At 33.3% G+C, this 576,716-nt stretch overlaps 29 protein-coding genes, 6 long non-coding RNA genes, 3 other non-coding genes and 1 pseudogene across 115 annotated transcripts in view; 20 read left to right on the top strand and 19 right to left on the bottom strand.

The window, feature by feature from the left end:
• The window catches only part of trol (terribly reduced optic lobes), a 197,604-nt gene extending 102,798 nt beyond the window's left edge, over positions 1-94,806 (top strand). The window contains exons 11-64 of one of the 5 annotated variants that reach the window (XM_087409407.1): positions 34,530-34,637; positions 41,106-41,222; positions 42,892-43,005; positions 43,602-43,715; positions 45,328-45,435; positions 51,370-51,486; positions 53,446-53,604; positions 55,236-55,385; positions 56,209-56,319; positions 57,627-57,743; positions 61,595-61,702; positions 62,490-62,636; positions 63,332-63,589; positions 65,031-65,141; positions 65,380-65,514; positions 65,752-66,027; positions 66,640-66,702; positions 66,963-66,977; positions 67,817-68,044; positions 68,684-68,821; positions 68,920-69,168; positions 69,888-70,761; positions 70,841-70,965; positions 71,043-71,220; positions 71,295-71,505; positions 71,836-71,976; positions 72,320-72,613; positions 72,690-72,892; positions 73,180-73,405; positions 73,718-74,088; positions 74,253-74,535; positions 74,815-75,256; positions 75,590-75,886; positions 76,473-76,612; positions 76,683-76,863; positions 77,115-77,387; positions 77,780-78,334; positions 78,632-79,052; positions 79,309-79,534; positions 79,600-79,897; positions 80,056-80,316; positions 80,847-81,113; positions 82,444-82,632; positions 83,301-83,570; positions 83,801-83,952; positions 84,212-84,519; positions 84,802-85,268; positions 85,526-85,694; positions 87,564-87,957; positions 88,704-89,076; positions 89,391-89,592; positions 89,851-90,201; positions 90,709-91,172; positions 91,850-94,806. In XM_087409407.1, the coding sequence (XP_087265533.1) occupies positions 34,530-34,637; positions 41,106-41,222; positions 42,892-43,005; positions 43,602-43,715; positions 45,328-45,435; positions 51,370-51,486; positions 53,446-53,604; positions 55,236-55,385; positions 56,209-56,319; positions 57,627-57,743; positions 61,595-61,702; positions 62,490-62,636; positions 63,332-63,589; positions 65,031-65,141; positions 65,380-65,514; positions 65,752-66,027; positions 66,640-66,702; positions 66,963-66,977; positions 67,817-68,044; positions 68,684-68,821; positions 68,920-69,168; positions 69,888-70,761; positions 70,841-70,965; positions 71,043-71,220; positions 71,295-71,505; positions 71,836-71,976; positions 72,320-72,613; positions 72,690-72,892; positions 73,180-73,405; positions 73,718-74,088; positions 74,253-74,535; positions 74,815-75,256; positions 75,590-75,886; positions 76,473-76,612; positions 76,683-76,863; positions 77,115-77,387; positions 77,780-78,334; positions 78,632-79,052; positions 79,309-79,534; positions 79,600-79,897; positions 80,056-80,316; positions 80,847-81,113; positions 82,444-82,632; positions 83,301-83,570; positions 83,801-83,952; positions 84,212-84,519; positions 84,802-85,268; positions 85,526-85,694; positions 87,564-87,957; positions 88,704-89,076; positions 89,391-89,592; positions 89,851-90,201; positions 90,709-90,967 (12,344 nt within the window). In that variant the 3' untranslated portion in view covers positions 90,968-91,172; positions 91,850-94,806. The remainder of the gene's footprint in view (positions 1-34,529; positions 34,638-41,105; positions 41,223-42,891; positions 43,006-43,601; positions 43,716-45,327; positions 45,436-51,369; positions 51,487-53,445; positions 53,605-55,235; positions 55,386-56,208; positions 56,320-57,626; positions 57,744-61,594; positions 61,703-62,489; positions 62,637-63,331; positions 63,590-65,030; positions 65,142-65,379; positions 65,515-65,751; positions 66,028-66,639; positions 66,703-66,962; positions 66,978-67,816; positions 68,045-68,683; positions 68,822-68,919; positions 69,169-69,887; positions 70,762-70,840; positions 70,966-71,042; positions 71,221-71,294; positions 71,506-71,835; positions 71,977-72,319; positions 72,614-72,689; positions 72,893-73,179; positions 73,406-73,717; positions 74,089-74,252; positions 74,536-74,814; positions 75,257-75,589; positions 75,887-76,472; positions 76,613-76,682; positions 76,864-77,114; positions 77,388-77,779; positions 78,335-78,631; positions 79,053-79,308; positions 79,535-79,599; positions 79,898-80,055; positions 80,317-80,846; positions 81,114-82,443; positions 82,633-83,300; positions 83,571-83,800; positions 83,953-84,211; positions 84,520-84,801; positions 85,269-85,525; positions 85,695-87,563; positions 87,958-88,703; positions 89,077-89,390; positions 89,593-89,850; positions 90,202-90,708; positions 91,173-91,849) is intronic. The other 4 variants (XM_087409402.1, XM_087409392.1, XM_087409394.1 and 1 more) reach the window with 4 other exon arrangements.
• A 195-nt stretch (positions 94,807-95,001) lies between these two features.
• On the bottom strand, positions 95,002-97,004 carry ste14 (isoprenylcysteine carboxylmethyltransferase ste14). 2 transcript variants are annotated; one of them, XM_011055910.2, is made up of 4 exons: positions 96,874-97,004; positions 96,416-96,784; positions 95,867-96,346; positions 95,002-95,784 (listed from the first exon to the last, which is right to left on the bottom strand). In XM_011055910.2, exons 2-4 carry the CDS (start codon positions 96,725-96,727, stop codon positions 95,602-95,604), a joined length of 975 nt encoding a protein of 324 aa, XP_011054212.1. In that variant the 5' UTR covers positions 96,728-96,784; positions 96,874-97,004; the 3' UTR covers positions 95,002-95,601. The 2 variants fall into 2 exon arrangements, with proteins under 2 accessions (XP_011054212.1, XP_011054211.1); XM_011055909.2 differs by having other exon boundaries at positions 96,416-96,990.
• Positions 97,005-98,662: 1,658 nt separating this feature from the next.
• pll (serine/threonine-protein kinase pelle) lies at positions 98,663-101,398 on the top strand. 4 transcript variants are annotated; one of them, XM_087409418.1, is made up of 6 exons: positions 98,672-98,773; positions 98,873-98,917; positions 99,040-99,121; positions 99,377-99,961; positions 100,206-100,645; positions 100,920-101,398. In XM_087409418.1, exons 1-6 carry the CDS (start codon positions 98,744-98,746, stop codon positions 101,256-101,258), a joined length of 1,521 nt encoding a protein of 506 aa, XP_087265544.1. In that variant the 5' UTR covers positions 98,672-98,743; the 3' UTR covers positions 101,259-101,398. The 4 variants fall into 4 exon arrangements, with proteins under 4 accessions (XP_011054209.1, XP_087265544.1, XP_087265541.1 ...); XM_087409415.1 differs by having other exon boundaries at positions 98,686-98,771; positions 98,865-98,917; XM_087409423.1 differs by lacking the exons at positions 98,672-98,773; positions 98,873-98,917 and having other exon boundaries at positions 99,377-99,488; positions 99,556-99,961.
• Positions 101,399-102,071: 673 nt separating this feature from the next.
• Positions 102,072-128,341, bottom strand: LOC105145973 (scavenger receptor class B member 1). Its single transcript, XM_011055905.2, has 11 exons — positions 128,000-128,341; positions 122,613-122,706; positions 118,859-118,950; positions 116,067-116,227; positions 115,751-115,895; positions 113,355-113,555; positions 108,360-108,520; positions 106,546-106,832; positions 105,942-106,060; positions 104,398-104,523; positions 102,072-102,998 (listed from the first exon to the last, which is right to left on the bottom strand). The coding sequence occupies exons 2-11, from the start codon at positions 122,644-122,646 to the stop codon at positions 102,690-102,692; spliced, it is 1,635 nt and encodes a 544-aa protein (XP_011054207.1). The 5' UTR covers positions 122,647-122,706; positions 128,000-128,341; the 3' UTR covers positions 102,072-102,689.
• A 17,156-nt stretch (positions 128,342-145,497) lies between these two features.
• On the bottom strand, positions 145,498-149,313 carry LOC105145972 (guanine nucleotide-exchange factor SEC12). Its single transcript, XM_011055904.2, has 4 exons — positions 148,722-149,313; positions 147,943-148,325; positions 146,802-147,496; positions 145,498-146,720 (listed from the first exon to the last, which is right to left on the bottom strand). Exons 1-4 carry the CDS (start codon positions 148,857-148,859, stop codon positions 146,635-146,637), a joined length of 1,302 nt encoding a protein of 433 aa, XP_011054206.1. The 5' UTR covers positions 148,860-149,313; the 3' UTR covers positions 145,498-146,634.
• Positions 149,314-161,869: 12,556 nt separating this feature from the next.
• On the bottom strand, positions 161,870-166,957 carry LOC105146573 (uncharacterized). 2 transcript variants are annotated; one of them, XR_846205.2, is made up of 4 exons: positions 166,345-166,957; positions 165,372-165,430; positions 164,719-164,847; positions 161,870-164,436 (listed from the first exon to the last, which is right to left on the bottom strand). It is a non-coding gene; the product is annotated as an uncharacterized LOC105146573 (long non-coding RNA). The 2 variants fall into 2 exon arrangements; XR_846206.2 differs by having other exon boundaries at positions 164,719-164,851; positions 166,345-166,954.
• Positions 166,958-167,485: 528 nt separating this feature from the next.
• On the top strand, positions 167,486-170,742 carry ND-51 (NADH dehydrogenase (ubiquinone) 51 kDa subunit). Its single transcript, XM_011056914.2, has 6 exons — positions 167,486-167,592; positions 167,770-167,837; positions 168,629-169,297; positions 169,656-169,888; positions 169,954-170,157; positions 170,367-170,742. The coding sequence occupies exons 1-6, from the start codon at positions 167,544-167,546 to the stop codon at positions 170,554-170,556; spliced, it is 1,413 nt and encodes a 470-aa protein (XP_011055216.1). The 5' UTR covers positions 167,486-167,543; the 3' UTR covers positions 170,557-170,742.
• An 830-nt stretch (positions 170,743-171,572) lies between these two features.
• LOC105146578 (pseudouridylate synthase RPUSD2) lies at positions 171,573-348,247 on the bottom strand. Of its 3 annotated transcripts, none has more exons than XM_011056923.2 (8): positions 348,115-348,247; positions 343,494-343,741; positions 231,612-231,716; positions 221,116-221,203; positions 203,981-204,203; positions 182,317-182,404; positions 178,118-178,294; positions 171,573-177,953 (listed from the first exon to the last, which is right to left on the bottom strand). In XM_011056923.2, exons 2-8 carry the CDS (start codon positions 343,632-343,634, stop codon positions 177,168-177,170), a joined length of 1,608 nt encoding a protein of 535 aa, XP_011055225.1. In that variant the 5' UTR covers positions 343,635-343,741; positions 348,115-348,247; the 3' UTR covers positions 171,573-177,167. The 3 variants fall into 3 exon arrangements, with proteins under 3 accessions (XP_011055225.1, XP_087263679.1, XP_011055224.1); XM_087407553.1 differs by lacking the exon at positions 348,115-348,247 and adding an exon at positions 344,540-344,612; XM_011056922.2 differs by lacking the exons at positions 343,494-343,741; positions 348,115-348,247 and adding an exon at positions 293,699-294,496.
• LOC147910946 (uncharacterized) lies at positions 221,754-238,702 on the top strand. 5 transcript variants are annotated; one of them, XR_015545615.1, is made up of 4 exons: positions 221,754-223,987; positions 226,106-226,230; positions 232,450-232,549; positions 232,644-238,702. It is a non-coding gene; the product is annotated as an uncharacterized LOC147910946 (long non-coding RNA). The 5 variants fall into 5 exon arrangements; XR_015545613.1 differs by lacking the exon at positions 226,106-226,230 and having other exon boundaries at positions 221,755-223,987; positions 232,644-232,747; positions 233,453-238,702; XR_015545609.1 differs by lacking the exons at positions 221,754-223,987; positions 226,106-226,230 and adding an exon at positions 231,729-232,021 and having other exon boundaries at positions 232,644-232,747; positions 233,453-238,702.
• On the top strand, positions 308,880-329,311 carry LOC147910945 (uncharacterized). Of its 2 annotated transcripts, none has more exons than XM_087407614.1 (2): positions 308,880-318,429; positions 329,112-329,311. In XM_087407614.1, the coding sequence occupies exon 1, from the start codon at positions 311,297-311,299 to the stop codon at positions 311,642-311,644; it is 348 nt and encodes a 115-aa protein (XP_087263740.1). In that variant the 5' UTR covers positions 308,880-311,296; the 3' UTR covers positions 311,645-318,429; positions 329,112-329,311. The 2 variants fall into 2 exon arrangements, 1 of the variants encoding a protein (XP_087263740.1); XR_015545603.1 differs by lacking the exon at positions 308,880-318,429 and adding an exon at positions 318,440-326,699.
• On the top strand, positions 346,428-356,968 carry unc-45 (unc-45 myosin chaperone). Of its 7 annotated transcripts, none has more exons than XM_011056919.2 (6): positions 346,428-348,077; positions 351,761-352,008; positions 352,577-353,008; positions 353,301-353,630; positions 353,723-354,163; positions 354,548-356,968. In XM_011056919.2, the coding sequence occupies exons 3-6, from the start codon at positions 352,589-352,591 to the stop codon at positions 356,174-356,176; spliced, it is 2,820 nt and encodes a 939-aa protein (XP_011055221.1). In that variant the 5' UTR covers positions 346,428-348,077; positions 351,761-352,008; positions 352,577-352,588; the 3' UTR covers positions 356,177-356,968. The 7 variants fall into 7 exon arrangements, with proteins under 7 accessions (XP_011055221.1, XP_011055220.1, XP_011055219.1 ...); XM_011056918.2 differs by lacking the exon at positions 346,428-348,077 and adding an exon at positions 351,278-351,403; XM_011056917.2 differs by lacking the exon at positions 346,428-348,077 and adding an exon at positions 351,379-351,492.
• Positions 349,071-351,325, bottom strand: nesd (SHC binding and spindle associated nessun dorma). The gene is made up of 4 exons (XM_011056921.2): positions 350,230-351,325; positions 349,949-350,153; positions 349,602-349,877; positions 349,071-349,522 (listed from the first exon to the last, which is right to left on the bottom strand). Exons 1-4 carry the CDS (start codon positions 351,144-351,146, stop codon positions 349,235-349,237), a joined length of 1,686 nt encoding a protein of 561 aa, XP_011055223.1. The 5' UTR covers positions 351,147-351,325; the 3' UTR covers positions 349,071-349,234.
• Positions 356,945-360,780, bottom strand: LOC105146579 (non-specific serine/threonine protein kinase). Of its 10 annotated transcripts, none has more exons than XM_087407594.1 (9): positions 360,590-360,774; positions 360,484-360,534; positions 358,898-359,105; positions 358,714-358,807; positions 358,501-358,643; positions 358,325-358,436; positions 358,063-358,240; positions 357,558-357,979; positions 356,945-357,277 (listed from the first exon to the last, which is right to left on the bottom strand). In XM_087407594.1, the coding sequence occupies exons 2-9, from the start codon at positions 360,518-360,520 to the stop codon at positions 357,155-357,157; spliced, it is 1,317 nt and encodes a 438-aa protein (XP_087263720.1). In that variant the 5' UTR covers positions 360,521-360,534; positions 360,590-360,774; the 3' UTR covers positions 356,945-357,154. The 10 variants fall into 10 exon arrangements, with proteins under 10 accessions (XP_087263720.1, XP_087263715.1, XP_087263733.1 ...); XM_087407589.1 differs by having other exon boundaries at positions 358,898-359,108; positions 360,590-360,772; XM_087407607.1 differs by having other exon boundaries at positions 357,558-357,673; positions 357,830-357,979; positions 358,898-360,339; positions 360,484-360,764.
• A 1,024-nt stretch (positions 360,781-361,804) lies between these two features.
• On the top strand, positions 361,805-365,510 carry Pgk (phosphoglycerate kinase). Its single transcript, XM_011056926.2, has 5 exons — positions 361,805-362,077; positions 362,587-362,935; positions 363,611-363,949; positions 364,033-364,252; positions 364,618-365,510. Exons 1-5 carry the CDS (start codon positions 362,016-362,018, stop codon positions 364,893-364,895), a joined length of 1,248 nt encoding a protein of 415 aa, XP_011055228.1. The 5' UTR covers positions 361,805-362,015; the 3' UTR covers positions 364,896-365,510.
• A 2,594-nt stretch (positions 365,511-368,104) lies between these two features.
• Rpn9 (regulatory particle non-ATPase 9) lies at positions 368,105-371,186 on the top strand. Its single transcript, XM_011056927.2, has 5 exons — positions 368,105-368,408; positions 368,489-368,602; positions 369,646-369,972; positions 370,259-370,591; positions 370,799-371,186. Exons 1-5 carry the CDS (start codon positions 368,293-368,295, stop codon positions 371,064-371,066), a joined length of 1,158 nt encoding a protein of 385 aa, XP_011055229.1. The 5' UTR covers positions 368,105-368,292; the 3' UTR covers positions 371,067-371,186.
• Positions 371,187-371,287: 101 nt separating this feature from the next.
• LOC105146583 (choline/ethanolamine kinase) lies at positions 371,288-382,707 on the bottom strand. Of its 4 annotated transcripts, none has more exons than XM_011056929.2 (6): positions 381,916-382,688; positions 375,400-375,512; positions 374,493-374,978; positions 373,963-374,209; positions 372,366-372,530; positions 371,288-372,269 (listed from the first exon to the last, which is right to left on the bottom strand). In XM_011056929.2, exons 1-6 carry the CDS (start codon positions 381,940-381,942, stop codon positions 372,156-372,158), a joined length of 1,152 nt encoding a protein of 383 aa, XP_011055231.2. In that variant the 5' UTR covers positions 381,943-382,688; the 3' UTR covers positions 371,288-372,155. The 4 variants fall into 4 exon arrangements, 3 of the variants coding, with proteins under 3 accessions (XP_011055231.2, XP_011055232.2, XP_011055233.1); XM_011056930.2 differs by lacking the exon at positions 381,916-382,688 and adding an exon at positions 375,612-375,835; XR_846207.2 differs by lacking the exon at positions 371,288-372,269 and adding an exon at positions 373,267-373,433 and having other exon boundaries at positions 372,445-372,530; positions 381,916-382,706.
• Positions 382,708-382,719: 12 nt separating this feature from the next.
• Positions 382,720-385,618, top strand: LOC105146584 (zinc finger HIT domain-containing protein 2). 3 transcript variants are annotated; one of them, XM_011056933.2, is made up of 6 exons: positions 382,720-383,455; positions 383,518-383,761; positions 383,931-384,222; positions 384,282-384,548; positions 384,621-384,824; positions 385,150-385,618. In XM_011056933.2, exons 2-6 carry the CDS (start codon positions 383,715-383,717, stop codon positions 385,459-385,461), a joined length of 1,122 nt encoding a protein of 373 aa, XP_011055235.1. In that variant the 5' UTR covers positions 382,720-383,455; positions 383,518-383,714; the 3' UTR covers positions 385,462-385,618. The 3 variants fall into 3 exon arrangements, with proteins under 3 accessions (XP_011055235.1, XP_011055234.1, XP_087262051.1); XM_011056932.2 differs by having other exon boundaries at positions 382,720-383,459; XM_087405925.1 differs by lacking the exon at positions 382,720-383,455 and having other exon boundaries at positions 383,470-383,761.
• Positions 385,619-386,820: 1,202 nt separating this feature from the next.
• Pi4KIIIalpha (phosphatidylinositol 4-kinase III alpha) lies at positions 386,821-400,918 on the top strand. 2 transcript variants are annotated; one of them, XM_011056934.2, is made up of 23 exons: positions 386,821-386,970; positions 387,714-388,107; positions 389,503-390,008; positions 390,120-390,435; positions 390,680-390,742; positions 391,389-391,643; positions 391,762-391,954; positions 392,034-392,244; positions 392,322-392,573; positions 392,661-393,013; positions 395,190-395,610; positions 395,675-395,782; positions 395,852-396,058; positions 396,337-396,613; positions 396,750-397,242; positions 397,313-397,448; positions 397,621-397,950; positions 398,035-398,322; positions 398,430-398,657; positions 398,748-399,094; positions 399,172-399,445; positions 399,526-399,932; positions 400,095-400,918. In XM_011056934.2, the coding sequence occupies exons 1-23, from the start codon at positions 386,881-386,883 to the stop codon at positions 400,318-400,320; spliced, it is 6,375 nt and encodes a 2,124-aa protein (XP_011055236.2). In that variant the 5' UTR covers positions 386,821-386,880; the 3' UTR covers positions 400,321-400,918. The 2 variants fall into 2 exon arrangements, with proteins under 2 accessions (XP_011055236.2, XP_087261947.1); XM_087405821.1 differs by lacking the exon at positions 390,680-390,742 and having other exon boundaries at positions 386,822-386,970.
• Positions 393,020-395,178, top strand: LOC147910944 (uncharacterized). Its single transcript, XM_087405898.1, has 2 exons — positions 393,020-394,679; positions 394,741-395,178. The coding sequence occupies exon 1, from the start codon at positions 393,280-393,282 to the stop codon at positions 394,513-394,515; it is 1,236 nt and encodes a 411-aa protein (XP_087262024.1). The 5' UTR covers positions 393,020-393,279; the 3' UTR covers positions 394,516-394,679; positions 394,741-395,178.
• On the bottom strand, positions 400,906-402,379 carry LOC105146586 (NADH dehydrogenase [ubiquinone] 1 alpha subcomplex subunit 7). Of its 2 annotated transcripts, none has more exons than XM_011056935.2 (3): positions 402,161-402,375; positions 401,461-401,636; positions 400,906-401,090 (listed from the first exon to the last, which is right to left on the bottom strand). In XM_011056935.2, exons 1-3 carry the CDS (start codon positions 402,227-402,229, stop codon positions 401,027-401,029), a joined length of 309 nt encoding a protein of 102 aa, XP_011055237.1. In that variant the 5' UTR covers positions 402,230-402,375; the 3' UTR covers positions 400,906-401,026. The 2 variants fall into 2 exon arrangements, with proteins under 2 accessions (XP_011055237.1, XP_087262075.1); XM_087405949.1 differs by having other exon boundaries at positions 401,066-401,220; positions 402,161-402,379.
• A 506-nt stretch (positions 402,380-402,885) lies between these two features.
• LOC105146587 (uncharacterized) lies at positions 402,886-419,820 on the top strand. 8 transcript variants are annotated; one of them, XM_011056939.2, is made up of 25 exons: positions 402,886-403,335; positions 403,817-404,051; positions 404,511-404,626; positions 404,846-405,154; positions 405,324-405,458; positions 405,833-405,997; positions 411,587-411,718; positions 411,956-412,093; positions 412,172-412,289; positions 412,563-412,705; positions 413,014-413,236; positions 413,373-413,451; positions 413,603-413,738; positions 413,821-413,960; positions 414,224-414,577; positions 414,740-414,974; positions 415,196-415,433; positions 415,533-415,642; positions 415,727-415,960; positions 416,200-416,549; positions 416,615-416,756; positions 416,850-416,962; positions 417,033-417,288; positions 417,380-417,656; positions 418,280-419,820. In XM_011056939.2, exons 2-25 carry the CDS (start codon positions 403,949-403,951, stop codon positions 419,422-419,424), a joined length of 5,391 nt encoding a protein of 1,796 aa, XP_011055241.1. In that variant the 5' UTR covers positions 402,886-403,335; positions 403,817-403,948; the 3' UTR covers positions 419,425-419,820. The 8 variants fall into 8 exon arrangements, with proteins under 8 accessions (XP_011055241.1, XP_011055240.1, XP_011055239.1 ...); XM_011056938.2 differs by having other exon boundaries at positions 402,887-403,216; positions 404,499-404,626; XM_011056937.2 differs by having other exon boundaries at positions 402,887-403,335; positions 404,499-404,626.
• Positions 419,813-423,422, bottom strand: LOC105146589 (putative tRNA (uracil-O(2)-)-methyltransferase). Its single transcript, XM_011056943.2, has 4 exons — positions 422,746-423,422; positions 422,471-422,563; positions 421,341-422,393; positions 419,813-420,772 (listed from the first exon to the last, which is right to left on the bottom strand). The coding sequence occupies exons 3-4, from the start codon at positions 422,298-422,300 to the stop codon at positions 419,897-419,899; spliced, it is 1,836 nt and encodes a 611-aa protein (XP_011055245.2). The 5' UTR covers positions 422,301-422,393; positions 422,471-422,563; positions 422,746-423,422; the 3' UTR covers positions 419,813-419,896.
• A 144-nt stretch (positions 423,423-423,566) lies between these two features.
• Positions 423,567-427,529, bottom strand: LOC105146590 (ras-related C3 botulinum toxin substrate 1). Of its 2 annotated transcripts, XM_087405941.1 has the most exons (4): positions 427,418-427,529; positions 426,710-427,274; positions 426,163-426,374; positions 423,567-425,318 (listed from the first exon to the last, which is right to left on the bottom strand). In XM_087405941.1, exons 2-4 carry the CDS (start codon positions 427,050-427,052, stop codon positions 425,016-425,018), a joined length of 858 nt encoding a protein of 285 aa, XP_087262067.1. In that variant the 5' UTR covers positions 427,053-427,274; positions 427,418-427,529; the 3' UTR covers positions 423,567-425,015. The 2 variants fall into 2 exon arrangements, with proteins under 2 accessions (XP_087262067.1, XP_011055246.1); XM_011056944.2 differs by having other exon boundaries at positions 426,710-427,487.
• A 20-nt stretch (positions 427,530-427,549) lies between these two features.
• Positions 427,550-431,919, top strand: Pisd (phosphatidylserine decarboxylase). Of its 4 annotated transcripts, none has more exons than XM_011056948.2 (6): positions 427,550-427,652; positions 428,841-428,882; positions 428,959-429,199; positions 429,275-429,508; positions 429,807-430,095; positions 430,542-431,919. In XM_011056948.2, exons 2-6 carry the CDS (start codon positions 428,842-428,844, stop codon positions 431,000-431,002), a joined length of 1,266 nt encoding a protein of 421 aa, XP_011055250.1. In that variant the 5' UTR covers positions 427,550-427,652; position 428,841; the 3' UTR covers positions 431,003-431,919. The 4 variants fall into 4 exon arrangements, with proteins under 4 accessions (XP_011055250.1, XP_087262003.1, XP_011055249.1 ...); XM_087405877.1 differs by having other exon boundaries at positions 427,609-427,742; XM_011056947.2 differs by having other exon boundaries at positions 427,627-427,760.
• Positions 431,920-432,734: 815 nt separating this feature from the next.
• LOC105146593 (CB1 cannabinoid receptor-interacting protein 1) lies at positions 432,735-443,687 on the top strand. 2 transcript variants are annotated; one of them, XR_846208.2, is made up of 3 exons: positions 432,735-433,152; positions 441,375-441,831; positions 442,566-443,687. XR_846208.2 is itself a non-coding variant. In XM_011056950.2 (2 exons), the coding sequence occupies exons 1-2, from the start codon at positions 432,977-432,979 to the stop codon at positions 441,697-441,699; spliced, it is 501 nt and encodes a 166-aa protein (XP_011055252.1). In that variant the 5' UTR covers positions 432,735-432,976; the 3' UTR covers positions 441,700-443,687. The 2 variants fall into 2 exon arrangements, 1 of the variants encoding a protein (XP_011055252.1); XM_011056950.2 differs by having other exon boundaries at positions 441,375-443,687.
• Positions 443,118-448,525, bottom strand: LOC105146592 (RNA polymerase II-associated protein 1). 2 transcript variants are annotated; one of them, XM_011056949.2, is made up of 9 exons: positions 447,830-448,525; positions 447,033-447,735; positions 446,448-446,949; positions 446,121-446,290; positions 445,839-445,998; positions 445,477-445,756; positions 445,149-445,252; positions 443,713-445,050; positions 443,118-443,635 (listed from the first exon to the last, which is right to left on the bottom strand). In XM_011056949.2, exons 1-8 carry the CDS (start codon positions 448,271-448,273, stop codon positions 443,715-443,717), a joined length of 3,699 nt encoding a protein of 1,232 aa, XP_011055251.1. In that variant the 5' UTR covers positions 448,274-448,525; the 3' UTR covers positions 443,118-443,635; positions 443,713-443,714. The 2 variants fall into 2 exon arrangements, with proteins under 2 accessions (XP_011055251.1, XP_087261809.1); XM_087405683.1 differs by having other exon boundaries at positions 443,631-445,050.
• A 3,259-nt stretch (positions 448,526-451,784) lies between these two features.
• Positions 451,785-511,987, bottom strand: LOC105146594 (beta-1,4-glucuronyltransferase 1). Of its 2 annotated transcripts, none has more exons than XM_011056951.2 (6): positions 511,142-511,987; positions 462,103-462,748; positions 460,734-461,114; positions 457,787-458,122; positions 456,980-457,222; positions 451,785-456,581 (listed from the first exon to the last, which is right to left on the bottom strand). In XM_011056951.2, the coding sequence occupies exons 2-6, from the start codon at positions 462,499-462,501 to the stop codon at positions 456,384-456,386; spliced, it is 1,557 nt and encodes a 518-aa protein (XP_011055253.1). In that variant the 5' UTR covers positions 462,502-462,748; positions 511,142-511,987; the 3' UTR covers positions 451,785-456,383. The 2 variants fall into 2 exon arrangements, with proteins under 2 accessions (XP_011055253.1, XP_011055254.1); XM_011056952.2 differs by lacking the exon at positions 511,142-511,987 and adding an exon at positions 465,367-465,989.
• On the top strand, positions 476,136-486,079 carry LOC147910943 (uncharacterized). Its single transcript, XR_015544976.1, has 2 exons — positions 476,136-477,035; positions 477,655-486,079. It is a non-coding gene; the product is annotated as an uncharacterized LOC147910943 (long non-coding RNA).
• Positions 489,529-507,041, top strand: LOC147910942 (uncharacterized). Its single transcript, XR_015544974.1, has 2 exons — positions 489,529-493,290; positions 493,658-507,041. It is a non-coding gene; the product is annotated as an uncharacterized LOC147910942 (long non-coding RNA).
• Positions 511,988-515,344: 3,357 nt separating the features above from the next.
• Positions 515,345-525,085, top strand: LOC105146595 (carbohydrate sulfotransferase 5). 11 transcript variants are annotated; one of them, XM_087405757.1, is made up of 9 exons: positions 515,345-515,592; positions 519,456-519,599; positions 520,609-520,665; positions 521,574-521,707; positions 521,780-522,015; positions 522,102-522,300; positions 522,400-522,579; positions 522,752-522,971; positions 524,111-525,085. In XM_087405757.1, exons 2-9 carry the CDS (start codon positions 519,480-519,482, stop codon positions 524,144-524,146), a joined length of 1,182 nt encoding a protein of 393 aa, XP_087261883.1. In that variant the 5' UTR covers positions 515,345-515,592; positions 519,456-519,479; the 3' UTR covers positions 524,147-525,085. The 11 variants fall into 11 exon arrangements, with proteins under 11 accessions (XP_087261883.1, XP_087261891.1, XP_011055261.1 ...); XM_011056957.2 differs by lacking the exon at positions 515,345-515,592 and adding exons at positions 515,622-517,285; positions 517,664-517,897 and having other exon boundaries at positions 522,752-525,085; XM_087405765.1 differs by lacking the exon at positions 522,752-522,971.
• Positions 525,075-531,711, bottom strand: LOC147910938 (uncharacterized). 13 transcript variants are annotated; one of them, XR_015544958.1, is made up of 10 exons: positions 531,575-531,711; positions 531,185-531,283; positions 529,337-529,396; positions 528,173-528,232; positions 527,079-527,131; positions 526,621-526,836; positions 526,260-526,390; positions 525,713-526,075; positions 525,471-525,519; positions 525,075-525,161 (listed from the first exon to the last, which is right to left on the bottom strand). It is a non-coding gene; the product is annotated as an uncharacterized LOC147910938 (long non-coding RNA). The 13 variants fall into 13 exon arrangements; XR_015544957.1 differs by lacking the exon at positions 531,185-531,283 and having other exon boundaries at positions 525,713-525,923; positions 526,003-526,075; positions 531,575-531,707; XR_015544960.1 differs by having other exon boundaries at positions 531,185-531,301; positions 531,575-531,697.
• LOC147910941 (small nucleolar RNA SNORD31) lies at positions 527,203-527,267 on the bottom strand. Its single transcript, XR_015547935.1, has one exon. It is a non-coding gene; the product is annotated as a small nucleolar RNA SNORD31 (small nucleolar RNA).
• LOC147910940 (small nucleolar RNA SNORD31) lies at positions 528,310-528,375 on the bottom strand. Its single transcript, XR_015547938.1, has one exon. It is a non-coding gene; the product is annotated as a small nucleolar RNA SNORD31 (small nucleolar RNA).
• On the bottom strand, positions 529,472-529,538 carry LOC147910939 (small nucleolar RNA SNORD31). Its single transcript, XR_015547931.1, has one exon. It is a non-coding gene; the product is annotated as a small nucleolar RNA SNORD31 (small nucleolar RNA).
• A 2,757-nt stretch (positions 531,712-534,468) lies between the features above and the next one.
• Positions 534,469-536,922, top strand: LOC105146596 (large ribosomal subunit protein P1). Its single transcript, XM_011056962.2, has 4 exons — positions 534,469-534,684; positions 535,245-535,395; positions 536,171-536,272; positions 536,746-536,922. The coding sequence occupies exons 1-4, from the start codon at positions 534,613-534,615 to the stop codon at positions 536,757-536,759; spliced, it is 339 nt and encodes a 112-aa protein (XP_011055264.1). The 5' UTR covers positions 534,469-534,612; the 3' UTR covers positions 536,760-536,922.
• A 7,059-nt stretch (positions 536,923-543,981) lies between these two features.
• Positions 543,982-547,995, bottom strand: LOC147910937 (uncharacterized). Its single transcript, XR_015544062.1, has 2 exons — positions 544,834-547,995; positions 543,982-544,486 (listed from the first exon to the last, which is right to left on the bottom strand). It is a non-coding gene; the product is annotated as an uncharacterized LOC147910937 (long non-coding RNA).
• An 884-nt stretch (positions 547,996-548,879) lies between these two features.
• Positions 548,880-562,234, top strand: LOC105146597 (HEAT repeat-containing protein 5B). Of its 4 annotated transcripts, XM_011056963.2 has the most exons (34): positions 548,880-549,129; positions 549,348-549,537; positions 549,660-549,871; positions 549,948-550,095; positions 550,176-550,286; positions 550,359-550,542; positions 550,637-550,797; positions 551,064-551,313; positions 551,384-551,527; positions 551,615-551,865; positions 551,944-552,055; positions 552,130-552,382; positions 552,468-552,577; positions 552,682-552,845; positions 553,285-553,317; positions 553,809-553,883; positions 554,018-554,575; positions 554,660-554,849; positions 554,937-555,106; positions 555,176-555,497; positions 555,571-555,837; positions 555,920-556,101; positions 556,217-556,462; positions 556,580-556,799; positions 557,310-557,579; positions 557,702-557,864; positions 558,089-558,204; positions 558,301-558,585; positions 558,672-558,908; positions 559,116-559,267; positions 559,342-559,555; positions 559,644-559,658; positions 559,785-559,930; positions 559,998-562,234. In XM_011056963.2, exons 2-34 carry the CDS (start codon positions 549,409-549,411, stop codon positions 560,172-560,174), a joined length of 6,267 nt encoding a protein of 2,088 aa, XP_011055265.2. In that variant the 5' UTR covers positions 548,880-549,129; positions 549,348-549,408; the 3' UTR covers positions 560,175-562,234. The 4 variants fall into 4 exon arrangements, with proteins under 4 accessions (XP_011055265.2, XP_011055268.2, XP_011055266.2 ...); XM_011056966.2 differs by lacking the exon at positions 553,285-553,317 and having other exon boundaries at positions 548,881-549,129; XM_011056964.2 differs by lacking the exon at positions 559,644-559,658 and having other exon boundaries at positions 548,881-549,129.
• A 4,189-nt stretch (positions 562,235-566,423) lies between these two features.
• Positions 566,424-570,881, top strand: LOC105146599 (prostaglandin reductase 1). The gene is made up of 4 exons (XM_087405305.1): positions 566,424-566,815; positions 568,180-568,468; positions 569,097-569,370; positions 569,976-570,881. The coding sequence occupies exons 1-4, from the start codon at positions 566,557-566,559 to the stop codon at positions 570,309-570,311; spliced, it is 1,158 nt and encodes a 385-aa protein (XP_087261431.1). The 5' UTR covers positions 566,424-566,556; the 3' UTR covers positions 570,312-570,881.
• Positions 570,882-571,328: 447 nt separating this feature from the next.
• LOC147910936 (uncharacterized) lies at positions 571,329-575,618 on the bottom strand (annotated as a pseudogene).
• Between the last annotated feature and the right edge of the window lie 1,098 nt (positions 575,619-576,716).

Below are 576,716 nucleotides of genomic sequence, written 5' to 3'. Positions count from 1 at the left end.
GACTATGACGTAGCACTTCCGGCCCACGAAAGACTTAGCGAAGCACACACTCGAGATCGCGAGATCGTCCGATATCGAGCGGCTTGAACGATTCGACAGCTGCGCAATGCTTATTCACCCAAGCGTGTTTTTTCGCTTTAGTATCGATGACTTCCTGTCGTGGCAGCGTTCGGTTCATAACTATTAATTCCTCCGATAGTGACAACGTTAGCCTGGATATTTTCAAAGTAGCGTCCACTTTTTTCAGGATCGCTCTTTGTACTCTTCATGCAACGATAATTTCTTCTTTATACTATGAACGAAAAAATTGTAGTCGCAAAAGTTGAACGATTAGCTTTTAGAAAACCAATGTGATTCGACAATTTTAGAACGTCAGTATAGTAAGATAATCGTTAAATACGATCGTTAAAAATAAATACTAGTAAAACTTCTCTTTTGATTTCTTCTTAAACACCATACCACGGAAATAATATACTGTATACTTTTAAGAGTGCATGTACTCTTTCTGAAATTATAAAACTTTTAATCATTAATTAATTAAAATTGTATATTTAAAATTGTATTTTTAAAATTATATTAATAACAATTTTGAATAAAAATTATGGTCTGCAAATTTTATTTTATTACATATTTACATTACTGTTTTAGTAAATATCAAAAGTATTTACCCATCCTAATTTTTGTATGCATTTTTTTTATACATCTGAATTTCATTATAATTTTACTGTATTCTTTTACTCTATATAGAATTACAAATTTTTAATTATTAAACATTATTATTAAATCAACATCTGGGAGAATAAGAAAAAAAATGAAAATTTATTCGTCCATATTTAATTAAGAAAGACAGAGTGGGTAAATAATTTTGTAACAGTAGTGTATATTTAACGCAAAAAAATTATACTTCGTTTCACTTTCGGACCATAATCTTTTTTTAAAAATTACACATATGTACTCTTTTCTTGTGACTTAGATATAATAATTGTATATATGGGCTTATTATAGAGATCCTATAATAATAATAAGAATTTGGCCAAAGCAAATAAAAATGGTAGATAGAAAGAGATAACAGATACATGCATATGCAGAGAAAACAATAAGACAAGATTACTGAAATAATCATTAATTTGTTTAATTATAACTATTTGTCTTTTCCTTTTCTTCCTTCTCTTGTTTTTAAAAATATACGAAGTTATTTTGTAAATGTACGAAGTATATCATAAATGGAGAATTAATCAGACCTGATTCATTTTGGTCAAACTCTTATTATAGGATCTCTAGGCACATTCAACCCAAATTAATTGTTTATAACTTTTATAAAAATGAACATATTGTAAAAAAATTTACTCGAAAGAAACATTAAGGAACGTAAAAATATCAAACAAATATATACGTATTTTTATTAATCAAAAAATTATAAATAATGAGAAACACATTTGGGAAAAAACGGATATATCTAAAGATCTTCAAGTAAAATTCTAGACACTCGAGACCAATATAGCAGAAATATTTAACTTTTTATTGCAGAGTATATAAACTTCCGTAGTAGAGTATATAAGCTTTACTTGGTCCACCTTATACTCTCGTGATAAAAATAAGATGGCTAGAAGTCCTCAAGTAAAAATCTAGACTGAGTGTCCAGATTCTTACTTGGGGATCTCTAGCCATATTGAAAAGGTATTTAAAGGTGTTAAATATTTTTTGTGTTTTACGTCCAGACAGACAGCAGTGATGTAAATAAAATATAAAATAGAAAATATAGGCATAAATATTCCAAAAGTCATCTAAAGATATTTAAAAGACATTTAAATGTCTTTGTAGCATCTTTTAAACTCTTTTGTCCGAGATGTTATTATCATCATAATTGTTGATTATCACCGGGTGAAAATTACGCGATAAACGCAGTTGATAGCAGCGACTGTCGTAGAAAATCGCGTACAAAGAGCCGTCACGATCTAGGAAAAAAAATGTCGGAAATATATCCACCATGTGGTGGAACGACGTTTTCCTCCGTGGAGATATTTGCTCTCGGGACTTATTAGATTTGAGGCTCCTCCTTCTCCCATCCCTTTCGCGTCCTTCGAAGTAAACATGCTTTACTAGGGGCACACACGCATCGTCGCGGCTTTCCACTAACCCCCCTACAGTCTATCAAATTCTTTGGTTCTTCTTTCTTCGCTCCTTCCCATTCTTTGCCTTTCCTTCGGCTTCTTTCTCCTTCGAAAGTTGAGATAAGGTACGATCCCAAGAAAATGTAATGAGCAGAAAAAATGTCGATCAAGATATTATTTTTTTGTTCGACGAGAAAGAGATTCACAGTTATCCATTCTCTATTATTTAATGAAAAACGTCTCTTTCTGTCCTCTTTGATGAAATAAAAAACAAAAATCTTTAAGGAAGATATTTTTAACATTTGTGAAAAATTATCTCAATATATAATTAATAGAATGTCCTCTTTTTTATTATAATTTATGTATTAACATATGTGCGAGAAAAAATAACAAAGGTAATAAATTGTTAAGAAACAAAAGATGAAGAACTGATTTATAAAAGATATATTTTTGTCGAAGTAGCTTCTTGATTGTGAATAATTTATTAGAAAAATTAAAATTTTCTATTTTTTATCTTAAAGATTTGATGAAGGCATTTTTTAATTTTTGAGTTTTCATATTTTTGTCACATTTAGGTTGAATAAAAAATAACGTTGATTGTCAAGAAATGTTTCTAAGACAATTAAATGTAATTAAGTCTAATCTTTTATCGCGTAACATATACATACATATATAATTGCATACGTCATAATATAAAAATATACTGGAGAATAAAGGAGTACAGAAGCGTCACGATGCATCATCATCACGCGCTGATTCATAACTTTTTAGGGACGAATCTTCAAGTGGCTCAACTCGGTCAAAATTTGTCAAACTATTTTTAGTTGAACTCTTTCGGAAGGAACGGATACTTTTGATAAAGTCTAAAAATTTAAACTATCTAAAAATTTAACTAAATATACACAGATAAAAATAATTGTGTTGAATTATCAAAATAATAACGTAGAATATAATTACGCTTAAATGTTGACAATGTTGCAAAAAGTTTACATTGCAAGTTAACATTGCAGTGAGTTTGAGCGTCTTATTTCATTATTTTAATGGTTCAAACAAAATTATTTTCAGATCTGTATCTAACTAAACTTTTAAATTCTTTAGCAAAACCGTTTGTTCTGTGTACGCATTAAAAAAGCCCTCTTTACTTCTCATTATCACGTCATCGATTATGGGTCATAAGACTTAATCAGATGTCCAAGTGGATCTTATATAAATTGTTACAACGTTTGCGGGAGGGACTGCCGACTTAACGAATCGTTTCTCCGTACTCATTGAGTGAATGGATCTGCGAAAAATCTCGTCATCGCAAAACTTCTTTCACTCGCTTCGCTTAGATCGATGCATCTCTTCATCTGATTTGTTGAGGCATACGATTGCATAATTCGGGTTAATATGCCAATTAAAGAAGGAAGGACAAATACATTCGATGAATATTTTGTAATAACACATATGTACATTTTTATTTACTTATGTTTTGTACACAATTGATACTGAATGTATAATAAATTATGTTAATAATTATTTTATTATTTCTATCTTCTTAATCGCCTGACGAACTGCTTTAAATGACTTTAGCGGCAAATTAATAAAATAATTATTATATAATATAATTGTATTATTGTTGATAAAATCAAATAAAGATATGTTTGTGTAAATGTAATAACAATATTATAAATAATTTATGTTGCTATTGAATGATATTTCACATTTGTACCACATTTGTAATTTATCCAAACATAAAGCAATTTGTCTATAAAGAAGCCTTGACAGTTGCAGAAGTCTAGAAAGAAGAACGAATCTAATAAAATGATAAATCTACGGATAAAATAATAATAATAATATCATTCAAATAACTCATATACGTTGACACATTTACATATTACAAAGCTCTCATTATTAATAATATAATATCGACAGAAGTAGCTAGTGGATTTGATTAAACAATAATCAATCCGAAATTCAATTTGGGATAACATTTTATATTTTTAATTAGTGTACACGCTGCACCACAGTTACGATTTTCCAACAGACAGGCGACAAACGCTTTCGAGCGACTTTTAAGCTTGACAATACGACGCTGTAAAAGACCGGATTATAACAAGTCCGTAAGTGCGATCGTGTCGAAAGGCGAGACGACGACGACATGCATCGTACGCACCGTGACGGTAAATAGTGGACGCCCGATATCGCGAGCCCATGACGGGCACAATAAATTATTCGTCGTCTACGTTCACCTTGGCGTTCACGTTGCGCGCCTGCCGCGCTAATGCATATTGGAATAGCACACTGCTCGTAGGTGCGTACACCGGAGCGCCCAAGTTACGGTTAAGATGTTTCTCCCGTGATGTGATCGACGACACATCTTTATCCAACGTCCTCCCCTCCGTTCATATCGAGTTGTCGTACATCCCCTTCAGCTCAGCCCGTTCTTCATTCCGTTCGCCAAGTTCCAGGCTGGACCGCAGGGAGACTCCAGACTCGAAATCACGGGGCATTATTAAGAGATCTCTTCATTTATTCACATCCCTTTGATTCCTTTGGATCTGAAAAGCATTTTACGATACATTTATTATTCGCGGGATTTGTGAAAATTTCAGTGTTATTCGGACGATCTCTCTTTCTCTCTCACTCTTTCTCTTTCTCTCTTTTCGCTCATCGATAACTTTGATCTCAATTTTTATAATACATCTCGTATCTTGCCCATGTCAAATTGATTGTCTATAACTTTACGTGCCAAGTGGCGCACAGTACAGCTTTTATTATGGATTAATACACGTAAAAAGTGCTTTTAGTGCGGTGGAACTAAAAACCACTGGCAGAGCGTTGCGGCTGACGCGTGCAAGCTTCCTCTTTTATCATGCAGGATTCACTGAAAAGCCTTGAGCGATTTGCTCGCGTTCTTGCGCGAGATATAGCGAGTGTTATATACGTGTTTCCGGTCAGGAGAGATGGAAATAGATTTAACAAAGTACACGTGAATAAGAATTGCATTTGGCTTTCGCGGCACGTGGAAGCTATCAACCGAAATTCTTCTCTTGATGAATTTATCCTTGCCACAATCCTCCACATTTAGTCTTGATTCGGTAATACAGTTTTATCTGCGCACTTGGAAAATGTGTAATGAATATTCGATTGATTTGTCGCATTTAAAAGGACAATCGTTTCTCATTAATAAACCACGGGTACACAAATCGTCTTTTCAATAAAATTATTATTTTGCTTGATTAAGAAAGACGTATTGCAATTAGATTACATACGTTTGAAAATTCTGCAAATAAACTGTCTGTTAAATTATTAACAGATATTTTTATCTTTATATATTATTTAAAGTTATTTTAGACCGTTATTTTTCACTGATATCAAAATAAAAATTTGTTTCTTCAATCAAATTACTTTCTTCAATATTTGATTATATGAGTAGATATTAATATAACTTTTACTTTTTGCTGTAATTAGAAAATCGATATCTGATTTGTAACGTAATTCGACTTGAAAGCGCGAAGAGTCCCTGAAAACATAAAATGCCTAAATTTCTTAAATTGTTTAATGACCATCATCAATCATGAATGGTCAATGGTCGTGTAAAACGTCTACAAAGAGCCGAATTCGCGATGACATCATTGTGCGGCAACAAGAACATAAAATAGGCCGAGTGCGATGCTGTGGAACCGCGATTATGAGTAGAGACGTCTCGGTTGTTGGCGCGAGACCGCTATAAAAGACGGACAGATGAGACGAACAGCGCAAAGGTGGCGTCATGCACGCAGATGATAGTCGAATGAGTTTCAGACCATAAGTTTCAAACGGTTGCATAAGCGTCGCGTCAAGAGTGCGGCAAATCGCACGAGACGCTTCCAAGAATCACGCGCGTTAATCGTTAGATTTTGTGGCACCCGTTGAACTCTCACGCTCGACGCGCGCGAGTTTGCTTGTCGGGTCACCCACGGGTCTGATCTCACCTGGTCATCCCAGAGCGATTTATCGATGGTGAACGATGTCACGGCGACGAGATTGGCGTTTGTGGCCCGGAGAAATCGGTGGCGCAACCCTAAATTTACCGAGGCTCTCACTCGTCCAAGATTATAACACAAAGTTGAGAAACGTGCCTAAGACCCGATGGGTGTACCCTAAATAGTACGAGCGTCCAAACTTTAAACACGAAAGATTTGGAAACAGCGCGATTTATGAATATGTAAAAGAACTTGATAGCATAAGGCCCGATTCTACAAATGTAAGATTAACTTTTACTGTTTATCTTTTTTTAATTCTAATTCTTAGAATTAGAAAAAGGAATAGTAAGCTATCTTTTTAATTTCAATTTCGATTTAACTTAATTAAAGTTAATCTAAGAATTGGAATTAGAAAAAAAAAGATAAATAATAAGTTAAATTGAGATTAAAGTTAATCTCACATTTGTGAAACTGGGCTTTAAAAAGCAAAGAGAGCTTATTATAAACTAGAAATCTTTCAATAAGAGTTTGGATACGAGCTATCGTTTTGTATGCAGGGTAAAGTTGTAACAAAAATCTGCGAGAGAGAAGAACATATATATTGGGTCATCTAAAAAGTATCCGCGGTTTCTTGTCACTAGATGTGTGTTGATGGTCATATATCTAGTGACAAAGTACCGCGGATACTTTTTAGATGACCCAATATATACCATTTCTTTTTCTTTTTCATTCCGTTCTATCTTTTTCTGATCTCTCTCTCTCTCTCTCTCTCAAGAACTGTTAAAACATGGCAGACCAATAAAAAATGCTTTTTTGTATTCAGATTCTTATTATAGAAGGTCCTTAATCACAACCGATCAAGCGTAACTTTGGATTCAAATATTAAATAATTCAAACAACATGTCTAATAACGAAACATAAAGACGTCTACAAAACATTTTAAAGACATTTTTTTAAAAGATGTTTTTAAGAAAAACACATCTTATGTCTCGATTTTGGACTTTTTATTGTCTGGGAATAAACTGCAGTTTTGTGACTCCCGTCCTCTAATTTATCAACTGTAAAAATCAAAATGAAGGGTTTGGATGGAGCGCAAGTAAGCGATGTTGTTGCTAATGAGACTTCTTGGAGTTGGCACTTCGCTTAGGACACACGGTAGTCTATATTTCCTTACCACGACATTGATACAGTACGTTGCTGGTAAAGCCGGTCGATCAGCATGCTAAAAGTTTCACGACATAATGGATTATCGGCAGAACGGCGCGCGTAACCAAATATTTGCATGATCCTTATTTGGTTGACTGTCGATACCATCTGTAAATTTTTCAACGCGCGCTGTGAACGTTGCTGTTTAAGTATTTAACAGTGAGAATCGATGCGTGAGGTGAGGAGGCTGAATGTATGCAGTGTTGCATAAAATATAACACGTTTGCACAAATCGAATGTGAATATTTTCGATAAATTCTTTCGTCCAATTATATCGTTGCATATTTTTGGGAGCAAGTACGCTTTCGAGTTCAGCGGATTCGATGGACAATCGCGGAATCGGAATAGGCGTTCGAATTTATTGTCGCCTTCTTCATAGCGATAATTCATTCCCGCTCGTTCAAGATAGCTTTATTATCCTGCCCACACTGGAATACTTAATTAGATCTACAGTGAGAGAACGTAATGAGCGAGCCGCGTTTTACGCCGATTTGCAACACACTTCTCGAGCGAATTTCTGACATTGACACAAAATACGCAACGCGTGTCTCGCTCTCAAGAACATCTTGTTCCTTTCATTTTTCTTAGGAATGTATTAATTATTAAATGTAATAAAGATATGTGCACTGAAAAAAAATTTTTTAAATCTAAGTAATATTTTCTTGAATAATACTAAGTAAACATTCCTTTACTGCAAATAAATATTGATTTGAAAAATCAATACTTAAATTAAATAATATACGTTTATGTTGAGTAAATATTTACATTTAAGAAATTACGATAGAAAAATGTTTAACTACGATGTATGACGTACTGAAGTTTTATTGTAATCAAAATTAAATATGTTGTTAAGACTTTTTGTCCTCAATAAGATTTTTTTAGTGTCAGCGATGATTATGATATTTATCACAATAAACAAAAGGTTTATATAATACTATCCTGAGCTCTCAATATTTATATTATTTATTTAAGATATTTGCACTTAAATATATAGTCCATTATGGAAAAGATGTGAATTAAATTATTGATTTAACAAATAACTTTTAACTATATTTAAATTTAAAGCATCTTTTAAATCGAATATAAATTTGATATCAAAACTGATAAATTCAAAATGATGTATTCAATATGAATGTCAAAACTTGAAAAATATCTGGATTGTTACAAAGTATATAAATATCTTCATGATTTTTAATTTCTCAATTTTGACCTCGGATTCATATACAGCGATCTAAAAAAACTTTATGACTAAACTTTATGACTAAACATAATTAAAAGCTATTTGGTAAGTCATCAATAACTAATTCACAATAGATATCATATAATATTTAACCATGAATATCTTATTAGCGACACTAAAAAAATCCTTTTTTTGAGGATTGAAAGTCCTAATAACATGCTTAATTTTTTGATATTAATTAATTTACAATAAAACTTCTCCAGCACGTAACATATCATAGTTACAATACGACAAAATACATAAAATTAGCTCTTTTTGCAACTTTAAATGTAAATTTTTTAAAATGATGACGTGATGGAATAATTTGGAAATCTGGATTTGTATTCAGCATCCAAAAAACTATAGAAAATGACTTGTCCCATTCTGTCTTTATTTTCGAACAGTGTAATTAAATGATAAATACAGATAACGCATTATGGTCTTAAAACCTACCTACTTTAATATTGATAAATACAGATATTTTTAACGATCCTTCCACGTATTCGCCCACGTGTCGTGCCTTGGAAAAGTCACGTTCGGCAATCGTGAAATTCAAGCTCTGTCATTGAGATGGACAGGCGACAGATTGTTTTCAAGGAAGAGCGCGATGGCTCGATTAACCGTTGGCCTACAAAGTGCTCGCGCTTCGGTTCGATTCGCAGACGCATCGCGCGCTCTCGCATCGCTCAATTAGAGTTGAACGAGAAGCGTGGCATCACGTATAGCTCGCGGGCATTCGCGGCGGGATGAGCGGATTTCCAATTCATGCGATGCCGCATTTTAATTAAATACAATTGGATCATAAATAGATTTAATTATGAATACTTGACAGCCGACGTAATACGGTTTACGTATGCGTATGAATAATAGAAATGTGCGCCGCGGCGTGTCCGCGGCTTACCGCCGCGCGCATTAGATTTTGCACGGAATAACCATTTGAACGTTCTAAAATCATCCGAATTCGTCAGCGGAACGCTAAAAACGGACGATCGTATTATACGATCATCCCGACGATCATCGGGCCGCTACGCCGACGGGCGTTACGCGAAACATGATGTCACTATTTTCCGTGATGTGCATCTCGATTTCTCGCCGATGAACTCACCGGGCTGGAGCGCGCGCTCCGCGCCTGATGACATAACTCGCAACGCACGCGTGCACGCGCGTTAACTTGGCCATTTACACGCCAGACGCGACGAAAAAAAAAAAAAAAAAAAAAAACAAAAAGGTAAAAGGGAAAGAGGCGTGGAGCGGCGCAACCGGTGGAAGTGCATTTTACGCCGGGGTGATGCATTTATCGACGCTGACAATGTGGTATCGCTTTACCTTTACTCTCGCATTCTTCGTCTTTGACGCGGGAGTTAAGCAAGATTAATTACACCTGGCCGCTACCGAAGGTCGAAAAAACGTTTCGAGGTCGGTGAGTAATACCGGACGATTTATATCGGAGTAATATTAAAGCTATCGATACTCTCGATAACACTCGCGCGTTGTTACAGAAATCTACTCCATGTTAATTGAAAAATTTCACCGACTGGAACGCGAACGATGGTTTCGGGAGATATTTTGCGGAATCCTCTGGATATGTACGAAGTTTAATAATTAATTTAATGTAACGACAAATTGCGACCTTTTATTTTTCTTAATTAACCGATACCAATGCACCGCGAAGTATCACATGTTTATTTTGGCATGATGAAAAATTATCGATACGTCCATTAACATTTCACCGTATTACAAGCACAGTCGGATAAAATTCTCCATTTGCGAGTAAATTATTTAGAAGTGTGCAATTTGCATAAGCAACCATGTCGTATCGATAACGGCACAGTGCTTGACCATGCTTCATCGACGATAATGAGAGAATAGTCTGTTTTAACCTGTTATGGTTTGTAAAAACAAGTGTAAAATATGTCAAGGATGTATCAAGAAATTAAGGGGAATGAACTCGTTTGTTCTTTCTATTCTAAGATTCTATTTAAAAATTCTTCAAAAGATAATGTGACGCTATTTAAATAAGATAAATGTACGAGATCGAGTTTATATATACACATATATATATAAATTAAAGACATTTCAATTTATAATTTAGTCACGTTACAAGAAAGATGGACATTGCTCAATTTTAATAGAAGATATTTTAACATTTATTATATATTATTCATTTGCTAAGAAAGAAGCGATGAACCGTGTCTTATTTAAAATTTCTGATAACTTTAAATAAATTAAAGTTATTAGAAAATCTTTTAGAGAGGAATGTCACTCTAAAGCCAACTTTATACGATCTATAATTTACGATAGCTAGGAGCAATTTATCAGCGACATATTGGTTAAATGTTGGGCTATATTAGGCTAATACTGGACTAATATTTGGACAATATTGTGCCAATAATTGAGCTACTAGGGAGAATTCGAAATAGAATTCTATTTATAATGTTACGTATCAAATTATATAATATAAATAATAATATAAATGTAATTATAGATGGGAAAAATGTCTTGTGTTACAAGAAATACGATATCAAATAATAGATTAAATTATAATTGACACCATATATGGATAAAATTTGCCTATTCGATTGGACACAATTCTATTCACAGCGCTTATAGATTTTCAATTTTCAATACATCAAATACAATTGACCAATCATGGATATTTATACTCTATAAATTCTGTGGAGTGAAATCTTACTCCAAAGAGTAAAAATTGAGCCAGTTTCGAAAAAGAGTATCTCATAATACTATCTCATAATTTACTCTCAAAGTTTTAGAAGGTATCTTGATATCTTTCATATTTATAAAAATAAAACGTTGTACGTACATATAGTTATAAATATATAATTCTGATTATTCACATGTTTCCCGAATTACACGAGAGATACGTATAGAATTATAAATAAAATTCTCTCGCGAATTATACATTGTCTAAAATGGATTTAAACAGTGAAAATTGAGTGAAATTCACTTTAAAAGTTTCAGAGAGAAACCACTATTAATTAAACGAGTAAAGTAAAACCTTCGCATACGAAACTGAAGGATGATCGTTATCAATGTGTTACGCGAACCAGTCGGACGTGTTGAATATTTGTGATGCCGCGCGATTTTTCCCAGCCGGCCAGGCAGCCTAAATCTTCCGTTGTCGATTTATACGCCCGGCAAATTCGTGCCCATGACGAAGGGTCACTAGGGCCGGCCGATAGAGTTTGACGTAACTACGATGTCCGGTGTTCGACCGTGTTTCGACGACGATATGATAACCGGCCCAACAGTCTCTCTCTTTCTCTCTCTCTCTCTCTCTCTCCCTTTCTCCCTCTGTCTCTTTCGCTCTCGTTCTCTCTGCCCGCCCACGAGTGCCGTAAATAACGGACCAGGTAAAACGAATTGTCGATAAATAAATGTTCGGGTCGTGTATACGTGTCATGTTGTGGACCGACGAGCTCCGGCGATCGTTATTTCATAACCGTTGCGCGCTATCGTTTTCCAACCTGGCCATTCGGACCAGGCCGCCTCCTCTTTGCCGCCATTTATTTGATAACTGACGGACGGCCGCGTGTTCTGTCTCAGAATCGTATTTAGAATTCGTCTGGCACGTCCGCCATCCTCCCACCGTCCCAAAGCCCGTTCTACCTGCCCCCACGTTTGTCCAATCCAACGATCGATCGACTTTTTAAACTGTCAATATAGCGAGGTCAATAAACCGGACGACTCGCTGTCCCTCCGTTGCTCCGACAATTCGGGTCACCCCATAGATTTAGTATCGTGTAATCTACCGGATTTCCTATAAATCTTTTGACAAAATGTTTTAAAATGTTCTACCGGCGACATGATAGTTATCTCAATTGCATACAATATGGTGCAATTTTTAATCACAGATACAACGTTAACAGATACAACGATGTGCTGAAATGATGTGGTATAATGAAGAGCTTTAACCAATCTAATATAATTTCATAATAGTAATAATTATTATAGTAATTTAAAAAGTATAAAAGCATCCCCTTTATATTATTAATTTTCCTTTATTTTAAATATTTATCTAAAAATTGTTAAGAATTGTCAAAATGCATGCTACGAAAGGTTCAAGTTGACTGATTCAAATCACTCGTAAAACACCAGGGGCTTTACGTGCCAAAGATTACCGAAGCAGCCGAATCGAAATGGATACCGGCGGCTATATTTCTATATCTCATGACCCATAATTTTCTATATCTCCGGTTAGCCGTATCGTAAATACGTTGGACGTAATCGTAAAAATTTTTATTGGTCGCGCATCTTTTTTAGGCTGCAGGGTCGAAACGGGTGCCTAAATAGGGCTGCATTCATCCGAAACTTCACTCGAGTATTATTTTATCTTTGTTGTTTACCGAATGTTAAAGGATAAAATGATGCATGAATGTGTGTACCCAGATGAAGTTTCTGAACGCCGCCTGAGACCCTATTCTGTAACTTGGTATGACAGTAACGACATCGTTACATTGTCGTTGCGCAGATATTTTATATGATAAAAAAGATGTCATTAAGGCCGCAGCACAGACTTTTGCATAACGCCATAGTGCAAGCGAATCAACCAATCAGAATCCTTCCTTTCCTTGCATCTCAAAAAAAGAAAAGAAGAATTTTAACTGGTTGATTCTCTTACGCACTATGCATTATGTGTTATACGGAAGTCTGCGGCCATTACTGTCACAACGAATTACAGAATAAGGAGAGGCTTAAACAAGTCAGCCTAAAATTGAGAAGAAGAAGGACTAAGGAAGGCAAACAGAGAAATCTCTCGCAAAATAGACTGTTGGAATTTCTTGCCGACGTAATAATTCGTAATATTCGCGCACCTTGCGCAACCTTCGCGGATTTTTATTCTTTTTTTCTTTACGAGAAAGAGGCGGCGTAAAGTCCCGCTCTCTGTGGCTCCGTTCTGGCGGATATCTTGCCCTCGTCAGATACCGGAGTCACGTGATATCTTTTTATCTACATTCCAGGTATTCTTATTCGCATATTTCATACGGCGCATCAGCTTTTACTGCACTCGTCGCACCGCACAAGGCCTCTGCATCCGACGAGGTCTGCGACGCTGAACGTTGCACAGGGCGGCAAGAAATTAAATTATACTCTCTTTATTGCAGCGGCGCGCTGTGCTTGCGCGCCCTTACGAGATAACGAGACGCCGCTACGAAACTATAGTAAGAGACATTCATACATCGTTGCAAGATCCACAAGGTATAATTTTCGTGCTAATGCATTTTCGTAAATCCCATTAGGGTTCGCATCATTGTAATTTTAATTGCACGCGGATGGAGAAATCAATAACGTTTGATTGTATTCTAAGTAATACAATATTTGGAACGTTGAAATTATTTTTGTTGTTTGAAAAAATATATTCTTTCACACAACGTACACTGATTATTGCGATTAATATCATCACATGCTTCGGTCAAATTGGTAAGACACTCACGCGGAATAAAGAAGATGCAGATTTAAATCCCAGCTGAGATAATATTTTTCAAACGTAATAAATTCTTTACGGCCTTTTAAAGATATTTATTAGCATGAAATTGTAAAATTTACACAAAAAGACTCGCTTTGATCGGATATGGAATTATCTTCATGAATTGCGTATTATTTTTCGAGTTGACTGACAACGCCGCTCGTGATAACAAGAAGACTAGAATTATCCCTTGTCATCTGCAATGACGGAATAACCTGTTGTCAGGTGTAATTGTTCAAAGTGATGTTTTGCCGAACATCCAGGCCGTATTGCTACCCAAGAAGACTGAGAAGGTCGCGTATGTGTCCCGTATAGGCGATTTTTCGCGTTCGCCGATCGAATTCGGCGTTAAACTGTAGGTCTCTTCGAGTGTTGACAAACTCTAAAGAGTAAGAATGCCATTACTATTAAATGCAAAAACATAAGCGAGCCTCTGTCCCCGAAGAGGCTCTAAAGTTAATACGCATAACTGATACGCATGATACTGCGACTCAATAATAGGGTCGGAAAACTCACAGGGGAATTTACCAAGATCAAGACCAAGAAGGCATAATCCTAATCTAGCATCTGATGTAAGTACCATGCATTAATTTTTGATCTTGCGATCTAGCTTTATAACCTCCTCGGGGAGCAGAGGTTCAGCTTAATTATTTCTTCGAATAGTAGATTTATCCACTCTCAAATTCAGTAACTTGGACCTACAGTTTAACGCCGAATCCTAACGGCGTTAGTGACTTCTCTTAATCATTAGATAGAGCCATTTTCGGCTTTTAAATGAGAAAAATCGCGTATGGGCGTAAGTGAGATCGAACCCGAATTTACAGATCGCGAGTCAATTGCATTGAGCAACAATCCATTTGATGCTTTTTTTTCACTATCGACTATATTTGATCCATAAATCCTTTAATATCTTTTACACTTCTTTTATAAGTGAATTCATTGTATTAACCAGGTATCTAAATACTCTTTTTGCTGCAATTCAGTTTGATTCATCATGTTACATATTGAACTGACTTAATAAACTATCGGCACACGTTATATCTAATAAACATAGGCAGTTCGTACGAACTGCCAAATAGGTACACTGAAAAAATTTAATAAATTGTAATAAATATTTGTCCAAATAGTACTAATTAAACATTTACTTATGGTAAACAAATATTATCCAATAAAAAAATGATACTTAAATTAATAATTCTTTATACCAAACAAATATATATTTACATTTAGTAAACATTTAGTTAGTATTATTTAAACAAATATTTATTAAAATTTAATAAATTTTTTTTTAATAATCCTTCCATCAATAATTGTCAGTAGGAATGTTATCCCAGACAACACGCATGTCTAAAAATGAGACATTTTAAAAACGTTTAAGAAAAGTTTTAAAGACATTTTTTGAAAGAGACATTTAAAAGATATTATTAAAACGATTTATGCCCCGATTTTGAATTTTTTGTTGTTTAGTACGATTCGCTCTTGAAATTTTTCTCAAGTTTAACATTTGATACCGTCCGCGTTGAAACCGTTTCATTCGTGTTATTATTTCTATAATTTCTAACAACTATTTCACTCTAACGAGTTCGGAAAATGTGAAAATGCAGCGCTCCATCAGCACAAAGAGCATCTTAATCCCCGTCGATCATTCGGGATGAGTGTATGACGGCGCGTTTATTTACAGCCCCTAACGTGCATACACCATGTAGAGCTATTACACCGAAGATCGAATGATGTAAACGAGCGCGTTATCTCGAGTACACCGTTGTATTATCCGCTTATTTTTAGATGCTACGTAATGCACGTATTAGTTAAGGCAACAGACCGCGAGAATTTTCCGTCGTCGCGTCGAATGTATTCTCGAGAGATAACGGCGATTGCTATGACGAAACGTGCTTTGATATACGCCAATCACGGACCGTCTAATGGAGGACAAGAGTCGGTATTCATATTTTAATGCCGATCACTGATTTAATATCAAGCGGCTGACTCTGATTTTCATCTAATACGCGAATCGTGGGCGCGCATTATTCCAGAGATTGAGAATCACATCAAGATATTTAGTAATAAATGCGATATATATGAGTATTACAAGCATGGTTGCTACCTCTCTGCTTTTCGACTGGAGTTCTTGATAGAATCTCCAGCTCTCCTGACGGAGAAAATCTCTGACTAATCACTTAAAATTTTGATGAGTTCTTTTTAAGTATGAGCGTTGTTTTTCTCTGATTTTCAAAAGAAATTTCTGATAGAGGGATTAGATTTGATGATCTTTTTTTTTCTAGAGAATGCAATTCAATAGGTTCGTTCGCGTGGCTTTAAACCCTCAAAAATGTTTATATTCAAAATGAGATAAATATAAACAATATTAAGTGCTCACAATGAGATGAATATAAATAATATTAAGATATCTTAGATCGAGATGTAAACACAATATTAAAATATTTTAGATCAAGATATGAACACAAATAAGAAATAAAAGCTTGGATCTTTAGTGAAAACAAAAGATAAATATAAATTCACACATTGAAAAGAATAAAAACAAAGCTGAGAGAAAGAGAGAGAGAAAGAGCAAAAAGTACAAGCAATGTAAACAAACTTAATACTAATTTTGATAATGATAATCGATATTTGGCAGGATAGCCATTAATCTCCAGTGAAATAGTCGAAAGGTGACATCTGTGGTTACGAGATGTGAGAGTGTTATTCAAGGGTCAGAAAGAAATCGCGATACTCGTGAAGAGATGCTGGATACGGAACCCGTCAGCATATTAATTTTATCTTACTATACCATCGCGTCGTATGGTCTCAAGTTATCCTCGTGGATCCATTTCCGCTCCGTCGTAATATGTCGTCGTTGTCTTCAAGAATAGATTCTGAATATTTCCTCTTCTTTCTTTTACTTCATAATTAAAAATTTTAATTGCAAATTGATCGCAAATTAATGTTCTTAATTTGAATAAAAGTTATATCTTTTAATTCTAATCATGCAAAATGAAAAAAAATATACATTTTGTATTATACTTTATATATATATATATACATATATATATATATATATATATACATATATATATATAAAACATAATTTTAACTCTCTATCGCTAATGTGAAATTTCCACTCTTCGTCTGCAATCTAAATATTCGAACTTCAGATTTTTATATTGTCTCGAACTGTAATGAAATATTTTTACATACCTACATATAAAAGCTTTAATAATGATATTTTTTTACTATCACAGAAGTTGGATTGTATTTTATTATTGGATCGTAGATTATTATTTTACTTATTTTTTACAAATAAAATTGATCTACCAGAATTCTCATCAAAAAATCGACTGTGCTCTTAAAGTCCAATATATTACTGGTGGAAAGTTAAAATTTATGTCTATCGCATTAAGAATGTCGAAACATAAATATAAAACTGATTATATAATTGAAAATAGATAAACTAAGATCATAAAAAATATATATCATATATTAAAACATTTTATTAAATTTCTCTTTACATTAAATATTAAAAAAATGACACGTATTATTTTTAATATTGTTATAGTAATATTGTTATAGTGAATACAAAATGTTTAAAATTGGAAAAGAGTGCCGGACCATTTTAATCCACCCCGGGTTGTCCACTCTGGGCTTAACTATTTAAATAATTCTCCCTCCGCTTCCCTCTCCTCCCCCGCCGCGCTCTTGTTAATAATTGAATTAGTGCAACGAACTCCCGAGCTTGCTAATAATTTTATTTTTATCCACCGCCGATCGCATCCGTTTAATTTAATACATTGGCGCAACGCTCTACGGCGACTGCCGCGCGCACGTGTCGCGCATCTTAATTGCATCGCCGGCGATGCAAATTACACCGCGTTAGCGTTGCCACGGGGTCGTTTGGGGAAATCGCGCGACGAAGAAACGCGCAATTTTACACACCGATGTCCTTTCCCTTTCCTCGTACATTCTCGCGCTTGGCTTCGCCCAGCCGCTCACCGCCTTATCGCGTCGCGATCCGCACGCGACACGATCAACATTCCGACGAGACGCGAACTCGGTCGCGGAACAACAGGACCGTCGCTCTGCTCGTTAAGCACTCCGGAGGTCGATCGGGCGACAACGATTCCCGCAATTGCGAACGCACGCACGATCGAAATGACCGTGGCGGCGAATAGAAAGCCCGGGATCGTTGCATGGTTGCGTCGGGTGACGCGTTTCTCTCGAAAACTTTTAGACTAGGTCTCACACGCATTCTACAATAAGCCATTACTTATTTAAGCTTTAAGTCTTTAGCTGTAAAAAATTGACCGGTCGAATGTGTGAGACTTGATCGATCAATTTCTTACGGCTTAAGATTTGAAGCTTACGTAATGGCTTGTTGTAGAAAGCCTATTACTCTCATGGACTTTCTACAATAACTTAAAGCTTAGGTAATGGTTTATTACAGAAGGCCCATGAAGAGTAAAATCTCGCTCTTAAAGATTGAAAATTAAGCCACCCTTTTTCAAGAATGGCACAATTTTCACTCTTTATGAGCTTTCTATAATAAGTCATTACCTAAGCCTTAAGTCTTAAACCGTAAGAAATTAATCAATCATAGTCGATTATTCTTCTCACATTCGACTGACTAGTCAATTTTTTACTTCAAGCTTATTAAGTAACAGCTTATTATGTTAGAATGTGTGTTAAAGTAAGAAAAAAATGTAGAAAGTTAAAGATATGATTTTAAGATATCGTGATTATAAATGTAACTATTATACAAGATTAATCATCAACTCGTGTCCTGTTTATTAATGAGCTATCGAGTTACATACGTCGCCAGGTGCACACTTGTAGATAAAATGCACTCCCTTCTTTACGTTCCTTTCCCCTTTCTAGACGGGTTCCACTTGCTCGTTGCTTCGCCTCTTCCTCGTGAAGACGTATCGCTCGTGGACGGTAATAAAAATATTTCTGCACAACAGAGCGAGCTCATCCACGTGACACAATGAGCGCAAATTAATGTGCGCTCGAGATATACCCGCGGTTTCTTTTATCTCGGATCGCCCGGAGGATGGCTCACGTTGGGTCGGTAAAACGCACACACGCACGCACGTACGGATTGCGGATATCTTCATACTATGAAAATTAATAAAAAAAATTAAAAAAGCAAATAAAGAACGGCTCCGCACGCTCATAATTCTCACGCTCATCTTCGCGAATAATTCACGATCCTTGAGATACAGTTAAAAAATTCGAAGCTTTTTAATTTCACGATCCTTGAAGTAATATCCGCAATAATCGTGCAAGCACGGCGATTGCCAGTGCTATTAATAGAGTATATTTAATAGAATGTACATTGAATTATTTTCAAAGCCCTCAGTCACGACGACGAATTCCCATTAGTTAGCCGCGACCTTTTCACAGGGTGGCCACCAGATGGAAAAAGATCGTCGTCATCGAGGCACGATAAATTACAATCGTCTTATCGATTGTGACGCGTCGTGCTCGGCTCGATTGTGGACGCGATTGCGTTGCGTTCGTCGTTTACGCCACCGGCAGGCATGGCAGCGACTCGATCAGGAGTCCATCACCGGCGGGAGTACAACGCGAAAAAATAGCATAACGGGAGGTCGACCGGGTTACTTTCTAGTTGCCTTGTATGCGCGTATACGCCCGCGCGCTGTCGATATTTCAACCTGCTGTATACACCGCGATTATAGCCGTCGCGCAAGCTGCAGCGCATGCATCTTGTTACGCGAAATTCGCGTGGGTAATAGGGGCCTTTGATTGCGTCGTCAAAGTCGCTGCACGAAAGACGAATAAAGAAGTGCATGCGGCTCGCAGTCTTTAACATTCAATTAGACTGACAGTAATATTATCAAGATCATTAATGCTATTGTATTATGTAGATCTCGATACGAGCTCCTAATTTCAAGCTATTTCGTTATTTATGAGTATAATTTAAATATGAAACTGTTTTATACTTAGCCCTCTAAGGTTTGATTTTATTGAGAAATGGGACACGTATTGTCTAATTATTAAAGATCTGGGGAATCGCTAAATATCGAATGAAATCGAAACATTAAAATTGATGGATCAAAATGTTGGATTTAAAATAAAATATTATTTAAATTGTAATAAAGTTCACATAATAAGATTAGATTTATTACGTAATTTGTTATGTGATTTTAAAAGGAAAACTATTTAAAAGACACAAATACGATTAGATATATGAGATAAAAATAAAAATAATTGTAACAATTTTACAACATATTACCAATATTATTATAATTAATATTTTATCAATAAAATTAAATATTCATTGACAACAAGATGTATTGATAAAAAAACTGTAGGAAGTTCTTCTCAAGTTTTTCTCAATCTATAAGTATTAATTAATAGACCTTTAAATAGTTATTTTTCTTGTTGTTGAAGTACAAAAGGCTTGATAATTGTTTATACATTAACATATTATTAATGTACAATAAACAATGAATAATATATAATAAACGCTTATTTATATGCATTAATATAAATAATTAAACATTTATTATATTATTTTTACAGAAATTATTTGTAATGATGAATCGGGAATTGAAATTGCAACTAATTATCTGTACATAAACAAAATAATATCTAGTTTTGCAAACAAGATCTTTATCAGTAAAAGCGAGTTCAGTGACACATATTTGAATTTTAATTTTAGATCAAAGCATTAAATGGTTTCTATTAAAGCAAGATATACAGCGAGGTATTGAATAAAATATTTGTCCAGGGTACAGGCTTTTCAGAAATAGGTACTGATTACAGGAGACTTCAATTAGACCGTTTCGGATTCACGCATGATTAACGCTGACAGCGTCCCGCCGCCGTGTAAACATTTAAATAGCAGAATTATTAAATGGATTAAATGACTCCGCGAGACCAACGCGTTAATTATGCCGACTCGTCGCAGTTATACGACAGAAATCTGTGTGGTTTCAAGTAACCGTGACGCGAAAGTAATAATGTTAACAACATTCACATGTGAACACAGTCCGCGCTTATGGATTTAAATGAAAATACATTACTACGATGCATTCGCACCCCCCCCGGGCGATCGGGATTCTCCAATGGTTGCCGGGTGCTCTCGTAAGAGAGTTTTTTTTTTGTATTTAAAGTTGGACATTCGATACGATTATACATATTTTTTTTATCTACGCTTTCTATTTTCCATTACGAAACTACGACGCATAATTTTCGCGAGCCCGCGAAACACATTGAATCCTTTCGATTTCATGGATGAATTGAATGACGTCGGGAGTTCTCATTCGTCAATTATTATTCGCGGACATTCAAGGAACAAATGCAACGCTTATTTCACTCGTATCACACTAGCGATTGGAGATTGCGTTCGCATTCGCGTCTCGTGACCAATTAGGAAGGTACTGCTATCCAGCAGCTTCTCTCTGATTGGTCAAGAGACCCAAACGCGAACGCAATCTCCAATCGCTAATGCGATACAGATATTACGAACGATCCCCATGAGATTTCTCACCCCGCTTCTCGCATCTACGAAAATTTAACCGAATCGACCGATTTCTACTTTCGCGATAATCATCGCGCTTCTTTTTTTTTCCCCTGTTGCTCGCGATTACTTTTCGCGGCTTTTTTCGCGCAGCGTTTTTTCGCCACTTTTCGGCAATGGCCGCGATGCGGCGCGGCGCGCCGCATATTGCAACGGGACGTCATTAATTATGACATTTAAATTGCAAATCGCTCGCTAAAATATGTCGAATCCCCGGCGCGCACGGCCGTCCACACTTTACGTCTCGCATTCGCATAGGCGCGCGCTCGTGCGATCTCTCAACCCCCTTCTCGCCCCTCCCCCCCTCTCTCTCTCTCTCTCTCTCTATCTATCTATCTATCTATCTATCTATCTATCTATCTCTATCTCTCTTCCTCTGTAATGCAGGTAGATTTTATATGCGGCAACGCGTACGCGCCGATACATACGCCAGAATCGCACCTATGTGCACGCGGTATACACGAATGTACGCACACACGCACGCACACACGCACACACGCTACGTGTGTCATACGCAGTCCCCGTGCGGCATGCCGAGAGCGGATTTTTCATGCAAATTCGCTTATAAAATCGATGTTAATTTTTATAAAACGATTATCGCGACCATCTATGTGACAATAATGTTAACTAAACTGCGGCCGCCGGGCCGTGTGCGGAACTCCTGTTGACCGCTTCCGGCGCACCGCTAAAAAGTTACCGCGCGCTCTCTCTCTTTCACTCCCCCTCCCTCCCCCCCTCTCACCTCACCCCATCTCTCGCCAACCCCTCACCGTCGGGCAACGATCGCTGGCAAAGATTAATCGTCGGCATCAATTGTCATATTGTAGCTTCCGAGGAGCATTGCGTGAACACGGCAGATGGAACGATCATGGGCTTTATTGTATATTTTTTATTCGTTCGGCTGACCATGTATTATCGTTTATATCAAATCAGAGTGTTATACATGGCGAATCTATGCATAACTGTTATGTACGAATGTAGATTCATGCGCATATGCACGCCTGCGCTGTCGTCACGCGCTCATCAAGATTTGCATTCGTGCATCGGCAAGAATCTCTAAAGTGCTTCGTACATACAAGATGTATACGCGAACGTACATACGTATGCATGTACGGAGAAACCTTTCCATCTTTTCATTCGATCTAAGTCGGGCGGCGCACATTTTGCAAAGTGCATTAACGAACTCGCACCGACGGAACGTAAATTTTTCGTTCGGTGGGAGGGAGGGAAAGATGCGTGTCTGCGTCATTCTTTTCTTCGATTGCGTGTACAATCATTAATGGACAAGGAGGTTGTAAAGGCCACGAGAGCCATGAACTCTCCCTTAGAGTTTCCCTGTTTTAAAATATTTATATCAAAGTGTTATATATTTTTTTAATTGGACAAGAGAAATCCTATATTCGGTCAAAGCGAATTTTAGTGCTTTAAATATGCGCTTTGACCGAATATTTCTATTTAATTAGATTTATTCTCAGCAGTTATTTTATTTTAAGATTCCAAAAATATTTTTGAATTTAAAAAACTTAAATATAAGACACAGATTTCATCGTATTATTCTTTTTTCGTGTTAATATAATTTTAAATAAAACGTTCGATGAATCATACATCCCAATACTATTTCAGTGTAATAATTCAATATTTTATATCTTTTCATATTTAACCGTAATCAAAAATTTTGTTTGCGACCTGTCAATGTCCCCCTTCCATTTGACAAATTTCTGAATCCGCCAAAATGTATACATGCATCCAGGAACTTGAGAAAAGCATCGCGCGCACGTTTGGGCGTCCAGATAAATGCGCGTGGATCTTCTGGTGGCATCAAGAGGAAGACGAAACTTTCGCCGCCGGCAGTCCATTAGAAGCGCACGGACGATTTAGCAAGGGATGGGCGGTGGAGGTGGCGGTTGGCGCTCGCTTTTCTGGGGCCGGCTTTTAGGTCCAGCAATTTGATGCACGTTGCTTGTCATGCTAATATCTTCAGCTTTATATCGCCGCTGAGTTTTTCCCGGCGTTGATACACGTTTTCGTAGCGCCGGTCGTCCTCGCGGTACGCGTCGTTGAACACCGTGAAGAATACCGTTGCGCTGTCACCGTTGAAATTATGTCGCTTCGTCGAGACGAATTGCTCGGGAGCGACTTTAAGTGACGAGACGCGCGGGGAAAACGTGTCTTCCCTTATTTCCTTTTCTCCCGCTATGCTCGCTCTCGTACTGCGATTCTTTTGCGGAAATATCGCACGACACTTGCGCTAGGATCCTGTAATTCTTAACGACAGTATCGGTGTCATTATATATATTGCTTTTATTATCATATAATATATAATATCTGCCAAACGATGTCGATATCGTCGTTATAGAACAGTAATAGATATGTTTATGCAATAACGTGAATCCAGATACAAATGTCACGTTATCCTTTTCTTAATTATTGAGTTATTGAGAAAAAAAGAAGGTGATCTGAGCACAAAAATATTGTCGTAACACTTACTTAGACTTAAGTTGTAGAAAAGCTTGTGCGTTACTTACGTCTATAACTCAAGTCTCTAAGTAAGCGACAATTCTTGTGCTCAACCTATAACCTGACCTTAACGTTCATCGTATTTGAATAAACGGTATTGCAAGAACTCCCTAATGTGCTGGATCAGCATTCTGTAACTCTTAATAACTTTATTAAAATTGATGATCAATCTCTTTCAACTCAGTTTGCGATTGCGTTTTAAGCCGACAATTTTAAGCCAAATCGGAGCATAGTTTGAAAAACTGAAAAAAATGTATTCGTAAAAATTTACACATAGTATTTATTAAGCACTAAGATTCATTTTAATTGAAAATAGGATTTTTTGTTTCTTTTAATTAATTCTCTTAATTAATCTTATTTATTCTCGTCGGTCTACTTTAAATTAATTGTCCTCTCTAACAACACCGATTATCTTATTGTTGTGCATTATACATGGTAAAAAAAACTTTGTAAGGTTTCTGAATCCGCCAAAATATACATGCATCCAGGAAACTTGAGAAAAGCGTCTAAATAACTCGAAATCACACTTAAAAAAAGTCTGGTTGCATTAATAGGAATTTTAATTGAAAATAGACAAATCAGAATTTTCTAGTTGAATCTGTTATAAATTATAATTCTACTTGAAACAATTAGCATTCTGATTTATATGATCAAAATATTCTGGTTCGTTTATTTTCAACCAGAAATTTTTTTTAGTACGGAGCTTACAAGACATCTTTTAGATGCTTTTTAGATAGTTTTCGCAAAAGTCTCTTTAAGACGTCTTTATATGTTCCGAATTTGGACTTTTTATCTAAATTGTTTTCTAATTATATAACCAACACTGTTGTTAAGAGTTCCAGAATGGAAACCTTGTACTTGTAACTTTTAACAACAATTTGTTATCGTTATATTGTCGTTATGCAGCTTTTTTATATAAAATATCTGCGCAACATAATATAACTGTACCGACACTGTTAAAAGTTACAAAATTTCAGTGTTGGTTTAACTAGCTCGACGATTTCCTTTCGATTTTCCGTACTATCGTGGATACTCCGATATATCATGCGTGGTTTTATGCATTCCATCACTGCGAATTACTCAGTAATTTGAAAATATAATTTACATAACATTTGCGTAAGATAAACCGACGTAGCTGCGTATTATCTTTGAGTCTAATGGCTGTTCGAGATGAATGATATTACATAAGCATCGTATAAAGGAACGGTAGCATATAAGGCGGTATGCCTAAGCTATAATATTACAAGAGTAGATCAATGTAAATAGCTCTCTCTGAACGTATCTTATTTCTATCAAATGAGACGTATAAGCACCGCGTATTTCTGCGCCGCCTAATTAGAATTCCATTAACAAACGCATCGCGTCAGAAGTAATAGGCGAGAATGGTAATATAATAATGACACGTAATAATAACAGCTTTAATATCACGGGTTCATGGCATCTCGGCAATCTGGGGAGTCGCGCAACGTTAATTTAATGAAAACGCGACCGCTGCAGTCCGCCGCCGGCTTTTTAATTGCGCTTTATATGCCGTAAAAAAAATTTTACGTGCCCCACGCGATCATCGCGCAGCCTTACAACTCGTATATTTTCCAGGGATATAATACATACGATTTTCCGGGATTCATTACTCTATCGCGGTCAATATCGCACGATTAATGAAGTAATTGCATTGCGGTGCGCAACGATGCCGCTGGCAAATCCTCCTTTACGATCGGTTAAACATCCTGATGCAATTTGCCATCACCGAGAAGCGGCATAAGACATTTTGCTTGAGATAAGGAACAGAGCGCAAGCGACACGGAATTTCTATACACAGCATCCAGACAATCTTTTAAAAAGGCGCTATTCAAGATATCCGTGTCAAACTGTTTAATTTTTTAAACGCAAGTATTCTGACTCACGCCATTTCCACAACAATAGAGATCAGATAATAAAATTCTTCACAATTTCCTACACGGAAAGAACAGTTTTGCTGAAGTATCTAAAAATTTAGCTAGATGCAGATCTGAAAATAATTTTGTTTGATTCTATATAATTCTGTTTAGAGATAAAATTATATAGGACGCTTAAATTGATTATTAGAATGTTAATCTGTTATTAGAATGTTAAATCTATTTGCAGCATATTGACATCAACGCTTAAGCGTTCTACATAATTATTTTGATGATCCAACAAAATAATTTTCAGATTTGCAACGTCCAGGGCAATTTTTTTAAAAGGTGCAATTCAAGATATTCGTGTCAAACTGCTTAATTTTTTAAACATAAATTTTTTGATTCACGCCATTTTCACAACAACAGAATCAAATAATGAAATCCTCGACAATCTTCTTACATGAAAACAACGATTTTACTAAAATATTTAAAAATATAGTTAGATAGGTCTCAAAATCTAATTTTATCTAGACAAAATAATTGTCAATCTACTTAATTTTTTAAGCATGAGTTTCTTGACTCACGCCATTTTTACAACAATAGAATCAGATAATGAAATCCTCGATAGTTATCTTAAACGGAAAAAATAATTTTGCTGAAGTATTAAACATTTAGCTAGATACAGTTCTGAAAATCATTTTCTTTGAAATTCAAAATAATTTGATTTTGATATCAAAATAGTTATAGTATATGTAGACAGGGGCGTCGATTCAGAATTATGCCAAGTGGAGTAACGAGTTGGCGAAGGGAGGTAAGAGCGGATGGACAATAAAAAAAAAAAGTCTCATGATTGCATGAAAACTGTTGCACATATATTTTTATTTGTTATATATATTTTTCATATGTAGTATACTTTCATATATAGTATATATATTTTATATATATAATATATACGATCATGTAGAACACGCAAATGTGGAACTATAGATTTTGTTCCTGCTTATAAATTCATCCATTATAGCTTCTATATTATGATTTTGTACGATATCTAAATGAATATGCAGAACAGCATCGGTAAGTTTTTAATCCTAAGAACCAAAAAAGATCTTTCCGCAGTGCAGGATATTGCCGGGATTGTATGCAGAAGTTTTATCATTTTTGTGTATTCCGATATAATTTCTCTCACGGCTACATCTTTTTTCAAAAAATTAATTATTTTAAATTACAGATCTCTATTTTCTTGGTCTCCATTATATTATAAAACATCGTTCGATGTAATTTTAATTTGCTCCTGCCAAAATCGGTTTTATATATTGTAATAATGTGATCAATGTTACTTTCGTTTCGTCGAAACACTAATGAAATACCGATCGACGATCGAGAAAGAGGCAACCGCCAATCGAGTTGTAAACACGCAACTTTTCATATATAGTGTAATCGACTTTCATTTTTAATAAAATATTAAATAATAAATTATTTGGTCAAATGTATAAATTATTTTGTCAAAAAATAATTTATACATTTTTCGGATTTCCAAGTATGGAATTCCACACATGGGAAAATTTCGAGTGTGGAATACTCCATATCAATCACACTATATGTATATAGAACATTTAAAATTAAAGTTGTTAATGTTAAATTTGTTTGTAGCATTGACATGCTTAATTTTATATAATTATTTTGATAATCCAACAAAATTATTTTCAGATTTGTATCTAGCTAAATTTTCTCTCACATTTCTTCAACTGCTTGTTAATGCGTTAATAAATTCTCATATACACGTACCAAAGTATCTACATTGCCACGTTCATAATTAATAAATACGGATTATATATTCTGGTGAGATTGTTTAAAAATGAATTTTCGCGCAACATCCGAGCCGGAATAAGATGATAATTTGCGAGAGTGAAATATTAAGTAGGAAAACATCGTGTATGTAAAATAGGCAAATGGGAAAGTTTGCGAGGCTTTTTCACGTCGCGAAGAAGGCAGTTGCCGCCACCCTTGAGTTAACGTTCTGTCCCAAGGACCCATGTTTACAATATACATTTTTATGGGCTGATTCTTTTATAGCTCTTAATCTTAACACGCTTAGAACGGGAAAAGTTTGGAAGTTGCAGTCTTTGTGGTGTTTCAAGTACGCCACGCCTCTTGATCTTTTATACCTGGTTGACGTTGAAAATCAGATAATCGATCGAAGAGAAAAAAATATCGTTCGAGTTTCTTGATCTTTCTGCAAGTCTGCACTATTAATAAATTAAACGGATTTGCATGGAAATAGAGCGATGATAGTCAAGTAAAAAATCAAATTAAATGAAAATTGGTTTAAGAGTGCTATTTGTGTAGTGTTAATTTCTCAGAACAGTTTTGATAGGAGGATTAACACTCATCAGTGCTATATTAAATTAATAATAATATGCTTGCATTGCTCTTAATTTTGTCTCTGTGATTGCTCCTAATTCTAATTCGATTACAAATCTGTGTATGAACTGCTTCAGCAATAGATGATTAAATATTCTTCTTTTTATTTAAAAAAAAAGACGAGTACGATTTTATAAAAAAAAAACGAACGAAACATAAATAATTTTGGCTAATCTAAATGTCCTACAAATACATATACATGATTCTATTACAAATCTATATATATGGAATACTTTGATAATATTTGATGTTAATGAAAATTAAATTTTGATATTAATAGCTGCTGAAAAGAATATATGTACAGATAAGGTTCAAAAATTCCATCATCCAGATTTTCGAGGAAGTAAGAACTTTATTTTTGAAAAACTATAAATTTGTCAAATGTTTATATCAATAGTGTGACCATCATAGTGTGGATTTAAAACCCCCCTGGTGTTAAATTCACATTATATTGGTATTAATGTTAACACCACAGTGAGAATTATATAGACACCACTATTTTTTAGAGCACTATTTTTTATCTTGTATGTCTGTATAATATCTTTGTGTATGTTACGTAATTGAAAATTTCAAAAATAATTCCCGCCGAGTTTCCACTGTACTCGCATTTTTCAATTCCGATCTTTGACCGGCGTGCTCACTAAACTATTTTTTCCCCGCTGTTTATTTCCGATTAACGCGTGCAAAAGACGCACTGTGCACGGAATCGCGCGCAAGGACCTTTTACAAAGACCTCGGCAGCTAAGACGTGCGGGGAAGTTATTCGTGTAATTTATGGCTAGAGTGCCCCTCGACTGCAGCGAGGTCGCAGACGCTGACGTTCTTCTATTTCAAAGTACGCTTCTTGAAGTTGTTATGAGAATACGAAAAGCGTCCAGCGGACGTCTTTGGAACGATATACTGCATCGCTTTCTCAAAAGGCACGACTATCTTGATATAAACTGATGAATATCGACAAACTCTCTTCACTAAAATACGTTAAATATATAATTTGATACCTAATAAACATTGAGATAATACAATGAGATAAATGCAATACAAATTAAATGATTGTCTTTTTTTTATTTTTTATTAACATTAATAATAGCACAAAAACGGTCAATGATAAGAAAAAATATATCATCTTGATGTGTACTAATTTATTACTTCCGGTGGTTAATTCTCGAATGCTTTCGCTGAAAGATAGAACATATTCCTTCCCATGCACGGAACGTCGCGTAATCCAGCAATCTCGCAAATGTGGCGAGCGTTCTATCGACTTAATTGCTTTACCCTCCTTAAATTCACAAGGCAGCGGGAACTTGGCTCGTGTACTTTGCCTGTCAGACTCTGGCTTCTTCGTCGGGAGTAGCGGCATGAGGCGCACCGCGGACCGTACCTTTTCTTTTTGTCACGACCATCCAGTTTTTAGACGTATCGTAACGACGACATTAATATCGCGTGCAACAGCTCGTGCAGCTTTTAACGGAGCCCCGAATGCTCGCGGAAAGCAGCGAGCTGATTGCGGGCGTGCACTTTGAAATAGCAGAATGTAAATTAATGCGCCAAACGGGTTGCGCTACTCTTTGGTATATTACGTTTACGTATTATTAAAACGAGATATTATTTGTCTCATATGTATTGTATACATACCCGTGGATACAAATTTGTTGGTGAATGTGTTTTAAATAAACATCTATTAGTCACAGCCAATTTGTTCGAATAACATCGAGAGAGATTGTGGCTTTATATTTATACGTCGTCAGTAAAACGTATTTTTTATTAATTTTTTTACGACTAGAGCAGCTAAATGCAGTGTATAAAGGATGTTCGAGTAAAAACGGTACATTCTGAATTAATAATGTTTTCCTCGATCCAAATCGCTTCACGATTTATCAGATGTGTATACCTATGGGACACGCTATATTTCTGATGTTACGCTGTTAATACATTGCTCAACATTGTCGATATCTCTCTGATATCACAAACATTAAATATTTAAAGGAACATGATTTTATTTTCGGTACCACGAAGAGTTGCTCTATGGATTTCTCGTCGTCATATTGCGGTTATTCTCATCTCGCGATAAATATTGCATATACATGAGATATGGTGCGTCTAAGTCAAAAGTTCCATTTTTTCCCACAGTAATATTACAAATACTATAAAAATCAAATTACGACTTTTGATATTAATATAACATCTGTTTCTTTTTAAGGAGTGCATTTTACTATATAAGGAATATTTTTTTAAATATAATAACAGCTTATAAAAATTTCATCATTATAGGTTTTGAAATGTGTAAGAAAGAACGGAATATTAAATATAAAAGCACAAAATTAATTATCTGAAAAGGTACACATATAAAATGATATTATTTTTATCTAAAAATTATTAGGAAATACTGAGAGATTAAAGAAGCAGGAATGTCTATATAAATATATTATAATCAAGAGAGTTATATTTTTAATAAAATATATGTTTTGTATAAATTACAAATTAATCTTATTTGATTTAATTAATCTCACAGAATTGTGTGTGTATGTGTGTGTGCGTCGAATTCTGTAATCAAACGTGATCTTCTTAGGGTTCAAGAGCTTCGCGAGTAAGTCGAAACATTCGTACGAAAAACTTGTGAATACAAACGCGAATCATGAAGCACACCGCGAAGTAACCGACCCTTGAGTTTAGGATCCTATTGACTTACGGTTCGTCTATCCGCCGAACAGAGAAGAGACAGAGCGCGCGCTGGTCTGTTTAATGAACAAGCTTGAGCGGTTTGATTTGCATTGCGCACAGTCACGCTCCGCTCGCGGTGCGAATTTCAACGTAGCAGCCTCTGCTACTCGGTGGCCACCTGAGTAACGTGAGATACCTGCACGTTGGCACAGCCCGCCCTGAGACGCGCGTAATGCGCCCGGGTAGAGAACGCTTTAAGGGGCATTCCTGTCGCGCCTGCATCGCGCCGTTGCGTTATCGCGATTCAGCGTCGAGCACTGCCATCGAATGACAGTTTCCTGTGTCAAAGCATACCCGGTCGCTGTTACACAACGTGATCAACCCCCGTGCGCAACCCTCGCCGTCGCCGCCTCTCTCTCTCCTTCCTCACCCTCCCCGACTGCTGCTTTCTTCCATCGAGAGTCGCGCAATTCGAGCGGCAAATGCAATATTGTGGCCTCGCCGCCGAGACACTTGAGACAAAATGGCATGCTTTCGCACGATTTACCCCTTTTTTCCCCCGTAACTTTCAAAGGCTGCACTTCCCGAAAGCTCTTAGATCCTCTTTTCGCGCATCGTTTTACGTGTATTTAATTACGTACATAACTTAAGAGATTCTCCAAATTAAAGCAATTAAATGGACACTTTTTAATACACCCGTTTAAAGTTTCATCAATTTTCATTCAGTTTGCAATGCACGTTTACGTATTATTTCTGCGCGCATATGCAAAAGCTTATTGTAAACTTCAGTTAATAAAAACATAAATGTTTGTTACAAATTTTGGAAAAACATAACATAACTCGGTTAGTTCATATGTATATATTTTATTTTTATTTTCATAATATTCAATATAATTTTTCGAGAATTGAAATTGTAATATAGTTTTAGTCTTTATCTCTCTCTCTCTCTCTCTCTCTCTCTTTCTACTGCTTGTATTTATATAAATAAAATAAATGTATATATATAATATATATATATATATGCACACATATTTTTATTTATCTATTTACTTTATTTTATATACATATAATACATAAACAATTTCTCTCTCGCCATGTAAAATTGTATTTTATTTAGCTTGACGAAGCATCGATAGCGTCACTTCAGTTTTATTAGTCGGAGCCCAGCATCGTGTTTCTTTTTCCTACTCTTTGTGTTTGGTACTTATCAAGTCACTTTTTCTATCGCACGAGTGCCTCTTCGTATTAGTTCGATGGGACAAATGTGAAAACGGGTTGCCGCGTTCGCGGCTCGAGCGGCAAACGCGACTCGGTCATGATCAGTAAGTGGAAACGGACGAGCACGCGTCCAGCCTATGAAATTGGAGTCGAACTTGCGAGTGGGCGAATGTTTATTTGAAATAGGATAGCCGGCGAACGATTGCACGCTCCTGATTTCGAAACCCGAGGGGACTCGATCATTGAACGAGCCAGGACGAGAGGCTAACGAAAAAATTGCGTCCGCTGTTTGCGGTCCGGCTGTGTATCATTCGGAGACAATTAACAATTGACTTTGTGCGATACGAGAAGAGTTGAAGTGGAGAAGAATGAAATTCTAGTAATGAAAACAATATCCGTTAAAATTAAATGCTATCCAGAATTGAAGTAATTTGTATAAAATTTTTTTCAATAATTATCTTATAAAAGAATAATCTATTTCCCAAACTGTTATTGTTTCTGATTCTGTAAATATTAGGTATGTAATTTCCACGACTTTTTTTCAAAAATATATCTGTTAATACTAAAGCTACAAACATTTCAATCGAAGTATGTATTTGCTTTTCGAATCCATTACTTTTTGCCATCTTTCGGAGATATTATGTAGATATTATATAAATATTATATTGTTTGTATATTATACAGATATTACGGTAAAAGAATACTTCGCAACGCGATTTATCAAAATCATATTTAATTTTTTTAATCAATCTTGACACGTTTTTTCCGATACAGTATTGTCTTCGTAAGTTTCACAAATTGTTTTAGTTGTTCAGTGGCGGCTTTACCGCAATGAAAATAGTGAAGGTAATGGCGAATATATGCATTTTTTTATTTATTTTTAATTAAACTAAAATAAACACAGAGAAAAAAAATTGTTCATTTGATTATATTAATTTAATTCATCTTTCCTATATATTTTTTGTTGGAGAATGTATGTATTTAAATCAAATATAATATATTTGACTCTTCAATACATATATACTTCATAAAAAATATACATACACATATATATATAAACGATCTAAATTAATTTAATCAAATAAACAATTTTTTCTCAGTGTAGTTAAATGTTTAACTGCGGATTGTTATGTAACTTTTGAAACTAGATTGATCAATCTTACTAATGAAAAAGTTGGGCGCGAAAATTTACACTGTTGTTATAGTACTATTTGAAATTGCAATAAAAACAAATTGACAGGCTCCAAAAACTAAATCAATCAAATATTATACCTATGAGAGTCAAACACAGAGTGTTTATGTGTAAAAAATTTATTTAATTAATATAATGTGACAATAGACATAATAAAATTAAACATTGATAACATCAATCACAATTATTCTTAAAGCTCAGTTTGTAATTGTATGATTTATTAATATTTAAATTTATTATATTGAATGTTATTAAGATATTGAAAAGGATCCGCAATAGGATCGAAACGTCTATTATCACATTATATACTAATTGAATAAATTCTTTATACGTAAACACCCTGTGTGTTTGGCTCTCATAGGCATTTGGTTGATTTATTTAAAATGAATCGTGGAAATTTATTTATGTATCTAATAATTCAAAAATTTTCTTATCTGGCCGAATGAATCCGTCTGATTGGTGAAAGATCGAATTGTTTATTATGTTTTTTCCTCGCGATCTTGTAAAAATCATGAAACTCGTATGATTCACGGTATTAAAAACGGCGCATGTTAAGAAGAAAAATGAGATCTATGACGCGTCTATGCAGCAAAGCGCTATCCGATCTACAACCTCTTATCTTGCAACCTTATCCTTGTCTCTTACGGCCACTGCTTCACCTTTGAAATATTATCCGCCGCTACGTACGATCTTCTCAGAATTTATATTAAACAAACGACTCCCATTATTGGTTTATTCGTGTGTTAGGTAAGGTAGGATCAATTCAGTGAATCTCGCTCAAGAACGCGAGTCTCTTTTCACGGCTCTAAGCTAACGTAACTCGCTTACATGCAATATCAACCTGAGAATACCTTCTTGTTTTGGAATACCTTCTTGTTTTGGAAAAAAATCAAATCTAACGTTTGATGGCTGAGAAGGATCGAATGAATTATCGGAAAATACGCCTGAATTTGAGATCAAAGAATCAAATACCTCTCTGTCGTCTAATTAATGTCCATAATGTGCTATATTCTAATGTATCATAATTACAATTATCGGGTATATTTTTAGAAATTGATAATAAAAATATTGTAATTTTAATTTTGACAATAATGACAATAATTTTTGTATATAATAATCGATTTCTTTCTGTGTACAGCTTGCTCTTCGACCGAGTTCATATGCAGAAATGGGCAATGCATCGACAGTAACAGATACTGCGATGGCATGCAAGATTGTCACGATGAATCCGATGAACACAATTGCCGTAAGTATCGTTTCCACATCTGAAAGATGATCGCCTGCACTCATCAGTTATTTGCATGCGCATGCAGTTTGGACTTGTAACGGTGATATCGCGCATTGCTGCGCTGCGATTGTAGCTGCTTCAGAATTCGTCTTCGTCTTTTTTCCTAAACATCTTTTAATAAGGCTATATATGGCACATAAAAAAACGTAAACAGTAAGACATAAGCAATATATGTGTGTATAAGCAAAAAACTTTTTGCTACATCATTATTTTTATATTTTTATTGTGATTGACCGATTCGCTTACGCCTTACATTTTACATTTTTTTTGTGTACCACGGCCTTTAATGTATTGGTAACTATGTTAGTTAATTTTGAAGTAATATTGCACTTTTGTGCGTCCTTAGAAACAACTAAAAGGCTTATTATAACAGTGGGCTAATCCACATTTTATACAAACAGAGAATTAACTCTAACATTAAAGATTAGGAAACAACCCATAGTAAGATCTAAGGGGATGTCCTCTGAATATCTTAAGAATGATTCCCAGGATGTTTCTTGGATAAAGTGTGCTGCATGGGAATGGATTACCTCACAAAATGTGGATTATTCCACTAGTAATAAACCCTTTTATTTTCAAACGATTAAACTTTCTTATACAAGTCGCGCAAATTGTCGTTAATAATTCAGAACACTATTTTTATACATTTTCAAGATAGAGATCTATTATTTTTATATTTCAAACTCATAAATATCGTATTTTTATTTTAAAAGAAAATAGAACTCGATTATGAATGAGCTTTCTACAATAAGCCATTACCTAAGCTTAAGTCTTAAATCATAAGAAACCAATCACAGTCGATTATTCTTCTCACATTCGACTATGACTGGTCAATTTTTTGACGGCTTGAAACTTAAAACTTATGTAAGTCCGGATCAACTTATGTAAATCCGGACAATAAGTGCTTTAAGCCTTAAACCTTAAGAAATTGACCAATCAATTATAGTCGAATGCGAGAAGACTAATTGACTATGATTCCATTTCTTATGGCTTAAGGCTAAAAACCTACACTGTTAGAAATGTAACCACGAGCTTCCTTACATGTGAACTGAAGCTCGTGGTTATGAATGAAATTAAAAGTAATGAATAATTTAACTGAAAATTAAGTTACAATAATTACTTAAATATAATATTTTTATAATTTAAATATAATAAACGCGTACATTAAATTTATGAAATTTAATATACTTTCAATAAAATTTTATGAAAAGTACAATTAAATTTCATAAATTTTCATGAAAAATGCATTAAATTTTATGTATATGTACACAAATATACTTTTGAGTTATAAATACATTAAATTTATAATGTAATGTCACAAAATTAAGTTCAAATTGTGTAACTTAAAATTTAATGAAATTTGAGAACATTTCTAACAATGTATTGTATTATACAATATATCCGGGTTAATGGCTTATTGTAAAAAAAAAAAAAAAAACCAGAAGGCGCTTCTTATAACGCTAATATGGAGGTATTTCACGCTAATTGCGTGAGCGGAAATAAGTTTTGTAATAAGATCGTTCTCGCACGTACGAATCTATAAGACCTGTGTGTGCTGATAAAGGTATCTTCATGAACTGATATTGGCGACGCCTTTGCACGTACCGATTTTATTTATCGCTAGCGAACGCCGCACGACAGATTTGCATGCGACTGCGCCGGAACTAATGGTCGCGGGCTGGTCCCGGCGTATTACGATGAGCTCAATAATTATAATAACTGTGACAATAACAATAGCGTGCTCGGGGAAAGAAAAAAAAAATACGGCAGTGGTTGTGACGATGGCGTTCTTCGGCCTCGTGTTTAAGGCCGTTGCACCCGTATACTGCATCGACATTCGTTTTCTCTCTTCGTTCAACCCTGTCTGCCAACCCCCTCCCCCTCTCTCGCTACCCTTTTCAACCTCAGCTTATTATTTCCGTCGTCTTTTGCAGAGGCATGCTTCGTGGTCGGTCCGTCCGTGTACGACCGCGTGCACATCGCTAACTTATTCTCAGTCGTTAAAAGGCATAATTTAAAAAAAATCGAAAACATTTTACATGATCGATAGGTCGTGATTCGAGCGAGAATGCTTGCTTTGTACACACAGAAAAATGCATACTATATGCAGATAGTAATTATTTGTTTTAAGTATTTTATAGGTTCATATATCCTTAAATATATCACAAGTTTATCTTAAACGTCCAAGTGATTCAAAATATATTCTGAATCCTAATAAATTTAATACTTCAACAAGAGAGAGAGAGAGAGAGAATTATAAAATTAAATTAAATTAAATCAATTTACTTATTATATAAATAATTTTCTACAAAATTTTATAATATTCTTAATAAAAAAAAAGTAATTTCTTGTTTTGAATACATAAAATAAGAGTTTCACTTTCTCTTCTCTCTTTAAAATTTAATTTGTAATAAATACATTTTAAGACTATTATCAAGAAAATATTCTTTGTTAATAATAATCGTTGCTCGAAAGAAAAAAAAATTAATTAAGTAATCACTTTTCTTAACAGTAGAATGATATTTTTCTGTGTGTAGAAGTACAACGCGAAAAATTAAATCAGCATGACATAGTTATTATGTGCTTTTAATTTTTATTAAGTATATAAATCATCTTGAAGGTTGATTAAAGAAACGGTTAAAGGAATCATCGTGATATACAGTCTTTATGTCGTAATGTAAGAAACATTGCACGGGTAACCAGTTCGAATTATTTCACAGTTCATAAACACGCTGCAAATTGCGATTTTATGCGGCAATAATCCATTAACGGAAATAACTAATGAGAAACAACGCGTTTGATGACGCATGTCATGTTTATGTGATTTTACGACGTTTACGCGTCCATTTGTAAATGCTAACGTCATGATAGTAACAATTGTGACGCACGAATGTATCAATGGAGAATTGACTGCCGATTTCTTATTCATCTTCTCGTATAACTTTACTGCACATCTCATCAGCGGCTGCACGAATGTCGTTAGCGTAGAAGCGCGGAAGACGATTAAAAGGAGAGAAAAAAAAGATTAGGCACGGAACACCCCTCGTCCCCCGGCAAATCTGGGATGGCCCCCTGTCGAACGAGATTTACTCGCGTTTATTAATCCGCCCTAATAACCGGCCGCAATTTTAATCCGACGTTAATCTCCCATGGGCCGTCAGCCGAACATCGCGCCAGGCCCTTCCATCATGGCTCTGTCCCGGAATTTCGCATTTTCACCGCTTTAATCCAATTTTGATTCGTGACAAGAGCGTCGCACGTCCGCCGAACTTCTCCGCCGCTCTGCGAAAATCGGTCACGCCGCGGAATCGTGTCAAGCTATATGGCGAGAGTCATCATCCCCTGTAAATCCACGGCACGAGATTATGTTTGTTTCTCGCTGTTCGTCGACGACGTTACGTTACGCCAGCGAGTGATATTTTTCGCGACGCGCGCTTATTTTGACGAATCCGAAAGTTTTAATGGCCTCAACAAAATTCGTTAGAAGACATCACTGGCTGCGTTCAACACAGAAAAAGCAATTGCAACTGCTAAGATTCTTTAATATTCTAAATATATTAAGAAATAAAATGGGCTAATGGGAATTAACGCTTTAAGTCTTGTGCGATTAATTAATTATAAAAAGCATTTTATCCGAATCGAAAATATATCTATTAAAAATACGATACAAAGATAATACACTTTTTAAATTCTTTGGAGTTAAATTCTCACTCTAAAGAGTGAAAAATGAACCAGTCTTGAAAAGAAGTGGTTTAATTTTCAATCTTCAAGAGTGAGATTTCACTCTTCAGAATGAGCTTCCACTCTAAAAGTTTTAGAGAGTACGCGTTTCGGCTAACCTTCTAGCCATCTTCAACAAACGTTAACACAAAGAAGTTAAAATACAAATAACATACAAATAAAATACAAATACAAATATGCTTAAGATCTATTACTGTACATCTTTAGCAATGGTGCTCATGGGGCAGTTAATCATTTCTTCATTAGAGAATAATTTTGAATCAGTTGAAAGATTGGATGATACAAAATGATCGCTTAATATTATTAAAACATAAACGGTGAGCATACTTTCGAAGCGCAATTTAAAAAAAAATTATGTATAATAGCAATAATAATAATAATAATAATATGCAATATAAATCGCAAGTCCAGTAATAAAATAAGAATTGTAGTCAAAGTGTAACACAAAGTGATCATACATCAAGTAAGATTGAAAAGTAATAACGAAATATATAAAAATGAACTTGCCATGTCGAAGTTTAAACTTAAATTCTTGAATATGATTCTTAGCTCCTTCATAGATCTAAACATATAAATCATTCATATTAAAGAATCTTACAATAGTTGGGAAATTGCTTCTTCTGCTAAACGTAGCTATTGTCATGTATTTATCGTCACGCAAAGAAAATTTACACTGTATCATATCTTGAGTAATTCAAGATTATTTTGGTTTATCTGATTCAGCAGTTAAACCGTTAATTTCTCGAACGCGTACGAGGGATCATTTTTAAACTATTCTGAAGCGTGAACGAATCGCCTCGAGCATCGAGCTCGTGAGCGGATTATTGAACTCGCGGCTCGTTTGCAATTCAATCGTCAAATGGGTGAGGCTTCGGGGCAGGCCTTGAACTTAAGATGATCTCAGAAATTGCAACATCTCCCATCGGTTTCTCAACGACTCAGCGTGCTGTCTCATACCCGTTTCCGCGTCATCTCACGATGATCTAAGTCCGTTATTTCTCTCTTTGTGACAAATTGAAATGAAAAAAAAAAAAACAGATTTTCTGAACATTACGTTACAGTAGTTGTGATTGACTGATCTCGCAATCAGTCATATTAATCGTTATCAACTCCTGTCGCGAAAAATTGACAATAAATAAATTTTTTATAATTGATAGCTCTCACTCTATTCAATGACAACTAAACGAGTATAACTGAAACTTCTGTAATCCTATGTCACCGCTTCACTGGATGGGATGAGATGTGAATTATTTATTTCGCATTGCGGTTTGAACATTTGATAAAGTGCCATTTTATTTTTCCGTAATTTTTCGGTCCTGGTTTCCATCGCTCTGGGTTTTTTTTTTTTTTTTTTTTTTTTTTTGTAATAGCCGATTAATTTTTCTACGCGGCCTGAATACTTCAGCGTGATGATCGCGATGAATATTTGGGTAGAAGAGATCAAATTTGAGCACGATTGTGCGAAACATCATTACGTGAGATGTAACACCACTCTTCTCTTTCCTTTCCTCTCAAGCTTTATGTGGAAGATAACTTAGCGTTTACCAGGAAAGTGTTGGGACTTTTATTTCTGTTGCTTTCGCTCGTAAAGAACTTTCCACTACGCTTCAATCGCGCTATCCCTTGCGAATTCGCGTGACTTACGTCTGTCCACGTATATATTTCGTCTCTGCGTGTATTCGTGCAATAATAGTCGTCGACGCGGTTAAATGTAAAGGTAACTGTTGGTCGTCACGCAGTGTCCTTTCGCGGGCAAGCAGGTTCTTTCATGTTCTTCCATCGTTAACTAATTGCCGCTGTAAATTAGAGTACGGCAGGAAGGAGTACGACGATTGACGTAACTCCTCGTTCATTTATAATCTCTTCCGTGAAATTTCCTCAAATACGTGCTAATTAATGGCCTAGTCACTTGGGTGTACTTAACGCGTTTCGCTCGGTCACTAATTAGTTCATCTTAAGAAACTCTTTCCATCCTATCTTATATCATCGCGCCGCGATCCCACGTTAGAATTGTTATTTTGTGTTCTTCAGTTCGGATTACTTTGGCATATATATCTCGGGGTCTATCTTTTTTAACTACACTCTCTGTATGTTTAATATTTCGTGAAGCAGTATGAATATTTAGACTTTAGAAAATTGGCGGAAACATGATATTATATTCTCTAATTTTTTTAGAATAAAATATCATTCTCAGAGTGAAATCTCATTCTTAAAAAGATTGAAAAATTCTGCCATTCTTTTTCAAAAATAGCAAAATTTATTCACTCTGTAGAAGTAAGATTCCACTCCAAAGAATTTAGAGAGTATAAGAGACGAATGTAGCTAAGCAAAACAGACGTAAACTTTGCGTTGCTTACTTGCTTCCTATTCACTTATGTGAACAAGTGAACTTAATTTAAATATCTATTCTTTTCTTAAACATTATTCTTGAACATTACTTCGGAATGCAGCTTAATTTATTCGTCAACGAAATTGTTACTCGTTACCGACAGTCATTGTGCTTCCTACATCATTGTATCTCAGTGTTACGTCCATTCAGCAATGTATGCCTAATCTTCGTCAGCGTTATTCTCTCAACTGTGTTTGTACGTGTCATCTCTCAAATTGACCTGCATCAGTCGAGTCATCAGTGCCGTTCTCGGCGACATAAATCTTCCCAGATTAGCCTGAGTGCAATTCTTACAGCCTGCAAGGAAGACCAATTCGAATGCGCGCCTGGTTATTGCGTGCCCTTATCACGGCGCTGTGACGGATACACGGACTGTATCGGTGGAAGGGACGAACAAAATTGTTACAACATGAGTACGAATTATCACTATTTACTCCAATCAGCTGCGAAACGGCACACTCAGCGCGAAACATGTAAATCAGTCGGCGTTGGAATAACGTGGTCGTAGATGTGGCACATCTGCGCACGAAATAGCCTTTACGTTTGCCAAGAAACTCATTTGACTCGTTAAACTATTTAACAAGAAATGTCGCGATAAATTTTTTGCTATTATGAGTATCAAATTGCGTACATCGTGCAACCCGATGATATTCTAGAGTCGCATTACGAGCGGTCACCGTGAAATTCCAACGCCGATAATTACGGGGACACGAGGCAACTGAGGAGAACTGTTTTATTTCCTTTTTTTTTTTATTTCGTGAAATTTGGTAATCGAAACAAATTGCATTCGCGATCGAATTTTGAGGGGCATCGGTCTCGTGTTCCCGTGTCGCATGGTTCGCGATATTCACGCACACGAGACGCCCAGAACATTTCGCAACACGCATCTCTGCGGCGAGAGGTAGGTACGAATTCTATTGCATCTTTTGGGTATATACGGTGTAAAGGATTAAACGGTATACGCGAATTTTCCTGCGTGAACATGATGCCTGCGCAGCATGATATTTGAAAGCTCCCGCATTTTTAACTCATTAGGAAGTAGCGCATGATAATTTACGCATGCGACTCTGGTTACATCATAAAGTTATGCAGAAACTCGCGAACAGGTATTCACACTTGCAATAACGCGACGGCGATTCTTGCGCATAATTATTCATGGATATGTGGTAGCACATATGGCTGCGAATTTACTCCGCAAAACAGTCACAAGCAGTTAACAGCGATATGCGGAATAACCGTTTTCCAACTGTCGAGAATAAATTAAATTTCAACCAGTAATTTTTAATCCGCTCGAAAGAAACTCACACGATGCTTTACGCGACAGACGGTTTTTTTTTTAAACCAGACTAATCTGAATATAGATGCAATTTATATGGACATAGATAGACATATCTATTTATCAGAATCAGGTAAATTTTTTGTAGTTGTAAAATCGAAATCTTATCCACAATTGACAAAATAAAAATTCCAAAGAGAGTTCTCACAAATTAAAATACGCTCTAAGAATGCTATGAAATTATCATATTTTAAGATATTATAAAATGTATCTAATCAACTTAATTGATTTGTCTCTATTTATAGAAAGATACATTTTTAGATTTTACAACTAGTCTCGCGATGAGCAGCCGAAGTCATCGACACGAATTCCAAGCATAAAAGTAACGCGACACTACAATCTATATTTACTATAGGTCAAGTGAATTTCTGCAAATAGTTGCCATTTTTAATTAACTAAAGCGGGCTATCGAATATTTCCGAGCGTGGCATGGATTCAATTGATTATTGATATCGCGTAAATTGAATATGCTTCAGTAACTCGTTCAAATTGCGACAATAATCAATAAAACTCGAGTCGACAGCTCTTCAGTTACTTTGTACAGACAGAGAATAAAAACTTTTAACTAAATCAAGGTGTCGTTGTGTGAAAGTGCTATCGTATCGTACCAATGAGGATATTTGTTTTTGCGTATTTTTTTCGGTTTGTCCACCATCCTATCTCTTTTTTCCTCTCCCTTATTTTATTTATACACATTTTTATTTTTTTTCTATCAAATAGCACATTTTTTTTTCTCTTTCAAATAGCACGATGTCGAGCGGACGAATTCGAGTGCGCCAGCGGTTCATGTGTCAGCAAAAATGCAAGATGTGATGGACGAAACGATTGTCTCGATCATTCTGACGAATATAATTGCAACGGTTTGTTTGTATTATTTTTTTCTTTTTATTATCGATATTTTGTCTATTGTTTTTTTATATATTTTTTAATATATTTTATAGCTGTTTATCCATGAAACATAATTAATCACGTATTACATTATTATTATTCTAATTTCCAACTCAACAATAATATAAATGTAACATAACAAATATTGTGTATAACAGTGACGTTGTTGAGTAGAAAATTATACATTGATGTAATGTTATTGTTAGTTCATGTTCTCTCTCAACGGGTTAAAATAGATTTAAGTTACAGATAGTTTTTCAAAATTATATTTTTATTGATTATATTTTATTAATTACATTTTTATTATATTTTTAAATTATATATATTTTTTATTTATATTATATATATATATTTTATTTATTTTATTTATTTATTTATTTATTTATAGTTTATTAGTTACAAATTGGAATAAATCTCGATTAATGAAGAAGAGGTGAATAATTTTATCGCTGAGCTTTCGAGTAATTATTATTTCGTAATTAAAAATATTATATACTTAAATATGATCTTGTATATGATAAATTATTATATTTAATAAACTTTTCATTTCTCTTTATATCGATTTCAGTGACCACCTGTAGTGGGGATCAATTCCGTTGTCTGGATGGCATCTGCTTAAGTATCGACAAGCGTTGCAACGGAATCGCCGATTGCCGTAACGGCGAAGATGAGAATCAATGCGGTAAGCTAATTTGTTTTCCTTCCCTCTTTGAAACATGTATTTATTCGATCGATTTATTCTTACATCTTGAGAGCGCGAGAGCAGAATATATCAAATGAGATTTTTTTAACAATACAGATTTCAACGGAGTCTGTCTTATACAACTCCGTTATTTCTGTCTTCGTTGTCTTTAATTGTATCGTCTTTGCTCATCGACAACGTAAATCCTACGTTGTTACATGTTCTGAATCGTAAAGTCAATAATCACTTTTGCACGCGCAACGATAACTCCCGCAACGGTTCCAGCAATAAGCCGCGATAAGCCTGCATCGATGCTCTTTGCCAAGTGTCGGTTACCCGACGCGATTATTCACGAGCGATCGAAAGGGGCGCCTGAGCTTAAACGAGCCTCAAACGCGCCTGCGAAGTTTAACAACAAGATTGCAGGCACTTTGATAAGTCTCGCGAGTAAACCCAGCAGTGATCTCATTCGAACACGTGCTTAACGTCGTGGAAATAACGTCGCAAAGATTGCGATTTGTATGCGCATACATTATCATCCGAATTTTAAGTATCATTAATTTTTTTTTAATCAGTTTCGTCGCGGATGAGAAACATTTGTCTCTTCATTACAATAGTGAACCACGAGTACGCGAGAGCAGAAAAGCGTTTACGCTTGCACATAATTAGACGCTGACGAGCGGTTACGAAGGTCCGGTGTTGGATACACCAACGTTGTGCGCTATAACGTGAATAAACGTAAACTTAATTTTCTCCGGCACGCTCCACGTGACTTTCGATTTACGATTTTCCACGCTGACCGAACTTTATGCCTCTAACGCGCTACGCCGAAAATAACACCTCTTTTCCTGAAATAGTTCAGCCAATGTCGTTGCACCATTACCTCATCTAATCCAGGTTTCGTTGCAACCTAAATCGGAGCGTCCACGATCGGTCGTGTGTGAAGAAGGCGGCGAACTTTCAGGCATTCCCGAATGTACTCGGACCGTTTCGTTACGACGTTACCTAAACTCGCTTTAATTAATCGACTTTTAAGCGAACCGCATCCGACATTCCTGCAACCAACACGCGTGCGAGAGAGCGAAGACATCAATTCTCGCTGCCGATCGAAGATAAATTAATCGCGTAAAGATAATCCAATAGTCATCCACGTCATCCTGTTGCAATTGACTTATCTTCTTGATTGAGAATGCAGATTGCTGTCCTTCGCTCTTGTATATTCCCTGTATACTTCCTTCGTTCATATACTAACCTCAGCAAAAGCAGCACAGCTCGAAGCATCTCACACCAGGTAAAGGTGCGTCCGCTTCTACCGTCCAGATAGTGTAACTGATAGTGCTATATGCAAATCGTACTCTCTGACCCACGCTGTCGCTCGCACCGCGTGATCATAAATTATTTAGCATTACGCCCGGTTTATTCTGTTAACGCGCATTTTGGACGGAAGATTCGGAGTGTCGAAGGGCTTGCTTGGAGCCGCGATCGCGCGGCTTCGCTGGTGGATCATGAGTGATCCTGGAGGGATGGGGAACAACTTGAGGACGGGGGCTGACGCGCGTCAGCGAGGCGATGCAATCTTTAAATGCGCATGAGTGTATGGTGTATGGAGCAGGTTGCGGAGACACCGAGTTTCGCTGCACGGACGGCAGCTGCATCAACTACGTGTTGCAGTGCAACGGGGTGAACGAGTGCTCTGACGGCTCTGATGAGAGGGACTGCGGTAATTATGCCACACCACACTTATCTACACGCTCTTTCTTCTACACGATACTGGAACACGTATACACGTTACATCACACTTGTGCGCGTGCACGAGAGACAAGTCATTCGATAAATATTTATAATGTCGCGAACTGTATTTGGACAATGTACACGGGATGACGCTTGTCATAATATAGATTTTTTTATTCAAATATGGAATCGGTTGAAATTGAGATTTTGAGAAAATAAGAATCTGTTTCTACATAAGGATTGATTAGCTTTTTAAAAATAGATTTCTAGCGAAAAGTTACCTCCCTATTTTACTAGTACTTTCATATTATTGTAATTCACTATGCAGCAAGTAATAGAAAGTCTATACTGAAACCGACAAAATCAACTTGTCTTTCATCGATTGTGCTAACTTTCAAATACAACTAGAACTTGGAATTGTATTTCAAATATTATTATTAGAATTTATAGCATTAGTTGAGATTGAGCCGCTTTGAGACAAAAAGAATCTGCTTATATATATATATGTATATGTAATATATATATATATATATTTCCAAGGATTGATTAGTTTTTTAAAATAGTTAAAAATTTTTTATTTTTATAGCAAAAAGTTATTCAATTTTACTAGTATTTTTATATTATTGTAAAATTTAGTATGTAGTATAGGTAACAGAAAGTCTAATACTGCAACCGACAGAATTCAACCAACTCGTCTTCCATCGATCGTACTAACTTTCAAATACAGCTTCCAAGCATTCCGCGTGATATTTTCGCCATTACATTCACCTTTTTCTGCCGTAATCCCTTTTTAATTTTACTTATCGCGAAATCATGCGCCGCCCGTAGAGAGGTATCCGTGGCGAAATACCGGAAAGTTCGTGATTGTACGGAAGTCGACCGCGATTTCCTACGGAGGGAAACTCGCCGAACGCCGAAGGAATATGAATATGCAACCCGTGACGACGGAAAGCGCCGATCGACTCGCTATCAAACCAGCCGTGACGATCGGTAATCCGATCCTGGAAGCGTTTCCGGAAGAAACTCAACGACGAAGATTTCCAAACTCCATGCTGCAGAAACCCTCGGCATATTTGATCCAAATTACATCCAAATCGAAAGATAATAACTCGTCCTCGCAATACGTAAAATTTGGTCGATTTCATAATCTTGATACGAATTGCAGTAATGCCGAAGTTTATCATCCAACTGTTAACCAAACCTTAAAGCGATCAAGCAACGAGTCTCGAATTCCAAAACCTTTCAAGCTGTCAGATAGTCTCGTGAGATCTTTGCAACTATTTCAACAAAAAAATATTTCACTGAAAAACTTTGGTTTACAATCTATCAATAATCGCGATAAAACACGAAAAATGATAAGTGGAAGTAATCCTGATTGCGCACCGAAACAATCCAATACATTCAACGTAGACGCAACAATTATGATTCTTGGACCCAGTAAAAAGGGCAAATATGTTACGGAAAAGAATATTTCTAAATCAAACAATTCGAACATCAGAACCGTTATCGAAATCTCTTCGAAAATAGACATGGAATATCAAAATAGCGATAAAATTAAGAGGACACCAACGAAATTGGAAAATAATACGTCTAAAAATAATATTGACAACATTAAAGCGATACATCGCTCTAAAAACATCACTGTAGAAGCTGCGAAAAATATTGATGAAGAGATAGACACGGAAAATCCTTTAATGATTAAAAAAAAATCAACTGATACTGTTACTCAGCGGATTGATAATTTGATCTGCAAGTTTATTAAAGCTAAGCATATGGTATGTCGTCAGAGTGATTCAACTGAAGTTTCAATTAAACCAATTTATACAACTTCTAAAATAACGACAGTAACAAATGACGCTAATATTAATCGGAATTTTAATATGACAGATGTACGTGGCAATAGTAAGATTCTTAGAAAAAATCAACGCAGAAAACACGGTTCGGCTTACCAAAAATATTATGATAAATATTTGAGGAACTTGATAACTTCATCTACGATGAAAGTGTCGACAGAATTCGCAGTTGATACACGAACTTCAACGACATTAAAAAATACCTTTTTAAAAAATATTAATAAGCATGAAGTAACCAAGGCTTGGCAGACTGAAAAGAGGGATATGCTGGAAAATGTAACTGGATTTATTTATTCTGATGTATTCAATAATACTCACGGTCAATCAAATTTACCAGAAAATTATATTGAAACAAAGAATAACAATCCGAATAATAAAGAAATTTTTTTTGGATACGAGGTAAGAAAAGACAGTAAGGTTTCAAATTATTACAATAAATACTTGAAACATCGCGTCACGCCATTTAAAAGAACAGCTCCTGTGACTGTAAGCACTAAAATTGAAGAATATAACATGACGAATATGAAATATGATCAGCAAAAAGCAGCTTCATCTGTTTTAGGAGAAATATTCGCAACAACAAAATCAAACAAAAATGATTATTCTTCAATAAAGACAGAAAAGTTACTATATGAACTTAAATCGCCAAAGGCTGAAATACATCGTCGGTATTTTCCAACAATTAACGTTGACAATATCGATATGATATCAAATCTTTCAATTTCAAATCATAACGCGACTCAGCAAAATCGAAGTAATGAAAAGTATAATAAAACGCACAAACAATCAGATATTTCTTTCGAAAAATGTTGCGACGAAAACTTGATACAAAGTAACGAGAAGATCGATTCCGGATTGATAAATTCAGGTGAGACGCCGGAATCAATACCTATAGAAAATACAAACACGATATCGAAGGAATCACATGAATCCAGAGAGATTTTGGAAGAAAAATCAGAGGATGATTTTGACGTTGTTCTGTTCAATTTTACGACAACGAGGGTTCCCGAGATCGTCACGCGGGATGCAAATGAACCCAGGGAGGACCCAGAGAAAACATCTACTGAAAGACACGGCAAACGCAAGCACAAAAGTCGTCATAATAGTCGTAAGAACAACAGGCCCAAGAAAAGGAGGAAGAATCATGTAAAACGTAAGAGGAAACCGACATCATCCGTCGCTTCGAAAGTCGACGAGCCGACGAGCGTCGATTATGACAGCGCTTATAGTTCAGAGCGGGTGAAGATGTTGTCCCCTAACGATCTAGAGTACAACGAAGCTGATAATCGTAATACGAGCACTGGTGGAAACGACTGGTACCTCACTGCTGAAATTACAACGGAACCTTTTAAAATAGAATCCTCTAACGCTGATGAGTCCGTCTCAAAACATCCCACGGAAGACAGCATTGACGACGAATTTCAATCGGAAGAAACGAACGCAGATCTCGTTACCAGTAGCACCATATCTTATTTATCAACAGCGTCCAATGAGAAAATTTCTAAAAAATGTAAAATACTAATTACGACTGAGAGTAACTGGCTTAACTGGTGGACAAATGATAATAAAAAGACAGACGAAGAATCAACGGAATGTGAAGAAGATGTTACTTCGCTGCCAACCACAAGTGATTCAATAGAAGAAGAAACAAACTATTATAGCATATCTGTCAGCGATCATTTTTCGATATACAACACGATATCTATATTAGATAGCACTACTTTAATCTGGGAATATTTCAGCAAAGAAAATAAGAATGTAAGCGATGAAGAAATAAGCACAACATTTAGCATGATTAAGGATGAAGAAAATAACGAGAAGAAAGTAATGGTAAGTGAATCTATATTGAATGAAGAAAGTGATAAAAATAATGAAGGAACACAATCTTGGGAAAGTATTACGAATTTTGGAGGCACTACGCACAACGTGAATTTAGACTTCAATAGTGAAGAGGAAGAAGACGGATTGGAGAAATCAATATCCGATGAAGATAACGAAATCGACAATGGTATCGCGGAGACCATAGAGGATTATGAGATCGACAATTGCAACGAGACTCAGCATGCTTGCGATAAATATACATGTATCGATGAGGACCAGGTATGCGACGGTATCGTAAACTGTCTTAACGCCAATGACGAAACCGACTGCGATTATATATACTCTAAGAGGTGGGAGGAGCATCAAAGAATTAATGACAAACGGATTGACTTCACTTCGAACACTGTTGACGATACGTCGCATCTTGATGGATGCAGCCCTTTTGAGCATCCTTGCGACAGCATGTGCATAAACGCGTTGCACGTCTGCGACGGCAAGAGAGACTGCCTGGACGGTACGGATGAGGAGAACTGCACCAAAGGTATTCCCCATGTAGAAAATAATACCCTGCGAGAGACGTCTCATTTCACTCTTTGTTCACGCTGTAAAAACTATCTCGCCTTGGATGGAGCGTCACGTGAATCTCAAGCAAGCGTGACGTCATTTCGGGATGACCTGTCATCTTCGCTGTACAGAACATGGCTTTGAAGATATCAAATTGGCTAATATGTGAACGTCCTTGGGAAACTATCGAGATTTTCGCGATAAAAAAACTTCAGGAACGTTTTTTCCGACTATTTGCATAGGTACTTTACTTTATCCCCCCTTCAAGTTCTTATCTGAAGAATGCAGAAGACTCGCTTTTGTGCTTCCGGATCAATGTCATGGTGTTGAAAATCTACGTCGTTTGTTATGTGTTACGCAGCTTTGAGGAACAAACGTGTTAACAAAAATATTATGAATAAGTAATAACTTTCCGTTCAGTGTAAGAGTGTATGTTTACATTGTGTTGTCCATCTTTGTTGTAAAAATATTTCCGGGGAGAGAGAGAGAGAGAGAGAGAGAGAGAGAGAGAGAGAGAGAATAGTCAGACGGTGATCCTTAAAGTGCAGTGACCGAAGACGATTATCTTATCGCTTATTAGACGATTATCTTATCTAGTTCTTATTAGACTCGTCGAAGCTCCTCGCTCAGTCTGAGGAGGATTTACGATGAACGATTGCAGGAATTAGTATCAATGCATCTATCAATGATTGCATTAGTCATTCTGCATACTGCAGACATACGATCAGCTGCCACTATTTTTATGTACGCGATTAGATCGCCAGTTGAGTCCGCAATGACAAAACGTGAATCCTCTTTTCTCGGATGTAGAAAGAACATCCCATTTCATCCATTCCATTGACATCATCATCGTGTCACGCATTACTCATTTACTTTTTTCACAAGGATACAGAATTTGCTTCTCTGTTGCAAAAAGAAGCATTTCAATGACACCCATAAAGAATCATTTCCGGTAATGGTGATATGCAATCCACACGACACACGTACCCGAACATTATACATGATTTACGAATTGGAGTAAAAGAGAAGGTAAAGGAATATGAAACAACGTAAAAACTTTAAAACGCCGCGCGCGAAATTTGCTAAAAATATTTGAAATTAATATAATGTACAGTTTATCAAACGAATCGTTTTATTTTATAGACCAAAATCGGATGGTTTCGTATATTGTGGAATATTCCTACCGTCTCTCAAGTGAAATAATTCTAACCACCCTCATAAGGCTTCTTCACGACGCTTTAAATGTTAGACCAAGCTTTAAAATATAATAAGATCTCTTGGTTACAGAATCATGCGTTTTACCAAAGATGCTTTTTCCATGTACAGATTTACGAGTCCTCTACCACGCCTAAAACTGCTTTAAATGTCTCTTTATATGTTCATAGCTTGTATTTCAACCTCGAACTCGTCTATCAATCGCCAATATAAATTATTTTTTAATATAAATTTTTTTGAAGTACACACACAGTAATAAGATATCGTTTTAATTTATTTAAAAAATTTACTTTTTACATTTATTTTAATAACGCGATGTAAATCATCATAAATTAATGAAAACTCAAATTACCCCTGACTTTCAAACTTTATTTCGAAAATCCATTGAAATCGAGGCGATTGAACGGCAGAATGCGAGATGCGAGCGTTGAACAGGAGGATCTTTGTTTTTTGCCGATGGCACTCTGTAGGTTTGGCCCCGTGCCCTTCCACGGACTTCACCTGCGAGGATGGCTCTTGCATATCGAAGAGCTCAGTCTGTGACGGATTCGACGACTGCCTCAGGGCAGAAGACGAGCTTTATTGCGGTACATAACCATGTATACCTTTCACGCTATTCGGTATTAAAAGAGAAAGAGAGAGAGAGAGAGAGGGAGAGACCGAATAAAAAAAAAGAAGACAAGTGCATGGATGACTTGGCATAATATCAATAAATGTTATTTTGACATTTAATGCAACTCGAGCTTAAAAAAAAAAAAAAAAGTTTTGGAAGTGAAACATAATATTTTTGTTGCGTTTTATCGGTATCGTTACGCGTACAATAACAAGTGACGCGATGGAATTTTAACTACAAACGTACAGAAATTGATTTCGAATAATTGGTGCGAATTATTTATTCGCACTGTTATGGCATTCGAATTGATAGACGGTTTGAACAAAATGTTTTGCAAAATACCGTTGAAAGTAACGAATAATCGATTTTATTAATGTTTTTATTCCTATTAACGTGATATTTCCTTAATTATGAAAAATGCCTTGAGAGATATTCAGAGAACACTTTATTATTCCATAATTATATTCTGTATTATATTGACAACAAGTTCATCAAGTGATCAAGTCATTCCATTGACGATTAAAATGATGCATTATCTGATTCAAAAGCAAGAAAGTTACGATTCACCTAATTCTTTCTCTCTTTCTTTACACTGTTTTTTTTTCGAAACCCTGCTTAGCTTGCACCTTATATAACGCTTGCCATTGAATCAATCGCTTAATGATTTCCCTCGTTGAATCTAATCACGGACTTGTTCCGTGTTGGTTAGACGCTAATTAGAGCTTAAATTCGGATCCAACGCTAACGTGACCAGAGCCGACAATGTTAATCGCAGATTTCGATTATTCGAGTGGTAAATATATTTCAATTAATAAATTAGTTTTTATGTACATAGAAATTTTTCAAGTAAAATATTAATTATCGTAAGCGTTGTTTTGGTAACTGTACTATTTATAATTAAATTAGAAATAAAAATAATAGTAAGTAGTAAAACAAAAACGCCTGAAGGCGAAATCTGCGTTTAAATTAGCCTCTGTATATAAGTACATCTATTATGTAGTTGTGTAAATAACTTATTACATTATCCTTGACGCATTCCTATAAATACCCTACGAAATTTTCTGTAAGAGATATGAACAATGCCAAATATTTCGATTATAATTTATGTATAATGAAACTTTTTGATACAATATCTTACGATTAATTTATGAGGTAACATAATTATCATTACAGGAAAATTCAATCATTACGTTAAACGTAACAATGTAATATAATATTTTAACATATAAAATGTAATTCACTCAAATATTTTCTTATTCGTTTTTGATTCGCGTTTTCTATCGAATTTCACTGCGAAAATACACATCGAATATGCATGGAGACCACGATTCTTTCTGCGAAGTTTAATTCTAAATACCGGAATCGTTCGTCGACTGACAAACGACCTCATAATAGCAGACCATTACACATATTTACGTGAAGCTAATAATCGTGTATCTCCCGCAAAACTATAGTCGATCGCGTACGAAAGCTACGCTTATCGTCACGACACATTTTTCGCGCATTGCACGCAACATTGTAATTCGCATTAACCAATACGACAGGTTATTTTTCACGAGCATTTCATCCGACTCAACATAGAATATAGCTCGGCTTTATAAACGCGCGCAGGCCGAATATAATTTCCAATTCTCCCTAATCCCTCCCGTAAATTATTACTGCTAAATAACACTCAGAAGCAGCTTTTTTCGCTTTCGTGATGTGACAACAGACAGCAGAAGCTATCAATTAAGTAAAGGAAAGCTCGTGGATAAAAAAAGCGAGACTGACGATCGAAAGCGTCTCGCTCTGAGAAGTCTGAGAGTGTGCGTGTGCGGCACGCTTTCCGCTTCGATATAGATAGTATATGTATATGTACACGGAGTGATTGTATATATGTGTAAAAATGTATGTGTTCTTTGCGCATATGTCCGCTGAACAAAACAAAATACAGAGCGGGAATGCACGCCTAACCAGTTCAAATGCGCCACCGGGAACAAGTGCATCGAGGACGTCTACAGGTGCGACGGCCATCCGGATTGTCCAGATCACAGCGACGAGGACTGCGCCCCGTCCGCTAACGACACTACACACACCACTTCGCCTACCACCAGTACGCTCCTTTTTCAGTGTGTCCATCGCTTCATTCATAATACATTTGTGCAACCTCGTCTAGCGTGTTCCGCTATCACTATTCGATCTCGGTAGATCTGTAAATAATTGGAACCTTCGATCGACTTTTTCCCAATAGAAACGTCCCCGTTAACAAAAAAATGATAATGAATTATTTGATGAATTTATTTCATCATATGAAAAACATTAAAATCGAATCGCTCTTCCTTACGAAAATCCGATACTGATCAATACTGAAAGACGGTAATTAACTATTTATTTTAAGTATTAAAAGCACTATTGTTCAGTACTTTAGTATTTTAAATAAATAATTAATTATTACCTTTCAGTATTAAATTGGTCAATTAGATTTCTGTGAAGACCAAAAATCGAACGCGTGTCTGTCTAAAAGAATATTTTTATTATAGTTATATATATATATATATATATATATATATAATAGTTATTTATATATATAATAATTTATTATTCGTTATAATAACTATAATTTTTTATTCGTAACTATTTAAACGTAAACGCATTTAATTTTAATTATTTATACATGCCGGTACTCTATGCAGTTTTATTCGCCGCTAGACGTTAAACAATAAAAATGAGAGATTTGAAAAATATCTTCGAGCTTCGCAGTGTTACAAGTTGCCTACCTTCGTCCGAAGTCCGTAATGTTTGCTTTCGGTCGAATCCTCTTAAGGAACTCTTATTTACGCGGGACAAGTGGATCTACCTGCCTGAGCGGATACACACTCGACGATGGTTGTATTTCATTGTGCATTTCTCACGATCAATCGTTACGACCGTGGTCGAGAAAGCGATTCCGCCTCTTGTTGCTTCTCCGAAGACCCCGACGGCCATTGTAACATTCGTTTTACCGCGCACTGGGAAAATTTATACTTACGAGACGCGACTGCTAAACTTATCGAGGCAACTTATTGAAGATGTACAAGTACATCTCTCTCTCTTCCTTTTTTTTTTATTTTCTTTTTTTCTTCTATTTTTCAACAAACCATGTTCTCGACAACGGCTCTATTTTATCGTACCACCTGAGTGCGGAAGGGTCGGAACACACCGGAAACGTATTACCCCGCGAATCCCCCGTACGGAAGATTCACGGTGATCGTCGACGGTACTCTCGCCCGTTCGCGCCGCAAATCGTCGCGTTACAAAGCAGCCTGCGGATATATACGCCATGCATTGATATACAAGTAGCTGCATTACGCACGAACTTGTACGCTCGGATGCAGACGACGGTGTTGGATAGGAGTGCCTTTGAACGTTTCTTTCCCCTGCAAACTTTAGTGTTTTTCCGGCAACAGTCTGCTAATTGCCGAAAGGACAGTAAAAAACGAAGGGGAAGAAAATTTGGGAAACTGAATGAACAGGGTATTCTTATGCAACATCTTAGCCACGTTTGTGATTCTGCTTGCGAAACTGGTGTTCTCTTTTTAGTTTTCTATTGCATCATTCTCAGTTGCATTATGGTATGATAGAAAGTAAATGCATTACGTCTCGCTGCAAGTGTACCTTTAAATTTGATTTCTGGCTGCTCGATGCTTCATTTTCCTTGCTGCGGATTTTTCCCTTGAATGTGCCTGTGTGTATGTGTGCGCTCAGACTCATCCGATCCACGCTGGACACCCGAACGCAGAAGAGAATGCGATCCGAGGACAGAGATGCGCTGCGATGATGGCAGTTGCGTTCTTCTACGACGTAAATGCGACAATATCTTCGACTGTCTCGACGGCAGCGACGAGCGCGGCTGTGGTAAGGGTTTCACTTCGTTCTCACAGCCCATCCTCTTCCTTTCCTTTCCGCATACTCGTATTAACGATGACAAATGTTTCCTGATTTCCTCCATCCGCGTATTCATATTAACGATGACGAACGGTTTCTGATTTTACAAGCCTGAGGAAATCTCTTTTTTGCTTATAAAATAAAAAAATTTTATACGTATATTTATTATTTCATTTTTATATGTTTATTTATAGTAATTCGCTAAAAATCTCTTTTTCTATAATAAGCTCTTTCGATAAATTGTCCTAAATCAGTTTGATAAATTACATTTTTTTTTTTTATTAATAATTCTGTTTCAGTTTATATTTTGTTATTGTTGTCGTAAATATGTGTATATTGAAAAACACTAACAGATAAATTTTACTAAGTATTTTTTACGTAGTAATGTAGTTCTTTATTGAAATGCTTTGATATATCTACTTATATATACAATGTTTACCATCAACAATTCAATAAAAGTTCATTACTGATAGCTCAATTCTCACAAATATTCATAAATTTTTAATAACTATTAATAATATTAAATAATACTATAATAATTTTACATATTGAAGATCTATAAATTTGTAGTTATTTTTAAGTATTAATATAAAGTTTCAATATATTAAATATTTCTTTAATTTGATTTGAGAATTTAATTTAAACTACTTTTATTCCTACTGAAATTTTTATCAATCTTATACGGTATGACACATGCTTAACAATCGATTATAATGATACCATTGATGATTCCTTACTATTCCCCAATCCCTAATGCTTTTTGCGGGAGCTTTTGACATGCTGTGTCATAAAGGGGTATGCACACCTGCCGAATGGAAGTGTGCCAGTGGCGAATGCTTGCCGGAAAACCAGAGGTGCGACGGAATAACGCAGTGCACCGACGGATCCGATGAGGATCTATGTGGTAATTATATGACAGCTTACGCCCACAATCGTCCAAAAAAATGGCCTTTTCACTGCTCTTGCTTGTTAGCCAGTTGCACGCTGCAAAATTATTACACACCTGCTTTTAGACGAATATCGTAATTTCCATTTATTCTCAATTTGCTAGAATCCTCGAATGACTATACCTCAATTAGAAAAACTTTTTACTCAATTAAATGTAATATTAATCTATGCAGCATGTTACAAAATTTAAGTTTGAATTATCTAATAATATATTTCCTGTTAATCTTAATGCCTGCATGATTATAGAAAGTTAATCATTATTCCCAATCTCAATATATCCTAAATTGATTCCTTAGAACCAAGAATATATGGAAGTATTTGTTATTAAACTAAAATCTCAACAACCTACATCGAAATTGTAATAGTCATCGTATGCATGGAATGATTTTATCATATATGACATCGCATTCTTTCTTTGCAAAAGGAATCACTCTCGCATGTGTTGCTTCATGTCACACGTTGCATTTTGTCTATGTTGTAAGTGTTGGCGCACGTGTCTCTCTGGGAGTATAACCGGTATGAACATTTGGAAGCGCATGATAAAAGCTCCTGTAAGTAGCTCATGATAATATTAATTGGACGATGCAAGAAGAGCGAATGTCCCGATGGGTTCACATGAGGATTGATCGTTCTACTGTATACTTTGCCTTAGAAACTTATTAGAGCAGAGTGGCTGGTGTACTCAGCAAAGTACAATAATATACAACTAACAAGGGTGACAAGCAGCGTCTATTGTGTATGATAAGAAACGCATAATAATTCATCCCCACGTTTGTTTAACACTTAAGTAGTCGTAGAGACTTTATTACTCATGATGTTTATTGGTTTGAATATCACCGATAGAAGTCTCTTCGAGAAGGTAAATTAAAAATAATTAAATTGAATAATAAATACAATTGAATTGCATTTAATTTTATAAGAGAGATTTTTTTTTCTTTTGAGGAAAGGATTACTAAGGGAAATCTGAATATATTACAAAATCAATATCTGTCAAAACAGGTGTTCCCGTCTTGTGTAATATGCGCCGATTGCAATTAAAAGATAAAAAAAATTTGCATACATATCGCCGCGATTACTCAAGTGTTAATAAAATGAATTTCACGTGCGATGGCAGCACGTTTCTTTAGCCTTACACGTCTGATTATTTTGAACAAATACGGAATCCTGCGGTGGTAAGGCCATTTTTTTTTCTCTTTCCCTTATTCTTCCCGTATGGATAGCATGCACGATAATACTCGACATGGAACTTGGTAATTATTGTAGTAACCGAATGTCCACCTGGGTGGTTTCGATGCAACGATGGAGTGTGCCTCGACATTAAGAGACGTTGCGATGGCCGGCCGCATTGCTTGGACGGCTCCGACGAGTTCAATTGCTCTCGTAACAATGATTTTTAGTTTTTAGCTTTATTTCACATGCCGAGGACGATATAGACCTAAGCCACACACCTAGAATCGACTGACACAGTAGTTCCGACAAGTACTGCTTTTTAGCTTTCACTTGAATGACATAGCAGTATCGTCGATAGTATTGCATTACGAATTAGAGCAAGTTACTTATAAAATTTTTTGTACTTTTCTTTTCTTTTCTTTTTAGTCACATTGGATATTTGCATTTTGTAACTTAGGTCTGTGTCCTTCTTAGCGCATTATTTATGTCGATAATAGTCCGCACTAAGAAAGCTTATCGTTAATTTAACAATTAATCAATAAGATTTTATATATATATTAGCATAAATAAAGACTTTTATAAAATGTATCAATTAAAACGATAACTTTTTTCCGTGCGCTTATTTATTCTAATCTTTCTCTATAACATTATTCTACTTTTTCTTTTGCCCTCTGAGGGTTAATCATGCCACTTTTTCTTCAGAGTGGAAACGTAAAAAATGAAAATTTTTTGTATGTATATATATATATATATATATACATAAAAATTATTATTTTTCATGTTCTTGCTCTAGGGAAAAATAAATTAGATGATTGACTTCCTGAAACTCTTTTCTCTATCAGCATTTTCATTATGGGTCATAATATTTTCTGCGACATATGGTATTCTTGTTATGAGCATATGATACTTAAATTCTTAGCGAATTAACAGTGAATGAATGCAACTAATTGCTAATTCATTTCATGAATTAATTTTGCGTGACTTCATCGTGTGTTAACTAAAAAAGTGCTCATGATGTGTGTGTTTCAGTGTTTAAAGATTTGAAATAGATGCAGGATCAAGTGCCGCGACATTTCTTTATTTCTTGACACTTGATCTTATTTTTATTTCAAATCTTTATTTCGTTTTTCTTTATCTTAATACGTTTGTCAACTTTTTTTTCTCGAAATTGGCTTTTCTACTCCCGCGTGCATTTTCGCGAAACAAAAATCGCAGACTTTGTATCAAAGGGTACTTTGCGTATTCCATCTTTCGCATTGTTTTGCTTGCGCGGTAAGACAAGACGTAAGGTGAAAGATGTAGCAATGCAGCATGCGAAATCTATTTAAGATTAGCCGATTTTCTAAGACAGCTCCAAGAAACATACAGAAGTCAATAAAAAATTAAAATCACTTTATTTTGATTCTTAATGTTAATAAACAATCAAATATTGTAATCAAAAATCATTATATTACTTTCATGATGTTGAAATAAAGTCACTATGACTTTTTCTTGACTCGATGTGTTCCTGGGACGTCATATACGAGCGACTTCTCCGTATCTTATGCGGAATGTCGATTGTGCAGAACGTTAATAAACGGCTACGCAGGGACTTTGCAGCTGTAACTGCAGCGACAGCAACTGCAACGGGCGCGACGACGGCGACGGTGCAGTCGTTCGAACGACTTCTCGCGCGCACGTCGGTGTTCAAGTTGGCAATTAAGAGGCTGTGTAACTAATACGGGTGCACGGACGCGTACACACGTACGCGGAAGCTGTTAATCTCATTTCGTCGTCCTGTATCGACCGTTTGAGCACGTTTTAGCCGGACGTTGACTGACCATTAACTCGAATACCGACGTGTCGCGGCTCCACTTGCCGTAGTCACCCCGGGACCACCCTGTCAAAGATAGATGAATCAAAATCAATTCGAGGGAATTCATTCTCGAAACTTGATCGCCAAACTCGGGAGCTTTCGAAGTGTTTGAACTTCTTCCTCATTCTCTGTTAATAATTTATTAATTAAATGAATAAGAAAGTAATTGATACGAGCCAATACGAGCCGACACTGGTTTTTAATGTGTAAATTACGTGTGTTCAATCGTAAGTAAACGTTTCGACCCCAATAATTTGAGTCATCCTCAGTACAATTCGAATCAAACAAGTGGACACATAAAATAAAATTAGCCTAAATTATATTTTATATAATATTCATTCAATTTTGAATACTTCGAATCGTTTTTATTAACAGTAACTCATCTTTTTAATCTGTCCATGTATTTATGTGCCACATCCTATAGTCAAACTTGATCTAAAATTGATGTTATAATCAGTGATTATTGTATAATATTTATGTCTCTCAGAGATTAACAATGTTATAAAGTATGATTGTCAAACGTGAATATCAGAGATTTATTCGTTTTCTATATTGTTATTAATTAAAGTGATGAAATGGAAATGATTATTCATATAATATTCAATGGAAATAAGAAGCCATATCATAAACGGCGCTTTAAATATAAGCTAAAATAGAATAAAGAGGGAAACAAGAACACAGGAATTCAGTAATAAAGTCAAATCCCGTTTCTCAGAAAGAGAGAGAGAGAGAGAGTTTGGAGATTCGTAAAATTTCTCGAAATGAATTCCCGAATTAATTCCTTTCGATTCGTCTCTTCTCATATGTGATCAATGATTTCTCTTTCTATGTTTTAGCATTATATATATGTATCTTGTTACATTTTAGCGTCAGACACAATGAGATATAAAGAATAAGATGATGATTAAGAAACGACTGATTCATTCTTATTATATTTCTTACATTTACTGATCACTCCTATATTTCACTGTGTCTTGATTCTTATAGCTGTTTGTGCCTTGCGATCTTGAATATTGGATACTCAATAACATACTTGCGTACATAACATACATCTTGATTACGCGCTCTGACTTCTTGACATGCATTTTGCATCGATTATGGATGGGATCGAAACTAACTCTACCTATTCTTCTTTCTGTCTTTCTACTTGTCTATCTGTACGTCTATTTACATCTATCCGTCTATTTTCAGCACAGGTTGCCTGATCTTTGAATTGCGCATCTATACTTGTGTATATATATATTTATATATATTTATATATATATTTATATTTATATCAGTGTATACAAATTGTATATATATATATATATATATATATATATATATACGTTTCTCTGATACCCTTTTACCTCCGGTTATTTACGTCTCCGCAATTTTCCACGCCGCGCGCTGACGCGTGCACAAACCGCGCTCTGCTGTTGCGTACAGCGCGTAAAAGCTCGCGACTGACGTAACACGAACTTTTGCAAATGTCAGGTTTTACACGATGGTCCTCTCCAACGTTTGAGAAACTAAGTTTAGCCAGTTTATTAATATATAAAAAAAAAACACCATATGTTTTCCACCCATGAAAACGTTCAAGTAAAACTGATTTAATATAAAATGAAGCGACATTTATACGCGGGGTTATTATTATAAATTTCTCAGATTATGATACGGTTTAGCGAAATGGCACGAAATTATAGACCGAAAACTATCATCATTTAAATAATTTTCTTTTTCGGTCACCGTTTGATCACCCGAGGTGATGCGTGCACGCGGCATCGCGTCGTCGTCTCCATGTTTCTTGAGATAATACGGCACGCGGCAATGTGCACGATACTTATTTGACGAGGCTGACGTACTTTTATCGCCCTTCGTCCATCGCAAGAGGAAGCACCTCTCGCGGGACTCTTTATCGATCGATAATTATCGAAGGCACTTGGTCAGCCTCGCGCATCTAATTTCTTCGTGCAAGGGTGAGAGTTGCACTGCACACACATCGAAGCCGTTCGCAATTTTTTTCCGGCTCATACGAGGATATTCTTCGCGACCTCTGCACTTAATGACCTGGTGAAAGTAGAATAGACGCTCGCGAACGATCGTTATTAGACAAACGTGCACATTGACGCTTCGTACCGCTCACATGTACAAAGAATCTTCGTCGTATCGTTTGTATCCCTCCTGCCTTTATTTGCCATTCAACGGAGTTGATTGGTTTTTGCAGAATGCCCCGACGGTCAACTACCCTGCGACAATGGCGTCTGTATCAATAAGAACTTCTTCTGCGACCACAATATCGACTGCCATGACGCTAGTGACGAACGAAATTGCCGTAAGGATATCTTTGGATATATTTTCTGCTGTTTCACCGAAAGTTCTATTCGATATTCAAAGATTACAAAACATTCTATGCCCTGTTATGAGGATATTTTGAAGTAAAATATATGTGTATTTTATAACTTGGAGTGTAACACTTAGTACATACAATTAGATCATCTGTGTCCTGCACATTTCTTTTCTTTAAAATATTAGGTGCACCAAATAATTAGTTATTAGTTAACATTTATATACAATTTTTTTAAATATGCTTATAAATATTCTCTGAAGATATTAAAGTATATTTAAGAATTACTTGATAATATATAATTTAATATACTTGAACGACCTATTGTAATAAAAAGCCGGAAAATCGTGTACTAAGAGTTAATTAAGATTTTTCATTAAAAAGATATTTAACCTCTGGAATTAACGGTAGGCCTATTGAACATACACTCAATTATAAATCTTTTTGTGAAAAATGTTAAACAATTTAATTGTTTTATCTGCAAATTTGAATTATATTTTATTAAAATATACTTTCTTATCAAAATAGTATTCATTTTTTTTAATATAAAAATTATATATTTTATGTAATTTATGTTCTTTGATTTCTAGATTAGGATCTTTTAATTAACATAAATTAAATGGGTCTTACAGACCTGCTTCATTAACTGTATTACAGATTTTGACGTCAAGTTAAAGTATCTCCAGAAAGTTAAAGAAATTTTTTTTCGTTTATTTAACGAATTTTGTATTCAATAAGTGCAACTTTGATAAACGCGTGTCGCTTCATTTTGCAGCGGAGAGCGGAGAAACTGGCAGTTCAGGTCACGAATGCCACGAGGGTAGCTTCATCTGCAGCGATGGCAGCTGCATACCTTCAACTGCAGTATGCGATGGACGTGCGGATTGTCCGCACGACGAAGACGAGATAAACTGCCGTCGAGGTAAGTTAAATTTGTGGAATCGTCACTCGCGATATTCCTGCGTTGTCTTCTTTCGTAAAGAGCTGCGTTAATTTAGGTTCGAGGAAATGATCCTTATTGATAAAATATTCAGAAGATGGATACAGAATTCTCCCTCGTTGGTTAATTCATCATCGTATCATATCGATACGATGTAGCCTTCGGAACGTATTCATAGCCAGGACTTAAAAGACATTGGGAGCACGATTCGAGGACGCAAACTTAATTTAACTTATAATCTTACGTCATCATTATGAATTGAATGAATAAAGACTTTTGTAGACGAGATATAAAATTTAATCCCACCTCTACTGTATTTTGCGCAATGAGCAAATGATTATTATTACTAAGTGATTATTATACTAAAGCTCCTTAAGCCGTCAATAATCTTGCCGTCTCTCAAAATCGTTAGTCTAAATAAATCTTACTTCTAAGATTGAGTTCCGACGGAAGATGATACTTGGAATATGAATGAAGGCACAAACGCCTATTTGTGTCTCAGGTTTACTTTATTACATCCGGACTCGCTTTAAGTCCTGATTATGCGTACGGTCATCGGACAAGAAGAAGGCTTTTCCTCGAGATTTTCGAGGCGTATATCTGTTGCGGCCGCGTCGCCAATACATCTTCCGACACATCTACGAGAAACACCGCAGCTCAGATTGAGTTACTTCTAGGTGTAGACGCCTCGGATAGTGTCTCCTCGAAGGGGCGTCCAGAGACGCCGGAGGTGATAGCCGGTGTGAATCCGGATAACAAGGCTTACAGCCCAGACACAGATGCAAATATTGATGTGCCGCCGACAAATCTGAGCACGCCGAGGAGTTGTGCTCCGGATGATTTTGTTTGCGCCGACGGCACTTGCATCCCCGAAACCCACCACTGCGACCATTTCTACGATTGCCGCGACTTTACCGACGAACAGTACTGCTTCGGTTAGATTATTTGTAGATCTCGAAAATCTGGTGACACGCACGCACCCCGCATCGAAGTCTCGCGCGCTTTCATTCTCACCCCGATGATTCATTGAGTAATTTCGTAACTATCGAGAAGTTGTTCGTACGTCAATGTCTCAACATACGAATAATTCTTCGTGTATTTACGAATTCACATTAATATTACTACCGTGTAAATAACGTTAAAAATTTTACGTGAAAAGAAAATTAATTTTTTATATTCTTTTTAATAATTATTTACAGTATTCTTCAGTATTATTGTCCTACTATTCTCTCCCTTGTTTTCCCTCTTTATTAAAATTGATTTTAATTAATTTTTAGTCTTTAATAAATATTTTTTTCAATATTGTTTATTTTTTGAATAAATTACTATAATATTTCTTTACGAATTGTTTAGGTGGAAAGTTATATTATTTTAAATTTTTATTCTGCTCTTTTGAATAACATCAAAGTTTTTATCCGCGATAAAATAATATTCTGTAATATCATTGAAAACACCAGATTCTCTTAGATCTGTTCTTTTCTGCCAATCTGTGTTAGCAGCTGAATAGAAGATGTGTAGGTTGTTCCAGTAGAGACTTGATTATATTTCTAAAATTTATAATCGCAGTCTTATATATATTACCCGGCGCATTTTTATAAATAATAGTGCATCTCTGCCTGACGTAAAATTTAGATCGTTTATTTTTCTCGTAGGTAGAACGTTTGGCATACATCCTATTTGGCATGCATAGCACGAGGAAAGTACAATTTTACCTATACATTTTTGTGCATTACATTTCGGAAGGAAAAATACTTTAAAAAGTCGATATACGATCTATTTATTAACAGCATCAGTATATCGCTGATCGAAATTGACAAAATCATGCATAAAAATTAAGGTATTATAAATGTCTTTCCTCCTGAATCTATAAAAGTTATATTGAATGATGAATTATATTTAAGTGTTCGTAGATGACAATCAATGCATATAGCATAAATAATTGAAAAATTATTTATATCATTTATGATACTTTTTATTATTGTCACGTTATTCTCTCTCGTGAAAATACGTTAAATTAGTTCACTGATTTTGTGCTATATGAACTGATTTCCGATATATTTGATCTAGATTCTAGACCAAAGCTGTCTAAATTGGTGACATGCCGGTGAAAAGAGGCGAGACAAACGAGAAAAGGAACGCATAATCAGTCAGACAGCTCTGTTCTAGATTATATTTAACAGTCTTTTCTAGGTAATAAAATCTTTACCTTCATCGTATTTATATTTCGGCGTTAGATCATTGTTTAGATTGTAACGGACATATGATGGCTCCATGGCTGACATTTTACATGTATCTGTGTCTCATCTATATCGTTTCTTTAACGGATCAATGACTCACGGTTGTCTCGTTAACGTACAATGCAAGCTCTTATTTTAGGATGCACTCGGGACCAGTTCCAGTGCGCCAATGGAGATTGCATCCGCGCCGATCAGAGATGCAACGGGTTCATCGAGTGCTCCGATGGTTCCGACGAGCCGGAGGAATGCGGTGAGTATAAAGGAGTAATCACTTAATCAGCAACATAACGCACTAATTAAAAAATAACTAACAAGTAATAAAAAAAAAAAATTGTATAGCCGACATAGATTAATACAATACGTAACTTCGGAGTAATTTATAAATGCAAAGTTGCAGTCTGTGAAACGACACAATTCCTTAATTTCTTAAATCCTATTTATTTTTAATCTAATTAAATTCTCTCTTATATTTACTTTTGCTTTATTAGAACCGCCAAAGCCAACACCAGGTCAATGTGCCGCGGATCAATATATGTGCATTTCGGATAGAAGATGCGTTCCATTATCCTCCATCTGTAACGGAATTCCAGAATGCCGAGATGGGTCCGATGAACAAAATTGCGGTGAGTCAATAATACATATATATTTAATTCTGCAGCAATTCTCATATAAATCACGCATTAAATTGGTAGTAAAATGAACTAGACGAGATCGATAGAGTCGCGAGTCTACTTCGAATCTTTATATTAGTAGCTAAAACTATAATTGATAACGCGACTTCCTGACTTTCTCGCCTAATCAATTTAAGCGATTCTGCGAAAACGCAGCATAATGATACATATTTAACGACGAAACTAAAGATCGCGAAGCGGTATGCTCGCACGAGGAATGGAGGTGCAAGAGCGGCGATTGTATACCTCAACATCAACGTTGTGATCGCCGAATTGATTGCCCGTACGATGATAGTGACGAGTTGGATTGTCACTATAGAGCTATGCAAAGAAATCACAGTAGGTGCAGCGCGCATGAATGGACGTGCAATGACGGTCATTGCATTCCGCTGCATCGGCGGTGCGACAAAAGGCTCGACTGTCCTAGAGATATGTCCGATGAGATGGATTGCAGTTATGATAATTGTGAGTCTCTCCTGTAGTTAGTCATCCGGAGCCGCCTTCGGGAAAGGGGACCGCACGACTGGCCGATAACACGCCATGCGCTAATCAATAATACCTTGTAAATATCCATGACACCGTAACATAATATCTGCTGTAACATAATACTGTAATGTTTTATGTAACACTAAAAGGTATTTATTATTCCCGTTTTTCAGCGAATGGGATACAAGCAAATGAGTCTGTATTGTATTTCCATCATTTAAATTGCAATTCCGCCTTTACCCGATAATGTACACACTTTTAATCTGAGAATAACAAATATCTATTTTATGATAAATCATACGAGGAGTACTGTGAGCTCTCTCGATTTTTTGTAATGATACATCGTAGAAATAGACATCACACTTTATATCATATTTCCTAAAAAAAAAAAAAAATTAATAACTGAACTAAAATATAAGATTGCATTTCCTCGTAAATAAAAAATGCAGAAAGGTGCCGGGTAAAAATCTCGAATTAACAAAATTGATAATTTAACGTTTATTCTGTACATACATTTATTAATCATTAATAATGATTGTTAATGCTTTTATTATTATTTATTGTTAACTTATTATTTTTATTCGTGCGCAGATACCCATGAAACATCTGACCTTAGACTGAAGACGTATCCCAGTGAACAAGTGATTAAAGAAAGTAAGTATTCTATTCTTATTACCGTGTACGGATTTGATGAAATGTTGTATATGCATTTGTTGCATTTCAATTTTTGCGTAGTTATATCATCTAACTAAAGTAGTCAATTGAACATCTTAATTATTTAAATTAGAAAAAATTAACATACAAGATAAGACATTAATAATAAGCAACAAGTGCTGCGTTACCAACGAATTAGGGTATTCCAAAAGAAAATTAATTAATGAATATGTTTGTTATTTTTTTCTTGCCTTGGCCAGATCCGGCGAGAATAGGTAAGACTTTTCAAAAAATATAAGCTATAAATCACGCTGTGAGCTAAAATAATTTTCATGAATTATTAGATGTGCAAGATTTGAAATACGTATTTCAGTTATGAGTTACAAGTGTCTGTACATTATGTTTATGTATCTCGCTTTTTATGATTTTCTGTTGCAAACTTTTCTTGGGGCAAAATAAGCAATAGAATCGATCTTTAAAACTTCCAATAAATTTTCTAATTATAACATTAAATATATTTTAAAATTTGACGTTTTCTTTCCCTGATGTACACATATTGTAATCATATTAATTTGTAAAAATCATATTTATTTGTAAAAAATTTTTATATTTAAATCAATAACCGAAAATTTCATTAGTAATATCGTTTGAAACCATGCTTGCAAATTTTAATCATGCATGATAGTTAATGTCGTTCAAAATTTGAACTAGAATGCAAATTTTGGCTAAAATTATAATGTATAAAATCTTCCACTACCAGTGTCTAATCCTGATTCTCATATACCTATATATTTTATTTATAATAAAAACTCTTTTGACACTAACTTTTCTTTAAAAAAATCTCAATTTTACGCCGAATGACTTATATAAAATTTTTTGCTGTCTACATACAAGCAGCGTTTTGAATAACATGATTAAAAAAAACTAAAGTGTTGCACGTGAATTGAACTAACACATCGTCAATATCGTCTCAATTTAAGAAACGGGGAAGTCCGCTTGCTTACCGATCACTTACTGACGGGACATTTGACGTACCGCGAGCGTAATGATCCGTAAAGGTGCAATCTCTCGAAACTTGAACAGAATTTATATCATGTAAAACCGTTCCAACCAGGTCGCGAGGTCGTGTTCCAATGCCGTGACGAGGGTCTTCTACGTGCCAGAGTACGTTGGATTCGCGGCAACGGCCTTCCTCTGCCACCCGGCAGCCGAGACATCAATGGTCGCCTGGAGATACCCAACATTCAACTTGAACACGCTGGAACCTACATCTGCGAAGCCTTGGGTTATCCACCGTCCACCTCCGGTCGTCAAGTGACCGTCGTTCTTACTGTCGAGAAATGTACGTTCATTATTATGCCTCTCTGATTTACAGCTATGATCGAAGAATTTATTTGCGATAAGATACAGTCACGAGAAACACTAATAACTTTATCTACTATGGCTTACTTAAGCAAATCGATTTTTACTGAATCCAATATTGAAAACTTTTTTAAATATTAATTAAAAATAAGAGATAATGTTTTCAATGTTTAAGGTGCAGTGAAGATTTAACTAGCCATTTAAAAGTATTGAATTATTCAGTGCTTTTAATATACTAAAAATAAGCAACTTCTAGTATTAAATTGACCAGTACTAAATTGGATTTCTGTAAAGGCATGAATAGTAAAATAAGTTTAAAATCTTAAAATAAGTTAATTAGAATAAGTTCTAATAATAGTTAAATCTTATTCTATAGAAATTAGTTATTTTGAGTATTAAAAGTACTATTTAAAATGAGTAATTAATACTCAAAATAAATAATTAATCACTATACCTACCTTTTAGTAAATTTCGGTAAAGGTGTATAACTGTCTATAAACAGCAAGTAAGCCATATTGAGTACTAACAATAAGCCATTTTAGGCGCAGTTATCTTAATAAATTTAAAATTCGCGTTTTAATGACTGAAAATCGCGTAATACCAAATTGATTACATGCAGTTGAACAACCGGCCACCAGACCACCACAAGTGTGCCAGTACGATCAAGCTACCTGCAGCAACGGCGATTGTATTCCAAAATCGTACGTTTGCGATGGTAAATTCGATTGCACCGATGGATCCGACGAGATGCGGTGCAGTAAGTATGATAGGCATCAGCGAAAAGCTGGATATATTCAGCATTCATACTTTATGGTGAAAATTTCACGCGAACGCTTCGTATGTCCGTTTCGACAGGTCCGCACGGATGTGAGCCCAACGAGTTTCGCTGCAATAATAAGCAGTGCGTCAGCAAGTTGTGGCGTTGCGACGGCGACAAGGACTGCGCGGACAACAGCGACGAGGAGAACTGCGCGCCGTCTCCCCCGGGATCTCCGTGCCGTTACAACGAGTTCGCCTGCAGCAGCAATAAACAGTGCATCCCGAAAAGCTACCACTGCGACATGGAGCGCGACTGCTTGGACGGCAGCGATGAAGTTGGATGCTGTCAGTAACGATAGGAATTTCATGAGCGCCAAGCATCAATATTTTGTTACAGATCGTCTGACAATCTTCGTTAAATAGTAGTTATATAATGTTCAAGAAACAGTCGAAATTATTATTTATCGTACATTTTACATTACATTTTAAAACATTTTACTATCTTGACGTTTCTATATGGAAGTTAAATTTAAATTTTATCTTTTCTATAATAATGAAAGAATCTTCTGCCTCACTGATAACAATACAATGAAATATCATTATTGTTGGCCACTGTAACCAGTCAGCCAAGACTGCTGCGTTCCATTATTCATTACGAGTACCGAAAATTTACAGTTCACGTTATGTATACTATAAATTTTCTTCAGTTCTTGCAACGAATAACAAAATGCAATCCAAATCTGCTTGAACAGATTTTATAAATTGTCTGGTAAATGTTATAGGAAAATTACAAATTTGATGCAGAATTTGTTACATTAGATGCTGACGATAGAATGCCACAAAATTGATAGCAGAAAGCAAACAAAATCTGCATTTGATAGATTCTGTTCGATTTCTGCTGCCAATTTGCGTCAAGTTATGTTTACAGGCTGTGCCAATAGAACACAAGATGGTACCGAATCTGCTGCATTTTTCTAATCAAATTGTCAATCTGCTATCATTCTGCGGACAGTTTACTTACTGAATATTAAATTAAGTCTATATATAATTTCTTTTCCCTTCAGCTCCCGTTTACATCGTGAAACCTCCACCGCCGATGGTCGTTCTCATGCCGGGCGACTTGTTGGTCCTCACTTGTACAGCAATTGGTGTTCCGATACCAGAAATCAACTGGCGTCTCAATTGGGGACACATCCCCGCGAAATGCACAACCGTGTCTACCAACGGAACGGGTACACTAACATGTCCAGACATACAAATAGAGGACCAAGGCGCATACTCGTGTGAGGCGTTGAACGTCGGAGGCTTCGTCTTCGCCGTGCCAGATGCCATCGTTGTCGTGAAGGAAAATGGCAATATCTGTCCTAAAGGCAAATTCAATTCCGAAGCGAAGACTGCTGAAGAGTGTATCTCATGCTTCTGCTTCGGCGTCGCCACCGAATGCCGCAGCGCCGATCTCTTCACTTATCAGATCCCGCCGCCGTTTGACCGCTACAAGATTGTATCGGTTGAGACCATTCCGACAATTAAAATCCACGGTGACATTAGCAATCAGATATCCCAGATCCGTCCGCTTGCCCGGGACGGTGTTCAGCTGTTAGAGTCTTTCAGTAATGATTTGAATGTCTACAACATTCCCTACTTTGCGCTGCCGGAGAACTATCACGGCAGTCAATTGAAGTCCTACGGCGGCTACCTAAAATACTCAATTCGCCACAGCGGTAACGGCACACCGAACTACGCCCCTTCCGTCATCTTAAGTGGCAACAATTACATCTTGGTGCACAAAGGTGAGGAACCAATACCGGATTACGAGAACGAGAGATCAGTCAGATTCTTCTATGGCGAGTGGTACAAGCAACAAGGAAGAAGCGAAGTTCTAGCTTCCAGGGAGGAAATCATGATGGCGTTGGCAAACGTTGACAATATTCTAATAAAGTAGGCATTGAGTCCAGAATCTTGATCATAAAATATATTAGAATAATATTTTTTTTTTAATACGTTCAATATGTTGCAGAGTGAAATACGACGACTCTCCGCAACTAGACGTTCGTCTCACTAATATTATTATGGACACCGCTGATACGCGAAATACTGGCCTAGGATCCGCGTCTTTCGTCGAGGAATGTCAGTGTCCTACAGGTACGTATTTCTTCAATGATCAATCAAGTATTTGTGTATAAAGTTCTATTTGTGTTATTATCTGAATTATCTTCAAGGATACACTGGTCTATCTTGCGAGCATTGCGCACCTGGTTATCTGAGACGCGAAAGCGGACCATGGCTTGGCCAATGTTACAGAGATGAACCACCGTGTCCTCCGGGATATTATGGCGATCCTTCAAGAAACATCCCTTGCCAGATTTGTCCTTGCCCACTTACCAACCCATCGAATCAGTAAGACAATTAAATTTGCCATTATTTGATATTTCAATTCAAAACACTTTGATAATTTATCATATTATAAATAGATTCGCTCGCACGTGTCATCTTGGCTCTGACGGCCAACCCACGTGTGATTGTCCTTCTGGCTACGTTGGACGCAGGTGCGAGCAGTGTGCCACTGGTTATCAAGGGAATCCTCTTATTCCTGGAGATATGTGCGTTCTGGTTCAGCAATGTGATCCTAACGGCAGTCTTAGTCCTAACGCCGATCCACATACCGGAAAATGTCATTGCAAGGTATATCGATGATAATCGCTGCTATTACGCATAATTTTGCACAGAATGTCTCAGAAATCATGCATTTTTTTTCGACTATAATCTCCAAAAAAGATTAAAATTGTTTTATCAAAAAATTTATGCGAAATAAATTGCGCAATTTCCTCGCATAACGATTTTATTATTATTCTTGCATCCATCTTCTGTGGATTTTTTTAACTTTAAAAATGTAAGTATATTTTATAGTCTTTCTATATATAAAAATGTATGTAAATCAAGATTTAGAATAAAAATGAGGTACAATGTCTCGATCGAAAACCATCGTCTATTCTCTAATATTTCTTTTTTTAGCAATATGCAACGGGTCTCACTTGCAACCAATGTAAGGCGAATACCTTTAATCTGGCCTCGACAAACCAATTTGGATGCATAGCTTGCTTCTGCATGGGCATCACCAACAGATGCGTCTCCTCTAACTGGTACAGGAACGAGGTACGATGAAGATATAATATATAGTGTCTATTTCCATCTTTGTCATATAGATCTCAAACAGAATACAAATAATGATCAAAAAATGACATTAAAATAGCTTCAAAAAATTACTTAAAAAAATCACTTTTCAATTAATTAAAATTTTTTTAACATCATTTTGACGTTATCGCATGATTTAATCTTTCCAACATGAGAAATTGTGTATATAAGCGAGATTTTATATTTCATTATATAAAGTTAATGCACAAAACAAAATGTTGTGTACTATTTTGTACAACTTCTATAGAAATATAAGTTATCTTGATTAAAATAAAAACTTAAATCTATCATTTGCACTTTGCAGATTCGTGTATCGTTTACCAACTCGATTCGAAGTTTCTCTTTGATCGAATCCAAGAGCACCGACACACCAGACATTGTAGAAGGAATTCATCTAAACACCATTAACCGAGAAATAGTTTATAGCGAGTTTCCCAATCGTGGTAACAACGACGTCTACTACTGGCAATTGCCCAGCATTTTCTTAGGAGATCAAATAACATCTTACGGTGGTAATCTCAAGTACACTGTCAGATATGTGCCTTCTCCAGGCGGTCAAAGTTCAAGGAACAACGCTGCGGACGTCGAACTCATTAGCGTGAGTGCACATTCGTGAGTCTTAATCAGCGTACTTGACGATGAAGATATAACAGATTAATTTAAAATGTATACAGGCTAACGACATCAACTTGCTTTACTATTCCCGCGAATCTCCCGAGCCTAACTCTCAGCAATCATTCACCGTACCATTGCTCGAGCAATATTGGCAACGTAATGATGGAACTCAAGCGGATAGGGAGCATCTTCTAATGGCTTTAGCGGATGTACGAGCCATCAGAATCAAAGCCACTTATACGACGCATACAGACGAAGCTGCGTAAGTACTTTATGCATTCTTGATTTTTAATCTTATATTCTATCACTTAATTGTGAATATCCTATATTCACAATTAAGTGATAACAATAAAGAAAAAACGACTATTTAACGACTATTTAAAAAAGCTATTTAAGCTTTTTAGAAGAATTATCCGAAAGAAACATTTCGAACTCTTTAAAAATGTTTATAAAATAGATAATATATAAATTTCCGACATTTTAAAACAAGAATGCTTTAAAAAATTTTTTAATTATCGTGATTGAGCAAGAGCATTATGTATGCTTCAGGCTCTCCTTCGTGTCTTTGGACACCGCCGAAAAATATAACACAGGTAAAGCTCGTGCAGTCGAGGTTGAAGAATGTACTTGCCCCGCTGGCTACAGAGGACTTTCATGCGAGGATTGCGACGTTGGTTACACCCGGGCCATTGAAGGTCTCTACTTAGGCATCTGCGAACCGTGCAACTGTAATAATCACACGAATCAATGCGATCCCGAAACTGGCACTTGTGAGGTAATAAAAACAATTTTAATTGAGCGACGACGTTACGTTTTAATTAATGAAATTCTTTTGTTTTTTTTTTAATTTAAATTTAATGAAAAAGTTTAATCGTTTAGACTTAAAATAGCTATATTGGTAACTGCTTAATTTAAATACAATATTTTTCCAAAATGCAATTTTATATATTTGGTATAAAGATATAAAATATAAAAATATAAAAACTTAACTGAAATTAATTAGAATTTTATAAAAATATGGCTATGTAAATATGTAGATAAGGAATCAGAAGTATTTGATACAAAAATTGATACCTTACGTCGACAGAATTGCGCTCATCATACTACGGGAGAGTACTGCGAACTATGTGAACCGGGATACGAAGGAGACGCTACTCGAGGCACCCCGAACGATTGCACGTATAGAAGTCAGAGACCTGAGCCATGCAGATGCAACGAGGCTGGTTCACGCAGTACTTCTTGCGTCGACGGTCGATGCGAGTGTAAGAGGAACGTCGAGGGTCCAGAATGTAATCGATGCCGCCCGTCGACATACGGATTACGCGTCGAGAACATTGATGGATGCATCGAGTGTTACTGCAGCGGAGTAACTGATCAATGTCATGAGAGTACATTATACGTACAACAAATACCGATGTGGGTATATGACTCCCATCATGGCTTCACTCTTACGGACTCGTAAGTATGCTTCATTTTTTCAAGTTTTTTTTTAAGTTAATATAAGCATGAATAAAAATTTTATTATTTTTTCCCTGTTTTATTTTGATAAATAAAATTTGTACATATAATAATAGCAAATAAAATTAGAATTTGGAATGAATTGATTTAATGTCCTTATTTAGAACTAGACGCGATATAATTGACGACGGCTTCGAGCTAAATGTGGCAATGAATGAAATCGGCTACCGCTATCCGGACAGTAGAAGCCGCAGATTATTCTGGTCACTTCCGAGTGTTTTCACCGGTAACAAAGTGAAGAGTTACGGCGGAAACTTGACTTTGACGCAGCATATCACCGCGTATCCTGGCGCTCAGAGTTACAAAGATCAAGACATTTTGCTAATTGGCAACGGCATTACATTATTCTGGACGAATCCGGTGGAGCTGCAGCCTGAAATTCCACTAGTATGTAGATTAGATGTTATATTTTATAATTTTTTGAGAAGATCGAAAAACTTGATGCCTGAACCCAATTTGCCACAAAATTTGTAAAATTTTGATATTTTTTACCATAGTTGTTCTAATAAAATTTCTTTACCCATTATTTAATTGAATATCTACATCATTTATCTTCAAATAATTTAATTTATAGTATTATATGTATAAAACACCAAACTCTATATAATGCTATAAATTAAATTAAAATCCAAATGTTTCACAATTATAAAGACGTACATCTTTCAGACTTACACCGTTCCTTTGAAAGAGCATGAATGGAGAAGACTGACCACCGAAGGACCGCGCAGCGCTTCCAGGACAGATCTCATGATAGTGCTTTCCAATCTAGAAGCTATCTTGGTCCGCGCGTCCCACAGCGAGCGAATGACCGCAACATATATCAGTGACATCAGCATGGACACAGCCGTAGAAAATCTGATTGGAAACCGACGTGCGACTCAGGTTGAAGCTTGTCGCTGTCCGACCGGTTACACGGGTACTTCCTGCGAAACCTGCGCTCGCGGTTATTATAGAGACACCAGCGATCGGACTATCAGTTACTTGGGCGCGTGTAATCCCTGTCCATGCAACAAAAATGAAGAGAGCTGCGAAATCAGCAGATCTGGTCATATCAAATGCCACTGCCTGCCAGGATACACGGGACAGTATTGTCAAGACAGTGGTGTCGGTAAGTAATAGCGCTTCTTAACGCTATAAAAATTAGAAATAATATTTCATTCACATAATGTTTCCAATTATTCGTTCTCAAAAAGACAACTTTGAAAAAGAATTGAATGATAAATTGGACTAAATTATATTTATAATGAAAAAATATATCGTTCTACGGTAAAAAGAAAATAATCTACAATCAAATTATCTGATTTGTTATATTTGAATATGTTTTTGGAAGTGAGAGCAGAATTTTTTTCGTCAAGATTTTACATTTATACATTATAGTAAAGAAAAGATTTTAAACTCATTCTTCTCTCCTAAGAATAGTAATGAACAATACGTTGGTCAGGTGAGCTCATGGTAAGCCTAATGCCGATGAACGGCGAAGTCGAGCCGTATTCCACGATCCAATTTACGTGCAACTATGACTATCCAGACATGTTTTACATCTATTTTAAATTGTCGTCGTTCGACGGATTTCCCATAACTGCACGGAGTGGCGAAATCGGCCCGATAATGAAGACAGAGAAAGGAGCTATCCGCACTTGGTTCGTTCACATGGGGAACGTCCCCTGCAACGTGGAGTGTCACATCGTGAGTGACCGCGGCAAAGAATTGGTCAAAATTGTGACATCGATTACGCCAGGTTTGACGGACTAAATAGCGAGAGCTTTCGCATCTTGTCCGTCCATCGGTGATTCATGGCAAGGGCTCGGATTATCATTTCACAATCATACCTGCGTTGTTGCCAGGTCATCGTAAATCATTATTGTAGTATCATTATCACCGAGCCTGGTGAAGGTACTTTCTTGGATTTGTAATCTTCATCACGGTTCTATAGTTTTTCGCAGGATTAATATTTGCGGAAAAGCTTGACTGTTTTTCTGGTATATGGTATATTCAGTATCACGGATGTCCTGTCGATGTACAGTAAAATATGTGTACTGTAGCAATTAATACAAGTGTATCATTCTTCGAAATAACCGTCATTGTAATGATGTCTTATCAAATTGTAATGATTGCATCCTTGTGTTACAGACGAATGTCGCTTATTCATTGCAATGTATCCACAAAATTGTTAAATTCAATAATTCCATATCTCTCTGTTGTTATTCGTCATATTGTTTTATTGTTGCACCAAGTCTACTGCAACTTTCACGATTATGAGAGAAACAGAGAGAAATCGCATTTGTCGATTTTTCAAATCAATCAATTTTTTATTTCCGTCACAGTTGGAGAACCGCAAACAACTAGTACGCAGAGCTCAGTATCTCCACCGAAAATCACAGTTTACATACAAGAAAATGAATTCCAAATCGTCCATACAGGAAAAACCGTCCGATATCATTGCACAGGCAGATCTAGAGAACATGTAAGTCTTTTATTGACTCCTCTTATAAAATGCTTTTATAATTGCAATTTCTTTTTATGATTAAAAATAGGAATCGGTGAACATTAGATGGGAGAAAGAAGGTGGTCAATTACCGCCTGATAGGAGCGTGGACGACTCAAATGGACTTTTGGTAATTAGAGATGTGAAGGTGTCTGATAGCGGCATATATGTCTGTCAAGTGAGCGACGGAACAAACATTGGATATAAAAAAGTCACACTAACTGTTGGAGGTATAGCGTAAATATGATTAATTTTAATTGTATCGCATCAAACTTAATATAATCTCGTAAATTATTTTACTATAAATTTTACGAAACAAATTAAAAAATAGATTAATTAATAAATCTCAATGTTATTTAATTATTATACATTGTATTACTGGATGCAGCGTTTCCACAACACTTACTAGAAATACCAGGTACAAATCATAATCATGTCAAATCCGTGAATAGAATTTATGTAATTTTATGCCTTCTTTAAGGAACCAATCCGGTAGAGCCTAGAGTCTCTATAAGTCCATCATATCAGCAAGTGAGGGAAGGTGAACCTGTTGAGTTCCGTTGCGAAGCCACTGGTAATCCGGTACCTCAACTGGATTGGATAAGAGTTCACGGAAGCATGAGTCCGGAGGCGACATTCTACAACGGCGTATGGAGTCTTCCAGCCGCGTCGAAGAACGATGCAGCCGAGTACAAGTGCGTCGCTAGGAACAACGTTGGCATAGATGAGAAGACGACCATCTTATACGTTCAAGGTACGGTCAAAGCATTCAGAAATCTCGAACATCACGAAATTTAAATCTCAAACTATTGTAGATCATACGAGAATTATTTTTTAATCCTTCGTTTGGATCTTTTTTCTCCAGTCCAAGTTGTTCACTGTTTTAGGTTTTCAAAAAAAATGTGGAAAAATTTAAAGTTACTTTTTAATATCTTTATTACACATTATTAAATAGGTTTCTCTTATTTTAGAAGAGGAGAACCGGATTTCGCTGTCCTTTATTTTGGAAAAATTTGAGAGTCGAATTCGATTGCATCAAAAAAGATCTAGATTGCAGATGGAGGATTAATATTTAATAGTATTAATCTGAAACTTACAGTTATAATTCGTGCTTTATTAATGATGACTTCACATTCTTCGTTGCAGATAATCCTAATAAACCACCACCTCAAGGCTTACCGCCGACTATAACTCCGTCCGAATGGTCCGGAACCAGCGAAGATGTCGTCAGGTTGATCTGCACACCGTCTCAACACGTGAATGTCACTTGGACGAGATCCGGTGGATTGCCGTTACCTTATACCGCCAGTCAACGTGACGGTATTTTGACGATCACCAATCCCACCCCCAGCGATTCCGGCATATACGTGTGTACCGCGACAAGTGTTCGCGGAACGGAGACGAGTACCACTGCCAGGATTACGATAATGTCTCGGAGAGAACCACCATTGGTCACGGTCAGGCCGTTTCGACAGGAGGTGAAACAGGGCACTGTGGCTGAAGTACGATGCATCACTAGCGGAGAACCAGGTTTACAGGTGAAATGGAGCAAGTACACGGAAACGATGAGCTCCCGTGTCCAACAGGTAGGAGACACGCTCAGGATCATTAACGTCCAGGTCTCCGATCGAGGAGTATATCTATGCCGGGTTGCTGGCCCCACAGGCAATTATGAGGCTAGTGCCATCATCGAAGTTGAACGTAAGCTCATAGTACTTAAAAAAAAAAAAATTCTCTAAGTCTGCTATATATGTAATTTATATTCAAATGACTAAGCAAAAAGCGTTTAAAAATATTTGAATGAAATAAATTTTTATTCTCCAAATTATATTAAAAAATCATGTGATATAAATCAGAAAAGAATGCACATTTTTATAATTTTTAAATAGTGCAATTGGCATCAAATTACTGATTTTTCATATAAATCAGATATAAAAAACTCATTTTCATTCCAATTCTTTATTAATTCTGCAAGATCAAATTGTCTTTTTATTGCAGCTCGTGAAGCTCCAGTTTTAGAGCTGTATCCACAAGATATACAAACGGTCATCCTCGGCGGTTCCGCCGATCTTCAGTGTCGCGCGAAGGCCGGTTTCCCAGCGCCCGAATTGCGATGGTCTCGCGTAGACAATCGACCATTCGCCTCCAATATCGAGCAACTTCCTAGTGGACTCCTCAGACTGTCGAACATCACAGCGAACGACGGCGGTGCCTACATCTGTTCCGCGTCAAATGAAGTCGGTTCGACGTCAGTCATCGCGCATATCGAGGTGCAGTCTATGCCTGTGATCACTATCACACCGCAGCACGGTATCTTGCAGGTGAAACGCGGAAGTCGAGTTCGTTTGATGTGCAGCGCGAGCGGTCATCCGCAACCCAATGTGGCTTGGAGCAAATATGTGAACGGAATAACGATACAGTAAGTTCACTTCATTGTAGTCTTATGAACTAATAACAATTGTAGAAATTAATTTTTAATGACTTTAACTATTAATTTTAAAGCGTAAATTTTTACATTATTGAAATTATATAACATTAATTATAATACAATTTTGTAGTGTCTGAGCAATAAAAGAAAATTTTATTACACTATATATAAATTATATTATAATATTAAGCATTTAAAAATTAAGCTTAAATTACAATTTTTTTTGTGACATTATTATGATTTATAGGGACACATATAGCAGAACAGCAGCTACTCCTTTAAGTGCCGTTTACGAAATATTCTCTGTTTCACCCGATGATGAAGGATCTTACACTTGCACAGCTACGAACGCCGTAGGAATAGCCGAAGAACGTGTCCAGATCCGCATTGAGGATGATGACGATTACGTGCCTTGCACTGGCGACAGAGGCGATATTCCATGCGACGATGATCGACAGCGACCACCTGATTCTGTAAGTATTATAATTTTGTCGCCTCAATATACAATGCCACGTTTTTAATGAAAAATGATTTACAGAGGGACCCGAACAGGGATCAAACAGAGGGAGGAGTATTAATTCCCAAAGATTACTTGAGAATCCCGGACGGTGGCAAAGTGGAGATGCGTTGTCAGGTCTTCGGACCAGATGGAGACCACATCTATCTGGACTGGAAGAGAAGCGATCATCGTTCCCTCCCAGAAGGTAGCACAGTGCACAATGGAGTGTTAAGTATCCCAACTGTTGATAGAAACGCTGCTGGAGAGTACATCTGTTTGGGCTTGGATCCTGCCGGCACAGTGCTCTTCCGGGCGAAATCTCATCTCGAAATTATATGTGAGTATGAGACGAGTATAAAACGCATCGAATTAATGTACAAACAAATTGCAAGATTTAAACCACATGGAATAAATAAATTTGAAATCGATTTTTCTTTAACAGTTTCTTTAAGAAAAACTGCATAAAGACTAATTAATTTTTTTCTTTGATTTTAGCTCCACCAAGAATTGAATTAAATCCAACGCGCCAGACAGTAGGACCTGGAGAAAATCCATCTATAATTTGCACCGCTACGGGAGATGAACCTCTGCACATCGAGTGGAAAGCCATAGGACGTCCGTTACCATATTCTGTATCGGACAGCGGTGGCATCCTGCAATTCCATGGCATCACATATTCCGACGCTGGCAAATACGTGTGCAAAGCAACGAACGCAGCAGGAACGGCGGAAGCGGTAGCAGAAGTTTTAGTTAATGGTTAGTTAATAATCAGTTAGATTTTTAAATTTGCAATATAAATTTTTTTTTATTTTCTCTTAAATAATTACATTTATATAAAAAAAGTTATTTAATATTAAAAGAAAAATCTAAGAAAAAAATATATAACGCAATTATATAGTATATCTTAAAAACAAATATATTTTTTTTATGTGAAATCCAGTAAACAATCATCAGTAACACAACTATTAGTTATAATTCTTCACTCACTAATATAACTGTAATATAATATGTATTATATTACAGTTAAATATAATATATAAAAAAATATTATTGAATAGAAAATTATAACTATAAATTATAACTAATTATAATAATTATGTTACTGATAATTAGTGATTACTGAGAATATTCGTACATAAAAAACATTAATTGGTAAAAATGTATGATTTTTTAATCTTTGCTAAAACAAAATAATATGTTTAAATATCCGTCAAGCCTAAAATGTTTATTAAATATTTGAGGATTGCTCAGTGCAGCAAACTATAATTGATATTTACGATTTGCAGAACATCCTTACGACAATGCAAGGATCCGCGCTGAACAAAGAGACGTAGTAACTCATGCCGGTAATTCTGTACGCTTACGTTGTGAGGTGCGCGAACGTGCGACGATCCATTGGAGCAGAGAAGGGCTATCGTTGCCGACCAACGCGCGAATCGGAGAAGATTACTTAGAGCTGACGCAAGTGAAACCGGAAGACAGCGGAAGATACATCTGTCAGATCCAGACGAGCCGCGGTGTATCCAGCGATTATATTAATTTCAACGTTTCTCGTAAGTTTAGCTATATTTTCACTAAGTTTCATCGTTTCAGCATCATATCATAGATTTTTGCTTTCATTCGAATGCATCTATTGAAGATCGCAGTACACACGCTAAATGATATGTCGCCTATTGAAAAATCCTAATTTTTGCCTTTAATTCTTTCGGGATATTATAATGTTATTCTGACTTTTAATATCTCGAAAGGATTAAATCCCAAAATGCTTTTTTTACAAAATACTTTGTTTGCTATTTCTCAGTGATTTTTCATCAATAGAACATTTTGGATTTCTGGTTCATATGACGATTTCAATTTCTCGTTCAGGACGCGACGGATATAAAATGCCAATTTCACGTTTGTCTTAATAAAAAAAAGAAGCAGCACAGAATGATTTATCAAAAACTTAAATAATTAATATATATATATATATATATATATATAATACATATTTAAACAATAGCAATTTAAAAATAAGTATTATTTTATAAATTTATACTAATCCGCATCACTCATATCACTAACAAGCGCGCAGCAGATTACTCTCAGACAATACAAACAGCAAAAGACATCGTGCGAAAGCATTAAAGGGAACACATCAACAAACAATCTGAAATTCAAAATTTTCTGTAATCAACTATTGCGTAGATTTTTAAAAAATGTAAGGATATATTATATAATATATAAATTACAAATTTGCTAAATATTAAATATTTTTAAAAAATTTATATTGAAACAATTCTCTCCGCCGCGGCATGATCGGACAGGTGGTAGGTTTCCAGAGGATGACCTAAAATAAAAAAAAGAGTTTAGACTATCTTTAATTGATTTTGGAAGTTTAAAATAGAAAATACTAAATTTAAGACACTTATTAATTATATCTTCGAAAATACAAAACGAATATTAAAAATTAACATTACACAATATCATGTTGTACATTATCATACCAATAACTAAAGAAAAAAATGGCATTTATTGTCTGTAACATATTCTTCGGAATATAAAACGTAATTCAGTTAATTATCATTGAGATATTGCAACAAGCAGACAAGAAAAATGATAGTATACCGGTTTATCCCACTATCCTGCTTTCAATCTCCTCTAATTTTGGGCAAATTTGGATAGATTGTGTATCCCTAAAATAAAAATTAATCTACGTAATAGTTGACTTTAAAAAAATCTTGAATTTTAGACTCTGTCAGAATAATATGACTCCTTAAACGTTTAGATGTCTCTTGAATTTTTGTATAGTTTGGTCTATAATGAGATCATGTATATTACAAACGTGGTTCCATGAAGTTTCCACAAGTTTAGGTTTTTTACAAAGCTCGCGTTGTGATTTAGTAGTTAATTTGCTTGCGGATTGCATGCCAGTGTACCGATCGCAGTGCAGGCACTGGGAGTATCAATGCAGAAGCCTACAATGCATTCCGATGGAATACTTTTGCGACGGCTATATTCAGTGCAACGACGGTACTGACGAACGCTTCTGCCGCAACGCGCGCTATCGCCAATATCTTCAGAGACGACGCGGTTTGTTTTGAGATATATGTGTGTCGTGTGATGTCCCGTAGTTTTCCTACTCGTAGTGAACTGTCCTTTCTTGCTTATTGTACGAACTCATGAGGAAAGGATACGGATTAAATTAAATTAAATTAAATTATGATGAAGACTCTTTAACTAAAGACACCAAGCTCGGCAATGTGTACAAATAAGTGAAAAGATTGTAAAAAACGAAGTTACGAGTTTCCCGCCAGTTATCTTTTTATAAAATGTAGAAGAATCTAGTGCGGAAGAAGTATCACCCGTATCCCATCCTTGTTAGCAGCAAATACGATATGTGTAATCAATACATATACTTTTTAGATTTTAATTCGACGCTATTTTTTGTTAAAACTTTTATTCTGAGTAAATCTCTATGTAATATTCTTCTACAATCTTTGAATGCTAATATTAATTATTCCTTCAATAAGAAATAAGTTTTCTTTATTTACGTAATTTTTCCTGACGAATTTCAAACATGATATATAAGGAGTTTAGATACAGATACATGCATAAAACGCTGCAAACGCATCTCGAAGTTCATTTTAGAAATCGATAAGACTGTAGTATCTTCATGTTATGTGCAAAACAGGATATACATTTCCTAATTCTACGATCAATCTTAACAGATATAGCCAACATGCATAATTCGATTCTAGCTGCGGCAGTGCCTTCAGTAAGCATCGAAGTGTCTCAAGATCCAATAAACATCGGCGACACCGTTGATATACATTGCACATACACTGGAACACGCAATCCACGTTATCGCTGGACGAGACCGAATCATGTGAGCCTACCAACAAACGCACAGGAGTACGGCAACGTCTTGAGGCTAACTAATGTAGTCGTTAGCGATAGCGGACCCTACAGATGCACAGTTGACACATCCGAAGGCGTACTCGCGAAGGACTTCAATTTGATTGTCCACGGTAATTAATAGACAAACAATTAATATATATGTGACAAACATAGATAATGAACTATTTATATGAAAGATTACACGTATATTCTTCTACGTATATCTCTTTTAATGCACAAATATCTACTTTTTGCCAATGCCCACTCAAACTGCGCATATGTTTTATGTAAGTATAAAGCCGACGAATAATTAATTTTATTATGAAAATTATTATGGACAAAAGATTTTATGATTTTCCAGGCGGAATTCTCGATGAACCAGCGATTGAAACCAAATTGGCGCCGTACGGATCAAGTCTGGAAATGGATTGCCGGTTAGATCTCGATCCACCAATACAATTCCAATGGAACAAACTCGGTGGACTTCTGCCACGTGACAGTCAGACTTACGAGGTATATAAAATGCATACGTATCATATACCTATTTCTATCTAATCAGGAATTTAATGATAATTTCCTTAGCGAAATTTAATACTGGAAAGTAGTGATTACTTATTTTAAGTATTAAAAATATTATATTGTTCAATGCTTTTAGTACTCAAAATAAATAAATTTCCAGTATTAAATTGAATTTTTATAAATGTTATATTATTTTAATAAAATGTTTTATGTCATTCGCGATAATTTGAATTATATAATTTTCATTTTGCAGAACAAATTAAAATTAACTAATGTAAAGGCTGAAAACGCTGGAACGTACATTTGCTCCGGAAATAATGAAGAATCGCGAGTCGAAGTACCTACGGTGCTAGTTGTAACAGGAGTTGTGCCTAATTTTAGTCAGGCACCTGAAAGCTACATTGCTTTCCCTCCTCTACCTGACTCCTACCTCAAGTTCAACATCGAAATCTCTTTCAAACCGGAAAGTTACGATGGCATTCTGTTATACAACGACGAATCTGGTCATGGTGACGGCGACTTTATCGTTTTATCTCTAAATAACGGATATCCACAATTCAAGTAAATAAAACAAAATCTTAATAAATAAGTATGAAATGCATCACGAGTAGCGCCTTTTATTTTACTTGTAGAGTTCCAACAAACATGGAGTCCATTGACTTTTATCTGAAACTTTATCTAAATAAAATTTTGACTTAATTATATAATTAAAAATAATATTTTTAATTTAAAAATAATATTTTTAATTTAAAAATAATCGACATTAAATTCAGCATAGAAATTGTAATAAAAAGTGGATAATTTCCTAAACGCGGGTTATTAACGTAACGAATTTCTTAACAGATTCAATCTCGGTTCTGGACCAGCTGTTATTCGCGCGGATAAGCCTGTCACCTTGAGCGAGTGGCATACTATTAAGATCCAACGCAATAGAAAGGAAGGAACGATGCTGGTGGACGGCGAAGGCCCTTACAAGACGGTTGCTTTAGGCAGACGTCAAGGTCTTGATCTTAAAGAACCCCTTTACATCGGCGGAGTGCCCAGCTATAGCAGAATCAACGTGCAAGCCGAAGCGAACACTGGTTTCGTCGGATGCATCAGCCGACTAGTTCTCGGTGAGAAACAAGTCGATCTGATTGGCGATCAGACTGACAGCGTGGGCATTACGACTTGCGAAACCTGCGCCGAGAATCCCTGCAACAATGGTGGTGTGTGTCAAGAAGCAGCCACGAAAAACGGCTACACATGTCTGTGCCGAGCCAGTTTCAGCGGCAAACATTGCGATAACATCGGACAGTCCTGCTATCCAGGTATGATAATTTATCACATTTTTTAATTTATACTTTTTGTCCAGTTTGCTATGACTACAAAATGATGTCTATCTGATCTATCAATATTAATTATCTATTTTAATAGTTATAATTATTAATTTTAAAAATCGCATGCATAATATATATATGTATTAAATATTATTTTTAAAAAATTTTAATATTTTATTGCTCCACAATTTAAAGTTTTTAAGCAATAAGAGACTTGTAATACTAAACACATTGAATGATGATATTAGGTGCCTGCGGAGAAGGTGAGTGCATCGATGAAGAAGCCGGCGGCTTCCATTGTTACTGTCCAATCGGGAAGACGGGATCAAGATGCGAGCATTCGGTGAACGTCTATGATCCGTCTTTCCATGACGACAGAGCTTTCATCGCTCACGAGACTCCAAAAGCTCTTAGACGGTAAGTACCTTTGCTTGATCGAACGCACGTGCACGAATTATTTCTTAATTGCACTTAGTCGATGTTAGAAGCGCACATAATGGAACATATTGTCACGGTGATTGTGTCTCATTATTTTATTTTGAGTTTTTTAAGTGATTATTTGTATATAGTTCACCTGCGAAAAATGAATGAAATAAAAAAAATTATAATAAGACACACTCTGGAAAATTATTCTTTAAAATATTACAAGATATGAGCAGTTTCGAATATAATTAATGATTAATAACAATTGTACAGTTAGAAATAAATTTTATTTAATAAATTTTGTATTCTTCTGAAATATTTGAAACACGAAAAAATCTTTATCTAGATATAAGAATATTATAAATATAAATATATATTATAAAAATCTATTTTTATGCCTTTGACGAACTAACAGATTTAACTATAATTGGAATATAGGTATTAATCTCATTGTCAGTGCATATGAACATCCTCAAGCATCCTAATTACTAAAATTCTTTTCAGGGAAAGAGAGAGTTCGACCACTACACACAGTCGATCACGATTACGCAACGCACAAATTAGGAAACCACGATCAAGGCCACATCACCACAATAATTTGCACCACACAAAACATTAGCTAGACCTAGCACCAATTTTACGCACTCAGAGAATCATTACTTATCCAATCACAACAATAAACTTTTCCCTCCGTCTAATAAAAATCACCGTACATAATGAGCTATCTAAATTTTTTAAGATATGTTTATGCCTGTATCCGAAAAGATTAGTCAGCTCGATTTGTTTTTGTGCCAATTTTTCACTGCCTTTTTTCTTTACGCGTAGTGGCGATGGTTATGATAGTAAAAAGAATAAGCAATGAATTCTTAACAGGTAGTTGGCGAGCCTGCATAGTGCGTAGTTCTTTGTAATGGACATGGTGCTGTAACGTTAGAACAACAGTCAATATATATATATATATTTACGAATTAGTAATTAATACGTTTTGTACAGCTTCTTAATTAATACATTTAACGCGTCACTTTAGTCATTATTAATTATTAAAAGTAATACGTGAAGTCACTGCCAAATCAGTCGCATTTAACAGTTAGTCCCCACTCAAGCTTAGAAAACGTCAAAGTCGTAACAATCACATACGTGTATATGACAGTTATATATGACAGCATATGTAAAATGTTTGTACTTATATATCTAAGAATCTATATATATATATAATTATATATACATATATATATATATATATATATATATATATATATATATATATTATAAAAGAAAGAGATGTTTCACGTACGAAAAATCGTTTATATACTCAGCAGACTCATGCTATACGAATAAATATTTTTAAAGCAAATAAACGGAAGTTAATGTAATAAGTCACATACGTTAATTTAAGTTAATGTTTTATTCGATTTCATCACCTTGCATGTCGTAAAACGTTAAAAAAATATAAAACAAAGAGGTAAGTTTTAAGACAAAAACATTATTTATATATTTGTTTTTATAGTTTACTTAAACGAGCTTCTAAATGTTCATGTACATATACGTATGTATAAATCCTTTCCTGTCTATGTTCTTTTCAATCCTTTTGCACGTGTGCTTTCGTGTGCAAGTCGTAACAGATTTGATTGCCATTAAACTAATTTCAGTTAGCTTTCTTTTTTTATAAAAAGTATAAAGCAAAGAATAATTGAGTTATTCATATAAATATTTTACGCATAAGGAGGATAAAAACTAAAAGTGTGCAAATTGAGTTTTATAATAAACAAACTAAATGAAAGACTAACACACGGCATATATTACTTAAGATCCTTTGAAAATATAAAATAATATTTTTCTTATCTGTTCTATACCTAATTCTAGGCTTAAGGTAGCCATGAGTTTTAATCCGGTGGACTCTGGAGACGGAATCTTGATGTATTGTTCTCAAAATGACGAAGGCCTCGGAGATTTTGCAGCACTCGTGATAAAGGATAGGCATGTCGAGTTTCGCTTCGATATCGGCTCTGGAATAGCGGCAATAAAATCACCTCATCCCGTTCAACCTGGTGTATGGGCGCATGTGACGGTGAATCGAGATTTCAAGGATGCGAAACTGTCGGTGAATGGTGAACCATTTGTGGAGGGCAAGTCACTTGGAGCTGCGAGAACTATGAACCTAAATACGCCTCTTTATATCGGAGGGGTTGATCACAGAAGAATCACGATCAATCGAAACGTCGGTGTTGATCGTAGCTTCCGTGGATGCATAAGTGAAGTAAGCAAAATTATTGATTATTTAATTAGATATCAAACTCCGTAATTAGCTCTGTCTAATATTATTATTTAACAACAGCTTTATTAAAAAAAGAAATCATAATATCTCGTAATATTTTTTATTTTGAATTTGTAGAGCTTTCTGAAAAATGCCTTAATCTTCAAATTTTATGTTTTTTTTTTTTTAATGGAAATTATATAATGAAGATCTTAGAATACTTTAAAATTTATATTTTATATATATATATATATGTAATTTTAGAAAATATCTACCTAAAAAGACTGTTTCTCATTATTTCTGAAAAGTGTTTTCAATTCATTATATAATTTCCAAAAAAAAAATCAGAGAAATTTTTTATAAAATAATAAAATCATATAAAAATTCTAAAAAATTTAGAGATACATACACTTATAAAAATCGTTAAAAATTATATGATAAATTTCAGGAAAAATTTTTGCCAAAGAAATTTTCTATGAAATCTAAAAAACATTTCTTCTAAAAATATTAGTGTAAATAAAATAAGAAGCTTATTTTTTATTTTGATATCCGACATTTAATATATTTTGTTACTTTACCTAACTAAATTAATGAGGGCTTTCCAATAAAATCTTAAAGAAAAGCTATATTTATAAGAAATAACTTAAAGTATTACAATAAGACGAAAATATATAATAATTAACAAATTTCATCGCAATAGAGAAGAAGAAATTCCATTTTTAATGGATATTTGTTAAATTATATTATAGCTCGAAGTTTCGTCAGTCAGTTTGGATATAATGAAGTCATCAATCGACGCGGCTAATATCGAGGACTGTTCAGAGCCTCATCCGAATCAAACAATGATTCATACTACTATCACTACTCCAGCATCCACGCAACCACCGACAACGTTGTACTATCCTTGTTCATCGAACCCTTGCATCCATGGTCAGTGTCAAAATTTAAACGATGATTATTCGTGTACATGCGAATACGGATACGCAGGCAGAAACTGCGAGAAGATGCAAAAGCAATGTGAATTTCTTACCCCATGTAGAAACAGTGGTACTTGTACAGATCTTCATGACTCCTACAAATGCGATTGTCGTCTTGGTTATAACGGGCAAAATTGCGAAAAGTGTGAGTACGAAAAATATGTATACTATTTATTATATCTAAATTATAATTAATTGTGCAAAAAAAATTAATTTCCTAAATTTTTAAAAATACATGTGTATGTAAAAAAAAGACGAAAATTATTTCTCGTAAACGCTTGTATATAATATATAGGTCTCTTTATATAAGATACGTTATAAAAAGTGTCATAATAATTAAAACATAGTTAAATATGATTTAATTATATTATATTAGAATTGTATATTTAAAATGTGTAATAAAATAATTAAAAAAATAGAAATAAAATAATTATGAATAATGTGATTATATACTTATAGTGGCAGAGATTACGTACGATGTTGCTTTCAAAGGAGATGGCTGGCTGGAACTAGACAGATCTGTTATGATGCACGAAGAAGAGCGTGAGGTTTTTGGTCTCGAGATCAGCACTAATAAGAGTTACGGATTGATTATGTGGCATGGTCAAACGCCGAACGATCTAACTCCCGATGATTACATCGCTGTTGCTGTAGTAGATGGGTAAGCAATACCGAGCGTACTTTAATAACATTTATAATCTATTTTCACTATTTTTTTAAATTTAATTGAATTGAAAAATTGCATTTTCTTATTTAAAATTTTGAATTGAGCAGTATTCTCACGATACGTTTAAAGACTAAATACGTTTAAAGACTAAAAACTAAATTTTTTTTTAATTGAAAGGCATAGAACCGTCCGTTATTCTAATTTTAAGACATTTTGAATCTTTGTATATTTATACTATTTTTGTGTTCCCAGATACGTGGAGTATCAATACAACTTGGGCTCTGGTCCTGCTGTAATTCGCATCACCGCCCAGCGCGTCGATGACGGGGAACGACACAGGATAATCCTGAAACGTCAAAGAAGCGACGGTAGCATCGAACTGAATGGAGAACATACCGAAAGCGGTGTCAGTGACGGACTTCAGCAAATTCTTGATGCAAGGGGTAACGTTTACTTGGGTGGTTTACCTGATTATGCAATGACTTACGGTAAATATCACGACGGATTCTCCGGTTGCATTTATACGCTGGAGGTGCAGGACTCAGGGGCTATCGATATCGGCGAGAAGGCCATCAAGGGAGTAAATGTCTCCCCATGCACCAGGTAAACATTGCACCAAAATAAAAAAAAACATTTTTTCTCCAAATTTCATAGTATTAGTAGTACAGTATTTTTTTATATTAAAAAAATCATTTCTACTATTTGAAGCTAATTTCTTCTTACAGATCTTTAGATTTTTATTAGTAAATTTAACAATTTAGATTATAACAATAATAGTTAACTCAACAAATGATACACAAAATTTGATTTTTAATTACTTGCCAGTAATCTAATGAATTGTATTCTAAAATTTTTAGAGTGAATCTCATTCTGAAAAGTGAAATTTCATTCTTAAAGATTTTAAATTGAGTTACTTTTTTTAAAGATTGATTCACTTTTTACTGTTTAGAGTGAAATTTCACTCCAAAGAATTTAGAGAAAGAAAAAATTATTCAAACAATATATTAATTGTTCAAATAATTTCTACAATTCATTAGAAATATGAAAATTATATGCGGTAACGTTTGAACTGACTAACATCATTGGATATTTATTTCGCATGCTGCTCAGAGTAAGATGGATACCATCTTCGCTAGTATTCACAGATGCGGATGCGGATGGATTCGATGCGTTTGTACCACCGCCGCCGGTGAACATTATTCATCCGAAACCCGCGTCCAATCTTGCCGCGTATGACATGACAAGTTATTCATTATTAATTATACTTCAAAATCTCATCGCTTTGACTAGGGACATTAAGGAACAAAGTGTACTTCTCACGCTGTTATGCGTAGACGCAGTTAACGTTTTCAACGGCTTGTTAAGCTAAATGAATAGAACATTATCGATTTCACTTGTCGGAAATACACATTTCCCTTTAGACCAAATCATGTTATTATCAAATCATGCTGCAAATGTACAGTACTCTTTAAAGGGTGTGTATTTCTGCGAGTTTGCATAATATGTACAGTTAATAAACTTGTAAATTATTTAATGCTTAACACCGACGTTGGAAGTAACACGGTGAAATTACGGTACGTCACTTTTCTATCATTTCTTTCTTCTGTTACAAATATTAATGTCGACATTCATTACTAATGCATAATATGTAAACTTGTTTTTAAATTAATACTGAACAAAATTCTTGTAATATCTCATAATATTTTAAAAAATTTATCATATTTTAACTTTTAGAAGACGAAGATCTGTTTTTGAAATCTATAACTTTTTCTTAAATAATAAGATTTGTTATGATTCATTATTTTTTATTGTATTTCTTATCTCAAAATACAATATGAGTATAAAAAATACAATATACTGTATCTGCACCACTATAATGGATTTCTCGTTCTATAAAAGTTAAATTTATAAAGATTTCTAAAAAAAATATCTTAAATTTTTTTTACGATTTTTTAACGATTTTCCAAGTTTCTTTCAGAAATCAGAAAAATTTTAGAAGTCTTAAAATATTTCAGAATTTACATATATGAAAAATTCTAAAAATGTAGATTTTCTTAGCATTTCTGAAAAATGGTCTAATTCATATAAAAAAAATCTGAGAAATTTTTTAAAAGTTTTTAAAAAGTTATAAAATTATACAGAACTCTAAAAAATTTTTAAATTTACATAAAAGTTATGAAAAATTATATGAAGAATTCTAAGAAAAATTTTTATGAAAGTATTTATTAATCTTATGTTTTTTATTTTGCAGTGATCGAACTGATAGACTTCCTACACGCGGTGACCTCGAAAGATATTGAATAGAAGATTCGCATTTACATCTAAAAAATATACCGCGAATTCATATCACTTACGAGCGGTTATAGCGTTGATGTAAATGTCGTGTTTAAAGCCAAATATGTTAAATTTTTCATACATATCTAATATTTTGAGAACATTAGAAATATGAAGGATCAAAAGCAAATCTGTTATCACAGCTAATCAAACGTTGTCGAAATATTGTGTAATATATTAAAGACGCAACTTTTCGATTAAAGCTATTTGATTTGATGAGGAATTCTGCATATACACAAAAATCGAAAAGTAAAACGTATTTAAAATGCATGTACTCCTTTGATGATTTATCATGAACGACCTGAGGTAACATGTGAAAGATACGAAAGTAACTATTGCTAAACGAGCAACAAAACAATTTTATATCCATAGATATACAGAGTCTATCTGCACTAATATATTGCTATTGATATTTTATAATAACTATAACGTTTTATATCGCTTTATTTGTACAAAACGAGTAGATACAATTCAATTCGCAAAAAACAAATCATTATTTTAAAAGCGACAGAATTTCAGATTTATGCATTATTCTCATCTAGAAGAATTCTTCATTTACTATCAGTTGCAATATAAATACAAGAAGAATATAGCAATTAAGCTTCTCATGTCTTTCCTGTTTCTCCTCATTCTGTTTCATGTACTCAACCGCTTCGCGGTATCTTATTTTTGCGAATCAGCTAAACGACTTTGAGCAGCTGATACAGTGACTGATACGAAAGGAAAATGTGTTGATAACGATAAAGTACATAGTTATAATTTTTCACTGCCACGTGCTGATTTATTCATATTTATAATACGATAATAAAGTTCTGCGTTGTATAAGAAATAAATCCTATTATTCACTAGTGTATGAGTGTAATCAAAGCTTTACTAACTTTTGATATATCTGCCGTTATTATATCAGAAAGACAATAAATTCTCGTCACAGTCATTTCGTTATAGAAACGATATTAACAACTTTTCTATAATCGATATTAGGTATCGAATTTTTACACTTGAAAAGAGAATGCACATTTATATATTTATAATGCGAAATGCATAAGTTACTCTCTATTAATATCTGAAAAACGAGAACCTTGGAACAAAATACATACATCAACAATCAAATATAGAGGATTGATGAACTTGATTGATTCTTCGAATCCAGATTGCACTCATACCATGATGAATACTTATCATTTACTGTTTATAATTATGCATGTAGGTGCTTAAATGTGATTTTTAATGCAAGGGAATAACAGGCGAATAATCAAGGATAAATGAATAAGTAATTGAATGGTATCATCGAACGTACGTTTTTTTTATTAAAAGAATTTAATCAGACTGCGTGATATGTAAACGAAGAAAGTTACACACGAGAGAATAGTGATAGGAATAAGAATGGCGTAAGTAAAAAATGTGTGTTGCTACATATATAAAATTTATATCGAATAGATTATGAAAAACTCGCGTATAAAGTAAACAGTAATTAGCGTTCTCTAATATTCTCTATATTTGAGACTTTATGAAAGTAAAACGTACAATTTGATAATAATAATTGTTCGGCCATCAATTTATCATCTCTATCTACGCAATATATTGATAATTTATAGATTATAATTTTCCAAATATCAGTTAAAGTGCAATATTTACTATATAAAATAACATTTTATTGTATTCTCAACGATTAAAACAATTGATTTTAATCTTCTTAACTCATTGAATTATATTAGATATACTTACAGAGACAGAATATTTTAACATATCAGCTTGCCGCATAATTAATCTTCAATTAAATACGTTTTCTCTACAGTATCCATGTTCAATATACTTTTATGAGTTTGTCATTTTTCTACTTTTTACTTTGTCATGTGATTATATTTATTTCGTCAAAAAGTATCATCTAATTTATACAAACAATTATACTTTTCAATGATCTTCGTACAGAGTATCCCAGTTTAATCTAGTTAATTTTCTCCAAAATTATTGATGGTACAAAAAGATGATTTTAGAAAATGGAACAGTCTCAAGGGAAATGCATTTTGGTCACGTTTTTTTTTTCTTCTAATGTGAAGTGAAGACCTTCACATCCTTAATTTCGGCGTCTCCATCGAAGAAAAAATTGTAATCAAAATATGTTCTCCTTGAAACCGTTCCACTTTTATTAGAAACTTTTTTTATATCACTAATAATTTTGAAAAATGTAATTGGATTCATTAAAATAGAACACTCTGCATAACATACATAATATGCATAACATACTGTAATATGTGCGTTGCCGATATTTAATGTTTCGTTAATGTATTCCTTACGATACGTAATTCGATTAATAAACTAAAATTATTGCGGATAATGAAAAAAGAATGTCATTAAACGAGATATTGCCTTTAGATATTATTTGAAAAACGGAATACTGAAATAATATATCATAGCTCCTGTGGAATTTTCTACGTTCGCTATGATTCTATTATAACACATTGTAAATGATCATGTACAGAAAAAAACCGATGCATATACTTGTACAATTATATTCTAACATACCTTAATCGTACACCGACATCGAATGAACGCTTTTTGATGTTTATGCAAACGTTAGTTACGTAATAATGTAATATGTATGTATATTGCATTATTTGTACAGGGTGCAATAACAAATATTCCGGTCTGAAATGCCTTTTTTACGCGACTGCGGCGTTTGGATGTGAATAATGTCAGTGGCATCCTAATTAGAACAATTAGGAGCAATGTTTCAAGTATGGTAATAGCTAATATTGCTCCACCCTGTATTATAAAATCATACTGAAAGTATCTACCATAATATATATATGTAGTCTATTGTTATAAAAATTCTTCAAAGAAAATGAGACAATAAATTATAATTTTGCTAACAAACTGTGTGCTTTTATCTCATTGTGAATATTTTTATGAATAATTAATAATTTGTAATTATTTAATTCTAAACAAAGATTTTAAGGCTCCTGAGTATTCACTCCAGCCATATTGAATCATAAGCGAGAAATGTGTCATAAGTGACACATTGATTTTTCTTGCAATTTGTAAATAAAGAGAATTTGGATGAAATGAATATTTTATAAAAAACGTTTTATTAATAAAATTGAATATTCATTGTACAAAGACATATAATGATAAAAACTACGTACTGATACATATATATACCACTAGACTCCAAAGACAACCTTAACAAGCGTTTATTTACATAATTTTACAAAACTTACATATTATTTTTATATTATATTATTTTTATATTATACTAGTATATATCGTAAATGCTAAATGTAACAATTACGATATTAAACCTGAGTTTCCCATTCATATAAAAAATTTTAAGACAAAAAATTTACGACTAGACAAGTAAATGTGTAAATTGGCATCAATACATTATAATATGTATACATAAATGTATAATTACATATCACAATTAAAATTATTTAAATAATAAATGAAGACAAAACGGATTAGTGAAAATTAATAAATTATTCTCAAAATTATATATATATATATATATATATATATATATATATATATATACACACACACAAATTTTTCTAAATGTAGATTCTTATATGACTAATTAATCTAATCTCGTCTTCTACAAACATACAAAATGCGTTCTTTTTTATCTGTTAGATCTTTTTATAAAATATATGACTACACTAGCACAGGATGCTATGAATTAATCTTATATCCAGAAATAAATGGAAGCCCAGTACCTACTTTTTTTTGGTATTGAACATAGTCTTCACCGAAGAAACTTAATAAAGTCATTTCTTCAATCAGAACACGATCATGGAAAAAACTCCATGACATCAGTGCGTATGCAAAGAGGCATAGTGGATTTTGAAGTATTAACTGGAATAAAAATTTATGAATATTAATTAAAAATTAAGTATAGAACCAAATGTTTAATTGTAAAAAGTTTATGATATCTCACCTGTGTTCCTATGGACCAATAAAACCATCCTACATAACTAGGATGTCTGCAAAGATTATATACACCATGTGTAACAAGCTCATGATTGTTCCTTCTTTCATTTTGCACAACATGATTAAAATTGTGTCTTGCTGTGCACATTGCTAATTTTCTTAAAATTTCACCAGAAATGCATAACATTAAACCAAAATAACACACAAAGGAAGGTCTTTTCATTAAGTTGAAATAATGCCTCTCTATGATAAACTCCATCCAACTGAGACATGCTGCTATCCCATATGCTACGCTATGATTAAGGATGAAACTGTCGATCGACAATGCAGCTGGATTTGACCAGGCAATAGCTAAAAATTCCGTATAATGAAAACTCGCTAATACTGTTGTATAAATGCCAAACACCTGCCATGATGGTGGAGCATTGATTGACACTAAAATACCAATTCCAAAGATATATCCAAGAAATAATGCTCTGATTGCAACCTGTAAAAAACATAATACCTTTAGCACATAAAATTTTAAGTAATACAACATGATAATGAGATAACTTACTTGATAAGCAAAACCACGAAATGCCAGCAATGCGGACACATTTATGAGAACGTACTGTACCGCATGTAAAAGCCAAATATTTGTAAAATATGCGACATAAATATCGAATCCTAACCTGAATTGCAGTTCAGGGAAAAGGGAGATTAAACTTGCTGTAATAAAGCAGAATAAACTGAGAGCTCCTTCGCGACACATCTTTCTCACGAACCCTCGATACTTTTGAAATGATAAACGATAGTCACGATAAACAACTTGACAACATATCCAACTCTCCAACAAATTCTCAACTATTTGTAGTAATTCATGGCTCATACATTTTTTTTATAATAGAAATCTTGCTTTATATTGGCAGTAATATATTGCTTAACACTGTCAAATAGGAAGAATTAAAAGACAAACTTTTTAAAAAGACAATATAAGAGCAAGGCAATCAAAATTATTGAACAAAAAGTCCTTACGTCAAACTTCTCTTTCTCTCTATTTTGTCGATCACCGCACTCTGTACTCTGCACTGCAGTTGACTGCAGTGCCGTCACGTCTGTAATGGTCAGTACTGTCAGTGATCAATGACTATCTTTACGACTCGATTTACGCTAAAATTATAAAATCGATCTTATGAAACTGACCAATCACAGTCATTCCTTTCTTCAGAGGAATTAGCAGTTTTATAATCGATGATATTATAACATCCAATGAATTCATTGTTCATTGCTCAAGTTATATCCCTCTGATAAGTCTTAAAAGCATCAGGATTCCATTTAAAATAATGCTTAGATTGCAAACTGTCATTGTTATTGCATATCTTATTTATAAATCTTTGAATCTGGTTGCTTTTAACTGTGTTGTCACTCTATCTTTAAAACTCTGCATTATTTCCGACTTTCTAGCAAGCATTTCTTCTAATTGTTTAATTTTTCTCATATGTTTGTTCAACTTTAACAACACGTCTTTATTTTTTATATGTTGCGCTTCTACTTTAGCTGACATTCGTTTAATTTTTTTTTCAGTTTCTTTTTAAGTTTCTCAATTTTTATCATTTTATGCTCAAAATTAATTGATTCTTTTACATGCCTTTCTAGTTTCTTGTTTTTTTTCTTTTACATCATCGACTCTTATAGCATTTTTATTTGCGAGATTTATCTCGAGCTTTCGTTTTTTATTTTTTTCATAACGTACAATGCATAGTGGGAATCAATCAATCGAAATCCTTCTTTTTTAGAGAATGGGAGGAAAGGAAAGATTCTGATTAGTTGTTTCGCTTATGCACTATGCGTTATGCGTTATGCAAAAGTTTGTGCTGCGACCTTTAGGGGCTTCGTATCATAAAAGGAACAGGAAACAGAGAACAGAGAATAAGAATTTCAACCTATCAAAAACTGTGTATTCCACAATATATAATTTCTGATAGGTTCAAGTTAGCTCGGATTCTCATACGGGCAACAGTGCTTTACCGAATGCTGATTGATGAAAAATGGGTGATGGGGATAAATTTTATAACCAGCTTTTCACCAATCAGCGCTCTATGTCAAAGAGCTGTTGTCTGTATGAGAATCCAGGTTTATCCAGGTTTTCTATTCCCTATTCCTTTTATTGTGCGGAGCCCCTTGAGGCTTAAACACAATAGGCACAGGCAATAACACAGGGAATAACGAGCTGTCCAATCAGAGCTCTGGGATATAATATCGAACTTACACATCAGAGTTCTGATAGAACGATTATTGTGTTTAAGCCTTTACCGTTGAAACCGCCCGTACACTACCGCCAGTACATCCATTTTCAGTTTGGGAACTGACTACATACATTTTCTGACACTATCGATAAAATCGTATCGTGAACAGTAGATGTGATTTGTCTCTGTACTAAATCCTCAGGATGGAAGCATGCCAATTATTTTTCACGTATCCCGAACCATCGACAAGATACTAATAAAAACTCTCCCTGGGCAAATTTTCGTGACTATATATTATATAGAAGGTGTATAAGTAAATACGCATATTTTTAATGATATATTATCTTTTACATTTTGCCGAAAAATTACAATTTTTCCTCTGCAGTTATCATCTCTATTGATAATCAAACTCGGATGATATTATTAAAATCATAATTTTAAATAAAAATCGAGTATTATTAAATTTTAAACATATATGTACATATCTACAAAATTAATAAATTATAAAATTAGTACTGTATTACTAGTATTCTTTAATCACTTAAATTTTAACAGGTACGCGAATTTCCATAAGCGCTGACCGTCTTTAACAGCATCTTGTCGGTGCTCTTGATAATCACGATCTTGCACGGTTTATCTTTTCTCTTTTTCTTTTCAACATGAAGAGAAAAGGAAGAAAGATAAACCGTGTAAGAATTTTAGCTAAAAAGAACAGACCTAATATCTCGGTGACATGTCAGTGTGACATGCTACTATATATTTTTCTTCAATTTTTTTAAGAATTGCAGAATACAGATGTTACAATTTTTGTAATGATGTCAACAATTTTAATGGTATTATATTAATAACATATATCGCTGTAACGTATGTATATTATATATAATGTATATTATAATACGATGATTATTACTTATATTTCGTAATTTGTGAAACGACAACAATGGACAACATCAAGTACATTTATCATTTGCCATTTTCCGAACGATCAGAATTTTGTAAAATTATGAACCAAAATGATAAATGGGAGGAGCTGGCAGGTATGTTAGCAGGCAATTTCTTGAAAAATATATGTTTGTTTCATGCTAATCTATTTGTTTATTATTAATCTATTCATCTCATTTAACTGCTTTCATGATTCTGTATTATATTATACTTACTTTTTAATATTTCTCCAGTTTTGCTTAGTAATAGCCAATTGTTTTTAATAGAATGTACAATAATTTGTATATTATGTGTAAAGCTAGTACTTTTATATATAGTTACCTTTTTTTATATTAATGTAATGTTGATAGGTATTTGGATGCAATATGATGTTTTAACGATACAGAGTTTAAGAAAGGAGAAAAATCCCACAGATGAACTCTTGACGCTATGGGGCCATTTCAATCATACAATAGCAGAATTGTTTGTATTATTGTCCAGAATGCAACATTATCAGGCAATGGTGCCTTTATTACCTTTTGTTGAACAGAGATTTCATCGGCTTTTCTACAATGGAGAAGCCAATTTGCAAAATATGTCACGCAAGCAATTGGTCAACAAAAATACTAAAGATTTAAAGATTGGTACACAAAACTTTAACCAACGTGCACTGCCGCAGCAAAGTGTCAATAAAATTTTTAATCAACCAACGGCACAATTGGGTATTAGTCCAAGCAACTCAAATAATTTATTGGTAGCTTCTCCAGCAGCTGCTGCTGTTTTCTTACCATCTCCACAAAATACTGGTAGCAATGAAAAAAAGATCAATGAATCACCATTACCGAAAACAGAAACTACTTTGCCACAAGCAAGTTATAGTGAACTGGCTATTGCCACGGATGGATGGAATCAGCATAATATATTAGGAAAAGGTGGTTTTGGAATAGTATACAAAGGTATATATTATCTAATTTATATTAACATGTAGCTTAATATTTAAAAAATATGACAAAGATTAAAGAAGACTTTAAAAAAATATGAATTGAATAGTTAATTTTTAATTAAATAGCACTGAATTTTTTTCAATGTATATTTGTTATACACATTCTAATTGACTTTGTACAAAAAGAGGATTAGCAGAATATCTGATTAAAAAGAATTATTTATTTATTAACTTATATTTATGTTCATATATTATAGGCTTTTGGAAAAATACCGATGTTGCAATAAAGAAAATCCGACAAAAAGGGTCTGATTCAGATGAAAGTTACATATTGCAACTCCAGCAATCATTGAAAGAAATAAAGATTTTGAATTCTCGTACTCATGAAAATATCTTACCTCTATATGCATACAGTTTTGGTGGCGAAGCACCATGCTTGGTTTATCAGTTAATGAAAAATGGGTCTTTGGAAGATAGACTGCTATTAAGACAAAAGACTAAAGCGTTAACATGGATGCAAAGACATGAAATTGCTAAAGGTATAGCGCGCGGATTACAATACTTGCATACTATCGGTGACAAACCATTAATTCACGGTGATATTAAGAGCGCAAATATTTTATTGGATAAAAATTTCGAGCCTAGGATTGGCGATTTTGGTTTAGCACGGGAAGGTCTTGAAAGAGACAGTATGAAGGTAAATAATTAGATGCTAAAAAATTACGAGACTTTCTTAGATTTTATGATTATTTAAGAAAATATATATTTAAAAATATATTAAAAGATATATATAATATATTAAAAAATATGTTAAAAAATAATATATTAAAAAAATATATTAAAAAATTTCTGATATGATAAGCAATTATTCTAAAAAATTATTGATAAAGTATATTTTATCAATAATTTTTTTTATTGTTAATATAATATACACAATGTAATTAATAATTATAAATATTAATAATTATTAGATCAGCAGAATTCATGGTACAAGACCTTACCTGCCGGAAGAATTTTTACGTGACAAAAAATTATCTACAAAAATAGACACTTATAGTTACGGTATAGTCTTATTCGAAATGGCGACTGGTCTTCGGGCTTACGATGATATACGCCCTGAGAAATTGTTAGTAGATTTAATTGAAGCTTGGAAGGATAAAGACATTTCTTTATTGATAGACAATAAAGCTGGTGAAGAAAACAAGCAAGTTTATAAGAATTTAATATCTATAGGAAAATGGTGTGCTAATGGATTGGCACAAAATCGACCTGAAATGATACTTGTATTTCAGACATTGAATGATTTATGAAATTTAATATTGGATGATATATTGTGAAAATATATATCATTGTTATGAAACATAATTATATGTATTATACATATATTCGTTATATATTGTCAGTTTTACTGACAAATTTTAATTTTACAAAATAAAATTCATTAACAATTTATCTTATTATTTTTATCTAAAAAAATTCAAATAAATGGACTATTAACTAAAGGAGTGTTTATATTGGTCGTAATCGTATGCCATATGTCGTAATCCGAAAGAATTGACTAATCACAGTCGAGGATTCCTCTCTCATTCGATGAATAAGAAGGAAATATTCGAAGATGATTGATCAATTTTTAAAGGTTATAGCATAAAGATTATACGGCACACGATTACGACCAATATAAACGCTCCCTAAATTATATTCAATACAAAGAAAAAATATTTTTATTATGCTTTATGTTTTCCGACCAACTTCGTATTTTATTACTTGTTGTAAAAGTAAATGTTAAAACAATTTTTTTATAATATATAAAACAAATAAATAAGCTTAAAATTAAAATATAAAAACGGTTACACAATAATATTCTTTTTTTAACATAATGCAAGAAGAAAGAGACCTTAGTGGAATACCCACGTTTACATTCAATCTTACTACATTATTTTGTACCATTACAACTTATATAATTAATTTTTTATTAAATTTTTTATTAGCTCGGGAAAAACTTTCATATATAATTATATAAAATTATATATAATTATATATAAATATCCATATATATATATATATATATATATATATATATATCCCAAGAGATTACAAAAAAATTATATTCTCTCACTTAAATAAGTCAAAATTAAATTTATTCACACTAATATGTTCTATAGATCAATAAATACATGTACACAGATACTTAATAAATTTGAATAATCTAAATATATAACATTGTACAATTGCAATTTAAACCTAAAGTTACAAATATTGTAACTTCACGTTTATAGATAATATAGATATTATTTATGTCATTGCTGTAATTTTTTAATTGAATATAAAATATAAAAAATGTATACGATAAAAACATTGAAACTATATTTAGATTTCAAAGGTTTAAACCTTTCTTATTTAAATTTAAAATGTGTCATTATTTTCATCATATATATAATATAATACGTATATATCGAAAATAAGCTCAGTATACCATCCGTTTATATGTACATTTAATCGTATTGTCTAAATCTTTGCACTGTGATGGTTTCACAAATATATACATACACGCACACACGCACGCACGTATACATATGTATATACACAAGTTTCTGTTATTGTAAAATAAGTTCCATCGATATTCGCATCTTTATTTCTAGTTAAATGGGTGCGGATGTTATGTGCAAATTTGCAAAAAAAAAAAAAAATTTTCATGTTTCCATCCAATGATATGCGATTGCAAATATTTTATACTATGGTACCTAATTATAATAATCTGTCAAACAATCTGTTTGTGATGCGATTTTCTTGAGCGGCGGTACAATATTGATAGAAGTATAATGGCTATTATACAAAGGTACCCTTAAATCAGAATTGTCGTTATTTTTAATTATTTCCTGCTCCTGCTGCTGTTGCTGATTGAATATCCATACAATAGATATCAGCGATAACACTGACGTTGTCACTCCAATTATACCAAGCAGATACATGAACATTATCTGTGCGATCGGTAATATTTGAAGTACCAACTTCAATATGATTATCAAATAGCTCGATAACGATGTAACAGACTGCAAGGAAGAGATTTGTTCACTGCATGATTTGTTTAAAACATAAACATAAATTTATAAGAATATGTATATAATATTATACTAGTTACTAATAACGTTTTCATTTTATATTTTTTATGCAAACGTATGTACATTTGTCTAAAAATATCTTTTATGAATACATAAGAATATTATCACATTTTATATATATTTATTAATCACATTCACTGTTATTAGAAGTTATAAATTAACGCGAAAAGTCCTAAAAATGTATGCAATAGTTATTAGAAGTGACTCTTTAGAAAATTCATTATTAAATCATATCTGTAGTCATTGTAAAAAAAGATTTTAGAATTTAGATGTCTTCAAGTTTTATTGAGATAAGCCTTTAAATATTGTTTATTATTTAATAAATAAATATTTGGCAATAAATTCTTCATGTAGTGATAGAATAAGGTCATACTAATAGAAAAATATGGGATATATTGAATTGCTTAATTAAAAGTTAGATTTGATCATAAGGCTTGGAAATCGTAATATGAGATCCAGAGTATTTCTGATATGAAATAATCCATGCTCCCGTGTCACAGTGAAAATCGTTGCTAAAGTATAAATGTTATTGTAAATGTTACAATAATAAAAAGGACAACCGGAATGAACGTCGAGTGCCTATTTTTGCGATGCTTGATTTCAACTATCTGAAGACGAGTTCTGGGTATAATGTATCGCATACTCATTTTTCACATCTGTTTGATTGTATTTAAGAAATATTAAATAAAGTTTTTTAATATACTTTCAATATTAATATACTTTGCATTTTACTATTGATTTTTCGGGGCATCTCATATTAGTAGCACAATTTTTTGACTTTGCGATTTGCTTACTTTTTATATTTAATTTAAAAAAAAAGAATTTAAATTAAATTTTATGTAACATTATCTTAAATCTTATTAAATTCTTTCAAAATGACTTATTATTTTTTTAAATTCTGCCCATAAATTTCTAACATTTACCCAAAATGAACTCGGTATCTCATAAGGTGCCTTTCCTCTATTAATGATGGTCAAGACGTGACCGAAATATTTATATTTTTAATTTTAAATATATGATTTGTGCAAAAAACATTTTGCATATGTGAAGCTATGCTCCATCTTATTTATGTTTTAAATCAATAAAGAAATTTCACTTAATGTCATAGAATCAAATTAATAACTTTGCAATTATTATCTTGTATTATCGATTCGCATATTGGAGAGATTAAATAATTTTTTTTTATGAATACGATGATATTACTCCACAAGTTGCTAATTATAAATACAAAAAGAAACGAATCAGAGAAAATCGAGTGATATATAATTAACATATATAACTTTCATAGGAAATTTTCTACGTTTATTCAATAAAGTTGTTGATTACTTACCAAATCGGACCAAAATAAGGGTAACGTTATATCACTGAATGCTGTAATTTTAGAATTGTAGTGTAAACGATTCATTATCAAATTCGTCTGCGTTCTAGAGTGGAAAAACATGGGCACACCAACTGTCTGAAAGGACGTGAAAAAAAGATTCATTAGCTCGCGTATAAGATTACATATTTAAACAAATATTGGGTCATCTAAAAACCGCGGATACTTTTTAGATGACCCAATATTACAAAATCTGAAAATATTCAAATTTTTTAATTTGACTTATGAATAGTTTTGCCTTATTTAAAAAATATAATTTGTTAATCTCATGTTGAATAGTAATTTCATTTTTTTTTTACTAAGAAAAATACCTTTTATTATAATTTAGTTTGTGAAAAAGCTTTCAATAGTATGTAAAATCTGAAATGCATTAAAGTATGATAGGAATTTAATCCTTTCAGAGAAACATATCGAAAATCTTGGTACGTAATTTCATTTGAATGTCATTTTACATAAGATCTGCTCTTTTTATCCATAGTCCAAGACTGAACTTTTTGCACCATTCATCTTTTGTCTTTTTTCTCTCTAATGTGAAAAGAAAAAGAAGAAAGAATTGTACGAGAAGTTCATTCCTGAGGTATGAAAAAAGAACAAGCTTTAGACGTTAGATAAGACAAAAAATGTCACTAAATAATGAACCAAACGTGTTCTTCATAAGCAATTCTGAGAAATTCTTTAGTTATTAAATAATCCATATACGTAAGACTTATCTAATCTTAATTATACAAGAATATGTAAGTAACTGGTCAGTTATAGTATCGTAAGCTAGATATATATTACAACCACATAATATATCTTCAATATTTGCAGCCACTCAACATTCTTCGACAAAGAAAGTTACACACGGGTCTATACTTGTGAATAATTCTTTTTGTTAAACACTGCATACCAATAACCCGATAAAAAATTTGTTATGTACGAATGTATATATAATATATATGTGTGTGTGTGTGTGTGTGTGTGTGTGTGTGTGTGTATATACACACATAACATACATAAATATGTACAAATATCTCTAACATATATAATTGTATATGGAACATATTCATACATCTTTTCTTTTATTTGTTAAATTACTGTTTAGTATAATAAAAATAATAATAATAATGTAAGAAAACATAAGAAATAATTATAGGGATTATTTTCGCGTTATTTGTTTTAGAAAAAATTAAGTTTAGAATTAAATAAAATTATATATAAAATTATAAATAATTATATATGAGCAATTTTTTGTTATATTTCTTTAAACTTATTTTTTTTTCTAAATGAAACAATCTGAAAATTATCCTTATAATTATCTCTTATTTCTCATTATTATTATTTTTTTTTTTTTATTATATATACTAAACAGTAATTTTACAAAAGAAAGAAGGATGTTATGTATAGACATATATGAATATATTTTAGATATAATTATATATGTTTTAAAAAATAATGCAAAATTATACTTTTAAATAACTTTTAATATTAATTAACTTTTAATGTTTATTATTTACCTGCTGCATTATTACATAAGATTGATGTTTCTCTCGATCGGGTTTAAGACCTTCCACATTTTCCAGCAAACTCGGATCGGCATCAAGGAAATGTGGTAACGATACCGCTGCTGGGATATCTAACAAAAAAAATGAATTATTTATAAAACATGTTATGACAAAACGTCGTCTTGGAGTGATTGCATGTATCTTCATGACTTTCGACATTGAGTAAAAAAATATCAAACATGCGGTAATTTATGGCAGATTCAAGGTAAATGAACTATAGTAGCAAAACTATGCCATAAATCTGTACAGTAATTGCGCAGTGGATCTATATATTGCGGAATAATGATTACAATTTTATAAGCAATATATTTTATCACTTGCATGATAACACGTATTTTTCCATAATAATAAATTACTATAAAACACACATATTTCTGCGAAAAAATTATAGAGCCGCATAATTTATATTACGCAATATTTAAATGCGGTATTTAAATTTAATTACATTTTTATTTAGAAATAAAATATTACAGGAAGAAAGAAAAAAAATGTTGTGTAAACATTTTTAACTTTGCCGTTTTTTGGCTTATAAGTTTTATATGACAAGCTTACGTACTGTAATAGCATGGTGTTATACTTGATAATCCTTTCTTCAAACAGGTCTTCATTTTGCGGCAAAAGCATTCATTATCCGGATTCTGATCGGATGGAGAGGCAAAATCATCCGTGAGAGTATATAAATATCCTGGCAGCCCATTATCCATCCAAATCTCTTTCCTGAACATAATCGGTAACGGTCGACAAAACGCTTTCCTATAAATCCTAAAAATGGCACGCTTGTCCACATTCGGCGGGAATACAATACCTTCCGTGGCACCTTGAAGCACGTTACATTTGGTATTCCTAAAATGAAAAAAAAATGCTAGATCACGCTATCTCATAAAAACAATTTAACATTAAACAAAAATCTTATTTTATATATTTAATTGAATTTTGGAGCAATACATCTTAATATCGAGTAAACATAATTCAAATACACATAAAATAAAATATATTTGATTGAAAATTTGTATACTTTATGTTTTTTTAATCGTTTCCTAATTTTTTGTACGATCTCTTTAATTTTCACAAAATTCATTAATAATAATAAGTAATATTGTTTTCTTACTTCAAAAGTGACACAACTTAAAAAACATTATTTTTTAATTATAATCATGAATGAATTAAGTAAACATTACCCTATCAGCTATAAAAAACGAACTAATTTAACTTTTTCAAAATCGTCATAACAAAAAAATCGTCAAAATCATCATAATTAACCCTCCAGGGTTCGATCCTCTTGATCATTGATGATCCAGGCAAATTATCAATTTTGAATTATTCGTTAAATGATAAAAGGAATGGAATATAATAAATGGATCGGCTGCCTTCCCTTCTCTCTAAAAAAAAAGTTGTTAATAATAACAATTTATCAGCCAAGAGACTGTATTGCATCATTTCGTACAGTAATAAATAACAGTTGAACGCGTATTCACTAATGACTGACGAATCAGGGAAGTTGTTTTCTTTAAGTAAATGAATTATATGTTTTTTTGCCATTTTTAACCTTTACACACGCACGCACGCACGCACGCACGCACGCACGCACGCACGCACGCACGCACGCACGCACGCACACACGCACGCACGCACGCACGCACGCACGCACGCACGCACAAGTAATGCATTACAATTTGTAGTATCAGTGCATTTTAATAGATAAATCAGGTAAAACAATGCTGTACCTATATTTTTTTGCCGATATTATTTGATTATATAATACAATAATTTAATTTTTTTTCAAATTAAAAATTAGTTATGAGCTCATCAATTTTTATTATTACAATTTAATTGGAAAAAACGTTGTTTTCCTTTCCTGGGAAACATAATAGTTTTTTGAGTTGAGTTTTTTGAGTTGCTTTTGAAATAAGGAACCTATATACACACACACACACACACACACACACACACACACACAATGAGATTAAATATTTTATTATTATTATTTTTTATTCTTCTAATTATCTTTATATATAAATAATTTTTTATATTCTTTTCTATATATCTATGTACAAGTCATAAAAATTCTTCCAATCATTAAATAATATATAAATGATTGTTTGCGTGTGTTTGTACAAACATTTTTTAAAATTTATTTTATGACGAATTGAAAAATATCAAGTTAGTTGTCGAAGAAAAAATTATAATATTGCGAAAACAAATAACTTCTCATCTAGACCTATTATCTATTGTACCCATCATCCACATGACTCAAATACCTATACGACAAAAAATTCTATAAAACAATAGAACTTTCGAGTAATGTTTGTTTCTATTTAGAGGGAAAACATATTTTTCTGCAATAGGATCATTAAAACTTATAATTCTTACTCTTCTCGCGTCTCGTTGCCTTCCGTTTCAACGTATCCCCATTGCGCCATTCCAGGGCTGCCATTATACTTGTCGATGCTGAGATATCGTCCTTTCTCTTCCACAATGTCAGCATTCTTTTGAAGATTCACTGTTACAATATTCTCGCCTTCGTCATATATCTATCAATGATACAGATATACATCAATTTTTAAAAATTTATGCTAAAATTTATCTTACAAGTTTTTAATATTAAAAGCTTTTTAAACACATCATTTTTTTTATATAATAATATAATAAATAATCTGTCTAATTATTTAATTTTATTTAAAAAATTATTTATTTTGTAATATTGCATCTAGTATTATCTACAATATTTAAGTAACGCTAAATCATCTACACTAAAAGAACGATTTTGTTGAAATATTTAAAAATTTAGTTACAGATTTGTGAAAATAATTTTCTTGGACTATCAAAAAAATTATATACGCTCAAGCATAATAAGCAATGTAAAAAGTTCTGACATTCTAGCTTGATCGTCCTATACCAGCTTGATCAAAAAGAGACCACCAGGTAATGCTCTGAGTCAGCTGATTTGAATTCTTTTTTTGGCTAGGTTGCCACATCTATCATTGACATTTCCATCAAATTTTATCGCCATAGCTTGACATTTGTAAAAATTACGCCGTCTTGAATACATCTACCTCTGCGCGTTTTCGATTTTTTACAGTTTTAAAAATGGAGTTGAATTTGCAACAACGAGTTTGTATTAAATTTTGCGTTAAAAATGGATTCAATGGTGCGAAAATCTTGGAAATGTTGGGAAACTGTTTCGGCAGTGATGTTCTAGAGAAAACAACCGTTTACGAGTGGCATGAACGCTTCAGAAATGGTCGTGAATCCGTCGAGGATAACGAACGCAGTGGCAGGCCGTCGACATCGAAAACCGACAAAAACATCAATAAAGTGAGAGAAATGTTGGCCAATAATCGCAAATTAACTATCAGAGAGCTGGCAGAGAACTTCGCCAAAAAAGAAAGGATTTGTGGATAAACAACTCGTGGATTTTGCACCATGATAACGCACAGTGCCATCATTATCCGTGAATTTTTGGTCAAGAACAAAACGAATACCATCCAACAGCCATCGAATTCACCCGATATGGCTCCCTGCGATTTTTTTCTGTTCGATCGAGTCAAAAAACCACTGCGGGGAACGCGTTTTAACAGCCGAAAGGAGGTAATGGAAAAATCGAAGACGGCTCTGATGGCTATACCAATAATAGAGTTCCAGAAATGTTTCGAGAGCTGGATCAAGTGCTGGCATAAGTGCGTTGCAGTCACTAGAGAGTACTTTGAAGGGGACAATATCACTTTTGATGAATAAACTTGTATTTTGAATTTTCTGAATGAATTCCGGAAACTTTTTGATCAAATTAGTATAATTATTTTGATGGTCAAAATTATTTTCAGATTTATATTTAACTAAATTTTTAAATAATTTAACAAAACCGTTTTTTTCAACATAAATGATCCGTTTGTTTACATATTTCCATAATTAGTATCAAAGAAAAATAAAATATATAATTTGTTTGAGAGGTCATTGAGTTTATTAAATTTATGGATACTAATAAGAGTAACGTAATAGATTATGTATTAAAGTGATAAGTATAATTTTTAACCGATTAGTAATTAATTTGTATCACTTTAGTACAAATGTTTTTTTCGTTTTCAGTATTAATAAATCAATTTATATATACATACATACATACATATATATATATATAAAATTATTTATTTGAATTATTAATTTATTAATATCATCAATTATTAAATATAATTATTTAAAAATTAGATATAATAATTTACCGTAACATTAAAGCAATATATTTGCAAAATTTATTCTAAAGTTAATAAAATATAGAATAGTGAAGCATATACACACAAAATTAAAAGATTAGAATATACTAATCCAGAGTTTGACATAACAAAAAGGTTTATGAAGAAAATTTTAAAATGATAGAACAATTCTGTCATTATTTATTACCAAAGCCCGCGATTTATAATATAAGAGGACAAAGCAAGATTTTATGAATATTATTATTATTTTTAATGTATTATTATTACTATTATGTTAATTAATATATGTATTTGCAATGCGCAATCTTACAAATTTGAATAGCATCCAAAAATTATCCGAAAAACTTTGTTTAAAATATTCGTAAATTTAAAATACTCCGTATAAATATTATATGCAAAATTTTACATCCCCATAAATATGCAATAATTTTATTGCATATTAGAGTAAACGCGTTACTTGAATTACTATTAATGCAATCAGGAAAAGATAAGTGCGGAAATTATGCGTACTCCTTGGGACCGGTGCTTAAAGTCGTTAACACTAACCTCGTGAACCCTGAAATGTGTGTAAATAGTGAAAGGATCAGCGGCTCGAAATTGCGAAAAGCGACAGCAATTCAAGACATACGGGTCCGCGTCCGCGACATTTGTCCACTGTTCCATTTGCTTTCGCGCGCACTGTCACATAATCATGATCAGGGTTGTGTCATAGATTAAATAATATTATCTGTGTGTGTTACTTGTAATTTCTAAAGGAAGTATGGTAGAAACGAAAAGATAATTCAGAACCTTTATATTCTTTATTACACTTTATGTGACATGTTGATATAAAAGAAGCGCAAATAGAAGCGCATATATTATGGAAGTGCTAAATTTGAGTAATGTTAAAGAATTAATGTAATAAAAATTAAACAATAATTAAAATAATTAAAATAGGTAAAGATCGTTCTTCTTAAAAATTTAAATTACAATAAATCTTGATTAACATTTTTAATTTCAACAATCCTTGTGAAAAAGTGCTATTGAATTAGTGAAAAACTTATTGGAATGAATAACGTATTAACATATTAGATTCCAATAGTTTTCCAATTCCAGTATTTCCAATCGTTCTTTTGTAAGTCTAATATAGATATTAGTTATTTTCATAAGGATATTACAAAATTAATGTCTAATTTGAAAAATGTGTAAAAAATGCTATTGAAATTATTTTAATTAAATATTTTTCATATGTTGTAAAATTATTTAATTTTATATAATAATGATCACTTTTATACGTAACCTAATATATATTTACATATAGTGGAAAAACAAAAAGAAAAGAGTAAAATGGGAAAAGAAAGAGTGTCTGCAGTTGTAAACTAGCTTATTTAGTATAAGCTTATTTAAAGTAGCTTATTTAGCATAAAGAATGCTTGCGCTTGAACGATTCGCGTATGACATGAATTTCAGGCAGGATATGTTGAAATTGCAATTTTTTTGCTATGAGTAAAATTTCGATTTAATTCCCAGCATTTCTGCTGGATCCAGAATAATTTAATCGGATAATTAAAAATGATTCTAAAATATCACAGCGCGGTATCATTTGCGAAGGTTAAGTCGTGTAGTGAGAAACCGGTTTCTTTTTCATATCAAAAGCTGAATGTTTTGTAGTCTTTGATAACACACACTATGATCACATATGATTACAAATAATCTTTTAGTAATTAACTAATGACGTAATGCCAGTGACTGAGATTCATCATTGGTTAGTTTTTTTACTATTTTCTTTGTCCTATGGCGTGAGACAAAATAAATTGTTGTTATATATAGTGTTGTAAGAAGACGTATATTATTCAAAGGTCACAGTTGCTGTTTGCCATTATATATTTTGCACAAGATTGCGCATTAAATATATTCGATATCTAGAGAACGTCTGGATTTTAAGCAGTTTGTTCATAATTTAGTAATCGCAAATGTGCACCGATGTTCGTATGATTAATTAAAATGCATCCTTTTCTCGTTCCAATGAATTTAATTCTGCATCATTGACACTTTCGATTACTTTGGATATTTTTTGTTTGCGAACCGTAAGTATACGGAAAGTTATAACTTCTACATCCTGTTCTGCTAAAGTGAACCTTTTTAATAATAAACTATGTTAATAAGAATTAGTCGTAATAAATTTATTGGCCAATGGACTTCAAACTGGTTACATGATTTAAAACAGTTTTTTTTTTCCACCGCACTAGGTAAATATATGCCGAAGCGCATTCACCTTCTGAATTTCTAAACCTTCCAGCGCTCGAAAAACACAAATAATTGAAAAGATATAATAATATATATCAACTTTATATACATTGCCGCAGATAAAATTATATAAGAATAAATAATAAAAAAAATTATATAAGAATAAATAATAAAAAAAATTATATAAGAATAAATAATAAAAAAAATTATTTGTAAAAAGAGTTACTTGACATTATAAATTAATAATTTACATATAAATAAGAATTAAATAAAATTCTTTTTTCTACTTATTTTTATGCTATTTTTTTTATATAGAAAATGATTCTAATGTGCCTATATAAATATACCTACACAGAAAAAAATGTTTTTGTTGAACAAACAAAAAGATCCACCCAAAATGGCATAATTATTTTCTGATTATTATAAGTAGAAGTTCTATTTGACTTCATCAAAATTCATTCTGGTTGGATCTTACTGTTGGTATAAAACGTTTTTCGTGTACAAATATTATCTCATATCTCACGCATATATATATATATATATATATATATATATATATATATATATCTATATATAGAGGTAATAAAAGGTACATAAGGTAATAAGGTAATAAAGTACATAAGGTACATAAAGTAATAAAGAAAAAATTGAAATAATGTTTTTTATTCGTGGATTTATCTATTTTGGTCTTAATAATGAACATTTCATCAGACGTATTTTTTTCTTTCATTACAATTTGCAATGTGTTAAAGAAATAGATACAAATATTTATAAATTGTCCGGTATTATAAGTTCAAGACCAAACTGAGACATAAAGTAATTAGTTATTAAGTATTTAAATATATGTTTGCATGCGTTTTCAATGATTATAAAATAATTTTTTATAATACTTTTTATTTTAATGCTTCGTATAAAAATTGATTTTACTCACCCTGTCCAAGAGACCGAATTTTTGGAAGTTGATAAAATTTGGCATGATTCCACTGGCCAATTTTACCAATGTATCCTCGAAGCCCCATAGATAATCGTATACCGTGATATTGAGAATTGGTTTGGTATTCATTAAATTAGCTAATTGTATTATAGGATAGTTCATTATAAATCCGGCATCACTCAAAGCGGATGAAATACCCTGCATCAGAATATTTTTGCGTAAAATTTATCTTATATAATTATTCTAAATAATTGTAAATATTAAATTGAATTAATCGCAAAATTAAGATTAAATGTACGACTAAATGTAAGACTATATTTTCTTCAATAAAAATAATATCCGAAGCTCTTAAATATTGTATTTTATCTTCAAGATTTCTGTGCTAAAAAAGACACAACTTTTTATATATCTCAAGATCACGATTTTTTTGTCATTTTTTTTATATTAAATAAAGATCATTTAATAACAGATAAATACATATCTAAGAATAACATTGGTAAAGTATAATTAATAAAAAAAATTATACATAAGTTTTTTTTGATAAAGCTTACTTCATAGATTTAATGGATCTACATTAATCTAATGGATTAAGCGGTAAAAAATTTTGTTACCGCTTGACGATGTATGATCTTTCCGTACTATACATTTTATTTATCATCTATTTATTATTTTATAATTTGACTTAAAAAATTTTTTTAATTGTGGACATTCCTTGCTATCAAGATTTTGGATTAGCAGTTTACTTTATGTGGTTGCAGTTTTCATTGACGGGCTCCGAAAATTGTGAATTCCATCCAGTCTTGTGACTGGCAAGGGAAAATGTATTCTTGACAGAGAACTTAATTTAGTTTCCCTGGAAACTGCAATAAATGAATTTCACATCTTCCGATCTTTTTTTGTATACGTTAATCGAAACGTACGAAATTTATTATCATTTAACGATTTTTTCTTTGTTCTGTCGTCTCTTCAATAAATTTAACTTTTGTATTAAGAAATTTCTTTGAACAATTTGCACACTCTGAACAGCGCCTATTTCTTCGACCCTTTTTATTTATTTTTTAGTTAGTTTTAAGTTAAGGAAACGTGATATTCAAATTTAATTTTTATTATTATTGATGAAAATATTTACTCATCATCAATTTAATCATAAAAAATGATAAGTTACTCAAAATATTACACAGAAACTTAAATATTCTAAAATTGTCAAAAATAGAAATTATACATTAATAATAATTAATAATAATTATACATTAATAATATTTGAATTATGTAGATTGGATTTTTTAACAAGAGCAAAATTTAAAGAACAGACTTTTTCTTTATACTTTGCTTTAAAATAGATAATGTCGTTTTCATTTCGACTTTTCTACGAAAATACGTAATTTACTTTTATTTATATAAATAAATGCGTTCATCGAGAAAAAAAAATCTTAAAAAAGGATTTGAAGGTTTTTTTTTAAATAAAAAATATTCAATGCATGGCGAAAATAGTATAAACATACATATATAACTTTAAATACATATAAGAATTGTAATTTTAATCCTGAGCAATTCTTACAGAAATTAATACTGTATATAGTATTAAATTACTATAAAAGACGATATCGATCTTGGAACAGTAAATAAAATTCTAAGAATATTAATGTTAAATATATTTATTACTCTGCAAACGAGTTATTGTAATAAGCATAAAATTTATTAGTAAAAAAACGCTGACAATACTAATTATTTAATTTCTTATATTGCAGACTCAAGGAAGAAGAATTGTGCAATTGTAATTGCATTAGAGATATAATATTTCAATTTAAATTAAATTCAGATTATTATAAATCAAAGACGTTTTGATTAAAGACGTTGTGATCTAAACTATTTTGCAAATTAAATTTTCATTTGTTTTATGTTATACAATACTATTATAGTTAAACAAAAACTTTATAAAATATCATTTTATTTTCTTTTTAAACGAAAATTATTAAAAAATTTTTTTTTTTACTAAATATATCTTAATATAAAAATTTAGTTCTCCAAATAATTTGAGGTATATTATAACGTTAAATTCGAGCTTGAATTCAAATTATCAAAACAATTATGTTAAAAACTAATATTTTAAATAATATTACAATAATTGAAACAATAATTAATGTTTTCTACTATTTTTTACCTTTCTTAATACCAAAAGAAAGAAAAATTAATTTTTTAGCGAGTTTTTATGTTTTCCTTTTTATCGCTATATATTAAGTAGTTGTCAGATTAAAAAATGTTCCACAAATATATTTTGACTGTTGCGGTTTTATCAGATTCTTATAATTAAAAATTAATCTCTTATATCAATGTAATATATAATAATGATTTATTAAAATAGTTGATAATGAATAATAATTTATTGTGCTTACCAAGTAAGGTACATTTGGGACGTTGACAATGTCTTCCATAGGATCACCAACTGACATTTCGGGAACATAAACTACCGTTCTTCTGGGGATGTAACTCATAGTGTTATTATCATTAAACGTAATGTTGTCGTTTACAAGATATTCTCTGAAAATGTATAGAGTATTTTAAAGACATGCTTATTGAAGTGCTAAAAGAATTATTATTTTTGTAAGGTACTTAGATTATGTTATATGTAAAATATTTTATTCACAATATATGTTTAATTGTATAAGTAATATCTTATAATAATAAAAAAACAATATAAAACATATTTACTGATATACATATGGCCCGATTTCTTGAAGTTTAAGCTTCTCTTTGCCACTTAGAAATTCTATCGGATTGGTAATATTAAATATATATATTTTTAAATAAATATCAAGATCTGGTTTCTTCCATATTTTGAAAAGAAACGAATGAGGCGCCATTTGTAGATTCTATAAAAATAGTTTTCACATCAGTATATTTTATTAGACAAAATATATGTATTACTTAATTTGCATATGTAATTTGTGAAAGAAAATATTTAAATTATTAATAATTATTTCACTGAAAAGCTTCTATAATGATTTACTGTATATATAATGTATATAATGTTATATAATATTACATGTATATCTTTAATTTATGTAAATCATATAATTTAAAGATAAATAATTTTAATCAATACTGCTCCTAAAGATTAAAGTCTCTATTATTAAAGTCTTTTCTGACGCAATAAATGTAATATTGAAATCTTCAATGTATATATTTAGTTAAGTTTCTTGAACAAAGTTTTAGAAAATTAAAGAATTTTTAAAAATAACTAAAGAACTTTTTAATAAAGGCACTTTCATTTGCAGTACTTTATTATAAAAAGGAATAGAAATTAATAAAAATTAGGGATGCACCAGATATCGGGAAAGTATCCGGTATTCAGTATTATCCGGCACTTTTTTACTATCCGATATCATTAATATCTGAGAATATATCTAGTTGAAATTTGATATCATTAAATTGTTGATTTTTTCTTATACAAATATTCTAGAAATAAGTATGCGTATTCATAATGCTACAATATCTTATACATTGTTGCAAAATTACAATCTTTTTCCCTACAGGTTTTTTTTTTAGAAGACACTTTCTCGGAATTCGGTTGAATATCCGGAAAATATCGGATATCCGATTCGAAGAAATTGCCTTCTCGGATATCCGATTGGATACCGGATATCCGATGTTACATTCTGTCCAATATCCGATATCCGATAATTTTACGATGCATCCCTAGTAAAAATATATAATTATTAAATTGATTACACTGTCCGACACAGATTTTAAACAACGAATTGAACCAAGTGATTCTTACAGATTTCTTGTCGCTGAAAATAAATCCGTAAATAAAATTGCTTTATCACATCACGAGATCACTTTATCACATTCGAATCTATGGACAACTAAAAGTCGTTTATTGTGTCGGCTGTTTTATGCAAGAACAGTTACAATGAAAAGAAAAGAACTTAAAAAAGTAGATAAATATAATTCTCTTTGAGAATGCTTATGGAAATTGAATAGTCATCTGCAATGTAATAATTTGTGAGATTGCTAATTATGAATCTAAAATTAAAACACAATAAAATAATATCACATATAATTAGTTAACTGTTTAAATAATTAAAAAAAATTTAATTAAATAATAGTGAGATTTATAAAATTCTATAAAATTAATTAGATTCTATAAAAAAAAAATGCATAGTTAAGTAGTATATTGTATTCTCCCGCTATTCCATTTGTCGTAAAAAAAATACAAAACAATAGAATTAGTTTTTAAGTTCCCCTTTTTTCATTCCAACTATTATTCTTGCAACCATCTATAAAGCAACCAGTACAGGTGATTTTTATAGATTTTTGTCGCTAAAAACACATTCAAAAAATAAAATTGCTCCATCATGTCACATTTTTAAGATACTTTAGCTTAAAGGTACACAAAAATGACATTTTCTTTATTTTCAACATCTTTAGGACCAATTTTCTTAAAAACATGATAGAAATTTGATACAGATTCATTTTCAGCGACAAAAAATCGGTAAGAATAACTTTGTTCCGTGTATGGTCTAGAAAAAAAATTTAAATTTGAATTAAACAATGATATATTATTAATATACAGGGTGCTCAGCGTAACAATCCGTACAATTTTTTAGATACTTTTGACAGTTAAAATAAAAGTTGAAAGATAAATGTTTATCTGTTTTATACAGGCTATAATATGCGATAAAAAAAATGTAAAAAGAATTCTTTTTCATAAAAAAATCAAAATTAGCTTAAATTTTTTAAATAGTATCATACAATTTTTTTCTATAATATTGTAGAGATCTTCAAAACGAATTATGTACGTATGTGTTTATGTTTTGTGTTTTAGTCAGAAGTTGTACTGATGTTACAAATAATGTTGCAAGTTTGATATTAAATATCAATAAAATTAATAAAAATGACATTTCGGTAGTGATTTGAATTCATCTCTACAATATTATGGAAAAAAAATTGTATGGTGCTATTTAAAAAATTTAAGAAGACTTTGATTTTTTATAAAAATTTTTTTTTAATTTTTGTACTGCATGTTATAGCTTGTATAAAACAAATAAATATTTACCTTTTAACTCTTTTTTTAACTATCGAAAGTGTCTAAAAAAATCGTGCGTGCATTATGCTAAACATCCTGTATACAAACTATACAAATCAATCCATAATACAAACTATATAAATCGAAGTCTTAAACGGTCTAGCTGGATCTTAAATGTTTATATGATTCTTGTGGGAATTTATATACTATGTATGTAGCCCTAGAAACGCGCGAAATGATTTTTCAGTCTTGAAAACTTTTATATAATAACTTAGTAAAAACCGCTTTTATGTTCTAATCATAATATACCTAATTAATGCAGCATTTTAATTTAAAGGAAGAATTATTTTATTTAATCTCTAATAAAATGGAACATTTTACATATATTTCCCCAGTTGAAATTCTTCTCCGTTTGTTACTTTATTTGCTCCTTCTACATACGTTTCTATATTTTTTGTTATTTATTACTTACATATTCCAATATCATGGTCATGGGATCAATGATATAAATCATATACGTCAAAGAGCTGCATCCAATGCCTATCATGAACAAGATGATGCATTCTACAAAAAAAAACCTTTTTGAATAATTTATCATAACTTACTATGATTTATTTCTGATACCGCAAATAAAGTATCTTATATATAATATAAAGAATACTCAACTATAATTTTAAATATCAATTTCTGAAAGTTAATATAGCGCCTTTTTTATATGTCAAATGTATAATAAAATACGATAATATATTTAATATAATTAACGAAAAACCTATTTTATGTATATCGTTCGTAAACTTGTCTTTTCGGAAGCATAAGTTGAAATTCATTTCATTATCTTGTTTTATTCAAAATTTTTTATATGTAATTTTTATTGTTGATTTTACATGTGTGCGTTAATATATAGGATGTGAAAAATATTTTAAACAACAAAGATTGTGTTATTATGACTATAAATTTTTAGCCAATCAGTTATATTTTGTTTTGAGAGCGACAAAGATGTTTTATCTTGCCCAGTATCAAAAATCGGAGTTTCCATTCTATTAGCATATACGATTTCATTATGAACAATTCTATCGTTTTCCATGTTGGTAAATTTTATTGAAATACTTCTGCAGTTCGGAGAATCGCGTGCAGTGACTTTGATTTACTGAAGTGAGCAACATTTTGACTGGCGCGTGATCTACTTGCTGCATTCAAAATCATCATCCGAGATTCAGAATCATTTACTCAAGTGTAATTTTATCCTTAATATTTGGTGAAATAAAATGAAATTTATAAAGATATTGATATTTTCCTATACAGTACGTTTTTCAAATTATTACAATAATTATTTAAAAAATCAATTTCTTCAAAACTATGGACCAATGGCTGAAACGGCTGGATATGTATCATTTTTTTTTTCGCGTAAGTATAGCCTATAAAAAGCGCATTAAAATCCTCGACATCATCACCTGATGTTCCCCTTGTAAGTTGAATTAAAATAAAAAATTTTTTATTTATAATTCTGAATAAAGTATAATAATATTCATGATGTGATTTTTAAATGGAACAATTTTGTACCCACAATTTTGAATTAAATAGCATTTATAGCTCATTTTAAAAGAAAAACTTTTTTTTATTTAATTGGAATTAAAAAACTATCTTTAAAAAATTTTCTATTCACACACACACACACACACACACACACACACACACACACACACACACACAAAATACTATAATATTATTTTTAGATTAAAAAGCATAGAAATATACTCCATGCCATTCCTATAAGTGAATAAAAATACATTCAAGATTGAAAAGGAATATATTTGTTTCATGCAATTCCAATAAATGAAACGTCCGAGGATTATACACAAAATATATGTATGATTTCTGAATACTGAATAAAGATTTTTCATTTCGCAATGAGAACTGCGTTTTTTTAGTGCTCTTATTTGCTTATTATTTATACGAATATACTTTTTTCTTTCGTATTAATGTATAGAAAATATTAGTATTAGAAAATATTGATAAATTTCAGAAGTGTGTAAAATTTTTTAATATTTTTTATAAACTTTGAAATGATTTAGTTATGTGACTAATTATTCTAATTATTGTTATAATTTATTGTAATTACTAATTGCAATATATGTTCGTTTTATTGTTATTTAGATAAATTAATTGAAATAATTTGGATTTATTATTATGTTTATAAACAAGATATGTTCAACTGTATCGAACCGAATTTCGCTTGAATAATCTTTTTTTTTTCATAGAGATTGGGCAAAATCGAAAGCGAATGATAAATAATCAGCATTGTAAATTGCAATAACATCCAGCACTGGCTCTCAAAGACATTTTATTCTTAATTGATTTAATTCATTAAGTATAATATCTTACTATAGAAATCCAACCTTTTTGGTGATATTTCAAAAAGATTACAGATTTTTTTCTGTAATATTTCATCAAGCTTCCAACAAAGTTTTATGTGCAAGAATCGCGGATATTTTGTTATTCCAGAGCTGTTTCGGAAATGTTGCAGACATATTTCGTAATTTTTATTTATATATTTTTACTTTTCAGTTGAAACATTTCTAAGATATCTCTAAAAACTTTCAGTAGCGTATGGGTCAGTAAACTATTTGGAATTTTTTAAATGATCATGAAAACATATATTAGTGAACGTATTGTATAATATTAAAAGTAAAGAAATAAGTAATTGTATACCTTTTAAATTGTATCCAAGATATTGGAAAAAATCGTTTAAAGAAGTTTTTCTTTTTTTATAACTAAAATTATAAAATATACAAAATTTTTATAGATATAAAATTTTAGGATTTTCCCGATTTTTAGGATTTTAGATAAAAACTTTTAAATAAAATCGTTAATTTCAATAACAAAAATTTAAAGTTATGAAAAACATAATTTCTTGACTTTAAATAAGTAAATAAGAAATTGTATCCTTTTTTAAAAATCTCTCCTTTTTTTAAAAAATTCTTAAAATACTCTAATATATATAGAATATACCATAATATGAGAAATATACTATAAAGGATATTTTAGAATTGTAATGGAATTGGTGGAACGTATGCAAATATGGCGTATCGCAAATATCCTCTTATTCTTATCTTTCCGAGAATCATATATGAAAGTATATATTTAATTTGCCAAATCAACAAAATATATAATATCTCTTAAATTTTGAAATGCTATTAATGGCAAATTGTGGTTTCCAGCAATCTATATACATTTTCGTCATTAATCATTGCTTCGACAACTAAAGCAGGCAAATTGTGGGAATTCTTAAAACTTTAAATAAAAATTCAAAACTTTTAAGAAAAAGTGAAGTATAATTTCAGGAAAAAAAATTTGTACTTCCTAAATTTTTAGAAGAATGTTTCAACAGCAAACTTCAAATCGATAAACTACTATAGGAAAATGTATTTTGTTAAACGATCTTAATTATGTTCTACGCATAAGGGAATCATAAAGGAAACGTCAATTATTTATAATAATACTACTTCAAGTAGATAACATAAAATAATTTATTCGACTGAGCGGGAGAAATAAATTAGATTACATAAAACATATTGAAAACCATTCTTGGAATAAATCTTGAAGCTTTACTGAGAAAACAATTACTCACTATATTCTTGCACATATATATATATATATATATATATATATTTGTTACTAATCTGATAAAATTTCTTACACACATAATTATAAACTCGATTTTCTTGGAAATCATAGCAATAAGAATGGCAGCTGCATTTAATAGAACATGAATATGTAATGCATTTAATCTGCACTGAACAAATTTTTCTTCTGAAATGTCTTGAAAGATCATAACTTACCTTGACTTACATTATACATTATCTATAGTAAAGTAAAAAGAAAGATTAATCGAAGTCAATCATTCATCAAGTTCTCATTCGAAATTTTCAATTTCAAGCGATGATGTTATCGTGCAGATTCCAATGACGTACCAAATTTTATTATAGATCGATACAAAAAAACAAATACGACATTATTTTTTAAAAAACAGATTGGAAAGTAATATAAAAATATAAATTTCTCATTAATAAATTTCTGTCTCATTAAAAAAGCATTCTAAAATGAATATTTATTTATAAAAATTTGCATATTTTGTATGTATATCTGTAAAAGATTCCGATGTTTAGTCATCACTATGTTAAACGACTGAGATTCGTCTACGAATTGCAAATTAAAGAATTACTCACTTTTAAATTGTTGTAATGCAATTGTGGATTTCATGGCTGTGACCCGATTCTTTTTGTTGTAAGTTTTTCTCTTCGTCACCTTGACTGTAGAATCCTGAAAGGAATATAGAATCATCCGATTATTAAGTAAATCGGGAGTATAATTACGAGTAATGTACCAAGGTTAATAATCAATTACGTATAAGGTAGCTGTCAGATTGATTGAATATATTCATTTACTATATATCGTCAAATCTATCTGTATTCTTTGCTTCCTTAAGGTCAATACTTTAAAGAGTAATCTTGAAAAAAAACCGAAAGGTAATAATTATTTACAAGTTGCTCTTTCGCATACTAAATTTGTGGTACATTTTATATTGCATTATAATATTTATTAAATAATAATATCATTTCTTATAACACTTTTAAGGTTTTCACGAATACTTTCTTCAAAAGTATCAGAAGATTTGCCGGTTATCACCATATCTTTATCCATTTATTGCTATAATGGCTAATATTTCTTAACTACAACGTAAACTTTGCTGTTCATTTCTGCTAGATAATAGAGATTTTTTGCAATAACATGGATCCAGATATGGTGAACGCTAAAGTAACGTTATCCTTTTCTTAATTAGTTGTTAAGAAGAAGATAACATGACCTTAACATTCATCGTATGTGGATAAACGGTATTGTAAAAACTCCCTATTGAGTATCAGTACATTTTTCATTCTGATGAAGTGAACAGCAAGGTTCACGATGACATTTGCAATTAATGGCTATTTGCAATTAATAAATAACACTATTAAAGATATCAGACGGTTTGCGGGTTAGCACTTTGTCTTTACCGATAAGTATTAGTATTTAGAAAGATTAAAAATTACAGTATCAGAACTTAATATTATAATATGCGTTCTTTTATCATTTAACAATGATTCATTTTTGTTATAAAACTAAACTGATTATTATAAAACTAAACTAAATTGATTTCATAAATAGTTCTTAATCAAGTTTTGAATGATTTAATTTGAATCATTCTTTATCCCAATCGCATAAATATATAACCGCGCATAAATATAGTATCGTTTATTTGCGGTGTAAATAAATTTAATGCTATTCACCACAAGTTTACCGATGCCATTAACACCATACTTATATTTGCATGACGACTATACTTATATTTCCTTCTCAGTAAAGTCCACGGACACTTTCCTCCACTATTCTCCCTGTCTGTCGTATTGACTCACGAGACAAAGATGTTAAAGATTGTATCGCATATTACAAAAAGAATCACAAAGATATAAAAACGATATTACTTATGTCATTTCAATAATCACTCAAATTAACATCTATATTTAATATTATCTAATTTATTTTAAAAATTATATAATTTAATAACAATGTCTATTGTTTAAAATTTTAGAAATAAATTATTTTACAATAATAAATAATTTTAGATATAATTTTATATCCGCCCGTGAAAGTGGAGATATATTGCAGTTTATTCCTAACTTAAAATAAAACCAAAATAATATGGCAAATTAATATAACATTCTAAAATAAGAATTGATAATAATAAATTCATATATCTCTCTATCACATAGCTCTCTATAATAAATTTTCGAAAACTAATTATAGCCGTAAAACAATAAAACACAAAGAGACAATGCAATTTACTCAATCGGATTGTTATTACAAAGTATGCATTATTTTTCTTCTTTGAACAATCATTCATTATTATATTATAAAAATTTATCGCATACGTATACTTGGTAGTTCGAAAAGAATGAACACGGTATCATTCATTAACGTTCATTAATTTATAATTACTTTTAGATAACGTAGTTTGATTCACGTTAAAGTTCGCGATTAACAGTTGAGTGTTTTATACCCCCATGTATTTCATCAATTGAAGGTTACACCCCGAATAGTAAAATAAAATTTTCCGTATCTTATTTTATAATAAATAAAAATTTATTTTTAGTTTAAATTTATATAATTTTCAATGCTTGATATGTTGTTTTTTTTTATTTTCCTTCTACAATTGATTACATGACTATAATTAATAATATTAATTGCTAATTATACAATTTCAATTACTAATTGCGTATTACTGATTATCAAGAGCAAAGATCATAAGTCGATAATTCAATCATTCAATCATGTGATTTTTTAATGTAATCTTATATTTCAATCATATATTTTTAAGTAGACGAACACAGCATAAATAACAGATTTTTAATTATGCATAAAAAGTTTTTAATTACGCATTTTAATTATACATAAAAAGTTAAATGTTCTAGATTCTGTACTATCTTAATCGCATTAACTTTGAATTAACAGCTTGCTATCATGCAAATTCTAGTTTCTCTCTAACGTTATTTCATATCGATTATTTAATCACGTCTAACTGTTTAAGAGCATTTTCACAAATTGTAGTATTATAGCTGTATATGAATTTTTATAAGCAATATCAATGCTTTTAATCAATAAACCACATAAGCAAATAATTCATTTTTATTTATTTTAAACGAAGAGTTCAAAATTATTAAATGCAACAAATAATATGAATGACATATAAAATCAATCTTCGTACAATTGAGAAGAACATATTATTTCTTATTTTATTGCTATTTTATTTTGATCGAATAAATTATATGAAAATGAACAGATTTTTTAAAAAATCCAGAATTTGAAAAACTTTAAAAATGATCATATAAATAATTGTATATTTAATGGTAAATTCGATAACAATTCTTTATTGAAAAGAAATTTTTCTTGTAACTGTTTACATTAAGTTCAATATCATAATTAACTTATACACAAATTATATTTAATTAATTGTGAATAAATTTATGTAAACTATGATAACTTCAATAATAAAAAAATAAAAACAAAGGTATGAAGTCAGATGATGTAAGCTAAAAATTATGAAATTTGGTGTGGTTTTACATATTAAAACAGCATGATTTACAAATGACAAACGACAATCAATTTTTTATTGACATCAATTAATATTCTTACTTTATATAAAAATGTAAAATTTAGTTTTAATTATTTAATTATTTTATTATAAAATAAGTATTTAATTATCTTATTATAAAATAAGTATTTAATTATTTTATTATAAAATAATCATAGAAAATAATTATCATAATTAACATATCACAACAATCTACAGATTAATGACAGCCTTTTTTAATGATTAAGTTCAGATTTCTAATTTTCCAATACAATTTACTTTTACTAGTATTTCTTCTTTATATAATAATACGAAAAGAGATAGACAGAAAAAGAGAGAGAGAGAGAGAGAGAGAGAGAGAGAGAGAGAGAAAGAGGGAGAGAGAAAGTCTTATACATTCTCTTATATTACACATTATATATTACAAATTTAGCAACATGAATTAATAAGGATATGAAATAAAAAATCAAGCAAAGCTTATATAATGTAACACTTATGAAATAATTGTTCAATTATATTTATAGATCTACAAAAATATAAAATTTATACTAAAAATTATTTAAAACCATAATTAATAGAATTTGCTATGTATGCTTTTATGATAATGATAAAATATTCAATAATATAAAAAATAGAATGAAATATATAATAAAATGAAATATTAAAATAGAACATTTAAATATGTCAAATTTATACGATTTATTTTTGAAAATAAATCTGATCGAAATAATAATTTACAAATTAGTTCCGTAATATTTTAATACATAATAGACACTTAATAAATATAATTTCTTTTATATGTAAAAGAATCTTTTATCACGGAGTAATGCATCGTTTCATGCACGGTTATAAAATTTACTCATATTTTACGTACAGTCTCTGTCATTTTTTTTTATTCTTTATATTTTATTATTATTATCGATTTTATCATTTATATAAACGATGAGAGTCTTATATTTCTTCGATTTCTGATCAGAGTCTCATCTAACGTATATACAATTTCTTATTTTCCGTTATTACAATTTATTTTTGTATTGAATTACTGATTGTTGATAGACATCCTAAAACTAATAATTTTATCCTATATAAAATTTATATTTCAAGATAACACTGCAACGAGAACAGCATTTTATTGTTATATACGCATAATTATTAGACGACAATACACACACGTATACATATAAACCATAAATGAAGATGAAACAAGATTATACGATTACTATGAATAAAACGTGTAACATCTTCATTCACTTTGTTTCTTAATGAAAGCAGATTAAAAACAAATCCATAGTTTTCGTTCAAAGAATATAAAAGATAAAAAACATATATACCAAATGCAGCAATATTTAAATTGAAGACTCTTTTTTTTATACTAAGAAAAAAAATTTATTAAATTTTAACATATATTATATATTTTTTATTAATATATAATAGTACTAACTTAATATTCACTTATAGTAAATAAATAATATTTAAATTTTTAATAAAAAAAGATAATTTAAATTAGTTCTTATGCAAAATAAATATATATTTGCAGTTAATAATTATTTAATTAGTATTATTTCAAACGAACATTCAATAAAATTTAGTACATGTTTTAAATATTATAAAATTCGTAATTACCCATATTAATGGGAGAGATGAGGGTCACATCAGTCTCTTATTATATATCTCAACTTAATTAAAATTATTTAGATCCAAAAGTTCCTCCTAAGTCGGTACTGATTAGGAAATTTTCCGTATATGCGAAATATTTGATCTCGCAATCTGTCGACTATGAAATCGGATACAAATCCTAACTTTTGAGGACATAACATCAGGCTCTATTATTTAATGAAGTTGATAAAAAAAAATTAATCGGTTATTAGGAATTACTAATACTAAAATGAATAAAAAATTACCACATATGTCAAATATTCAACATATAACTAATTATTTATTTCACAGGAAATAGACATGTTTCTTAAGTGTATAATCAATATAATATATTTAGATTATTATGCTCATGAAACAATCTATAAGTTTAGTTAGTTTTATTTTAATTATCCAGCAACTTAAATCTTTAAAGACATCAATATATTTAATTATGAATTTTGATAAATTTAAATCGGTAAAAAAAGTAAGTAAAATATAATTCAACTTTCATAATAATAAAAATTCATTAAAACTTTGACACGTATGCCAGAATTTTTTCAGATTTTTATATAATCTGGAATGATAAAAATTGTTTTGTTTTTTAAAGATTTCTATTACTGACAGAAGAGTTAAAATTCATGTGTATGTATTTATCAATAGAGGTTTAAATTAAAATAAATTAAATGAAAAATAAAAAAAGGAAGAGATATTGTTATACATTGAACATATATTATACATTACCGTAAATTTCTAGTTAATTCAGTTCTTATTCTATTTTATTTAATATTTCTATATAATGACAAAATTAGGCACCTGTTATTTGAGAGAGAAATGCACCAGTTGTCCTCTACAAAGTTAAGCTGAGTGAGACTTCGGTGGACATCTGCACAATGAAGAGACGATGCTTTTGCGCTCGCCGAAATTGAAGATCACTTTTCACAATTATTCCAATATGTCTGCGAGGACAAACTTGATGAACAAAGATTAAATGAGAAATCGCATCCTTCGATCCTGCCGATCACTTTGAAACTCGAATAAAAAATGGAGAACGTAAGGTACTCGCCAATTCTACACTCCCTCGACGAGTCACAATCTCCCTCTTTCTCAGTCGTATGTTTAGTGCGTATGAGACTGACATGCGGTCCCCTTTATACCGTCGTTCACTTGGGAGTAACCCAGATGACCCTCCTCTTTAGTCTCCAGTACAGCCTCGAGAAATCGCCTGTATTGCAATGTTTGTTTGCGATATATTGATATTTAATCTTTGTTAATAATATAAATTTAAAAATATAAATTAAATATAAATAAATAAAAAAACATCATATCCGATCAAGGCGAATATGATGTTTTCTATTTATTTTATCTTCATACCTAATGATACTTTTTGTGAATTTATACAATTTCCAGTTCAAGCAAATTGTACGCTAATTATTTGTCGATCTTAAAATACAATTCTAGATTGAAACCAGAGTAGTAATTAATATAAATTAAGTTTTATATAAAAATATTTCTCTCTCAAAAAATACAGACTATAACATTGAAGCTTTCCTTCTTTTGTAGAAATTTATAAAAAAATTAGATTAAAGATTTTGAATACATATATTGTCTATTCCCAATGAGCATTATGTTATCAAAAAAAATTCTTCAAAAGCTCATATTTGAAAATAAAATGTCTGACAATACTTTTGAAAATAACAGTGATATCAAGTTGTCTAGTGCATCGATTTTATAGGAAAAAAGATATTATTTAAATAACATCTAAAAGAATTCCTAAATCTAAGAAATAGATATTAAGAAGATAGAGATAGCTATATTAAAGAAACTTGCCTTGAAAAATGACATTTGAATCACAGATTTAAATAAATAATAAATTCATGAATTTAAATTTATGAAATTTATGAATTTATTTATAAATTTTTGGATAAAACCAAACAAAATTATGCTGTCGAAAAGTTTGATTTGCTTTTCTGTTTCTGCACTCACTGAACTGGTGATATACACACATGTACAAGTGAAATAAATATTGTACATAATAAATATGTTTATAAATATGTTATACTTAGAAAATATACTTAGAAGACATCTTACAGAACGATGACTTTTTTATATCATTCTAAGAGATTTTAAAGAAATTCTTAAGAAGTCATCCTAAAATCCATCTTAAAGAATTTTTTCTAGCTCTCAATAAATGTTAACTGGATTTAATTATTCAAATTATAATCAAAAACTATAATTTACAGTAATACTGTAATATTCTTCGCATTTTTAAGTCAGCGGCACACGATATTTTTTTTCTTCTGGATTGCTAGAATTTTATCACCGAATTGGCTGCGGTGCTGACAGTGCCATCATTACAGCCAATATGGTAGCAAAAATCTAATCCAGCTAGCAACCCAATAGGAAAAAAAGCATTGTTGCCGGCTTTACTATTAAATATTTCTCATTTTTAGTGATTATTTTTATAATAAAATAATGAGTAAAAAAAGAGAAAATTGAAACTGCCTAGATAAACTTAAAATGATATTAATAAAAAAATTTATAGTATTATAATAAAAATTTAGCCTATAATTTAGAGTATTTATATAATGTGCTGTTTAATTCTTTTCTTGCCATTTATCTTGCTTTTTTGCTTTTTATATATTTATTTTTCATCTTCTGAGATAAAAATTTCAAAAATAAACTTAACGATAAAACGATTGCAAAAATGAATAGTAAGAAGATAAAACACAAGAAACAAAAAATATAACACAAGAAATATAATCACTAAATACATGTAATAAATAATTAATTAAAAGTTAACACAATGTGAGTAGATTTAAGTTTTATGAAATCAATGAAATTATAATAATTCCAATAAGAGTCGACACTAAATGAACATGTGTATAAGTGCGTTTATTATATAAGCAAATGGCAAATGGTAAAATCATTTACTTCTATGTTACTTATGTAATAAATGCATTCATGTACGTATTCATCTACAGGTGTTGGCTTCTATTGGCATTATTACAATTTCATGATTTCAATAATTAATACTTTCTAATATTGTATCAAATATGATTAATAAATCAGTAACAACAATGATATATATTTTTTTATGCCATCAAAAATATCCTAAAAAATCTGCTGTAAAAATAAAGACTGTTCTTGTATATTAAGATACATTTATTACACATTCTCTCTCTCTCTCTCTCTCACTCTCTATCTATCTATCTATCTATCTATCTATCTATCTATCTACCTATCTATCTATCTATCTATCTATCTATCTATCTATCTATCTATCTATCTATCTATCTCTTTACAAAACAGACAAACAAAAAACAACACAATACAACACACACAAAAACAAAAATACGTTCTTTAAATATGTTGTTGTCCAACAGAAACATAATGTAACACAGTGATCATTTCAGCTGCGTATTCATCATTAATAAATACAAGGCTTTAATGATTTATTGTGTCATTTATATATTTGTGTATCCATAATTGAATTACATTTTCTCAGAATTTAAACAAAGTAGGCCAAAAAATTTGTAATAATTAAAAAATATCTCTAAATCCTTTATCACCGACTTAACAATGAAAATTAATTAAAAAATAAAATTATATTAATTATTTCTAAATAATTTTGTAAAAAATATTAATTTCAAATTTGCAAAGAAATTATTATTATATTAAAAGCAACGCGTCAAAAATAAATGTTGTGACTAGACATATAACAATAAACTACAATTATAGATTGAGTCTCATCATGTAAAATATTATACTAGTTATAAGTGTAATTGTTCTGATAGCGATTATTATTCATGCGATAAAAAGATGAAGACATAAAAAGAAGACGTATTACGATTTAAGCAGAACAAATCATCATAACATCGAACTGAGGTCAAAATTATTAAAAGTCAGTAATTACGAGATTGAAAAGTAAGTTTTATTTTAACATAATTTTGATGTTATCACACACACACACACACACACACACACACACACACACACACACGATTTTTGTTCCACTTCTCACATTCATTTTTTTCTTTTAAGTAACTCGAGTCCATATTTTAAATTAAATAAAATGCCTTATTAAAGTGTGATAATTTGCATATAATAGCTTTATACGTCTATAGATCGATCATAAATAAAGGAAATAAGAAAAAAGGAAATGTATTACTTATATGCTAGATAAGCCAGATTGCATAAACTACAAACCAATAAAACAGCAAACGGATAGTCTTACTAATTATTATCATCGAACTCGAATCTAGGTACCAGAAACGCGATAGTCATATGACGCAATAGTACTTATGACGAAACAACTGGTATTTTTGCAGCGAAAATATCAATGCAAACAGTGTACTTAAAATTTTCTTATCCCTACATTTCAAACTAAAAATCTGTTTCTGACGTTTTTTAATTTTAAGTATCAGCTTTGAATCTTCGCATTTTTATGATAAATACAAATAAATATTTAATATATGCGCATATTAATTTTCTTACAAATTTATCATTGATAATATTAAGTAACATTAGTGATTAATTTAAATTATAAAGATTAACTGAAACTACACTAAAAAAATGTTGAAATTAAACTAACTATGTACTTTCAAAGAAATAATAATTTATCTCATATTGACACTAAATTAAACATGATATAACAATATATTCAATGTTAAAATTAACATTGAATTAAGATTTTAATTAACATTATTATTTATTATTTCTTGTATATTTCCTGTTGTCTAGGTTATCAGTTATTTTATCTATAGAATTTATTCATAATTTTATTCTCATATTTTTTTAAGATAGTTATCGCTTTTGGCTATTGCGCTTTGAAATGTTGCGACATTGTCGTATTGTATTAGTTACCTCTTAAGTATATTTAATGTTTGAATGGTGTGAAGAACGATTCCGCAAGTAAGTTACCGCGTTTGTTTCGGTGTATTAAGACAAATTGCTAGTTGAACCTGCTACTCTGCAAGAACTGTTGCTCTATAATAAGTTACGGTTGATTGCGGATGCATTACTCGCTTTAATGCAATAGGAGCCAACTTTTTCTAGTTTGTAACACAATTTAACCATCTGGCTCAATACACAATTTAACGCCTAAAGCAGTTACATACTTTTTTTATAATACTGTAATATTAAGCGAGAATAAAGAATTAATTCCTTCATATTTGCAATTTTCTTTTATGTGTTGTTAAAATCATTCACATAATGCTTGTGATTGTTAGTTTACAATTTATGTTAATCTCTTCTAAAAGCAAATCTTGATTGCAAAATATCGAAAATTAATTGCATTTTTAGTACAAACCATAGAAGTTAATCATAAACCATTTGTTTGCAAAAATAAAATGTTCGTCTATTTAAAGAAACACAAACGAATTAAAAGACGAATTCATTAATCTTCCTTTCAAAGAATGACATCTCTTCAATATTTAAAACATGTTTACTTCACACTTCAAGTAATAATTGATAATAGTGACTGAGTTTTTGCAGTAGTATTTTGCCATAATTTTCCAAACAAAAATTTTGTTAGTGCCAACGGTGAGAAAATTTCTTAGGAATTATATAGTGGAGTTTTTACAATCAATTTTCAGGTTTAAGGTTTAAAATAGTAGAGTGACTGGTTTTTTTCTCCCTCTACAGCTACAATTATATACACATTCTTTAATTTTTGATTAAATTAATTTGCTAGTGTATACGGCAAAACAATCACCAAACTAAATTTTATATTGAGAAATATGATAAAATGTCTTTTTTTATTAGTGATTATTTCAACAATGTCGGAAGTCTTTTCCATTTTTATGTTTATTTGGTTGTTATATATATAATTTTTCAATATGCTGCGATATTTCTGCATTTGATGTAATTTGATGTAAATTGAGGACCGTGTTTATTAATAATTAATTGAACGCAAATTACGTACATAAATATGTAGGTATTTAAAACAATATTTTTTAATATTTTAAAAGTTTCACAAAATTCTTAAATAAATATAAATTTAGAACTGAAATTAATATTTCTTTAAAACGATATGTGCTTTAAAAAAATATAATAAAAAATTCTGATTAAACCTCCATTGAGATGATTTACTTTATATCAGCGTTATCACTATCAGCGTTTCGCCGATTCGAGTATGTAAGATAATTTCATTGCGAACTTTGCTTATACATCCATTGAAATAATCCATCTTAAAATTATGTCAATGTTTCTGACTTATGTTGAATTAATATTCCATCTCAGGCGCACGCACATACTTGACTTAGCTGAAGAAGAATCAGTGATCCCGAGAAAAGTATTTATATTTAATTTTATATTTAATTTTTATATTCAATTTATTTTTGTATGTTGATTTAATTTATAAATAATTTAAATTGTGTTAACCATCATTGGCTTGATCACTGACTTTGTTGATATCTATTTTTATAAAATAGATATATAATAAAAAGTAATACAGATAAAAATTAAATTGTTTTCTTGATTATATTTTATAAATTTTATATATATATATATATATATATATATATACCAACTATTATTTTAAAGAAATATCAATTTCATCAATTAACATGAGATATACGAGTATATAATAGAATTCAATTAAGGCTCCAAGATAATGAAAGATAATGAAATTAAGTAATTTTTTATCTAGAATAGAAACCTGAGAAGCAAACACACTACATAAAAGATTTTTTTTTAAAAGATTTCTTTTTTCACGTTTTCGCTCTAGGGAAAAAGTTATATGATTGAACCCCAGTAATTCACCCAGTAATTTACTTTCAAAAAAAATTTGCAAAAAAATACATAATAAAAAATACATAAAATACATAAAAATGATTGCAAAATATATTAAAATAAATGTGTAGAATACTACAAAGCTCTAAAGAAATAAATCATATAATAAAAGAAATCAATAAGAGCCAACATTGAATGTGCGTGTACTTATTATATATATGTGCGTGTATGTATTTATTATTAAATATTAACAATAACTTAAACGTTTTGACCATAATTTATGTCATTCTCGCACACAGTAAATATAAATTATTTTATAATAACTTAGACATTTTGATACCATGATTTATGTCATTCCCAGTGAATACAAAATAAGTAATTAATCATGTCATGATGTCGGAACATCTAAGTTATTGTTAATATTTAATAAATAATTTATTGTACACACGCACATCTAGTGTTGGCTCTTCTTTTATTATTTTAAAATAAAAATATAACTTAAAAATATAATTTGTAAATAAATAAACTTATAAAATATATTAAATAAACTATTATATATATGTATCGAGAGTAACGCATTATTATTGTTTATAAACGCGCGCTGAAATAATGCGTTACTCTCGATATATATCGGTTATTGCGAAAAATTATTGCTAAAGTCTCGGTAGTCTAAAGGCTCAGGACGCTCGCACGGAATGCAAGAGATCCGGGTTCGACTCCCGGCCGAGGCAATATTTTTTCGCAATAAGTTTATTATTACAGTTTTTTAAGATTAATTTGGGGAATTTTGGGAGGATTATTAACATTTCAGATCAATTGCGTTAATGTCGACAACCATATCGACACGTAATTATCATTTCTGAAATTAATTCATTCGTTTGAAAAATATATATATTAATTCAACATCTTAATACTTAGATCGTAGTGGCGCTTCGGATTTAAAGTAATGTTAATTAACAATATATGATAACAAAGACATATAAACAAAAAAAATCTGTTGGACTTTATTAAGTAAGAACTACTTACTATTAAAATAAAAATCAAATATCTCAGACAATCATATACGTTTGTAAAACAAATACTTTAAGAATAAAAATATTTACTTAGGTGTACGACTTTTTAAAATTGCGTAACTTCTATCATGTGTTCGCAATAAGATGTTACAGCAGACTGAGCAATAGTGATACCGATTCTTGGATCGATGCATCGAGACTCGATTCTTTTTGCTCTTAAAAAAGCGATTTTTTTTTATTTCTCGATTCTTTTGGATTTTTCAGAAAATCGTATCGACGATTTTCAATTTTTAATTTGTAAAAATTAAGGATGCTTATCCATGCAGCGGAATAACGTAACGCGAAACGATAACAAAACCAATCACAAGCATTCTCTGCACCAACTGCAATTGCAGTAAGATGTAGCAGTAAACAAATCGGCCAATCACAATAGAATTATTTTATGTTCTCTATTGTGATTAGCTGATGCGATTACTGCTACGTTTTACTGCCTTATGTTTTTATAAATGCCATGGGCTTTATACTAGAGAGCCTCACAGGGAGAGAGTGGCAAATTGCAATATGTGACTCGTCTCTTCTAATTGGACATTGGCATTAAAGCTCCATAGGCATGGAAGAAATTGAAGAAAACTGGTCACGTGACCCCGACCTGATTGGACGTTGTGGGCATTCACGTGATGCAATTTGCTATTCTCTCCCTGTGAGAGAGGAGAGGAGAGAGAAGCTCTATATATTTAAGTCAAAAAAATATATGTAAGTTGATGTTATACGTATGTACAGTGCAGTGCATTAATTCGCTGGGTCATAGTAGCGGCCCAATTTATCGAAAATAAGAAAATACAGTATTAAAAAATTGATGAAAAATTCTGAAAAAAATTCTTAAAGTTCTATGAGGAGAAAATAAGTGATTTTTGTCTTTTGCAGTTTTTCTGTAAAGTTGATAATATTTGAGTAAAAAATTAACGTCGATAAATCGGGTAGCTACTATGATCCAGTGAATTAATGTACTGCACCGTACACGACCAAAGAGGACAATGTAATAATAATTATAAGAAATCTAGTCTATATAATATAAACATTATTATTTTGATAATTAATCCATTTTAATCTTATTTGTAAAATGCTAAAAAAAAAATTTGAAAAAGTGGAACCTAATTTTTTTTCGAAAACTGACTAGTTGCTTGGTAAAAAATCGAAAGAATCGATTATTCTGAATTGATTTTTTTATCCAATTAATCAATTGTTAAGAATCGAACTCAAAAGAATGGATCGATTCCGAAAATTGATCTTTTTTTTTAAGAATCACTAAGAGGCAGTTACTGCTGCGTGCTCAGACACGTTTACGCGTCTCGTGTATTTTGTTTTTAATGTAGCCTCGATTATTCTACTTACCTTTATATTCAACCTTTATAGTCAACTGACCTCGGTCTCCCCTATCTCAGACAATCATATACGATTGTAAAATAAAAACTTTAAGAATAAAAATATTTACTTAGTGTACGATTTTTTTTAAATTGTAGCGTAACTTCTAACATAGATTTGTTCGCAACAAGATCTTATAGCAGATTGAGCGGCAGTCGTTACTGCATACTCAAACACGTTTACCCGTGTCTTGTTTTTAATGTAGTCCCAATTATATTCTACTTATCCCTATAATGTACTGACCCCATCTTCCCTGTATATACATGTACGTATATAGTATATGTATAATTCACATTGAATTATTTAAGCGCTAAAAATCCAGTTTCGATCGTCATAGGCTTTAAATTCTTACTTGTTGTGTATTCACGATCTAAATCATTTATTATTTGAATATTAATTGGCTAAAAATTTAAGAATTTTTATTGCAAATTTTTATCGCTTTTTAAAATCTAGGAGTAATGGTGAGTGAACAAATTAAAGATCTGTTAATTATTACATATTCATTTCTACAAATAAATGTCAATTTTTTCATGTTCTATATATTTTAAATATATATTATAAATCAAGTTCTCGTATTATAAAATAATCATTTGCATATCACGTATTTTATCTCGTAATTACATCTACGTAATCTCATCTAGATTATTCTTCTGTACCTTCTTTTTATACAGATAGATGACGTCAGTACATATTTAAATTTAAGATGCAAATTAATGCAAAGATGTGCAAAATATAACATTACAAGTGATTAATCTACTGCACATCATATAAAAAAAAATTAAAAGTTCAAAAAAAAAATAAAATCTACATTATGATAAAAATAATTATGATAAAAAATCTATATTACATAACAAAACAATCATCTTGCTACGTAATATTCATGTCATCCAATTTTTCTTTGCATCATAAACATTGTTAAAAAATACATTAAGCAAAAGATTTTTATGTTCATAATATTTTGTTCTATCATTATTTTTTAATTTTGATAATAGAATAATAAAATCTTTATCTCATAAAAAGTTTTAATGTTCTCAAAACTCAAAGAGTAAGTAAATAATACGTCCATTATGTTCAAAAGTTTATGCCTACAGACACAGCATAGAATATTTATAAAATAATTAAAAATATTTATAAAATATTTTTAAATATTTTTAAACATTTTCCAAATATTCTTCGAGAAATCCTCAAACAAAGGCACTTAGGTCCCACTACGAATATCTACGAAAAACTAAGAATTTCTAAGATAAACAAACCTCACTCTACATCTCACTAAGAATAACTACGAAAAATTAAAAATTTCTAAGATCTTTCAATGTAATTTTTCTGTACTTTTTCGTAAAAAATTATTTTTTTCATCAGAGCATGCCAGGCTTTTTGGTGCAATGCTTACACCAGCGCACCAATATTCATTTTTGTAATAAGTTATCATATCTATTTTGCAAAACTATTGTTCAAATCGTATCAAAAATGGATGGTGCTAATAAGAACTGTTAATAAGGATTGACTTTTATTAGCACAAATACGCATCATGTCTATTAGGTGTGCTGATATAAGTGTTGCATCACCGATGAGATACTTTAACTTTCTGTTTTCATTTCGTATGTACGTTATTTTTTTACTCAATACATTCGTTGAAGATATAAGAGCTACAGGGTGGGCCATCTATTGGTACGTTTTTGAATTTCGTCGTATGGCAACACCGAACGAGCTACAGACCCGAAATTTTGACAGTTTATTAGTCATACCGTCCGCGGCACGAAACAACATGTTTTCTCTTGAAGAGCGTTTTGAAATTTTAAAAACTTATTTTCAAAGTCAGTGCTGTGTCGCCGAAACTGTACGAATTTTGAAAAGAAATATGGGTCGTGATAGAGCACCCACCGAAGGAGCTATACGCAAATTGGTGAGGAAAGTTCGTGAGAAAGGGATGTTAGTGGATGACATTATATTACGACTGTTTTGAGTGAAATTGGCGCCGAGGTAGTCCAAAATGTCATTAATAATTGGGGTGACCGAATGGCATACTGTAAGGCCAGTAGAGGGAGCCACATGAACGAAATCGTTTTTCATTCTTGACGCGGATACTTTTAGCTTCACAACAAAAAAAAATTAATAAAAAATATCAATGTATGCTCATTTGATCGCATTTTTAAAAACGTACCAATAGATGGCCCACCCTGTATAATAGGAGCATATTAGAGCAATGCGAAAAATCTCTAATGGCAAATTTTCTTAATCATTCGCGTCTGACAAAAAATAGTTATCTTTTAAAACTTTATTTAAAGAATGCCCCTAAATTTGTCGCCCCTAGGCATAGCTTACATTAGCCTCTAGTGCTAATATGGCACTGCAGACATATCAAACGCAAAAAAAAAAAAATAATGAATCGATGCAGCATATACTAATACTAACATATTACTAATCGAAATGGTCAGTGCTTGATATATATTGTATAAATATTAGTACAAATCTTCGATTTCATTTTCTTATAATATAAATAAAATTTTGAAATAGACTGTGGAAAATTGAAAAAATTAGTATAATAAAATAGTCAAGTTACAAAAAAGTTGTAAACAAAATTTGTATTTCAATCTTAATTATATTCAAATGCATTTGAACACACAGTAGATTCAATAAAAGAAAAAAATATGGCATTAAATTTTTTTTGGTTTTTTAAAATAAGGTTAAATAAAACATATTTACAGATAGATCATTATGGAAGATTAAATATGACTAATTCACAAAAAATATACAAAGTTGTATAAACACTTACGTTTTAATATTCATATCGTTAGAAAAGATGCTACTGATATTTATATTAATTAGAATAGATGAAAGACATATTCATAATAATCATTATTATTATAAATGCTGTTATTAAATGCTATTAAAATATTAAAAATACTTCTGGCACTTATGTCAATTCTTTATAATCAGATTTTTTGCTTATAAAAAAATTATAAATCAATAAATGAAAAAAAAATACTTAATTAATTCATTATCATGTATGATTAATTTATTAAGATTAAAAAAATATTATAGATATATGAATATATAGCTGTCAATCATTTATGTAAAAAGTTAAGCTATTTTAATTTATAAATGTTTGGTATTTTTTTATTATATATTAACTTATAAAATTAAAAAATGCTTCTAATTTTAATTAGCGTATCCATTTCCATTATATCTTTTTATTCTAAAATCTTCAAATTGATTACGTTAGTCAGTAAAAATAATTTATTTTGAGTACGTTCTGTGTTGCGCTTATAACACTGTAAGCATTTGTTCTTGTTTAATATTTAATAGATAACAAGGATGAATTGATGCCTATGGCCTATGTGAGCGTGAAAGCGTAAACGTATTTTTTATGCATCTGCCATTTTCGCAAATTCCTTTATTATTACCTATCTGATATAAACAGACATAATTTTGACGTCAAATTGTTACGATAAATGTTATTTTGATCTCAAAAAAACAACAAATGATATTATTTGGATAATTTGGCTCTAAAAAACAGTATATAATTAATATAAATATATAAAATAATGATCAAGTTCTTCTTAAAACAAACAAAATAACTACGATAACTTGCAAATTAAGTCAAATATTTATACATAATAGTTCAAACTTTCTAAACAACATATCCATTATTGTTATATCTTCATCTTGATGTCTTTAAACTGATTGCTTTGATGTAAAAACAAAAATAATTTTTTCTGCATCGATTACTTCCGTAAACTCCTTTCTTAGAATTACCTATAAAAATATCTGTAGTACATTCTAAAGTTAGTATAAGAATAAAAATAACCAAGTAAAAACAATCAATTTATTATAAATTAGCAAAAAATATAACAAAATATAATGCCAATTATAATCCCAATTAAATATTTTTGGAGATAATAAATTCGAAAATCTCTTTTTATAAAATTTAATTTGTTGTACATAATTAAAATGTATTATGTAAGCTCACGTAAATAAGTAAAAAATAAATAAATATTAGGTATATAACTAAGTCCCCGTTAATTGTTAATGTCAAAATTCTCTTTTATTAACGCAAAAGAAACAATTAAGACAATACAGTTATTTCAATCAAAATATTTTCTGTTTATGTCTACCACCTTTTGTCATCTTTCAAACAGCATAAGCGAATGCCGTGGTGAAAGAATATCTCTTGACACAATGAAAAGTAGTCGACCCATTTTTTAATATCTGCTTCATTTTGAAAGTACGTTTCGGAGACGCTGTGTTGTATCGATCGGATCGAAATAATAAACAGACAGCGCGATGTCTGGAGAGTACTTTGGGTGGAGAAAGATTTCTCATTCAAGATCATACAGCGGTTGTTTCATTTTATGAACAACATGAGGCCTTGCATCGTGGAGCAAATGATGAATTGACTTTACATCATTTTGAAGCCACTGCTGGTCACTTCTTTTAAATTGCTTGACTCAGAGTCTTTTTCACCAACCTCGGTTAAGTTAACCGACGATTACATGGGCTCATTTAGGCCCAGTTTCACAACTCATGGTTAACTTTTAACTGAGGTTTAACTTATTTTAAATAGAGTTGGTGAAAGAGATCCTCAAACAATTTTTGAATCAATTTTTTGAATCAAGCAACTGAAGAGAAACGAATGATGGTTGCCTTGAAATGAAAAGGTCATTTTGCTTCACAACAATGCGAGACCTATATGTTGCTCATAAAGTCAAACAAACACTGTATTATATATCAATGGGAAATTTTTTCTCACCCAGCATATTCTCTAAACATTATTCTTCAGTCATTTAATTATCACTTATTCCGGTTGATGCAGCACACCATCTCCACAACACACTTATAAAATAGAGTAGATATTAAGAAATGAGTTGACGACTTCATTATAAAAGATGAGACATTCTTTCGCCACGATATTCGTATGTTGCCTGAAAGATAATAAAAGATGATAAATTAAAACGGCAAATGTTTTGATTAAAACCATTTTATTGTTTCTTTTATAATAATAAAAGAATATTGATAATTAATGGTGGAAACTTAGTTATGCATCTAATAAATAAATAAATCCCATCTTTTATTATTTTTCTTTTTAAGTATGATGAACAAATTGTAATACTGAAATAAATAAACGCTACTTCGAGATTTCAAGACAATCGTATAGTAAATATAGAATTGTGTTTCGACAAGTATTGTAAAAACAGATTACACTGCTATTTAAATTAAATTTATGATAAAATTTTTATCTTTTTTTAATGCACGCTATTTTTATCGAGAATGTGATTAAAATAGACTAAATTTAGCTAAACTAAATTTGGAACTTTTCTGATCAATAATTATTAATTTCGCGAAAATATGTTATACAAAATCATATTATTAAATAAGTTTAATATAGGTATCGCTTTTTGTTCAATTCTGTGAAAAAAATGCATATCAATTGATTCATCTACCAATAATATCAGCGTAATATTATTATATGTTAATATACATATATTCAGAATTACTAGATCTATTATTTATACATATATTATAATTATTTTATCATTTATAGTTTAATGAATGCTAATTATACATATTTTAGAAATTCGTTAATGTGAATTCGTTTAATATTCGTTTCTACAAATGTAGATAAACTTTAATTTCGATTCAATGCATTTAATTTCATCTTTTTCTAATTTTTGAAACTAGAAACAGATAGTTGAATCAAAGTTAAAATTAAACTACATTGATAGAAACGGGCATAAAGCTATTAAAACTTTTCAGTTTTCGCGCGACTTTAAGTTTTTAAAATAAAAATATAACAATAACTTTGGATTTTAATAATGCAATTTGATTAACGTATGCATAAAAAGAAATTGAAGAAGTTTGATTAATTCATACATGTGTAATATTTTATAATATATTAATAAATTTTATAAAAATTTTATTTAATTCTTTTTTCTTTAATAAAAAAATGATTATTGAACTTAAAAAAGGATTGTTAAATTTAATCTGTGTTATAACACTTAGCTATATTTTAATAAAGTTTTTATGTCGCTAATTAGAATATTTTTCACTTTTGAGTGATACTTTTGAATAATTAAAGACTTACATTTACATTTAAATTAGGTACATTTGCATCAGACGTTTTTTAGGTGTACAACTTTGCATCCGCCGATTTCCTATACATGGCTTTAGCGATAAGCGGTGGTCGAAATAAATAGATACAGACGTCATACAATACACTTGGGCATCTGTCAACATAAGAAAAGTTAGTCGTCCCCCATTGAAACGTTAGTCGATTTGTGACTGCATCATAAAGTTATTCTCGATTAAAAATGTCAGTTTACGAGCCAAATTCTCGTCATTTGCGGGTGGTTTTAATTTTCTGCTTCAATATGAAGAAATCTGCGGCTGAGGCTCATCGAATGCTCTCAAATTATGATGAGGCCGCTATTAGTGAAAGTACGTGTCGTGAATGGTTTCAACTCTTCAAGAACGGTGATTTTGACGTCGAATATCGGCATAGCGATGGAAGAGAGAAGGTTTTCGAAGATGCAGAATTGGAGGCACTACTTGATCAAGACTCGTGTCAAAATCAAGAAGAATTGGCACGATCATTGGGAGTGACTCAACAAGCCATTTCTATACGCCTCAAAGACATGGGAATGATTCAGAAGCAAGGAAATTGGGTGCCGTACGAGTTGAAGTCGAGAGGCGTTTGTTTGCTTCTGAACAGCTGCTTGAAAGGCAAAGACGGAAGGGATTTCTGCATCGCATTGTGACTGGGAACGAAAAATGGGTTCATTATGATAACCCCAACCGCAGAAAATCATGGGGAGTCGCCGGCCATGCTTCCACGTCGTCGGCCGAATATTCACGGCTCGAAGTTCATGCTTTGTATTTGTTGGGACCATCTCAGCGTAGTGTATTATGACCCATTAAAACCGACAATCATAGTTGATCAGTATCGAACGCAATTGATGCGTTTGAGCCGAGCATTGAAAGACAACCGGCCACAATCCATCGAGAGACACGATAAAGTGATTTTGCGGCATGACGATGCTCGATCCCATGTTGCGAAAGTGATCAAGACGTACTTGGAAACGTTGAAATGGGAAGTCCTCATCCCACCCGCCATATTCATCAGACGTTGCTACCTCTGACTATCACATGTTTTGATCAATGGCACACGGCCTGGCTGACCAGCACTTCCAGTGAAGTATGAAGTAGTAAAAAATTGAATCGATTCATGGAACGACTCAAAAGATGACCAGTTTTTTCGTACGCTGCCCGAAAGATGGCAGAAAGTAGTGGACAATATCTTGAATTATAAATGTATAACCAGTTTTTTACAATAAAGAAATTCGAATTTCGGAAAAAAAAGGTGGAAGCATAGTTGTACACCTAATAATTGCATTAATTATGCCACGTAGACAATAAGAAATATTTTCATTAATACTTTAAAATGGCGTGTAACAGATAAGTATGATACTCATACGAATGATACAAATACGAAATCATACAATATTTAAAAAATAGGCATTAAAATTGAAATTTAATTTTATAGCTAAGTTATATAATATAACCAATATGATAATAAAACTGTGTTTAATAGGATACATTAATAATTCTTTCAATCTCATGAAATATAATATATTTAATAAAACAAAGAAAAAAGAGGGTTACGAGCCAAAAATTATATAAAATAAAAAACATGATAATATAGAATGTAAAAGAGAACAATAAAAAAAACAAAAATGTTTTAAGTTAAAAATTTAATGTAGAAAGCTAGTAGACGTTTCGCTCGGATTATTTTCAATGTTAAAAACATACATAATCGTTACAATCGGAAAAAACAAAAACATAATAAATTATCTATTTCACTCTCTAAAACAAATGCTAACATGAAAAAGAATATTGTAATGTTCACAATTGTAATGTATAACGGAGAAAGAACGTAAACATAATAATAGTTTGTAGTCTATCATTGCTTATGTCAATTTTTTTTTAAAAAGAATGAATGTCCTTTGATTAAAAGTGAACGGAAAACGCAAATATGAATCTAATCCTGTAGAAAAATTATAATATAAGTGAAATTATAGCGCAAAATTGAAATAATATGATTGAATATAAATTATAATATAATTAAAATATAACGCTAGATAACAATAGAAAAAAACTAGATAAACAATTAATGACTAGCATATAAAACAATGTAATATACAAAGCAAAATTAATGAAGGTTAAGATTGTAAAAAGTATATCTATATTAACTGAACTTTATAATATAGTAACAGCTGAAAATAATATGCATAATATCTTTAATATAACATATTTTAAATCAAAAATTAAAAATAAAAAGAGATTTAGGTACAAATAATATGTTAAAAAGAGACGCGAAAAGAAATAAAATAATATCTTGTCCTCTCGACGTTCTAAAACATAATGGAATCACAAAATTGACATTCAGAGAAGGAAAAGATAGTTGGAAAGTGATGGGAAGAGAAAAGTAAGAGGGGATAGAAATGTAGATGAAAACGTGAAAGGAATAATAACGACTAGAAGGAATCAAGAAGGAGAAAGAGATTGAATATGATATAATAGGTAGATAGGATTCAGGCAAAGATTTTGTATCGGTTTGTCTATTTAAGCCTTATTTTTATCTTTTTATATGTATCATTTTAGATATCAATCTCTTATTATACGAAAATTCACTTCTAATATGTGAATTCTAATATGTCTTCACTTCATTCCATCTGAAATTGTGATTGAGATTTATACGGTGGTCAGAAATGACCGATGGAGAACCCGTTTTTTTGTTGATATCTGAAATATGTTCACGTATCCTCGTATTCAATTTTCTTTTAGTTTGGCCAATATAGCTAGTCTTGCAATCATCACATGAGATCTTATAGATCACATTTTGATTAGAAAGCAATTCTAACTTGTCCTTTGCTTTATAAAACTTTTTAAAATGTTGATAATGGAAAATGCTAATTTACAGTGAAACATGTTGGATAGGAACTTCGGAGATAGATTTAACATAAGGAACTATAAAAAATTTTTCATTTATTTGTGTGTAATATGTTTATTATGTATGTGAAATTTTAATTGGTTTTCAATTGTGGAAAAAATAAAAGAGAGAGGATAGCCATTATTAAGAAAAATATGTATATATTTAATAGTTTATTATTATTATGAAATAATCGAGACGCTTACAAATTCATTGCACAATCTTCCATGAGCAGAAAAGATTCCACATATGATATACATATGTATGTACACACACACACACACACACACACACACACACACACACACACACACACACACACACACACACACACACACACACAAACAATTTTATTCGAATAAATTTTCATTAATTTTCATTAAAGCCGGATTTGCGGATACGAAAAATACACGTGCTCTAAAAATAAATTAAGAAACTTTAGAAAGCCTAAATAAATAACGGTACTTATTATAAGCTCATTTCGCGAAATATAACAATTAATTGGTAATTCGTACAGCATCAATCGTTACAAATATTTATCATTCATGTATGTTACATATTTTATGAAGAAAGTAGAGAGGAATATATAATCAAGAAAAAATATACTAGTAAGTGTCAATATACATGATACAGCACATAAATGCATTATGGATTTTCGTCTGTAACACGAAAAAAATAAAGAGTATCGTTCGCCGTAAGTACGAGAAACGCATGTCTCGAATTACTTGCCATAAACGAAACCATTTAAGCGTACTCGTGCGGAAGAGAAATAATCGCGTTGTTAAATCCCTTCCTTTTGCGCTAAAAATTGATAAAACGTAATATCTATATGTACATCAATGTGCTATTGGTGCAGCCCCGATTTGTTGGAAGCACTCCAACATTTATTTATCACAGTAGCACCCCGACTGACGTCACGTCTATATCTAAATCGCGCTTTCTGAAAAAATCTGTTTGTATACTCTATCCGATAAATTCAACTATCAAGATCGAATGGTAACCGCTAAATAAACCGAGAATACCTCTTACGCTAACACTGTGCATATTCACAGTTACGTGTACGTTGTTTCGTAAGCTAATTATATCATACGTGTCGGACGAGATGCCAGTCAGCACCTTTTTTTACGCGAATAATCCTATGACTGTTTATGTAATGTTTTTGAGCAGCCACTGTTTATGAGTAAATCGTGCGTTGCGTTTATTTTAATCTCTCATACGCAAGGACAATTATCGGTCTAATATAATTAGGAAAAAATAATGTCTTGCTTTATTGGCTCGGTCGCGTATTTCGTGGGTCATATACCAAGATAACTGCAGAAGATAAACGCGCCACATATACATAAGACTATCAATATGAGGACAAACCAGAATGGCAGTGTGTCTGAAAGGTTAAAAAAATAAAGTTTATTAGCTTTAATAGACCCTAAAGTAACTATTTATTCGTTCGCAATAAGATACTTACGTCTAAATGGTATACTATGTATACAAATCCTGTTATCCACGGAGATACTAACAACTGCGGTCTCCGTGTTACTGGTAATCGCGGGGCCGTCTAGTTTTGTTGGTAAGAATTCTAGACCGGTAACGAACATGCTATGCGCTCCAGGAACATGGAGTGCCTTCCTCAAACTGAATGCCACGAATATATCAACGCTGCCGGAGAACATTGTGCCGACGGCCACGAATTTGCCATCATCAGAAACGGCTAGTGCTGACAATGCTTCCTTATAAGAAGCGGATTTAGTGATGGCTCCAGTATGAACGTCCCACAACTGAAGGAAACTAGGATTTTTCGCCGCGACGGCGTTGGAAAGCACGAATAGATCGAGCTTTGTTTTATTCTCTGTCAATTTTCTGAATCGGCATCTTTTGTACATGTACTTCATGCCATCCGGCACTGTCCAAGTGAGTTCTTTATTTCTTGTGCCATTGTTGAGATTCCATAAGAAGGCCTTTCCGTCCTTAGCGATGCTCACTAACAGATTACCATCCGGACTAAAATCTAAGTCATCTATTTCCTTCCCGTGCGCATCAAGGTCATACAATTTGTGTAACTGCGGGAACTTCCATAATCTAACTCTACCATCTGTGCCACCTGTAGCCATAATTGTTCCTTGCAAGCTCACTCTGACCACTCTTTGTAAAGGCTCACCATTTCTACAAGAGAGAAAGTTCTCGTTAAAAATTAAGAGTGTGATACTCTTCGATGTAATAAATGGATGTAACCCAAGGTTACTGAAACTATAAAGATTACCTCATTGGTAAGTTTGTGGACAGGGGATATATTAACAAGACGCTCTTTGTATCGACGTCACCGTGAATCTCAGTCCATCAATTAAATGACAAAGATAATTATAGCTTTCTCTCTTGCTCTCTCCTTGCACAGAGTTCACGGTAACGTTACAAAAGAATGGGAATGAGGTAATTTTCATAGTTTAGTAATCTTAAGTGTATTCGGTATTACAAGTGTAGCTGAGTAGCAGTAAAATATGAGTGATTTTTACCTTTAGATTCAATCAATCACTGTTATCCAATCAATTACTATTTAGTCATTAGTGAGCGGTTGTAATACTAAATGCATCCAATGTAGCAAACTGTCTTACCCGAAAGCTGTCTGCACACTATCAGCAGGCTTGAGTACTAACTGAAGTTTCTTGCTCTTGACATTCGAATTGTCGTCTTTAATTTCCTCTATCCTCTCCATTGGTGAGTGAACATCTTCGACTTTTTCACTGTTTCTTCTGTGCCTAAGACCATCTTTATTAGCCACTGCTGTCGGTCCTTTGATCAATTCTCCATTTTCCGAAGTCACCACCTTGGGATTTACATTGTACAGTTGACAATGACTCTCTTGGCCAGCAACTATCCATGTCTTTTTGCCATTATTATGTGAGGCACAATTCATGACTACGCTGGGACCCGTCTCATGCCTGGTCACTTCTTCGGCAACAAAATGTATTCCGTTGTGTGACAATTCAAAAATTTCCTGCAATAACAAAACTGGTCCTTAAACAGTTGTATTTAAATAACATATTATGGTTTCGAATTAAGAAGAAAAAAAAAATTTTATGAAAAAGAACAAAAGGTCAATTTCTGATAGCCAAATAGAAAATAGATATTACAAAATGTTTGCTATAAATTTTTTCGGCAAAATTCCAACAGAAATATAACTGAATCTGTTAACGGAATATAATTACATATAACAGAAACCTGCCATTAAAGACTAAATTTAATAGAATCTACTATCAGAATATAAGGAAATCAAATATAATCTATGTGTATGCCATATTGTAATTATATTAAATAATACAGAATCCATTTAAATGGTCACAAACTGACAGATTCAGCTGACAATCTGCTTACTGAGCCAGCAGAAACTCACAAATCCATTGGCAATGCCAGTCTTGGAGGAGCCGCCTCCGCCTCCTACCAGGATGTGCCTGCTGGTAAGCATCTGCAGGGTATAAAGAGGGAAATTCACCCTGGCCAGGAGGCCGCCTTTGTTTCTTCTGGAGGGCATGACGCGGCAGATATTCGCTGTCTAGTAATCTTCCAGTTGCTCTTGCGTGTCAAGAGTGTCAGATGTACGGACAGCTTTGCCGAGAGATCCTGCGAGATCTGGTGATCCGGGATCAGCACTGGTCGAATAAATCACGCGTACGACGTCCGCGTTCCATCGTCACTCCGGGACGGCTTTTTAAACGGGGCCACGCGGTTCACGTGTCACCACCATAAGACGCAGACGACAACGAGCGATCTGTAGACTTTGCGCTTTGCGCGACAAAATAGCGAAGGTACACGTATTCACTCAGAACGGCGCGCGGTTGAGCGCTTCATTGTAAGATCGCGCCACTGCGCTGTTGTGGTTGAGATAAACTTGAGAGCTGAGAAGCGCGGCTTCCCGGCCTAGACTTTTTCATAAAATCCTTAAAATCTCGTATACCAAAGCATCAATATCTATTTAATTAATTAGTGATATGGAAATTGGATACTACATATATATATATATATATATTTATTATTCTGCGGAAGTTGATAAAATCGCAGTTGCGAAAGCATTGCAGCAGAGAGAAATCTGAGAGAGAACATGAAGGCCCATCAAATCTGTAACCGCAAAATGCTACCGCGCACTACCGCCCTCTGAAGAAGTGGATGTTAACTACACATCCATATTTTTGCGGTGTTCCTGATGGAAATAGATAATTGAAATTGCTAAAATAAATAAAATCTATTAAATTAATAAAGACTTTACGATTTAAGAAATAACGATTTCAGCGATTTATTTCTATCAGGAGCACTGCAAAAAGGTGAATATTGTTAGGCAGTTTTAGCACATTTACTTCTTCGGAGGGCGGTAGTGCGCAACATTTTGCGATTAGGAATCCACACAATAAAAGGAATAGGAAGCAAAGAATTTCAACTTATTCTACCAATTTCAGAAACTGTATATTCCACAATACATAATTTCTGATAGGTTCAAATTCTTATTCTCTGTTCTCTGTTCCTTTTATTGTGCAGACCCCCTTACAGGTTTTGACCGTCATGTCCTCTCTTAGGTCTCTCTCTGCATATAGCTATCGGCGATAAAATTGATAACGCGATTTATGAAATCCATGATCTCGAAAAAAAAAAAAATTTTGATAGCAACTTAATATAAAAAAATACTGACTTGTTATTTAACATATTTTTTAACTGAGTTTTATAAGTAAAATGCGTAAATGCTTCTTTTACATTTCATTGTTCCAATTTTCACCTCTTACGAGTTTCGTTTACGCTTCTGTTACTCTCCCATTACATTCAACTTACGCTCTGATTTTTATTTTTCAGGGTATATTCGGATATAGGTGCGATTTTTTGCACATGCATAATAGATTTATTAGCGAATTGTATTAACTTCCAGTAAATATAGATATTAGCTGCGTTTAGAAGAAAAAGTAGCTTTGCAACTATTGTAAAATTCTTCAAGACGATTCGTTTTTGCTATTGTTTTTTTTATGGATCTAAATATATAAATAAATTATATTAAAAAATCTTACAAGAATTTTACAGCAGTTGCAAAACTATTTTCTCTGCTGAACATAGCTATTATGATCCTGTTTTTGACTTTAGCAAACTGATATTATTTTAATTTGTCGTTTTTTGTTTTGTTAATGCCAAAATAAATAACATTAGCTTGTTACTTGAGGATTCTTTCTTTTTCTTTTTTTTACTTTTATACAATACATTATGCAAAAAATCATAAAGTACGTTATAATCAAATTACTTTATATATTTTTCAGATTATGTGGCAAATACATTTTAACTTGTAGAGGCCCTCCACCACCCCCGTCGATTATAATCGACGGTCCTCTTTTTTTTAATTCAGCAAGTTCACGTTATTTTGATATCAAAACAATATTGAAGATATCATTTTAACGTCAAATGACAAATAACGTCAGCTTGCTACTTCAGTTCTTCCATTTTCCTTTTTTCTTTAACTTTTAAACCAACAAACTATACAAAAAAGTTATAAAATATGTGACTCGAATTACGCATATACATTTTTCATATAATTTGGTAAAAATAAGTTACTTTATAGAGGCCCTCCACCACATCCCCTGCCATCCTCTTTCCTTTACAATATAATATCCTTTAAAATGGAATAATTTTTGTTCAAAATCAAAATAAATTTAGCCCAAATTTTGACAATACAGCATGCAAAATCTGGACATATGACATTTTAAAAACGTAATTTTATAAAGAATTGATCGAACTATTGCCTTAAAGAAGATTTAAGAATCTTATGTTATGATTTTGGACATATGTATATTGCATATATATTTATATAATTTGTGTCAAAGTTTCTGGGATGAAGGCTTTTATTGTATTTTGTAACTCTTAATGACAGTGTCGATGTCGTTATATTGTTGCGTAGTTTTTTCATGTAATGAAATACGATAACGATATTTACAGTTACTGTCGTTAATTATAAGAAATACAAAATAGGGGCTAAAGTTACTCCATTTTATGGTAAATTTCTTTACATTTTTATTATTTACATTATTTTTTAAACAATTTACTTTACATTATACATAACATATTATAAAAAAATTATATTATAAAACTGAAAATATTATATAATGTACAATATGTATACGCACAAAATTTCTTTTTGACAATTTCTTTTTGAAATTACAGAGAGAATATTCGGTATGCGTATAACACAAAATTCTCACAATCGAGATGTAAAATATGTGGCTATACGATCAATCGACAAATGATTATTACTAACATTTATTATTAATTATCAAATACAATTGCAAAATTTGTTTTGCTTTTTTTTTAATTTATGCGAGCAATCGTGAGCAACCAAAAAGATTGTTAATAAATTTATTATATATATATTTTTCAATAAAAAAGAATGTCAATTATTAACTATATATATGTAACTCATACATTTTACAAATACAAAAGAAATATGCAACATGCAGAAAAATACATAAAACTTTGATACAAGACAATGTGACGAATGAAATGATCTAATCAATTCCGATACAAATAATTTTAAATTCTGCAACGCGTCTTCTACAATTATTATTTCTTTATATGATAATAAAAAAATGTTATTTAACAACTTTTAAATGTGTGTTGCAATATGGCATCTATGATTCAAATAACATAATGAAATGAACCAAATGTTTTAATCGCACGTATATAAATTCTATTTCTCGCTTTACTTTCAACAGAGAGATAAGTTTATGAGAGATAAGTTTATCTCTAAAAAATTGCGAGGAAACACTGCGCTATCACTGCGTTAAATAGAAAATAACTAGTCCAACAATGAAACCAGATCTTTCCGAGTAAGATGTTAAATAGTATCCGACAGAAAGAAAAATGATCTCCACGGAGAGCGAGCTGTGCTCTGCTTCTTGTTAAGTTTCACGTTATCAACGCGAAAGAAAGTTAAGTGATTCGTTGGACACTAAAAACTCCGTTGCAGGAGGAAACCAATCCCAAATTTTTCGGACTGTTCTTATAATAGCGCCCATCTTGGCAACGAATTAACAATTGTTATGCTTTTCCAAATTTTTACAAATAATGCAAATATTATGCAATTATCAAATATTTTAACGATAACTTAATCGATATTAATCACAATTTTATAGTACACAAGAATAAGATTTGCACGCAAAAATATATTCTTTATATTATTACAAAATATCAAAATAGAAAAACATGGATAGAATAATGTTTATCGAAGGATAGTTACAAATGATTATATTTCAAAGTAATAAAATACATACGTCATTATAACTTATTATATATGTGAGTACAAAAATTCTCAGGTACCAACTGTTCAAGGCAAATCAAACCAATAACAATGAGATTTAAATTTTATTCATTTTTTCATCTTATTTCGATTTTATAATCGAATATTATTAATATAAAATTTATATCAATTTTCTTTTTTCTGCAGCAGTTATTCAAATGTAGTCAAGTAATTAAATAGAATTATCTATAATTAATGTAATATTCAGATAATTAGAGAAATCAAAATCTTATTGATATTAGGATACCCAATCGATTCGTCTTGAATTTTTAAGTACGCACATTTTTAATTACGGCCATTGTATTATTACAATAAATTATTTACATAAACATGAATCTTTTTGATAAAATTTTATCAAATAAATAGTAGCTAAAAATTTACTGCATAATATATAGACTGCGTATGTATTTCATTATACAAATTAATCTAAAAAATTTTTTAAGTAATTAATATTTTGGAATAAAGGGATGTCCAGTGCCTGAAAACAGTTTCTTAAAAGAAACTAAAGATTAAAATAAAAAAATATATTCATTTGTAACCACATTTTTTCTTAAAAAGATCGCAAAATCAATGATTTAACAAAACTTGTAATTTTAGATTATTTAATGTAATTCACTTATCATAAACAATTGCTATCCATGTTCAATCCTTTAAATCTTATTATTGTCAAAGCAATATTAATGTTAATTAATGAAAGAATATTTAATGGGAAGAATAAATTCCTGTCTTAACATACTATATTTAATTGATTTCATAATTAAATTAAAAAAAAATTATATTGTCGTTAATTTATTGCCGAAATCACTGCTCCAAGGGAATAACAAAAACTCTTAATTAATTTATCGATTAATTTCAGTCCTGCAACGGTCGAGAATCCCCAGATTCAATGAAGCAAAATAGGCATCTCGGATGGATGCGCAAACTGACGAGAAACTAACTTTCCACAAAATCATTACTCTCCATCGATACGAATTACAACGTTTATACATATATCTTATATTTGATGCTTGAGGAACAGCCACGATCAACCAAATATCGTACCTATGAACATGAAACTAACGCAGTATTTGTGTTAACTTTTAATGATTTAACATATTTAATACGAAACTTAATTTAAGAATTTGGTTAATAAATATTTAATATTATACTTCACAGGTGTACCTTTCATCGTAAAAGCCACATAAAATAAGGCGTTGCAAATTTTGTAATAACTTCGCAAAAACATATTAAATTTACTTGTAACATCGTGATATCTAAGACATAAATGTTAATTTCGCGAACAAAAACTGTATACACATACCGTCATTGTCTTCAATTAATTATTATAATACATGCCACATAAATTATAACTTTTAATACGGAATTTTAAATGAAGTATTTCTTGAATTTTTATTAACAATCTTTTGGTAACAAAAAAATTGTAAAACCTCCCAAAACGAATGTTTATTAAATGCAAAGATTTTTGTCTTATTAATTGCATTCGATTACATAAAAAACATTATTTATAATTATTATTACACAAATTATAAATACAATACATAGTATTTCCAATTATATTATACAAATAACACAATAATATACAATTATTATTACATAAATTACAAATACAATACATAACATTTATAAAAATATATAATATTTTACATTGTCTCTAAGAATTGATTTAAAATTAATAATATAATTTTTAAGTTATTATTATTAAAAATATACATATTATTATTAAATTAATAATAAATTTAATATTTAATACAATAATAATAAATATATCGATGTATTTATAATTATTATATAAAAGTTATTATTATTTTGTTTATAATAGAATTTTTTCAATTCTATTTTTCAACTCAAATTATTAACTCCTACCTGACCGAATCCCTACCTACCCGTATTCCAGTTTATATTCCTATTTGCCCATATTTTTTCGTATCCATTTACCTATCTGCTCGTATATTTCAACTTAATAAAATCTTGAATTATAATAAAATTGCGACGCGATATGCGACTTATTAAGGGAACCGATTTGTTGGTTAATCCAACAAAAACTTGAAAGCTATTCGAACGATAAATCTAAGAATAAGAGTTTCAAATATACGCGCACAATTAGAATGTAAATTGTATTTTTCCAGTCTCGTACATATATGAGAAGATAGAGAAAAATATAGAGGAAATCAAACAAATATATAAATAATAATTTTGTACATTACCTTGTACTCCATCAAGTGATCAAAATTGACCACTTACCTTATTCCTTCGTCTTTCTTCAGATCAGATTGGACTTACCTTTCGTCACATCTAACTATAGATTAAAAATTGATAAGACAGAAATCCTCCTTGCTGTCGGATTATTATTACCGCCGACAAACAACATTACGTTCGATTCATGGATAGTACATATATAGTACGCGAGAAGAACATAACGAAAAATTTAAAAACTAATGAAAAATTATTTAAAGAGAATATTGATAATAACCGTAAAAATTGTACAAAACCGAAGATATATTCACAAATTTCATTACTTGCATGAGAATTTTGATCAAATATTTCTGTACGACACGCGTAGTGTAAACCTGGAATTTTATTTAAGTTTAAAGATTTTACTTTTCGTATTATATATATATATTGATGCCGTACTAAACAAAAAACTTTACATATTTCGCGTAAAATTGAAACTTATAATGTTAGTAATATTCTAATGACAAAAAATCGATAAATAATAAACCAATAGAAAATTTGATGACAGTGAAGATATAATGCATGTTTATATGAGCACTTTCAAAACATATCAAGTAAAATATACAAAACAAAATAAATGACATGAAATCCGAAAGAACTAAACATACAATATTATAATTAATTATCGTACTGCTACGAATAATGTACAAAAATAATTATAAGATTATCGATATAGATATGTTTAACTATTTTTCATTTCATATTCAGGTTACTTTTAATATAACATTTGATATAAATTAAATTGTAAAATAAGTTACACGTAGAATCATAATTATGAACAAGAAAGAACTGTTGAATGAAACAAGTGAGTCAAAGTGTTATTCATATTTCTAGCATATTAAAATATATATTCTAGAATATGATAGCATGACGTTATACAAAAGATAAGGAGAAATGAGCCACAATCAAGTATACCATTAAATATATTATAATGGTGATGAATATTCAAACAAACATACTATTATTTATTGTGTGTGGTCTGAAGTTGCATAACATATATTTGAAATAATTAAACCAACCATGAATAAACGACATTAATAAAACTATTGATAGAATAACGGAAATTTAAGAAAGAATAATTTGATCATCAATTTGCTTTTTAAATCTCTTTAAAAGTAATTATCAAAGTCTGAAAAAATAAGAAACGACTCAGGTGAACAAACAAACTAATTATCACTTCCGATTTATAACAATGACCAAAGTGAATATTAATGATATTCGTGATATAAAATTTTAATTCAAATAATTCCTATTTTTTTTCTTGTAAACTATCATTTATTATTCTCACTAATAATTCAACAATTTTAAAAAAATTAACAATCATGAACCAATATTAAAATTATACGGAATCCGGATCTCATGAGTGAAAAGTCAGATTTAATGCAAAGACCTTCATTTTCAACGAAGTGACATCAGGAAAAATAACATGGAAAATCCGAATAAATGTAAAACAAAATTTTATATTGAATTAATAAATTTCTCTCCCACATAATATTTAAATACCTTACAAATGTTTTTCTATAATAGCATGTTTACTCATAAGATATATAAATTATATTAAATCTTTATTTTACAAATATCCACAATTCTGCAATTTGAATTCCGTGATTCTAAGAAAATTCACATAATGCTCCACCTACAGAGTTGCCTTTGAAGCTACAGGGTTCAGCATTCTGCAGAAATTCTTTACTTCGCTTTAATCAATTTTCCTATGGATAAATTTTCTAAATGTCTCGCGATTCACTACAAACTCTTGATGCAGATCCTTCATGACAAGTGCAAAACAGTTCGAATAGCACCATGCAATGTAATTGACAATTCGACGACTACAATCAACGCGGCGCATGCGGGGCCAACAGCGAGATCGTTGCGAATATGGTCGGCTCTCGTATCACGTTTAACGCGCGTCTAACGTCGACGAGGCCTTCATAACCACGATACTTTGCGAACCACAATAGTTTGTGTCACAACAAGTGTGCAAACGCTTGGCTGATAGACGCGACGTGAGGCAATCCACTTTCTGTCGTGCGTTAATCGTGGTTAATTCGACTTATCGGCTTGCTAGACGCTAGTCTTACGAGTCAAGCTCGACAGACCGGTAAACGTGGCGAGAATTGGACACGAATTGCAACGATCGCGTTACTCGGACCGTATCCCATATTTATACAAAGTGTGGAACCCGGAAATTCCGAAGAAACACAGTTTATTGAACGTGCCATGAGAAAGCTGCAACAGAAATGTTAAATAAACACACGATAAATTAAAGAAATTAAATGCAAGGAATAGGACAACCTTTCTCTTCGATTTTCCTGCTACAAAAAATTCTATGCACCACGTACTTCTCTCTTCTCAAAAATTTTCTTAAGGTTGCGAGGATCATTTCTGTCTCGGTTGCTGCATCTCCATGGCACATGCATAAGATGATGTGAATTGAGCGAAGTGACGATTTGCTGAGATCGACGCGACGGATGCGGGACCGACAATGAGATCGTTGCGAATACGGTCGGCTTCTCGTATCACGTAACGTCGACGAGGCCTTCATAACCACGATACTTTGCGAACCACAATAGTTTGTGTCACAACAAGTGTGCAAACGCTTGGCTGATAGACGCGACGTGAGGCAATCCACTTTCTGGGGCGATATTGCCCACATCCCTCGTGCGTTAATCGTGGTTAATTCGGCTTATCGGCTTGCTAGACGCTAGTCTTACGAGTCAAGCTCGACAGACCGGTAAACGTGGCGAGAATTGGACACGAATTGCAACGATCGCGTTACCCGGACTGTATCCCATATTTATACAATGTGTGGAACCCGGAAATTCCGAAGAAACACATAATTTATTGAACGTGCCATGAGAAAGCTGCAACAGAAATGTTAAATAAACACACGATAAATTAAAGAAATTAAATGCAAGGAATAGGACAACCTTTCTCTTCGATTTTCCTGCTACAAAAAATTCTATGCACCACGTACTTCTCTCTTCTCAAAAATTTTCTTAAGGTTGCGAGGATCATTTTTGTGCTGCATCTCCATGGCACATGCATAAGATGATGTGAATTGAGCGAAGTGACGATTTGCTGAGATCGACGCGACGGATGCGGGACCGACAATGAGATCGTTGCGAATACGGTCGGCTTCTCGTATCACGTTTAACGCGCGTCTAACGTCGACGAGGCCTTCATAACCACGATACTTTGCGAACCACAATAGTTTGTGTCACAACAAGTGTGCAAACGCTTGGCTGATAGACGCGACGTGAGGCAATCCACTTTCTGGGGCGATATTGCCCACATCCCTCGTGCGTTAATCGTGGTTAATTCGGCTTATCGGCTTGCTAGACGCTAGTCTTACGAGTCAAGCTCGACAGACCGGTAAACGTGGCGAGAATTGGACACGAATTGCAACGATCACGTTACCCGGACCGTATCCCATATTTATACAAAGTGTGGAACCCGGAAATTCCGAAGAAACACATAGTTTATTGAACGTGCCATGAGAAAGCTGCAACAGAAATGTTAAATAAGCACACGATAAATTAAAGAAATTAAATGCAAGGAATAGGACAACCTTTCTCTTCGATTTTCCTGCTACAAAAAATTCTATGCACCACGTACTTCTCTCTTCTCAAAAATTTTCTTAAGGTTGCGAGGATCATTTCTGTCTCGGTTGCTGCATCTCCATGGCACATGCATAAGATGATGTGAATTGAGCGAAGTGACGATTTGCTGAGATCGACGCGACGGATGCGGGACCGACAATGAGATCGTTGCGAATACGGTCGGCTTCTCGTATCACGTTTAACGCGCGTCTAACGTCGACGAGGCCTTCATAACCACGATACTTTGCGAACCACAATAGTTTGTGTCACAACAAGTGTGCAAACGCTTGGCTGATAGACGCGACGTGAGGCAATCCACTTTCTGGGGCGATATTGCCCACATCCCTCGTGCGTTAATCGTGGTTAATTCGGCTTATCGGCTTGCTAGACGCTAGTCTTACGAGTCAAGCTCGACAGACCGGTAAACGTGGCGAGAATTGGACACGAATTGCAACGATCGCGTTACCCGGACCGTATCCCATATTTATACAAAGTGTGGAACCCGGAAATTCCGAAGAAACACAGTTTATTGAACGTGCCATGAGAAAGCTGCAACAGAAATGTTAAATAAACACACGATAAATTAAAGAAATTAAATGCAAGGAATAGGACAACCTTTCTCTTCGATTTTCCTGCTACAAAAAATTCTATGCACCACGTACTTCTCTCTTCTCAAAAATTTTCTTAAGGTTGCGAGGATCATTTCTGTCTCGGTTGCTGCATCTCCATGGCACATGCATAAGATGATGTGAATTGAGCGAAGTGACGATTTGCTGAGATCGACGCGACGGATGCGGGACCGACAATGAGATCGTTGCGAATACGGTCGGCTTCTCGTATCACGTTTAACGCGCGTCTAACGTCGACGAGGCCTTCATAACCACGATACTTTGCGAACCACAATAGTTTGTGTCACAACAAGTGTGCAAACGCTTGGCTGATAGACGCGACGTGAGGCAATCCACTTTCTGGGGCGATATTGCCCACATCCCTCGTGCGTTAATCGTGGTTAATTCGGCTTATCGGCTTGCTAGACGCTAGTCTTACGAGTCAAGCTCGACAGACCGGTAAACGTGGCGAGAATTGGACACGAATTGCAACGATCGCGTTACCCGGACTGTATCCCATATTTATACAATGTGTGGAACCCGGAAATTCCGAAGAAACACATAATTTATTGAACGTGCCATGAGAAAGCTGCAACAGAAATGTTAAATAAACACACGATAAATTAAAGAAATTAAATGCAAGGAATAGGACAACCTTTCTCTTCGATTTTCCTGCTACAAAAAATTCTATGCACCACGTACTTCTCTCTTCTCAAAAATTTTCTTAAGGTTGCGAGGATCATTTCTGTCTCGGTTGCTGCATCTCCATGGCACATGCATAAGATGATGTGAATTGAGCGAAGTGACGATTTGCTGAGATCGACGCGACGGATGCGGGACCGACAATGAGATCGTTGCGAATACGGTCGGCTTCTCGTATCACGTTTAACGCGCGTCTAACGTCGACGAGGCCTTCATAACCACGATACTTTGCGAACCACAATAGTTTGTGTCACAACAAGTGTGCAAACGCTTGGCTGATAGACGCGACGTGAGGCAATCCACTTTCTGGGGCGATATTGCCCACATCCCTCGTGCGTTAATCGTGGTTAATTCGGCTTATCGGCTTGCTAGACGCTAGTCTTACGAGTCAAGCTCGACAGACCGGTAAACGTGGCGAGAATTGGACACGAATTGCAACGATCGCGTTACCCGGACCGTATCCCATATTTATACAATGTGTGGAACCCGGAAATTCCGAAGAAACACATAATTTATTGAACGTGCCATGAGAAAGCTGCAACAGAAATGTTAAATAAACACACGATAAATTAAAGAAATTAAATGCAAGGAATAGGACAACCTTTCTCTTCGATTTTCCTGCTACAAAAAATTCTATGCATGACGTACTTCTCTCTTCTCAAAAATTTTCTTAAAGTTGCGAGGATCATTTTTGTCTCGGTTGCTGCATCTCCATGGCACATGCAAAAGACGATGTGAAGTGAGCGAATTGGCGATTTGCTGAGATCGACGCGACGGATGCGGGACCGACAATGAGATCGTTGCGAATACGGTCGGCTTCTCGTATCACGTTTAACGCGCGTCTAACGTCGACGAGGCCTTCATAACCACGATACTTTGCGAACCACAATAGTTTGTGTCACAACAAGTGTGCAAACGCTTGGCTGATAGACGCGACGTGAGGCAATCCACTTTCTGGGGCGATATTGCCCACATCCCTCGTGCGTTAATCGTGGTTAATTCGGCTTATCGGCTTGCTAGACGCTAGTCTTACGAGTCAAGCTCGACAGACCGGTAAACGTGGCGAGAATTGGACACGAATTGCAACGATCTTACTACCCAGATCATATCCCGAATTTACATAAATTTCGAGTAAAACCCGGAAATGTTTCTGAAATAATGCACCGTTTGTTCCACATGCCATGAGGAAGCTAACAGAAATGTGAAATGACTCACGAAAAGTTAATGAAAATTTATGAAAGCAATAATTGAGAATACCAAGACAAGACATAGGAAAATCTATACTGAGAGAAATAGTCTGGTTGAATTAAATGATAATTCTGGTGGTAATTAAGCGAATCAGAATTTTGTTGTTAAATTTATTAGAATTTTAATTGAGATAACTAGAATTCTAATTAATATTATTTTAAAAATATGAATTTTAAAATATTTTACCAAAAGTATTGTATCGAACAGAATTCCGGTTATCTCAATTAATATTTAATGAATTAAACCAGAAAATTCTGATTCGCCCATTTTCAACCAGGTTTTGTCAGTGTAACTACAGGTTTTAAGCGAAACGAGTGATGGAAAAGGGAAAAATACAGTTTTTGAAAAAATCCGTGAATTGACGCTTTGATGAATTAGAATTGCTTTTTGTGATTTTAAAATTAAATAAATATTCTTATTCAAAAATTAAAAATTAATTTACATATAGGCTACATTAAATATCATTGTAGCAATTGACATCTAGCTTTTACTTGTAGTCTATATATAACTTAATTTTTTATATTTAATTTTGATTAGTTTGTCGTTTCTCAATTTCTTGAACGCATATTAAATATGACATTAAAACATATTGATTTAAAATTAATGGTATAATAAATTTTTATAGCAATTAATATACCTATTTTTTTATATTTTCATCTTTGTCACATTATATATGCAAACACTGTTATGATTTTGCAAAGTATTTTTTTATGACATGTAACATAATAGTATAACAATTATTTACATTTATATAAAAAAAATCTCTGTATTATCGCGACACCGATCATTCTCCCCGCAGACACGTTATACACATTATTAAAATAAGTTTCCGTTTTCTATTTGATTTTTGGAAGATATTTTCAAACTCGATATAATTAGTTGTAGAAGTTATTTTTAACATTGAATATGTTTTATTTTTTAAAAATTGTTAACGATATAATTCATAATTTTGCAATTTATATTAATTTTACGATACACCTGGAATTCTTACACACACACAATGTTTATGTGAAATGGAAATAATTGTAAAGATACAACGAATAAAAAATTGAATCATTATAGATCTAATACATAATAATTATATTTACAGCGACTAGATAATTTTATGTTTTATCTGTGGAAATCTTTGTACTAATAGCGCTAATAATATTTTTATCATATTGCTATTCCATTATTACTTTAAATTATACACTTGTTCTCTTTTCGTTTTGACATACTAAAGATGATCCAGTTTTGGTCGAAACGTCTCTAATTTATTATCTCTATGTACATATGTACATTTAAATATAATTACCCGGTAAAAAATTTTTGCATGAATATATATAAATATGTATAAACATACGTAAACACGCATAAATATTCATAAACATGTATAATTATATATGAAATATGTCCATACATGTCCATACATTCTTCTTTCATTTGTAAAATTACTTTTTAGTGTAAAAATAATAATAGTAATGTAAAAACATAAAAAATAATTAAAAGGATAATTTTTGCATTGTTTGTTTTAGAATAAAACAAGTTTGGAGAAATGTAAAAAAATTGCTTATATATAATTATGCATAATTTTATATATAATTATACATAAGTAATTCTTTTACATTTCTTCAAACTTGATGTTTTTTAAAACAAATAGTGTGAAAATTACCTTTTTAATTATTTTTAATGTTTTTATATTATTATTATTATTCTTATTACACTAAAAACTAATTTTACAAAAAAAGGATTTACAAACATTTGTATGGATATATATATTATATATGTTTATGAATATTTATACATATTTATATATATTTATACATATTCATGCATGACAAATTTTTAACCGGATACTGCGTAAAAAAACTTTGCATTGTGACTTATAAACTTCTTATCAATTGCATTTATATCATTGTTATGTCACTTATATTTAGTAATGTGTATTACATGAAAATATCTTTTTTATAGAAAATTTTTAATAGAAAAAAATGTTAATATAATTTAAAAAATTCTTGTGTGTTCCGCAACGAGTAACTTATGGGATTTTGTGTCACTTATTTTGCTTTATTTGTTGTAAATTTAGTTCAATCAACCAAATGAATAAGCTACAATCTATTATGTTAAAATTGATGCTGTGTGTTCAAAAATTAATTATTTATAGTCATATGTAGTATTGCATTTTATATACTTATATAAGATAAAATTAATTAGTTGTTGTAATAACATTATTGTATTTTTCTCTTGTAAAGAAGAACAATATTTCCATTTATACGAATTGAAAAAAATATTTTTTTGAATGTACATATTTTTTATTTGCATCAATTTATAGCATATTTAATCTTGGATAAATATTTAGAAATAGGATTAAGGAAAATAAATACATAACACTTGTTTAAATACAGGTTGTATCAAAATATTCTTTATTTTTATGTTACATATATTGAATATGTGAATATATTGATCCTATATTAATATCCTATAATTTAAAAATAAAAAATCTATGAAAAACTTTGCATTTTAAAATATATATTTTTTTATATAAAACTTTATTTTTTCTTTACTTCTTCATTATTTATTTCATCAATTTTAATTTAAAAACCAATTATTTCAATAATTTTTTTTTATATTCATCAAACTTATTTTTATTAAAATGCAGTTTTGTATATAAATATTTTTTCTGATTTATATTATTAATAAAGAAAGGATTTTTGTTAGATATTCTTTTGAATTAAAAAATTTAATTATTTCTAATATATGGGAATCAAATAATAATTCAATAAAATTAAACAGATTTATGTTCTTATTTAATTTATTAATATTATATAGTTTTATTAATATTATATAATTTATAGCTAACTCATCATTGAATTCTATTTCATTCTCTTTTTTCATATGTAAATATCTGGGAAAAAATATTATACATATTATAGACATATTTTATAATAATTATATATAATTATATAGAAAATATGTCAATTTTTAATATAATTATATGTAATTTTATATTATTTATAAAACATTTTTTTCCAGTTATAAACATAATAACTTCAAGCATAATAGCAAATCAAAATGCTGATCAAATTGACAAATAATGATAAACAAATCCAAGATTAAATATGTATCATAATCGATTGTAGTTAATTTTAAATGGATCTATAAAGCTTTGTATTCATTTCTAATATAATAATAGATCTGTACATTTTATTTACACAGATTCGTTACCTGATAAAATTTTTGTCACTCACCGACTGATGCCCTCTCAATACAGAACCGTGCAAAGTCTCCATTATATTTTATTGCACCTTCACTAACTAGCTAATGGCTTGATCGCGGCCGAGGTGGCTGCGTGTACCAACAAAAGAAGAAAGACTAATTGATGCACAGTAGTGGAGTTATCAGCTATGTGGTTACATTATTCTGTAACATACAAATACAAGATACAAGTTAAAATAGCGTTCAAAATAATCAATAATTAAAAAATTAATTTTTATTGAATTTTTCAATCATTTTTCAATTATACATCCATTAAAATAATTATACATTTTCTCAAAATTGTCTTTATGAATAAATTTCCATAATGTTTTAATTCTTTTCCATTAATTCTTTTTTTTTAATTACTATTTTTAATTATTGAAATAAAACAACTTAATGGGAAGAAATGACTAATTTTTTATGTAAGTAAGCAATAAGCTTGCTTACCGCAAAGTTGATCCATTGCTTTTCCTGAGCCTCCTCCTCCTCCTCTTCCTCCTTCTTCTTCTCTTCACAAAATTGTCAAGTCTGTTTTTCACCTCTCTTCTCTTTTCATTGTTTAGTTTGTGACAGCATCTATCTAGTTTTGAAACAAATAGTTTATTAAAATATTAAAATTAAGTGTAATTGCAAATAATTGCTAAGGATGCGCCCTGTTTTGCGCTTACAGTGCTTGCTTAAATATCATTTATTCTTATTTGATAATTGATAAATAAGGATGAATTAATGTTTACATCATGTGAGCGTGAAAGCAGATGCACCCTAAATATTATGCGACCCTGTCATATTTTGTTCGTATAGTTGATATTAATTAGACGTGATGCGTAGTTCACTACAGCAAAAAAATAAGAACGCAGGAAATTTGTCATGTTCGATACTCGCGATACTTTACAAATAAAATTTAAACATTGGCATGCGTCTAAGATGGCGAAAGATTTCTGCACAATTGACTTTATACGCAACATGTTATTCGTATGCACGAGTATTGTGAAATACATGCTCGAACGAATTATCCGCATACTAATGCCAAAATTGTATTACACAAAAAATTATCAGATATTTTAATAATTAGATATAAAATTAATATAAATTTTATTTACCAATTCAATAAGTCGCAACAGCACTCATTTGGAATCAACTATCTCGTATTCGTCGCATTCTGCAAATAAAACATTAATGCAATTAATATGTCGAAGTGATTTCGTCTCTCGCGTTATCAATTTCACACACTAAGAGCGATACGGCGGTAATGCGCGTCTTTTTCTTAGTGAATATTGAATGCGCAAACTAAATGTTGCAATAAATATAGGTTTAATATAATTTCAATTGTCATTTGTTTGATGCCAATCTTGTCTCTTAATTATATTTGCGCCTCATTTACAGAATCGAAATGTGTAAATGAATCGTAGTTGTAATTAAGATTAAGGTGAGACAGTTTTGTTTTTGCACGGTTAACTTCGCGTGCCAAAGGTGACGCGAACGACGCGGCACTTCTCGCTCTCGGCGCGTTCATGAATTTTCCGTATTTCCAAATATATCTGATGCTCGAAATGCGGAAATAACAATCATAAAGGGTAAGCGTATATTATATTCTCTTGTTTTATAATTATTATTTGCGTATTGATATTCGAAAATCTCATTGTCAATTATTTAAGCGATATACTTTTGGCGAACAAGTTTTATGAAATACGCGTTCGAACGGATTATTAATATGCGATTATTATAGTTACGCAGTAGAAATTAAATATCGCATACGAAAATATATGTTCAAGTTATATATTCAAGTATTATAGAGGTTTCAATTACCATATTTGATCGCGTTTTGTCCGAGAGCCAGTTCGTTCCGCCGTGTCATCTTCTATTCGCCGCATTTCGCGAATGAAATGTGAATGCGATCGAAATGGGGAAGCGGCGTCGTTTTCCGTGTGCGGTTAACTTCACGCGAGACGCGATGACACGACACGACACGACGCCGACATACTTTCAACCGAGTAATCAATGTTATACTAGACTCTGCAATACGCGATATTTACACTGTTACGACAAATAAAGGCAAAGTTAATTATTGATTACCTTAGTAAAGAAATCCAACGATGAACGACCCTTTCGTGTCCTTTCTTGTCGTTTTATATTCAGCAGAGATTAGAAGAGTGGAGAAAAAGTCACAATTGATTCGAAGACAAGGCTGCGAACTTTTCCAACGTCGTTTTATATTTAACAGAGATTAGAATCTGGAGAAAAGTCAATCGATTCGAAGACAGGGCTGCGAACAGTGCGAATTTTTTCAACGTTAAAATGACAGGACGTACCCCTGTCCCCTGCCCGAATCGGAAAGCGTGAAGTCGCGAATTACGCGCTATTTATATGAGCCGTCAAACGGCGAACCCCACCACTCGCATGTCAGCCAATGAGCGCGATGCTTATTGAATCACGCTAGCTTCCAAATATGGTATATAAATGCTACGTGCAAAAAATCTCAGTCTTTTTCGGAATTTGGAGCCGCACGTTTTATAAAGGTAGAGAAGCTTATACCTATTCGATAAGCGCTTTTACGATGTTAGCATGTATTTAGTACGTAATTCATGTTACGTGTACTGTAGAATTTCAAACATAAAAGTGTTTTGAATACGGACTAGAAATTATATTTTTTCCAAAAATTAAAAACCAATTAGAATAAATAAATAAAGGCTATCGAAAAAATTATATGAAAGAAAAGTCGCACTTATAAAATAATAAGCAATTATAAATTGAATCATTTAAACACTGCGCAAGTATAGAAATATATTTATTACGTAAAGTTTTATAATAAAATTTTAAATTAAAATATTAATATAGCAATGCTACTCCACTGAGTTTTATTTTATTGTTATTAACTATATTATGATAATAATCATTACGCTCTCTTGTGTATAAAATAAAAACGACATTAAGTTTTTTGTATAATATTTATGGCATTGGAAAATGAATTTAACGAAATTATATTGACGGCAGAGAGAAACCTGAGAGAGGACATATTGTTATGTAGTTAACATCCACTTCTTTAGAGGACGATAATATGCAGCAGCATTTTGCAGTTACAGATTTTGGGTCATCATGTCTTCTCTCAGGTTTCTCTCTGATTGCAGATATCGACGAGATACGAGTTAGATTTGGTCACCGACATCTCGTCGATGATTTGACTTTGATAATCGATACTGCGACTTTATCGATTGAGGAGGCTGAGAATTTCTCAGTCGCGCCACTGAGGGGATCCGAGATCCGAGTTCCGCAAAATGGCGGGTGCCATAGTGCGTTGTTTTCAGATTCCGAGGAGACAATTGGGTGAGTTTTAAGTATTCACCTTATTATTGCGGTTACGCGAACTTTCTTGAATCGCGAATGAACCATCCGCGACGAAACGGCAAAGCGAACATTATCCCACATGTCTTCGAAAAGTTTCCCCTCGCTGCAATAAGTCTACGAGGTTATGTAATTAAATAATTTGCACTATATTTAAAGGTCTCCTCGGATCAAGTTTGAACAGTCAGCAACAGAGAACACTCGCCGATGCCGCCCCGGAAGGAAAGGTGAGGGTGTTTCTTAAGATGTTAAGAAACAATCTCAACATCTGTTCATATCTTAATACCCCTCCCTCTCCTTTATCTCAAAGCTTTGACATGTCATCTGTTTCAAGTACAGTTAAAATGAACAAGACTATAAGGGCTGTGTTGAGTAAAAAGAAAGCAACTTAATAACTGTTATAAAAGTCTTATTAGAATTGGACTATACATTTAAATCTAGTAAAGAAATAAAAGCAAGAATTATATTAAAGAATCTTATAATAGTTATAATCAGAATTGTGCTGTATATTTCAAGATTATGTTTCTGTGAAATTTTTACGTAAGTTTATAAATCTTTTTCATATAGACAATACAAACAATGTAAAACATGTAAATTATTATAAATTGGATGACGCAATATAGAAAGGAATAATTAAGTCTTATGATTATTAATATATCTGACTTCAATATTTTTTGATAAATAAAAGTATATAAGTGAGACAGAAACTCTAGTGTACAATTAGTGTACACTAGAGTGTACACAATTATTAATTTACAATTTAGTCTTACAACACAGAGTCTTACAATTTAGTGTAATACCAAAGAATAGACTTAGATAATCCATAGAGTGTTTACATAGATGATACATAGAACAGTTTACGTAGTTTACATTATATACATATAAATGTACATTATATTTTGTGCATAAACGCACAATTTTGATTGTAGCTTTTTCTGCTGAACACAGTCATTAACACCAAGTTCTGTATTGTTAGTATCTTTCTTTCTTTCTTTTTTTTTTTTTTTTTTTTTTTTAGAAACGAGGAGGTCCCCTGGCTGATGAGGACCGTATCTTTACGAATCTGTATGGCAGACATGACTGGCGGTTGAAGGGTGCCATGAGTCGTGGCGATTGGTATAAAACTAAGGAAATAATAGACAAGGGCGCTGATTGGATCATCAATGAGATTAAAATTTCTGGTTTGAGAGGCCGTGGTGGAGCCGGCTTTCCCTCTGGGATGAAATGGTCCTTTATGAACAAACCATCTGATGGTCGGCCAAAGTACCTAGTGATCAATGGCGACGAGGGCGAGCCAGGGACGTGCAAGGATCGTGAGATCCTGCGCCATGATCCACACAAACTTGTAGAGGGTTGTCTAATCGCTGGTCGCGCTATGGGAGCCTGCGCCGCTTACATCTACATACGCGGTGAATTTTACAATGAGGCGTCCAACATGCAAGTTGCTATAGCAGAGGCTTATCAGGCCGGTTTAATCGGAAAGAATGCCTGCAACTCCGGCTATGATTTCGACATTTTCGTGCAACGAGGAGCGGGTGCATATATATGCGGTGAGGAGACCGCTCTTATAGAATCTATTGAGGGGAAACAGGGAAAACCGAGACTAAAACCGCCATTCCCAGCTGACGTCGGTGTGTTCGGATGTCCCACAACCGTCACCAACGTTGAAACCGTAGCAGTGGCGCCTGTAGGTGTTGCTGATATATTTTTTCTTCTATATTTTATTTTATAAGATTAAAAAGATCAAAATATAGAAACAAATAAAAAATGTAAAATTAATAAAATGTATATTTAATTAATTTTATTAAATATGTGTACATTTTATTAATTTATATAAATTCGCATAGAAATTATTTAAAAAGCATTAAAGATTCAGCTTCGACTGATGTAAGCTTCTAGTTTATCGATTGTATTCTCACATGTCTAAAATAAGCTTCTAATTGATTAATTTAACATTTTTTATTCGTTTATTTTAGTCTTTATATTTGTTAATTTAATATAAGACCATTTTTTGTATTTATTTCTTATTGAAAATATTTATACAGACGATCTGTCGCCGAGGTGGAGCGTGGTTTGCCTCATTTGGACGTCCACGCAATCATGGAACCAAGCTCTATAACATCTCTGGCCATGTGAACAATCCATGTACCGTCGAAGAAGAAATGTCCATTCCTCTAAAAGAACTGATCGAGAGGCACGCGGGAGGTGTAATTGGAGGATGGGATAATTTGTTAGGTGTTATTCCTGGTGGTTCTTCAACTCCCGTCATTCCTAAAAGGTAAATAAAGAGATTGTCGTTCAACAATTCGATTTCGTTCCAAAAGTCATGGTCAAAAATTTTAGCGTATGTGACACCGTTTTGCTGGACTTTGATGATCTCATCAGAGTACAGAGCTCGTTCGGCACAGCCGCAGTAATCGTGATGAATAAACAGACGGACATAATCAAGGCCATCACTCGTTTGATAAGTTTCTACAAACACGAATCCTGCGGTCAGTGCACGCCTTGTCGCGAGGGTATCAGTTGGATGTATAAAATACTAAAAAGGTAAGAATTAATTTATCTTGTATGTGTAAAAAATTATTATCCGGTGATACTTTTGAGACTTTCATGGATATTTTTTACATAGAAGCTATGTATTTCATGGATTATCTTCGTGTATATATTCATTCTTGGAATGCCAATGTTTGATAAATTGCAATGTTCATGAAATGTTTCTATATTATTATTTGGTTTCATACTAATTTTTTTCGCAGATTTGTAGAAGGTAACGCTGAGGTACACGAGATAGACATGCTGTGGGAGCTTACGAAACAAATAGAACTGCACACGATATGCGCTTTAGCGGACGGCGCTGCGTGGCCTGTACAGGGTCTGATCAGGCATTTTAGGCCGGAAATCGAAGCGCGTATGAACGAACAGAAAAGAGCGACATCGAAAAGTTAAAACTGGTTAGAAAGAATATAACGGGACGAGATATATAGAACAATCCCTGAAAATTTTATATTTATTTTCAGTGTATATAAATGAATATAACGTGATAGTCACAATTCCTCTGTAATAATGTTTCTTCGAACTTGGGTTGACATCCATCCTGGAAGTTCGAATAATAAAGGAAATGTAAGAGAAAAACTTTATTATTAACGTGCAGATTTTAAGTGTTCCTTAAAAAGATCGCGCGTTAAATGAAATTAAATCGAAATTCTCGTAATGTTTAACATTTCTGAAGAAAAGTAAAACTAGCGAGGCAAAGTACTTTGAAGCGAAAGTTCGTCTAGTGACGGCCATTCACTGCTGGAAATTAGAAGGCATAATTATATGTGGAATAAAATTATATGTGGAAAAAAAATCGATAAAATTAAAATTGATTTAATATGGTAAGCTTCTATTATATTAAAGAATTTATAAGTTTTACATGTGTGTATATACGTGGATCGCAAGCGATCCCATCTTATCTTTTCAAAAATAACACTCTGGAAGAGACGGCCACATGAAAATATGCAACAAGCCATTGTGAGATTTTCAGCAAAGTAAACGACATCGGAGAGAAAGGATCGTGTACGCGAAAAAATATAAGAAAATTCGATTTATGTCCTCGAATATTGACCGAGTTTGCTTAGAGCCATGTAAGACTAACATTTACCTCTCACGTTTTCTTATGCAAATAGTACGCTCTCAGTTACGCGGTTTTCGTAGAAATTACGTTACATCTCACATTGCGGGCTCTCGAAGAGCTCGTGAATTATAGTAACGGTAACGACATCAACGATGTATTACGCGAAATAAATGATACGGTTATTGAATGGAATATTTTTGCCGAACGTCACGGCGTTCGGAATGAAACGAATGTCGAACCTCTCGTTCATGAATCATGCATACGATTCAAATAACGCCGTGCTACTTGCGAGCTCAAAGTGAAACATAAGACTGGGTACATCCGAAGACGAGAACATTCGCCGCAGTTTTATCGAACGATACTTTGCATTTATTCGTTCATCATACAAGAGAATTCGCTAGCACTAAATGTTCCGCCGGCTACAGTACGGATAATAATGTGACTTTAGATATACGGTACAATGTGCGTATACAATACATATATACAAAAGCACGTTCGCTCGTTCCGCAGACCGGTTGCGTCTGCTCTCCCTGTCTCTCGTTCTCTCGCACTCTCTTTCGTTCTCTCCCGCTCTCTCGTTCCCTTCTCTCTCTTAGCGCCACTAAAGTCGGAACTGTCTTTTTCGCGGTTTCTCGAATTATCGTTAGTTACTTAAATAATAGATTTAAGCTAGTCGTTACATTCTCGGGATAGTTCGCCGTAAGAGGCAAGCTGTCCCGGTTGTGTTAGTAAGCGCACACACTGTCTTTTATAATAGGTCCGTTGTGTTACCTCCATTCTCTTATTTTCATCTTCTGTGTACATATATTTATATTATATTATCTATATTTCAAATCCATATTTCATTCCGTTGCGCATCCAATATTACATTCCTCTTTATTCTCGCTTTTCCTTTATTCTTTTCTCGCGGGCAGTGATGGCAGGATCGATTCATCCCAAGTGCTCGCTCCAGATTGAAAAAATATCTAGGCACCATACTAACGACGCACATTTTTCTCGAACATTTTTAGGCACTAACATATCGCATAGTATTATATAGTATTCAGCGTTAAGCCTTAAGTACTTTGAAAAAGCCTAATTCTTTCAGTAATCGTATCTTGATCCCATCGAATGTCCAGGTTTTTTAAAAAGGATCTATCAAGTTAATAGCTCGCCAACTCTAAAAGCAGTCGTTCCTAAGGCTCTCACGCTCTCGTTTCTAAACTAAAATGGGAAGCTATTCTAAAGATATACTTAGCAAACACACAATTTCCGACCGTACTAAATGTAAATTAACAGCGTATACGTCGCGGCAGTACGAACTTAATTTAATTAAAATATCGTTGATACTACGGCATATCGTAGCATAATAATCGTAGGTCGTAGCACTTGTGTCGTCGGAAATCATCCCCTCGGCAAACATCCAGACACGGTCGCACGTGAATTGGCCCCGTTAGAAAAAGACATGTATGTTGGATTATGACGTTAAGAGTCAAAAAGTCGCTAATTTCATCGGAAGGCATAGTAATCTGATGCATCCGCCGCGTCTGTAACTTCGCCCAATCGTTTCTGGATCACTTCCCATCACTGCTCACGACGACTTAACGGTCTCTCAATGCTAAAATACAGGCTTTGCAGCCCGCGTCACGCGAAGCGTGTTTTTGTTACTCGGCCGTCGCTGTCCGCCGCTCTTGTGTACACATTTGTGCCGCGTGTTATCGCGCCGAATGACGCAAAACAGGCTCCGTATGCGTGTATGAGGACTTCTTCGATATCGCAGAACAAGCGCGTGGGCAGCACGAAATCGTTTGGAAATAAAAACTTCACGAAATAGCAGCAACAACAATGATAGTTGCCATCCATTTTTACGTGAGTGACACTAAGTCGAAAGTCATGTGAATATTTTTTATTCAGATAATTACTACTTGATCATTCTGGGGTGACAAAGTTATCTCAAAGTTAACAATACAAGTTTATAATTTTACTTTTAATGTGAATTAACAAGACTCACATGTCCGTTTCTACCTGCAGTATAATTTTAATCTTGGTTTAATTAACTCTTCATCTTTTTTTAATTCTTGGAATTCAAAAAAGGATGAAGAATAAGTCGAGATTAAAGTTGATCTACGTTGGTAGAAATGGATATCAGTAAAGTATCTCGAGCTTGTGTAGATTCTAGGTAAAAAATTCAGTTGAACATCACTTGTTAGAACGAAAAGGAACGCGCAGTCAACTAAGTTATGACATTACAAATGAAATTATCTGAGTTTTGATGTAAATGGAAACTAATTTCTGCGATAACGAATGGAATAACGGCGGACAGGGGCAGCCTGCAACTTGGAAGCGATGGAAGTTGAAAACTCACACGCTTCGCGTGCCTTTCGCAGCCTCTCGAAGACGCACGGAGACGAGAGAACGCGACGACTCGTAATAAAATAAAATTGTAGCACGTTTTGCTCTCGCATTTTTCACTCTCGCTCCTCGGATTGTACTTGTTGCGAAACACCTTGCACACAGAAAAATACTTACTGTACAAGCTAGTAATAATTATTTGTATTTCAAGTATTTCAAGTATTTCAAATATTCATATATCCGTAAATCTATCATAGTTCATCACAAGCATCAAATTTATTCAAAATATATTCTGAGTTCTATTAAGTTTAATATTAATCAAGATTATTAAATTAAAACAAATTCGATTTGCTTATTGTACAAAGAGATCACTTCTTTGATCAATTTTATAATATTCTTCAAAAGAAGATAAATTTTTGTTTCAAGTACATGATAATGAGTTTTTCTGAATTTATAAATATACTTTAAGATTATTATCAAGAAAGTATTCTTTGTTAAAGATATAACCGTTGCTTCAAAAGAAGAAAATTGCGTGTATAATCACTTTCTTAACAACAGAGTGATATTTTTCTGTGTGTGTTCTCCCCTTCGACCCGACCGCGCGGTAGGGTCACACTCATCTCGAGATATCCCGTCGACCTCGAGAAAAGGTACGTTATGCACGATATGATTGAAAGCTCGCTGGTCGCACGCTCTTTGGCATGATCATTGGCTGTCTTCCGGCAAGATCACGCTTATTGTTGGAGAAACCTACCGCTGGACTCACGCCACCGCGCATGGGTTCCCCACCTTAAATATCTGCCATAAAAATAGACGCACCTCTATCGCAGTTTCCGTACGTCAGCCCCCTACCTATGCCACTTTGGAGGATACGATTCTAACTCTTTCTATTCCTCCTCTTTCTCCCCGTTCTGAATTCAAGGAGTCTATTCTCGAAACCGTGCGAAAGCGTTTCGCGTACGTGTCAATGGAAATCGGACCACTTCAATAAGAACGTGGTCTCATCGTCGTAGGAAATAATGCCGATTACCATACGTGGTGTCCACAGTTTCGAGAATCGCACTCGATATCCTACGGAGAACTTGGCGAACTTGGCGAACTTGGCGCGTTAGGAGACTGACGAGTAATTTCCCGTTTCTACCAATGCAGATTAACTTTAATCTCGGTGCAACTTATTCTTCATTTTTTTTTCTAATTCTTAAAACTAGAAAAAGTTGAAGAGAGAGTTGAATCAAAATTAAAATTGAACTACAATAATAGAAACGAACATAATAGAGACAGGGCCGGCGAAGTAAATTTTTCACATGTGTGAATAGTCAACGGGCGAGAGAATCTGATTAGAGCTAAATTTAAATATTGTAATAATAAATTTATATATATACACACACACATATCTATTCCCACATCAAATGTAGCCTTTTGCCATATTTGATTGGTCGCCCAAAGGAAGGAAGATTCCGCCATGAGTCAATGGAGCATTGTTTATTAAAATATCACCAATAAAAATCCAATAAATTACTCGTTCCAAATTTATGTTACATGTAGCTCGACATGTGTGGAAATTCAATACGTGCCAAATTCACATGTGTAGAGTATTCACACACGTGAATTTGGTCGTCGGCCCTGAACAAAGATACCACATCGGAGAGTTTGCTATTAGCATTAATACCGATGTATAAATATTTTTCTCTTTCCCTCTCGTTTGACATTTATCTTATCTTTCACAATAAGTATATTAGCGATACATAACCATTATACGATAATACAGAAATCGCAGGGCTTCGTTGAAATTGTTCCAAAGCCGGAGCCGTCGAGGATAAATTTATCTCCCAGTTATAGCTGACTTCTGTCAAGCCAAAGTACTGAGGTGGATTTGATGCCAAAAGCAACACTGCTACCGAATATAATCGATATCGCCTGTTCACTTCCGTCCGTTCGAAGTCAAATTCGAAGTCACGACGGTGATTTACCGAGAACGTCTCCCGAGAACGCTGATCGAGTGCGAAACGTCACATACTACCGCTACTTCGCACGCCGTCGTTTATTCTTAGATGATAAGACATTGCTTCTGCAAAGTTCTGGAATTTTGAGAAATGGATCAAGCGGTATCTCTCGTGAATCAAAATGTTCCGTAAGATTGGAGAGTAACAGTCGTGCGCGAGCCGAACGACTTCTCGCGATCATAGAAAATAGACGAGAGACACGTGGCTTTCCACGTTTCTGTGTACGTCATAAATCAAGATGAATGATACGATCCATCGGAATACCATGCCACCTCTGACAGATGCATCAATCTTTTCTAACATGTTAGGGGTACCTCGCTCCAGTGGCAGTGACTTTTTGACCGTTGCTGCTCATGAAAGCAGCCAAGACCATCGCATTTTCCACAACATACATTTGTCTCAGTCTGCTAGAGCGTTCGCGCAAATGATTTTTGTATACAATTTCTGCGCGTAAAATATCATTTGTTTTATTAAATTACAATTGAACGAAATTATTCAATTAATCGTATCTTTCCATATCACAATATAAAATGAAAATAGAATTATCTTTCATCTTTGTCGCTTCGATGTGCGGCTGCATCTTTATTGTTTTTAAACATTTTGATGACAATGTTTTTAAACATTTGACGACAAATATTTTGATCGAGAAATATCGCGGTAATACAATCACAAATCGTTTTTGTTTGTCACAATATATCTTTCCGATAGCAAAAAAATCAATATTCATCGTTGATTCGGAAGTTACAACGAAGTCCTGCGACTTATAAGATCCACATCGATCAACCGACTATGCAAGAACATTCTTACGGCTGTTACGCGGAGAGAAACGATCGTAGGAACAATCACATTGCACCTTATTACGACATCTCGGCGTAATTTTACTGCGTAATTGTACAAGGCGCTCCAGGTTTGCTCGGAGGAAACATGATTGAGAAACCCAGAAAATTGCTGCGGCGAGACAAAAATAATAATAATGATAATCTGATTTATTAACTGGCTCCCGAAATCGGGACAGCTTTGCGGTAATAGGATCGGTAACAACGGTTGTCTTTTGTCGCTATGATTAATCCGCATAATAGCGTGGCGTCTCGAATCGTTCCCCGCATAAAATCCGCATGAGGGATTTGTGTGAGACTTTGCCAGAAATATATAACGAGAACGCACGCGACGGGTAAACTTGTCGCGAGAAAACGAGCGTGAATTTCTGCGCGTAAACGATGATCCGTCGGAATCGCTTCATGATAACGCCAAGTTGTCGCTTACGACAACGCATCGACGACGAGTTTGCAGAAATGTACATATCGAGCGACGTGAGATTGTTCCAGCAATCTCCATTTCTCTCGGACTGCAGCATCCCGGAAAGTCCGACGACCAAGTTGTAGGGGGATGGCACGTCTGTTTGTCTACTGTGTGTATATGTCTGCATGTATGCGTATTCGTCTACATGTACTTGTTTGCGTACGATGGTCAAAATCGCTCATTGGCGGATGGAAGGCACGGGGTAAGGATATCAAAAAAGGGGATTGAGACTCGATGACGGCAACGACAACGACGACGACTACTCGCCAAGGAATCCGCGCGGATCGTCTTCGATCACGTTGTCTGAACTATCGATCGTCGCCGGTCCAATCGCTCGCTGCCCACGCGGGTAGCGGCGTTTCGTACTCCCATCCCGGGCCGCAGTAACGCCACGCGTGCAGATACATCACCAGATCTGACGGCTTCGGGTCCCTATACTTGACTTTGCACTCGTAACAGTGCGGGTCAACGGTGACCTTGTCGTTGGCGAAAGTGGAATCTGGCGGTTCCGAGCCTGTCTGCGTTCCCACGGTGACCTTGAGGGATTCCTGTTGTGGCTGCTGTTGCTGTTGCTGCGGCTGTTGCTGCTGTTCGTCCTCGACCAACCCCGGGGTGGATGACGGCGAGGAACCGTTGTCCTTGTCATTGCCGGAGCCCAGCATGCGTTCTTCCAATTCCAGTTTCGGCTTGAACAGACTCATATCAGAATCGCCGTCCATACCGAGCCAATTTTCGGCATTATGAATGCTGATGAGATCCCGGACGAGCTCCTCGTCGGTCTTGCCAATATTACCGCCCTTTCCCTTGTGCGGGCCGAAGACCACGTGATTGTAGAGAGGATCGTTCACCACGGGATAACCGAGGTATTGCAGGTGGACGCGGATCTGATGCATGCGTCCAGTCTGTGGCTTGCACAGCACCACCGATGATTTGCCATTGTAGCTGAGACGCTTGAAGCGGGTGACGCAATCTTTGCCTTTCTCGGAGACCTTGCAGACGCCGATCTTGTAGGAAACGACTTCGATTGGCTCCGAACAAATCACCTCCTCCTCGGGGAACTCACCCTCCACTCGGCACACGTACTGTTTGTGGACCTGGAATGTGATACGATATATATAACGTATGAAACGATTACGATCGTCGTATTCGTACGCCAATGTAAGCGTCTCCGTCATTTAACGACAGACGAGCGACGCCAGCTGCACGTCTATATGTTTTTTTCTCGCATACCCGCGAGACGTACGCTTATGCAACCAACCTGTCGATTTCTTATTTGGTGCTCCATCTGTCTTGCCTTTTTCGGTGTTCTGCCGAATAGGAGAATGCCGCTGGTCAACCGATCCAGCCTGTGAATAGTTCTGAGATTCTTCAAATTGTACTCCTTCGCCAGAATGAAAACTACGGTGTTGTGTCGATAACGACCGCATGGATGAACCTGCGAAACATAGACACGATCAAATGATTTTATTTTCGCTTCGCGCTCCGCTTGAAGTACTAATCTAAGAATCCAAAAATTGTCTAAATACTAGAAAAGGAAAAATCAAAACAATCTATGTAATTTCGTCCTACTCTGAGAGAAAAGTTTTTATATTTGTAACTATATTATTTGTATTGCGAGTATAATTACATGTTATCAATTATGGTTATTATTGCTATGTTAATAATAATAATTATGTGTAGTTCTATCAAAAATGTAGAGAAAAGTTTATGAAGTACGTAAGTAATCCTAGATGTAATCTTGCAAACTTACACTGAAATTATAATGTAATAATAAATTATAGTGTAATTGCAATTATAGTCATTATTATCATAAAAATGTAGTGATTATCATTTTCACGGTAATAATAACTGTAATTTAGTGTAATTGCAATTGTATTGCAATTTAACCATAATTTCAGTATGAGTTCGCGAGGCACCTAGAATTACTCCTGTATTTCACTTTAAACTTTTCATAAAGCAACCAGAATATCTTCAGGAAATGAGATGTGAGCGGTAAATTTATGGAGCTTACACTACTTAATGAATGTACTCAGTGCCTATCGGCATGTGGCCAATGTAAATTCGATGTAGACCAGATACACATCCATACACACATACACACAACACAGACGCTCTCATACATGTACGCATTCACGCAAGAGCGATCGACCCATTTCTCCTGGCAAATTCGGGACAAAAAGCACTCACGTCTACAAAGGAAGGTCGATTCATCGTTTTGAATCGGTATGACAGTATGGCACAGGAACGACGACGAGCTTTATGCATTCCGGCCGACAATGCGGATTTGTAGGTACAACGACCGGCTAGCTGACTAGCTGGCGGATCGTATCGGACTCTTCCTGGCTCGATAAGTCCGCGCGTCTATCAGTACCACAGTGCACGTATATGCACAATAATGTACGTCGGCTATCAAACGCCCCCAGCGACTCGGCGAACCGCTACAATAATCCGGCGATCGAAGGCACTTTTCTATTCGCCACCGCTAGGATTTCACACCTTCCATGTATTCCTCTCTCTCTGCCATAAAATGAATTTCAAGAATTTCGAGCAAGCGAACGAATTCCGAATTTTTTACAATTTTGTCGTTCGCACGACGAGTTTCCCCGGCGTGAAACTTTGTTACGTAAAATCTAAAAATGTATTAACTGAGAATCTATTTTCCCCGTCATTGCACTGTTAAATTCATAATATCAAATTATACTTATTTTCGCTACTGCTCCTATTTTATATGTCGTTAATTTAAAATTAAAATAGCGGAATTAAACAATTTAACTCAAACAAATATATTAAATTGCACTAATTATGTGCATTCAGAAAAAATATTTATTTTATTTGATAAAATTAATTTCGTCAAATTGAACAATTTTTTTCTCAGTGTGGAAAATTCCCCAGTGACTTAATGTAGCGAACAAAAGATGTTATAGATACAAAATTTAATAATGGATAATTTTTAAGATATATCAAAGCCACTTTGTGAACACAAGTTTACACATTTGATACATCATAACATAAAAACCATCCATTATTAATCTATTATTGTTCTTCCCGTCATAATATCTTTTATTCATCACATTATAAGCCTACATTATATGTGAAAACTAATTCATTTTACCGAGACCCAATTTTCTATATAATTAGTGAGTCGCTTTAACCAGTTTTAACTGAAATTTAGTTTATTATTTACTAAATGCATTCATATATGAACGCTGTTTATGTTGAAGCCACAGAAATGGATTGATTTTGACATACATGTTACAACTTCCATGGAAGTTAAAAATAACAAAATATCATGTTAACTCGAAGAATTGAGTTACCATTGCTCCTTTGGTAACTAATAATGCATGGTTTTCTAATAAATATAATATTACATTAATGTAAATATATTAGTAAATTATTATTATAATATTATATTATTAATATAAATATATTAAATATATTAAATATATTAAATATATTAATCTGAATACATTATACTAACATAAATATATTAATGTAATTAAAATTTTACAAATTAAATTAGAACATTATGCGTTACTGTTAAAATAATCTAAATGATCTACGCGATACGAAAAAGTTGAATAATTTTACTATTGTCGCAATAGCGACGATTCACGTGGAGAGAGAGAGAGAGAGAGAGAGAGAGAGAGAGAGAGAGAGAGAGAGAGAGAGAGAGGAACAAGGAAGCGAAAGCGACACGATAAAGTCATGGTGCGCCACAATTGCATAACGGTTTTAACGATGTCTGCACGCGAAAATTAATTCAATTGTTGGACGGCCGAGATCTCTTCACAGTTCGCGGCAGGGCAAAAATGGAAAAAACTACTCGAGAAACCAGGGATGGATGCGAAAGCGAACCATTAAGTCGTGCATCGCGCTCGTGCTTTGCCGAGTACCTACTTGCGCGTCGGATTATTTTTGCATTAATGCCCGGCTGTTTTGTTGCGCAAGCTCTTGTTAACGATCCCTCTCTGAGGACGCAGCCACCGATGAATTCGGTGACATTTGAGAGGAAAAGTGGCCGAGCTTAGTTCTCCGAGACCGTATTTATCACCGAGCAAAGCCTCGCAGCCCGTCGTAGGAGAATAAAACTTGCAACCACTGCGGTGGCGCACAACTAACGGTCCCGACAACGAAAACGAGAAAAGAGAACAGAGGGTAAAAAGATATATATAGAGAAAGAAAAAGAGTACGTTAAAGTCTCATAAGCTGGTCTCGCGGAGCCATCTTCTTTTTGGAAACTTTGGGACGCTTTATTTTCTCGGCAGGTGTATACGTCGTCGCGCGGTTTATTATCGTTGCGAATTGAAAATAACTGAGACGAAAATTGCTACAAAGTGGAAAAATGAAAGGGTGTTAAATTCGTTTCCGAGGAAACCACCGTAACCATTAATTTACACCAATGAATCACCGATATCACCGGTTTAATGCATCGGACTCGCGGTATCGCATTTTATACACGCCGAGAAACGGCTCCTGTCCTTTACCTATGTATTTTTACAGCGGAGTCCGCAAAGTCCGACATTATCGTGGAGCGGCAATAATAGCGCGCGGAGTAAATTATTCGTGATTTGCGAGCGCCGTAATGCGCATGATTAACATTTTAATAGTGAGTTTTATTCGCGCGGTTGCGGCCGTAATGCATTCGCGACCGCGGGACATTTATGCGAGTTGCCTGCGTGTGCGCGTAAATTCTAAATTCCCTTTTTTCTATATGCTTTTCTTTCTTTTTTAGTCATAACTGCGTCATATCCCGAAGTATACCAGGAGAGACCGAGGTCGCTTGATGTCGAAACGTTGCATTTTAAAAAGGCAAAGCTCGTCAGAGGCCCTTGACATTTGACGCATAACATCTGTAAACCGCGTTGTTTTGTTAATCACCGTCTGAAAAACGACTCGTTAGCGGCGATTTAGTCGCCTTCCATGCGTCGAGAGAGAGAGAGAGAGAGAGAGAGAGAGAGAGAGAGAGAGAGAGAGAGAGAAAAGGAAATAAAAGAATGCTAACGAAATCAGAAGGTCGACATTGAAGGAGCGGAAGTTTGCGCGGCCCGGTTGAGACACGCTAGAATTTAATTTATGGGGTACACTCAAATATATATACTTAGACAAAGCGATGGAAAATTTCATTAGTGAGAGTAAAAGAGAATAGAGTCTGGAAATTCTAAATTTTAACAGCGATGGGACCTTTAACCCTGCGAAAACATGCTCTAGGAATAATTTTCAGTAAAAATCTGCGGTTGTATACATTATAATTGTAAAGACAGCTTATGGAATTTTTCAGATAGGCTGAAACGCGCGAGTGGACTTCGAGTGTTAAGCGATTTGGTTTGCGTGGAAAATGTCGAGGAAACATGCAAAAGAGTACGTGTGTGTGTATATATGTGTATGTGATGTTTTCGTGGCTTGGACAATACGACAAACAATTTTTTGGCAGTACAGTTCTGGCAGTACACCACTTACAGGGATGGAGGCGGGCTTGTTGACCACGACGACGTCCTCGTCCATGTGTATCACCGTGATCGGCTCCGAGGTGACAGGCACCTCGTGTCTGCAACACACCAATCGCAACCAGCTTAACGTGGCTTTGTTCCGTTTGCGCTTACACATCTCGCACACGCGTACGTAGTGCACGTTTGTAGACGTACACGTAACATACACACGCACGCACACACATACACACGCACACGCACATACACGTACACACATTCGTACGTACACGCGATAGACGGTATCGAAATGTCGAGTAGTTCTCGCACGAGTAGACAGTATCAAAGCATGGACCACATCCGTATCTAAATAGTCCATATATCTAATATATCTAATGCATTGAGAGAAATATTTATGTATAATCATTTATTTTGTTGATATGTAACAAAAATTTTCTTACTTTTTCATTAAAAAATTGTGTTGTTCTAATTAAAATTTGATTATTGCAATCAAATTTTAATTAGAACACCAAATATGGTTAGAATAACAAAAATTGTATTATTTTAATCAAAATTTGATTATTCTAATTTGATTATTCTAATCAAATTTTGATTAGAACAACACAATTTTTTAATGAAAAGAAATAAGAAAGTTTTTGTTAGTCACATATCAACAACGTAAATATACATACCAAACATTTCTCTGTGTGTGGTAAATAAAAATTAAAGAGAAGGAGCGTGAAAACGGCTAATTTCCCTCTCTTTAATAACATTACATTGTTAAATCGCTTATTAAGCACTCAGTGAGCAAGAAACGAATTAATATGTTTATCATAATATTATTATATTTATTATAATATATTATCATAATATCAATTTATAACAGAATAACTTATCTATTATAGATAATCTTTAATATTATATTTCTTTTGTTATTGTTTGTTATTTCTCTAAAACCATATGAGCGATATAAAACGCTCACATTTCACTCATATTTTCACAGTCTTAGAGAAATAATAAGTAAGTAAGAAATATAATACTAGAGATTATTTATAATAGACAAAAATTATTCTATATTACGAATATTATAATAAATAAACAAATTAATTCCTTTCTTGCTTACTAAGCATTCAATGAATGATACTAAATACACTCAATGTCTTTAGATAATATACCCGTGGAAATACTATCGACCGCTTCAGATTGTTAACCGGTAATCAAGTTCGACATTGTAGATAATTACTAATATAATCGAGGAGAAACAGTGACCGATCGCCGATTGATCTAATCGCAAGCGATCAGTTTATCGCGATTCATTGTTGGCAATCGGCAGTCAACACCACGCCCGCACGCATGTTACGCTTTTTCGCGATTCTATTCACGTGCGAATTGATTGCATGCATCGTCCGACCGCAAAAGGCGGAAAAATCGTGCCGTCGTGCCGATTGCGTTTCTACGCATACATGTACGCGTGCAAAAATACTCGCGCGAGGAACCAACAAGGTCGAGAACAGCATTGCGAAAATATGTATAAAGCTGCGCTTTTATCTAACGTTAAGGTAAACGTATGAAGGGCGTTCCGCGAAGTGAGATGAAGAATCAGAACGAAGGCGGGAGGGAAAAAAACGAAAAAAAAAAAAAAAAAGAAATAAATATGGCAGGTGGATGCACGTGCATGCGGCGGCTCCAATTACGAGTTCCATCTACCTAATGCATTTCCACTCCGCAAAACTACGGTCGCACCCACTACGTGTCCTATGCACGTGCATTCTCTCTACGCGAACAATAAGGAAACCTCAGCAAAGAGAAAAAAAAACAAATGCGATAGAGAGAGAAAGGAAAGTAGGAAGAGAGGAAAGGAGAACCTTCGGCGTATCGAGATTGGATTTGCAAAATCTTTTCCCGTCTTTGCAAAGTGCCTCGTTCACGATAAATGGAGGTTTGCGATGAAGGCCGGATAGCTGCGAATATCGGATAGAACACGTGACAACAGAATTCAATTCGGTTAGCAAGACGTTCGTAAACTTTATAAATTACGACACCACCTGTACCGCGGTGAAAATCCCGGAGGGCCGACGCGCACCTCTCGAAAACTAATCGCGAATCGATGCGTCGTTGGGTCGATTCTCACGCGAATCGCAACCAGAATGGATCCAGCGAAATCGTGTAGACGTAGTGACGTTCTAAGATCACGGAAGATGTTATTAAAGTCATAAAAGTAGATCGAGGGCGAATTTATATAATGGCATTTCACAACTGAGCGGAAAAGGGTTTCATTCCTCGGAAATATGAAATTGTACTTCTTCAGCGATTAATATAATCCATAGTTTAAATAATGGAACGCGATTACTCGTTAATTTCTCGTTATATATTTTGTCATTATTGCGTGCATTACATTTACAAAAAAAACCACGTGTGTTAGTCACGCACTATATTAATTTTTTAGCATTGCTCTATCGGTTACGCACAAATATCTATTGTTCCATTTTCCTTTTCAAGCGCACATGGAAAGAATGGTTTTTCTGAAGTATTAAAAAATTCAGCTAAATGCAGTTGAATAATTCAGCTAAATCCTAAAAAAATTTAGCTAAATAATTCAGAAAATAATTTTATTGGACTGTCAAAGTATGGTATATAGGATGTTTAAGTTGATTGCTATAATGTCAAAATTTTTTGTAGCATTTCTCATACTCGCATTTCCTACTGTTACACTGTTAAATCTATAGTGTAACTATAAATGGATTGATTTACATTTTAACACATATGGAGGTTAAAAATAACAAAATGTTATTTAACTCAATTATCATTATTCCTTGTTTGATATCTACCGTTAAATCTAGTGTCAAATTTAAGTTGCTACTTCTACTTAATATAATTTAATATAAAATATAACGATATACTGAATAAGTTGTAGGAGTAGTAAAGACTTAAATTAAATTAAATTTGATACTCTAGATTTAACAGTATAGATGTCAAAGGAGTAATGATAATTCAATCCATTGACTTAAATAACATTTCTTTATTTTTAACCTCCATATGTGTTAAAATGTAAATAAATTCATGTTTGTAGTTAATTTCAAAGTAAACATCATTCACATTAACGTACGGATTTGGTAAATAATAAATTAAGTTTGAGCGAAATTTAATACATTTTCTTGAGTTAAATTGTTTAACTCCATTATTTCAGTCAAATGAACGATACATTAGGAGGGAAAAATAGCGATCTATAGAAACGATTAAAAGTGATTCGGATTGAGTAGAACTTGACATTATGAATTTAACAGTGTACATAATTATTTTAATTGTTCAATAAAATTATTTTCAGATCTGTATCTAGCTAAATTATTTTTAGGTACTCAGCAAAATCATTCTTTCCGTGCAAGGTAGAAATCATTAAAAACCATCACGATAGATACACATATATACTTATCCTGAGGCACATAATCGAGAACCTCTTACAGTTTCATTCGACATAGTCTTCCGTTCCGTGTCCTCGGGTTTTCTTAAGGGAAAATAATCCATGTTTCGCGCAGGAGAACCGAAATACATATACTATGTATACCGAAACCAAGAATAAGTAACTTCTATCTTCCAATTGGCTGACACGATATTATGCAACCTCACAACGAAAGGCAATAAATCGCTTCCGTCTCGTAAATCACATTTCCGCTCCAACATTTCGGGTTCGCCACTCTCAAAGTATCTACGTTGTGCATACATACACAAACGCGCGCCGCGTAGAACCTTCAAAGTTCACGATGGAATTTCGAAGCGTGTCACATGAAGGGAACATTACATCATATATATTCCGTCGAGATGGCGTCGGATAACACACGATGCGTTCGCGAAGTGTAACGATTCTCTTATCCTATCTTTAGTAACACTAGCAACTTCAGGTGCTCTACCACTTTTAGATTCTACTCTCTGTCGCTCGTTCTCCATTAATTTTAACAAACTCGAATTTCCTTTATTTGTCAAACTGAATACCTAACCGAGATAATAGATATAGTTATTACGGAAAGAATCAACAGAAATAGAATCAACAGAATAACAATTGATTGTAACGTAGATAAAGTTCATAAATATTCATTTTTCATCTCGAACTAAATTATTTAATAGGAGTCACATATACCACTATCTTTTTTCATCTGAAATTCGATCATTTTTCTAAAAGCCTTCTCAGGTTAAGTATACTATATCCATTAAAATGTCGCGTGCCACAGTTTTTCGCCTATCCGTCTCGTCGTCGTTTCTCGCGTGACATTCGAAAGGTGCAACGACGTAACAATCGGTTTGCGTGCCACTCGTCGGTAGAACGGCGACGTCCTGAGTGCACCTTCCAAATTTAACACGGGTCACATACCGCAGTGACACACACACATCTCCATGCGATCGCGAGATATACGTGAGCTGAGAACATCACTGATACAGATAGTACCGAACGGCGATGCAAAAGCGCGAGGATAAATTATTGCAGGTCCGAAAAGTGCGGGGGATTATTGTTCGTTAGTCGAAAAGGAAGACGGCGGTGACGTGAGACGGCCTACGGAATTTATTTTCGCTTGCAGTTTAGTCCGTAGATCTAAGAAATGATCGATGGATAACGGTTTACGTCTTTTTCACGTCGACGCATTTTTCTGTGTTAAATAATTCTCTAACGGCAAAGTTTGGGTCGAATGAGATCTATGGTTTCATTAGTTAAAAAATTGATTGTTTTACACTGTTAGATATCAAAAGTATAGACTATTCCAGTTCTTCATGATTGTATTTCAAGACTAAAAAAGATTTCGGTGGTTTGCAGAATTGGATACATATATAAATTTACTCTGAAATATTTAAACACTAAGATCGCTTTGATAAAAAAAGTAACTAGGTTTGTTTCTCATTTATCTCTCTTAATAGATTTATCAAAAGAGCAATGGTAACTCTTGAGTTAAATAACATTTTGTTATTTTTAATTTCCACGTATATCAAAATGTAAGTCAATTCCTTTCTATGATTAGTTTCAGAGTTCATACTAACACATGCACTTTCAATACATAATGAATTGAATTTAATCAAATTAATACAATTTCTTGAATTGTTACACAATAGTTGTAATTAAATTGACGAGTGGCAGCCTGTAAATAATGTGCGAAATAATTAAAAGTAACTCAAATTGAGTATAAATTTAACATAACAAATTTAATAATGTACTGCAAATATTTAAAATCACAGTTAATAACTTGATTGCACTTTTTTCATTTACAAATAAAACAGAGGATGTAATTTTGTGTGTTATTATTTACCTTTCATCCATTTTTTTACATTAATTGGAGGAAATCCAGATTCAATCCCAATTAAAAATTCATCTTGCCATTAAAAAATTAATTTACACACGCGATCGATCGCGATTGAAAAGTTGCGAACAAAAAGATCGCATGCGCTGAACCGATCTCGTTACACATAGAATCATTAGACGAGGTTTTGAACAATTAACCAGAATGCATGTGGCACACGATGCGTTATCGCACGCGTGTTGCCTTTCCCACCGCTTCGTCACGGACGAGAGATATAGACGCGTTAATTGTACCGTCGGGTCACGCGGGAAAGCCTGCTGAATGATTATTACAATGCTTCGTCGGGCATTTTCCATGGCTGCAACACGCCCGGTTGCGAATAAATCGTAAACTCGACGAAATCGAGGAAGCGTACAGAAAATTATTTGGTAATGAATGAATTTTGGGAAATTTCGGTACTCCGCGCGCAGTTGTGTAGATAGTTCTATATATGAATCGAATAATATTGACTCTGCTCGCGCGCATAGCCGACGTTGATGCACGGGCGTCCGATATTTTCCGCTTAAAACGAATGTTTATTTTGCCGATTTTTAATTTTATGCGTATCATGTGTGTGCCACGTCGGTTTACTTAAATACACATTTCAAACGTGTCGTGATAGCTCCATTACATTTTATTTTTCGCCACCCTGTTGACAATGTCAAATAATGTATAGAGAAATTTATATTATTGTAAGTAGAAATGCATATATTATAGAAATATATGCGGTATGTACATATATTTTTTCTATATATACATATATAAACATTTCTGTTTATAGTCCTATATTATAACCGAATAATATTGACTTTACTTTCGCAATCACACATTGATGCATTTCGCTATGCAATTTATTTGCATAATTCGTTTAACGCTCTATTTTATAGTGCGGAAGGATATAAAATTTGTTTAATTACACTGAGACAAAAAATTGTTCATTTGACTAAATTAATTTAATTGTTTTTATTTCTTTCGTTAGAGAATGTACGTATTTAAGTCCAATATAATATATGTTTATAAATGTATTATATGTTTATATAAAAACTTTTTTCTCAGTGTATTTAGTTTCGATTTTGCGCGGTCATTTGTGTGCATTTGCGCATCCACTCATTCTTGTCAAAAAAATTTGTAACGTAATAGAGCTCGTGCATGCAATCTGCAGATACTAGGGTGTGGCAAACAGGAGAGCTTGCGACATTAAAATTTCAGGGCGCATAATTTCAGTGTAACAGCATCAATGATACGTAACGTGTGCGAGAGAATGCTACACGTCATGTTACGTGGTAGCGATACGCAGTCGCCGTGGACCTTCCGTGCATTCTAATTAATACATACATAATTCACGTAATTAATATATGAATGTAATCGCGTTCCGCCCTGTGTGACCGATCATAAGGACAAACAGCGAAGGGAAGCAACATCTGGCTCCGCCTGTAATTGTATCACTTTGTTTCGGAACGAAGCCGCTTCTCTCCAAGGAGATTTCGCCGGCACGGCTAAATTTATGGTAACTATATTCTAACGAAATCAGCGCGAGTCACCGTGGGAATTCATCGACGATCAACTTTTACGAATAACGAGTCATCGTTGTCGCCAGATTAGCCTTCGATAAAACATTGGTAAAACATTGGTAAAACATCGGATTAATCTGTCGGTTTTTGCTACAAGCTCAATTTCCATCTTGGAATACGAAGAATTTTAAAGAAGCTACAAGAGAAATATCTGTTCATTGCTAATGCCAGACAGTTGCATATTAATTTTCAGACAATTACATATTAATTATCCTACCTTCATTACAATTTTAATGTCTCTATCGTAAAATTGCTTCTCAGTTGTCATTTCAGTTAACAATGTATTCAATAAAATCGCAGGCTTTTATCGAGAATCAATGTAACTGGTACATATTTCTACCTTCAGTTATATAGAGTCAGTAACAGCTTTATGAAACGATCGATTCGGTCCAATACGCTTTAATGTGTCAAAGCGATCTCTGCTTATCGTAGAAACCGCAGCTAGTGACTGTTCAAAATCAACCACGCGAACTATCAAGTTCCATCAAGATGAATGCTGCTGTAATGAATGACGTGATTATCGAGAAACAGATCGGCCAACTAGAACTTATGTCGGTATTATAGTTAATTGTCTAGTCGGCGACATTGACTTCCCGCAAGATCTTCCAATCAGCTATTCAGATCCATTGTGTTTCAGTTCTATTATCTCGATTAATACTAATGCTTTATATTACGATTCAACTATACGAAACTATAACCATTATCTGTACCTAATAATCGATTCGACCAGAAATATTTTATTCCAGAAATAAAACATTTAAAAAACATACGAGTATAATGCTTCAATTACTGATATTATACGAAAAGAAAGGTTTTGGTGAAGTATCTAAAAAAAATTAGATAATAGATCTAAAAATAATTTTATTAAACCATCAAAATAATTTCGCTAAGCTGGTTGCTGGAATACCAAAACCTTGACCACAACTTTTTGCAACGTTGCTCATTATGCTTAAATTTCCTACATAATTATTTTAGTAGTCTAACAAAATTATTTTCAGATTTGTATCTACCTAAATTTTCTGATATTTCAGCAAAATCGTTCTTTCTATTTATAGTGATATAATTAATATAAAAAAAGTCTTTTTAAATAGTCCTGAATATACAAAGTGTCTGTTTAAATGTCAAAACTTCGGGAGCGTGTAGAGGATCGATAAACTAAGAAAAAAATTCTTAAAAGGTTTTACTCGATGGATGTCCACCTCATTATGGTAAAACTATTCGAGCTAGTAAGACATTTTCCACAACGATGAATGGACATGGAGGAGTAGCACCCTGATCACCTGATTTGACACCACTGGATTTCTTTGTGTGGAGGTCCTGAAGCAGGAAGTTTATTCGTCGTCAATCAACTCAAGAGAACAATTGTGAAATCGAATCAAGGCTACATCAAATCAGTGTTTAGCTACACCAGATCAGTGTTTAGCTGCAACACGAGCTATTCGTACTAGATGCAATGCTTGCATTGCTACAAGAGGCCAACATTTGGAACAATATATATTTACATTAAGCAAGTGAATAAATACAACAAGTGAATAAGTAATGAGAAAGTACAAAAATGAAAACTACGTTTTGTCTTTTTTGCGATTTTCTTTAAAAACGAAGAAAGAAAGAGTATTTCTACAGAACTTTTTTTCTTATCGATCCCTTACATGCTCCTGAAGATATTTAAATTCCAGATACCATATAAAATAGATACATTAAAAAGAGATTTATTAAAGTTACCTGTTTACATCTGTTTGAACATAATTATTATAACGACAGCTTTTATTTGATAATTGTTAATACTTCATTTTCTGTAATTTACTTTGTTAAATTTTAGCACACACAAACCGCATAAAATTTTTCTCTCACTCGTTGTTATTGAATATTTAGTTAAATTTCGGGAGTGCAATTAATCTTTATTTTTCGTTGTTATTAAACTATATATATATATAGATACAATTTTATCACACGATCTACGGTTCCACTTTATTTCCACAATTCCCACAATTCTCGATTATCCGTGGAAACGTTCGATTATCTCTTGAGAAATGATTTTTCCCAGGATTTATTAGCTATATTTTCTGAAGTAGCATCGCGCAATTTCGCTTCGTTAAGGCCCAAACAGACAGGTCGATTCCGAGCCGCGGTTAAATTTCCCAAAGGCACAAAGGACTGCGCGGACATAAAACGATTATCAGACCGCAAGATAGACTTCATCCAGCAAAGTTCAGCGGCAAGCAGATAGATCATTAATTCCGCTGGATTACAGGCGAATCCCGAAGTCTTGTCACGACGGAATGCGCTCTCGAGACACACCCCGGGAACACTTGGAATTTAGACACGAGCTCGGCCCGAGTCCGACATGACCAGCCTCACTATGTAAGGAACAAGGCCGATTGACATAAAGGATCGTGGAGGAACGTGGCAGAGTTAATTGCAGTTCGAAACTGTCAAGTTCCGAGAGTTAGGTTACTTCGTTACTTGGCCTAGATCGTTCTCGAAAAATATTATAATATAGTGCATACGATTATGTATTCATAGCCATATCGCGTTAAACATTGATTTAAACGTATCAGTTGTATCGTGTTAAACATTGATTTAAACGAGATTTTCGTGTAATAGTTGTTACTCCGTTTCTCTGTTAGCATTGTTAGCAATAATAATAACATCATATAACCTAAATATATTTGATTGTATTTTACGCGTAAATTGATAAGATTTATCCTATTATCACAAAATTCGATGATACAACTTCGATAAAAGAAAAAAAATCCTGTTTTTAAGTCCTATTTAAAGCGGATCTTGACGCCTAATTATTAGTTAGGCATCGTCGGTAGATCACAAATTAGACAAGAGGGGAGTCATTGACGCACCGCAAGTCAAATTTTAAAGTAAAATATGACAAAATAAAATATTAAATTATTATTTATTATAAATTATTACATTGAAAAAGTATTATTGAAATGTATAATTTATAAAACGTTTTATTTAAAATTATATTAATACAAAAGAAGAATAACATAATAGAATTTACATTTTTATATCTAAGAATTTCTTAAACTGAATTATATTTTTGGAATATTAAAATTGTAATTAAATTATTCATACAAATTATTCATACATTTCAAAAATATTAAAAATATATAACAAACACTTTGTGCTATAAATATTTTTAAAAAAAGAAGATTTCCAGAGAAATCATGCTCTCTCCCTCCCCCGTGAATTCGTATACATATAATGATTTTCCAGTCCTTTACAACATAAATTCCGCATTAAATTTTATTATTTTAACAAATAGGGTAACTATCCCAATTACTATGCCTGTCCCTATTAGTGTACTTTTGTATTTCGATAAATCATAAAGAAAACTAGCACAAATAAATAAGAAAAAATAGTTTTTTTGTTAAGTTAAATTATTAATGCATACGATACCGAAGATAATATTTTAATTTTTGAGTATTAAAGTATTTTAAATATTTTTCGAAAGGAATTTATCCAGTGAATCCAGTAATACGCAAGATTTTAAGCCTTATTAATGTGCCCCCAATTTGTGTGCCTATCCACATTTGACTCATTTTAACATATAGTTACTAAAACAGGTAATAAATTTAAATTAATTGTTTATATTACATAAATATTACATAAATCATTATTTCAATTATATTTATTTCAAAGTACAATCATAACAGAACGTTCTCAGTGCCAATGCAGAGCTCGCTTAGAAGACTCACTAATAGAGACAAAAATGTTTTCTATTTTTGTCAAAAGAATTATAAAGTATTAACATTTTTTAGATTAAAGAAATATTATAAGAAAACGAAGTAGTTAAAAAACCGATATTGATTGCAAGCAGATAAAATTAAAGCTATAATATTTAATAATTAATTCAATAATAAGCAAATTGGCTAAAAAGGCACATTAATAGGGACAGTTACCCTATATAAAAATTATTAAATAATTTTTATGTATACTTTAAAATCTTTATAAAGTAGTTATTAAAGTTGTATATTTAAAAAATTGTATAAATGTTATAACTAATTATTTGATGCTCTTAGTTTTCAAAGAAAAAAAAATGAGCAAAACACAAACGACGAAATCGTGTATAGTAAGAGTAAATAATATTCACATATAGATTTACAAATAGATTTTTCAATTCTATAAACCGTAATTCGATTTGTTAGACTTGAAACAATCATAAACTAAAATTATAAAGCTGAAAATAACATCACAAATTACGTAATCGTTAATTTAATTCTCAGTCTGTAACTTGAGTTTTTTTTTGGCATAAATGAAATTTCACCCTCAAATTTTAATTTCTGTTAAATAGAAGTTTTAACATTTAAATTACTTCAAAACTATTTGGTAATGTAATAGAGGTATTAAAAAGTAACCTTATATTTTTTCACATTTTTTAAAAGCATAGAACAACAAAAACTTAATGACTATTTTTTATTCTTGCAAACAAAATTGTATTAGAACTCTCTTTTTCTCTCTCGCATATATTTATCTCATTTTAAGTTTCAAAAGTGTATACTAATTCAGCTGCAAATAACACACAGACCTCTTGACTGGACAAAAAATACCAGATTGCAAACGGAAAGAGTAAAAATATAGTTGCAGAACATAATGCTAATAAGCATTCTTAAAAGATTCTACTTATAATAAAATTAAATTGCAACTCCAAAAATTCCAAATATTTCATATATTTTTTCTCAGTACACTTATGACAAATAACATTAAACTAATTTTTATTGACTTAAAATATGACAAAATGTCAGACGATATTTTTATTCAATGCTTCAAATATTCGATAAGCCGATATCCGCCGATTCTTCAACGTCACCAAATGAAAATGCTTTTGACATATTGTTAGAAAAACGTAGAGACAGCATAAATGTAAAAGCGCAAACAGATTACATCAACCCGGTCAGTCAACATCACGGATTCCCTCACGACGTGGCCGCAGCATTGAATTAGAATTTCGTGAGAATTCTTAATTAGTTTGAACGTGCATAGATAGCTTGTCGCGTACTCCTAAACACACAGATCGTAAGACGAGCCGGTAACTTCCGCCGGTAATAGATGGCGACTCCTCGCCAATTTTAAATTACGTCGTGACCACTAAATCTACCGAGAGATTAATCCATCGCAAATTATAGTTAACTGAGAACGCGGTTAGCCACCGTGAGAAAAAAAAAAGCACTTTGCGGTCGTTCCACGAAGGAAGACGGTAATCTTCTCTCTTCTTAATCTTTGAAAAAGAAACGCCTTATCGCGTTTTCTCACGATCCTCGCGAGAATTGGTATATAATGAGATACGCCTCGCGATCGTGATATAATTGATAGATCGCTTGTGCTACGAGAATAGAATTCAGGTATTTCTTTTGATTGCATTTGCAGAAATAATACGCTTCCCCTCCCCCATGATTGCATTCAGTGGAGCATAATCAGTTTATCTGTTCTGCCATCGCGTAAAATTATTCAATTTTCGCGCGAATTAGCTAGAAGGGAGTGGGTGCTTTTAGCGAAACCAAAGGCTTATATACGAGAGCAGGTAGTGCGGCAAAGATCGCGGGTGATGCACAGAAGCGATAGAGAAGCGTGTCGCGGGTCGAGGGCGCGACTGGAAGTCCGGCGACAGGTTGATTTATTAGCATGGACCGGGTGCACGATGGTATCGGAACGGAGGTTGGAGGTCGGGTACCTCCTTCTGCGCTTCACCCTTGTGTCCGCAACACGTAAGCAGAGTGCCCGCAGGTGTCCTGCCTTATCGTTCGCTGATCGTGCATGGATTTCCATGCTTTGAGCCCAGGGGTGCGCGATGCCCGACATTTTCCTCAAGTCATCCGTTAATTCTGGTTTATACACTGAGAAAAATGTCTGATTTGATTATTCGGAATTCTGGTCAAATATAAATAAATCAGAATTTTTTAATTGAATCTACTATTCCAGTTGAGAGAACTGGAATTTTGATTTATATAATTAGAATCTTCTGATCCGTCCGACCAGATATTTTTTTCAGAGTATCCATTCGATCGACGTGAATAAAATTCGAGCAAGATCCCCTGTTTTCTTCTTTCATCGCATTGTATTATTACGTATACTGAAAAAGAATTTATTAAATTTTAATAAGCGTTTGTTCAAATAGTACTAAATATTTACTTATAGTAAATAAATATTTATTCAATAAAAAATGATACGTTGAATTAATAATTCTTATACCAAATAAATATATGTTCACATTTATTATAATAAATATATAGGATAACTGTACCTATTAGTGTGCCTTTAAGTCAACTTAAGTTCATTAGTGAATTAATTATTAAGTATTGTAGTTTTAATTTTGTTTGTTTAAAATCAATATCGGTTTTTCAACTATTTCTTTTTCTTATAATATTTTTTAATTTAGAAATGTTAATGTTTTAAAATGTTTTTGATAAAAATAAAGAAAATGTTTTGTCCTAGTTAATGTGCTCTTTTAAAGGGCAATGGATCCTTATTAATGTATTGTCCCAATTTATGTGCTTATCCACATTTGAATTATTTTAACATACAATTACTAAAAAGATAGTCGATGTAAGCTATTCATTGTTTAAGTTACTAGTACATAAATCAGTATTTTAATTATACTTACAATTTCAATGTACACTCATAACACAACGTTGTTAGCTCCAATACAGAGCACTAATAGGGACAAGCTTAAAATTTCGTATTACTGATTCATATAAATTCTAAATTGTGATATATATCTTTCGAAAAATGTTCATTATACTTTCATAGTTAAAAAATATTATTTTTAATAACATATATATTAAAAATTTAATTTAATAAAAAAAATACCTTTTCTTATTTATCTGTTCTAGTTTTCTTTGTGGCTTATTTAAATACAAAGGCGAAATAATAAGAATGAAGTAATAGGAACAGTTACTACTATTCAAACGTAACCCTAATTAATACTATTTAAACATATTTATTAAAATTTAATATATTTTTTTCAGTATACTATTATATTGCTTTAACATATTTCAGTTGCGCACCCCTGTTTCTCTAGCTCCTTGTACCACCACGCCGTCACGCGTCTTCGCGATCGATCTTCACGCTGATTACTTTTCATTCGTGACTCGGCCGAATCCGTCGAGAGTCGATCAGAAAGCGGATATTAACCGGATTACTTCTTCAACAAACATTACGACCAGACCGACGCATTCCGCAACACATTTTGTAAGACGTTCCGCGAGACGTTCCGCGTTGGAGAAGATGGTGACATGGTCGATATTGCGAGAAGAAGCTCGGAAAGATTAATCGTTCAGAGAGCAGCGAGATGAAGGTGAAGAGACGCGTATCTTATTCAATGCACCGCATTCTACGGTCGATGCATCGACGGAGACCAACTCTCCTGCGAAATTACACGGCGCTGACGGTAAAGCGAATCGTTCGCCTACGGAGGGGTTCTTCCGGCTAATTGAATCATCCCACCTAATTTCCCGCATCACCGGGAAAGACGCGAGAGAGCGCCCGTAACAACGTAGGTAGACCGGGACGATCCCGAGGAACGATCCTGAAATGAAGGCCAGCAACGAGCAGACTCGACACTCGTCACGCCCACGAGTTTTCTCCAAAGACCCTTTTGAGAGGCTATTCTGGACCATCGATCGCGAGTACCACGAACATCGGGACATTAATTGAAAAATGGCAACGGAAAACGACGCATCTCTGCCACTCTGAAATTCTCGACATGCTCCACTCGTGGAGCTATGATTTCTGACAATACATCGAAAGCATGCTTGGCAGACCTTCAGATCTCTATCTCTAGTTTGAGTTAATAATCAGCTATTCGCTCACGGCTATATTCAACAGATAATAATCAAATTTCCATAATTTCCATTCTAATTAACATAGACCTTCTGCTTCTTGTACCTAAGATAAGAAAGAAAAACTTTTTCCTTGTTGCTCGGAGCGAATCAGGGACGTGTTTTTCTAACGCGAATGCCTGAAGAAACACGATAACGCGCTATGATGCCTATCTTGTTACATTAATTATCATGACAAGACATTCACGGCGATTAAGCATTCACGGAATCGATTAATCCTCATTCTCGAGAGAAAAGGACTCCCATCGGCGATTTGGCGTCACAAACATCGCGTTGTTTACCAGGTGATTCATGACTATTTTAGGAAGCGATTTCCCGGATTCATGCAATCGGAATCAGAACGTCGCACCGGTGCCGACATATAGTGATGGATGCCCGAATGGAGCCGATTGCGAAAGGTTTCGCGTTATCCAGCTGTGTTGCCGAAGTGTAATTGCAACATCGACGATTGTGTCCTTCGCGTATCCATCGAACGTGCGAACGACGTCGTGTCCTTCGAAGCATCGGTCGCTGTTTCAACTTTCTCGCCCTCGAGGCGAGATTACCGAAGTCGTCTCTTCGCCGCGCTTCCTTTCCTCTCAACCGACACGAATTCTCCCAAGGGAAGACACGCTGTTAGAAAGGAAACACCGGAGTCTTTTCTTCGTCTTCGGATATTCCTGATTCTATGACAGTGATCAAACGAATTTAAACATACAATGTTAACTTAAAAGTTTTCGAGAAAAAAAATCGGTGCGATAAACGTTTGCAGCTAAGAGGTGTAACGTTTTTGAAAGGAAGAAATTAGAAGAGCGAAAAACAATCTAGCCCGTCGTAATTTTATTCTTCAGATAATTAAAAAAAAAATTATGGCACACTCACAAGTAAACCTCAGAGAACGTCAAACGCTGACTTATATATCAAAGTATGAAGAAATCTGTTATTAATTGTAATTTAAATTGGATGTTTCAATAAAAAAGTACTTTTTTTATTTTATACACATTTAAAGTAGTATTTCTTAGGAATATAGTAAATCTACAACCACTTTTTTAAAGCTCGACATACATATTAAACATATTAAATAATAGTTAATAATATGCAGTTAAGAAACGGTTCCATTTGCAAAAAACTTTATTTTTGGTCCACTCAAGTTTTTGTTAAAATTTTATGTTGAATTTTTATGAGTGTTAATTTAATTCGATTATGTTATTTAAATATTTTATGTTAAATTTATATTTAACATTCTTTAATGTCAAAATAACACAATTTATATATGAATGAAATAAATGAATTAAATAAATGAATTAATAACGTAAAAATAACGTATTTTAAAACGTAAATTCTAAGATAGAATTCTAAGTGTTAATTTATAATAAATGTTAATTTTACTTTTAGAAAATATGTTTCTACAGTTTGCTTATCAATTGTGTCAGTATTACATTTTTGTGTTATACACAATATTTGTGTTACTTTTTAATATTCATCTTGTGTTAAATTAACATAAAAAATTGCATAGACCATTTGAAACTTGTGAAATGCGTTAATTTTAACATAAATTTTCCAACTGTGAAGATACAATTATTTTTGCAAAAACAATACAAGAGTACCTAAAGAGTACCTACTAAGAGTACCTACTGGTAACGCAAAGTGGGGTATTTCTTCGATGCGAAAATTCACAGTGCGTTTCCTCAAGCGTATTCTCGCCAGAAAATGTTCTTTTTCCGTAAGCGCCGACTCGCTCGCGAAATTTGCGCGTCGCATCTACGCCGTAAGGATCACGAATGCGTATCGAAACATGACAACAACGACGTAACGTCACCAACGGCACAGGTGGTGTCGCAGGCTGCCAATTTACTTTCCATCCATCTCCGCAATTGTTCGGCTATCGTAACAATCCACAGTCGGTTCGGCGATGTTGCTCCTCCCTACTCCTCCCCAATATTTGTATTCTTTATGCAACACGCGCGTAACGTAATTGTTCCGATAACGTAAATATGTACGGTAGATATCGCTGCTGGTCGCATCATGCCGATGCGTATCGCGGACTCCCACAGCTGACCTAGATTATATTTGCCATTTTAATTGTGTCCCGTGTTCCCAAGTACAGGATAGATAACGTGTCTCGCGGTATCACGCGACAATCGACGATGTTTCGACATTCGATCAAGCATTTTAAGTTGCTTTTCCTTTTAAAAGAAACAGGTAACACAAGTGTCGTTCTAGTTTTGTTATTCATTGAAGAAGAATAGAACGACATTTGTGTCAACTGTATCTTCTAAAAGGAAAGCAGCTTTAATTACGAAGAATCACCCGATTGTTCACATCTACGATGAGGTCCGATTTCCACGTCGATCGAAGGAGAGTTTTCCAACCTTATCTCAGAAACGCGCCTTTTTCTAAATTTCCTAATGTCACGCCACACGAAAAGAAGAGCTTGCTGGAATATCTAAACATTTAGATAAATATAGATCTGAAAATAATTTTATTGGACTCAAAAAGATTATATAACTCAAGTTGGTTGAATGTCAAAATTTTTTATGTTATCATACAATTCCTTACATAATTAATTTCATGGTTCAACGAAATTTTTCAAATCTATGTACTATTAGATATCATAGGAACAATGATAATCCTTTTAAGATAAATAACATTTTATTATTTTTAATTTCCATTTAATTTCCATTTTTAAATATAAAACAATTCATTTCTGTAATTAGTTTCAAAGTAAACATTGATATAACATATTATATAACGTATATACTTAGTAAATAATAAATTTAATTTGAATAAAATTTAATTCCTTGAGTTAAAGTTCATTATTTTAGTTAAATTAACAATATATTGAGTAGGAACAGTGGCGATACAAGTACGATTAAAAATAACTCAAATTAGATATAATTTGACATTACTCTTTATAGCTGAATCAGTGGATAATCTTTGATTATCAGTCCTAAGTACTGGTAATTACTAAATTCACAGTGAAATTCAACTAAAACATTAATGAAACATAGAATCCCTAACTAATCTTACTTTAGTGTATATAAATTCAATGCATATGCTATTAGAACTACACTAACGTATAAATATCGATATTTTTTTTAATTACATAATATTCAAACTTTCTTTTCCAAAGAAACTTTTTTTTTGAATTTCACTAATTAGTCAATGGTATACTCAATGGAGACTAATATAATTTGATAGCCATTGATTCAGATTTAGAGAGTATGAATTTAACTTTAAATTTTGGAGAGCTAAATTTTTATCTAGTTCAATTTTATATCTAAATTTTTAGATACTTCAGCAAAATCGTCCTTTTTGCATGAATCTCATTGTTTATTACTGACGACTAGGCGGCTATCCTGTACTCCGGCCTTCACCCGGTTAACTTCGCTTTGCCCATCGGAAATTCAATCGACGCGCAAAAACTCTGTACGGAGATACATTTTAGCGTTGTCAGCTTGGACGTCGACATGAAAAATCGACGTAGAGAAAAAAAATATCGTTCTCGTGAGCTACGAATTAACTCCGGAATTTGCCATTATAACGACGATGGAGACACGCGGCGAAATGTAGGACACGAGTGGTCCGCGTGTCGCGAACGCGCGTCTGAAAAGTACAATTGCCAGGATAATTGCTGGAATTAGCATGCAAGCGGGCAGACTGTATTAGCGGCGTGCAAGACGTGAAATAATTTAATCCAGCTTCCGTACGTCAGCGTCAACGAGAACTGCTGCACTCGTGACAAAATGATGATGGAGGAAAGAGGGAAAGAGAGGCTTATTTCATTCGCATTTTTTTTTTCTTCATTCGAAATATGACGTATTCATCTTTTTGCGAGACGTTTGCAGAATTTCGAGGCTCCTTCGCGCGCTATATTGGAACGACGAAGTAGAAGCTACTCGACGCATCCATGTTCCCTGCGATAACTATGCTGATATACCTCGTTGAGCATTGGCGCGTTTAAAAACGCGCTCGAGAGCGAGAGAGCGCGGCGTGTGCACTCATGGCATATTAGATTCTTATATATCCGTGCCAAGGATAATCACATGAGTCCCGGCCATGTGGTTCCCGGCCTCGTGCGCACGAAGAGGATCCACCGAGGCTGCTCTTATCTACACTGCTTCAAGTAAGGAGAAGCGAATGATTTACGAGTTCGTTGGACCTACCGCCGCGCCTTTCGACCGCACGCCATCGTTGCGCGCATTTCCTGCGCGTTACATCGTCCTGGACTTTCCTCGATCGCATCCTGTTTGATTTTACAAAGCCAAAAGACCTGCCAGAAGGTCAAACTTTTTCCCCAACACGGAAAAGTGAACATTTTTTGTATGCACACAGAAAAATATATCATTCTACTGCAAAAAAAAAATGATTACTCAATTTATTTTCTTCCTTTTAAGTAACGGTTATATATATTTTTAATAAAGAATATTTCCTTGATAATTTTAAAATATACTTATTACTTACAAATTAAAAAAAAATTCATTATTATCAAAACGAAAATTTTTTAAAAATATATAATTGATCGAAGAAGCGGCTTTATATAATGACTGAATTGAATTAATTTTAATTTAATGATCTTGATTGAAGTATTAAACTTATCAAGATTCAAAATAAATTTGAATAAATTTGAATAAATTTGATGCTTGTGATAAACTTATTATACAATAGATTTACTGACATTTGAAGTATATATTTGAAATAAGTAATTATCATTTACATACAGTAAGTATTTTTCTGTGTGTGCTTTTGAGGCTTCCACGGGTATTTACTTCAAAGATGCCAGAAGGTTTATGGGTTATCGCCATGTCGTAATCCATTGCTAATGACATTAGCAATGGATCACGACACGGCGATAACTCGCAAACTCTCTGGCATTTTTATGTATGTAGATATGTACATATACACACGTAGAAAAAAATTTTCACTTTTCATCTTTCCGCTCAAGATAAAAAATTGAATGACTCCCTGGTTTACTTGAGGCATCCCGAAATATTACAGACAGTTATGATAGGAAAATGTGAATACTCTCGGCTTCCGTCCATCTTCCCGCATTACGAATAACGGATGTGCTCTGGCGTGAGCGAATTAAACCGTTTATATACGGATTATGCATTTTAGACTTCTGTTTCAAGCACCAATGTAATCCCGGCACTAATCCGATGTTGCCCGCTTTAGCCGAGCCGCTTTCCACGCATGCGTTTCCGTCTCGTGTAAATCAACTAAATTTGATCCGCATTAGATACCTTCCCACATAATATAACGTAACGCGCAAACACAGCTCACACCGGGCTAGCTGTCGATCGTATTTCGTTACGTCATACCACCAGCCTCGCGGATATAATCGTTAGACGAGAACATAGCTAAAAATCTGTGTGTAAGCTAAGGATAATCCTTCTCAGTGCGATATAACTTGTCGATCACAATGATACATTACGTTTTGCGCGGATGAAACAAGCTTTAAGCGGATAACCCAGAAATTCCCGAAATTAAACCCGATCTCATTTGCGCGCGCCTGACAAGATTCGCCAAATTCCCGGGGCTCTTCTGAAATCAAAGTAAATTCCTGCGGAAGCTAACCTGGATTTATACGGGGCCAATAGGCTTCGTTAAATATGTACGCCGGAGTTTGCCCAACGTCGGCCGAAATTCCCGCGTCGACCGATAAACAAGCTTCCAACCAAGAAAAAGTGGATTTAAAACGGTACCGAGAACCCAGCGTTATACGTAGCGTGCGCCCTATATAAATGGATAAAGGTACGTGCCTTTTATCGAATAATAAGTACAACACACTTTAGTATTATGAAATGCCATTTTAAATATGTACCTGAAATCTACTTAATTTTGTTTAAAAAAGAAAAGAAAAAATATATATCGAATAACATCCACTTTTATGTGTCGCAGTATTTGCGTATTTGCGAACCAAATATAAGTACGAATAATTAAATACACGAAAAAAATGATTTTGTTGAAGTACTTAAAAAAGCTAGATATAAATCTGAAAATAATTTTGTTTATCAAAATAATTATGTAGAACGCTCAAACTCATTAATAGAATGTTTTTGCATTGTCATCAATATTTAACCTTAGAACAACATTGCTATTAAGTCATACAGTATTGTTATCGAGACGCAAATTTTATGTATGAAGAAATAAATCTCTCTTGATTAATGTAACGTACAAGTTTTTTATATTTCACATCATGGTTGTCACAAATTTCTTATCCTAAAATTCCATAATTAAAAAGTTAATCTTTTTCTGATTTGCTGATTAAAATAATATGGAGGAAGGCTCAAGAAGATTGGCAGAATATTAAAATTTTTTACAGCATCATTCATCATGCTTGAAAGTCCTACGTAATTATTTTGATGATGCAACAAAATTATTTTCAAACCTGTATCAAGCTAATGGTGTGATTCAATTAACATTGCAAATGCTTTGAAGCATTATTTGATTGGTCAATTCGTAAAAGTCTTTCTCCTGATTGATCAACGAAACATTTACAACGAAGTGAATCGCACTTAAATTTTTAAAGACTTCAGTCCTTTCTCTAGCAAAATCGTTCCTTTTCGTGTAATTTAATGCTCAATGTTCTTGCTCATTTGTATGTAAAATTTACATATAGATATAGCATTCTAGAATTACTTTCAGATCTACATCTAGCTAAATTTTTAAATATTTTAGCAAATCCATTTCTTTCCGCGAAGGAAATTCAAAGTCTCTAGCGTAGCTTTCTCCTTTAATTCGCAGCTCGGCGTGCCGTTGTCGATTTTCGCGATTCAATCAAACTTTCCAGAGTCAACGATGCTTTTCTCAACAATAGTGGTTTGACATTTGCCGCGAGAAATCGCGAGGAACAGACTATCGTGTTGGCGACGACGACGACGACGTCGACGACGACGGTGACAAACGCTCGCAAAAATTATACGACGCAAGAAAAAGCGATATGGTCGGTTACTTTCAACGGAATGTTCACATACCTATGGACAACGTTAGCCAAGAGATCGTTGTGCCGTAACCTGTAATCGACGTCCACCTTTTGATAGTTGACCGTCAGGGTGCCGGCACGAATACATCTCTCGTATTCCTCAGCTGGATGGGCACGGAATTCCCTCGCGAAGACTTCCAGGATCTTCTCGCCGACCCATCGACCTTTCGTGAATGTCGTGAAGGTAAAATAATAAGGATATACCTTACGGAGACCTGAAACACACAACGCCGAGAATGACCATGAATACCGATAGGAGAGAGAGAGAACGATAATTACTTCGAATTCCGTAAGCCGTCTTTAAATGTCACGAGGCTTAACGGCTTATATTAGTTACGTTACGAAATGATTCGCGCGATTGCCGCAGGCACTCGCCCGCAATTAATCGGAGATTAGCATCCAAGTTGGCGCCCGAGCGTACTCCAAGGCGAACGTGAATTACGAGAATATAATGTCTTCGAAGCGGAATCACATAATAAATCATGGCAACGGATACGTAAAAATGTCGCTGTTATTTGCGAATCTATTATCGTCCTGCTGTCCCAAGGATGATTGCTTTTGCGGGCGAAATTTACGTCAAGATTAACATAAAATCGATCGCTTCTTTCTCTTTCGTATCTTTCCCGGATAAAAGAAAAGGAAAAGGGCATATTTAAATTTCTGGGACATCCTGTTACTCCGATAACGATTGACTTGGAGATTCGATTGCTTCAAACGCTTCTTCTGCGAACGCATTATTTCCTGATTTCGCTTTTTCTTCTCTCTCTCTCTCTCTCTCTCTCTCAAGTGGAAATTAATTCGTCGGTTCGAATCATCGTTACGCGTCACCTTCAAATGAGATTTTCGCTCAGAGAGAAAAGCGAAGCTAGTTGGGAAGTTGATTAATAAACCCGGATAAGGGGAATAATTTTCTCAGCTTCCTCGCGAGAGAGAAAGATCCATCGGTGCGAGGTTAATGAAAGATATACAGCACTTTATAAATTCAGTATATCACTCTCGCTTGATTAAATAATTTGATATCTTTAAAAATTATTCCCTGATACAGACTCATCCCGTGCGCGTTCCTCCGTCTCGAGTATAATTTTACGAGTATTACTCCCGTCGATATTGAAACAGTCAAAATCGAGTGGCGGAACAGATATAAACGTTCTGTTCGTCGTTACCGGCTTAAGAGAGACACTTCTGAGAATTTTACGACCTCGAAATGGCTTCCTTCACTGTTCATCGGCCCTGAGGATAGTTCGCCACGTTTCAGAATGTGCCGAGTCTCACTTGGACAAGTCTTTCGCTTTAGGATTCATGTCGAGCAATTTTGCTGTTATTTTCCGGCGAAAAGAAAATAAATACCAAAAGAAGACTTGATTAATGTCCCGCCGCGCGTTCGATCGCGTTAAAGGCATTTTTCTCATAAATATCCATTTAGAAAACTTATTTAAAAGACAGCCTGCCTATAGGGAATTAATGGATGTCTGACATTTGAAATAAAAAAATTATTCCGCCCTTCATATTGCATTTAACATAAACGTTTTGTTAAAAAAAGGAGAAGATATTTTTACTCAGTCTCTACAATATGTATTCTTTGATAAGGAATCGCTTCGGTGCTGTCGCAACTTTTAACCGTATAGCCTGGTGGAAGAATTAATTTATTCCAACTAGAGTCGAGTCTTTGCGGAAACAGAAATAACTGGAGTTGTGCGGGCATTACACAAAGACTTTGCAAATGATCGACGAAGGAAAATTGGAGGTAGAGAACAAAAACGCATTCGTGTCAAAGAGACCGCACGCGGTTGTATTCCACCAGATAAGCTGGCAAGGGTTGATGAGGCTTTGTGTAAGATCGAATCGGCGCGGAGAATATCCTGAATAAACAGAAACAGTTCGTGAAGGAAAAGAGAAAACCCTTGTATTCTCGCCCGACTGAAGTTACTTTAATTAAATTGCCCTCAGAATGTCGGCGACGGTACTTGTGCAGCACTCTTCGCCGGAAGTAAAGGAGACGGAGGTCATTTGACAATCGAAATGTCTCGAAAGAGTTAGCCATGCTCTCTCAGGGCGTACGGCAAGGATCCGGTGAACGATTGATCCCTCTCGGGCTTTCGAGCTTTCGAGAAATAGAACCATCGGGACGCGGTCGTTTAGTCAAGAGCTTCTCGAGAAACGGAAGGAAATCGTCTTCGCGCATACGAGGGGAAAAAGGGACGAGAGAGAGAGAGAGAGAGAGAGAGAGAGAGAGAGAGAGAGAGAGAGAGAGAAAGGAACAAAGAATAGGCAGTTTGCTTATAGAAGAAAGGAGAAAGCTTTCCCTCGACATCATCGCGATGAGAAATACATTATCTTCAACGAAGAATTCGCATTATAGAAACGTCAGAAGTGCACGTTGATACGAATTGACAATAAAAAAGATTTGCTACATTGTCGATAAACGCTGCATGGAACATATCCTTATAATCGTTTCAACAATTCTTTGTACGATTTAATAAGAATGTACAATAATCACTAAAAAATATTGTACAGTAACGCCGTAATTAACCGTAAAAAGTCGCTTTTTCCTCGGTTCGTTTATTCTCAGACGATCGTGGATTCTATCGAATTGTCCGTACAATAGCTTAAAGTAATTACGATGCTATTACACACCAATGGGACACGAACCATCGTATTCATTGCAGCGGGGCCAGTAATTGTCCCCGATAATATCGAGGTTGTTCCCGAGGCCCCTCGACATCTTATCCTTGACAACCGCAATACTTTCTTGCTCCCCTTGTTTTTCCCCTTTTGCAATATCTCCGTTTCTCTCCGCGTTTTGCTCTGTAACATTATCCGGCGCTCTCTCGGTTTTCCCGTCGATACTCTGTGCACGGAAAATCCGTCGGCACGCCCGCAGAATTTCGCCACAGAAATCTGTTTCCCCGACGGCGAGATATCCTCTCGGCCCTTGTATCCTACCAACGTACGTGAGAGTTGATTTTCGAGAAACACTGAGCCGGAAAAATGAAAACGTCTGTCGTAAGTAATTTGAGAAAGGAGCGTCTTTCGAGAGGTTTATTGTAAAAGAACGCGATTGAAATCACCATAATCGATAAAGTCGTTCTATTCGATTATTTCTATTATTCAATGTCATTTTAATGATATCATTTATATTCCATACTTTAGCTAATTTTAAGTTGAACTTTAATAAAATTAATCATCAAGATATTCGGCGAATAAAATATATAAAGAATATAAACCAGGTTAAATTATACAATAGTTAACCGAGCTATAATATCAATTTCAAAATTCCCGAATAACGTCATTTCTTAACTTCTATAAAAACGTTTTTAACGCAAACTTCATTGTTTTATTTCTAATATTATTAAAAATATTAATATTATTAATATTAAGTAATTACTTCTATATGTTTAACATGGAATTGCCATTAAAAGTTAAATCAATCTCAAATTTTCACCAAAATAAAATAGCATTTACTCTGCATTTTATTCAAACTCTACTAATTTTGTACAAAAGAGAGTGATTCCTGATATCGATTATCGACCACATCAAGCTGTGCTCTCAGAAAGTCAGGGTAGAAACGAAGCCACGTCTCGTCGTGAGTCAGCTCACGGGTTATGGAGGGCTCGAGGGGTGACCCCGAACCTAAACGTCCCGCCCGTCTGGAACGACGCCTTGTTTTACGAGTAGCAAACCAATGGCGGTGTCGTCGTAGGCCGCTTTGGGTTTCATTCGCTATCGATCGTGCCTACACACAACCTGGCGGCTTTCTCGTGTATACGCACGACCGCTTTTACAACGGGAGTAAACACCCTCTGTTGCAATTCGACTCGCCCGACTCGCATTTTTGCGGCGACCCTTTTCACTCATCCTCCGCTCAAATGCTTTGCGCACAGCTCATCGCGACAACACGACACTCTCGTGACATCATTAACTTTACATTACTAGTGTTTTTTTTAATGTAATTTCTCTCTCTCTCTCTCTCTCTCTCTCTCTCGCGCGGAGTACGAGTATTTCTGACATTCTAATATTATATCTCAATTTTCATTGTTCTGTTTGATTTACAATTAACCCTTTGCAGCACTCACATATGACACCTTTTTAATCTCAGTTTTTTTATGTTTTTCTAACATATTACTACAATAAAAAGAACATTATCAGTGCTTAGAATATCAATTGTTATAAAAACCATGGAAACATACCTATTGTTAACGAAATGTATTTTATAAATAAACAAACTGGAAAAATTCATCCTTTTCTAACAATAAATGTGATTGTGAATCAACAATAACTAATCAACAATAGTTAATTAGTCGAAAATGAAGTCTGAGAATAGCTAATTAGTCGAAAATGAAATCTGAGAAGTTTTTTGGGCCTCTGATTACGAATCTGAAGTTAAAATTAAAAAATTCAAAATGGCGGATCCAATATAGAGGACAAAAGAACAAAAAATTGTTTGATTTCACTGAAACTTGTTACTCGAGAGTTTTCGCGGTTTTTTTGAATTCCTAAAATCTGATATCAGATTCGTAATCAATGACCTCCAAGTAACAAGTTTCATTAAAATCAAGAAATTTTTCACATTTTTGTCCGCCATATTCGATCCGCTATTTTGAATTTTGAAAATCTGAGACCAGATTCGTAATCAATGACCACAAAAAATTCCCGACAAATTTCAACTGAATTCTACGTAAAGAAAAATGTATGCTTTAAACGGTTAAATGGAGATTAATAATATTCTACACGGAAAGAATGCTATTGCTAAAGTTGTGTTGCTTACAAATTGTGTCAATATTATATTCTTTGTTATTAATTTTTTTACATAATATTTATGTTACCTTCTAACATATTCTTGTGTTAAATTAATACAAAAATTTGAGTGGACTATTTAGGACATACGAAATATGTTAAATGTAATACAAATTTTCTACTGTACCTCAAAACCATTCTTTCTTTTAGATAAAAATAAATACAACAAAATTTTGTTTAATTGTGAAAAAAATTGCGCTAAATATGTATATTATATTATTTATATATTTGGAAAATTTACTTAAATCAGATTATTTTGGATACTCCACGAGAGTAATGAAGAATTAATCGAATTATACAAATTGAAGATTTCTCAAAAGTTGTGAAAAAACGAGTATTTTACTCTCTTCTCGGAAAATACTATCGCTTTTTTATTTACAATATTAACATAACAGTGATATTTCAAGAGCACTTTAATTTAAGTAATTTAATAATTAATTGAGTATATCTATTTATTTCTGGATAGAGATTTCATTTATTTATCTACTATCGGATATAATTCACGGTCGGACGAAACAGGATCGAAGAGGACCTCAGCAGTGCAGGAGAAGGTCCCGCGGGAGAAATCCAGCGAAAATAATCGCACGTCTCTGTGAAATTCATGGGCGGTGTACTAGGAGCGTGTACTGTGGATATCACTAAATATTTGACACCGAGTTTTCTGGAGGAGACTGTAAATACCATTTTACGACCGGAAAAATCTTTAATGGCGTTACGCACGATATGTAAATGTATGGTAAACTTGACGTATATACGTAACACAGTCGCAAAAATCCATCGCCACGGGTTGTAAAATGTGTGCGCACGAAATCTATACATGTAAACAGAAACAATCTTGAAATTAGAGTACAATCCATGCTCGTATTCCGCGCTTTAACTGTACGCCCACATCGAAGAATTTTCTTATCTTTAAATATCGTACAATTCTTCCACTTTTTCCTTTTGCTAATCAAGTTACCTATATAAATTTTGCACCCATCAGGCACACATATTGATTTACTTGCTTACTTCTCGTATACCATGGATTCGTGCGTTTAATATCTCTCGGAAATCGGCCATCTTGTTATACACATCAATCCGTTACATTTTATTTCCTGATATCCATACATTCGAACAAACGGCGATAATAAAATATGATTTAAACCGGTCGCGATCCCACTCTCGAAATACCGTATCGATCTTCACCCGTACATGTATAATTCATAACTCCCTGGCGCGTTTCGCCTTCCACATAAGAAGGAGAGGGAGAGCTTCGCTTCGCATATTTTCGAGAAGTGTGTGTATTTCGTGTGCATATATATATATATATATATATATATATACATACATATATATATATATATATATATATATATATGCATATAAATATTTTATCATCCCAAATCCTTAACTGCTCTGTCCTCAATCATCGAGCTAAAAACCATCAGCTATTCATTTCGCATAACATGCGTATCTCTATATGGGTATACAGGAGCAACTAGGATTGTCCTCGCGGGTGAAATGCGATGCCTACAGAGAATATTATATATCCGACATACACACAGGGTGATCGCAAATACGCATACAGGATCTGCGTGACGTATCAAGTCCATTGAACGGGACGTGTTTCTATAATACTGTAGGAAAATAAGAGAACCGTATAAGATCATTTAGAATATAGCAGCACGCTAAATGCTAGGATTGAAAATGATCCCTAATTCAAATGAATACTGTTAATTTTTTCTGCCAGTCTCTTGGCGTGCGTTTCATTTAAAATAATGTTTATAACGCTCTCGCGATCATAGTTTTTATTTTGATAAATAACAAGGATGAAATGATTCCACGGTGAGCAATGATACTTTTAGTGTCTAGAGACTCTCAAGTAAAGTAGTCTTTTCAAGACAAATATGGCGGCGTTGCAGAAGGCGGAGACTACGTAAAGTTTATGGAAGTTTATATACTCTGCAATAAAGAGTCAAATATTACTATCACATTTGTCTCGGGTGTCCAGACTTTTACTTGAGAATCACTACACTGTTAAATTCATAATGTCAACTTATGTGCAATTTGAGTTATTTTTGAGTAATTATTTTCTCAATTTCTATATAGGTTGTCATTACTTCTACTCAACGACATTCTACTCAATGTCATTAATTTAACTAAAACAATGGAGTTAAAGAATTTAATTTAAAAAATGTATTAAATTTGACTCAAACTTAGTTTACTATTTACTAAAAATATACGTTAATATAAACGTTATTTACTTTGGAACTAAGTAATTCTATCACGGAAATAGATGGATTTACATTTTAATACTCATCAAATTAAAAATAACGAAATGTTATTTAACTCAAGAGATTGGATTCTTTAATATCATTGCTTCTTTAATATCTATCAGTGTATAGGTGTAAGAAATGGAATCATATCTACGGTGAGATCATCAAAGGGAAGACAGTAATAAGTCTATACGCTCCGTATTTATATTTACATATCGTAGATATAAATAAATCTGTGAGAACTCAATTCCGATTATTCTCAATTTTTATTCTATCATAAATTAAATTTTTATCATTCCATCATAAATTAAATTTTTATCTTTTCATTATAAATTATATTCTACACTACATAACAAGAATTTGATTGAGCATCAATCAATTAGTTTTGCATATCTCTTCGAAAAATTCTTTTTTAAATGTACCGTTCAATATCGTACATTTTCGTGACTGAGACGTTATCGCGAGAGCACTTGTGCGAATTTATGGTCACGCTGTATGCAAGACGCGCGCACAATGCTCAATGTGTGTTGTCCCGCGGATCATCGCACTGCACGCGAATTTCGTGTAATCTCGATACTCCGCCGACGTTCGCCAGTAAATTCGGAGCTTGTATTACCGTCTACAAGCGGGTATGTATAATTCGCACGGAGATAAGATTAGACGAGTGAATGTGAATTGCGGTGTGTAAGACGTGGAGATACAGGGAGAATTTATCGTAGTGAAACCGGATAATAAGGCATTGTAAAAATTAATCGCGAGATCGACGCACGTTTTCCGCGATGGCAGGACGAGATTTGCACGCTTATAAGAAAAATAATAATACACGCCAATTTTCACTCACGACAAATCATCACTACCGTAGGAAAATCAAAACAAGAAGAGTCATTAAAATTTTTGATCGAAAATATTAAAGATATTAGGTATAATCTCTACAAAAAATGACTGAAATTGGAAATTTATACTTTTTATATAAAAATAAATGTTACGTTATATAAAACAGTTCAATATTTATTTTTATTTATTTTTAATAAAAATTTGGTAGTATTGAATATAACAATACAATAGTTTTGAATAGAAATTTTCTCTTAATTATTTTTTTTTTTAAATATGTCTACTTCTCGTAGAAATAATTTTTTTATTCAGATTCTAAATCGCCGTCAAATTTTTTTATATTACTTTCAAATACAGTATTAAAAAACCTATAATTTTCCATAATATTCTTGTTTTTCATAATATTTTGTTAAAAAATACGTATAATATTATACATGTTTAATCGTATCTTTAATCATTGCGATGTCAGTGCGCGCAGAATTTTCTAGCACACGGGCTGGCCTCCGATCGAGCATTACTACTTACAGAGGAGTAATATACCGTTACGGACCAACCACGAGTGTTTATCTTTCAACAGATCTTGCATAATGATTCTCCGCCGCAATAAACAATCATGTGTTATTTTTGCCGAAATGGGAAATTCCGCGCTGCCTGATATATCACGAGTAATATCGACCGGTGAATGAAATAAAAAATACGTTGTGCCATTAACGCGTTCGCTCGTTAACGTCCGTTCTCTGGTTGATCAAAAAGCTTGTCAACTGCCATTTTTTAAATCATGACATTCCCGGAATAACATTCAGCCATTATAGTACAGCCGCTGAGTGCGCGAAGCTCTGTAGATTTTAAAACGTCAGCCGTGTAGAATATGTAGAATAACGACCGATTTTTTTTTCTTTTTTACGCGCACTACATTGCCCAGACATTTAATCGTGTTCTAAATCTGTCGTTCAATGAGTCGATCTAACGATTACGCCACGTAAGGATCTATAAGCGAATCATTACGGCCAAGTAGTTCATCGTTATACTTAGTCAATCAACGTACAGGATCTAGCTTAGGCTGACGTTTGATATATCGTGCACACGATCTCTGTTTGTCCTCCGCTAAGTACAGGATGAAGCACGAACTACCGTAAACCAACACAAGCCACGCGGTTGCGAAGTTCGACAAATTCTTCGTCACGCACAGGTTGTTTTCGTTAGTTCTACATGAATTAAATATGCAGAACAAGATGCGAGAAGTACATATATATATATGAATATGAATCAGGTTGCTTCTAATACGACGACCTCTCGCAGGTGCCTTTCCTTCGAAAGGGGAAACTTCCTGTTTTTATTTTTTTTTTCCTTTTTCAAATAGAGATCTCTAGTAGAATTATATTAGGTGTTGGAATTAATTCGTAGCGTTTTACAAGTGATGGGAAGTACTTTCATTAATGTATTTTTTAATGCTCATGTGAAATAAATAACATTCTTTCATTAAAAACGCTACGAATTAATTCCAACACCTAATATATACATGACTAATTTAGAATAATATTTGTATATCAATTCATAGTCCAGAAAAGAAAAATTTACTGCTATAGAAATAACGTACACATTCCATTTACTGTTCCCTTTTCCTATTTTTCCGCGATTGGGAAAGTTCGCAGGCATCAAAGTATAAGGAAGCTCGTAAAACACCCGAGCAAACTTATGGTCCTATATCTCGATTCGACGGCAGCCTGACTTCTATTACAGTTACTATCTTCCTTCAAGTATATTACATTGCGAGTTACACAAAATCTCGAGTCACATCGCGCCGTATCGTATCTTCGTAAGCGTCGTCTCTCGACACGTTCCCCTCTCACGTTTTAGAATTTCATTTCTGCTGCTTCGTTAATTAATCAATTAAGCGATTCAGCCGAGCATCGCTCACGTTAATTTCCGATATCCATCATCGAATTCTTCCGTCCCGTGCGGCGCAACGTCGAGATCCAATATTGTAAAATAAATTGAATAGATGAGCGAATGAAATAGATGTGTCACTTTCTCAGGAGAGTCAACGAATAATTAGATATAATATGTACAATCATACATAGAAGAGTCACCTTTTTAACTTAACAAAGCTGTCTATAAAACGATTTATTATATTAATTAAATAAATTAATCATTTAGTAACACTCTTTTTGTAACTTATAGCGAATTCAATTGGATGCTCATTCAACGCATAATGGTGCACATTAAAGCCGTCGTACGCAAATTAAACATGACGTATAAATATGTGTTTAATATAAATATAAAAACGAATTAAACCATGAAATCCTCAATACATTTTATTGTGCTGTTAAATAAAATCTATATTTTAATATTCGAAATATTTGCATTTTATTTTTACTTTTACATAGATTAAATCAGTGGACAATGATTTTAATATGCGTTTAATCGAATTATTCGCTTTAGTTAATATTCAACTAGCATTAAAATCTTGGCTCATAGCACTTTAATTTCATTGTCTAAATAAATTACGTTAAAAGGAAGTTGAGAAACTAGGTAAGTTAGAAGGAAATATTGAGAAAACTATGTTTGAAACAAAAAAAATTGCACGTCGTTAATATATACAAGGTTGGCAAAGTTACTTTATAAGTTATTTATAAGTTACGCTTTAGGGTACTTTATATATGTTTATTATAGAAATTGAGTACGAAAAGTAATACAAAATTAGAGCAAATGATAAAATATAATACAAAAAAATAAAATATCCGAATTTACTGCTCAATTTCCATAATGAAAAGTAACTCATAATTAATTTGTAAAGTAACTTTCCCAACCTTGAATATGATATAACGAAATTAATTTCAGAGATGATATATGTCACGTTAACCGTCCTCCAACTCGAGAGCCTCCAACGTCAGCCAGATAGGACTGTAGAAAATCGCAAGAGCTTTTAGTGAGCAGGTAGGCGTCGAAGAAGCTCATGTTCTCGCAGTCGCGAAGGGCTGCCAGCATATTCTACCTTCGTGAAGAACGTTGGCGAGTGCCAAGATTTGTCTTCGGGGCGGGCTCAAAGCAGTAAGGAGTGTCTTCATAACCAATTAGAGCGACGTTTGTTGGCAGAGTGACGCAAGGAGGTACAATGTTTCTCAAAAAGTTTCCGTTGTGTAGTAGATAAAGCGATTACTCGATGTCATGATTTTTTAACGAATCGCAGTGACGATTCACAATATGAATATGATAATTTCAAAGTGTCCAGCGATATCTGCTTAATCAATTCAAGAATAATTCCAGATAAAGATCCTGATTGTTCTGAGTCGATTAAATTTGTATTACTTAATTAATTTTCATTGATTTATTATATGTTTTGTATTCAAGTTAAGGATTCTATATATGACGAATTAATTAAAACGCAAAAACAAATTTAGAAGAATACTATTTAATGTTTTAGAAATAATATTTAAAAAAAATGAACATTCAACACAATGAACCTATGCAAAATTTTGTTTTACATTTGCACTAATTAATTTATTGATGCTTTATTAAATTATTAATGATTTTCAATATGATCGCACTTGCTATTAAAGTTTCATCTAAAATCACCATAAAATTCATAGTTACTGACAATTCTTACGCACGCGCAGAAAATAGGTATTTCTTATTTCTTTCTTTTTTCACGATTCAATTTTGTTTTAAGGAAAGAAAACTAAACATTCTAAATCAGTCCTGAAATTTCAGTTTTTCAGGACACATTAAGATTCAGGATAATACCAGGGATCTTCAAGGATATTGAAAGATCACTGTTGTGGATATCCCGAATTTTATTATTAAGATAATAAAACGTAATGTGTATCTTGAATCTCATTCCAAATTCGTTTATCCAATAAATTTCTTTGGTCAATTTTTCGTCGAATGATTTTTCGTCGTGAATAAACACGACTTCGAAACTTCATGAATGAAGAAAGCTCACGGATGACAGAAAGAAAAAGAGAAGAAAAGATGACTGGTTAGCGATCGAATTATCAAGACCCAGGATTTCGTGGCTCGATAACATACGCCGGGTTTCCTAACTCGGAGGATAGAATCGGATCTAGATTTGAATCACGTAGAAACCCGCGTCGTTGTACTCGCAAGTCGTGCACACGCGCGACGGTAAGCCGACGTTTCGGATTTTAGGGCTTCCAAATCCGGCGTTTGTGGCGTTATGACGTGCCATCCACTACCGTGAGTACGGTCAAAGCCACCATTTCGCCGAGCAAGATGGGATCTCCTCCAGAATGGGATCTCATAGTTTCAATCAACTACTAAATAATATCGTCGTCTGAAAATCCTAACGTCCCTTCTAACGTCCTCCTTTCGAAAATATAAATATAATCTCGTACTACAACTCTCGCGCATCTTTTTTAGAAATCTAATCCCAAAGCTCCTCTCCCTTCAGGGAGGAAAAGGAAAATGGGAAATTATTTTACTCGAAAGCGTGACTCGAAAACTCTTGTGACCTAGTGGACAATGCGCTATTTTTAATTTTCGCAACGAGTTTGCGCCTGTGAGTATATCTAAAGCATCCTGTACGACGTCTTCGGGTTCGATCGAGCGTGGTGCATTTAAGGGTAAGATGTAACGGGGAATAGAGATGCGCGAGGGACATGAAGAGCATATATGCAGCAGCTGTCTGTCTTCCAAGTGGCATTAATAGGTCTTTGTTTTGCTGCACAGAGAGGGAAGAGTGAGATGTAGAGGGAAGGAGAGAGAGAGAGAGAGAGAGAGAGAGATATGCCCAGTGCGTCGTTCGCGCGGTTCTATTATTCGAATGTGGAGCAGATATCGGTTGTCGATATTGCCATTCGCCCGTCTAAATATCCGATCGATCGATCCCTTTTCTCGCGTCTCTGTAATCACCCCGGCACCCTTCGAGAGCACCGTTTCAACCATTCTCTCTCCCTTTCGGTCTTTCTTCGTGCGTCTTCCGCCGACGGCAATTCCGTATTCTCGCCTCGACTTCCTCCTCATCTATTCTCCATCTCTTTCTCTCTTTCTTTCTCCTTCTCTCACCGTGAACGGTCGTTATCGCGAACGGCAACCTAACTCGTGATAATGAGCTCACGTCGGCATACGGCACGTATCGCTCGATCCAACAATACCGAATGATCGTTCCCGCTGGAGACGGAAACGCCACGCTTTTCTCTCCTCGCTTTTGGATATACGTTAATCGCGCCAATGGCTTGGCGAAAAAAGCGCCGACTTGAACTACTGGAAAAGTTCAACGCTGTATCGCGGTTTGCACAGAAGAATATCTGAGCATTAAAAGCTGAGCTAAAATACGGTGTATCGTCTATCGCTTTATGACAATGATTTGATAAAGACATAATTAAAAGATCTTTTACAGATTACTACAATCGCGCTACAAGAATACTTTTGTTCATTACATTTATGAAGTGCACTTTGAATAATTCTCTCTGTTGCTGTGTGCCCGGCAAAATTGTTCGATGCCACTTTGGATATACACAGCTTTATTTTTTCAATGGTGTTTTTTTCATTGTTTATGACTTTTTTTTATCAATAAAAATACACACATGGCATTTGCTTGGTACATTAAAAAAATTTACTAAATTTTATTTTTTTTGTGAGTAAACATTTACTTACAATAAGTAAATATCCACTCAATAAAAAATGAAAGTTGAATCAAATTAATGTTCTTATCCTAAATAAATATATGTTTACATGTAGTAAATATTTACTTAGAATTATTCAAATATTTATAATATTAAAATTTAATATATCTTTTTCAATGTACTATTATATTTATAAAAGTTATGAGCAATCAAATTGGATCATAAACTTCAATAATAAGCCGATGTAAGCTGATACAAAATAACAAGGTATAGAAATTTTTTATTTCGACTAAAATAGACGTTTCGATCCTTAGTTTTGGGTCATCATCTTCAGAGCCAACGAATTAACAATTAAATACTAAATGTCATATTTAAAATCGATAGAAGTCGAGAAACTTTAGTGATGGGTGTCAATCAAAAACATCACGTATTAAAATTTCAAATATAAAAGTCTAGAAATAAAAATCGTCAAATATCTTACTGAGATAAACGTCCCAGTGATCGGACATGCACCTACCTATGTCCGAACACAAAATTTATTATTAATCTCAAAGATTTTCTTTTATTACAATATATCTTTTATTATAATAAAGATAATATTATAACTTAATTGTAATCTTTAAATATAATAATTTAATTGTATTTAAGGATTAAAATTAAATTATAATATTATATTTTAAAAATCACTTGAAATTAATAATAATATAAACAAATATATATATATATATATATAATATATATATATAAAATTTTGTGTAAATATCTGAACATAGATACATATCCGATCTGAGACGTTTATCTTATTTGGCAGAATACTTGAATAATAAGTCAGAAATTAAACTGGAATATTAAAACAAAACTACTTTAATATACAATACAAATTAATTAAAAACTTATGATGAAAGACCAATCGAATTGAATATTAGGTATATACGTCATATTAAATCAAGTGCGTCGTTCTCATAACGTTAACACACCGAAGGGTTAAATTTTTTTTCTAGAGCATTCTAGAGCCTATAAAAGCGAAAAAATTAAAGCTGGAAAAACGTCGCAGTTTGTGCTGGATAGAAATGGAATAGTGACGTCTCTCTACGGGGATATCCACTCACATTGATTATCGAGCGCACGATGAACAGATAAGTCTCCCTCTCGTTGAAACGGTAATTTAATTATTCCCTAGTCGCTTCTTCATTTCCACAGCGCGCTTTCGGATTCCGTTTTCCTCACATCCATGCCTGCGACACGTCGTCACGTTATCACGACTGTCGGCTGCCGACGATAATGAGCTCGCGAGTGTTGCCCACCAGGCGATCCACGGCGATGTCGGATAATACCGCGGATACGATGCGAAGCGAGAATACAGAGAGGCTGCGGAGAGTCCATCGGGCGTTCCGGATATTCCGATCGCGGGACGTATTGGCACACGATAAACCAGCAGGCAGTTGTAGCCAAGTCAATTGACTTAACTGCCACGTATATCTCCAATGTGGCGGGAGTTTATATGCGACGCGACAGTTTTGTTCTACAAAAGAATGTTCTACTATATCGTTCGACAAGAGTCGTTATCAGAGCGCACGCGGCGAAGGCCCAGTCTTTTGAGGCTTTTCTTTGAGTGACGAGGCGCCTTTGCATGATTGAAAGATTAAAATAAGCGTGTCTTTTTTATGTTATGTCATTCGATTTGAATTTTAGATATATGACCTGTCAGAAAACTCCTGTGTTACCTCGCAATAAATACTTGGGAAACTAATGATCATAAAATTTGAAATACTACTTATTGTTAGACCGTATTCATAAACGGTTCTTATTTTAAATCCGATTTAAGTAATGTTTTAAAATGCTAATATGACTCTGTGATTAGTTCACGACGTCTTAAGAATACTCTCTACATTCTTTGAAGAAATCTTACTTTAAAAAGTGAAATTAAGCCAGCCTTAAAAAAGAATGGCTCAATTTTCAATCTTTAAAAGTGTTATAAGATTTCATTCTTCAAAAGGGACAATTCACTCTAAAAGTTTTAGAGGGTACACTTAGCCATCTAGACACGGCATCATCTTGTTAGAGAAACATTCTTTTCACTGTTTTTGCTAAAAAAAATGCGCAAATTTATCGATTATGATGAAAAAAAAGATCTACTCATACAAACATTTCTGAACAGCTGAGTAAGATTTTGTTTTAGCGACCGCCATTTTGCGGCGACAAATTAAACTATCATATTACTAAAAATATAAAGGCGGCTGATACAATGTGTAGAACGATATGAAAACGCGTTCTCGATATGAGCACACCTTACTTTCTTTCCATCATGACATCAATATATATATATATATATTTACACTATTAATATATATCAATATATAACCTTTCTGGCAATTAGAAGTATTATATTTCAGTGTTCAATACATATATTTCTACATATATTTCTATCTTTTATTAAATGTAACCTACACAGATCACAATTTTTCCCGAAAATTTTATTTTAATTTAAAAATAAACGTTAGAGATACATGGCTGTCACAAATTCTTCACCCCAAAATTCCATAACTTTTCCCTTATTTTCAGACAAAATTTCATAATTTTTCCCTAATACTTTCAATAACACTTTGAAATTTCTTATATTTTCGTCCTGATTTGAAAATCGTCAAATAATTTATTATTTGATTTATTTAGCACAGCAATGTAAATTACTATTAATGCTATTGACACTGCTTGCATTTAATTAGTGTGTAGTATTTCTAAACTGCGTAGGTGTAATGTGTTCATAAATTAAGAATTTTAATTTTACAAAAAATTTTGCAAAATTCCTCGAATTTTCCCTGATTTCTTTGATCGTTTCAAGTCCCTGATATTTCCCTGATTTCCAATTTTGTAGCAATCCTGATGTTACATATACAAAATTCGTCCCTAGAGGATCAAAAACAGTATAAAATATAAGAATCAACTATAAATACCGGCCTTAAAGACTCTTTAAGAATCTTTGTCTTCAAGAATATCGAAAATTGGAATTGAAATCCTAAAAATATCGTCCTTGAAATTTTTATAGGCAACCTAAGTAAAAACATTGAAGGGGACAATCGATATTTTTATTTAAATTGCCTTGAAATTCGAAAATAATGAAAGGATTGGAAATCGATGATGGCCATAGGAGTACGTCGGTACCTCGTAAAATCTGTTGCGCCACAGTATTCACTTTATCCTGCACTTTGGGCTTCCGAGGGAATAGTCGAGTATCTCATTCTAGCTATCAACGAAAAGGCCGACGGATTATTGCGCCGGTCGGTATTTATCCGACGGATTATCCACGATTACTTGACTCGTGCGGCCAGGAAACCCGCACGCCCGAGTGTAAGGCCAACACAGTCGAAAATTAACCAATCCCGTTCAAGGGTTTGGCAGTTTGCGGCATTTTTGTGTGGTTTTCGCGAACGCCGAAGATTGGGAAACATTGGTCAAAACCTTTCGACGAGCATCGTTAACTTCAATATCTCGAATGCGAGCTGGAGAAAGAGTAAATTCGACACGCGCGAACAATTCTCGCAATTTGTCAAGTTCAAGACGAAGATCACGACGAAACTACACGTTAATTCGTCAGTTAATCCGAAGCGTTAGACGCGACGGCCTTGGTTGGATTAAATACGAAACGTCTGACAGAAGATACTAACCATGCTCCACGTAATAACTGGTCTCGTTGTACCGCTCGTCCGTGAATCCCGGCCTCTTCGCTTTCAGTGCTTTCGTTTCCAATTTTGCCTGGAACAAAGAACGCAGTAGATAAGTGACCGGAGTGGTCAGCCCGTGGCTACATGCAACTTCGCGGTGTCCGATATACATGGAATAACTGCGCTATGCACGGACGTAAAAGACGTAAAACAATAGAGATTCATGAAACAATAGCGGGGCTTTGACACTGAAAAAGGTAGTGACACTCAAAAATGATGAGAATGAATAAATGTCGTTCTTGGTGATAATGAGGCAAAAATACACGGTGAGAATATCCCTAGCTATCAAGCGTCCTTAACTTCGAGAGAGCAAATTGTATTTTTGCCGGGAACGCTCGCGACCACGCTCTAGTTTTTACTCCGCTGAATAATATCCGCGGTAAAAATCGCGGTTATGTCGGATTTATGGTGGACCCGATTAAAAACGGAGATATACATGCCGACGTTATTTGTCACTTGCGACTGAAATAAAGGGCGTAGTAGATAAGTGGAAGAGTCAGACTGGCGGCTCCATACGCCGTGTACACGAGAGAGCCTGACGTATGGCGACGATAAATTTATCATACAAAAAATGCAAGCATTTCCAGACAATAAGAGTGCACGAGACCACGCGACAACAGCGGGTAGTAGAAAATAGAAACTTACGGCGTGGTTTCGCGTGCATTGTGGCCCGCAGCAAGCTGGCATCCGTTTATTGAATTAACATGTGGACGTTTATTTATGGCGTTTATTTACGAGAAAGAATTACGCGGGATCTCATCCGTCAAAATGGATCGGTCGCAAAGAATGGCGGTACGACGTACGTTTTAGAAATGCATTATAGAATTTAAGATCTCATTAGGAGAAAGCACCAGGGTGCACCAATATGAATCCCGATAGCGACGATAAATCTTTCAAACGACCGAAAGTTCTATCGTTCGCACCGCGAAAACCCGCGAAATTTTCTTAACGGCACGCTCGACACGTGCTCGCCGAAAGAAATGGCCTCAAATTTAGTTCATTTTGTGGTTGAATTTTGAAATCAAATTGTATGCCAAACGATGCTATATGAAGAGATATAAATCTAAAAAAAAAATTAAGTTGAGCATGGACTTAGTTTTGTAGATAAGAAAAGATTTTTAGGAGAAGATTTTTTTGTGCAGAATTTCAAGACAAATAACTTTTATCTTAAACATCTTTTTATATGTGCGCATTCGTTTTTGAAAAATTTAATTATAATTTTTTGGAGGCAGTTTTATTTTATTTTTTTTTAATTAAGCAATAGGATTGGAGGAGTCAGAAAACTATTCTAACTAATTCTAGTCAAAATCCTACTATTATCAAAGAAATATTAACTTTCTTTTTGTGTCTAAGTGCTTGAACAATATTGGAAACATTGAGAATTTGACCAATTTGACTCCCTATTTTAACTTTCCAAAACTACTCCAAGCTAAACTTATATTTCTTCTGAAATTAATGTCCCATCACTCTCTTAAATCTTTGAAGTGAAATCTAATTCTAAAAAGAGTAAAATCTCTCATTCTTAAAAATTGACAATTGAGCCAATTCTTCTTCAATACTGGCTCAATTGTCACTCTTTGGTATTCACAGTCCATTCTTATTTTAAGACTGTCTTAAGTAATGTTTTGAGATGCTAATGCAGCCCTCTGATTGGCTTATGAGACTATACTTAAGACAGCCACAAATAAGAATTGACTATGAATACTCTGATTGGTCCTTGACACCTTGAGACTTAAGACGGTTCTAAATCTAAAATCCTATGAATACCGCGCGCTTTTTGTCATTCTTTAAAATTAGATTCCACTCAAAATATTTTAAAGAGTACGGTATCATTTAGCATACACATCGATTCGGAATTTGAGGGCCATAAAATAAGCTAAAAAATGTATGTACTTTGGAGTAATTTTTTATACGATCGTAACAAATAGGAGACACACGGAAACGGCGGAAGAATACCGGGATTAATTGTTAGGCGCAGTTAAAAAACAAAAATGAGCACCATAAGACCAAATGACCGAAATTACACGATGTCGTTGCCATCGACGTTGTCGCGTAGCTGCCAAGAGTACGACGTAACGTGATAAATGCAACTTTGCATAAATGTGACGCGACGACGGCAAAATGAGAAAGGTTGGAAGTGCCATCGAAGCGCGTGCGCCTAATTAAAAAGTAAAACGCTACATAGCCTCGCGTACACAGTACGTTACGTGCACGCGCATAATGCGCGCCGCATTTTCGCTCGTTTTGCATCCGGCGAACTGGCTGCCGACGCTACCACTCGCTTTAGTTTGAGGCTCGGCGAACCGTGATATCCTCGAATCGCGCGATATAGAACGCGCGATTAACGAAACAAGCGTAAATCATCGGAATACTCGCCGGCTGATTCAGAAATTCCCTCATTAGAACGGTTCGCTCCACGCATTCTGCCAGTGAATTTGGCTATCGCGAGAATCGTTGCAATGTCGAACATTAATTTGGGCATATATTAAGAATACGTACTTGGGACTTCGTACTCAAATCCGAAGTGGTCGCATGGTCGCAAGTCGTTTTCTAGTCCGAATGTTCCTTAAGCCATGTTCACACTTGCAATAAAACATCATAACTACAACGCCATCGCATAAACTTTGAGTTCGGCGAACATTTAAGCGCAACATAACTTCGGTGTAAGCATTCATTACGCTTAAATGTTTGATGCGATGTTATAGGGATCCACATGGTGTTGCGTGGTGTAATCAATGTTACGATGGGTGTTAACCTTCGAAGGATGGCATTTATCATTTAAAGAACAATTATTGCTTTTGCTCGAAAATAACATGTAAGTAAAAAATCTATTATATATATATATGTATATATATATATATATATATATATATATATATATATATATATAAGTCTTAAAACTGACGATAGATATTTTAAAGACAGATTCTTTGTAATATTTTAAGACAAAAATGTTAAGGTTATGATAGTTTATAAATGACAAGGCCAGAATTTTGTGCGGGTGGTAAGATGATCAGCATAAAGTGCTGAATTTTTTTTTATTGTCAAATTTCATAAAATTCGAAGAAGCATCTTCGAGGAAGCACTAAAATATTTTTTACTATAATGGCGGATAAAGTATTATATTTCAGTGTTCAATGTTACACATATTTCCATCTTCAGTTCTTAAGTATAATTAATTGACATAAATCCCGAATTTATCTCAAACTTAATTTTAAAATGAATGTTGCAAATTGCAACTCCTATCCCTGAAAAGTTAAATATCAAACTAGATATTGAGATTAAGATTAAAATTGAATTTGATCAATCAAAGCAAAGTTTACTAAACTTGATACTGATTTCCTTTCTTCTGATTGATTAATTTCACTTTTAATCTCAATCTCAATAGTCTGATACAGGCATTACACGACGACATTGCAGTGATAATGTTCTGTTGCTTAAAGCGTGGACACGGCTTTAAATGTCTCGTTTAGATATTAAAGTAGCAGATACCCAAGAGTGCGATAACACTCGTTTCCCAAGAAAGGATTTCTCTCCCACAAAGGAATCATTTTAATTAGATCGTTAATTAAAATTAATAACAACATCCTGCGCCGGATGGCAGCGTTCCGCTCATTCGAAACAAACGGCGCATTACATTAATGGATCCTAATATCCGTGTACGCGACACGTTTTAATTAACGCAGACAATAATTAGTCGGAATCGCGGGAGCATCGACCGACGTAAATCGGATTATATGGGGCGTTGCACGAATTTTCGATGGCCGATAGTGGCGTGCGGTACGACATGATCGACACAGCGATGTCGATAGACGAGAAGGATTTCTCTGTAGGCTTTACGTGTTCATATATAATTATCCAACGTAACCACGGGCATTCCCAGCAGAAATGTAATTAGACTGTCGCAGAGATTTGAGCGAAATGGAGAATTTCTCATGAGTTGTGGAATATCAAAATGGAATGACAACAACCGTATCGTTGCAAAGCACTGTTCTGTTATAATCTAGTATATTAAAGAAACAATAATTTTACGATGGTTACTTCTTTTCACAAAATTAGATAAAATATTAATATACCCGCATCTTTTTCTCTAATCATTATGATTATAATCGTTTCGGCAGAGTGTTACAGTGAATAATGTAGAGTGCATAATCGCGTTTTTGCATTGGTGCATCGAGTTGCCGTTGCATTACAGCTAATTATAATAATGATCAGCTATTTCAACCCGCACGTTTTCGCGAGAGCGAGATAACAGATATTAAATGGAACATTTGTGAAAATTAATATGTATATTTTACATGGGCATATGTACGCTGCAACAAACAGCTTGCTTCAAGAGTGCGTTGCAATTAATTGCAACGTTCAAAAACGCGTTTCATAACTGACTGAACGATAATTCGAAATAATCAATTACACAATAATTTGATTGCACATAAGAATATATTCGGAAGTAACAAAGTATAAGCTGTCTGTGCAACAAAACGCACAGATAAAACGATGTAAATCACATGTAAAATACGATAGAAAAACGATAGAGTTGGCAGTTTATGGAGGAAGACATTCACGGTCGTAAAACGTTCTTATTAAACAACCAATCATTCGCAATATTGAATGGTAAAATCTTCCATAAAATCATATCATAAATTTGTGGATCACAAAATTATGTTCGTAGCCATGTATTACGCAGATAAATTTTCTTTGTGGAGATAATAAATTTACTCACGATACGTCTCATTATTTCGACAGGTACACAGTACAGTTAGTCCATTCAATATGTTTTTAAATAATAAAAATACGAAATAATTCACCATCTCGTAAAAAATAAAACAATTCGATTTCGGCTTGGTCGAGTACCTCGTTAACCGTAACAAGGGAGCTTGAAATTTTTGCTTAAATAATTAACGCCCCCGTTACGTATTGTTTGTGATCTCAGACGAAAACGTTAGTCACCACCGCAAACTGTGGAAGCGAATAAGACCGGCGACGACGAGGACGACGAGGACGACGATAGAAGGAAACACGAGACCCTCAGACTTACAAAGAGCATAGAATTCCGAGGTAAGAGGAGCGGTGTAAGAGGGACGGGGGACGAGAACGAAGGGAGCGAAGTGGTAAAGTGGAGGTATAGGGAGGCAGAAGGGGCAAAAACCACCCTCGACCGAGCCTCGGTTTCTCCGTTTAAATCCCCTCGCGCGACGATATATCCTCATCCGCACGAATTTTCGCGCCACTCGGCTCGCTCTCTCTGGACTTTCGGCTGTATCGACCGGCCCTAAAACATCCCTCCCTTTCACTCTCCAACCTCGAACGACCGTCCGCGCCCCACCTATACCGCCTACGGGTCTGTTTCCACCTCCGTCCGCGAGCGACGGTCTCCCTTGCTCCTGGGGGCTGATCGACCGCGTTGCTTTCATCGTCCGAGGGTTTCCTCGAAGTTTCTCCCAAAGCTTCCCTTCCTCCACCTCTCACTATCTCGCGCGTTCCATTTAAGCTCGCCCTTCGCCTTAGGCCTCTACGTCCTACATCGTAGTCCTCCTCGTAGAGAACGCAGGCCCTCCTGCTGTTCCAAGCACGAGACAGCCAAGATATATATTTTCGTCGGCGGATTTATGCGGGGGAGGACCTTGCAAACGGAATATCACGTGCTGTAATATCGAATGTACAAACGCAGCCGCGTGGAATGCACAGAGGAGGATGACAAAGAGAGACATGCCAGGCGGTGACCCGCGTGTGCATTCCCATTTCGGACATAGCAAATTCTGCCGCATTCGAACGCTGTATCTGCCTTTCGCGCGTGTATACATTCGCGTAACACGCGCATTATACAAGATGACATGCTCATTCCCTTCCCATAATGAGACAACATGATCATCTCCACGATAAGATTTAACAGCCGTAAAATAATGAGAAGCTTAATCATTTCTTATATAGTTCGTCTATAATGAGGATAATATTGTGTATAATAATATCAAGTAAAAACTGTAAGAAACTAACCAATCGTAATTTTATTATTCTTTTCACATTCGTCTGTAATGCACTTTTAAATTCATAATGTCAAATTGTACTGAATATTTGAATTATTTTTATAAATTATATCTATAAGTCGCTTCTACTCAATATAATAATAATAATAATAAACTTTATTGACGTGCTAAAAAATATAAATTTACAGACATGGTTTACATAATGTAATTCTAGGGCGGCATCCCAAAAGATGAGGCATCAGCAAAGTGCTGCTTATATACGTCTAAACCTTGATAAAAGTTTTATAACAAAAATAAATAACTGTATAACAGTGAATAACGTTTTGCTATTATAAAAATAATAGCACAATATAAAAACAAAAGTATGAGAAAATGAAAAAACAAATATAAAGTACTAATATTATATTAAACATAATAATATTACATAATAATATTATATTAAACGTACTAATATTATTAATAAAAATGAGAAATTATGTTGAAGCTGCTGATCTGAATGTGAAAGTTAGATATGGAAGAACGAACATCATTAAATAATAGGTTGAAATATTTACAACATAAAATAAGGCAGACTGAAATTGGTTATACGATGAAAAGGAAAAGATAGAGATGATTAGAAAGGTATAGAGACGAGACAAAAAAGAATGATCTTTGAATCCTTATTAAGGTGATTATGAGATCAATATGTCGTTAATTTAACTAAAATAATGAGGTTAAGCACTTAACCAAGAAAATGTATTAAATTTAACTCAAATTGCATACAATTTAGTTCGTTATTTATTAAGTTGATATTCTCTAAAATCTTTAGAGTGGAATCTAATTCTAAAAAGTAAAATCTTACTCTTAAAAATTGACAAATGAGTCAATCTTTTTCAACACTGGCTTAATTATCATTCCTTGTCGCTTTTTAGAATTAGATTCCACTTCAAAGATTTTGCAGAATACGTTAATATGAACGATGTTTATTTTCAGACTAATTACAGAAAGGGATTGATTTACATTTTCACACAGAACTTAAATATAACAAAATGTTATTTTACTCAAGGGTTGGGTTACTATTGCCCTCTTGATCTAACAATATGAGTTCATTTCTTACGGCTTATGACTTACTACATCATATTACTCTCATTGTAGATAGCCCTTTAAGTCGCGCACACGAGATATCTTACTTCATCATCGAGTCGCTCGCGCGCAACAATTTGTCATCGCATGCGTATTCCCGAGGCTAATTTACGATGCGTTGGAATAGGAGAGAGAGAGAGAGAGAGAGAGAGAGAGAGAGAGAGAGAGAGAAAGAGAGAGAGAGTCGTCACTGCACTCAGGGACTCGCCGAGATAAATTACTTTCGCACGCCTAGGTGTAACGTATCGTCTACCTTACCAAAAGCGTTTCTTTCATCGTGACGCGCAAAGAGTTCCGCGACCTCTTGTGCGAAGCACAAGACAGAGTACAAGGAAAAGGAGTAAATCCGCGCAAAAGGTGACGTCGTATAGTAGCTGCGACATTCAGCGTAATGTACTTTCTCAACGCCGGGTTCGCAACGAGCAAAAAGAGCAACGAAATGGAGAACGACCATTCAGCGCAAATGCACGTACATACGCACACAAACATCTCGCCTCGAATCTCTGGCACGGGCTTGTCGCCGCCTGTTGCTGTACACGGATTGCTTGCAGTGCGACATTTCCGTTAAGACGGTGATTTTGTTTCTATCGTTGTGCTGGAATCAATTGGATCCGTCACGATTGATCGAGAGACGGAGGGAACGCATGTCGAGAATAATTCCTCTTTTCTTACTGCTTACTCATCCGTCGTTTCACCCGCGATGCGATTCTCGCTCGGTTTCATTTTTCCGTGAAAGTTAAGCTGCTGGAATAACACGCGGCGAGATATGTATTTTCAAGCACGTCTTAAGCTCAGTTTTTCATTATGGTTAACTTATGATTTAGACTTAACTTCGCTGTACTTGATGATAATGCAAAAATTGTGATTTTCTAGCTATGATTAATCACTAAACTAATGGTTTTCTGTGGTAAGGTCCGGTTCTTCATTTGCTGGTTAACTTGCAGTTAGGCTTAACTGAATAGTAAAAATTGCACTTTTCTATCTAATGATTAATTACTAAGCTGATAGTTTTGTAGTGAATAACTTTTAAAGTTACCACTATAAAATCTTCAGTGATTAATCTCTCATCAGTTAGAAAAATACACTTATTACATTATCAAGTGAAGTAAAGTATAAAGACCACAAATTATGCCCGTTCCTATCAATTTTAATCTCGATTCAAATTTTTAGAACTAGAAAAAGATGAAAAGTTGGTGACCGAGTTTTAAACCGAGATTAATATTAAACTATGTTAACAGAAACGGGCATTTAACGGATAATGAAAAACCGAGCCTAAAAGTTATTCACTACAAATCAATTTTAGTGATAAATAGTGATAGATAGAAAAATACAATTTTTATATTAACATCAGGTTAAACCTACAGTTAACTAGCAAATAAAAAATCGGACATTAAAATGGAGGAGAAAACAATGCACTGAATGCGAGTTTAAAATATGTCTTCGAAGCTTCCGGTTTACTTAGATCAATGGTGGATTAACGAGCTATTGCTTGGCCAAAGTACTCGCTCGAGACTCCTAAGCGACTGCCTTGGGCAATTAATTTCCTAGCTATCTTAGCTTAACTCGAAGCGAAACTGTAAACTATTACTGCTTGAACGTAAGAAAAAAATAAACAGCCCGGTAATCACAGGGGTTAATCGCAAGCAAATTATGGAGGGGAAAGACACGGAGCGGGAATAAATCGCAGCGTATCTCTTTCATGAGATGCATCGAAAAAATATTTATTTGACTATTTTTATCCATGATGTTTCATGGTCATTATGGCCAGTCGATTGGACATTTTCCGCAAGATCGCGCGAACGAATGCGCCATTAAGACTATTAACGTATATTAGGTGCAATGTAACGATCACTGTTCCACGAAGTAATTCTCATGAAAAAAAAGATTGCGTAACGCGCAATCTTCTTGGTGATTTTCTACGACGAAGATGAGTCTACAAGAATAAAGTGAGGAAGATTTTTTTTTACATCACGTATTATACTATTCTATCGCGACTGTTACGACAACGTCATTAACTTTCGCTGCATCAAAAAGCAAACTTGTAATCTACGTACAACTAAAATACAACGAAAATAAGTCTGTAAGAATAAATTATAGGTCTTCTTTATCAATTAAGAGAAATAAATCTATTTTTTCAAAGTCTTATCTTAGGATCTTAGCTTCATCATAGTGAATTTATATATATATATAATTTTGCAAATAGCATATCGAAATCTTTTTCGGTCTTGAAACGCGATTATGAACAGAACTAGAGTAATGTTATATTAAATTGCAATTTAATAATTTTTGATGCTGATAAGCATCTTAGAAGAATATTGATAATTTGATATTAGTCTAAGCATCTTAAGAAATAATTTAATAATTTAATATTATAATAATACTATATTATATAACACTATAAATAATTTAATTTAAAATATTACCTCAGCTGAAACTCGCATATTTGTCGCAATAAATATATTGAGCAAAATAAATGTATTGAGAAAATTCTTCAATATCTTTTTTGTATACCACGTTATAGTTACTATTCTATCACGATTATTATGGCAACGTCATTAATTCTCGCCACATCGAAGAACAAACTTGCGTATAGCTAAACGCCAAAGGCCATCAGTGGCTTCTTGCAACAGTGACTACCGACAACTCGGGTTTCTCAAAGCCCAACCGGACTCGCCGCCTCTCGACCGCGTTTATTTCGTTAATGAGAGAGCGAATAGGCGGGTAGACTAATGAGGCTGTGCCTCACGCCACGACGCGCCGAATATCGACGAGGACGACAGAGAGATACGCGACAGCGAATAGATAGTGCAATGGATATAGATACACGTGATCTGCTCCTAACTCTAACCCGCGATGTTCCCTCTCCCGCAATGTCAGTCGACCCTCGGTGAGTTACGAGGGCTTGGAAATGGACATCCATACCGGTCCCCTGGCTAACAGCACGGCCGCATAACGTGGCGTTAACCGATGCGAGAATCACTCAGTGATCCTCGATAACACCGTGCACGGTGCAACGATACGATTCGGGAAACATATGGAACGGCAGGAATAGCGATGCGTCAAAAACGGTCGATGTAGAGAGTTCTGGCAATTTCGAAAATCGGTCCGGCACATAAAACAACAAACAACGAGCTTGCTCGGCTAATTGAAGTTTCTAAAGAAGCCAGTGAAGCTTGGAGATACTAAATATCGAAGTAACTCGTAATTTGATAGTATCCTTGAAGCATAGACATTCCGACCTCATTTTAAAACCAACCTTTAATACTGCAGTCGCGCTATAATTTATTAAAGCGTTCTTCAAACAGTCAGCGTAAACAAGCCGAATGTATTTACCTTCTTCAGATCCTTACTGGCATCAGCATCTTCAGCTTTTCGCTTCTCGGTAATTTTCGGCGCGGGGACCGCCACCGCCGCCTCTCGCAAGGGTTTCAAATCGACCTGTAACGAAAATAAGTAAACCTCATTATTCCACTGCTTCCTCTAGTCATATCAGACTGGCTAAAATAACACGTCGACGTGACCTTAATTTTCTAAATATCAGCCGTCTTTATCTAACTATTGCGCAAGCTGAGACAGTTAAAGTAAATCTGCGATGAATTAACGGATCGTGGGATGTCCATCGGATACAATGGACACCGGCAAGGCATCATCGACCATTGTGCATCCGGATGTTGTTGCCGTTGATGTTGCCGCAGGCGCAAGAGCGAGCGCGCGGTAAAGGCACGGCATAGCATCGATTTATGGTAATTCGGTTAACTCGTCTCTATTTTACGCGCGCGTTTACGTTCCACATACTAATCCGGCGTTAATGGGACGAGTAAATACAGAGAGCAGTTTCCCCCCCACGAGTCCGGCGAGCTTGATTTGGCGCTTGATATAATTCGACACCACTATGCATGGTCGGTTAATGACTATCCCTTCACATCGATTCGCGAAAGGACAGGCGGGACGCATGGAAGAACAATTAATCGGTTAGATATTTACATCGAATCTTGATCAATATCGTGAATATATTGATAATATGAGCTACAGATTTCTCGAGATCCGCTCTAAACGCAATATCGATAGTAGGTAAGCAACGCCTGGATTAGTAACCGTCTCGCGCTTTCGTATATATAATTTAGTTTTCCTAATTAACTTAAAGGACGAACGTAAAGTGTGCTCTTTTCAGCTCCATTTTCTTACGCTTCCTGCATTTAAAGCGAAACAAGACGAATACTCCGAGCTTAAAAGAAGAACGGAAGGATGGAGGAGGAACAAAAAGATTCAAGGTAATTGCAGAAAGTGCAGCTAAAACTAAAAGACTTATGGTGTACGTGGAAGAATTTTAGAATCTATGCCTCCAAATTTCTCCCGGAAATGTAGATGCAGTTCAACTGAAGGTCAACACAATTACGCAATCGAGTGTCTCCCGCCATTTGCATAACGAGGAATTAACGGGATTACGTCGCGCGTTCTATTACCCACCGGTAAGCCTGTCACCAAGAGAGATATCTAGATTATAGAGAAAAACTTTTCTAAATTGCAATTTCTAAATTGCAAATATATCGGAAAAAAAGAAAATAACAATGTTGAAATAGGACGGAAATTGCATACGCAAATTAAATCGCGACTCAAATGTTTCAAAAAAATATGGGATTTTAATTGACATTAATATTAATTGACGTTTAGTGCGTTTTACTTATCTCCAAAAATTGTTGTGCTTAAAACGAGATAAAAATAACATATTCGAATAGTGGAAAAAGAGAAAGCATATGATTTTGAATGTAAAAGAACAATTGCACGAACAAATCTTCGTAAATTTAGACGTCACCGATTAAACCAAAATTAATTTTATATAATTTTCATTTAATTTATTCTTTATCTATTTCTAATTTTAGAATGCTTATCGGCATCAGACCATTAAACTATAAGCATCAATATTATTAAATTGCTTGTAAATTAATATTATTACTTTAGTCCTGTTAGAATTATGTTTCAAGATTAAAAATTAAATTCGGCACGCAGTTTGCAGAATTAGATATGGTGGTACAAATTCACACCGAAGATCCAGCTTGGCCATTTATCAGGATTTTTATTTCCTATTTATTGTATATTCACATTACAATCTTAAAAGATATACTTTGTTTAACACATAGCTAGTTAAATCGAGATTAAGAAAGTTAATTTTACAGTGAAATCGGGTCACAGGAAATTAAAAGGATGTTTTGCTGTGGTATTAGTGGTCTCGTGGTCCATCAAGTTCTGCGGCTTATTACGAAATTCGCTACGAATGTGTGAATCGAGAGCGGTTTTACATCACACCAGCGTGCGGTCGACAAATGACGAGCGCACAAATCCGAATGACCGGTCGGACGAACTATGGTCTGCATGGCCAACACATCGAATCGAAATCGAAAGACTGATCGGACACACGGGTATTGTTCCGCAAACGTATCGCGGCACATTCGGTGCGAATGAGGCTTTAGGGTCGCTAGGGTCGCCCCTGACAACGCCCTTGCCTGCATTGCGGTAGCTCTTTCTCTCCACCCTGACGGTTTCCTTCCACCATAACGCCCGAGGAAATGCCCTATGGAAAAGGAACAAGTACACTTACGCGGTCTTAGCACAGTCCCTTTCTTAAATCGTGAACGATTAACTCAACTGACGTGGATCCATTAGATCCATATCAAATTTTATTTACAAGAAAATTTTGCTTACGAGAAAAATTTTATTCACACATTCAAGAAAAAAACTCATGGAAGTAGCTTCCTGAGATTTTAGTGAGCTTTGAATATGTTGTTTTCTAGACAAAAATAAGGAACAAATATCTTTGTGTAAAAGGGCCCAATCACACTTTTAGGGAGTGTAATACTTTGAAGAAAATTTTGTCGAAGCGAGTAATAATAATATCGTCGAAACTGTAAGAAAGGATAGAATAAAATGTTCTGAATAAAAGTTGAATTAAAAAGTTGATTTAAAAAGTACTTTATAATTATAATTTTAAAACAAATTATTTTAATAAAAAAATTTTATTTATAAAAAATAAAAATTAAAAAAGTTTTTTAATCATAATTATTAAATGTTCTTAAAAACCATTCAATTTTTATTTCGAACATTTTTTCTATCTCTTACAATTTCGACAATATTTGTTTTAAAAAACAACTAATTTTCTTCAAAGAGATATTAAACATCTAAAAGTGCAATTGAACCCTAATAAAAAAATACGTGTCCTTTACTTTTTTTCTAGAAAATAACATATTAATTAATTAATTTAATTTAATTAATTTAATATTCAAAGCTCATCAAAATTGGAAGGCGACACTTCCATGAGTTTCCTTGTTAATAGAAAAGTTGATAGAAAAGTTTATTGATTGTAGGTATTTTAAATGAAGATTAATACAATGGTGATTATTATATTAGTTTTGAATGAAAACAGGTAAATAAGGATCCAAACATTAAAAAGATATAATAAAAGTGTTTTCTCTCAAGATTAATCATTTTTTTACCTTTGAAAAATAACATTTGAGTAGTAAGGGATTTACGATGTTAGAAGTGTGACATTTTTTCACATCAGTTAAGGGTTAAACGATTCGCGAAGTATCTCGCAAAGTACGCAAAAAAATGACATGACCGACTCTCGCGTCGAAACGCGAACACTTCTGAGAATAATTTATGTTTGTCTGTAAGTATCTTTCACGTTTCGCGCTTTGATTACGGAATTAGCTTGGTCCACGTCGCGACTTGTCTCCCTTAAAATAGCCGAAAACGTGGCAAACAAAACTCGAAAGATCCCATTTTCGCGGTATGTGACTGCGTCTCACGTGTATATATAATATGACATATATGTGCGAACACAGTCATATAGTGATAGGTTGAAAAGTTTCTTCTATATGCACGAGACAAAAAAGAACGATGAGTAACTGCCCGACAGCCTCCCTTCCACTATGGTCTGTAGTTCTGTAGAGTGGTCCACTAATTCTCCATCGCACTTTTAACAATTAGATCCCTCGTGAAAATATAATACCTATTAATTTGCTCTCGGGAAAATTTCGAGAGATTAACTGCGAAGGTATTTATCATGGAAAAACTAATTGAGATGAATTTAACAAAAAGCAGTTACATAATAAGTTACATAATAATGATGTGATGAGAAGTTTATATTATATGACTGTATTTATCGACTTAAATCTTATGAAGAAGACGATTTCCGAGGTAAAGTGACCGACGCTGCGAACATCTCGTCATGCAGTATTTATGAATAAAATCCGGGAAGCGCACAGCGGCCGCAACAAAAGGGACGCGGAAGCGTCGCTTTTCTTCGGGAAAGCAGGACACCCATTGGGATTCATCCATCACCGGCGATATAATTGAGAAAGCAGATCGCCTGCATTCAGGATTTACATTTTCAGCACCGTCGCTGAAACTCAATTTATACGTTTATCCGCGCGTCCCTCGGCTGGATGGACAAGCGAGGTAATACACTTCCGAGTCATTAACGGGAGTCTTATTTTGTGTCCTGCTGATGTCGTGAATTTTTTCATAAATTGTTCGGCTGCACCGTTTCATCGTTCAAATTGTTACGCTTATCAGCTTACATTTTGCGCGATCTACAAGATGGAAATGCGTGATATTTTCGAAACCTGAACGAATTGATGTGACTCTATTAACGATGTTATCATGCATAACGTTAATCTGCGCGGGAATAGTCACCTGGATATATTTATATCCTAGCGGCGAAAAAAAATGTGAATTATTGTAAAATATATTATTTTGTATGAATATTGTATAATACATTTTCTGTCTTTTTTAATAACTATTTTTTACGAACCTTTAAATATGCAATTCCATCGAAAATTCGCAATAAAAAGCTTTATTTTCATTAAAATCTTTATTTAAAATAATATTGTTATATATACATACAAGTTACACTGAAAAAATACTAAATTTTAATAAATATTTATTTGAATAATTTAAATTCTAAGTAAATATTTACTAAATATTAAATGATGTAAACATATATTTATTTAATACAAAAACTATTAATTTGGTTTATCTGTCACATTTTTTTTATTGAATAAATATTTATATACTGTAAATAAATATTTACTTACTACTATTCAAAGAAATATGTATTAAGATTTAGTAATTTTTTCCAGGATACTTAACGTGCTTATTCTGTTTAATATTTGTTTGATTTCTCTTTACTTTTTTCAGAAAGTTCTGATTAAACTCACAATATTCTCAAATACTATACTGGGAGAAAAATACGCTAATTATTTAATAAATATTTGTTTAAATATCAGTTTTGAATACTTACTAAAGGTAAACATATTTTTATTTGGTACAAAAATCATTAATTAAATGACCAAACTATGAATTATTATTTTTTTTTATTTAGCAAATATTTACTAAATGAATGTTATAGTACAATATTATTCAAGTAATTATTTATTAAAATTTAGTACATTTTTTTTCTCAATGTAATAGAGCGGAAACAATCAATAATATACATATGTATAATACGTTAACGATAATAATGATTTGAATTGGGATGTAAAAATACTTCAAGTAATCGCTTATATAAAAAAAATCAAGTAACTACTCGCATGTTAAACGAGAGATACGTAAATATATACAATGATAAATGTTTCGTCATGTAAGACGTCATCTATTCAATTTTATATTTTCAAAAAATCCTCCAAAAAAAGTTAATAGACAATCAGAAGAAATAATAGCAATCTTGTATGTAACAAATAAAGATGATGAATACTTTTTTAGCGATGTAACCATGTTCTATTTTCATCATATCCTTGACTGAAGTCGTCACCTTATTAGAGATTTTTCTTTCACCTTCTTGACCGAGCGCAATTTATCTCAATAATTAAATAAGCCTTATCGATATTTAATTGCAATCGCTGGTCACGTGTAACGTTTAGTGCTGGTTCGTTAGTGTTTATACGTTTATTATCATGTTTCGATATATAGCATATAATTCCCAGATTGACGTTTCCGGCATTCAATGATGAAGAACACGAAATTGGGAAATGAGCTTGGAGGCCGGTGCTCTCAGGTATGATTGAACAGTATTATTATTATTAAGTCGATTATCACGGCAATGGATCATTTCATTAGCAGCGTAAGTGCGTCCTCCGTTACTGCCTTCATGAATATTTCAAGATATGCATGACTAGCTTAACGATTCCTGACGATAATAACTCATATAGTCGCTGATTGATTCAATGCTTCAAAGAATTAGCGATTAAAATTACGTGTTAATTATAGATATGGAGAGATGAAAAGAGAAATATTAGCTGTTACAGCGACGGGATGTCGCATGAAAAGAACTCAAAGGCTCAATATTTCTATGGTTATTCGATCGGCACAAAAAAAAAGTTTGTCAGATATCATCGAGCTGTGTTAATTAATCGCCCCGAGTAAAAGGGCCATCCCATCGGCAACGGTAGCAATAATAGTCACCGACAGCGACAACAATTTATCATTTACTGCGCGTTGCATCATAACCGGGTAGTCGTTAATCTTTATCACGAAGGAAACTCGAACACTATACGAGGTACATAACAATAATATTAATGGGATATAAATATTAATATCGAGGTATATCGATGAGAAAATGTTCACGGAACTGCGCCGTGCAAAGAAAAATATGTAGGACTAAGGCAATCGTGTTAAAAGCCAAGCGTTCCTCCGTTACGAATAGCTGAAATATTTATGTAAACGAAAAAGAATCGCATGCGTAAATGGAGACAAACCCGTGGCGCATTCACGATTGAGATATCTATACAATATTCGGATTTCCTACTCGTATCCTTGTATCATCTTATTCTTGTTATTCACTGAATGTTAATGCCTCAAACGTCTTTTCGATATGGTATACGTTGAGAGAAAAAATTTTACTAAATTTGACTAAATTTTAATAAATTAAAATTCGTTTCTACGATAACGTTTTTTAATAAATTTAACTAAATTTTAATAAATATTTATTTGAATAGTACTACAGGGTTGTAACAAAATCCTCATCCTAAAATTTCATAACTTTTTCCTAATTTCCAAACAAAATCTCATGATTTTTCCTGACTTCAATAATATTTAAATTTTTTTTGTATTTTTGATCTAATTTAGAAATCATTAAATATTTGTTAAGAGATCAATTTAACATAACAATTTAAATTAATGTTGTTGATATTGCTTGCATTTTTAATTATTAAGTTGATAGAATTCTAAACTGTGTTGGTGTGATGTACATATAATAAACTTCTTTCAAAGAATTTTAATTTTCCAAAAAATTTTGCAAAATCTCCCTTTTCCTTGATTTTCTTGACCATTTTTAATTTCGTTAACAATTCTCTGACTTCTCTAATTTTCAGAAGCAAATCTACTAGCTAAATATTTACTATTAAGATACAAACATACATATATATATATATATATATATATATATATAAATTTAAAACAAGAATAATTAATTTAGCTGTACTAATTATTAATTTAGCTCACTTTTTACTAAAACATTTAGTAAATATTTATTTATCTTAACTGTAAAGTTAATACTATTTGAACAAATATACGAAAAGAACACAGATATTTTGCTAAAATATCTAAAAGTTTAAGTAAATATAATTTTGAAAATAATTTTATTGGATCATTAAAATAATTATACACAATGTTCAAGCTGGTTGTAGAATATTATTTAAAACTTCTTACAACATTATTCATCATGACTCCTGTATTTATTTTGAGATCTGTTTCTAAATTTTTAGATACTGAAGCAAAATTGATCCTTTCGCATATTTATTAAAATTTAAAATACTTTTCTAAGAGAGAGAGAGAGAGAGAGAGAGAGAGAGAGAGAGAGAGAGAGAGAGAGAGAGAGAGTATCCGATTTTTAAAATATCTTTCCAATACTTTTTCCAATACTTACAACTTTTTTTATTATTAAAGGTTCATCCGCTTGCCCATTATGTTCTTTAATGTTTGGCACTTCGATTAAAAACAATTTTTACAATCCTTTCTTTCATGAACGTTACAAATAAATTGGATTGAATATACCAACAGTGTGCTGTTCCCGTAATGAGATGTTTAAACAAAGATAAAATGACACAGGGGCCATTCTTCTCTCGGATAGAGAATCTAAACACGCCCTAGGTAAAATGCCTGGTCGAAGGGCACGATCGCGTGTCAACGGTGAGCGTTATCGTAGAAACGAATTTATATCCGCGCGCGCGCGCGCGCGTGTAATTCACAGAATAGCAATTAGGGAGATATTCCTGGGCGTAACAGTAGCGTAAGATTAAACAAGAAACGGCGCGTGGAGAAAAGACGCGGTAACGCGGTTGTCTTCACGCCTTATTCAAATCCGAGAGTAATTCGAAATAAAGCGAGCGTGGGAAACGCGGCGTTGTGGAGGCGTTGTGGAAACGTTAGTCGCGACTTCGTTAAACTTGGGATGCCTCATTTCCTAATGGACGCGGCGTGAAGCCGGGCCTCGCCCCTTTTTCTCTCCTTTCGTCTCTTCACCTTATTTTCTCCGGCAAGCCCGCATGTTTCTCGACTCTCTTTCTTTCTATTTCTCTTTCTCTCGAGCCAATAGTTAAATACCACCAGCGAGCGAAAGGGCGAAAAGCGAGAGCTTTGTTAAAGCTTCAACTCCCGATAGACGCGTATCCGTGCGTTTTCATCGTGCTACTAAACGATTAGACCCCGGTAGAACGGTGATTATTCGCGGGATGTTACGTTTCATCTACGGATTCTTTGATCAATTTGGAGCTGACTAGCATGCGCCATAACAAGAAAACGTCGACGAACGGAACGATTACTAGACTTCGCGAGTGCAAATACCTTATTCTTCATTTAATTTCCGTTGATCAAAGAATTTCGAATTGTTGATCAAAGAACCCGTAGGATAAACGCATATTTGTTGGATCCAAGAAATCCTGTATTATATTGCCGTCAATGTACAAGCGAAGCAGAAATATGAGCCATAATTTCAACGTAAAGACCATTCTATCGTAGGACTTCTCTTTATTGCTAAAATATAACGTCGCTATAAATTATTCTGTAATAAGGGAGGACTATAAACGTGTACTATATTGCTATGCGAAAATTCCTTCGTTGTAACTACGAACTTGCAATTTGTCTAGCAGCACGCAACCACTCTCCTCGTTGTAGTTCATCGAATTGTCGTCACAGCGATTACAATCTTCCAAGACCAACTACTGCTGTTTGATTAAGCTCGTATAATTTACCGTGAAAGCTGCGGTCTGAAAGCTGCAGCATATACGAACGAAAATTGCATGAACAGTGCGCAATGCTCGAGCGCGAACGCATATTATCCTTTTCGAACGACATATATAGATGCACCCAAGTTTTGATCGTCACCGTGATATTTTGTCACGTAAAATGTCTTTGATGCGCAAAATTAACGCTTCGACGCTTGACAAAGCGAGACAGTCTTCTTTCGTTGCAAGATATAATTAATATCTCTCGCCAACGCAGTTGAAAAATTTCTGTTAAATTTAACACATTTCAATACGTATTTTTATGTTAATTTAATATAAGATAAATGTATGAAAAAGTATTATTACACAAATATTATAATATGTAAAAATTTAACACAAAAAAAAACACAATTTATCAAGCAATCATATTCCTTCATTAAAATTAACACTAAGAATATGTTTACATTGATGTATTTCATTTACTTTGTTCCATCAGAATTTATCTTTTAAACCACATTATTTTTGTTATTTATTCATTTATTCATAAATGTGTTATTTTAACATTAAGAAATATTAAATATCAATTTAACAAAAATATTCAAATAACATAATTATATTGCATTAAAAATTCAACACAAAATTTTAACAAAGACTTAAGCGGGCTGTTTTTAATACAAATACAAAATGTTTTTTTACTGTGTAGGAAACCATTTAAAACAGATGTTTGTGAAACACGAGGTTAAAATAAAAACTTTATTAATTTCATGAGGATAATAACGTTATCTTATGTTTTGACAATATTTAATCAACCTTGATTGGCTCCTAAAGCAAACATCTTCTTTCAACATTTCCCGAAATGGCGTTGAAACTAGTTCACACAACTGAGACTGACAAAGTAACGTCGTTTACTGCAACGTACGCGGACACTATTTACTCGTGATATAAGTCTTCAGGACAGTGTGACCTTTCGCGAATGGCTACCGTCATCCCGAGCATAAAACTGTTTTATCAATACGAAAAGTATGGTGGTGTTGAGAGAAGTAAAAAAGAAAGGTCGGTACCTCGCGCGTCGTCCTCCACTGTCTTCCACCGTATTTGCTGACGAAACGTAATTTGCAAGTCAGTGCTAATTTATTTTGATCACAAACGAAGACTTTCAGCGAAACTTCGTCGTTGAAAACTGGGTGCCGATGTCGTCGCGGGAACGCGTCGCTTCGCACAAATTGCGAAGTTTCGGTGCGCATTCAGTTCGCGGAGATGCGCTCTCACGAAGTGGTAAACTAAACACCTCAAAGCGACATAATCACTGCGCTTCACGATTAGCGGAGTACGCCGCGAGGAGGAAACGGGAATACGGAATTCAAATCGAGTTGACATGTTGCGCTATATATACGGATATAGAACGACGGAAACTTTCTCAACATGATCAATAAGTTAAATCGCGATCAGTCATGAAACTACGAACACAGGCGCATATGTCCCGGTCCCTAATGGAATTTCTTCAGCAATATATATATATATATATATATAAAAACATAGCATTCACGTAGAATCGAGGATGTGGCTTCAAATTATTGATTAAGGAAGCATTCGCAAATATATTGTAAATATATTGTTGCAAACGTTTGCCAATTCCTGGCTTAGACATATCTCGCATAAAATATGCACAAACAAAACGCGCTGACAGTATAATACTGGGATATTATAAATATTTTACAAACAGCTGAACGATCCTCTCGTCGAGTAGTAGCTTTTGGAGAATCGTCCAGCTGCATAAAGTACGTCGATACTATAGTCGCGTTGCATCAAGATGGAACGCGAAGAGTAAAGAGGATATAGGATTTTCATATCTAACTTATTCAATCGCTTGCTTCTTCCAAAGATGTTCTGTGGATAGAAGATTTCTTGCAAAGACAAAATTTTCAGTTTTACATCAAGCTAAAAAACAATGTATAAATCCGTCTATCTCTAAATGTATTCTGGAAATTTGAAATGTCTATCCTAGAAACTTCATGCATTTTTTTTAACTGTATAATCATTAACTTCTGTCTAGCAACTGAGAAATAAAACTACTTAGGATCCCAATCAAGATGTAATGTTTTACTTGCAGTTATCACGCACAAAAGATGCCCAAAATTTGAACTCATTTGTTGAACAAAAAACAAGACATAGACTAAGCAATAGTTTAAATCATAATAAATTATTAATATTTTAATAATAATTTATTATTAAACTGAACAAGTGTCTATGCAAATTACATATAGATATTCTTAAAGCTTCAGAGAACAGCTTCAAAGAGAGCTTTTAAAGCTCTATCAAGTTTTGTCCATTTCCTATGCAGTATAATTAATAAGAATACAATAATATTAGTAATTGGATGTATCTAAAAAAAAAACTGTATACATTTCTACCAGCAATATATCTAATGCTTTATATGTAAAATCCTGCGTCTAGAATTATTTCTTCTTACGGAAAATTAGCATTACCGTCTGGCAATATTTAAACGTCTATCGATTTCGGTCTAACAGTGAACAATATCGGTGCTCGTACGCGCCCCGGATCGAACAAGATGTTAAACTTCGCGTGTCTTCGCGCAATCAGATGTTTCCACTTCAATGCGAGTTGGCGATACGCGAGAAAGTTTACTGTAACCGCACAAACTATTACGATAGAAATCGTTTGTCCTTCGAAGAGGGATGATAGAAGAAAGAAGCATTCTCGTACGGGTGCAACGCACAAATCGTTATGGGATAAAAAATTCAGAGGCACTAGACACGGAGAAATTTAAATACGAAACACACGCCAGGTGAGTAACCGCGGGTTTTAATTAAATTACAGAGGGATGGAAAAAAGGGGCGATGTGACGCGGCGTAATAAATGCCCGACACGCAACGTTCTGATCAGTAACACACCCTTCTCTCGAAACTATATCGTGTATCCTCCAATGCATAATAAAATACGTAAGAAAAGAAAGTTACGAACATTGGTATACAATTTTTTTCGACACGGGTAAACTTGTCGAGGGAGAAAAAAAATGACACGGTCCCTACCAATACGGAGGGGCGGCAAGTAGTTCTCAAACATTGGCCGTGATGACACAAGCGCACAAAAAACCGGCGGGAATAGCAACAAGGTTAATTGAAATGCGAATAACGAGAAAAAATGGCACGAACCGGAGCTGGAGGGGAGATCGGAACGAGCGGGCGGCACGCGATGTCCTTTTGATCGGTCTCTGCACTCAAGCTCTCTTTACACGCCCCTCGTCTCTGTGAGAAAGACAAAAGGAGTGAAAGAGAAAGAAAAGAGAAAGAGAGGGAGGAAGAGAGAGAAGGAAATGGTAAAGAGGGGTTGGATTTGCGTGCCAATATCACGTATATTCCGTGGCACGTACGATTCGTACACGTAGCACTGTTTTAGACACCAGTAGCGTATCCAAAAGCCGAATTAAAGCGGTGTAGCGTCGCAGAAAATATTAATTATGCACCCTTTTGAACTTTTAGATGGTAGTTTTGACACGTGCAAGACAAGGGTGCGTGCTCTTGATTTAGGTTTACGTTCACTCGTGATTTGCAACTGGAATACTGGACAGTCAGTTCTCCGGATGGACGTTCATTTCTGAATGATTAAAGTAAAAAACGATTAATATGCAACATATTGAACCGCGAACCAATTCGAAAAAAATAGATATTCTTATTTATGGCAGGGTTATATTCTGAGACTTCGATCGTAAATTCAAACAGTAATCATATAATACTAAATTTATTGGTTTACTTTCTCTATATTACTAATAATATTCGTATTATTTGTATTAGTTATTCTGGATTATTAGTTATTCTATAAGATTATGTGAAAAAGTAAGTTAATCCTTACAAGAGAATCACATTACAAAAATGATATTTAAAAAATGATATTTAAAGAATCTAACGTTACCAATCGAAAGATCATGTTTGAAATAAATATTGTAAATAGTTAAAGCTTAAGAAAAATGTTTCAAATAAAAGATGTGGGATTCGAAGAGGATCACCAAATGAGTTACTTGGATTTTAAATCCAAGAGCTTATTCGCCTACTTGGATCTAAAATCAAAATCTAAGTAGCTCATCTGGTGGTCTTCTTCAAATCCTACAATTTTTATTTGAAACATTTTTTTTGAAAACTGCACTGTCCTCGAAATATTTTATGTCCAAGTTAAAATAGCCAAATATGTTTCGACCCAAATCAGATACAGACTCCATAGAATCCCAAGATTTGACTATCTAGAATGTCTATTTCAAACATGATCTTTCGACCGATAACGTTATCACTTTTGTAATGTAACGCAGTCCTTTGTTAGTAAACATGATTTTTCAATCCTTTATTACATACGAATTCGTAATCGATAATAGTTTTCATCACCTTTACTGTATACAAAAATTATTATGATTCTTACACATACTTTAACATCTTGAGAAAATATTTGTAAGATTGTGTATTTAAAAAAATTGTATTGTATATATAAATGTTGTAACAAATTACCTGCCTCTTAATATTTCAAAGAAAAGAAATGCGCAGGACAGGAACGACCCAATCAAGATTATAATGCCCGTTTCTATTGTAGATTAATTTTCATCCCTGATTTAATTTATTTTTCATCTTTTGTTAGTGCATATTAGTAAGTGTAAAAATCCGTAAGTCAAAGTAATCGTAAATAGAAGGATATTCCTATGCGGTTGAAATGTGCAATAATTCAGGTTGCAAGAAGCTCAGGATATTTTTATTAGGTGCTAAGAAACATTTTTGCAATAAATTATGCTTCGTCACCCGTGCTAATATCTCGTTCGACGAGCGTGGGACTCATAAAGCGCATTTAGAAATAAATATAATATCGCGCAATATCCGGAGATGCATATTCGTAACGTCTTTCTCTGCATCAGCTGCTGAAATATCACGTCGACGTCGGAATAATTTCCCATTTCTGCATGTCCCTTGAGCTCTTATTTTTAACAAAACTCGCCACGGCAACGGCGTCCCTTCACATTTCCTCGACTTTCCATTCCGCGTAGAACGTATTTCTCGCATTCGCTATGCGGCGCTGCCTCGCCGCTCGATCTTGCTCTCCCAAGAGCAATAGGACAAGGCACGCTTGTACGACGAATGAAAAGCCGGGAGTACGGAATAAAAGCATAAATAGAATTCTTTTACGGATGAAGAACGCAACTTGCACCACCGTTATTATAATATAAACTTACGAAACTGTTCACGAGACCTAATTACTTTACTTTCGTGGGGATCTCGGATAAATTTCATGATTAACTAACACTGATTGAAATTAACTGTAACATAATTAATATTACCTAAATTAACTTTATTAATATCGCTATTTTTTTTCCCTTAATTCCATATAACAATATCCATATCGTGTAAATAATTCTTTTCCATATTACAGTTAAGAGATCCCTCGGGAATCTCGTGCCCATCTATCGACGTCGTGTCTATATAAGCAATCGGGGTGAAGGGTGCGTTTCAACCCTCCCCGATAGCTACTACTTGTAACGTGACGGGCTGCGATGCATCGGTGTGCACTCAACGTCGACGGTTCGTTCCCGTGGATGTACCAGGAGTGAAATGCCGGTGCATTAATTAACGTCGTCAGTAGGTATGCACCGACGTTAACCGCCGTGCACTCAGAATAACGAGGACGGCGAGAAAGGTCGGGAGCGCTTTGTTCCTGTGTCGGACTTTCCCGGGACCGACCGAAGTTCTGCGGTCAAGTAATATGCATTTAATTCAATACCTCGAAGTTAGTTACGACGATCAATCACCCGGTTGGTGCTCCTGCGAACAGGAGGGGAACGGGAGGATGCCGAAATCGCTTCCAAATCCGTGATCGCTCGCCCGTCAAACTTTTGCGATAAAAAAGAAAAGAGAGCGTAAAAAGGAATCTATTAACGGAAACGTCAGAAGCTTAGCTAGTGTAAGCTCAATGTTAAATTCCAGCCTCTCTTCTCAGGTACGCGTCTCTCATCTCAAGCGCTACGCTCCTCATTTGTTTCCCTCCGGCACCTTCTCATCCCGCGGATGCACGCGGATACGAGACGCTTTAATTAATTTCCCCGTTCTAGTGCAAAGTGGCGGTTTGCACGCACGGGAGTATGTTTCAGTGAGCGAAACGAGAGATGCTGACATTTTTATTCAGATAAAAAGACGAAGGAGGAGAAGGTGAAGGGAAAGAGAGAGGGTGGATGGTGGGTCTCCGTGGTGAATATGCGAAAGTCGGAGATTAGCGGCGAACGGCTAACGGTGATAAAAAAAGAAAGAAAAATAGAAAAGGAGAGGAAAAAGTTGAAGATACCGGTAATTAAAAACTTTCGTAATACCAGTTCACCACGTATTCCAGTCCATGAGTGCCCTTGCCTATATATTTTTCGAGGATATCGACTGCATTTGTCGAACGACGAGCGCTTCACGAGAGCGCTAGAAAACTGTACGAACGTGTATATACTATAATTGGGCCAACCACTCCGCGTACGCCCCCCGACGTGAATTATGCGGTATCTCCTTCCTTCAGGACTGCGGTATTTCAATAAAAAAAAAAGAAGAAAAAAGAAGATAGGCGAAGATTGGGGGTTTTCATGAAACTAGTTGCGTCGTTCGTGTTCGCAGAAGGGAATCAAGACACCGAATGTCGTGAATTTTTAAGCAACCTGGAAACCGCTGTCGTGCCCGTCATTAGGCGTAATGAACGTTTAATTATAACGAAAAATTATGTGAGCCCGGACGAGCGTATCGTTCTTCGTGGTTATTATCTTGCCCCGCGCTCCGCATATTCACCCCGCAGACAGGAAGAAGAATTACGCGCAGGCACGCATCATATGCTCCATATCTTCACGTGCCCTGCGTGCGGTGTGTATTAGTCACGTCTCCTCAGCGCGCAATTGCAGTCGTTGGGGAATTTTTTTTCACCCTGTCCTCGTTTTCGCGAATAACAGGCTCGCGAACACGACGTCCGTGACTTATCGTTCTTGTTTCTCTCTCTCTCTCTCTCTCTCTCTCTCTCTCTCTCTCTCTCTCTCTTTCTATCTCTCTCTGCGAGAGACTAAATTTTATTTTATCGACAGATCTCTGTCTCTCGCATTGCTCGAAACTGAATCCGAGAAGAAATTCGCTCTTCGATGCAGTAACAATGGCAGAATCATTCAAAATGGAAACAATCTCACGTGTCGCTTTAAACCTCCACGTTCACGAGATTTCCATTATTCCGCTGGATGGATTAATTTTCTCGATATATAGATACTACTGAGCGAGCTTTCTTTATCCCGCTGCAATCCGATTCCATTTTGCTGTAATTGTAGCGAGCTCTTTAACATTGAGAAAACACTAATAGTTATTGAAACAATATAAGCCCTACCGCGTAGCAATCGCAGTTAAGCCTCGCAAGTTTCACAGCTTCGGGAACTTCATTATGCATCGTCTGACTGAAGTTTTAATAGCTGTTACTACTTTGCTACGTTTGCCGCTGTAATTTAGCAGGTTTATTGTTCCGTTCCATAAAGTAGCATACTTAAGTACTACCATTGCGCACATTCCGTAATTAAACCTGCGGCGGTTTGTACTAATTAAAAACTTTCGGCGTACGGCCTCACTCGTATCGCAAAATTGTTTTTCGAACTGTTCATTCGCACGTGACGTAAAGTTTCTAGGTTTAGCGGTTTATCCATGATTTAAAGAGACTGTTTTGTGAATTTCGAAGTGTTACAAAAAACGCATTGTTATCATATTAGTTCTTTCATATCCAAGAAACAATTATCCGCTGAAACGGATTTAAGAGCTCGTGATGTGCGTGTTTAATTCTTCCTCTTTCCTCATTTTCGCGCATTTTTGCTACAGCTACAGGTGCATAATTCGTGATGCAACGTTTCTAACACCTCACATTCCCGGTCTTTGCTTTCGTTTTTTTTTATCGTCGGCACGACGACAAAATGCATCTCGAAGAGCGAAGCAAAGAGTTTTAAGATGGCGTGAAAGAATGTCTCCAACTCGCGCGAGACTCGCGTCGAGTATATTTATTCGCGTGATACCCACGAAATATCGCGGTCGACCCGCTTTCTTTCCCGAAACTACAAAGTACCTGATAATGCACTTGGAAGGTAAACTCGTTCAAACTCGAAGAGTCAGAGAGTCGTAAGGGTGCGTTCCATGTATACAAGCATATACGGGGTGTATCTCGATAGAATCATTGAAATATATTTCGAAATAACTGAATTCAGATCCACACACGTGTACCACGTCGACTTTTGCGAGGCTGCTTTTTTCAAAAATAGAATCTTCAGTAAACAAACCTTATTTCGCATTTTCCATTTGCTTCTTCACGAGACATAGCAGTCCTTTGATTGTGCTGTGTAGAAATCCTTAAATAAGAGATTAGACATCGTTTGCAACTTCTGATTAGTCCGTCATATTTTTCAGAATTTTCAGCTTAAGATAGAATGAGATACGTGAGTATCTCTGTCTATCTTATGCACAATCAATCTCATTCTATCTTGAGCAGGTCTTGAAAAATATGACGAATCAAACATATGATGTTCAATCTCTTGAGGATCTCCAGCGTCGCGTTTCTTTGAATACCTCGTGTACATGAAATCGAATACTATGCTAGTATTGTATCGACATGACTGCATTAATCGATCCTAAACGCGAACAAAGTTTGGACTATACATTGCGAAGGTGATTTCGATCGACCTCACCGAAGAATTTCGTGAGCTCGGCCGTGAGAGACGGGCCATGGCTGGGCCGCTCCCGAAACGCTCGCGATATAATATTGCAGGATAAAGCGATAAGCAATTGCGCCATCACAGATTAGCAGACCGTGGTTTTTCGTGATGCATGGATTTCCACAGGAAAGACACGAGATGGCGATAATTACAATCGTAAATATCTCGCAACGTTTCGCGCTTGAAGTCGACGACCTACGAAATGAAAATCTCAGAAAGTAATATAAGGCAGCCTTAAATGTACGTCAGGACGAGCCTAGAAGGGTCTTACAAAGAAAAGTAATCTCGCTGATACGTTCATAAAATTATATACGTACTCCAGAACAAAATGATTCAGAGTACTAATCTCTTCTGCAATTTCTCTTAAACGCGGGTAAAAAAAATAAGTAATTGTAAAACGCCAAGACTGTAATATAATATTCCTTTGAGTCGGAATCCGTCGGAAGTAAAAGCAAACCGTTCGTTCATATACACATTTTCGTGCTACAAAAGGTGGATGGACTAATCCATTCTGTATTGTAATGAAAAATTGAAGTTATAAAAGTACCGCGCGTAAAATGGAGGATTCGCGAATTTTTACCATAGTGCCTAACTTTAATTCAGACCGCACTTAAATCTCCATTGAGCTCAATTGTGAACTGCGGAAGATTAGGGCGGAGCGAGAAGTACTAAATTCAACTACGTAAACTATCTGGGAATAAAATAGGAAAATGCGAGTTAAAACGAGGAGTAGTTTACGCACAGCGATCGATCGATAAGAGGCTTTTGAGCAGTTTGCTTTGGCAAACAGTAGTAATCTTTATAAGATGTTTTCAAACAAGTATATTCCTTGAAAATACAAGTGATTTAAAAAAATATCTAGAACATGATATTTCGTTATTTTTTTAAATAACTGTTGTAAGAAAAAGAATATCAGGTGTGTAGTGTTTACAAAAATGGCTAGAATTTATACTTTACTTTTTACAAAAATAAATGTTATACACATATAAAACAGTTCAATAAGATTAATATTTATACTCAATATTACAATTTTAGAGTTTAAGTAAAAATTTTCTCATTTTATCTTAATTTTTTTTCAAAAAAACATGTCTACTTTTTATTGAAATAATTTTTGATCCAGATTCTAAATTGCTTCCAAACTTTTTGTATTATTTCAAATACAAATTTTAAAAATTTGTAATTTTTTCATAATTTTTTATCTTGTTAGGAAATATATGTAATACACCATTAAGTACATTATTATTTAATCGTAGAATGCAATAAACGATGCAATAATCGATAATATAGATTTGTATGTTTTCATTGTTTGAAGAAGAATAATGGTTTCTCATAGATTTTAATGCGTTGAATCTGAATTCATAAATAAAAATGTTCTATCACCTCAGGTTTTTGAAAAAAATGAAATTGAAACGCCTGAAAAATTTTTGACAATTCGTAATTGATGAATCAGATGCGCGAGAGATTTCGAAAGAGCTCAAATTAATCATGGAAAAAAGTAGATTGGCTGGTTCTAGCAAAGTTATAATTTGCTGGATGAGTTCAACAACTAAGAAGATTTAATAAAGAAATAATGTCTGTAAATATTTATCAGTATGCTAATTTAGCTAATTCTTTATTACAAAAATTGTTAATGTAACAAATTTCCTTCATCTAATAACAGCAAAAGTACATGTCATCTTAGCTAGCATGTTTTGTTAAAATTTTTTATTTGCATAATAGATTGATTTTCATAAAAAAAAGTTATCTTGCTATATCAATAAATTTGTTCTGTTTGTTCTGCTATTATTACAAATATGATTATCTATAATCGCTGATTTTTTTATTCAGCTTATATAATATACAATACTTTGCTACTTTAACATAGAAAACTGCAGACTGTTCATATTATGACTTTAGATTTGCAGAATCAGTGAAATTTTTACTTGTTTTAACAAATTTTTTTTTTTTTGCGAATGCTTGAATTCACTACATTTGCATTGTATTTTAATATAAAAATATCGAATCTTCTATAGCCGAATGAGAAATGAATGTAATCGCATAGCGTCAAATACATCGATTGCTCCGATTGTAGTTTCCCGTATTTAAAATTTGCAGTTACTTCATATTTAGGAAAAAAATTGTACAATACATGCAACTTACATTCTTTTTCGTACAATAGAACTATAAAGTCAGTTTTTTTTTTAGAAAACAGTTGTTTCAAAAATTGTTTAAACAAATAAAAAAATATTTTTTTTTACAAAAGAACATCTTCCGGCCCATGTATTAAATCCATTACTGAAGTTTTTACTATTTGCAATGGTATTTCTAGGACTGTACGAGATAGTTGTTTTACTTGACACTGTGCGACTACCCACCCACAGACTCACCTCTAAAAACAAAAACAAATGCGCCAGGCAGAGGTTCGAAGCTGGCTGTAAAAGATTAAATAGTTTTAAAGTACAATGTTCAAGCATTAATTTGAGTTCTTTTCGAAATGTTTCGCACGTCGGATTCATCAGTCAATGAATTTTCTAAAATAATAAAAAAAACACGTTTTTCAGATGCTTCAACCTCATTTTTTTGTTCAAAAGCATGACGTGATAGAATTAGTTTCACTTACGAATTTGGATTCAGCGCATTAAAAATTATGGAGAACTACTCTTTTCCAAACAGCACAAAAAAAATCTAATTTTGCAAACCTGGGTAATCTTGTGTACCCAACAAAATATTTTATCTCAAACTTGAAATATTGTATATAAAACACTACATTTTTAATACAAATTATATCTATAATTTTTAAATTAACATAATTACCAGATATCAATATTAAATTCGTAAGTATAGATTTCATAGCGCAGTCGCGGATCAGGGACTAATTTCGCTCGACTTCCGTCGTCAGCGATTTTGCATAAAACGAAGCGACTGTTACGCGAGGTATGCGTCGTGAAAGCTTTTGCGAACATCTCGCTGGGAAAATTCTAAATTGGCTTTCGCGCGCGAGAAACGGAGCAGTGCTGGGACTCTGTGAGGTAGCGGCGATAAAAAGTACGACTGCTTAGACATGGAATACGTGCCGCGACGGTGGAAAATAAAATTCACAAGAAAGGCTGAATTTACATTGTTTATTCAACTGTAAGTGAATTAGATCCTGTTTTTTTTTTTCCCCCGTTACCATCCGTCCGTTCCTCTTGCTCGTTTGTGAGAGCGCCTAGTAGCTAATATCCGGTGCGTTTCTTTGTTCGGCCACGCTTAATTTCCTCTGCTTGTCTGCGGTTTGCTAGTCTCAACATAGAACGCGATTGTGAACTCGCCCGATTCCATCGTCAGATTTCCGACTGAGAGGAAAACGGAGAATTAGAAGCAGTGCCTGTCGTATGCCAAGAGAATGCTCGATATAGAAGAGTATCTTATCTTACATTAATTAATCTTTAGCAAATTTCATATTTTTTAATAATATCATCTTGTACGTTGTTAAATTTATGTCAAATTATACCCAATTTAAGTTATTTTTAATACTTTCTATACACTATTAGATATTAAAGAAATAATGGTAACACAATCTCTTAAGTTAAATAACGTTTTGTTATTTTTAACTTTAATGTGTCAAAATGTAAATTACATTTACAAATTAAATGTGTCCATTTCTATATTTATTTTCAAAATAAGCAACGTTCATATTAATGCACCTAATAATAAATTAAATTTCAGTCAAAAGTTAAAAATAACAAATAGTAATCACGTAATAATACCAAGCATGCAAGAATAACCCTTGAGTTTGTTCGCCTACCCTTTTTCATTCCTTGAAGAAATCGAGGGTGGAAAGGACGAGACGTACGCACAAAACAGGGTCGATAAGAGGGCCTGTTGCTCTCAACCAACGGCGTCTGCCGACGATGGGCGACAGCGAGAGAGTGGGATGTCGTCTGCGAAGAGAAAGCGAAAGGGCAATTGCGAAAAGCTAGACGAGGAAACTTGAAGCTCGACCCAGACGCATGTCAGAAAGAAGGGAGACCCTACTACGTTTCGGGGAATCGAGGTTTACGACCGTCTGGCTTGAAGGACAAACCCCGGGGTGGACGCCAGACGGAAACGAGAAGAGGATGGAGAAAGTAGCCCGAGGTGTAACTGTCAATTAGAAACCGAAAGTTTAATTTACGTTGAATCCGACTCTTCCCGATAATAAGATCGGGGATAAAAGTCGACAAGCTCCCAATCGATCGGATAAGTTTCGTCTATTTCTTGGATACCTTGGGGGGCATTGTCTCCTAGGCAAATGTCTGTCTACCCTCGAGAAAGCGCTAAATGTTAAACCTTAGTTGGAAGGTTCCACTCTCGCGAGATCTTTTTCAGGCGATTTCATTCGCGCCGTACTAAAAGTGGAATGGACCAAGCTGGATAAACACAGAACTCCGAGATTCAATTTAGATATGGCAGACAATTTTGTCGTCGAATCCACTACGTTCGATGTTAATAGCGCTGAGAATTTTCGCTCGAGAAAAATCGGACGTTAAACCGTCCGTTTATTTCACCCTGTGTGTGGTTTCGGAGTAAAGCGCGTGTTCTTAAAATAACATCGAACGCATTGCATGTCAAAGCTTCTTACACAGGAACAAAATTTGCGGGGCCATTTCGCTCCACCGTGATTGATGGAGAATTAATCGGGGAATCGTGCCGACGTTTCTGACTATTTCATTTCCTGCTCGGTGCATTTATTTGGCTTCACACGTCGACCGCATAATCGATATACGCGAAAGGTGCAAGAATTGTTTATAGTCTCTCTCTCTCTCTCTCTCCGCGAAAGGTCACGACTTTGTCATGGCCCAGGTAGGATACGCACTTGGTTAATAGAAAAGCGACCTTTTTAATAAAAATTCGAAGAACAAACAAAATTCCTGTCTTGCCAAGGACGTGACATGATTACGTAAAAAAATCCAGTTTCAGGTTGCGCTTTACCGGTCAGCTTACGAATATACGAGCGAGCGAGCTTGGGCTCTTCTTTTTTTACGGAATGACAAAATTTTTCACGTGTGCAACGAATACTAACCATTAGCTATTTATATAGTTGCGTCACTCCCACCTGACGAGGCTGCAGTAATAATTGCGTTGCACAACGCGACTTCGCGCGCGATCGCATGCCGTGTGCGCGCAGCGCGTATCTTCGGAAAAGATTTCTTGCGCAAATGTAAAATAAAGGAGAAAATGAAGGACTTCCCGGAGCGTCGCGCGCCAATGCGACAAGGCATTATCGTCAAGGCATTTCGATTCTGCGTTCCACACTAATTGCATCGGCGAGACCTCGATTTTTTTTTTTTACAATCTCAACCCTTTCCGCTCGGCTTGTGTCATATTATAGCCATAAAAGTTAAACCATAAAAGGTCGGAAATGTTAGATCAGGTATGCACGATTGTGTGATGAGGAAAGTCAATATCTCGCGAACGAATATTCCCAGACAGAAAATCGGCTAAAATTCAACGCATTTCGATATGTTCTGAGTCTATATGCATGCTAATTCCTTTACATAAATGTGCTAATTTCATGTAAATATTATTCGCCCATCATACATTGTACAATTTTACAAGCGCATTTTTCCAAAGTTATTAAGTGTGTCGTAAGCTTTGTTAAGGATTGTAACAAGATTAAGAAGAGAATGTTGGCTGTCCATATTATTTTGCCGTGTGCACATTATTAATTATCTTACTTCGCATGGTGGGTTTTACGCGTCACTCGCGATGACCTTCTATTTGTTGCGGATACCAAAGATGACACGTAATTTCTCTGATGTTTAACGTCAAAAGCAATTGATAGCCAGCCGAGTAATGATGTAAAAATTAGAAAAATAATTGCAGTAAAACGGATAAAAAATGTGAGCGTAAATAAAAAAATTACACGCTCGCAGGAGGCACGAAAGCTTTCATAGAAAGCCCTTCGTTAAACTATTAATTACTGTGAAACAAAAACGTCGCGACTGAAAGAAGAGCCAGCACGTTGTCACAAATAATGTATCCTTGATGCTTTTGTTATTTGTTTCATGTTAGCGCGTTCCTATTCGGGTGTTTCTATCTCTTCAATAGGAAATTTTTTCCTTCACTCCAGAAGATGGATATTTTTCTCGCGAGTATAATGAATGTAAAAGATGAAACACGAAATCTCATTTATCTTCGAGCTATTATTATTTTTTTATTGTGACTTAAATATCAGGTATGTTGAAAATATTTTATGTTAGACTATACAAACTACGTTTGTATTGATCCAAAGGCGCTTCCGCGACAGAAAACAAAGACCTCGCAGTTGCACAAAAACATCTCGATAGCTTACAAAGTTTAATAGGTTGAGACCTAAAGTAACTTAAACTCACGACGCCGTAACGGAGAGAATCAAATTTAAAATTCCGTAACTATGTACAACTTTTTTTTACTTATATCGAATAACACCCAGGTGAGTAAGGTGAGCGACCAATTAAAAATTGAACGCGGTCAAACCGGTTGGAAACTTCGTATCGCAATAAGAGGCACATATTCCGAAAGGTCGCGTTCTCCAAAAACTTTCAATATGTATATCACAGTGAGAACAACAGCGAGGTGGAACCGGCCACGCCGCTGTAATCTTCTCGAAAGCCAAAACCACCGGCTCTATGTGGCAACCACGACCCTGGGCATATAAATTATCTTTTTTTGGTATCTGCGGCGTTCTGCCTCGGAGAGCACGATCAGCTGATCGATGGTGGCATGAGAACTTAGGTAGGGATGGAGGCAACAGAGGGCAACGGGAGTGTGCAGAGAGGCAGAAGCTATTACTTCCTCTCTCTCTCTCTCTCCTCTCCTCTCCTCTCCTCTCTCTCTCCTAGGCCACTGCTAATTCGCTAATCAAGCAATGCACCGATCAGATCACGTGATGGAGCATGATCGATATTGGAATATCGGGGCGAGTATTAATTTTGACATTACGACGTTGGTGAGAAGACAGGAGGATCTGGGGCCGGCTATTGGGTCAAAAATAGAATCGAAATTCTGAGAAAGAATTTCTGAGAAGAAACGTAAGTTGACGTGACAGCGGGAATTTTCTCTGCCATACGAATATGATACATCACGGTTTTGCAATAAGATTACGTTCTGATAGCTTCAAGATTTAGGATATTTTAGGAGAACAATAGATATCGCTTGGAGGATATCTCGAACAGAGATGATCGAAAAACTAGTGAGGTGCATAATCCGTTAAATTATTGTTTAAATTGCTACTTTTTAATTATTAATTATGCAACTTTCAATTATAAAAAGATCTATTCCGATGAGGGAGGAGGGGGGGAGGGCAGAGCCAATCTCTTCAAAAGACCTACCGACGTAAAACAGTAGTTACATTTTGGATCGATTTTCGATAATTAAAACCAGAAAACCAGTTGGTATTCCGTTCCACGTGCTTGTACATGCACTTGGTTGAAAATCGGCTTCATCCCGTATGTCACGCTAAAACCGAAACCAGTCCAGGTTTTTTCGAGAAACTACCTCCTTCGAAAGTCATTCTTTCTCGCCCGATAGTTTCGCCAGTAGCGATATTTCACCTGCCACTGAAAGCGGTACACACGTGACCGAACAGGTACCCCTCTCCTTCGCCCTTCGTCCTAACGGAAACTAAATTTATGCCCTGCAGGATAATAAAGCTACCTGCCGAAGAAGTATAGCGATTGACCTCACTACGAAGTCTCGAGCCGCCGATATTCATTTTAAAATGTCGATAGAGACGAATCGCTCGAATTACCGGCGACGTCGTCCGACGTGTCGCTGTAAATGTAGATGCGACAAGAAACGACATTAATTTAGAAACATGTACATATGTGCATTTACATAGCGCAAGCTCGGAAAAAGAGAATTCAATATTTCAAAAGATATCATTATTTATTAAAACGTTTCGCGTCTGCAAATGAGATCGACAAGTTAATATAATTTTGCATGTATCTTGGGAATAACTGAAGAACAGTAAATCACATCGATCCCGTCGTTCTTCTCGACGGTATTTCTAAATAATTAAAACAGCATTCGAGCACCGTTTCGTTCGGCACCGGTTACGTTATTATATTTTAATTTGCCGGTCCACAAATTCATGGAGTAGGATAGCGATGACTGCACGCGTTCACTATTCATAAGCTATCCGTAGCGTCGAACTGTGAATGTAAACCGCATCGACGATGCAACCTCCGTTACAACATGCATGAACCACGCTCCGAGATACACGCCGGCGTAGCAGGTGCGCGCGTAAGCCTCCCCCTCCCTCCCCCCTTCCCTCCCCCAAACGATAACGCCGACAAGTTTGCGGGAACAACGGCAAGAATACCGTCGGGCACACGATAATAATCGAGAGACGAAGATGCTCCGCGAAGTTTCCGGCTATTATTGGTGGAAACTGCTTCGGCCCCCGGGATTTTACGATAGCTATCGAGGCGCAAGCAACGCGCCGCGGAGCGCCATTTTACGGCCAACACTAGCTAACGATCCTTTCAGCTGCGATATCGCCTCAACCGCCACGCGGAATTGCTCCAAGGAGCGCCTTCGCTTTGCCTTTCACTGCGTTTTACTTTCCTCGGTATGGCGCTGCGCTGGAAAACTGTTCGCACGTACTGCTTATCCGAGTCAACGTACGCTCGTTTAATTCCAGGAACCGATACTGAGAAAAATTCCTTGTTGAAAATGTGAAAGTAAATAGAAGATTCTGATCATATCAATTAAAACTCTGGTTTAGCTTAAGCTATAGAATTATAAAATAGATTCAACCAGAAAATTGTGATTTGTCCATTTTCAACTAAAATTTCAATTAATGCAATCAGACTCTTTTTTATAGTGGACAGATATGAAAACGAAGTAGATAAAGTAATAATAATTAAAATAATAAACGAGTAACATTATATGTATTATTTTGTAATCCCTACGCTGGGATTACAAATGTTAAATTTATAACGTCCAATATTAATTCACTTTGAGTTACTTTTGATTTATATTCCTTAAACTGCCACTCGTTAATTTAACTAAAACAATGGACGTAAACGATTTAATTAAAAAAAACTGTATTAAATATGACTAACATTTAAATTATTATCTATTTTAAAATTAACCACACAAGTGGATTGATTTATATTTTGACAAATATAAAAGTTAAAAAAAAAACGTTTTAACTCAAGGATTATCATTGCTCCTTTGATATATAACAGTGTGAGAAATAATAGCACAAATACGGTTGTGATACCAAAAGTAAATAATTTACTAATTATAATTAATGTAATTACATTTATATACAATATATAATTACGTATTATACAATATAATTAAACAACGTATATATGGAAAATTTGTGTTAAATTTAACTCTCACTTTTCGTGTCCTAAACCCAAATAAATTCACGCTAATTTTTGTATTACTTTGTTACAAGACAAATATGTTAAAAAAACAAACTATGTAAAAAAAACACAAATTATATAAAAAATTAACATAAGAAAGTAACACTGACGCAATTTATGAGTAATATTTCATATTTCTTCAAAAAAATTAACATTTATAATATATTAAATTAACATATTTTATACATTTATCTTAAAATTTGCATTTTAAAATATTATTACATATATTATTTTTATTTGTTCGCTTACTTATAAATTGTGTTATTTTAACTTCAAGAAATGTTGAATATCAATTTAACAAAAAATATTCAAATAAACGCAATCACATTATGATAAATTAACTCTCGGATCATATCTCACATAAATACAAAATGTTTTTTACCGTGTTATAGCGCGAGACACTGCCGTGTCTTCTAATTATAGAACATTGTAGAAGTATAATTTTAAAAATGAGGAGGAATATTTAAGTTCGTTGCTGAGGCATATTAAGATGATCCGAAAGCGAAACGAGCGATTAATTCCCTATTAACGGCACGTTACGATTTCGCGGCGCGTTCTATGCGAAAGGATTTAATCGACAGCGCATTGCGGTAAACTTTGGAATTGTTATGAAGACAAAAACGACCATTTAATCCTTATAAACCGTAAAACTTGCGAAAGGTCGGTGGATTATACAGTAATACCGGATCGTTAATTAACTCTGATCTCTATATCTCGAAGTAAATTGAGAAAGACTATACAAGTATATAAAGAATCAAAAAAGATCGCATGGATTATCACATCACGGTTTATACTTGAAGAAATTGAATCTCTACCGAGCACAGCCATCACGAATGTCGTCTGCATAACGAAAGAGAGGAAATCACCAATGTTCCGTCCCGTTCGGACGCGACCGGAAGTTAATCTCGTTCGTGACGAACGTCTGGAAAAGAGCCTCGTATGGAACAACTCTGATACACGGGGTAGCGAATAGCATCGTCCCCGGAACAACTGAAATAATGGAAAATTCATCGGAGCGAGCGTAAAATAGACGAAATGGGCAAATTGCGCGTTCGCATCCCAGATAGTTATTTTCTAATTTGCACGAATATCCTGTGCCTTCAACAGAGAAACGCGACATCGGTATCCCGTTAACGAGTCAGTACTCTCCCCTTCCAAGCGAAATTGTGATTAAATTCCAAATTCACATCCTGACAGAGATACAACGAACTAAGCTGGTCGTTGGATAATCGCGTTGAAACTCGTTCATACGTTTTCGATCGCAATCACGTGAAACTAATAGTCCTCACAAGAGTTCTCGAAACTTACGAGGCTTTCAGAAGACTCCTGCTCGGTAATTCTCCGTAATACCAATCTCATCCGCTTTCAAGTATCCGCCATATTCCACGTTATCGAACGAGTGTGCTGAAAACAGAACGGCAAAGTCTTGTCAAGAGAGAGACTCTGACATAATTTCAAGCTCCGAGCGATTACATAATACTCTCGAGTCTTCCCGCGTTACGAATGTAAAACGAAATTTTCGACGGACTTGTTCTTTTTAGCTCAACTTCTTGCGCGGTTCATCTTTCCTCCTTTCTTTCCACATTAGCAAAAAAAAAAAAAGAAAGAAAGATGAACCGTGCAAGAAACTCAGCTAAAAAGAGCAGGTCTTATGTCGCTTCGCGGAAGCCAACGTTGATCTCATCGAGGATTCGTCGGGAATAGAACCGTCGTGCTGTGATGAGAATGGCATCACATCATGAGAATGGTTTCGTAAGTCACTCTTGAACACACGGAAGAAAATTTTAACACAGAATAACCGCGATATAATGCGATCGTACTACCGGCCGTGTCATTCTAATGTTTTTCACGCCGTTAGTGTCATCATGTCAGTATCTTAACGAGTCTCTTCGACAGATATAATGAATACAGACAGTACGAACCAAACTAAAAGCGTAAGAAACTTGCATCGGGAATCAAGTTCGCGATCTCATGCTTCGTACGTACAAAGTTAAACGAGTTCGTCACAGCCTCCGCTTCTCTTCCTCGCTCTATTTTCGCGCGAACCATTGCGACGAACCATTGCGCGGATAACAACGTTAGCGGATGACAAAGTCGGATGCAACAGGGATTACGTTGCAACAAGTACGAGTGACGACGAAGAAAACGCGGGAAGAGAGGAACAATTTATGAAGCGAGTGAAAGGGAAATGTAAGAATGAGAAATGATTCGTGAGCAAGATTAATTAGAAGATTTCATGCTTCTGCGAAACATTCTACTGCGAAAGTTATGCGACAAGCGAATACACAATGCACTAAGAGTACGAAATCCTCTCTTGTATGAAGAAAGCAGAAAATAAAATATAAATGATCATCATTGTGTGGAGCGAGGAATAAAAGAAACCAACTTCGTCTCGAAAACTGTGCTGCTGTAAGAGAGCACCGGTGCGATTCCGACTCGTTAGAATTTCATTTGTGTTTCATCCGCGTTCTATCTACGCGAAATAACGTCGAGCCGACGTTATCCGTCGCCGGTCGTAAAAGGTCCGTCGCAACAAGACGCGGTGGCATCGTAAAAGGGACAGGGAAATTACGACGCGGTATTTTCCTCCGTCGCGACATCCGTACAACAATCTTCTCGGCGCGGTGTCCTTCCAGAGTCAAATTATCGCGTTTCTGTCCGGATAAATGGATAAAAAGCGAATGGCGAATTCTCGATTCGAGGAAATCCATCGTGCTAATCGCATCGGCTAGGTAGACACCTTGTCCGGAAGCGTCGACTGAGCGGCAAACCGAGGACGAGAACGTAATCGTCGACGCGTCGTGTACGCCCCCGCGGTCGTCTATCGACCGCGCAAAACGACGCGGGGGTGTTGCAGAGAAATCCCGCCCCTCTCGGTCGCAGGTGCGATTACGCCACGTTGCACTCGTAAACGTGGCCGTTGCGCATTAAACCGCTGTCCGCGCGGCCGGCGTGATAGGGACCGCTAGGATATGCTCCGATTTATCCTACCATCGCCGCCGTCACCGCTTTAATCGCGATAGCCGTTAACAAGTCGCTGCGCTGCGGTGATGACGCGGCGGATATTCCTCGGGTGACCTGAAAGCCTTTGCGGACACCGCGGTCTGGCGAAATTTAAAAAAAGGAAACGAGGAAGGCCGTGTTCGAGCCATGTCAAAATAAGTCTTGGATAATAATAAGTCTTGCATAATAATATAATATTTAAATTAAGAGGAAGACCTTAGCACTTTTCAATATTTCGGAGTAAATTTATATATACACATCCAAATCGCGCATCGGAATCTTTTTCGATTAAAACACAATCATGAATAGAAGTAGAGTAGTAATATTACATATTAAGTAGGTGGTGTGTTTTTTTCCTCTTAACGGATTTACAATATGCTCATCGGTTTAATACGAATTGTTTGTATAATCTGTGTGCGAATTTTGCAATTATCAGTTCAAGCAAATTGTACACCAATTATTTGCCGCTTTTAAAGCGCGGTCCTGGAATGAAATTGGAATGCGTACACTGTTGAATCTATAGTGTCAAATTTAATCTAATTTAAATCGCCATTGCTCCTATTTAATATATCGTTATTTTATACTAAAACAATGGATAAATTTGACACTATATAGTGTCAATTTAATAGCAATGGTGACTTAAATTAAGTTAAATTTGACACTACAGATTTAACAATGTAATATCGCGAATAAAATTGACAAGCAATTTAATGTTACTGAGAATATTTAAAACATTGTAAAGAATTTAAAGGGAAAAATATTATTTTAGTCGTAATTCGAATCAGGATTCGAATCTTCCTCATTCTGTGAAAAATATCTTATCAATTTGAATACCAAAATATGTGATATTAGCCAATATTACCAATATATACATATAACCAATATATACATATAAAATCATAAATATTAAATGAAGAAAATCGATTAAGAAATGTTCAAAATAAATGAGTAATCAATTGAGAAATGTTCGAAACAAGTGAATGAAGGCCATATTATACATATAAAATCATAAATATTAAATGAAGAAAATCGATTAAGAAATGTTCAAAATAAATGAGTAAAGATCAATTGAGAAATGTTCAAAACAAGTGAATGAAGGCCATATTCGGTCAAGGCAGGTCTTAGTGTCTAATAATATCTTTGGGTGAATTTTACAATTTCCAGTTTAAGCAAACTGCGCCGCGATTACTGGTTGATCTGATTATTGGAAATAGAAAAGGTTCTAAACTGAAGCTGACGTAATTAAATTGACGAACAATTTAATATTATTGAAAATCTAAAAACATTTTAAAATTTATAGCAAAAAATATCAATCAGAATCCAAAGTTGAATCTTCCTTCATTCCGTGACGGACATTTTAGTAATTTAACTACCGAAGCATGCATCCAGAGAAAAGGTTGCTTCGATTTAAAGAAATTTCGGTTAAATAAAAAAATTTCTTTGATTTAAACATTATTTTTTTAAATCAAAGAAATTTTTTTACAAATTAAAAAAATTTTTTCATTTGTGTGTGATAATATTGATCGTAATAAACAGTATTTGTTGCAAGTTTTCCGAAGAAACTTCTATTTTATATTCCTATTAATTTCGTTTTTTTTTTTAATTAACAATATTAAAATTAAGACACAACCGCTTATAATGACACACATTAATTAAGTAAGAGGATTGCTAATTACGGTCAAGTTAGATGAATAATACACCTATATGTATTTCAAATAAATTTATCTCAAATAAATTTTTAGTCCAGATTATTAAATTAAATATTTTTAAGTTTTCTAAATTAAACTTTGAATTTGTTTTTTAATATTTTTCGAAATTGAGAACAATGTAACTAGATACCGTTGTTTCGTTTGACATTAACTTCTCTCAAAATGTGATATTAGAATAATTGTATTACAACGATCAAAAAGCGCAATTTTTCGCAAATAATCGAAAAGCACATGCATCGGGGAATCCATCATTGTCGCGTCAAATTTAATAAAGCCCTTCAGTCAGAATTTTTTTTTCTACACTGAGAAAGAAATAACGTATATTATTGTACCGCTCAATATATGCTTTTCAAAATCAAAATGTGAATATAATCGCTCGGCAATGACGTTGCATGTACGATTGCGCGAGTAAAGTACGTCACGAACGGTGGGCTTTTCATAAACTTGCTGTTCGTCAAAATTCTATTTGATTGGTTGAAAACGCCCGCAATAGACATGGCGTGTGTAACCGGTATCACTTTACCGCAGGGTATTCATTATAATTAATTGAAACCAAACGCAACAGTTAATTAGTAGTGCGGACCGATGTGTGACGCGACGCTCGCGTACATTGCCACCGATAATAATAATTTTCCCTCGATCAAAACGCGCATCATTTTACGTAAACGTTCAAGGCATTTTCCATATTTTCAATGTATAATACGAATACAAATCGTCCGAGCCCATAATGTGAAATATTTAAAAGCCGTTCAGGCTGAAAGACCATCAATTGGAATCTAATATTAAGTGAATAATAACAAACTTGATGAATAAAAAGAAAATAAAAAAAATAATGAGATAGAAAAAGCAATAATTAGGAAGGCAATGAAGAAATTCTGAGAAGTTGGAAGATTAAGAGAATGAAAAGAAGGAATAGTAATCAGAAAAATATTTGAAAAAAGATGAAGATTATGTAGAGACAACGAGAGGATAGTAGGAATTTAGCCCATGACATGTAAATAGGTGTACTAAAAGGATAGAAGTTAATAAAAATAGAAAGAAAATCCAAATTTCTAAGAAAAATATATCTAGGAAATTAATAATAAAGGAAGTAGAATAAGGCTTTAGTGAAATTGAGTGGCGGTAATATGAAGGAAGTATAATTACGTAGAATAAGAATGAAATGGACTGAAAGTAAAAAGAAGTAAGAAGAAAGTATGAAAATGAAGATTTATAGGATTTATGATCAAATAAAATTGATATAACGAGGAAAATTATAGATGACATGATATGCTAGGAACTAGATTTTAAATAGTTAGCATAAAGGATGGATGAATGATGTGAAGTTACACGGAAAGATCAGTTTTGCTGAAGTGTCTAAAAATTTAGCTAGATACTAAAAATAATTTTGTTTGGATCAACAAAATAATTATGTAGATTGTTTAAACTGGTTGCTAGAATGTTAAAACTTTTTTCGGCATTGTCATCAAACGTTCATGCATTCCATATAATTATTTTTAATCCAAACAAAATTATTTTCAGATAGGTATCTAATTAAATTTTTAGATATTTTAGCAAAACCGTTCTTTTCAAGTAAGTTAAAAATGTAAATTAACTTCTCTTCCTGGTTCGTAAGCTAAATATAATATAACTATTTCTATTCTAATAATCTTGATATGGCATATAAGAAGACCGAACGCGTGAAGAGAGTCGAACGTCACCTGCTGTTCTCTTTTAACACATATATACTTAATCGCCATAGACTTTTATCCTGCGCGGTTAACGGACTAAAAACTCTTTCTATAAGAAGGATTGAGAGAAGTGTATTTACGGCACTGGCTCGAACGTTTAATGGTCCGAGCAGAAAAACTTAACATTTCGAGTCACAACTTTCAATAGTAGGTCATAGCAAAGTGCTAGGAACTTTATTTCATTTCGTTACAATAGAACTTCAACTCGCAGTAGAAACAGATGCAACGTTTCTGTCGGATTCTCTTGAGAAACTGACCTCGAGACGAAAAGTGACATAATAACTTTGTAACTTGTCGATAGCGATGCAGAAGCAGCTCGACAAGAAGAAGTGTCGCAGAAAACTCTAATTGATTCCACGGTCCATTTTCCTTGTGGACATAATTTTTTCTCAAACTGTCGGAAACGAAGACATTGTTCTCGTCATTCTTCTATCCCCCCCCCCTCTCTCTCTCTCTCTCTCTCTCTCTCTCTCTCTCTGTCTTTCTTTTTAAAACGTCCCAGCATCATCGACGTGAATAACGTGAGAAATAACTGAAAAAAGTGACAGGAGGAACTGAGATAGCACGTTGGAGACGATCGGTCCGACGAAAAGCTCGATAGCTTTTCTTTTGCACATAGCACGTTCCTCGCATTCGTCGATGAACGATTCGTTCTGGAAGTGAATTTTTATGCCGCGTCCTCGATCGAATCTTTTCGAATGTCGAAGAACAGAAATTTCGAGATTTCGTTATTAAATTATCTGAATAAAATCTCTTTAAGACAATTATAACATTAAATTGATTTTCAATGACGCTTTATATTAAAAGTTAAAAATGTAAATCGAAATCTTTCCTTTATTAACAATAAGAGAGAGATGAGATTAACTTAAATCTGTCAAATACTGGAGGCTACTAATTTTATTATAAGTCTCTCGATTAATTTTTCTACATGTTCTTCGCTAATCCAGTGAAGCCTTTTTTTAACTCTAAACGTAATCCTCCCGTGGCCGTATTTCAGGAAATAACGAAACTAACACTATGCTAAAATAAAAAAAGCAACACAACCTAGCGACGTGAAATAATAATCATTTCTATCAACATCGTAAAAACATTCCGTTATGTATGTCAAACGTTTGTCGACCCATAAAACAGGCATGACGTTCGTTTATATCTGCAGGGGAAAACAAAACCGTTCTTCAATTTCTAAACGTCGGTAATTCTGAACGTTATTTCATCTCGCGTCGAACTAGACAGCAGACATCACTGTCGTGCTCGCCATACAAAACCACGGGGTGTTAGCAGCAAAAACACATGCACGATTGAATGCCCATGTGTGGATGCACGAACGCGTATCTTTCCATCGACTAGCTTCTCTTCTTCATCAAGTTACCATATATACGTTCAGTGGATTAGGCATCGTTAGAAAATCAAATATTTATAAACAGTCTGTATAATAAAAGTCTAGACACAAACCGCAATTTTGTATGTAGGATAGTAGTTACAACAAGAATCTGCGAGAGAGAACATACATTCACTATTTCTTTCTCTTTCCGTTCCATCTTTTTTTCATCTATTTTTTCCTTTCTCTCTCTCAGAAATTGTTAAAACATCGCGAACCAATCAAAAGTGGCTCCCTCATGTCTAGAATCTTAGGAGTTGGGCACAATCAAAGGAATAAGCAGTAGGGAATAAGAAAAAATTCATACCTAGACAGAAAAACAGGAAGTAGGAAAGCAGAAGCCAATTAGAAACTCGCGTTGATAGAAAAGCAGAAAAGTAGAAATGTATTGCTTACTACCAGCGCGAGTTTTTGATTGGCTTCTGCTTTTCTGCTTTCTGCTTTTCCGTCAGGGTGTGAATTTTCCCTAAGAATTTCAACCTATAAGAAATTATGTGGAATACATAGTTTCTCGACAGGTTGAAATTCTCATTCTTTGTTTCCCTATTCTTTTGATTGTGCGCAGCCCCTTATTAGAGGGTTGATTTAGACCGGCTTGCCTGCGCGATTGAAAAACTCTCGCTTGGCACGAATTCGAATACTCGTAATGGCGCGATGATGGGTCACGGTCTCGACGTGTCGCCACCCGCATTCATCGCGTGTAATGTAGCTACTTGCCTTGAGGCTCGTGTCACGTGCAACGTAGAGTATCTCTCTAATAATCGCAGGTAAGAGGTGGCCGTTAGCCAAATGTAACTACTGCCCACTGCTACCCACGTAGACGACCGCCACGTGCGTATTTTTATCATTGGATAAAGTTGGAGTACTTTCGGAGATTGCGTAAAGAAAATTGCGCTCTTTATCTGACCGAGGGAAAGCCCGAACCTTTTTTTACATCACGTTACGTCTAATCTTTTACGCCTTTCAAAGATTATAAAAGTAATCAAAAGAAAAATATTAAAAGTTGAATCAAACACAAATAAGCGCATAAATCTTAAATTTTTAATCTTTTAAATCTATTATTATTTAAACGCATATTCATTTAAATTCTATGTGGAAAAAACAGTTTTACCTACAGTTCGAAGTACCTAAAAATACAGATCTGAAAATAATTTTGTTGAATTTGTTATCAAAATAATTAGGTAGAATGTTAAAACTCATTGCTAAAATATCAAAATGTTGTTTACAGCATTGCTCATTATGCTTGAGTTTCATACGTAACTATTTTAATAATCCAACAAAAGATATTTTCAGACCTGCATCTACTTTAATTTTTATAGATGCTTCACAAAAAATTTTTCATGTATCTAAAAATTCAGCTAGGGTAAGGATCTGAAAATAATTTTGTTGGACTAAAATAATGGATTAAACTAAATATGAAGGATGCTTAAAATAGTTTGCTAGAATGTTAAAACTTTTTGCAACATAATTAATCATCATGCGTCCAACTTAAACGTCCAACATATTTCGATAGTCCAACAAAATTATTTGCAAGTCTGTATCGAGCTAAAATTTTAAATATTCCAACAAAATAATATATTTTTAGTATAAAAAAAAAATCTTTCCTCAGTCATGCTATTATCATACAATATCTTTCTCAATAATTTATTTTATGAAATTTGTTATCTTGACTTGATATTATTTTCTCTCGCAGAGGAAAAAAAATAAATTTCTGAAAAAGTATACGTGCTCATCATACCGAATAGATTTACTAATAGATTTACTCGATTGGTTCTTCTTAATCGCGGTTCAAAAATCCGATTTGCTGTGCATGTGTTTCAAAAAGTATAGAACTTAAAATTTATCCTTCAGCGATCCGCATGAAGCAATCGAGAAATTGTGGCTTAACCAAGTTTCCAGAAATAATCCCCTGCGAACGCAATACCTTATCGACGTACGTAAATCCGATTCCACGTTCCACAGATGCGAATAAGATGAAAGGATCGCACGGTTTCTCGCTTTACTGCACGAAAGCGTATTATTGTCTCTGCTCGTTTAATGGAAAATTTCATTTCAACCTGACAATTATCGTTATTGGAAAGGGTTCAATTTCCCTGGCAATCGATGGTCTAATCGAGTTTCCTCGGGCGTTTTTGCATTAAAGCGTTCGGTAAAAATAAAATTTCTTTTGTATCAGAGTACTTGATAAAAACCACAAGTTTCTAAATACAATTGACAACCCGGCAACGATTTCCGCGTGCTAAGGCGTTCTGTCAAATTCCACACTTCTTAGGTGTTGATCGCATCTCCGTGCGCAACGGCACGTGCAAATACTTGACAAGCTGTATTCCTCCTCCTAACTTGTCGCGCATGCAAATGCCGTGTAGCAACCGAGGATCATTAACTCAGAAGAAGCCGGGCGTGAGAAGCATGATGGGCAAACACAAGACTAAACCGTGCAAAACGGAGAATCAATTAAATTCCGTTCTTTTTATCTTCCAGTCCTTTGACGAGCGTGTCACAATAATTAGTTTTAAACTGGAAACGAATAACTAAAAACTTTTTTTATTATTAACAAAGATCGCAGCACAAAGAAATACGAAGCGTTAAACGCATTGAAGTTTCAATATAATTTAGGTGAATATAATGGACATTTAAAAGTCTGTCTAGTATAATCTAAAGAATTTCATATTTAAATTACTTTAATTACTCCAGCTTTTTGTGTCCCCCTCTCTTTTTGGATTTTCCAACACTGTTAAGAACTAAGATAAATATAAGTTTGATTTGAGTTATCAAGGGATTAGTCTCTCTCCGGATTAGTTTCAAAATCACTCGAAATATTATTTCAAGCTTTCTTTACGTCTATTATTAACAAAAATCCCACAAAAAAGTACGAAGCGTGAAACGTATCAAAGTTTCAACATAATTTAGGTGTGCATAATAGATATTTAATCCTGGTTAAGGCAATATTTTTTGCAATAAATTAAATTATTTACAGTTCTTAAGATGCTTAAATTAGCATCGAATTATTAATATCCTTCTAGAACCCTCTTTACTAATCATAAAAAATTATTAAATTGCTTAATTTAAAATATGCGATATTATTTTAATTCTGTTTATGCGTTTCAAGATCAAAAAAGGTGCGTGGTTAGTTTGCAATAGTTAAAATAAAATATTTGAGAGAGAGAGAGAGAGAGAGAGAGAGAGAGATACACGCTTCGATAAAAAAAATAGATTCATTTTCCTTAATTGATTTATTTTATTTTATTCTTTTAATTTTAATTTATTCTCATCAGTCTAATACAAATTGTAATTATAGATATTTAAGCTATCTAGGATATCTAGAGAATTTAATATTTAAGCGGTTTAATAACTACCCTGTCTTACTTTCCATCTCTCTCCCCCTCTCTTTCTCTCTTTCTTCAGGGCTTCCAACACTGTTAAGTTCTCTAAGATAAATATAAGTTTGACTTGAGTTATCGAGAGGCCGCTCTCTCCGGACGAAATATCTCGCTCAGGGCCGATATACCCGAAGTCGATGCTGCGATGTCTTATCCCCTTAGGAAATCTTACGACGCATAGACAAGCTAGCCTGTCAGGGACTCGGTGCATATGCAGTCTGCATAAAATACGCGACGCGGTGCGCGGTCTCATCGCTATAATGCCATCGTATGTCTGTCTCGGCGGTTGTAACGTCCTCCTTCAGACCTGCGCATCCTTCACACCCGACAGCGGCTTCTCTAGTTACGAAGTAAACCCCCTACCCCCACGAGAGATGTTGAACCCCCTTTCGAGTTGATCCTGCTCCTTTATCGAGAGTAAGGCTGTCAGTCTCGGATTAGACGCGGCTTCATTGCCGCGTCGATGATTAACGAAGATCGGATCGCTAAAAAAAAAATCAACTCGACGGACGAAGTTTATCACTACGTAATGCAATAATGGCTTCGCCATTAAGCGACAAATGTTACACTAAAAATGCAAGAGTAATTTCGTTAGCTGGTTTTTATACATTGCTTCATTTGCATAAAATTTCTATTTCTACATTTTCTTTTTATTTTATAAAAGCTAAACTTTTTCATCCGGTATTTGTCGCCGGCCACTAATTGTACGCTCACAAACACCGCGTGCAAAATTACCGTGTTACAAACACAGCGCGAAAACCGGAATGAGATAGTATACGTGCGGTACTATCGCGAGCCTCTTGTCAAGCGCGAGATAAACGCCAGTGCGATATATCTCGGAGATCTCATTGTTTCACTGAAAATAACGCAAAAGTTAATGAGGCCATTTTAAGCCCTGCGGTTGCAACACGTTAATCTCGGAAGGGCCCTTCAGCGACAACGAGGAGACTCAACGGCGATAGTTAAAATGCAAGCTTCTTCGTCGCGTCGTCGCAAATGCCGTCATATTACATCGTCTGCCTCTTGTCAGGCCAGCTCTATTGTCTCCGAGTCGCTCAATATCTCAGAAATAATAATGCAAATCTCGAGAATAGATCGCTACACTCTGCATCCGTTATTTATATTCTCAACCCAAGTTCCTCGCACGTTTTTCCGGAAAACTGCTGCCTCCGAAAGAAAATAGTTGTCGTATCAGCAATATTCACATGCAAAATATTTCTTCGCGACGCTTTGCCTCATCGAAGAGCGAATAAAAGAGAAACGGAAACGGGATGCGATCTGAAATTCCACTTGGTTGGAAGCGAACTTCGAAATTCTCAAAATAGGTCTCAAAATGCTCTCTAATTTTAAAACACTCTGCTCGAGTGTCAAACGAATAAATCACATATTTTTCTCATATTGTAATATCAAGCTACTAAGGATAATTCTAGTTGTACAGATCAACAAGAAATAAAATAAATTCTGATCATATGAATTTTGATTATCGCAATTGAATTTCTAGTTATCTCAAGTGTCTAATTTGTACTTTTTTGATTTTCAGAATTCCAATTAATGCAAGAAAACTTTTTTCGTATCGATAAGAAAGCACTTTAAAGCATATTCCTTAGTTTTTTTACAAAGGCATTTAAAAAGGCATTCTCACTTTCAATATCTTTTTTACGAATTCTTTTAGAAAAAATATAAAAACTATAAATTTGAAACTTGGCACATTTATTTTTTATTAATATTTAAATGTTTTTTTATAAATGTTTCCAAATATTATAAAATATTTTTTTGCATTTACTTGGAAATTTCTTATATGTGTTGCCGCAATAACTCGTGCAGTTTTAAAATCCGATTAAATCAAAATTTTTAAGAGATGTTCACAACATTTTTTTTCTCTTTTATTCAATCTAAAACTCAAATAAAAATTTTAATTTTTTAATTTTTCCGGTGAGGAAGAAGCTTTCAAAAAAATAAAAAAAATGAAATTTTTTAAATTTTTAAATTTTTGGCAAAATTTATTTTTTAACGTGGTTATAGATTTGGAGAAAATAAATCAAAGAGAGAAAAATAAATCAAAAGAAGTACATATACGTCCTTTAACACACAAAAAATTTAAAAATCTAACGAATTAGTTGTCTTAGTTAATATTTTATCTTCAATATATCGCATTTTCTGCCTTTTTTATATAAAAAAAAAAAGAAGTTTATTCGTTCGTGAATATTAATTTCTCCTCGATTCTTTACATGGTCGCTACCTCGCAATTTTGCGCCGGTTAGGAAAGATAATTAGCAATCCGTATAAATTTAAAAAGTTTGCGCGCGAGAGCTGGCGAACAAAACTTGGAGGAAACTTTTTATCTCCGTTGCAATTTCATTTACATAAACAGCGCAATTTCAGCGACTACCAGCGTGTTCCACGGTACTGCATTATTGAAAAGCATTCTCCCGGCAGACGGATAACACGGAATCTACGCGAGTATACAACATACGCAGATGTTCGAACCCGTCAATCGATCGCCTGGTTAATCTCTTGTTTCTGTTTTTAATTACAAGACACGTATCAGATTTTACAAAAAAACCTTGTCAATACTTTACATGTTATTTTTCATTTGCATATCGTATTTCTTAAAATTACACAGTAGCGTGCAGAATAATAAGGAAAATATTCGAAATATTTGCAACCAAAATTCACAATTATCGAAGCTATTAAGAATATCTTGTTTTGAAATTCGAAACTAAAAGCAGATAATCAGAGCACGCCGTGCAGCCCGGGATAATCTCGTAGAAATGAGATTAAACGGCGCCCGTTATAAACGGTGCGCGAATCTTGAGGCGAGAAGACGATCATTATCGACACCGTAATTACGAGCGAACATCTGCGCGCATGATTCTATTTAATTCTTCAAAACGTAATGAATTCGTTCGGGAAAATGTTCGAGTTTATTTTTCTCGCAAACTCAGCAGGTTCTTTCCTCTAGTAGCGCGAATTCTAAGCAATTAGGGGACGAATCGGTTTATTAACAGTAAGTAATTGCTAGAATGTTTAATCCACTCTTCAATTCGCCAAAGAGACAAGCCAAAAAAACATAATATAAGCATTCTTATATTAGATGACAAAAAAAATTGTACAATAATTTCACGAAGAAATATTATACATAATTTTTTACTTTTTATTCAGGCGGAAATTTTTTTTTAGGCTAGTATTATAACCGGTTTCTATATTTAAAACTGTTTTAAATACAGTTTCGAAATATCATAAATCAATTATATTAGCATCTTAAGACATTACTTAAGATGGTCTGGTAATAAGAACGGACTATGTAAAATTGGTATTTGTATCACTGAAAAAAGAGTCTAGTAATAGTCATTAAATGTTAAATAAAATAATTTTAATAAACAAAAAATAATTTTACTTTTGTAAATATTTAATAATTATTACTAAACGGTTAATTATATTATTATATATTGGTAATACTTATTAAATATATTTAGAAAAGTAAAATCACTTTTGAATATATTAACCGAACAATAGATTGAAACTATTTCACTCAACATTTGATAGCTAATAATATTATCACTCTCCTTTCAGCAGATATATATATATGGGGTGAAAAGTAACCTCCTTGACCGCCAGAATGCGCCACTACTGCAAAAAAGTTTATGGTGCCTTGTAGTCCGTTCATATTTAGGCAGACATGCCAAGTGGCAGTGCGATACTGCCCTTAGTTTTGTTTTGAGAGCTGATTGTTGTTGACGTGTTTGCGAAAACGATTTTCGTTCTCTCATAAAACATTATTTTTTGAGAGGCAAAACGGCGAAGGAAACAAAAGAAAAGTTGGATAAATATTATGTGGCTAATACTCCGTCAGATTACACCGTCAAATATTGGTTTCGAGAGTTTCGTGGTGGCCGCAACTCCACTACCGATGAAGTCCGCAGCGGCAGGCCCTCCGATGCGGTTACCGAGGAAAATGTCAAAAAAATACATGAAATGGTGTTGGCTGACCGGAAAGTGAAGGTGCGCGAGCTAGCAGATGCTACAAAGATTAGTACTGAGCGAACACGCCATATTTTGGGCGAGATTCTGCATAAGAAAAAAATTTTTTTCATTCCCAAGGAGGTTACTTTTCACCCCACCTAGTATATATATATATATTTTGAAGACATTCCTGAATTCCTTCCGTACTTTAAGTTTAATTTTTATCTCGCTCCCATACACCCTGCGGTACTTCTCGTCGATGCAACGTTTTCACGCGATCTAATCAACGAGATCGGCATACATCCACTTACTTGGCCAAACTGATTGCGATCGCAGCCTGAATACCTACGGACGCCCCTAATCCCCCATCTAACTATGTTTTAACGAACCCCCGCATTTTCCCTCCGCGTGCTCGCCGCATCGCCGGCTGACCAAAACTCGAACGGAACACGAAAGTTTTCGCGGCGGAGATCACCGGAGATATAGGATAATGCGATCCCTCGTCGAGGTGCGGCGAGCTGCTCGCATGCAAAACCCCGCCGAGGCCACCCGCGCAAACGCTAAGTCCGTCGAAAAGCCGCCGCCGGAATCCCGGATTACCTTCCTTCCACCAACGGAAGTGACACACAACCCGCCCGCACGGTGACAGGAGGCACGAAAAGTTCAAGAATTGTTTTGCCGAGATGCATTGGTAAAAAGCATGCAAGATCCGTTACGAGTTTTTCGTTGAAGAAAAATGAATTCCAAATTTCGCGACGCGAATATTGTTATACTTGTTATGCAACGTTGGAAAAAATTTCTCATGATTGAAAATGAACGGAAAAGATTCTGTTCGTATCAATTAAAATTCTGATTACCTCAATTACTCTGTTAAAAATTATAATGTCAAATTATATCTATTTGAGTTAATTAATCTATTGAGAAAAATGTTTGGTTTAATTGGAATTCTGGTTGAAAATGGATGGAACAGAATTTTCTAATTAAGTCTACTAAATTGTAGTTGAAATTGTAATTGAAATAACCAGAACTCTTTAATATAATTATTAAAGAAGATTAATATAATTGGAATCTTCTAGTTCATTCATTTTCAATTTTCTCAAAACTTTTCTTTTCAGCCATGGCTCGATGTTATTAATTTAACTAGAACAGTAGAGTCAAACAATTTACCTCAAGAAAATGTATTAAATTTAACTCAAATTTAGTTTATAGTTCATTATTTACTACAATATGGATTTACTCTGAAATTAACCACAGAAATAGATTAATTTACATTTTGATACACATCGAATTTGAAAGTAACAAATATTATTTAAGGGATTGGGTTACCAAATTGCTTTCTGCATATCTAAAGGTGTAGAATTATAATAAATAAAAGAGAAAATTCTGTAATTTGTCGCTTCAGAATTTCAATTAATACAATCAGACCCTTTTTCCGTAGTATAAAAAGAAAAAGGAGAGGAGGAAGAAAGAAGAAGATAGATAAGGCGTTTATTACTAGAACAAGCTAAGAACAATAGAGAGGTAGAGGAAAGAGAGAAAAATGAAAGACAGGAACGTTCGTAGGATTAATTCGGTCGTGATTAATAGTTCTCGCGCGAACCAATATGTCGGCCGCATTTATTGTACAATAAATGTAGCGCACCTGCGACACGCGGCTGAGAAAATCGATTTTTGCAAGCGCGGTAACAAACAGCGCGACGTGTCGACACAATCATATCCATTTTATGCCGTCGTTTAGTGCACAGCGCAGGTCGAGAGAGGCACGTTTAAAGCACGCGATCTGTTCACATGGCATCTATCAATTAAAGAATTTAAAATAGGCCACGGTACGCGGTCTAACGTGGTCTAACGAAAAATCGAATTCGTTTCCTTCGAGTGCTGACGGACGGCTCGAGGTCGTCGCAGCCGGGGACTCTCCTCCTATTTTCGTTTTGTTACAGCTGGGCGCTGTTTTGTTGCCCGTAGCACCGCGCGAGCCTTGACCCGCGACTAATTATTCGGGAACGCTTTCCGGGAGGGGGGGAGGTCGCCCCGCCCTGCCATTTCGCCCGGATCGGGGCACGGAGTGCGCGCGAGCAATGACGACGTGGACGACTACGACGACGACGACGACGACGACGACGACGACGACGACGACGACGAGCGAATTCTGTGATTGCGAAATGGTATTTGGCGGCGGTTACTAGCCTGTGCCAAAATATTTGTTGTGCTGTGTCCCATTGCGTAAACTCACGTCGCGCGACGTTTACATACCGTCTCGGAGACACGGATAGTAAATGGACCATGATCGTTCAATTATCGTGGAAAAGTTTTGTGCCTCGCGTCACGAGCCGCCGACTTTCAAGCGGATTCTGTTTCGTACTAATTACTATACTAAATATAACAGAAGCGAAATACAATTTCCCCGGGCTATCTTCTTGAATCTATATATCGTATATGAAAATCTATAACATATGTAACGTATATTATAGAGAAGAATAATAATATCGCATCCCATTTACTTTCTATATAATAACTTGTGGCTTGTGGTTAATAATTAATATTGAAATTTTAAAACTTAATAATTACAAATTCGTCAAATGTGATTCAATCGATTCTGAACTCAAAATTATAAAACATTACTTAGGACACTATTTATAAAAATTATTAAAAATTTAGTGGTAATGGCTCGAAGAGAGACAGGGATGGTAATATGATCTTCCACGAAAATACATTTTAAAAATTAATTTTGTTTGAAAAAAAACAGCATTTGTGTGTGTGTGTTGTGTGTGTGTGGTAATAAAATTTATAAAATTAACAAAAAAGTAAAACGTAGTAAAATGCAGAATGTACACATAACTTATTCCATATACGTATAAGCCGTTTATTGTTAGTTATAGGTACTAAAAATTTATAGTACATACAACATAAACCATATATAGATTAAAAGTAGAGTTACAATCGATTTACGAAATCATTTTGATATAAGATCTAAAAAAAAACAGAGAGAGAAACCATCAGCGATTAGAATGCTTAAAAGGTCACATTAGCAAAATGCCATGCTATTGTTTAACTTTGCATAACTCACAATGCATACAGCCAAATACAATGTTAAATAACAAACAACACATTCATATATACATATATTCGTGTTATAATACGCTAAAGTTTAAGAAAAATGATAAGCAACATGTAATTAAATACTGAAATATATTTTAAGAAAGTTTGAAAAGGCTTGAAAATAAAGTGCATTATAATAAATGCCGAATATAATTGGCATATTAGGGTCATGATGTAATGGCGAGCTACTGAATAAATAATTACGTAAGTAATCACTAGAATTCGCCATCTAATAACGGAGATATTAAGGAGAGACCATGACATCTATGTGGCCATATAACCTTTTCCTTTAGTATTTTCATATCAATGTTTTACGAGAATAAGATTCTCAGTTGCGTGGAATTTTTTTTTATGCGCGTTGGTCGTTACGTGATATTGAAAATGAAATTCTAATTGTAAACAAATATTTTTTTCAAAAAAAGTAATTATTAAAAAATAAAACAATAGTTATTAATACAGATATTAAATTACGTTGTATCATGCTATGTGTCGATTACGTAAAAATAGAGATGGAGGAGACAGTTTTCGATTTTTGATAGCGGAATCTTGATCATTTCTCGAAAAGAAATATGGAACTTACGTGACCATATCTCTGCAGACACGTGACGGATACAAGATCTCAACACGAACCCTGATGTGGTCGCATGACAGAAATTGGCCCGAGTCTCCGGTGAGATATTAATGAAAAAGAATATACAAGTGGTTCTCATTAATGATACAGCTGTCAGCCTCGTAATCGAAAACTGTCATTACAGGACTACAATTTCATTTACACAGCAGGAATTTACACAACCGTGAGTTTAAGCATTCGTTTATTACAAACTCGTTTCATATATCTGTTTCTCAACGATCCATGCACAATATGTTAATATTAAAAACTACGGCGCGTGGAATTTTCAAGAGAAATGGAATTTTAATAAATGTTAAAGTCTGAATCTTCTGTAAATTTTGCTATTTGAAAATAATTTCTATTTTAAGGCTTTTCCGATAACTGGTAAAGAATATAAATTTGGAATAACATATAAACACGTACAATCATATTTTTGTTTGATAAAATCAATTTTTAAAAATACAATAGTTAAATATATATAGAAGTAAAGTAATTATTTTCAATATATAAATGGTAATGAAAGTTTAGAACATCTAGCCGTATTTATTTTTACTTTCCATAGTGACGTGGTTCAAAAATAATTTAAGCGATATATTCAACGATATCGATATACGTTGCATATTTTTCGCCTGTTATCACGATATGTGAAATAAAAAAAAAGCAGATACCACAAAACCGCGATACCAGATATTCAACATAGTTCAACAAATTTAATAAGCTATACTAGAAAAAGAGTCTGGTTGTATTAATTGGAACTCTGCTTAAAAATGGATAAATCAGAATTTTTTAGTTGAATCTATTCTAATTAAGATAACCAGAATCTGATTAATATGATTAGAATCTTTTGATTCGTTTATCTTCAACTAGAAATTTTTCTCAGTGTGTTCACACGTACGAAGAACAATTGCGTATAAAAATGCGAGCGGAAAAGTTTACGAAAAAATTTACGTGATTTACCATGTATAATTATTTACAGTGGACGGTCACTATTCTTTCGACGGATAGATGTTTTTTTCAAAGTGGTTGCCCTAATTGATAATTCTTGTATAATTACTAATAACATAAATTTTTAAATTCTCCGATAAATGCGCAATATTTGTCGCTAGTTCTCTCAAATCGCATTTGCAGGAACTCCTTTTTCTTTTTTTCTCTCTCTCCCCTTTTTTCTAATTCCTTTTTAATTATATGCTTTATATTTTTGATAGGGCTTGCCGTAAAATATCAATAAACGCTTTATCTGTCTATCTATTCTTTTCTTTTATTAAAGAGATAATACCGCCTAAAATATTTCAAAAGCGGCCGTTGATAGAAGATTCCATGTGACACATGGACATTAAAAAAATCTTGTATTATGCTGCTTTATAAATGGTTAATGAAAAAGGGAGTGAAAAAATCGATAATCTTCTTCTGCTCTCTCACCAGAATTTCGCACCAGTGCGACGTTACGCTCGCGTGATATAAGGATTAGCTACTCGTATCGACTTTTTACCGAATGCGTAATTATTTTTTTGATTTATAGTGTCGTGAGTATAACGTGGGCGAGCAGAGTATCAATAAAAGATAAAGTCATTAGGCGCATAGGAATTAACGCGAGATGAAACGTACGCGGCGCTCGAAGATGATATAAATATTCTATCAAAGCTCAGCTGCCGTGGAAATTTCGTCTGAAAGGTGCGAAAGGCGTGAACACGTCAGCGTCAATCTCAGCAAATTTCGCGAAACATCGTGTCACCGTCGCCCTTTACGTGTGCCGTGCAGAAAATGAGCAGGTACGTGCTTTAAAGGCCACTGCCAGGAAACAAGCTGATAAACTAGCAATTCGAAAAGACGAGAGGCTGAACGTGCGACAAGAGCTGCAGCTTCCTGTCATCGTTCGAAACTGCCAGAGACGCGACGTTTGAGCGACGCGACTGCATACCTATGTACATTTATCGCCACGAAGACACGAGGGTGTATACGGAAAGAGCATTTCTGTAACTGCTTACGAATATATATTTTATATATATATATATATATATATATATATATATATATACATGCAATACATACGAAGAAAAAGATTATCAATTATAATGATATTCTACATATAAGATATTCTACAGAATTGAACTTATAGCAAACTCGATCTTACATTATACTAAATTAGTACATACACCGAAAAGAGTTACATTTTGATAATAATAATTAATAAATGTTGAAATATGTGAAATAATTTTTATCAAATGTGTGTTTGGTTGTCATAATAAAAAGTACACTTCTGAGAAAAATGTTCTGATTGTACCGATAAGAAGCATAAAGAAAATTCTGATTATAATTGAATTTCTGATTATCTCGATTACAACATTTGAAATAAATTTAACTATATAAGTATCTGATTTATACCTTTCTAATTAAATCTACCTAAATTTCAATTAATGCAACAAGACTTTTTTTACAGTGTAATTTTGTCTCTTTCTAAATATTTAGTAATTATTATCAAACAATTAATTATATTATTATATTTTGTGATACTTATCAAATATTTAGAAAAGGAAAACTATTTTTTTATTCTTTTTTAATCTATATTAACCAAACATTTAATTGAAATTATTTAGCAGCTATTAATAGACTCGTTTCTCAGTGTACTTTCTATCAATTACTATTTAATATTAACTGCATTCTGATTAATTGTAACATTATACATGCATAGAAAATGGACAAAAACTTGATAGAGTTTTATTTAGTAGTTGAAATAGTTTTCCTGATAAAAATGTGTACAATTTGCATAAATACCTGCCCAGTTGTCGTCTAGTATTAATAAATGATAGTTAAAATTAATATTAATTAGCATTAATAAATGATTATTATTATTATTAAAATATTGCATTATTTGTCTCATTTTTGTTCAGCAAATAGTTCAGATTTTGGGCATCTTTAGTGCGCAGTAACTGCAGGCAAAATGTTACATCTTGATTGAAATTTTAAGTAGTATAATTTTACTTCTCAATTAGTAAACAGAATTAATATTCAGTAACTATTCCAAAAATACATAAAATTTGTATCAGGGGGGGATAATTATACATAAAATTAGCAAAGTTAAATATAAAAGCATATAAAATTTAAATGATTATATAATAATGATATTAACATACAGAATATACATGTATTTTATTTCACTATCAAAGTTGATCATATATTATACTACTTAAAAGATATTTTATATCTTTTTTATGCATGAAACAATTTTTAATATGAACTAATCCAGTGTAATGCGAGTAATCGAATTCATGATAACTTTTTAGATATGTTAATTCATACTGATTCATGATAATCATGATAATTAATCTACGTGTTCAATATCTTACGTAATAATATAAATAATTTTATGTACATAATAATGCTGTCTCGAGACTTTCTCTAACTATAAATGTCCTTGACTTTTGAAATATCCTGATTTTGCAGCTTTACCATTCTACGCTGAATGCAATTAAATACGCTTGCTTAGAACTTATACGTCGGTATTTCAATTATTAGTTCATCCATATCTGTTACGATGTACTTAATATACCGCGCATGTACTACATAATATTCCTTGATACCGAGACTGCATCAAAAAGAGAGAGAGAGAGAGAGAGAGAGAGAGAGAGACTCGGCCGATATGCTCGAGCAGTAGATATAGAGTATATATCTACGTGTATAATATATCTAAAATTTCATTTGGTTAATGGCAGCGTGGCCCTATTGCAGGAATGCATGTATATTTGTATACGTGATCATACAGAATAAGCTAGTCAGGATCGACCTCATGGATCTATACGCTCCTTAAAGCGAGCTCGGAGCTACACAAGTTTATATTTTGGCTTTTATCTACTCGGCATAAAAAGCTTTCGTTTACTTGCTATACTGAATCTATAACCTCGCTCATATATCCTCATTAATATTTATTTTATACCGTACACAGTATACGTGCTAAATCGTAAAATTTGAATGTACTATTAATAGTCGTTATTTTTCTCTGGATCCGCTCGTACAAGACTTTATATGACCAAAAGATTGCACACGAAAGAAAATTGTGCTCGCAATATCAAGACGTAGAATATTCCTGCCGTCCCTTTCACGTCCATCGTTGCGGACGTCTTTCCTTCGAAATACGTACCATTACGTAATTACCCAGCATAAAGGTAACGAAACCTGAATTTTTTAATCTTTTCGTTGACCTCGATTATTCTTATTCAATGACCCTGGCGATGAACGCTCTATCTATTTTAACTTTCTATATTTATGTGTTATCATAAGAACATCGATGTATTATTGTTAGAAAGATTGAAAATCACAGTTTAAATAAATATTCAGAATGCAGATAACAAAATCATCACATAGCCGGTTTCAATTTTAACTCGATATTGAATGGATAAAAAACATAGATTATTCGATTTTATAGCAAAAAAATATCGTAAAATTAAATTATGTCACAGCAAATTCTATCATTTGCATTGTACTATATTAGTGTACACGAAAAGCTACTCACGAAAGCAAAGTTAAATATAAAAGCGTATAAATATTTATAACAAACTATTAAATTCTACGGTTCTACGTTCTTCGCTGAAAGAAAAAAATGGTTGCAATTATCACAATTTATAATTTTTTTGTGGACGATATTTATAGCTGTTTTTTAATCATGTTAAATATAGTCAATTGTGTTATTAATAATAGTCACATACACTGCTTGAAAATTTTTAATTTTTTCTATATATTTTTCTAATATATTTTTTAGTTATTATAAATAGTAAGTAAATTTAAGAAAATAATTATATTCCCTATGATTGCGATTACATTTATTAAATAAAAATGTTTGATATTCGTAATTTATATCTTGATATTTTACTACATTAATATTTAAAATTATTATAATCTAAAGTACAATTTTTTCGTATTTAAGAGAACTACATATATTATTATTAATAACATATACCAGTAATAATCACAAAAATGGAACTCCTAACCATAATTATTTTACCGTACATTATAGTCACAAATATCAAACTTTTCTCTCAATATTGAGAGACTATTATCGTTAGATCTGGTATCATCGACTAATAGAAATAGTGAAACAAAAGAGAAGGTTCTACGAACTTCAATTTAATGGGCTGACTTTCTTCGGTCTTCTGTGTTGCACCACTAAATCGAAGTTCGCAAAACCTCAACGAGAGAGTCTTGGCTGTCCAATGAAATGGCACAGGCGAACGAAAGATCGTTCCAGCCATCGTATGCTGCCATCGACAGGCATCCATGTTCCAGAACCGAAATACGTGCAGGTTCGTGGTATCCGCGTGTCTGACGAGCAAGCACGTGCCACGCGGACAATATCTCGTTTCTTCCTTGCGCTATAATCGAACGGGAGGAATTTCGAGAAGAAGAGAATTTTCGTATTTTTCGAGCCACCTTAGCCTTGTCGAATCTTTCCGTGGAAGGAAAAACTCTAAGATAAATGACCATAGTTTTTAAAATGCAAAAATCATACTTTTTATTTTTTTTTGTTATTTTTAATAGCGTGTTTGGAATATCACTTCAGTGAAAATAAATGTTATCGAAATTAAAGAGAAAAGACTTAACAGAAATTTGATATTATCAAAATATTATAATAATATAATGCCAACTTTTAAGAAAAAGATGACCATTAATATGTCTGTAAATTTGATTATCTTTTTGAGAATGATTACAAAAATGCACAATGATTATAAATAATGCCATTCAGCAATTTAGTAGCATTATTGTAAAATCCTCATCCTAAAATTCCATAATTTCTCTCTGATTTCCAAACCAAATTTCATAATTTTCCATGGTTTTCAATATTTTGATATTTTTCGCATTTTTGTACTGATTTGGAAACTGTTGAATATTTTGTTGAGAGATTAATTTAACATAGCAATGTAAATCGCTGTTACTGTTGCTCACACTATTTGCATTGTTAATTACTAAGTTGATAGTATTCCAAAACTGCGCAGGTGTGATGTACGTATATTACACGTCTTGAAAGTAAAGAATTTTAATGTTCCAGGAAGTTTTGTAAAATTCCCTAACTTTTCCCTAAACATTTTCAATTTCCCTGACAAATCATCCCTAATTTTATCCTGAATTACTGACGAAAATTACAGCTTCTGACCATTTTTTTCGTACGGCCATAATACCCGAATTCACCCTAAATCCTTTATTACTTTTTTCCTCTTTTCGAAATCAACACCTATTCGCTTTTCCCACGTGCGTGTCGTTTTCATTCCTCGTTTCACGTTATGATGTTCCCCAAGGGTATCAATCATACGGAGTCGCGATAAGAATGATTGATACTACAAGAAAGTAGCCATCAACCTCGGCAGTCGTGATAAAAACGACATCGTTAGTAACATCACGTAAGGATTCGAACGAGCAATCTGGACGCTCGCACGTGTGCACGTTGCAGCAGCAGGCAAATATTACAGCGGCTTATGTTATTACAACATCAAACACTTTCACCGGTCCTCACGAGCACACTGCCGATACTCAATCTGCGCGCACGATCTATCTCCATTCCAGAAAATCCACTCACTCTCGTGAAAGACCGAAGGTATCCCAACCAGAAACAAGTAAATATCGACATTATCCGGGAAACATCGGTATTTATATAGCTATCGGTAATTTGTCGTTATTCCACGCGATTGCGAGATGTTGTATCTCCCATCGAGAACGACACGTATAAAAGATCGACAAAGTTCGATTCTCATCCCAAGAGAGAGAGAGAGAGAGAGAGAGAGAGAGAGAGAGAGAGAGAGAGAGAGAGATTGATTGATTGATTGATTAATTGATTGATTGATTGATTATGCATTTATTATAGCTTTAGGGCAAGCCTTCTAAGAACTCTAAACAAGAGAAACAATATAAAACGATATAAAAAACAGTAACAAAATAATAAAATAAAAGTAAAAAAAAAACAAAATAACACAAAATATTACAGTGACAAAAATGAAAACAATTTAAGAGAGGGAGGGGAAGGGAGAGGGGGGAGAGGGGGGGAGAGAGAGAGAGAGAGACGGAATAAAGATGATGAAGATCAATATTTTCCGGTCAATCAATCATTGACAAATCCACGGGAATATCGATATTGCGCCGCCGTCACCGTCTCTAATTCTGACACCGCTGCTAGCTGCGTCGAACGAGGCCGTCATACTCTCTTCTGTCTATATAAATACACGCATACATAGAAATCTAACCTCGGTTGTTCTGGCAGCGAAGAAGACGCTCTTGTCATCCGTCAACGACGAGGAGGTCTATATATTACGTAAGGCTTCGCTCTCTATCCTCACCGTATTTATTTTCTTGCTTGCTCATTACTACCCCCCTCCCCCTCTCTCTGTCTCTCTCTCTCTCTCTTTCTCTCTATCCATTTTCTTCCCCTTTTACTCTCGCTCTCGTCTCCCTCACTCGACATCGCGGAAAATGTAGAACGGGCACGTATCTTCGAAGAGATTTGATTTTCATAACAAAAGTTCGCTTTCGCTTCTCGCTCGCATCTCTTACGGTAATTTTAATTTAATCGAGAGATGTTTGAAGAGTAAAAAAATTCTAAAAAATGAAACTTTACGTATATATTTATTTCTCATGGAAAATAATGTGAAAACCACTCTCAAATATACCGCAAATTCTTAATTGAAATAAAAAATTCAACAAATTTCGTCGCCAGTTAAATTTAGTCAATTTGAATTCGCAAAACGGAGTTAGAACTGTGTCGCTACGCTTACGATCAGCTCATTGTACGGAGATAATTGAGCGCCCGGAATAACCTCGTACCGGCGGACCGCGCGGAGAAGCACATTTATCGTAAACGCGCCGAGAGAGCGAACAGACAGTATTGTCATGCATATAGGCGAAGATCAAACGCCATGTTACAAACGCGTGATCACAGTAAATAAATAGATTGGAAATTAATGGCGTGGATATGCACCGTCGCGCCGCCTCGCGTTTATGGTCATTGTGGATTCGCCATTTAACATGATGGCCTTAACTGACAAACACACTTTCCATCGTAGAAACTCGGTATAAAGGATCTAATGTTAAGGTGATCAACTGTCCCAAATTAGGAGGGACAATTCCAATTTTTATTCTTTGCCCCAAATTTGATCTCAAATCTTGCCGTTTTTTTAAATCAGGGTTGTCATAAATGCCTCACTCTAAAATTTCACAACTTTTCCCTGATTTGAAATTGAATATTTTGTCGAGATCAATTTAACATAGTAATGTAAATTACTATTAACGTTGCTGACACTGACTTGTATTTTTAATTGTTAAGTTGGTAGTATTCCAAAATTACGTAAGTGTATACATTAAACTTCTTTGAAGCCAAGAATTTTAATTTTCCAAGAAGTTTTGTAAAATTCCCCTGACTATCCTTTCTCCGACCATTTTCAATTTCCCTGATAATTTTCTTATTTTTAGTTTTAGCAGTTATAAATTGTTTGTTTTTTTTAAAGCTGAGGTACATTAAGAATTAATACATTATGTCTTATAACACCGAAGAAACAATACATTGTTTTACTTCTTATCGCATTATCTCTAATTTCAATCGACTTTTTACGCCAGAAACACTTCTTATTTTTTGACTGAAGAAATTTTGGTTTTTACAATAAAGACTAAATTCATTTGTATACGTTATATTCTCTGATTTACTTTGTATCAAAGGACATTATTCAAGCTTATTAATGATTGACTACAATTATCTGACATTATTCAAGCAATTCAATGATTGACTGCAATTATTGTCATGCGACGACTTTTTCCAAGCTACATTATAACTGTGAACAGGATGATAATCGTTTTTATGTTACCAGCGTTTGTTAAAAAGAGCAAAGTATCAATTTATATTATGTTTTGTTTTTACCATTTGTAAATTATATGTTTTTAACATTATTAATGATCCGAAACGTTTGTTTGTTTATTGCTCTCTCTAGCACTTTATATTAAATCTTAATGAAAGGATATAATTGTTTCTTTTACTTATGTTCAAACTTCTATATTATCGATGTTTAATTTTATAAAATAATTTTTGACTCGTAGCTCTTTTTCTTTATTATTTTTTAAATTTTATAAGCCTTATACTAATAGATATTTTTAAAATACTTGTTGATTTATTTTTTATCTCCCAAGGATAAGTGGTTATATCGAACAAGTTTTTTTCTTAATTAATCAATCAAATGTGGACTCTTGAAAAAACACGATTTATCAGTAAAAAAAAATGGAATCTATATAATAAGTGTGAAATTAATTTTCAATTAATGTGTGAAGCATTTCGTGATTTTTATTTAAAACCACAGATATTATTCATAAAACATATTCAGCAGAAAAACACAATTTAAAAAAATAAAATGTGCTTTTCTTTGATCTCGTAACTTGATGTAATTTTTGTTATGATTTCGTGTAATGTTATATATTAAGGCGTTATTACAAATATAATAATATAATATTACTCTGTGTTTCATTAACAATTATAAAAAATATTTATTAAAATGTAATGTTATGACAATATTGAATTTTTGTAAATATCTCTCTTTCACTTCTAAAAGAATTGGTCACTTTAATGTAACGCTCGTTACATGATTCATCGAAATTAGTAAGAAACGCGCAATTGTCTAGGGGAATAATTTCTCAAGTTATTTACATTTGAATCGATCTCAGCAAGAGAACTTAATTGAGGGCTTGATTAACGGAGTTACCTGAGCTCAAGAATTAAAGTAGCTCCTCGCGAGAGTTCCGACTTTATGACCGGGCATTTAATGTGAACATTCTAACATTTAATATCTATCTCGAGAAAACTTTAATCTGAGACTTATTAATAACCAAGATGTCCAGCGCGGAAAATATAGAAAATTATGAAAACGACATAAAATTAAAACTTCGCTTAGAGAAACTCGATTTCAACTTCTTCTCAGAACGAAAAGTCACGCTTCTTATAAATATATACATACGCTTTTGCGAGCTATCCTGTATAGAAACTAATGGTAGCACTTACGTAACTTCGATCGACGAATCACATTGTGACGATAATAATATAATACCTGTTCATAATATACTTTGTAATGTGCGTAATGACGAGTATTAAACGCAATATCGCTAATGCGCAATAACAGGGAATAAACAAATGAACGTGTTGCGAAAATTTATTCGCTGTGAATAAATCGAAATGGAAGATGCGTAGAGAGTTGAAATGCGTGCTCAAATTGAATTTGACGTTATCTCAGTTATCAAGTCTAGATATCATAAATAAATACCAATATTCTATTCGTTTTTTAAATCGATGGAATCAAATATTTCAATTATCGCCACTCCGTGCTAAAAGTCATTGGCACACGTTGATCGACTGCCGTCCGTTTTGCTCCAACGACAAGCGAATCCGAGCGTGAAGACAACATGTCAATCACGGACACGTCAAAATTCGATTAAATAAAATTTAATGGAGAGAGAGAAAGAGAGAAATAGAGAAAGAAAAACAAGTGAAATGTCAAAATTATCAATATCAAAATATCGAGAAAGAGAGAGATTAATGTCGCAATGAAAAGCATCAAAAATTTAATACTTTTAGGATAAAGGATTTGTGTCAAAGCAATTATCAAAAATATAAAAAATTCATAGAATGTTCTATTACACATTTATGTATGTGTAAAATTTGAACGTAATTTTTTATTGGTTTAAAAATTAAGTTATTTAATTTGATAAGATCTTAGCATTACGAATTTAATCAAATTTTTTATATATATTATAAATAAAACTCTTTAATAAATATTCGTACAAAAGTTCATTTGGATCCACTTTCTCGTTCAAAAGTTGTTTATCTAAAATTGCAGGAAAATATGGTCATTTTGCTGCAAAAATTCATTACAAGCCAAATTATTTGTTTTGTTTTTGCAGTTCAGGTTCTAGGGCGTATTTACATCAAAAATGTTTTAGCTAATATTAACTTTTTTTAGCTGATATTTTGGCTAATATTGCACAAATAAAACATTCTTAAGTTTAATAATTAAATATTGTGTGTACATATATATATATATATATATATATATATATATATATATATATAAAATATTATCTTACTAACATTCCTATTTCTTGGAAAGTATCGTTGGAAAATTCGAAACAAAGTGCCTTGAAAGTACTCGCATGGGATGTCGAATTGCGGTCGATCGAGTGTAGATTTCCGCGACAAGGAAGATAGATCGCTAAACCGATCGAAGACATGGCGCACCTGTTTGCTCATGAAGTTTCCTCGCGCGTGCGATCGTCCATTCCCGGATCTGAGTTGGCGTGCAACATACATCCGCAGGTTAGATTCGGCTGCATTATCCCAACTACGTGATCTACATGTCCAGAAAGGCAGAAGCGTGTCTCGTGATCAGTAAATTTTGGCTAACGCATACGAGACACATACGAGCGATATCAGAACCATCATCGATTCTCCCTTCAACCACGGATTCGCCAAAATGTGCTATTAGATGAAAATTGATTCGTAATCGCTCGCACAAATTCAGCAAATTTGCTTACAAATTGTGTCAATGTTACCTATATTATAATATTTTATGTTAATTTTTTAACATAAAATTGTTACATAACAATTTTGTTGCATAATATTTATATTATTATCTAACATATTCATTTTGTATTAAATTAACATAAAAATTTAAACAGACCGCTTGGGACACGTCAAATATATTAAATTTAACACAAATTTTCCAACTGTGTACTTTTCTCCAATGCTTAGAACTAGAAAAAAGTACATTAAACTGAGCTTATTAAAGTTACTTTACATTGGTATAAATAGACATAAGTTGGTTTTTTTAAACTAAGAGTTTTTCGAACGATGTTATCGTGCGTGGCACGATAGTCGGTGTGCGACCATACGTGACCTTCTTCCTTTCCTATCCCGAAGACTCCATATCCTACGACTTACGGTAATGCCGTTCTAAGCGAGCGGGCAGGAGCGGAAAAGCGCCGCTCGCCTGAACACGGTAAAGCGACGGCAAAGTGCTCGTCAAATTATAGGTATGCACTCGGGAAACGTTTACCGCACCGTTGGAACATACTCGCCGGTACGGTGGTGCGCTATGTCGACGGTACCTGCTCGACACGAATTTTCAGGAGAATCCCCAGGTCTTCACCCAAGGGAAGGTCTGAGAGAAGGACGGGAATGCAAGGAAGGCGGACCACTTTTGCCTCCCCGGTAATTTCATTATTCTGAGACGGCCCCTATATCGCGAGCATCTCTATATTCTACCTCAGTCCTGGAAATTCAAGTCAATTCGAGCTTTCCGACCAATGGTGTACGAAACGAACCACTCGAAACGCGGTAGAAAAAACACTTATCCTCCACCTCTGCGCGCTTCGAGATCGATCCATTAATAATGCACGTTTTAAGTGCAACAGCATTAAGAGACCATTAGTACGCGCCAAACACGTGGGAAGAGAGATTTACATATAGTTATATCAAGTTTGATGAAGCGCGCGCGAAAGAAGTTCGGAGTTGAATCGGATTTCGCTAATCGCAACTTGCGACGAAAGTTTCACGTCTCTTATTACTAGAATCCTGATTTCGTGAGAGGACGATTCTACTTTATTTCCTTTTTCTCTTTTAAAGCTGCTACACTGAGAGAAAATGTTGAAGGGAACGTTATTTACGTCTTCTTCGATATTTATTAGTTGTGAACAAATTTATAAGGAAATATACATTTCAAAATATACATTTCTATGAAATACAATACATCTGATTAATTATTAAAAAAAGAAAAAGTACATGGCTTATTTGCTGGGAAGGAAATTTTATTCCGTCGTATTTAAATAAAGATTTATTTCAGTGAAGTAAGTATATTTCTCACAAATAAATTTTTAAGTATTTTTTTCTCAGTGTGTACGCTCTAAAATATTTAAAATGGAGTATAACTTTAAAAAGTGAAATCTCTTAAAAAATTGATAATTAAACCACTCTTTTTCAACACTGACTCTTTAAAATTATATTCCACCCCAAAAATTTCCAAGAGTATATAAATAAAAAAAAATAATAAAAAGATGTGAAGGAAGATAATATCCTCGTTTGTCATAAAAAAACTGGGCGGAGACATCGCGCACAAATTGACTCGCTTATCGTTGATACCGGGCCGGGCCAATTTTTGCTACCAGATATCGGATCGTAATTCACAACGCAACGTGAAATATTCAACATTCATCGTTCACATCGTATCTGGGCAAATTCGAATTCAAAGATCCTCTAAGCTAGGGTTGCTGACTCTTTGCGGACGTGTAAGCGCGTCGACTGGTATGAATACTCGTCATGCTATCTCTAATACACGCGACGAGCATTCTGCGGGTTATTTTAGATGCACATTCGCCTTCGTACGCGTCGACTATTTAGATTTTACCTAGAATAGAAGCGCGCTAAGGACAGACAGACAGACAGACCAGATAACTGGATTGAATTTGGCACACGGACCGGTCTAATTATTTATAAATAGGAGGACCCGTTACACGCGATATGATATGTATTGTTAATTATTATGAATAATATATAAATGCTTCTTATAGCGAATCGAATTTCGGTGTGCTTGTTTCTTAATTTCAATCATCTCTAACATCTTGACAAAAATTAATGATATGCATAAAGAAATATTTTGTGTATATCCATGAAAAGATTTTTTTATCAATTTAACGCAATATTACATACTCAGAGAAAAATATACAAGATGGTAGCAACTATACAAGTTTTATATGTAGAATGTACCGCTATATAATTGAATAAATAATTTTATGCAGCTATAAAATAATTCATTTTATTATGTACATTAATTTTATATATGAAACTTGTATAATTGTTACTTTCATCGTTAAAATTATAATATTAATTTGTATCAAATTTGATTTGTAATTTTTATAGGTCGCCAATGTTTTATTAAATATGTCAATAATTTAACTGAACAATAAAATTGGACAATTCAAGAAATGTATTAAATTTGACTCAAATTTAGTTTATTATTTACACAGTGCACACGTGTTAATATGAACGTTGTTTACTTTGAAATCAAACACGTAAATGTATTGATTTACATTTTGACGCACGTACAATTGAAATTAACAAATGTTATTCAATTGAAGGAATTGGTTACCATTGTCTTTTTGATATCCGACGTTAATAATGCCATCAACTATGCTTTTCTCTGTAAGTGCAATGTAATTATTTATCAAATGAGGTATTCGAAATCTTCAGATACAATTTCAGCGAAACACGCATAGCAATTAAATTATTTAACATCATCTTACATTGTTAAATTCATCATATTAAGTTCTACCCAACTTAAGTTATTTTAATTATTTCTATCGGTCGCCTGCTTCTATTAAATATACCGTTAATTTAACTAAAATGATGTAGTCAAACAATTTAATTCAAGAAATTGACATTAAATTTGACTCAAATTTAGTTTATTATTTACTAAGTGCATACGTATTAATGTGAACGTTGTTTACTTTGTTTACTAAACGTATGTATTGAAATACGTTTTAATGCGCATAGAAGTTAAAATTAACGAAATGTTATTTGATTGAAGGAATTGGATTATTATTGCTTTCTTTTATATCCACACTGTTAAATCTATAATGTCAAATTTAATATAATTTAAGTCACCACTATACTCAATAAATCGTTATTTTATACTAAAACAATGGATAAATTTGACACTATATAGAGTGCGTTCCATCAATAACTCTCACAATGCTCGCATGTATTATCTCATCCTTGTTTAATATTTGATGACAAAAAGGATCAAATAATACTCGCGAGTGTTGTTAACGTTAAGTGGAACGCACCCACAGTGTCAAATCCGTTGTTTTAGTATAAAATAATGATATATTGAGTAGAAGTAGTGACGGCTTTATAAATTAGATTAAATTTGACGCTATAGATTTAACAGTATTTATAATGCCATCATATTTTTCTCTGAATGAAATGTAATTATTTATCAAGGTATTCAAATATAAAACCTTTAACTACAATTTCAGCGAGACACGCACTGCAACTAAATCAAGATTACTTATCATTTCACATAATTAAATTTACTATGTCAAATTTATATTCCCAACTTGAGTTACTTTTAATTATTTCTTTATATCGCCAATATGTCATTAATTTAACTAAAATAGAGTTAAACAATCTAACTCAAGAAAATGTATTAAATTTCATTCAAAAATTCAATTTACTATTTATTAAATAAGTGCACATGTTAATGTGGACGTTATTCACTTTAAAAACTAATCACAGAAATTGATGATTAATTTCTATTTCAGCACACAAGAAGTTAAATGTTATTTAACTCAAGGAATTGAGCGAAATAACATTCTCCTTTGATATCTAGCAGTGCATAATTCTTACTTTGAATAAAAAGATCTAATGCTTCGATTGCAACACAGCGTGATTCACAGCGTGATTTGAAGAAGTAAGAACGCGGCACATCATCTTACTGCTCACGTCACCCATGCATAACACTCGATGCAATCGTCTATAACTCGTTTCTCTATCAACTATCACAGCTCCTAAAGCAATATCTATTCCAATCTATATCTCATTCGCGGCATCATCGGATATAAATAAATCATGCCCCAAATATTACCATTGACGAATGAGCAATCGCTCAAAGCATCGCTCGTAGGTGATTTCCGCGAAAGAAGAGAAGACGGTTCCAGTTCCGCGAAACAACGTTGCAACTTTTCAATCACGACCACTTCGTCGATTCATTCTCAATAAACGATGCTTTCGACCAAGGTACAAGCATCGAACAACTCGTAGGGCGAAAATGAAAAGAGGCGAAATACGTTTTCTTCGAAGTAACGAACTTTAAATCTCGGCGATTCAAAGTAAACTTAAAACTTCGCAGGTTGAATGAGAAGCACGATATATACGTCGTTCGAGTCCCGGAGTCTCCGTCTTCGGGGCACAAAATCAATTTCCAACTTTTTTCTAGCCCGGCTTAACTCAATTTTTGGCGACGCATCGAGATAACTCTCCCTCGGTCCGTCGTTGTGTACTTTCAAAATGAAGTTTTTCGTTCTATATAGGAAAGGACGTATGGAACGTCCCGTGGGAGAAAGTTAACAACGAAGTTTCCGAATGACAAAGTCGCGGAACACCGGAGATAGAGAGAGAGAGAGAGAGAGAGAGAAAGAGAGAGGAATCGTGGCATACCTTACGCGGCTCCGGTGCATAGATTCCAGGTAAAGGTGTCAGCAGGTGTAGACCAGCGGGATTCGGGATACCGGAGGCCGGATGTCCCGGCGGAATTGGCAGCGGCACCAGCTTCAGGCCCCAGGGTAGATACCACGGCGCCGTGTGATGCATTCTGACTGGTTCGCTCTCTCAACCGACGGACGTGTTGGGTCGGACGAGGATCCACGCTCCAGGATGTGCGATACGACGATGAGGGAGGGGGGGGGGGGGAGGAGGTTGGGAGCGAGAGACCGGGGAGCGTGTAAACGCCGAACCGACGAGATCCGGATCCAACGCGAGAAAAAGCACACGTTTCACGCGTATGTACAAGTATTTTTTTCCTCGAGACGTCAGAGGGTGAGAGACGCGAAGGGAGAGACGATCACCTTGACATTTTTCGAGATGGCTGTGGAGTGCTCCAGCACGAGTGTTCTTTTCCTCTCTCGATTAGCGCTCGCTCCTCTCCCTCGCGACGGCTTTCCACGCGAACGGAAAGGCGCGTCACACAAGGCTCGAAGGATGCGAGAGACGATTACGCGCGATTACCGTCGTCATCGCGCGCTCGGAAAAAGTGCATTAGGAACAGCGCTGCGCGCGGATCACGTGACAATGTGCACAATGTGCGTGCGTGAGTTTTTATATACGCACACGTACGTGGAGAACGAGAAAGGGAACGCTCGCGAATCGTAGATGTAACGCGTTCGTCTTGCGAGGAGGTATCCTTCAGATAACGAAGATCCGTTCGGTGCGAGCGCGCGGCGTCGACTGATCGAGCGCTACGACGCGAGTGGCGAGCACATGGCCGCGCGCGTCGACTCCCACCATTCCCTCCACCCCTCACTGCCCTGCCGGCCACCACAGACTGCCGCAAACGAGTTTACTTCGAATTATGCAAAATGTAATTATCGACAAATATCTAAATTACATTCGATCTCAAATTTGTTTTTATGGAATCGTTAAAGTGAAAAATGTCTTAAAGAATTTCGAGTCATCGTGTGAAATTTCCTGCAGTGTCTGGTTTTTTTGTCATCGTCTCTATTATTTTTACAACGATTAAGAGCAGTTCTCTGTAAATTTGTGAAGATCGATATTTCATCCATTTATGTCCATTTCTATTAATATAAATTGACTTTAATCTCGGTTTAAATTAATTTTTTTTTTTTATTCTTGAAGATTCTTATAGATAAAAATAAAAAGTAAGTTAAACGGAGATTAAAATTAATATATATTGTTAAAAATGAATATTAGTTGTAACTTTTGTCATGTTACTCTGAAATTTTTTAACTCTCACTCGAAAGAATGAAATCTCACTCTTTTTTGAGATTCGCTCGATTTTTATTTTTTAGACTGATTTTTCACTTCAAAGAATTTAAATGTAATTATCGATAAATATCTAAATTATATTCTGACCTCAAACTTTTATAAAAAAACCGTTAAAGTAAAAATTATTTTAAAGAATTTCGAGTCATCAAGTGAGATTTTCTGCAATCTCTTATTTTTATCGCCTTATCTATTTTCAAAATAAATGAGAGCAGTTCTCTATAACTTTGTGAAAGTCGATATTTCATCCATTTATGTTCATTTCTGCCAATGCAATGTAAATTAACTTTAATCTCAGTTTAATTTAATTTTTTTTTAATTCTTAGAACTAGAAGAAAATAAAAAATGAATTAAACCGAGATTAAAGTTAATCTACATTGATAAAAATAAACATTAATTCTAACTTTTTCATGATACTCTCTAAAACTTTTAAAGTGAATCTCACTTTGAAGAAATCTCACTCTTAAAGATTGAAGATTGAATCATTCTTTTTCAAGATTGCCTTAATTTTTACTCCTAAAAGTGAGATTCCAAAGAATTTAAAGAATTAGCAATTTTATTGTATCAATTTTATTGTACTGTGCTAAAATTAAAAACACATTTTTTTTTAATGTTTATACAATTAGAAAATTTATGTTTTTAACACATTTCACATGTCCCAAATGGTCTACAAATTTTTGTGTTAGTCAAGATGAATACATTAGGAAATAAAACAATTATTATGTAAAAAAATTAACATAAAAACGTGGCAATGATACAATTTGTAAGCAATCCTAAATATTCATTTATCAAAATTAACATTTATAATATTTACAATTATAATTTTAAATTAACATATTTCAATAAATTTAATATTTGTAATATTAAATTACCATTTTATTCATTTATGTTAGAATTTAAATTTTAAAAAACATAATTTTTATATTATTTATTTATTTACTCATAAATTATGTTTTTTTTACACTAAGAAATGTTAAATATCAATTTACCACAAAATATTTAAATAATACAGTCACATTAAATTAACACTAGGATATATTAAAAATTCAACATAAAATTTTAACAAGGACTTGAACGAAGCGTCTCTAACACAAATAAAAAATGATTTTTACTGTATAAATCTTACATAGACTTGTGCATCATAAAACACATCATTCTTATGTAACATTTCATGAAAATTATCGATAAATTTACACTGATATTTTTAACTCAACTTGCGACAATTTATAAAAGAACAATTTCTAAAAGAAATATAAAATTTTACAGAATTAGAAAAGTTTTGATAAACAGAGGAATCATGTAGCCAGAGGAATATTCGGGACTAAACTCGGTAACTTTGTTCCAAGGAAATCTCATTTCTACGCTCGGAACCGATGGTGCGCGGACATCGCAGAATCGAGCTTTGATGTCAGAAGGCACGTTGCGACGAGCATTGACTCGCTCACGAGAATTAAGGGATATATCCACCGAGTGGTAACTTATGCTGAATCCGAATCATTCAGTTCGCTGGCTCGCTGATTTCGGAGTAAACCCGGTTGGCCCACTGAACAGAAGCGCTTGACGCGTGTCTACGTCAGAGATATAACGGAGATTCAATTCACGAGTAATCTAGATGTGAACCACGAGAGAGAAACCCCGATGTCAATGCAAACCGAAGATATAGAACGTATAAAACCTCTACGTAACGATAATAAAAAAGTTCATGAGATAAAACAGCTAATTTTAGCTGAAATAATTGAAGGTGCAAATAAGAAGTGTAGGAGCTATACGATGCGCAAATAACGATAATTAATCACTGTCGTGATAATTAACGATAAAAGTAGAAAAATAGCAACCGGCGTGACAAAGTAATCACTCAATATGGGCTTCTCGGAGCAGCCAATGGTCGCTCTATGGTGAAGAGATAAAAAGAAAGTTTTCTATATTTTATGAGAAAATAAGAAGGGGAGATTAAATTTTGCGCTTCACGGTTCAATCGTAGTTCAGCATAGCACTTTAATTAGAAAGTAAATTTACGGCATACCATATCCGAGCCGATACTCGTGTACTGGAATGCACCGGGTAATTCGGAGGAATTATAATTGAGTATAGTTTAATTAGACTGTCCTGAAGTTGGATGTACACCCGACAACTGACCCCATCTAACTTCAGTCCCGGAGACGGCTCGTGTCCGTCGTAATGCGACCCCCGTCGGCTCGATTATATCACTTATTTATCGATATTACTTTACAAATTATGTAAACTCCGGACAAGTTCTTAGTCAATGGTGATGCGAACAGAAGCGACGGCAAACATATAACTTGTACCGATATCAAGGAAGATGGAAACACGGCATTATACCGAGTCGGTGTATTCGAAGTGGAACTGGAGCGACCGATGTTTCGCAGCGCGCACTGAGAAAGACAAATATCTTGCGTGTAAACACGTGATGTGTTTCCCTCCATTCACTTTCGAGCCGCAGAGTGACGTCGGCCATTTCATTTCCATGGCATTGAAATGTATATAGGGTACGCTTGAAAAGACGGGGAATCAATAGCAAGAACGGAGCTTTTCTATTTACACGATGTGTACATAACCGTGTAATTCGCAAAAATCTCTTGTATTTTACAAACTGTCGTTCGTAAAATAAAGATGATCGATGCTCGCCTATCGACATATCTGTCGCTTCTCCCTCATTCAGCTTTCGGTATTCTACATTCAAGCGAAGGTCCACGCACTGTATCATGAAAGACGGATATATCGACTCGTAAAACAACGTTTATCTGTATGAATGATCAATTTCTTCAATTGCCTTCCTCGATACTGCTGCCGGCGAATAACTGTGTGCGCGAGATGCACTAGATGTAATGTGTCAAAGTAAATATTGACAAACGATTCGATGCACACGAGAGACTGCCGGTTATTAATATCAATACGTTGATGACATTTCTTGCTAATAATGATTTTATCATTTTCGGAAAGTTTCCTGACTCGCTGATTAACGTTCTGTTGATTCTGTTAATTGGATGTATTACACGTTAGGATGTATTTGATATATTTTCAAAATGATGAAAAAGTTATGAAAAAATTAGATTATTTTAAATCGCTTTTTTAAGTAATAAAAAAGTCAGTGACGGTTTACCATCTGGATCAAAAGTTATTTCAAAATAAATAATATTATTTTAATCTGCGCTTTAATAGAAATGTATGGAAATGTATTATGAAATAATGATAAAAATCTTAATTTTTTCATGCAAGTATACTTTAAGTATTCGAGATGATTTATAAAAGTCGCATTACGATGCAAAGAATTAGTTGTTTCATAAATAAACAAAATATTTATTTCTTCTAAATCTTTGTAAAGTCTAATCTCTGAATCGCAATGAAACTAAATCATTTTGAATATTTCAAGTACTTATGCAAACAAATTTCGAAATTTTTATCATTACTTTTTATAATTTTAATTCATAAAAACAATGACAAATAAAGTAAATAAACAATAAAAATATGTTGTTCATGAAAAATAAATGGTTAAAAACACAACTTTTTACATAATTTATTTAAAATTAATTTATACTTTAAATAAACTATATACATAATTTATGTACACAATTTATTTAAAGTATAAATTATTAATACAATTGTAAAAATATAATACATCCTTAATATATCCTTATGAACACTTATAAGAATCAAAAGCGAGTACAAAAGAAATTCTCTACTGAGAAAAAAACTTATTATTCTAGCAAAATTGAAACCCGGTTCAATTATGATCAAGTCTCAAAGGTGCTTCGTCTAGTGATTCTACAAGGAGTTCCGACATTGTTATTCAGTTTAACGGAGCAGCAAAAAGGACGAGAAAAGCAACTGAAAACTTGGTGAGAGGAAGAATCCACGAGCTGCTCGTGACATCGTATTAATCCAATCGAAGTTTTGCCTAGGAATCGAAAGAACACCATCGACGACAAAATTTGCAAACGAAACTTTTCCTATTCGTATTGCAATAAAATTTACATTTCCGCGCGCATTTCCGAATTGGTAAAATGGATCTCGAGAATATTAGCTGAGGCGACCTTAAGCGAATATTTTAGTGATTCCCATAAAATTTGCGGGATATTAGTAAAATATAGGCAAGAAGAACTTCTATCTAAGTTTTTCATGTTTTCTGCTGGTTTCAAACACTTCAACTTTCGACTTCAATTCTTTATACATTTTTTTATCAAGATCGAAGTTTCGGACACTACGTAAAAGTAAGTTACAAACAAAAAGGATTAATATATTGGAAAAAAAACCGTCTGGCGATCGCAAAGACTAGATCTTCGAGCATGATTCGCGACCTGAAAACTTTAAAAGATCCTCACTCGTAGATAAAAGCCGAGAAGCTTGGTGTGCATTATCGTAAAGTGTATTCGTCGCAGCAAACACATTTCGCGGTTGATGCGGCAAACCGCATATTCTTTTGTTCGTCGTCATATATATATATATACGCGTGTGTGCAAGATGCATCCAACAAAAGGAGAAGAGTTGTTCTGTCGTATATCGAGCTTTCCGTTCAATGTCGAGTCGCTTTCCCTTAGTCTAGAGTCTAGATTTCTCAAATAAAAATAACCCTACACGATCAATAATATTGTCAGTAGTATTAACAAATACTGACAATATTACTGAACGTGTGTGGTTAATATTAATGGATTGATGTAGAATACTGACGATAATTTAAATTTTGATTATCGAGCACATCAGCATCGTTTTATTAAGATCCATTATTATGTCACAGTAATAGATAATGTACGTAAAAGTAAAATGAAATATATTGTCAATAATATTGATCGTGTAAATTTATTTAAAATACTAAAAATATTGATACATACTGTTGGTATTACTGATTCAATATTACTGATCAGTATTATTGATCGTATAGGATGATTTTAAGAGATTGAACACCATACATTTGATCTGTCATATTTTTCAGGATCTGTTTAAGATAGAATAAAATAAATTATGCATAAAATAGAATGACATATTCATGCATTTTATTGCATCTATCTCTTTCTATCTTTAGCAGGTCCTGAAAAATATGGCAGTCCAATCAGAAATTGTCTGTCACAGAAAAAAATAGATTAAATGATTCAGCAAAACTATAGCTTGCTATATTAGCTTGCTGTGCAATTTATTTAATAATTAATTTATAACTAATTGTAAGATTTGATGATTCAACAAAGAAATCATATCTGTAAGCAATCATCAGTATGCTAATTCAGCTAATTCTTTCACGAAAAAAAGTGTTTGGTTGAATTAAGTAGAATTCTAGTTAAAAATGAACGAATCAGAATTTTCTGATTAAAGAATCAGAATTTTCTACTACAATTCTAATAATGATGATATTGATATAATCAGAATTTTTTTATTCATTCATTTTCAACCAGACATTTTTTCTCAGTGTTGTTACAATAGAAATTGCTATAACAAATTTTCTACATTACAGCAGGAAAAGTACGCGTCACCTTAGCGAGCATGTTTTGTTAAAAATTTTGATCATATATATTGGATTCATTTTCATATAAAGTTATCTTTGCTGTGCTTTTTACAATAAATATATCTTATAAATTTGCCGTGCTCTTTACAATAAATATGATTACCTAATAATTGCTAATTTTATTCAGCTGTACAACTTTGTTACTTTACATACAAAACTAGTTATTCATATATTGCGGATGTTGTAGATTTATTGAATCAGTAAAGTTTTAAATTGTTTTAACAAATAATTTTTTTCGCCTTCTAAACGGTGTCTAATCTCTTACATGAGGTTCTCTATACCATAGTCCTTTTTTTACTCAGTATAAATTTATTTTCATATGCACGCGATGGATCGTTGACACGCGGGCCATCGGGGAAACTTTTGCGTAACATATATTAATGTAACATAGCCGTATCACTCGATACGGGTGAACACACGCACGAACCACACGCAGGATCGCGTGTCTAATTAAAAATTTTCCCTGACACGCGCCCTACTTTTACGGGTATTTAGCACTCATAAAAATCGATACGCTCACCAAACATATATTTTAGATACATCTACAAAATAATAAAAACGAGATCTAAATCTATGACCTAACGCGAAAGAGTTATAACTCGAAATAAGTAATTTTTAGATTATCAATATTAATAGGACAAATTGATTCGTTTTTTATTAATTTATGTCGATTACTGCGAGTCACGTTTATTTTCATCAAACATATATTTTAGATATACAAGTACAAAATAATAATAAAAACGAGATATAAATCTGCAACCTGACGCGAAAGAGTTATAGCTAGAAATAAATAATTTGTAAATTATCAACGCTAATAGAACGAACATAGAATTAACATTAAATACGTTCTTTATTAATTTATAACGATAATTACTGCAGTGACATTTATTTCGTTTTTCGCCAAATATATATTTTAGCAGATACAGCTACAAAATAATAACAAAAACAAGATATAAATCTGTGACCTGACACAAAAGAGTTATAGTGAGTTTAAATGAACCATTTTTGGACTATCAACGCTAATAGGATAAATTAACATTAAATTTGATTTTCTTAATTTTTAATGACGATTGCTGCGAGTCACATTTATTTTTCTTTTTTCGCTTTCTTCCTTTTCTTTTTATATCATGACACCAACCTGGTCGCCTTACTAATACTTCAGCTTGTTCGATCGACGTAACGTGAATATGCAAATTGTAATCCATTTACACGAGAAACAAATGTTAACTGTCAAATTACTGTCACCTGATAATCTCCTAGTGATCTTCCATTATCCTCTTCTCACGTCGACTAGTACAAAGATGTAAAAAGAATCTCCAGGTTAACTTAATCAGTCCAGGTTAACTTAAATATTAACTTATGCAAATAAACCGAATATGGCATTTTATAATCCTTTGATAATAATTAAACCAATAAATTCTTTATAAAGAAAAAGAAAGAGAGAGAAAGAAAGAGCTCTGTTAAAAGAATCATGTGAAAAGAATCATCCACGTGACGTTAAAAATTACGATGGACGAAAAGTCGACGAAGAAAAACGCAAGTTTATAAATGATTAAAAGTAACGATCGCCGGATATATAAGTTTCACGAAGTGCAAGTGCGCATGCAGAACGTATTTACCGAAGGTATGCCTGCCCGGCCCCGACGCCCCGTTGCAGGCTTTTCTTCCTAAACCGAAATAGACGACTGCGGGTGGTTCTCCAGCCGGCAATCTCGTCTCTCAGAGGCTCAAGGTGAATTACAGTCGCATGTATCTTCTCCACTTGGTGCTATAACTCGCGTAGGTGGACAAAGAGAGACGCGCCCCGGGCTATTTACTCTCGTGATATTTGTACGCTATCGGATAAAAGAGGCCTCGATCTCATTGCAGTTTTCGAAAGAAAAACGGTACAAGTTCGTGTCATCCCGTTAGACATTTCTGTCGACTTGCCAGTAGCGATATGGGCAACTCACTCGGGCGACAGTAACAAAGATGTATCAAAAAATAAACGATAAAAATCCCTAATACATACCACGTTGCCTTACGACATCTTGAAAAATAATACAGTCGTGAGAGAGTCTCGGAAAGTTGAAGCAGGAATTTGGCCGTTTATAAAAGGGACTAGAGCCGCAAGAAACGGCAAGAGTTTCTGGCTGGCATCAAATAGAGAGAATAAGTTTTCGCATAAGACAGGTCAGTTGTTTAAAAGCACCTGTCGTCAGTTTGTCATTCGCCGCGCGAGACTCGGCCGACTGCGAATAATTTACAGCGGGAATTACAGGAAGAAAAAGAAAAAGAGAGAGAAAGTGAGAGAGGATCAAATATAATGGCTACTGCGATTCGTGCAGCTCGTGGTACTATCGCAATTGTTCGATCAGGAATGTGCTCGCTTCCGGCATTCACCTTCGTATGAAGCAGAGATGCGGTTAGTTGAACCGAGCTTCAAATGAACTTTTGGAATTTCGTCGCGACATGTCGCGACTTACCGGAAATGATGTCATTACAGAGTTCAATAAGTTCAATTTTGAATAAACGTAAACGCTAAGGTTCAGTTCCATAACTCCCGGTTAACTCTTAACCGAGGTTCAACTTATTCATTGTCTCTTTCCAATTCTAAAATTGGAAAGAGATGAGAAACAAGTTGAACCTCGGTTAAGAGTTGACTGTGAGTTGTGGAACTGGGCCTAAGTCTTCGATCACGCGATTCTTTCAAGTGACGTAAATATGTCGCAAGCAAGTACATCGAAATACGTCGAGAGTAATTACCTTGGTGTTGCAAGATAATGATGAAAATTATCTCGCGAATCGAGAGAATCAATTGCAAGATCAATTTACGATAAATCGCGGATGCTTATTAATTACATCTAAGAATATAATTAATTATATCTAAAAAGAATGCTTAATTATATTCTTAGACATAATTAAGCATCCTTACTTTCCTATTAAAACTAACTGTCCATTTGCAACATAAATGTAAATAGTCATTTCAGGTGCGTTTTTGCCTGCACGAATTCGTTGTCCAAATTTATCTGTCACAATTTCGAGAAAAATTATGTCAAAGAGACCAAAAATGATTTTGAGAGTTTTTATAACGTTGTAATATTGGTAGCAAAATTTTTAAAAATTTCGTTAATGCCACTCAAAGGTATCAACTTTTAGTTTTAAAGTGCATTTTATTTCGATATGATTTTTCGTTTTCGAGATGTAACAATTTGAGAAGATAGCTTTTTTTTATTTAATACATGGAAAAAGCTTTTTATTCCATACTATATTGAATGGAAAGTAAGTATTTATATATAAATTTACGTTATTATGTATAAATTTAAGTTATTATGTATAAATGTTACTTGCATAATATAATCAAATCATACAAAATAAAAAAACAATATAAAATTAGCAAAATGAAATATGACAAATAGATAATAATATCTTTAATATGATTCAAGATTATAATTTTCATTATATTATATTTCATATTGCTTTTTTATTTAGTATGCTCGATTATATGTAAATACAAAAATACTTACTTTTCATGTAATGCATTATTAACATGAAATAAAATACCTTTTTCAGATATTAAATGGAAAAAGTTATTTTTAAATTGTTATATCTTAAAAACGAAAAATTATATCAAAATGAAACAAAACAAAATTCATTTTAAAGCTAAAAGTAATACTTGACTTTTACTACTAGTTGACTTTTCAAAAAAATATACTGTCAATATTACAACGTCAAAATCCTCAAAATCATCGTTTTTAATGTCTTTGACACTATTTCTCTCAAAACTGTTAGTAATAATCAAATTTGAACGACAGATTCGCGTTCAATAGTAAAAGTCCATCGAAAATAATTATTCATAGCCATAATAAAAAAAATTAAATTTTGTCGGACAATTGTAATTGACTAATCTCAAAACTTTTCGTAGGAAATAATCACAACAATCCTTCCATCATCTGTTATGATATAACCAATATTTCATGTAATCACTGATAGGGAGAAAAAATCTATATCCCATTTTGTCATTATACAACGAAATTTTATAGCACACTTTCACTCCAACATGACATGACCTTGAAATTGTTTGATGTTCTAACTGAAATTTTTCAGTTGAGTAAAAACATGATCACAGCAATATCACTAGCATAGATATGTGTATATTACTACGCAAGATTTCTAGTTTAAATTACGAAATTACTTATAGCGATAAAGATGATGCACATCGATTTTCGTATCAAAAATTAGATTCTATAACGAAATTACAATGAAAAAGACAAATTTCTACGTTAAACATTTCTAACTTTAAGCATTTCGCCGAAAATGAGGACACATGATAATTAGTTTACGACTTTAGAAGATTGTAATAGTAAATTAGAATTATAATTCACGTTTCGAAGTATCTGTTAGAGACGATGATATGTATATATTCAGAGTGCATGTTATATAACGATATTAGCGCGCATTTAGCATATACTTTACATTACAGTAACTATAGAATTTCAGAAATAAGAATGCGCATTTATCGATAATAGCACGTTCTAAATACGGACCTATTTGAGAGGCTAATAAGAACTGCTTTTTTAAAGGGTTAACAGGAATATTTAAATTATATTTTCGTAAGATTAATTATACAAAGTATCTCATAACAATCGTGCTGAATTCTGTATTTCAACTAAATTTTATATTTTCATTTTGTATTACTAACAGTAACAATCACTAAAGTATTTTAAAAATATTATACGCTAATTACTTAATTTAATTAATTCTTAAATAAATTCTACGATATATTTAATACATCTTACCTTATTTTATATCAAGTAATATCAATTTATCAATAAAGTACGGGCTATATGAAAAATTAAGATAAAATAGAAATGTCATAGATAAAGCAATTAATATTTATTAGCACTTCTTACTAAATAAATCAGCAATGTAACCATAACATTTTTAGTAACTGTAACATTTTTAGTCTTAGTTTATTTAATTTCATGATATATATATTTAAATAAACATATATTAAGAAAGTCTTACTGGAACATGTTAATATTATTAAATAATATCATATTGAATCCCGAGGAAAAAAACTATACAAAATTCCAAATTCTACTAAGAAAATGTTTGAGAAAAAAAAAGAAGGAACAATAAAATCACACATATAAATATCAACAAATTTTTTTATTTATCTTATCTAATTTTTCAATATTGTATTATTAATTTTATTTATTTAAGAAATATATACAATATGTAAATATCTTCTGATTTTTAACATTAATAAAATACAAACTATTAAAAAATTCAAACAAAATCTTTATATTTAAAAAATGATTGTTATGATCTTATTATAATGTTTTCTCTTTATCTTTTCTATTATTTATCTAAATAAATAAAAACTAAAAAATGTAAATGTCAATTATTTTCAGATTAAATTATATACATATATTCATTATAATATTATTAAATAATATCTTCATAATGTTCTCAAATATTGCAATTTTTTGAAACACTTGCCTGTGCTATATTTTAGCGCTTTAAAACAAACGAAAAATAAAAATATACCTCAAGATTAAATATCACAGTATAACTAATTCGTTCTAGATTATTTCTAAAGTAAAGAATTTATGAAATTTTAAGTTTTTTTTCTCTGCTGTTCTTAATCTCTAAATCTAAATCAGTATCAAGTATATATATACTGGTATATATAATCAGTAAATTCACAATAAAATTCAACTAAAAAAATCAATGAAACGTGGAATCTCTCTGAGCTAATTTTGTTTTATAGTATATAAGTTCAATATATGGTATTATAAAACTGACGTGCAAATATCGATATTTTAATTATATAGTGCTCAAACTTTCTTTCTTTTTTTTTTCACTGTCAGTATCAAAAATATCACTGGATAATCAATGATTATTCACTGATTCAAATATACAGAGTATTTAACTTTAAATATTTATTTATACATTACGCAATTATACATTACCTATGCAATTTTTTTTCACGGCTCCATTACTTTAAATCAAGGTAAAAGATAATTTCACGCTTGCCAATACGACGCGCAACAGCAAAATTGTAATGTAATTACGTTGATCTGTAAAATACAGATACACAGATATCAGAAATATTTTATTTTATCTTACATGCAAAACGCGCGTGAAACACGTTGCACGATAACTAAATTTTCGTTTTACGAGTAATATAGATAACAGATAAATAATAATTACTCACCCCAAGATTACTCCGCTGTCGCCCTATGCCTCTCAGGCCGCCTTCTCTTCTCAGATTCCTTCATTGCACACAAAATGTTCACTCACGGAAGCACACAACTAATTATGTAATGTGCACTTTATTACGTTACAACGTAATGACACGAAAAATCTCTTCAGTCCAAGATGTTTCGTAAATTACAAACTTCGAAAGATAAAAGTTCGAATCTTAAAAAACAAAGCGATTGCATTTACAAGCTAAATCCATTGCGAAGAAATACCGTATTGAAGACTCACAAATTTAGAAATAGCAACAATCTTTTATTCTGATACTGCATGATTAAATAAAGAACTAATGGCGCGACAAGCATTCGAGAATATGCAACCGAAATTCATATTTGATGTAAATATTCTACAAAACATATGTATTAAAAGAAAGTAATAAATCATGATTACTTTAAATCTATCAATATTTTATTTAGCATTCTAGATTTAAAAATAAAATTTGATCAAATTAAATTTGAATAGGCGAAACAATTAAACCGATGTGATACGTACATTCAAATCTAGGATCTCGTTAAAGAATAAGTATGAAAACGGTGTTCGTATCATTTTTTTAAATTCTTTCTGAATTGAAACAGCATTTTAATTAAGATAGTGAATATGCATAACTTTACTTCTTCTCCACACACATATTATACTTTCAATTATAATGAATTCTCTGAAACTATGTCATAAATTTTCAAAATTCGAGTACTGCAATTCTAATACAGATTTCATCTTTTATCAGAGTTATGACACTTTTCCATGTAAGTAAACGAGTTACAAATGCATCGTTTTTCCATGAACATTAAGGATTTCCTTTCATTAGCTAAAAAATTCTTATTTCACTTTTTTATCAATCGTTTATCTCGATAAGCAGCCACAAATCGCTTATATCGTTATTTGATTGGCTATGGTAATAATCGTTAGCTGTTCCGTGAGGAGTGATCGCGTTTCTCGCAACACCTGTCCCGATCACGTCTCGATAGAAAATAACGGAGAGCGGCACATACCGCTGCCTTATTCCAGTCTCGCCACGCGAATGATAACGTGACCGAGCACAGTGACATTGTTTTCGCAACGGTAGGCAGCACGCCGTTGCGACGCTCAGTGTTTGTTATTGTAACACGGCACACATATCGTTACGAAAAGGTTGCTACTGATATGAATACGTTATCTAATAAATGAAACTTCGTTTTACGTTAATTTCAGCGAACAAGTAGCTATTACCGTACATTACTTCATTTGATAGACTTCGTCTGATAAACTCGTTGAGCCCATTCTATAATTACGTAAGCAATTACGTAATTATGTAAGTGGCTGTAATTGTAAGAATTGATCAATCACAAGAACATATTCGAACGTGATTCGTCAATTCTTGTAATTACAATCTCACTTACAATTACTACGTTTACGTAAACAGCTTTAGCGTCGCGTAAGATAATGAATAATTCCTTTTATATGTATAGTAAAAGCGTCTGACAAGTTCGAGCAGCATACAGATATCGTATACAATTATTGCAGGGACTTGATTATATCAGATCTTGGTTTATTCACGAGTCGATTAATGTTTACTTCTATTAACGTAGATAAACTTTAATCTCTTTAATTTGCTCTTTATCCTTATCTAATTTTTAGACTAAACAGATAAAAAAATAAATTCAACTAAGATTAAAGTTAATCCACATTGGCCATAAATCAATGCCCGTTCTACCAATGTGGATCAACTTTAATCTTGATTTAACTAACTCTTCATCTTTTTTTGTAATTTTAAGAATCTAAGAATTAAAAAAAGACGAAGGGTAAATTGAACAGAGATTAAAGTTAATCTACATTGATAGAAATGGGCAATAATATATATATATTATATATAGACAAATATTCGTTATATATTATAATTAAAAGTCAAACTCAGCCAAGCAGATATAAAAATTGATATCATTTAAATCGTGAAATCAATAAAACAAATAATATTAGATGTTGGAATTAATTCGTAGCGTTTTTAATGAAAGAATGTTATTTATTTCACATGAGCATTAAAAAATACATTAATGAAAGTACTTCCCATCACTTGTAAAACGCTACGAATTAATTCCAACACCTAATAGTTCGGTACATGTGTAAATAAAGTTATTATTACTAAAATTCCATATGATTTTTTTATTGACCAATTGATTGTGTAATTCTAAAATTATTGTGTTATGCAATATTGTCACATTAGGATTTTCAATTTTTATTAATTTTTCAAGAATTTTTGCCATTAAATTATTGTGCTATGTTTGTAAAATAAGCTGCGTAACTATTTAAATGTAAAATTTTAATAATAAAATCTCTCTCTCTCTCTCTCTGCGTGCGTGCGTGCGTGCGTGCGTGCGTGCGTGTGCTCTGCTAAAAATAAAATGTAAATTTTAAGACATATAGTGAATCTTCTGAGAATATAAAAATTAACATATCTCATTTTGCATATCTCAGAAAATCCACAGTCAGGAAGGCTTTAAGTTAAAATTAACATTTTATTTTTAACAGTGTACAATTTTAATTTACACATAAATTAAATAAGGTATAGAGAATCTGCGACGTGGAAAGTATAAAAACGCTTGTAGGTGAAGAGTGAAACATCAGTAACGCCAAAGCGAATATGCATCCGTAGTGCAACAATGGCTGCTCGATTTTTGTCGATAAATCGATGACCAAGTGATGCATTTTAACAGCCGCGGCCGTTTACGCCAACGTAGTGTAAATTTGTCGACCCGTACAGAGTACAGGGAACTTCACTTTACGAACACGTTAGCGCAAAAAAAAAAGTAATTAAATGGGACGCGTTCGTAAACATGCTGACATAAACAATTCTAGTTTTAAACACGCTGCATATAGAAAAATGTAAATGTTGTAAATTATTATATAATAATTGTAAGTTCATAATTGAAATATATAAACATTCCATTTAGTCATTTAATTAATTTAATTTAATTTCATTTCATTTAATTTAGTTTATTGCAAAGCTATATGAAAAAACTACGTGTTAACAGAATAATAGACATAAAATATGATGTAATAAACTATAATTAACATAAATGTAAATACAATAGACAATAGTAGCTTGCAAATGGTTAGGCATCAGCAAAATTGCTGTTACAAAGTCTACCAGTAACAAAACCAGAATAAGACAACAATGCAATAAGAGGTAAACCAATAGTTGAAATCATACTCTCTCTCTCTCTCTCTCTCTCTCTCTCTCTCTCTCTCTCTCTCTCTCTGTCTCTCTCTCTCTCTCTCTCTCTCTTTCTCTCACACACACACACACACTCACACGTGCATATACCCGCAAACACACCAATTACATCAGTCTCGTTTAAATACTGTGAGTGACGCGATGAAACGCGAGGCAGCGGAACGAAAGGAGAACAGAGAGGGAGAGGTTTTTATTAAATCAAGAACGGAATTAAAATATTTGACAGAGGTGTAGGAGAAAGCGGCACGGAACTTAGTGGACCGATATATGGAAAAGGATAAGTAATCTTGGTATTTGGTGACAAGAGAGTTAAAAAAAGATAATGTTCAGAGTTCAACTGAAGGAGACGTCGCAAATATAGAGCAGTATTGGAGCGAAGGAGAGAAAATACAAGACAGCACAAATGGAGAATAAAACGTTACCAAATCTTAAGCCAGCCAGATCTCTAGTAATACGGAGATATATCGTATTTATGGACGCAATAGGAGAAGCGGAGATAAGAATTTTGGATACGTTGTACACGATTTAGCAGATGTTGAGAGCGAACATGAGAGGGAGCGAACGGGGGTGAAACGGACTTGAGGATGGAGAAAAGTGAATCCGGGGAGGCTAATACGAGAGCGTATTATCCTTGACGCGAAAATATTTGATCCTCCTACGTATCCAAACATGTTCAGCATCATGCGCCGCCGACAGTCGACGAGACGATAGCCTCAGTAAAAGTGCGCCGTTCAGACGCCGCTCGCAAATAAAGATCCTATCGGCCGGCCAGGAGCCGCAGACATCAGATGCATTCAATCCACCCCTCCGACGAGCCCTGATTAGTTCATTGCGTCTTGCTATTGTATAAATTTGACAATAAGTCGAGACGAGGACGATTTCTGCCAGGAATCCTGAAGGCACGAGCAATCTCCGATGAAAACACTGAGACAAGAGAGGATGAAATTCTTGTTATAATCTCAGTTCAGTTGTCTGAAGAGATTTTGAGACCTTTGGTAGACCAAATACGATGAGCTCATGGTCCCTCTGCTCATTGATTATGCGCTCAAAACTAGCAGACAGTCCATCCGGCAAGGCATGAAAATCACCGGTAGAAATCGCAGGACCAGCACGCACCTTCCTCTCCAGCTTAGCGAAGCGCTCCTCAAGGATCTGCCTTGCATCCATAGCAACCAGATCGGCGGATAGGCCATCCTTCGCCGCCGTCAGTCAATTCGTCGCACTCTCGACATTTCCCGAAAAGTTAAAGTACCTCATCGAAGTCCACCATCCAGCATTAAATGTCTCCAGAATGGACTCGAGACGATCTAGTCGAAGACTAAGTCTTGACTCAATACTAGCAATTCTGTGCTCCAAAGAGGAGATAGATTTAGTTAGAGTAGACATCATTCCGATGAGACATCAAAAGACATCTGAGAAGAATGACACCGCATTCCGTCATTTTCAGGTAGAGGTAAGAGAAAAGGCTGCGAGACGCAATCAGCCGAGGAGGCAGCAGCAGCTTCAAGTAGAGGCAACGACGACCCACTCCCAGTTGCAACAACAGGAACGCAATCATCGGAGGGGAACTATTATCAGCGCCACAGAAAGCGCAAGGGCGCTTACGCGAAATAAAGCGTTTACATTTAGTACACGTTGACTGACTTATACCAAAGTACACGAAATTAGACACAGAATAAGAGAATGTATTTACGCGTAGGAATCGCACAACAAAGGCACGCAGCAAATTAACAAAATAATTATTTATATCTGTGCCTGTTCTTTAAACAAAGGCAGAAACAAATGACGAACAAACAATAATGATATAACGGTTAGATCTGAACATAAAATTATGACGTGACCTATAGAAATTATTACACAATGAAAATATTACAGGAATGTAATAAAAATCACATAACTAACGCAGTACAAACGCACTAATAAAATAACGAAATGCAGAAAGATCGCGTCACTCACAGAAATACATTCTACTCGCTGACCAGCATGACGTATTCGCGAATACGTTAAAAGTAAAAAATTAGAAGATAAAAATTGAAGTGTTGCAATAATCCAACGACTACAATAAAATGAAAAATGTGCAGTGAGCTAATAAGTAAAGGCAGCAATTTTCACAAGCGAGAACGCAGAAATTGAGCAAGAAAGCGAAATCAGAGCAGAGCAACGAGCAAAAATGTTGATAGAACGAAGTGTCACACGAGACTCGATAATATTGTAAATAGGACAAACACACAGATACGATTTAAATTAAATTTTGACGAACATATCATTTTTCAGTTCTGATTTTTTTCTTGATAAACTCAATTTTGCGGAGAGAGTAATGTACTTAATAAATGAATTTAATTATTATTATTATGATATAAATTAATATTATGATATCGAGCATATTTGTAAACATCACTGAGAACATCTTGGTATTCATATTTTCACAAAACCTCTCATTCGTACACGACATACGTAGAATTGGCAAGTGTAGCGAAAATTCCACGCAAACGATGCCATCATATTTGGTGCACGTCGAAAATTCCACACATAGTAGCAACCGGTAGTCGCTATACTTTACATCGAGCGGAATGTTTTATTTACAGCCAAAAATTTTTTCAAAAAGTTTCGTTTACAGAAATTATACATCAAAATGATACTATCTAATATTACAATTAAAAATAAAAGCAACATTCTCGTTTTCTCATTAACATCTCATTATCAAATATAATAATTAATACAGTGCTTTTCCCAAAAGAATTCCTGATACATTTCGAAATGAGTTCTATTTCAATAAAAATAAAAGATAAAAATTCAAAGCTGGGATATAAATTTCATTTTTGTTTCCATTTTCGTTATACAACATTGTAACCATTTTTTTATTTTAATCAAGATAATTTAAATCATAATATTCCTCGATCTTAAAGCATTATCCAGTATTTTTGAGACAATGCTGGATTTAAAAAAAGATTTAAAGCCACGAAACAATTAGAATTAAAATTTTTTAATGACAAAAAAATCCTTTTGTTAGAATTGTCATTAAGGATCATACAACTTTTTAGAGAAAAATATATCCGATTGATTTTATCAAAATTGAAAAATGAAACTAAATAGTACTAATTTAAATGTCAACTTCACATAAAAAGTGAATAATTGTGCTTAATTCAATTACACTAAAAAAATGTCCTACAACAAGAAGTACAAATAAAATTTGATATCAATCAGAATTCTGGTTATCGTAATTAAATTTCTGTTTAACTCAACTACGTCGAATGTTTGATAGATTTATAAACTATAGTATCTGATTTGTATCTTTCTGGTTGAATCTATTAGAATTTTAATTAATTGTGTGTGCGACAGGATTTTCCCATGTATTATAATGCATAAATTGTAAATGCAAAATATTGCAAATGAAAATCATATGAATTGTTTATGTTAGAAAAATTAATTCTGAAGCGTTTCAAGGTATGAATAAAATTGTGTCATTACCACATATATATTTTATTGCTTTATTTTCTCAATGAGATGAAAAAAAATCAAAAGTATCATGATTGTAATGGGAAGACAATCGTTAACTGATCCTGTTCGCGAGCTCATTTTGGTAATACAAATAAAGAAAACCAATAAAAAACGTCTCGCGTCTATTTCTCGTCCACTTCACAATCTAATAACACGTTTTTATTAGGCGGCTTCCTTTACTACTAACAAAACCGTTAACAGTACATCAAAGTAACCGAGCTCGTGGTCGAAATCCCGGTGAATGAGTGTGTGTTTAGTGTTTCAACGTTTCATTATCGACAAACTTTACGACAGCCTTTAGGGGACTCGTTGCCGACACGTGTTTCCTTTGAAATGAACTAGTCTGTTTCGCGTCGTCGTTCCGCCGTTCGCACGACGTTCTCATTTGAAGGAGATCAAGAGAAAACAAAGTTTTCACGTAAAAATAACGATGACTCTGCTGGTACCAGATGCTACTGCGATTGTTATGACCTACCGCACCGGAAATTCAGCATCTAATCATCGAAAGAGATCAGAACAGAGGAGAGGAAGAGGATATACTAACATGAAGGCAGCGCTGGAAGATAATTACACTTTAATTAATTCATTTCTTTTTCAAGAATTTAATATCATTCATATATCTTATCGGAAGAGTTGCCGGTTAAACCATTAAATGAAGAAAATCCAATAATTTTTCGATTACCAACGTTTCTAAGATTTGGAATATATGATACTTTTATGAGACGCTGATTTAACAATTCGATCGAGAAAAAAGGAGATGAGTTTAATAAATCTAAATTTGACCCAATTATTTGCCGGATGGATAAAGGCAATCCAACACCTCGATTATGCAAGGAATATCGGTTACTTCATCTACTCGGCTATAATTCGGTTATTGTGACTAAAGAAATCTTTGTTAATGAAAACACGCAATATTCATCCGATCGACCTCAATGAATAAATCGCGCAAAATTGAGCGTGAATGTCGATTAAAAAAACAATCATTCAATAAACTGGCACACTGAGACGTACAACATAATTGCATTCCAAAAATAGTAAATTGATCGAGATATCGTAGCTAATGTATACAGGATGTGCGTCATCATGAAGCACCCCACAAAATCTTCAATACATTTGAAATCGTCTCCTACACATAGACTTCTATACTATATACTAGACCATTTTTGTTTTCAAATATATAGCTCTTAAAAGCATGTACTGAATTCATACGCATGCGTGGTATTAAGAGGATTTCAGAGAATAATATTAATACATGTATAAGTTACGTATTTAGTGTACATGTAGTAGGTTGCATATAGACTTCATTATTGCCGTACTGTCTCCATTGACATCTACTGGGAGGCAAAAATCACAAAAATAAGAATAAGACTTCATTATTAGGCTGATCATATACTTAAGGAACACACCAAGTCAAGAGAAAGTTAAAATAACTTTATTTTGACGTCAAGAAAGTCAAAATAATGATTTTGTTACAAAATTTGACTATTTAGAATTTGACATTAAAAATCAAAATAAAGTCATTTTGATTTTTTATTGACTTTTACATGTTTCTTGAGTAGAACTCTGTGATTACATACATCGACACACGCAATAACACATGCAACATATATGATATCATTTATTCCCTTATGTCACATAATACATAGATTTTGGAAATATCTTTTATGCATGATGTACTAAGGTACATAAGGGAATTAGCAGTATACACAACAATATACAAGTCTAATGTACAATATACAAGTCTGAGCTCCTATGTCGTAAAAATTTATCAAGTTACCATATATTGTAACGATTATATATCATAAATCCATTCATTTTTCATTGGGGATAGAAGACCTCGTATATTTGCATACATGTAGAGCGTGTGATCTGCCTTTCGGTAAACGAACAAATAATAAATCGTCTCGGAGATCAAGGGAAACATGAGTTATTTGTACCACCGTCTTCCATCTCCAGCTAATTACAGCTCCGTACCGAAACCGTCGTGCATAATTTTGCTCCTAAATATTTCACTCATATCGACGGGCGTCTATAATGTCTATATACGAATCACGATAAAACATCAAACGTTACATCAACATCGAAAGCGCACCGACCGTAATGTTGGCAATGCTAATTCAGTGCTCTCTTTATTCCCTTGAATTGTCCCACATTATCAGTATTATTTATAATTCAGGTGGCTTTGTTGAGGACGTACGGATTAAGTGTTGGACGACGGTCCGCAGATACAGTTAAAAATAACACCATAAAATACACAATATTTTATTTCAGTCCGGTTGCGACGAGTCGGGAAATTCAATGCTCCGCATTGCAGTCAAGAGATGTACTACCGAATCGCCTTAGCTTAAGCTTAGTCCTCTTTAGCCCGCTTTAGCCAGCCACGTCGTATCTCACTTGCCACGTAGCAGACATCATTTTTCATCGCGAATGCACCGTCTCCACCGCGAAAACACCGCGGCATAATGATATCCCACGACTGCGACTACTTACATTATTTAACCCTTTACGCTTCGTCCGTATTAGCAATAAGCTAGCAGCCTCGTACATCTTTCATAATAGTCAGCATAGGTCAGCTTTATGAAGTGCAACGCGAAAACTTTTCTCTAATAAAAACAGATATTTACTGAATCTTTTAATGTGAAGTTCTTGTATAGTTGTATTATATAGTTATATTATGATATTTTTCAAGATAGATGTGTCACAAACTTTAATTGTAAATAAAAATTTTTTAATGTAGCACAAATAAATATATCCTATCTATATTTTTAAAAAGAAGCTTGTACAAAGAGACGTTATCTGTAGGAAGAATAGTTTTGCTGAAGTATCTAATTAAAAATTTAGTTAGATACAGATCTGAAAATGATTTTGTTAGATCAAAATAATTACGTAGGAATCTCAAGCAATGAATGATCAATGCTGCAAAAGATTTTGACATTCTAGCAATTTGATATCATATATAATTATTTTCATGATAAAATTATTGTCAGATCGGTATCTACCTTGAAAAATATGCAGTTTTGTTAGACATTCACTTTACTATTCATTATTACTGTATTCTTAAATTGTAACAATATTACGTAGGAAATGAACTTGGTAAGAGTTTTATTCAGTGGCTGAAGCAGTTTTCCTGATAAAAATATATACAATAACTTGTAAATCTGCCCAATTATCGTATTTTTCAATAGAGTATTATTAGTTAAAATATTGCGTAATCCATTTATTGTACTGTTTTCGATCAATAAATAGATTCAGAATTTGCGCATCTTTTTGTGCGCAATACTGCAGGCAAAACAAAAGCCAGAAACTCAGAAAAACGTAAGACGTATCTAAGCAGTAAGCGAATTGGCTAATCATAATAAAAAAAACTAAAGGCAATAACCTTCTCTAGTGTAATTGGCCGATTCGCTTACTGCTTGCGTCTTATTGCCTTACGTTCTTGCACGTATCGTGGATTTTACATCTTAATTGAGATCTTAAATAGTATTACTTCTCAGTTATTAAACAGAGTTATTATAATTATTCAGTAACTGCTCAAAAATGCATAAAGTTTTTATCCAAGTGAAACTGAAATTTTAAATACTTCAGTAAAACCGTCCTTTTAGTGTAGATAACAACTCTTTATAACTAATTATGAATAGAACATTTCTTATATTACAAATTAAAAAAAAAAATATATATATATATATATAGAATATATTTATGCGTATATTCTAGAGTTTTAATTAAAATTCGTGATATACGTACTTAAAAAATTAACGTTAGGCGCACGATCATAAATATATTCCGTGTTTTAATTTCGCTTGAAATGCGTGTGCGGTTTAAAATAATTTCGTTACAGTAAGACAAACGAGATTTTTTTTTTGTAAGAACGTAATTTACGTTGGAATGACCTGAAGGAGCATATTGTGTCGCTTGGCAACAGGTGAAGGACGTTAATTAAGAAGTTCGCGATATTTCAAGCAAAACCCGAGTCTCGGGGTGTCACGGCTGTGCCTTCACGTAAGGACAATTTACGCGCAGACGTTTAACGCGATATGAATGTTGCGTGCACTGTAACAACGTGTTAACAACGACCAGCTAACGAGATGATATGCTTTCGTGAGACATTATGTTGACTAAATCATCTATTTTGTGATATGTGGACCCACTACTAGACTAGACTGTTGAACACGTTTCAACACGAGAATAATTTCACAAACGTTTCTTACAAACTATTTCCATGATGAAAAAAAAGAAAAAAATAGCCACGGATCTAAAAATTTTCATATCACTGTATCCACTTCCTGAAACTCCGATCTCTATCCGAAGGAAAATGGATTAGTCTTGGCACAGCAACTGTGTGCATCGTGCCTCTGGCAACGAGTAAAACTTAATTAAGGAACTGTCCACGGTATTTCGGTCGAATTACGCGACACACGTCTCTACGCTACGATGCGGCGATACGGGCGCGAGTGCGTGGCGCGAGCTATCGGAGTCGCGATCGTTGACCGTGCCGAGCTATTCCGCCATCCGCGACGGAATTCGGTTTTTGCATTGGGCAGTACTCTTTACCTCGGACGATCCATCCGCATCACCCGTGTCTCGCGTCGCCGAGTCCACGTGCGTGTCTTTTCCCGCAGGCTTCCCGCCGCCAGCTCCAAAGCCGGCTCCATGAAGCGCCTTTACGATTGGCAAAGAGAGACAAATGCGGCGGGACAGAAATTGGCCGTGGCATGTCAGAGATGGGCAGACAGACGGGAGAAACCGGGAAGAGTAGCGAAAGAGAAAAAAGGAGAGAGGATGATGAAAACATGGAGTCGGACGGAGGGCCGCGACGTGATCGTGCCAACCTCGAGTTATTCGCATAAGCCGTCCCAACGGCCATTTTCTTCTTCCTTCCTACTCCGCCTTCTTCTGATTCCCCGTCGCCTAGGCTCTTGACGAAAGGTGCCTGTGATTCAATTATATCAAAATTACCGAAAGCTCTAAAACTGCATGACAATCCCGCACATGTAAGAAAAAGCGTGTGAAATAGGAAATGATTTTGTAAATGACTGGATAACGCTTTCATTTTAATGCAAAGATTTTTTACGCACCCGAGAATTTATATAATGTATATAATGTATATAATGTATATAATTTATATAACAAAAGAGGAGACTTTGAAAGTGACACAACTTAAAAAATTAAGTTTCCTAAGACAAAGAATATTTTACACCTTGAAAACTATTGACTAATGAAATAATATTGAAAAGGAAAAGGAATATATTCTTTAACTTGAAAAATTTCATTTCTGTCCTTAATTCTTTGAAAGAGCTTTCTAACAAAGAAATTCAAAAAAGATATTGTTGTTTAAGGATTTTTTCGGGTCAATAAATTAAATTCTAATCTCAAAATTCTAAAATTTAAATTTGAAAAAAATAATGTAATTATCATGAAACTTAAATTTAAGAAATTATTGGTATCACTGAATTTGAATATAGCCTTAAAATGTCGAATTTCAAAAATGTAGTAGATAATCTGCAGGCTCCAATTTCATGAGACTCATAATCAGGGTTTAATTTGAAAATCAGTACTAACTGTTTACGTAGCATTGATGAACTTTAAATAAAGTAATACTAAAAATTTAATGTTTATTTGCAGTAATAAATTCTTTAAAATTGAGTTTTATAATAAATAGATTTTTTTTTAAATTCTGTCCACTATATTGGATCGCCATTTTGAATTTTACATTTTTGACCTCAAATAAAATATTATCGAATTACTCTATAAGCCAAGTTTCATGAAAATCCGGCAAGCAATTTACAAAAAAAATGAGTGTGACTCCAAATGAGGTCGCCGGTTATCTCACAAAGGATTAAAAAAAACTACCTTTTGAGTCGGTAATTTTGATGACTTTTTTTTTAAACCATTGAGTCTGACGTTTTGACAATTTTTTATAAAAATCAGTTTCATTTTTTATACTTAATACCGGGAATAATCCTGATTCTTTTTTATGTGAAGGATCACCTAAAGGTAGTTGTGTGTTTAAATCCAAGCCCCAATTAAATCACTATTATTAATAACGTACATTGTATATTATTAATTATTTTCTGATTTATTAATATTTGAGAACATATTATGAATATGAATTTAACCACAATTTTCTGAAAAAAATGGGAACGATACATTATACAATGAGTGCAAAGAAAATAGAGTAGCGCGTTGAACGGCTGAGAATATGAAAAATGCACATGTCGAGGTGAGAATCGCATACAAAGAGAGTTTATCGTGACCAACGAACTAGGACAGCAGGATAATCCAATACGCACCCGTTGTGCTCAGCCGAGGTAGCGATGTGCCGCCAGAAGTTTTTATTCTCCACGTAGAAATACAATGAGTTTCATCCACTACTAACAAAAAGTGCCCGCCTTTGGACAAAAAGAAAACGAAAGTTCAAAATTCATTTGAAATTGACATCGGCACGTGCAGCTGTCGTGCAATTGAATTCAATAGTCGATCTTAATCGCAGAAGAAACGGTCGTCTAGTCTAAGCTGATATAACCAATACATTAATATTTCAGATTACACAAATTATTTAAGTACTAAAGATCCATGAGCTTGACCTTTATTTCCCATTTATATTACGTATTTCAAATTAATATCCCATTTAGATCCTAATATACACCAAATTCGAAAATATTATCCGTTGAAACTATTTAATTCTATCGACATCATCTCACATTTTGTAAAAATTAATTGTTTAGTATAAATTACTTATCAAAATACCCTTGAATTAAATTAATTTAACATAGTTTCAATAAAATCAGAATCTAAAGGGAGTTTAATTAATAATATAAATAAAAAAAATACGGATAAACTGTTGTGTGCGCACTTCTTCGCCATTTGCCAAATAAATACATCTACTCTTCCTCGGAAGAGGTAACAGTCCCACGACCGCGTCGAGGCTGCACGCGCAGCGAGACAAGAAGGAGCAATGGAAAGAGGTAGACACTGGACAGACGTTATATTTAGCACGAGCACGTGGCGGCGTGGCCGGGTATCTCTTGCCCCTTACCCCCGGTAGATAGATAGGTCGGTCGGTCTATCTCCCGGAAAAGCTAATGGCAATGTGTGAGTACCTGTTGCCCCTGAGAACGCCCAGACATCTCCCTCTCCCCCCCCCCCTATTCCTCCTCCTTCTCTTTCACTCTACAATTCGCTTTCAGACCAAGTTGTACTTGCAGCAGCAGCAGCAGCATCACCGCCACCACGCGTCTCCCCCATAATCAGTAGAAATCGAAACCACCAGAGTGGGAGACAAGAGGGGATCGTCGTTGGAACGCCTTGGCCACGATCCAAGATCCAGACTTAACTGCTTTTCAGTGAGAAATCGAGAGAGAGGCCAACCGACCAACCGACCGATTGCTGGCTTCCGATGACGACGAGCACGCGTCGTTTCGCTAGATTATTATAGCGCCGACAACTCCAGCTAATGACGTCGAGCGCGTCAGATTAACTGCCGTCTTCTCTTCTCCGACAAATCACCAATTCTTGATCGCGGTTACTATGTCCGTTTCTACAAATGTAGATTAACTTTAATCTCGGTTCAATTTACTCTGTATCTTTTCCTAATTCTTGGAATTAGAATGGAGATAAAAAGTAAGTTAAACCGAGATTAAAGTTGATCTACATTGAATATAAGTCACTTGTTGAACGTTTTCATTGTAATAATATACTTTTAACCATTATTATAATTATATATATTATATATATTACAATTAATATAATATAATTATATTATAATGTAATAGAAAAATACATTTTTATTATCTATCATAAAAATTAAAGCGGCGTTAATGAGATTTTAAAGCATAAAATTTAAGCATTAAGCCTTAAGCTGTAAGAAATCAACCGATCGTTCTTTTTTCATTCTATTGTGGTGGAGCAATTTCTTATGACTTAAAAATCAAGATTGTTTTATATGTATAAAATATAAAACTTGTATATAAAGTAAATACTGTTACGAGAAACCAATAACAAATAACAATTGTAATTTTTCAATCTTTGTCATTTTTGGTGTAAAATCGACCAGTTTGGATTACATTATCATTTATTTATTTTATTACTTTAATTGTAAAAAAGGATTTTCATATCTGCATTTATACAAAGGCAGTTAAAAAAAATACTTATTTGAAAAATAATCAGTAAAATACACAACTTTTTAGGATTCTCTTAAAATCTCATTGTAGACGTCACTTAACACAAGCAAGCATTGCCTTCAGATAATAATTCATAATTTCATGATCATAGCTTCTGTAAAATCGTGGTTTGAAGTTTCCATCCCATCACCTTTGGTCGTAAACTATTTTAGAAAGTAAGTGTACTTTACCGAAAATATCTCGCATCAGTCGTTGACGAATTAGCAATGCAGCTATATCTATTGCCTGCGGCATACGTATAGAAGCTATTTATTTAGCACACGTGACATCCTTTGATCCAGTACGGTGGTTCGGTTAGTATACGGCATATTCATAGCACCGGGATATCTATTCGTCGTTACCACGACCAACGTCCGTAACGATACCGCATTTATTCATCCACGTTTTATCTTCACGTTTCATTTATACTTGCGGCATCATACCGATCAAATCAGCGAAAAAATAAAGCATCATATATATATTGGGTCATCTAAAAACCGCGGATACTTTTTAGACCCAATATCTAACATCATCCAACAGATAATCATCATCCAGACAAATAAAATTGTAAAAAGTACTAAATAATAGTAATAAATACTTTTTAAAATAATTTCTTTATGAATAGATTTTGACCTTGAATAAAGTAGAACTCTAAATAAGAATGAAATAAAAAAAAATATCTTTTTTTATTTATTATGCTAGTATTCTTTATGACTTAAAGATAATATAAAAGGTACATTAATAAGGGACAGACGCAGTAATAAGGGATAATTATAAATTTATAATCTAAAACCGTGGTAAACTTATAACCCTAAAAATGACCTACAAACTTGAAACTCTCGCCGCATTTCAAGCCCCACTTTTTATTTTCGTGCGAAAAGAAATTTAAAATCTGTTATGGGACATAATTTGTTAATAGCGTTGTTGCTTTCCAGTTCAAGGTCTGTTTTTTTCGGGTTGTAAAGAGACAGAGTGAGAGAGAGAGAGAGAGAGAGAGAGAGATTGCGCAAGCGAATCATGACGTAAGGACATGGTTACATCAGGATGACATTACGCAGGTACAGAATACCCGAGGCTTCCGATTAGGCGAAAGTAATTGCCACGCGTGGTCCGATGGGAACCCAAGATGATTGCCTCGTACAAATTCAGACGGACGTTCCCATCGCGCGATGACCTATTAACTGCGCCATATCTTGACCGACATACCGCCGAACGCTGTTTTCGACACAGACGATCATAATTCATACGTCACTACGAAATTGCTATCGGAGCCCCCCCTTTATTGTCGCAATTAATCAATCATTCTGACCGATTCGACATTTTACGTCACGTTTCATCCGATCGACGAACAATACAAATCTCTCGCGTTGAAATATAAACAATTTCCGCCACATTACTGTCACTTCAGAGTTCATTGGGTTCGCTCCGCACTTTGTCGGCGCTGTGCAAAATGAAATTTCAACGTACGACGTACACGCGCATAAATGCATCAATTATTAACCGGTATATATTGCTGGATTCACAAATGCATTGCGCGAGCCATAATGTATAAATGCCAATGTAGGTGATGATTAGAATTAGCTTTGAACTACCTTCGCTTTGTTCGACGTGTAATAATTCAGTGCTTACGCGAGTCCATAAGTTGAACTTCTCGTAACTAGATTATCGTCGCAAGTATACGGCTGTCAGTATGCTTGCAAACTATCGACGAAATTATTCCCGCACAGTGACATATGCATCATTCGAACTCCGCAACGTCTAAATCTCACCTAAGCTTGAAATGCACATTAATAATTAAGCAGAACAAGATTATTCACGAACGCACGTGGGTGATTAATTAAACTGTGTATATACCATACATATCACACGAGGTCTGTATTTTATTCCTGTATTAGACTATATAGACTAGAACTCTCTTTCTCGCTTTCGCCAAATATCAATATATAATAAACATATATCTATCCCACTTAAATTCCAAAAAGTGTATACTAATTCAGTCACAAAAATTACCGCGAATTAACCTCTCATAGAGGTCATCTCTAGGCAAAATTTCATTTATAAATTCTTTGAACAAAGATTTTAACATTTACAACAGTTCTAAATTTTTGTAGATTTTTTTTAAAGCATCTCTAAAAAGTGAATCAAGTATTAAAAAAATAGTAAATATTTTATTATTTTGTAATCAAAGACTACGAGTCACAACTAGATGACGAGTGTTGGAAATCAACCTAATTTAATAATTAAATTATAAGTACATAAAAACATAAAAACATAACCATAAGTTTCAACTCCTATCGAGTCATCCTTAGTGTACAATTTTATAAAAACAAATAAACTTGTGATTTGATCGTCAACATAGATATAACAGTTCTATAACATATTCCCATTCGAAATTTTTGCTATGTTAAGGCGATTTTACTATTTCGTCCTCGAATATTTCATGTCCCTGATGATGTTCTTCCTTCTCCATACTTCGATTGTTGCAAACGGTAACACAATTCACCCATTGCAATTTTATGATTAAAGGCATTCTCAGTATCTTTAATTGACCAGTATTTCCAAATTGAAATAAGTTCACAATCCATCGAGATATTAACACAGAATAATTACATCAAATACGTTATTTCCAAACGATTTAACAAACAATCTAAATAAATATTTCAAATAAAATAAATAAATAGTAAATATTTGCTGATAATTACAATCTGTTATAAGTGTAGCACTAAAATCACTGATTTTTAGAGAGTAAAAAAACAGTAAAAAAATTTGTCCTGGTCAAGAAAGACCTAGACTGCCTATGGAAATAAATAAAAATGTGTGCCTGTATACGAAAAGTTAATAACGATCTAAATTTTTAAAAGAATAAGAAAGAAATGTGTTATTTGAAAACGGCATGAATTCTTTTTTATCAATCGCTACGGAACACCTGCGCGTTCTAACCTCAGTAGGTATATAAAATGCAATTCCCAACTCCCAGCCAAGCAATTGGTCAACAGTAGTTCGCGCACAGGACATTCTTGCCGCTTTATGGTCTGCGGACACCTTCCCCTTCCGTGGACGTGGATTGTTACATAAATAAAAAAGAAAATTAAAAAATTAAAGAATTAAAAAAAAGGACACACAGAGTTCGAGTTGCTGGACCGAAACCTGATTCTCACACCGAGATCAGGGCGATCGACTTTCACTATTTACGCGAGGCTGGCTGGCGGCTCTCGTGCGTCAAAATCCACACTCGCGGATAAATGAAATAAAAAAAAGAAAAAAAAAAGAAAAGATGAAAACACAAAAGTGGAAAAACCGGAAATCTGACAAGAATGTCGAATCCACGCCATGCAATCCCGGCCGTCCGATTACGTGAGAGACCTCCCCGTTTAACGTTATACAGAAACAAAAGCGAGCGTTCATGATAGAACGTTATTAGTTCCGTTGGCTGCGTACACCGAGAAACTGCGTGGCCGGCTACCTTCTTACAAAATTGATTTACTCGCTTCTTCACAGACCTGTCAGCGTCGCCTGACGATAATACCGAGCAGAAGAAAAATAATTGATTAAGTATACGTGGTGTAGCATTTCTACGCAGTGAATGCGGATATCGACTAAATCCCGAACCGCTGTTAACAAACAGTTATATATATTTTAATACATTTTGTTATTATTTGATATAACAATATTATGTATATGTGTGCGAATACAGAATTTATTCGGATTTCATTCGATTTTTGGTCCTGCCGCGCTACACTGATTGTGAGAGAAAAATGTTTGGTGTTTGTAATTATAATTACAGGTTACTATTATTAGACAATGGCTATTGCAATGTTAATAATAATAACTATATGTATGATTCTATCAATAAATATATGTAGTTGGTACCGAAAAATATAAATTATAATTATGAGATTTATCTTGTTCACTAAAATTCACTGAAGATGGCTCTAAATGAGGACGAAACATATATCCGAAGAATTTGTAATGTAATACATGTACAATATATTAAAATTTGCTTTAATAACTACATTGTTACTCTCATTTGCCACATTATTTCTACAATTATAATTATTATTAATAAAAATTATTGCAACTACTACAATTTATGATAATTTTTTGAGACAACCAGAGAAAATGTAGTTATTATTATTATTAATATTAATAGTAATACTTAATCATAACATAATTAGAATCACATATATCAAAAACTTTTTTCTCAATTTATTTTCAGCGACAACTGAGATATTAACTTCTTGATGGATTATCCATGGCAAAAGTGGTTAATGTAGTCGTCACTTCTCTCTGATCTTTTTCGATGTCACGCTTGGGAGGAGACCAATATGATATTATCGAAGCACGTAACATGCGATTCTCCCCCCCCTCCTCTCTCACACATACACACACACACACACACACACACACACACACACACACACACACACACACACACACACACATACTCCTTCTTTCTCTTTCGATAACGTCAACAAGAAAAATGCTCGTAGCAGAAGATATCTATGATGTGGATCGATCGAGTCATAGAGGACTTGGATATAAGCTCGCGGATCACGGCGGAAATTCGCGGAATCTTCGAAACGCTCGCGGATCATACGCGGGAGGACCGAGCGAGGCGGAAATCGAGCTCTTCCTGATGTATCCGTCCTGGATGGGATATAAACGATGTCGATGGCGTATCCACGATCGCGGACGACCGAGTTCTCGGTAAAATGAAAAGCGAAGTTCGCCCACAAGTCGTTAAACGAGTGATAACAATGCTCGAGTTGGCACTCCGTCGACGAAGCTCTATAAATTCAGCAGTCACGGCCACGCGTGTTCCACTGCGAGAGCTATTTTCAGCTTCGTAAAATGCTTGCACGGAATTGTCGGAATTATGGTTCATGAAGTAATGAGGGCACGTGTTCAATGAAAATATGTTTGTGTCCGAACTCCTGATGCCCGCGCAAACACACCGTCATTACGTCCGCTTCCCTAAGTTTCCACGATATCTTATTATCCCGAAGAATTCTACAAATCTTTTCAAACGTGTAATAAGTACGTATAGAAGATAACTTTGTAAACGCCCGATTAGATTTGATGTTACGATCGTTTGTAATTTTCAAGCACTATCAATTTCCGATCAATTCCTTCATCGTATATGCATGCGAAACGGAGTAATCCATCTGCGCTATTAAATATTTTAGCCCTCTGCTACATCAATTAATTCGTTGTGCAATATCTTATTGATGTTGCTTCCATCCGTCGCAATACTAATTATGAAACTTACATATTTGCAATTGCATTTCCGTTGGAAAAACTTAGATAAAACCTTATCTTTGAGATACCAACAGTAAATAGATCTTAAAGTCAATTTCAGACATTCGTTACGTCGTATTTGCAATCAGATTCACTACATAAACTCAGATGTTTGTCTTGAAATATAAACTAAGTTTTGTTTTTCTGCATGTTTCATTAATTGATTTTTGAAAAAAGCTCATATGTGTGTCTATCTATGTTACAGATTTTAAATCTCTCGATTTTTACAAAGGTTTGAAGTACTGACGTGACAGATGAAAACCTTGCGAAACAAAATATACAGTAACACTACATTTATCGAAATACCAAAAAATAAAATGAAAAGAAAAAGTAATGGAATCTCGATATTAAAAATAGAATTTACAATAAAATCGACAATGAGTTTCTTATACCAATATGTCATATATGTATGCATACTAAAAAGAAATATTAAATTTCAATAAATATTTGTTAAAATAATTCTAAATAAATATTTACTAAATAAATAAACATACATTTATTTAATACAAAAATCATTAATTTGATTTAACTGATAACTGATAATTTTTTAGTAAATATTTACTTACTGTAAGGAAATGTTTACTTAACACTATTCAAAGAAATATGTATTAAGATTTAGTAAATTTTTTCCCGTGTATTATAGATAATATCTATTACTTCACCTAATTTTTTTTTTTATATTTCACATCCTATGCAAAATGTGTCATATGTAAAATATCATAAAATCAGATGAATCTATACTTTCATTTCAATATATCAAGGTGTTCGATATTTTTTAGACATACACATCTAGAGCGTATAATTCAACGAATCAAAATGTGTGTGTGTGTGTGTGTGTGTTAATATTAACACATATTAATATAATTCTATATATTATAATAATAATTAATTCGAAAGATAATTAATAGGAGAAATGGAGTATCGGCATGTATCGTAATACACGTAAAATATTTTGTATTTCACGAAATTGTCCTGATATTTATTTTGGTATGCAAAGCCAGCTACCGCGTCCACATTGACATTCGCGCAAAGAGCGAGTAACGAGCCACTCCGCGTGCCATCGCATTACCCATTGAAATGTGATGTCAAGTAGTAAAAGAGATACTAAACGTGATTATTTTTTAATTAGCTACTATTAGTCCAATTAATTAACTCCCGCAATTACCGATAAATACGTTGACTAGTTATCGAATCAAGTATCTCGTAAAATTTATTTTATATACATTTATATATATATAGATATTTTGTGTGTGTGTTTGTGTGTGTGTTCCATGGAAACAAAACGGAAAGAGATGGAAATTATAAATCATTGTTTTATCGTAATATTTACACGAACTGCAACAATTTTTTTAACGACTAGAATTAAATATATCTTGCAATGTGCTTTTTTCTCTAACTAAGCCAAATGTAATTTACTCGTTACCTTCGGAATAAAAATACGAAATAATACATGCCGGATCGAGCGATTTAAATAAATACCGTAATCATTAGACTCTTATTTTATATTCGCCAATAATGCGCGACATAAATTCAACGTTTACATATCGTAATTTATTAAAATTTCCCGCTATTTGATATTTCGTTTAATAGGTTGATTTGCGAGATTGGATATATTGGATAATAAAATTCGTTTTTTTCATTATTTTCGCAAATGCATTTCGATGGAATTTTGTCGCAATGTAAAGTGTGCATCGTATTCGATTAATGGAGAAAGTATTGTGCAAAATATAATTAGGGTAACTCCGGTATATACGCCGCACCTATCAAAAACTTAATTTATTAAGTATTATTTACTATGTTTGAAGTAAACGAATTATATCAGTAAAAACTTTGTACTTGTCTACTTATAAAAAAAATATTGGAAATCTGAAATATTTATATTTTGTATTAAAAAAGTGAACTTTTTTAAATCTTTGTATTTTTGCCATAGGGATGAGATATATGGTTATTCAGAGAGAGAGGGGATATGTAGGGGGGGCTCATGAAAAATTTACAAATAATGCATATAAATAAGTCATAAAATCACATAATAACTTATAAAATGCGTTTATAAAGCTTTATTAAGGAATAAGAATGATAAATATGTATATGAAGTAATAAATGTGAGAGGTTGTTTTTATTGTTTACATGTAAGATTTTTTATGTTAATAGGTAGACAAGCAGACATAAATCTTACTAGGATTCAGAGACCAATGGGAAACGATCTTAAAGATAAGTAGATGGCAGTACGAGATCGTGACTCTATATTCTTTTTGGCAACTCTGGACACGCCTTACTAATTATATAGTCCTTGTATTTTTCTCACGAGAACAATGTATCATACATCCGCAACATTAAAGAGTTTACTATATTATGTGGTTAAATTATAAGATATTATTTAGCGATAGCCTCCTATCCTCACAATAAATAATAATTACAATCTTCCCATGTGTATTACGAGTGTGTATTATCAATTGAGGTATATATTTCATGTAATGCGTTTAGTATATTTACACTGAATTCAATCTGCCCACTTTGTATACTTTGGGCGTAATAAATTCCACCCGCTAAAAATGCCGTATCCCAAACAGATAGGATATACAAGTCAACTAAACAAAGATTACAAGAACAAACAATATAAAGTACTTATATTTTGTTATACAACATGTTTTACTATTCCTCTACACTCATGTATTATGAAATAACTAAGTCTTTTGCACGTCCTACAGTAATCATTTTATGTAGATTATAATTTATGATGGGACGCTACTCAACATAGTGACAAATCGATTCAACTCGCAATAATTTTATTAATATTAAGAGTAAGAAACTAAAATCATAACACAATACTAATATAATATAAAGTAGTTGCGAGAAAATTATTCCCATTCCTTCTATTTTTTCTAATTTTTACGACGTAAATCCCAGCGCAGCGTATTTGCCGAAGTTATCCTATCTCATTCTGATAATTAATACACGCAATCGTAATTAAGCGCGTTTTCACAAGTATCCGTATTGTATACAAATACAACGGAAAAATATGAAATAAAAAGCAGAAAACATCGAGCGGCGAAAGCCATGGAATCAGTATATTATTTCTTATTTTATTTGTTATTTGAAAAATTAATTATTTGTATTAATTCATATGAATATTATTTTATATACGAGCAATATACAGTTTATTTCTTATTTTATTTGTTATTTTAAGAATTATTTATTTATATTAACTCACACGAGTATTATTTTATATATGAGCAACACAGTTATTCTTTTAGACAGTAATTATTCTGAGCATTGCTGTAACTTTTTGCATTTTTATTTTAATTCAGCGTATAATTTTATTGTAATCATACAACTATCATGGCACATCGTACTGATAAATAAAAAACTATTTTCTATATCATTATAAATCTGTATGAAAATTATATCAAATATATATAATGCATATTTTACACGGAAGTATGTATTTATCAAATTAAAAGTATAATATAGATAAATTTAACATCTCATACATAAAAATCTATTTCTTTAGAACAAATGTGTAAAGTAGAACAATGTTGGAATCGATATAATCATCAATTTATTGAACACACATATTAGAATAAAATTTTCTCGAAAATCGCAAGTAAAAAAAGCGTAAAGATATAAATATTTAAAATACTAATAATAGTAATAATCTTATATAATTAAGACATTTTTTACTATTAATTTGTATGTGGAGATTATAGTAGATTCTCAATTTAATTTGTTATTCAGATAAATGTTAAAAAAAAGTAAGAAAAAAACATAAAATATTTTCTTAAAATACTTATCTAATTACAGAAGACAAGTATTTTTAAAATATGAAATTTTTACTTAAATATCTTCGTGATATATCTCGTCTTATAAATTATTAGGTGTTGGAATTAATTCGTAGCGTTTTACAAGTGATGGGAAGTACTTTCATTAATGTATTTTTTAATGCTCATGTGAAATAAATAACATTCTTTCATTAAAAACGCTACGAATTAATTCCAACACCTAATATGAAAATTGGATTTATGCAAAATAAATATAAATTGAATATAAATCTATATATAACGTACAGAGAACATTGTTAATTATATTTTACTATTTAATATTTTTTAGATGAAAGAGATCTTGGCACGAATATTTCTTCCTACATTTTCAAGATTAAATATTATATTATCAGTTAATATAAAAAAATGATATTTAAAGATTTTTCTTACATGCATTTCACAAAGAATTAAAAGATGACTAGAAAAAAATTTAATGACAGATAACATTCTCCGAACTAATTAATTTAATACAAAACACACTGTATACAAATTATATTTATTTTTATAGTAAAAAAGTTGGATTTATTCCAATTTTTCATAACCTATTTATTTTTATCTATTAATAATGTGATTATACTTAATAAGTAATCGTCCCTCTTTTTACAAATAATTAAGTACACTCTCAATTGATTTCTAATCAAAATATAATATTGAACCGTCTGCGTCTCAAGATATGAAATGCTTTTTATGAGATCTGTTATTATTATTTGATAATTATAAACAGCGTGTATTGTATCAGCTCGTTACAACTTATAATAATAAAGATAAGATCAGTTCAATTCCACAAGTATCTCCGTTACTTGCGACATCGTCGATCTAGTTTCATCAATGTATAATAATTTAAATAGAGACTCATATAGAGACTCGAGACGCAGGAGAATGTGCCGCAAAATTGATCTCTTTAGCGCACGCAACCTCCTCAGAATCTTTCGTTGCTATTACATAAGAACCGATTACGCAATAAAATATTTGCGCCATGTAAGCGTTAATTATGTACAGTTTTATGGCGACGTAGTAAAAGCAAACCACGTCGAAACAAATGAACCTAAAATAGATAGACAGAGGCTACGGAACGTCCGTGCAGGTGCCAGCTCGGGAAAATTACGAGAGACGCGACGATGGCGCGGGGTAAATCGGAAAGTTAAAAACGTCCTCTTAGAGACAAGCGTGGCTTTTTGATGGCAGTCGATGAAGGACGGCACCTTCGTCTCTGATTTCGACGTTTCAAGCGTCTTTTAACGGAGAGTTGCGACCAGAATGGCGAGTGGCGCGATGCGTAAAAGAGCTACCGGGGCTGTACAGTACAGAAATAGTTGGACGTAGCGGATCGCAGAACAGCTTGCCGCTCAATTCCAAGACGCGAGACGGACGGCCCGCATACGGCACATATGTACATACCGTCCGCCCGCGGAATCGTGGCAACGCGACGGCAACGATAATTATAAACGCGACGGGACGCGGATCGCGCCGCGCGGTGCGGTCCCCGGACAAAAGGAAGTTCTATGTTCCTATTTTATCCGGCGGGGCTTTCTTTCGCTTGCGACGCATTGTCGCTAGACGCCGCTAATATACGAGTTAATAAATCGTCCCACATGAATCACTGTCGTCTACCCCGAAGACGCGTGTCTTTTGCTCTTAACGCGTACGGCGGTATTTAACTGTTCGTGTAACGACATCGTGTATCGCTTGAGAAGAGACGAGATGCCCAGAAACCTCAGCGAGACCAAACAGCGTCGCGACGTTTAATGCATAATGGTAACAAAAGCCCGTATCATGTTAAGGCGTACATAGCCAACCGTGCGTGGACAAATGATAAGGAGGAGGATTAAGGCCATTTTGGAAGTCCATTTTCAATCAAACAATTTTTCTTATCATTAAGAATGTCTAAAATAATTATGTATAAGGAAAAAACTCGATGCATAAAACCTTAATTAATTATTAATCTAGATATATCACTTTGATATATGTATATAATAATAATTATTCTTGACATTTTGTATTCTACGAGGTACTTTATAATTCCAGTGAATACAAAAAAAACTGGACTTTAATGGAAATCTGCAGAGAGCTCAAAAACAACCTTATTAACCTTCCTCTTTTAACAGTAATAAAATAATTTATTTACTGCGTCGACTGCTCGTGTGGAGCACGCTGGTTAGCACAATTTCGGGAATATGGTCGTACGGCACAATGAGCATGCATATATCAAATAATAATACAATTTATGTATATGATGGTACAATAACACGGGCACGATAATATGTGGCAAGGCGTAAATATAGTAATTGTCCAATTATAATGTGACGCCGGCGGGGGAGCGTAAATTCGGAGTTCTTCCCCGCGGACATCAATTGCAGTCAGATTGCGTCGCCCACGCGAGGCGATTTAAACTGATTTAGGATAAACCGTATTGCGTGGGAGGCAGGAGGAATATTCCCACGGAAATGTGCGGTCTGTCCTACCACGGGTAGGACCGTAAATCAGCTCCACACCTATCACGTTCCTTTACGCATTACGTCCCGCATGTGACACACGTGCCAAATTATATTCGCCGCCCGCTCTCATCGCGAGATTTCGCGATTTTGCCGATTCAAGAGGAGCTCCCTATCATTCCTTCTCGTCGTTTCGACTTTCACGATCCTGCGGGAATTACGAGTGGAAGAGCTAATTTCAATCTGAGAGGATTACATTCTAATTTGATACCAGGTAATTAACGTCTGTACTATCTTGTATCAGCGCGACGTAATAATAATGAGCGTACGAATTATATAAAATTATATACTATATAAGTTATATCTGTAAAATGTGTAAGAATATATTAGACGATCCACCATGTTCCATTAAGCTAACAGAGTCAAGTGATATATATAAATCAAATTGATAAAAGATAAATGGAAGAGATGATATGACAAACTTATATTTAGAAAAGTCTACCGCAATCAGTTATTACATAACGGAGACACTGTAAAGAAGAAGAAACTATTCCAAGTAACCGTTGCTGAAATACGCGATCTAATGGTATTCGGATGGATGCGTTTACGCATCGTACATAGAAACGTGAGCAAGATAAGTTTCGGTGTGACATTCTATTTAAACTACCTCTCTAGCGCAAAGTTCCATTTATCTACGAAGAAGCTGCCGTTTGCACAACGCTTCACTCTCGGTTAAACGTGTCGTAAATAAAGAAAGATATACGCAATATGTACTCTCTAAATTCTTTGAAACGAATCTCACTTCAAAAGAGTAAAATCTCTTAAAGAATAAAAATTCTGTCACTCTTGAAAAAAGTGGCAGAATTTTCATTCTTTTAGAATGAGATTCGCTCCAAAAAAATTACAGAGTATAATGTACCGCTCATCTAATCGCTCTTAAAAGTTTTTCCGCGTTCCACGTTGGCGTGCTAAATTACGACACCTTTATTCGTGCACGTGCGATATGCACGTAATCCGTCGCGACCTTTCTGCTTATCTTCAATGCCACCTCCTTATTCGCGAACAGTACAGATCGAATCTCTTTCACTACGGGGTGTCGACGCGCCAAAATTAGCAGGTGCAGCGCCCCGACATAAACATTTTATGCTGACAATGTTCGAGTTTTCCCTCAAGGACACCGATCGCTGACTGACCGGAAATTACGAAAATTAGCCACAATTAAAGCCACATTTAATTTCAGCTTTAGATTAGCAATAAGGAACTGTGCAATTCGCACTTTCCTCAGTGACAGAAAAAAGTCGGAACTGCAGAATCCCTTCAGTATTAATGTGACTATGCTGAGTTTTTAACCGTCCGGAGCTGACACCAAAATCTGTAACACGGTTACTTGGCTGGGTCTGTGGATTATTATTTGAACCACAAAAAAAGTACATATGTATACTTTTTAAAAAAAGATGATCTAATAAGAGAAGAGAGTATAAGTATTTTGTGTATTAAATGGAGATATTTAATAAAATAAAATTTCTAGAATATAATTTTTATGGACAGTCTTATAGTAACATAATTTTATAAATACAAAATTTTTAATTATAATTACCAATTAAGTTTTACCTCAAAATGAATACATATATTCTTAAACAAATACGGCTAATAACTCTATTTATGAGATTTAAGGAGGTTGTAAGGGCATAAAACACATATATTTAATATTTACTTTAAACAAATTACATACATGTGAAAGTTGTGTTCATAACATTCTGGTTTTATTGAGTAAACACATTTTTATAGATTATTTATTTTATTTGTTATTAGTTTTATTGTTATAAACAAAAATTATTAAAATAATAAGAAAAATCTAAATTTTTTTATATAAATATATTAAGTACTAAACATGACTTATGCAAAGTTTCATTGAGATTCACCATTAGTTTATGACGAATAATAAATTTTATTTATTTACTGAACAATTAATGTCTGCATCTCAAGATAACTTTACATAAATATTGTTGAATTCATAAATTTATTTATATAAAAAAAATTGAGATTTTTATTATCATTTTATAATACATTTTCATATATTTATATTAGAGTACAAATTTAAAAAATATTACTACTTATTTAAATAACTTTTGATCCAGATAGTCAACTGTTTCTATTTTTTTTTGTATTATTATTAAATGCAATTTAGAATAGTCTGTAATTTTTTCAAGTAACTCTTAACATATTGCATTAGCCGTACAATCTCCTTAATTCATGTTAATAAGAATCTAATTAATTTCAAGGAATGAAAATTCGTATAAAAACATAAATACTAAGTGCAGTTAACTAAGAATAATTCATATTTGCAGATGTAATATCAAAAAATTGAATTGTTTGACATGTTTGACGAAGAGTTTTATAATATTGAAAGAGTTCTATAGACCCACCGTCAGCTCCGGAGTTAACCCTCTGTCTGTGCAATCATATTTTTATTCCCTCCATATGCCATCTGAATCTTTTTTGGTCAACTGAATTCTTTTTACTATTCTGAATTCAGGATTATTTTTCAACATCTCTATTACATTGCCAAATAGTTTTTTAATTCCAACGTTAAAATATTGTATTTAATAAAAATTGATTGCGCAAAAATGAGGGTGAAAAAAGTGTAATTTCGCTTGTATCAAAAGATTCAAATTGCAAACAAACGTTAATCATTCGTTATGTTTTCATTTCGCAATGATCAGAGACGTGACTCGTGGTATCAACGGCACGACGTTCGCAGTTGCAGGAAAGTTATGATTCAAGATTCGTAAGAAGCTTAGGATTTCTGCAGCTTGAGATAGATTCCGAACGATTCAAGCAGCGATACGTATATCACCTAAGAAAATCCAGACGCGACGGCTGGCACGCGAACATGACCTTGTTCGATGTGAATAGAGTTCTTCTAACTCCTAGAACTTTCTCTCTCTCTCTCTCTCTTATCCGCTAGATAGAAAGATGATTATCTAAACACAGTCGTTGAACGCGATTTGTGGACGGATATTGTGGCCATCGCTCAGCTTTAACTATTATCATCAACTATCCTGGCACTCCTAGCAGTCACAATTTCTGATCAAAATCTCAGTGGCATGGAATCGAAACATCTATTTAAAAACATCTATTAAAGTTTATTAGCATGAATATTATTGCCTGTCAATTTAATTCGTGATTACATATTCCACACTATAAAAAAATCACATGTAAAATTATAATAATAATAATTATAGTGGGTAATTTTGAGGCCTACTATTAAAGATAAAACACACGACTTACACATAAAATTATTATCCTTTATAACGATCAAATAATTTGCAAAAGTAAATTTACAAATTGAAGTTAACATTTTTCGACTGATTCTTTTACAAAATCTTTCACTTAATACAACATTATCTATTGTATTAAAAGTTCGTAGTATTTAAAAAAATATAATTCCTATAATGATAGAAACTACAGGTTTCTTATCTTTTTTTTTCTCTTTGGGCCTTCTTTTTAGCGACATATTTTGAAACATTATAAAATATTATTCATCATTTCTACAACGCAGTTCGTAGTATTTAAAAAAATATAATTCCTATAATGATAGAAACTACAGGTTTCTTATCTTTTTTTTTCTCTTTGGGCCTTCTTTTTAGCGACATATTTTGAAACATTATAAAATATTATTCATCATTTCTACAACGCAGAATCCGAGGCAGAATCTATCGCGTTTCAAGCAGGATTAATTAACCTTTAATTTCGCAAAAGGTATGACGCTAGGATCTTATTTTAGAATTTGCGACGCTTTATCCGGCACGCAAAGTGTGACTTATGAATAATTTAGCAAGCGTATTATTCATGAGCGGGAAAGCAATAATAAATTGCGTCTAATTGTACGCGCGATGCACAACTCGATATAATTAGATAGATTTATCGTAATTAACTTCTCCCGGACCTCTCAAACATTTTTCGTGCAATCGTTAGTGTCACCATTGTCCCAGTTAAAACAAGGATTAAAACGCGTTATTATGATGTGTACGCGCAATTACACAACAAAGCGCCTTTAAGCCATTAGGAAACAGCGTTCACCTGTGCTTCCCTCCCAGAGGAACAAAAAATTGAAGTTAATAGGCCATTCTTTCGAAACGGGCGGACTGTAAAGGCTTAACAAAGCGGTTAGAAATCCCTCTGCCTCCGCCCCATCGATATTGCCCGTCGCGTTGAGCCGACCAATTTGCAGTTTGCCTTTTTTTTTTCTACAATTTCATCCGCGCGTGCTATTTCAAACCTAGTTCAATCCTTTATATAAATGCCGCATGAAAATCATCGTGGTGGTTTATACACGATGTGTCACGTGTATAAATCGACCGATATGTCGCGTGAAGTCTTGATGGCACACAATTTTAATTCCACCAGATGCGAAATGGCCTGTGAATATATCGCGTCTGCAATTTATCGAGCGCTAAATGCAAGTGCAGACAGTCGTTTTTCCGATTATCGCGAACGGATTATAATGTACGAACGGCAAAACGTGGGTGGGGCGATCGAGCTCTTAAATTCGGTTCGCTGTGCAGATAATTACGTTCCTGCGCGACAGGTGCGTACGTATCTCATTCTGGACGCTTACGCCGTAACAAAATTGCGCTGTTTACGATTGTCGCGCAAGCGTTATTATAACGATGAGAAACGCGAGCTTTACTGCATTTTACTGACCACTAAATAATCTATTTCTCTCGCGTTTACACGCGCTGGACCCTGGCAGAGAGAGAGAAAGAGAGAGAGAGAGAGAGAAAGAGAGAGAGAGAGAGAGAGAGAGAGAGAGAGAGAGAGAGAGAATGCGTATATGCATATGCCTCTTTGAGAGACGAGACATCGTGCATCCACGAATCTAAAACCCGAAATAAACCACAGCTGGAGCTGTCTAGATCCCTTCCTTTGCCACCGATAACAACGCTTTTATTGATCTATCGTCAACTTCATCATTGCACTGGAATATTCGAAAAATTCCACCGTAAACGTCATCGCCCTGTGATAACGGGTTTATACACCATAAATGTCTGACATTAATCATTCGCATCTTGAGTACTTGAGTTAGTTAATCATCTTCGCTATCGAGAAACAGGCTGGTAAACGCGGAAAATATGAGGACGATGAGAATTCCTTAGCGAATTCAGAATTTATCATATCTTTCTCAGGTGGAAATTAATCGAGCATAAAGGATTGCGTCTTGATAATCTAGATGCTAACGTATAATAATAGAGTTAATATTGATGTGTATTTACGCCATGGATTATCGAAAGCACGGTACAAATATTTCGTGATTTACGATCCGATAGTTAAACGGCAAGTCAGCTTGAGGCATGATATTTCACAGCCAAGCGAATTTTCTCAGCGCCGCTAGGCAAGTTAATTTAATCTTAAAAGCAAGCTAAATCACGTGACATACCTGTCGTCGTGCTGATTAATAGAGCGGACAATATATATTGTAATTCGCTTGCATCGTTCACATAATAGCCAATTGCCTACGCATGTCAAGAGATTTTCGAATCACTCTTAACTATTTTTAAGGAATTGTGTCAAATACTATTTGACACAATTTTGGCTCTTAACTTATTTTGATTTCTAAACATCATAGGATTTTCGCTTTTTGATCTCTCCGCTTTTCGGTCTCGATACACTGAGAGAAATATTTGATATAAATCATCACAATTTTATAAATTACTAAAATTTGTTATATTTCAATTAAAAAATTATGTTGATTAAATTATATTAATTAAAATAACAAAATTTCAATTAGAATAGAATTTTTTAATTGAAACGTAACACAATGTTGGTAATTCACGACAAAATTACAGTTGTTCAAATATCAAATATTTCTCTCAATGTAACAAAGTAAAATAAATATACCTTTCTGAGAAAAAAAATACAGTCAATTTTTTAATAAATATCTAATTCAATACTGCCAACTAAACATTTATTTACAACAAGTAAATATTTGTTCAATAAAAAGAATGATTGTCAAATCAAATTAATAGTTCTATCAAATAAATATACCTTCATATTTAATAAATATTTAATTGACAGTATTAAACTAAATAATTAAAATATTAAAATCGGGTATATATTTTTTCTTAGTTTATATTGAGAGAAATGTTTTGTATCACATACAAAGATTTTCTTACTTTTTAATTGAAAAATTTTATTATTCTAATCAAAATTTATTTAAACTAATTTTGATTATAAAACAATATAATTTTTTAAATAAAAAATAAGAAAGTTTTTTTGTAGGTACATTTCTCTCAGTGTAAAAGATATTTAAAAAAGAAAGACAAAATTTTTTAATTAAAAAGTCCTTCTAATCAAATGTTGATTAGAACAAAAATTTTTAAATTAAAAAGTAAAAAATTTTTATAAGTCTCATACGAAACATTTCTCTCTCAGTATAGTGTAAAAAATGTTGATCTCATGATTATTCGCAAAAAATCAGGTAAAAAATCAGATTAAAGTAAGTTAATTGACAAAAGATAGTCGTGATCGTCAGACGAAGCAAAAGATGCGCTAAAATACTAAACCCAATTAAATCTCGATGAATCGAATGACTCAGCGTGTTTTAATTGCTGGAACTCGAACAAAAGCACACAGCCGCGACGTGTTACAGCTTCGCTTATTTTATCATCGAAAACGTGTCGTAGCGGTCGGTATAATTTTTAACTTTCGGTGCACCATGCAGATAGGATTCATCCGACCGCGTTCGTTGCTTATCAAAATTTGACCAGGACACGTGTAGTCGCCGAACGATTCGAACAAAACCAGGGATGTATATATTTAGTGCAGCGAACAGGTGATATGACACGACACTTCGACAGCCGCGTTCGTCATTAATGCGACGCAACATAGCGAAAAATAAACGATTCGTTGAGCTTGCAAAGCAAATGTATGCATCCTCTCTCGCTCTTTTCTCGCTTCTACCTTGTTCCCCGTCATCAGGACATACAATTATGAGTTTTGGCAGCATCGAATCATCCCGCTTTTAATCGGTCCGTTTGGAAAATTTACATATGTTGTTTAAAGGCAGAATTACGACCGGCGGTAGTTGGCAAAGATCAGAAAGCGACAATAATTTTCGCTCAATGTTCCCCGGAAAAGGAGTCCATTATCTCTCTCGTAATATACTTTGGCACAGATAGACAGAAAAAACAGACCCTCATTATGAAACAACTGCAAAGGAATCGCGTGGAGCGTTAATGAGGAAATTTAGAGCGAGCGAGAGTTAGAAAAAGAGAAAAACTCGACTGTGCTCTCCGTCCCAGTCGACGTGTAGAAAAAAAAAGAGCAGGACGTTTCAGGTTCGGCGGAAGTGGGCGAGAACAGTAACTCGCAATACGGTCCCGTCGATGCTTTTGACGCGTACACATACATACGTAACACGTATACGTGGGATGTTATTTGCAGCCGCGAGGCAACCGTTTCCTGGTCCTCTCGAATGATTGATCGTTTTCACCGTTATACTTCTTCGTCTCTCATATTCTGTTTCAACATTTCGCCCTTTCAATTCGCCGCGTCGTAATTCCATCTCATTTTTATCCGCGTGTCTTTCTTAATTCCCACGTGTTAATAATAGACACATGATTCTGCCGCGCAACTTTGCTAAAAGAACTTTTAACTTTTTCATACAAGAACATAATACATATACATAAACATGTACAAACATAAATAATTATATAAAAAATATGTCTGTATATATATATGTCCATGTATCCTTCTTTTTTTTATAAAATTATTGTTTGGTACAAGAAAAGTAATAATAATAATGAGAAAATAAGAAATAGTTAAAAAAATAATTTCCGTATTGCTTTTTTTTTTTACAAAAAAATCAAGTTTGAAGAAATGCGAAAAAATTAATCATAAAAAATTAATATAATGATTTATATATGTGAGCAATTTTTATTATTTATATATATATATTATTTTTAAAATTAAAGTGTCAATATCCAATAAACACACCAATCAGTAAACAGTAATATAATTAACATCATAACTTCACATTCAACATTGTAACTGTTACATACAACATGTGTTATATTAAATTTATATTAAGTATAAAATTATATATGAATGTTATGATGTTATATTACTGTTAATTACTGTTTACTGAGTACGATAAACTACAATCCATTTTGCCTGAAAGGAATCTTCTTCGTTGTACTTGCAATGTTACAGTCGACAAAAGATGAAATCTTTAAGCAACGTTAATGAGCATCTACGTGGCCTATTACACCGCGACCCAGCCCTCTCCACATAAATTTTCTCGCACTTGAGCAGGTTTCACCTGCTTGTATAACAAAGAGTCCGACTATTCTTATCGGACCTACACTCGTTTCCCACGAACCGACTATCTCGGACTATTTTTGCTTTTTTGTTGAACTTTGCAACTCGAACGAGGATATTTTCGGAAGCACTGCCGCGCGACACATTGTACGCGTTCAGTTGCAACATTTTATCTTGGTGCTATCGGGCACTACGACTCCACGACACGACGGTGCTTGCAAACGAGCGACACGCGACCTAACAAGTAACCAGGAGACACAGAGATGGTGCTGTAGATATTCCGAATAACATGTAGGGACGTGCGATCGTGACCTGACGGAGGATATGCATTATGCACGAATAGCTTATAATCGCGACAATGTTACGAAATGATTTATAAAATCCCGCTATCAAACGTCGTCAGTCCATCTCAAAAAAAAAAAAATTAAAATTCGAAAGATATTGTTTAAAGTTTAAATGATCTGTTACTGCAGTGACATGCATGACGACGTATACGTTTCCACGCTAAATACATATATAAAATCTCTACACCGTGATGTCTTTTGTCTGCGTAAAATATGAATTTATTTTTTTTCCCCACTGTTATCACACACTAATCGCATTCAGTTTCACACGGGAAATCCTGTTTCACCGGGTAATTCTATTGTATAAAATGACAATCATTCATATACCGTGATAGAGAGAGACTTATCGCGATAATAATTCAACCACGATTTTGCCCTACACCGGAGACGAGTATTTCAGAAGCGAGCGATTATGACGTGGGTATCTTTGAATAATATATTTTGCCAAAGCTCCCCGAGCGAGACGTACATCTCACACGCAAAGCTGAAAGCAATCAGGTATTAAAGCGTTTGTATAGCATAGTATCGAACTTTGGTGCATCCAACGAGAGAGAGAGAGAGAGAAAAAGAAAGAGAGAGAATAAAAGACAGAGAGAGGGAACGCACGGGAACCCCTCGCGACTGAAAGAAAAATGTGGAGCGGAATAATTTAATCTGCCGCCATGTGATCGACCGTAAAGTTGTGCTTTAAAATCGTCCCCCGTACTTTTTTATCGTTCCTCGTTTTGTAACAGCGACATCAACCAGAAGCCAATCGAAAGCTTCTCTAGTCCCACGACAATTGCTAACACGTATAGGCTTTATTTGCTAAATACGTTATAACATCATGTATTTTGCGCATAACTTTTAGGTCATGCACAGTATGCCAATTTGCGTTTAAATAAGTAAACATCTCAAGATTCGAACGTGTAGAAACGTTCATTCTTATATTACAAAGTAAACATGCAGCAGATGAATCAAAATTAGATTATACAGGCATATCTAAAGGAATCCGGAAAGGAATTTTCAATTATTCCACTTATATACATATAGAATATTGAGAGAGAGAGAGAGAGAGAGAGAGAAAACGCGCTGTAAAATTCTTTCATAACATATTTATATACAATTAAATAATTATAGCTTCCACATTGCAAAAGCAAAAGAAACAAATTAAATGTAATAAAAATATTCCATGAAAATAATCGCAATGAAGAAAAGACAAATATAATAAAATATTAAATATTTTAATATAAATTCAATGATAATTAACAAATATAATAATTTTAACCGAACCGAGTTCTTGAGAAAAAAACGAATAATTTTTTTAATGCGGCAAATCAAACCAGGAGGTTTTGGCTCACTTGAGAATTACATATCACCGTAGTAAATTACATGTCACCGAAGTAAATTACACATGTGTAATAAATTACACGTTATTTTCCGCAATGTTGCAATTTAAAAAGAAACACAACTTTGTTTTTAAGGAGATATTTGAGCAGGCATAGAATATGATTGCGATATTCCGGTAATATTAAAAAAATATGTAATCAGCTTTTTGCGAATTATCTCGCAATCTTGTTAAACTGCCGTGTAAAAGCTCTATGAAGACCGGTTACGGCGATTGAATGTTGTACTCACCTCTTCGTCAGAAGGCGGTTCCTCATAATCCGAGAATGTATTTTTGAAGACGAAAATGCAATCCGACGACTCAAGATGACGCATGTTGCCGAATTGTGTTTGTCCATCGACGGACTGCGTTGGTGCAGTCATCTCCACCATGTCGTGAGACGTGTCTATCAACGATGATGTCGTCGTGTGGTTACACTTAGCTTTAATAATCACCTCGATCTATCAGCACAATAATTTGGGCGCAGAATCGTAGAAAACTGTAAAACAACAGAAAAAATGAAATATTTTTAACATCTTCGATATTTTGAGATACATTATTCTTTGAGTGATCGACAATTAACATTACGATGCCGATACATTAAAATGCAAAACCGAACCCAGACTAAATAAAGAAGCGTAAACAAAGATGAATAAATAATTCGTGAAGTGATCGATGGCATTATAAAATCGATATGTATTTAAAGTTTCTATAATAAATACATTAAGAAAAAAATATATTTATTTTAATAAATATTTGTTCGAATAATGTCAGTTGAATATTTACTAAGTAAACGTATATTTATTTGGATAAAACTTTGATTTAATACAAAAAAAATATTAATTTGATTTAATAACTTATATATTTTCATTTAATAAAAATAAATATTACATTAGTATAATACTATTCAAACAATTGTTTATTAAAATTTAGTAAATTTTTTTCTCATTGTAGAAACATTAAATATATATATAATACTAAAAAAGAATCTTAAAAAAGAATGATAGCTACCAAATGTTAGGTAAAATAATTTCTATTAAATCTTAAGTTGATTTAACCAAAAATAATTTTACTTTCCCTAAATATTCTTTATTTTCTTAAATATTTAGTATTACTAAACGGTTGATTATATTTGGTAATACATAATTACAAATATTTATAGAAAAATAAAATTATTTTTGGTTATATTAACCGAACATTTGATTGGAATTATTTCATTCCACATATGCTAACTATTATACTATCAGATTCTTTTTTCAGTAGGTACATTATAATGGAGATCTTAAAATATACATACTAGAGATCCTAGATCTGACCACGAAATAATAAACTTTTTATTGGCCCATCGTTTTTGTCAACTTCAATAAGCTAGAATGAATAAAAGAGTATAAGTTGGAATAGCATGTATAAAAAGATATAGTATATATATATATATATATATATATATATATATATATATATATATATATGTATAATAGAATCTGGCCACGAGTAACTTTATCAAAAGAAGAGTAAGAAAAAAGGAGATATATATATATATATCCTTTTTTCTTACTCTTCTTTTAACAAAGTTATTCGTGGCCAGATTCTATTATAGAATCTTTAACATATACCAATCCCAGCACTGGGATTCTATAACTCTTAGGGTCATTTTTACAACATGATTACCTAAAGCTTAAAGATTACCAAGAAATTCATAAATGAATTTCATTGATGAATCTCATGGTAGTTAGTAACTTTTAATTTTTAGGTAATCATGTCGTGAAAACGAGCCTAAGAATTACAGAATTTCAAGTAAGTATAATATATATGTATATATATATATATATATATATATATATATATATATATATATATATATATATATTGTGAAAACGAGCGTCAATATTGACATACTTATACTTTATACTTTAATTGCGTAAATATATTATTATATATGATAAAAAAGCGCAAGAATATAACGATGTCGCCACTGTTATTAAGAGTTACAGGAATTCCAATGCAGCTCAAACAAACAAGTTCGAAACACGAATGAGCAACTCGTTCGCCAGTACTCGTGACGTATTCAATTTTTTATTCAAATTGTACTCATTTTATATAAATAAAAATGCTAATCTCTCTTCCAGAGTAAACAATAGTTTATGTGTAAATTTAAATTCTTTATTAAAATTCAAATTTAAGATGTTTCAATTCCATCCTGTTGAATCGTCCTCAATAATTAATAAATAATAATGTCGCAGTTGTTGCATGGAAATTGAAGTAATTATCGTAGTTAAATGTAGTAAAATAAAGAAAGTCACGCTGAGATATATAAGTTTCCTGCGTCAACATCAATTAATTTTTCAAATATATATGAACCAAATATATATGTAGTGGAATTCTAAATTATATAAGTCAAATGAGTCATATCAAATTCGTAATTTCATTTTTTATGTGAACTGTTCAACGTCCTAATTAATGTATCACGAAACTCATGTATTTTGTGCCCGTTTCTATCAATGTAGTTTCATTTTAATCTTGGTTTAATTAACTTTTCATCTTTTTCTAATTTTAACAATAAGAATTAGAAAAACGTAAAGTTGAACCGAGATTAATCTACAGACATCAATATAACTTTATTTATTTTACTGTATCTGAGTGCAATAATTACTTCAACTTCCATGAAACAGATCCGATATTTGTTAATCATTAAGGATGACTCACAAGTGAGGGATCAAAATGTCTTAAATTTGAATTTCAATAAAAAATGTAAAATGACATATAAACATGTAATATTGGCTCTGATTGATATTTTTACCTATATATTCTCTACACTGAAAAAAAATATAATCAATTTTAATAAATATTTAGTTGAATATTGCCAACTAAATATTTATTAAATATAAAGATATATTTATTTGATACAAGAAATGTTAATTTGATTTAACAATCATTTTTTTTATTGAACAAATATTTACTTACTGTAAGTAAATATTTAGTTGGCAGTATTGAACTAAATATTTATTAAAATTAACTATATTTTTTTCTCAGTGTAAGCTTTTTCTTATACTTTTTGTTTACTCATTCGCTTGATCCGAATTGAGCTTTGAACAAAACTAATTTTCGTTAAAAAAAAACTACGAAACTCAAAGAAAAACAATTGTATGAGATCGCAAGTAATTTTTGGTTTTCCAGCGAGTAGATATATAAAAACTTTGTCGCTTTTTACAGTGAATATGCTATCTTTAGTAACTTTGCAAAATTGAATCCATGTTCAACGTGTTAAGAAGAAAGTACGAGGAGAATATCAGATTAATCTTTTTCTTTTTTTCAAATTGTGTTCTCAAGGGACAGATCTTCGAAATAGAACAGAGGAATCGAAGATTGTAATAGATATTCCACATAACTTTCGTGTCACACTACGTATTGGAGAGTGATTGAGGCTGATGTCCCATGAGCGGAAATCGGCGGAAATTTACAGCGGAACGGAACAGCGAGACCATTCGCAAAAAAAAAGCAAAATAATGACTGCAGAGTTGCGATTAGTCGCGTTCTTCCATTCCGCTGTACATTTCCGCTCATAGAATTGCATAGGATGCCAGAGAATTGTAAATTGAGGATTAAATTACAATCGGAACCAAACGGATTAAAATGAAAATTATCTGAGTGATTAGTCGAATTTTAATCTCCAATTCGCAATCCTCAATCTCCAGTACGTATAATGATAAACACGGTAATAACATTTCTGCCCGTATTCATAGTCATACCTTGTACTTAAGGCTTCCTTAAATTTATCTTTAGATGCTCAGTAACCAATGACATAATTCGTAGAGTGAAGATCTGAAGATAAATTTAAGGAAGCCTTAAAATAAAAGGACTGACTATGAATACGGGCATTGATTTCGACCGCCTCGCAAAACTCGAAGACCAGTCATTTTTATACGTATGTCGCCTGCCTTAAGCCATGAATATGCATTGCGTTTGTGCGATACATCACGAGTAACGCAGTCGGCAGTCCGGACAGTCCCGGGCTCGTTCAGCGCGCTGCCAATGACAGCTCGCTCCCCTTCCTCCTCCCTTCTGCCCCGTTGCGGCGTTGTGGCGTTGCCTCCTCGCCGACCGCGATTAATCACTCCGCCTCAATATCAAAGCGTGACGGCGGCGCGGTTTTATCTCGCTCGACGACGGAAAACGTGATTAATCATTAGCAGCGAGAGACCGAGCGAGACTCGGGGAATCGGTGTGTGCAATCAATGCGCTCGGGCGCGTTGGCGCGAATGACGTTTCATTCATATGTGCCGAGTGCACGTGTCAACGCACATGGCTGGTGCAGCGAGAGGAGGAAGGCGAAGGTTGGCGGGGGGAGACGGGGAGGGGAAAAGGGAGGAGGAAACGGTATACCTTCCGGCGACACTTGTGAACACTTGTGAATCGCGGATCGCTTTTCAAGGAACGCACGAAAGCCACAATGAAAAACCAAATGACTTTATTTCGATTCTTAACGTCAATTAAGGGTCAAAATTTTGTATCCAAAAAGTATCGTTTTGACTCCCATGATGTCAAAATAAAGTCGTTTTGACTTTCTCTTGACTCGGTGTGTTGGATTGAGAAGACAAGCCGGCAGTGAGCGTGAATTACGATCCGCATCGTATCGACAGTTCTTTTCCCTTTTACGCGAAAGGCACGTAACACGCATGCGAATTACGACGTAAATCTACAATATCCATATATGCCATGTGATGCCACGCGAGCGAGTTCGAACGCCTTCCAGGTTGCACTCGCCGCGACCGCGAAGTTCGTGGGACTCGGTGAACATTCGATACTCCGATTCGATGTAGATCGAGGAGATTCCAGAGGTAATTTTTTACCGGTAATGAGACGAAAAATACTCACGTTCGTCGACACGAGAGCGAAGCACCCGATCCGACGATCTGTGGATGAGGTTATGATACAGATGGGTACACGCGCGAATCACCGTGAAATTCCACCTCGGAGCTAACAGATCCGAGCGCATTAACGCGGTAAATTCGTGACGGACGTGACGAGTTAATAATTGATGTCACCTTTATTGAAATTCACAATCTTAAAATTGTCACGTCAATATATAACCCGATATTTCAACATACGGCACCTTCCAAAGCGACCGAAGTAATCGGAGGACTAAACTAGGAAAACTTTCATAGTGGCGACATCTGTTGTGAGAAATAAGTTATGCATGTAAAGATAGTTCAATCTGTCGATATGTTATCATTTGGAAAAAAATCAATCGATAATATTTAGTATCGTTGCTCAAATCCCGCTCCTAATTTCTATAACTTTATAGGTTTTTTTACCTATAGTATGAAAAGAAAAAAGGTGTGAATTCCAAACTATTTTCTGCTATAAAATTATATTCTTATTTACTAATATGAGACAAAGATTGAATGATTATTTGTTACAGCTCGGACACAACGAAAGGAATAAGAAATAAGAACAAGAAATAAAACATACACACATAGACAATAGATTAACTTATCAGAAATTGCTTTGCATTGATACAAAGTTTCCGATAGATTGAAATCTATGGCAATAGATTGAAATCTATTGCTTTGCATTGATACAAAGGTTTCCGATAGATTGAAATCTATGGTTGCTTGATTGACATTTCCTATTCTTATACCTTATTTATATCATTGTTGGAACACTATCTTTTGGTGAAAAGCATCAATAATATATACATATAAAAATGATATATACATGTATAAAGTTACACATGTTATATATACATTAAAAAATAATTATATATATATATATATATCACTTTTTATATGAATGAAAATTTTTCATGAAATTCGAAGGCAAGGCGGAAATTATTATTCGTTCCTACTACTAGATATATTTCCGTAAAAAAATATTCGAAAGCTTATATATAAAATTCGTTTTTATAAATATACCAATACGTTTGCACTTTGTATCAAAAGGGTAGTAATGATTTTAAAATTAATTTATAATAATGCGACAGATAATGCGAAACTCATAACTCCATAGCTTCTTTACATGCTGATTCTTCTGTCGTATCATTAATTTGTCTATGTATAAGAGCGGCAGTATCTTTTGGTCTCAACATAATACTCCCTTTGTGATTATTGAAAAATTTACACTCATTTAAAGAGATATTTTTAAGAGACACACTGCTCAATTCGCTTCCCACTTCTACATTTTCTGAACGATTTACTTTCTCAGTTTCCATCACTACAGCATGTCCACTCTCAATATTCTCGAAAGAGCATTTGGTTGCAGTAAAACGTGCATTGTCATTGAGCTAAAAAAAGTGATATACATTCATTATAAATATTCCAAAAAGTCGTGTTGTCATCAAGATTAATGCAAAGTAATCATACCCGTACACCCTCGGAACAATTTTCAAATTGACAATTATTCATAACAACTTCACCAGTTCCATAAATAATGATCGCTGTACCTAATTCTTGAAAAACTGTATTTTCAAGTATTAATTTCGCTCCCGGCATAACAACTGCACCCCATTTAGCATTACTATTTGCAGTGATATTAGAGACACGTATTCTAGAACCAGTTACGATTACAGTACAGTCCTTTCTGATAATTATACCTGCCTGAAGTAATCCCAAGTCGATGCAGACATTCCTCAACAATATCTATTGGATTTCATAAATAAATCAATAACAGAAATATCAGAAACATTGATAAATTTATTATTGAAGCATACCTCATTGCCAGAAAAATCAAACAGAGACGATGACATATTTGTGTCATGTGGAGAAATTATAGTGTCCTCTGTGTTAGAAATTCCTATAATTGTACCTCCTTCTTGTAATCCAATGGAACCTTTAATCGAATAGTTTCCTTCACCTAGCAAAATAGTATCGCCTGTCTCAAATATATCCATAACATCATCCAAATATCCACATATTCTGAAATATAAACAATGTAGAAATTACAATAATTTTTCAATCTTTCCAACTCTTTTTGCTTAAAATCGAAATGTACTTAATAGATGCATCCTCAGGTAACATCATTTGAATTTTGTTAGAAAATTCCTGGAGTTCTTTGACAATACCACCCAACCACACAAAATAATACAAGCTTCTTCCATTTTCATTATCGCTGCGCTTTTTTCTTCTGTTATATGATTGATTCTTCCCAAGCAATCCTCTCAACGAAGGATTCTCCAGTAGATCCATCTCTGCTTTAATCTGCTGAAGTCGAAAGTGGAGCTTCATCAAGGTACATGTTTCCTGTGCCAACTCTTCAGGCATATCATCTTCCTGAAAATCTTCTGGTAGCAAAGATTCACATGTTGAAATTTTCTTCTGTATCTCCTTTCCTTCACTGATTAATGATTTAATAATGTCACACGTTTCCTTATTGATAATTCCGTTATTCATGTCAAAGTACAATCTGATCCTACGCTCCAGATGTTGCTCAACCCAATCGATATCGTCATCCTCGTCCTCATCCCACGGCATCCACAGATAATGGTAGAAAAATCGTAGTCGATCCACACAATGTGCAGTGCCTACTATATCCAAACTGTGATTTTGTTGATCGATAGTGGGATACAACTCAACCAGTGGTACTTCATGCTTCTCGGGTAGATGTATGTCATCTTGAACAGCTGTGATCTTCACCAAGGCGTTCAATATCGGAAAGTCCATCCCCAATACCTCCACCTTCACAATCGTTGGATAACGAATACCATAGTTCTCACACGTTGTACGCGATATCTTCCACAATGCCTGCCAGCCAACCGGCTCGATGACAAGCTCCACATCGCAGACCCATTCCGTTCGAATACTCGAGGCGGGCACTATTCTCCCTTGTGCGGACAGTATGTTAGTATATTCCTCCAATCTCTCGGCAAGGGTTTTATCGTGGAAGGTGTATATATGCGTATGCTCGCTCATTGTACATATATTCACACACAGTCCTGTTTACGAAATTGTCCAGATAATTCCAGGTGATTCCAAGTCTCTAATGCGTGTAAAGAGTATAGATATTGTGTTTCAAAATTATCACACCACGTTTTTTTCGAAAATCACAACGCAATCAGAAGCGACACCGAGGAGACGCCATCAAAAACGAACGTTCATGTAATTCACAGTAACGAAGATAGGCTCATCGACGACTCGTTGGATAATAGTAGAACGCCGATCAATTATCGGTAACTAGGGAGTCAATTGTGTATCTTTGAATTAAAAAATTATAAAAGTGAAAAGAGTACAAGAATGAGCATTTTCATGATGTAAAAATGTAATTTTGAACGGAAAGAGCCGGAAATCTCCGACGCGGCTCCGAACTTCATGCTGCACTCGCATATGATCGTATAACCTCAAACGTAGAAATTTTTAGTTGTTTTAACCTTTCCGCGTGGAAATGTCGATCGAACAGAATCAAGCTCTGTCCGTATAAATTTCTTGTTCTCAAACTTTCGCGATTAATGATCATTGAATTACAGCCAGCGAATCGGAAGTATTATCGTGTCTATATTTATAACCCAATGCTTCTATTTATGTCACAGATGATTCGCCGAAAATAAACCTTCGCAAATAATACGTCTAGATAGTTCCACATCTGTAATACAATGCACAAGCAGTTCCTGGATCATTCCGAAAATGAACACCAACTGAATTGCAAACTACGATTTTAATTGCAGTGTCAAAGTTTTAAGAAATCAAATTGTTCACTGTCACTCTTGGAAGCTCGTTTTAAAAACTTAGGTCTATCTCTCTCCCTCTCGGTTAATTGTAAATTGTCAACAAACGAAAGGTGAGAAGTTCAAATTAGAATCTGTTTTTTTCTTTTGATATTTCTTAATGTTTATTGAAACTTTTAGCATCAGCTTTCATTACAAAATTTGTGACAATTGATTTTAATTTACGTATAGATGTCATACTAAAAATTGTATTATTATTAAACTATGTATACATTTTTGTTCCACTAACACTACATAATTATATAATTTAGAATAATATATGTTTCATAATTTCGAATAATTTTATATTTAAAGTATTGGAATAATGTTACTTTGAAATAATGTTGAAATAATGTTATATTTCAGTCTTATTTTTTATAATTTTGAACTTGAAGAATGCTTTTATTTTAAAAAATAATCAAGTAACAAAAACTTTAATAAATTATGAAGAGACAACTATGTTCTTTTAACTTTAAAAATTATCCTGTTACAAATTAAAATATTTGCAAAATTATAGAAAAAAATCATATATAAAATAATATATATAAAATATCGAATACAGAAGAATCTTTTCATAAAATTATTCTTTACACAACAATATGTTGAAATATTTAGTGCAATATTATATATTTTGTATTATAGAGCTTTTCCATCATGACAAAGACAGATATGACTGCACAGGAGTGGAAAGAGAAGGGTAATGAAGAATTTAACAAAGGCAATTGGTCTGAAGCCTTGAGTTACTACACAAATGCATTGAAATTAGTAGACGAGGATAACGTTGAGAAAGCAGTGTACTATAAAAATCGAGCTGCTGCTCATTTAAAACTACGCAATTACGAAAACGTAATTAAAGACTGCGACAATGCATTAAAGATATGTTCTAATGATCCCAAGTCATTGTTTCGTAGATGTCAAGCATTAGAAGCGTTAGAAAGATTTGAAGAGGCATATCGAGATGCAAGGAATATTATTTTATCTGATCCTAATAATAAAGTTATTCAGCCTATAGTGGCGCGCTTGCATGAAATTGTACAAGAACGTCATAAGGAAAATTCACGTATTAGTGCCAAAGTAAATATACATACATAATTATTATAAAATTTATTGACTTATTGGACATAATAATTTGATATAGATAATATAACATTTTTTATGTTATTTTTATATATTATAAATATATTCATACATTCTTGTTTTACTTTAATGTTACATAATTTGGCTGATTAAATTTTTTTATTTTATAATTACTAATTATTATCGAGTAAATCTATATACGGATAAAAATTATATGAATATTTTACAATTAATCTCTTTGTATTACAGACCATTGTATTTAAGTACTCTTAATTTTGCTTTATATTAGGTATCACAAATGCTGGATCTAGCGTTTAACATGAGCGTAGATAAGGAAAAACGTGAAACCGCTATGAATAATCTGCTTGTGCTCGCACGTGAGAGAGCTGGTGCCGAGGAGATCTTTAAACAAAAAGGTGTATTCAAAATAGCAGAGCTTGTGAAAGTTGAAAAGAATGAAGAAGTAATCTGTAGCGCGATTCGTATTGTAGGCGAGTTATGCAAAAATAATATTAGCCGAACTGAATCTATTATAAAAGACCTTGGTGTGCCTTGGTATCTAAAAATGATGAACAGCACATCTACAGAGAGAGTCAACGCATCTCAATATTGTTTACAGGTAAATATTAGGAGACATGGTCATGTCTTGACGCTAAATAATGTATAATTATATAACTAAATATTCATTCATTGTATATATTTTGATTTCAGAATATACTCAACGCTTATAGTGGTATGGATAATAAACCCGATTCTAAACCTGATAAGGCTTTGTGTGAGGCACATAAGAAAGAAATAGACACGATTCTGTCGTGTTTATTGTATAGTATAACGAATAGAACAATAACAGGCCTTACAAGAGACGCAATAATAGAACTTATTATGCGTAACATTCATTATACTGCATTAGATTGGGCTGAACGATTGGTCGAGCTTCGCGGTTTGCAGAGATTGATGGAAGTGGCCAGTGAAATGGAAGAATATAAATATGAATCCTCAATGAACATCACATCTTCCACGCGAACTATAACTAGTGTGTGCTTAGCTAAAATATATGAAAACATGTACTATGATGCTGCTAAGGAGAAATTTAGCAACGCTATTGAGGAGTTTATTAAAGATAAATTGCTTTCGCCTGACATAGAATCGAAGGTATGAATTCTATAACTTCTAATCTTTTTTATTTATTTAAATTATTCCATAAAAAAAAAGAATATACATTCTTTAATGTAGCCTCTTTGAATGATTTGAAATTTATTTTTATTTAAAATGTTTCAAAAATTATCTTTTTAATTCTTAATATTGTGTGTGTATATTTTAAGTTTTAGATAACAAAATTGAATCGTTATTTATTGAAGAATATGATTTTGTTTTTATCTATATATTATATTTTCTAAAGCTTAATTTATTAAAGATATATTTCTTCTAATTTTTATTAAAATGAAATAAAACTATAACTGCCTAAGTATGCTTATTAAGAAGAGATCAATATTTCACGAAGTGAAAAATTTATTAATTATTAATCGATTGTTTTAGGTACGTGTAGTGGTTGCGATAACAACTTTATTATTAGGCCCATTAGACGTTGGAAATGCAGTTGTGGCTAAAGAAGGGATTTTAGAAATGATCCTCGTTATGGCAGGAACAGATGATGTATTACAACAAAAAGTGGCTTGCGAATGTATCGTGGCTGCTGCGACTAAAAAAGATAAAGCCAATGCGATTATAAGTCAGGGTGTAAATATATTGAAGAAGTTATATATGTCTAAAGATGATTCAATTCGAGTTCGAGCATTAGTGGGTTTGTGCAAGTTGGGTAGTTCTGGAGGCACGGATGCAACTATTAGACCATTTGCGGATGGAGCGACAAAGAAATTAGCCGAAGCTTGCAGACGATTCTTGATCAATCCCAAAAAAGATAAAGATATGAGAAAATGGGCTGTAGAAGGGCTGTCATATCTCACTTTCGACGCTGAGGTCAAAGAGAAAATGATCGAAGACCAACAAGCCGTACAAGCGATGATTGAGCTCGCCAAAACTGGTGATCAGTCGGTTCTTTACGGCGTGGTAACGACGTTGGTAAACTTATGCAACGCTTACGATAAACAAGAGCTCATACCTGAGATGATAGAATTGGCAAAGTTTGCGAAACACCATATTCCTGAGGAACATGAACTGGACGACATCGATTTCGTAAATAAAAGACTGTGCGCGTTAGCGAAGGCCGGTGTGACTAGCGCTCTGGTGAGCCTCGCCAAAACAGAGAGCCAGAACAGCAAGGAATTGATAGCCCGCGTTTTCAATGCGATATGTAGTCAACAGGAAGTGAGAGGAATGATCGTTCAACAAGGTGGCACGAAGGCTTTGCTACCGTTAGCGTTGGATGGCACGGATAAGGGAAAGAAGCAAGCCTCGCAAGCGTTGGCTCGTCTGGGAATCACGATAAATCCGGAGGTCGCGTTTCCCGGTCAAAGAATCATGGAAGTTGTTCGACCGTTCATAAATCTCCTGAACCCAGAATGTTCCGCTCTCGAAAATTTCGAGAGTCTAATGGCTTTATGCAATTTAGCTGGTGTGAACGACAGCGTGCGAAAACGTATATTGAAGGAGGGAGGATTTCAGAAGATCGAGGCCTACATGTATGAGGACCACGATATGTTAAGACGTGCGTCCACACAAGTTATAAACAATTTGATAATATGCGAGGACGTAATTCAATATTTCGAGCACGAGAATGATCGAGTCAAGTATCTCGTGATATTGTGCGAGGACGAAGATGAAGATACTAGCATAGCAGCGGCTGGAGCTCTAGCGATGCTGACGTCTGCCAGCGAAAAGGCTTGCGAAAAAGTTTTTGACTCGAAAGATTGGTTGGAATCTCTGCGTTTTTTACTCGCTAATCCAAACAGTGACGTACAATACAGGGGTATTGTAATTGTGCTAAATATGATGAGAAGTACTAAAGACGTCGCTGCAAAACTCATCGAAACGGACATAATGGAACTGTTGATGGCATTGAGCAAAAACGATACTATTGAGCAAAACGAGAAGATCAGGGAATTAGCATCCACTGCTTTAGAGGCTGCTGCGGAATGGAAACTGATCAAGAAAAATGATGAAGAAAATGAATCGTCACAAAGCACTAGTGCAGAACATGTCGATTAAGGAGATTGTATGTATGAACATTTAGATAATATTAATTAAGATCTAAATGTATATGTTCCTCACATTTCAAATCGAGTGCCTTAAAGTGAATGTTACGATGAAATTTTTGAAATATCATCGTTTTAAACATACTCATGCGATTATATTCATATTTATATCTTTAAATATACGATCTCCGTGCAATATTACAGTTTAGTACATAATTTGCCAAAGTGTAATATTTTTTTAATATTATATATTATATAGGACCGTATATGTGATAACAAACTATAGAAATCAATATCATTTTTTAAATATATTGTATGAAATAATATATGCACGGAGATATTGTATATAAAGTTTTAGTAAATTAACTATAAATATATTTAGCATCATAATTAGAATAGATAATCATTATCGCATCAAGTTATATAAGAATAGTATGTTTAAATACAATATTACATATTTATTTATAGATAATATCGTACACAATTATATGTTATACATCAAAAATGTCCATTTAACAACAAATACATTTACTTTACAAGTCCTTTATAAAAAAATCAAATATATATATATATATATATATATTAGAAATTCTCTAAAAAAAATGAATGAATTTTAAAAAATAAATTTATTTGATTACTAATGTAAAATATGGGCAAAATACCAGAAAGAAATGATCGTATATCAGGAGATCATTTTTTGTAACTTTCCTTTTCAATTTTTTAGTATTCATTATATTAAATTTCAAGAAATTATATATATTATATATCAAAGAAAAATAAATTTTTTTTGGACAATATAAGAAAATCTTTATTTAAAAAATTCTTAATTTTCAACAATTTTAGTCTGAAAATTTAATAGAAAGCTATAATTTACAAACAACAAGTGTAATAAACTAAAACTGTAATTTTAACGAAATTGTAACAAAAAAAAAATGTTTCTTTCAAATATTTAAAAACGCATGCATTAACATATTTGAAATATCCATCAATATCATAAATTTAAAAATGGATGAGCCAACGCTTGCTCTGCGGTAATACGTGTCCTGAAATCTAAATCTAAAAGTTTCATCAAAAGATGATACGCCTCCTTAGGATATTCGATATCTGGCGGTACCTTAAAGTTTTATAATATTTTGAAATAAAAATAAAGATATTATATACATCTGAAGCAACAAGGAGAAAAATTAGACATAAAAATTTAATTTTCGCATTAAAGGCAATTCTATTTGACAATAAAATGAAATAATATGACAAATATTCTACGTTCACAATGATTTTAATATTTTTAAACATATAAAACTCAAAAAAGATTCAATCAATGATTATATCTACTTTCTTCTGCTATATTGCTTCATTAAATAAAAAAGACTATTTAAAATATAAACGAGATATACCTTATGTATACTATTCTGTATATCATAAATCACACTTTTGTTTCTTTGTTTTAACTTTATGCACAAAGATTTAATGTCCACACCTGGCAAATTTTCACTAAAGATAACCTTTTTGCCTGAATTAAATAAAAAGAAAATAACATAAATATAAAAATTAATATAAAAAATTAATAGAAAGAAACGAAATGATATTAAAGAAACGAAAAACAATTCGAATAAATGAATCAGAAAAACTCGAATAAATAAATCAATCGCAGTATTTGTTAAAATACCTAATTTTTGCGCACACTTTTGTACTTCTTTAGAGCCAAATATTGTTGTAATTTCTGCTAAAGCTGTACAGTCATCAGGTGAACGAAAAAACGGTTGTGAACTACTAAGTATGCATAGCATTATTACACCACAAGCCCAGATATCAATCGCTGAAATTTGTTTAATTTTTCTTTTAGTTTCAATAGATGTTTAATTTTTAGAAATGGTTTTATGCATCGTCCAGTATTAATACCTGATGTTTGCATAACATGTTTTAGTAAAACCTCTGGAGCACGAAATCCAGGCGTGCCCGCACGAGGTGCCTGCTGCTGCGGTTCTTTTAAACATATTACGCATACTTTAGATTTTCCAAAACAGTTGCATTTATTATTCACGTTTCTCTTAGCATCAGATTGGAGGCTTACGTTATTCTAAAACAAATTACAACGAAAGATAAGAGAATATTGAAATGTAAATCATTTCAATATATAATAATTCGTAAAATGTTACTCTACTTCATTCGATCTCTTCCGCTTTGTCCCATGTGCTTCAATGCTTTCTCCGCTTGTTCTCATATTTTTCTCCACAGAATATTCTTGCGCAAGACCAAAATCCACTAACAAATATCTAAATAAAAAATTGTGTTAATCATTTTTCGAAATCAAAGTATTTTCATTTCGCACAAGTTTACCTTTTATTTTTACGATCATAAAGAAAGTTACTAGGCTTTACATCCCTGTGTATGATATGAAATTTGTGAACTCTTCTTAAAGCAGTTAATAGTGCTCTCATATAATCCTTTGTTTCGTCAACAGTCATATCTTGGACGTATTCCTTATCATAATTATCACTGTGAGTATTTTTGATGTTAAAATAAAGATTTGAATGTAAATTGCAAACTTACCGCGAACCTATCGTGCCTCATATATGGCATTACAAATACTACTGAACTACGATGCCTCAAACACAATTCTAATTCAACGATATAATCTTTTCCTCTAAAATATTCAATACATTCTCATTAATATTAACTAATATTCACATGAAACAATGGTACATTGTTTCGGACTAAAATTTAACCAACGTACCCTATCTGTTGCAAATACTGCAATTCGCGTCTGATCCTATCGGGATGGCAGGTAGGAATTAATTGTTTCAATGCAAATTTCTTACGTCCATCGGAAGACTTTAGAGTAGCTAGAAAGACAGAGCTAAACGCACCTTTCCCAACTTTGTAATGCACGTTGAACAACTTATTCACTATCGGAATTGATGACGTAAGACTAGCACAACTATCTGCTGGAATAACAATATATATCATTATTAAACTTGTATATATTTATTTCATAAAAAACAACATTAAAATATTTATTTTGATAAAAATCATATCAATCCTCTGAATTTGATAAACGCCAAAATCTGTAATAAAGTTATAATACTAGGTTTGTAAGATCAATTTAATTTGTATTAATTAAAAGGCACTAATTAATTTCAAAGAATTAAAATGATATAACTCGTGTAAAAAAGAATGAAAAACTAAGTTTATCTGAATACGAGTAATTCAAATTTATAGATTTAATATATAGAAAATTGAATTATTTGATATTTTTGTATAAAATGATAATTACTACAATAATAGGTAATAATAAGAATTAAGATGTAATAATAAGGTAAAAAATACATTGTATTTGAATTTAATAATAATAAAAATACATAATTATATTTAAGTCTACTATTAGTAAATTCAAGCATAATAATATATCTATTTTTTAACTTAACATTACTTCAGAAAAAACTGAAATATCTTTACTCAACAGAATCATTAGATGCTTTCCAGTAGGAGATATAGATGACATATGTAACATAATGAATCATTGCATTCTTGTTGTTTGCTAATGTTCAGAAATGGGCATGTATTTTAAATACTTTTATTTAAAACAAGTATTTGCATTTCAAGTATATTTTGTATTTTGTATTTCAGCAGAATACAGTATTATGTATTTAAAATTGAAAGATAAAAAGTTTTTTTGTATTTTGTAATTTAAATAATAAGATTGATAATCAATCCTAGTATGTGAAATACAGAATATTTTTATATGCTCCAATGAAATACAAAATATTTTCATGTATTCCACTGAAATACAAAATACAATTGTCTTACAAATATTATTTTTTAAATAAAAGTATTTCAAATATGTGCCCATCTCTGCTAATATTAAACCAAGATGAAATGGTCATTGTGCTGTTGAACTTTTTACTGGAAAATACCTAATTTGTTATCCGAATAATCACTTCCTAAAGAATCTAACAGACCTATATCAGCTCTAGAAAGTTCTGATTAAATAGAAGAGCTAAATTGAAGATTTATATTCTATAAATACTTCCGAATCATAATAATTAAACGAATTTTAATTCTCATAGTTCAATCTATAAATCATTTATAAATCAATTAATAACAAAATAACATGTACAAAATACTTGAAATACTGCATAAAATTGCTACTCCATGACAAAGATATTGAGAATTTATCTAAAAAAAATAACAGAACCCAATAATTTGCTTTTTAAAGTAACTGATGGAATAATAAAACTGCGTATATATTTATATAGCATAATGTAAATATATCTCTATAGCAAACAAAATAGCAATCTTTTTTAAAAGCATGAATAATACCATCACTGTCTTCTTGATATGAATTATTGGATTCCATCCTGTCTCCTATTTCTGGAATATTTTTCAGTTCATGATATCAATCATATCAATATGTCATTAAACTCACTTTCTTCTACGTCTGTGTCATTCACTGTTAATGATTGCTTCCTACTTAATTATTAGCGTAATACAGCTGTGTATAACTTGAACATAACCTTAGAAATTGGCGCCATATTCATTATGTTCGCGCCATTTGTAGCGGGTGCAATAAAGGCCAATTCTCATGAGATTAAAGTTAACATTCGTAAGTTGATTACAAAATAGAGAATTTTTGGAAACTCGAAAACCTTTCTATCCTACAACCAATAAACAGCTTAACAAATTTGTTCAAGTCAAATGAACTAACCTAATTTTTTTTCTATATTAAACAACAACAAAAATCAATAATTCTATGATTTTATAAATATCTAAATTCTAATAAAATTAAGTGTTAATATATTAAAAAATTACATGTTTAAAAAAGGATGTAGATATCACTTATTAAATCAATCACTTATAATTCAAAAAACAAAATTTCGAATTAATCACTCTTTTTCTTTTATATATTAAATATAAATAATAAATTAGTAATTTTATTTAATTTGTTCCTTTAATTTTTCTCATTTATTAAAAAACAATAATGCATATTAATAGAGTAATCTAAATATATTATTTTAAAATAGTGTAAATATTATTCAATAAGTTATAATTACGGATTTGTCAAATTGACAAAATTATTCAAAAGAAAATTTTGAATTATACAATCGTCGTACATTTCTAATTCTTCTCTTTGCGTATGAATAACAATAGAAAATCAATAATTTTGCGATTAAACAATTATACATATATTACATTGTTTTTAAATTGATTATATTTTCAAAATTGATTTTTTGGACTAAAATATGAAAGTCCTTTGTTCTGCACATGATTGGTTCATTTCTCCATTCATCTATCCACTCTGTCTTGACAGTTTTATGCAATAATTTGAATCCGCGGAAATTTTTGCAACACCTCGAAAAATCTTGAACGATAAACAATTATTTAAATTACTTGCAATAATAACTAAAGCCAGCTGTTTCATGATTTACAAAACTATCTTGTAAGAATTTATTTTTGTAATAGATTTGTCGGAAGGATGTTTCCTCCAGAAAGAAAACTCTACGAAGATATATAGTATATTTAATATATAAAAATCGTACGAAACTGCAGATCAGTTTATCAGGAGTTACAATAATCATATGGTTCAATATATGGTCAAGGTAATGATTTCCATTCAATTGGATCGAATACATCTAGCGTTGCAAAGAATTACAGGAGGTCGCCACGCTCGACGACCTTGCTTTGACTTTGGGACGCCAACTTATCGCGGCTTGGCCTCGTCGAGCTGTGATCGGCTTCGTGACATTACGTGTCTCGTTGGTAAAGGGTTAGTAAGATTTGTCATATCTGGCGGTACACGCTTCTTCTCCAGAGATATCACGTTAAACGGAATAATAAGAAAAAACACCGTCGTAATGACACTCAACAAGCTCAGCATCGATAAGGTGGAGTTGGCGGACAAGAGGGTGCTTATACGGTACGTATATTCTCTGAAAGCTCTTTTTTTCTGTTGTTTTGCTGTACTGGACTACACTTATTGTTCTTGCTAAATTTTACTTGTCCCATACAGCATAAATCATTCCAGCAATGTTGCAGCATTATTACAACATTTTAACAATATTGCAGTAACATTGCAACGTTCCAGCAATATTGCAGTAGCAGTGACAGTGTCCAGCAGAGAAAACAGCTTTGCAACTGTTGTTCTTTATAATATGATTAATTTACATATTTAGATCCAGTGAAAGGCAAGACCAATCATATTGAAGAATTTTAAAACAGTTGCAAAACTGCTCTTTCTGCTGAATGCAGTCGTTACTAATGTTGTAGCAATATTGCGGCAAGTTTAATATATTTCATTTGAGTATAAAAAGTATACAAAATAGTTTAGAAAAAACAGACCCAAAATCTTTTTAAGAAAAGAAGGCAGCAAAGAATCAGCAAGATACATATAATGGATACATGTAATGGAACAAAATAACTTTTCAGAGTTGATTTCAATGTACCACTGAAGGAGGGTAAGATAACAAATAATCAGAGAATAGTCGCTGCGCTGGACACAGTGAAATACGCTGTTGATAAAAAGGCCAAGTCGATCGTGCTAATGTCCCATCTGGGCCGACCAGATGGTAAGAGGGACGAGAAGTATACATTAAAACCTGTGGCCGAGGAATTGAAAACTCTGTTAGGAAGAGAGATTCTGTTTTTGAATGACTGTGTCGGACCAGAAGTAGAAACTGCTTGCACCAATCCAGCATCCGGTACTATTATTTTGTTGGAAAATCTGAGATTTCACGTCGAGGAGGAGGGAAAAGGAGTAGGTCTCGATGGAAGTAAGGTATGAAAAATTACTTAAATTAATTTCATTACTCAAAAGCACTTTAATTACTTTATTTACTTTAATCCTGTACAATTATATTTTGTATTTTTTTTTGACACAAGCTAAATTAAACAAAAGTAAAAAATTTTATGTTCAAAATTTTTTTGTTTAAATTTTAATTTTTATTATAATAAAGATTTTAAAACAAATTAACATTTGAATTAAAAAAAACTTATTTGATAATATAATAGAGATGTTAGAAAGTAATCCTGAATTTTCCACATTTTTTGAAATCTTAGAGTAGCAAAAAGAACTTTAATTGTACAAAAAAGATTTAGATTACAGATGGAGGAAATAAAAAATATGATTGCAGATATTAATTTAATCCTCCTAAAGGATTGGATTATTCCTGATATTTTTTTGAAATATTAGGAGCTAAATAAAAATCTCTTTCTTTTTTTTAATACACAACTTTAACAATACTTTCTAAAAATGTTAAAGTATATGTAAGAATCACTTCATAATTTTTGTGTGCTTGTAAACATGATGAAAATTAATTTCGAACATGAAGGATCCATCGTGTGTAATAAAAGACTAAAAAATCATATTAAGAATTAATTCAATGTAAACTTAAAAATATGTAAAAATGTGTAAAAGTATGATACTTAAGACTAATATATCAATTTATTTTAGATTAAAGCTGACAAAGCTAAAGTTGCTGAGTTTAGAGCATCTCTGAGAAAGCTAGGAGATGTGTATATAAACGATGCTTTTGGAACCGCTCATCGTGCTCATAGTTCTATGATGGGAGATGGATTTGATATACGAGCAAGTGGTTTTCTGTTGAAGAAGGAACTCGCATACTTCGCGAAAGCTCTGGACAATCCAGAAAGACCGTTTTTAGCTATACTCGGAGGGGCTAAGATTGCTGACAAGATTCAATTAATTAATAATCTTCTGGACAAAGTGAACGAAATGATTATTGGAGGTGGTATGGCCTATACATTCTTAAAAGTGTCCAAAGGTATGAAGGTACGTAATATTTGGTAAGAATTGCAAACAATACTGATATCTGTAATTAAATATTTCTGATTTTTATATTTATGTGATTCTAGATTGGAAATTCATTGTTTGACGAAGAAGGAGCAAAAATTGTAAACGACCTATTAGATAAAGCAAAAAAGAATAATGTCCAAATTCACTTGCCGGTGGATTTTGTGACCGCCGATAAATTTGCAGAGAATGCAGCAGTAGGAGTTGCGGATGTTGAGAGTGGTATACCCGATGGATGGATGGGTCTTGATGTTGGTCCAAAATCAAGAGATTTGTTTACAAGTAAGTACATTTTCTTTATTATTCGTAGCAAATTATTGTAAATTTTTCAAAAAATATACAGTAAGCTGCCAAAAATTTTCAGCTAATGAGTAATTATATTCCTTAGATAAAGAATCTTTACAAATAAAAACTCTAATATAAAAGTATTTAATACATATATTCTATTTAAAATATCGTGTTCTTAATTACATTCAAATTAATTATATAAGAATTTTATTAACTTATAAACTGAAAAACAGATTAACACAAAAATTATCTTAAAAGTATATTTTGTTTGTCAGAAACTTTTAGCAGCCACCGTATATGTAATAATGCATTAAGTATTTAATATTAGAAGCATTATTAATTATATTATCTTAATACAGAACCAATTAAGAGAGCAAAGGTGATAGTATGGAATGGTCCAGCGGGAGTGTTTGAGTTTGAGAACTTCAGTAAGGGTACGAAAAGTTTAATGGACAATGTCGTTGAAGCCACAACTCAGGGAACGATTACTATTATCGGTGGAGGTGACACGGCAACGTGTGCAGCTAAGTGGAAAACGGAGGATAAAGTGAGTCACGTGAGCACCGGTGGTGGTGCAAGTTTAGAACTTCTGGAGGGTAAAGTATTGCCTGGAGTTGCCGCTCTCTCTTCATCATAAATCTGTCTTTGAAATATTAATATGAAATAAAATAATGACCAATCGTTCTATGACGTAACATTCATCAGTTCTATAGAAATTTAACGAGTAGCGTTCGAATATTGGAGTCATGATTTCTTCCACCATGATTGGAGTGACAGAGAGCTTAGTCAAATTTGTGTGTTAGTGAAATTTATAGAACAAAGACATATCTATTTTTTATTTTTAACTTGTCAATGTAATCATGTTGCTTTGTTTTTCGAAATCCCAACGGAATCTTTTACGAGAAATATTGAAGTTACGATGGCATACTCTTAGATCTCTATGGTACAATTGTATTGTTGTACTGTTTAGTACATAACGCATCAAATGTGTATATTATGTGAGAAAATGTAATATACTAAGACAATATGTATCTTCTATATTAGCTATTAAGTAAATAATTGTAAGGAGACACAGTTGCCGTTATATTAATAATGTAATCGTCCCTGCACGGTAAAAAGTTCGCTCATAGTTTGAACACAAACTTCGGATTACTCTGCATCGTATTAAAATGTAAATATTAACTTTTATTTAATAGAGTAATTATATACTTTCGGCCATCTATATAATGTCGAAAATAAATACTGAACGCATTTTTATGCTTTTTTTTATGTCTGTATACTAAACACCTTGACATATGTATATGTAATTGTGAAATTATATTTTTACAGTAAATAAGTGTACACACACACACACACACACACACACACAAGTGTACAACATAATAGTGCGCATAATTTTTTAGGCATTTCCGACAGCTTAAAGAAATTGAAAAGTTGTAGGATGAATATACATCTATTTCATACAAGCTACTTACAACAAAAAAGACATTTTTTAAACAAAAGATTATATACAACTTTCAAACCCTATAACGAAAAGTACTTAATAAAAAAGAATTTTATTGTAGTATTCTGAAAAGAGTTCTCGAGGTAAGTTATATATGAGAATATGTAATGAAAAATGGAATTCTATTTAAAAAATTCAAAGAAACCTTGCCCTGATCTTGACGAAGCCACCCAAGGTCCAATCATTAATGATTTGATTTTATATTCACATTGAAGTCAAAACTTTTATTTAAAACATTTTTCTCTAAAATGCACTGATTAAAAAATATTTTAAGTGGTCAATTAAATGGGATACTCTATATGTATATGATTTTATATATTCATATATATGAAATTCGAATTGATATATAGGATATTTAAATTTGAGACAGCCTTATATAGGGTGTTCAATAAAAACCGTAACAACGTTTAAAGATAGATTCTCGAGATCATTTTAAGACGAAAATTTTAATAAAAACAAAAAATGTTAAGAATACAATAGTTCTTGAATTGTAAGCATTTGAAGTTAGTATTGAATTATACTGCTTAAAGTTTATTCCAACCAATCATGTTTTTGCTCGATAAGCAGATCTAGGGTGCGTTCCACTTAACAGCGAGCATCGTTTGTCCTTGTTTAGCATTTGATAAACGACAAGGATGAAATAATTCCACGAGCGTTGTGAACGTTAAGTGGAACATAATCCTAGTCGTTTTGCCGATTTGTGTAATGTGTGAACTCACCCATTAATACCAATATTAAAATATTAATATTTTCGGTAGCCCATCTCTAAAGAAACACAATAAAAAGCACAGGCAATAGAAACAAGAATTAATAAATTTTAACCTATCAAAAACCCTGTATACTAGAATGGACGCTTTTTGATAGGTTGAATCTCTTATTCCCTATTCCTATTGCCTGTGCTTTTTATTATGATTCCGGCTTAATGCGCATACTTAAGATGCGATTTCATGGACATCAGTTAATGCACGTCAAGACAATTTTGTGTCATATAAAGGGTCCTCTACATAGAAGTCTTAAATCGTAGGAAACTGATCAATTTTAATCGAGTATTCTCCTTATATTTGATTGTGACTGTTGATTTCGTACAACTTATAATATTATGGGCTTATTATAGGCTGGTTTATGCTTCGGTCTTAACAGATCTTACTAATCTGGATTGAAGTAATGAATTTCATGCTCTCCTATTGGTAGAGAGTGTAACGTCAACCAATAGTGAAGCATTTTCTAACCCAAGTTGGTGTAAACCCAGTCGGACCGAAAACGCTATTAAGGCCATTCTACATTGATCGTATCGTAGACATCGAAAGTCACAGCTTATTACTTCAGTCAATCCGATGCTTCAATTTTAAAGTCACATGATGTTTATGACGCTTCCGACGCTACGATATGAACAATGTAGAGTGACCTTTAAAAGTTGACAACAGTATACCATAAGATTATTTATGCTTCTTTAGTCTCAACCATAGTCTTAATCTTAGTCCCAGAAAGTTCCTATCTTTTTTTTTTGTCGACGATCGTCTATAACTTCTACGTAAAGAACCTTTAATAACTCCTGCACATTGGACGTGGAAACGCTTGTCGCGCGGCAAAATGAGACGCGATAACCAATGAACACATTAGGAGCTGTAAGCTTATTGGCTTATACTGCTATATTACTTCACATTCTACCGCGCGGCAAACGTTTCCGTGTCCAATGTGCAGAAGCCATAAAGGATCAATCGATTCAATATCTTCAAACAAGGGGGTTGATTCTGTATTTTTAAACAAGGTGAAAATTACAAAAGCAAGCAAATTTACTAGGTGTTGACCAATGAAATTATCAATATTCTAGTAAGTTCGCTCACTTTTGTAATTTTCACTTCGTTTCAAGATATAAAGTCGATCTCCAGGTATGAACGCGCCCTAAGGCCTTGCGCATAATAGAATAATACAATATATTCTATATATACATTAGAAGCAGAAATAAATATTAAAATTTCAACTTATCAGATACAGTTACACTGGAATATATAGTTTCTGATAGGTTGAAATCTTAATATTTATTACTATTCCTAATATTTCCCCTTTTATGCACAAGATCTTAAAGCGCGTTCACATCTTGACGAAAAAGCAGAAAACAAAAAAGCAATTGTCAATTAAAAATCGCGTTAATAGTAAATAATACAAAAAGCCGAAATTGTCGACTATCAGCGCAAGTTCTGATCGGCTGCTGCTTTTCTGCTTTCTGCTTTTCCGTCATGATGTGAATGCGCCTTTAGAAATTAATCCATTGCGCATAATGATAGAATTCCCATCACATGATCTGAGATTTCGAGCAATCAGAAATTGAGCTTATTTGAGCGTAAACGCGAGTCATGTGGATTATTTAAATTTTTACAAATGAACTCAATACTTGATTGGTTGACAGAGTATCTCCCTACTACTTTCAAAGTTTCAACTCACTGCGCATCCGTATTCGCTGGAATGTCCACCATGCGTCCATGAAAAAGCATGTTGTCATTCGCGTTGTATTGCCATTATATTATCAAGTATGGCGGCGGCCGTGGCAGTGAAGGATCTTAACACTTTTCTCAGTCAAAAGCAAAATGTTGCCGATAAGGAGCTGGCCGCAGAGTGGGCACAGCTTGAGGAGCTGTACAGTAAACGGTAATACGATAATACAATATTTCATGCAAAAGGATTTCACAGGATAATGAAATGTAATGATAAACCTCGGTGACTTGCAGGCTTTGGCATCAGTTAACGTTGAAACTGGAGACATTTGTGAAACATCCGATACTCCAACAAGAGGATAATCTCGTGCAACTTTACGTTAACTTCTTGTCAACCTTTGAAAACAAGTGAGCACTATCGACTATGACTCCATTCCATTGTATATACACATAGGCCTGTTCTTTTTGGCTGAATTTTTGCATCAGTTCATTTTTCTTCTTTCCTCATAGAGAGAAAAGGAAGAAAGATAAACTGATGTAAAAATTTAATATGCATGAGATGCCATTTTATCCTTGTTGTTCGCAATGTTAAACAAAGATAAAATGATACTTCATGTACATTATACATGCAACAGAACGCAGCCTATATTTAGAAAATATCATAAAATCTATATGATATACAACATATGTTCTCAGTCTCTATTTATATTAATTTACGTATTGCTCTTTGTTAATCTTTTATTAAACAATAATAAAATATTAATAAATGGGCAATAAAAGCATTAATACAGCATGGCAATTGGAGCGTAATTCATATAATATATTGTTAATAATTTTATATAGAATATCGATACAAATTGAAGTTTCGATTTCCTTTAAATCATTATCAGCAATATCATAAAATATAGATAATTTATCATCAACATCTTACAAGATTCATAGTCTACAGTTATTGGAAACAATTTCTATAATAGACAGAGAATGAGTATCTCCCTACTTTCTGATTGAGAATTGCCAAAATGTCTCTTCGCTATTTAACCAACAGATTTTGGTAATTCTCAACCAGAAAGTAAGGAAATATTCATCATCTGTCTATTATAGAAATGATTTTCAACAACTGTGGACTATGAATCTCATAATACATTACTGGTAAATTATCTATGGCATTGCTGATGATGGTTTGAAGAAAACCGAAAGGTTTAATATCGATACTCAATGTAAAATTATTGATTATATTATATATAAATTGTGTTCCAATTACTAAGCTATATTAGCGCTCTCATTGCCCGTTTATTAATATTTTATTGTTGTTTGAATTTTGAGAGTACTATTAAATAAATTTTTGTTTTTATTTTATTGAGATTGTTCGTGTTTTTGAAGAATAAATCCTATTAAGATTATATAATATGTTTTTGAAGAATAAATCCTATTAAGATTATATGTTTTTGAAGAATAAATCCATTGTCGTTGGTGGAGATATTGGCGCATGTAATTCCACAATTACAAGATAATCAAGATGCGATTAAATTCTTGGAGAAGACTGAGACAAAGGTCCAAAGCAACAATGAAGCTGTTGCTCTTTGTAAGGTTCTCAAGGGTCAAATTCTGTTGGATAAACTCAACAATCAGGAACAAACAAAGAAGATCATAGAAGATGTAGAAGCTATGTTGGACAACGCTGATGGCATTACGACGGTTCATGGACGTTTTTACCTTCTTGCCAGTCGGTTATATAGATTACAGGGCAAACACGCGGAATATTATCGTACAGCATTAAGGTACTTTTACATATATTGGAACAATTTTACACATATATTGGAACAATTTTGCCTCTTAAATAAGGATTTCGAGTGCGGAAAAAATTACACATGTATATAAAGCACGAGTGGAATCAAACTTGATTCATGGATTGCTGAAAACGGAGCCACTTGCTTCATATCATATTTTTATAAATAACGTATATAAATTCATTGTAAAATGATTGCACAAAATCTATAAATTTTGTATAATTGATTAGAACTAATGTGATCTTTTTCATCGAATATTCTTCTTTTTATTATTAAGATATCTAGGTTGCATCGAATTGAGCAGCTTGAACAGACAAGAGCAAGAACAGCATGCTTTCTTTCTCGGACTTGCGGCGCTTCTGGGTGAAGGCGTCTATAATCTCGGAGAATTACTAGCACATCCAGTTTTGGAATCGTTAAAAGGCACGCCGAACAACTGGCTTGTCGATTTGTTGCAAGCCTTCAATGCCGGCGATATTGTTGCGTTAGAGAGATTGAAGCCGCAATGGAGCAAAGTAGCTGATCTAGCAGCACAAGAATTAAAATTGAGACAAAAGATCTCATTGCTGTGTCTCATGGAAATGACTTTCAAGCGACAAGCTAACAATCGGTATGTATAATTCAAATATTTCAGTTATGAGCATACAGTATTAGAGCTGCACTCACTTTGGACATCTTCAACATGTGATGAGCAATAAAGATAGAATAAAGAAACAGCGTGAACGCTCAAAGTGAATACAGCCTGGATTTCAAATTTTCAAAAATTAAATTATTAACTTAATAATAATATAAATATATATATATGTTTCTCATTTAGACAACTGACGTTTACGGAGATCTCTCAAGAGACACGTCTACCTCTTGGTGAAGTAGAATTGCTAGTGATGAAAGCTCTTGCCCAGGGTCTCGTACGAGGTGCCATAGATCAAGTGGCGGGCACTGTCAATATGACTTGGGTGCAACCACGTGTCCTAGATCGCAGCCAGATCGCCGGGATGGTGCAACGTCTGGATGGATGGTGTAAAGATGTTAGTTCGATGGAGAAACTCTTGGAATCAAGGGCCTCTGAAATCCTCACTCTCTGAGAACACAGACCACTTTCGGTTTACTTGTTTGTTATGTCGGCAGAATGTTGATTCGCATACTCGCAATTATAAAATCAGTTTCTTAACACGTCGCCAATAAATACGAACAATTATTTATTATATGTGCACTTAGAATTCTTTTCTCTTCTTTCGATTAAAAATGAAAAACAGGTTGGTATCAATTGTAATTTTTTTATATTAAATTATAAGAAAATACAAAATAGAAACAAGAAGTAAATGTTTTATTTGAAAATTGGTGAAAATACATTGTTCTAATTGTCAGTGCGTTTTATGTTAGTAAATATCGAATGCTAAATAATGAATGCTAAATGCTGTCCTCTTTTGTATAATATTAAGTATCTATACTTAAGTAAGTACAGTTTATGAGTTACACAATTTTAAGTAAAAATAGTATATAGCAAATATATTGTTAATCCTATTTACAATTATCTTATACGTATTATATGTAACAAGTAAACAATCAAGCAATGAAATGGATTCGATATGATTGGCAACAATTTGGGATAGTCTTATAATAAATATATAAAAGCTAAAAAGTGATTAAACGTATGTCTTACGAATTTTTTCACAATTTGAGTACATGATTCTATACACAGAAGCTTTTTCAAATTTTTTTCAACTTCAATCCTTTATTAAAAAGGAACAAATTGTTTTTAAAAATTACTAATGTCGTCATTTATCTTTTGAATTAAAAAAATTAAGTACATTTTAGTACTTTTTTGGTTTTAACTATTAATCATTAACACAGTAAAAGTACGAAGATCCATACATTTAAGTACACACTTATTCTATATCACATGATTGACTTTCCATTTACTCTCGATCTGCTCTCCTTGCTTACATTGTATATTGTACAAACAATACACCTGCATTGGTTAGCGAGGAGCAGCGGATTACATTATTTCGTGATGTATGAAATAATGACTTACTCAATTAAGAGTTATTCGCTACTCATCAGAATTAATGCCATCAATTAGAATCGATGGATTAAACGAAATGAGCTACTTATGTAGCGAAATGTTATATAAATTTGCGAGTGCATCGTCTTTCTTATTCAATCTTGCTCTTTCAGTCTATATCTATAGATTTTCTCTTTAAGGTGTTATCCGAGCCTGGTAATCCAGAAATAAGCAACTTCTCTTTCAGATACATGTAATTCTTCAATCTGCAGACAGCATAATCCTGAAACATGTAACAATGTTCATATATTTATTGTATTTAAACAAATACAATTGGACATAGTCGAAAAGCGAGGATGAGCCAAAACAAAATACATACCCAGTAGCCAAATGGAATTTGTGACAATTTCGCGTTCACAATGCTCCAGAGACCCCAGAATAAGTGACTAGTTAGTGAGAATATCCTTACTTCCATCAAAATACGCTCTTCCTCCAGAGATCCTTCTTTGTTCAATGTTCTTAGGTAGGCTCTTATGAAATCGAGCTGTCAAAAGAAAAAAACACTTTGTAAAAATTGTACAAAGAAAAGGTATAGAGGGTTGCCCTATACTCATGTACTTTGATTTATTTAATAACTATATACGATATGTATATAATTTTTTAATAGATTTATTAAATAATCTCTTAATATAAATTTCTATCTTTTAATAAAATTCATTCGTATATTAAAAATATTCATTGAGATATATGAAACTATATAGTAACTAGTTTGTTGCCAAAATAACTTTTATAACACATTAAGAACATTATACAATAATATGAACAAATTAGACATACACAGAGCTCGAATTATTAATAAATAAGATATAAATATCAGGCATTTGAAAAAGTATAAAAGGAATAATTTAGGATGCATTACATGACAATGTAAAATATAAAAACGATGTGTTTTATCGATTATCAATATAAAAAAAAAAACGATTGATATGAATTATTCACGCCTATTTGTTACTGTCAGAAGATAAGTATCTCCTATTTATTTAAAGATTCCCATTCAATATTACACGACAAATTATCATCAATAGCCTTAATTATGTTTGAAAAACCGTTTGCAAACTTAGGTATGAATTCAGCACATATTAATTACGCATACAGAATCGCGTTAATTAAAATGTTGCAATGGAAGATAATGCACTTTTAATAGCATAGCTATCCCGAAAAGATACGTTCGAAAGGGTACGCAGGCTATGAATTGACTAGTGAGGAGAGTGTACAGGTACTCTAGAATCGTAGATGAGCGGATTGGTGCTGCCAAGATGGTGGTACCGGTGGCACCCTGGTTCCCAAAATGTAGAGCACCCACAAAGTCGGGATCCATCACAGCACAGTTTCACATTGCCGGCCGAATTTTTCTCTGTTTGCAGGCATCAGCCTTGTCTTGACGGTCCTGTGAAACTAATATATACACACGCAGCACACGCCAAGCCGACACCTACTGTGTCCTGGTACAGTACCGAATAGTATATTGGCAACCGAAAAGTTGCTTTATCGCGTCATTACAATATCGTAAAATTTCGACTAACAATTTATTACATTACATTTTTACGATGATTTACGTAAAATGCACGCATTATTTTTAAATTTGTATTTGTATCTCTGAATCAGATGTGAACATCAAATAAATATCAATCAAATTGTAATCATGAAAAACAAAACATAAAAAAAATAATTTCTTACCTATTTACAAGTATAAAATTGTCGATATGAATTACTATGAGAAATTTTCCGTTGTTTACTACAATTTCCTTTATTTCATGCCTAAGGTACATACTTATCTTTTATTTATGAATATATTATCAATAATTTAATCCGCTTACGAAAAAACTCATGATATGATAACACTGAATGAAACATATTGAACAGATATCTTACCCGCTTTACTTCATCGCCCAAGCCTTTCCTTAATTCATGCTTACCTTTTGCTCCTTCGTAGGACCAGCGGCCGGACGTTCGTGAAAGAAAGGATATTCCGGTGTTGTATAGTCGTATTGCCATTCGGCGAAATGATTGGCGATATCAAATCCTCGGTAGTTGTAGGAACAATATTCGAAGTCAATGAGTACTAACTTGGGCTTTCGCGTATTTTGGAGTAGAAGTATATTTCCCTCTTGCATGTCATTGTGGCAGAATGTAACTGGATACTTTTGCTGCGTTATAATTGTTCTGAAAATAGAAATAAAAAATTATTATTTCAGTTTCAATTTATGATTATGTTTCAAGTTCGACAATATTCGATTCAATTTATATCCTATATAACTAAAAAATATATTTGATATTTACATATTTATTAAGTATCTATCCTACTCTCGACCGTACTCTGCTTCTTTACTTATTTGATTTATTTACAAAGCGATCTAATAAAACTTATTGTTGGAAAATTAAAAAATATAAGTTTCCAATATGTCATTGTCTTCTTTATAAACTCCACATTATATCTCTTACTTACTTGAGCCAATTGATTTCGTGCTCAAAATTTATACATTTTATTGTGTTAATATTCTCCAGTTGCCGACTATCAATGTCTTCATTATGAATGTTTTCAAGAATATCTGTCGTAGTGTTGAACCAATTATTTATTGTATCCCATAACCACACAGGCTCTTTGCTAATTGGTATCTGCATCATATGTGTCTGACCCATCTTTTCTGCGATCAGTAGACTCAAGGTTGAATCCGCCAATTCCTTCGTGATCAAAGGTCGAGCTGGGATGTATTCCTCTATACGACCACCAGGAAATACTCCGTGCAGCTTAGGACCCAGTTTCCTTTCGGATAACAAGGTAAAGATGACGGATTCTGTGATTAGTCCTTCTAAGGCCCTTTCTCCATGCACCTGCCCATAAAGACGTAGCAAAACTTGACGAGGTTCTCCCCTAATCGGAACCGTTCCTTCAGGAAGCTGGACGTTATACAGCCAATTGCTTAGACCACCACTGAAAATAATTACATGTGTTTTATCACCTAACTCTTGTTTTATCATAAAATATGTAATTAAGACTACATTTGCTAAATACGCTAGCACTATTGCATCGTTTCTGTCCTGACATTTGTATGACATCATATTATATATATATATATATATGTATATAAGATGCTTTTTATTTGGTGACACAAGTCGATACAAGTGTCGTTCTACCCTTCGATGTTTTCTAGTAATAATATAGTGTAATAATGTGAATTAATGCGTCCTTGTTGTTTGCCAACATTAAACAAGGAAATGATTCACTATGTGTTATATTGTCCTTATTAAAAAACATCCTTTGTTATACTAATATCAAGAAAGATAGAATGAGACTTGTGTCATTGAAAAGCATTCTCTATACAAAAATGCAAATATAAAAAAATTTCACAAACCTAATGCGTTTGAGAACAATGTTTTCCGATGTAATGTGTTTCCATACACCGTGCAAGTAATCTCGACAGATTCTTGCAGCAGTTTCCCTCATCTCGGGATTCTTCTCTGACATCTGCCACAAAAAAAAGATATCACAATTAACTGCGAATGTTAAAAGAAATCATATCTTCTAATTGTAATTTCTTAAAACTAGAACATAATTTTCTCTCACCGGCTACAGATAATTCATCTAAATAATTACTTAGCAAAAAAGGTAAGTAACAAGTAGTAACCAAGAAATTGAGACGTGCGATACAGTTACTGAGATTGTTTATCCGTTTGTTTGTTCAGCGAGGCATGAGATCGGATTTGTGATAACTATATAAAACAAATAATGTAAAAGTATCATGCCAGAAGACGCAATCGTGTACGCAATCAAGATCATCTACTGTTGGAACAGAAAAAGCGCAAACCAACGCATGCGTATGCGTCATGACGTCACGTCATTACAGTGGATCTCAACGCGCGTTGCGCGGGCTACAATCTTGAGTTTCCTTGAACATTTAAAGCTATTTTCTAGTGGGCTAAGAATTCAAAATTAATTAAGAATCTCTGGTTTCGCAGACGTGACAAATAAAGCATTCGCAGAAAAATTATTGTGAATGTCATTCTTTGTCGTTTTCTTATAATGAACGCAAACTCGAACCACTTTTACCACCCTTGACTGCGAACATATTGGTGGACGCGAAGTCCTGGAGACTCCTATATATTTTTAGATGTAAAAAAAAGGGAGACGAAAATAATTACTTTCCACTCGATGTACTTAATGCTGTACCTTCTTCAAGCATCAATGTGTATAGAATCAATTAAGTTTTTTTTACAGAAAAATAGCTTAAATAATTAGTCGAAAAATTAACAACAAAATAAATAACGAGGGTCTTCATACACTAAAGCCCGTTTCTATCAATGTAAATGAATTTTAATTTCGGTTCAACTATGTTTTTCTATTTTTAAAACTACGATTTAAGAAGATAAATATAAGTTAAATAGATATTAAAGTTAATAATCTACATTAGTATGTAGAAATTAATCTATATATTGGGTTATCTAAAAAGTATCCACGGTTTTTTGTCACTAGATGGTGTTGATGGTCAACATCATCTAGTGACAAAAAACCGCAGATACTTTTTAGATGACCCAATATTTTAGTAGAAAGACATAAGCCTATATATATATATAGTATTATTAACTTTAATATCTATTTAATTTATATTTATTTATATTTATCTTATATATTGGGTCATCTAAAAAGTATCCGCGGTACTTTGTCACTAGATATATGACCATCAACACACAGTGACAAAAAACCGCGAATACTTTTTAGATGACCCAATATATATATATATTGTGTCAAGAAAATGTTTCGTTAAATTTTTGTTTCTTGCAATGTTTATTGACGAGTCATAGCTATTGCTAAGTTTTTATGAGTGTATTCAGAATTTTAGTCGGAATAATTTATCTTCACATAAAATTTTTCAATCTTCAAGAATCTTTAGCAAATTGGACAATGAGCATTTAACTTTTCATCGTAAAAATAATAAAATTAGATGTTTCTCCTTGCTAATTTTGGGGGGAGGGGCACAAATGTCCCCTCTTTGCCTACACATCCATATTTATGATTCTATGTAAAAATCAAGAAACGAATAAGGTATCGATGAAGGTCGATAAGGTGTCGATGTGATGATAAAAATCTATATTTATGCGATATTGAGCATTCTTTGACCGCATTTTCGACTTGAACGTGAACAGTTTTTGTAATTATATTCCGCTTATAGCGCGCGAGAAGAATTTGCATTTCTTGCATTTTTATTGAGTCTCGAAGGAAGAAAACATAACGCAAAGTTTCGAAAGTGCAAGTGATTGAAGTAATCTTCTATAGTTGAATTGTTTTATTTATAAAAAAAAAATTACGCGACAGATAACAGATGAGTGTCAATTTAATAAGATTTAAAAGTATATACATATATGAGTATCTATATATATATATATAATTTTTTTGTATTTCAGATCTAATGACGTAGAGAGTTAAAACGAGCCGGTGATATCTTTATTTTACGCTTTGCTATCACGTTAATGCTTCGTTCAACATTTAGAAATTTTTCTTTTTTTTTTTTTCATTTTCTAAAGACACGACATTTGAATATACCGGGTGTTCCACTCTTAAACCTTCTTATCTATAAATTTCTTTTATCTCTGATCTTTTATTTCAGTAATTTGATCAATTCACATAAAAAAACCATTAACATTTTATTCTCAATTTTTTTTTAGATTTTTAATTTTAAATCTTAATAATTTATCAATGCTTTCCACTTAGTAGTTGCATCTTTTTTAGTAAGAAAGATGATAAAGGATTAGAACAAAATTACACAGACTTATTATTTAATTTGGATTCGATTTTCTAACTATTCTAACAAATACATCGAAGAACTAACGATTTTTTTGTTAAACGATTGCAAATGGAAAATATTTTCGGGAACCATTTTCCTATATACTTTTCCATTTCTATAATTATCCATCCGTTTATGAACAAATTTATCGAACGAAATATATTTCTACCCAATATGTTTTAGTTTCAAGACAGATATAGATCATAAGATTAAAGTACATTTCATCATGTGACAGGATTAAAGTATATTTCATCATGACACGTTTTGGCTTTACTCTGCTTTATTCTGCATTCAAATGATAACATATTAATGTACTGCGCACATTAATCCGTCTCTCTGCCGAGATAAATAAATAGTCAGCAAGTTTGTTTTGTGCGCAGTTAGGAATTTGTAACGTCAATGAATGACGTTACAGAGATTCTGAAACTTTATAATTTGTTTTTATGATCTTCGATGTCTATCTCGACTTGCTTGTTATCAAGAATAAAAACACTACATATTCTGAAGATTGGACACGATATTGGAACTAAGCTGTCGTATATGATAATTTTTCAGGTTTGTTAATTGGCTATAAGAGAGATCCTCATCTGTCTGAGAACCTCTCTGTCCTACAGCTAATTAACAGGTATGAAAAATTTGTCATACGACAAATATAATAGTCCTGGATTTCTAGAAAAATATTATGATTATCGGATAATAGATAAGTGAAAATTGATAAGCGGCAATATTACAAACTACGTACTCTACGAGAGTACAAAATTCATTTAAGCCCTTTCATCCATGCACAGTTGTATGCAATAAATGTGTATATTTCATCAGAAATATTTCATGATAAGTTATTTATTTCATTATAAACACTTGTATAAATTTTTTTCAGAATTGTTATTGAAACACTTCAGAAATACTGAAAAAGTCTATATTTTTTTTCTAGAATTCTGAACGTGTAAATTTTAAAATATTCTAACATTTCTAAGATTCCCACTCTATAATTGGTGATGAAATAAAATATGAAGTTTAAGGTATTTTTTTCAGAAATTAAAATAGGATGACAAATTTTTTAGAAATGTTAGAATAACATTTATGAAGGATTCTAGAAAAGATAATGTATATTTTCTCAGTAATATACTTCTGCTCCAATTTGTATAAAAAATCTGAGAACTTTCTAAAAAATTGTAAAATTATTTAAAAGTTTTAAAAAATTCTACATTTTATATAAAAATTTTCAGAAAATGTTCATCAGAAAATTTTTTTGTATTTCTGTGAAAGACAGAATTCGCGAATCAAAAAGCAGAGAGAACGAGAATTAGAATGTAGACCTCTCTCATGTTGATCTCTGCATATTCCTCTGAACTTATGAAATTAGATATGTCGAGAAAGGAGACGGAAAGAAGGAAACAGGACAGAGAAAGCGCAATAATTAAAGGGATTAGAAAACAGTATTAATTTTAACGGATCAATACTAATTAATGTATTTTTTTAACGGTTTGGGGAAATTGAGCAGATTAAAATGAAGTGGAAAAGCGCAGCAATTTTAAATAAAAAAAAACAGCATTAATTCCAATTAAACATCCAAAAAGCAGCATTAATTCCAACATATATTTTTTAGTTTCGGAGAAATCGAGCAGATTAAAAATGAAGTAAATAAATGAAAAGTTTCAAAGAAAACGAAAAACAGCTTTAATTCCATTGAGTAACCATATATCTTTTTCAGTTTCGGAGAAATCGAGCAGATTAAATTTTTGAAGTGAAAAAACGCTGCCTTTTAAAGAAAAAAAACAACATCATTCTAATGAGTAAACATGTATTTTTTTTTAGTTTCTCGGAGAAATCAAGTATATAAAGTGGAAAAGCACGGCATCTTAAAGAATTGGAAAACAGCATTAATTCCAATGAATAAACACGTATCTTTTTTTAACTCCGGGAAATCGAGCGGAACAAAAATGAGACGGAAAAGCAGTACCTTAAAGGGTTGGAAAATAGCATCAGTTCCAAGACGAATAAATACGTCTTTTTTTCTTCAGCATCAGGTAGAGAAATCAGATAGATTAAAAGTGATGCGGAAAAACGCATCTTAAAGGATCGGAAAACTACACAGTTCCAAACACATATTTTTTTAACTTTGGAAAAATTAAGCACATTAAATAAAATAGATTGAAAAGCGTGACATCTTAAAGAATTATAAAACAGCATTAATTCCAATAAATAAACACATATTTTTTTTAACTTTGAGGGAATCGAGTAAATTAATGCTCGCTTCCATCAATGTAGATTAATTTTTTTTTCCACTGAGAAAACTATAAGCACAAAACAGATACAATTAAGGACAAATCGGTTTACATATTTTTAATGTTAATAAATAATTTAATCTTTTTAATATTATGAGATTATCGTGACAAAGAACATGTAATTTAGAGATGTGCGAATCAAGCATTTATGAGATCAAATTGAACCGAACCTTTAATAATATATTCTAAAATAAATCAAATAAAATTTGAAACTTTATATCGAATCAAGTCGAATTTTTTTTATTCGAGAACGAATCGAATTCAAATTAAATTTTTCAGAATTTACATTAAAAGCTAATTTAAAAGTAATAAAATATTTTAAATGATATTCCAGATTTTTTTAAATAAACAAAAAAAATCATTTTCTTTATGAGAATCATGCATAAATAAAATAAATAAAATAGGCAATTGATTCAAAATAAAAAAAAACCCACTATGATTTGATTCGATTCGAATTTGCTATTTACAGATTTTTGTAATTAAAACAGTTAAATTATTCATTGTAATATAACAGAAAATAATTATTTATTAATACTATAAATTGATTTGCATTTAAATGCATTCGGTATGCACCAGTATTGCAGTTTTTGTTAGTTTTAATGGAAAACGCTATTACTGTTCATTTTTTCCTAATCCTTAGAAAAAAATGAATAAATTAAACCAAAATTAAAGTTAATCCTCGTCGGTGGAAATGAGCATAAGTGAGGTGAAAAAATAGTTAGGCATAAAAAACCGATCTTAGAGCATCCTAAGTGTATATTTTTCTTTAGTATCCAGGAAATAGAAAAAATGCAACGCAAAAAAAGTTATTGCAAGGTCGGAGAAGCATTTTCCGAGAAACAATTAAAACGAGATGATTAAGTAGTTAGTCCCTAATAGGCGCATATTACGTGAATTAAAAAAAATTGTTTCGAACAGTGAAAGAAAAATGTACTAAATTTTAATAAATAATAATAGTTTCATTTTTAATAAATAATAACATTTTAACAATATTAATATAACATTTATTTACGGAGAATAAATATTTGCTATAAAATAATAATTAAATCAAATTAATAATTCTTGTATAAAATAAATATATATTTAGTAAGTATTCAACTGGCACTATTTAAACAAAAATATTTAGTAAACTTTATTATATTTTTCTTTCTACTTACGATGAAAATTCTAAAACGCAGCGCATCTTTTTCTTCAGCGTCAAGAAAATCAGATAGATTAAAAATAAAGCGAAAAAATACAGCACTTAAAGAGAAAAGCAGCAATTCCAAATGAATACTTATTTTTTTTATTTTTGGGAAAAATTAGCAGATTAAATAAAAAGAGTAGAAAAGCGTCTTAAAGAATCGAAAAAACATTAATTCCGATGAATAAATATGTACTTTTTAAAATCGGGTAAAAATGAGACAAAAATGCATCAATAAACAGTCTTAGAGCATAAACAAATATATATTTTTCTTCAACTTCGGGGAAATTAAAACGTAATAAAAAAATTGAGATGCAAGAGAAGTCAAGGTCAGAGGAGTGTTTTCCGAGAAGCGATTATTAAGCGAGATAATTAATGCGCGTTTCTATCAATGTAGTTTAATTTGAATTTAACTAACTTCTTCATCTCTTTCTAATTCTTAAAAAAAAATTTTGTTTAAATGAAGAGTAAGTTGAACCGAGAGAAGTTAATCTACATTAGTAGAAATGAGCTTAAGTCTTTTGACAACTATATTACATGAAACTGCGATAGAAAAAATTGTTTCGTGCGACGGAAAATGTTTCGAGAAATATGCAAATGAAAAATATTAAGCAACATTACCTTGTATTCGATGTCCTCGATACCCATGTCGAAATCTCGTCGGACACACTGCGAATAGATTAAAGCGACTAGCTCACCGCTTCAGAAAGAGAAAGAGTAAGATGAAAATAATAGAAAATAATAGAAGAGTCGACGATGATCCTCTGACGATGTGGCACACACTTAGTGCTAATTATTTTACTCCCGGCGCGATTATGAGCTAACTATGTAATCACGAGACGCGTCACCGGATAAGATAATAAGTACGTGTGTGATTATCACGTCCCGATCTAATTTCCTCGCGAGAGGATGAGCTCGCGGTTATTAACGTCAACAAAACAAATTGAAGGGATCGGAGACTATTCAGGAAAGGTCATTAGACCTACAGAATCGTATTGTGTCACCAGGTTATTTCCAGCCACACCGTCGACGTGGAACTCAATACGTGGCGATGAATAAATTCTGCTCGTGAAAATATTTTCACTTATTATAAGTAGATATATTTTAGCAATTAAGGTGTCGCGGGAAAGAAAAAAAGATATGACAAGATGCGATTAAGTGCGAGACCGCATTCGGCTTCAAAAATTCTTTCTAAAGGTTCAAAATCACTCCGAAAGGCGTAACCCAAGTAACTCCGATTTGCTCGATCCGCTTGGAATGACGCATCTGCTCACGACTTAGCTCGGCTCAGCTCCACTCCGCTTGATGCCTGCTTAATACAAGCACCACACAACTGACACAACACCAGCACGCTTGTTTTTACCGTAGTTTCACGAGCACCAATCGAAAGGCGCGATAGGAGTGGGGTTAAAAACGATAATGCGATGCGGCAATGCCTGGTTCTTATCGCGCATATTGATGCGTATACGTCAGTAGTCAAGTCGCATGCTTTTGATTTAAAATCGCGGAATAAAAAGAGAAAGGAAAGAAAAGCGGAAAAATCGAAAGTACAATGCACCGATTGTTACCAGTGGAACACACGATTGCAATTCTCTCTGTTAATTCCTTTTTGTGTGATTAGCTGCTACTGCTCAGCTGCTAAGTCTAAAGTACACGATAAATCGAATTGAATGTCGTATTTTCTTTATGCAAATTCTATATATAAACCTGAGAATGGTCAAACATATAAAGTCTGTCTCTTGCAGTATGTAATGCGTACATTTTTATTTAAAGTGAGACGGTATATAATTAGACCAATTAGATACTGACGAGAAAAAGAGGAAAAAGCCCGAAAAGTTCAGCTCTATGGAAAGAATAAACGAATTCTAAAGCAAGTTATATACGTTGTAGAAGTTTCCTAACCATGAATCCTCATGACTCACACGTATCTATCTGGATTTTTACAAATTCCTTTTCTCGGTCTTAATACGATTTCCACAGACTCTAAATAAGAAAGAACCTTTTTGATTGAAAAAGTAAAACTTGTGCAGGAAGTCTTTCAATAGCCTTTCATTTAGCCTTTTATTGGAGAAAGTGAAAAAGAAAGAATTTGGGAAAAACATAGAAAATAATACACGAGCTGACATCTTGTTACATAACGAAGAACTGCGTCCTTGAATCAGTCGGTAAAATAGCGCGTCGTTGATAATATTAATCTTTTCTACATTATTTTTTATCTTCCAGAGATTGTATAATGTAAGAAGATTTCGAACTAATCAATGAAAATCACTGGGAGAAGATCAGAATTATATTTAATTACATCAAGGAGCTGACAAAGTAATTTAAAAGTAACATAATATTAAAAATTCAGGTATATAACCTCAAAGAGAGGTGCAAAAGTCAGTTGATTGAATCAATTCTAAAAACTCCCAGGATTTGAAATGATGGAGACTCCTGGCACAAGTTCGACCACTACTATTTGCGAATTGTAAGTTCAGCGTTTTATATTATATATTTAATTATAGTATTTTATAAAAAAGTATTTATACGAAATTGCTAAGTTACATTAAACCTAAGATCTTGTGAAAACCAAATAAACGCTTTGTAAACACTTTTATTTGCATTGTGTACAACATATATTTTTCTTTTCATATTAGATGCAGCAAGCGCAAACGTTTGTATACTTGTCCACGATGTGGTATAGGCTATTGCGGAGCTGAATGTTATAAGTCAGATACGCATACGGATTGTTCCGAGAGCTTTTATAGGCAGTGTATTGAGGATGAGTTAAAGTCTCAGGAGAATGATCCAGTTGCTAGACAAAAAATGATGGAAATCCTTAAGAGAGTACACGAGGCTGACATGGAAAATGATATCTTGGAAAATAATTCAGATGAGGAAAGCATCAGTGGAGAGGATTATCCATTGGATTCCGATGATGAGCAAGAAGTAATAAAAATCGTTTCTTATGATTTAATGATGCTCATTCTTATAAATATATCTTTCAGCTTCTTGATTTGGAAACCAGATTGCAGAATGTTAATTTGGAAGATCCGAATGAGCTCTGGTCAGCCTTATCTGAAGCAGAGAGGCAAGAATTTGAAGCACTGATAAAAAATGGAGAAGCAGAAAAGCTGTTGCCTAAATGGGTGCCATGGTGGACTTGTCGTATAGAAAAAAAATTAATTCAGCCAATTGAAGAGGACATTAAGGATGCTTATAACGATTTAAAATATCCTGATTTGATAGATGTACCATTATTTAACGAATTGCAGGTTGGTAATAATAAAATTAATATTTATAGTTAAAATATATGACTTAATTTTATTTATTTCTTTTTTTTTTAGAAAGCGTCTCCTTTTGTACCCTTTAATGTGACAAATGTGATATATGCTTATTCATATGTTGCTCTTTACTATATTGGAGATTATTTAAACTGTGCTGAGGAAGCTGCCCATGTTTTTCTGATTATTTGTGAAAACATGAGAAATAATAAAATCTTCAAAGATATGGATTCGGCAATTGAATCCGTTGTAGACAACATAAAAAATGTGAATAGTTCATATAATTTCTAAAAAAAAATCTTAAATATCTTAATACTTTTTCAGATTTTGTAAGATTTTATCAAATATTTCAAAATGAAAAATCTTAGAATATTTCAGAATTCAAAATATGAAAAATTTTGGTAAAAGTGTATGCTTTTTCAAAACTTTTGAAAAGTTTGAATTTGTATAAAGGATGTGAGAAATTTTTCGAAAGATAAAATTATTTAAAAATTCTGAAAAGTATTTTGAAAAAAATTTCACCAGGGTATATTATTATTCAATATATACTTTAATATATATATATATATATATATATATATATATATTATAGGTCGATTGGTTGCCACAAGATGAACAAACTATAACAGCACTAAGAGAAGCTGGTGCTTCCATTTTACAAGGACCAGGCGTTGAAATGAAAACCATTTATACATCCGCGGCACTTTCTGAGCTTCATCGGTTACTGACAGCAGCGAAGAAAGAAATTTCAACTGGGAAGAGTGACAATCGGGAATTCACAAAGAAATTTTCACAGAAACTTAGCAACGACATAAGTCTATCGAAAAAGAATATACTTTTATGTTTAAAAAAGCTAGAGTATTATTTATCATGGGTGAAAAGTGCTGGGACAGAAATCTTATAAATATAACATGAAGTTATTTATTAAAACTGGTACTCAGGATGCTCTTTGTTATTATTTATTAAAATATGAAAAATAATATACTCTATAGTAAATTCAAAATTTTTATTTGGATAGATATTTTTTTATTTTTTAAAATAAATGAAGTGGCTTTTGTTAAGATCTTTTCACATGGACATGTATAGACGTATGATGCTTATCCCTGTTCTCATAATATCTTAATATTTTTAATAATTTGTCATATTTTGAATTTATGAAATTTTCTAAAAAGTACTTTAAACTTTTTTAGAGTTTATAAAAAAATAAATAAATTAGAGAATATTATAAATCAGAAATTATAGAATGAGATATTTTTGGAAATCTTAAAATATTTCAAAATTTTTTTTCACTTACAAAGAAATCTAAAAAGATGTGTAATTCAGAACACTTCTGAAAAGTGTTTCAATTTGTATAAAAAAAACTGAGATTTCCTAAAAAGTTATAAAATTATTCAGGAATTTTAAAATTTACATAACAATTTTGAAAAATTATCTATAAAAGATTTTCACTAGAAGTATGCAAAAATAACTAATCCTGATAGAAAATAAAGATATTTTATTTCTGCGTTTTATACACATTTATAATACTTCATTGATCAACACTTTATTCATGTACTTATATACATTTTCCTGTTAATCACTTTTCTGAATGGCATCTTTTTTATATTTCTTTTTATGTGTTTTTGTTACTTCGAACCCAGATGCTAGCAGACGATGTTACTGTACTGACATGACGTTTGTCGATAATCGCGATGAATTCCACGAATTATTATAGCTGTGCTGTCAATCAGAGCCCGACAGGGCCGTGCGAAGAACTTTTAGGACTTTACTACAAAAGTAAAAATGGGGCCCTACCTGTTTATAAATTTTATAAAAGCTTTCTGGGGTTCAGAAAATATAACAAAATGGTATAATTAAAATTATAGCAGACCACTAATTATATGGCTCTGTCAGAAAGTTAAATATAAAAGCTATTTGGTTAAGTAAAAAATTGTTATCAATGTATAATTTCTCTTTAAATTTTACACCCACATAGGATTTCATGAAATTTAAATTACTTTCTACTTTCGTGAAGTATAAATAAAATATAAATAAATATTATTTATATGTTTAGCGATCAGCCAAAAAAAAAATACAAATTTCGTATTAGATTTGTGTACTAGAAAAAAAAGAAGAGTATTTGCACATGCAAATTAATTTGAATAGAGATAAATTTAGATAGAAAGAATAAATATAAAATAGATATATTTAAATAAAAAAAATTCGGAGTCCCTTAGCATTGGAAGTGCATGTTATGCCCCTCTCCTTTACACAGTCCTGAGTGGCAATACTGGGCGAATTGGCGATTGGCCAGATTGGATCAGACGGCTCAGTCGACTGCAAGATGATGGCGGACGAAAGATTGTTTTTCTCAAACGCCGTCCAACAATTGGCAAGATGTTTGGCCGCTATCAAACCCACGCCATGGGAAAAAGTAAGTAAAATCTTCTCGAAAGAATCCTCCGATTGAACGTCTATTTTTTAATTACGGACACTTATCGCACTCCACGTTTTCCATCGATTTTATCACGGTTAACAACAGGAAATATCAGCTGACGTCCTGACATTTCATGTTATGACATAATCCACAAGAATATCATGCCATTTTTGAAAATTATAGTTTGCGATGCGTAATAATTAACGTTGTCTTATAAAAAATTATGATTGCAGCTTACATAATGACTTTAAAAAAGGTCTTAGAAAAGTAACCATATATTTTTGCCGCGGTGTACAAAAATATTATACACTCTAGAAATTACGCAGTCAACGTAATATGTCAAAATTACATGATAAATATACAATTATTTGTAAAATACAGAGAGAAATCGACATTTTATAAGATTATAATATATTATTTAATATAAATTTGATAAAATACAAGATTATATATAATAAATATAAAATATATGAAGTATATAAAATATAAGATTATATACTTTTTATATTATTTTATATATACATACATATTTTATGTAATAATTATATGCATAATATTAATATTAGCATTCTCTATCGTATTAATTAGAATATAAATTATTAAAATATGATGCAATATATTTTTAAATATTTTATAAGATTTTCTCTCTTTTAAAAAAGCTTATCTCATTTTATTTTTCTTAACCATTAATATACTTTTTATCAAGAGATAAAAGTAATATTTTTTACATTTAATTACAGGTAGCAAAATTGTACAAGTTATGTCCGCAAGATTCTGCTCAGGGTGTATTTCGTCTGGATCAGAGGGGTCAGGATGCGACTATTGCATTAGGGATTTATTTTTTGGAGTCTGGTCTGCAACACCGGGATAAAATTTTGCCCTATCTCTTGAGATTATTACGTGGTCTTCCAAAGGCGGTGTGGCGGGACGAGGTAAAATGTTCGCTCGCCGAACGGGTACCAGTTGCGGAACGTTTCAGCTTCTGTCTGAACACACTGCTGAGTGACGTGGCGGCCAGGTGCGAACCGGTACGAGAAGAAATCATCTCGACGCAGGTCGAGATACTCGCTGTTCTGACCAATCTAATACGCGGATACAAAGATCAAAATAGCAATAGGGGCTTGCAAGCAAAGAGTAAGTATTAACACTATAATCACCAATGATATTCTACAAGAACTGTGAAGGTGCTAATTTGTTCATTTCTCACCATTCCTTTTTAGTGAAATTATTTTGATATTAGAATTATTTCTATTGTTGTATTTATATATTATTATTCACATTTTTATGTATCTATTAGGTGTTGGAATTAATTCGTAGCGTTTTTAATGAAAGAATGTTATTTATTTCACATGAGCATTAAAAAATACATTAATGAAAGTACTTCCCATCACTTGTAAAACGCTACGAATTAATTCCAACACCTAATAATATTTTATGTATCTAAAAAAGAATCGAATTTATGATTAGTGGAGCCAAATTGGTGATTTTAATATTAATAGATGTATTGAAATACAAATGCATTGAGAAAAATGTTGGATTAATGAAATTCTAGTTGAAAATGAATTCGCTGGTTAAATCTATTAAAATTCTAATTAAGATACATATAATCTTTGATATTCTATTCGTTAACATAAGTTCACCACATCCTGATAGGACTCATAAAAATTATTGTACATAGAATCTGGAAATTATGTATGAATAACGAAAGAGGACTAGCGGACTGATTGACTGAATTTTAATAATATTAGGTGTTGGAATTAATTCGTAGCGTTTTTAATGAAAGAATGTTATTTATTTCACATGAGCATTAAAAAATACATTAATGAAAGTACTTCCCATCACTTGTAAAACGCTACGAATTAATTCCAACACCTAATAGTTTAACAAGATTACGACATATTATTCGACTACTTTCTCTTTGAAGATTTAACTCGGCAAAGATAACTTGTTGTGAACATTATTATTTGAAAAATTTTTCTTACAATTTATAACTCGGCATTTTAAACTCTATATTATTCTGTGATATTGTATTATATACGTTATTCAGAATTATTTGTAATTTCGTAATATTGAAGATGACCTAATTTAAGGTCGAAACGTTTATTTTTCCAATTGTTACATAATTAAAATATAAAAATTTTCGTTACGAATATCTTGCGTTGTGATACATGCCGTTAAGAGATTTTCTCGTTCTAATTAAGATAATCAGAATTCTGATTGATATAATTAGAATTTTCTGATTCCATTTTCAACCAAACATTTTTTTTTAGAGCGGTATGTTTTGATTTTGCAACAATCAAAATTGAGGACACATAAATAATAATTTCTGAAAAATAAAAATTATATTTGAAAATAAACTGCATTAGCAGAAAAATTGAATTAAAATTTGAAAAAATAGAAGAAAAAATTTTAATTGTATTTCAATTATAGAGTACATTTTTTAATTATAAATGTTATACTTTGCTGTTATTTTAAGATATGTTTTACATTAATAAAAGAAATCCGTTCTGATATTACGTATTGTTTCAGTATCACTATGCAAATGTCTGGTTCCGGTACTAATCGGTCTGGCAAGATCAATGGGTCGCTTTGCATGTACGGATCCACCGTTGCTTTGCCGCATTTTTCCACGACGAGAAACACCTTCACCGGTGGGCAGCATGGAAAATCGCTTGATGCCCGATAAGAAACAGCACAGTTTTTCAAACTTCAGGCCCATCATTCCACGATCTCTGAGTGGCAATTTTAATTCTTGTCTTGACAATGCATTTCCAGGCTATGACAGTCACGATTATAACTGCGGCAAAAGACCGTCATTGCAATCCTTCTTATCAGTTCCGTACGATCCAACGACGTATTTCTTTAGCCGTTATGGATCGAGTTTCAATCAGTTTCCACAGATGCGTTGTAACGAGAGCCCCGAAAGAAGGGCCGGGATGCAATTTACCGTGGTGCATTTACAGAGTGTGCTAGCTTTGGCCAAAAAATTACTTACTAAGGAGATCTTGACATTTCTAGACGAAGAAGCGCAGCAAGTAAGTTTCATATTATACATGATTATATTTATTTATTTGTATAGATAAAAAATTATATTTTTATTCATATCTGTATATATTATCCTAATTGTTTTTGCAATTTTTTTTCAGGTGTACAATTCTGGTCAAGTACATATTTTTCCATATCGTACGTTCAGCGAGACGATGAATCTAGTGATGGTGGCTCTGTTGCGCGAATTGTTACAAAATCAGCGCGATTTACCGGCCCCATTCACGAGAGACGTGCAGGAGTTCGTGAAGGGCTTGTTTCTCTCGGGTCAAACGGAACTGCAATCACGGCAGCATGACGCGAGCGAGCGTGAAGACATCGACACGAATTTCCGGACCGTGAATCGCTTTAAGGTGAATGTAATGGCCAACTCCGCGTGCGTGGATCTGCTGGTCTGGGCAATTGGTGATGAAACAGGTGAGGTGACGCTCTATTTGTCGCTGACGAAACAGAGATCACAAGCCGCGGAAGTGTCTTCTACTAAAATTAGGAGCACCGCACTCATGAGAGTAAATAATTTGTACACTGTGGAAGAGTTTCATGATTATATTCATAACTCTAGGTGCATGGACAGTGTGTCCGCGAGATATCAATGTCTGTTTCGATCACGCGATACTCGCCCACTCACAGATCTTTTAAAGCTCTCACGTTATTTTTCCAGTATCCGGCGAATATGATTTGTCCGCGCTGTTCGCAGATATCAGTTCAATGCTGATCGGCAAGGGTATATTAATTTACCCGTGTGTTACATTCTCGTTAACATGTCGGCTATTAATAATTACTAACAATTATATCTTTGCTTAGCACGATAATAATCTCTCGCAATATGTTTGATTGATATAATAGATAAACTGTTAATGTAAGATTGTGCACAATGGTAGAAACATTAGGAACAGGAATAAATATTAAATATTAGAAAAATAAAAAGATTAGGTATATAGAGATATTAAGTATATAGAGATTGAATGCACAACGTATAAATAAAATATAAGACATATTATATCTTATTTGTATTTATTGTGCGTTACATTTAATTTTTATTCTTAATTCTTTATTTCTTTAATATTTAATGTTTAGTCTGTTCCTAATATTTTTTTCATTGTGCGTAAGATCTGAAATTTGTGAATGTTGTTCTTATGAAATTTTGTAGAAAACTTTCTCTTATATTAATTTTTCAGAATATATTTTTTACATATACAGATATATTTATGCACGAAGGGATATTTACAAAGCATTTTTACATGTACCATGTCTAAATAACAATCAATAATTTTATAATATCAAACTTTATAATATCAAAACGCATTTTATATATATTTATACATATTCACATATTTATATTCATCTGCAGAGAGTTTGTTAATTCACAGGTGCGGATAGTTTATGCGGACGACTCGTGGAGAAGATTAATTCCAATCATGGGCCCAAGCTTGTATTGGCGCACATGCCATTGCTGATGGTTTGTCTTGAAGGATTGGGAAAATTGGCACAGAAATTTCCCAACATAGCCAGCACATCTATATATTATTTACGAGACTTCCTAATCGCACCATCGCCAATTCTTTTGAAGCTATATCGACAGCACAGTGAATATTCCATGAAGGAACATCAATTTAAAGTGCTGGGTAAAGCAATTACTTTACTATAGATATCATTAATTTAATTAATCTTAAAGTTATTATTTATTCTATAGATTCTATAGATTTATTCTAGCAGATGTATTATATATACATGTTTTAACAGTCCAAGGAAAGGAAATAAGTGATTCAAAGCAGACGACGTCATCAGTACACACAGCGTTTGAGAAACTTCGCGACGCGGCCATCGGCAATCTCTGCATCGCTCTGGAAGCCGCGCATTCCGTGAACCCGGACTGCGTTCCAGCGCTCGTGGCCAGTGTCTCGAACAGATTATACACTGCGGACATATCCGACGGGTACTTTTCATTGAAAGAATTTACAATTTTTCTAATCAACACATGTTAAAGCGAAATTGTAATTTTCACTTGATTTCAGCGAGAGCGATGAGAAGTTGAAGAACGAAGTGGTGTCAAAGAACATCGTGATTATGTTGGGTCACGTCGCCGTGGCGCTAAAGGACACCCCGAAAACGATGCGCACAATTTTCCCATTTTTTCAACAGCTCTTCTGCCGCACTCCCAGCGATCTCGATTTCCTCATAGTGGATCAATTGGGTTGCATGATTATTGCTAAGTGCGAACCAAAGGTGTGAACAGCATTCGTAATATTCAGAGTCACTTATAACATTATTTATATAACTATTATTGTGATTTTTTTATGCAGATTTATGAAGGAATAATGCAGATGTTCTCCATGTCGTTGGGATCGAGTACAGCAACATATGCTGCGAGCGACGATCGCAAACAGTACTGTCATGTTTCCAAGGCGGTTACCAATGCCTTAGCAAACATAGCGGCGAATTTGCAGGGTGAATCGGAATTGGACGATTTATTGCTTCATCTTCTAGAACTCTTCGTGCAGTTGGGTCTTGAGGGCAAACGTGCCAGCGATAAGATGCCGAATAGTATCGCGACGGTAAATCACTTAAACTAGTTCATCTTGACAAAATGTCAGAAATAATTAGAAAATATTATTTCATATAATATACTATATCATATACAGAAAACAGCTAATAGCGCCGGAAATCTAGGAGTTCTCATCCCCGTGATTGCGATATTAATGCGACGTCTACCGCCAATCAGGCATCCACAGAAACGACTTCTAAAGCTGTTTAAGGACTTTTGGTTGTACTGCGTAATAATGGGTTTCGCCACAGATCATTCCTCGAGATTGTGGCCATGCGAATGGCATGAGGGCGTTAAGGAAATCGCCGTTAAGTCACCTTACCTTATTTCTCAGACCAGTGCCCGTCTGGAAATGCGAGAGTTGCAGTATACATCGGCGGTGCGCAACGACAGTGTCTCGTTGAATGAGCTACAAGAGCTGCGGAGTCAAATATTGAAGATAAGCACTCGGTATGATTTACTTTTAATCTTCCGATTCTATTATCTAATAATACCAATTGTTTGAAGAATATCTTGAAACTAACGTGGTTCTAATATTAACACATATAAAAAATAAGAGCATAAACCATCCACTGGCGACTTTCTTAAAGGAAATCATTGACAATAATAATATAAAAAATTTCAGTTTCGTTAAAAATAGCTTTGATTTAGTAAATAAACTCAATGGTAAAGCAATTGATACAAATTTTAGTATTATATCATTTGACGTGGTCTCCATGTACACGAATATTCCGATCGAATTAGTATCAAAAAGCATTGAACGCAGGTGGAATCTTATGGAGAATAAGACTTCGATTCCTTTACATGAATTTATCAAAGCAATTATGATTATAATTAATTCTACATTTTTTAGTTTTGATAATAAAATATTTAAACAGATTTTTGGCATGCCAATGGGTTCTCCTTTGTCCCCCATACTGGCGAACATTGTTTTACAAGATTTTGAACAAGAAATCATTACCAAGAATAACATTAATTCATCGTTTTATTTTCGTTATGTGGACGATATTGTATTAGCTATACACAAAGAAAAAGTGGAAGGAGTTCTAGAATTGTTTAACTCATATCATGAAAGGCTTAAATTTACTGTGGACTTTGGCGATGATAACGGCATACATTTCCTAGATGTTAAATTAATGAGACAGGAAGGAAATATCATCTTCGATATTTATAAAAAACCTACCAATTCTGGGAGATATCTTAATTATTTTTCGAATCATCCGTTAGAACACAAAAGGGGAGTTATTATTGGACAATTTGATAGAATTCTATTCTTATCCCATCCTAAATTTCATGAAAAAAACATCTCTGAATTAATTCACACGTTTCTAAGTAATGGTTATCCTTTAAAGTTTATATTTTCTACAATAAATAATAGAATTAAAACGTTGGAAAACAGAACTAATTTAGATCAAAATCATAAAGAAATTAATAATGAATGTGACTCTAATGTTACTTCAAAAAAATTTTTCACGATACCATATTTGGGCAAAGTTTCGGAAAAATTTAAAAAACTTTCACATATGTACGGTTTTAATATAGCTTATAAACCTATGAATAAATTGAATACATTTATTAAGACAGGAAAGGATTCTTTGCCTAAGGATGACCAATGCGGAGTGGTTTATAAAATTAATTGCTTAAACTGTGAATCGTCTTATGTTGGCCAAACCAAAAGGAAATTAAAAACTCGGATTAAAGAACATAAGGCTGATATAAGAAAACCTTCTTCCGAAATTTCTGTGGTTTCACGTCACCGTATGAATGAGATGCATGAATTGGATTGGGATAATATAAGAATTTTAGATAGAGAACAATCTTTAGCGAAAAGAAGAATTTCAGAAATGATACATATAAAAGGACAAACAAGTGGTATCAATAAGCAAAGTGACACGGAAGGTTTGCCTGAGGTTTATTTTCCTCTTCTAAAAAAGGATGTCTCTTTCTGTTAATAAACAATTCTAGAACTTTCTAAAAATTTTGACTCAGATATATAAATAGTGGATATATAAAATATATGATAGGACAAATAACAACACATAATGTCACGACAAAATTCTAACTGTGTAAAAGAAATATTCGAGATTCATCGTTTGGTTTTTTTGCTGTAAAACAGGTAATGATTCTATTTCTTTATATTCCGACTAGAAGATTTTAATATATACAATTTTATTTAGAATCTGGAAATTCTTGTTCTACACTTTTCTTGATATGACAATTGACGGTGTAACATTACTGCATGAAGCATCTTCACATACAAAAGAACATGTTTATTTAATTACAACTCTCGACTGTTGAATTTAATGTCAACTAGATGTAACTCTGCGTTTTAAGAATATTATTGAATTACTGAAGATGGCCAGATTGTGGCCGAAACGTTTAATGTTTTAATTAATGTAATAATAATTATATATCACAAACTATAACTTGTGCTGTGGTTTTTTATGCTCTTATTTTTTATATGTGTTTGAAGAATGTTTTATATTTTTACATGGACATTTTTCTATTTTTAATTAAGAAACTTATACTCTTTATTTTATTATCAAATATTCATAATAATCAAATATTCATATTTTTCTAAATTTTCCAAACTTGCTTTGAAATTTCTGTAATTTTTTTTTTTCAGTACAAACGACATATCAGCATATGTGACTAAACTACAGTTTGCGCAGTGCACATACTTGCTCTCCGTCTATTGGTCAGAGACTTTACGGGTGGCTAACAGTTCTGAACCGAGTCTGCAACCAATAATGGAATACTTATGCGACACCGATTTACAGAAGGACAAGAGCGGTATGTGGCAATGCATATGCTGTATAGCGGATTCTGTATTTGCAAGATTCAAAGATGTGATGCAACGTAAACCGAAGGACGAGCAACGTGAGAAGGAGCTTGAGAATCACGCGCAATTTCTGTTGGTGCGTTTCAATCACGTACACAAGCTGATCAGGCGGGTGGCAGATAAATATCTCAGTGCTTTAGTGGACGCTTTTCCACATCTGTTGTGGAACTGCAAAGTTCTTTGGAGTATGTTGGACATATTACAGGTATATTTATCATTTTACTGTACTCTATACTTTACCAGACTTCTTTACTATATGATCATTGCAGATTTTATCATATTCATTACAACTTGATCCAAATGAAGAAACTCCTAGCTTAAGAATACCTGGCACGCCTTATAGCATCGAGTTGATGAATACTCTTGAAGCAAGAGAAGTATGATGTTAATATACGCTTTACTTGTTAAAATAAAAAATAATTTCTATAATGTTGTGTGAATTGCAGATTATCGTGAAGGATTTTACCGCAAGATGCAAGGGCATTGTGCAGGAAGCCATGAAGTGGGCGCCGCAAGCTACCAAGTCGCATTTACAAGAATACATTAATCAAATACCATCTTCCGGCATGCGAAATCATTCTGGTTTGTCACTGGCCATTGACTCAGTCCTTGAATTTGTGGATACTGCGATTCCCACAATAGTTCCAGCAAATGTATGTAATAATGTTTCAACGTATCACACATCGTTTTACTTTGAGTTTTAGAATTATCTTAATATAATTCCACCAATAGTTTCTATCAATATAGTTCAATTTTAATTTTCAATTCATTTTTAATCTTTTTCTAATTTTAAGAATTAGAAAAAAAACCAGTTGAACTGAAATTAAAGTTAATCTACATTGATAGAAACGGATACTAGCCATTCGTCTTTATGAACGCATTGGAACTATATTCGATATTAATTTTATTAACGGAAAAATGTATTTAATAGACAAATTCCTTGGATAAAAGGCCACGCGGTCCAAAGGGCGCGAGTTCGTGGTTGCTATCGATGATGTCTACAAGATCATGGCATGCCGGTGAAGTAGCGGGTATGCTCGCCCTTGCGCGCACCGAATCGCCAACTGCGGAAATGACTCTCGAAGAGTGCAGGGATAAAGTCGTCGAGAGATTGATCGAAGCCGTTCGCCGCGCCTGTCAGGATCGCGATGATACCACCCATCGAGGAGCTCTTTGGCGTGCTACAGCTCTTTTAATATCCATGCCTGGTAAATTTAAACTAATCAACTTCGTAATTTTAAACCTTATGGAGTTAAACAATTAATTTTAGAAAATTGGATTTGTTAATGCAATTTATTGATCAGCTTTTTTTCTATTTGCACTAATTGGATTTTGTATTTTTAGGTATACACAGACGATTATTACACACGGTTGCATGCTCGCAGATAGAACTGTTCACGACTGTAGCTATGACCACAGCGGTCGAGTGTTGGCAGTGGATCTTAACTGTACGACCAGATTTAAAGTTACGATTTTTACAAGAGATGTTACTCGCATGGCAGTATACCGTTGATAAGAAAATGGGTCTGTTTACACCGAACGAGCAGGAGGTCAGTCCTCTTGCGGTCTATGAGGGTTGCAAACTCGGTCCTAATCCGCCGTATGTAAAACCGCACGATATCTGGGTGACCTTCATAGTGGAGCTCGTCGAGACGGCCAAGTACTGTTGCCAGGAGACAGTCGATATGATCGCTTTACTCCTGCATCGCTCATTACCTATGACCGTCGGTGCATTTGGCGAAGAACCCGGCATCACGCGACATGTCGCCGCGGTCGGCGTGCGTTTTAAACTTCTTTCATGCGGCTTAGTACTGCTGCAAGGTGACGTTTTACCGAGGTAATATATTTTTTTTTCATTGTCGCGTGAATAACGATGATAGGAAAAATAATTGGATCTACTTTCGCAGAACTTTAAGTAAGAATGTCCTGCGAGAACGTGTCTATTCCAATTGTCTGGATTACTTCTGCCGAGAACGTCAGTTGCCAACCCAAGAAATTGACCAGCTTGGCGAAAACATAGTTACACTCATACGTTTTTGGCAGGTAAGTGCAGCATGTTAAAAATTAAAGAGCGAATAAGATGTTCTGATTTATAATAAATAATTTATAAATTATCGTAAACATAGAAATGTATATGAAATTATCTTTTTTATTTTCTTAATAAAATTTATAATCACGATTGGCACTTATAACTCTGTTTTATGTATTTCCGCAGGTGATGCATAGCGACAAGAAATACTTAATGATGACAGGAGCTGATAATGAATTTGAGATAGTGACATCTCAAACTTATACAACCGCAATGATTCCAAGTGAGACAATTGGTTCATTAGCCGCCACATTGGCTCCTACGCCAAACGACTTCTCAAGATCTTCCAGCAACGTGTGGATGAGTACCATGCCTATGTCGACCAGCACCAATACATTGAGCAAACGTAGCAATCGCAGCAAACGAATTGTAAATGCCAATGTTCTTGTGAAAGATTACATCAAGAAGCGAAATTTGATTCTTGAGTTATTAGCGGTTGAAATTGAAATGTTACTAGTGAGTTCTCAATGAATCACTATAATTTGTCGCGTTTTAATGAAAATCAGCTTCTCAAACATGAAAGTCTCGTTTCTCGTTCAGGTCTGGCGTAATCCCAGCGGAAGAGCAGAACTCGCGTTGCAAGGTGAAGTAAGTATCGCAGATTGGCGTGCCAAGGGGATGAACGATCGCTGGCGAGAATATACGCGACTCGCATGGGAGATCAGTCCCGTTTTGGCCATATTTTTGCCGGTGCGATTAAAGAATCATGAGGTCATCATCAAAGAGATTTGCGGCTTAGTACGCCTTAAACCCGTACCAGTTATGCATTTGTCGGAAGCATTGCAGTATCTTGTTACAACGGACACGCTTCTCAACGATGTACCTGAAGTGAGATTTTTAACTTTACTCTTCGTCAATAGTTATAAATTATTCAATCTCTACTTAGATCTATTAGAGATTGTTATCTCATTTATAAAATTTGGATTCTGTTTCAGTTAGTTTATATGTTAACATGGGAAAGAGTGTCTCCAATTCAAGCACTGGCATTTTTCTCACGACAATTCCCGCATCATCCCATCTCGGCGCAATACGCGGTGCACGTATTAGACAGCTACCCCGCCGACGCCGTGCTCTTCTATATACCTCAACTAGTGCAAGCCGTCCGTCACGATTCAATGGGCTACGTAATCGAATTTATTAAGAAGATTGCTAAACGATCACAGGTACTATAAATATTGAAAAATTTAAATTGTAAAATTTAAATTGTATTAAACAAAATTAAATGTAACGTGCTTTGGCTTGACATGTTTTAGGTAGTGGCACATCAGTTGATATGGAATATGCACACTAATGTATATATGGACGAGGAAAAGCAGATGAAAGATCCAGTACTGTACGATGTATTAGATTCGTTGACAAAGAATATTCTGAATGCCCTGTCTGGCCCAGCAAAACAGTTCTACGAGAGGGAGTTCGACTTTTTCGACAAGATTACTAACATCTCGGGCGAAATTCGGCCGTATCCCAAAGGGCCGGAACGCAAAGCCGCGTGCTTGGATGCTTTAGCAAAAGTCCAAGTACAACCTGGTTGCTATCTACCATCGAATCCCGAAGCAATGGTCATCGATATAGATTATCAAAGCGGTACTCCTATGCAAAGGTACGATTTAAGATAGTTAAAAAGATAATGATATGAATTCTGTCATAAAATACTATGCAATTATCTTATAATTACAGTGCTGCTAAGGCACCATTCTTAGCGCGCTTCAAAGTACAGAGATATGGCATCAATGAGCTCGAGAATATAGCGCTAGCAGTGTCGACCAACGGAAAAGTCGACAGCAAGAAAGATACAGAACAGACGTGGCAGGCCGCTATTTTCAAAGTCGGAGATGACGTCAGACAAGACATGCTCGCCCTGCAAGTGATCAGTATCTTTAAGAATGTATTCCAGAAAGTTGGGCTGAATCTCTTCCTGTTTCCCTACAGAGTGGTAGCCACAGCTCCCGGGGTAAGATATACTGATTTCTTGTAATGAATATGCTCTTTGATAGATAGATTATATCTCATTTATAATTATATTGTTATTAGTGCGGTGTAATAGAATGTGTGCCACATGCAACGTCGAGAGATCAACTTGGCCGTACAACGGACAACGACATGTATCAATACTTCATAGCGCAACATGGCGACGAGACAACCAAGGAGTTTCAAAACGTTCGACGCAACTTTGTCAAGTCAATGGCGGCGTACAGTGTGATTACCTATCTCCTACAGATAAAGGATCGTCACAACGGCAACATCATGATAGACACCCAAGGCCATATCATACACATTGATTTCGGTTTTATGTTCGAGAGCTCGCCCGGTGGTAATCTGGGCTTCGAGCCCGATATCAAGCTGACTGACGAAATGGTCCTCGTGATGGGTGGTAAAATGGAAGCTGCGCCGTTCCGTTGGTTTATGGAACTGTGCGTGCAGGCTTTCCTCGCAGTTAGGTAAATATTATTTTCATCAATATCGTTTTAAAAATCTATACTACATTCTATATATTGCAATAAAAAAATAAGATTACATTTAGGTATATATAAAGCTGTCTCGAACCATTAATTTAATAAGTAGTAATTTAAATATATCCTTAAATATTTTTTATTTCGTAGGCCTTATCAGGAAGCTATCATCTCTCTCGTCTCTCTCATGCTCGACACAGGATTACCATGTTTCCGCGGGCAAACTATTAAACTTCTACGCAGCCGGTTTGTGCCGACCGCCACCGATCGCGATGCGGCGATCTTTATGATCAATGTAATACGTAACAGCTACCTCAACTTCCGTACGAAAACTTACGATATGATACAGTATTATCAGAATCAAATCCCATATTGAATTATTGTCGGGAAACTTACTACTCCGTCTCCTTTCCTTCTTCCTTTCCCGTCCGTGTAATCGTTAATAGGCGACGCTTTATGCTCGCTATGACTGTTGTTATTGTATTAGAATCAGGTACTTTATTGTACTGCAATTGTTAGATATCGCGGTATAACCACTGACTGTGAAACTGTACAAATGCATTGGTGTCAATATTACTTCTAGTATTTTACGAAAGCGTTTAATCTTGTATGTATGTAATAATGTATTATATTTATCTACGAGAGATCGCTTATATATGTATATGTCTGCCGTATGCAGCACATCTGTATACGACTACATTCCTGTTTGTTATTAATTTATGCACTGTTAATGGATAAAAAATTAAATTAATCATGACAACATATTTAGAAATCCTCATCTCGCGATGCATTTTAATTCTCAATTACAACAGTATTTAATTAAATTTTAACAGATATTCTGTAAAATATCAAGAGCTATATGTATACACATTTTTTATTTCAGCTTAATGTTTCCTTATGTCTTTATAATTTTATGGCGTGATTATTTTTAGAGGATGTAATGAATAATTAAACAAATAAATAAATGAAAGCAATTTAATTTATTTTCTATATACAATAGCTAAGCAAACTAATTGAACAATGTTATATAGACATCAGTATGTTTGTAACATAACACTAATAGTTAGCTTTATTCTGAGAAGTTAAGAACACCAATTATAGGTTTTCCCCGGAGTGATAAATTTCTTTTCAGCGACAGATGCCTTCCTAAAAGTTTCCAAGAAAATGTCTTTAACATCAATAGTTTAATTTGTATATTCAAGAAAGGATTTCTTTTTATATTTCTAAATTTATTTCTTTCCATAAATCAATTTTTTTAATTATTCTGATAATATGGCTGCATGCAAAAAAATTTTATATACATGTTAATTGATTTTAATCCTTCTGAGGCTTATTCTGTAATTCTTAATTGTAATGATTACGATATCATAACAGCTGGTAAAAGTTATAGAATAGGCCTCTTAATGTAAATTTTAAATGTAAAATTGTTAATATGCTATAATATTATGCATTAATATATTATACATTAATATATTATTAATATTATTTCACATAATTATTGTCTATATGTACTTACTCTGTAATTTGTTTTACTCCATCAATTAATATCGGTGGCTTAACTTCTCGTCTTGCATCTCGAGTGTAATAGTAAATTTGCGAAGTTTTGTGGTATGGACCACCTGGTACATTTGGTGGAGGTTGAGTACGCTTGGCTTGGTCATCAGCGTATCTATGGGCCAGTGTGATTTTACGCTGTAAAAAATAAAATTTTAGACATATACCATCAAACTGTTATATAAAAACAACTAAAGGAACTTACACATTTTTTAATTATTTGCTCAATACTTAAAAAAAAAATCTTTTGCCGAAAAAATATGTTACTCAAATATAATAGATATTTCTAATTGATGTTTTTAACTTCTCAGAGTTTATCATGAAGGATATGCGATACAAATGCAACTTTTTAAACTCCAAAATTTCTATTATATTACTATATCAAAGAATCATGTGAACATATTGCAAATAAGAAGAGAATAATTTGCAAGAAAAATATACAAATTTTCCATAAAACGTCAGTCAAATTAAATTCAGCACATCTGGATATAACCTCTCAATAAATGTAACAATTAATAACTCATTTTCCAGGCAGACAACACGATTTCTTCAGAAAATGTGTGTATTTGAATTAATAAATTGAAGACTAATGCAAAACAGTATATAAAAATTCAGAAAAGTGTAAGGCAGATTATATAATTAGAACGAATGTCATCACTTACACCTCGACAAACATCTCGAATAAAATTTATTAATGGTGTAACATTCCGGTGTTCCACTGAGCCCGGCATGCTTTCTTCGTAAATTGATCGATATGATAATTAAACTTAATACGATATTATATTATTTACTTCCGTAGAGAGTCACAGTTATTAACCTTAATCTCAACAAGTAAATATTGATAAATACACTCGCATAGTATCGATATAACTATGCGACATGAATCGACTCGATTCTTCGTGACGTTTTGCAATTTCGTTTCGATATTAAACGGTATAATTTTTATTTCATTAAAAAATACCATCAATTGGTGAACGTATAATTTTTAATTAATTGTAAGATAAGAAGACAAATTCGTCCTACTTTTTTATGTGACTACTTTAATAATAATCAGACTCTTTACGCAATGAAATAATCTAAGAATTCGAAAACTTTTAAATTTGTTCGTTTTTTTTTTAAATAATTCATTGTTTATAATCTTTTTTTTTCTATGTATACTGCTCAATTCAAAATTCTGAATACAAGATGCAGTTTTTCAATCCAAATGAATCTAGTTGAATCCAATTGAAAATAAAAGAAAAAGGTTCTTTTTTTATTCAATTGAATTCAATAGAACAAAATAGATTTAAAATAGGTAAGAGAGAGAGAGAGAGAGAGAGAGAGATTAAAAAAAGAAAAATATAAAAAGAGAACGAAAGAAGGGAAAAAAGAACTTTTTGGAATTTAATTGGAATCAATGGACTGAAAATACGAATAAAAATTTCAATTCGCATTTTAATCCATTTTCGATTAGGGCCCGAACTGTTGTAAAGTGTAAACACAACGGCGAATGGCGGCAATGGCGAACGTCGATGGCGAATAGTCAATTAATTTGTGCTAATTCGTTGATAGCAGCTGACGAAACGAAAAGGTAAAGGAGAAAGGAAGTGGATATCTTGGATGCGAGAGACGAGCGCGAGCAGTGAACCGGTAATCGCTACGATACGCATCTGCGTGAACGAGGGGGATTGGGAGGAAGAGGGAGATCGGCAAGAAAACAACATATGGACGCATTTGAGGTAGATGAAGATTCCAAAGTTAAATATTCACGAGAGACAAAGTAAGGCAAAGAACTTCGAGAAGGCACCTTCTCGCGTCAAATCGGATACGATTGCCCTATACGATTCATATTTAACAAGTAAGAGACGACGCGTTTTGCGTGTAGGTTAGAGTTGCACAGAGATTAAAGTTTATTAAGATTTCTGTAATCATTGATGCGTTAATGATCAGTTAATAATACATCAGTGAGTTAATTGTTGAACATTCGAGTTTCATTATAAGACAGAATTGTAGTCTAGACTGTGGTCAAACATTTGAACTTGACATAATTAGATTATGTTAAAATTTAATTGTCATTCTAGTCATTAATTCATCAATGATATAGTTATGTGACAGAATTGTAGCCTAAAACTGTAGTCAAATATTTGTATTGGTTGCCAGATAGATACGTTTTCTATAGCTAAATATACATTTTTAGCTAAATAATATACAGAACTTAAAATATGTTTGTTATTTAGTTAAAGGGAGAAAGAAAGTTCTAGTGCAGAAATAAAAAAAAAGTTGTGTATTTATCTTAGAATTATTGATACTCAATTATTAATGCTCAAATTATGTTACAGTAAAAACTGTAGCTGTTGAACATTTGAGATCTGCAGTTGGATCCATCATTGTATACAAGGAAGCGTGAATTTGTGAGAGCCATATTGTTTATTGTTCGATACTACTACTTGTCGCATTAAACATATACCAACATGTTGACGGAACAGAATGTGATTATGGAACTAACTGGTTCTAATGATACAGTGATTGGTTTTATTACTACCGATGACGGTCATGCGCTACTGATAGTAGATGGTAAGACGATAGACTTAATATATATTAATATATATTACACATTATAAACAATATAGATATAACAAAACAATATAGGTATAATAATTAAAACAATATAAGTATAATAACTGGAAGATATCTAATATCTTGATTCTGTTGATAACAATTTGATATTGTTGCATTGCCATTATACCACTTTTTTACCAAGTATAATGTTCAATGACAGTATATATTGGCACTGTCATTAAGAATGATCAAAATGAAAATCAGAATACAATTGTATACATAACTTTATAACTGCAATGCATATATTATATAGCTTTCTATATGCATAATAATTAAAGATTTATCGACACATAGAATTGCATATTTAGCTCATTGGACTTATCAGAATTGTAATTTAAATAAATAAACAGAAATTTGTCTAATGAACACGTATATGTTCTATTAATGTCAAAACCACTAAAGATTTTTTTTCAGAACGTGAGGACGGTACACTGGAATTTATGACAACACCAATCACATTTATGCCACAGAATAACATGGTATCTCCAACATTGATAAAGACGGAGGACGGAAATTTTATTTTACATTCGGTATGTGTAACTAATAGTAGATTTGTTCTTTTTAGCTGAATTTTTTTGCATAATTTATCATTCTTCTTTTTCTTTTCATGTTGAAGAGAAAAAAAGAGGAAAAATGAACTATGCACAAGAAATTCAGCTAAAAAAAAACAGATCTAGTATTTTAAAAGCGTTGAGCAATAATAAGATGATCTGCGTTTGTTGGACGTTATATGTTTTTTTCTATTTCAGCCTATTTTCCAAATGAATGTGCAGGGTCTGTCGGGAACTGCGATGCAACAAACAAATCTACTGCCACGGATGCAATATTTAGAAACTAGATCTGCAATTACGGAACAATTAAAAGTACAAGATACGAATGAATGTGCAGTTACAGAATATCTATTACCTATTAGAGATAATAGCAGTGTGTTATCAGACAAAGGACAATTGACAATTAACAATCATACTAAAAGCAAATCTACGCCTGTATTTAATACCATACAAAACGTCTACAAAAGATCTCCAGGGAGACCAAAGAAGAACGAAGTAAATCCGCAAGTATGTTAATATTATTGATTGATATCTACAACTGGAAAATATTTTTATCATCTGAAATGAATTAGCTGTTAACATTTTACATAGGAATATAAGAATATAATTTTATTTTATACGTTATATAATATAAATTATTCTTATCACAAAATTATATATTAATATTTTGTTATAGAATACGCAGTTTCTGCAGTGTGATATATGCAGTCAAAAATTTACTAAACAAGCATTATACCGTAAACATATGGAAAATCATGCCGAAGAAAAACCGCATAGATGTCCTAAATGTCCAGCATCATTTAATATTCCAGTAAGTCTTTTAATATCTTTTCTATCATTGAGATTTTAAGAGAAAAGAATTTCGTAATATGTTTCTATCTTAAGGAAACTGATATATTTATCAAGTATTCATTATATACTCATTATATATAATACATGTCGCTGTACATAATTTAATTAATATATATGACATAAATAAGAAATTATATTATGATGAAGAAAATAGAAAAACAATTACATAACTAAAAAATATATCTAGAAGACTTCTGCCGAATAAATTTGCTCGATGCGACTAATCTTTTATAGAATTAAATTAATAATAGTAAGAGAGAAAATTGCTTCTTGATCTTGAATGTGTTTGCAATAGATTCAGTCTAGTAACTTTATATAATGGTATCATTACAGACAAATTTCACGCTTCATATGGCAACGCATAATACCGGTGACCCAAAATGCCCCGAATGCGGTAGGAAATATGCTAGAATGGCGAGTCTCAAGTCTCATATGTTGCTGCACGAAAAGGAGGAAAATCTCTTTTGCACGGAGTGTGAGGATGCCTTTTCGACGAAGGTAAGTTTGAGATTATTCACATTTTATGTATAAAGGAAATTTTTTTCTATATGTAAAATTGTGGACTGCTGTCCAAGATTCAACAATTTTGTACATACAATTTTAATAAGTTAAAATTTTAATCACAAAAAGACAAAGGTTTTTGAAACCTCTGATGATTTTGAAACAGTCTATAAAAGCTGTATCGCGCTACGTAAGATTGCTTTATCGATGCTATTCTACTAATGTGTTTCTGCTGATCGCGCAGACCACCGATAACATTCATCATTATGAATACAATATTCATAATTATTGCGGCTAAGGTCTAAAACATTGGTTGCTTGCCTTGTGTTCGCTTATTCGTTTCTCAATTGATTCACGTGTCCTAGTTTACGTCGAGGTCATAAACCTCGATTGATAACATACAAATTCTAATTACCTATTTAACACTCGCAAATCTATGAATTGTATTTGTCATTGTTTTATAGCATCTTGAACGATTGGTAAAAATAAATTCTCTTTAGTAAAAATTATCGAATAAAATTTAGCCAGAATAAATTTGATTTTATTAGTAAACTGAACAAAATGGATTTTGATGTTACGTCTAATCAAGAATCGATCTCGGTGACCCGTTATTTATTTGCTCGCCGCCAGCTATCCAACCAAAATCAAATAATCATAGAAAAGAGGAACTCGCGATTCTCACCATGTTCTTCATAGCAGACTGCAGCAGGATAAATAGAAGAGATGATTTAATAATTCCCTTCAATGTTCTCGAAGATTAAGAGGACATTATCTCATAGCGTCGTCAAAGTATGCTAGCAATGATCGGCCTTGTACACTTTATAGCCATTAATGGTATTTAGTTGCTTCATCTTTGCTACATATTCATAGAAGTATCTGTACAATTGTAGCAATAATTTAAATAAGAGGGAATGGAATGAATCAATATATTCGAGATAACACACGTTAAACGCACTTTCTTCTGCTACTGATCAATTAAAGTTCTCGATTAAGCCCTTTAATTGATCAGTATAGTAGAAGAAAGTGCGTTTTTGCTAGGAGAAGATGTTTTCTCAGTATGATGCAATCCCATGTATCCGGAACAATCTTCTAAGTTTACGAAAACGATAAAAATCACCGCCGATTGTCGAGCATGCGTGACCGTGATAACGTGGGTTGTAAAATGTGGGCAAGTGGGCGGCAACAGCGGTCGTATTAATGGGGCGCACACGAATTACGCAACCGAATCGCATGATCTCACACAGATCTCTCGCCGATTGGCTTCATGTTTGACCACCAATACGCACTATGCGTCTACACTCACATGCGTGAACGCTCGTGTGATGTCGAAATGTGGAGACTCCAGGAAGCGTTGCGTCGCTGTATCATGCGTTTCTCGGCCAGTATTTAATATTGTATACAAATACTCATTTTAGGTGGGGCATTTGGTTTACAACAAAAAAAAATCAATATAGAGAAAAAGATCATGGATATATCCAGAAAGGATTATACTAGCTTAAGAATTCAATTTATTATAAATAAAGAAAGAGTCAAAGAAAGAAAACGATATAAGCCTTAATTTTAGTCACAGAGATAGTCATTATAAATATTGAGCAATATATTTGAAGATAGAGAAGACTAAGGAAATATGAAAATAAAAAAATATTAACTGTTAATATCGAAGAGAGATAATAATTACGTTCAGAAAAAAAAGAGAGAAGAATCAAAGGAGATCGAAGAAAAAATGTAGAGAAAAAAACAGACTGTTTATATAAAGATGATATGAATTTGAATTTTTCGAGCTATTAGATTTGATATAATTCGTCTACTGTGACATTTCTCGGATAAATCTGAAAGTACGTGGAGAGAAAGGAGAACCGATAACGACGACGAATATGATGATTTCAATGACGACGACGACGTAAGCGACATTTACAGACGCTTCGTCAGTGAGTAACGAATACTCGTGAAGTGTGCACGTGCATCTACAAACGCATATCCTTTCTACAGAACGTGCAGTTTTGTCAAAATCAAGACGTATGTCAGTGGAATGCAACTCCAGTGTGGAGACTTTACGTTTGTTTATTCACAAGATTGCGTGGCTATTATTTAACTTCTCCTTGGATTAATTAGAGATTGTGTTTCGTGATGCATTGATTAAATCATGGTCACATATTCGAAAGTTACTTGCACATCCTTGTTATTCCATATCCTTGGAATTTACCATTGAAGAGATAGAAAACTCACAAAACAATAATAATAGAAATTTATTGCAAATGAACTGTTCCTTTGTAATATTAATTGATTAATTGGGGACACTCAATTTTTTCTATATCATAATTTCATTGATCTTCACAGCCTAATATCTTGTCTTCTGTCAAACATCGACGGGGAAGAATATTCTCTCGGAATGTAACTTATTATCGTTCCGGCAGTTTTTACACGTCTCGTCCATGGATCCGTATATTTTTTCTGGCGCCGAACTTGAAAGGTCTTCGAGAAGATCTCTCGCCTTTCCCCGAAAGTGAAGTTTGTGATAGAAATCGTGCAGATGGTATTTCCTTTTAGTACACAGTGTGCAACATGTGAAACCAATTTTATACAAAAAGGAGAGAGAATTGCAGGCATAAATAATTAATGTGCGTTTTTGTTGCTTAGGTGGAGTCGGTACTCAATTGATAATCTACGTCTTGGATTGATAATCTACAATGAACGTACACCAATGAAAAATAATAAATACAAAACGAGTTCGCGAGAAGTCAAAATAGACAACGGAACGAAAAGATTGTCAAGCGAAATAAAAGTGCGACCGCTGTTACGCCGTTGATAAGAAACGAACCGTTGAACTTTACCGGGAAAAGTGAGGATATACAGCCGCTGTTCCGATGATAACTCACTATTATTTATAACATTAACCCTGAAAATCACTCGATTCTCCGCCAAGATCGCTTGCATTCTAAGTGACATTTAAATTGCAATCGGATTAAGATATAAAAACGATCACCACGTGCCGCATCAAGGCATAAGGAAGATCAAGTTTTCTTCGCGGAAGAAACCTAAGTCAGAGAAACAGTGTAATCTTTCGCAATGGCGCGTTTCACGCTCATGTTTACGCACGAAGGAATAATAATCTGACTGCAACGTAACGCGTTGAAGAAGATGAAGAGAGAGACTATCAGCGAAATCTGCGATGGCGTACGGAACAGTGGCGAAAAAGAGAGTGATTTAATTCGAAGAAACCGATGACGCTTCCCCGAGATCGTATTTTAGGAAACTCCGTCCCTTAAGAACGCCGTCTTCTTTTTATTCTTCAGTCTTAAGTTATTCGCCCGCGTTTGCATGACACTTGACACGCCAATTCGCCCGTCCGCTGCAATGATTCGCACTACTTAGATTGTCCTCGTTTCTGAATAACGAAGGAAGATGTGCAAAGATTTTCTACGAAGCTGATTCTTCCAATCTTTGATCCAGTGAAGTTTCTCCAATGCGCTGTAATATGTTTTTACAAGAAGCTCTTCGTTAGTTTTCTTCGATATTAATTCAAAGTGTGTTATTTTATGTAACGTAAATTTATGATTATTTTGGAAAGACTATGCTTGAATAATTAGCGATAATACATTCTCTTCAAAGGTGGGCGGTGTATCAAAGCCGGAGGTCGTTTCCTGAATCGCTACGTCCGACGTGATTAGATGTTCTGTGCTCTAGTGATTTGATGCACTTTGCCATAAAGAATTGTTACTGCAAAATATCATATATCCGATCTGTGAATTTTTTTAATGCTCGAGATAAAATTCAGAATTTTAAGGACGGGAGAAATTATTCTTGATCTTATTGCCATGTTTGATTTTTTTATTTCTAATTAATGAATAATTATTGCAACAAACTGTATGTCTAGATTTTTGAGATATTTTTCTGAAATTTGAACCTTCAGTTTTTTCATATATAAAAGTTGCAAAGACAAAATCGTAAGAATTATCATCAATTCTTTTTCTGTCATTTCATCTGGAATATTTAAAATCTTCGTAAAATCTTCTATCATAAAATTTTACGAACTTACGAGTTATGCCGTCTTAAGTTTACTTATGCAGATCGCCGACTCATCCCATGGCGGTTGACGGCAGCGTCTGACATGAGAAATTCGAGATGCGAGCGGCGAACTGGTCGTTGATGAACCGAAATCTCGTCATCACGGAGGAAGTGCTACTGCTGCTGCTGCTTTTACTGCATTTTACTGCTGGAAAGGGAAAACGAGTCTCAGAAGAGAGAAACGCACGACAAAGAAGAAGATGAAGATGAAGATACGGGAGGTCATGTAGGATGTTCAAGCGGAAGAGGAAGAAGAATACGACGACTCGTGGATGGAAAAGAGAATAAGAAGAAGAGGAATGACGAGGAAGATTGGACGTCTTTGGCAAGATCAAACGAGCGGGGAGGAAGCTGCTGCGGCTGAACCGCTAATAGTATGCGGAAAAAGTGCAATGTCCTCCTTCGGAGGCGTGATACTGGCGGCGATGTGTAGGAATTAAAGAGAGCACGGCAATCTCCACGATCTCGAGATCGTCTTGAAACTGTCACTGCCAATTTTGGACGCTGCGATGAGAAAAGGAAGAAAGAGAATTTTATTATATGCACCGTGAGATGAAATTCACTGAAGAAAGATAGAGTGGAAAGATACGGAGGAGAGTGGCAGAGAAAAAGAAAATACGAAACACAAAAAAGAATTATTACATGTTCTGATACGACGTTCTCTGAGAGAAGATAGGCGAGAAGAGCGTAGCAGAAGAAAGTATCAAGAGAAGGGAGAAAGAAAGAGAGAGTGGGAATCGAGTTTTTGCCCGGCTGTTGCACCACGAATTGCGATCACCACGTGGACGCAATGCAATAAAGCTCCATGTATGATTAATCGCTTGAGTAGTCTGATTTTTAATTTACTTCGCTTCTTCTTTCTCGATGTTCTTTACCGGTAGATGATGAAAAATGCTGCGAGCGACTTCTTAATTTGGATTTATCGCTTGACACGATTTATTAGCGGAATCCTATATGTACGACATATATACGACATATATATACGACATATATAATTTACTATCGAAACGCGATAGTAACAGTCAAATTTCGTGTTCAATGTTGTGTTCATTTTTTATCAGCGTTGATTCTGAAAAAAAGACGTTTTCTCAAAACGACCGATCGATAGCCACTATAATTCGGTGGTTCACCGCGTTGTGTTCGTCCTACTTTTTGCATCAAGCACTGCCATATAAGTACCCACTGTCTGCCAGCGCATATTACTTTATGTTACACGACATAATCCGAGTCACAGTGCCGTCTTCCGATATGTCTTTCGCCGTAGACTGTCTGAATTTCGCGCTCCTCTTCGTTTGCACACGCGTGTTCCATCTCGCACTTGGTATCAGCGCACAGTATTATAAGGTACATCGATCACAGTAATCCTTAAATTATTATATAGCAGCAAGAATAGTAGCCGCTCAGAGATATGTATTTTATGAAGAATTTAAGATAATTTTGATGAATTTTATGAAAGAGATAATGTAGAATAATTTATAATTATTGTAAAGATTTAAATTATTTTTATGTGTATTATAACAGGCCCAATTGGATGCGCATTTAAAACTTCATGGAGAAAAGTGGGCGAGCGAGGATGTGCGGAAATGCAAATTATGCAACAAACAATTCGTGCAGCCTGCACTCTACCGAATGCACATTCGCGAGCATTACAGGGTAAATAGAAAGAAACCTATTACGTTTCATAAGCAGTTCAATAACACTGACAATGCTGCGTTAGTTTATTTTGTATTTATTTCTTACATTTTTATCTTTATTTTATTTTCTTTGTTTTTTTTTGTATAAAACTGTAATTAACTTCTCTGTTTGCTTTATTCTTTTTTCATTCGGAGTGCTTTTAATAAACAGATCGCGTTCATACCCGAGAGTTTTATCGCATTTATTTCTCTACAGACGAAGATAGTAAAGCAAACTAAGAGAGGAACGAAACATAAAACAATGTACAAATGTACCATATGTTTGAAGACTTTCCAAAAACCGAGCCAATTAATACGACATATCAGAATACACACCGGAGAAAAGCCCTTTGAGGTAAACGCTTTCTGAAAGGAACTTATTGATGATAATACTTAGAATGATAGTTTGACACATACGCTTTTTCTTGTGCAGTGTACCGTCTGCAACAGGGCGTTTACGCAAAAAAGTTCGCTACAAATCCATGCATGGCAACACAAGGGCATTCGGCCACATGCCTGCAGTCTCTGTAACGCCAAGTTTAGTCAGAAAGGTTTGAGGAAATTTAAAATTACATGTTAAATGTCTCTGAACTGATAATACAATAAAAAAAAGAAATAAGTTAAGCTTAGAGAAATGCGTTATCAATCCTTATAATTATTTTTCCAAAATCTTTCACGTGAAAAATATTTTAGTATTATTTTTGTATTATTTTTATGAAAAATTATTTATTTTCAGTCGAATTATTAATTCAGAAACATCTTTAAGTATGCCATATCATACGTTTTAACAAATCATTGCGAATTTACTGTCTATTCTTTTAAAGGAAATTTAAAGGCGCATATACTCAGAGTGCACAATGCACCAGAAGGTGAATCAACGTATGCGTGTTCCTATTGTTCCTGCGTCTTTAAGAGGCTGGGCAGTTTAAATGGACACATAAAGCGAATGCATTCTGTTACCTCGGAGGTAAATATGATATTTCTTATGCAGAATGATTCAGAATTACAAACTGATGCCTAAATTCTAAGCAGAATCGTAAGACTCGTAATATATTTCTGTAAGAATTTTTAAGTGCTTATACCTTTATACAATATTGTTAGAGACAGTTTTTTATTAGCCATAAAATTTACAAGAAATCATAGATATTTATGAATAAAGATATTTATGCATAAAATTAAAATATTAGTCATAAGTTCTTACAAATTTTACGAGAATACATTACAAGTCTTACGATTCTGCTAAGAATTTTCTATTAGAATCGTTATGTTTGTTAGGAATTTAGCGCAAAATCCTCAGAAACTAATCCTATCTCGTCGGAAGCTGAAATGCGCGCGACCGTCGACAGTGTTATATCACAATTGGCATCTTTGGAATCCGTTGTGAATAATACAACAGATTCCACAAGAACTACGACCTTAAGTGCGGAACAAAATGATATTTTGCAACAGGCATTAAAAAACAGCGGTTTACCAAACAAAAACGATGTCATTCTGAAAGGTAATTGTGTTTTATAATTAGATACCATTTATTAAATGATAAGCATTACATTTAAATATAAATATAAAATTGCTTATAAACGTAATTTTTTATAAATATTTTGAATAATACAATGAATGTCTAATATTGCCTGCAGAAACCGCAGAACCAAAAAAGACTGATTCATCAACGTCGTATGTCACGCTAGTAGACAGAACTGCTGGTGGTACTTCGAGGTAATTTTTTATTTTAAACGAGAGCGTAAAATCGTGATGAATAGTAAATTAACAATTTAAAAACATATATGATTATCCACCGGAATGAATGAAATTTTATGTATTATTTATCATGGTTGCGTAATAAAAAAGCAATTATCTATATCCGCAGGAAGTATCTCACTATAAAACAACGCTGCGTAGGAAATGTACGGTGGTATGCGTGTTCATTTTGCCCAAAAGAATTCAAAAAACCGTCGGATCTGATACGTCATTTGCGCGTACACACTCAAGAGAAACCCTTCAAAGTAAGTTAATTTTTATTTTGTTTGAAAATGTAGAATGCGATCATATATATTATATATCTCTGATTTATTCTATATTTTTCAGTGTATGTATTGCGTGCGTTCTTTTGCGCTAAAATCGACAATGATAGCGCATGAGCGGACTCATACTGGAGTGAAGAAATACGCCTGCGAGTCCTGCGACAAAACCTTTGCGTGTCATAACAGTCTTACCGCTCACACAAAGCAAGTTTTAATATTTCTTATATGATTTCATATGTTTATGTTTTATGTTTATTTATTCTATATGTATCTATTCTTGCTTCATTTTTTTTAATATTGAATGCATATTTTCATCTCTATGTTCTCAGTTCTGTGTCTATGAACTTTTATTCTAGACTTTTTTTATTCTTTATTATTTATATTCTACTTTTTCTGGTCTTTTTTACACAAGACATAATAAGATCGTATTCAAATTCTTATTAATAAAGACCTATTCCTCATTTCAGATTACACACGAAACCGCACAAGTGCAATATATGCGACAAATCATTTAGCGCAAGCACGATTCTAAAAAATCACATGAAAAGCCACACGCGGGAGAAGCCCAAGATATCGCCGGAGGCGGAAAGTTTGGTGCCACAAGTGGTACTGCAAGAACCACTTGTCATTAGTGACGCTGGTAATAAAATCAGCGTGGCACAGGTGCAGTCAAAACAAAAACAATTATACGAAAATGTCGGCGTGACCAGGCCGCACGAATGTTGGGTTTGTCACGCGGCGTTCAGGAAAGTTAGTCATTTGAAGCAACATTTTCGCAGGCATACAGGCGAACGTCCTTACAAATGTTCCAAATGCGATAGGTTCGATATAGAATCTGACATTTCTAGTCTATAATCAAAAAGTTTCTTCAGCATGAGAACTATATAGAAATACAAAAACAAATTTTTTAATCAATCTATTAACTAATTTAAATATTAACATATTTGACATTGATCAAAATGTTTATGTCTTCTGATTTGTAGGAGATTCACATCGAACAGTGTTCTGAAATCTCACTTACATACGCACGACGATACGAGGCCATACAGTTGTTCTGTGTGCGACACGAAATTCTCCACACAGAGCAGCATGAAGAGACATTTGGTCACACATAGCAATAAAAGGCCATACATGTGTCCATACTGTCACAAAACGTTTAAAACATATGTCAATTGCCGAAAGCACATGAAGAGACACAAACACGAACTGGCACAACGGGTTAGTATATTTAATGTACGCTAGAATGCACTAGAGAGCCTAAGACAGGATAGAGATCCGAGAATCTCTGCCCTGTAGTCAATCAACAAGTTTGAACAACCTTGTCATATGACAAAAACATATAAATGTAATTCCATTGTTGACGTAGCTTTCTTTTAAGCTCTCTAGTGTAACGCTACAAAAAGTGTTCGAAAGTATTAAAATCTTATATGCATAAATAGCAATTGGAAGAACAAAAGATGCAAGCTCAGAAAGATTCACAGCCTTCGAGCGAAGCTAAGGAAGCTACATCATCATTACCGGAGAGCATCACTCTCACCGAAGATATGGAGGTGTCCTTTCAACCGCAAATGGCACCAGATTTTACGCAGGCTTTCTCTGATCAGTTTCAAAATATCAACACGGAGAAAGAAAAATCCTTTTTACTACCGGACAATACAACGCCATCGATAGTGAATCGTATGTTTTCCAAAAATTATATATAAAATTCAACAAAAAATAATGAAGCATTTAGAAATTGACGAGAATTAAAGCTGGATCTGATATGTATAATTTCAGAAAATTTATCTGTCGACACAACTAATTTAGGAACGTCGCAAACTTTACATGCCGATGAAACTGGTACTATCACGTTACCTAATTACTCAGGGGATCAAACTTTCACGCCGGTACGTAAGTTCAATATTCATAAAAGATGCATAAATGTATTGTGCAATGTAAAGAAAGATGCATGAATTTAGAAAAACTTGTAGGAAAGTATACGAGAGATAGAAGAAACTCTAAATCAGCAGTTATTCAACATGGGCATGAATCTCGAACTGGGAACAAACAATTTGCCGAGGCAGATGGACGAAGCGAACACAAATTCCAGAGAACAGCCAGTGCTCAATATTATATATGAACACAACAAATCTCTGGAATCGTCAGGCAATACCATATTCATGTCGCAATTTGATTCATTTGATATGAACCAAATAACATTGCAGGTGACTGTATTTTCTACTGCAGAAGCGATGATTTTATTTATGTATATCGATACAAAAGCATGTATTTTAATGAAGTACTAATATTAGATGTAGTAAAAAGAAATCCATTATTTTTCCAATAGATAGCTTTAGTAATCTGTATCACGCGTAGACGAGCCATCTATTGGAAAAATAATGGATTTCTTTTTACTACACCTAATATTTTATAAGCATGAAATTACTAACAATCCATTTTCCAGACGGATAATGATATAGACATTGGTTTAAATCCGAGCAACTCTATGAGTATGTCCAGTATTTTGCCCAGATCCATGGGAAGTCAACAAGAGAAACAAGCTATTCCAGTTACTACAACTAGCAATATAGACACTTCTCAAATTACGAGAAATACTCATCTGGTGGTAATAAATCCTAAAGAAAATTGTTCGGAATTAATGAGACTTTCGCAAGTATGCCCGTCAAAGTACTCAAAAGTCATCGCGAAAGCGGATACCACAAATGGATCGGAGATGCAAAGCATGAATGAGCATGAAAAGGCATCACAAAAAAGTAATGTTAAGTCGTGTGAAAACGAAAGAAATTTTTTTATGTAAGTTATTTTAATTCATATGTAAATTTACTGTCGAACAATTAAAAGATAAGCAATGCTTGTAGGAAGAATTTTCAAAGTACAATGCCATCGAAGACACTTATTTCATCTGGCATAACGGACAACTCAGCCAAAATATCGCAATGTAACACTCTGCTGCAATGTCACGTATGCGGCGATCAAGGTTTCACGACAGAGAGATTGAAGGTATAAAGAAACATAATTCCTAGATATTCGTATATTGAAACATAAAATCGCGACTACTTTCTGAATTATATAAAATTAACGTAATTATTACAGGAACATTTGAAATCTCATCGCGGTGACAAAGAGTATGAATGTTCCGAGTGTTCCCAGCGATTCTGCACGAACCGCGGTCTCAGTAAGCACCTGAAGATGCACATGAACAAGCAGTAAGTGAATTGATTGACAACAACGAGAGATGTTTCTCAATAAAAGATATCATAATTTTTTTTCACACAGGCGATGGAAATGCACGATATGTCAGAAAGTACTGGATAGCAAACTGCAAATGAAATATCACAGCAAAATGCACACCACAACTTGGAATGTTTCGTCTATGGAACCGGATAGCTCTCAGAAGAATGTTATTTCCTCGAGTTCCGGTTTACCATCCGATCTAACAACGCTGGATGTCCGAGCAGATTCAAACCCGTCTGTTTCTGAGAAGGTTTTGATGGCCGCAGTCGCCGAGAAAAAAAGCATGGACCGCGCTGATGTAAGTATATGCAAATATTTGCATTGATTCGCAAAGTTTTGCTTTTGTTAAGTGGATGATAATATTATTGTAACGTTATTTGATCGTTCAGGAAAATATAGTGAAGAAAGAAATAAAGGAATACACTAATAAATGCAAGTACTGCCCGAAAACTTTCCGTAAACCAAGCGATCTCATCAGGCATATTCGCACGCATACGGGTGAACGACCTTACAAGTGTGATCACTGCAACAAAAGCTTCGCGGTCAAGTGTACTTTGGACTCGCACATGAAGGTTCACACGGGCAAGAAGACGTTCTGCTGCCATGTCTGTAGCAGCTTGTTCGCTACAAAGGGCAGTTTGAAGGTTCACATGCGATTGCATACAGGTAATTTCCAGAATTTTTTTTATGTATCATAATTTTATGTTCTACACATAACATCAGGAATAATTACAATATAAGAAGAATTTTACTATTTAAATATTTTACCTTTTAATCCGGGAATAGTCACCTGATTTTTTTATGTAAATAATCACATGGAACATTTTTACATCTCATTAAAATAATTATTATTAACAACATATCACATATTTTATTAATTGTTTTTCGATTTGAGAACATTATGAAAATCAATTCAAACATAATTTTTTTTAAAAAGTAAGTAGAAACAAATATTAATACAGAATAAACACGTTAAGTAACTTATTAAGTAGTATTTCTAAAAAAAAATTTTAATTGATTTAACGCTTTTTTATTCTTTTCGATGAAATTGCACATCTAAAAATTCGTAAAGAATAGTTATTAAAAACGAAAGAAATTATTGAATATTTTAAATTATATCCATATAAAACAATATTTTACAATTTGCATTTTTTCGCTGGGATGTAAAACACCTCAGATGACTATTCACGAGTTAAATGTTAGAGTTACATATGTTAAATTAATATGAGAATTTTAGCTTGAAAGAAAAATGATAATGCATAATTATATATACGTCTTAAATTTTTCAGGTTCAAAACCATATAAATGTCTCGTGTGTGATCTTCGATTCCGTACTTCGGGTCACAAGAAGGTACATATGTTGAAGCATGCAAGAGAGCATAAGGGTGGCGTAAAACGCAAGCCGAAACACTCCAAGATCGCTGCGGTGGCGGAAGCAGCGGCGAGCCTTGAAAAACTCGGCAATAGTTCTCTTGATAATGCAACAACGACGACTGCCATAATCAACGATGAAGCTGCGCCGTCGCAGAATCTGAATTATTCCACGTTAGAGCAAACAGTGAATCTCGGTACTGCGGTTCATCTGCCGAATCAAATCGCGTTTAATCATACCGACACCACGACAATCCTCAATAACAATTCTATACTATCTGTGAACGAAAACAACGAACTAGTCGCGAATCTGCAGTTTTTGTTGGCAAATGGTCTCGTAACTTTTCAAACGGACGATACCCTGCTGACGCAATCAACGACAAACAGTTCCGATGCTACCGGCGCCGGAATGCCAACTAACATGATCGAGTTAGTTAATCCGGATCCTTTTCAGGAAGCTTGCAACTTGGGTAACACCAATCACGTGGTGATAAGTCAGGTGCCAGGGGAGACAACGACCGCGGATACGAGCAACACGGCAGTTATTCAAATGAACAATTGTATGCCTCCTGTGCCTATGGTACAAATTCAGACTCAAGATACAAATAGCGTCGGTGTGTTTGAAGCAAAAACGAGTAATCAAACAACGACAGTAACTATGGCGAAAGCTTCGGCGCAGCCTTCCAATAAGGAGTGCGATGTATGCGGAAAAACATTCATGAAACCGTATCAATTGGAACGACATAAACGTATTCATACAGGCGAAAAACCGTTCAAGTGCGAACAGTGCGGCAAGTCGTTTGCGCAAAAATTTACGCTGCATCTACATCAACAACATCACACCGGTGATCGGCCGTATTCTTGTCCGCACTGCAAGCGCCTTTTCACGCAAAAATGCAACTTGCAGACACATCTGAAACGCTTCCATCAGACGGTCATGCTCGATGTTAAAAAACTGAAGAGTGGCCAGCAGATGCTGGGCACACTTCTACAAGACAATCAAGGCGCCACTACCAAGCTGCTAAATCTGGACGACATACTGGTGGTAGATTTTCTCAAGTAAATATCTTAAAAGAAGTTCTTTCGAGAAAATCAACCCTGTGACTTGCAAGCAAATCGCTTGTATGTATAATATAATGTACTAATTAAAAACGTGCCACTGATAAATTTATCGATGATTGAATATTACGCTTTTAAATGATGAAAAGATATGAATGAAAGATTTCGAACGTTAAGTAAATCAAAGCTGTGATGAATGTTTTATTTTATGTATCTAATGCTGTAATGTAACAGTATGCTGTACTCGAGATATAATTTAATTTTGTTTAGTTGATTATTGTTATATTTTGTATCTCACCGAGCTGCATATGAAACTGTTGTACGAGAATTTCATTTTTTTTAGCATCGACACAATTGACATTTATTTTCTTTTATTTAAATAAAATAAAACGCACTGTTACATACTCGTTTAATTCAACATAGATAAATACATAAAACTTTTCAATAACAAAACAGAATAACAAAACAAGAGAAACTTAATGCTGGAAGTCACAGTCGATTTCGAGAGCGGGACACCCGTCGGGATGGTTCTTGTGAAACCAACAAGGTTTTACTTTCCTTAAAGGTGTGCTAGCATTCTTCCTCCTCTTTTTCTTCTTGCCAGTGCCGGGAATTCTAAACTGCACCTTTCCCTGAGCAACGCAGAAGATGTGACTGTGATTCTTCAATAAGGTTTGCAGCCCGCCGCACTCGTTTCGTAGTTGTTGCAGCATTCCAGGCGCGATCAGCTTCGCCACCTCGCCGATGTCGATCTGTCCGCCGGCGTTCCACGTTTTATCAGGTTTCCGCTCCAACGGTATTCTGCAACTCACGCGAAGGAGATGTGCCACGACTATATTTACTATCTCAAGGATCAGTTCTTTATCCAACTGTGTGCAATTCCGTGTTTGTTCTGTCGAGTTCCTCGGTTTGAAACTCGCGGACCACAATTCGCTGTCTCCCGTGTCAGTTCTTACACTCTCTACCTGGGACCTCGCGTTTATAATCCTCTGAATATCGGTATCCAGCGCCGCGATATTCTCCTTTGCGTAAGTCCTCTTCCATCCGACGAAACAAGTCCGCTTGGTCGATGGGATTCGCAATCTGTCCACTAATGTGAAGAAGCCGCAACCTTCGCAAACACTTTTAACGTAGGACATGTACTCTGAGTACTGACTCTCGGCAGCGTTGCATCGTCGATACTTGCTACCATCGAATTCGTAGGCGCAACATGGCAATAAGAAAAATCGGCACTCATAGGAACTACGCGCAGCGATCACGGGAATCCACGGGGTGAGTTCGTCCGAGTGATTCCCTATGATCCAGTCTACATTAGAAAAGACTGTATCTGAGGATGGAATGATTGTACCGACCTACAAAATAACCATATGATTATTGAAACAAAACGAAATTAAATCTGATAAAAATTAATATTAACATTATTAAATTTATATCAGTCTATTATCCTAATATATATGAAATAAAGAGTACTCATACGATCACAATAAATTGTTAATGAAAAAAGAACACGAGCTTACTTATGGATTGACATAATTAAAATGAGATAAAATTATAATTGCATGATAAAATAAATATTAGCATTGTTAAATTTATATCAGTATATAAATGGATCAATTTCTAATACTGAAATAAAAATATTAGTCATAAGATCACAATAAATTGCTAACCAAGGGGAAACGCGAGCTTAATTATGGACTGACGTAATTAAAACAAAATTATATTAAATATAAAATAAATATTAGCATTATTAAATATTATGTCAGTCCATAAATTTGTTTATCAATTTCTAGTATATATGAAATAAAAATATCCATAAAATTACAAAATTGTTAACAAAAGAGAAATGGCTTTTAATTATGGACTGATATAATATCCAAGTTTATTCAAGTCGATAACGGTTGCAAAAAAGTTTTCACACACTTGTAAATGAGTGCTCTTTGGAAATAGATCCCAGATCTTTCTTCTGCGCAAATCGATTCCTGTCCCTGTATGACCTTCGCTAGACAAGATGTAGACGAGAAGGCCATTTCCGCAGCCAAGATCAAGGAATGATTGCAGCTCTTTCGTTCCCTTTTCCAGTCTCTCCTTCTCCCAGAGTAATAAGAGATAAGTAGCAATCGCAACATCCTCGTAAACGAACTTCGTTGGGTCAGTGTTCTCCGGCCACACATTCACCATTCCTGTGCCATACTTCTCTTTCAGTCGATTGTACAGCAAGGTATACTTCTCGACGGAGATGAGACTAAGGGAACTGATCCTCGGACCGGTGTTATCGTTTTCACTGTTTATCCATTTTATCAATCGTGGAAAGAACTTAGATTTAAGCCAATCGCAGCTTCTGCTGTAATTATCGTTTGATTTACATACATTTATACATGTAGATGCATACTCGTGATGCTGTATTCTGTAGGTTATATTCAGACCTAGAGATTGTTTACCTAGGACAATCGGTTTGTGAAAACTGGTAACGCTAACCGATTTTTTGTCAATAAATACGAATTCCAACGTAGGCGAAAATATTTGTGTGTTTCGAGGCAGCAGTTTTTTTACGCATAGGTAAATCTTATCATCATTCACAGTCTCGATTGGATTTGCAGTACATTGAACTTGGCAATATTCCGCAATATCTAAAGTGTCTAATAAATATTTTACATCTCCCGACGTTGAGTCGCACTTAAAATCATCAGTTTGGATTTTTAGCCTTTCAACATGTTCGAAAATATCTAAAACGTCACAATTGACTTGGATCATTAATAGCTCTTGAGATGCTAGGATCCGACGATTAACAACATGAGGATTTTTTATCCAGATCCCAATGGCATTCCAGAACTGTGAGTTACTGCTGTTAGTGGTCTCGCAAACAATCTCCTCAAAATTCATTTTTTTCTATCTAATACTAATTTATCATATATTTCAATTACAACTTATGTTGATTTATCATTTGGGCGTTGGAGTACCACCTGGCTGATTATACTGTTGTAAAAAAAAAAGCCAGAAGTTATTACTGATATTCAAATAACGAATTTAATACAAGTTAACGAGGAGAATACCTTTTGTATCACCCATTTAGCATCTAGTAGTGCTTTCTCCATGATTTGCTGGATGCGTTCTTCATCGGACTCCGAGACATGCTGCTTGAAGCTCTAGGAAAAAATTTTTGTCTTCAATAACAAAAGTTTATTTATTAATAGACAATTTGTTACAAATCTACTTTTCAGATCTATTTTTCTTGCAAAAATTGTAATAATTATTAAGAGATTTAGTTTAACATTCTTTAACTTTCTTATTAAATTATCATTATATCAGAAAATCATTTTGTATTTACTTGCTTGACCGAGTGCTTGTAAAATTGTTGCGTATGTTTCGGTAATTTTTCGCATTCACGCAATAAATATTTATACAACTGTTTAGACGTATTTATCGTCGCGCTGCCGATCACTCGGTTCGCCATCGTTTCTCGGGAATCGTGAGGCGCACGTGGAATCGTAAGTTTCTCTCTCCTTCCCATTTCTATTATTACTATTTTCAATGTACCGTGTATTGATAGCAAGTCTTATGGAATATATCCACTATTGATAAAATAGAAAGCAAAGACTTCTCTTGTTCAAAGCAGATTTGTACTGACAGATAATTTAAGCAAATTAATAACTTTTATATTACCTTTTGTTGACAATATAAAATTGTAGTATTAATTAAAAAATAAATACTAATCGGTAAAAATATTAAAGCAAAGATTTCTCGTTTAAAATAATTAATTTGTGCCAATAGATAACTTATATGACAAATTATGACTCTATCTTTTGTTAACAATATAAGATTGCAGTATTAATTAAAAAAAAAAGCTAATCAGTGAAAATTAAAATAAGATACAAAAATTAAATTTTTGTGAAATACAGAAAAATTAGAGGCAAGGCTATAAGAAATATTATCTCTACTCTTATAATCATGACGCACATCTTGTCAAGAAGAATGAATTGGCACATTTTTAATTTTTTAATATCTTATCTAATAGCGATACAATTACTTAGTTCTTATTTTTCTATGTTTTAATGATATAAAGATAAAGAGCCCCAATCGCGATATTTTCTGACAGACTGATTCAAAATCATAACATTGAATCAAAATAACACACAAAAACCATTCTCATTGTTCGATGAATAAATACTTATATACAATTTATTTTTGATGATGTCATGTGATGAAGATGAAATGTTACAGCAGATTGAGACTACGATACGGTGCAGAGTCTTTGAATTTTTTTTGCAGTCTTAGGATGTTATTTCATTTGTGTGTTTGTCATATGACAAATGTGTATAGAACAGGGAGATCTTCGGATCTCTCTATCCCATAATCAATTAACAGGCTTAAAAAATTTGTCGTACGACAAAAACGCACAAATGAAATATCACCCTTATTTATACAATTCCATATGCAACACACAATACAATAACCAGTAGAAAGTTTCAAGTAAGATCACAGCAATCTTCCTAGCAATCTCGAGTACGTTCGTTATTCGTCGAATATGTATTCGCGTTTATCTTTCTCATTGTAATTGATATTTTTTTATACGATTGATATCGCTCATATAAACGTTACTACATCACATACGCTTATATAAAAAATCGTATTTTACGAAATATTATTGTTCCAGTATTAGAACTTAGAACACTTATATACTATATATAAATTCTATATGTGATGTCACGATCATTGATCTGCAAAAAGTGTTCGGTTAAAGCTATCGTTATTCTAAAATACCGATATATCAAAGATATTAAAAAATAAATATATATTTATATATATACGAGAAGTTGTAACAAGTAAAAAATATACAATTGTTATATGCTATGGTGGTCGCAATAAAAGCCACCTAATATCCTTGATGGGAAAAGGGGAGAAATGGGAAACAACCGATCTTTACCGTGACGAAACAAGGATATTACGTACACGAAAAATCACAACCAACGAGTAGCCAATTATTATGCTAGTAACAAAAATAATGATTAATACGATTAATATTACAATAAATTATGCCGTACGGCTTCAGGAATTTTACGAGGGCGGCACTCGCTTGCTCCGTCTGTCGGAATTATTAATTTGATTAACGTTTACTCTCGACGAAGTCACTCATATATTTGTAAACTGTACCGCGATATTGTCGAGCAACCCTTGATTACCGTTCCTTTTTTTTTCTTTCGAATTAGGCATCGTTATTTCTGACGACTTTACTAACTAACATCGTATTTTGGCATTTTGTTCTGGCAGTTTGTTAGTTCGTGAAATGCGTGAAAAACGTATTTAAGATACATATAAAATTGGATGTTAAATGATGCACGGAGTGAACTATATTAAGCATCACAACTATAGGGTTGCTCTCGACTCTCACTCACGCGAGTATCTATTAATAATTGCCCTGTCTAAAATCTAAATAACAAAGTAATAGCTGCTCTATTTTTATATAATCCTCAACCAACGCTAGCTATCAAGTATGCCGTGCTGAGGGATGTCGATTCTGACAGAAAGGAGGGCGACCGCCTATGATCACAGAGGGATTCTAAAGAAATATAGAGTCCTATCACTTAAAGTAGGGATTGTTTAGGTTTCGCTCGAAGACGGCCGTTCCCAGCAACACAACCATCTACGCCACAACGGGGGCGGCTTCCTACGCCGGTATAGTAAATTGGCGCCTCCGCGTCGCGTATTGAGGGCACTGACTATCGCCTGATCGAAGGCCTCTTTGAGGTCGTGTTGCGTTAATGCAGACGTCTCTACATAATTGACGGCGCCTAGTCTGTGCGCCAATTGATGCCCCTGAATAGTAGTAATCGCTGATTGCCCGTATCGCGCCAGTTGCAGCATCAAACGTACGTCCGATCTTAAGTCGCTTTTTGTCCCCACCTAAAAAATTGTAACAAATAATTTATATTTTATATATATATATCATCGCAATAATAGAAAAGTGACACAAATAAAAAATTAGCATTAAGGTTGCATTAGTATCTGAATTTTGAAAACTCATGATACAATTTTAAACAGTGCGTATAATTATGAATACATACATTAAGAAAAAGATACTTAAAAACTTGTGAGATATATTTATTTTATAGAAATAAATTTTTATTTATATACGGCGAAATAAAATTTTATTTCTAGAAAATAAATCATCTATTTCATTTTTTTACAATTAATGAAACATATTTCACAGAAATGTATATTTCGTCTATATATATATTATATGTATAGTCAAATTTTTTCATAGTCAATAAATATCAAAGGAAGCATGGCATATAATTTACTTGCAAATATTCACTTGCAAATATTTCTACTTTTTAAGTAGATAATTGAAACATATAACATGGAAACTATAACATGGAAAAAAAGTAAAATGATGAATATTCACTGGCCAATTAAAATGTTCCAATTGAGAACTTAAAATATAGTATAATTTACTGAAAAGTTGCTAATTTTGATGTATTATTTTTCTATCAACGTGGCAATATAATATATATTTTATTATAATACATATTATAATAATTATTATAATTGTTATATTACTTTACTAAATAATTACTATATTATATTACATATTATAATTACTATTATAATTGTATTATTTCTAATATCATATTATGGCAGTATCGATAAAAATTCTTATAAATTTATTAGATTAGAATATTAGAATATATATAATAGAAATATATAATGTGTAGAAAATTATATTAAAATTGGACATAAATCGTACCAAAATGATTGGAGCATTAGGACAGTATTTTCGCACTTCATTGATCCATCTGGAAGCCACACTGTGGTAAGATGAGGGACATACAACACTGAAGCAAACTAGGAACACATCTGTCTCGGGATAGCACAACGATCTCAGAGGGTCAAAGTCATCCTGGCCTGCTGTATCACATAACTGGACATTCAATGGTTGTCCATCGACATTTACGACCACTGGATAGATATTACAAAGATATTAGTATTATTGAATTGATATATCCTTATCTATTAATGATACATTCTTATCTATTTTCTCAGAATAAAATGTTAAATGATAATTAAAATTAAAATTAAGAGATCAATTAGGTACAAAAAAAAAAGGTAAATAATGTAAATATCTTATAACATTTATCATGCATATTACTCTTTAAAAATTACACTTTATACAAATTACACTTTTATACAAGATACATATGTTGATTCAAGATATATACAAAGCATACCCACAAATCACAATCCCAAAGGCTACAGCCGCATCATTAGCAAATAAATGCAAAAAGTATACACACCGTTGTAATTGTCAAATGCAGTTGGCACGTATTCTCCAGGAAAACCATTGGTGGAGTATGAGACCACCAAGCTGGTCTTACCGACCGCACCGTCGCCCACTAGGACTACTTTGATTCTCTTATCAAGGGGTGTCGCAGGATGCTCCACTATGTTTTGATTCTGTGCTCCAGTGCTAATAGCCATCGAGGACGTCGTCGTCGCCATTGTTACCGTCGTTGACTGCTGCCTAGCAGCCTGCATCTGCATTGTCTGTCCGCTCTTGAGCAACGGCCTCGTCCAGTTGGTGTGCGAGGACGGCGGCATTGTCTCGCTCTTGATCTTGCCACAGCTCCGATCTTTCATGCGTCTGTTAAGAGGTGTACCGTCGACGCGGATGCGACGGGACTCCTCGCGTAATTGCCGCCTCCTCGGCGCCGACGTAGACGACGACGTTGAGCCTCAGGGCGCCGTCCAGCTGTAACGTCGTCGCGTCATCGAGCACGTCATTCCATTGTACAGGGAACTGCGGGGAACGGCACAGTGTTGAGATGACGAATGAGATGCTGGTCCACCTGGTGCGATCCTCTACGAGATTCGGAACGAACGTAAGATCGAGATAAGCAGCGCGAAAACAATGGAAGATGATGGGTGATTGGGAACGAGCGGGGGAACCCGTGGTCGAGCGAAGCGCACAAAAAAAGCTAGTCCGAGCTGGTCCGACGATTCACCTGCCGCGATGCGGAGCCACCTGTTACTGCGCCCCCGCCTCCTGGTGTGCGCCCGCCGGTGTCAGCACGGCATCGCGTGCAAACACACGCAGACACGCACGTCTGCTGGACTGGACGCGCGCGGCGTGACGGCGTGACACAGGTGGATTCGGGACGTGCGTAAGCGGCTCGCGCTCGCGCCGCTCCGCGTCGCGTCCTTCAACTGCCATTAACCCTTCCTCCGAAAAAATTACCTGTGAAAGTATATTGGTGCCTATTAAACATCAACTGACAATAATATAACAGCATGTTATGATTTCTTCAGGTCCGGTTGTTCCACCTTTTGGTAAATTTTACCTGTTGAGTAAGTAGCAAGATTATCCAATCACATGCGTGGATTACCAGATTTACTTCACAGATAAAATTTGTCAAAAGGTGGAACAATTGGCCCTCAACGTAACAATATAATCGTAACAATATAATTACATAAAATGTATCATATATTTACATTGTTGACTGGGAAATTACAATATTGATGTTCCTAACGTTACATATTCATAGAAAATCCGATTTGTATTCCTAATTGTGCCACATATTCCGGAACAGTAAAAGAATTATCATCACAGATGATATGTGTAGATGTGATGAAATGTTGCCTGTATATATATATATATATATATATATATATATATATATATATATAATATACAGGCAACATTATATATATATATATATATATATATATATATATATCACGATCCTTGTATATATCACGAAAATCACTTGTTTTGAATGTCCATACGAAGTTGTTGTTTATTGCATAGGAAGCATGACTCGACGACAATTAATCTGCGTGTAATTAAAACAATTGTATGCAAAGCTGATCGGAATTAGCAATTTTGTCAGTTACCACATGGACGCTATGGATGGCATATTTTCAGCGAAATTCCTAAATTTTCTGGAACAATGATCGAATTCAAGCCGGCTAGTCATGCTTGCCGAGTGAATAAGCATGATTGGTTCTTACCTATGTATCCAACCAATCATATTTAATTACTCGGCGAACAAACCTAGTAAGCCTCTTTGTCGACTTGAACCCCCACTTCTTCTTTCAAAATACTTGCAGGAAATATTTTCTGCCGGTGTTAAGTCGGCGCTACAAAATTCAAAAATTTAATGTTATTTATTATCAGTGATCATTATCCCTTATTTTATTCAATAAAATAAAATAATTGTGAACTTCTGATTAAGAATCTGGAAAATCGTATTTCAAAATAATTGTATTATAATTTGAAAGTGCGCGCGCATTTATTTAAATTTGAAACCTATTGGAACCGGCTTTGACCGGTTTAGCGAAGCATACTTGTGTTTTTAACATATTACTTACGAGCAAATGTTTGCATCATATTACTTACGAGCTAAATAATGAATAAAATAATTGCAGGATGATTAGAAATAATGTACGGAGACTGGTTCTCCTTGTCAGGTGTGTTTCTTAATATTCAATTGAAATTCGATGTCTAACCTGCATTCTTGTTGCAATATAACCTAACTTTTTCCAGAGAATACCAATATTGTTGCTCTTTACCAAGAGTGACGTCGAAATGTCCAACGTGGTTTGTTAAGCGATCTGTTTCGAGTGTCAGTGTGAGATTTATCAAAAATATAAGTCGAAAATGGCGACTTGTTGTCCCAACTGGAGTAGGCTTCTCGCTACTAGCAGTAACACAATGGAATTATTTACATCAGTATGGATATCGGATTGATATAGATGATGGGCCAGAATTGCTAAATGATGTTATGGTAATGGAGAGCCGTTTATATGTTAAGTTGTGTTAAATGTAAAATTAATATAGATATAAAGTTTTCTCGCTATAGGTAACTTGCTATTGTTGCTTGCCATTGAGGACAACTAGTAGAATATGGGGCTGGTTGACCAGCATCGAATTGCCGATTGGTCTTAGACCAATGCTGTATGGATTTTATGCGAATATTTTTCATGCCGATCTGGATGAGGTAGAGCTGGATTTATCTGCGTTTCCAAATCTGGTGGAATTTTTTGTTAGAAAACTCAAGCATAATGCTAGACCAATTGCTCAACATGCAAATATGGTAAACATTGATTAGGTTTTTATTTAGAAATATAATCTGAACTTACATGGTTCATCTTTCCTCCTTTTCTCTTTACTGTGAAGAAAGAAGAGAAAAGAACTATGCAAGAAGTTTAGCTACAAAGAACAAACCTTTTACCTTAATTCAAACTTATATAAGTATTAAAAGATCTTTTTAGTTCAATTTCTTGTACAAGCTTATCTCTCTTTTTATTTTCATGTTGGAGAAAAAAAGAAAAAGTGCAGCTAAAAAGAACAGATTTAAAGATCTAATATGAATATCTGACAATTTCTCTCAGATTTCACCTGCAGATGGTAAGGTGCTTTATTTTGGACCAGTGACTTCTTGCCGCGTGGAACAAGTAAAAGGAGTAACATACGATCTTAGACAATTTTTGGGTGATCATTTGAATGATCTCACATTAAATGAAATCGCGAAAAAAACGACACAGGACGATTATGTAAAGTCACTTTTGAAGAATCCGGATAATAAATTGTATCAACTGATCGTTTATTTGGCACCTGGCGATTATCATCGATTCCATAGTCCTACCAATATGATCATAAAATTTCGACGGCACTTTCCAGGTATACCTTTATCTTTGAAGTTTTAAGATTACAATGTGCTCTTTGCTTCTTGTTTCTTGCTTTTCATCACTTTTTAGTTCTTGTCGTTTTTTCTCTTCTTTTGTTTCGTTTCTTTTGTTTCTCTCTTCTCTGTTGATTTCAAAAGAGACAAGAAACACGATTGTCGATAAAATGGCCGTGAAAAAGGAAAAAGCAAGAAACAGAAAGCATATAGTATATTATAGATTAGTCTGGCCATGTTCTGATATACACTGTTAGTGAACTACTGAAAGTCTATAGTTCATGTATTATATGTAGTTATGTATATTACATATATACTATATGTATATTACATATAGATTTTCAGTATTAGCAGTGTATGTTGAAACAATAGCTCTTCATGAAGGCCCCTATAACTCTTCATGAAGTATTTCTTTTATTTTTTCTAAGCAACCATTTGTTTTTAGGAAAGCTACTGAGCGTTAATCCAAAAGTGCTCAAATTTATGCCCAACTTGTTCTCGTTAAACGAACGCGTTGTGTATGTTGGAGAATGGGCAGGCGGCTTCATGGCTTATGCAGCAGTCGGAGCGACAAACGTGGGCTCCATACGAGTTTACTGCGACAAAGAATTGGCAACTAATACAGTGCACTGGCCAGAAAGCGCGCATTGGAAGGAAGCGAGTTTAGATAACACACATATTGCCAAAGGTGAACTGTTTGGCGAATTCAGACTCGGATCCACGATCGTGCTTTTGTTCGAGGCACCGCGAGACTTTCAATTCTCCTTGCAAATCGGTCAAACCATTAAAGTTGGTCAGGCATTAACTACATTTTCTAAAGAGTCTGACAAAAAACAACTCGAACGACAGCACCTAATTATGAACATCGCACAGGATTGGAGAGATATATGGAAGCCTAGATTATAGAATAAAGCAAATAAGATTAGGAACTAATTTTATTGGAAAATTAAAGAAGATGTGTTGGTATCTTGCACGCTCGTATTTTTTTGTGCGAAATCGAATTATAGGCGCAATAAAAAAAAAACACTAGAGTTACGAGAGCTCTAGAGACTCAGTTTTCTCGAGTAAGTATCGATCCTGTGATTACTTTGTACGTAATCATGTTCGTGCGAGTGAAAATCATCTCATGCGACTTATCTGAAATTACATGTTAATACATCTCCTGCTAATTCTACTCGTTCGTTACTTTAATTGCGTAATATCAAGCATCACGCAAAAAAACAATGGTTTATAATAGATTTGGCATAGTTGATTTATTGTTGTATGGCCGGGTAGTACTATGCAATATGTCTCTCCTGTGAAGCTTCACACGATCACGATTGAGAAACCAACAGAACTTCTTAATGCGAGAAAACATACTTTTTTTTCTTTGTGCGTCACTACTGATAGAGGTCGGATCATAAACTGTTTTAGTTGCATGCCAAATCGATCTTTGTTTGCAGTTAAGTCGGCCGGTCAAGGCTGCTAGATGAAACACTTTCCTCAATTAAGGCTCTAACTCCTTTTTTTTAAAGAAAGTAACAGCCACGTCATATATCTCAAGTTTCCACACGTTTCGAAGTATCGAGTCTTACTGACCTCATTATATTTTTATAGCAGTATTTTTACCGATCGATTTTACTCTATCGTTAATATTAATGTTGCTTCTGAAAAATTTGTATTATAATAAATCGGAATATCTTTTATTCCGACTTGTGTGTATGTAGCGCGCACGAACATGACTTCGCACTAGACCAGATTAACTGTAATATGAATACTTGATCACGCGAATATATTTTATAATATATTTTATGCAAAATATAAATAAAAAGATTACATAGATACGACAGTTTGTCTAGATATATAATTACTTTATCCAGATCATTTTATTCAATTATCACTCACATTCTGCACATTTTATTATTTTATCACTTTATTGTAAATTAAATTCTTGATATTGTGATCATTTGATCACAATATTTTAATATTTATACTGTATATTCTGATTAATATTCTGCTAATAACTTTTTTAAATCTAAAAAATCGTGAACCTTTTTTTGTCTTGCCTAATTGTGCACCACATAAGCAGCAATCATAAAAGCATATGACTTTGATATGTACTTATATACATACTTAATGTCAGTATATATATATATATATATATATATATATATATATATGTGTATAGTATACTCTCTAAAGTAAACATAAGCGATATAATCGATGAATCGTTAAATCGATTAACCGGAAAATCTAAAATGACAGGTATTAAGAGAGGCAAATCAAATTGCTCATTCATATATTAAACTATTGACATCCTGTGAGCTTAAAAGAAATTCATTGTACATTAATTCGTGCATGCGGTTACGAATTCTAGCACGCTAATTTAAATTTATCTCCTTCGCAAAATTTCTCTTGTATCAATTTAGGTCTAACTTTCTTGTAAATTTTGGGAGAGAGACAGTTTAAATTTATCTTTTCCGCTCACGTGAATTGCCTAAACGTAAATACATCATCCTGCGCATAGAATATCTCCGTGTCTTCTTGAACAAAGCAGCATGCATGTCGTTTATCATTGCCAGAAGTTAACGTTGGCCGATCTCCCGAAGAAGATACACACGAGAAAAAGAAGGAAAGCCACCGAGCCGGCCGGCGTCGTAAACGTCAAACCGACGTTTGGCGGATCAGTGAGCGTCGCGACGCCCGCGGCGCAGGTTGCACCGCCTCTTCTTCTTGCGGCTCGCCGATAGTACATACCGGTGCGTCGGATAGGACGTCGTTGCGCGGCACCACCGGTGATACCGCGTGTCTGGTACATACCGGCCGTTCGATATCTTCTCTGGGGCACCAACTCACCAAGACTTAGAAATAATTATTATGGGATGTTTAAGCGGCGGCTAAATGGGGGCCGATGGACATTTTCGTGTGACTTTGTCCCTCAAGAAGGAACCAGGTGCCGGTCCAGTCTTTTGCAAGATGGAGACATCTGCCAGGTTCCGGCAGCTGAAGACGGTGAAGCTGAGCTGCGACACGACCTACCGACTCGATATTAGCTTCAAGCCGCCGCAATTGTTGCAGTGGGTACAGTGAATGTGCAGTTATACATTACCTCTCCTTTTCCTCTCGTACTTAAATTAGATGTCAGATTTTCTTTCTGTAGGAAGACAGTGGGACCTCATATTGCGTGATCTCGATGATCGATGATTTGCCGACAAGTATTATTTAGTTCTACTTGAGAAAAGTAAACGTGTATCAAATCACGAATATATCTAGACGTATCGTTCCTGTTATAATTTGATTACATAATGACAATTTAACTCTATTGACCAAACTTTAATATATTTAGAATCTGCAGTATATCTATGTATATCTAGAACAATTCTTAGTTATATAATTTATGGTCCATGTAACGCTGAATTATTTCATCTTATTTGAAGTATATCAAATAAACATTACGGAGCGTTAAGGGGACTATAAACTACTGCAAAAAAGTCCCCATTCGACTAATAGTAGTTTATTAGAAATTTATACGATCATTTTCAGCGCAAAGGTGGGATAGGAGCCGGCGATAAATTTCAACGTCTGAGTTTCTATGCTCCAGGGACGAGAAGGATTATAGTTTCTCTATATGTTCAGATATAGAATCACTAATAATGCCAACTTAGCCATAATACTAAAAATAATCTCAGTTACGGAATAATGTTTACTTTCGTGAGTATCTAACGAATAGAAGAATAACTAATCTGTATTAAATATTTCGCCTTATTGCGAGTGAAATTTTGTCGACGATTCGTTTTGCAAGAATTTTCTTCGGCGTACTGAAATAGAATCTCTAGGTCGACAGACATTTTTATTATTAATTTTACGATAAATTCTAATTACATTTTTTTGCTATCCAGTTGTTTTAAAAATAAAACTGAATAATATTAAAGCTCCTATTTATTCACCATTATTATCTCAAATCGTGACGTAGAAGCAAAAAAACAAAATGTTTGCAAATAGTATTTAAATAGGAATATTTTTATATAAAAAATATTTTTCAATAAGATAATATTTACAATATATTACATCGGGAAATAAAACAATATTTGCTATCGAATAGATTATAAAATATATATCAAAAACTATCCTTTGTTTCAGGCAGAAATAAAATCATATTTATTTCTACAAATTATTAAATCATATTTATTTCCATATATTATTAATTTGATATTTTGTCATAGCCACGAAATAATTTATTTCATTTTTTATTATGTATAATTTGTTTTCAGATGTATAATTATTTATTGACGAAACAAAAGGAGAATTTTCAGTTTTATTATATTGGGTGGATCCATATATTCGTTCGGTTTTTGTTATTAGGTGTTGGAATTAATTCGTAGCGTTTTACAAGTGATGGGAAGTACTTTCATTAATGTATTTTTTAATGCTCATGTGAAATAAATAACATTCTTTCATTAAAAAACGCTACGAATTAATTCCAACACCTAATAGTAGTGTAAAAACGGAGAATCATATCATCGATTAAAATTCATTCTTTGAAAAAAACTGGTTTTACCTTCAAAAACCGAACGAATATATGGATCCACCCAATATGTATTTTACAAAAACGGTTTTATCAATTGTAAACAGTGTTTTATTAAATTTCCATATTAATATAATTTGCAAGAACTTTTATTGTGTTATTTTCTCGCTTCTGTCACAATCTGAAATAGTAATAGTGAGAAAATTAAAAAATTAAAAATATTTCAATTAAAATATTGAAACTTTTATTTAAATAAAAGATTAGAATTTTTCGACAGATAAATAAATCAGAATCGACAAGATTTATATCGAGATTTCGATAGATTATCGTAGATGTCAATTAATGCAAAAGTTTAATATTACGCAAACACCTTATTTATTTTATTTTATATTATATTGCATCGTGAAATTTTTCTGTACAAATTGAGAAATTTAATATCCGCGGAACAAACGGGGTCGCGCTTAAACTTGCAAAACGTACCGACAACATTAAGGATTAAACTCAGGTCGAAGCAAATTTGCGGACTTAAAGTCAAATAAGCATGTATGAACGACGACAATCGTGCAGCCAGCCGTTTAAATCGACACGAGCGGATTTGCACAGGGCAATTAGGTATTGAAGCACATCGAGAGGCATTACGTTCCTTCCTCGTCGCTTTTATAGAACGCGAGACCGCATTACATGTACATATACGTGATCTTGTCGCGAGATAACTATACCTGCGCGCAGTTTCTAAACGATCACGAGCGAGTACATAATCCTGGAATCGGCGAAGTGGGTGACTCGAGGAGAGGGTAGGTTTTAAACGTATGCGAGTACACCAGCTGCAATGACACCGATTGCCCCGACCTAGGCGGGCGCGAGAAAGACGGACGTGTTATCGCCTTGAACTGTAAAACTCGTCCCCCAGTCTCGGGGAATCGATCGTGATTTTGCACTCGTGCAGCTCACGTGCTGGTTATAATTGGTTGATCGATGACACAACCCAAGCCCCGCTGATGAGGGATACAACGTGGACGATCAACTTGTCGTACACGACACCGGGACCGTCTTATCGCGGAAGCGCTGAAACATGATGAATGTATCATTTTTATATACCACCGCGATCTTGTGCGCTACTTAATGAATGTGTGTCATGAATTCAATCACCGGGCTCAGGCTTGAAATATTGCCCGGGTATATATAATTGCGATTATCTCCCGGTAAGAGAAATCCCCGATAAATATCACATGGAGAACGATCGCATCGTAATTGTGGCAATAAATCGTAATTACGTTTTCACCGTGGAAGATATGCGACTATATAAGTACAGTATAGTATATCGGGATGATCTGTAAGATGAGAAATATCAGCTGTCGCCGACGGGAAAATTGAGACGCTGAGTTTGCTGGAATTAAAACGAAATTATCGTTCATCTAATCTTTGATATTCGATACAAAAGACTTAAAGACTGGAAGTTAGAGATAACAATGTAGGAACTTACGATCGATACGAGGATCAAAAAGGTATAAGGAATTCAGTGTGATAGCTTCCATTCGATAATTGAGCTCTAAAGCGACTGCAAGTGGTAGAGGTTGTTAATAATTAAACCTGTTACTTTTTTGTTGTCAATGCAACATTCCACGAATGATTTACGGCGATACAGGCGCGATTTGCACGTGATTTGCACACGTTGAACTCGAAATCGAATATGGAGATTACGCGATGCGCATAAATATTTCAGCTACTTCCCGACATAATCACGAATTCGGAAGTGTCCGCGTGATCTTTGAGAAGTCACGAAAGGGGCTCGCGTGCCGCGGCACGGCAGAAATGGAGCAGTTTCCCTTTGTTATTTTTCGGACAATGAAAAATCCCCTTTCCTTCTACCGATGGGAGGAAAATCCGGCTCTCCCCATCCGTCGCTATCGCCAAAATCTCGTGGAATTTTAAACAACCGCGCGGATTTCATTAGTTTGAATCACGCGATGCACTCTTGCAGCATGGCCTGCTTTTCGATTTTAGTCGTGACGAACGATACGACAATCCATTCCCCAGCGCGAGAACGGAGGGATACTTCATATATGTGTCCCTACTGAAAGCGGACTAACGATTAATTCGTTTCAATGATGTACACGTCATCTGTTACATTCGATTAATTATTGCGAACGTCTGTTATTACCTCCTCGCGCGGGGAAGCTTAAATATAAAATCGAGCGATTAAAAGTTTTGTAATGAGCGTCATAAAGTTTGCCGTCCTTGTTTTCCCGCAGTAATATAATTCCTTATGGACGGAAGTAAGGCAGGAGGACATGAAATGTGGACACATTGACAAGCTTATGATGTTACGAGTCGACGGGTATTGCATTTTTTATGAATGATAATGCTATATCGACCGTAAGCGCGCCTTTAGATGCTAGTCCACGACTGCAATTCCGTTTCGGCTCATCTCTTATTTTAGATGCAGCTCTTGGGATATGCATTTTTAATCTTTAAACCTGGTGATGCATCCCGTAAGACATCTGTGTCCGTTTAGATCTGCGCGAGATCTTGTTTTGGAAACTTGTGAAATTTTTCCAACTCGTATAAATCTCTCTCTCTCATGTTTTCAAGTCCTTAATTTATCATAATACTTTTATGAAATGAAATATAAAATTTCTCTTATTTTATGCAATATAAAATGCAATATAAAATATTATGTAATATGTACAATATATATATTTTTTAATGTTCTCTTCATTACAGAATTTTTATTTCATTTCTTTAATGTCGCCAATTTTAAGTTAATTGAGCAATTCTATACGTAGGAGGCTTGTAATTTTTTGGCATATGGAACCTCAGAAGGGAGAGATTAGTAAATGACGGATCGATTTTTTTTTTCATATGTATACAAATGTATATATATATATATATACTTTATGCAGGTATAATAAATATAAATGAATCTTATTATTAAGTTGAAATCGCAAAGTATGTTTCTCGAGAACTTTTACAAATAAACTCGTCGTTAAAATATTTATATTTAATGATTGTGCAAACTCTTTGTGCATTATTGCCGTTATTCAGTCTTCAGGACTCGCATCATTATTTATTTCCATTCTACATTTGTTAAAATCTGTACAAATTTCAGTTTTTCTTTTTCAAATCTGACATGAGGAATTCTACGTGCTAGATATTTGGAATATTTGGCCCGTGGAATTTGCATATGCACCATATAAAAGTTTCCGCTTATGTTATAAAAAATTGATCTACGAGAAAGTGTCTCAAAGTGTTTCTTCGAAAATTACTTACATTACATTCTTTGTGTATTATACATTGTCTGCTCCATTTTTCGTGCAAGCAGGATTTACAGATTCGTTTTCTAGATATAGCGATCTGATTCTTGTGGTTGTTTATCTCAGGCGATAAGCTGATGCACGCAACTGATACACGATCACACACGCAGGTCATTTGCGCGAACTTTTGTCGTCGCCTTCGTGATAACTCTAAAAATAAAGTTAGTCGTGTGCCTCGTATTCATATCAGGAACTAGTTTTGAAGATATATAGATATATATCTGTCAATCTAAAGCATCAAAGCGTCCAAGAATACCAATCTGTCGTAAGATCCAAATCTGCGATCAGGATTGAAGTAGAGCAAAAACGATCAGCCACTTGCAAACATGATTCTAACAAATGTAGTTTATACAGTCAGGATTAAGTAATCATCCTTGAACTCTTTATTCAATAATTGTAAGCGCTTTTAGTTATTAATGATAAGTCAAAGCTAATTAGATAGTCAGCGTAAGAAGGGATTAAGAAGTATAATAAATGTTTTAAAGATTATTCATTATAGTATATGATCACATTTTATTTATTATGTAATTCTTCTTCAAATAAAATATGTAGTTTTTGTTTTTACTGTGTAAAAATGATTTGTTTTAATCCATGAAAGGATACCAGATTGATTAATTTGTTATAAGATTGATTCAAAGTGTTCGATATGTTTGAACAAAATTCTTGGATGAAAGGGCTTGACATACACATTTTGATTTATGTTATTCTTGCCAATTCAGATTGCTATTTCTAAACTTTATAAACTGATAAATTTTTACGAGTTGACTTATAGGAATGTTATTGGTATACATAATAATCGTTGATTCGTTTATCTTGATGTTATGCCAGACGTAGGAAAAATATTACCAAAGTACACACACATGGCAACGATTGTGCTACGCAAAACATCTATTTTCGCTTCTAAAAAGAAGAGTTTCACCACGTTATGAAGCGCGCGTTCATCGCGTTCATCGCACATTGACTCGCGTCATTTCCGCTGCACTCGTTCGAACTTTTGTCGACTTTCTCACTTTTTAGACAGTCAATATATCGAATAAGCAAATGATGTCCTTTTACAAATAAATAACCAGCTTTGTGTTGTGAAGAAATAGGTCATCCAGCAGAATGCAAGCGTGAGGAAGTGCAATAAATTATCTTCTCCGTTCGTCATTATAAAGACGTACATCTCTTTGTCTCTTTATTTCTTCATTGTAACATTCAGCTATTATTTTAGATTTTAAATTACTTGAATAATAATGATCTAATTAAATATAATAAAAAACAGTATTTTAATATGATTCTTTAATCTAATTTGTAAGAATTAATTTATATGCATGAAATTATGAAATTCAGTACAATTCCTTTTAAGGCGTACCGTAGAGGAAATAGAAAATATCTATAAAAATAAAAGAAATAATATAATGAAAAATATTGAAACAAAAGTTAGCTACTTTATTTATATTCATATCCACATGTTTTTCAAACTTGACAATAATACTATTTGATATAGAGCAAAGTTTCAGCTTTAAAAATCTTTTTTTAATTACGATTTTTAAAGAAATCATGAGCTATCAAAATCAAAATATTTCTTTTACTTAATCCGCAATAATTCAGTAACAAAAAAATTTTAGGAACGTTATCTAAAAACGAGATTTATGTAGGGAAAATTTTAAGTTTTCACGTGAGTAAGTTGAAAATTTTCATAAAGGACTCTGCACACTTCTTGAAAACCCTGATTGATTGAAATTTTATTGGGAGTACAAATTAGTTCGGTCCGTTTTCCAAAAGATGACTCCAGCTGTTGTGAATGATTCATAGTGAATTCAGCCGATTTTGGCGTTTTCAGAGAGATTGGACATCTGCTAATAATATTCAGTTTATATTGCTTTGAATTTCATACAAAAACCTTGATTTTTACTGTGTTTGAAATGTCGAATTTTGTGTTAACCAAGCACCATTTGCGGGAGGTTTTAATTTTCTGCTTTAATTGGAAGAAAAGTGCAGCTGAAGGCCATCGAATGCTTGTCGAAGTTTATGGTGACACTGCTCCAACTGATAAATCATGTAGGGAATGATTTTGACGTTTCAAGAATGGAGATTTCAGCGTTGAAGACAAGCCTCGCTCTGGACAGCCAAAAAAATTCGAAGACAAAGAATTAGAGGCATTACTCGAAGAAGATCAGAATCAAACGCAAGAGGAGCTTGCAGAATCATTGGGAGTAACTCAACAAAGTTGAGTTTCTGCATGATTGAGAATCACGGGAATAATTCAAAAACAAGGAAATTGGGTACCGTACGAGTTGAAGCCGAGAGATATTGAACGGCATTTGTTTGCTTGTGAACAGCTGCTTGAAAGGCAAAGACGGAAGGGATTTCTGCATCGCATTGTGACTGGGAGCGAAAAATGGGTTTATTACGATAACCCCAAGCGCAGAAAATCATGGGGAGTTCCGGCCATGCTTCCACGTCGACGGCCAAACCGAATATTCACGGCAAGGTCATGCTCTGTATTTGGTGGGACCTGCTCGACGTAGTGTATTATGAGCTGTTAAAACCGACTGAAACAATCACAGGCGATCAGTATCGAACGCAATTGATGCGTTTGAGCCGAGCATTGAAAGATAAATGGCCGCAATACAACGAGAGACACGATAAAGTGATTTTACAGCATGACAATACTCGACCCCATGTTGCGAAAGTGGTCAAGACATACTTGGAAACGCTGAAATGGGAAGTCCTATCCCACCCGCCGTATTCTCCAGACGTTGCTCCCTCTGACTATCACTTGTTTCGATCAATGGCACACGACCTGGCTGACCAGCACTTCCGGTCTTATGAAAAAGTAAAAAATTGGATCGATTCGTGGATCGCCTCAAAAGATGACCAGTTTTTCCGACGCGGGATTCATATGCTGCCCGAAAGATGGGAGAAAGTAGTGGTCAGCGATGGACAATACTTTGAATCATAAATGTATAACCAGTTTTTTACAATAAAGCCTCGAATTTCGGAAAAAAATGGCGGAAGCAAAGTTGTACACCTAATAATATATAAAACATTTGATTATTGTAACTTTTAATTAACGAGCCAAAATCCATATCATATCAAAATTTCAATTTGATTTGGAATCTCATTTCCATAAGAAGTATGCAAAGTCCTTTTCTTTGGGCACAGGACATAAAATTGAGAAGAAAATTCCCCATTTTCCAGTTCGTAGTTTTTTACATGTAAAAATGATCAAATTCACAGAAACTCAGAAGATATAAGTGATCTTTTATTATAAAAGTAGAGATTATAAGCTTTAAAATCCTTTTTTAAATTTTGTTTACTTTTAATAAAGTTAGAGTTACGTGAATTTTTTGAAGTGCGTCGCGTTATAAATTTTTGTTTCAACTCAATGTAATCCAATACATATTTTACGGATGTATTTTTCAAGAGAAACTCTACAGAACGTATTTTTCTAAAATTTCTGTTATTTTTTCAGGTTCCTGAGTATCGGTGGCAAACAAGTGGAGACGGTTGAACGAGCAAGGAACACAGCGGCGTGTGCTTACAGCGCTTATCACAGCACTAAAGATATCCCAGCGAGTGTACGTGGTCATCGGGAGGATCTGCCGATCGCCATGAGAGTCCTCGGTTCCGGCTACTTGACCACTTGTCTGCAAATCAAATACTACCGATTGGATGATCAGAGCCACTGCGAGTGGGGTGCTAGATTGCACTGCATCGAGCTTGATTGTTCTAGCGTCGAGGGACGTCTCGTCACGGTGGATCGGGAGACGTACAGAAAGCTCGGCATAGAATCTTAACGAAACGTCATCAGCTTCACCGGTATCGGCTCGTTGCCAGCTCATTACAGCGAGGAACCGACGCCGCACCGCGTAGTGCCACAATCGATGCCTCTCGCACGCGATCGGCTGAATACTTTACGCTCGTAAATGGTAAATACAGGTTGTATCAAGACTTATGTTCGGCTGAATTAAGGCCAGGTACTTTTGTCTAGAAAACTTCAAGATAAGCATAAAGAAACGATAATACCAACGAGTCTAATTTCACGATTTTTAATTTGAAAAAATTACAATACATAATTTTTTTATTAATGTAAAGAACAGAAGCCTAAAAATTCTGTCTCTATTTAATTATAGATATAAATTTTGCCGAAATATGATCTTAATACTTCGAAAATTGGCCCTAGGATGAATTTAATCGCCAGGTTATTCTGAGAGTTATTGAAAAACTTTAGTATTTTCAATTCAGTACGATGAATATAAATTGTGAAATTTCGAAGCGTTATCACGATCGATGGATAATTGAGACTAATCGTTACTAGTTGGCTAACAATATTGCGTTAATAGTTGGCTTAAGTTATTTAAAGAAGCCTGGCGTCTGATCTTTTGAGGCTTCTTCTTTATCGGAAACATCGAAACTTTATATCAAAAAATTGTTTAAACAAAATTAATTAATTAAATTATCATTATAATATTCTTAAAAATTTTTTTAAATTGGGATTTAAATTTATCTTGTATTTAGAAATTCCAGAGCTATTATGCGTTAATACAGTATTAATTGCACAACCAGTAATATCGATAATAGTTATGCTAATTTTTCGATGCAAAATAAATTATAAACATCTAATTGGGAGATATAATTAATTGTAATTGTTTTCTCTGGCCAGGGATTGCTGCAGGAATTAATACGATAGGAAAATGAACTCTAACACATTAATAATAGATATTTACATATCGACATATGTATATATACGTACTACGTATCGAACATACACGCGTCATTGATTTCTGATTAATACTTAATTGTGAATACGAATCAATCGCGAGGCAATATGCCGTGGTAAGGAAGAGAACGGCGTTTTTTTATAATTGAAAGCATCGACAGAAGTCCTACTCGTGTCAGTGGTGCGACGTCAGCTTTCGTGAAACTTTGCGATCGAAGTGTACGATGCACTTTTACGCGTATTCTTCGCTTCGATGTTATTTTTTATTTACGATAATTCTTGCTTATTTTTCTTTTTTATCTTTGCACTTCTCGAAAGATAAAATTATTATAAAACTCGTCTCTGTCTTGATATATGCGTTATTGTGTACGTTAATTTTAAAAGCGTCCTCAGAGCGCTACAATAGGAGCTTGAAGTATCTTAATACTCGAAAACTTTGGCAATCAGCGAAGTGACCAATTAACGCCTTTACGCTTACTGTAATTATGCAAGTCGTTTCTACTTTCTCTACTCGTTTAATGGATTAACAAAGTTATCTTTACAAGTTGTATAAGTGTATTGCATGTACAGGGTGATTCTCGATTATATGTTAAAACTTCAGAGATATATTTAGAACAAGGAAAAAATGTCATCTATGAGACACGGATTAAATATTATTTTCAAAGTTTGTATCGGCTTGAAACGTGTGCATGTATATATTCATACACACGCGCGTATTTTTGTCGTACTGCGATGAGTCTTACTCATTCTAATGTAGGCGGCGAAAAGGAATTTACAATAAATTAAGTTTCCGATGCAATGTTCGGAATTTTCTGCGATTTCTTGTCCTATGGCGCTTAAAATCAAATTTTTCGCATAATACGTATCGATTGATCAGAGGCGTCCTACATTTTTAGTTACGTCTTTACATAACGCCTCTGATTAATTATACGAAAAATTGGTGCCATGGAATGGCATTCTTAGTTCAAAATCCATTTGTGTATAATTAAAGATCACTCTGGTATGAAATCTCTCTAAAAGAAATATATATACATTATTTACATACAATAAATATAAAAAATCACATGTCGCATTTGTTTTGTTATTTTACATTCATAATTGCGGTGGCAGATAGTGCAGCAATGCGTCCGCGATATCTCTGTTCCTCAACTTCTCCACTTGCATACGCATTCGCATCGCCAGCCCGTTCGTGCGCTTCAGATACATCGCCGAGTGATGTACCGCGATCATGAAGGGGATTGGACACCACGACTTTTTGACTACATCGCGAACTAGCGCAGTGATGTAGCTTTCTATAAGCGATGTATCTTCCTCCTCCGGATAGAGATATTCCTTTAACGGCAACACCAGCTTCTCTGGCAACAGTTTTAGGTATCGCAACGCGGCCGCGTGTTCCGACCACAGAAGTTTCCGGTAGTGTGGGTCGTGTCGTTGCGCCACTGGCACCAACAATATCATAGCGAAACCGTCATCGCCGTACGAATTTGAATAGAAATGCTCGCACAATGCCGTGAACAGATCAGTGAAGGAACTCAACCCTGGTAGCTCCGTTCGGAAGTTTAATCGCGCATGATATCTTCTCAGCAGATTCGACAGGACATTCAGCAACAACATGGCCACATCGCTTTCCAGGTAGACGGTATCACACAGGTACACCAATATCAGTCTGCTAAATCTCAAAGTAGGTGATAGCTTCTCCATGAGATCAGGCAAGACTAATGCTAGACTTAGCACTGTTAAAATGCTATCCTTATCTCCCGACTGCAACTTGATATCGTTTTTGGACTTTGTATATATGTGAACTAGCGGTAAGAAGAGCCAGTCCTTCGGCATTGCCGCTTGGTTCCAATCGCCGTTCGCCGCGATGTATCTCTCGTACAACGATGTCGCGTCGGAACGCAAGCCTGTCTTGATCTGATCTACCGTGGACGTCAGGTCTAATTTGGCTAATTCGTTGGTGATTATCTCCAAATTTACTTTTTCGTTCGACAACGCGATTTGAAGGAGCTTCCTCACGTGATCCGTGGCGTCCGCAGGTAACGTCGAGATGAGTTTGATGGTGATCTTCCACACAATTTGAGCTGTCCGATTGTTAATTGTGTCTCCAAGGAGAAATACTGCTCGTACTACTGTTGTTAAAAGATATAACTCCGTTCTGCTAAACCACGATCTTTCCAAACTCCACTCGGTCTTTTCCAAATCTTCTATATATTTGAGGAAGGATGGATGTTCAAGTATCAAACGAATTTCTGCTACGCGAGAATTATTGTAAAGTGTATTGAATATTGTCGCTAAGAACGGTATGCACGAATTTACTGATACAATCGGTTGTAACTCTCCGTTCTCTGTGAGAACATCCAAGTTGGGAAGACAGGACGGTTCTCGATCCGTAGCCGCGTTATTGTCGCTTAATAAGTTTGAACTGGAACTGCAAGAAAACAAATATAAATATTGTAAATTATATATATATATATATATATATATATATATATATGTTTCCAAATATAAAAAAAAGAGTACGCTTACCGAAGAGATAAGAAAACGTGTTGGTTGGATAGCCACGTTGATTTAAATGCCGATATCTCATCAACGGCCGATAAACTCTGCGCAATTAATTTCATAACACCCCACTGAAATTTATAAAACTTTATATGCCTTCTCGAATATTGATAAGTGTTAAGATAATAAAGTCAAATTAATAAAAAAAGCATACCAAGAAATAAATATAGTCTTAATATTTTTTAATATTTATTAAATAATTATTTCTTCATAATACCTACTTGATAAACTAATTAGATCTATACTAATGAGAAACTAATTAAATTATTACAAATAGATCAATAATTGTTCTCACCGTTGGATTAGACACAGACGAAAACTGCGTACTCCACTTCATTAGCAATGTAGAAATGTTTGGTTTGAACATTTTTTCGTGACTTGCTATAGCAATCAACGCCGCGGCGTGTTCGCACGCCAACTCGGATGTGTTTTGAATATCATGATTACTTAATAACAGCTGTAGTTGTGATATGAGAGTTAACTGGGCACCCGTAACACTGTCTAAACCTACTTTGTAATGCAATAATATTCGCCAGAGCCGCAGGCTCTCAATGCTGAGATTTATGTGATCTTTCCTATCAAAATATTATATATTTAATAAAATAAATATGTATATTTAATAAATAAATATGTGTACAGATATATAGGAAAGCTTACCCTGTCTCGCTGCTAATATACGTTAGAATGGCTTGGATAATTTTAAAGTTATCTAATTTCTGTGCGATGGGCTTCTTGCCATACGTGACGAGAACGCGACATAATTTAATCGCTGTAACTACAGGAATCCCGTAAACATTATTTATCTCATCCTGCATTGCTGTAAAAAATTCCAGGCTCTTTAAATAATCTATCAATAATTATTTGTCAAATAAATTTTAGATTTACTTAAACTTATTTAAAGATAATACGTTTTTATGTATTATTTTAAGCATAATTTACCTAGTCGGTCTGTAGACAACGGTATAAAATTTTGAATGATAATGTCTAACAAATATGGCGTGGACGAGATATTCAATGCCGTTATGTGTGAATGTCTCGCGAGACGGATAAGTATTTCTAAAGCACACATTACTCCAACAGGTGGTGGATGCATCGCACTTAAAATGTATCTACAAATGATTACATCTAAATTAGCTTATTTATTTTACATATTTAAAGAAGAATCAAATAAAAACATAACTAAAAATCATAAAATTAAAAAAAAACCTATTTCCAAGCATTATAAATATTTAACAGAAAAATATAATAACAAAGTTATACGTATACCTAATTCTCAATAAGAAATCCGATCTTAGTAACACAACCACGGCATCCAATTGCGCCAACTCGTGATCCTTCAGACTACTTGTATCGTTGTCTTCAAGTTGAGGTGTCAGGGTGGGTTCTATGTATCCTTCGAATCCGTACAGTCTGTCCAAGCATACCTCGTCCGCCTCGCTGACCAGAAAAGCTCTGAGAGCTTGCAGAGCTGCCGTGACCACGACTACCGACGAGTCATCCAATGAGAACCTCAGCAGCAGCAGGATATTCTTTTGACTGAGTGCAGTCAGTGGTGCTGGATGCAAGGCCTTGTCATACCAACCCCTGCGCGTTTTCTCCATGATATTGGCCAAGGTGGTAAGGGCTGTACACCGTTGCTGTTGATTGGAAGACCTGCTCAATTGCAGCAATTCTTGAAAGGAGTATCCGGGACGTTCGGGTTCCTCTCCGTGATGATAGAGGCCTTTGTTTACGGTTAAGCTCTCATCCTTATATGGCAATAAAAGACCTAAAAATATAAAAAAATGAATGATAGAAATAAAAGATAAATATAATCAATATCGTAGCAAAATGAATTGATATGTTACTTACCATTAAAATCAAATCTCGCATTGTATTCTTTGTCTGGCAAGGTCTCGTCTTTCTCCTTTTCCGGCAAGTCTTCCATCCACTTTAACTTTTCTGGTTCAGGAGTGTTCATATGGAGCCATCCTTTCTGTTTACTTTCTTTAAATATTTCTTTAGAGGAGTCCGGTATGCTCAAAGTGCCATCTTCGCAATCCATTTTTGTATCTACATTATCCGAAGACAATTTTATCTTTTTGTTACTAGATATTTCTGTATCCATTGTTGTTTCTTTTGCGCTTGAAGTACTTGTTACATCAGTCTCACAGTCCATTTCTTCATTATCATTTGATGAAAGCTTTACCTTTTTATCATTGGACACTTCTGTAACCACTGCAGTTTTGTTCACAACTGAAGCATCAAGTTGCCTATTCTGTTTGATTGACTTTTCTATAGATTTATTTTTTTTATTTCTTAAAAACTGTATTATCTTAGGATCAAGAGTCTCCTCAAGCTTCCTTTTTTCCTTTAATATCTCTGCTTCGCTCATTTGTGCTAGTTTTAGCGAATTTTCTTTGTAAATTTGAAATAAATTATACTTTGTCATAATGTTTTCTTCTTTATTGCAATGGGAAGATTCGTCCGTATGAATTTTCACGCAATTGTCTCTCACAGATTTTAATTTTCCTGAGAGAAATTTCTGCGAGAATAAACTCTGCTTACTATCATTCTACAAAAGAATAACAAAATGAGTTGACTTAAAAAAAATATCAGAGATATTTAAAATATCAGAGATTTTTATAATATGTTTTGATCAGACATACCTTGTTCATAAGTGACATATCATTAGATCCATAAATCTCAGGAAGCTCGACTGCTGTAGAAACGCAGTTGTCGTTAAATTCATATTCCTTGATATTAAATTTCCTCTCCATGATATTGCCAAGTATTATATTCGACGATATTGCTGGTATATTCTGTACCATATCCTGCAATTTTCCTTTTGTATCCTGAATCTTGTCTTTCATGACCGGATTTATCATCTCTCCGCTGCCTTGTGAAGTGGATACTACATCTTGCTTCACCTTAGACTGTCTCAGACTCGAGAATCGCGATCTTGAAGCACCTGAAGCATTGGTAGAATTCCTTAGATTTGTTACCTTCACGGCCGGCGGTTGCTTTGCCTTCAGGAATTCTTCCTGCTGGCGCAGAAGCTCCTCCTCATCGTCATTCGCTCTAGGCCTCTTCAACTCAACTTCATCAGCCATTTCTCAGGTTGTTATAACCTCTGTTATTTTCAATAGTTTATAATCATATATTGCAACAGAGGACCCGCAAATTGAAACTCAATAATTGCAGTTCGTAAGAAACATTATCGCGACATTTCTGCGACGTAACAATTTGTAAACATTGTCATCGCATGTTATTTCATGATTAACTGAATTGACTCACCAGATGCAACGTGATCAAACATGACGCATTCCTGCGGCATCGAGATGAACCTACACTTTTAACACCACAAAACGACTGCATTTACCATCCATAGGAAAAGTATTACCGACGATTATTGAGAATCCTAGCTCGAGGAATATTCTTGATGAATTGTTCTCAGAAATTCTTACAAATAAATTAAATGTATTCATTTCTTTTCATTTTCTATATTCATCTTTATATATTTTTGGTTCGGATATAAGGAGAAATTAACTTCATTTTAGCTCATAACTTTATTTATCTAGGCATAATGGAAAATAGCATAGTGTTCCTCAGTTTTCCTATATATACAGAGTAATTTTAACATATTTCGTCATTCATGATAAAGTGAATCGAACTGAGTCGAAAAGTCCTCTACCATTTTGCAATTTTCGCAATAGGTAACAAGATATTAATTACTAAAAATTGCCAAATATTGGTCTTGAATAATTTTTTACTCAAATATTATCAACTTTATAGAAAAGAATTTTTTCAGAATTTTTTATCAACTTTTTAGTGCATTTTCTTATTTTTACCAACAGAAGAAAATACGGTATTAAAAAATTCTGAAAAAATTGTTAGAACTGTATGAGAAGAAAATAAATGATTTTTGTCTCTTGCAGCTTTTCTGTAAAGTTGATAGTATTTGAATAAAAAATTATTCAAGACCAATATTTGGCAATTTTTAGTATTTAATTAATATCTTGTTAACTATTGCGAAAATTGCAAAATGATAGAGGACTTTTCAACTCAGTTTGATTCACTCTACCTACTCATGATGGTGACGAAATATATTAAAATCATCCTGTATAATATAAGAATTAGTTCCTATAATAATATATAGGAATTATAAAATATACGATAGATGCTGATTATTATCGCAGTCATGAATACTTTCTTCATTTAAGATGATATTTATAAGTAATGTTTTAAGATGTTAATACGATTGTCTGATTGGTTCACGATATCTTAAAACTATACTTAAGATGGTCTTATAAATATATACCCAGATAACTAGCCATGTAAATGTCATAGCTATGCTTTTTATGATTTAGATATTATACAAATATTGTGCAAATCAATGTCGTCAGTTTTTGTTACAGCTTCAAATTATATTACAGTGCTAATATTAAAACAAAACTGCGTGCTATAACTTTAAAAATGCACGGTGCTGCTCGGGTTTTGTGCTGAATTTTTGTGTCCGTTCCATTCTCGCACGTAGATTTCTTCCGTATGCGCGATTGCATTATCAGCATCAAAACAAAACTGCACGTTATAACCTTGAAATTGCACGGTACTTTTACGCGTGACTAATTTCGTGCAGAAATATTCAATGTCCAATTTTCAAGCAGTGCACATCATCACTAGAGGGACACAACGAATTCAATTACTTGTGTTTAAAAAACTACATCGAACGGAATAAAAGGCGCAATATGATTAGAAATTCTCAGTGAAAAATTTTTCCTTTTTTTTTATAAAATATTGCATTAGACCTACTGAGGAAACCACTTAAAAAAAAAAATCGCGCCAAGCTGTCTATCTCAAGGTGGTGGAAGACGATACCGTTTCCTTAGTTCTTAAAATATTTTTATTTTCAGAAGAATAGCGTCTGCATTGCACATCTCATCGCTTTTTGTCGTTTGATTTTTTGTTACACCTAGAGAAAGGTCTAAAATGCTGATTTAAAATGCAGATTGGATGATAAAAGAATACATCAAACAGCGAGCGTTCACTCAACATAGTTGGATTCGTTGCATGCAGCCATTGATGATGATGCCTTGAAGAGTTTCTATAATTGACTTCAAGATGAAAATTAATAAAAATTTTGCACACCGTAATAGAATCATGCACTTAGCGCATTCTTTCAAAAAAACAAAATTTATATAATTCATCATGCAGTCAATATGCTGCTGCAACATAACATAACGTTGTGCTGGCAACGTGCTGTTTATATGATTTGTTTCATGTGATTTCACGAATTTCAACATATGATGTCTTATATGAGTGTAACATGCGCTCACGGTGGAACGTTTCAAAGCTTCACGACCCTGCAATGTACCGATTCATAGTCCGGTATTCATAGTCGAATTTTATATTCAAGATCATCTCAAGTACAGTCTTAAGAATAAGAAGTCACGAAACCAATTAGAGAGCTGTATTAGCATCTTAAGACTGTATTTAAGACAGTCTTAAATATAAGAATATGAATACTACTCTTAGCGACACAAATCAACTATGATTAGTTCTATTCATTTTCCATACTTTCTTGTACAGTTTATCTTCCTTTTTTTCTTTTCACATTAGAGCGTGTGCGAATTCCTATCTGGATGTTTTCCGTGTGTCATATCTTTCTTGTTTAATGTTTGGTAAATGATAAGGATGGAGTTATATCTGGGTGGCACTTGGGTGGGAATCTGAACATAGCCTTGAAGAGAAAATGAACCATGTAAGAAATTCAGTCCTGGAAAAAGACAGGCCTATTCTATCTTTCTAACATTCAGGGATGCGTTTTAAATCATAACTACAGTAACCAAAATTCTATAATTAACGTCACATAACTATAGAGTTTCGGTTACTGTAGTTACGTTTTAGAATGCAGTCTAGTGAGTAACAAAGATAGAACGTCACTTGTGTCAATTTATATCATCAAATTGAAAACATCCTGTCAAGATAATTTTCCACACAACAATATAAATGGAATATAACACATGTTATACATAACAATGTTTAGCAAGAAATTGTAATAATGTCGTAATGTTACTATTAGTTTGTGTTAAGCGGATTGTATTTAAAATAAATATAGTTTTGATCTTTGCTTCTTTAAAATAACACATCTATACATACATAAATATGTATTTAGATTTAGCAGGATTAAAATATACACAATTTATAAAACAACTTCGTTCTCGAAGTTGTATAAATTGAAAAATATATTATTATATTTCTGATTTTGCAGGAATTAAATATACATAATTTGTAAAACAATGACTTTACGTTCGAATTAAACGATGATTTCGCTAAGATAAATATAACTTCTTAATCTTCTTTGTCTCTTTAGAATAATGCAGCGTGTGTGTGTGTGTGTGTGTGTGTGTGTGTGTGTGTGTGTGTGTGTGTGTGTGTGTGTGTGTGTGTGTGTGCAAATATATTATTATGTTTTAGATTTTGCATGAATTAAATACACAGTTTATAAAACAATAAAACAACGATTTTACATCGGCGCTCGAAATTGTGAACCGAGAGACAATTTCACTAAAATAAACATAGCCTCTTGATCTTCCTTGCTTCTTTAAAATAATACAATGTATGTATAGTTATATATTATTATTATTATATTTCAGATTTGCATGAATTAAATATACATAATTTATAAAACAATTATTTTTTATGTCGACGAAAAAAAGTTCAAATAGTACGAACGGAGAGATGATTTCGCGCAAATTCTTTATTTCGGGAAAGTATCTCAAGTAAGATCAGAAAACAAATGCGGGAGACAGGCTCTTGATGTCCCCCGATTCGGAAACGCTAAATAAATCCTCCGCTCGAACATTCCTTTCGCTTGGAAAAATACAATTTCGCCTATATACATATATCGGATTTATTATGATTGTATGTTCTCGTTTTTCTCTTACAAGTATGTACATTTTATTGCGCACTCATGCATTCGCGCAAAGCTGCGATTTCTTCGGCACTCGCAATAGAGACCGATAAAGTAGAGAAAAAACCAAAAAGTCCAGTGTATCTACGCTATACAATAATTTCGTATTATTGTATTTCTAGATGAAATATAATTCCTAAATTATAGAACGTAGATACGGAACGGCAAAAAATATTGCTTCCATAAAATTGCACGACAATTCCAGCAATAAAATATCACTCCCTTTATCTTTACAAAATATCATATCTCTCTGAAGGTTTCGAATATTATCTTCAGATATAATTAAACGTAATCTTCAAATAATTAAATCCGAATCCTCTGTCTGTATCAGACTAGAGATTGAGATTGAAATTGAGATTGAATATGATTAATAAAACTAAAGTTCACTAAACTTGAACTTTTATTTTTCTTTCTTCTGATTGATTAAATTTAATCACAATTTTTAATCTGATACAGGCACTTCACGAGGATATAATGCATTCTTTTTTTTCATTCCACGGATAAATTTAGATTCGCTTGGAGTAGTCCATGGAATGTATTTTTTCTCGCATAAAACAGCTGACGAAATAGCACTTATTTACAATCACGTATATTTACACTAATTACAAGCATCGTAACGCATATAGTGATTCGCTTCGGGAAAAAAAGAAAAACGATATCTGCGTGACGACTTTCGATAGAGCTCGATTTGCAGTCTCGTACTTGTTGCATGAAGACGCTCAATCAAGAAGGACAAGCTCAGCGATCGTAATGTTGGTATTGCGTTACTTTTGGCGCAGCGTGATATTTCGTCGAATTGGATTTTAGAGGAGATGATGGAAAGAAAGAGAGAGAAAGAGGAGAAAAACGGAGAACATTTCTTACTCCGCACGCGAGATCCGTCCTCTCTCTCTCTCTCTCTCTCGTCGCGACACTTTTTCTGCTAGAGGAATAGATATAAAAAGTCTCTGGCTACAATTATGTATAAATCGATCACTACGGCTTGCATATCAATTGTATAATTGAATTAGCTTCTTTTGTAGCTTGTCTCCGTAGCCATTCACACTTCTTATAAATATACACGCACATGAGGAGACAGAAAGAGATTTTATATATATATATATATCTATATATATATATATATAAGGCACAGAATATACATTATTATATTAGATATATGTATTACAATTATATTATTTCGAAATGTGAAAAAATGTTTGGAAATATTTATGTGAATTTCCTTTTCTTTCTAAGACAATTGCAGATAAGAAATTAAATTTTTTGTGTGTGTGTGTGTGTGTGTGTGTGTGTGTGAATAAACATGAATATTTTAGTGCAATTCGAAATGAGATCATATAATTGTAATAAATATATATACATACATACATATACGAGCGATGAATATATACACGCGCGGTTGCACAGCCCCGATAAATTAAGAAGGCGAAGAGATAAAAGGAACTTATACGATGTAAGTCGAGCTCCATATTTTACAGAAAACGTTATCGGCGACATATAAACTGAACGCGTTACATTTACATAATATGTATATACACATTGTATTCATGTATATATTAATTTCCTGAGAATATTAATTAACTCTTCGATATATAGCCTCTGGCTTTAAATAAAAGTGATATAAACAAAAGGACATTATGTACATATTTTTCAAGTAATTTGATTTACATATAAATTTGATTAATATTTTCACACATATAAATTATACCGTGATTAATATTCCCTGGAAAAGTTAATTAACATCCTCGACGAGGATCATACATTCATAATGCGAAAAATCATTTAACATCGGTTTCAAGGATATTTTTTATAACGGACGAAGCACGATTACAGGAATATTAATTACTTTGTGCCCTAATATTATCACAAAAAAATGAGTCAGCGTCTTGCTCCGATTAGAATCGCTCTAACTAATCAATCTCGACGTATTACATACTGACTCAACTATTCTCGTTTAAGTCTTAATAGTTACGAAAGATCATATATACATTCGCTGGTCGTATTACTCGCGGGGACGATAGAAAAGTATATGGTTTACATTATATGTTTACGTTCTGTGTATATAACGTTTTTTTTTACTACAAGAAATTCTGTTGCATTATATTTTATGTCAGCATAATCATCGTGGATGTAATCATTGACTAAAGATTTGAAAAGAAAAGTAAACGAATGAGTCCGATATTTTACATGGCAGCATTATTTCTCTGTTTAATGATGTTGAAAGGAGTACCTTAATGATTGCGTAAATTTGATGCGCTCTATTCCTGAAAAATTCTCAGAAAAGCTTTCGAAATGTTGTGAAGATTATCTTCCTCAAAGCTATTTATTATTATTATTCGTTCTTAAGCGACGATTTATGTTATGCGATAAAATTTTTCTTGTAGAACATGTTTTTTGAATATGTTTATGAAGTCATTTTTTTTACATTAAACAGGCGTCTGTGTGCAAGTATAGAGTAATACTGTAGAGAGAACAGTAAAACGTATCACTTAGAATACTTAAAATACTATATTCACGCGATTGCCAAAGTTCAGTGACCATATTGTTTTGATGTATAAGAATGAATTACATTTACATTGAGATAAGATTTTCCTTATTTTTTTCTTCTTCAGAATATATACGACTTTGTTTCTTATCGCAAATGCGAACAGTCGCATCGACTGAAGTAATAGTTTGCAATCCGACCCGGTCACGTTTCGCTGTTCTGTTTCCTTCGTTCGCGAAAACATTATTATCCGTCACGATCGAAACGAGATACTTAAGTGGAGTCCGAAAGTATGACGTTATGCTAACGCAAAGACAAATAATTGATGACTCATCGATCGGTCTGTTCTTGCTGGGAGGGGGTCCTAGAAAATTTCCCTCAATATCAAATATTCCTCAGTCTTGGACAGAGTCTTGGATTTTTTTTCTTTCATTCATGAATAATTCTATGTTTGCTAAGTTCTTGTTTCAATATCTATAGTCAGAAGGGCACCGTATTTGCCGGTGAACAGTTCGGATTGCGAACTTTTAATGCGTTTGGCTTATCTACGTAATTGTATTTAGTTCAGCCTAAGTCCACCATCAATGTAAACTGAACCTCCATATTAGAAGTTCTAAATAACGTGGGTTAAATTTTTACATGAAGAAGAGAAATGAAAGGAAAAAGAGCATACTTTTTGTTTAAAATATGAATATTTTATCTAAGATTATTTAGAAAGATATTTTATGTATTATAAAAACAATGATAAATTTAAGCAACAGAGAAAGTTTTTACTTAATAGATTGTACTAAAAAGCTACAATAAAAAGTTTTTAATAATAAGATAATAGTATATTTAATTTAAGAATATTAAAAAAAAATCATTAAACAATCTTTGAGAAAGAAAGAAGATTGATAGATTAATTTTTGCTGAAAAGATTATTTAAGAATTTTATTAAATTCTTCATGTAAATTGCTGTTATTCAAAGAATAATATTTCACCAATATACAAATAAATAGCCGACTTCGATCATAAAGACGGTCACAATCCACGAGAAAGTCACGTTGAAAATCTGGCACTATTTGTTTGTCATAACTCTTTTACTAAAAGTGCAATAGACAAACTGATATATATATGAGGCACCATTTTATTATGTACAATCATATTTACTAGAAGGAGGATTTGTCCAAGTGAAAAATACGTGGTACAACTTCTTTACATACTAAATATCCTTTTACGAAAGCTAGAGTATTACCACCGAGAGAATATTTGAGCGTCGCAACATACATTATGTACTTCTTTCGTGCAAATCTTTCTCTTTTCACGTTGCCTCGACGTTTCTGTAAGACACTAGTACCGACGTTGCTAACGATAAAAGTGATGGCAACAATGATCGATGATCGCGATAGTGAAGTGATGCGAAGTTGCACACGAACACGACACGTTCGTGAAATAATGCTGTTACTCTAAACTCACCGAATACTTATGCGATAATTCGTATGTTCGTTCGGCACCGTTGAGTTGGCATAATTAGAGGGGAGAGAAATGTCCTTTATGAATCGCAGCGAATTTTTTTCAGGTCCCATTCACGAGCGGGTTGCAGGGAGCGCACATGAACACGGTCTTGGGGGCCTAGAGCGAATCGCAGCACCAGCTCGCTGTGTGTCCGAGTGATCTGTTTCTGCATAATGAAAGTCGACGATGCAGACGACAAGGAGGATCGTAGATGATTCCATCGTACTGACGGGCACCTGTACAGCATGCGCTATCGTGCCCGCGACTCCACGGGCTACACAGCGCAACCTTTCCTCGTGCCATACAGCACCTTCAGCTCCGGCATGATAATCTTCTTGATAAGCGCGTTCGTCTTGGCGGTAAGCATATCACGATGTGCATCTTTCTTGAAGATCTTGATACCAGGCCGGTGCACTAAGAAGGCGTTGTCCAGAATAAGAAAGTCATAATCGAGAACACAGAGCGCATAACCCTGCAAACATTCACGAGCGATAACCTGATAGCTTTTGAAATTGTTTATATAACAGATAATGTAAAAGATAGTATCAAGAATCTAATTTTTATTTTCTTAAGCTATTTATAGTCCGTTCTTATTTTAAGACTGTTTTAATTTATGTCTTAAGATGTTAAGTACAAGATTTTATGACTGGTTTACGACATAATCTTATGATTATACTTAATGATCTTAAACAAGAATGAACTATAATTACTTTAAAAAGAAATATTAACACTTTATAATTATTATTCTGAATTATACGTTACATGTATAATTTATTATATTTTCTTAAATAATACACTAATGTTTTAAGATAGTAACGTTTTTTATTTATCACGTCGCATTTTTATTCTGAATATTTTGCGTAAGTTTACCTGCGTCATTTTATCACTCTTTCCCTCCCAACTAAGTCTTTCGTCGTAAAAAGGATCGTTATTGGTCCCGATGAAGATCGGCTCCCAGTGTACGAAACTGCCAGTTCTCTTGCCAATGTGAAACACGTGCAGGTTCTCCGTCTCTGGCGCTTCTTGCCATTCCTTGCTCTTCGGCACATTATGGCAGCCGGAGCATAATTTCTTATGAAAAGGTATGGCGGTGCCTGCTTTCAGCATCTGTATCTGTAAATTTACATGACTCTTCGAAAAGGAGTTTTGTGAAGTATTCAAAACGTGCATGAACAGATCTGTTTCCGTCCCGGAAAATATTCGTTTAGATCACGAGTGTTTCGTGAGGCTAAAAATCAATCAATGAATGTATCAGATCTGTACGTGACATTTCGACCTCCAATTCATCATTCACTTACATACATTTGGAAAAGAAAACAAAAGAATAAAAGAAATGTTACGCAGACAAATCGTATATGCGTGCGTCGAGATTACAATCGCTCTCTGTTGTGCTGTGCTAGTTCTGAATTCTAACGCGACAAAAGGTATATTGTGCCGTGCCGTGCCGTGTGGTACGCACGGCAACCGGACAATAGCGACGCTAATTCTACATATCAAGGTCCACGGTCAAAGGAAGCTCCATTGATTCGCCGTCGACCCTCGCGTCCGCGCTATTAACAACACGACAGACGGACATACCGTCGACCTCGTCGCGCTCTCTTTCGCACGTGCTTAATTGCCCCCAACGGACCCCGATCATATGCGGATCGGCGAATGATTCGCGAGTGGCGAACGTACCAGACGCGTTTTATTATTAGGTGGCTGGCTCTTCTCGTCCACTTCGAAGATGGACAGCACAAAGACCTTGGGATTGGGCTTGTGGAGAGCCGGCTGATCTCGTTTGCGGATCATCTCGAGGAACTTGTCGGGCAGGTTCGGGCTGGGGTATAGCTCGATGTCGCTGGGGAACACATAGAAGGTGGGTGCAGACTCGCGCGCTATGTTACGGCCCACGTTCACCGGGTACAGCAGTTTTTTCTCATTCTTGTACATCTTCGCGAGGCTAACGTTCACCCATGGTGGTCCAAGCGAGCAGTTGTACGTGTCGGAGGCAATTTTCTCCGATGGCGGTATCTAAAATAGGATCGTAAATAAACATTTAAAAAGAAAATACCAGAAATCTTTCAGTATGAGCTTGACAAAACTACAAATATAATTACAAAAAAGTTTTTCCGATTTTTCGTATTTCTTCGCGTTTATATACAATATACAGAGATGCTGCTGACACATAAAGCGCAATTTTGTGCAAAAGAGATTATGTTGTCCTTAATTTTTATTTACTAATTTTTTATGTTTTTAAATATATGTTTTTAAATATATGTTTTTAAATAATTCTTTTAATCTTTATTATCTTTAGACAAGGAGCAATTTAATCATATTACTTTTTTTTTCTAGAACAGAAATGTGAAAAGTGAGAAAACTTCTACCATTGAAATTAATAAAGCAAGTTTTCATTTTTTTATCTAGAGAAATAATCGATATTCTGGTGCTCATACAAAATTGTATGACGTTTTGTACATATATATATATATATATATATATATATATATATATATGGTCCTGTATGTTTTAAATTTTAGTAGCATTGACAAACCATTATCTGTTCCCAATTGATAGTTTTAGATTTTGTGACTAGACTTTGGTTTCTCTAAATTAATATATAGTATACATTTCGAAAGAAATTAAATCTGACAAAAGCGTACACATACAATTGGTATTAGAAATGAAGAATTGATTTTTAATCCTTCTTTTACAATCTGAGTTTTTTCTGATACAAGTAAAATTTCACTCAAATTTCTCCGAAATAAAGGAGGATAGAATCCGGTTTTTCGCTTCCTAAAATATATTATTGATAGAAATTTTGAAGAAAAGATATTGAAAAATAATCCTAAAATTTTCCACATTTTTTGAAAGTCTAAAACAATAAAAAAATTGAGCTGGATAAAAAATCCAGATTACAGAAAGAGTAGAATTGTACAGAAACAAGAATATAATTGTAGATGGAGAATTAAAATTTAATTTGACGCCCCCATTGTTAGTATGCCTTTGTGCAGCAACTTGCTTGCGGCGGCTCTGATAATATATGTATATCATACATGTATATAAAATATATACACGTCGCGTATATATTCAATAGCAATTGACATGAAGTCCTTTGACTATAGAAACTATAATAACGATCTTTGATTACAGGTTTCTATTTGTAATTCAAAGATTAAGCCATATAAGCCAAGTTTAAAATATACATACACAATAATAAATTCATGTTATATACCTATGTTATTCATATAAGATCATTATATGAATAAATCATACAATTAAAAGGAAAAAAGCTTCTACAATCGCACGTTATTAGGTACCAAGATCTAGTCACGATAGTACAGGATTTTTTCCATAATTGTTTAATTTAAATTTAAAATATATTGTATATTTTTTTTATGTGGCTTAATGTTGTCGATTGCCATTGAATTATGGAATACAGATAGAAAGAATGTCCAGATATAATGAATCCAGATATACATATAATTTAAGGGAAGGAATTTAATGCTGATGAATGACGAGATATTCATGTATGCAGGACACGCGGTTTCCGATTATAATCGCGATTACGTTAAAGAGTCGTTTGCAAAACGCGAACCACGCGAGCTTCGTTCTTCGCAAACGAAACTGCGGGATTGTTTTACGATATCCAGATATGCGTATCCGCTAGATCCGAGGTACTCGTTACAATACAAATAGACAACAATAACGGCAACGAACAATTGCAGTTTGTGGTACGAGCTAAATACCCTTCAGAAACGAATTGCATATGCATAAGATGGATTCAAGCACGCACTAAATTGGAAGAAAATAAATTATTGTGGGAGAACGTAACGTTTAATATCGAATTTCTAATTAATTTAACGTATTGCTCGTTAACGGCATTAACGGGCATATAATTAATCGATTTTTACATGAAATAATCAACACTTGCAGAGAAAACAATATGGAAAAAAGAAATCCTTTTCCGATAAAAAAAAGATTGCCACAAAAAATATAAAAAAATTTTAATTCAATGTAAATAAATATTTTTGCAATTTCACGAAAATATAAAAGTAATTAATTAAAATAATAGCAATTATAAAATTAATAATTGTTTCGTGCGTAACAAATTAATCGCAGGCTTTCGAGTCTTCCGAGTGTGAGATTTTAATGCTCGTTTCCATCAATATAGATTAACTTTCATCTTGGTTTAATTTACTCTTTATCTTTTTCTATGATTCTAAGAAAAAAATAAACAGTTAAATCGAGATTAAAATGATTCTTACTTGGTGAAACTGGACCTTACCGTTCATCTTTTTATAATTCTAAAAATTAAAAAGATAAAGTTGAATCGAGATTAAAGTTAATCTATAATACATCGATAGAAACGGGCACAAATTGGAATAATAAAATCAACATGTTATGTTACCATACTCGATACTTGCAAGAAATGATTAGATTCACTATGCAGGACATAAGAAGGATTTAGTAAATACGCAGGACATTCAGGCTGAAGCGATTAACAGGAATGTTCATTCGTTATATCAAGTTAGGACATTCGCCAGATGTTTGCATTCGCGATGTATCTGTAACTCGAGAGGAACTCAGGAACAAGCTGGTGAGACTCGAGGGATAATCTTGGATCATCGGGCCGTCTATTTACCACTTTTGGCACGTATTTACTGCTGAAGAAGACATGAAAGGTCACCAGTTGCGAGACCAGGGGGCTGCCACAGTTCCTCGAGTACCTGATGGCGTCGAGAGTCGCCGGGAAGTCGGTGCCGGGTGCGTGCATGGCGATCGATATCGGCGCTCGCCAGCGCTCCAGCAGCGGCTCCAGATTGTCGAGGAACGTGTAGTCAGCGTGCGTGGTGTATGTCACGCTCTCCCAACATTTCACATCCATGCTCATCGGCACGTAATTGTACAGTACCCAGTAATCGCCGCGCTGTGCCCGTCTAGGCTCTGTCGATTTCTCATTGCAGGCCACGGCTTCCCTCAGACTCATTGGTTCGCGCGCGACGTTCGTCGTGCTGTTCCTCACCTAGACGAGAAAAAGAGAGAGTCACTTTAATCACCATTTGAGGGGAAATTTGCATTTGCATGAAAAGCAGCGGAAATACCAAGAATAGCGCAATGGCGATCGCCTACCAACCTGAATTCTTCTATGACATCCCGACACGTTCAAACCGATCACTTTCTACGAGCTTAGATACAGAAATAATATACCTCATTAATACTAGAACTCATTAACCGCCGATGATATTCCGATAGAATTGCCGAAGATATTAATTTCATATCCTTATTTTCAGTAAAAAGTTACTTTAATTTAATTTGTATATTATTGGAATTTTATAATGTACACATATTTCCAATATTTTGTATATTTAACACAAAAAATGAACAATAATAAGAATAACAATTAATGTCGAAGGACTCCTTGATATTTAACAATATAAAGACTCAAATGTAAGAGGAAATAGAAGCCAGCGCGGTAATCATTGCGTAAGTATAATAATGGAAATGTTTATATATTCATTTTTAATGTAAAGTATAAAAATATAAAAAGTTAATATAAAATCCGTACGCGTTTCGACTTACTTCAAGTCATTCTCAACGGTATCAATATAATTCTAATACAAGTAGTGCATCAACCATGGTGCCAATCATCCAGCATCACAATGAGGTTCCTTAGCTTCATCCCAGTTTACAAAAAATAAACAAATTGAAATAATTATCGGAGCCAAAATGGCACTGTCGACGGTTCTAATGTTAATATTCTAATAATGAGGATGAGACTAATGCGGATGTATTTCAATCCCTATCATTACTAATTCAAATTAACTACAATATGTAATCTCCTAATTCCTGTTAATTCTCGATTATATCTTCATTTCACTGTCATAAGCTATATCTAGCAACTGAACCGTATTTAGCAATTAATCTAAACATCAAGAAGCCATTCAAAGATGAAAAGAGGGGTTCAGGGAAAACAAAAGATAAAAAGAAAAAGCGGAAGACGGAAGGAGTACCGTCTGATTACGCGAGTGCTCCTGCGACTTATCAAGAGCCTCGGCCTTGGCCCCGTTGGGAGGCGTCGTAGTGACGAGGCTGATCCCGAGAGAACGGCCAGCGCCTCCGTTGTTTGTCGATGCCGCATTATTTGTGGCGCCGACGAGAGCAGCCGACGACGACGAGGAGGACGATGCGCCAGCTGCGGCGCCTTTCTGGGTGCCATTTACGAGGTCGTTTAGGCCACTTCCGTAGGTATCCGACTGAAGCGGCGCCGCCGCCGCCCAGTTGGTCGGGGGTTCCTCGATCCACGGTCCTGACGAGCCGATGTGAGCGCACACATACAGTATCACGCACACGTTCAGCACCACCGAGAGGCGCAGCGCCCAGTTTCTGCGAGCGATGGCTACGATGCTCATCCTCCAGGTCCGATCAAGGTGATGAGGAGACGCGAAGAGAGCCGGGAAGGTGGATTCTCCAAGAGAGAATCCTACCTGGCGACGATGTCAATTTCCTCCACTGTTGTTATCAATGCTTGAGTCTACGATTCTCTTGCTGGCGTCGACCTGCCGCGTCCATCTCTTCGCGGTCCACAACTGATTGGCGATCAGGACCTGTTCATGATTCCTCGGAGGCTGTCGACCGAGGCTCAGTTGCGTGCAGCACCTGAAACGTGAGTGGAAGGGAACCTTTGATTATGACGAAGGTCGCTACAAATTACTTCGTGAGTTATTCCGTAATTTTAGCATACACACGCGAGTGCATGTATTATTAGGCGCTCGTTAAGTGATTTTAATAGTCCTCCCCGAGGAAACAAGATTAATGTTCGTTTCTATCAATGTAGATTAATTTTAATCTTGATTTAACTTACTTTTTCTAATCTTTTTCTAATGTCCGTTTTTACTAGTCTAGTTTAATTTTAATCTTGATTCAACTAATTCTTTTCATCTTTTTCTAGTTCTAAGCATTAGAAGCTATATATTGATGTATTATAAGTTGGATCAAGAATTAAAGTTAATCTACATTGGTCTAAAAATTAGAAAAAGATAAAGATAAAGATTAAATTAAACCGAGATTAAAGTTAATCTATGTTGATAAATGAATATGAGAAGGATATATCTGCACTGTGCACTGCATTGACATCTGTTTTGTAACTGTAAATATGACTGTCTTTGAAAACAAAAATTAAGTCAATAAAATCTATTGATCTTGATTATTTATCTTAATTCTCTCTGAAGAGCCAATCGAGCATTTAAAAGCAAAAAACAAATTTATAAATGACCCTGAACATTGAAACAATAAAAAATAGATTAAAGGACAACTGGGTAATGGTGCGGTAATTAGTGCGCAAAAAATTTCTAGTAAAGAATATATTTACTTCATAATTATAGATATCAGAACGAATCGTTGGCATCGATTTTTCCGATGGTTACAATTATAAAGTAAATATATTCTTTATTGGCAATTTTTTTGCACATTAATTATCGCGCCATTATCTTTAATTACCCTTTAATCTGTCTTTTTACTATTTAAAATCAAGTTTCTTATTCCAACTTATATAAGAGAACTTAAATTATAACAAATATTATATTCCACAGCTATATTGACGTAATCCATAATATTTAATTAACACATAGAATTATATATACATATGCTACGCAAATAAACGTCAGCAATTTTATAACGCGTAAATAATTGCTATACAACTTCAAATGCTATGGCAGCCTTCGCTACAAACAGATACACGTTGCTCCGCCCCGTTTCATCTCGCTTCAATAGCAATCGCTGCGATATCTGTTGTTGGATCTCTTGTTTATCTCACGATCCAGTTTATAGCGCGTGCTGCACCGACGAGGACGACTTTCCCCCCTATCTCGCATCTTCCTCCCCGTCAACGTGAAGTGTCGCAACTGGAGCTCCTTGCGTCGTGTTCGTAACGCATTATTGAATCGGGCGGTCCGAATTGAGCAACGACGGATTCCTTCCGCGGGACCGCGTGCATCCTGTGATTTGATCGAGCGAACGGCGAGTGAAATCGAGAGGGAACGACAGGACAGTCATTATCGAAAGACGGAAAGAACAAGTAGATAATAAGGAACGAGTCGTTGGTCTCCTCCTCGTGACCGATCTTGCGTCAATTCTACGGCAACGAACGGGACTTACGAGTCACCGTTGATAATTCGATGACTTTCACGCAGGAAGACGGGAGTTCTCCTTTTGCGTGTCTCTTGGATTGAGAATTTTTCAATTGATTTTCCTTTCGGAGAAAATTCCGGGACAATCTCATTTACGATTACACTGGAAAAAGTCTCGTTGGAATTCTAGTAAATTCAATCAGAAAGGCACAAACTTAATCAGTATACAAACAGTTAAATCTATCAAATTTAAATAACCAGAAATTCAATTACAATAGAAATTTGCTTCACACATTTTAAAAAATATTGGTATGAATTTAACATCATGGTGTGGATTTAACATAGGTTTTAAACTCAAACCATGATGGTATTGATATCATGAAATCATCATGATATCATCATATATTGATATTATGAAACATCAGGGATTTAAATCCCTGCTGATATTAATGTTATATTAATTTGGTTTGGGTTTAAAACCCATGTTAAATCCACACCATGATACAATATTAAATTCACACCGATATTTTAAAGTGTGTGACGCAGATTTAGTTATTGTAATTGAATTTCTGGTTATCTAAATTTGATAGATTTAACTGTGTTTATTATTATTAAATATTAATTAAAATAGTAACACGTTTGAATTAATATTAATTAAAATGTGTTAATATTATTACTACTATTAATTTATGTTATATTATTATTAATATTATTAATATATATTATATTAATTAAGACAATGGTTTAATATTAACACGAACGTGGTGAGAAATATACAGATATGATGTTAAATCTACATTGATTTTTTTAGTATATGATCAGAATGTTTTATTTGTCCAATTTCTTCACTTCCAGATAAGTTGCGGATAACCTTATCCGAGAGGATATCTCCATAATCTGAGAGATATTTTTTGGATAAAGTTATCTAGAGGTGAAAAAATTGGGTAATATTTGTATTTCTTGTTGACTACTTTATAGACTACTTTTCTCAGTATAAATTAAAAAAATTCGTTTCTTTTTTTCCTTTAATAGAGTCTTATACATAATTAAAGAGGAAAATGTTGCAGAAAATGTATAGCTAAGAAGCGAAACATCGAAGATCGATTCTGCACTGCATTGACCGAAGAGACTTCGATTAAAAAGTAATACCGTAAAGTAACACACACATACAGAACTGGGTCACTCCGTCGTAATACAAGACAAACGCTTCTAAATGAAAAGCGACGGGAAACAGGCTTTAAAATTACTACGGTAGGAAAACATTGTAATAGTATTTCGTGTCACGAGAACAATTTATAGCATGCGATATTCAACCGTTATAAGTCAACCAGGCATATTTCAATCTTAAAGTTGGAATTATTAGCGGCGCATTGGGAAATTGCACGACGCGCGCGATTTCTGCTTACAAAATTTACTCCGCGACTTAAGAAAGATACAAAGGCGCGTAATAAACGTCTCTCATGCCTTTGTGCTCACTGACTTATATAGCCGTATTATTGGCTCATACTTCAAACGTTTACATAGTTGTCTTAGATAAAGCGCAATGAAATTTTTCTATCACAAAACGATGGAAAAATAAAAGGACTGATAACCCCACAATGCAGAGATAATAATTTACACTGTTATCGATATCATTTAACCAATAATTTTATATCGCCGTAAACATTATCTGCACGCAAATATTAGTGTAAGATTCGGAGCATTGACAAGAGAAAAGTGTTTGTATTTATGTATGTCTAATGGCATACTAATTTGTGTACAATGGTATATTAAAATAATTATAATATGATTAAGAAATCCATTTTTACAGTTATTAATAAAATAATATAAAAAATGTTAAGTAATAATAATAACCTTATATTTATAGTTCTACTAATTATGAAAAAATGTATTATGAACCATAATAATTTTAAATATCAACATAGTAAAATATCAAGATTTATAAATAAAAAAAAATGTATTATAAATAAAATAAATATTTTTATGTAATAAATACAATTGTAATTATCCTAATTATAACTATTTCTTGAACATTCGCTTACTATTTACATGATAACAATAAAAAATAAGAAATATAAGAAAAAGAAAAAAAGATGTAAAAGAAAATAAGAAATAAAAGAAAAATATAGATCTAACCATTTTCATGATATAATTGTACAAATGTATACCATTCGTGATGCAGTTGAAGCTATAATTTGCTTAGTTAAACAACTGTAACAATATGTAGGTAGCTGCCATCAAGAATTATAGATCACAGTAATTGCAACCATTTTTTTTCAATGTGTGATAAAAGGAGATATCTAGCTATGCGGTTTTTTCTCATACAATGCGTAGCTCGGATAGAAGTGATTTCCGATGTAAAACCGCCGTCGTTCGCGATAAGAGCTCGACGCCCGATTTGACGACTGTCAATACTGCTCATGGTCAAGAATGCTCGTTAACATGTTCACAGTCAAGATGGTCTTTCGTAATTAAATTTTTTTTAATGCTTATAAAAACTAAAAAAATTAATGCAATTTAACTATTTAACAATGAATTTTAAATGATATAAACAATAATATAACGATAACAATATAACGATAAAAAATGTGCTAGTCAAATGAGATATAATTATATAACCATGTTATACAATATTAAATATCTCATCATTACATGTGCTTACCTTTCAAATTTTTTGGAATAAAATCTCACTCTAAAGAGTGAAAATTGAGCTAGTCTTAAAAAAGAGTGGCACAATTTTCAATCTTTAAGAGTAATGTAATTTCACTTTTCATAGTGACATTGACTCTACAAATTTTAGAGAGTATGATAACGAAAATTCTATTACACGATGTGACATAGTGAGTCATGCAAAACTCGCTGGACAATGTGTTAATATTCGCGCCAAAGATCGAACAATAACAGTAAATCAAATAATTAACAGGGAATCGCGAAACGATTGGGGGCCATCCTGAAGCCACACCGCGAAGGACGTGCACCAGGTCTTGCGAGAGAAACAAAATCAGCCGAGCAAGAGCCTCGATTTCATCGTCGAAGCGACAGATTTTTAATTATCGACTTTCCGCAAAGAGCCGGCCATCCGTTCATTATCGATCGCACGGGGGAGGAAAACTCATCGACGATCGGGTGTAGGAGTTCTTTGATCGCACAGGAACGCAAACACGATTACTATTTTTAAACGTGCACCATTTACCCTTGTCATGCAATCCTCCCGTAAAAAGCTTGCGTTTATAAATACAGAAAGTTCGTGATAACAGATCCCGCCGTTATCTCGCGGAAATTTTCACTCGATTCTTTCAGCTCGATGTGAAAACGATAGTGCAATGTACCATGGAACTTTTCTGTTACAACTTTAAAAATATTAATATGCTGACAGCCGCGTTTTCCGTCACGCTTATTAGATCACGTTGCGCACGACGTTGAGATTTACAATTAGTTATTATCTTTCATTATGCTATAATTTTAAATATAAAATGTAAATATAAAATATTTATACATGAAATTTATAGCATAATTTTATTTATAATATAATTATATATAGGTATAATATACCTACATAATTACATTATAAATAAAAATAATAATTTTAAAATGCATATTTCAAAATTACTATTTATTGTATATTTTACAACATATTTATTTATTCCAAAATAATCCAAAATAATCATAAAAATAATATCTAATTTCATATAGGACATGATATAAATCGAGAAAATTTAAAAGATTAAATTTGTCAAATTCGGTCTTTTAAATCTTCTTGAATTATATCGTATAAATCTTATGAAATTAGTGATGTTATTTTTAAATTATTATTATGACAACATAATAATAATAATATTATTATTATTATTATTATTATTATTATTATATTATAATAAAAGCATTGCACATATAATATAAATAGACAAATTCAAATATTTATTGCAAAACATAAACATTGACTGTATGTTTATATTAGAATTATATTTTCTATTCAGCTCGCATATATTAATTCATAAACGATGAATGGCATTGTCCAACTAATGAGGTGCCTGTATATTGCATGAATAATAAATCACGTTTCAACCTTAGTATATGAAGCAACATCGGATTGCCCAAAAATCAAGATATCTACGATGAATAAGAACATTAATAATAATAATAGTATTACATACGATATATATATATATATATATATATATATATATGTATATACAAATTCAAACATTTATTGCAAAACATGAACATTTACTTGTGCGTTCATATTACAATTTCACTCTCCACTCGACTTGCCTATATTGATGATGAACGGTATTTTGCCCGACTAATGAGATGCCTGGCAGTGTATCGCATGAATAATAAATCAATGTTATAAATATCAGTTGAACATAATAAGCTTAATCGACCGAAAGCAATTTTAATGGATTAATAAACAATTGAATAATATCTTAAAATACATGAATCCCTAAAAAAATATTTTTTTAAATATTTTCCAACATCAATTATTTATCCTCTGTTTTATTTCCACTTAATCGAGTTAAAAAATTCATATTTTATTGCAAGCAATTATAACGCACACTTCTGATTTTTCTCTGTAAAACTAATTGCCCTAATTCAAATTTAATTTTTTTCTAATTTTCTAAACTTTCTAATTTTTTCTAATTTTCTAAGTTTCCCTTTCAAATAATCCTTTCGAACATTGGTGATTTTTTTATCGTGAAAATTGTTTCCGCAAATTTCTGAAAATAAAGATACAACATTTATATCAATAGTGCGAGTGTCTCAATTACTTTATGTCGCTGCATGCATAACACAAAATTTTCCACGACATATAGATGTAACATCGATAATTTATCGATTTCGGAAGCGACAATAAACGGTGCCGTATTTTTCTCCAAACGAGAATTCGTTGACCCATCCGACGATCCGCGTTATCGATCCGCGATCGTTCTGGCATTGGGATTTTGAAAACCCACGCGCATCCGTTCGGTCTTCCTGTCGCTTCAGGAAGTAGGCGTCAGTGACCGAAATTGATAGTAGCTCGGCGTCGAAATAATTCGTTAATCATCGCCTTATATGTGTCTCATCTTCGCGTCCAAAACTCGAATTTCGCCAAGATCATATTAGCTCCAAATAATCTCGTTAATTATAAGTTCAGTTATCGAACATTTAAAGGATTGAGTTTATTATAAAAAAGACGTCTTGAGAAACAGTTCTTATATGGTTTTGCTAAAGTATCTAGAAATTTAGCTAAATACAAATCTGAAAATAATTTTATTGAACTACCAAAATAATTATTACATATATAATAAATAGGACACAGATTGTTAGAATGTTACAACTTTTTGCAACATTGTCATCAATGTTTAAATGTTCAATATAATTATTTTAATAATCCAACAAAAAAAAATTATTGTCAGATCTGTATCTTATAGCTAATTAATAAATATTTCAACAAAATCGTTCTTTCTGTGTAATTACACTGAGAAAAAGATACTTAAAAATTTATTTATGAAAAATGTATTTATTTCACTTAAAATAAATCTTTACTTAACTAAATATGGCTTATTAAATAAACTTTTCCTAGGAAATAAGTCATCTATTTTATTTTTAATTAGTTTTTAATTAATTTTTTAATTAATTAAACAATTAATGAGATATATTTCATAGAAATGTATACCTTTCATCATCACAATTAAATTTTTTCATAATAAATATCAAAGAAAAGTAAGTGTTAACATTTGCTTCGCAATAGTTTGACATTTTTCTCTCAGTGTAACATGAATGAAAAATTAATCTTTCTGTAAATGCATAATTTTTCATTCTTTTCACTACCGTGTTTCACAATGTTCTCACTAAAAAATACACTGTGAGAAAAAATAAAATTTTAAAAATTAAAAATTTATTCATAAAATATAATATTTATTTAACTGAAATAAATCCTTATTTAAATATACAGCGAAATAAAATTTTATTCCTAGCAAATAAACCATCTATTTTATTACTTTATTAATTAATGAGATAGTATATAATATTTTACAGAAATGTACATAGATATATTTCGTCATTACAGTCAAATTTTTTGCAATCAATAAATTTCAAAGAAAATGTTATACGTGACATTTGTTTTTTGATATTTCGATTTTTTTTGATGGGTTAAATAAGAAAACACGTGCAAAATAAAATCTGTGCAAAATTGTTATTTGTTATTTGAAAGGGTTTCTGAGACATCAAAACAAAATTCGTACAAAAACATATGCCTAAATTCGATGTAAGTATTCGTATCCATGCAGAAGAGTTAAACAACTTTTACCAGTCATCATGTTTGCAATAACTCATCCTTGGTGTTATTCAACATAATTATACGATTTTCAAAAAATGTTACTATGATTTAGAACTCAAATCACTTTTATTTTAAACTCATGGCAAGTTTAAAAAATATCAAAAGCTACAGTTACAAACGCAAAGGAGCGTTTAACTCGTGTATGAGCTTGTTTTTCGGCTACGTTGTATCAAGCTAGAAAATATTTAACGATGGACGAAAGTTGAGCTTTTGCGTTCGCATAGCGTGGGCACCGAAGCTTATCAGCGTTGCATAAATGGGGGACTAAAATAACGAAGTTTGGCGAAAAACCGACCTCGGCTAACTCCGACAGCCTTTCACAGCTGTGAATCAGCCGTGCCGCCAAGCACTAACTTGCACACGCTCATTATTAACGCATAATTTGCCACGTGCTACGCGATAAAATAATCTTTAAATTATTTTTAACTATTAAGTAAGTTGCATCGCAGGTGAATCACTCGCTTACGATCATTATGATAAGCATTGAAAGCAACGTTGTCACGCAAACACCGCGCGACACAGGCGTTATTTAATTTCTCGCAATTTATACCGCATAAGATCGTAACGCGATATTTCCTTGCAAAAATACAAATGGAACGAAATATCCACATATCGTAAAATTGTACTTTCAGCTTCGGAATATCCGTTGTGTCATACATATGAAGTTTTACTCCAAATTCTTGGAGAAACCCAATTAAGATATTATACTAAGAGACTCTTTGACTTTCTATTAAAATAAAAAATATATACATTATTTTATTTTAAAATGTAAAGTTAAAAAATAATTTTATATGTACAAAGATTTATCATTGTATTATCATTGAAATATTGGAAATGGAAAGATAAACACAGAAGGTTCCTCCTGCGTCGTTTGAACGATTGAAAGTGTAAATTTGATATGGAAAAGGATCAATTTGCCAGTGACGACGATGAATCAATTTTCCCTCGCCATTTCGCATGAAATTCGCAAATAATATGACGTAAAATATTCACGATATTGAGTGATTTTATTCGCTTTCGTTAAAAATGCTTTCAAATATATGCATTCATTTGAGCGACGAACAAGCTTAATCACCGTGGAAAAAAATCAGATGAACGAAATGAAGCAAATTTCCAGGTATTTGTAATGAAGAGAGTTGTAAAAAATAAGAGCAAACAAATGTCGAAGCTATTGCTTACGAAAGTCGAAAGTTGAAAACTAAATAAGAAGTAAGAAAACCTAAAACTTACAGAAGCAAAGAAAAATATAGTGCACTGAGAGAAAAAAATTTAGTATTTGTGATATAATTGCATGGTCAAATAATTATGGTTAGAAACTCCATTCTTATAGTTATTGCTGCTATAATACTAAGTCTAAATATTTATTTATTTGATAGAAAAAAATCATTAATTTGATAAAATTTTCTGTTTTTATTGAATAAATATTTATTTTTATTAAATATCTAATACTATAAGCTAAATTTTTTAATACTTTTTTAGAGCAAAACCATTCTTTCCATATGTAATTATATTTATAATTCTACTTAAAAAATATAGTTAGCAAAAACGATAAAATATATTAGGTGTTGGAATTAATTCGTAGCGTTTTACAAGAGATGGGAAGTACTTTCACTAATGTACTTTTTTTAATGCTCATGTGAAATAAATAACATTCTTTCATTAAAAAACGCTACGAATTAATTCCAACACCTAATAGTTAAGTAATATGGTAATTGCAATCACTTTTTCTCAGTGTAAATATGTAACTCTTGCGAAGCTTCGCGCAAATAAATTGAAATTAATTTCAATCACAAAGTTGAAACTAGTAAAGCGATTACCTCTATCCTTCGCCCCTTCATGCTCAATTCACTCATTAAAATTTCCTCTAAGAGGAATTAGAGCATGCGTTTTCGCATTCGCGCCCGTCGTCGCCATCGCCACGTTTGTTCGATATAACAATTAGGCCCGATGAATCATGCGTATCAACGGTCGCATCGAGGAAGCACATTCTTACCCTCTTGGCATCGGGTTCGTCGACCGTGGCGACAAGTCCACGGCGTTCACGTTACTCGTCGTGCCAGTACAAAAATCGCCAGCAGCAAGGAGGAGATCTTCCGCGAGTATCACGGACACTTCGTTCCACGTCTACTGCTATTTCGTTAAACATACGATCGCATGCGCCGATAAACGACGCCGTTATCCGAGCCTCTCTCGCAGTAAATCTTGGGCATTTAATTAAAGCGGCTAATTTATTGCGATACTGATACGTATATATGTAGCGGTAGAAGTCAATTAATCGCCGTTCTCGTCGAACGTGACTTAATTTAGTTTAATACACGTTAAATTGGCGGGATCACGACGCACGGCCGAGTGGACAAGTAATTTTCACACTGGCGTCACGATCGGTCGCGATGTGACATTTCTCATCTCGGCGAGCAAAACAACAGCATAAAGCTGATCAAGATGAGATTAATAGGTCAATTCTAAGGAAAAAATCATAAGGCTTGTAACTTGTTCCCATAAGAGCTTATGTCTGGAATGCTTATAACTTTATGCAGTACAGACAACTTCTTGCTAGTTGTAAGATTTACGAGAAATCATAGATATTCACGAATGATCGTACATCTTACGATACGCATAGAATTACAACTTCTGTCATAAGTTCTTACGAGAATAAATTACGAACCTTACGATTCTACTTAGAATTAACTCGTTTAACCTTCCAAAGCCGACATCTAAATCTGTAGCATAGTTACTGATGCTGAGTAAGTAAGCTCAGCTCTGTAAGATCCAATTTATATATAAAAGTACTAATTAATTTCAAGAAATTTAAATGACATAATTTATAGTATAAAAAAAGAAAGAATATTAAGTGTATTTTAATAATTCAAATTTGCAATTGTTACATAAAGAATATAATTGAATACTCCAACCCAAGTCAGCTCCGAAGATTTAATTCTCCGCCGATAATATGATTTTTAACTCTTTTATCGCAATAATAGAGATCTCTTTGAGAAACAGAACAAATTTTTGTATTGTTCTAGATTATATAAAAATCTAAAAAAATTGTGATATATTGTCAAAGCTTTAAATATACAATGAGTTTTTATCATCATAAAAGTTGGATTGTATATTTTTACTTATTTTTTACAGATTTAAATTTATCTATAAAAATTTAAAATCAAAATAGTGCTTTTTCAAATCTCAGTTGCCGATGAAGGATTAAACTAATTTCAGATTCTACGCGATTCAATTTTGTAATTTCTGATTTATAATAAATTCATAAAAATTCATCGTTCGCCAATATGATTCTTTCTGTACATTATTTGCGATTCACGATTTATCGTGTGTACAGTATAGCTAAAAAAATCAATATACTGAGAGAAAAATGTACTAAATTTTAATAAATATTCATTTGAGTAGTATTATACTAACGGACTTTTATTTATTAATAAATATAAACATACTCTAAAACTTTTAAAGTAAAAATCTTTTAAAGTAAATCTCATTCTGAAGGGTAAAAAAATCTCACTCTTAAAGATTGAAATCTTTTTTTAAGACCGATCCAATTTTCATTCTTTAGAGTGAGATTCCACTTCAAAGAATTTAGAGAGTATATATTTATTTGATACAAGACCATTAATTTGATAATCATCATTTTTTTATTTGGTAAATATTTATTTATCGAAAATAAATGTTAAGTTGATACTATTCGAACAAATATATTTATTAAAATTTAACATATTTTTTCTCAGTATACGAATCAGTAGATCGCAGACAAATCGGTAGGATACGAATAATAAACAACAAACACGAATTTGCTTATTCATATATTTTATGTAAATCACAAACTATGAATCGCATAATTCGGCGATAGCTCAGATCACATCGCACGATGATAATGTGAGTTCTGCTGCGTTTCATACGCGCGATAAAGAGTGACATTGTGGGCGTCTTAACTTACGTGTGACAGTTTCTGGCTAAATTATTTATATTACTATGGTGCACGCGATATGCGAGCCGAATGCGATCGATGGGATGTACGATCAAGTAAAGCTGAATGAAAAGAAAGAGAGTTCTCTCTCGCGTACCTGACTATGCCGAGACTTTCGACCGAAATACGTTTCTCGAAAAATTGGACAGCAGCTGCAATCACGGAAGCGACATTAATTACGAAATACTAATGTCTAATTCAGCCAAGTGTAATCTAAAACTCTTTACACATTTGTTCACTACATATTTCGACATTCTAAGCATTTTATTTATGACTTTCAATTCTTAATTTTGAAATTATCATAAACTTTTCATCCTAAAATTCTATTCTTTTTTTTAATTTCCAAACAAAATTTCATGATTTTCTCTGCTTTCAATAATATATTTAAAATTTTTTGTATTTCCATTCTAATTTAGAAATTTATATATTTTGTTGAGAAAGCAATTTAAATTACTATTGCAATGTAAATTACTATTAATATTGCTGACATTGTTTGCATTCTTAATTGTTAAGTTGGTAGTATTACAAAACTGCGTGTGAGATACATGTATTAAACTTCTTTAAAAGTAAAAAATTTTAATTTTTATAAAATTTCCTTGACATTTCCTTGCTTCCCAATTTTGTCTGCAGGCCCTGAATTTTGACCACTGAATTTTGATTGATAGTGATCTTTCATTTTATACCACGATGATCCAACAGTTGTGTTCGACGTCACGGAAACGTTAGAGTGATGGATGTGCATCACAAAGACGATTCGTGCAGCTGTTAATTATCACTGACTATTACGTGGTGAGATGTATTTTTGCAAAATAATTGGCGTTAATCCCTTCGAATATACGACAGGATTGTGAGAGCGAGCGCGCAAATAGGTTTTCTTCGTAATTACTTTATAGGAGGCAGAGCACTCACGTTCACTTATCGCGTCCGACACATAAATCTCTCGGATACGATAAACTCGCAATAAAGCTGCGTCGATCTGCCGCCATGCAATATGCTTCTCTCGTCAACTTGATCGTGACGAAACCTTTTATCTGCTTTTCATCGACACGAAAGCGTCACTGTTCCGTGCTCCCACGTGCCGCCAATCCCTTTATAACGATAAATTAAATTTCAGTAGAATTACCACAAATTGTTCTCGTATATAATATTGAAAAAGTAAAAAAATTTTCTAAATACATTTTATATTATTATATGAATATCAATGGAATAAGATTTTTATTAGAAGTATTTTTATTAGATCAGATATACGTACAGTAATTTTTTAAATGCAATTTCTATTCTGAAAGAAACAGGAGGCTATAAATAAATTAATAATTATTACAATAAATAGCAATGGCTATAATGAATATAATCCACGTAATTGATTTTTTATTTCTTCTGAATGCTTGTAAGACATACACATCAATCATTAATAAATATATAATTAAAATTTATGAGGAAATAGAATTATATATATATATATATATATATATATATATATATATATACAATAGCATTTTATATAATAACACTTGTAAAAACTAAATCATCTAATATAAAATTCTAAATAGTTGTATAACAATGTAAAACAAAAAAATGCTCCTATTTATTACAATACTTATATATAGAATGTAATCTTATTTAAGCATATTTCACAATGTTGTATCATGTATTATCAAATATCATAATAAAAAAATTCTACTGTGACGTAAAATGATAAGATATGCAAAACTCGTTGAATAGATAATTTATTGAGACACGAAATATGTTTTTATTTGTACGTCCGTGATTCTCCGTGGAACAAACATCAACGACAAATACACGGAAAGAACAGATTTGCTGGTAGCTGGTGGTGGAAGTATTTAAAAATTTAGTTGGATATAAATCTGAAAATTATTTTGTGGAACTATCAAAATAATTATGCAGAACACTTAAACTAGTTGTTAGAATATCAAAATTTTTTGCAGCATTGCAGATTTATATTAGCTAAATTTTTAGATGTTTCAGCAAAATCATTTTTTCCGATGCGAAGAGAACTCGAATAACTTTCCCGATGTGAAATCCAAGTGTTTTACTCGCTAAATGCAAGTGAGTGCGGAACATTCGTGTTTTCAAATAATCGGATCGAATTCGCGGATAGAAGTCAAAACAGCGCGCGAATTGATAGGCTTATTATTAGCATCGTGCGTGCAAATCTACCTCAAGAGCGATCGACATTTAACGGCCAAACAACGGCAAGCCGCGGGCTACGTATAGCCGTACCGTCACGTACCGATCCACGATAATTCCGTAAACGATTTGTGATTTGTGGTGAGCGCATATTCGCGAGCTCTCCGACAGTTTGATTTCCGACCATCGAGATCGATCGACTTTCGTGCCCGTAATAAGGCTCCTCCTCGAGACGAATCATTCGTATCCGCGCGCGAGCTTGCCGTGCTTTCGATCGTTAACGAGTACATTCAACAGGGTCGTTCTTCTGGAGGAAAGAAGAATTTCTCCTTCTCCGAACAAAATCAGAGATTAATCGAGAAAAAAAGCAGGCTTGTAAATATTAAAATTTGTTACTACACTGAAAAAAGAATATGATAGTAGCCATTAAAGTTGAGTGAAACAATTTCAATCAAATAATGTTCGGCCTATATTGTTTCAAATTTCTTCAAATTTCTCAACCTAAAATTCCAACTTAACTTTTCTTTGATTTCCAGACAATTTCATAATTTTCCCTGGTGCTTTCAATATTTTGAAATTTATATTTTTATCCTAATTTAAAAACCATTAAATATTTTGTTAAGAGATTAATTTAACGTAGCAATATAAATTACTATTAATGTTACTGACACTGCTTGCACTGCTGCACTTTTTTAAAGCACAGAATTTTAATTTTCCGGAAAATTAAATTTTGCAAAATTCCCTGATTTTTCCTAGATTTCCTAGATAATTGTTTCAATTTTCTTGACATCTCTGTAATTTCCAGTTTTGTGACAAGTCAGAGTTAATATAAATAACTATACCTTTTTAAATATTTAATTGAAATTATTTCGCTTAATATTTGATAGACATTATTAGATTCTTTTTTCAGCATATAAATTATAATATTGAAAATGTCCATTTATTTCATCACTATCGAAGAAAAATGATAAACGTACCTTTTATTTACGCTCAGGAAATTCAACGGCTTAGCAAATTTAAGATTAACTTTATCGTTATTTAATGACGCGCGAAGATTGCGGAAGAAATAAGGAAAATGAAGAAACATGACTGGAATGTTAAACGGAATTTAACAAAATAAAGAGATACAACGCTAATGCGAATGATTTGAGATACTGTTCGAGATGCGAAGTACATCATATCATCAATCAATTCGTCTCATCGAGTAAGGTAACGCCTATGCGTGCAAGTGCAGCTGCTCTATATTTAGGAGCTAGACTTTATGCCGGCTTCTCAAGGTAATCCGGTTTTCCGCCTTTTGATCTAGTATAATAATAATCTAATCTTTTTTATAACGTTTTTCTTGCGCGTGTTCAATCGAACTTTCCGGCTTCTGAATCGCGTTCGCGATCATTACAACAAAAAACCCATGTATTCTTATTTTTCTTTATTGTTACCTCTTTTTTTCACCTTCGAGAAAATTAATGGCGATTATTTCTCTTTTTCTCACCTTCGATACACGTGAATAAGCGCGAAATTTTTGTGACGCCACACATTGTCGTTGCTCCTCGTCTCTCATTGATAGATAAAACATTTAACTACAAAAAATTAAAAAATTGAACATAAGATTTACCTCAAAATTTTAACTAATAATATAATTTAACTTTGAAATTACGTTGATAATACAATAAAGTAATCCAAATAATGTAATAACAAAGCAAACAATAATTGTATATATGATAAGCAATTTATGTAATTTGAGTGTAATCTACTCTCTAAATGCCTTGGAATAGAATCTCATTCTCAAGTAAAAATTGAGCCAGCTTTAAAAAAGATGGCTTAATTTTCTTCTCTTTAAGAGTGAAATTTCATTCTTCAGAGATTCATCCTAAAAGTTTTAGAGAGTATATAATTGTATATATATCACAGTCAAAGTATTAATTTTAGTAAATGTATACATTGACTACAGCAGACTACACTGAGAAAAAAAAGTTAATGTTTAAAAAAAATATTAATTGGTTCAACTAAATATAGCAGTCACGAACTGTGAAGCAAATATTTGTTCAACTAGATATTCGTTAATTCAAACAAATAACATGTTTTAAATTACAAAATTTTGTTAATTTAATATGTAAATATTTTAACTAAATAATCATTACGAACTAAATGTATTTAGTCAAGTTAATAATTTTTTTTCTCGCTGTACAATAAGTGTATACATTTAACTCAATATACATTCACTAAGTTAACTTTGACTATACAACACATACATACATATAGATCTAACATGATACAAAAAGTATTAAATAAATTTGCTATTGTGTGAAAGTCTTTATTATTCATTTCTTTGTCGAGGCGGAAAATTGTTCGAGTGATTTTTGCGTAAAATCACGTCGTTTCCGAGCGTACATAAATCGACGCCACATAGCAGAGCTCTATTAATGAAGTGTACAACTTGCGTAACCGCTTGTCGTATTCGTGGTCTCGTTTACCATTGCAAAATTACAACGATAAATCGTCACGCGCGGTACACGGAGGTATTACACGCACACGCGAGAGATTACTTCGCTAATTACGACGATCCCTAGTTTTCCTGATCGTCGAGAAGCGGTCACACATCGGTAACAATAAACGCAATCATCTACACTGAGTGGTTACCCGTGGACGATATCACGTAAACGTATATGCCCCCGTGTACGGCGCGGGTTACACCCCTTTAATTAAAAAATCTAGGACGCGCGTTACTTAGCGCTCCCCTTAATCATGAAATTGACGGAACAAGTCACGCACCCGTTTGTGCAGGGCACACCTTTATTTATGCTGCACGATTGTGCGGAGGAAAAAGTAGGAAGGCGGGAAGAAACGCCTGACGCGGATGGTCTTCGAGCAAATTGTTCGCAAACATGAAAAAATTAAATGACAAGGCATATTAAAGTACAATGGAGAATTTATTATTTATATATTATTTTAAACACGAAGCGCCATTATGGTTTGAATGTTAAGATGTTGAACTATTATATATATTCATTTAAATAAATTAATTTCAGAAATGATTGCGTGTCGATACGATTGTCGGATTTTCAACGCAATCAATCTGGAATATTAATAATCCCTCTAAATTTCCCAAATTTAATCTTAAAAAATTGTAATAAACTTATTTAAACTATATATATTTTATAAGTCGATTTATAACGCACAAAGTAATATTAATTTATTGATTTTAATAATTGTCATAAAAAAAGAAAAGTCAGTAGAAGAGCAATCTGAAGAAATTTTCATTGCTATATATACATAAAAATAAAGAAAATTCAGATTAATATTATAAGTTCATGACATAATTTTATCACTGAAATTAATGATCTGAAAACGTCTGCTTAGCTGGGCATTTCACACGCACTTCTTTTTATTGTATTATCAGTAAAACGCTTTATCTAAATTACACAACTCGCACAGTATTTGATAAAAATTCTATAATTTTTAGAAGAGAAATCGATATATGCACCACCTACTGTTTGTTTATGATAAAACTATTCATCTCTGAAGACAAATGGATGATGGTCCCTCAAATGAAACTATGGCTAGCTATCCCCCCCCCCCACTTAATCAATTTTTAATGAATAAATTATACAATGCGCTATTTATGCGCTCTCAAAATCCGCAAAAAAAATTTGGGAGGGGCGGCTATCAGTCGTAATAGAGTAAGCTATCAGTCAGCCCTTCCATGTATTAACAACAACCGATTTGAAAAATCAAATACACAGGATTTAGCGCAAAAATCGAAAATATATTTTGCACAGTTAGATAGCGTCACTTTGCAATTTTAAATAACTTAGGGATGAATATGACTGTTTGCTCCAAGAGGGAAGTCCCTCAAGGTTGCACCGCAAAAATCGAAATTGCTTGGAAATAGTAGCACATAAATCGAAGATATATTTTGCATACTTAGATAGTATAATTTTACAATTTTAAACAATTTAGAGATGAATATGAATGTTTGCTCCAAGAGGGAAGTCCCTTAAGGATTGCAGCGCAAAAATTGAAACTATATGAATATGAAAGCGCATAAATAGTGCATAAATCCTATGTAAAAAATCATTTTGAGTTCTGATGATTTTTTAAAAATCATTTTTAATGTGGTCTTTAATTTGTAAAGTTTTTTATGGAGTTAAATTAGCACATTTTTTATAATTAATAAGGGTAACGTTTACTCATTCATGGTAATAACTCGAAAATCGCGTTAAAGTGTGTCGGTCTTGTAGTAAAGAAGCTATATAAATCTATTTGCCATCGGAATGTCGTAAATGATAAAATCAAATCATTAGAATAGGCATTAAAAGTTCAACGTGTAATTTCACTGTCGTTTGCGGAAGACGTGATCTCCGTCATGCTTGTGTCTAAGATAAAAAAAATCTTGATACCTCTCGAGGTTCAGAGCGGTTTCTCTCTTCCTTATCAGATTCCTTCTTACGGACATTAAACTCGATTCGTGTCGAACTCGTAGGAGTCGATGCAGTCCGGCCTCGCGGAAGTTCACGCTCGTGTACTCATAGTGGAAAGTCACGTATGTCTAATGTCGCGGCTGGAAACCGGTTCGGCGGAAAGTCCGTCGCGACAACCTTGAGCCTGCAAGCCGCACTCGCCGTCATCGTCACCGTCGCCGTCGTTGTCGCGGTTGAGGTGTTTTCCCGGCGATAGGGAAGCTGTGCAAATTCTAATGTGCAAGTTCACGGTTTCTCGATCGCGGTCGTCCGCACGACTTCACTCGATCCAGAAGTGAGCCGCGGTTCATCGCTTGCGAAGTGATAGCAACTGTTATCAATCGCGTTACGCTCGATCTCTTGAAACCCGGGATTCGCCACTTTCGCTTACAAGCGAGGAGGAATATTGCATCGTGGCTTAGTCTTGAAGCATTAAAATTATTTCATAATTATTTTTTACGTAATTACATTCCAAATGTTATATATTGTGTATTATAGGTCTGTTCTTTTTCCACTCCAAGAAAAAAACTGGTGTACATTCTGAATTGATGTACATTGGTAAACAATAAGTTAAAGTGAAAGTTATAGTTTGTTTCATTCTAATTTATTACACTATTTCAGAACTAGTTCAAAATTCTTCGAAAAAGAATGGACCTATTGTATCGATGTTTTATGAATATCAAATGTCTATTTTAAATTGATTTTTCGGTTCTTTTTATAATTTCGATGTTTTAAATCGTCGATATACATAGAGAAAAAGTTTTTTTAAGTCAAATTTAAATAGTCCAACCAAATGGACTTAAATTAAGAATGTGACTATTTTCATTAAAACTAAACAAAATATGTTTCATTTAAAATTAAATTTGTTTCAATGAAACAAATGTAAATAGAATTTTCGAGTCCAAACAAATCTTTTGTTCTGTGTAGTTTAACTTATATTTTATGAGCTGCCTGCAATTTCATTTTATACCAGTGTTCATTACAATGACCTACATTATAATGACCGATATGAATAAATACAAATATTATAGAATTTTAAATAAAATATATATAAAAATTCTAAAATATAATAAATATTTATTACTTTAAAGTAAATATAATATAAATACTGAAAAACAGAATACTAAATTTTAATAAATATTTGTTTGTTGTTGAATACTCGTAGTCCTAAGTAAATATTTTACTAAATGTAAATATCTATTAATTTGTATGAAAACCATTAATTTAACTATATTTTTTTTACTAAGTAAATATTTATATTTACTATAAGTAAATGTTTATTTGTAAATGTATTATTCATAAAAATATCTATTAAGATTTAGTAATTTTTCTTAGGGTATTAAAACAGATATAAATTTATTATATTTCTTCGAAAATATTAGATTCTTCTGCGGAATCTAGAGAAATTGTGTTAATCCTTATATCCAAACCTTAACCAAATATATCCCGTTGTATAAAGATACTTCTATATGTATATTCAACTGGTCAGGCTCGTTTGTACAAACGTAACATTGAATCCATAATGCTGATTTGACGTCAGCATTCTCGTAAGTCTTCGGAGTCCTTTAGCACTTTCGCTTCGAAACCATTTCCGCAGCACTCATCTCCTTCAAATGAAACTATTAATTCCATCGAAATTAGAATTCCAAGAAGGTGATTTCACTCAATGGATTAAAAGCTTTAACGTTAATGGGTTTACCCAATCTTGAGGCACATGTCGTAACGTTTAGTGACTCACTTATTGTCACGATGAATACCTAGCGTCGCCCATTCAACTCAAGACGTGTAAATCGCTGGTGATAGGAAAGCCCATATTCGCGTTACTGCATTAAGTACAGCTATCTGACTTTAAGGCACGCGCCTCCCGTCGTGCGCCTTTTAACGGTAAACGCTCAGATGAGGAAATCGTCTCAAGGTTGCGAGTGAAATAACGGGCTTTAACATACTTATCTTCCCCAATTTGCATTTATACATTCCGCCTTTTTCCAATTTTCAACAAACACATAAATTTTTTTCTCAGATAAACGTCAATGTAAACAGCAGGATCCTTTCTTATCTAAAAGTTATGCATGTCGTATTTAGATCAACGTTGAACAAGTTGTTTGTTGGACGTAATGTCACGCAAACAAAGAGACGTATGTTGAAAAAAATGTGAGTGTAGTAAACTTCACATAAATATTTCAATTTCTCAGTATGGTTTCCACAAAGAATGGTTTATGGCTGACAAAAGTTTCCTTAGAAAGACGCACAAACGTAAACATGAATTTTCTTTGAGATCTTTCTCAGAATTTTCTTCAAGTGTCAAAACTTTTTCTTTCGTCCAAATACATAAAACCGACTTCTTTGTGTTAAGAGCTGTTGTACAATCTTTAATATCAGTTTGACAATACGTTGAAAATTGGTAGATTCCTTCGTAAAGTTTCATTACATTTACTTAACTGCCCCCCCTCCCCCTCTCATTTAACCAAATCTTAATGAAATTTATATAATAAGGCGTGATTTATGCGCTCTCAAATCCACAAAAAAAATTTTTGCGTTCATATTTAGCTAAAAAAAAATTTTTTTGGGGAGAGGACTGAGTAGACTATCAGTCAGCCCCCCCCCCCCCACGTGTTAATAACAACTGATTTGGGAAATCAAATACATAGGATTTATTCACTATTTATGCGCTTTCATATTCACATAGTTTCAATTTTCGCATCTCTTAAGGCACTACTTCCCTCTTGGAGCAAACAGTCGTATTCATCCCTAAGTCGTTTAAAATTGCAAAATTACGCTACTATCTAGCTATGCAAAATATATCTTCGATTTATGTGCTATTATTTTCAAACAATTTCAATTTTTTTTTATCTAAATAAAATTATTATATAATTTATTCATTAAGATTTGATTAAGTTGGGGGTCAGTCAGGCAGACATAGTTTCATTTGAGGGACCATTATCCGTTTAATCTTCAGATGAATAGTTTTATCATAAACAAACAGTAGATGATGCATGTATCGATTTCTTTTCGTTAAAATTATAGAATTTTTATTAAATACTGCCAGTTGTGTAATTTAGATAAAGCGTTACTAATAATAGATAAAAAGAAATGTATATGAAACGTTTATATTTCGAGCAATAAAATATGTAGTTCCAATCTAAAAAAATTATGTTAAAAACGATAAAATAAACATGTACATATTGCTGTATACATATTTCACCAATATCGACAAGTCAGTAAGTATTTATCTATATAAATTTATTTATAAATGTATGACAGTTCATGAACTAATAAAATATATAAATAAATATATAAATAAAAAAAAGAATTCCAATATATAAAATTGTGTTAAAATGCGGCAAAAAATCATGCAAATATCATTGAATACAAATCTATAAAGTTTCACTACTAACTATTAACATAAAAAAATCTATTAATATGAAAAAAATAATAATGATAGTTTCAGTAATACTTTTCCTAGTTTCATAGGTTCTTATAAAAAAAGTTCTATTTCTTATATTAAAAAATCAAAATTGAAAATATAGCGTGTTAATTTCATGAATCTAACACGACACTTTTCCCTCTAAGATAACAAGAAAACAATAAATCAATACAATTAAATAATACCGATTCGAGCCAACACAAGATGACAATGCGAAAATTGGTTTCTTTAAATTAACATAATTATAATCTTAAATCGCAAACGTTTCGAATCCTTATCAATGCTCTATGTAAATCGTTATCAAAATTCGGTCATCTGAGAATAGTAACAGTAATGTCATCAAACTTTCTGATATAATGATCATTGTAACGTTATTAAGCTGTTCATACTTCGGACATCGAGTCTCATCAAAACAATAAATATTATTACATTTTTTATCCAAATGTCATACTGGATTCAGGTATTAAAAAACTAATTAAAAATGACAGCCGAAACTCCATTTAAAAATAATTTCGGAGCACAAAAACTCTGCTAGAATGAGAACTGTCACTAGAATTGCGATAAATTATCGCAAAAACCAAAATTGAAGCTCACTTCGCGAATTTAGCACGACACTTTTTCTCCATGTCTTCTATTTAAAGTGTATTAAAATTGATAATTTTGTTTTCAAATTACATACTCTCTAAATCTGAATCAGTGGATAATCACTGATATCGGTGCCAAGTACGCCACTCGTAATCAGTGAATTAAATGTGAAATCCCTAGCTAATCTTTATTATTGTGATCTAATTAACTTTGTTTTTGTGCTTAAATTCAATGAATATTCGTATTGAAATATTGAAATTAACGTGCAAATATCAGTTTAGTTATATAATGCTCAATATAATGCAATATTCTTCCTTTTTTAGTTGAACTTCGCCGATTATCAGTGCCAAGTATGCCACTGGGTAATTAGTGACTATCCATTGATTCATATTTATATAGAGAATATATTAATGGAACTCGAGTATTAACGAGAACTACAGTTAAAAGTGGAAATATTTATATTTTTCTTGTACTTTAGAGAAGAAGTGTCGTTCTAGATTCGCGAAGTTAGTATGTTTCATTTTCAATTTTAGTTTTTTAGTATAAAAAATAATAATTTAGTATAAAAAAAGCGAAATTTTTTTTATTTTTATAAGGAAGTAAAACTATAATATATTAGTATAAAAAAATGTTACTGGAACTGTTATTATTTTTTTATATTAATAAACTGTCGTGCTAACTTCACAGATTTTCTCTCCGCAACTTTCTTCCAGATAGCGATTAAACTTCGTCGGATCTTCGCAGACAGTCACGAAGGAATGATTCGTGGTTTCAGAAACGCGAATTCATAGTGACGACGACGAATCGCGAATTCATTCGCGAAGGCACGAACGAGGAAACACAAGACGCAACGAAGTTGCGGGAATTTTATTCTTTGTTTCTCTCTCTACAACTCGCTCACTCAACCGTGACAGCACATTTAACGATAGTATATTTATGCGACATAGTAATATTCACATTTTTATGCGAGATGCTCAAACTTTTCTGCTTTTGCTCGTTTTGGATAAATGAATTCTTTTGTATGCCATCGCAAGTATTCGCGATAAATGTACAGATTGTTCTCGAATCCCGCAGACAGAATGGAAGGGAATGGAGGAATCTCTTTATTTAGCTATTTGCATCGATTTAAACAAACATCTCTGAATACAAATGAGTACAACATTTTTATTTACAACATACTTGCCTTGATTTTAACGAACGTCTCTGAATATATACGGAGTAAACTGAATTTCTCCAGATGCTTGCAATGATTTCAACGAACGCTTCAAAGTATACAGTGTTATATAACATAGAGGAGACCGGGAGTCTAGTAGACTCATTCTTCAGTTTCGAATTTTTACAAACTAAATTAAGAAACTTATTGAATGAATTCTACACCAGTTACTGCATACATTTGATTATCTAATAATATCTTAATAATAAGAAGAAACTAATAACTAATATGAAAAAAATGAATCCTTCTAATGCATTCCATCTGAGTCAACTCCGTAGCCCCGGGATAAGGTAACTAATGATATGAGGTAATTTGATTAAGATTATTAAAATAAAGATTAATGTATTTTAAGCTACATCTATGGCTACATATTAATAAAACTTTTATAAAAATACATTTTAATGACAAACATTCGCTTCGCAAGGAACAATGCTTCTTTTTGCTTGTTTCATGCAAAAACGCGTCGAATGGGCCTAGTTTTATCGAGATTGGACGTGAGGGAACTAAACTCATAACATTTAAATTTATAACACTGAGGTAAAATTCCTCTTTAGAGGAATGAAATATTGTAGGTATTATAAGAGTCGTCACTAAATAAGTCATAGCACCAGGCTATGGTTAACCTACTATCCTTATTCGTTCATTTTTTAAAAATATTAAGTATGATAGATGCATCTGAATGACGTTTATCAACACTTTATTGTTCTTAAAATCTTACTCACAATGAATTTTTTTGCATCGATTGCGTTTTAGCTGCGGAACTCAAATTAGACAGACCTGGTATAAATAAATAAGAAAAATCTGTTGGACTTTATTAAATAAGAACTACACTTACTAGCTAAATAGAAATCAAATATCTTAGACAATCATATATGATTGTAAAACAAAAATTTTAAGAATGAAAATATTTACTTACAATTTTTTAAAATGTTTACACATGTCTTGTGTTTTATGTTTAACGTAGTTACTTGTAGATAATTCTTATCAAATATTTGTATTAATGATTTTTATTGAAAAAGTAATATCTTTAATTTTGAGATTAACTATAAATACTCACATAGAAAACGCAGAATATTATAAAAATATATTTAGCTTATCAGATAGTTATAAGATAGATATCAAAGAAGCGATAATAACTGAATTTCTTAAGTTAAATAATATTTTGTTATTTTTAACTATGTTATCAAAATGTAAATCAATCCATTTCTGTGATTAATTTCAAAGTAAGCATCGTCCATATTAATGTATGCATTTAGCAAATAATGAACTAAATTGAAGTAAATTTAATAGCAACATTTTCTTGAATTAAATTGTTTAACTCTATCGTTTTAATTAAATTAATATTATTGTATTCATAATGTCAATGTATTAACGATATATTGAATAGGAAACAGTGGCGCCCTATCCAATATAGAAACGATTAAGAATGACTCAAATTGGATGCATGTATAATTATAAATTTAACAGTAACGACAAACGCACAGAAAACTTCTCATCTGACAATTCCATCGTGAATAATATGAAAAACACGCGCGTGCGAGAAAAAACGTGCCTTTTTATCGAAGCGACACGTATCGATGGTTGCACAATCATTCATTAACATATGTGTCATTTCTACAAATGTCTGTTAGGTCAAGGTATTAGTAAAATAGCTGATAAAATATCGATGCTGTACGTTTGTATTCAATTACGTATACGTTTGCTTATTTCACAAGTAATTATTAAAAGCAATTATAAAAAGCAATTCCCTCTTAAATGACTCAAATGTAAATCGCGCTTACACAATCCACAGAAAAATCGAGATTAATAGACAAGAAAGTTATTTTCAATTAATTGTAAGTAACAGGTTCTTCAATATGATGAAAAAAAAATGCACGAGCCGAGATGAGTCAAGTTAAACGTATACCTATGTCGACACCCGGAGAATCGTTTCGCGAAATTGCTTGTAAATCTCTCGAAAAATCCGACGCGCTAGAAATCGGTACGATTAAAATTCGGCGCTTCTCGACAGGGAAAATTCGGATTGTGTTACTCACATTAATACTGCAGAGGCATTCCATCGTGATGCCACGCCGCTGTTATTCCATCGTGGATATCGATTGCGGCGCCTTTGCGTCCTTACGACGTACCCTCTCTAGCCAAGAAGCACTCTGACCGGTCGCTCACCCCTACCCACCCCTACAAATGTGTTCCATCCCCCATGAATTAGCTCTTGTGTAACTAAAGAGGAAACCGCTGTTCTCCCATGAGAGCCAAAAGAAAGATCGGCGGATCTCTCGTCAAAAGGATTTATAGATGTTTCCCGGATAATCTTATCAGATAACTTTATTTATAAATTAACTTAACAACAACTTTATAACTTAAGAACGAAGTTCTCCGTATAATAACTCTATCATAGAATTCTGTTTTACACTTCTATCACGTTTTATATTTATATAATTGCTTTTAATTATTTACTTTTAATCTTAATTAAACAAAGAAGTTAAAAAAAATTTCAAATTAAACTGCATAACGGAAGATGATACTTATTTTATAATATAACTGAAGCGGAAAAAATATTCAGTAATATCACAAAGTGTAAAATTATCTATAATTCTCACAGAACTCTGTCTGATATTTCTGTCGTAGTTTTATATTTTATCCATTCGGCCGATGATTCACGTAGTAACAATAGTCTCATTAACAAATACATATAATTACACATAATTATTGCATGCAGGTGTTATAGATAAAAGCCACAAGTGAAATAAAATACTTTGACGCTTTGTACTAACAAAATTTACACAAATATTGTATATAATTCTTATCTACAGATCTTGCAGTCTCTTTCCCCTTCTTATTTTTTTCGTTTCTATTCCTATCTCTATTCTCTATCCCTATAGTCTCATTAACAAGTACATACAATTACACATAACTATAATTATTGCATGCAGGTGTTATAGATAAAAGCCACAAGTGAAATAAAATACTTTGACCTAAATAGACGCTTTGCACTAATAAATTTACATAAATATTGTATACACATAATTCTTATAGATCTACAGATCTTGCAGCCTCTTTCTTCTTCTTAGTCTTCCTTTTTCCCTTCTTATCTTCTTTGTTTCTATCCCTATCTATTCCACTTCCAATCTTACCACTTTCAATAGTCACAAACGCCTCTATTACATTAATTACATAGCATCAGAACGTCGCTCGTTTCAGACTGAACAAGTTTCAATTTTTTGATTCCAATCGGATTACTTCTGAAATTAATTTGACTTACTGTTTTCAATTATTGGATTAACATCCTTGCTACGCTTTCTCGTTTGAGGTATGTATATGTACACAATTTTTAATTTATTAGAGATACTTAAATATGAAGACTTGTCTTATAGTTAACGATTATATACGTGAACAATTAGTGAATGTAACGATCATTTATTCACTAAGAAAATTTTCAATGATAGAGTTCAAATGTCTCCGTATCATAACGTCGAAAAATTTTTTGAGAGTACTGAGTAGTTCTGATTGGAGTTCTGGGCAGTTCTCGACGAGCCCTAACGAAAAGTATTAGGTGAAAAAGCGATTGGCGGCCAATGGTTTTCGAGATATGGGTACATTTGAATTCTATCGTTGAAAATTTTCTAAGTCCGATATCGAAAAATGTTTTGAGAGTAGTTCTGAGTGAAGTTCTGTGTACTTCTCGACGTGTTCTGTCAAAAAATATTAGGTGACAAAGCGATTGGATGATTACATAGTTAAGGAAATACGTACTTCTGCAACCGATTTTTCAGATTTCATTTTAAGTATATATCTCTTTTATTTTTGAGTCTGTGTTGGTTTTAATCGCTGAGAACTCTTCGAAATTGTTAGAATGACAATTAACATGTCGCAGAACTATTTTATAAAAAAAATTTTTTTTTTTCAAAAGAAATTTTTTTTTATAAATTTTCTTGTGTGTCAAAATTGTTTTTTATGTATCAGGAATATAGATATTCACAAAATAGAGCTATTAAGCCTAATCAGAACTCCTGAGTACTATAGTTGGGGTACTAACTTCACATATCCGGCTTTAATTCATATTAGAATTAATTTGTTTTGCAACAGATAATATAATACAATTTTAGATAATATAATTATATAAATAAATACATGAACCGCAAAGTCTAAATTACTTAATTATTTATTTTAGTTTAACAGTTAAAAAAATCTGAAAGAAGTTTCAAATTAAAATTATGTAGAACAGAAAACAATAAATACGTTGTATCTCAAGTATGGAAATATTCAACATATTTTCTGTGGATTTTGTCGAAAATAGTTATATTTCACTTTTCGTTATATTTCTCAAATTCTCTTATATATGTGATTATAAATATATTATGAAATTTATTTCATTTCCTCATATATTTAACGCATTTCATTGTTCTTTGTATTAAATTTAATATATATTTTTATATATAAAGCTATATGATTGCATTTTATTATTCTTTTTCTCCTGTGATTTTTTAAAGAGAATAAAGATCTTTATTCAATATTCTAGTTTCTGAGAATACAATATGCCGATCGATCGAGGAATTCAATCCTTGCAAAGTGTTCGTGGAGCACAGTTTGGTGAGTACTTTCACATCTCATCGACAGAGTTTCTTCTTTGTCCTCAAGATGCTTATCTATTCTCGCATCTCTCAATCGTGATCTTAGGATAACGCACGATCACCTATACTGTTCTATCGACTTTTTTGATAGTGACTTCTAGTCACAATGATGACCGAACTATATATGTCGCACATTATTTATTTTATATTGGTACACGAAAAAAAGGATCTTGCTGAAATATCTAAAAATTTAACTAGACACAGATCTGAAAATAATTTTGTTAGATTATTAAAATATAAATTACGTAGAAAGCTCAAGTATGATAAGCAAGGCTGCAAAAATTATTGACATTCTAATAACCAATTTGAGCATTCTACATAATTATTATTTTAATTATCCAATAAACTTATTTTTAAATGAAATTTCAGTTCGGTTACGTTTATGATCCGAAACTACACTCAACTTTCGGTTTCAGTTTCAATTCCAATCCTTTTAACAACTCTAAGCATATTTCGTTTTTTTTTCGGTCTTCTGTCTTATAGTCACGCATAAAAAAAAACGCTATGATTGTCAGAAATAGTGATAATTTTCGCCCATCAATACATTGTGATAACTGTAAGAATATATCTTAATAGCTATATATAAGAATATATCTTAATAGTCGTTAAGATATGCTATTCTTACAATTATCGCAATCGTACTATATATACAATTCTTATAACAAAAAATGTATTGATGGACAACTTTTCGTCGTGACAATTGTAAATATAGCTATTTTTCCCTGTGTATAATTACCTCTTATAAAATTTATAATGCAAAAAGATAATAAATTGTACTTCATAACAAATTCATGTTTATTGAACAAAAAAATTAATTTACATACCATTCGTAGAATGGAGAGATTCCCTTGAAAGATAGATATCGTGTATCTCTTTCTCTCATTCTTTTCTCGTAGAGAGAGAAAATTACATGGTATGTGCTTCTTGTCCTTTTTTATCTGATTTTCATTGCCAAGCAGAGGACTCACTCGGTTTGTTCTTACTATGTTTATAGAATACTTCATAACGTGCATTAAAGGAATTATAGATTTATAAAATAAAGATGTATTACTCTGTTTCTAATTTTCAATGCAAAGTGCGGAGAAGCGTGGAAATATCCACCACCATATACATATATATTTGGGCTTCGAACAATTTAATGAGCTGCCAATGGTGGCTATAGATTTTTCTTCAAATAAAAAAATTGTTATAAAATATTTAATAAAACCTAAACCGAAACAACGTTTTCGAATCACCGGTTATGATTCCAATCTATTGACCCGCACAATATTTCGATCCAATTTTCAGTTCTGGTTTAACTAAAATAACTGTTATGGTCCGGTTATCAGATTCAGTTCAGTCCGGGTCCCCATTATCTTCAAACCTGTTTAGTTAAATTTTTAGATAGGTACTCTAGCAAAACCGTTCTTTCCGTGGATACATTTCTGGAAATGTAGAATGATTTCAAGATTTGCAGAAAGTACAGATTTCGAATTTTCGAAAATATTATATGATATGCGATGAAAACAAACTGTTTAAAAGGTTGGCTTAATTTTTCTTAGTGAATAAATGCTGCGATATTCAAATAATTGTCTGATAATATTATTCTTTTAAATATATCACTCTCTTTAATTTATTTACATTTTTATTCTGTATGCTCTGAGAATAGACTATAATCGAGTTACGCAAGATCTTCTACGCTCATCTACGATGCGATGGCCGCCCCGATTTTACTTTCGACCGCTGACACAGTCGCTGTGACCGACGAAAGCTGCTTAAACTTTCACGGCGAGATCGTACGCCATGGACGTGCTAATGTCAGAATAGTCGCACGTTTTCTGGTTGGATTGTTTAGCAATGAGCTTAGTCGAGATTCGTGCGAATTAACTGAATCCAAGTTGAAGGACGAGAAAGCGAAATTTATATCTTTATTTTAATTTTCTTCAGCATTAAGTTAGAAATGTAAACTTATTCTGCATCTTACTTTCAGATAAAAATGCGATGTGAAAGCGTGAAACAGAGCATTTGAAGATCGTCGAGCATAATTAAATGTTTAAAAATTCATATCTTATGAACTTAGCTTGTGAATTATGTCATACATAATATATCATTATGTTATTCCCATCTTCGATTCGTGGGAACTTGACGATATTATAAGAACGTTGTGACTATATCCTTATAGGAGCCCGATTGGTTGATTAAGACGGATTATCCGAGGGAGACAGCCGGATGATCGAGCGCAAAAACCACTAAGTCATTAACTGCAAGTGGTGACGCAACGACACCAACCTCTATCGTCTTTGATCGATTCTGGTGTAATCTTTGCATCATCTTGCATTCCGTAAGGCAATGAATTTATAAATAGTGATTTAAGCCTTCCAAAATTTCCTATTCAATAATTAATTTCTCGGAAATTAAAAAATTTTAAATTATTGATTTCCAATATTAAAAAAAATATATATATACAGGATAACTAAGTATTTTAAATATATACAAAGTTTCATCAAAATGATCCAAATGATTTTTAAAATTTTTGGAAAAAAAAAATTTTCTCTTCAGCTTTGACATCGGTAAAATCGATTTTTAAAACTAAGGCCATTTTGGTCATACGAAGTTTTCGTTTTAAATTTACGTGAGAAATCATCCTTTAAAATCTTTTAGAGCATAACTAATAATATTTGACTATTATAATCGATCGGATCCAACAGACCCAACTCCGTCCAACTCCGGAAGGTTAAATATGCATTGGAATTCCGCAGAAAGCTTTGAAATCTAAGGTCTGATTTCTCAGTTCGCCTTTCGAAATCTGATCGACCGACTATCCTCCATCACGTCTGCATTCACTTTGCGAGAGATAACGACGTCCCTGAGAAAGAGTGGACGATCATCACTGTCATCAAATGCATTTCGGCTTCCAGTCGGAAAGGCCGACCGCGGAGCTTTCACCTCACGATCGTCCTCGTCACGAGCGCTCTCGCCAAGGTCGTTTCGAGGATGTCGCGCGACCTCTGCGTCATCATCCTAACTGGAATATGTATGCGGCTTATGCGCACTTAAGTGCACTTCGGCTAGATAAGACGGATAAATATTTAAGCCTCAGCTAAGGCGACTGGTCATAACAGGGGGGAGCAGTTTGCTATAGTTTCACCTAGTCATTCGCCGTCTCGACTATGATGAAACAATTGTGTTCGAATGTTTAATAAACATTTAGCTCATATTGACGTCAAGAATTTCACGTTGTGCGAGATTTTAATTTAAATATGTCGGAAGTTTGAAAGAAGGAATATTTAATAAAAATTGGAAAAAGTTAAAAATATGAAATAAGTAAAAAATCGAGAAATGATGGTTCTAAATAACTAAAGATGATTATTCGGTCAAGGTGAATTATTGATAAGGCTTAATAAAATGAGCGTAGTATTAGGATTTTATTCAAGGGAGGGAGGCAAAATTAGAATTAAGACTTTTGAATTCTGAGAGTGGGAGATAATCGATTAATATGGATTATATTGAACTTGCTTTATATTTTTAATTAATTATCGACAAGTAAATTACAAAGTCACACATATTTTTTACTAATTAATTTTATTTTTTTCTTAAAATTGTGAACTGATTCTTCGAATGCAAAAACTTAAATTTATAATACTAGCCACCTCGAATTCTCAGAAAATCTTTCTACAACTTTCACTCAAATTAACTTTTTAAAAAGGAAGAAGAAATTAAGTGAATATTCATTAAGCATAATCCGTTTAAGCGACTTTAATTACTTTTGTTTTTTAAAAATTTTATTTTTTGTAGGTCTTACAATTTCCAGCTTCAGTTTAGAATTTCGTTTCAAAATCGATAAATAATCGGGGTGCAGGTTGCTTGAATCGGAAATTGTATTCTCTAAATTCTTTAGAATGGAATCTCATTCTAAAGAGTGAAAATTGAACTAGTCTTAAAAAAGAGTTGTTCAATTTTTAATGTTTAAGAGTGAGATTTCACTCTTCAAAGTGAAATTCAATCTAAAAATATTAGAAAGTAAGATTCGTATATAAAAATATTATTAAGTACTAGGATCTATTTTAATCAAATATAACCTTTCTCACTTAGTTACATTAAAAATATTAATCACACATTCCTAATTTGCGTTGCGTGTAGTATATGTCTGTCTCGCAGCAGATATACTTAATTGAATCCTATTCGCTCGGAACGCATTGGGCCTGAAATATATTTGATTGAACCGCCTGGATGTAAGCAAAAGGCCAGGTAGCTGTGTATTTTGCAGTTGCTCGTGCCAGTTCCGCATAAATTTAAAATTGGTGCAAGGAGGGCGATCGATCCGAGGTGGATTTTGGCAGCGGACTGTTATGATTATCGCGGTCGGCGATTGCGTCGGTTGGGTGCAGGTGTTAAAGCCTTATCGACCGCTAGTTGCGATTGCCTCGGAGGGGCACCTGACCTCGGCTATTGCCGGGTGCGATCCATTCGGCGTCCGATCGTCGTTAATCGGCATCTCGTTATCATGCCGCGCTTAAATCCCTTTACTGCAACTCTCGTTAGACCTGCGGCTCTTTGCATCGTTGCAGTATGGACTAGCACTTTCAATGTTCTTGTACCCCAACTAATCCGGATTCAATTTGAACTAACTTAGATCACAGTACTTGTCGTGGAACGAAGTAGTATCAAGTTAAATTTATTTCGCACAGAAAGAAATGATTTTGCTGAGGTATCTAAAAATTTAGCTAGATAAATTTGGAAATAATTTTGTATCCAAATAATTATATTCTCTGAAAAAAAAAAATATTAAATTTTAATAAATATTTGTTTAAATAATTCTAAGTGTAAGAAAATATTTATAGAATATGAACATATATTTATTTGATACAAAAATAATTAATTTGATTTAACTCAATAATAAGATTGGAATTGATTTAACTCATCTCTTTATTGAGTAAATATTTATTTATTTATTGTAAATATGTATTAAGATTAATAAATTTTTTTTTCAGTGCAGTGTAAAAATCTCAAGCATGGCGAGCAAAAAGTTTTGACATTCTAGCAACCAATTTGAGTGTCCTACATAATTACTTTATATATACAGTATATATAATGATCCAATAAATTTATTTTCAAATCTATATCTAACTAAATTTGTAGATACTTCAGTGAAACTGTTCTTTCCGTGTAAATTCGCATCCTAATCAGTAATCTCGGTGCATACGTTTTACGCTTGAAAGAAGCCGGATGCTTGACCGGAACTATAGAAAAACCTGCATGATTCGCGAGGTCAAATCGATAACAGCCATGGTGATCGTTTAAAGCCATCGCGTCTGTTTCTACGCGCACGGTCGCACGACAGTCGTCGAGTTGGTAGAGAGTTAATTGAGAATCCGCGATTTATGTCTGTCACATTGCGAGTCAACGCTCTCGTCCTCGTTTCCATCTCGGCCTCAGCTGCGATCCAGCTGGTCGCCTTCTGTTCGGCACGCGACGACGAGCTTGCAAAAAAAGAAAACGGAAATTGGAAGGAAGAAGCGATGCGCACGTTACACCATTCTCCATTTTCACAAAATTCGCTGGCACATTCGGAATATCTTGTCGCGTAGAATTGCCATCGCGAGTGCAATCAGAAGCAATATATACGTTGTCGGTGCATGACGTTACACTGAGAGAAATGTTTGATATGAATAACCATTATTTTGTTGATATGTGAATTACGAAACTACTTTTTATTTTTAATTAAAAATTTTTTAATTAAAAAATTATCCTAACCAAATTTTGATTGAAACAACACAATTTTTAAATTGAAAAATAAAAAAGTTTTTGTAATTTCATATATTAATAAAATAATGGTTATTCATACCAAACATTTCTCTCACTGTACATTGTACGCGTATCACATCTGATGTTGCAGGGAAGATAATAATTTTCCATAGAATGTGCGATAATAATTATCCAGTTTTAATAATCGTTTTAAACTATAATTTATATAATTTGTATAATTTATGTTAACGATAATACGATTATATAAAATTCGTGAAAATACAATTTAAATTCCTTATGTTTAACAATTCAAAATGAGAAAATTAGGACTACACGATTATTACGATATTATTTCTTCTTTTTTCTCATTACATGACGAAATTAATTTTTATAATATATTATAATAATATTTTTGCGTGACATTTACAATTTTCAATTCATGCAAAATGCGCATAGATTAGACTACTTATCGGTCTTGAAACATAATCCTAAACTGAAATCAAAATACGTAATATCATGCATGAACTGGAAATTATAAAATTCACGCAAAAACATTATTAGGCACCAAGATGCTTTGCACGAATAAAGCTCGAATAAAGTTTTTCTAGAAAAAATAAAGCATGTATGAAATAAAATGTGGAAGAAAAAAGTAATATAATTTATACAGAGATTTATATTCCTATAATACAAATATAGTGTTTGTTGAATAACTTTATTCTTTTCTAACAATAAGTGACAACATGTGACGTCACCATTAGAAAGACTCTAGCCTCGTGTCAATCAGCAAATGATAAATAATACTTCTTTTTTTATAGAGAAATTGATCCGATGTAACATTCATTTGGACGGTGGCCAGCGATCGCAGGAAATGTAATTAAATTTTGGACGCGTGATCTCATTGCCAGGAATCAGATTGAGGGCGAAACCGACTAAAGCAATCGATCGATTTTCTACCTTGCGACTGCTGGCGGTCGCCCTAACTTAGTATGTCGTATGTGAACAAACAATGCTTACTCGATACCCCAGCCTTTTCATCAAATGTACCTTTCCGAAAGAGCGATTTCTACAAATGCATACGAGACCTACCTTATCCATTTTTTTCCAAATAAAATTATCCTCGCACTGCACTTATTAAACTTCTCTTATTAAACGTCTCGCGATTGCTACATTTTGCAAACGAAACCCGAAATTATAATAATTATTGATTTAATAAAATCAAAAGTGAATTATGTTAAAATATTACCAAATATTCCTGGGCGTTGCATTATCAAACAGTTAGTATTTCATATTTCATCACGTCTCGCATTATTTTATCACACATGGAAAGAATGATTTTGCTAAAAATTTAACTATGTACAGATCTGAAAGTAATTAAAATATTTGTGAAGAAATTCAAACATGCTGCAAAAAATTTTGACATTCTTGCAAATTTTGATAGTTTGAGCTACTTTTCGACATAATTATTTTGATGATCCAATAAAATTTATTTTCAGATCTATCTAGCTGAATTTTTTGATATTTCAATTTTTGATACAGTAAAATTATTTTTTTCCATGCACATTTCTCTGCATTTTGATATTTTATATTTTTAATTCAACGCGACTGTCTGCGCTGGCTCGCATTTTTTTTTATACAAAATAGGCCAAATGGTGTTTCCCACTTCGCATAGCGACACGTAAATTGATAAACCGTATCTCGTTTTGATTGCGCGCGATTGATCAGAACTTTTTTTTTCTCGCTACAGTTCACCGATGACATATGAATTCCGTGTTACAAGAGACATACCGGCAAAGCGTTTAGCAACTCCCCGTTTAAAACACAAACAATTCTGTATAAACCAACGACAGGAAATTAAAAACGGAAATGATTAATTCTCTCGGGATGTGACTCGTTCTGCATACGAGATAAAAATAAAAATAGAAAGGCACGCAGGGCTCTACAAAGGACGTCCTTTGTGTATGTAAGCGGCGATGCATTTCGCCGCAATGTGAATCGCGTCGAATAAATAACGATGCGATATAGTGATATAGTGATACAGCTGCAAAATATGGATGACAATACGATTGTGTAATATTGTGTGCAGGTGGCAATAAAGTGTACATTGCAGTGATTGCATTGAATCTTCGGGGGAAGAAAAAAAAAGAAGAGATACGATTGAAAAAAATATCATCGTTTGAATCCTGATTTCGGAAAGAGAGAGAGACTATTGTGAATCATACCATTGATTATGAAGGTTACGACTAGGCAATTTCTTTGGATGAATGATTCATTGTCAAAGGGCAATCAGCAGCTACCATTCGCATTGCGCATGTTATACATTGAAACTGCTAATTCAAGAACTGCTGAATTTTTGACTGATGAGATTCAGCAGTTACTATTGAAAGAATGATTTTGCTGAAATAAAAATTTAATTAGATACAGATCTGAAAATAATGTCGTTGTACAAAATAATTATGTGGGACGCTCAAATTGATCGCTAAATGTCAAAACTTTTTGCAGCATTAGTCATTATATTATATATTGAAATTTCTATGTAATTATTTTGGTCTAACAAAATTATTTTCATTTCTGTAATCTAAACGGAAAGATTTGTTTTGCCAAAGAATTAAAAAATTTAACTAGATTCACACAGATTTGAAAATAATTTTGCACTACTAGAATAATTATATAGAACGTTCAAACTGATTGCTAAAATTTTTTGCAGCATTACTCATCAAACTTGAGTTTTTTATACCGTTAGATGTGAAAAAAACAATGTTAATCCAATTCCTTGAGTTAAATAACATTTGTTATTTTTTTTAACTTTCATGTGTGTCAAAATGTAAATCAATTTCTGTCGTTAGTTTCAAAGTAAGTATTGTCCATTTAACGTATGCATTTAGTAAATAATAAATTAAATTTAAGTTAAATATAATACATTTTTTAAGTAAAATTATTTAATCCTATTATTTTAATCAAATTAACGATTATTGGATAGAAGCAATATATAGAAATGATTAAAAATAACTCAAATTGAGTATAATTCGACATTATGAATTTAACAATGTACATAAATATTTTCACGATCCACACAATTGAATGGGTGGAATAAAGGCACAATTCTACTTAGGTCCTTTTTCCAACAGACAATTAGCTTTTTCATGTAATATTTATCATAATAGAGAAATATTATAACATATAACTTCTTAAAAACATTACATAAATTCATTTGATATTGTACCCGTTTGTGTATAATAAAAAAGTAGCAAGTTATTTTAATTTTTATTAATATCAAGATTTTGTAATTAGGCCTTTATTCCGCCAATTATCCCTTTAATTATTTTCAAATCTGTAACTAAATTTTGAAATACTTTAGCAAAACCGTTCTTTCCGCATAAATCTTTTAAAGCTCGTATAATTTCAAATTCTAAAGAATTTAGTAGTTGAGTCATTTTATGACCATAAATGTTCGATAACATCAAGTATCACGTGTTTTTATTCTGTTTTACCGGAAGTATTTCATGTTTGCATAACACACAATTAATCGCGAGATAAGTATGAAAACTTATCAATTGTATACATTCTACATCAAATATCAACGTAATTTTGAAAAGCACTCAGAAAGACTCAATGAATATTATCTGAAAAAATGGAAGAAATGTGGATTAATTATTGTAAAGTTTACAAATATATCAAACACTTAACTCGTACATCATTATAAAATGTCTTCGAACGAGTGTACTCGATAATCGGATTAATGATCGATGTGATCGGATTAATGATCGGAAATAATCCGATAATCGGATAGTCGAACCACGTAAAAGATTAAAAATTGAAAATTATACGTATTTTATGAGATGCTCGTTAATTCTGTCAAGAAAACGTTTAGGGCTGTTAAAACGATGGATCGCAGAAAAAGATTTGGAATAAAATTAAAAGTAAGATGTACATTTTAAGATAAAAATAAAAAGATGAGTCGCTAAAAATATGAGTCCTTTTCTACACTTTAACCTTGATAGAATAGAACTGGAAAAAACAACTTTCAGCGATCAGAATATTTAACGCCAATTTCGGATATTTTCGCTAATTTTAATCGTAAACATTAAAAAGTAATAGATTTGTCCCATGTACCTTTTTTAGCTAAATTTTCAAATTTTTTCCTCATTCTTTCTTTTGAAATATTAAGTTTCTGTCTCATTCTTCTTGAATAGAATTAAACGTAGAAATAAATGCAAAATGTAAAAGTGCAGTGATTAAAAAGTTAGCGAAACTGAAGGGCGTTCTTCGCAGGAAATCGCGCGGGAATTCGCCATTAGTAATGAGTTTTATATTTTCAACATTAAACTTCGTCTGTGAGTAAGTCTCGAGTGAAGTTTCGGATGAAGTTTAGGATCGAGTCAATTTACAATTAACGAGGAAGACTACAGAATTTCCTTTATCCGTTTACATCTTTAATCATATCCTGAGTCACAAAGGTCCCTTTTGCATGAAACATGAAATACCTTCTCATAATTAGGATCCCTACACCCTACAGAGGAACATAGGAACACTAAGGAAAGGTCGACTTCCGCATCTATTACGAAGACTTACTTAGACTTCCTTGTGTTTTATATATATGTTTAAGCATGTTCTCTTTGTTAGTCTAATAATAAAAGAAGCTATGTATTAATTCGCGAGGATTTCCATATCCTACCCTAAAATATTTATCATAAATCTCTAAGTTAACAAAGCTTTGTCGACACGAAAAGAATAATTTTGCTGAAGTATCTAAAAATTTAATTATAGTTACAGATTTAAAAATAATTTTATTGGAAAATTATGTTCAAACTGATTGCTAAAATGTCAAAATGAGTTTTGTTCATCATGCTTGAGATTCCTATAAAATTATTTTGACAGTCCAACAAAATTACATTTTCAGATCTATATTTAGCTAAATTTTTTTAATACTTTAGTAAAATCATTTTTTTCCGTGGGAAAATTTTTATACTTCGTTGGGGTGTCGCAGAAATTCCCCATATTTGATTCTTCTGCAAAAAAAAATACGAATATCTGAAGTCGATTGTTGGAAAATTAGGATAAAGTTTGAAACTTTGAAGACAAATCAGCTGAAATAAGAAGTAAGAAGTTTGACGACAAAAGACTATACAGTACAAAAAGAAAAAAAATCGACGAATACCGATCATGGGGGTCATAAAATATAATAAATATACCAGTGAATGGACATGACATAATATTATTGGACAAAATTTTAGATAATAAGTTTTTAATATACAATTCTAAATAAATTTGTCTTATTAAATTTTTAAGCAACGAATTTATTTAAAGTCGTACATATCATTGACATTTAAAATTTTTATCATTTCTAATTGGATCATAACTAGGTCACTAACTGTCCACTAACTGGTACATTTACCTTAATATTTGTGTAATCTTCTCAAATGTGACGAATATTAGTGCCACATAGTATCCCACAAAGGTCAACGTGGGTCAGAGAAAATAAATCGCGACACTTGGGCGACCAATCGACTTTCCATCGGACGTTCCCTTTCACGTTTTATCGTGGACTAAATCCGTTGGGGGAAGGTCCCCCTTGACTGCATGGTGACCGAGTGCGCGTGTAGACGCGTTAGATGCACGCGATTGACAACACGACCCAGCATGCAGAAATAGATTCGACCGGTATATACAGAGTGTTCCCCGCAAAAGGTGCACGTCATAGCGCACCTTAATATTCCCTCTTATAGATCGAACTTCGTCGTCTCGCCTGTTAAACTTTCTCGACGCTATTTTGAAGTTATTTCACCAAGTTTTAAAGTTATTCTCGCAAGGTTACACCGCCTATTTCCCGTCAAATTACAAAGATATTAGATTTCACACTGTTAAAGCGAAATGACATCGTACTATGCGGGATAATTTACAAGGGTTGCAATCTTAATTATAGACACTGAGAAAAAAAATTGTTCATTTTAACTAAATTAACTTCATTGTCTTTATTTCTTTTGCTGGAGAATGTACATGTTTAAGTCAAATATGTTATATTAATATATTTAACTTAAATACATATATTCTTAATTGAAAGAAATAATAGAGTTTTTAAACTAATAAAAATTATGATAAATATACTATGCAGAGTGTCTGATAATTGTTCTGACAAAGTCGTGGTAACGACATGTAAAGCGAATTAAACTGAGACAGAAAGTCCTCTACTATTTTGCAATTTTCGCAATAGTTAACAAGATATTAATTGTTAAAAATTGCCCTTCAATAATTTTTTTACTCAAATTCCATCAACTTTACAGAAAAACTGCAAGAGACGAAAATTGTTTATTTTGTTCTCATAGAGCTCTAAGAATTTTTTTTAGAATTTTTTCAGAATTTTTTAATACTGTATTTTCTCATAGTAAAAATAAGAAAATAATAAAAAGTTTATAAAAAATTCTGAAAAATTCATAGAGTTCTATAAGAAGAATATAAACAATTTTCGTCTCTTGCAGTTTTTCTATAAAGTTGATAGTATTTGAATAAAAAATTATTGAAGACCAATTTTCGGTAATTTTTAGCAATTAATGTGTTAATTATTGCGAAAATTGTAAAATGGTAAAGGACTTTCCGTCTCAGTTTAGTCCGCTCTATATGTCCACGAACTCTGTCAGAACAATTATCAGACACCCTGTATAAAGTTTCCAGGCTAATAAATATTAAATCAAATATATAATTATATAAAATTTCTAAATTAATAAAAATTAAGTTAAACATGTTATATTAATATAATATATTTGATTATTATCTTAATTACATTCTTCATCAAAGAAATAAATATGAATTAAATTAATCTAGTCAAATAAACAATTTTTTCTCAATAAAAACATGCTAACAATTAAGCGATTTTAGAGACAGATTACAATAACAAAAGCGGTACTATAACATTCTTATATAAAAATTCTAGGTCATATGAAATTAGAATGAAAATTAAATTAGACTGGCCCTCTTCGTGTTCTATCCACGACTTCTATATACTGGCGCTGTAAAGAACCTTCTTATAGATTCGTGATATAAATAATGAATCATTATTCTGTCATCGGAAACTAATCTACGCCGATATCGTTCGTGCGAACAATTCGCACCACGGCGAGAATTAAACGGAATTACGTGTCTGCCAAACTTTCCACAGCATGTCGCGAACCAGAGTCTAGATCGAACAATAGAATCGAACATCTCACGGTTATAGGGCAATCATAACTAACAACGAGTTCATATACGGGGTGTCACGGAAATTCTCCGCGCTTGATTTTTCTGTCAATTCTTCTATGCGAAGGAAAAAACATAAATGACATCTAAAGTCGATTATTGGAAAAATAATGAGAAAATCTATTGAAATTTTGAAGGAAATGAAGCTGAAATCCGCCCAAGTTCGTCCTCACGAAAGCAAAAAGAAAAAAATAAAATATACGAAATTTCTATGCAAGGAATATCTTAAGAATATAGATAAGAAATTATAGATATCCCTCATCGTGAATTTCCTCAATCAATTTGTCACACGACAAATTCCTCTCCGCTTGAAGAAAATTCGCCACCGAGATATCAAACAGGATTAATCGGACAAATTCAGTGGGTTTGTTTTTAAAATAAATTAATAAAAGCTATAAAAATTACTAATATGTAATATTAAAATACAGATGTTTAGATACTTTAAACAAAAAATTTTTTACTTTAATTAATAAATCATACTGTATTCACGCGCGTTTAAAGAAAAATAAACCAATGACAACCAAATAAACCACACACAGTAATAATAAAATATTTTATAATAAATTTTCTTTTAAATTTTTATTATATAAACTTTTTAAAGTTTATTTCAAATTAATATGTAAAATATATTTTTAAAATTTTGGAAATAATATAAATGTTATTCAATTTTATATTAATTTTTAATTAAAATTGAAAAAGGCTCCAAAGATTAAATCAATAAAGGAGTGTAAAGCCAATGAGAGCCGACGCAGCTGTACGTGTGTAATCAAAAATAATACATATGTCAATCACCAATTACAAACGTTTCAAGCATAAGATTCTCTTCAGTGTAACAATAAAATTATCGGAGCCAAATATACATAATGATACGTTGTAAAATAATAAACAAATGCTGTTAGTGAATCATCGTTAGGCTGTTGCTCAAAATTAAGAATTTCATTATCGTCTGTTGTACTTAGCTATACATATCCAAACAAGAATCCAGTCTTGTATAGGTAAGGTATGCAATTCTTAATTTTATCATTCAATGTCTTGTGATGAAATACAAATTTATTTATTACAATTCCTAATGTATTATTCCTAATGGTTATTAATATGTATTATATTCCTAATGGTTTTCTCAATTGACGCTAAATTATAATAGTGATACTAGAGTACTGACTTACAATATCGACAACAATTTTCTATTTATTTTATTGTTTTTAATAAAATAAAGTCCAATCTTTTACCGATTTTTTTGGAGATTTTAACATTGACATCATCTAAAAAGATTTCATCTAAAAAACATGGAGTTTTATTGACATTGACACCAGATATAATAAGAAAACGAACCATAATTCAACGAGATCTCGTACGCGCGATTAGTGACTGGTTATTTCCGTCTCGCATTTCACCTTTTATTGCAACCGGCTGCATATCGTGAATAGCTTTCGAATTTACAGCCATTAATTCTTTCAAAGTTGTTCTCATTATTGATTCTCATTAACGTTAGAATAATATGTTGAGACTCTTCATCGCGTGGGGTATCCAAGATACCCCAGCCTTATAAATTCAATAAATATACCAAGCAAAATGTCTGGTTAAAAATGGATGGAATCAAAAAATTCTGATTATACCAATCAAACTTTTCATTATCTCAATTAAGATTCTAGTAGATTTAACCAGAAAGTTGTGATTCGTCCATTTTCTAGAATTCTAATTAATTTAACCAGACATTTATATATGTGAATGCTATTGATACACATTATTATATTTCGCACAAATTGTGTCAATTAAAAAAAAGTTTCCATCTATCTTTATCTAAAGAATAATAGAATGTATAAAAATATATAAAATATTATCAATCTTCATTTAACTATAAATCTTTCAAGAGAACAATGAAAATTGATGTGATGTCAAGATATAATACTGACATACATATCGGAAACACCTCATGTAAGTAATGTAACGTTAATAAATTTGATATCTTTAATAAAATAGATTTTATACACATATACAATACTAAATAATATTAATATAGATATTGTGTTGTGTCACGTTTATACAGGCCTCAATTGTTTCGCAATTAAATATGTTTTATTTAAATGAGAGACATCTCTATGACGGGGACATTCTTTAAAGACTCAATAACTGTATTGCGTTTCATCCTGCAATGAATAAATGCGGTCACTAAATTGCAATTGTACTCATGGTGTGATCGCATATCTCGTGCCCAAGTTTGTGCGACAAACGGAGGCGGAAGGCGGAAGCGGATGAAAACAGCGAAATTCCGCTGGAGAGCGGAGCTATGCACTGAAATTTTGCGTTGCATCGTAACAAAGTTTCATTGGAATACCCGGCTATACATATATATATATACCGACACAACGAAGCCTCGATACAGCAAAAGCGACGCTGGAGCATCCGACGTGAAGCTCGTCGTAACGAGCTTATGCTGTAATCAAACGCTATTCGTTGTTTGCGCGTTACATTGAGCTGCTTCGAAAAAAAAAGGCGATTTTCACATTGAAAAAGATTCGAGGGACCTTTACTATCGTGCGTGAAAAATGGGATTCCAAAATTTGAAGCAAGTTGATAATACGAAAGGAAATCAAAAAGTAAAGTAAATTTATTTATTCTTCACGTACAATATACGTTAGCAAAATATATATTATACATTATTATTTAATATAATGGCTTTGCAACACATTTTATGTATCATCCACAAGTTTTCTGATTTTGTCTGCGAAAGTTTCTTGGCTGTCCTTGCGAAGCCACATATGCACTGTTCCCTAAACTTTAAATCAATTGAAAAATTTGATAACTTCTGTCATATCCAGCCCACTGTCGGGGAAAAAAGTCTTACGTCAGTTTTTTTTAGAAAGAGAATTTAAGTTAATTTAAGAATCTCACAATTACCACTAAACTGAAATAAACTGAAATCGAAAAGTCCAGCAAAAAACCGGATCTACAAATGGTCTAAAGAAATAAATTTCCTTAAAGGAAATGAATCTGCGCAAAGGTCGATTCAAAACAGAATAATAAAATTTTTTACTTGTTAACCTTGATAAACTCAACCAAATATTTCATCATTTAAATATTAGCAAATCATAATACTAATAATGGAAAAAGAAAGAAAAATTCTAATTTTATTAAAGATAATTTTAATTTCCATCTATGAGTCTAAAAATTCAGACATATCCCTTAATTAAGTTAAGTAATATTTTGTTATTTTTACCTTCCATGTATGTCAAAATGAAAATCAATCCACTTCTGCGGTTGAATTGCTTAATTTCTAAATAAATAACATCCATATTATCGCGCTTAACAAAAAAGCAATTAAATTTTACTCAAATTTAATACAGTTCTTGAGTTAAATTGTTCAACTTCATTATTTTAATTGCACTAACGAAAGTAACAACCTATTGAATGGAAGCAGTGACGACTTATAAAAATGATTAAAAATAACTCAAATAGAGTATATTTTACTTTTACAGTATGAATTTAATAATGTATAATAGAGTATATTTTACCTTTACAGTATGAATTTAATGATGTATAATGCTATATAAGGTCTGTTTCCTTTGCTTGTATTTCTTGCACTCAGCTTTTTCATTTTTTCTCTTTTCAATAGATATACGAGTATTATCTATCTCGATTTAAATTTTTGAAGATTTCAAGCAACAAAAACAAACCTCATATTTTGCAAATTTCATATCTAATCTTCCAATTTTCATTTGTTTAGAGTATATTCAGACCATTAAAAAGAGCTCTGTGTGACTAATGACAAATTTTAATTATCTTACAGTTTAGGAAACGGTATATGTGGCTTCGAAGGCAGTCAAAAACTTATTTCGCAGATGGAATCATAAGACTTGTGGACCTTCACACAAAATGTACGAAGTGAAACAATTATATTTAGAAATAATGTTGTATATGTATCGCTAACAGGTATTGTAACGTGAGGAATAAATAAATATGCTTTACTTTTCAATATCTCGTATAATCGAAGAATTAACGAACGAATCGCGAAAGCTTCACAAGCACGCTTTAGTTTGCGTTACATAATTAACATTAATTTGATTTGACTCGGTTATTACTTAATCGACGCGGCAAATTGGATAAACGTTATCGCGGATCGCCTGGCGTGTCGTCCATCATTCGTCTAAAAGCTAAATTACGATTGTATTATCTGAAATGTTGCTAGATCTGATAAGATTCGCATATTATATCAAGAGAGATATTAATTGTATCTAATAAATAATGTAAATGATAATATTTACATTATTTATCAGATATTATTGATATCCTCAATACTAATGATTGAGAATTCTATGTATATGTATACGATATTATCAATCACTGAAGAATTCCTCGATATACATCTCAAATAAAACAAAATCATAATAGCGGAAAAATTGCAATTACAAATTACAACTGTATTCATTTTTATAAATATTTAATAATAAATTCAATTGAAAAACAGAATATTTTTTAATCTTAAAGAAATGACTGTATTAATTTTTTGTTTACTTGCGAGATAGTCAGATAGTTCTCATGAATTGTACCCATTTTTTTATTATGGATGAATTAGCTTGTAGTTTAGTTGTTATTAATTGCCTTTATACTTCTTAGTTATACAATAATTATTCCGAAAGAAGATTCATAGGATAATTAATAAGTGATCGCGAAAATTTAGAAAACAGTTTACAATAAAAATCTTTTGTTTTAGTAAAAAATTACTATAAATAGAACTGTATATACATATATATATATTAACAAACCATTTCGGCTATCAAGCGAAAAAATTAATTACACGCATCGCTAATCACAAAAATATTCCGAATCGCAAAAAAATCAATATTATTTCAACCAGGATTCGTATCCAGAGTTCGAGATCACAGTTAATCTTTTATGATGGAATTGGACCTAATTCTTAGAATTAGAAAAATTAAAGAATAAATTGAATCGAGATTAAAGTTTATCTTACATTGATAGAACCAGGTCTCTGTCTGTCTCTACCAATGTAGTTTAAATTTAATCTCCAATTCAAATAATTCTTCATCTTTTTCTAATTCTAAGAATCGGAAAAAGATGGAGAGTAAGTTGGACTAAGATTAAAGTTAATCTATATTAGTACAGGCATAAGTAATCACACACATGTCATGTTGTTTTTTGTATGACACGAGATGCCAGAAGAATGTTGTTTCGTGGAAAAGATTAACGTCAAAACGAGAGAGCACATAAACGTAAATCTCGTTAAACGTCACAATACACAAATTGTCTGTGAACAAATTATATTCTTCATAAAAGTATTTAAGTCAGTCGCCGTTTTGTTGCCAGTACTGCGGGCAAGACGAGCGAACGAGAATACTAACTAAAATATTCTTTAACCAAATCAGACCAAATTCAATTAGAGAATTGAAGAACAAAAAGAGAAAAACTGAGATACTCCATAGCAAAATCAAGCGACCTTTGGACTACTTTTGCGATTTCATTGGCCTTCTTCCCATAGAAATCCTGTATCAGAGTCTGGCCAAAAATGATTTTGTCAAAATTCTACGATAGAGAAAGGTATATATAATTTCTTTCTAATATGTACTATCCCATTCTAATTTTCACTGTGTCTCATTCTATAATCTTAATTAAAGTTATACAGTGAAACAGTGTAAGTTAGAATGAGACAGTATATATACATGTGTGTGTGTGTGTGTGTGTGTGTGTGTGTGTGTGTGTGTGTGTGTGTGTGTGTGTGTGTGTGTGTACTATAGAGAAATTACGTAGGTATATCCTCTCTCATGTAGGATTTTGACAAAATTGTTCGTGACCAAACTCGAATATAGAGTAGAAAACTGCTCCACTTACGAGCAGTTTTGTCAAAGCAAAAGTGAGAATTCCTTCTTTATACCCTTTTGGATATGAGATAACTCCGTATTTACGTCGCAGAAGTCAGAAAAAATAGGAGTGGGGATAATGTGCAACAATTCTGTTGTATACTTTTACGTTACATTAATATTGTGTTATGATTTCAGTTTCCTACTGATAATATTAAAATTACTATCAGTTGAATCGATTTGTCAATGTAGTGAATAGCGCAATCATATATCATAATCCACATAAAATGATTATTGTAGAGATAGCAAAAGGCTTAATAGTTATTTGGTGATACATAAGTGTAAAGGGATAGTAAAAAATAGAGTATAGTAAAATACAAGTGCTTAGCTCTTGTATTCTTTGTTCAACTTGATGTCCTGTATATTTCATATGTTTGGGGGGAGGGAGGAGGGGGATATACAGCATTTTTAGTGGATTTATGCTTAAAGTATACAAAGTGCGCAGATGGATTCAGTGCACTAAATGCAATAAATACATTACCTAAAATATGTACCCACGTCATAATACTTGTAATATATGTAAAAGATTGTAATTATTATTTCACATATATATTTATTATTCTTATTCCTTAATAAAACTTTAAAAATACAGTTATAAGTTATTGTGTCATTTTACGACTTATTTATAAGTATTATTGTAATTTTTCGTGTGGCGTACATCCTACCCTTCCCCTCCTACGAGTCCCCATAGATCCTATGAGATATTCAGCAAAAATGCAAGAGTTTCAAAGTTCTTTTTTTTAATATGAAAAATAAGTATTTCGGATTTCTAATTTTTTTTCATAGTAAGTAATATTTAATAAATTAGTTTTTGTTAGATGTGGCGTATATATCGAAAAAAATTAGCTTTTTATATACAATACATGTATATTATATATTATACATTATACATTATATATTATAAATGTATATTATATGTATAGTATTATATTTTTCAGCAAGAGACAGATGACAGTGTAACACAGTGAATCATTACATCTTTATTGTTTGCCATATGAAATAATTATTCTCATATTGTCTCTTACTGAAAAGCATCAATATTGTCTCTTTTTATATACTTTAAAACTTGTAGAGTAGATTGTCACTTTGAAGAGTAAAATCTCACTCTTAAAGATTGAATATTAAAGCACTCTTTTTCAAGACCGGTTTAATTTTCACTTTTTAGAATGAGATTCCACTCCAAAGAATTTAGAGAGTAAACTATCTCATTCTAACTTGCTAAAGTTGTCAAAAATGACGGACAAATAAAAAATTTGTCATCTGAGTAATCTCATGACCGGATTCTATTACAAGATCTCTATCCCCTCAAGTCGCATCATAACGGTAGAGAAACGTGAAGATACTCACCAGCAGCAGCAGCAGCAGCAGCTCAATCTCGCATCCTCCCAGCAGCCGAAATGCTCCTTTTCTTCTTCTTCTTCTTCCTCGCCTCCTCCTCCACCTCTCTCCTCGTCCACGTCCTCCTCCAGGGCCGCCCGTTTGTCGGGACGTCGAACAGCCGGCGGTGGTCGTGGCGGATTGCACCGGGGATCGCGGCGCACTTCCCGAAATTCTCCCGCGGTCCCGTCGCGCGGAACTCCACTCGCGTTGGTCACGCGGAGTCAGCGCGGAGAGTAGGGCGGCGCGGTGCGGCGCGACGCATCTCGCCGGGACGCGTTTTTGTTTTACCCGTAACTCAAAGGATCTTTCGCCTTCGCAGACGACGAAGATCGCACACTCTCTCTCCCTCTCTCGCTAATAGCGAGATGTTACCGGTTCGAGATGGGATACTCGGAGCATAACGAGTTTTCGGCTCGCCCCGATGAGTGGAAAGGGATGAAGAACAGACAGGAGAGAGGGAAGAAGAGAAAAGAGAGAGTGAGAGAGACGCACGCGGGAGTACGTATGCGTTATGTATGTGTATTGCGTCTGTCGTCGAGAAAGCAGCGACGAACGAGAATGCGGCGCGATGAACGAGAGAGAAGAGACTGATACTGATAATTCGATGTCCTTCAGTCAAACGAAAGTGGCTATGATTCGCACGTCACGTCCGTCGGGGAGACAGAAAAAGAAAGAGGGAGACAGAGCGTTGAGAGGAAAGGGTTACGCGCGCGCGCGCGCTGCGAGAGCAACTTACACGCGATAACGAACGCGCTGTTCGAGTGTCAGCATCCGACTGAAGTGCGGCACAAAACGCGGATGGACGGGGTGAACCGGGTGAATACAGCCCCGCGCCAGCGTTACTGGCGTCACGCGACGGTAAACGAGTGTACTACTGTGACGCGATACGCGTCGGTAATAGCGAAAACACGCGCGCGTAATGGTTATTCTGTAATGTGTTCTTTGTTTCTTTTCTGCTTTTTATCTTTTGCTTTTTTCCTTTTTGTGATCGTTTTATCAAAAATCGTTTTATAACAATTATATTTCTTGATATGTGTTTTCTGTTTCTTCTGAAATTCGTTAATGTTTATCTCGAGCAACAGAACACGAAAAACGGAATAAGAAACAAAAAGATAAGATATGATAAATAGCAAAAAGCAAGAAACAGGAAACAAGAAGCACATTGCAGAACAGGCTTTAGGGATTGACTTATTTCGCTGCTAAAAATAATATATACATACATGATATAGAAATAAATAGGAATAAAAGACCCTAAACAGTCAAGCTGGATCTTTAGTAACTTAAATAACTGGATCTTAAATAACTTCATGTAAATTTATGTACATATCCAGAATTGATGAAAGATAATGTTTTTTTTTCTAAAAGAGAAAGAACATTGTTCTTTTTAACATGATTTTAATTTTTATATATATTTCAAACAATATTATAAAAAAACATGTTTAAACATATTAAAAATCAAGCATATTTCAAACAGTTTAAAATATGATTTTTATTCACCCTGATATCCAATCCTACAAATTGCCCCGAATTTAATTTTCAGGTTTGAAATGCAATTTTAAAACAAAATTAGAGTAGTAATATTACAAATTAAATTGACAAACAATTTAATAATATTAATGCTCATCTTAGATTTTAATTGTTTAGAACTTAATTGTTTTTGTGCCCATTTTCACCAATGTAGAGTCTAGTTCTATTAGAAAAAGAGGAAAAGTAAGTTGAACCGAGATTAAAGTTAATCTACATTAGTGCAAATGGACATAAGACTTTTATTTTTTATTTGCTGTATATTAAGACACGATCTTAAAAGATAGTATGAAATATGGGAGTAACTATTTGAAATCTTAAATAAAGTCCTATTGTGAAGATCTATTTTCTTATAAATTCTCCACATAGTTATTCAGAATTTCTGTAAATTTTAGAATTTTTTATATTTTTTGTATAATTTTATCACGTTTTTTTAGAAAATTTGTTAAATTTTTTTGATTAAATAAATTGGAACATTTTGCAGAAATGTTAAGCAACTAAACATTTTTTTCTAAAATTTTTTATACAATAGAACTCCGTGCTGTATATTTTTTATACAGTAGAACTTACTGCTGCTTCATATACAAACAATTGCATACTAAATATTCAACTTCATAGTTAAACTCCTATTAATTATTGGAATTACTGCAGAGTCCAATTTTAGTTTTTTGAACGTCAATTTCTATTATCGATTAATAAATACTAGTAAAGAGGAGAGTTAGTGAATCTCCATTATCCGAATTATTTTTGAAACTATTTTTGTTCCCAACTCTTATAAAAAAAATACTATTGAGCACTACTAGTATACAGTTAGTATTTTAGAGGCACTGCTACACTACTACACTACTCTAAACACTACCGCACTATTACGCACTATTGTAGCGCTATATTATTGCTGTAATGAAGTAGTACAGTAATACAGCAGTGTCTCAAAATACTATTAATAGCGCAGTAATATTTTTCTACAAGATATATATTCAGATAAACAGAATTTTATTCAATATATTAATTCTGAAATATTTTAAGATTCTTCGTTCTATAATATTCAAAAAGAACTTATTATAATATTTGAAAAAGAGTGTGTGCGTGTGTTGCGTGTGTTTAAGATATTTTTTTTCTTTCTGAAATTTAAAATACAAAAATATTCAAAAATATTGGGTCGGGGAAAAAGTTTCTACTATTTTTTAATTCAAAATTGTATACAATGTATCTTCATCAAAAATGAACAAAATTTAAATTTAAAAAAAGGGTTTTAAAGCTTGAAATCTCTACTTTCGAAAGATTATTATATTTTTTGTTACTATATTTTTGAGTTTCTGTGAGTTTGTAATTTTTACATTTAAAAAACTACGAGCTGAAAAAGATGAAAAATTTTCTTTTCACTTTGGGGGTCTCTTATATGTTCAAAAAAAAATATACAAAAATTTTCGACTACCTATCGTGAAAGCTTTCCCTACAAAATCATTTTTTTTTATGTTCCTATGATTTTATGTTACTAAGTTATTCGCAAATTAAGTAAAGGAGCATTCTAACTTTAATTGCTCATAATTCCGATAAAAATCATCATATCGCAATTTATATATAAAAAACAGATTCTTAAAGAACTTTGCTCTAGAGAATGATATAATTGTAACGAACATTTCGCAACAAATGAAAAACTTTTGCAAAAAAATTTTTTTAAATACGAAAAAACTTTTTCTCCGACCTGATATTATAAATAAGAATTCTTTTCATCACAAATGTGTTCACGAATTTATCCACATAAAAAATTATAACTGCAATTATAACGCAAGAACATGTATATACATTTTATTTTATGATAATTATCGACGTTTGAAAAAGAGTATCATTGATTTTGTATCATATAATATAAATTTTTATAAATGCTTCGTAAATTAGGAATATTAATTAAAATGTACTTATATATATAACACCGTCTAATTTCTACACATCAGCTGAAATATTAAATTAAAATTTTCCGCATTAAAAAAAAACTTTTTTCAAATTGTGAATAAATAAATCTCCATCTCTTTTGCATTGTCTCAGATCCGACGCAGCACAGCCATGCACATTGCACATATCTAAACTTTCGAGAAAAGAAGGAAAACGTAAATAAAAATAATAAATAAGGCTGAGTCATTAAGTAGATAAATCCATGCAAAATCCAAAATGTATGCTTCGTCGTATTGCGCTTGCAAATTCTTTGCTTTTGCGTCGACAAGCAAATTAAAACACCGAGCCGAAAGGAATAAATTTGTCGCGTTACTTGCATTTTTTGCACTAAGCATTTTCACTCTCTCTTCAATATCCGAATATATATATATATATATATATATATATATATATATATATATATATAAAATTTCAAGTACAAAAATATATTTTGGGGATTTCAAATAATGCGTACAGACTAATGTGGAACGGGGAGAGTGCACGGAGTGCAGCCGAACCTGGGCGAACCACGTGACACAGTTGGTGCGTTCGGGGAAACGCTATTAGCGCCACTTCTATCATTCTATCTTCGTTGTTTATTAGACCTAAAACAAGGATAGAATGATACAAATAGCGCTAATATCGTCTTTTCGAACGCACCTAATGTGCCGCGTACTGCGCCCACACGACGCGCCTGGCACGAGCCGCAATACGGCTCTGCCGTTCGTATACTCTCTCGCTTTCGACGTGTTTGGCCGATTCGTTAGTAGGCCACGAGCGTCGTTAATCGTTGGCCGACGACGCGATGAACGTCGTCGTCGTTACTCTCTACCGGCAGCGCGTTATCCGCCGCGTCCTCGAGGCGGCCCGCGGCTCACTGCGATTCCCATTGTCACTCCAACATCGTGATTGAATTCAACTGGCCGAATGTAAGGCAGCGAGTGCACAAGCACGATTCCGAGGTGAGAGAAAAAAAAGAGAGACAGAGAGAATTCCATTGCATTTGGCGAACGCGATAAAGAGCGTAGCCGCCACCTCCTTTTCCACCTCCTCTTCATCCTGCTTCTCCTCTGCCACCGACCCTCGACCGAGTTTTCGTGGCCGATGCTTATCGCCGCGTAATTATCGAGGAACGAGATGGAGAAGCGTGTCCGTTGCACTCTCGACCGCGAGGGAGTGCAACCGACGAAGACGATTAGACGAATATGTGATCGTGGTTCGCGCGCGCTGTCCACTGTTCGCGTCCGTTCGAAACAACGTCATTTTTCTCATTGTTCTCGGAACACGCGAGCGAAATGCGTTGTTCGTGCACGTGCGATCATCCCGTAAACAAGCCGGTCTCTCCACCTTCCCTATACATACAGACGAACGAGCGATCGGGAAAACGGCAGAAAAGTGAATTCAGTGGAGCTCCGAATTATCGACACGCGAATTCTTCTCATGTTCGCGAACCACGGAACGTAAAATCCATTCTGCATTTGCATAAACGTAGCACAGAAGGAATGATTTTACTGAAACATCTAAAATTTTAGCTAGATAACATAAATGTATCAGTTAGTGAGTCATGATCCTATTATTGGATAAAATAATAAAAATATTAAATATTAAGCTTTTAATCATATGTACGATCCTAAATAAATTCGTCTTATTAAGCTTTTATAAACAAATTTATTTAGAATTCTACGTATCAAAAATTTAATATTTAAAAAATTTTATCATTTCATCCAATAACTGAGTTTGGTCATGTTCATTATCTATTAATTGATACATTTATTTTTCAAATCTGAAAGTAATTTTGTTGGATTGTATAAATAATTACATAGGAAAATCAAGCATGAATAATGCTAAAAATTTTACCATTTTAGTAATCAATTTGAGTGTCGTAATTATTTTAGTGATCCAGCAAAATTATTTTCAGATCTGTAACTAAATTTTTAGATAACCTATTTAATAAAATCGTCTTTTCCGTGTAGTTATAGTTAGGATTGTCACAAAAAATTCCTCATCCTAAAATTTCTTAATTTTTCCTTGATTTACAAATAAAATTCTTCGTGATTTTTTTCTGGTACTTTCAATATTTTGAAATTTTTTTGTATTTTTATTCTGATTTAGAAATGATCTCAAATATTTTCTTGAGACAGCAATTTAACATAACAATGTTAATTAATATTGCTAAGTGCTGGACACTGCTTACATTTAATTGTTAAGTTGGTAATATTCCAAAACAATATAGGTTTAATGTACAAATATTAAACTTTTTTAAAGCTAAAAATGTTAATTTTCCAAACAATTTTTCCCAAGCAATTTTTCTTTTTCTAGATTTTCTTAATCATTTTCAATTCCCCTGACAATTCTGTGATTTCCAGTTTTATAGCAACCCTATTGTGAGAATTGATCGATCGCAAAGTTGAATATTCTCTTCATACATGACAGACAGACTATGACTCATCAATTCAACTACAATCACTTAACAACTATGTTTATGCAATTTTAGAATGAGTTAAAAAAATAGCTGGATGCTAAACATGTGCGTGACTCGGTGCGCGATGGCGCATTTAATAACGAATTCGGTCACTTGATCAGTGCCCATTAATAGCTGCGTTATATAAAGTACTTAATACAATAGCATAATATAATCAACTTCGACAATGAAATGTAATACATATATCTATACTCTATTAAATAATGTGACGATATCATTATCGGGTATTTTATCGTTTAAAATATTCATATGCTTTTACATTTAATTTTGCTAATTTCACGTATAGCAGCTTTTACTATATACTATCGTAATGCGAACTTGCAAAATTCGAGTGCACTGAAAAAAATTACTAAATTTTAATAAATATTTGTTTAAATAGTACTAACTTATATTTATTAAATATAAACATATATACTTATTTGATACATTTAGAACTGTTTATTAGATTTGAGTATCATTTTTTATTGAGTAAATATTTATTTATTGTAAGTAAATATTTATTTAGTATCATTCAAACAAATATTTATGGAAATTTAGTAAATTTTTTTCAGAGTGTAAAGTGGGCCAAACTTTGCCTTCGTTTTGTCGATGAGGTTTTGCGAATCGGGTTTCTGAATACTGCTCGCAGTGATTTCGCATTTTCTTTTTTTTTCGCTATTATGCCGCGTCGCGGTAATGTACAATGATCACCGGTGTTTGATCGCGGTGAAGAAACGGCGTTTTTCGTCAACAAGTGACGACGAGTCCTGGCGAGGCCTCATCTAGCGGATCATATTTCGCGGAAGGTGAGACGAATCGACTCCTGTTTCTGTGCCGCCCGCTGATTTAATTCCGATCGATCGTTTCGTTGCGCTCGTGTCTTATCGCGCTCCCGTTTATTGCCGCAGAGAAAAAGGAAAAAAAATCATCCCGAGGTCATCCCCTGCAGTTATTTTATTTAATTAAACACACCGCCAATTCTTATCGCGATTACACAAAGAAATTTTTAATAAGTACAGAGAGACTCAGACTCATACGAGTTTTCATTTAATTGTGCTGTAATTAATTGTGTAACGTTTAATTACTGTGAACAGTTTTGCGCTTCGGACATTCAGTGAAAAATAAAACGTTGAATATTCATTTTTTTTTCCTGTATCGCCCTTTGAACTTTGAAGTTTCATTGTTATTCCAATAATCGAGGAAAAGTTCATTCATTCTGCAAAATATCGAGTAAATTTACGAAATTCTATCACATTATTTTTGTAATATGTTGTTTGAATAAAGAACATATAATGATCTATTTAACTCTCCGCGATTCAACAAGAGCTTTAAATATCTAGACGAATTTTCAATTTTAAATTATTCTGCTTCAAATTCGGACACGTACAAAAAATAAAAAACGCTTCAAGTCATATAATTCATATTCGTGAATGTTAAAAGAGTATACTAAAATTTTTTTCAGATTTTTCTAGAAATCCTTTGAAAACAAAAACAATCGGGCACCAATGACCCAGTTGGATTATAAAAATAATGAAAAAAATATTAACCACGGATAATTAAGGAGAATAAAAAAAAAGTCAACAATTTATTATCATGTTAAAAAATTAACTCTTAGTATACTTGATTGTATTCATTCGTATTCATTCTGCACATTTCTTTTCTTTAAAAAATTAGGAGCATCAAGTAATTAGTTATAATATTAATTAGTTATTAGGTGTTGGAATTAATTCGTAGCGTTTTTAATGAAAGAATGTTATTTATTTCACATGAGCATTAAAAAATACATTAATGAAAGTACTTCCCATCACTTGTAAAACGCTACGAATTAATTCCAACACCTAATATATATAATTTTTTATTTAAATGCACAACTTAAAAATACTTTCTAAAGATGTATATGTAAGAATCATTTAATAATTTTTATATATTTGTGAAAATTAATCCCGGACACGAATGATCGTGTGTATCAAGAGGGTCAATAATAATAAATTATTAAAAAGTGTAGTATGTTACATATAATTTATAAGTATGTGTACATATTATTTTATATTAATTTTTTAACATGAGTAAATGTATTATTAATTTTTAAACATACTGTAAACGTATTGTTAACTATTTTTATTCCTAACTATTCCACATTATTGACCATTATTTTCCTTATTTGCGTTTGCATGTATTGCGTTTGATTAATGATTATTTATAAAAAATTTATTGTTATTTTGATAACAATAAATAATATTTATAAATAAATGTTTTTCCGATGAAATGTCTTGTCGACAGCTTTACAATCGCAATCGCTTTTCTCACCCCGCCATATATTGTGCATTGCGCCAATCTGCATAAATGATCTTTTGTCTTTTCAAGTTCCTGCGCTTTCTAGGATTAAGGATGTCGAAGCGGCTGAGTTTCTACTGTCTGATAGCTCTGGCATCCGTCTGCATCTTCTTCCTAGCGTTTAACCAGCGCTACAGCAGCTACCTTGAGCATCGACTGCAGCCGATGATATCGGTCAGTAAAAATTCGGAGGTGGGGATTGCTCTAAATTGAGTCACGCCAAACACGCTCTTTCTGACGGTAAAAGTCTAACTTTTGCACCTAACACTCTCTCTCTTCTCTTTATCCATTTCTCTTGAACATTAAACGTGAAGCGATACACAAGGAACCGACACGCGACTTTTCTTTCTCCCTATTTCCATCTCTCTTCGTCCCTTTTCCCTTTCATGTATCGTTTTGCTATCATTTACAAAATAAACCTGTTTTTTCAACTGAATTTTTTGCATCATTCGTCTTCTTTTTTTTTCTCCAATGTCAAGAGAAATAAGAGGAAAGGAAAAAGAAGTTCAGATGAAAAAACTAATATCAAAGGATTCTAATAGCAAGCTATGTCATTTTGTCGTTATCTTGATGTCAAAGACCATAATTTTGACGTCAAAAGACGTCATTTTGACGTCAGCTTGCTACCAGGGCAACAACTGTGATCGCTTTAAAACATTTTGTAAATTTTAACATTTTCCATCAGAGACATCAATTTATTGGAAATCAGATCGACGTAAGTTCATAGTTTGTTTTAATTCACCTTCTTTATATAATAGTGATGTATGAAATTTGATATCAAAAGAAACACTTGTAATATGATTAATTATCGAAGCCAGGGGGTCAATCATGTAACTTTCTAGGGCGGAAATGTATGTATGTACACACATACATACAAAAACTTTTCACTTCTCCGCTCCAAAGAAAAAATTACATAATCGATACCCAGCATGTTGCGTGTAAATCGACACTTTTTTATCATTTACTCTCACTCTTAACGATACAATAGATATTCACAATACATGAGCAATCTCGTTGCTCGCACTTGCAAACCTTTGAAAACATTAACACGCTACCTAGAGAAAGAGGGAGAAAGATCATCTCATATCACGATTATTCCAATAGCGATATATTCGTGTACACAATGCGAGACGCACAATAGAAACGCTAAAACGTCGATGCTTTTTTCTCTTCCTCGATATAGGATGTTGAGATAAGGCCGCGGACTACCAAAATCCAAGAGCCGGTAACGGTAAGCCAGGTATGCACGTATCGATCTGAATGCATAAATACTACCACTTGTTATTAATGACTGTTTGCTGATAGAATGCCATTTATCGTTAGAGTGTCTTATCTTATCACAGTAAGCCTAATGTAAAGTGTAAATAGTAACGACTCCTTCTTACGGATTAACTTCTTTTTTCTATTACCAATTTTTTTTTCTATGTTACTAATTCTAACGTATAGTAAAACGTATATTTTTGTACTGCTTTATAAACGTATTTATATTTTACAAATATTATTAACGGTTATTTTTAATCAATAGAAGCAAATAAGATAGAATAAGTAAAAAAACAGAAGTACTTTATATTTTTAATAAAGAAAATTAATTCGCGTTTTAATTCAAAACTTTAATTTAAATCTTCCTTTATTGCATGATGCTGCATACTAAGATTTACGTATTGAATTATGTTATTATTTTGTAACGCATATGTAACTATTCATTGTATATGTATTTTTACTTGTGTTAGCTTTTTACTAATGCATTTTCCTTGTTTTTGTATTATGAATTTAATTGTCTACTTTGCTTGTTTATGAAATATGAACGATAATTATTATCTTTATTACATTTTACATTTCATTTTTTTAATATAAAAACATGAAGATATAAATACTGTTTTAAAATAAACTAACACTCGTATAATTCATATAACTTTTAAATTTGTCTTTGTAAAACTAATAAAGTGATTGAACGGGCTGCTGTAGAAATTTGCTTTTATGTGATTAAATTTCAAAATGTGAATTTATTTCTGTTTATTCTTGTTTAGGATATGTTATCGCATACCTGTTACGAAGATCTAATAACTTTTAATACTGCATTTATGTAATGTTGCTAACAAATAGCGAGTAAATTTTCTATTTAGTAATTGACCCTAATCTGCTTTTTAGGCATATATTACGGGATCCACGGACAATGCCACGATCACCGAAATTCAGGAGGTGATTGATCAACAAAGGAGGGCGATTAAAAGAGAAATGGAAAATTATGAATATCCAAACGGAAAATATGGGATAAATGTGAGGTAAATTATATGCACCAGAACATAACTTCGTATTGTTGAAAATTTAAACGTTTAACCATTACTCGTTTATAGCAAACTTGAAGATTTAGTGATGGAGAAGGGTGGTAGACCTATGAGAAGCATAATTCTGACGAGTTGGAGAAGTGGCAGCACGTTCCTCGGTGATGTGGTAAACGCACATCCAGCCAATTTTTATCATTACGAACCGTTACTCGACTATGGAATTGTGCAAATCCGAGGGTCGCCGCTCGCAGAAGAATCCTTGACAAGGATATTCTCTCTGTTGAATTGTGAATACAAGGAGCTCGGTATATAATTTCACACATCTTTAAATTTCTATTCGCTTGAAGGCGCATCATTTAATGATTGCATACAATTGTAATTATCGTAATAGATCGGTACCTGGATTATGGGAAGACTCATCATTGGGTATTTAATCATAATACGCATTTATGGCGGCAATGCCAAGCACATAAACGCATTTGTTGGGATCCGCGTTTCGTCTCCAAGTTTTGCCGACTCTTTCCATTCCAATCAATGAAGCTTGTACGGTTGAGGTTGCATGCGGCAGAGAGTCTTTTGGCCGAAGAAGAGTAAGTAATTATATGACAATCATAAGAAAACATTTTTTAGATCTAATTTAAACATTATATTTTTTGAACCATAAAAATATGTGTCTATTTATATTGTAGTCTAGGTGTACGACTAGTTCTACTCATTCGTGATCCGAGAGGCATTCTGCAATCCAGAAAGCATAGGGAATGGTGTCCTGCTAAACCCGATTGTTCCGATCCAGCTCTGGTCTGCGGAGACATGGTATCAGACTTCAACGCGGCAGTAGAACTGTCGAAAAAATATCCCCGTTCTTTCAGGTATAGCACTGCATATATTATTAAAAAATTTTCCGAATCATATATTCGGTACTTATAACAATTTATTTTACATGCAATTTTCAAACGATTTGTTAAGATCGTCACCTACTTTATTAGTGATAATTTTATTGAAACGAAAAACTCAAATTCAATCTTCGTATGTGATAAACAGAGTAGTGCGTTATGAGGATCTATCCGTGGATCCCTACAAGCACGTGCAGGAGCTTTACAATTTTTACGGTTTGAACTTTCACGTAAACGTGAAGAAATTCCTGGATACGCACACGAAGAATGATGTGGGCGGTGTGTCAAGCACTTTCCGGAATTCCAAGGTCGCGCCATTTCACTGGAGGACCGATTTGGACTTCGAAGAGGTCCGTGAAATACAAAAGGTATGCGCGACTGCTATGCAAATGTGGGGATACGTGATGGCCTTAAATTCCACTCACCAAAAAGACTTCGACCCTATCACAAATTACCGACTCCAGTTATGACAGCTGGCAGACGACATGCTCAATGTAGATATGATGTATAGTATATCGGTATAACGAACGGCAACGGTCAAAAGTGCTGTAGTTCATATAATATTCTGCAAAAGGTGCTAGCGGTCCCTCAGGAAGATAGCCATGTAATGGAAATGAATATTGATTCATTCGACAGAAAAATTTCGAAATTTTTAGCTTTGGAACGCTAAGGTTTAGAAACAATAAGAAGTTTCTACTTCTTTGAAAAGACGGAAACAAGATACGTTCGTAATTTTATATCGTATGATTAACGATCTAAACCACAGGGTGTTAGAATAAAATCCTGAGAGCTTGACATGCGACACAAATTATGTCTAACCATATCGACGCAAACGCAGATGCACTCAAAACATCTAAATATATGAATCTTTCAGGAAAGAGGAAGGGTATTTTGTGTCTAAAAAATGTATAAACTAATATATTCATTAATATTAATTGTAATTATAGATAGCTTGTAAAGAGATTTGTAATGATCATTACAGCATCTTTTTACATCTTTAAGAAATATTCCACATATATAAGAAAATGAAATTTTTATATCGATTACGAAACACAAAGTGCACCCACACCTTGGTTTCATACGAAATTATCACTAAAAACAAGATGACCAAATCTAATTTTTTAATTTACTGATCAATAGCTGCGTTCAGCAAAGAAAGTGACTTGTAACTGTACAATTTTTTAATGTGATTGATCTTGCCCTTAATTCCCCTCACTAGATTTAAATGTATAAATCATATTCAAAAATCATATAAAATGTATAATCATATAAAAGAATCTTACAACAATTAAAAAGCTGCTTTTTCTGCTAATGCAGCCATTGGCACATGACATACTACATTACGAACGTGAAAATACACTCACACCATAGAAGAATATTTATTTAATAAGAAATATATCGTATTCGAAAAGAGTTTAGCCATAAACTGTGAACGAAAACTGAAATTCATAATGTTAGAATCGTATCTTGTAATATCATCGACAATGTTGGAAATTTATTTCTGCAGCGTCTGACGGGAAATTCCTACCAATATTCAATGTGATTCACGAAAGGACAAGTACGAACACAATATCAATTAGCTTGTTCATTCCATGGAACACGCGATCTTATCTCTTGTTCATGGTGATTATGTTTGAGAAAACGATCAGGGACGTCAAGGACGAGAACATGAGTTTCCATTCCTCCGGCCTTCGATGCGGCCGACGAATTATTACAGAAATATAAAGACGCGACCAACTTACCCATGAGCGCGTGTGATTTTTATAATGTACATAGTCGTAATGGCATTGCACACTTTAGATACAAGATAGAGGTATTACCGTGAGCTGTTCGTTGGCGATTAAGAATAAGTACTTTTTTGAATCTTTACACGCTATATATTGATTATCTGGGACAGCCTGGCTGGCTGACATACCCTCTGTTATGTATTGTAGTATATTTACGTTATATATTATATATAATTTTGAGATTGTATTCCTCGCGTCCTTGTGTTATGCACTGAGTGCTAAATTATTATCAGCTCTCTGTGATCGATCAGACCTTATCACGCGTTCACTTAAAGTAGGATCGATTTCAATAAGCATATATCATGTTATTAAATATTATACATAATAGTTTGGATATTTTGAGAATCAAGATATTACGACCCGCCTCTCTTTTATTTTGGAGGACAATTTTATTCGCTTGACCCTAATTATTATTTACGTTGTTCCATTGTCACTTTGTATAAGACGAAAATTAATGAAATCAATGTGATGTTTCTCGTACGTACATACGAATGAGATCTGACGATAGCGTTGCGTATAATGTTGACGAGTCATCGACGCAACTGCTAATACAAATTTGCAATACCTTGGTGCAATCTCACGCCATTAGTACTATTTCTTGAATGGGTATCTAGTCCAAGAGGAACGCGTATTACTTTGCATTTTGTACCTTAGATGTAAAGGTTCTCCAATAAAAGAATCATATTTCTATGGAATATATTCGCTATTTATTTCATCTCGTTTATCATACACCTACAATCCATATTTCCTTTTATCTTTCATTTTCTTTTCCTAAAAAGTAGAACAAACTTTTCAAGTAACAAAATATACTAAAACTAATTACAATTTATTTTATTTATCTATTGTTTCAGTAAGTTTTTAATTATCACTACACATCATAGCGTATATTTATAAAAGCATCATTAAAAAATATAACATAAATGTTATGAATGTTTTCTGGCGAATTTTAGCTTTTCTTTGCAATGATCTAAATCTTTTTTGATTTCATATTATAAATATTAATTAAAAAAATTTAGACGTTATATAAACTAATGTTAACTAAAAAACTAATGTTACATACTAATGTTAACGATTTGTTACCTGTACGTCAAATATTCTCAAAGTGCTAAGGTCCCATTTGATAGCGCATCTGCAACCAAAATAGTAATTTTAAAATCGAATATAAAAAAGAGAATTCTTTTTTTTTTCTAATAACAAGATCAGCGAGGGCAAGAACCAATCAGAAAAAATCAGTATAGCGTATACTTAATAACATCATATTTCATATTTTATGATATTCCTAATATAATTTATATAATTTAATTATTTTCTTTAATATTTACTTTCACATAGTGATGATGTGTGACTCCGTGTAAAAACTGACTCGTAAATAATGACTCCCAGATTCTAAACTTGATGATCAAAGAGATTTTTATATTCTTCTTTTCTATTTCCCTGTGAATTTCCAGTCCATTGGTAAGGTAAACTACAGTACTACGATTTAAGGTACAATTTCACTGCCGAAAGACAGATCCGTCGTTCTTATTCCAGTAGCTGAAATTTTGTAGTTCGAACAGTTTCAATTGCAAGCGCTAAAAGCTCAAACGCTGTTTATTATGCCTTCCACTACTACCTTCAAATAGTATCTATGCGATCACATAGCCACACACACAATTGCATTGTTACCGCATTGCAAATTAATCAGTCTGAAATTAAAATAAAATATTCCTTATATACAATATTTTTACAAAAAAAAAAATGAAAATAATTACATTTCGATATCAGATTAAAAGTTAACAGCAAGGAATTCTCAGACATATGCTTGTCAAATTTATAATCATCATACAATTAATAAAATGTATAATATTAAAAACAAGTAACAATCCTTACTTTGTAAAAAATACTCGAAAAAATATCATTTTGATGTACAATTTATTATATTATTGCAATTATGCTGAGCATAATAAATATTAACATCTTCAAATTCTTCCTTACATGTTCTCTTGCATATTTCTTACATTCTGAAAAAAAAAAAAAAATGATTTCTGTTAGTCTTGAAGGTTATTCACTTTAATTGCGTTATCAATAATACATATTAATATATCAGGAAATCATTTTGTCATCACGTTTTTACGTAAGACAGGGATAACTATTTATTCATCACGTCTTAATTATCTACATAATAAAATTAACTTTTATAATACAACATTCTACATCTTTCTTTTCTTTTATTAAGAAATTTTAGACTTACATAATTCTTATTGAGGAATCCATAAACGTTGTTCAAGTCAAGTTCAAGAAATTGTCTTAAGCTAGTATTTAAGATGTCATAAACCAATCAAAAAGCATTTTAAGACATTATTTAAAGCAGTCTTGAAATTAAGAACAGACTATGAATACTGGTATGAATACATAGTTTCTCATTTTATGATTAAGTTTTGTCTTCATCCATTTTTCAGGTGAATATCTAAAATAAAAAATATATTACATATATAACATATGTATATCTTTTTTTTAATTATTTTCTCATTAAAATTAATATTTGTCAGAAATAACATTTGCGTCACATGCATTCAGATTGACTGTAGGCGGTTTTGTTTATATTCTCATCATGCGTGTATCGTCAATTAATACTGACAAAAATTATTACATATATATTACAAAATAATATGTATTTTTTAAATTTAAGTGGTAACATGGATAACTTACATAAATGTTCGATTTGAAGAGAAAATTTATAAGAAGTCTGCTCTTTCATCTTTCTATAAATAAGATACATGTACATTAGAAAATATATTCTCTCTATAATATATTGAAAAAATAAAATAGAAATTTTATCAGTCAACTGAATCAATCACAGTTCTCAGACTGGGGCAGTAACAGTTCATCATATTTATTTATGGGTGTATATCGACTGTCCATGTTACTAACTGGTTAATTTAAAATAATATAATCTCATTGGTGAAGCAGTGAAAAATTACTAGGAACAGGCCGATGTGAGTGATGTGTGCAATTAAACTGTGTGCTAGTACACCGCTCCCATTATTTATATAACCAGTTATTCATAGTCAGTTCCTATATTTAATAAATACAGTGTTAAAATGTTTTAAATCGATCACAGAATAGTACTATTATTTTACTAATATTTTAAAACATTACTTAAAGGACATTTACAATGAGAGAAATACAGTAAATTGTGTAAGCCGTAAGAAATTGACCAATCACAGTTGAATATGAGGAGAACAATCGACTATGAATTCAATTTCTTATAGCTTATTATACAATATTTCTCCTGTAGACAGCCAATAAGACTTAAAATAAAAACATACTATGAATATCTGCCATAGTCCATTCATATTTTAAGACCATCTTAAGTAATATCTTAGGATGCTAATATATGATTGATTTATGATATCTTAAAACCATACTTTAGATGATCACATATATTCTTAGACAATACATTCTTAACTTAAAATATAAAAACCAACTATATGAATACTGTCCATACATAAGTAAATGTACAAAGGGAGACACGTGGAGGAAGAAAGGGCGCTTGCTTCCATTTCTCTAAATTTTGACAAAGAGGAATAATTATAAAAATTATTTTTATAACGGAAATTTAAATTCTCATTAGCTTATGCGTTATTCGTGAGAAAATTTGCTGAAAATCTTTGGATCACTGGCTTTAATATAAATATTTTAATAAGTTTTATATAATATAATATAAAAAATTATTACATAAATATTACAAAATAATATATATTTTTTAAATTTAAGTTTAAGTGATAACATAGATAACTTACATAAACGCCCAATTTAGAGAAGAAATTTGTAATAGGTCACAAATCTGTTCTTCCATCTTTCTATATAAATAAGATACATGTATATTATAATAGAATGTATTCTCTCTATAATATATTAAAAAAATAGAATAGAAATAATTTTATCAGTCAACTGAATCAATCACAGTTCTCAGACTGGGGCAGTAACAGTTCATCATTTAATTATGGGTGTATATCGATTGCCCACGTTATTAACTGGTTAATTTAAAATAATATAATCTCATTGACGAAGCAGTGAAAAATTACTAGAAACTGATGTAAGTGACGTGTGCAAGAGCGCGCGCGCGCACGCACGCGCGCGTACACACACACACACACACACACACACACACACACACACACACACACACACACACACACACACACACACACACACACACACACACCGCTCCCTTTATTTATATAATCAGTATTCATAGTCAGTCCTATATTTAATAAATACAGTGTTGAAATGTTTTAAATCGATCACAGAATAGTACTAACATTTTAAAACATTACCTAAAGGGCCGTTCACAATGAGAGAAATACAGTATAGTAAATTGTGTAAGCCGTAAGAAATCGACGAATCACAGTTGAATATGAGAACAATCGACTATGAATGATCAATTTCTTATAACTTACTACACAATATTTCTCCTGTAGCCAATAAGACTGAAAATAAAAATGGACTATGAATATCTGCCATAGTCCGTTCATATTTTAAATCATCTTAAGTAATATCTTAAGATGCTAATATATGATTGATTTATGATATCTTAAAACATACTTTAGATGATCATATATTCTTAAACAATACATTCTTAACTTAAAATATAAAAACCAACTATATGAATACTGTCCATATATGTATGTGAATATACAAAGGGAGACATGTGGAAGAAGAAAGGGCGCTTGCTTCCATTTCTCTAAATTTTGACAAAAAGAAATTATAAAAATTATTTTTATGACGAAAAGTTAAATGCTCATTAGCTTGTACATTATTCGTGAAAAAGTTTACTGAAAATCTTTGAACACTGGCTTTAATATTTTAATAAGTTTTGTGTAATACAATATAAAAAATTATTACATAAATATTACAAAACAAAATGTATTTTTTTAATTTAAGTGATAACATAGATAACTTACATAAACGCCCGATTTGGAGAAGGAATTTGTAACAGGTCACAAATCTGCTCTTCCATCTTTCTATATACATAAATGAGATACATGTATATTAGAATGTATTCTCTCTACAATATATCAAAAAAATAAAATAGAAACATTTTATCAGTCAACTGAATCAATCACAGTTCTCAGACTGGGGCAGTATCTTGTTCATCATATAATTTTTAATAAATTTTTGCTCTCCCTCTCCCCTGAAGTCTGGGGTATGATAATTATATCTAATATCGATTAAAGGAACAAAATTATCTTTTTCCACATTAGTTGAAGCAAAAAAAAAACCAAATCTATTCACAAACAGGATATTATCACATGCTTTTAGTTCGCGTTGCATGCTCCAATATGCTCCAAACATATTCCTCATAGCTTCTAATTACTCCAATGAGCAGTTTGGAATGAATAGAAACCAGGGTTGGCAACGTTATCGTTACCGTTCTTTTTCAAAAGTAATTCGTTATTAATTTGCAAAAGTAAGTCGTAACCGTTAACGATACTCAAAATGTAACGAGTTGTTATTTTTTCGTTACTTTTTTTGCTTGATGTTAACAAAAATATTATAGCGTTTTTCATTGGCAAAACTCAGTGCACATTAAAGCCGTTGTACACTACTCTAATCTGAATTTAAAAATGAAATATTTCAATTAATATAATGTCCGAAGGACATTTTATCTAATTTAAAAATTTTCAATACATTTTATTATGCTATTTTATCAAATAACATAATAAAATGTATTGAAGATTTTTTATCACGTTTCTATATTTTTATTAAACATACACATTTGCGTGTACGAATTTAAATCGCACTATCCAGACAGCACAGAATATTTATGATAAATGTTTATTAATATTCATTTTGTGAAATATTATATAGATATTTCATACATATTTTATATAAAACTCTATTCAAAATATTATTAAAATATAGACTAAATATTTTATATTAATATTTATGATAAATATAAATAAATATTTTTAATAAGTATTTTTTACTTAGATTATAATGATTTTTTATAGCACTTACTATAACATTGTACAATAAATATTTCATATTTAAAATAAATTTTATGCAAAATAATAATATTTAAAATAAATCTTATAAATATTTATAAATGTACTGGGTAGTTCTGTCAATGAAAAACGCTACTAAATGCAGATTTTTGTGATAAATATTCTGAAGAGAAGTCAGAATTCTATCTTTTGGTAAAGGAATAAAGCTCAAAAACTGATATATATATATATATAAAATATACGGTTTAGTTATGACTAAAACTTTGTGGCAGTTGTTAGAAATAAAGTAACGCTAAAAATAACTAGTGAAATCGTTATCCCAAAAATGTAACTGCGTTATAATGAACGTTACTTAGAAGAAAATATAACGTCGTTATTGAAAAAAGTAACTTGTAACGGTAACGACGTTACAAATAACCCTAATCCTGATAGAAACTACTGGTAAGAGCATGTTAAAGCATGTTGAAATATGCAAACAAAACTATAAAAACACGTGGTAATTTCCTGTTTGCAAATAAATTTAATTTTTTTGCTTTGATTAGTTAAAAATTCTATTCTTAAATCTTGTGTATCCATAATAATTAAGTTTGTATTCTATTTTATAAAATAATTTCTATTTCTACGTTTAAATTAACATGATTAATAATAAAACGATGGAAAAGTTTTACATTAGGCAATATTCAAATGCAATTCTAAGATTGTCCATTTGCAGATGGTCAAATAATTCAAAATGCAACTCAAACGAGAATGTATGTGGCGGAACAAGAAACCTTTCTCAAACATAAAAAAAAACAAAATACTCACTAAAACGATTGTGATGATAAGCACAAGCTACTTAGTGGCTCTGCTCTTCGATATGAGAGAAAGACAGCAAAGAGAGGAAGGCAGCTCTACAAACCAGCACTAAAAGAGAAACGGAAACTAAAATCGCGATGATGTTAAAAGCATGCGGCGATACGTCGCCATAGGAACTGATGTGATCAGAGAAACGTAAGGATCATAATCAAGAGACAATCATACGAACGAGACAAAAATGTTCATCATGTGACGAAACGAAACGTGCTCAAGCTCTGCGCCGAAATTGAAAAATACAATCGAGATTATTAAATTCAGAAAAAATTATGCGCAGGAAACCTATCGCGAGATGCCCGGAAAAAGTATGCACGCGGATGACGATGGATTTCAAAAACTCACCTTCCCATTGTGAACCGGGATGTGCAACACGTGTAAGGACGCCAATGACACGTCCTCGAAGAGATCCAGTCGCAAAATGAACGATCAACGAAGGCGGTTATATTTAATCAAAAGAAGCTTTCGGCACTTCTGCGCATACTCCAGATCGTTATGGCGGATTTACATGAAGCCATTAGTCGATATTTCGACCAATCGCTGAATTCGTGAAAATTTATTTTATGGACAACGAGATCATAAGCCTTTTTAGTTAAACTTTTGCATCAATTGATTTTTCTTCCTTTTCTCTCCAGGAGAAAAGAAGAAGAAGAAAAATGAACTGGTGCAAAAATTCAACTAAAAAGAACAAGCCTTGCGATAAAATTTTCATTATAAGTGCTTTAAAGCATTTTTTTGATTGGCCAATACGAAGAAAGAATTTTACAAATCGACCAGTCAAAAATGCTTTAATGTACAATAAAAAGAAACCTGAGAGAGAGAGACTATGCTGGTTTTTTTCCTGTTACCGTCAAAATCACCTGTACACTACCGTCACTACATCCATTTTGGAAATTACGTTACTACATACATTTTCTGACACTATCAATAACATCACATCATTGAAAGTAAATGTAGTTCGAGTCTGTACCAAATTCTCAGGATAGAAGCGTGCTGACTATCCATAGGAGAGATTTTTAATGGATCCTTGAACGAAAAAATTTTAATTTCGCATCTCCTATATGTAAATAAAAGTTATTGAATTTTAATAAACGAAATTGAAAATTCAAACAAGTTAATTTAGTGAATTTCGTCTTATATAATATTTATTTTGTAATATCTTATAAAATTACGAAGTTATGTTTCTTTATGCAAATTTTTAGTTCATTTTTACTAAACATAATTACTAGTATGTATCAAAGTCTTTATAATTACTAGCAGTTATAAAGACTTAATAAATTCAATCTCTTCTAAATATATTGGGTCATCTAAAAAGTATCCGCGGTTTTTTGTCACTAGATATATGACCATCAACACCATCTAGTGATAAAAAACCGCAGATACTTTTTAAATGACCCAATAGTTTACATAAATAATATATTACATACGTACTTAATTATTATTATGCACACATTTATTTACAATAAAATTAATTACAATATTAACGGGTTACATAATTTGGACGGATACAAAATTTTATAAAAAAAATTTAATTTCAGGATAGCTGAAAAATCAATAAAATTTGAAATTAATTTGATTTATTTTCATATTTGATAATTGAAACGGGATGCTAATAGGGGAGACCGAGATCAAAAATAACACGAGTAAGCTGTAACACTTATATCAAAAACGTTATAAACTTAAAAAAATATAAAAGCGTGAGGGAAGGATAGAAGTTTATAATATTTTTATTACAAACTTCTATCTCTTCCTTACACTTGCATATTTTGTTTATAACATTTTTTTATATAAGTGTTACAACTTACTGTTACTGTGTTACTTTTAACCCCATACAATCTAATTAAATAAAATTTAAAATTAATTTAAAATTTTATTCGATATTTAATCCCTTCTTTCTAATTATCAAGTATGCATACATACGATGTGTTTATTTCTACCTGTTTATTACACTTATCGTCCTACCTATCCATACTTATTGTCCTACCTACCCGCATTTTTATTTATTTGTGCTTATTTAGGTATGCCTATCTCCACCTGTGTATTCCTACCTACATTACCTACTTCATAAGTATGCAATAACTTCAAATATATGTAATACGTTAGTGGCTGTATTCATCAGAAAAAGTATCTTTTCAATTGTTGTAAAAAATTCTTTTATTGGTTTTTGCTTTGGTTCCTTATGGATTTAAATGTATAAACCAATCATATTGAAGAATTTTACAACAGTTGCAAAGTTGCTTTCTCTGCTGAATGCAGCTAACGCCTAACCATTTCCTATTGCATGCTGATAAATTCAACAGGATGACCTAATCGCGATCATAATAATAATAAATAAGTAATAAACAGTAATTATTAAAACAGGCTTTCAATCTTTAAAATACAAAAACATTAACAAATATATAAAACGCAAGTTTTGTAGATAAAAAAAATCTACAAAACTTGTGTTTGATTATCCGCGCTGACTCTCGTTAGTCCTATTATTTATTGATTATTTTTATATTTTAAATAAGAAACATTTCAAAAAAATATAAGAACTCACAATTTGCGAGCAAATTACCCTCCCGAATAACAAGTTTATCTTTATACATTCAGAAAAAAAATTTGTTCAAATAACTACACACATGTAATTGTTTGCAAATTTGGTTAATTCAACAAATTTTATTTAATTGAATTTAACTGTAGTCAGCTAAATATTGAACAGTTCATTAAGCAGATTACGGTTAAATTCGATTAAATAAAATAATAAAATCTGCAAATAATTAAATGTGTTTAGTTCATTAAACAATTTTTTTTTCAGTGTACATATTTTAAAAACTTAAATTAGTGTTACACATTGTTCGAGAGCGAGTTAGAGCGAGAGCGCTCAAACAAGGTGAAAATTACAAAAGTGAGCAAATTTACTAGGTGTTGACCAATAAAATTATCAGTATTCTAGTAAATTCGCTCACCTTTGTAATTTTCACCTCGTTTCAAGATACAGAATCGATCCCTAAGAGGATAGATCCCTTGATAGATCCGAGTTTTGGAATGTATCCTTGGTTGAATAAATTTACTACTGCGCATCCTTGAAATGATTGGTCTGATATTTCATGTGTCGACAAGGGTTTTCAAACCTGTTGATTGGCTGCGGAACAGAGAGATTCTTGAATTTCTGCAGCCAATCAACAGGTTTGAAAAATCTTATCGACCGACACATGAAATACCGGCTTATCAATTACCATGTTTATTTCATCACGTGATATCCGGTAAAATCCTCTTTCGTTTCCTTTCCGGTAAAGTTGCGAACTTAGGTGTTTGTTCTCTCTTGTAGGGCTAAGGTCTCGACGACTTACACCAATTTTAAGTTCCATCCACTTCTCAGTAATTAAATCTAAACAAAGAAAATGACGACCGAGGCCGAGCTTGCGTGCGTTTATTCTGCGTTGATACTCGTTGACGATGATATCGCCGTAACTGTAAGTATAAATTATATCGTCACGCGGATTTATCATCTTTACGTTATTTTTATACCATTTTATCATTTTTTATGTTCTGTTACCGGTGTATTCCATTAGCGTTTTTATGTTTGTTTATTAAATAATTTTATCATCTGTATTATGTCTCCTTTTAACAGAATTGTTTCAATTTATTGTGTCTACTAACCTCTCTGTTTACTGAATTCTACACATGTTCGTTTATATTAAAAATATCGATAAAATTAAAGCTCAAGGCTGCGTAAAGTTCGGATTCTTATGTACTTTAAGCACATATTCTATTTTTATCGTTTATTAGATATAAAACAGAGAGAGAGAAAACCGCTGAAAGCATCAAAATTAAACCCAATTCAAATTCAATCTTAAATTTTGATGATTAGTGTTTTTATACTAATTTTCGAAATAAAGTATTATATATTTCAAATCTCTTTTTTTTACCTTCATTCATAAAATGTGAAAATTGATTGATCTAGAAAATGAAAAATAAATGTAATTTATCATCAGTCTGTTGTTTCTTGAATTATCATATTTCAATTCCACAGGGCGAAAAAATACAAACAATTTTAAAAGCAGCTAATGTAAATGTAGAATCTTATTGGCCTGGACTTTTCGCTAAAGCTTTAGAAGGCATAAGTGTTAAGGAATTGATTACCAATATCGGATCTGGTGTCGGAGCCGCACCTGTAGGAGCAGGTAATATATATATATACTTTTCTATCGGGAATAATTAAGTTGCAAATCCTTTTTTAACCAATACAAATGCAAATGTTTATGTGAGTTTCTGCAGTTAGTGTGTAAATTGTATATTCATAAAGTTATTAAATAAATACAATTTCCAAGCAGTTAAGATGTATTTGATAGACAAATTTATATGTGAAATACATGTTTTGATTTTGAATTTGAGTTCTTTTCAGTGCAATAATTTTTCTTTTAATTTGCTTTATTTCCACCAATCTTTGCAAAATTCTTGCTCAATTGTTACAAGCCCCAACATGTCTATTGCTTGGATATCATTAGAATCACAGAAATTCAAATTGCTATTAATAAAGAAAATGTTAAAATAAAAAAAAACGTGAGATTATATCTTGATATCAATAAAGCTTTATGTCAATAAGTAACCGCAGATATTAAAAATAGATTTGGAAGAATTTTATGCTTAAATAAGTTTTGGAAGACTTACAAATTTTAATCTCTTCATCCATCGATCTAGTTTTAAATTGCTAGCTCGGTCAGCAAAAGAGGTCAAAGAAAACTGATGACGAACTTTCTGATTTTATCAATAAAGATGGAATCTTGAAGTTTTGTTAACAACATAAAAAATATAAAAAAATTGTAATGTTTATTAGAATATTGTATATAATATTATGCAATATAAATTTTTATTTTTTTAAATGATTTATTCAGGCAAGTAAAATCTTAGTAATTATTATTTCTGTATGAAAAATATTTTTATTTTGTTCTTTTAAAGTTCCAGCTGCAGCGGCGCCCGTGAGCACTGAAGCTGCTCCAGCTAAAGAAGAAAAGAAGAAAGAAGAACCAGAAGAAGAATCAGACGATGATATGGGCTTTGGTAATTTATCAAATTTATATTAATTTTATATTATTTAAATCTTAAGAAAGTAATTAAACATTCCCAATTTATTATCAGTTTTATTTTGAATAAAGCTTAAAAATTTAGAAAACACTCAATTGACACTAAAATAGAATAATGATAATAGGATACTGAAAAATATCGTTAAAAGTTTTCTAAATTTGTTTTATTACTTTTAATAGAAGTTTTTGCCGGTATTTTCCGCCAAAATCTGTAAATATTGATTTTTACTACCATAGACTTTATTTTAAAAAAATAAATAAAAAAAAAGAAATTTTGCTAAACCCTGAAAGAAAATTATAACAAATATTCAGTGATTAATATAGCATGTATTAGCTACAGAGTATACATGATGACAATATTTAAAAAATGAGAATACAGTAAAAATTAATCATCCTATTCGATGGATATAACTAGTTCTATTTTAATCGCAATCTATTATTTAATTACAGGTCTATTCGACTAGGATCAAGGATCGCGTTGGTCCATCCTTTCCTTTTACGTTTCCTTTTATGTATAATTACATTGTACATATAATATAAATAATGAAACATTTTTGATAAAAAAAAATGTACACTTTTTTCCCAACCATAGAAAAGCGATCACGAATAATAAAAGTTAGTTCTACTTTTCTTTCTTTTATTTGTATATGCATGTATGAAGTAGTCAATGAAACATGCATAAAACATGTTTGATGTTCTCTATATAGGATGAAAATATATTTCGTGATTCTGTTCTTCATGTATGTATATGTACACACGCATGCATGCGTACATACATATACACAGGATACACTTTAATCTCAATCAGGCAAATATTTTGAAAATATGCAATTTTATCAAAAATGGTTTTTGGAATGTTCTTTGATTGCATATTTTCGAAATATTTTATTACATAGGGTGTAACAAAGCAATTATATAATATCAGGCTAATTTTAAAAAAAAACGTGCCTTGAAAAATGTTTCATACAAAAATTATAGAATTTTAAGTAGCGCACATTACATAATGATATTAGTGTAATCTTGAATAGCGTTAAAAGATAACAAGATAAAAACTACTTTGTAATGTTACTTTGAATATTTAAACGGAAGTTCCTAATTTTATTATGTATTTTTATAGCTGACCTTAAGAGCTTTTCAAGGCACTATAATAAAAATTTTCATAAAGTGTTTTTGTTGAGAAGGGATCGCGACGCAGGGAAGACTCGAACTGTTATTGTTTTTATTATGCATACAAAAGATGAACATCCCGGTGGTAGAAGCGCCATCTGTGGTCAGCGATAGCGTATCGTTAAAACGATTTCTCAATACTTCCCCTCGATACGCGATCGAACTAAAGGAGAACTATTACTCATGCTTCTCCGAGACCAATCAAACTCCGGCACTTATCGTGCTTAGGTCTCGATAATCCTTTCGTTAGGACGTCTGCAGCCATTTCTTCCGTTGAGACGTGACGCAGCTGAAAGGATCCGTTATTTATAGCTTCACGAACAAAATGGTGTCATATGTCGATATGCTTTGTCCTAGCGTGGAAGACCGGATTCTCGGCTAGTTTCAGCGCTCCTTGATTGTCACTGAAAACGATGACCTCTGGGGTGTCCTCTGAATTGAGAAATTTCAGCAGTCCTTTTAGATGAATGGCTTCTTTAGAGGCTTCGGTGAGAGCCATATATTCGGCTTCTGTCGAAGATAAAGCCACTGTCCTTTGCTTCCTCGACTCCCAGGATACAGCACCTCCGTTGTACATGAATATATATCCGGTGTACGACCGTCTGTCTGTGAGGCAGTTTCCCCAGTCAGAATCTGAGAAACCGATGATTGAGTTTTCGCCACATCCGTAGGTAATCCCGATGTCCGGTGTCCCTCTCAAGTAACGTAAAACACGTTTTGCAGCGGTCCAGTGTTCTTGTCTGTAGTTGGTTAGGAACTGACTCAGGAAACTCACGGCATGTGCAATATCGGGCCTCGTTGCAGTGGCCAAATACATCAAAGCACCCACCAGTTCACGGTAGGGCAACTCGGCATATTTCTTCTCCATGGCGCCCTCAGGGTGAGTCAGTTTAACTCCAATGTCCATAGGCGTTGACACAGATTTCGAGTCGGCCATCCCGAATTTTTTTAGGATGTCTAAGATGTAACCTTTTTGGCGAATCGATATACCTCCGTTGTCTCGATTGAACTCCAGTCCTATGCAGTATCTCACCTTGATCCTTGATGTCGAACTTCTGAGCCAAAAATTGTTTGAAGTTACGGATCTCCTTGATGCTGTCGGAGACGATCATGATGTCGTCGACATATACGGCAATTAAAAGTATGATTCCTCCTCGATTTACTCGGAATATACAAGGATCGGCGTCAGCAGGAATGCCTCCGTATTCCTTGATGGCTTTACTAATTTTATTGTTCCAGCTTCGTGCAGCTTGGCGCAGTCCGTAAAGGGATTTTTTTAGGCGGCATACCATGTCGCCAGTCCTGATCTGGTCTAGCATCTTCTTGACCTTATCTTTGATTCTTCTTGATGTCATGTCAGATTGAACCACTTGCTGCATGATTTCTTCAAGAAATTCCGGTAGCTCCATGAAGATTTCTTCGTCAAGGTCTCCATTCAAATAGGCTGTCGTCACATCTATCTGATGCATCGACATCTGATGTTTCGCCGCCACCGCGGTTAGAGCACGAATCGAATTCAAACGCGCTACTGGTGCAAATGTTTCGTAAAAGTCCACTCCTGGCTTTTGGGAGAAACCTTTTGCGACCAACCGAGCTTTGCGGCGTTCAACGACTCCGTTCGCGTCGTACTTATTTCTTAAGACGAATCTGCTTCCAATCACGTCGCGGTTTGTCGGTCTTTGTTCAAGTTCCCACGTGTCATTTTTGACGATAGAGATCACTTCTTCTGCCATGGCGCGGATCCATTCATCCGCATCAGAACAATCCATGGCCTGACGTATGGGGATCTCCACGGAGAAGGCGTGTTCCATTTCTTCGCTGGCGGTGCGAGCTTCATGATACCTTTTGAGTGGTCTTCCCCTCAGTCCAGTGTGTACTATGGTAGGCCTGCCTCGGCCCCTTTTTGCCTGCGAGTCTCTCTGTGCAACGACGTCCCGCTCATTCGCCGTCGATTGCCTGTCCTCGAAGTTTTTCTCTGTCTCGTCTTCTGGTACGGTTTCGTTAACTATTGGTGAGGGCGTTAGCTCGATGTCCATTTCATGTGATCCGTCTATTGGATCGTCGGCCTGCTTCTCACTGAACGTTTCCGGCATAGATTCAATGTAGGTAGAATTTTTTGCGTTATTCTCCATGAATTTGACATCTCTTGATATCACGACTTTCTTTTCTTCCGGTAGCCAGACTCTGTAGGCTCTTGACGTATCAGAGTAGCCGATGAATACTCCTCTCGTAGATCGAGGTTCCAGCTTCCCCTTGCCAGGTGTCCTATCCAGGACATAGACTTCGCATCCGAAGTCTGAGATGGCTGACGTTCGGTGTGCGTCCTCTCCATTTTTCGTACGGTGTCCTCCCCTTCAGACTACTTGTGGGGCACCGATTTCGCAAATAGTTTGCTGTGGCGATGGCCTCGCCCCAAAATGATGTGGCTAATCCAGATTGCGTCAGAAGGCACCTCGCTATCTCCACTAATGTGCGATTTTTCCTTTCCGCCGTTCCATTCTGTTCCGGGTTGTAGGGTGCAGTGAGTCGCCGCTGAATTCCTTTCGTTTTCAGAAATTCATTGAACTCCGTATTCACGTATTCCAGACCGTTATCCGTTTGAAGATATTTTATCTTCTTTCCGGTAGAATTTTCTGCGAAGGCCTTGAATTCTACGAAGCAATTGAATACGTCGCTCTTCCTTTTGATCATCCTCACGTGACACCACTTCGAATTGTCGTCTATGAAGGTCACGAAATACCGGGCCCCGCCGTTCGTTTCCACGCGCATGGGTCCGCAAACGTCTGAATAAATGAGCTCCAACAATTCCGTTCTTCTATTTGAGTTCTTCGGGAAAGGAATCCTAGTCATTTTTGCTCGGGTGCAGATTTCACATTCGAGCGGTCCATGGAATTTATCCAAGCGCAGTCCTCGCACTCTATTCTCGCGATCGCACTTCACTAAGTCTTTCAAATTCAGATGTCCTAGGCGCCGATGCCATTTCACAATCTCAGAATCCGTTGATATTCCGTTTTGAATCTTGCGGTGTAAAGTCAGTCTACACTCCGATCGTGCATTTCCCTCGAGATAATAAAGTCCGTCGATACGTTTTGCGACGAATTTCGTATTTCCGTCTTCGTCTATTATAGATGCGGAGTTTCTGTTAAATGTTACACTATATCCCCTTTCGGTTATTTTACCGACTGAAAGCAAATTTGTGCGCAAGTCGGGGACGTGGAGTGTGTCGCTTAGCACCACGTTTGTTTCACGTCCGTCTGAATTCGCTACAATATTCACGACTCCTTTCGCATTGATTTTTGTAGAGGCATTGCTCGCTAAGTTGAGTTGTCCGATTTCGCACGCCCTCATCTCAGTGAATTCATGGGCGTCTTTGCATATGTGCGACGTGCAGCCGCTGTCGAGGCACCATAGTTCATTGCGAATTGCGGTTAACGCGTGCGTCGACTTATTATTCTCGCTGCGGTTCGCTACAGTCGCGCCTTCGGCGTCCTTCGGGAAACTTCGGATACTGTCGTCGAGTGGCCCCGCTCGCTGCGATCTGCATTCTCCGTCTTCGGCGATCGCTCGGGAAACTTCGCCTTCGGTTATCTTCGCGAGTCTTCGGCGCGCCTCGTGCGCTTCGTCCGTTTCGAGCGGCTTCGTCGCGAGTGTCGTAAAGAATCCTATATCTTCGGCCGTTTTGGCTAATTGTTTGTCTCGATACCAGCAGTCGGCCGCCTTGTGCCCAATTTTTCCGCAACTGTGGCATTTAAGTTTAAATTTTTCTTTGTCCTCGTTTTTCGATGTCGCCTTCTTTTTGTTCTTCCAATTTTTATTTGCGTAAGGCTTGATCGCCATAGCATTTTGCACAAGAACGTTGTCCTTTTTTCGGGCGTCGCTCTCTTCAATTATTTTAATTCGTAGTGCTTTCGGTGTAGGTAATTCATCGCGCGACTCGATGGACACATCGGAAGTTTTCATATTGCGACGGTAGACTGTATAATAATAAAATCGCGAGCAGATCGGGATTTATGATCACTTCCATTTCGGTCAGTTTATCTACTGCGTCGAAGAATGTACGAATATGTTCGCGCACGTCTTCCCCGTCCGCCATTTTTTGTAATGCGAGACGTTTCAGCAGCGTTGCTTTTCGGGCAGGACCCTTGGATTGATATATCCCTTCCAATCTCAGCCAAATTTCTCGAGATGATGTGCAGCCTTTGATCTGCTTCAATTCGCTCGGGTGAATTGAAAGGATGAGATCTGACATTGCCTTATTATCGCTGTCGTCCCATTCCGCACGAGCTTGGGCAGATATCCCATCGTCGCCGGCAACTAGTTCCGTTTTCACGTCGGTTCCATTCACATATTTCCATGCGTTGTTCTTCACCAATATTGCTTGCATCTGCATTTTCCAGGTGTCGTAATTGTCTTTATTGAGCGTTTCAATACGGCTCACAGCGGACACATTCATTGTGTGTCGTTTTCTTTGATACACTTAATCACTGAGAATCTCACTCACTTTTTTACTTTAATACGAACACTTATTGCAAATCGTTGCCTGGGCCCATAACCTGTTGAGAAGGGATCGCGACGCAGGGAAGACTCGAACTGTTATTGTTTTTATTATGCATACAAAAGATGAACATCCCGGTGGTAGAACCGCCATCTGTGGTCAGCGATAGCGTATCGTTAAAACGATTTCTCAATAGTTTTCTGAGTGATGAAACTTTCTATTATAAAATTTCAAACTGATTTTTACGTTACATTAATATAACAATGTAATCTAAATATAATCTAAGATACAATGTAATCTAATATAATCTAAGATATTAACATTGCTATTTAATGCAACACTTAAAACCTTATAATTTTATCTAAAATATTTTTTCAAGAAAATGCAATTTTTTAAAAACCAGAACACACATCAACCTACTTCGTATACTCTTCTTTCTTCTGGCCAGATTGAACTCATCTTTCGTTGCTCCTGACCAATATTCTGGTTTCATATACCAGAAATCGACAATAAGGAGAAACACTCCTTTCTGCTGCCATCGAACATCGTCGGCAATAAGCATAAGATTTTATGCTTTTGTACGATGCGCGAAACACGAACGCGTCGTGAAGAAGCCATAATATTAATAAAATTGATTTATAAATATTAATGTAAATAATTATCAATAATAGTAATAATAATAATTCTATTAATATTACAAATAAATGTCGCATTTATTCTCTGTCGTATTTATACTCATTTATTTGAAAAATATAAATGTTAGGACTACAAATAAATCTAAATAAAAAAAATTTTTAAGTCATCAATGTTTTGATTTTAAAAGTTTTGAATATTATAAAATTAGATTAAATTTTTTAATATAAACATTATAATATAAAGAACAAATCTTTAATTTAAAAATAAACTGAAATTGACTAAATTGATTATTATCCGATAAAATTCAAGGCCATGTACGTATTTTTAACGATTCGAACGATTCGTTGCTGAATCTCATTTCAAAGCATGCGGAGATGAGAAATTCAGATGAATGATGTAAGATCCAAAAGGAATTTTCCTTTGCATCAATAAATATATCTTTTTGTATTTTGTAAATTATTAGAATTTTTGTATAATTTATTATTTTAATATTAAGTATTTTAAATTATGTAAAACTCTGAATACGATCTTAAAATAATTACAAGATAAAATTTTTCTATTTCTTGGTAAAATGTATATTTTGAATCTTACATCATGTTCTTCTACTTTAACTGGTATAAAATTCAATTATTACATATCGATAAGTTATAAAAGATCAGTGCATTGAAATAAACAATAATAATTAATATAATATGTATACAAATAAGTGTAAAATAATAGAAGGATTTTTTAAAAAACACATTATATATATATTGTATATGCGCATATATGTAGATATTGCTTTTCTGCATCAACTTGTATAAAACTTAATCCTGAATGAATATTTGGGAATAGAATAGAGAGGAAAATTAATAAAACAATATTTGTTTGTTATACTGTAACAAACGCTTTTTTATTTTATTGATATTCACCCGGGAAAAAATATTTTATGTATAATTATATAAAATTATATAAAAATATATATAATATAATATTATTAGGTGTTGGAATTAATTCGTAGCGTTTTTAAATGAAAGAATGTTATTTATTTCACATGAGCATTAAAAAATACATTAATGAAAGTACTTCCCATCACTTGTAAAACGCTACGAATTAATTCCAACACCTAATATATATATATAATGTTATATAAATGGATATATTTTATGTATATTTATATATAATTATATATAATTTTATATAATTATACATAGAATATTTTTTCCCGGGCAGCATAAATAACAATTTATTCATTTAGCATTTTATTCATTCTAATTATTATTTTATATAAACTTACATGTTTTAATTTTATGTAATTATATATGAAATAGTTTTTCCCGAGTTACTTTAATATTTATAAAACACGACCATCGAAGCAACCTATTTTTTATATTTCTGAATTTTTTATATTTCTTATCAAACCAAGCTTGAGTTACTCCGTATCAAAGCGTTCACATTAACGTATAAATTTACAATTAGCAAATAAAATTTGAGCTAAATTGAATAATTTTCCTAGAGAGTTAAATAGTTTTAAGTCTTATAGTTAAATTAATGAGATATTGTGTAAAAGCAGTAGCGACATATAGAAATAATTAGAAATAATTCAAACTGGATGTAACATGACATTATAAATTTAACAGTGCATGCACAATACATTTAATAATAAGAAGGCATCCAGGATTAAATTTATCCTAATCTGTTCTAACTTATCCATTTTAAGACAACGGATGTATGTAATGCTATACATATATTTATCTGTATATTTTCATTAAATTAATGCATATATGCATTTATAGATATATAATATATTAATAAAATTACCACACATCCGTACATCAATAAAAATATTAATTCGTCACTCACCAATCCGATGCGCAACAGCGGAGTTATATCTGCAACGTCGCTACGATGATTCTGTAACAAAAAATAAAATTCAAATTATAACAAAGAAAACAACTAGAAAGAATACAAACAATATTTAAAAAAAAAACGTAAAATTCTCTTAAAATAATCATATAATTTTCGAAATATTATATACAATTTTTACAAACATCGATTTTTTTAATGCATCATTGAGTTAGATATTTATAAAATAATTATACATTTTTTAAAACAGATCTTAAAAATTCGTATATATGAAATTTAAAATAATTTTAAAATAATCTTTTTTCTAATTATCATTTTTATATCATTGTAAAATAAATCGACTCAAGAATAAATAGAAGAAAAATATTGATTTTATATAAGCAAAAAATAATTACCGCAAGATTGCTCCGCCGGTGCCCGATGCCTCTTCCAGACTTCCTCCTCCTCTCAGAATATGGTTGACATCCTCTCGCACAGGACACTCGCGTAAAACACTCGCGAATAATGCACTATAATCGCGCATGGACTATAACTTGTGTCCGATAACTTGAACGGCACTCCCGAAGCAAACGCGCGACGCGACGAACCGGCTGTAGTTCGTTTTCACTTTCAATTAAATCGGCGGACGAGGCTACGTTAGCTTCCCCATCGTTGGATTTTTATACGAAGAGAACGATTTTACTCAATATCTAAAAATTTATCTAAATATATCATTCAAATTTTTAAATATTTGAGAAAAACCGTTTTTTCGTATATATCCTCTGGGTACTGAGCCCTCTCATCACGTCAAGGTGTACCCATGAGAGGGAAAATATCATCTGAAAAATGTAATATACAGGGTGGGCCATCTATTGGTACGTTTTTAAAAATGCGATCAAATGAGCATACATTGATATTTTTTATTAATTTTTTTTTTGTTGTGAAGCTAAAAGTATCCGCGTCAAGAATGAAAAACGATTTCGTTCATGTGGCTCCCTCTACTGGCCTTACAGTATGCCATTCGGTCACCCCAATTATTAATGACATTTTGGACTACCTCGGCGCCAATTTCACTCAAAACAGTCGTAATATAATGTCATCCACTAACATCCCTTTCTCACGAACTTTCCTCACCAATTTGCGTATAGCTCCTTCGGTGGGTGCTCTATCACGACCCATATTTCTTTTCAAAATTCGTACAGTTTCGGCGACACAGCACTGACTTTGAAAATAAGTTTTTAAAATTTCAAAACGCTCTTCAAGAGAAAACATGTTGTTTCGTGCCGCGGACGGTATGACTAATAAACTGTCAAAATTTCGGGTCTGTAGCTCGTTCGGTGTTGCCATACGACGAAATTCAAAAACGTACCAATAGATGGCCCACCCTGTACAAGGGCTGAATCTCTTATTACGATGCCTGTAAGATATGATTAGAGTCAATGGGATGAGTTAGAGATTAATAGAAAAGAGAAATATTTCTTTTATTACCGACAAATAATTGCATAGTTACGTTTTTTATATGGATCGTATAACGAAAAATGTACAAAAACAAAAGAATTAATTAAATATTAATTACATAAACTATACTAATTGTGAAAGGAATTGCGTTATTTGCATAAAAATATTTATATTAACGTAGCTTTTTTATAATAATCGCATAATATCGTCCGAAGAATAATCGAGTTATATTCAAGCGAGAGAAAAATGTTACATTAAACAAAAATAATTGTCGTCCGTAATTATCGCGAAATAGTAATAAATTCTATTTTTCTATCGCGTTTTGATTCCAAATGAATGAACCGTACGAAATATCTGTTACATGATATATGATTGTCGTTTCAATTCTTTTATGAATAATTAATTGTGCGAGCTAGTCATATCGTATACTTTTAATATTTAGTAAAATACAATGTTTCATATTATTTAGCATTTGTCGTGATTACGTTTTAAAAGAAATGTGAAGAAGAGTAACACGCGACACGGCTACCTGCCTGTACGAGCTTCAATAATAGAATAACTACGTGATAACTTCGCATAAACATGACACGCCCGTCCGCCCTTCCACGCCAAAACAATGCCCAAGGTTGCGCGCCGATCATCTAACTGTCGAAATATGTACGCATATTACAAAATCAGTAAAATAATCTAGTCATTACATTTTTAAGATTCTTCAATAAATATAGACTTATTGCACTTTGCTTTATTTCTTGGATTCGTACGCGTGCACACAACTCATCTATATCTATATCTTAGATATTTAAAATTGTGTTGTAATAAGCGTTTAGTTTGTAATAACTTTTTGTTACACAAAATCCGCGCAATATAGGCAATATTTTTAACAAAAGATTGACGCATTTTAGCTTTTTATTACTTTTGAATCATAATTCCGTGATTTAATAAACCTAAATTTATGCGTCGTACGCTTTTGATCTGAAAATAGAGAGTGATATGCAAAGCCATCGATGTGTTATCATTCACGATCACTAAAGTACCGGTCTAAACGTGACAATTCGTAATTTCTAAACTATCATATATCGACATTTATTTAGAGCGTGTAATAGTATATAACTATATTCGAATGATAGTCGCCAAGATGTGTTCACGGATCGCAAATTATGAGTAATGATAAATTCGCGTTCGTAGGTATTTAATTTTCGTGGATTAATGCGAAGCATTTCATACTACGTGTACCTCGCTCCGAAATCGCCGAGCGAATGCCAAAGTGATGACGTAGTCAATTACGGCGCCGCGCGACACGCTTCCCCCACTCTTTGCTGTTCGCCGCGCGCTGTTTGGATACTCAACTAATGCGTATGAAAAATATTCACGGTTTATTCAATTATTCGTATTTTGCACGATTTTGGCAAACAGATATCGTCGTACATTTCGCGCATTTTACTTTGTGGCATCTCTGGCATTAGTTTAATACTACGTTATTTACGCATTCTTTTTATAAATGTAATTAATAATTATTAGCGTGTGTGATGTATTTTTGATATTCTAACGTACATTATGTCTCAATTTTTATTATACTTTAAAAAATAAAAAAATATTTTAAATGATTGATATTTAAGCAAAGATTGATAATATTCTATACATCTTTTATAAAGATATATGCAAATTTTCTAAATATTGCAAAACAATTTGCGCTCAATACAGCTTAGTTAAAAGTATTAAATATCTTGTTAATTATTATTTAATTTTTCAGCAAAAAAATTAATTTATGACACTACTGTTGCTGCAAATTATCTGTGTTTCAGAAATTCTTTAAACTTACGTATAATGCCGATCATGATTCGATAAAATAACTTACGACTTATTTAAAATAAAAAATATAAAATAAATTTTCTAAATTTATTTAAAATATAAAATCGTAAGAATCAGTAAAAAAAATGATACGACTTATTTAAAATAAAAAATATAAAATAGATTCGGGAAACTTATTTAAAATATTAAATATAAATAAGAAATAAGTTGGAAGTGTCGTTATTTAAAAATAATGAATACTAAATAACTCTTTTAATTTAGAATAAGACATGAATGATTCATTTTATTCTAAAATAAAAGAGTTACACTACCCGGGAATAATTAACATTGGAAAATGGATTCAAATCAACATTAATCTTACAAATTATTGAATGAGCATAATGCATACTTATTATTATTATATTATATAATTATCATTATATCATATATATTATTATATCATAATGCATTTAATATCCAGCAAACGAAATTGGATTAAAATGAATTGAAATGGATTCAGATTTTTAGAAATATTGATTCACGAATGTTAAAATGAATATCCTTTTCAATCCTGAATGCATTTTTATTCATTTATAGGAATTGCATGGAGCATATCTCTGTTTTTCAATGTAAAAATAATATTAGCTTTTTCTGTGCACACAACAAACATTATGAATACTGTTCAATTTAAAATTTTGTGTGAATAGAAAATGCAGTTTTTCAATCCAATTGCATGCAATTGAATCTAATTGAATCCAATTGAATCCAAATTAAATCCAAAAAAAATATTCGCTATTTAAAATACGCATTCGGATAGAAAAAAATTTCAATTCATTTTAATCCATTCTCGTTTGCTGGGTAAATAGGAACTAAGTGAAGTCCTCATTGCTGTTATAATATCTTGATTTGAAAAACATTATTATACAGAACTTTATAAGTAATATGTATATTTTTAAATTTGCAAAATGTTTAAGTGATCTACAAATTATAATTTATATTTTTTAAAGCAATTTAGCTTTTTCTTGTTATTTGAAATCGTCCATACATTTATTTTCCACTTGCAGTACATTTTGACACAATTCTCTGTGTTATGATTTTATTGATAAAGTCAGAAAATGGATGTAGTATAGTTCCCAAAAATGGATGTAAAAGGCCAACATAACCTCTCTCAGGTTTCTCTCCAGTGACATTCTCGCACCAACGCGCCACCAGACGTGGCTGGAGTGATCTAGTCCGAACTGTTCTAACCTTACGTCAAAATTTGTCATCCAGACGCATCATTCGTCATTGTGATAATTTGAAGTTTCGTGGAAAACAACGACGATATCAATAACGATGCAGTCATCGAAACACGATTAATCTATATAAGTGTTAAAGTGACGAAGTGACATCCCACGAAAGATACCCAGTGCCATGAAAATATCTTCGCCCACCGAGTGATGACACCTAGATTGCTGTTTCCTGCGGTGCGTAAACATCAGTAAACACTATTCTAATCGCATCTTATCGCATTTTCGCTATCCTATATCCGCACGACTTTAAAACGCGATAATGAAAAACACACCTTCAATACGCTGTCCTAATATATAATACATTTTGTCTTAATTTTAAATTTCAAGTCTGTGTGTCGTCAGTCAGTAAAATTGTAAAATGGTAAAGAGAATTTAATGTGATTGCATTGTAGGAGGAAATTGAGTGAGCGATATTTGAGACCAGCCTGTTCGTGCGTACATTTATTTAAAACAATGATGGAGTTGAGTCATAGTCTGACCCTCAATGAGGATGCTCTTAATCAAATCCCAGAGGCTAAGCGACCGGTTTTCATCTTTGAATGGTTACGCTTTCTAGACAAAGTTTTGGTTGCTGCTCAAAAGGTACCAGTTTAAGAAAATTTAACATTGATGGCTGTCCAATTTATTATTAACGAGAGATATGATTGAAATTATTTATTTAATAATACCTATGATAAATGTTTAATCATGCTAAATATTTGCAGAGTGATATTAAAGGATGTCAGCAAAAATTAGTGGAGCAATTAACGAGGCATATGCAAGGAGCACCTGGTCCACCAACTCGACGTCTCATTGCAAGATGTTTAGCAACTTTGTTCAGTGTAGGTGATACATTCCTGCTGTTTGATACTGTCAACAAATGCAATGATATCTTGAGGAATAAGGATGACTCACCAAGTTTTCTACCCACAAAACTGTGAATATTGTTAATTTTATTAATAATAAATTTGATGTAATTCTGCAATATGTATACATACATGCTATTTATCTAGAGCTGCTATTTGTTGCGTGGGATGTATGTATGAGAAATTAGGAAGAATGATGGGCAGGTCATATGAAGAAACTGTACAGATCCTAATAAAGTCCTTACGTTCTGCTGAATCACAGACACGGATAGAAATTATGCACACGTTAGAAAAGGTGACAGTATTGTTAAAAGTTTTTGTAACTATCTAACTAAAATATGTTTATAACTTAACATATATTTGTCTTATAATTAGGTGTGTGCTGGAATGGGATCCGCGATAACCAATGTGCATAAGGAAATATACAAAGTTTCTAGGCATTACTTGACCGATAGAGTGATGGCAGTAAGATGTGCTGCTGCGAAGGTACTTATATTTATGAAAGAAATATTGATTATTTATTCCATTTTTCATATTTACCATAATTTATTTGTACAGTGTTTGTTGGAGATGTTGAATCACGCTCCATTTTTATATACGACCGAAATTGAAAGCGTTGCAACACTGTGCTTCCGGGCATTCGAAGGTTCAAATTACGAAGTAAGATGCTCTGTTGCTAAATTATTGGGTACCTTAGTAGCAATGACGCAGCTTCCTTCACCCAAGATAAAAAATCTCACAGGTATTAAAGTAAAAATATATTATGAAAATATATACACAAATTTAGGCACTTATTTTATTTATCCAAATCTTATTCTAATGTACATATTACATAGTTGCACACAACAAAGGTGTTAAGCAAGCTTCACTTGAAGAGGTGTTAAATATCCTGATGTCTGGATTTTTAAGAGGTGGTGTCGGTTTCTTAAAAGGAACCGGTGAGATTATAAAAGGAAGCTCCAGCATAAATAGAGAAGTGCGAGTTGGGGTGACACATGTAAGCTATTTTACACATATATATATGTGTGTGTGTGTGTGTGTGTGTGTGTGTGTGTACACACACACACACACACACAAACTTTAAATGCACTTAAAATTTACAAATTATATAATTGTGCAAAAAATATTTTTGCTGTTATTTTTCAAGAAAACAAAGGAGAACATCATTTGCAATTTTCTTATTGAGTCAAAAAACCTTTAACTTTATTTTGGAGTATATTTTTTCATGATAAAACATCTCATGGACATTTGATGCTATTACAGGCATACGTGATATTTGTTCAAATGTTGGGCGGTACCTGGCTGGAACGAAATATTGGAGCGTTAATTGCGCATGTTTTAGACCTGGTTACAAATCCAAAAGCCGCTAGTTCTCACGTCGAGGCGGTATATTCGCGTAAATGCGTGAATTTCATTTTACGCGGTACTATCGGCAAATTATTAGGAGAAGGAGCTCAAGCAGCCGCTTGTAAAGAGATAGCGCATATTATTCTGAAACAAATGAATTCCATCGGTAAGAATAACTTTTCTTCATACTTTAATATAACGTACAGTCGTACATAATCTCATTGTGACTTTATTAGATTTTAGTCCAGAAAACGCCAAAGATTGCAATCAAGAAACGTTATTCAGTCAGCATTTATTAGTGTGTGCATTACAAGAAATGGGCAATCTGATACTAGGATTAGGTACCACAGCTACAAATTTGCTATCCGATCAATCTCTAAGTATGTATTTGCATATGCAAAATATCTTTTTTTTTCTTCAATATAGAAATAGTCTGAATAGTGTAGTTAATTATGTATTTATCTCAGGTCTGATCGATGCCATAATGGCTGTTCTGGTGCATCCGTGTCAAGCGGCTAGACTGGCGGCTTCTTGGTGTTTACGGTGCATATGTGTGGCAGTACCAAGTCAAATAACACCCTTGATAGATCGCTGTGTCGATGGGATTGAGAATATGCGTAGCTCACCGGAAGCTATAGCCGGTTACAGCAGTGCTCTTGCCGCGGTGCTAGGAAGTGTTCGTTTGTCACCTTTGGGAGTCCCTCATACTAAGGGAAAGGTATATTTGCTCTTGTGCATTGTGCCCTACTTTATATATCAATCATGCGGGATTAATTATCGAGCTTCCTATTTTCAGATAATTTTCAATACAGCGGAAGAACTCTTGAGAAGCGCGAGTCAAAACAGCCGTTTGTCTTTAAATCGCACACATGCAGGATGGCTTTTGATAGGAGCAATTATGACTCTAGGTATAAATGTCTTTTATTTAATAATGAATAATAATTTAAGCGTATATATGCACATATAATTTATATGCATACAGGTACGGCAGTAGTAAAAGGCTTATTACCGAGAATGTTACTTCTATGGAGAAATTCCTTCCCGCGTTCAAACAAAGAACTTGAGAGTGAAAAAGCTCGCGGCGATGCTTTCACGTGGCAAGTGACTTTGGAAGGACGTGCCGGCGCATTGTCCGCTATGTACAGTTTCCTGTTGCATTGCCCGGAACTTCTGAATGATGATATTACACGGCGATTACTCACACCGATCGAATCTGCTTTGGCAATGCTGACAAAGTACTAAATATTGATATACTTTTTATGTGATGCGGCAAAGAAATATTTGAAGCATCGATCCTATAACTAGGATATATTTTTTCAGTTTGTCTCCTGTTTTAAAGAATTATGGTCAGCAATTGAAAGCTCCTGCAGCTATGGTTCGTTTGCGCTTATATGAAACATTGTTGCTGCTACCACCGCAAATGTTCGAAGGTATAAAATCAAATAGAATAATACTGTGCTAACTAACTGAAGAATAAAATATATTTATATTTCTTCAATTTGGAATTTACTTACATTATTATATGATAACATAGGTTCTTACACGCACCTTCTGAGGATGTTGGTTTCGGAGTTCACGCTTACGGATAATCCTGGAAATACGACTACTTCCTTATTGAGTGTGGTTTGCCATGCTAATGATTCTGTGATTCTTGGTACATGGTTACAGGAGACCGATCATCGCACAATAGAAGATCAAGTGAGTTTGAATTTTGAATTTTTATATTCCACATTATAATATGATTTCTATCTCTATGTATAATATCTTGGCTAATGTTTGGCTAAGTCGTTGCTTGTTTGATCTTGTTCAAAAATTAAAAATTCATGTAAGCGTTACTGTCTTAAAAATGATTTTCAGATAAACTAATTCAAATACTGCACGCATATATTTTATGTACAACTTATATTTTTCTTATCCAGTAACAAAAAAATGTGATTAATAACTAAAATACATGTATGTTTTGTAAAATCTTTGAATATGCAACTTATTTTATTTGATTGCAATTCATGTTTTATTTGATAATTAAGATTTTATACATTATTTAGCTAATTTCAAATGTAAAAAATAAATACTTTTTCAATTTAAACTTTTATAAAATGTAATTTTTGCGTTAACTTTTAAATACCCTCGTGTTTAGATGGAACCAAACAGAAGGGCAGATTTGGAACATGTGAGTAAGGTGTTCTTTAAAGTGTGCCTTTCATTTTTATTTTGTTTTCTCTCTACCTATGTTTATATATATATAAAATTATAATATTTTATGTATAAAAATTAACAGATTTTTTTAGGTCTCATTTTTATCTTAATATGATATTATTTATTACTTAGTTACATATTAGTCAATATATGTATATGTAGTATTTTTTAATTTTATATAGATTTAGTTTGAATATGTATAACATATCGAATATATTATGTATTGCATAATATTCATTATACAATGTTTTATTTATGTCAAATTGAGACATATTGTCTTATTTTTAGTAAGAAATGTGTAATGTATATATATATATATATATATATATATATATATATATATATGTATTAATTTATAAATACTTTTTTAGAACTTATATAAAAAAACTTTATTACAATTTATAGAGCTTATATTTTATTAATCTTATTAAATTAATATTTTATAGCTTATAATCTTTCTTTCAGCTTCAACCAAATAGTGCTGCGGGATCTGGGGCATTGGAACATAATACATGCTGTCTTTACAGACCAATGCCACACGTAAGTTCAAATAATAATCATTTTATACAAATAAATTTTAAAAAATTCATATTTCTATAAATTAGTTTTAAATCTTATTACTGTGAATTATATACAAATACAGAAAAAAATCTAAATTTTGTATATGATTATAGTTTGAAATGATTCCTGGTCCCTTGCCGTTGGGTGTAGCGGTGATTGATTTATCGGTTGCGTTATTCGGCCAGATATTCCCACGTGTAGCAAATAAGCACAGACTGCAGATGTTGGATCATTTTAGCGAGTGTATAAAGCATACTAAGTCTGGAAGGCAAGAGGCAATACAAATGAATGTGTTTACGGCCGTATTGAGCGGCTTGAAGGGCCTCAATGAAGCGAAAACAGGCTTTGGACAGGAAGACGTAAAGAAATCCGCTACTAATCTTATCATCAGCACGCTGATCAGCAGCAATCCTATTTTACGATGGGCGGCTGGAGAAGCGGTTGGCAGAATGGCCCAAGTGATCTCCGATCCCAAGTTCACAGCGGAATTGGCGCAGACCAGTTTCGATCGATTGAAATCGGCTCGCGATGTGGCCAGCAGAACCGGCCATTCATTAGCGTTAGGCTGCCTTCATAAATATGTTGGCGGAATGGGTTCTAGCCAACATCTTAACACTAGCGTCAGCATCTTACTCGCACTCGCACAAGATAATTCGTCTCCCGTAGTACAAGTATTGCCATATTGTCTCGTTTTGTTTATCTTGATATTAACTTTGATAAAAAAATAATTTGATATAAAATAAATTTTCTTTAAGGTTTGGGCGTTGCACGCTCTGGCTCTGATAGCTGATTCCGGTGGACCAATGTTCAGAGGCTACGTAGAGCCTACGCTGTCTTTAGCACTGACCCTTCTCCTTAATGTTCCTCACTCTTATATCGATGTGCATCAATGTATCGGAAAAGTTTTATCAGCGCTTATCACAACAATAGGACCAGAATTGCAAGGTACACAATGTACCCAACTAATTATAGAACAAATGCGAAATATGATTATTGTTTTTGAGGAAGATAATTGAACAATTGATTTTACAGGCAACACTTCAACTATTTGCATGGCACGGTCATCATTTTTATGCGCATGTGCCATTATGCAGGATCATCAAGATCCCCTCGTTCAAGCCGAAGCAACCGGCTGCCTTCAACAATTACATCTTTTTGCACCCAGACACGTCAATTTGTCTTCCCTCGTTCCTACATTATGTGTAAGGATCTTTTGAATATTAAGAAATTTTGTAAAGTCTTCATTATTTCTTATATTTATTTATTTATAGCGTACCTTATCAAGCAATCATTTGCTTCTTCGTAAAGCTGCAATATCCTGTCTTCGGCAGCTCGCTCAACGCGAAGCGAAGGAAGTATGCGAGCATGCGATGACTCTAGCTAATGAAAGTAGAGATACTAATGTGGTAGAAGGTCTCGTTATTACTGAAACCGGTCTCCCGGGCGTGTTATTCAGTATGCTGGATACGGAAACTGATAGTAAACTAATTAAAGACATTCATGATACTTTGACAAGCATGTTACAAATATTAGCAGCCGATAATTTGTCTCAATGGTTATCACTGTGCAAAGACGTTCTCACGATAGCTTCAGGTAACAATCAAATTCTCCTAATTAATGGTTGATGAATAATTCCTTGAATAAAATATTCTGCTTTGTTACATAGAATCGAGTACTATCGAAGAAGGCAACGCAGCGAATGCTGAGGATAGCGCCGCTGATAATGAATCAGCAGATGCGGAAGGTGACGACGATCAGGCTGAGTTTCACGCCGACGAATCCACTAAACAGCGACCGTCTATCACACCGAGATGGCCAACGAGAGTCTTTGCGGCACAATGCGTCCGACGTATTGTCGCAGCTTGTATGAATAACAAGCAGGCTCACTTTGATCTCGCTCTGGCCAAAGAGATGCAACAATCTAAGGGAAAAGGTATGATTGATATAGCTCTAACGTTGCTGTCTCTTCAAATTTTTCTTTATTTTTAATACGCTCTCTTATTTGAATCGTACAGGAGATTTTCTGGTATTACATCTATCGGACTTGGTGCGTATGGCGTTCATGGCTGCAACGAGTGATTGTGATCCATTGCGACTCGAAGGTCTCAAAACTTTGCAAGAGATTATTGATAAATTTGCCAAAGTTCCCGAACCGGAGTTTCCTGGGCACTTATTGCTGGAGCAGTTTCAAGCACAAGTAAGTCTTAATCTACTATACATTTTTACAATTGTATAATTTTACAATGACTACACATTTTTACAATTGTGTAATTTTTATAATGATATTATAATAAATATAAATCTGTTTAAAGGTCGGAGCTGCTTTAAGACCAGCATTTTCCGCGGAAACACCGTCGCATGTTACAGCTGCAGCTTGTGAAGCTTGCAGCGCATGGATCGGTAGTGGCGTCGCTAGGGATCTCAATGATCTACGAAGGGTGCATCAATTACTTGTATCATCTCTCGAGAAATTGAGAGAAGGCAACACTAGGCCGCAACTGTATAATGAGAGCTTATCAACGTTGGAAAGATTAGCGATCCTAAAAGCATGGGCAGAGGTATATCGACATTATTATTATGTTCAATATAGAAATAATATAACGAAGATAAGATATCTGTAAACTGTAAAAGAAATTGTAAAAGAAAGAGAAAATTAAATTTTATTTTTTTAATAGGTATATGTAGTTGCAATGATAAGAGACGGATCCGCATTAAATAGCAAAGATACAACTAATCGAAATGCGAATCAAGTCGACGAAGCGAGCGAAGAGGATTTTGGAGAATTCGAGTTCCAAAGCGAAAGTTTGCTGAGCCTTGTTCAACCAGAGCTTCTGAGTCTGAGTCAACATTGGCTATCAGCATTGAGAGATCATGCATTACTCTCTTTGCCGCCAGGTATTATTGAATAATAGGAATATAATGAGAGAAGAATAGCAATGCAGAACCAATGACTACGTGTTAATATGTTCACGATATGATCATCATATAGATCATAATTATTCTATCCTATCGTCAGTCAAGCATTTCCTATATAAGGGATGATAGCGATATTTCTGCAACCTAAAGTGTGTATAGTATCTGTGCACGTTAGTTATGTGTCATGATCTGCTAATGTGATCCTTAATAGTCACCATAACTTATAAGAAATTTTAACTAATCATACTTAATTATCCTCCTCACATTTACTGTGATTGATATCTTACAATTTGAAGCTTACTACAATTTATTTCATATCGAGACTAATTATGTCGTCCACGGTTACTCGAAAAATGTCACAAATATTAATTAATATTAACAAATAATTATTCAGAATATTACTTTTTATTATATCTTCTCATATGTTGCACGTATCTTTTTGGATTTATTTATTCGGATAATTAAAACTATTGTTGATTTTTTTCCCAGAATTCTCCAGTCAGTTGCCGCATGATGGTGGTGCTTTTTACACGACAGACACTATGGAGTCCGCGCGTCCTCACTATGTAGAATCGTGGGCGCCGATTCTCCATGCCGCGACTCTTTGGCTCAATGCAAGAGGATTTGAAATGGGAGACAGTAATCAGGAGAAAGCAATGACGAATCTTACTAATAATAATAATCGTAACAATAATAACAACGATGAAACTACCGCTTCTAAAACTAACACAAATGTTGAACGTTTTCACTTATTATTTGGTAAGTATGTAATAAAACATTAAAACTGCTTGTATATGTATATAATATCTACACAATTTACTTTATGTGATAACGTTTTAAAGGAATATGCAATATTCTTTTTTTATTATAATTATTTGCAGGTATATGTATGGAAGCTTTGTGCAGTCCTCGCTCTTCCGAATCCCAGCAAAATATAAAGACATGTTTAAATGCGTTATATACATTACTTGATTCAACATGGGCACGTAAGGTCTTCATCACAGATCGTTCTTTACCTATTGAATTATGTAATGTTCTTCATAGGTATGTGTTCTTCATACATATGTAAAAATATATTAGGTGTTGGAATTAATTCGTAGCGTTTTACAAGTGATGGGAAGTACTTTCATTAATGTATTTTTTAATGCTCATGTGAAATAAATAACATTCTTTCATTAAAAAACGCTACGAATTAATTCCAACACCTAATACAATCTTTTTTCTATTAGATAATACTGATATTATATAGTGCGTTTGTTACTTTAAAGATTGCTTTTAACACGAGAAAGTTATATCATCCAAATGATAGTAATGGAAGTATTAAAACAAGTGATGAAAGCAGCACAGGAAGATCTTGCTGCAAGGAAAAAATTGAAACTCAAAGGTACGCGATCTCCAAAATTATTTTCGATAATTTTGATAATTTTTTGCATTGCATAAGTTTATCATGTATATAAAAACGTACATCTTTTTGTAAAAGATAACGCATCGGCGCATCAAGAAAACAATGAAACATTAGAACTGGATCTACTGGGTGAAGGAGAAGAGAATGGTGAGCTGACGCCGGGCAAATCATTAGTGTTTGCTGTTTTGGAAGTATGTTTGTGTCTCCTAGTGCGACAGATACCGGCATTGAATCCGAATCCCGGTGGTGCTACTGCTATTTTATCTCAGAAGGGATATGTGTCATCCGAGAAGAGCGGCAAACTAATCGCATCATCCCTCAGTATAATGGAGTCTCTTCCCACATTGTGCTCTCCGCAAGGTACCTTGATAAAATGCTTATGTAATTAACGTCATTAATATTAATCAATAGTTTCATAGTATTTATCCCGTTTATCCCGTTTAAAGGCGCAATAGCAATTCTACCGACACTGCTGTATCTGGCAACGGGCGTGATACGCGAAACCGCGGTACGTACGGACAATGATAACACTAAATCCAGTTCGGAAACACCGGTTCACGCTGCGTTGCACTGCGTTAAAAGTCTCACTAACAACAAATACGCCCGGGATCACAGGAGTCAAGAGCAATGGACGGGATTACTACGAAGCGCGCTTGCCAAGATTATCGATTTGGCTAAAACAGGTACGTTAATTTTATCCTTTAGAGGAGAAACATGGAACTATAAACGCATATCTCTTATTCATAAAATATCAGAAATCAAAATGAAATATATATTGCACGCATATTTCTTACATCGAAATATTCAGTATTTATTGTAATAATGGAAGAAATTAACATATATGTATATATATTTCATTTATTGTTATTTTATCTATTTTGTTTTTATAGGCAATGACGAAACTAAGATGGATGAAGTGGCAATGATGCTAGGCATCGCAGTATTCGTGCTTCATGCGTCACCGGAAGTAGTGAGTGCTCCAAATCTGCAATTTCCATGTATTAATCATTTTCGGCATGCGTTCCAGTCTGAAAATTTAACGGTGAGTTAATGACAAAGAAAATGTTACTTCTAATTATTGATCTTGAAAGTAATTTTGAATAATCTTGCACTTAGGTGAAGCTGAAATGCGTGCAAACATTAAGAACAATATTTTTGCATCCGGAACGTAATATAAGTACTCCATACATCCACGCACTTGCACCACGTCTGATAGAATACCTATACAGCGACAAGAGCAAGCAGGTGACAAATGATATGGAACTGACTTTTACACTGGAGTGCATTAGCACGGTAGAAGCCCTTATAGGACTCGCTGATCTCTCTAATCGTAAGTTATCTTAGTTGAACCTATAAATTTTTATCACAAAATTAACGTTCGTGAAACATTAATACGATATGTGTTACACGCTATACAGGAGATCTGTTACAAGGTGTGTGGAAAGTGTGGTCTTCAATCTAATCTTTTAATGTGTTAATTAATTGCTAATTATTTACTAATACATTTCAAACAACACATTTCAAATAAATTTAACACACGTATTTTGTGAAATTACTAGGTATTCAAATGCTGACTTTACTTGTACCGATTTTAATCAATTATCTACTGGAAGGAGATGAGCTCCAGCGCGCTACAAAATATCAAGCGAGCCTCCATCAACAGAGTTTTCAATGGCTCAATAAGATCGGGCCAAAGTATCCACAGGTACAATATTTTTAAAATACTTTCTAATGCCGAATGAGAGTATCTAATAATTATTTTATATTGTTAGGAATTTAAGACATTGATGTCACAGTCCACTGAATTGAAAACGAAATTGGAGAACGCCGTAAGGACTAGTCATCAGCAGGCGCAGCGACATACCCGGCCAGTCGATCCTGTAAAACCACAGATCAAGATATCCGCGCCATCGATCAAATTAAAAACCGACTTCTCCAACTTCAACTAAAAGCAGATCGTATGTTGCAGATAAGAAATAAGAAATAATTTATTAAAATCTCATAAGACTAACGTAAAATATGATATTAATGATTTTATCGTAGATATAATTCAATCGTGTTAACACGACTTCACCCAATTATCGATTATCAGACAAATCGAATTAATTGTTGTTTACACGTTTTAGCGTCGTGATAATTATAAAGTGATATTTCGTCGTTAGAGAATTGTATTCGACTGTACTTAGAAAAAGAGGATTAGAAATTAGCGACATTACACGACGTATATAAAGGGATAGGATAATGTGAAAGGAATGGAAAAATTGATGTCAGATGATCAATTAACTGCTACTATAAAATGATACTTATCTTACATTCTTTTTATCCCATTTTAACTTTTTTATTAGTACAATAACGTTCCTAATTTTTCAATTATGCTTTCCAAGAAGATAACTTTATATCAGACTTTTAAATTGTATATACATATATGTAGATTTTAGGATAACATATAGAGATTATTAATTTATTTAGTGATATAAACAAAGATGTTGATGTATATTTTCGTCTCACTATTTCAATGAATTGTGAACGATAACAAGTAACAGTTTAATTCCAAGAAAAGTGTGGTATTAAATATTAAACGACTGCAAATATATATGCACAAAATAAGTTATATAGATAATATAATATATAAATATTTCCATGCTCATTTAAATCATTAATTTACGATTTAGAAATTTTATTTTTAAACAATTCTTAATGCTTAACTATATAATTATTTATTAACAAATTAGTCACATGAGTTTCCTTGTGAAAACATCTACCATAAAACGGATGATTAAAGATCATTATAAAATATAGACTGTTTTAATCGAGAACATATTTAACGTTCTTCTGACAAGAAGATTGATAACCCGTTATGTTTTTACTTAAAATTTTTAACATAGATTTTGAACATAGATTTTTGACACAGATGCAAAGAAAGAAAGAAACATGTATACGTATTTGATTTGTGTATCTAGAATTGGAAGTAATAGGGTAGCGACTCTATTGAACGAATGTAACATATCGAATTATACCGAGCATTTTTTTGTAATATCAGAATTTTTGTAAGAATAACAATCATTTTTTCAGACTGCAATAAAATGTATGTATGAGAAGCGCCTTCGGTAAATTAATACCGTATAATACTGGGCATTACAGTGAAACGATTTGTAAAATTTAATAATAATTTTTTCATATTCTTTGATCATTGAACATGCTAGATTGTAGCCCGATGTGAACGAAAAATAACAATGAACTGCGTGACATAAAATGTATGTAAATCGAAATTAGAAGATATAATTCGGAAAGTGGAAAAATCTTCCTTCGAATTTAACATTAATTGCATTACTGTATTTTTGCCTTAGAAAATCGCAATGTGTGTGAAAAGCAAACATGTAGATTAGGTACAAATTTTAGATTGTCATTGTTGCAGCATGAATGTTAATCAATGTTTTTACATGGATTATGGAATCGCGATTTTGTTATCCCGCAACAATGTCACTGCAAAATGAAAGAAATCGGCGGGAAATCATAGGAAATCGAATTCTTAAAAATTTCTTCTTTCTTATCGAAGAAATTTTACGTTCACGTATAAAAAACTATCTATTCATTTTCAACTTTCAGAAGTTTTAGATGGGACGAGTCTCACGATATCTGTATATAATTGAATTTGAATTGCACAGTAGATCTGATGTAGTGCGTACAACTTTGTAGAACAAATCAGGATGAATTATAAAACATGAAATGAATTATGTGCTCGATAGAGATGTTCTACTATTTTTATATGATTACTTTAGGAACCCGTTGAGATTGTTTGTAACTTTTAATTGCGTGTAAAGAGTACAGCCGTTTATACATGCACATGTACTGTTCATCTGATCCATCGAACTTCCATGTACGTTTAAATTATTCTGATTGACAGGAATTCTTCTCCAATGAATATGGTACAATTATACGTAGCGTTGTATTATATAACTATTGCAGTTTCGACAAAAATAAAAATAACTGATTAGATAAATTAACTTAATCACATTCTACTGTCTTATTAATGTGATAATTATAAAGTTTTTGTTTTACAATTTTATCTTATATATGTTATTTTATTTTATCTTTCTTTATTTTAGCCAAATAATGTTTGATAATTCGAACTATTCAGTTCTTGAGTTACCAAACATCAGATTCTGATGAAGTTTATTGATCTGTTTTTTTTAAAAGGAAGAATCTACTTAAGTATACCTAAGTGCATGCATGCGCGTTTCAAATGATTTATGCGCGAATATAAAGACTATGATAAAGATGATTGTAGAAAACATGTTTAAATCTTCAAAGTAATGCGAGATCATTTTTGGTTTATCACAACCATGATAGATTGTTTGATCTACTTGCATCATAATCATGACTATCATTGCTCGTTCTCTTTACAGTAATCCGCTAAATCACACGACGAGGAGTTTTTAAATTTGAAAATTTTTAACAATTGCGCAAGATGGTGAAGGCGAGGAAATTTGTGATGGTAAATCATGAACGTGATCGTGAACGAAACGAAGCAGGCAGATTTAAAATTAAAGAAAGAGTAGCCTGTCACTGTGAAGAGTGAATAGAGGTATGAAAAAATTACATAATCGAAGTCGATGAGCGCATTATCTGAAATACACGATGTGAATGATAATGATTGCAAGCGCAATTATTTCATTGTTTGGACAGTGAAGTAAAAATTTTTGCATGATCATCCTGCAACATCTGCCAATGCATTCGCTTAGTGTCTTGCGAAAAGGATGCGTAAGATTTAAAAACGTGATAAAGAGCAATTATAAATAAATCAATAAAGAAGCGCCAAATATAACCAAGAATGGATTTTGATGCTTAATAATATTTTTTTTAATAAATTTTAAATACATTTTTCAATTATGTGAAATATTCGGCAATTATACTCTCAGTTTTTACACGCAATCGCATAACTGAGTGGTTTCCTGTAATTTAATAGCAGATTAGAGTAATTTATTACGATGAGTAAATATACTTCTTGCTTCCTACATCGTTGATTTGCACTTTGATCTTTGTATAAATTAGATAAATCGTGAATCAGCACTAGCATAAAATAGAAATTCCAGCATGAAATGAAGTTTGAGATAAAAATTTATTTCTTGGTACATGTGTATCTATTCTTGATATCAACAACACGAAACAGATAAATATAAATCATGTTAATATTTACTATATATTTTTTTCGTGTTATTAACATTAAGAACAGATTAGTACATCTTATGTATATACTATTCTTAATGTTAATAATACAAAAAAAAAAGATAAAAAGATAAAAGATTTCGATTCTGCTATTAATTATAAGATCATGTTAATCACGTCCAGTCCACGTAAAAGTGTGAAATATTTCGATAATGTACGCATTTGATGACATATCCGTATCTTTTTTCGATTAATTAAATTTGGATTAAAATTATTGCTTTTAAATTACATCTTTTATCCTTCTCTGTAAGAGAAGGATACAGACTTTTTCTTTTGGAAAATATCAATGATAGCCCATCATTTTTTGTAAACTTCAAAATTTTTTTGTTATATCAAATTCTGTTAAGAAATATCAATGATTAATTTCTAATATTTCTATTACGTAAATATATGTAGAGCAAGTAAATTAATTGACTTAATTGTCTACATATGACAACAAGTGTTATAAAAAGGAATTCTTAGGAATTGTAGTATAATCGGAAATAACATTGGTTTTCAAAGATAAAATAGTTGAAATAATATACAGCTTCTCCTTGTCAGTCAATTCATAATAAATATATATATTTCTTGTATTTTGCAATAAAAATGTGAAAAAAATTTATTTATAGTAATGATTGATTTCAAAGCAAATTTTTCATATTACGTACACGCATTAAAATGTGAAATTTATTTATTAAAAAACGTTTTATAAAACCTTTGTGATTTCCTTTTCTCTAAAAAGTTTTTACTTTTTTTTTTTTAAATGATATGATATAAAACTAACAATAAATTATTATTCTATTATATAAACTTATTATATAGGATGTCCCAAACTTTTTGATATAACACTTACAAGTTAAGCATACTATAAAATCGGAAAGTTTTTGCATCATTTTGCAATTTTTACAAATAGTTAATGAGATATTAATTACTACTAAAAATCACTGAATAAGTAAAACATAACGCGTATAAATTTTGTAAAGCAACAGTGAATTATAAATATGGAATGAATTTTATGTATTCGATAAAGGTACCTATATTAATTCTATTATTTTTATATGAATATTTTAAAGATCAAGCTTGTTTATAACTTTTAATTGCTTACCGAAGAATACAATTTATATGCATATAGATATATATATATATATATATATATATATATATATATATATATATATAACTGCGGATATTTTTTAGATGACCCATATATATATATATATATTGGGTCATTTAAAAAATATCCGCTGTTTTTTGTCACTAGATGGTGTTGATGGTCAACATCATCTAGTGACAAAATATCATCATACTTTTTAGATGATCCAATATATACATATGTACATATAAATCTCAAACTATTGCTTAAAATAAAAATTTATAAACCTTTTCATTTAATTTTTTGAAAATTTTCTTGTTATAGAATTTTGCGAATTTTAGAACACTCCATATACACTTCTTATCCATTGAACTTTCATATATTGTATATTAGGTCATTTAAAAAGTATCCGCGGTTTTTTGTCACTAGATGGTGTTGATGATCATATATCGGGCAACATTAATCCGATTGTGTCAAACAAACGCGCGTCTGAAAGATGACATTTTAGGTTACATTTTTTGTAAACAAAGTTTGGTGATTCATCAATCATGTCAAAAGTTATATTGGTTTGAAAATGAGTGAAATTTCTGAAGAAATACGCTATGTGATGCTTTTTTACCACAAAAAAGGCAAAAACGCAGCACAAACATGCAGAAAAATTTGTGAAGTTTACGGCGCGGATGCTGTAAGTGAACGCAGGACGCAGGAGTGGTTTGTTCGATTTCGTTCTGGAAATTTTGGTGTCAAAGATCGACCTCGCTCTGGTCGGCCAGTCACTGAAAAAGTCGATGAAATTTTGCAACTGGTCAAGCAAGACCGGCATGTGAGCTGTCAGGAGATAGCCAATGCACTAAGAATCAACCATGTGACAGTTTGGAATCATTTGAAAAAGGCTGGCTACGCAAAGAAATTCGATGTTTGGGTGCCACATGAATTAACGCAAAGAAATTTGATTGATCGAATTTCCATCAGCGAAACACTACTAAAACGCAACGAAATCGACCCATTTCTGAAGCAAATCATCACAGGTGATGAAAAATGGGTGAAATACAATATTGTTCGTAAAAGATCATGGAATAAGCGCGGCGAACCACCACAAACGACTTCAAAGCCTGGATTGATGGCAAATAAGGTGATGCTGTGTGTATGGTGGGATTGGAAGGGAGTCGTCCATCATGAGGTGTTACCTCATGGCCTAACGATTAATTCAGAGCTCTACTGTTCACAACTGGATAGATTACAAGAAGCGATTAAGGAAAAACGACCAGAATTGATTAATAGAAAAGGTGTTGTCTTCCATCATGATGCTAGACCACACACATCTTTGATGACGCGCCAAAAATTGAGGGAGCTTGGTTGGGAAGTTTTGATGCATCCACCGTATAGCCCGGACCTTGCACCGTCTGACTACCATTTGTTTCGATCTCTGCAGAACTCTCTTGATGGAAAAACATTGGCCGACAAAAGAGCTGCCGAAAATCACTTGAAAAAGTTTTTCGCCGATAAACCACAAAAGTTCTACACGGATGGAATTATGAAATTACCCGAAAAATGGCAAAAGGTTATAGATAATAATGGCCAATATATACTTGATTAAAATTGATTTTCAATAAAGAAAAATTTCATTCAAAAATTAAACAAAAAACCGCGGATATTTTTTAGATGACCCATATATTTAAGTTCTGATTAGCAGGAATTTTTCTCCGATGAGTATGATATAATTATAAGGAGTGGTGAGGTATTACATAACCAACTACTGCAATTTTGATGAAAATAAATTGGATAATAATTTGGATAAATTAATTCTGAATCATATTCTATTAATGTGATAATAATTCTGTTCGACATTTTTATCTTAGTGCTTATCTATTAATAAAGCATGATAATTCAGACAGTTTTCAAATCATTATACAACAGGTTCTGACCTTTAACAGTTTCCTTATCCCCTCTTTAAGAGTACGAAGTTTAGAATCTACCTGATAAAGCGCGTGTTAAATGGTTTATGTACGAATATAAATACAATCGTGGAGAGAATGTTCAAAGCAGTGCGGCGAGAGCTGACGTGGAGTCATTGTCGCTTTATCACGACTGTCATTGCTCGTTCCTTTCGAGATAACGGTGAAACAGCAACAAGATCAGACTCGGGGAGCACTTGGATCCGAAAGTGTTCAACACAATCAAGCAAGATGGTGAAGGCGAGAAAATACATATTGGTGAATTATTTTGTGAACGAAGCAAAACCAACGGACTTAAAATTAGTGGAAGAAGAGTTGCCGCCGTTACAAAATGGAGGTAGAAAAAATTACATGATCAACATTATGCCTATGAGCTTATCAAAACACGTTATTACAAATGGGCGCAGGTGTGACAGCAAGCGCGGTTATTCAATTTAACTTCTTTTATCTCTTCGTGAAAATTATTTTGTGATAAAAATTAATGAATTAAAAACATAATATAAAATTCTTTTATTATAATCCAATTAATACAAACTAAAAGGTAACATTATTGTTACTTTTAGTTGGTGTTGACTAAAAGTAACAATAATGTTATGTATGTTGGCAAGTTATGTATTATATTCATGCATATATCTATCATATAATATATATTTCGCTTGTTTTATAATTATAAGATATATTACAGATATGTATTATACATTCTACACAAACACACATACAATTGTATTGTAACAGAAATTTATTAATTTATTTGAAACGAATTGGGAATTCTTAATTTGTTCTATCGAATAAATTGTGTTTGTTTTTGAAATCTTTTAAATCCTTTATACGTTACAACTTTATCAATATATTACGAATTGTACGAATTTTTACAATTTCTTATCCGAGATTAGATTTTATACAAGTATTTTTTATATATCTTTTTATTATATTATCTACTTTATTAATTGGTTTATACATCTGTATTGGTGATAAGTGAGATATTCAATATTTATATTTAAAGATAAAATTTTGATAAAAGAGTCAAGTAAATTCAGTGACGAATCAAATTTCGCTGCATGAATCGCACAATAATTTTATTGCGAAAAGAAATAATATGAATATTTTATGAAACAAAACATAAATGTGTTGATTTTACATGTCTCTTTTCGCATTAGCGCATTTGAAAAATAATTTACATATAAATATTGATACAGTTTTAATTTGTATGTTAGTAAACAGATTATTACCGGACGAGTGAGTTACCGAATCCAAGAGATTTCCATTTCATGATAGATAAAAATACAAATATCGAGAATTTTGAATTTCTGAATTATAATTATTTATGTAAAATATATAAATAATTCTGTCATGCAAAAATAAATTTAAATATACTTACATTATATAAACCATAATTTTTGAATTATTAATGTCATGCACTTTATCAGCATATGTCATTAATGCTTATACAGTACATAGATTGTCAAGAATAGGATAATAAATCTAAAAAATAAAAACAAGAAATGTTTCGTAATTAAAAATATATGTAATTAAATATATACGTTATTAAAAATATACAATTTTTCTTCATTTTGAGATTAAGCTAACATTAATAATTAAATTATAAAATCGATACTGACAATTCTGCTCTTAATTAAGTTAAGTTTATCTGTTATAATAAATTATTTTATGATATTATTTATATCTTCTTTTTTCTTTTAGAATATCTCGTAGAAGCTGAATATCTTTCTGTTGATCCATACATGAGACCTTATGTGCGAGATATCTCACTCGGGGTCACGATGATTGGTAGTCAGGTAGCAAAGATCGTAGAATCTAAAAATCCAGCCTTCCCAGTCGGCAAGAGAATCGTCGGAAACCTGGGCTGGAGAACTCACACGATTATCAATCCAAAAACCGAAAATGAGTTTTTAAAACAAAAACCGTATCTTTTGCTAGACATAGACGACCTGCCACCGTCTCTTGGTCTTGGCATGCTGGGAATGCCGGGGTAAAGATTTTCATCAACATATTTACTGGATCGTCTTGTACTTACATGAACTTGCTTGTCATCATCCTTCACGAAGAAAAAGCAAAAATTTAAAAGGCATTGCAAAACAGAATATTCTTTGCAGCGCAGCGATAACTTTCATTTAACTTTTGCTGTGTGTAGATTACATAAATTATGAACCGGCGCCTAGCATAATTAGAGATTCCTATTTGAAATAGAAATTTAATTCTTTGAAATATATAAGCATTTATTTTGATGTCAATAACAGAAAAGGAGATACAAAAAGATATAAAGATATAAAAGTCATCTGTCTGTGTGTCAATGATATTAAATATTAAATACTTCGCAATTACTGACGTTAAATAAAACATTGCCGCTTAGTCATGTGTGTGACACTTTTTAATCACATTTAGGATGGGTTATAATTTGATTATTTATACTAAAAACTATTTTAAAAAAATATTTTAAAACTAAAACTATTTTATAAAAAAATGACACACACTTTTATTATTCAATTTTTCAAGAATTTTTATGCGATCATTTATTGGTCTCCAATTTCGGGACACTCTATACAATAATCTATTTATCTTTCTCTTTCTTTCTTTCTTTCTATCATTCTTATTTACAGTAACACGGCATATTTCGGCTTGCTGGAGATATGTAAACCGAAGACTGGCGAAACAATCGTCATCAGTGGAGCCGCAGGTGCAGTCGGCTCACACGTGGGCCAGATCGCCAAAATTTTGGGCTTAAATGTTATCGGTATATGCGGCTCCGATGAGAAATGTAAGTGGCTTATTGAGGAAATGGGTTTCGATTTTGCCATCAATTACAAGACCACACCAGTCGCAGCCAGATTACGCGAAGTTGCTCCGCAAGGCGTGGATTGCTACTTTGACAATGTACGTATTAATATTAGGTGTTGGAATTAATTCGTAGCGTTTTACAAGAGATGGGAAGTGATGGGAAGTACTTTCATTAATGTATTTTTTAATGCTCATGTGAAATAAATAACATTCTTTCATTAAAAAACGCTACGAATTAATTCCAATACCTAATAATTGTGTCTTTTATATAATCAATTAAACGCAAATTTTTTAATATGATCAAAGATGGCTTTCATGTATTGTAATTTTCAAACTTTTTATGTTACACACATCAAATTTTGTTAATATTATAACTATCAATGATCAATTTCTATTACTTGTATATATTTATACGTATATATTTATACGTATATATTTATATATTTTCATTATAATTAGTTTACAATTATATATAAAATTATTCAAATTAATAATAGAATGTTTTTTAAGATTTTCCGTGATTTTTTTTTGTAATACGTAAATAATTAACGATCAATTTACTTTCCTCTTTATTCTTTTCTTTCAAAAATTAAACACACTTTTGCTTTGATAATTCTAGAGTTAAAATATTACATTCTAAAAAATATGTTCTTCTCTATGATTAATTACAGAGCTCTAATCCATGCTTATTGAATTTGCAGGTCGGTGGGGATATCTCTAGTACAGTCATGTATCAAATGAATGTGTATGGTCGGATATCTGTATGCGGCAGCATCTCGAGCTACGACGCCAAGTCTTTGCCTAAGTGCACGATTTTGCAACCTGCTATGGTGTTCAACCAATTGAAAATGGAGGGCTTTATTGTCAGACGTTGGTCGGACCGATGGAATGAAGGAATCATGCAGAATCTGCAATGGATACGCGAGGGCAAACTTCGTTACCGTGAGACCGTAACTAAAGGCTTTGAGAACATGTTCGATGCCTTCATCGGCATGATGCATGGCGAAAACATCGGCAAAGCGATCGTCCAAGTGTAGATACCACAATGTCGATAGGCATTTCTTCTTATAAGTATTTCTGCTCGTTCGTAATTTTACAACTGTATTTGAAATGTTTTCTATATTTGTTGTTGCTTAATGTTTTTTTAAATAATAATCATACATTTAGACATTTAAATTTTGTAAGGAAAATTACAGGATAAATTACTATAAATATGGAATGGAATTTATATGATCTATAGAGATATTCTATTTTTATATGAAAATTCAGGTCCAGTTGATGAATCCGTTGAAATCGTTTATATATATATATATATACACATGTTGTTTACATCTTATCTATCGAACTTCTATGTATATGTAAGTCACATTGTGATTAGTAAAATTTTTCTCCGATAAATATGATATAATTATTATACGTAACGTATTATATAACTAACTGTTATAATTAGGATGAAAATAAAGATAATTTAGATAAATTAATTCTAATAGAATTATCGCATTCTGTTAATGTGATAATTCTTTTCGTAATTTTTATTTTAGCGCTTATCTAGCAGAATCGTAGATCAGTTATAATAATTCAAATAGTTATTAAATTACTGGATAATAGATTTTGATAAGCTTTATCTGTAGTCTCCTTATCCCCACTTTAAGATTGCATTTTGAAAAGCGCGTTATTAGCGCTATTTGTGTAATATTATCCTTATCTTATTTTTAATGGATGATGAAAACAGAATGATACAAATAGCACTAATAGCACTGCCCGAACGCAGCCTATTATGAATTCGAGCTTACATACCTCAGTATACACTAAACGCGTTCGAATTATTTATATGTCGAACAGTAATTGCGATCGAGTTAAGGGAATGCTGGAGTGTCCTGTTTTATCATTAATTATAAAAGACGCTTTTCTCTTAATTGTGTTGTAGATTGAAAAATTCTTCCCCACAATTGAAGTATCGACAACAACGCAATTCGCCAGCTACAATTGAATACGAAAAACGTGTCCGCGCGGAGACTCACCGATTACAATCGGAGCTTCTATCTGTTTTTGTTTTTTTCTCTGTCTCGCTCTATCGAAACAACAGAAATTGAAAGAATTTTAAATCACAAACACGGTTCTCCGTTTTCTTTTGACAGACTTCAGTTTCTTGGACTAATATTCGATACTCTAGCAGATGTGAAAATCTCCAATTTTTGTAAAATTTTCACGTCTGCTGGAATATTGAATATTAGTCCAAGAAACCGAATTCTGGCAAAAAAAAAACGGAGAACTGGCAACTGTGTTTATGATTTAAAATTCTTTCATTTTCTTTTTATTAAATTATATTAATCATATATCTTTTGCATTAACATATAATGGCAAAAATGATTTCAAAATATAAACATTGATGAGATATAATTTACGACTTTCTGTTCGCTGTATGTATCACGTTCGTCGAGGTGATCTGCAAGAACTTAGAATGAACTTAGTGATCTCGGGCATTAGGTGCAAGAAGAAATGTTGAAGATCTTATGTTCGATCCTGCTTTTTCCTTTTTTTCATAATTTTTTTTTAATAAATAACGTTATTAATAAACATATTACTCCAAATATATTTTTTATAAAATTATAGAAATTATACGTGTACTTCAATGTGCTCGAAATTAATTATGCATTTCGGGCGGATTTCTGAAGTGCTGCTACTACTTTTCCTTCACAACCGCTCAACGCTTGACGGCCAAACCGCTTATACGCGGACATGCATTTCAAGAGCGTCACAGTATAAGAGACATGCTGTGACCACACTTTCCAGCAAATTTTCATGGAAATATTTTCCTTCTTACATAATATTTTCTTAATAATGGTGATTGAACATCGTATTAAATAAATGCATTTTACTGAATGTAATGTACTTTTAAAATATTACTTTAGAAATCTAACAAGCAAATCAGTCATAAATCAGAAGTCAGACATTAAAAATTGACGATTGTGATTGATCAATTTTTAGTTTTTGACTTCTGATTTGTAACTAATGGGTTATTGTAAAAGGCCCATAATAAAAAGAGATAGAAGTTACTCATACTTAGTTTTTCATGCAGATATAATATAGACACATTAGTGAATATTAGAATTTTATGTGCATTATGATGTGTACATACATTACAAAACATAAAATATATTTCTAATTCATATTCACATACGTGTGTAGCTACTTCTCTTTTTGTTACGTGTAACAAAAAGGTGTACTGATGTCCTCTTTTTTCTACGTTTAATAAAAAGAGATATGTTTTTTTATGGTTAAATGTGCAGATATTAGTGATATATGCTTTTATATTTTCAATATCAGAATATACATACAACTAACATAAATCAAAGCTAATGAGAATCAAACGCAGATCAGATGTAACATCTTAAAAAAAAATAACCAAATTATAAATTCTCTGATAAATCCTCATTTTCAACACATAATGTTACTCTTTTTGCTCTGTCTAATAAAAAGAAATAAATACTTATAATACTTACATTACTAACATATCGACTTATATATCCAATATAGAAAATTGTATGTATATTATATTGTGATAATTCTAACATTGTTGTAACATATAAAAAAACATTATTAGTGAATATAAATTATAATACAATTACACAGTAACTGTATTATAATTTATATTCATTAATAATGATCACTAAAAAAAATATTGCTGCTGTTATGTATTATCGCACACTCACATGCATGATGAAATGATTTTTTAATCAACGATTAGGATGGCTTATATTTTGAGTTTATACGTTTTTATACTTAAAGAATAATTTTATGAAAAGAATCAATTTTACGAATCAATTTATTACGAATTTTCATGCTGCAATTTTATTTTTATCGAATTTCGTACACTTTATACACAATGAATTATTTATAATTTTTTCTTTCTCTCTCTTTCCTTCTCTTATTCTTGTTTACATTTTATACACTATAAATTATTTGTAACTTTTTTTTTCTTTCTCTTTCTTTTCCTTTTTCTTATTCTTGTTTACAGTAATACCGCATATTTCGGCTTGTTGGAGATATGTAAACCGAAATCAGGCGAAACAATCGTCATTAGTGGAGCTGCAGGTGCGGTCGGTTCACACGTGGACCAGATCGCCAAAATTCTGGGCTTAAATGTTATCGATATATGCGGTTCCGATGAGAAGTGCAATTGGCTTACTGAGGAAATGGATTTCGATTTTGCCATCAATTATAAGATCGGGCCAGTCGGAACTAAATGCGGGGCAAAATTGCTCCGCAAGGCGTGGATTGCTATTTTGATAACGTACGTATTTATAAAATATTGTGTTTTTTTTTTATTAAACGCGAATTTTTTATTAAACCCGATTTTTTCAATATGATCAAAGATGGTCATCGTTTGCTGTAATTATTAAAATTTTTACGTTATCATAGTCAATGCAACAACTATCGATTTTCTAATACCCTGCTTAAAAAGTCCGATAGAATAAAATAGGAAAAATCTCTACCTGATTAAATCGTATTTTTGGTTCGTAAATTTTAGATTATTTATCTGAAATATTTTATAAATTTTATATTCACAAAAAATTTTCATTGAATCAATTTTCTTTTTATTTTTTTATTTTATTAATTTTAATCCTTGCGGCTTAGGATTAAAATGTGGTTTCCAGTATACATTTATTTACATTTGTTCTTAATTTAATAACATCTGACCCCTATCCTCCTTCAGTATTTCTGTTCTTCATATCTTCCTCATACACAGCTCTATTCTCGCTCTATATATATATACGTATAAATACTTACAAACATTTGAAATACTTGAAATACATATAAATGCTATTTATTCAAAAACAGTGAAATACTTGAATACATATAAAAAATACATATAAAAGCTATTCATTTAAAAACAGTGTGTATCGCATATTACTTTCCTATAGCGTGCCTACACATAACTACTTGTGATTTTGGTACTTTATGATTGCTTGGAACTGCCCTTAAAATTATACTTATATACAACTTTGGTTTCTAATCTACTTGGTGCAGCAATCTGTGTCCTCATTCTTGTTTCTTTTCCCTCCCTTTTGCTTCTTTTCTTGCCTTATCTATCCTCTTTTCATTATCTCTATCCCTTTACCTTTTACGCCTATGAATTCTTCCATTAGCATTTTACTCTTTGTCTCCTTGCACTCTTTGAGTATATGGCTTATACTCTCTTCTATAGCATGGCAGATTCTATATCTCTTTTCTACGTCCTCTCTCCAGTACCTCCTTTTGTCTCCTTCCCACATCTAAACTTCTATCTTTCATCCTCTTTTTGCCTTCCAAGTATTTTGGTAACTTTTCTAACTGTATATTTTTGTAATTGTTATTATACCTTGACTCATTTATCTTTATTTATCTTTCTTCTTTCCCTCTTCTTTCTAGTCTCTTCAGTTCTCTTGAGATCTTCTGTTATACCTTGATCTCCTGCCTCTCTTACTCTTCTTTTTTTTGTTCCTTACATTCCTGCTCTTTCCAGCACTTCTCGTCTCTTCTTTTTCCAGTCACCTTCTTTTCCTCTACTGTCCTTTTCCAACTCTTTTATACATTCTTTTATTAACTTTTTTCTTGAGTTCCCTATTCTTTCCTCGTACTTTACTGCTCTTCTTGCTTTAATTTTGATTTCATTTATCTTTGTTTTTTTTATCAGTATATAATTAGGTATTCTCCAGTCCAATTTTAGAATCCATTTCACGTACTTCCTTTTTATCCGTCTAGTCTATTGTCGTTCTGCCAGCCCCACTCCTCCGCTCCACAGGGCTATACTCTCCACCAAAGAGTTGAATATCTTTATTCTCCTTTCGAAGTTGTCTTTGAATATTTTTTCTCCAATGCTCCATGTTCCCTTCATTGCCACTGTTGCTTTCTTTATTCTTTCTTTTATATGTTTCTCAGTCTCTCCGTTTTTTTGTACCCTAGATACTTGCTTTCTTTAACTTCTTCTATTTCCTCTTCTCTCTATTTCCACTCTCTCTTTTTTATCCTACTTCTTCCTTTCTCAAATATCATTATTTTTCTCCGGACTCAGATTCAGTCCTTTTTTTTGTATAAACCTTTCAAATCTCTTCAGCATCTCTCTCATATCAGTTTCTCTAGCTGCCAGTAGAATCACATCATCCGCGTACATTATTGTCCAGCATTTCTCTTTTCCTATTACTACTCCTCCTGTCTGGCCTTTTATCATCTCTTCCTCTAAGTCTGACACATATATATATTAGGTGTTGGAATTAATTCGTAGCGTTTTACAAGTGATGGGAAGTACTTTCATTAATGTATTTTTTAATGCTCATGTGAAATAAATAACATTCTTTCATTAAAAAACGCTACGAATTAATTCCAACACCTAATATATATATATATATATATATATATATATATATATATATATAATGATATAAACAATATCAGGCTTAGCGGACATCCTTGTCTAAGGCCTTTTTCAGTCCAAAACTCCTCCGACTTCCTATTAGCTACTTTCACTATATTCCTTGTCTCTTTACGTCTCCATAACTCGGAGTCTGAGGTTGTTCTCTATCTGCATCTTTCTCATCATTTCATTTAGCAACTTCCTGTCCACATTATCGAATGCAACTTTCCGATCCGTGAAAAAGGCAAACATCTTTCCTCCTTTTTTGCTCAATTTCCTGTTAACCACATGATTTGTGATTATGTAAACTGCAGTCATCGTTCCTCTTCCTTTTCTGAATCCATACTGTCCTTTCTTCAGCTTTTCCTCCGTTTCTTTTTAGTCTTCTGTTTAGGATAGTCGCGTAAATCTTATATGTCTTCATCTCTGTGTCCATTAATGTAATTCCTCTATAGTTTTTAATTTCTTCTTTATCTCCTTTTGTAGATAAGATAGATTAAGCCTTTGTTCCAATCTAATGGTATTCCTTCCCCTTTCCATACTCTGTTAATCATTTTCTAGAATTCTTCTCCGATTTCTTTGGACATAAACCTCCATGCCTCATTCTTTATCTCGTTTTCTCCCGGAGTCTTTGCTTTTTTTAATTTTCTCAACACCTTTATTAACTCTTCTTTTACAATTTCTTCTACTTCTTCTCTTCTTGTCTTTTCCTCTTCGCTTTCCTCACTTTCCATATTCAGAATCGTTTTCTCCCATCACGTGCCCCCTAGCAGCTCCATAAAATGGTCCCTCCAGCTGTCCATCTGTATATCCTTGCTTGGCCCATCTGATTTCTTCTTCCTACTTGTTTATATATTTCCATGCCTCTTTCTCACTTCTTATATTTTTTATCTTTTCTTCTTCTGCTTCCTCATGCTTTTTCTGTGTTTTACACCATTCTTTATAATTCTTCCTTTTTATTACATAATCTTCCTTATTAATTCTTCCTTTCTTCAGTTCTCTCAGTTCTTTTCTTAACTTTCTTTTCATACTCTCCATTCTTTATTAT

Source organism: Acromyrmex echinatior, chromosome 1 (assembly GCF_024713525.1).
Source record: "Acromyrmex echinatior isolate Ae372 chromosome 1, ASM2471352v2, whole genome shotgun sequence".
In the NCBI taxonomy this organism is placed as follows: domain Eukaryota; kingdom Metazoa; phylum Arthropoda; class Insecta; order Hymenoptera; family Formicidae; genus Acromyrmex; species Acromyrmex echinatior.
This window is presented reverse-complemented; position numbering and strand designations above follow the sequence as displayed.

Excerpts from the sequence above, each read along its gene's own strand:
- ND-51 (XM_011056914.2), top strand. The coding sequence starts at position 167,544 with ATGGCGGGTGCCATAGTGCGTTGTTTTCAGATTCCGAGGAGACAATTG. Across the intron at positions 167,593-167,769 it reads GATTCCGAGGAGACAATTGG|GTCTCCTCGGATCAAGTTTG; the intron begins GTGAGTTTTAAG and ends CTATATTTAAAG. Across the intron at positions 169,889-169,953 it reads ACTCCCGTCATTCCTAAAAG|CGTATGTGACACCGTTTTGC; the intron begins GTAAATAAAGAG and ends CAAAAATTTTAG.
- LOC105146599 (XM_087405305.1), top strand. The coding sequence starts at position 566,557 with ATGTTCAAAGCAGTGCGGCGAGAGCTGACGTGGAGTCATTGTCGCTTT. Across the intron at positions 566,816-568,179 it reads GCCGCCGTTACAAAATGGAG|AATATCTCGTAGAAGCTGAA; the intron begins GTAGAAAAAATT and ends TTTTTCTTTTAG. Across the intron at positions 568,469-569,096 it reads GGCATGCTGGGAATGCCGGG|TAACACGGCATATTTCGGCT; the intron begins GTAAAGATTTTC and ends TCTTATTTACAG.
- unc-45 (XM_011056919.2), top strand. The coding sequence starts at position 352,589 with ATGACAAAGACAGATATGACTGCACAGGAGTGGAAAGAGAAGGGTAAT. Across the intron at positions 353,009-353,300 it reads ATTCACGTATTAGTGCCAAA|GTATCACAAATGCTGGATCT; the intron begins GTAAATATACAT and ends GCTTTATATTAG. Across the intron at positions 353,631-353,722 it reads CATCTCAATATTGTTTACAG|AATATACTCAACGCTTATAG; the intron begins GTAAATATTAGG and ends TTTTGATTTCAG.
- LOC105146586 (XM_011056935.2), bottom strand. The coding sequence starts at position 402,229 with ATGCCGGGCTCAGTGGAACACCGGAATGTTACACCATTAATAAATTTT. Across the intron at positions 401,637-402,160 it reads TTCGAGATGTTTGTCGAGGT|CGTAAAATCACACTGGCCCA; the intron begins GTAAGTGATGAC and ends TATTTTTTACAG. Across the intron at positions 401,091-401,460 it reads GGAGTAAAACAAATTACAGA|GAAGGCATCTGTCGCTGAAA; the intron begins GTAAGTACATAT and ends GGAAACTTTTAG.
- LOC105146589 (XM_011056943.2), bottom strand. The coding sequence starts at position 422,300 with ATGAATTTTGAGGAGATTGTTTGCGAGACCACTAACAGCAGTAACTCA. Across the intron at positions 420,773-421,340 it reads CAAAGAGCACTCATTTACAA|GTCGGTACAATCATTCCATC; the intron begins GTGTGTGAAAAC and ends GTTATTTTGTAG.
- LOC105146590 (XM_087405941.1), bottom strand. The coding sequence starts at position 427,052 with ATGAAAGATCGGAGCTGTGGCAAGATCAAGAGCGAGACAATGCCGCCG. Across the intron at positions 426,375-426,709 it reads TGCATTTGACAATTACAACG|TGGTCGTAAATGTCGATGGA; the intron begins GTGTGTATACTT and ends ATATCTATCCAG. Across the intron at positions 425,319-426,162 it reads CTAATGCTCCAATCATTTTG|GTGGGGACAAAAAGCGACTT; the intron begins GTACGATTTATG and ends ACAATTTTTTAG.
- LOC105146583 (XM_011056929.2), bottom strand. The coding sequence starts at position 381,942 with ATGGGTATCGAGGACATCGAATACAAG. Across the intron at positions 374,979-375,399 it reads ATTGTTCTCAAACGCATTAG|TGGTGGTCTAAGCAATTGGC; the intron begins GTTTGTGAAATT and ends AATTATTTTCAG. Across the intron at positions 372,270-372,365 it reads AAATTCCATTTGGCTACTGG|GATTATGCTGTCTGCAGATT; the intron begins GTATGTATTTTG and ends TACATGTTTCAG.
- LOC105146587 (XM_011056938.2), top strand. The coding sequence starts at position 403,949 with ATGTTGACGGAACAGAATGTGATTATGGAACTAACTGGTTCTAATGAT. Across the intron at positions 405,459-405,832 it reads CAGCATCATTTAATATTCCA|ACAAATTTCACGCTTCATAT; the intron begins GTAAGTCTTTTA and ends GTATCATTACAG. Across the intron at positions 414,975-415,195 it reads AACACGAACTGGCACAACGG|CAATTGGAAGAACAAAAGAT; the intron begins GTTAGTATATTT and ends ATGCATAAATAG.
- LOC105146594 (XM_011056951.2), bottom strand. The coding sequence starts at position 462,501 with ATGAGCATCGTAGCCATCGCTCGCAGAAACTGGGCGCTGCGCCTCTCG. Across the intron at positions 461,115-462,102 it reads AGCACTCGCGTAATCAGACG|GTGAGGAACAGCACGACGAA; the intron begins GTACTCCTTCCG and ends TTTCTCGTCTAG. Across the intron at positions 458,123-460,733 it reads GTAAATACGTGCCAAAAGTG|ATACCGCCATCGGAGAAAAT; the intron begins GTAAATAGACGG and ends ATCCTATTTTAG.
- pll (XM_087409415.1), top strand. The coding sequence starts at position 98,744 with ATGAAGAGAAAAGGAAGAAAGATAAACC. Across the intron at positions 99,122-99,376 it reads TAAATGGGAGGAGCTGGCAG|GTATTTGGATGCAATATGAT; the intron begins GTATGTTAGCAG and ends TAATGTTGATAG. Across the intron at positions 100,646-100,919 it reads TTGAAAGAGACAGTATGAAG|ATCAGCAGAATTCATGGTAC; the intron begins GTAAATAATTAG and ends AATAATTATTAG.
- LOC105146595 (XM_011056959.2), top strand. The coding sequence starts at position 519,480 with ATGTCGAAGCGGCTGAGTTTCTACTGTCTGATAGCTCTGGCATCCGTC. Across the intron at positions 521,708-521,779 it reads AAATATGGGATAAATGTGAG|CAAACTTGAAGATTTAGTGA; the intron begins GTAAATTATATG and ends ACTCGTTTATAG. Across the intron at positions 522,580-522,751 it reads AAATATCCCCGTTCTTTCAG|AGTAGTGCGTTATGAGGATC; the intron begins GTATAGCACTGC and ends TGTGATAAACAG.
- ste14 (XM_011055910.2), bottom strand. The coding sequence starts at position 96,727 with ATGAGCCATGAATTACTACAAATAGTTGAGAATTTGTTGGAGAGTTGG. Across the intron at positions 96,347-96,415 it reads TTCGTGGTTTTGCTTATCAA|GTTGCAATCAGAGCATTATT; the intron begins GTAAGTTATCTC and ends TGTTTTTTACAG. Across the intron at positions 95,785-95,866 it reads ATTGGTCCATAGGAACACAG|TTAATACTTCAAAATCCACT; the intron begins GTGAGATATCAT and ends TTTTTATTCCAG.
- LOC105145972 (XM_011055904.2), bottom strand. The coding sequence starts at position 148,859 with ATGCCCTCCAGAAGAAACAAAGGCGGCCTCCTGGCCAGGGTGAATTTC. Across the intron at positions 147,497-147,942 it reads AGTGTGCAGACAGCTTTCGG|AAATGGTGAGCCTTTACAAA; the intron begins GTAAGACAGTTT and ends TCTCTCTTGTAG. Across the intron at positions 146,721-146,801 it reads ACATAGTATACCATTTAGAC|ACACACTGCCATTCTGGTTT; the intron begins GTAAGTATCTTA and ends TTAACCTTTCAG.
- LOC105146593 (XM_011056950.2), top strand. The coding sequence starts at position 432,977 with ATGGGGGCCGATGGACATTTTCGTGTGACTTTGTCCCTCAAGAAGGAA. Across the intron at positions 433,153-441,374 it reads AAGCCGCCGCAATTGTTGCA|GTTCCTGAGTATCGGTGGCA; the intron begins GTGGGTACAGTG and ends TTATTTTTTCAG.
- LOC105146597 (XM_011056963.2), top strand. The coding sequence starts at position 549,409 with ATGATGGAGTTGAGTCATAGTCTGACCCTCAATGAGGATGCTCTTAAT. Across the intron at positions 550,096-550,175 it reads TTATGCACACGTTAGAAAAG|GTGTGTGCTGGAATGGGATC; the intron begins GTGACAGTATTG and ends TCTTATAATTAG. Across the intron at positions 558,586-558,671 it reads CACATTGTGCTCTCCGCAAG|GCGCAATAGCAATTCTACCG; the intron begins GTACCTTGATAA and ends TCCCGTTTAAAG.
- LOC105146579 (XM_087407589.1), bottom strand. The coding sequence starts at position 360,520 with ATGGAATCCAATAATTCATATCAAGAAGACAGTGATG. Across the intron at positions 358,808-358,897 it reads CAGTATTTGCAACAGATAGG|AGGAAAAGATTATATCGTTG; the intron begins GTACGTTGGTTA and ends TGAATATTTTAG. Across the intron at positions 358,437-358,500 it reads TATGATCGTAAAAATAAAAG|ATATTTGTTAGTGGATTTTG; the intron begins GTAAACTTGTGC and ends TTTTTTATTTAG.
- LOC105145973 (XM_011055905.2), bottom strand. The coding sequence starts at position 122,646 with ATGAAATCCACAATTGCATTACAACAATTTAAAA. Across the intron at positions 116,228-118,858 it reads TGACCATGATATTGGAATAT|AATCTACAAATGGCGCCTCA; the intron begins GTAAGTAATAAA and ends CTATTTTTATAG. Across the intron at positions 106,833-108,359 it reads GGCAACGAGACGCGAGAAGA|GAATACCAAATGTAACGTGC; the intron begins GTAAGAATTATA and ends TTTTCATTTTAG.
- Rpn9 (XM_011056927.2), top strand. The coding sequence starts at position 368,293 with ATGGCGGCGGCCGTGGCAGTGAAGGATCTTAACACTTTTCTCAGTCAA. Across the intron at positions 368,603-369,645 it reads TTGTCAACCTTTGAAAACAA|AATAAATCCATTGTCGTTGG; the intron begins GTGAGCACTATC and ends ATGTTTTTGAAG. Across the intron at positions 369,973-370,258 it reads TATTATCGTACAGCATTAAG|ATATCTAGGTTGCATCGAAT; the intron begins GTACTTTTACAT and ends TTTATTATTAAG.
- LOC105146584 (XM_011056933.2), top strand. The coding sequence starts at position 383,715 with ATGATGGAGACTCCTGGCACAAGTTCGACCACTACTATTTGCGAATT. Across the intron at positions 383,762-383,930 it reads ACCACTACTATTTGCGAATT|ATGCAGCAAGCGCAAACGTT; the intron begins GTAAGTTCAGCG and ends TTTTCATATTAG. Across the intron at positions 384,825-385,149 it reads TTGTAGACAACATAAAAAAT|GTCGATTGGTTGCCACAAGA; the intron begins GTGAATAGTTCA and ends TATATATTATAG.
- LOC105146578 (XM_011056922.2), bottom strand. The coding sequence starts at position 293,851 with ATGCATCACACGGCGCCGTGGTATCTACCCTGGGGCCTGAAGCTGGTG. Across the intron at positions 221,204-231,611 it reads CCAGTAAGGATCTGAAGAAG|GCAAAATTGGAAACGAAAGC; the intron begins GTAAATACATTC and ends TCTTTGTTCCAG. Across the intron at positions 204,204-221,115 it reads CAGTTATTACGTGGAGCATG|GTCTCCGTAAGGTATATCCT; the intron begins GTTAGTATCTTC and ends TGTGTGTTTCAG.
- LOC105146596 (XM_011056962.2), top strand. The coding sequence starts at position 534,613 with ATGACGACCGAGGCCGAGCTTGCGTGCGTTTATTCTGCGTTGATACTC. Across the intron at positions 534,685-535,244 it reads ACGATGATATCGCCGTAACT|GGCGAAAAAATACAAACAAT; the intron begins GTAAGTATAAAT and ends TCAATTCCACAG. Across the intron at positions 535,396-536,170 it reads AGCCGCACCTGTAGGAGCAG|TTCCAGCTGCAGCGGCGCCC; the intron begins GTAATATATATA and ends GTTCTTTTAAAG.
- Pgk (XM_011056926.2), top strand. The coding sequence starts at position 362,016 with ATGACACTCAACAAGCTCAGCATCGATAAGGTGGAGTTGGCGGACAAG. Across the intron at positions 362,936-363,610 it reads TAGGTCTCGATGGAAGTAAG|ATTAAAGCTGACAAAGCTAA; the intron begins GTATGAAAAATT and ends AATTTATTTTAG. Across the intron at positions 363,950-364,032 it reads AAGTGTCCAAAGGTATGAAG|ATTGGAAATTCATTGTTTGA; the intron begins GTACGTAATATT and ends ATGTGATTCTAG.
- Pi4KIIIalpha (XM_011056934.2), top strand. The coding sequence starts at position 386,881 with ATGATGGCGGACGAAAGATTGTTTTTCTCAAACGCCGTCCAACAATTG. Across the intron at positions 386,971-387,713 it reads AACCCACGCCATGGGAAAAA|GTAGCAAAATTGTACAAGTT; the intron begins GTAAGTAAAATC and ends ATTTAATTACAG. Across the intron at positions 395,783-395,851 it reads ATACTCTTGAAGCAAGAGAA|ATTATCGTGAAGGATTTTAC; the intron begins GTATGATGTTAA and ends TGTGAATTGCAG.
- Pisd (XM_011056948.2), top strand. The coding sequence starts at position 428,842 with ATGATTAGAAATAATGTACGGAGACTGGTTCTCCTTGTCAG. Across the intron at positions 428,883-428,958 it reads AGACTGGTTCTCCTTGTCAG|AGAATACCAATATTGTTGCT; the intron begins GTGTGTTTCTTA and ends AACTTTTTCCAG. Across the intron at positions 429,509-429,806 it reads TTGCTCAACATGCAAATATG|ATTTCACCTGCAGATGGTAA; the intron begins GTAAACATTGAT and ends AATTTCTCTCAG.
- nesd (XM_011056921.2), bottom strand. The coding sequence starts at position 351,146 with ATGAGCGAGCATACGCATATATACACCTTCCACGATAAAACCCTTGCC. Across the intron at positions 350,154-350,229 it reads CCTGAGGATGCATCTATTAA|AATATGTGGATATTTGGATG; the intron begins GTACATTTCGAT and ends TTTATATTTCAG. Across the intron at positions 349,878-349,948 it reads TTGATTTTTCTGGCAATGAG|ATATTGTTGAGGAATGTCTG; the intron begins GTATGCTTCAAT and ends GAAATCCAATAG.
- LOC147910944 (XM_087405898.1), top strand. The coding sequence starts at position 393,280 with ATGTACACGAATATTCCGATCGAATTAGTATCAAAAAGCATTGAACGC.
- LOC147910945 (XM_087407614.1), top strand. The coding sequence starts at position 311,297 with ATGGACTCGAGACGATCTAGTCGAAGACTAAGTCTTGACTCAATACTA.
- LOC105146592 (XM_011056949.2), bottom strand. The coding sequence starts at position 448,273 with ATGGCTGATGAAGTTGAGTTGAAGAGGCCTAGAGCGAATGACGATGAG. Across the intron at positions 446,291-446,447 it reads GATTTCTTATTGAGAATTAG|ATACATTTTAAGTGCGATGC; the intron begins GTATACGTATAA and ends AATCATTTGTAG. Across the intron at positions 445,051-445,148 it reads CACGTTTTCTTATCTCTTCG|TTCCAGTTCAAACTTATTAA; the intron begins GTAAGCGTACTC and ends GTTTTCTTGCAG.